This window comes from Podarcis tiliguerta (assembly GCF_965153285.1).
Source record: "Podarcis tiliguerta genome assembly, chromosome: 10".
In the NCBI taxonomy this organism is placed as follows: Eukaryota; Metazoa; Chordata; class Lepidosauria; order Squamata; family Lacertidae; genus Podarcis; species Podarcis tiliguerta.
This window is the reverse complement of record NC_139543.1, coordinates 49,916,458-50,367,487: the sequence shown is the minus strand read 5'-3', so window position 1 is coordinate 50,367,487 and position 451,030 is coordinate 49,916,458. Positions and strand designations below refer to the sequence as shown.

Below are 451,030 nucleotides of genomic sequence, written 5' to 3'. Positions count from 1 at the left end.
ATAAGCACATAAGCAGAGCTCTGCTGCATCAACCCAGTAAAGGTAAAGGTACCCCTGCCCGTACGGGCCAGTCTTGACAGATTCTAGGGTTGTGCGCCCATCTCACTCAAAGAGGCCGGGGGCCAGCGCTGTCCGAAGACACTTCCGGGTCACGTGGCCAGCGTGACATCGCTGCTCTGGCGAGCCAGAGCCGCACATGGAAACACCGTTTACCTTCCCGCTAGTAAGCGGTCCCTATTTATCTACTTGCACCCGAGAGTGCTTTCAAACTGCTAGGTTGGCAGGCGCTGGGACCGAACAACAGGAGTGCACCCCGCCGATGGGATTCAAACCGCCGACCTCTTGATCGGCAAGCCCTAGGCGCTGAGGCTTTAACCCAGAGGGCCACCTAATTCAGCATCCGGAATCTCGCAGAGAGCAGCCAGATGCTTGTGGGAAGCCTGCAAGCACAACCCGAGGGCAACAACACTCTTCGCACATGATATTTCCAGCAACGGGGATACAGAGGCATGCTGCTTCCAACAGTGGAGCTAGAACGTAGCCATCATGATTTGTGGCCACTGATCCCCTTATCCTCCAGACAGGCTGAGCAGCAAGAGAAGTTTATAAGACTACTGTATAGGTCCTGCCTTAATGCTATGCTCCTGGAGAGAAGAGTGGAGCAAAACCTATTACAATCTCCCATGGGCAGCTGTGGTTACATCTTCATACTGAAGTTTACTGATGTTAAATGAAAGGGGTTGGGAACTGTCCTGTATGTGAGGGCTATGGCTATTAGCCATGTACCCTAATCCATCTGTGGGCCAATTACTTGTGCACAAACTTTTCTTAGCTGGGTGAAGAACGATGCATGTAAAAAGTTGCTCACTGGACCAGTCCATTCCCACTGCCAGACCTGCACCCACAAAGACCTAGTCAGAAAACTGGCAATAGTACAAATTGGTGTTGTCAGTGATTATTTGACCAGGGATGGATACTCACTCACTCACTGCTGTATCCAAAACAGCACACTAATGCAAAAAGCAGCTAGGTATTGATCTAACAAGGTATAGCTTGCCTGCTCATTGATCTGGATCCCCCCCCCCCAAGCAAGCCAGACCTTGTTTCCTCTTGCAAAAGCCTCTAGCAACAGCCTCTGCCACAAAGGCAGGTCGTGTAAATTGTGGATTAGCTACAGATCCTAACCCATTTGCCAGCTGCAGCTTACAAGCAGTTCCATTCTGAGACTATCTCTTTAACAGCTTTTCCGGTAATCAATCGATTTGGCTGAGCTGCAGATTTTGTAGGCCTAGTAATAAATACAGAATACAACAAATATCTTGGAGATTGACATACCATATTTTTTGCTTTATAATACCCACCCAACCATAACATGCACGTAGTTTTTAGAGGAGGAAAACAAAAAAAAAATATTCTAAATGAAACAGTGTATGATTTTTGTGGTTCATGCTGTGGCCACAGACATGTGATCTGACAGTGAGTTTGGAGTAGCCCAATGCAAAAATCCTGAGGATCCATGTGGATCCATGCTTTGTAACCACGTTTTTGCACCACTACGGCCCCAGGCAACAGTGGGTGCGTGGTTTTTTTGGTGCAAGATGTAGCCATGGACATGCTATGTGATCTGATGGTGAATTTGGGGTGACCCAGTGCTAAAATCCTGAGGATCCATGTGGATCCGTGCTTTGTAACCACGTTTTAAGTGGGGAGGGAAGGAAAAGCACTCAAGGGACAAGGAACACGCGTGGGGTGTGTGGAGAAGGATGCTGCTAATAATGCAGAAGAGGGGTTTAAGGGGAGAAGAAGCACACGTGCGGTGTGTGGAGAAGGATGCTGCTAATAATGAAGAAGAGGAGTATAAGGGGAGAAGGCTCCTCTCCTCTCCGCTCCCACTTTGCTCCTTTAAAGCAAGCAGGCTCTGCTTTTCTCCCTCCTCCCTGCTCATCCCCAGTTTAGCAAGCTGAAAAACTTTGCTGCTATGTAGTGAGCTGAGTGGGGAGGAGAGAGGGACAGAGAGCCTGCTTGCTTTAAAGGAACCAACCGGACAGGAGCCGCTTACACTCGTGTAAGCGGCTCCTCTCCTCTCCCGCTTTGCTCCTTTAAAGAAGCAGGCTCTCTGTCCCTCTCTCCTCCCCACTCAGCGGCTCTTCTCCCGCTTTGCTGTTTCAAAGCGAGACACGGAGGAGGGAAGGAAGGGGAACCATGGATCTTCTGCTCATGACTGCAGCAGATCCCCCCGCCACCCGTAGGCATTCCCTCCATAACACGCACAGACATTTCCCCTTACTTTCTAGGAGGAAAAAAGTTGAGTGTTATGGTGCAAAAAATACGGTAGTTCTTTACACACACACACAAATCTTTTAAGCCTTCATTGTGGACATTGGGTCTGCTGAAGCTCAGGGACAATGCTTTTGTTCGCAATCCTGTGTATAATTGAGCTGGGTGTGAGTCCATTGAGTTCAGATTGTGTATGCACAGGGCTGAGCGCAAAACGGAAGCTTTGTAGGTGAGCCCTTAGATACAAGTTTTGGGAAATTTTTGCTGTTTAGACTTTTTTTAAAAAAAGAATTAAGTGGCATATAAATGTTGTTAAACGAAATAATAAAAGCCTTAACCGACCAAGCACTGGTTGCCCACAATTACTCTGTAATGAGGATTGTGCAATTATATGACCTAATAGGCCCAGGCCATGGTAAGTTTAGTTATCCACAGATAAAGGTAAAGGTACCCCTGCCCGTATGGGCCAGTCGTGACCGACTCTAGGGTTGCGCGCTCATCTCGCTCAAGAGGCCGGGAGCCGGCGCCGTCCGAAGACACTTCCGGGTCACGTGGCCAGCGTGACGAAGCTGCAACTGGCGAGCCAGCACCAGTGCCGCACACGGAAACGCCGTTTACCTTCCCACTATAAAGCGGTACCTACTTATCTACTTGCACTTAGGGGTGCTTTCGAACTGCTAGGTGGGCAGGAGCTGGGACCAAACGGCGGGAGCTCACCCCACCGCGGGGATTCGAACCGCCGACCTTACGATCAGCAAGTTCTAGGCACTGAGGTTTTACCCACAGCGCCACCCGCGTCCCTATCCACAGATACTTGCTATTTATTTACTGCATCAAATCCCACCTTTTTCTTCCAAGTTGCTCATGGTGGCATATGGTTAATCCTCACAACACACCTGTGAAGAAGTAGGTTAGGGTGAGAGGCTTAGAGAAATCCATGGAGGAGAAATTGGATCAGTGGCAGCTCCATGATGTCTATATTCTCCTGCTGGGATTTGAAGACTAGTTGTTGGGGAGCAGCCATGGGGAAACGCTTTTGCTCTCAGCCTGCTTTTGAGAAAGAAGATACTGTTCTAGACAGGCCTTTTGCTTGATCCAGAAGCTCTGCTCTTAGGTCTGCAGGTGTACAAGAGGGAATTTCAGGAATTACAAGCAAAGGAGGTTTTGGCTAAACATCAGAAGAACTTTCTGACGGCAAGAGCTGTTTGACAGTGGAATGGACTCCCTCAGGAGGTTGTGGACTCTCCTTCCTTGGAGGTTTTTAATCAGAGGTTGGATGGCCATCTGTCATGGATGCTTTAGTTGAGATTTCTGCATTGTGGGGGTTTGGACTTAGATGACCCTCAGGGTCCCTTTCGACTCTACAATTCTGTGATTCTCGACACTACATGTAAGGCTGCCCCAGCTGAAATTTCCCCTCTCCCCCACCTATTTAGCGTACATGAGCCGTTCTCTCCTTTACCTCTCTTTTCCATATGGTAGAGACAAGCAGTGGCGTAGTGTGGGGGGTGCAGGGGGGGCCGGCCGCACTGGGCGCAACATCTGGGGGGGGGCGCGCTCGCACTCGCAGCTCTCTGCCCCTACCTGGCTCACTCACTCACTCTCACTGCAGTGCTGGCTGTGCGAATCCAATCCGAGCCGCCAGGTTGCTGCCCACTGGAGGGGGGGTGTGCCAGGCGTGCGGTGCGGTGCGGTGCGGTGCGGTGCGGTGCGGAGAGAGAGCGAGGGACTTTCTGTGGGAGGGACAGTGCAGCGGGGGGGGGGGGGGGGCAAATTACTTGCCTTGCCCCGGGTGCTGACAACCCACGCTACGCCACTGGAGACAAGTGCTTGGGGATTTTGATGGTGCATATTCAACATACCTTTATTTATGTTCTATAAGTGTTAAATACATAGATGCCTCCTTAATTCACTGGAAAATTTAAACCACTTGTACTTTCAGACTGAATTAACCGAATTTAAATATAATAGAAGTAGCATATTTGGAGCATTCCAAATATTACTGTTTCTAAAAGGGATTTAGAAATTTGCTGTGCATTTTGTGAGTGAAGGCACAGCACTATCTTTCACTTCAAACACTTTTTCTTCTTGCCTGCCAAAAGAGAGACTTGATAGCAAATCAAATGCGAGGCGCCAGATGTAATAAATTAAATGGCATTTGTATTCTGCCCCTGCCCTGCTCTTGATTTTATTAGATATTAACATGTTTAAAAAATTTCCCCAATGAATGCAAGCCAGATTTCTCCGAAGATATTTCATGTCATATTTATGGCAATTCAGCAATTTTAGCAAGCTCCGCAAGTCAATTAGGAGTCTTTGTTGTTATCTGGCCAGATTCACGTTTTGCAAGATTAATTCTAAGCCACTCATCATTAGCAGTTGTGAGCGTGACCTCTTTGGTCAGTCTGCCACCTGTATGTGAAATGTGATCTGCTACTAGTAGCTATTACAAATACATGTCTTTCTCATTCTTCTGTCTGATTGAAATACTCAGTGGCTTTCCACTGTCCAGTCTAAAACTTGCCACGAGAACTAGCTGTGACCATACAAGCAAAATGTGATGTAGTGCGATATTTTGAAGAACAGGAGCTCATCATGACAGCCCCATAGCCATGCCCCAAAGATAATAAAAACTGCAGGCAGCTGTGCTGACATAATTGGCATAATACCCCATTTATTAGGTTTATCATGACTGCAATCCTATGCATGGTTTCCTGAGGTAATGTCCTTTGAACTAACTGCTGCTTGTTTATGACCGCCCAGGTTCAGCTTCTTCAGTGCTTTGTCGTCCACATCTAACCTTGCCCCTTTCTAACATTTATTGGCGTGTGTTTTTCTTTTTGTAAATCTACCAATGAATAAAATAAAAAAATCATGTTTAAAGGGTTTTCTCAGGGTGGTGGAAGGCATGTGTGCTGTGTCCTGTTGGTTTAGTGGTGGTAGGACTCTCCCTGCTTCTGACAGGAAATGCTCTATGAGTGAGGGTACAAAAATGGGGAGCCAAGGAGGGTTAGTTTTGAGGGAAATGTCCCCATTTGCATCTTGAGGAATGTTGGAGGGTATGTGCCCTTCCATTTTCCTATTCTGCCTTTTACAGTAGAGCAGATGTTTCACATGCAGAAATCCCTGTCATAGCTGTCAACGTTTCCCTTTTTTAAAGGGAAATTTCCTTATTCCGAATAGGATTCCTTGCAAGAAAAGGGGAAAGTTGACAGCTATGCCCCTGGTTCAATCCCTGGCATTTATAGTTAGGAGAATCTCAGGCAAGACTTCTCTATCTGAGACCTGGGGAAGTTTCTGCCACTCAGTATACGCCAGGGGTCCCTAAACTAAGGCCCGCGGGACTCGTTTATCCAGCCTGCAACAACCCCCGCCGCCCGCTCTTACCGGTACTGCGCTGTGCGGCTGCCCACTTCCGGGTCGGAGGAGCACCAGAAATAGTTTGTGCACATGTGCAAGCGTTATTTGCGCATGTGCAAGCATTATTTCCGGTGCACACCTGGGTCCGAGGAGGCCCGTGCGCATGCGTACAAGCTATTTCTGGTGTTCCTCCGACCCGGAAGTGTGCCAGAAATAGTGTGTGTGCACTCGTATGGGCACGCGCTCCCCTGCCCTCTGGCCCACCGCGCGATCGGTGCTGGAGACACCGGCCCGAGGCGCGGTAAGTTTGCTGACCCCTGGTATACGCCATTCTGGGCTAGATAGTGCAGTGGCGTGGCTTTGTATGCCACAGCCTCATAAGTGTAATTTGAGGAGGGCGGTAGTAAAAGGTGCAACTCAAGAAACCAGATTTGGCCCAGAGTGATCAGTGGTTTCCCTTGTACAGTATGATCAAGAGAGGAAGACTGGATGGCCTCATCTCAGCACTGGGGATTAGATGTCTCTTGGTTCCTTCTGCCTCTATCATTATTGGGTGGATCTGCTGGGTCAGCACAGCACGGAACGTCTGCATTTAGGACGTCAGCTACTTCCTCCAAAACTATCCCACCTGGAATGCAGAGTCTATTGCAAACTGAGCAAAGGAACAGCATGCAGCCTGTATTTGATTATTTTTAATAGCAAATCTTTCCATTGAGGCAATACCTTTTTATAGGTTTTTGCACAAAGTAACTGTACCTGCTTCTTATTTAACACACAAGAACATATGAAATTTATTTCGTATTAGTACGAAACAGTCATAGTAATATTTCTTACTGCCCTTCACCAGAGGTCCCAGGGTCAACTACAACAATAGAATATTAAAATCAGTTAAAATAGATTACAGTCAAGAGATAGATCCTAAATATATAGGGTTGGATTCAACTAACTCAATGTGCTAGCAGAGGCCAGAACAAGGGTTCCTTCTTGCACAATGGGGTTTCCCCTTTCCTCTCTGGGTGCCCCTTCAAGCCTCCCCCAACTCTACAGACGTTTGATTCAAATATTTCTCTCTCTTTAATGCCATTGGTAAGGTGAGGCTGTAGCAGCAATCCTGCAATGCTACTCACCTGGGAATAATCCCAATAGAACTCAGTGGAATTTAAATCTGAGGTACTATCCCAGTTCTTTTCAGGCAGACATAATTCAGTCTTGCCTAACCATCCCATTTCCTTTTTAATTTCATTTTGAAATCATCCCTTCCAAACCACCAAGTCCCCTGTTCTCCCACTTGGACACTGGTGAAAGAGAAACAAAACAAAACAGTTGCTGGACTCAGGTAAGCATATCTCAATTTAAAAAGATATGAATGAGCCCTTTGCCCTTCCTGCAACACCTCTTCACTCCTTGATGACACAAGCAAATAAACCAGGAAGCCTTCAATTAACCATAGTTTCCTGTTTCACCTGAACTGGGAAACTATGGTTACTAGCTTTGTAACAATGCATAATGTTAAACCATGACATGAAGTTGTTTGATTCTGGCATACTCCAAAACTGGTAATCGTAGCTTCCCAGTTCAAATGAATCAAGAAACTATGCCCCTGCAACCCCACAAAGGGCAGCTGAGCCTGAGTCACATTTTAATTTCCCACAATGTCCCCAACACAGTATCACCCCAAGACATTGCGGCTACAGTCCACCACAGCTACAGCTGGCCCACCACTGGCCTAACAGAAATTTTAATGGATATTACGAACAGTTTTAGATATAGAAATACTTAAACAACATACATTTAAAGTAGCATACTGTGCAACACTTTCAGGAAAGAAAACCCCCCTATTAGTATTCAAAATGTAAACAGAATGCATTATTATTCATAGTGAAAAATGCCATTCCTAGGCTGATCTGTTGACAGTTGCATATCAAGAATTGGTGTTCTGGTATGCTAATTATTCCAAAAGTATTAAAGCCAGGCTGCCCTTTGTGTTTTTCTTACATTTGCAAAAATCCAGGGTGTGTCAGGATGTGTCATCAGTCTGATTTATTGCTCTGTGGTTATGTTCTAGGCTATGATCATGCATTTTCCATGCAAGCAGGAAAAAAATTGCTTTGCAAATGCAGCCAGCAAGCTATGTTCTCTGTTCTAGTTTGTTTATTTTTTAACTTAAAAAAATTTAAAACCCTGTGAGAGAGACAAGAAATGATGAAAAGGACAGGAAATTCAGAATGCTGAATGCTTGCTTGCCCTGGAGAATGGGAAAGACAGGTTATAAAGCAATATTATGAGTCAAGGACACTGCTCAAGAACACTGTGATCCAAACCTCATTCCATAAATTATTTCATTCCTGGATTTAAAAAGACAGGGATTAATTAAACATTATAACGGGCACATGGGACATACCTGGAGGCAGGCACTGTTCTTGGTACGCTGCCTACACACACACACACACACACACACACGCACGCAATGACACACCTTTTCTTTTTCACTCTGTGCAAACACTGTTAGTATTTGTTCATTTTGGGATGGCAGAGTCAGTAAGTATGGGAACTAGTAAGCACTGCCAAACCTATTCTCCATTCATTTGTCTGAATTGGAGATGAGGAAATTGTGGTTCTCCAAATGTATCTCTCCTCATTGCTGACCGTTGGCCAAGCTGGCTGGGGCGATGGGGCTTGGACTCTATTGACATCTGGAGGAACCCCCCTATGCACACCAAATTAAAGTGGTCCTCACTACCTCTTGTGCCAATGAAGTCACAATTGTGACAAGATTAGCATACCCCAACAAAGGAAAGATAATGGTGAGAATCTAGATTTGATAGCTTTTGAGACTATTCATGATACAAATAGGGACGCGGGTGGCGCTGTGGGTTAAAGCCTCAGTGCCTAGGGCTTGCCGATCGAAAGGTCAGCGGTTCGAATCCCCGTGGCGGGGGGCGCTCCCGCTGTTCGGTCCCAGCGCCTGCCAACCTAGCAGTTCGAAAGCACCCCTGGGTGCAAGTAGATAAATAGGGACCGCTTACTAGCGGGAAGGTAAACGGCGTTTCCGTGTGCGGCTCTGGCTCGCCAGAGCAGCGATGTCACGCTGGCCACGTGACCCGGAAGTGTCTCCGGACAGCGCTGGCCCTTGGCCTCTTTGAGTGAGATGGGCGCACAACCCTAGAGTCTGTCAAGACTGGCCCGTACGGGCAGGGGTACCTTTACCTTTACCTTTACCATGATGCAACTACAGTGGTACCTCTGGTTATGTACTTAATTCGTTCCAGAGGTCCATTCTTAACCTGAAACTGTTCTTAACCTGAAGCACCACTTTAGCTAATGGGGCCTCCTGCTGCTGCTGCGCCGCTGGAGCACAATTTCTGTTCTCATCCTGAAGCAAAGTTCTTAACCCGAGGTAATATTTCTGGGTTAGCGGAGTCTGTAACCTGAAGCGTATGTAACCTGAAGCGTATGTAACCCGAGGTACCACTGTACTCGTTTTATGAGAACCAATGCCAGTTTTCCCACTATTGGGTGATGTACTGCATTTCTATCTAAACGATAGTGATTTATTTCTAAATCTGTGTTCACACCTATAAATTAGAATATGAAAATTCTTTGAAAATCAGTGTCCCCCTTTGATCACTTTTTTGTGGGTACTGCACTTCCTTTCCTTTTCTTATGATGCATAAGCAGCCACCTTAGATGGCAAGGACTGAGCCTGTATGCAGAACAGACTGAGCTGTAGCTCCCACCCACACTGGGATGTCTTTTTCCACCCCCGCCGGAAAAAATTAGTAATGGGGAAAGAGGGGATACGAATTAGCTCAAACTTTGTTTCCAGTTTTTTTTTATTAAAAATGGTTTGGAAACAATTTTTTCAGACAAAAGTCATTTGGATATTTTTTTTCTTAAACAGCATTGCTAATTTAGAAGAAGGTGCATAAAGCAATTCCCAAGCAAGACTCATTTGTACCTTCTAATTTGTGAAGGCTACGACACCAATGCGTTCGACTTTATTGTCTCCTCAAGCGGCTTCATCAGTCTGCAGTCAGCTGGAATATGAATAGAGGCAGGTCCCAGGAAGATGAATCCATTCATTTTATTCCACTGTTTATTGTTTATTGCATACATTACGGATGCCAACATGATATTCCCTGCATCCCTGTGCAATGCAATATAGCTTCGAAGATACTTATTTAGAAGACTCCCTGGTGGAGGAATTAGGAGGGGAAAATACGTATTTAGGCAATTGCTTTGCCTCTCATGTGGCAGAGACGATCTAATGCCTATGGCTTGTTTACAACTGGTTCACATTGCCCATTCACTGTTCCACATATGAATATGCTGTCTTAAGGCACATGAGAAAGCTAAAACAAATATCATTAATGCAGGCTGTGCAGCTCCATGTATTGTTGGTTCTCATGATTAATGGTATCAAGGCTGACACTACTTCACTGCAGTATCACACAAAAGCAGTGGGGAACCAGTGTGTCTTCAGTTCCCCTTCCTAAGATCCAAGCAGCCCATGCTTCTACAATGTGGCTTGTAATTGTCACCTGTGAGCAGGAGTGCCAGCTTGGCCCTGCAACCGTGAGTGCACAGGGCTGTGGGTGCCATGTGGTGTGCATGGCCCTGGCACCAAAATTTGTGGGTGCCTAGCCCCTTCATGGGCCTCAGGGTGTTTACACCTATGCCCGTGAGTCAAGAAGGGCAAATCTGTGCATTTCTGTTTGTCACTCACCCACTCCGTCTTCTGTTCCAATTTGCAATTATTATTGCAATTATTATTATTTGTAAAGTCTTCATGAGAATTCACTAGCATTTGAGAGTGAATTTATGCACCCTGTACATATACACATTTTGCATGCAATTTTGTCTACTATACACATTTTTAAAAAGCAATTTTCCCAAGACAGCGCATTTTTGCATGTTATTTCCACTAACGAGTGCACTTTTATGCACACTTTACACTAGCATGTCCATTTTTGAACACGTTACTTGGCTGGAGGACTGCATTGCAAAATTCGGAGAAGTGCAAATTTTTGAAGGATGGCTGCATTTCGGTTCCTGCCTTTTGTTTGTATTGTGTGGGTGTGCTCAATTGCTCCTCAAACATGAAAAGAGGACCACAGGTCTGGTGGGCATAAGAAGTGGGTCAAATATGCTTTTTACTAATGATGTTCTGAGCTGAACTCACAAGATCAGTTAGGATCCTATAGTGTTCTAGATAAGATTTAAAGGTAAAGGTAAAGGGACCCCTGACCATTAGGTCCAGTCATGGCCGACTCTGGGGTTGCGGCGCTCATCTCGCTTTATTGGCCGAGGGAGCCGGCATACAGCTTCTGGGTCATGTGGCCAGCATGACTAAGCCGCTTTTGGCGAACCAGAGCAGCGCACGGAAACGCCGTTTACCTTCCCGCCGGAGTGGTACCTATTTATCTACTTGCACTTTGACGTGCTTTCGAACTGCTAGGTGGGCAGGAGCAGGGACCGAGCAACGGGAGCTCACCCCGTCACAGGGATTCGAACCGCCGACCTTCTGATCAGTAAGTCCTAGGCTCTGTGGTTTAACCCACAGTGCCACCCTATAAGATTTTAGTTATATTAATTGCCTGCAGGAGCTCAGTGCAGCTCAGCATGGTCTTTGCCCTCCTATTTTAGCCTTACAACAACCTTGTGGTGTAGGTTAGGCTAAGAGATGGCAGCTGACCCAAAGCTGCCCCCCCCCCCATTGCTGAGCGAGGATTTGAACCTGATATTCCCTTCCTGGCGCAATACTCTGACCACCAAACCACTGAGCATCAACAAATACAGGCTACAGTACCAAAAAAATCAGAAGTAGTGTCTTAAACTTTGTTCTATTTGTAGATTTTTAATTACATAGGAGTGGGAAAGGGTTTGGATAACTTTTCCAAACTGTTGCACAGTTTAAAGAGGATCACAGGTCTGGTGGGCAATTTATGTTGGCTTGATGCTCTCCAAATTTCCACACTCCTTACTCTTGAACGACTGCAGTGCGGAAGAAATGATTAAGTTTAGTTTTTGCAAATAGAAGCACGTCAAGCTTGGAACAGTTAACCGCTGTACTGCTGCATTACTGTAAACAGCCTGAAGTTAACAGAGGGCTTTTAAAACATTCCCTCCCCAACCACACCCGTTGTTGACTTACTGCCTTTTCCCGCTTCCAAAGCTTTTCTTTTGTTCCAACCCCAAGGAAACAAAACTGGATAGGATGTTTTCTCCACCCAGTGAGGATGCTGGTCACACCCTTTCAGGGGTCCAATAGTACCTTGGTAGGCAATGAAGAAGGTCCTCTCTGCTGCTGGCAAAGTACCCTAGGCATGACCCACAGAACATCTGCTTGAGGTTCCTCCTGAACTGTGGCTTTGGATAAATATCTGGGACAGACAGTTCATTAATTTTCTATGGCACCTAGTGCCTAACAGAGAGGATATTTACTGAGCTCCTTGTATGAATAAACAGACTTTGCCCTGAAATACTCCCTGCCACTCTTGGATTCCCATGTGCTACCTTCTTGAAAATAGAAAAGATTATTACAAAGAGAAAACAGTATTTTAATAATCATCACAATGTTAAGTTGTAGACAAATATGAATATATATCCTCTAATAATGAGCACAGATTAATTAAATCTTGCAGTATATCATTCTAGAAGTGGATAAACAGACTCCATTTATTGTTCTTTTGAATGCCTTCTCTTATCAAATTTGCTATTTTTTCTATATTAACTATCTCCTAAACTTTAGATAACCAAGAAACAAACAACAATGATGTGGTGTCCCGTCCCGTCCCCCCCCCCCCCCAGTTTTGAGAAATTGCCATTTTAGCTGCTGTTGATAAGTGAGATGCCATTTCAGTACCCTCCTGTGGTGTGGTGCTCTTGAGATCCTCAAACAGTATTACAACTGGGTCCATTGGAAGATGGTAACTTAGGGCACTTTTCTATTTCTATCAGAGCAGATTCCCAGAAAGTCCAGATTGCAGAACATTCTTGCAACACATGAAGTAAATTTGTGTTAGGTGCCTTACATCTCCTACATTGATTGCTTCACTATTCCTTGGCTAAATTTTGCTCAGGCTAGTTGGAGTTAAACACTATAGTAAAGGTAAAGGGACCCCTGACCATTAGGTCGAGTCGTGACCAACTCTGGGGTTGTGGCGCTCATCTCGCTTTATTGGCCAAGGGAGCCGGCGTACAGCTTCCGGGTCATGTGGCCAGCATGACTAAGCCGCTTCTGGAGAACCAGAGCAGCGCACGGAAACGCCGTTTACCTTCCCGCCAGAGTGGTATCTATTTATCTACTTGCACTTTGACATGCTTTCGAACTGCTAGGTTGGCAGGAGCAGGGACGGAGCAACGGGAGCTCACCCCGTCATGGGGATTCAAACCGCCAACCTTCTGATTGGCAAGTCCTAGGCTCTGTGGTTTAACCCACAGCGCCACCCGCACCCCTGTGTTAAACACTATAGGTCATAATTATTATGATCCCCCTCCTCTTAAAAATTATGGGTGTTTAACTCCTGCTAGAGTCACACAAAGGATAAGCCCAATTTACAGAAGCTTCAGCTTACCAGAAACATAGCCAATTTCTTAGTACTTGTATTGCATCAGTCTCTGCCCCTTTTTCTTGCCTTTTGGGAGAATTTGGGAGTGCATTTTGGAACGTTGAGGCCATGTGCTCAAGCTTCCTTCTCTCCCCTCCCCTACAACCCATCCAGATAGTAAAATGTAAAATACATTTTCGTTGCAACTATTCTGTAAGAAGCATAATGAGATGCACTGCAAGGTGGAATGTTACATTTTTTATTTTATTTTAATGAAACTCTTATGATCACACCTAACATCCCTTGCTTCAGAAGCCATTGTCAGATAGGCTGTTGCAGGTCACGAATACTGGGAGAAGCAGCCAAAGTGCCTTCAGCAATTTGTAACGAAAGAAAATGAACACTGGTAAAGGAAAAATTGTTATCTAGGAAAGGAATATCACGAATGCCTGAGCTAATGAAGAATTTCTATGCATACTCACTGGAGAACTTGACATAAATAATTTGATATACTAATTGACCAGGGGAAGTTTACATTGTTAGTTACACATGGAAAAATAATTAAATGGTAGATTGAAGAGTGAGTCAGATTTTTGACCTGGGGCCAGAAAAAGGATGTGAGCGGAAGAGTTTAATTGGTTATTATTGAATATTAGTTTGTTCAGGATCCAGATAAAGATTTGGAGCGTTTTATTACCCTCCTCGAAGTGGTTATATACAAGAAGTCAAAGACGGGGGGTTCCTTTGAGTTTATGGTCTTTGAAATATTGCAAACATTGTAATAAAGCATATTAGAATTGGCCTGTTAATGATTTAATAGTGACAGGTTATATATATCCAGTGCTGCATGTGCAGAGTTCTACTTGCACAACAGGACTTCTCCTTCCTCCCCTCTCTCAAAATGTGCCTTCCAAACTTCTGGAGCAGATTTTGAGGGTGCCCAGGGGAAGGAGCTTCCAAAGGGGAGAAGGGGAAAGTTGTGTTTTTCAAGCCAAAGTCTGCAGCATTAGTGGAACAGCAGCGCTGGATGCAACCTAAGGTGTTTGCGCATTTAATATTTATGTAACTGTAATATAAAGAACAGTCTATGTCTGATGTTCATTTTTTCCACCAGCTCCAGCCAACATGGTCAATGGCCAGGGATGATTGCAGTTGTAGTGTAGCAACGTATTTTCATTTGTGAAATATTAGAGGTTAGGAGCTTAACATCACATTCCGTGGGAATGGTTGTTACTATTATATGAATGTGATGTGTGTGTGAGAGAGAGAGAGAGAAAGAAAGAGAGAGAGAGAGGCAATAAGAATAACTATTTCATTTTCTCTAATTGTTCATATCTAAGATATCTTATTGTTCATTCCACATGCCTCCATTAGGTGGTGCTCCAAATATATGTTAAGCGGTACATAACAGAACTGAGTAGCTTTTAAGGTACCTAAGGACAGAAAATATAGCAGTGGACAAGTGAATCTCTGTTGGCTGTACCCACGAAGTCACAGTGGGACTATAAATGATCAATTATGTCTTGCAAGGACATACACATCTGCACAGTATGATACCTTATCATCATCATGAATTGGGGGAAATGTTTCTCAGGAGTGGTGGAGCTCATCGTTAGCAGGGGGGAAAAGAAAGCTTCTTTCCTTTTCCGTAAGTCCCACCCTCCTCCTCCAGCAGCAACAACTACTGCATTGGAAGTCTGGCTGCCATTTTGAATGCTGCACAGTCATAGCATCGCCCAGGGGTGGGTTTTTTGTGGGTGGGGGGAGCAAAGCTCAGTCACTACAAATAAATGCTGAGAATTTTGGGTGAGAAAACTCTGCAAAAGTGGGTTGTTTTCTAGGGGTGTGAGGAAAGAAAAAGAAAAGAAAAGAAACCACTGGAAAAATAAATTCAGAGAAATCTTGGCTCAACCCTAGTGTCGGTAGGCATTCTTGGTAGCTTCTGAATGATCCAGTGTCTAGTCTTTACCTCAGGCTGTAAAGCATCCTAGCCCTTGTTATAGGCTCCACAGGGCCTTCCCCACAACAGTTACTTTGAGCTGCTTGCCCTGTGTGGCGCTTGAGGCTTTTCACATCAGATTGTGCCTGTTATTAACTAGGGATGAGGGATGAATTCACTTTTGTTTGCCTGTTAACTACCCATTACGCACGTCTGGAACAAACAGCAAACTGAAGCACAGCTATCCTTTGAAATTCGTGTTTTCAGATTTTGAGATGGTGCTTCCCCAACCATGAACATGTACAAAAATGCATATATTGTGGGAAAGTGTGCATGAAAATGCATATACAGTGGTACCTTTGTTTTCAAACGTAATTCATTCCGGAAGACCATTCGACTTCCGAAACGTTCAAAAACCGAAAACTCAATACGCAAGCCTCGAAATGTATGGAAAACTCAAACAGGAAGCCGCCTCGGAAATTTTTTATACGTTGTAAGCTGCCTTGAGCATGGCATTAACTTTGGAAATGCAGCACACCAAAAAATGATTGATTATTAGGAGAAATTCCAACTAAAATGTTGACAAATTTTCCTGTGAATTTTATTTTTTGTAAAAAATTGCAAATGGCTATGGCAATGTGGAGAACTAAATTGAAGATTAGTAGGGTTGCCATGCGTCCAGAATTTCCCTGACAGACCCAGAAAACTGTAGTCAGAAGCTGTGTCCAGGCAGAAATTGTCTGGGGAAATCCAGCCATATTGGCCAGTTCCCTCAAAAACAGCTTTAAAATGTTATTTGTTATTTTGCTAAAAAAGCTCAACAAGTTTTGTGTCCAGACTTCCACTTTTTGAAATATGACAAGCCTAAGATTTGAAATTGAAAAACCCAAACTGACAGATTTGTCAATCCCTGTTGTCACCTCAGCTCTCATTCTCCATTCCAAAAAAAGATTTCCAATCCTCAGCATTTCACTTCGTGTTTTCCTTCCTTCCTTCCTCTGGAATAAATCAGGTTTGCCACAAGTGGGCCTGCTTATTCTCCACAAATGCTCGGTTTAACACAGCAAAGTCAGAGCTGAAGGAGCTAGTTACCTCAATGGGGACCTTTTGTCTTTATGTTGTTTGGGGAGGTGTTTCTCTATTTGTGTGTCTCTGCTCACAATTTCACTCAACCTTGAATCACGCTGAGTGTAGTATTAACACATTGAATCTGCACAGAAGCAACAGAAGGTCAACCATTATCTGATGGGTAAGGCTAATTACACCTTATTTGTACAAATGCATTCTGTGAAGAATATGCCTTGGAGTATAAAAGTAAAGAAATTGAGAAAAGTGGGGTATTGTGTATGGATAGAGGAGAAATTCGATCTACTTATAAAGGTGCTTTTACCTAATTTGCACTTTCTAAAACAGTACAGTTGTACCTCGGGTTACATACGCCTCAGGTTACGGACGCTTCAGGTTACAGACTCCGCTAACCCAGAAATAGTGCTTCAGGTTAAGAACTTTGCTTCAGGATAAGAACAGAAATCGTGCTCCGGCGGCGTGGCGGCAGCAGGAGGCCCCATTAGTTAAAGTGGTGCTTCAGGTTAAGAACAGTTTCAGGTTAAGTACGGACCTCCGGAACGAATTAAGTACTTAACCCGAGGTACCACTGTACACGAACTGAAACATAGTAATCTTTCAGTCAAGGTCTCTCCCAGCTCTGCTTTGAAATGTCAGGGATTGAACTTGCAACCTAGATGCTCTACCCCTAAGCTATGCCCCTACCCTTTGTTATGGCCTATGAAAGCCTACCTATAAGCAAGCTGTGCTGTATCCAATAGGCTTACTCAAAGATGGAGATGGGGGAGACATTCAATTCACTTCACATTTAAAGCTGACCTGACCCTACCCAACTTGCATGTTCTGAAACAATACACAAACTGAAACACAGATATCCTCCCAAATTCACACATCCATGAATTTTACAAAGAGAGACAGTGTTGGTGTGTTGGACTATGACCTGGGAGACCAGGGTTTGAATCACCAGGGCTCAGCTATGAAGCTCGCTGGGTGACCTTGGGCCTGTCATTGTCTCTCAGCCTAACCTACTTCACTGGGTTGTTGTGAGGATAAAATGGGAAGCAGAACCATATATGCCACCTTGAGCTCCTTGGGAGAAAAATGAGGAATCTGCAAAAATAAAGAACCAAGAGAAACCAAATGGACAGATTCACCCACACCGAGTGGTATATCAAATGACCTGTTAAATGGAAGGGGGAATGGTTCAAAATACCCAAGGAACTCCATTGTCTGAATAGGTATGTAGCCTTTGCACTAAACAAAAGCTATCTTGAGGTGACCTTTTCGCTGTAAGGGTGTAGGATGCAGAGAATGCCACAAAAAAACCGATCTACATTTCTCTCACTACTACAGCAAATGTCACTTACAGCCACCTGAGGAGTCTATTTTCTTATTTCCCCAGGAAGTGTAGCGTGTATGTGGTGTATTGTCACCTGCTAGTCTCTGCCAGAAGGATAACCACAAGCTGAGCAAAATATAAATTAAGCATAGCACCGCATTTTCAGACACCAGAACTTAATTATTTGCTGTGTGAGTTTGAAGAGAGCATCACAGCCAAGAAGGGCGATGACACCCTAGCCTGAAAACTGCACTTTTCCCCCCTCTCCATCCTTATTTCTCTCCCCTCACTGTCCACAGCTTCTCCTGTTTGATTTTCATCCCGGCTTCTTCTGCGAAACCTCCGCTCCACAGCAGGTGAAGAAAGACAAAGGCTTCCTTTGTATGAGAGGAAAGCATCAATACAATTTCAGCAGATGGACGAGGGTTGTTCCCTGCTATTCCTTACATTGACTTCTTATTTACCAGTAATAAAAATAATATTCCGTTTTGTTTTGTTTTGTTTTGATGTTGTAAAGATCACCCTGAGATCTTTGAACGAAGGGCAGGACATAAATCTAATAAATAATAATAACCAATTATTATTTGTCAATAATAATATTTGTCAACAGTTATGATATTATTTAGTTGGGGTGAAGGGGAAACAAGTCTTATTTCTCTAATTTAGCTGTAATTCCTATTGGGGTTTTCAATTAATTAAAGAAAACCAATTAAAAAAATAAGATTGTTTTTAGATGGTGCTTGCATATTCCATATCTTAGAAGAGGCTTTCCTTCTTCTGTGAGGGAATGCAAGGAGATTGCCTTTTCTAAAACGGTATTACTGTCTGCATTTCTTCTTAGGGTTTTTTTTTTAAAAAAAAACCTGGTTAACTATATCTATCATCTATCTATCTATCTATCTATCTATCTATCTATCTATCTATCTATCATCTATCTATCATCTATCTATCTATCTATCTATCTATCTATCTATCTATCTATCATCATCTGCTCATAAGGTGTCCCTGGTTAAAGGATGCAACTGACATAGCTTGAAGCAAAGGTGGGCAACCTGAGGGCTTCCTGCCGCCCTCAGCCTAATTCTACAGAGGCTTTGGCCTGATTTCAAAAGCCCTCTGCAAGCTCAGACTTCCAGTGAGAATGTTCTGTTCCTTTCCCAGCAGCCTGCTAGGCAAGGGGGGGGGGGTGTGCGGAAGAGAGGCAGGGAAAAATGGTGGCCCTGTTAGCACCGACACTTGAATAAAGCAGAGAGAAAATCCTGGTCAATGTTTACAGAACAAAGTGAACCAAACAGTACACAACTTGAGCAGAAAGAGAGTGATTTTGCCTTTTTGGAAGGTCTTGTCCTGAGCAGGAAGACATAAACGAAACATCCACAAGAGAACTGTAAGGCTAAATGAGCACAGTGGGAATTACTTCCAAAGAGCCATGGTGCTGCAAGTCTCCGCCTCTCCCTCCCCAGCTATGTTCTATCATTTAATGAAAAAACCACTTCTATAAAATGCTATAACTGATAGAAGACTGCTCTCTTCCTCTTAAATAATGAAAGCCTACTAAGGTTGCCAGACCTCCAGGTCTGGCCTGAATTCATTAAGTTTGTGTGGCAAATGGAGAGCTTGAATTTCCAGGTGGCCCAGAGTGCTAATAATAATAAATACTACTAATAATAAGAAGACTGTGCATGCAGCTTGCAAAGTTTCAACCTGGCAGGAGTTGGCAGCAAATTGCAGCATAGGCACTCAGGGCGGGGGTAGCTCTGCTCTACCTTCTTCCAATTAACCTCCATCTCCAGGTTCTGCCCTATGACATTGCAAAAGAATGCATCTGTGACATCACCAGGGGCAGTCCCTAAAGCCTCAGGTTTGGACCCTGTGATGCTCCTGACCTGGCAACTCTGATTCAAAGGGACCAGGAGGATCATCTAGCCCAAGCCCCTGAAATGTAGGAATTCTGTCCACAGCTGCCCTGGGTGGGCTCCACCCACCAACCTTCTGGTTAACAGCCAGATGCACTGACCCATTATAATTTTAATAATAAACATAACCCCCCCAATTAACAATGCACAAGATGGCCTGGGAGGGGGGTCGTACTTGCACTACTTGTTCATTATTTCTGCTGCAGCTTAGGTTGTAAGAATTATATTGCTTATTAATTCCTGTTTCTATTATGTTGCTAGCTGTCTTGAGGGTCTAGTTTTAGAACAAAGTGTAACATGTAAATATTTTAATTTACATTCCAGCAGGAGCAAGTATCTCCCTCGTTTCATTTCCTGGCAGCTGGTGGTTGAAACTATTATGGCACATCTGCATCCTGTTCTTCTACCAAGAAATTCAGAGTAGTACACATTCTTCTCTATGCTTTCATCATCACAACAACCCTGTGAGGTAGGTTAGGCTCGGAAATAATGACTTGCCTAAGTGTCTCCGGACAGCGCTGGCCCCCGGCCTCTTAAGTGAGATGGGCGCACAACCCTAGAGTCGGACACGACTGGCCCGTATGGGCAGGGGTACCTTTACCTTAATTTCACTCAGTGAGCTTCAAATCAGAGATGAATTTTGAGCTTGAATCTCCCCCGTCCTGTTCCAGCCTCCTATCTAGTTGAGCTGTGTATTTATTTATTTTATCCACCTTTCATTCCAAGGTCTTAGAGTGGGTCACAACATGTCAGGAGCCATACAAAATTAAAAACAGTTTAAAACAAGTTACATAAAGATTAAAAAAGGAAATTTGCATGGTCATTATGTAATTCCATCCCATTCATTTCAATGTAAAGGAAAGAGGGGGATGCAATCAAATACATATCATCTGCAGAATGAAAGCTGCAATAGCAGCAAATCCTTATTGTATTCGCTGGATTGATTTCCATTCCAAACATGGGACAAATAAGTGAACATAAGCAATTTCTTCTCTAGAGTCTCTTTCTGTTGGATTTCTTTGACATCCCCAAGTGTGTATCAAAACAGGCAGAGCTGTGTGCAATCTCCAATGATTTTCCTCTGAGATGAGGGCTGGTCTCCTGTCTACCTTTCATTCTCTCTCTCTCTCTTCCTTCCAAGTGGGAGCTACTTGATATTTATTGATATAGAAATGCATGTAGCACCTGCTGTTACAATTTTCACAGCTCAGTGTTTACACTTTGCTTGTAAATTGTGGCATCTCAAAGTCTCTGCCCTGTCAGAAGCATGATCGACAGCCTGTTAACATGGTTTATCAAGATAACAGGCCTGGCATTTCCATTTTGTAACAATGACTTGTCACGTTTTGCAGATACAGTGTACTTCTGATCTGGGAAGCTGCATTATGTCAATTTAAACCACTAGTCCATCTAGTCCATTGCTGTCTACTCCAGGGATGAGGAATCTTTGCCCCTCTTGATATTGTTAATTCCAACTTGCCCCAGCCCCAGCCAGCATGGCCAATGGTAAAGGATGATGGGAGTTGTAGTCCAGCAAATATCTAGAAGGCCACACGTTCCCCTTTCCTGGTTTGTTCTGAATGGCAATGGCTTCCTGAGGTTTTAGATGAAGAGGCAAAGTAGGCCCAGGACCATTTTCTGACTGACAATCCTGAGCTAGATGGACTCTGTATAAGATGGCTTCCTAGAAACCTACATTTTATGTCATTTATCCAAAGATGAGCATGCTACCTTCTCTACAAGACATGAGGATTCATTCCTTTATTTTACAGGCCACAAGCATGTTGTTGTGAAGCACCTTGAAAGGGCAATATAAATATGTTTTTCATTTAGAGAAATAAATTAAAAATTACACAGAAGAAGAACAACTCTATGTTGCCTCTTGGAATTTTACAGCTGTCTTCCCTTCACGATCCATGCATTTGACATATAACCAGCCAGTATGGAATAGTGAATATTTATGATTAATTCTGGTTTCCCAGAGGAGATTGGATGTTTTCTTCTATTCCTCAACCCTGTGCTTCCTTTCATACCTGGATGGTGCTGACTCCCCCTCTCCAAAGTGCATAATGCATGTTCTATCTTGGGTATCAAACCTCTACCCCAAAAGGTGTAACCCAGCTCTTCCATTGGGCATACCTAGGATGGGGACGATCTCACTGCTAAGACAGCTAAGACCTTCACTACTCATAAAAGAAGGATGTGATAATCCCAGTCCTAAGGACACTTCAAAACAAGGATTCCAGAGCCACCTTGGTGGTTATATAACTTACCCACTTTAATGCATCATGCTTTGCAATGCTACTGGCTGGACGTAATGTGTGAAGTGATGCCGGAACTCATTACAGAAATGTGGGTTTATATTATTCTGTGAGATCTTACTGTGATTCATCATTACTCTTCCTTGGCTTGAAAGTTCACCTAGTATTACCTACCTGTACATTTTATTCAGCAGATAGGAGGGGAAGAAGTTTCATGTTAGTAGAAGCAGGAAATGACTCGATTATTTGCATTTTTAGAGTTCTGTTTCATGGAAATATGACCTTTTGGAGTGTGGGGTGGGCACTGTGTTTCCAACACATCCTTGGAAGGAAGAACATAAGAAAGATTGTAAAGCAGTTTGCTAATGGAGTTGCTTGATGAATAATAAATAGCAGGGTTTTCTTAAACGTAGCAATTAACTCACTGCAGAACTTGCATTCTAGGGCCAGAACAAGACATGGCTGCCTCCTAAAACATGTCGGATCTTCTTCTTTCACCTTCTCCTGCAGCATCTAGTGATACAGGCTGCATCATGTGATGGAACTGGACTGCAAGGCTTTCTTCATCCTAATTCACAGACATCAATGTATTTACTGACTGATTTATTAAATTTACCGTATTTTTTGCTCTATAAGACTCACTTTTTCCCTCCTAAAAAGTAAGGGAAAATGTGTGTGCGTCTTATGGAGCAAATGCAGGCTGCTCAGCTATCCCAGAAGCCAGAACAGCAAGAGGGATTGCTGCTTTCACTGCGCAGCGATTCCTCTTGCTGTTCTGGCTTCTGAGATTCAGAATATGTTTCTTCTTGTTTTCCTCCTCCAAAAACTAGGTGCGTCTTGTGGTCTGGTGTATCTTATAGAGCAAAAAATACGGTATATCTTCATGTTTCCTCCCAAAGTGTGTGTGTGTGTGTGTGTGTGTGTGTGTGTGAAAGGTAAAGGTAAAGGTACCCCTGACCATTAGGTCCAGTCATGGCCGCCTCTGGGGTTGCGGCGCTCATCTTGCTTTACTGGCCGAGGGAGCCGCATACAGCTTCCAGGTCATGTGGCCAGGAGGACTAAGCCTCTTCTGGCGAATCAGAGCAGCACACGGAAATGCTGTTTACCTTCCTGCCGGAGCAGTACCTATTTATCTACTTGCCCTTTGACATGCTTTCGAACTGCTAGGTTGGCAGGAGCAGGAACCAAGCAACGGGAGCTTACCCCGTCGCAGGGATTCGAACCGCCAACCTTCTGATCGGCAAGTCCTAGCCCACAGTGGGTTAGCCCTAGGCCTAACCCACAGCACAACCCATGTCCCTTGCATGTGTGTGTCTTACTTCCAGGTAAACATGTGCAGGATTTCTGCCTTCATCAAGTTAGCTGCTGCAGTCTTCATTTTTCTAGAGTCATTTATAAAAAAGCAGTGGAAAAGAGCCTGGGAAGTAAGGGGCCATTTTGTGAGACCACCTCTCACTTTCATTGCTGAAAGGCCTCCTATGGAGACATGTACTAGCTGGTGTCTATTATAGACACACAAAATGCCATGCCAACAAATTTGCAGGTCCAGCAAGGCCAGGGATGATGAGAGTTGTAGTTTCACAATTTCTGGAATACTCCGTCTTAGAGTATGTCCATACAATAAGGCACTTCATTGACAGCTGTTTTCAGGAAAATGCAATGACAGCATTCCTGTCAAGTAGGCAAAGATGGGAGAGAGTTTGAGTCACAGTGCTGCAGTTTTTTATTGCGGTTTTGCAACTCCAAAGATCAGTTTTGCATCATGTCTAGTTCTGCCCATGTTACACTGTGACATGAGAATAGCAACCCCTGGCTGCTGAAATAAAAGAAACGTTTTGTGTGAAAGTTAGGTCCCCAATATTAGAACAGTTTCCTAGCCTCAAGAAGGAATTTGCCCATTTATTGGGTAAGAGTGAACTCAAATTAATTGCAAGCAGGTTAGAGCTGGCATAGTTGGAGTGGCATTCGGAGCAGCTGTCTTGGCTCCTCTGTGAAACCATATTTCAATTAGCCTTATTCCAACAACTTCAAACTGCAAAAGTTGTCCTGGACTGGCAAATTGCAATGGAAAAAATGGCAAAAGAGCACTTTGTGAATCAAGAAAGAGCAGCAAACTATGTCAGAGTTTGGCAAACATTTTAGTCTGTACCCTGGTGCCTCTCTCTCTCTCTCTCTCTCTCTGTGTGTGTGTGTGCGTGTGTGTATTTTGACTAGTCTGGGCTCAAATTAGATTTGATATCCTGGTGTGCTTTCCAAATGTAACAACTAATAAATGAGCCTCTGTTGAAATGGGTGCAATGGAGAAACTTCCCCACTTGTCTTTTCATCTCATAGTCTTCTGCACCAATATTGTTTGTTCATTCGATCTGCTGCAATGTTTTTTGTGTGAATAGGATGCATATATCGCTGGTTTTGTTCATGGGGAAAAAAATCCCCATGAAGGATTTCAGTGTATCTAAAGATCAAGCTCTCTGGATCCCCCCACTCCCAAGAATCTGTCATGATAATGTAGCTTGAGGAAGTTATGATTTTTCTACATTCCTTCATGTCAAACCATAAACATGTTAGGTCCTGTATCAGCAAAGCCAGCTCAAAGTATTCTGTTGACAGAGAAAACAAATTTCTAAGAGTCTTCACAGATAGGATTTATTTCTAAGAATACTTGATATCAGTGAGTGAGTAGAGAATTTCTCAATAATCTGAACCTAAGCAGACAGGAACCCTAATGAGGAAGTTCAATTCACAGTGAAACCCTATGCATGTCCACACAGAAGAAAGTCCCAGGGAGTTGCTATATTTTAAATGGCGTTTCTGTGTGCTCTGGCATTCGTCATGGTGTCCCGTTGTTCCAGAAGTGGTTTAGTCATGCTGGCCATGACTCAGAAAGCTGTCTGTGGACAAACGCCGGCTCCCTCAGCCTGAAAAGCGAAATTAGCAACTCCAAAAGTCGCATTTGAGTGGACTTAACTGTCTAGGGGTCCTTTACCTTTTTACCTTTTACCTTACTATGTTCGTTTTAAACATTATTAGTAGTGGTATGCTTATCTGCAAGTCCATCTGCATGGACTGCAAGATGGACTGCAAGAAGCACAAACCTATCCATTCTTAAGGAAATCAGCCCTGAGTGCTCACTGGAACGACAGATTGTGAAGCTGAGGCTCCAATACTTTGGCCACCTCATGAGAAGAGAAGACTCCCTGGAAAAGACCCTGATGTTGGGAAAGATGGTGGGCACAAGGAGAAGGGGACGACAGAGGATGAGATGGTTGGACAGTGTTCTCGAAGCTACCAGCATGAGTTTGACCAAACTGCAGGAGGCAGTGGAAGACAGGAGTGCCAGGCGTGCTCTGGTCCATGGGGTCATGAAGAGTCGGACACGACTAAATGACTGAACAACAACAACAACATGCTTATCTGCCAGTCACTTTCCTATAGATATGCTCAGAGCAGCACACAGAAACAGTAAACAATACAGAGCTATATATTGATAGATAAATACAGTAGAAATAATACATGTACAAAATCCATTTGACAAATTTAATCAGTTAACATTTATATCCACACCAGCTAGCTAACAAAAACATCAAAATTATTTTCCCCCTAAACTGTATGATTAATAAGAACAATCACCAAAAATATTCACATTTAGCTAAATAACTGCTAAACTTTCCACTAACTAATCCAAGTTTCTAAAGTATCAACAGTTCAATGGGGCTTAAACTGGATTTCAGCCCCAGAATGCTTTTGATCTCATTCTCTCCCCCCCCCCCACATACACACACTAAGAAAACATGTTTAAGAAGCATATTTGCCTGTGATCAATTTGTGTACTGAGGTTTAGCTTCCAAGATTATCCAGCTGACTGTGAGAACCTGGCTAGCAATGGCTCAAGAAACCACATGCATCAATCTCAGTAACGGTTTCTCTTTAAAGCAAAACAAAGCATGGGGGATATAACTCTTTTTGTTTTACTTGATCTCTCCATACATTAAATGCCTTTGCCTGCTGATGTAAAAAATCCAAGTCTCTGCCTGGTGATGTAATGTATATAGTCTGCTCTGATAACCAAACATTAGCCTAGGTGCATTTTAGCAAGCACTTTTTGTTTACTTTCTCTAAGTGTACTTATACCCCACTTTTCTTCCAGGCAGGTCAAGCTGGCATATATTGTTCTCTGCTTCTCCTGCCCCCTCTCCATTTTGTCCTCAGAACAATCCTGTGAGGTAGATTTGGCTAAGAGATCATCACTGGCCCAAGCTCTCAGCCGTATAGCTGAATGGCAGTGGCGTAGCGTGGGTTGTCAGCACCCGGGGCAAGGCAAGTAATTTGCGCCCCCTAACCAGGTAGGGGCAGAGAGCTGCGAGTGCGAGCGTGCCCCCCCAGATGTTGCGCCCGGTGCGGCCGGCCCCCCCTGCACCCCCACGCTACGCCACTGCTGAATGGAGATTTAAAACAGGGTCTCCTCATTTTTTGCATTTGGAAAATATATTGCAGTGGGTGTGCAGGACTAGGAGGTGCAGGAAGGAAGTAAAACCTCAAAGGAAGAGATATACTTTACCAACCAGTAGTCATTAGTGAGGTATCAGTGATGAAGAAGAGGTAGCTCCTCTGTGTATCACCCCACACTGATTCAGGTAATACAGTGGTACTTCGGGTTACATACGCTTCAGGTTACATACTCCGCTAACCCAGAAATAGTATCTCGGGTTAAGAACTTTGCTTCAGGATGAGAACAGAAATCATGCTCTAGCGGCGCAGCGGCAGCAGGAGGCCCCATTAGGTTAAGAACTGTTTCAGGTTAAGCACGGACCTCTGGAATGAATTAAGTTCTTAACCCGAGGTACCACTGTATATTGTAAGCATTGTGGGTTTACTTCCATCACCAAAGGCAGGGGGAGTGTGACAGGTTCAGTTGCACCGGGTGCGAAGCTTCTGGGGCCACAACTATGAAGGCATGCTGAATTTTGGTGTTGCACAGGGTGCCACTGAAATTTGAGATGCCAAGGTCTGCCACTGCCAACATCCCAACCTAGTCCAAGACTCTAAGCACTACTCCACACTCTCAGTGTGTGTGTGTGTGTGTGTAGTGTACAGTCTTCAGTATACATGAGGGATGGAGGACTTGTTGTTTTTGTTCTACAGCTTCCACCATCCTTGACCATTGGCCATCCTGGCTGCGGGTGACGGGAGTTAAGAGTCCAACAACATCTGGAGGGTCTTCATCCCTGCTTTACATACACCATCAATTTGGTCTGCCTTTGGAAGTGGAAATGTGCCCCCTTGCTGCTGAAATTTTGCTTCAACAGCTGCTTCACCCCAAGGCCATGTGAAAATTGTGCTCCAAATCATTGTCTAATAAAATATAAAAGTAGTTGTGTTGTTCCATAAGAAAGAAGAATTCAAAATCCCTACTATTTTGGTGGTCTGAATAGAGGCATTTCTGAAATGTTATATATTAAATTAACTCAAAACCCAAGACTAACATGGATCAAAACTGCAAATGTCACGCCTAGTGTGCAGAACTAGTTGTGCTTAATCCCATTTATTTAAATGGCCTTGACTTTACCTGACTGTCCTCCTCCTTCATGACTGCAATCTGAGGCTGATTCATTTGGAAACAAATCCCATTAAATGCACTACTTGCAAATTGTGTAAACTGATTTTAATACTGCATTTCTTATATTGGTGCATCCTGCCCTGGGACCTCTGGGGAAGGGTGAGTAAGAAATCCAATCATTATCGTTAATAAAAGAATAATAGTTCAGAATAAATGTGCTTTGAGGCCAGGGTCTCTCTCAGCCCTGCCTGGAGCTGTCAGGGGCTGAACATGGGACGTTTTGCACGCAGAGCAGGGATGCTCTATCTCTGAGCTACTGTCCTGACCGTGAGAGATGAGACCCGGTAGTAGGATCATCAACTCCTCGCTTTCTTTCCGTTCTCCTACTTTATTTCCTTGAACTCTTTTTTTCAGCCCGTTAGGCGATAGGAAGGAAGGGGATTTCTCTCCCGACCCCCATCTCATTCTGCGCGCTGCGTAGCCCCCGGCGCGAGGCCGAGCCGCTTTAGGACCGCGAGGAAAGCCGCAAGACGCGCAGGGGAAACAGCTGGGCGCGACCACCTTCTCGGAGAGGGTGAGGCGCGCCGCTCCCTCCGCGCGAGATCCTCTTTCGGCGCGCGCCTCCGCCCTCCCGCCGCCCCCAAACCGAGGGCGCGAGTGGTATCTTCCAGCCGAAGACTATCTCGCGGCCAAATGAAGGAGCGCTGGCAAGCTGCTGCCGCCGCTGCCCAAGGTAGCCTCCAGAGCAGCAGCAGCAGCCGCCGAGGAGGAGGGAGGAGGAGGAGAGACCAGCAGCTGCTGCTGTTTCCTTCGCCGGCGCCAACGCCGCCAGCTGAGCGAGCCGGCCGGTCTCGGCGTCGCTGCCGCTCCTCGCAGGCTCCTCAGCCTCCCAACTCTAGGCGAGGGAGCCCGGCCGGTTCCTTTCCCGTTGGCTCTCCTCCTCTCGCCGCCTCGCCCTCGCCTCACTCGCCGGGACAAAGCCATGAAGGCGGCGCTGCTGGAAGTGATGAGGATGAACCGCGTTTGCCGGATGGTGCTGGTCACTTGCTTGGGCTCCTTCGCGCTCGTCATCTTCTATTTCCAAAGTATGTTGCACCCAGGTAGGGCGGCTGCTGCTCCTTGGCTTCTCCTCCTCCTCCTCGCGCGCGCCCTTCGCGGGGACTTGGCGCGGCGGCGGCGGCGCCTGGGGCTCCAGGGCCGGAGGTAACGCGGGTGGCGGGAGGCGAGAGGAAAGCCCGGCGAGGGAGCACCTCCTCCGAGGCCACGGGTGGGGAGGGGGTTAGAGCCGGGTCGCCCGGGGGTCGCTGGCGAGGGGACGGCCAACTTCCGAGGGCGGGAGAGGGAGGCTCGAAGAGGTGGGGATCGGGGTGAAGGCAGGGGTGGGGGGTCCGGAGGCGAGGGACCGAGAGCTCCCTTTTTTGGGGAGGGGGGAGGAATCCCGCCGGCAAGATCGCGCTGCTGTGCCGGGGAACCGGGAAGAAGGGCGGCCCGAGCGGGGCGCCTGCTGCTGGTGACGGGCTCGCCTCGTTCCTCTCGCCGGCTTCGAGCTGCTGGCCATGTGCGCGCAGACGTTGGAGGAGATCCCGGCTGCGCCGCCGCCGCTGCAGCAACATCAGCACCAGCATCGGAAAGGGCCCGGAGGAGACTCCAAACCCCGCAGCCCTGGACTTTTCATGTTCCGTCTCTTCTTCTTCTTCTTCTTCTTCTTCTTCTGTAAAGGAGGGTTGCCGTGGTGGTTGTGGGGGGCGACGGCTCCGCCCATTATTTTGCCCCTCTGTCTGTCTCTCCTTACTTGAAGGGAAGGCACTTTCCTGCAGTGATCAAACTGGGAACGATGGCAAGGTTGCAACGCTAAGCCCCCTTGCTGTCAAGTTAACTCCACGGGACTTGCTTCACTGTGGGAGCATTAAAATACAGAAATGCGGAGTTTCAGAAGTGGGACTGATTGATTGATTGGCAGTTTTGCCCTGCCTTTCCTCCAAAGAGGTCAAGGCACTCTACATGGTCCTTCCCTGTTTTGATGATCACAACAACCCTGCAAGGTAGATCATGATGAGAGAGAGAGAGTAGCCCAAGGCAGTGGTGTAGCATGGGTTGTCAGCACCCGGGGCAAGGCAAGTAATTTGCGCCCCCTAACCCGCGGATTTGCGCCCCTAACCCTGACCCCCAGATGTTGCGCCCGGTGCGGCCGGCCCCCCTGCACCCCCCACGCTACGCCACTGGCCCAAGGTCACCCAGTGAGCTTCACAGCCCAGTGGAAATCTCAACCTGAGTGTCCCCAGTCAAAGCCCATTGCTCTAAGCAGAAAGCTGCGGGAACTTTCCCAACCCCAGATATCCTTGGCTCCCTGTGCCTCCCCACTACCACTTGCTTCTAGTGCTTTTCCTGCTTTTTACTCTAGCCCACAGGGACTGCTACCCATAGCCCAACTTGAAGGAGACAAACGGAAAAGCTCTGTAAATAAAATCCATTAACACATCCATTTAAGTGAAGGACCTTAGCCCAGCAGGGGAGCATCTGCTTGGCAGGTAGAATGTCCCAAGTTCAATGATTGAGTCTCATTTGGGAAGGATCCCCCCCCCCGAAATCCCTGAGAGCCGCTGCCAGTCAGTGTAGACAGTATTGAGCTAGATGGACCAAATATATGCAGCCGCCTTAAAGCATCCTCTCTTTTCTTGGCAAGGTGGTAAACAGAGTCAGGCTGTACCACCGACTCTGTATAGTTGAAGTAAAAAATTCTAGCCCACAGTTATTTATCTGGCTGAATTGGATGGGGAGGGGGAGATGGGGGGGGGGAGAGAACTGTTGTGGATTAATGTGGTGGTAGGAAAGAGCAAAGAAGCACAAGCTTGTGTTGTTTCCTGCAAAGTGCATCTCCAGCAGGGTGGGCAAACCTTCAGTCGCCCAGAAGGAAGCGTGTTGTGAGGAGCTTTAAAATCTTTGTTTAGTTGCATGTAAAATATTTATATCCTGCCTTTCCACCCGCTGTCTCCAGCAAGTCGGGTTTGCATAGCACCATTGCCTAGAGAAGCTGGATCACTGCAGCAGCAGAGAAGGAGGAGAAAGACCAACTTGCCTGCTGTTACATATATGGGGTTAGGGATCGGAATTCTCATGGCTGGATCAGGGAGAGCCTTGCTGGCAACGCTTGGATTCAATGGGTGGAAATTAGCAGATCTGGCTGGCTTTCTTCTTGCACTTTTTTGGGTGTGTGTGGAGAGGGGAAGGGTTTGCCTAGGACGGTGTCACTGCTGTGGCCAGATTGTAGAGTGAGGGTTTTCAGAAGCCACCTTTATGGCAGTGGCTTTTTTCACTTGTGGTATAGCAGGTTAGAAAGAAGCCTTTCTTAAGCTTGGTGCCCTCCATACGTTTTGGACGACAACTCCCATTGGTCCTTGGCAGCATGCCCAATGGTCAGAGATGATGGGATTTGTAGCACAAAACATTTAGAAGGTGCTAGCTTGGGGCTAAACTCTGTGCGGCAGGTAGCTTGCTGTATTACTGCCAGGAGGTAGAATTGTGCTGGGGACTAGTGGAGAAGCTAGCTTGCAAAATTTGCCAAGTTTCGGTAGTCAGACATGACAGCTGGAGTGGCGAGAGTCATGCATCAGACTAAATATTTTTAGGCTGTTGCTTAAGCTTCATAAACTCCATAGGGTGCTTTCCAACCAGGGTTCAGCATGTTTATGGCTCAAATTCTGTACACACTTACCTAGGAGAATTGAGCTCAATGGGGCTGGTTTCTGAGTAGACCTAAAGAGGGAGGATTGCATATTTAAGCACTGTTGCTTTCAAGGAGGGGGTTAAGTAGATGCTCAGTTGTTTCCCAAGGAAAGCGGAGACCTTTAAAGATGCTTAACTTTTGCCTCTGCAGAATCTTATTCCCGTTTACTCTCAAGTAAGCCTCACCGCTCACTGAAAGGAATGCTATGTTGAGTTTATGTGCACACTTTCTGTTCTTCCTACATTTCTGAAATGTTTGCCATGGTTCAGTAGTATGTATTTGTAATTGCTATCAGAAATTGCAAGATTCCAGAAAAAACAGTATCCACACACAGAGGCAATCTTCTCTTCTATCCATAACGCATTATAAGTGCTTTTCTGCATGTGTCCTTCCTTGGCTGTGAACCTACAATTGGCTTTCCTACAGCAACAAGGGCAGGGGAGGATTGCTTGAAAAAGAACTCGCTTTTCACTTACTGCCTGCTGTCTTCTGCCTTACTGTTTCTCCCACGATGCACTACAGAGGATGTAATAGAGAGATTTTTTGCCACTTGCCAACTGTCAGTTTAACACAGCTGATAAGAAAGTCTTGCCAATTGTTCCTACAGCAACAGTTGTTTTTTTTTGATAAAGTATTTTTACAAGACTCGCCTGCCTGTTGCTGTGTGCATGGATATCGTAACTGGTTGGGAATTTTTGCAGAATTGCACTGGTCAGCTCTGTGGACATGTTCTGCTTCTAGAGGGAGTCAAGTCCCTGCCCCCCCCCCCGTAATTTAGAAATGCAGGTCCTGAACACACTGTAGTGGAATGTTTCACCAGCTAGCTTAGTGGCCTGTGCTAGAATGCATGTGAAATAATTTTACTGGCAATTGCAGACACTTTTGGATGTTTAAGTCCTGTCTTGCCATCAGTAGAGCTTATATTGCAGCTTGGTAAATAAAACACCCCAGAATACTCTTGCTTGAGCTGTTTGCATGTATGTACCTTCAGGCACTTCTCAAACAGAGCAGGCACAGTGAATCCAGGTCTCTTTTCATATAAAGTGTAGTGAATACTAGAGATTGTGAACCAAACCAGAGCAGAGACTCCCTTTTATAATTGCGAGGGAACAATATCCCTGAGGACATCTTTTTGGTTTTTTTGGGAGGAAGGTGCTTCCTAGGCACATTATTTTTAAATAACTGAATCCAGTTATACTGATAACCGATGATGACAATTCACTTGCTACACTTATCTTATTTATTTATTTGATTTCTAGCCCATCTTCCTACTGAAACGGTGCCCCAGAATGGCTTACCTATTAAGTCTGGAAATGGCTGGAACTTAGTAAGAAAAAGCACTACCCTCCTCAAATCAACAGGAGTCAAGAGTGCTTGATTTGATAGATTATGTAGGAAGGGCCCTTTTTAACATTCTTGATTTCAAAGCTTATTTAAATTTCTATAATGCAGCAAAACCTGGAAATCTTAAGTCACATAGTTTTTATATATAGACCCTTGGGCATGGTCTGAAGGCATATGACATAGAAACCTTTCTGAAGCTGTGGTGGTCTAGGTCAGACATCCCCTTCTACTCCATGTACATATTAATGTGAAATAAGCCAATGGATGCGTTCTGCAGTTATTTATTCAGAGTGCACACTGCATGCAAGGGAATATTATTCAAATTAATGGCAGGTGCAGCGGTTCTGTAACTTTTTGCACTTGTGCTAGATGGGAAAATGCTATTGGGGTGTCATATCTCAGGCCCACAAATCCTGGCAGCACAGTTAGCACAGCATTTAATTCTTCTTGTTTTTAATGAGTGGCATTTCAATTTTCTTGGTACCTCCCACTGAAACTCTGAAGGTCATAACTTACTGTTTTGTGGGGTGGGGTTTTAACATTTATTCATATATGATGGCAGGTGAGTGTGGCTTGGCTGAAACATCCCAGAAGGCCAAGTGGGAGGGTTCTCTACCGTTGATTTATTGAAATGTTTTAATTTAATGGGATCCTAGAATATTGGCCAGGAAAAGCACCACCTGGAAAGTGTAGAATCTAGGCAGAGTCCAATTGTTCAAGTTATAGGGAAACGGCTCTATTTTTATATTTATTTAAAATCACTTTTTTTTTTTTTTAACCATTCCACATTGCAGACCAGCTTCGGAGCTAATCACAATTGAAATGCAATTGAAAGGGCCACCAAACACCTGCTTTTAACATGCTGTTGTTTTTATGCACAACTTGTACAAACACATCTAAGCGTGTAACCCATTAAACTCCTAGTAAAAGCCTAAGTGAACAGCTGGCTTTGGAAATTTAACAACATTAGTGCCATTTGTATCTTTGTGGGAAGGAACTTCCAGAACTGGGGATCCACCAACACTAATAAGGCTCTCCCATGTTTTTGCCACCGATTGAACCACAGAGAAAGGTAGTGCGACCGTGAAAGCTTCCTTGACTGATCTTATCCCACAGGCTGCCCTATAAGGGAGCAGTCAGGTCCCAGGTTGTTTAAGGCTTTGTATTGGAGTAGGAGAACCCTCTAAGACTACTGTTCAACACACTCAAACTGTGCACATGGTAGTAGACCATGCAGCAGCTCTGCTGATTGCTAGGAAGACCAAGCAGGAAATTAATTGTAGGAGCATCCATTTGTCCTGGCTAGCATAGTCTGACCTTGGGGAAGGCAATCAGACTGAAGATATGAAGCAGCTTCCCCAGTGTTTCAGCAGAGGAAGCAAAGAATTTCTGGGCTAAACAGCTTTTGTGAGAATCAGCTGCATTCAGACAACCCAAGTATAACAGGCTGGGTGTGGGCACTTCTGCAAAAACTGTTTTGGTGCCCATCTTTAAAAGGTGTGTGCAAATTTATCTCCATAGCTGGATTATGGTTCTGAATGAAAACTTATTTCATTCATCAGGAAGCATCTTGCACTCTTAGCCAGTATGAGATGTGTTGTTTCTTGGGTCACTCTGAACAAGTCTCTTTCTAAAACCCATACCTCTTTCTTTCACATTGCTCCTATCCAAAATAGAGTTTTATTATAAACTGAGATGTCAGGATAGTCCAGTGGGGCCTGACAGAATATAACAGGAAAAAGAAACTAGACCGTAGCCTTTGCATTGATTCTCATTGGATTATATCTTGTCTTTATTTGGGAGCTTCATTAGGAGAAAGAGAGTTGTTTTTGAGGTTGGTGCTGATGCAATCAGTGGTGTGCTCTCGTTCCTCCAAATTAAGGCAGAGGCTTGCTTTGGGGGGAAAGTGCAGGATACAGATTGGTTCGGTTCTGTGAAGTCGTAATGGTTATCTGGCTCCAATCTGCATGACTGCGTAACAAGGGACATGGCTAGCATTAAAAAGCCAAATTGTATGAAGTGATAGTTATCAGGTGATTAAGCTTAAGCTTTCCCAGCTTGGGTCCAGTTGAAAAGTAGTGTTTTTTGTGTGATAAGAAGGCTCTGCCTGTGATAGCTATGCTGGCAATTTTGCACAATTGAGCCACTGAAATGATTAATTGCATCTGTTGCATTGAGAAACATGGCTGTGTTGTTCTGCATAAAGCCCAGTTGTAACTCTAATCAAGCGAACCCTCACTAGTGGAGTATGCCATATATGGTTGGATTGGAAATATATTTTGTGTTCCTTATGTCCTCTAGTGATGGTGTCATGCTCTCTTAACCCTCCTGGACCAAGCATATATATGCTTGTATATTTTCCTTCTCTATATGCTTGCATTTGTCATATTTTTATATTAAGTTTGAATGCTAAGAAGCTTGGGTCGGGAGCCTCAGGCTCTAGACCAGGGATGGGGAATTTTCAGTCTTCCAGGTATTGTTGGATGACAGTTTCCATAATCTCTGACCATTGTCTATGCTGGCTGGGACTGATGGGAACTGAGGTCCAACAATATCTGGAGTGCCACAGCTTCCCCACATCTGCCCTAGAGAGGAAGGCCACCCACAATCATCCCTAGATTGTAAGGCTATATCAGATTATTCACTCTACAGCAAACCTGATAATTTCAGCAAAAGGCATTGGATGCTTAAACAGATTACAGGAGAGAAGCTACTCTGGTTCATAGCCATCAAGACAAGACTTTCCAATCTGGTGTCCTCCTGTACTACAACTCCCATCAGTCCTAGGGCCCCAGCCAGCATAGCCAAGGCTGATGGAAACTGTAGTCCAAAATATCAGGAGGTCGCCAGGTTGGTAAAGGCTAGACTGCTGTGATACAAGCATTCATAGGCAACTCTACTTTATCAAATGCATCAAAGAAAGTAGGCTGCTGAATTAATACTGTTCCAGCTTTGCTCATGCCGCAGTATACTAATTAAAGCTGAGCTGATTCACAAAGTCGTTCTGCTTGTTTGGGCGGCATTTAAATAACTTCTTGCTTGTTTGTAATTTATTGGTTGTATAGATTGAATGTGCATGTGCATAACTGTGGCTTTGTTCACCATGGATAACCTAGACTAGACTTCTTCTTAAACATGGGGCCCTCCAGAAGTTGCTGGGCTACAGCTATTGTAACTATAGCCATACTGACTAGGACTGATGGGACTTGTAGTCAGGAACAGCCTCCCAAATTTTGTTATCTGAGGCAGTGCAGGAAATTATGCCATTCCTTTATCCCCAGTCATGGTACCCAAGGTTGATCAAGTCATTTTGACACCTGAGGAAAAAGTCATGCAACATTGTTGTATTTTTGCAACAATAATAAATTAAATAACTAACAATTTGCTACCCTTTCATGACACCCCTAATCTGCTGCCTGAGGCAGCTGTGTCACACTGCCTAATGGTTGGGCCAGCTGTGGCCATAGTTCAAAAGCACCTGAGGGACAGCAGGTCAGGAAGGTCTGATCTAGACCAATTATGGGCAATATGTGCCCCTTCTGATTGAGTTGGTCAGTCCTGCTTTGTCAAAGAATATGTGTAAAGATGGTGGTGATATGGGTCAGGGGATTCTTGGTGGTTGTCCCCAAATTATAGAACTCTCTTCTGAATGAGGTTTGGTTGTTCCCCCCGCACTGGTCACATTTAGATGCAGCATGAAATTTTTTCTATTTGTCCAAGCCTTCAGCACATAGTTGATAACTTTGTTGACTTTGCTATAATGTTGTTTGTTTGTGTATTTGGATATAATGGGCTCTTATTGGAACAATGAATGAGTGAACGAATAAATATAGAAATATTGTATTTGTATTTAAATTGCAATAATTTTTACTGGAAAAGTGGATGTACAAATTATCATGGGCAAATCTGTGTTCCTTTGCACTCTTTTTTGCTTTTGTTTTCGTCCCAGTGCTGGATTTGTAAATAAACTAATGCAGCCTGAGTTTTTTTAACACACACAAACACTAACATAGGACTGAATTCATTTTCTGTGCTGCTTTAAAAAAGCCTTTGAGGGTGGCTGCAGTCAGAGGTTAAAGGGTGTACTTGGGTGGAGAAGGGCTGGCTGAAAAAGACAGAAAATTATGCCAACCTGCAAAGCAGTCTTTTGGCTTAGCCTCATGAGAGGTTGTGGAATTTGGGCCCTTGAGGAGTGGATTTCTAGCCCAACTTCTCATTTAGAAACTCATGGCTTCCTGATTGGAAACTGAGGAGAACCCTGTGGAATTTCCTACAGATTATGTGAATTGTTCCACGTAGCAGAGCAGGTCTCTCCTCCCCTCTGTTCTGTGAGGCAGTTAAGTATCCACCATGCTCTTAAAGTGAACGATGCCTATCTATCTAGCTTCCAGATACCAAACTGCCAGCTGTCTTTTTGCTCTCCAGACCCATTACATTTCATTGCAGTTCAGTCTTGTACATTAGCATAAGCCTGGAAAAAACGAATCCTGCATTTATACCTAATGCCATATACACAATATATGTCAACCAATTCTAGGAGGATTTACGCATGTGAGCCAGTCAGGATAACTGTTTGACAGCCCTGTTGCCAGACTTATGAAATGCTGTGATATCCTTCTAGATTGTAGGAAGGCCTCTATATAAATGCAAAAGAGTATATTGTAATTCTTAGTTTAGCACACTTGGAATTTGCTTCAAAACCAATTACCCCTAAATCCCCCCCTTTTAAAAAAAGTCATTTTGAGAGCTCTGCAGAATGCCTTTCAATATAAATTTGGTGCATCAAAAGTCTAATGCAACAGTCAGGCTAGATTATGGGACTTTTTTCTGGTACTGTTATCCCCCAGTGGTGAAGCTTGGTGAAATGTGTTGCTGAGATACTGCAAACTGCTTCACGTGTATGTATGCTGATACTTGCTTTCACCATTGAGCTTAGCAATCTTTGGCTATCCCAAAGTGACAACCTTAAGCACATGAAGGGAGGACAGTGAGGATGAATGTTCCATTTCTTCCCTGCACTCCCCCCCCTTTTTTTGCCTTCTAGCTCATGCAAGGTGACTGAAGCAGGAATCCCTTTGTGTCCATGGAGGCTCATTGTGTGTTCTAAAGGTAAAGGGACCCCTGACCATTAGGTCCAGTTGTGGCCTACTCTGGGGTTGCGGTGCTCATCTCGCTTTCTTGGCCGAGGGAGCCAGCGTACAGCTTCCGGGTCATGTGGCCAGCATGACTAAGCCGCTTCTGGCAAACCAGAGCAGCGCATGGAAATTCCGTTTACCTTCCCGCCGGAGCGGTACCTATTTATCTACTTGCACTTTGACGTGCTTTTAAACTGCTAGGTTGGCAGGAGCAGGGACCAAACAACGAGAGCTCACCCCATTGTGGGGATTCGAACCGCTGACCTTCTGATCGGCAAGCCCTAGGCTCTGTGGTTTAACCCGCATCCCTTGTGTGTTCTAGAACCCTGCAAAACCAGGCTTCATAAAGGTGCAGGGAGGTTTCTATGAATATGAAAGGATCCCTGCTGCTCTCACCTTCCACAACATTTAACGTGAGGAAAATGACAGCAGTAGGATGCAGCCATCCCCACACTATGCCTGGTATTTACAGGTGCCACTGTGGAACATTTGAAGGGGGCCTGTGTGTGTGTGCATGCTAGGAACATAGGGAGCTGCCTTACCTAGAGCCAATTAGACTTGCATTTTCTTTGTAATGACCCAGCTGGCTCTGTATTTACACTGACTGGCAGCAGCTCTCCAGGGATCCAGACAGGATGCATTTCTGGAGATGCCAGAGATTTGACCTTTTTTTTTTGCAGGCAAAGCACATCTTCTCACGCTGGGTTACAGCCCTTCCAGTGAGCTCTATGCCTTTCCATGCTGTCTTCATCTTAGTCTGGTTGAACTTGGGATTGCCAATTGATAAAAGAGAGCATTGTCCAGTGGAAGTTAATAACTTAAAAAATTGCACTTACTGAATGGAAGACAAAAATGTTATTGACGAAGCAACTGAAGCTTTTGTTTTAACTGTGGCAGTTTTTAATTCATCTGGCCCTGTTACTTTCCCCCTGGGGAAAACTGCTCTTTAGCGCAAACAGCAGCTTGGGTTTTCTGCAGATTGCCATTTGATTTGGTTTATCACTAAAGAGCAGGTTTTCCCTTGGAAAGGAGTGGGGAAAGGGGGAAACCGCTTGGACCTGTGCTTTCTGGGCACGGCACAATCGGAAGTGTGGACGAGCCCTCATGCCCTTGGCTTATTGGTCCAGCTTAATTTTCAGCTTCTAATTGCTTTCAAATTGGCGTGACTGAAAGTGTGATGCCTATCCGTGCAGATCTGCTGATAGATTGAGGTGGTGCATCAAGTCCTCTGCTATGAGAAAGAAGGCCTGTTCAATATGCCAGCTCCAGTGGATGGGTCTGGGATGAAGGCCAGAGGGAGGAGAGGTGTGGAGGTGTGTTTGATCTCCCAAGCCCGAGTTTCCCCATGCCTGTTTTAAAGGGATTATGGCTGCTAGTCATGCTGGCTATATACTACCTTCAATATTCAGAACCCCATGCCTCTGAACACAAGTCACTGGAGAGGTCTATTGCGCTTGTGTCCTGCTTGTCGGCTTCTGATTGGCTACTGTAGAAAACAGAATGGTGAACCAGATGGCTCTTTGGTCTGTTCTTAATACACACACAAGCTTTTGGACAGGAATGTACTTGGCAGCCATATATAATCCCCCCCCCTCCATTTTCAGTAATGGCCACTTGCTGTTTAATTCAGTGGAGGGTGGGGGGAGTCCCAAGAAACCCCAATGTACTCCTCTGGTATTTTTGGAAATGTCAGTACCACCCAGGGTAACTTTCCACTAATTTTCAAGTTGTAGGAACACCCATTACTCTGTAATGGCAATTTCCATTGGGCAAAATGTATAGGTTCTTTTTCATTCTTTAATTGGTCAAAAATGTTAGTACAGATATTTGCTAAACACCTTATAAATAGCAAGGGAGTTTTGTGCTGGCTTTCGTAATATTAGCGCCGTACATTAAAACTTGTCACGATTTGGCTTAAGCCTCATTTTTTCCAAGACACACCATTTCCTATAGCTTGGAACATTTCCCCCTTTTTTTTATTCATAGGAATAAGTTAGGCTGTGGATTCCCTTTGAATAATAATCATAAAAAAGCCCTGGCCTTGGTCAAGTGTAACTGGCTTGCTGATCATTTCATGTTTCTTTGGGGTGAGCAGAGTTTCTGAATGCTTAAATTGTTTCCTTGATTTGCTTACCAGGGAGACAGAATGGTTTACCTACTTGCATGATGCATTGAAATGCATGATGCAGTTCAGAGCAGTGGTAGAAACTGCATCCTTGTTATGTGCTCCCCCCCCCCGCTAAAGGTTGCTCTGCAGTGTTTAGAGTTTATACGCCAATATGCTCTATCAGAGCTCTCTCTGCCCGTGAGGCTGGTTTATTCTCCCCCCCCCCAAAAAAAAAAATTCTCGTGCACATGTCATTATAATACAACCACCATTTCTCCTCCAAACCATCGGGATCTAAATCGGATGTATTATTTATCAACTTGAAGGTAACTTGTATCTGTGTTGAGGGATAGTGTTTGATAATAATGCAAAACAGTTGAAAGAGGGGACTAGTTCTCTTCTTTTTCTTCTTTTTAGGAGGTGCTTGCTTAAGGCCTTTTGTGAAATAGCAAATGTTGTTTTTTAATTTAGGCCACTTACTGATTGGATTTCCTGTATCATAGGAAATTCCAAACCTGGGGCGATGTGTTTTCCTATCATGGCTATGGGTGAAAAGCCAGCATTTAGAGTTTGCAATCAAAAAGGGAAACTAAAAAGATTGGCTGTAATCCAGGTAAGGTTAGCTGTTGTGTTGTGGCCAAATCCTATTGAAAGTGATGTGGCTTAAGTGAATCAAGACAATTTATTTATTTTAAGGGGTCTTAGTCATGAGTAACTTTATCTGGATTGAGGTTCTTGCCGCTTTGGTAACGTGGTATGTGTTGTTTGCTGTTATTTCAAAGATTAAAAATACAAAATACACAGAAGATAAAAAGATTGTTTTTATTTCTTAAAACACACCCACCCACCCAAAATTGGTTTGCAACACATGAAATGGCAATCTTGCAACATTATAACCCCCAAATTGGTTTGCAACACACAAAATGGCAATCTTGCAACATTATAACATTGCAAAGGTGCCTTTTGATTGAGGAAGGAAAGAATTGCCCCTGCAATTAATGATTTTTGATGTGCTAAAAATATTTTGCATTTGCCTCTTTTTTCTTCTGCTCTCAGATAGTATGTCAGTATGCCATTCTTTTCTATCATAGAATCATAGAATTGTAGCACTGGAAGGGACCCTAGCGTTAATCTAGTCTAACCTCTGCAATCACAGAAACAAGTTAAATAATGCCTGGCAAATGACCATCCAACAAATGCTAAAAAATTCCAGTGTCCATGAGGCTGGTGTTAGTAATTTTTGTAGTCTCCAACTTTGCATCCACAGTGCATAGTGGTGGCTGGTTTTTCCCCTTTGATGAAGGGCATGCCTGCACCTTTTATGGCCCTGTCTCTTTTTCTGGTCTTTTAGATGTGGAAGCCATTTTGTGTTATGCCACACCCACGGCAACTATTTTGTGCCTTGCCACCCCATCCCTGGGGCAGCCATTTTGTGATTGGCATCTGCAACATTTTCTCTATATCCGCAACATGCCCTCTAGCTCAGAAAGGTTGACAACTCCTGCTGTAAAGTGTTAATGCCAGATATTGAGGTGCTTACATGATCCTGTTACATCATGTAACATACTTCTGAGCTTAAAACAAATTTCTGAATCCTTCGCAGTCACCGGCCAGAGTTGGAATATCACCAGTGTCTTCTCTGTTTTCAGAGTCGAGCTACAGCAATTTATCCTCTTTAAAAGACATTAAAAGGTGAATGCTTCAACAGTACTTTTTCTGCCTTGTTAGAGGCAAAGATCAGTGTACTTGGCACTAAATGAATCTGAAAAAGGCATTGAAGACCCTCAGCAGGATAAGAAATTTCATGTGGGCAACATGGAAAGGGAATAGTCACCCCCTCCCCCGAAGTACTTCACAGTCCATGAGATTGTTCCTCTGAAGCTCCTAACTCTTTGGTTATTATGATGTCTAGAAAGTAACCACAAAAATGCTCTCAAAATTTTAACAAACCAGCCATTGTGTTAAGTAAGCCTAAGTATGAATAGTTGAAATAATCACATATTAGCCTTTCCCAGCCCACCCATATCTCAGTTTCTCCCCTTCCTTTTTATTTTCAGATTGTAAGACTCTTGAGCTAGGGGCCTGTCATGCCTGTTCTTTGTAAAGGACTACGTTGCCTCCTGTGGGGTTTTTCACCTATTAGAGAGTGGGCAGGATTTACTTCTTATTAGTACAGTGGTACCTCAGGTTACATATGCTTCAGGTTACATACGCTTCAGGTTACACACTCTGCTAACCCAGAAATACTGCTTCAGGTAAAGAACTTTGCTTCAGGATAAGAACAGAAATCGGGCTCTGGCGGTGCAGCAGCAGCAGGAGGCCCCATTAGCTAAAGTGGTGCTTCAGGTTAAGAACAGTTTCAGGTTAAGAACGGACTTCCAGAACGAATTAAGTACTTAACCTGAGGTACCACTGTATGCTGCTAGATGAGTATCTTATGTAGTTGGTTTTGTCTGTGATTTATTTTTCCCTTACCTAGGTTTAAATTGTTTTAATGTGTTCCACTTTATTTTCACCAAGTCGCTTTGAGACTTTTTATTGTAAAAAAAGTGACAGACGAATGAAATGAAATGCACGTAGATGGTGCTAAATAAATACATATGCCAAAGAACATAATGTTGAAGCTTGTGGGGAGTTTTCTCTCCATTATTCCCCTTCAAGAATCCAACCAACAGTGGCACCCTTGAGCAGTTCTTTATGGTGTTTGCCAAAGACAAATAGACACCAGTTGTGGCACAGAGGGTTGTGGAGGAAGGCTAAATTCAGAGCTGTTGTTGCAATGGCCTGTCAGTGCCCTTTCTGGCCCAGGAATGTCTCTCACTCTGAAATTTTATCTTTATATCTGATGGAGATGTAAGAAAAAGGTGCAGGTGACTTCCTACCCTGTTACAAGCTGAGTGTTTAATTACATCACTTCAGATGTTTAAGACTAACTTTATGTATGGAATTCTGCACTGATTTTCTGTCCACTCATCACAAAATATCTGGTTGCGGACCTGGTTGGTTTTGTCTTTGTTGTGTGGCTCTCTCCCATGGCAGGTTTTCAAAATGATGGAAGCCTGACAATGTAATGCTTTAATTTGTTGCTCTTGCTGTTGTTCAGGGTGTAGCCAGTGGCGTGTGGTCTGAAAATGTTCCAAGGGCCCTTTGGAAAACTTTTCTAAGCATTAGCTTAGAGATCGCTAGTCCCTTTGCTTGCTCCCTCTCTTTTAATTTGGTCAGTTTATTTATGCGATTATAATATTTGCCTCCCTGTTTGTCTTGGCACTTGAGTGTTTTAGGCTTAATGAACAAATGCATCCAAGATTCAATTCTTTAGTCAGATTAACATTTGTACTCCCCCTGATTTTCTCTGCAAACAGTGTCTCCTTTGCTAGCAGCCAAAACAAAGCTTCCTACATCACTACAGTGGTTTGTAAACAGTTCTGGTTCTTACTAAAATGAGTAATTTCTTCACAGGATACAAAGGCACCAGTTCTACAGATTTTAGGCAGAGCTGCTGCACTGGATTACCGGAGGCTATTATTAAAAAAAACAGACTGCAAGTCAGAATGTGTGCAGAGATCATTTTGTGTTCATGGAAATATGGGGTCCCAAGCAGTGCTTAAAAAAGAAAAGATAAAAAGGAGAGAATGGGACACAGAGAGAAGAAATCAATTTTTTCATTTGGCTCAATTTTCAAAACACAGCTCCTTGGACTAGGCAGGCAGTGTGTCCATCAAGTAGTTTATAGATCTGAACAAGTGCCCATTCAGTGACTGTGGGACTAATACTGTTCTCATGCAAATATAGGTTGGGTTTTCAGGACCTTTCTTGCATCATTCTGGATATTGGATTGTGGCATCTATGCAGATGTGGGCTTTTTTGTTTGGCTAGCATTTTGAGGCATTGAGCACCAAATTCCAGGGGGTTCAAGGCAAGGATTAAGGGATTCCCTGATTTGTGTTGCACCAAAGCACTGTTTGCTGCAAATTCCTTGTAGGCAATGCAGTGTATGCATCCTATGCATGTTTCTTTTGAAGTAAGTCCCTCTGCTTATAAATGGGTGTAAGTAGCTTAGTTAAAACCTTTATGATAGGCATGATCATAAATGACAATCTGAAAGAGCTCTTATCCTCTGTGGTGATCATAGAATCTTAGAGTTGGAAGGGACAAGACAACCTGTTTGCACTTGCTACAAGTGTGCTGTTGCTTGTTCTCTGGCAGAATGACAAACATGACACTGGTGTTACAGGTCATTGCAGCAGCTCCCTCACCCTCCATGTCTCTGGTCCTGTCCACACCAAGACACAGAACTCTGTGCCTCCCCCTTAAACTCCCCAGCTAAATGCCCTCAGAAATATCCATGTTTGCGAGCTCCCAGGATCTGCACTGAGCTAAGTTTGACTTCTGCTGGTTGCTAACTCCTCCCTCAGCCTGGCTTCCTCTCAGCTGTAACTCCTCCCTCTCAGATACTGTGTTCCTACAGAGCAATCAGCCACACACACCCTCAGGCTCCAAAAGACACAAGCTCACTCTCGTCAGTCTCCTCCAGCAACCGTTCTCCCTGTTTGTGATGTCTGGTTGCGAGCTCTGAAATGCTCTTTTAAAAATTGTGTACCAATCACATATCTTAAAACGATCATCAGTGGGAAGGGAAGTAAAAAGGAAAATAACTCTTAAGGAAGGATGGAAAGGAAGGATTCCAAAGTCCATTAGAGTCAGCAGTGTTTTCCCAATGTTTCATTCACTTGTAGCCAAGCTAGAAATGATGAAGGATGAATTTACATCCTTTGGTTTTCTGCCATGATTCTGTAATGATGTAGTTTCACAGCTGAATGGCAAAATTTAGCTATAAGTACTGGGCTAATTGGAAAATGCAAACTGTACCTTGAGATGGAATGTCTAATGACTCTGTGAGCATATTTTGTGGGGTGGCAGCATTTCTCAGAGTTGTGTACCATGTTAGTGCAAGGAATAATGGCTGATATAGTGCGTATATGTTTTTTTTAAAAATGTTGAGAGTGAACATTTGGTATAAAATGGCATTCTTAAGAGCGCTTAGCACTAAAATATTTGCTTCATTTACTTTAGCTATTGGCTTACTTGCTAGCACTATTTCACTATAATAGAAAAATGGTAGTGCTTGGAAATTAACTCCCCCCTCCCTAAACTGACTTTTAAAGGGTCGGTGTATCACAGCCACCACTGAACAGGAAGTAATAACCTGGCTGAACCTGTTAAGAGGAAGGATTAAAGATGTAAAGGTGGCGGTTGGTGGGGCTTTGCTGAATGAGCCTCACCTCAACTGACTCATTATAGAAGGATCTTTGCCACAGGGAAAGATACTGCTAGATAGAACAGCAGTATATGAAGTTCAGTAGCTCGGATGAAAGTTCTAAAGATGACTGCCCATCTATATATTTGGAACTTTCTTGCATCATTCTGGATCATCATTCAGCCAGTGTGGTGTAGTGGTTAAGAGCAGTAGTCTCGTAATCTGGGGAAGCGGGTTCGCGTCTCCGCTCCTCCACATGCAGCTGCTGGGTGACCTTGGGCCAGTCACACTTCTCTGAAGTCTCTCAGCCTCACTCACCTCACAGAGTGTTTGTTGTGGGGGAGGAAGGGAAAGGAGAATGTTAGCCGCTTTGAGACTCCTTAAAGCGAGTGAAAGGCGGGATATCAAATCCAAACTGCAGAATATACTGAACAGGCTTATATGGTCTTCCGTAGTGTTGGTGGGGAAATCTCAGTTCTACTTTTTAAAATAAAGATCACAGCTGATGACTGAAGGTACTATGTACACAAGCGTAGCAACTATATTTGATTTTAAGGAGGCCTGGAAAAATGGAAATTCATTTGCAGTTGTGACCTGAAAGCATGAAAAGAAAAATGGCATGACGATAAATCAAAGCTGCCAAATCAAGAAACATCTTTTAATCAAGTCATGTCCAAGTTCCTATTAATGTGCCCCCCCCCATCTATTTGATAGTACAAAACTGTAGCTGGCATATTCACTTTCTCCGCTTTTGGCCTTACCCTCATGTAATGCTAAGCCACAAAGCTTCGTTTATTAAGCCATACTGTGCATGAGCTGCATGCTGATAGGCAGCCTGAGCGCCGTCTGCTTTGTTGTTCCTTTTGCCGCAAGCAGGTAAACAAACCACAGAGGGAGCTAGCCTAATATTATGACCAGACCCAGTATGATGGTGTGTTGCACCCTGACAAACCACGGTCAGTAGCCAGCCTGACTACTGGTCTTTGCTAGGGTGAAAACGGACCCGTGATCCTGGTTTCAGACATAACCCTAAGCTTTATCACTTCATGTTTTATTGCCCACCTGCATGAAGGAAGGAATGAAGAGGGAAGGCTCTAGTGGTGTGCACCAGCGTGCTGGAGGTGCACACTACAGTCATACCTCATGTTACGTCTGCTTCATGTTACGTTCTTTCAGGTTACACCCCGCGGCGACCTGGAAGTACAGTGGTATCTCGGGTTACAGACGCTTCAGGTTACAGACTCCGCTAACCCAGAAGTAGTACCTCGGGTTAAGAACTTTACCTCAGGATGAGAACAGAAATCACGTGCTGGCGGTGCAGCGGCAGCAAGAGGCCCCATTAGCTCAAGTGGTACCTCAGGTTAAGAACAGTTTCAGGTTAAGAACGGACCTCTGGAACGAATTAAGTTCTTAACCAGAGGTACCACTCTACCGGAAAGGGTTACTTTCGGGTTTCGCCACTCAGGCATGCGCAGAAACGCAAAATGACACCATGTGCATGCGCAGAAGCACCGAATTACAACCCACGCGTGTGCAGAGGCGCCACTGAGGGTTACGTTCTTTTCATGTTGCGAGCGGGCCTCCAGAATGGATCCCATTTGCAACCAGAGGTACCACTGTATGTCCATAAACCAAGCTTTGTGACTTGCAGGCAGATGCAGGCTCCCACCCTTTCCCTTGCAATGAAGCTTGCTCTCATGTCAGAAATGTTAATTGGGTTTTCAGCCTTGGAGAGCCACGTTTTAAAGCATCTGACAATATTTATGGCTTAAGTTTTGACAGATTCACAGTCTTCTCTGCCAGTGTGGAATATATGAATGTTTAGAATTGCCTTCTTCCGAGCCAGGCCATTGATCCATCTAGCCTGGCGTTGCCCACTCTGAATGGCAGCCTCTCTTGGGCAGAAGGCTCTTCCAGCCTTGCTAGCCAATATCTTTAAAACTGTAGATGTGATGGATTAAACCTGAGGCCTCTTGTGTGTGCAGTGTCATTGAGCCATGACCCACCTTGAAGTTATTTCCAGGGATGGTGGCCGACAGACCCTGCTTCCAATATTTGAAGCTCTTGTCAGGGATTGGCAGGAGGGAGAGGAAGGAATGGCCACTTGAAAGTAAACACAACCACCACCACCACCACCACAACAACCCCAAAATAACCTGAGTTTCATCATAAATGTGCTGCTGTTATCTTAGTGCCATCTGGGCAAGGCTTGGTGGGGGATAAACCCACTACCTCAATCAGCAGAATGAGCAGGGGAAGTATAATCATCACAATAATTTTATTATTAATTGCAAACTAAGCAGGACTGGGTCACCCCATTTTGCTGTAAGACACATTATCTTCTAAAGTAGGTGCACTCGTAAAACCATTGTCTAACTAAAGCACTAAAGTGCTAATACCCAAATGAGCTACAATAATTACAGGGGGGGGGGGGAGTAAGACTTTCTAGGGTCACAGCCACACTATACATTTAAAGCACATTTAAAAAGCATGGCTTTCTAAAGAATCCCAGGAGCTGTCATTCACCCCTGTTCCACACAAGCTGATGCCATAATATATTTGCTGGTTTTTAAAGTGTCTGAATAGCAAACTAGCATGGCTACTCTTCTGCATATATGAAACTTGTTTGAACTGAGTGATTATTTACTTAAAAACGGGAGTGTTTGGTCTTGCTGATTTTAAAACATAGTTTTAAACCAGTCCACCACATTGAATACATTTGCACCTTCTCTGTTTCATCATTTTGAAGGACATCTATTGGCCACTAACACCAAGATCAGCAAGGATGGGTATCAACAGAAGTATTTCATTGACTAGGAACTGGATCACTTGCAAAGCAATGTACCGGCAAACACTGCCTCTTCAGTGTCCTCCTTTCACAAAGAGTAATGAAAATACTGGGTCCATCCAGTGTCTGGCTAACTTTGTGCATCAAGTCTTGCCAAAAAGCTTAAATAGGAGAAAGCCAATGGAGCAGGGCTTCGCTATGCCACAAGCATACAGAAGAAAGCTTCCCTTTCTTGATAGATTACTACCAGTTCACAGCCAAGTACATAAAAAAGGGGCTGCCATATACAGTCCAAGGATTTTGGAACGGTACGCATGCATCATAAACATTTTGCAAATGTGGTTTACGTATTGTATAGCTTGAGTCTGTTTTCTGACAAGTTTAACAGCCCTGTTCTCCTGACTATGTTCTCTGGGAAGACCCATTGATTGTACTGCAACTTCGGCTACAATTCTACCCACAAATTTACCTGGAAGTAATTTTCAGTGAACTCATTAAGACACACTTCTGAGTAGCGAAGTATAGTGGTTAGAGTTTCTGGCTAGGACCTTGGAGACAAGCTGGACTATAAATGCAACAAACAAATAAGCAAAATAAATACAGTGATACCTCAAGTTACATACGCTTCAGGTTACAGACTCCGCTAACCCAGAAATAGTGCTTCAGGTTAAGAACTTTGCTTCAGGATGAGAACAGAAATCGTGCTCCGGCGGTGCGGTGGCAGCAGAAGGAGGCCCCATTAGCTAAAGTGGTGCTTCAGGTTAAGAACAGTTTCAGGCTAAGAACGGACCTCCGGAACAAATTAAGTACTTAACCCGAGGTACCACTGTAAAACAGGCATGCATAGGGTTGTACTGTCAGGGTGGAGCCGCAAGTGCAACATGTAATTGCATATATACAGCAGAAGCTCAGTGAAGGTTACTTGTTGTGGTCTTATGACTATCACTTGCTGCAATTGAAATCAGTTTTGGAGAGGAAGCCTTGGAGAACATTACACAAATTGTTGTTTCTACCTCATGACAGCAACTGTGTGTATTTTTAAATTTCCCTGTAGCAGCACTATTGCTAAGAAGTCTTTTCTCCCAAATCCTTCCTTTTTAGAAGAGAGTGTGTGAGGGGGCTTTGGTGTCAAAAATACTATTTTGAGAGTTCATAAGGGTGTAGTTGCGGCTTATGTGGTGGTTGCGCTCCTGATATGGGTGTTGCTGCAGCTTACCTGCATGAGCACCTGTGGAGGCAATCTGGAGGCAACCTGTGGAGGCAATTTGGTGTGCCTGCCCTATCCCATCCCACTGCTGTTCAGGTGAGCTACAGTGGATGATGATCCCCAGAGGGTGGCTCTGTGGTCCACTGCCACCACAACTACTACTACAAGAGTCACTACTGCAGGAATGCCCTGCAGTTTTCAAAACTGGTATTTAGACTGGGATCCACACACGTTGCAGAAAACCAAGTCATTTGAGTAATTCAATGAAATGGTAGAAGGTGGTAGAATGGACTGCATCATATCAGACTACAGGAGTGTGAGTGGTTATGTGTAAATATGAATCTGTCTGTTGACTTTTGCAGGGGCTCTCACAATCCAGGGCATTATATGAAAGCATGCAAAAGCTGCTGAAGCTAAACGGGTCAGGATCTTGTCAACGTTTAGATGCAAGACCACCCTGGATTTCAACATGTGTTGCTATGGTGGAAAGGTGGGATAATATGTAGGTGTGACCATTTAGTCTAGGAAGCACGGTCCCCCTGCACACGTGCACACACAATCTGTTCATCCATTTGTTACTACAGTGGTACCTCGGGTTAAGTACTTAATTTGTTCCGGAGGTCCGTTCTTAACCTGAAACTGTTCTTAACCTGAAGCACCATTTCAGCTAATGGGGCCTCCTGCTGCCGCCGCGCCGCCGGACCACGATTTCTGTTCACATCCTGAAGCAAAGTACCCAAGGTACTAGTTCTGGGTTAGCGGAGTCTGTAACCTGAAGTGTATGTAACCTGAAGTACCACTGTATTGCGATAGGATTTTGTTAGGTGGTAACTTAAATGCGCTTGGTACTGAACTAGTCCCAGACCATACAAATTCAGGGTCAGTGCAGGGGCTGTGTTGTGAATGTGAAAGTCCCCACAACTGCCAAACGCTTTGTATTCCCCTGGCAACTTATTTTTATTTTTATGCAGAACATCAGTCACACATGGTACATGTTGACTATTTAGTGAGCGACTAAATTTTGTTTACAAATTTCCAAGGAAAAGCAGCAGCTGTGTATGAATCATGTTTCCCTGGCACACTCAAGTGCTGAGGAAATGGGTTCAGAATCACTCAGACTTTTCACTTTTGGTACACTCAGATATAATTCTAGTGAATTTTGAAATTGTAGACCAAGGATGCAAGTAGCATCCTGCTATGGGCAGGATTCATCTAAGGACTTTAGCTTGCGCAGTGAGGTTTTCTTCCTCTCACTCCCTGCATCCCCCCAAAATGACTTGGGGTATGTATGTCAGGATAACTCTCAGAGCATGGCATGGCAGAAGGAGAGTGGGGATTTTTCCATCCGGGAAGCTGGAATGCTTGTGCAGATGGAGTGTTCATAATAGTGCAACATTGAATTCCATCCATAATATTTTTATCTGGCACTGGCTACAGTTTTGCGACCTCCCCGAGCAGAAAACCCTATATCTGTATTGCTTCTGGTTGCATTTTATGTCTCTGGCAGCTGAGATGTTACCGTAATGGTACAGAAGAGATCTCATTATAAAGAGATGCAATATGGTCATTGAGGCGCATGGGCTTACTTTGTGTGTCCTCTTTTTCAAAGCAACTGCTTTATGAAATGTAGGATCATTCTGGATTTTTCAGTGTCAGCACTGCAGTACTATTATTGGTAGTGTTGTTTTTCTTTCTAAAAACTTGCTGGTTTTCTTTTTTGGATGGGGGGGGGCGTAGAATCATAGAATAGAATCATAGAGTTGGAAGAGACCACAAGGGCCATCGAGTCCAACCCCCTGCCAAGCAGGAAACACCATCAGAGCACTCCTGACATATGGTTGTCAAGCCTCTGCTTAAAGACCTCCAAAGAAGGAGACTCCACCACACTCCTTGGCAGCAAAATAGAATCATAGAAACATCAGCGTGTATGAGCTGAAGTAGGGATGCCTGAGAAGTTTGCTTTCTGCAAGTTACAGTATGGATGGACCTGAACTACACCACCCAGAGTAACATGAGGATGGAAACATCCTTTGCTGACCCCTCCTGATTCCTGTGAATTCAGATTCAGCTCCCTCTGTTGGCTATGCCGTCTTGGAGCTACAGCTGTGTTCAATTCTCCTTGTGAAGAGTGCTTTTATGTTCCTGTCATCAAATACCAAAGAAAAGCAGGCTCTGAACCATGGCTATTTCTTGTTTCAGTAAAGATCACATTTTAGCTATGGCAGATTCAGTTCTTCCTGCCACCCCGCCGTGCTCTGAACCTCTGAATTGAGTGCCTCAACCCATTTTCTAGATCGTTAACTTCTTCTCTTCTAATAGAGAAGCCTCCCTTCCTAAAGGATAGCTTTCTGCGAAATAAAGACAGATAGTCCTTACTTGCAGTAATTTTCTTGTTCACTTCATCCAGGCAGAATTCTGTTTATAATCAATACCTGATTTATTTAAGGCTTGCCATGCAGTATTGACTTTTTGGTAGTTGTATAACTCCTTGCCTATTACGTGTCTGGTGAGGTCTTTCAAATTTCTCTTTGCCTCCTTCATTTTTAACGGTTTAAATTCTAGTTCATTTGCTAACCACGGCCTGATCCTTACTTCTTAAAAGACCAGGCTGCATTTCCCCCCCCCTCACCCACCTTTGACAATAGAAAGACACTGAAATATTTTATTTGAGGGAATTATTTTTGGTGTCTGAATGTTTATAAGATGTATTGCCTCCACAGTAAGCCATTCTTCCTATTTTTTAAAAAATGTGCTGGTTCTGATGTATTGCAATGCAATGAATGACTAGCCTTGCAGTTGTTGTTGTTATTATTTTAGAATACGACCTGTGCTAGTTTGGAGACCCACACCAGCTTCTGGTTCAAGTGGGTTGACAGGCAGCAACTTCCCCAGCTTCTAATCCTTGACTACCTGGAGCCTGGCTGTTTTTGAGCCAATTAGGTATAGTGGTTAGGGTACAGAATAGCCAGTGCAGTGCTTTCAAGATGCAGTTGCACTCCAGTTCTCATCATCCTCACCAGCATGGCCAGCAGTCATGCTGAATTGGAATTGTAGCCCAACAATCTCCATAGGGTACCATTTTTGCTGCCCCTTAATTGGAGTGTCAGACATGGTCCAAATCTCCACTTAGCCATGAAGTTGAATTACAGGGCAATCCTAGTCATATCTGGCTAGGCTGAATTTTTCTCCCTAATAGTGCACTTCCTTGATGTTTCTTATTTCTCTTCAGTGTTGCCATGTCACCCTCTCAACCAACAAAACATTCAAACACCATAAGCTGAAGAAATTGAAAACAAAAATAAGTACAGGTCACAAATAGCTCAGGTTCTTTTTTTTTGGTAATGTTTTGTGCTTAGCTTAAAAATAAAATAAAATATGTGAGGCCAGATCAGTGAAATAATCAAACCAAAATAGCAACAGCAGACTCATTTCCATGTCAAATAATTTTTACTATTTCCAATATCCAGTTAATTTAATTAGGAGGTGCTTGTTATCCTTGCAACAAGCAATACTTAATGTAGTCAAATGACACCCTTAAAAAATTTCAACTAATTGTCCACCACAGTGTTCTGTATGGATTACTAGCAGCGATGGTTGAATCCCTTCGCCCGCCTCCAGTTTGACTCATAATTAGCTGGGTTCTTCTGAACTTCGTTAAAGAAAGGACTATTGGGAAAAGCTTGTGTTCCTCAGCCCTGAGCTCAGAATGTTCAGTAAGAAAGACCAGAATCTTGGGCACATCTGAGAAGCTCTTTGCCACCAGCCAAACAAACTTCTTTGACTGAAGAGCAGGAGGGCCAGTGGCAGGGAGAAGGGACTAGTGAGCACAGAATATTCATTCATTCCTTCATTCCTTCACTCATTCACTGCCTTTCTCCCTGAAATGCACGCAAAATGGCTTACAGTTAGAAATACAGGTAAAAGCACAGAAAAAAATCATTAAGCATCAATAGAATCAAAACGATATATGTATGTGTGTCCTCTCTCTCTCTCTCTCTCTCTCACACACACCCCTATTAAAATCATACAATTACAATCAAAACAGCATGGCACCAGCCCTTTCATTAAAAGCAGTCAGTTTCCAAGAGCCTGTTGGAACAAGAAAGCCTTCACCTGCTGGTGGAAGGACAACAAGGAGAAAGCCAGACTAGCTTCTCTAGGGAGGGAGTTTCAAAGTCCAGGAGCAGCCACCGAGAAGGCCCTCTCCTGTATACCACTTTGAATTGTGCCCAGAAACAGACTGGTAGCCATTGGAGCTGTTGCAACAAGGGAGTCATGTGGTCCCCATATCAACAATATTTAGGCCTCCACCTTAAGGCCTGGACACTTCTGATCATGCTCAGAAACATCCATTGCCACTGTGGTGTATGAGAATTGTAGCTTCTGTCCATCCTAGCAGCAATGGATGCTCCTGAACATGCACAGAGAGAAAGAGTGAGTCCAGGCCTTGAGGAGACCTAAATCCCTCTGTTATTGCCAGTGAACAGTTGGGAGGACTAGCTGGCAGTGATCCTGTTATGAGTTGAACCTGAACTCTGATGAAGTTGTGGGCTCCAGTGTCACTTGTGTTCACTTTTCCAAGTGTCTCCACGCCAAATTTATTTAACTAATTAGGGTAAGTAATTAAAGACAAGAACCAAATTTGCTCTCTTTCCTATCCACTGATTCCATTTGTTCCAGTTCATCCATGAACCAATGTCCTTAATCCATGAATGTTGGCCAATCCATGAACCAATTTGGGCTGTAAGAATGTTTAACAAACACACTTTAAGGCCAAGAATGGATTAATTCATGTACTTCTTTGTACTGAAAGAAGAGTAAAGAGGGAAGGCAGGGCCGGTGGAGGCGGGGCGCTGAAGAGGAAAAGGAATATAGACTCCCTTTTAAAAGAGTAGCATTGTTCCTATACTGTTTGTGTGAATGTTTACAGGGTGCCTTTTGTCCTTCAAAGAGAATATAGCTATTAGCAGTTGTCAAGTGATGAACAGGGTGAGCAGGACCTTGGGCATATTGATCTGAGCTGCTTGACCACCCACAAAATCTACTTATATTCGTTGGACAAAATTGATTTGAATCCATGCATTCCAGCTTGTGGATTGGACTGAACGTTTTTAAATGTCACGCTCAGTGTGACAAGCAGTCTTATCACTCGTCTAAGTCATTGATTTCTATTTTATGTTGAAAAGAACATTTTGTTTTCCTGTTAATTATGTGGCTTTAGATGTCTGCTTTGCTTTTGAGCTTCACCTGCTATGTTTAATTTTGATACTTTGTTGCGCTTTAGTTGATTCTTTAAGATTTCTTTTCTCCTTAGATTTGATATCCTCCCCACCCCCCAAAAAAACTCTGAAAATATATGTAAAGCCGTGGACAAACAAATAATAAAAATAAACATGGCGGTGCTTTTGAGATGTGCTACACATTCTGAATGTGTGTTTGTGAGAAGCAATACCTTGCAGCAGTTATTTCTGAGCTGTGTTTCAAAAATTAAAGCCGGGGATGGAAATTGTATGGAGCGGTAAATCTGCCCTTTGCACATTTATCCCCTTTTAAATTGCTTCTTTGCCCAGTGGGACGCTGAAGTGCACGGCTGCCATGTAGAATCTTGGCTTTCAGTGCTGGAGGCATGGAAGATCATTTTGTAATGGAAGACAGCAAAGAGGCACGATACATACTGGCTCACTGTATCTTTTCCATTAGGCATGGTCTACTCTGGGGACAGAAGGGATTTAAAACCAAAACAATGCTTTTTAGCTTGCACTGTCTGTGCTGGAATTACTTTTTGATTCTTTCCCAACAAAGTAATAGCATGCATATGGGGGTGTACACATGTGCTTCCAAGTCGAGAGATGACAGATGTTGGTGTTGGAAACAGATAAACTTGTCCTAATCAAAAGGTTTGAACTAGTCTCCCCAAAAATGCTTCTGATTTCATCTAGGAAGGGGTGTGTGCCTTGTCTTGAGACCTTTGTAGCATGGGTACGGAAGCTCCATCCCTCCTGATATTATTGAGCAACATCATCCCTGACCGCTGGTCATGGTCGCTGAAGCAGGCCCCACCCTCCACTTTGCCGGGCTGTAGCTGTTCCAAGGGAAGGGAATTCAGTAATGTTTGCACTAGTAAATGCATCCTCAGTGTCTTGTTTGCCGGCTTTCCATAGGAATGACTTTGGCCACTGTGAGAACAGGATGTGAATTAGATGTCCATTTGTTCTGATGCAGCAGCGGTCTTCTTTTATGTACGAATGCACAGTCCTGGCAAAGGAAACCATGCAAAGCCATGAGGTTGTGGATCAAGTGAACAGTCTGGGCTGGAGGGAGCGGACAGGAAGGACTCAGCAAGGAACAGTTCTAAAGAGAGGCAGGCCTTTCAGGACCTCGGACAGAGCCCCAGGTACAGACAACTGCTTGGGCACAAGTTCAGTGTTAGCTGAACCCTTTTATGCTCCTTGGCCCTGACTATCTCTTAGGCCCCACCTCCTTGCAGAAGGGTGCAGAGCCTTAAAGGGACAGCCCTGTGGCCTGGAGACTGGCCATCTGTCACTCCTCCAAGATCTCATGCTTTCAGCAGCACCTGTGGCAAGCCAGCTTGGTGGAGTGCAAGCTGACTTGCCAAAACTGAACTCCTTGCAGTGTGTGATGAGAATGCCAAACCTGTCATAGAGCCAGGCTCTGTGGAGGTCCCTGGCTATTGGGATCAGGCTCAGTATTTCCCTGGCCATTGTTGTGCTGTCATGACAGGCTCCTGTTAAGAGCACAGGGGACACCATCATATATATATATATATATATATATATATATATATATATATATGTGTGTGTGTGTGTGTGTGTGTGTGTGTGTATATATATATATATATATATATGTACACACACACACGGAACGGATGGCACAGGGCTTCAACAGTACGATAAGTCTCGCCTTCCCACCCATTCCAAGCCCGGTTTTGTCATCTAATGAAGATGGAAGGCACTGTGCTACTTTGATGTTCTATTTAATGCTTGATCGACCCAGTAAATAAGAATTAGGCAAATTTTCCAGAAGCTAATATTCATAAGGCCAATGAGTGATGATCCTATTGGGAAAGGGTTAAGTAGGTTCTGTTGATTCGCTGTCACACTAGTGTAATGAGTGTAGAATCTGCTCTCTGGGGGAGTGGCGAAGGTGGGGAATCTCTATCCAAGAAGAGCACTCATATACAAATAGCTGTAGCTCTAATAAACTTGAATAAATTCTATTAATTTATATGTTAATTAAGCTGCTCTTTAGGTTCTACACTCTGAGTAATGGAGGGGAGGGGAGTTGAATACAGAGCAGACTGGGGTGGGCACCTGTTTTCATATACCCCCAAATCACTGTGAAGTTAAGGTAATTTGCATATGTTGTTCTGATCCTTTACCAGCCGGGAAAAGCTGCTGAAGAACAGGCCAAATGTTCACTGCCTGCAAAACTACTCAGTTAGCAGGTGCCATTTTGCTTTAAGAAGTGCCACTGAATTGTGACTCAGAACCCTCCCTGATAACAAAGAAATGCTTGTAATTCCAAATCTTTCTTGCAGTGAGTTGCAGTTATCACTCAGTCTAGCACCCAGGTGGCCAAATATTACAAGATCCCCACCTGGCAAGGGGAAAGTGATAATAAAAGTTTATATCTTTTTATGGTGAAGGCCTTCAACACAGGGGGAAAAAAAGGCATTTGCAGATTTCTCGCCTGCAAAAACTGTCACACTAATATCTAAGTACACATTATATCACATTATCCAATAACGTAACACTGAGGGCCCTGCTTTTCCTTTGTAAAGCAGTAGAGTCCGGGCAGATCCAAAGTGGAGAACAGGCATGGGAATGAGGTGTTCAGCCTCACTCAACATGCCATTGCCTGGTTTCCAGGGGGCATTAGCAGACGACTTATATCCTGTAAATTTGTTCTTCTAGGACAGCTTCTGCCAACCTGGTGTCTTGCTTGGGGGAAGCCATGACTGTTAAATGTATGGTGCAGATATGGTGTTGCTGCTGCCGCTACTCTTCATCCTTCTACAGCTAAGCTTCAGTGTTCCACCCTCTTTTACAAGGAGGGAAGCGATCTGGCAGCAAGGTTTCTGTATATGAAAGAAAGAGAGTGAGTGCTATGAGTTTGCTTTTTGTATCCCCAGCAGGTAGCAGTAGTGATGAGAACATGGCTAGTTTCTTTCTTTTCTTTCTTTTTGTAAGAGAGAGCTGCTTTTCCATTCATGGCTTCATTCATTCATTTGAAGAACACTCTCAAGGTTGCCTGAATAAGTGCTTGGGTTGTAGTCTGAGGAACAAGGATTTAAGAACATTATGCATCTTTGATTGTGCCTTTATGAGACTTGCAATGAAGGAGCTGTCAATTTCAGTTCTCTTCAGTCTCTAAAATTTTCCAGTCCTCAATTCTGCAGCAATTTGATTTCTTTTTATAAAAACCCTTGTGAAAATTCACCAGCAAATTATTGCAATTTCTCCCTAATAAACACATTTTTGTATGCAGTTTTGACCAATGTACACATTTTTGCAAAAAGCTTCCCCTAACAAAATGCACCTTTGTATGTAATTTTCAGGCTTTTTTAAATGTGCACTTTCCCCTAATACATGCATTTTTGTGAACATCGCTTGGTTGAAGAACTGCACCTCAAAATTTGGTGTTGTGGTTCTCATATTGTTTTGGAAATTGGAAATTGTTATAGCCTGAATCAGATTTCTCCCTTCATCCCTAGCTGCAGTTTACCTGGGAAGAGGAGGGCAGTGATACAATCCTCCTGTTTTTTGGGGCAAGTTGAGCAGCGTTCCTTGTCTTTGGCCCTCAATGAATTAATATTTTAGGGGTGTCCACAGAAAGAAAGAAAGAAACATTTGATCAGCTGAAAATGAAATGCAAAAGAATGTAGAATTGGAAATGAAGACTATTGTATATGAAGCTGCTGAATACTTCTAAAGGTAGCTTCTGCGTTTGATTAACATGTATACGCTATATGGGTGTGTCACACCTTTGGTTCTTACTGCTTTTTGAAGTCAAGCAGTATTACTTGCTGTGGATCAATTTTCCAGATTTTATCTCTGCTTTGAATTCAACAGGATCAGAAGGTTTGCATCTCTTCTCAAGCCTGTGAAAATAAGAAGTCCTGAAATGTTTAGGAAATATTATGTGGCTGCAGTCCAACTCCCTTGTCCCATCAGTGCAAGGATTTCTGCACAGGAAGTACAAAAACTGTTTCATGAATGCCTCCCACTGGCTGTGTTATGTGACACCATTAGTGTGAACAATTAAACCACAAGGCTGCATGCAGACACCCTTAAAGAATGGGGCTTGCTTTTATTTCCCCCTGTTAGAAGCTTGACCCTACTTTTCAGCTTATTTTACAAACATACTAGGTAACAAATAGAATTCTGATTCTATTCTCCACCCTCCTGACTATTAACCTTTTAATTGCCATATGAATGTGCCGTTTCTATTTGTTTTTAAAAACTAAATTTGAAGAAGGAAAACATTTTTTTCTGGGAAGTGACATCACATTGGGAAATGACATACGCTGTGGCATCATGGGGGTCAGCCTATCGGGGTTCTCCAGTGCTGGCTTCTGGTGTGAACATTTGTTCCAGTCCTTGTATATGGCCATCTGATCAGCTCTGTATGCTTGCTGCTGCTGTTCCTCATTCTATGAGATCAAAGGGCATGGAATATACATCACACAACACTCATATGCCTGTGTGGTTATTTTTAATGTGCTACGAGCTACCTTGAGCATTGGTTTTCCCATGGAAGGGTGGGATACAGTCTTGAATAAATAAAAATTAAGAAGTTGTGTTTGTGTGTTTCCTACACGCATAGAGTTCATCAGAGGATGGATCACTCTTAATGGACTGGCTGCACTTTTATGCTTCCCCTGAAGCTACTGGCATTTCCCAAAGACAGGAGAGTGGGCAATGGGTTGTCATAATGCCCCAGTGGCCCCAGTTACCTCCCCTCTCTTCTTCCCAGTAGCTTTGTACAAACTCAAAGAGAAAGTGTTTGAAGTTCTTTTGCCAGCAAGCAATGAGCAACAACTTGATTCCAAAGACTCATTTACAAAGGGGAGAGGGAACCTGTAGTGCTCCAGCTATTGTGAGACTAGCAACTCCCATCATTCCTAGCCAGCATGACCAATGGTCAGGGATGATGTTAATATGGAGGCCACCAGGTTTCCCCCTTCTGATTATCTGACTGATGATAATCTATCTTTATATTAGTTGTGCAAAAATACTTTTAGGAATGCTATCTATCATACGATCAGAGCAGATGGGAATTGGTGGCCCAACATCTGGAAGTGCCTCTTTTTGACTGGACAACTAAAAGGTTCCATGATAACTTCTAGAAACTGTCTCAGGCTGACGCTGAATGTTTTAAATCTCACACGAAGGGTTCCTGTATCTTTGCCTCTCTCTCTTTGCCTTTTTGGATACTCTCTAAAACGTATTGCAAATTCCTCTCATTGATGGGGAAAAGGTGATAGTCATGGAAATTTCAGGGGCATAGAAAGCCACACTTTGAAAATGTGGCGATTATGATTCCCCATGGCAGTTTAAGTAGTTTTTATAGTTTGGAACATTAATTAATATTTATGGAGCCTTGTGTTGGCAGGATGGGCCCTGATCACTGGCTCCTGCAGCTTCAAATCCATTTCAATTATAACTTTGTTACTGTGTAAATGTCACATATACATTGCCAATGTATACATTAGCAAAGCCATGCAAAGGATGAAACATACCAGGAGAGAGTTTCTGCTTGCATGGCTTTAGTCAGTGCTGGCATCGGCTTCAGCAGTAAACACTCCTAATTAGGGCTCTGCAGAAGTTTATATGCCTGTGTACAATTATGGGCTCTATGTGGCCAAATGAAGGACATAAACTGCTTAGGAACCTAGGCTTATCCTGGGCCAGAGACTATTGGTTCCTTAGTATTGTCTATGTTGCCAGGGTTTCAGACTGGGTTCTTTCACCCTGGATATGCTGGGGATTTGAGCTTGGGGCCTTCTGCCTGTAAAGCAGATGTCCTACCGCTGAGCTATGACCCTTCCCCAAAGGCAAAGGGCTTCTCCATCTCCATGATGCTAACTGGGAAGAAAGCTAATCAGTAGGTCATCTTCTCACAGCCAAGATCTTGGCTTCCCAAGTTGCATTGTGGGTGGGGTGGTGTTGGTGGTGAAGGGAGTGAAGTGGCTTAAGTATTAGGCACCACTCATAATGAATCCCCAGCATGCCCAGGGGTGGGAACATGTCTCCCTGTTTCGAAGGGAGAGGAAAACCACCTGCCTGCCAACTACCTAAAAGCCAGTGCTGAAATCTGGTGGTGATGGTGAGCCATGCAAGATAAGGGATGGCAAAAGAGAGAACTGGCAGGATGGTGGGAAGAAAGTCAGCAAAGCAATGGCTTGGTGCACAGTGCACAGGGTGGTAGTTTAATGCAAGGGTAGGTGACAAAGCTTTCCCTTGGAGGAGCATAAGAAGAGTTCTTCTGGATCAGACCAAAGGGCTATCTAGTCCAGCATCCTGTTGTCACAGCAGCCAACTAGATGCCTGTGGGAAACTGGCAAGCGGTACTTGAACACAAGAGCGCTTTCCCCAGTGAGAGCCAGTATGGTATAGTGGTTAAGAGTGGCAGTCTCGTAATCTGGTGAACCAGGTTCGTGTCTCCGCTCCTCCACATGCAGCTGCTGGGTGACCTTGGGCCAGTCACACTTCTCTGAAGTCTCTCAGCCCCGCTCACCTCACAGAGTGTTTGTTGTGGGAGAGGAAGGGAAAGGAGAATGTTAGCCGCTTTGAGACTCCTTAGGGTAGTGATAAAGTGGTATATCAAATCCAAACTCCTCTTCTTCCCTTCTCACCAGCATAGCTCATTGACCAGGAAAGATGTCTGCGCAGCATTTTTGTCTTTTGGTATGGTGGCTTCTGGGAAAGGAGTAACGGTATTTGTAGGGTTTGTCATTTTGAACTTTGTGCCAAACCATGCCATAAACGATTGTTTCTACAGCACTGTAAACTATGGTTTCAGACTCATATCAAGTAGTAGTGAAGTCTCCTTTATCATGGTTCATATGATGTCTGAACTAAGGGATGTCTTTGTGTGGCCTCTGCAACTAGTCCTAGGTGGTGCCTTTCAATGAGGTACCCTCCAGATGTTGTCAAACTTTTATCAGCCCTAACTAACATGGCCAATAGTTAAGGATGAAGGGAGTAGGGACCCAGCAACCTTTGGAGAGCCCCACATCTGGGCTAGCCTGTCACCACGGCTTCCATGGCTCTATGACCACCTTCTGTGCAATCTACAAATCTAGAGGCTAAAAACAGAAGTTATTGCATTTCCGAGTCTACATTTAGATGCTTAAATACATGCTCTGAGTTTCAAAATTGCTGCTGTTCATCCTTCAACTCCTACTCAAACATACCAAAATATCATGTACTTAGTTTGAAACCTGGGACAGGCCCCTCTTTTAAGAAGGTAGGTGCACCTGACTTTTGTTTTGAAATAAAATTCCTAGTCATGAACAACAAACAATCTTAGCTGTTCCATCATATATATATTTTTTAAAAAATTAGTGAACTTGTCAATGTACATAAGAGAATATGTTTCTCAAAACTCACCTCACCACATGATCTTTATTTCATAGGATTTTTCTTTCCTCACAGATGCCTAGAAAACAATGACTCTTGTGGTTATTTGATCTCACAATCTTATTTGTGAAAGGATGTCTTCCATAGAATGGATTTCTACTTTGTGATTTTTAAGGGCAGTGCTATGAAATTGTCAGTTTCTGGTACCTTACAACCTAGTTGCATCAGAAATAATTTTATCCTCTTTGGTGCAAGTTCCCCCCACTGTGACTTTAAAGCAGGGGTGGCAGCTGGGGGGCCTCCAGTTGTTGTAGGCCTCCATTCTGCTTATGGCATACTGTACTCTCAATGTTGATTATCACTCATGGAGATAAGCCATTACCTGTGGCATGGAGATTGTGATTATTCTCTAAGGCAAGGGACAACCTTGCAGTAGGCAATATTTTGGATCACATATGGACTCATTGTTCTTTCCTTAAATTGAAGATCAATCCAAACAGAATGGCTGCATTCAGTTTAAAAAATTGTACCGTGGAAAGCCTTGAGCTTGCACACTTCTCCCCACCCTACATCCTCATGGATAAAGGGAGGAAAATTGAATTTATTGTGTAGTTTGAGGAAACCACTGTTTCCCATATTGAGACAAACTGGGAAAATGTGGTTTGCTAGAAACTGTGGTTGATTAACAGACTGACTCTTTGGGATGGCTGTAGGGTTTTTTGAGGATATGGTGGTTTAGCTCCAGAAAGAGGCACCGAGGGGTTTCTGCTTGACGTCTTGATAATCATTCTATGAGATCCTGTAGGACCTCATTTTATTTCTCCATGATTTTCAGCACTTATATGAGAGCACTGGGAGTTGGGCTCATACCAGGGTTTGTCACTGACGTGTCATCTGCTCTATTTCTCTTTGATATCTGAATCGTGTTAGCTGTGCAGGTGCTAAACCAGTGTCTGAATGTGGTAATGAGCTGGATGAGGGCTAATAAATTGAAGCTGAATTCTGACAAGATGAGGCACTGTAGGTAGATGCTTCCTGGGACCAGACAACTGATATACAACCTGTTCTCTATGGCATTGCGCTCCCCCTGAAGGAGCAGGTTTGTAACTAAGATGTGCTTTGTCCCGCTTTATCACCAGAGGCTCAGACGTCCTTAGTTGCACAGTTCACCATTTTTCCAGCTTTGCCTGGCTTGCCAATTGTGGCCATTCCTGGACGGCGTAGTCTGGCCATGGTGATCCATGTTTCGGTAACCTCCAAATTGGATTAACTGCAATCTGTTATGCATGAGGCTCTTGGACTACCTTTGAAACTTCAACTGATGCAGAATTTTAACTGTTACAGCCAGGTTTTGTTCATGTTATGCCAGTCTTATTACAATGTCACTAGCTTAGTTTGCAAACCCCATTTAAGATGGTGTATTTATTTTGAAGGCCCCAAATACTGTACCAGCCTACCCATGTTTTGAAATTTTCTACTGAAGCTCTCCTCCAAGAGCCTCCCTTATTGGAAGTGCACTTTTAAGGATATGAATAATTCACCTCCTGGAATCTACTGGATGAAGCACATATATAAGTGTTTTAAATAAATATATAAAAATGGCTTGTAAAAGTCAGTTTCCCATACCTAATGGAACGGGAAACTGTGGTTTGCTTTTCCAAGTCCTCAGTTGAAGTTTAAATTTCCTCCCCTTGTATGTGAAAGGAGAGGGAGAGAACCCCATTGTTTGTTACATCTAAATATAGTCAGTTGTTCTTGATGATGGATCTTTGGTCTGATTCAGCAAAGCACATTTTACTAAAATGGTAACAAAAATGCAGAATTGCACTTAGTTTCTTTTCTTTGTTTTGCTGAAGAGAGCAGCTAATGATGGCATTCAGGTGGCCTTGACTCAAATATTAGTTGAAGACTTGAGCTGTCTGCTTTTCATCTTCAAAGGGCTGCTAGAGAAGAAGCCTAATCTTCTGGAATTTAAAATCCATATAATGGGGGCATTGGGGCAAGGAAGAAATTAATAGATTAACAGAGTCATCCTGTAGAATATAAGGCAGGAGAAGGGAAAGGAAAAATCTTCACAGTATTACATTTTCTGCTCTCTTCCCACTAGTTCCTCATGCAGTCTGATTTATCGAGGGTTTGGGAGAACAGATAAGGAATGGCAAAGGGTTTTCTTCTTTTTTTTTCAGAAGTTCACTTTGAACTACGTCTCTCTCATGCATTGTCTGTTTGCAGAACAGAGGGTGTCAATCAAGTGCTCCCAGAACACCCCAGGAAAAAGTTATTTCCTACATGCAAAATGGAAATTGCAGTTTGATGCCCTTCCTGTTCTTCCTATATCTAATTTTTCCCAGCCTTGAGACTTGATAAATGAACATTTTTACATGACTTTAGCCCTGTGTTCTCTCTCTCTCTCTCTCTTCCTCCAGTTTCTCTGACTTTCTTCTGGGACATTCAGAATTGGTTCCCTTGAGACACTTTCCCTTTGTAGAAGCTCCTGAGATTTAAGTATACAGTGCTGGGAACAAAATTCTGCATCTGTGAACTCATCATACTTTTTTTTTTTAATGTATTTTTATTAAATATTTTCTTAGTTTACATCCTACATTTTGAGATTGGAATACTTCTTCATTTGAGCTTTCGAAAGGACATACTGGGCAAGGGCTAAGCAACAGCCTATTTTAATATATATATATATCTTAGCATAAACATATCTGTGTTGATATAGAATGTATTTCAGTCTCCAGATGAGGGAAGAAGAGGTAAAATGTTGAAGGAAACTAGCTCTCTTTGGAAGGTCTACTAGTACTTATTTTTTTAGTAGGATTTGTCCTTTTATAAATATTCTTGGATGATCATGTTCAGGTATTGTGTTTTTATGACAGTTTTATATTGAGTTTTAATGTCTTTAATATATTTTATGCTGTAAGTCATTTTGGGGCATTCTTCTGTGATGAATAAATATAATTCTTATTCTTATTCTTATTATTGGAAAGTCACCACAAAGTGACACATTCTCTGACGTTCCTCAGCTTTTTCTTGCATTCGGTTAACACCTGATGGTAATTCTTTTTCCTTCAGGGTAGATAATTATGTGAGGAAATGCTATTTAAGTATTTAATATGAGGGAACGCTGTAAAATTAGGCCTGTTTTCAAAACATAGGCACTGTCTTTATGTCTGTAAAGTAATATGCTGTTTTATGGTGCTGTATAAATAAGGACAGCAAGACTTCCATCCTGAGATAATGAGTTTGTGTCCTGAGGTAATGAATTGGGTAACTGTCACTGTGGGAAAAGAGAAATGTTTCGTGTCTTCTCATAATGCATCATAAATTCTCTCCTGAGTGAAAAATTAATTGTCCCTGTCTGATTGAATATAGGTACTATAGCTGAAATATGCCATTATCTCCCTATAGGAGCACATATTTGGAAACAAACAAAGCTCAATGTTTTTCCTTTCTTCTGCCCATGAATTGAATTGTGGAGATTAAACAACACATTTGGGGGAATGGAAGGTTATGGAAATCAGCTAGAAACCTGTTTTGTTTGTTCTTTAGAATCACTACCTTTTCTTAAAAATTAAATGGGTAAGAGATAGGGGAAGATTATTCTTTGTAATAACCATGATAGAGGCTTAGTTCTGACAAACTGCAGATGAGGAGTTAAACCTGTGTCTGGGTGGCACATGTGGTGATCCTATAGTTGCTGTTTGCTTGGAACTGCAAAATCTCTAATTAAGAATAAATGTCTTTTTACTGCGAAAATTTCACTGCTCAGTAGGGGCCTCCATGGATCAGGAAAGCTGCAGCCTGGCCATGGTTTTGGTCAATGGTCACACTTCCATTTTAGTTGGTAAAGTGTTTTTGTGAGACATGGCTTAGATTAGAGAACCAGGAGCTCTATCCAAGTTTTGATCACGGATTATGTTTTTGCTAAGTGTCAGTCATTCTACAGAAGAATAATGATAATTTGGCTAACAGACTGTTGTTACACAACGTGTACTAAGTTGTGTACTACGGAACTGACTACTCTTGACAGGAGGACTTCCTAAAATCTCAGCAGTCTTTCCCAGCACCTCTTTGAGACCTCAAAGTAAGTTTAATAAGAAAAAAACATACCACATTTCCCATCTATAAGATGCCCCCGTGTATGAGTTTTGGGGGAACTCAGATTTAAGAAAATGGGGGGAGATAGCCCAGAGTATAAGATGCCCCCTAATCTTTGACATTATTTTTTAGGGACAAAACCTAGTCTTATACACTGAAAAATATGGTGGATGGCTTGAGCAAGCAATGAGTGATCTGGTGGTTCTGGTTTGGTGAGGAAGCAAAAGTGTTCTTTGACTTGGCAGAAGCAACCATCAAGCTAGAAGAAAATCTCTATGAGAAATTCAATCTCATTTCACCATTCCTAAGCTTCCCAACCCATGGCTGGATTTCTGAACTCAGTCAGTATATTTAACTCTTGGGGTGGTGGTGAATGGAGCTGCCCATTGTCCCTGCTCTCAATCTCAGCTTAATGTAGCTGGTTGACGGAACAAACCCGAAGAGTGCTTGCTAATGGTTCCTCACCATCCTCGGTGCTGTGTTGCTGTTCAGCATCTTTATACATGATTTGGATGAAGGAATTTGAGGGGATACCCATCCAATTTGCAGATGACATCAAACTCGGAGTGGTAGTTTATGTCTCAGAAGACAAAATCTGAATTCAGATTGGAGAACTGGGCCAAAACTAACAAAATGAATTTCAGTAACAGCAAATGTCCGATTCTACACTTAGGCACCAGTATAAGATGGGAGGACACTTAGCTTACTAGTAGTACATGTGAAAAGGATCTAGGGGTCTTATGGACCACAAGCTTAACATGAGTCAACAGTGTGATGCAACAGCAAAAAAAAAGCTAATGCTATTCTAGACTGAATCAATAGAAGTATACAGTGGTACCTCGAGTTACAAACCCCTCAGGTTGCAAACTCCGCTAACCTGGAAGAGTTGCTTCGAGTTGAGAACTTTGCACCAGGATGAGAACAAAAATTGTGTGCTGGCGGCGCAGCAGCAGCCAGTGGCCCCATTAGCGAAAGCACGCCTCTAGTTATGAACAGTTTCAGGTTAAGAATGGACCTCCGGAACGAATTAAGTTCGTAACTAGAGGTACCACTGTAGTGTTCAGATCAAGGGAAGTAATAGTTCCACTCGTCTGCCTTGGTCAGACCACACCTGGAATACTGTGTCCAGTTCTGGGCACCACGGTTTAAGAAGGATATTGACAAGCTGGAACATGTGCAGAGGTGGGCAGCCAAGGGTCTGGAAACCAAGCCTTTGGAATTGAGGGAGTTGGAATTGAGGAACTGATGGAGTTGGGTATGTTTAACCTGGATAAGAGGAGACTGAGAGGAGATATGATAGGGCTATCACATGGAAGATGGAGCAAGCTTGTTTTCTCCTGCTCCGGAGGGTAGGACTCGAACCAGTAGATTCAAGTTTCAATAAATGAGATTTCGACTAAGCATCAGGAAGAAATTTCTGACAATAAGAGTTGTTTGACAGTGGAATGGACTCCCTCAGAAGATGGTGGACTGTCCTTCACTGGAGGCTTTTAAACAGTGGCTGGGTGGCCATCTGTTATGGATACTTTGGTTGAGATTCCTGCATTGCAGGGGCTTGGGCTAGCTGACCCTTAGGGTCCCTTCCAACTCTACAATTCTATCATTCTGTAACTCTTACGTTTCTAAAACTCTTATGTGGTCACAACTTTGTCCCTACAATCAGGAACCCTCATTTTCCTGCTGGCATTAAAAGAGATGAGCGTTTTACAATGCATGTAACAGCACATGCAAACTCCTTCCTTCCCTCCACATGTCCAGTGTAATGCGTGAAAAGTGTTTATGTATTTGCACATTTGCAAAACATGGTCAATGACTTTATATATATGTGCCCTTGGGTAACTGGCTAAAGTTGCTTGCTGAAAACCAGCTGGGATTTGGTTATTTTGAGGCTTTTCTTCATTACAAAGCTTGCAGCATTTGAAACCAGTTGGAGGATGTTTTCAAGTAAAGTATTTTTGGGGGTGGCTGATATGGAATGCAAGAGAGGCATAAGCCCATGATGAGTAACCAAGTTCTGTTCCAAGCTTTCAGCGATTACCATCTGATTCCAAGCTAGTGTATCTTAAGGCCTGTATCTTAAGGCCTGACATACGTCAATTGCTGTTGCTGTGGAATTAATGAAATTACTAGACTTGAAAGCATTAATCAACAGATTAATTTATTAATTGACTGTGGCTTAAAATCCAGCTGAAAACATCCCTTAATTAGTTGCTTCTTCCATGTGCATCAGAGGAAACTGCTATCTATCAAATGTTATCAGCTATTTGAACCACTGTAAAAACTGTATATTGCAAAAACAGTGTGCTATAATACATTTAATACAATTCAAACACTTTGGACTGGATTCAATTACTTGGTTGCATTAGTAAAGCCAGCAGGACTCCCACTTGTGCTGATGGAACAATCTCCTTAGTTTTATGTTGAAGTCCACCCTCTGTGTGCCTGATCATCAGGGTGAGGTTCCTAGTCCTCCCCCCCCCCAAAGGATCTACAATCATATTTTGTGGAAATTTCCATTTGTCATGCATGGGTTGAAGGTTGCTCTGTTTTTGTTCACAAAGCAATTTCTAAAGGAGTTGTGTTGCAAATCTTCCAGTGCACAGCCAATTTCCACAGTGAAGCTTATCATTAATCCTTACACTGTTAATGATGAAACCATTTGATTCATTTGCTATCTGTTCTTTGGACTTCCTCTCCCTAAAGAAAAAGAAAATGCATTTTTAGTAGCCATACTGTCAGTAAATTTCCTCTACTCAAGTGCAGGCTGCCTTTTCTGAAGGACCATAGGATCAAAGGTGTACTTCGACTTGGTTTGGAGTTCTTGCCAAAAGTAGTTTCAGTGCTGAAGTTTAATTAGTAACTTTTTGGTGCTTGAGTTTGTGCATGACCCCCCAATGAAATTTTCACATTGCCATTCCTGAGCAGACAAATTCAGGATGGATATGGTCTTTTTGATGTGTTGTGCAGGGTCCAAAAATAGACATAAAACTTATTCTCCAAGAAGATTCCAACTTATTATCCAACACTGGACTGGTGGGCTCCTTCTTCTGCCAAGCATAATTATGGACCATAATTATGGTCCACATCTTTTCTACTGCTACAATCCAGGAACTGAAGTGAGGTATCTCCAAAACTAGTATCTGCAAATCAGCTCAGTGGCCTTCCCCTCTGATGTCTGTGAAACACTATGCAGTGGATCCACATGCTATAAGAGAAGATGGTGTGAGCATCACTTTGTCTGTTGATTCAAGTTTCTATCCCCCCACCAGGTTTATCCTATGGGATTGCAGTCATGCTATCTACTTGCCTTCCTGTAGAGCAGGGGCAGAGAACACCTGTGGTCCTCCACCGGTATTCCTGGACTTCAGCCCCCATCATCCCTGTCCATTGGCTATGCTGGCTGAGGCTGATGGCAGCTGGGCTCCCAACCATATCTGGAGTGCCACAGGTCCTCCATGCCTTCTGCAGAGGCTTCCTGCATTTGCTTCATTTATTTAAGGTGACGAGAGGGAACAGAGTGAGTGAAGTGCTGTCCCTGCATTTGGGCTCCTCCACACTTCCACTTGTCCCATGCCTAGAAAGCACGGGTCCGAGCGGATTTTCGCTTCTCCTGCTAGCACCTTCGCAAAGCTAAGCAGGGTCCAATATGGTTTCAAATTGGATGAGGGACCACATGTTGAGATGCCTGCATTGCAGCGGGTTGGCCTAGATGACCAGCTATTCAGTTCTGTGATTCCATGATTCTAGTGTTGCAAAGAGGCAAGAGGATCTTTTGAAACACTGGAGGGAAACAAGGAATCTGTGCTTCTGTAGGAAGCAGTTTGAGGCACTGCATACCAAAGTCATCACTCTGACAGGGGCCCAGCATGCTTAGCAGCCCTGCTGTTTATAGTGAAGGCAGATAGATGCAAGAGTGTGCACACATTCAATTTTCTAGGAGGAGGAGAGGACATTTGTCATTGTTACAGCTGCATGATGAATTTGAGGGAGAGGAGATGCGTTTTAGATTCAGTCAGGAATTAAGTTTCTGATTTGAGGAAAGCCACAATGTTAAATTCCAAGCATCCCTTCTTGCTTTTCCTCCTTTTAAGGGATCTCAGAGCTTTTTAGGAGGGGGTGTTAACTTTAAAGACACCACATAATATTTACAGGCCTCGTAGATATTAGTGGTTAGGGCTACTGTAACTCAGAAAGCCTTGCGTTCAGTAAAACAGAGAAGGAAGGCAAAGCTGAGGGGCATGCCTTGTGAAAGGCAAGTGTGAAGGCTTCCCCTTTGAGACCTTTGAGCTGGTCTCAAGCAAACCATCTGAAAGGTGAAATGATGGTTACATCTTGTGATGGTGGAATAAGTATCCCAGGTGCAGAAAGCTTCTGACGTCTGCAGTGAAAACATGACATTGCTTTGTATGGAGAAAGTAATGCATTTACTATTCCAAAATACTATTAAAAGATAAAATTATAGTTGTACTGTATTCTTTCTAATGAGAGAAGCAACATTTGCATGCTTTCCCACACAAGCTGTTTATAATTTTGTATGCCCATCTGAAGCTTCCCATTTTAAAAAGTTGTTTCGATCCTAGAATGAGTGTTGATCGCTTAAATAACTTCCAGAGGAATAGCCATGTTGGCAGTCAAAACAACAAAAGAGTCTTGTGATGCCTTAAGGACGGTGATTCTGAATTGTGGTTATATTCTCAGGACAACGCTTTGTGCGTCATGCAGCGCACAAAAGCTTATGCCAGCCTTCCCCACCCCATGCCCTCCAGATGTTTTGAACCACATCATTCCCAGCCAGCCAGGGAGTTGGAGCCCAAAACATCTGGATGGGAATAGGTTGGGAAAGGCTGATTTGTGCAATAAAGACATTTGCTAACATTTAAGGTGCTGCAAGACTCTTTCCTATGTACGTATCTGCATGTATTGATGACGTATTCCTGGCCCTAGCAGTCCAAGGATCTCTGGTTTTGTATTTTTTCCCCCAATCTCCCAACTGTAAATACAAAGGCAATGAAATCTGCTTGAGCCAGATGGTTGGGGCTGATTTGCAGAAGCATGCATAAAGCTGGAAGAAAATCTCTTTGAGAAATTAAATCCTACTCTGTTTCTTCTTTCCGCTTCCCAAGGGTGTAAGTAGTCTCTGAAAACATGTAATAAGAATAGCTCATGCTTTCTCCTTCTCAGAAGATAAATAGTGTGGTTTTATTTCACTTTGCAAGAACTTTGTAAGAACTTGTCAGGGAACTGCCATCGGCAGGACAGGAGGTGCCAAGGCTCTCTGAGGTAGAGAGAGACTTGACACCTGAAGAGGGAACCAGTAGGGGGCGAACAGGAACGTCAAGGGAAGGGGAGTCGGAGGAATGGCTCAGAGATGCTTCCAGTGAAAACAGTGGGGAAGTCTCAGGGCCCCCTATAGGAACACCCGTTCCTCGGCGGAAACTGTCACGCAGAGAGTCCAGAAGACGTGTTTCCGTTAAGGAGCTTTTATGTTGGAAACGTTTCCGAAAGCAGCCACTTTCGGATTCTGCTAGCGACTGACGCAGCCATGCTGGAGGGGCTCCGTCACAGGCAGAGGTTTGAGAAGCTGTTCAAACTCTGAGGGATTGCAATTTACACACAAGCAGCTCTTCATCCCATCACAGCAATCCGAAAGTCATCGACAGCTAGCTTGTGCCAGGGAGAGGCATCATGAGCGAACCAGCAGGAACCGGAGGGGCAGCTGGAGGAGGTCCAAGCCTGGAGGAAAGGTATAGGACGTTGGAAATCCAGCTTGCCTTGCAGACGGCGAGGCTGGAAGAAAGGAGGGCTCAGGATGCAGAGAGGGGGAGGGAGAAAGCCACCCCACTCAACAGAAAGATGCCAGGATTGGTGCAGAAATTTGGGGGAGACCCCAGGAACTACCATGCCTTTAGGACAGAGATGCAATATGCTCTCAATCTGCAATTCGATGACTTCCCTGATGAGGAATCGCGAGTGGCTTTTGTAATTAGCCACCTCGAATCAGGGGCGAAGGACTGGGTTAGACCCTTGATGGCAGCAAATAATGAGATCCTAAAGGACGCGATGAAGTTTTTTCGTGCCATGGACCTGATGTTTTCCAGTGACATTGAGCAGGGAGGGGTGCGAAGGCAGTTAATGGCTTGCAAACAGGGAAACCGGACTGTCCGTGAGTACTGGACTGAGTTCACTATGTTGATTCATCGATTGGGGTGGGACTTGGCTTCTGAGCCCATTCAAATGCTTTTCGAAGAGGGTCTGTCTTCGTCCTTGAAAGATGAACTTTCCCGGAACCCCAGAGCAGAGTCTATGGACCAGCTGACTAAAGCCGCGCTAGCCATTGGAGCGCGCCAGGAAGCGAGGGCTTTGGAGAAGCGGGAGGGGAAAGGAGAACGTTGGAGGGAGCTCCGCATTCCAGACATTCCAGAGCAGCCTTTCCCGCCGGCAGAGCCGATGGAAGTGGGAACAGCGCGTGCGCGCACAGTTTCAAACATCGGTGAAGGGCGGAAGAAAGAGGGAAAGGGCGGGAAAAAATGCTATCTCTGCCAACAGCCAGGACACTTTGCCAGAGTCTGTCCACGGAGAAAGGAATGGCAAGGCATGGCAGGAGCTGTTGGGGGAGAGGAGGAGGAAAGCACAGAGCAAGTAAAAGCCAACGCCTGGCTGCCGTCGGGGCACAGCAGCCAGGCTCAAAAGCAGTGAGAGTGCCCGCACCAGAACCTCCCAGGCCTGCTCTAGTGATAGAGGTGTTGCTAGAGCTGCCAAATGGACACCCCCTACAGATCAAAGCCCTGCTGGATTCAGGCAGCTCCTGTAATTTCATGAGTAAGGAGTTCGCAGCTGAGCACCAGATACAAACCCTCCCCTTAAGTAAACCCCTGCAGGTAACCACGATTGACGGCAGAGAGCTGTTGGGAGGAGAAGTGAACCAACAGACTGTTCCCATGATAATGAGGGTGGCAAGACACACCGAGAGGATAGCGTTTAATGTGGCCACATTGGGAGGAGCTCCCATTATTTTGGGGATGAGCTGGCTGGCACTTCACGATCCTCTAGTGGGATGGCACCAGAGGGTGGTCTCCTTTGGGTCGGCGCATTGCCTGGAACACTGCAAGCAGGGGAAGGATCCAGGGGGAGCCAAGATCACCTTAGCTGGGATGGAGGTAATGAAGCAAGGGGAGGTGCCTCCGCAATATGCAGATCTGAGCAACGTATTCAGCGAAAGAGAAGCGGACAAACTGCCGCCGCATAGACCCTTTGACTGTCAAATCAACCTACTCCCGGGGGCTCAACTCCCAGTGGGCAAGCTGTACGCCATGTCAGACAGGGAGATGCAGGAGCTGAGGGAGTTCATTGACAAAAACCTGAAGAGGGGTTTCATCAGAGAGTCCCGAGCGGTGGGGGGCAGCCCAGTGTTTTTTGTGGACAAAAAAAACACAGATAAGCCGAGACTTGTAGTGGATTTCAGGGCCCTGAACGCCGTGTCGGAACCCCTGGCCTTTCCTATGCCCCGAATTGATGACATTCTGACCAGGGTGAGGAAGGGGAAGATTTTTACAAAACTGGACCTGCGGGGGGCGTATAATCTGATACGAATAAGGAAGGGGGATGAATGGAAGACCACCATGTTCACCCCTTTGGGAGCATTTGAATACCTCGTAATGCCCTTCGGTCTCCAAGCCGGCTCCGCATGTTTTCAAGCTTTCATCAACCACGTCCTGGGGCCGTTGCTCTACAAGAATTGTGTGGCCTTTTTGGATGACGTGTTGGTGTATTCGGAAAATGAAGAGCAGCATGTGAGGGACGTGAGAGAAGTGTTGGGCCGGCTGCAAGCCAATCAGCTGTGGGTGAAACTGGAGAAGTGCCAGTTTCATGCCAAGGAGGTGGAATTCCTGGGGTACCGCCTGTCAGACCAAGGATTGGCCATGGATCCAGGCAAGGTCCAGGCGGTGCTGGAATGGAAGACACCGAAAACCAAGAAGGATGTGCAAAGATTCCTGGGGTTTGGGAACTTTTATCGGAAGTTCATCAAGAATTTTGCACACTTGACGGCGCCCATCACCGACTGCCTCAGTAGCAAGAAGAAATTTGTTTGGACGGCGGAGGCGGAGAGAGCTTTTGAAGAACTGAAAAGGGCTTTCGCTTCGGAAGAACAACTTCTGCATGTGGACCTACAGAAGCCCATGAGGGTGGAGACAGACGCGTCAGACAGAGCGGTGGGGGCTGTGCTTCTTCAGCCGGGAAGAAATACGTCAGGGTGGAGACCGTGTGCCTTTTTCTCGAGGAAGCTGAATAAGTCCGAGCGGAACTACACGGTGTATGACAGGGAACTACTTGCCATTCACGAAGCGTTCCGGAGGTGGAGACATTTATTGATTGGGGCACAACACAAGGTGCAAGTGTGCACCGACCACAAGAATTTGGAGTATTGGAGAACAGCTCGAGTACTCAACCAACGGCAAGTGAGATGGGCACAGGAATTTTCCAAATTCCACTTTGAGATTTGTTATGTACCAGGCCCAGAGAACGTCAGGGCGGACGCTCTCTCACGCAAACCAGAGTACTTGGAAGGGGAGGGGGCAAGCGAAGAAAGACATGTCATTCCTGAGGACCGCTGGGTGTGTGGGGCGGCGCTGGTGGGGAGACGAGAGCTGGTAGAAGAAACGGAAACTGACGAATATGCCCAAAATAAGCTCAGAGGCCTCAGGGGAGAGGGTGAGAGCCCGGAGGGTTTTGAAGAAAGAAATGGGGCATTGTATTACAAAGGGGCACTGTATATACCAGAAGGTGAATTGAGAGGGAGGGTACTCAAGCAGTTGCATGATAGTCCCACGGCGGGACATTTTGGACAACACAAGACCATGTGGATGGTCACCAGGGAGTTTTGGTGGCCCAAGGTGAGGGAAGATGTAAAGGAGTATGTAAGAGGGTGTGACCAATGCCAGAGGGCCAAGGGGGAAAGAAGGGCGCCGGCAGGGTTATTGGAACCACTACCCACGCCAGAACGGCCTTGGGAGGCGGTATCAATAGATTTTATGACGGATCTGCCCAAATCCAAAGGGAAGACGGCCATCATGGTAGTAGTGGACCTGTTAACTAAGATGTGCCACTTTGTAGCATGTTCACATGCAGTCACAGCGGAAGAAACAGCGAAGTTGTTTGTAGAACACGTCTTCCGGCTGCATGGCGCCCCCTTGAGGGTTGTCTCGGACCGCGGGAAACAATTTACTTCCAGGTTCTGGAGGAAGCTCATGAGCTTGCTGCACGTGGAAGTCAATTTTTCGACGGCCCGGCATCCTGAAACCAATGGGCAGGCGGAAAGAGCAAATGGCATCCTCCAACAATATCTGAGGTGCTATGTCAATGACAGAGGGAATGATTGGGTCGAAAAGCTGGCGCTGGCAGAATTTGCCTACAACAATGCGGAGCATGTGTCCACAGGGATGAGCCCCTTTTTGGCCAATTACGGGTGTCACCCCAGGGCATTCCCGGGGGAGGGGGGCGAGAGATGGAGCGTCCCAGCGGCCGAACAGTTTGTAGAAGAGATGGAAGCGATCCATCGTCAGCTTCAGCTCAACTTAGAAAGGGCCAAGGCTCAATATAAGAAGCAGGCAGACAAGAACAGGAGGGAAGGTGAAACCATAAGGGTGGGGGATCAGGTGTGGTTGTCCACCCAAGGGTTGCCGTTCAAAGGGGGTTGTAAGAAATTAAGACCCAAGAGATTGGGACCCTTTGAGGTCATTCAGCAGGTCAACCCAGTGGCTTTCAAACTCCGGTTACCCAACCACATGAAATTGCATCCAGTGTTCCACAGGTCATTACTGTCACCGTACAAGGGGGGAGGTGAAGAGGAGCACACCAGGGGACCGGTCTTGGAAGAGAGGGAAAGCAGTAACCATGTAGCGGAAATCCTCGATTCCAGGTGGAAGGGCAATCAGGTGGAGTATTTAGTGGCGTGGGAAGGGGAACCGGAGTCAGAAAACACCTGGGTGACTGCAGAGGAGGTCAATGACGAGGTTTTAACAGAAACGTTCCACCAAAGATTCCCGCGGAAACCACAGCCGGTAGCAAGGTTTAGAAGGGAGTATTTCGGCACCACAGACGAGGAAGAGGAACTGGAAGGATTCGCGGAGTCGGAGTTGGAAGAAGGAACGGACTCAGATGACGAGGAGTACCGAGAGACTAGGAACCACAACGAGTGGAGAAAGGTGTTCGAAACTTCAGACGATGAGGAAGGTTCTTTCCGGGGTTTTACCTCCTCACAACCCGTAGGGGAGGAGACGGGAGGGGGTGAAGGGGGCCCTGGAGGGGAGGTGGATGTCAGGGAACTGCCATCGGCAGGACAGGAGGTGCCAAGGCTCTCTGAGGTAGAGAGAGACTTGACACCTGAAGAGGGAACCAGTAGGGGGCGAACAGGAACGTCAAGGGAAGGGGAGTCGGAGGAATGGCTCAGAGATGCTTCCAGTGAAAACAGTGGGGAAGTCTCAGGGCCCCCTATAGGAACACCCGTTCCTCGGCGGAAACTGTCACGCAGAGAGTCCAGAAGACGTGTTTCCGTTAAGGAGCTTTTATGTTGGAAACGTTTCCGAAAGCAGCCACTTTCGGATTCTGCTAGCGACTGACGCAGCCATGCTGGAGGGGCTCCGTCACAGGCAGAGGTTTGAGAAGCTGTTCAAACTCTGAGGGATTGCAATTTACACACAAGCAGCTCTTCATCCCATCACAGAACTCTTAGCAAGACGACTGAACAAGAGTCACGATCAAGATTTTTGATTGCGCTACTCTATGGAATTACATTCTCAAAACCTTACCCAACATTTCAATCTGTGGTCACATCAGAGATCACCTAGGAACAAATTGGATGGTAGCCAGGTAAGTTTTACTCAGAACAGACCTATTGAAATTGATGAACATGACTTTAAACAGTCATGGTTTCCCCCAAAGAATCCTGGGAAATGTAGTGTGTTAAGAGTGTTGAGAGTTGATAGGAGACATGTGCTCCCCTCACAGGGCTGAAATTCTCAGAGTGGTTTAACAACCTATTCCTCTTCACAGAGAATTTTGAGAATGGTAGCTCTGTGAAGGGAATATGGACCTCCAAACAACACTCAGCACCCTTAACAAACTACAGCTCCCAGCATCCTTTGGGGGAAGCCATGGCTGTTTAGAGTGTTATGATACTAGTTTAGGTGCATACTGCAGATAGGGCCTTAGTCATGTCCATCAATTTCAGTGGGTCTGTTCTGAGTAAAAGTTAGTAAAACTGCTACCAATTTATTGAAACCATGTCATCCACAAAGATAAATGCTTCAAAACTAAATCCTTTCAGGCCCACTTTTAAATGTCAGTTTTTAGCTGTGTGGGAGTCACTTTTCCATTTTGTTGTGAGCTTCTCTTGCAAAGTTTGGACACCTTTTAAAATGACCCAGCCATATGCAATGTAGAATGTGAATCTCTACCCTCCGACCCCCATTTTTTTCAAGCAAGGTGACAGTTCTGTGGTCCTATTCAGATCCTGCACAATTGAGTCCCACTCATGTGGTTGTGTCATTTTGAACAGCTTCCCTCCACAGGAGCTACACACTGAAAAGTTGCCTGAGTAACATTTAAAGGGTCCCACCGATCTTATCAATTACAGAATAGGTTCAAACTGTGCAGTATTCGGAAAGTGCCCAAACTAGCACACTTTGTTCAAATTGAACAAAATCCATTTCAATAAAAAAGGAAATAAAGAAAAACCAGTGGTGGCTCCATTCATTAGATACCAGTGGCTTTAACATTATAAATGGTGGCTTTGAAATACATCTGCTTTGGATCTTGCATAGACTTGCACATATAAGAATCCTGGTTGGTTGATTCTTTCTTACTTTTTCCATATAAGATGTAAATGTTGACATCTTAATACCAATCTTGCTACATTTGTCTATTTTAATAATTCATAAGAGACAGTGTTTCTGTCTCTTGCATTCAACATTGCACAGCTGGCTTGGTAACTAATTGAGGAGTGGTTGTTCCCTTCAGTTATGTCTCTGAGCATTAGCCACTGTAGAACACAAGGCAGCTGAGAACTTCTAATAGGTGATTTATTGAGCTGTGTTTGGTCTCCCAGTTCTTTTTGAATCTGTGCCTGGTTTTCTCCCTCAGAAGCTGCCATTGGGAAGATCACAACCTGTTTAGATTCCTCCTTAGTCCTCTGGTGGGTTGCGTTTGTCTTCTGCAACATAAGGTTATCTATATTACCAAGAAGGCTGGTGGTTTGAGCCCACCCAGGGACAGCTGTGTGCATTGCAGCAAGTGGGACTTGTTGAACCTCTACAAGTCTGTGATTCTATATGTTGTGCACAATTTGTCATGATGCACGATATCAGCTTCTCTTAGACCTTTGGGGCTTTGAACTGTGTGACATAGTTCTTTTTTCTTTTCTTGCTTTTCCTTTTTGTTAAAAAAAAAAACCCTGGCTGCTGCCAGCCAACACACTTCATTGGCTGAGTATGCTGAGTTTCTGTGGCCTTCAGAATGCTACAGCATCATGATGTGAAATTCCAGAATAATGAAAGCAGCCCTATTCCCATGGTCTCTGTTCCTCTGTGGATTGTTATCTTTGTTCCTGTATGATTCAGACTGCCTTGAAAGCATTTGGACCCCTGTTTTAATCTCTGTTTGCTGGCCAGAGCTCGCACTTTTGAAAAAAATACAATGTCACCTGATATTTATTCTCTTTGCTACTTAACTTGCTTCACCCACCTGAATAAATTCTTGTTCGTGTTCTGTAGGCCAGCGTGTGTTTTATAAGATTAGCCTCTTCATCTTTTATCTCTTTATTTCCTGTGTCCTTGATCTCCTGTTGCCTCGTTGTTGTGGATTTCCCTTGCATGCTTTAGGACAGAACTGACACATTTTGTCCTAAGAGAGCGGTTGTAAGTTCTGCAGCTGACAAGTGTTTTGGGAAGGACTCTTGTGCTTTCAACAGTTCCTTTCCCTGCTGATTTTTCCATTGTGTCACAGCTAGAGATGCTTAAGGAATTCAGTTTCTGTGAATTCTGATGCAGACTGACCTGATCTGTACCCCCTGAACTAATGCTCAGGTTGGAAACTAATTATTCACACTTACCTGAATTTTGCAACATAGCTCTCAGCTACAAAAAGGTGCAAAAACATGTTTAAAATGCATATTTTAGAGTAAGATGTGTTTAGAAATGTGCATATTCACATAAAATACACATTTAAATTAGGTATTTTGTGTTGAGATATGTAATTAAATATCGCAAGTGCAATGTAGAAGATAACATTGTGCTTTCATATTGTCTCAAGACAGTTTTTAGTAATAAGCCTCTAAGGATTCAATCAGTGAATTAAATGTGTGTTTGATACAGTTTAACATGAATTTAATAAACAAAAAAAGCAAAGGTATGTCAAGTAGAACCTTCCCTTCCCCAATTCACAGTTGGAAAATACCTTTGTTAAGACCAACCTAATTGTCACAAAATAGTGACAGGCTTTTGAGTCCCCGGGGAGTTCAATCATACCTAAGGTGGGCTCCAGTATAATCCTTTTCTGTGTAAATTCTCACAGGATTGTTGCGACAAAGAATGAACATGTAATAGCACTTTTTACAGTGCTATAGACCCAGTTTTTCTACAGTTATGACACAGAAGTTGTTAAGGAATGTAGTTAATGTGTTAATTCCATTAGTGAGGAAAGAGCTGGCTCATTCCTAAAATGCAGCTGGCCCGAATCTGGTGCTACTGGACAGATTAAGCACATAACTCAAATTACAGCGTGGGTTGTGGGTCATTGGTTCTTATTAGGAAGGAGTGGATTGTTGTGCAACTGTGGAGTTACCTGAACACCTTGAGAAGAACTCATCTGAGAAGAAGATTTGGAGAATTGCCATATCTTTGCACTCCGAGAACTCTAAGCTGCTGGAGGACTCTCTGCATGTTGACTTGCCTGCATTGCAGGGGCTTGGAACTCCCTTGGTGTCCTTTCCAACCCTACAGTTCTATGTTTCTGTAACTTAGAACTTGCGCTTTGACATCTTTCGGCAAGGACGTTGAAGTACAGCGACCCCTCTGGGACCAGAGGGAGAAAACTCTTGGTGTAACCTGCATATACTGTATAAATACAGTGTGTGTGTTTTTTCATCCTACCCAACTTCCAAGCAGGTTAGGGCAACCACATGGCTTTGCTGGCCCTGCAAGTTTCATCTGTGAGACAGGTTGGGCTTTAGCAGGAGCAATTGGCTCAAAGCCACCCAGTGAGATTTACGGCTGAGTGGAGACCTGAACCCAGGCCTTCCTCCCTTTATCATAGTCTAGCACTCTTGCCCCTCCACATCCCATTGGCTCGGGATCATTTCCAGCATCCCATTCCTTTCAACTCATATCATAGTTCACTTCTCAGAAGTGAGACCTGCTTTTTATTCTACTATTGATCATTTGAAGTGGTGTTTTTATGTCTCCCTCTGTTATGCATGTGCAGCCCTGGTGATTTTAATAGAAAGCTTTGCATAAAGCCTTGAGAGTATGACATTTGTTTTTGGTATTTGAGATTCCTGCTTTGTATGAACTCTCTGGCTAGTTCTAATAAAAAGGCATGATTTATATAGCCTATGCACCATGCAAGTGTGCTCGAGGTACAGCAACAGTTGCAGCCCTCTGGATAGTAATCTGCTTTTTCCTCATGGCATTTTATAGGCCCAGTGTCAATCTGAGGGCATATTCTGCATTATTATTACTTTCTGTGGCAGCCCCAAATACAGAAATGTATCTGGAAGGGCTAGGTAGATGTTTAGGCTCTAAGAAAAGCAATGTATCTCTTTTCAGCTGGTTTGGAATGTGTTGCATGTTGCTTGCACTAGAGCTTAACCCACAGATTGAGAACTTCTTGTCTTCCAGCTTTTGTTGGACTACAACTCCCATCATCCCACACCCATTGACCATGCTGGCTCAGGTCGATGGGAGCCAGAGTTAGCCAACTTCTGTTGGCTGCCCCTGGCTTAATCTGTTATCTGAATTAGAATTCCCCCATTCATATTTTTTTCCTGTGCTGTAATTATACCCATATTAGCAAAGTGAATCATACAAAATACTTGCAGTTCTTTTACTTATTTATAAAACTTATATCCTGCTTTCTCCCCAGAAAGAAAATTGAAGCATCTTACAACAATCAAACAGACATGTAAGAAAATCAACTTCACAAAATGTATTAAGCAACCATAAAAATATGGAATCTGCTTAAAAAGGGGAATTCAGCAAAAATGGGGAACTCATAAAACTCTAAAAAAAAACCTAAAGTGAAGGCACAGAAGAAAACAACCTTCAGTTTTCTTCAGCTGAAGGCCTTCCAAAACAATCAGGTTTTGGCTAAATGCCTGAAGTAAGGAGGACCTCAGGATTGAGGGCCAAGTGTGGCCCTCCAGGTTTCAATATATGACCCTCAGTACCCCATCCAAGCTACATACCTCTCCTTAAGCCAGACCTCTCACCTAAGCCAGACCTCTTCTCTTTGCTAGACACCTCTTTGCAAAAGCACTTAAGGACTTGAACTGTGTGGAGGTCCTGTGCTTGCCTGGATGAAGAATTGTGGTGAGTAGGGGCAGAGACCCCTGGCATCCATGTGGCTGGCATGAACAAAACCTGTCTGCTTTATGCAGATGTTGAGTGTGGAATATTTAGGTAATTGCAGCACAGTGCAATAATATATTGTATTCCCAGAGGAGGTAAAGATAATTCAAAATCAAAGAAACCGGCCAAACAAGGCCCCAGCATATAGGCTGAAGGCATATAAGGCCCTTGTTGAAGCTAAGCAGGGGTCAGACCCAGGTCAGCAAGAAAGGAAGAAATATGATGCTGGTGAAGTTAAGTCTTTATTTAAGGAAACAAAATACAACTCAGCCTGGTGGTCTCAGCAACCCTTTCCAATAGGTCTTGCCCCTATGGAGCAGTTCCCAGGATTGAAGGCCTTCTACCACCCTTAAGACCTTCAGGATGTTCTCCAAGCAGTCTCAAACTGTGTCTGTCCACCTCTGACCTCTGCTCTGCTTTTCTCATTATTCTGCATGTTCTTGGAGACCAGCGGGAAGGGGAGCTTGTCACAGCAGGAGGGAGAGACTCCCTGGATTCTTCAGCATGATGCTCCATCTCTGCTTCAGCCTCAGAGTCTGAACTGTTCCCTGTCACAGGCTCTGCCTGCTCACTAAACCCTGTTGCTCTTTCAGCTTCCAACACCACCTCCCACCAATCTTCTCCCTCTGACAGCTCCTCTGTGTCCCACAATCAATCCCCTGGCTCTGAGCCTTACACCTCTGGGGTTTTGCTTGGGGATTCCCCAGCTGGTGTGTCTATTCCTCTTTGACCAGCCAGTCCCTGACAGCAGATCAGAGTCTGGTCAGTGCTTGGATGTATGGCCACTTGGAAACTATGTTTACACTGCCTTGGGAGTCTATGATAGCAGAAAAGTGGGATGTAAATGTAAGAAAAGTAGAATTGGCTGTGTTGTATTTACTTGCTATTCTCATTACAGTGATTACAGATTTCTCTCATTTCTCAAGTTTGCACAGCAGATTACTGTTATACTAACTTTTGACATCTTGGGCAACTTCAGGAAATGCATACAGCATATGCAGCATAGTCTTTTCTCAGAGTGTCCACTGGTGCCAACTCAGTTTGTTCCATATAAGAAAAACGTGGCACAAACAGTAGCCTTAGTCATGACTATCTATGGCAGTAGCCAGTTAGCAGTTGATCTTGGTATAATTTAGCAGCTGTCTTTAGGAATAACATCTGCTTTAAATGGAGCGAATGAACACGAGCACAAAAAAGGAAACCTCTGTGCTCTGAGTTCCTTTATGGATGAAAGTGGGAGGAGAGGCGGTTCAGTTCAGGATAAGAAACAGAGCCCGTGGCAAGGGAAGGATTTCCCTCGGCTTCCCTGCCAAATGAGTGAAGGGGAAGCAGAGAAGTTTGCTCCTCAGGAGGGAACTGCTGTCAGAGTCCACTTCTTCCTCTCCCAGCAACTCTTAATGCTCCATCCCACATTGCTTCAGAGAGGACCTTGATTTTTCATAGAGGCTTTTTTGTGGGGCAGGTAGTTGTAGGGAAAATGTTCTTATTTTAGGATCCAAGCTAATCTTCTTCCACAGAACCTGAGAGGCAGCTACCAGGTTTGTTGGGAAATTGTTTGCTAACAATTCTTCACTTACTTGCTCAGTAGCCTAAGCAGCAGAAATAACACCAATCAAAAGTCTTATTTAAAGGAACGTACACACAGGTGCAGGGACATGGGTGGCGCTGTGGGTTAAACCACAGAGCCTAGGACTTGCCGATCAGAAGGTCGGCAGTTTGAAGCCCCACGACGGGGTGAGCTCCCGTTGCTCGGTCCCTGCTCCTGCCAACCTAGCAGTTCGAAAGCACATAAAGGTGCAAGTAGATAAATAGGTACCGCTCTGGCGGGAAGGTAAATGGCGTTTCCGTGCGCTGCTCTGGTTCGCTAGAAGCGGCTTAGTCATGCTGGCCACATGACCCGGAAGCTGTATGCCGGCTCCCTCGGCCAATAAAGCGAGATGAGCGCCGCAACCCCAGAGTCAGTCACGACTGGACCGAATGGTCAGGGGTCCCTTTACCTTTACCTTACACACAGGTGTATCAGCTCTGGCCTTCGTAGGCCCATACTGAGTTGGCTATATTGTTCTGGGTTGAGGTCCATGTGTGACTGCTCACCTTGGATGGGCTGTGTTTTAGCACAACCAGAACCACTAAGAAAACATCAGCTGCAATGGATTAAAAACCTGCTGCAGGCAGTCTGGGCCATGCAGAATGTCTAACAGTCACCGTGGGTTGAAAACACAGCTGTGCATGCCCTAAGAAGGTCATATGAATGGACTTGACTACTTCATTTATCATTTTGCTCTGCCCTTCTGTAAATAAGTTTTATTACCCTCAGTCCTCTTCACTTCTTTGCTTGACACCTGTCATTTTTGGATAACAAAAACACTACCAGAACCACCAACATATTAATAGAATAGGGAAAGCAGTTTCTAGCAATATGATTACGTAATGCATTTTCAAGTCCCCCGTCTTTCAACTTTTCTGTTCAAGTTGCTCCAAGGGTCTCTAGGTGTGAGATAAGATAAGCAAGGTAAGTACCGGCACAGGGGAAGGCTTCAGTAATGAGTGTTTTGTTTACAAGGCCGTGTAGCATGTGTGTGGAGTGGAGAAATAGGCTCAGTTAGGGATTTAACTTTGGCAAATCAGATGTAAATCAGATGCAGGTCTCATACTGGGTAGTATGCAGCAACGTTTTGCTTGAGAGTAGACCCATTGAAGTTAATGAACATGGAGGGCACCATGTTTGCTAGCACTGTTGTACTAGATCACTTTGTGTAGAAGGTAGTCTTAAGAGGGGCGAGCCGGTGAACCTTTTACTACTTGTGATGCAGTGCCTAGTCTATATTGGACATTTTGATTTAAAAAAAAAATGTTGATGAAGTACGGTGGACCTGGTCTGAGCACATTTCCTTTGCCCTGAAAAGAAATGCTCACTTTGGCATGAAGTGAACATATGTTCAGCCAAACCACTTCTTCACTTTGAATAAATGTTTGTCTTTACCTTAAACTGCAGTGATTGATTACAGAAAAAGAAAAGGGACAAAACTCTACACTGCTTTTTTTGTTGTTGTCATTTTATTTTGATTAGTAGAATACATTGTTTTAAAAATGGATGGATAGATATTCTTAACATACTTACCCATTTAGCAGCAGATGAAAAATGGCCGGTCCTCACTAAATTTGCCTGACAGTTGGTGACTGACTTGAATCTAATACGTAAGCTTCATAAGCTTTGCCATAATGTTTTGAAACGGTCATAAACCTTAAGAGTATCCTAGTCACACATTTAACCTGCCACATTTAACCTTCCTCTGCGTAAGAAATTTATGACAGGTTCCAAATACAATCCTCAACCTTCTCCTTAAAGCAGATCACAAAAAAGAATGGTTATTGGGTCCCATGGGAACACAGAGTCCGCAATATATTTAAGCAGGCAGCAAGATGGCTGGAATTAGATATTCAGTGCCAGGTCTGGGAATCCTGATTGCCACTGAATAGCTACAAAATAGGGGCAAGGTGCAGGAATTTAGGGTGGGAGAGACTGTACTTTGCCTTGTGCACCCACTGCCTGTCCCTTGCCACTCCCTTCCTAGAGTCATTACTCGTCACAATGTTGGAAAACATACCCAGAACTCCTTGTAGCAGGGGGCAGAAAGAAGCCAGGGGAGGAATGGTGAGGAAAAGCTACAGGCAGAAGGGTTTATGTGCTTCTTCCCACTTAGTTTGAGATTAAATCCTCTTCATGCCCCTCTGTACCTGTTGGACTGCACTTGGATCTGCCGCTGAACGCCTAATTTTGCAAATCACGATTTCCAGAGTTCTTTGGCGAACAGCTAAATTCATCTCCACAGGTAGACAACATACCATATTGCATGTGCACACCCCCTAATTAATTTAGAGTATAAGCAGGGGATTTTTTCCAGCCAGAACTCGCCAGAGCTCAGTTCCAGCACCTCTCAGGTAGGTGTTATTGCCATTCTAAGAGAACAAGGGAGGTGTTCATGGCGAGTTCCGACACACCTTTTTTCTAGAAAAATAGCACTGAGTACAAGGAACTGGCAGTTCTGCATCTGCAAGGAATTGATCCTCTGTGGTGGTAGCACCTACTCACTGGAGTCTGCCTCTTTTGCCCATTCATATATCTCTGTTTTATTGTTTTTGGCACCTGCTAACCGATTTTTTTTTTTGGGGGGGGGGGAGCCTATCCACACAAGTAAATTTAACATGCAGTTTATTATGCATATTTGCTTTGGAACCGCTGGCCTTTTTGATATTTTGCTACATTTTATGTCAATTGTATTTTTAGCTTTCGATTTGGTTGCTATTTTTTAAATGAAGATCTTATGTCGCCTCATGTAAGCCACTCAGAGGTTTCTGTCAATTAAACAGCATATAAATCTTGTCAAGTAAATAAAAAGAAACCAACGTGTAAATGTGATGAATATGGTGAATCCAACATATGGTGTAGGTAGGAGGACAGCAGAAGATTCTTCGCACTTTCCTTTTATAGAGAGTGCCGATGACCTTTTGGGTCCGTGGTGCAAGGGATGTTTGAGATTCATGGCTAATGCCATATATAGAATCATAGAATCATAGAGTTGGAAGAGACCACAAGGGCCATCGAGTCCAACCCCCTGCCAAGCAGGAAACACCATCAGAGCACTCCTGACATATGGTTGTCAAGCCTCTGCTTAAAGACCTCCAAAGGAGGAGACTCCACCACACTCCTTGGCAGCAAATTCCACTGTCGAACAGCTCTTACTGTCAGGAAGTTCTTCCTAATGTTTAGGTGGAATCTTCTTTCTTGTAGTTTGGATCCATTGCTCCGTGTCCGCTTCTCTGGAGCAGCAGAAAACAACCTTTCTCCCTCCTCTATGTGACATCCTTTTATATATTTGAACATGGCTATCATATCACCCCTTAACCTCCTCTTCTCCAGGCTAAACATGCCCAGCTCCCTTAGCCGTTCCTCATAAGGCATCGTTTCCAGGCCTTATATATGCAGAATAGGAGAGAATGATTGGGGATGTAGGCAGCACGCCTCTTTGGGGAAATGCCTGGCATCCTTCCAACCAACTCGTAATTGCTTCACCGCGAAAAGCTGCAACGCAGACAGACGCAGCGACAGGAAAGGAAGAAAATCCCTAAAATGCAGAAGTTGGTGATGTAATGGGGATTTGATTCATAGCTGACCGCTGTTCTCAAGAGTCACCTTCGAGCGGAGGAGTGTGCTCCCCTCCCTCCGCAGGCAGATGATTTACTGCTTGACAGGTAGCTCACCAAAGCCCTTTGGCTGGAATCAGATGGCTTGTCTGATCCCAGCCAGTACACATCCATTTTCTCATACCTTCATTCAGGAGGGAGCGAAATAAGGCTGACTGAGCACAGTGCATCTAACAAATGCTTTGTCGGGTTACAGGAGCTCAGGTATTAAAAATTTATTTCTACCAAGGCTGAAGCAACATTAAAAAAAACTAAATGAAAAAATGAAAAAGGGTGATTTATGGACAGGGAATTTCTCTGTGCTTCATAAAACCATCATATCCTACAGCTGAGCATTTGTCAAATGCTACTTAAAAAACCTCACTAGCACCATTTTGGTTCTTTCATCCACAATGTTTATTCGGAAGCCAGGTTTGCATACAAAGCAATTAAATACAGTCAAACCTCGGTTGTCGAAAATAATATGTTCCGGAAGACCATTCGACTTCTGAAACATTCGACAACCGGTAAGGTAAAGGTAAAGGTACCCCTGCCTGTACGGGCCAGTCTTGACAGACTCTAGGGTTTTGCACTCATCTCACTCTAGAGGCCGGGAGCCAGCGCTGTCCGCAGACACTTCCGGGTCATGTGGCCAGCGTGACGAAGCTGCTCTGGTGAACTGGCACCAGAGCAGCACACGGAACGCTGTTTACCTTCCCGCTATAAAGCGGTACCTATTTATCTACTTGCACTTAAGGGTGCTTTCAAACTGCTAGGTGGGCAGGAGCTGGGACTGAATGACGGGAGCTCACCCCGCCGCGGGGATTCGAACCGCCGACCATGCGATCGGCAAGTCCTAGGCGCTGAGGTTTTACCCACAGCGCCACCCGCGTCCCTTTGGCCATGTACTTGCTGCCAAAAAGTGTATCTGACTATTTCCCCCTCTCTTTTGTTCAAGTAGTCAAAGGAAAGTACAGTTATTAATTTGACTGTGGCGAGCAAACACTTCAAGTGTATTAACAGTGCTTTTATTTTCATAATCCCAGGAACATTCAAAGTTTTGTAGATCTTATTCCACCTTTTTATTTTTCTGAAACACAAAAATGTGTTAAGTTATGCTGCAGGATTAGAAGGCGTAGTTATCAAAAGTAGGTCCTGCAAATCCTTATATGCTAATTTGAAAATTCACATGCTTGAATAGTTCCATGGACATAACACATTTAAGCTTTGTTTCTTTTCGTTATGCTATACTTATTTGTGTTTTGCCATTTGGAGCTCTGCTGCTGAACCAATTATACACCCAAATGTTTTACATAAGAGCTGCCTCTTGAGTCCTATTCATGCACCAGAAATAGTGGAACAAATACCACCAGGGCTTGCATTTGGCATAACATTTAAAAGGCACTGAATGCAACCCCAGCTTGCCAGGCAATCTATGCAACCCCAACTTTACCTGTTCCACTCGTGACATTGTACAGCAATTTTGGTCAGGGATAGCCTGGCTATTGTGACCTATGCATTGATAACCTCAAGACTTAATTACTTTAACACACTCTGTGTGGGGCTACCTCTGGAGCTGGCCTGGAGGCTCTAATTGGAGCAAAATGCTGCAGCTAGAATGTTGACGGAGACAGGCTCTCATCAGTACATAACTCGGTGCTCAAAAGTTTTCACTGCCTTCCCCCACACCAGGGCCAAGCTCAAGGTTACTGCACTATTTTGCAGCTTTGCTTAACAACTTTGCTCCACGATTCCTTAAGACAGTGTTTCTCAAACTTGCGTCTCCAGCTGTTGTTGGAGTACAACTCCCATCATCCCTGACCACTGGTCCTGTTAGCTAGGGATGATGGGAGCTGTAGTAAAGCTAGAGACCCAAATTTGAAAAAACACTGCCTTAAGGGCTGCCTCATTCCTTATATCTCTGCATGATCCTGAAGATCTTTGTGGAGTCACTGTTAGTGTTCCCTCATGGCTTGAATGCATGACTCCTGCTCCTCAGTATTGTGGGCCCAATTTTGTGGAACTCCTTTCCAGCTGAGGTCAAACAGGCCCTCTCCCTGTTGAACTTCCAGCACCTACTGAATATTTTTTTACAGCAGGATTTTTAACTGATGTTTGATTTTGTAGCTTAACTGATTGTTTACTTTTTGTGTTGTATCCTTATAAACCACTTAGAGGCTATTGTAGTTACTCAGTATAGAAATTGTTTAAATAAATATATTATGGCATTTGGTGTGAGGATATAGTATTGGTGGGCCTAATCTAGCTGCAGATTGAAGGCTCCCCAACCCTGTTTTAAAGGATGTGCTGCTTTTTCTAAGGAGGAAATATCCAAATGTGAGCAGGAAACACGATCATCATGGACTGGAGTTGGAAATGATAGAGCCTGACGATTTTCCTGTAGTATGGGCAGAATTCAGCAAATGCATCTGAGGTGTGTGGTATTGACCCCATGCATGGAAGAGGATATAAATAAAGCCATTGCTTTGTATCCATTGTTTGCTTGTCTTATAATTAAGAGCACTCTAGCTTCTTCTTTACCTTCACCTCCATGCTTCTGTGTAACTCCCTCTAATTTGGAAACCACTTAAAACATGAGTCAACCATGAAATTATGCAGTCACTGGCTTTCCCTCACAGATAAACTATATTTGTGATGGAGAGTTATACAGGGGAAAAGATATATATTTTAGGACTCTCCTTTCCTTACAAGATCCTATTACAGGCTTTCTTCAAAGGGCATGGAGACCAGGAAAAATTGCTGCTTGCCATACATCAAAACAAAGTGTAGTAGTGCTTCCTTTTTTTGATATCCCCCACCCAAGGGAACTCTGTCTCTCTACCCTACTAGGTCAGCACTAATGTTGCTTGTATCCTCATATGCAAGCAGGGCTGCTGCTTCCTTGCCTCCCCACCCCCACCTGCAGTTTTGCCACAGTTGGGCTCTGTGGTGGCAAGTGAGGCCTAGCAAGGTTCATGAGGGGCAAGGTTCAGGAAAGAGGCAAGGCTCATGCTGTACTCTGGGAAACACGGTGCTCTGCCATTGTCGTGGTCTGAGAAACAATTGGGAGGCAGTAATGCTTCTGAACACCAGTTTCTGGAAAACACAGGAGAGGAGAGTCCTGTTTGCAGGTTTCCAACAGGCATCCAGTTGGTCACTGAGAAAACAGGATGCTGGACAAGACAAGCCTCTTCCACCGGGCTCTTCTTATGCCATTACTCCAGGAAGAAATAAGCTGGAGCGGAGTCTTTTTACAGCAGCAGGGGCTTGTGCAGCCAAATAGTTAGCACCGCCTGAGCAGCAAAATACTGCTCTACTTAAAGGACCCAGCCTCCTTCAGTCATCTCCTACTGAGGAGGAGCCTCAGGTCTTGTGGTGCTGCATCTTCAGACTGTTGAGTGGACTGTTGAGTGAGGTTATTCTGAAAGCATTTGTGGGACTGGACCTGCATGTCCTTCCCCTCACTCCTCAAAAATGAGGGACATGGCTCCAGGGTCATGACAGCCACAGCTAATGCAGCAGAAGCACTGGCACTCTCCCTCCTTCCTCTGAGGAGGAAGGTCCTTCCACAAAATCCCATGTGTGTTAAGTCTGTAAAGTACCACCAGGTTTTTTGTTGTTGCAGTGTTCAGAGTATTAGACTGGGACTGGGACGACTTGGGTTCTAATCCCCACATGGCCATGAAGTCTGTGGTATGATCTTGGACCAGTTGCTGTGTCTAAGTCTAACCTACCAGGCAGTGTCATTGTGATGATAAAAGTGGGTGGGGAAGAACTTTGCAATACCATCTTGAGCTCCTTGGCAGAATGGTGGGGAAATAAACTCAAAAGGACTCATGGTACGTGTTACATCTTTGTTCCATCCTGACACCAGTTACTGAATAAGATGTCTTTACATAGTCCACAAATTTACAGGATTAAAGTTTAATTAAATCATCTCTCCTTTTTTTAAAAGGGAAAATGGAGAGAAGAAGGGGAGGTTATTTGGTCTCTGAATCTGGAGTAGATTTTTTTTAAATAAAAAGACTTCACAGGGGAAAATCCATTAATGTTAGGCAAGTTTGTGGACTGTCCTACAGTACAACCAAATTATAAATAAGCAAGTAATTGTGAATGGGATTGCATCTTTAAACTCAATGGCGGAACCCCCAAAGTAGATAATGCAATCTGGGTACAGAAACTTCTCAGGGTGGCATTCTAGGAGCACCCAATGTGGTGTAGTGGTTAAGAGTGGTAGTCTCGTAATCTGGGGAACCGGGTTCGCGTCTCCGCTCCTCCACATGCAGCTGCTGGGTGACCTTGGGCCAGTCATACTTCTTTGAAGCCTCTCAGCCCCACTCACCTCACAGAGTGTTTGTTGTGGGGGAGGAAGGGAAAGGAGAATGTTAGCCGCTTTGAGACTCCTGAAAGGGAGTGAAAGGCGGGATATCAAATCCAAACTCTTCTTTTTGTTCTTTACCTCTGCTGTACAAAAGGGGACTTGTGGGTTTCTCTTGCTGTTTCTTTTTTGCTGTGAGCAAAGGATATAATAAGTAAGTGCAACATGCTCATACAGTGCCTGCATGGGATTAATATGTATCCTAGTACTAATCAGGATGTGAGAGCTGCTGCTGCTGCAAGGCAGGTGAACGGAAAGTATGGTCCGGACATATGGTGCTCAGCGTTTTGTTTTGTTTTTCTTAATCAGAATGGTAATATAAATGGGTAAAAAATCAGAGTTCTCCCTTTCACTGGGGGTATGCCATAACTTAATTACTTGTCATCTGAGTGCCTTGAAATTCTTAAAGGAAGGTGTTAGATGAGCAGAAGGAATTGTTAATGCTGTTTGTAAACCTACTGATGTTTTGCTAATGAGATTCCCTTTCATGTACTATAAGGTAGATAGAAGGAGAGTGATCCTGCTGTTCAGAATGCTAATCAGTAGTGCTGGAAAGACATCTGTTTAAGCAAATATGATAAGAGAGCAAACTATGAAACAGTTTGCATCTTACTTGAGACTCCTAGGCTATGACCTTCAGTGGCCCAGCATTTAAGAACTTTGCAAGGCGGAAAAGTGTGTTTGTGTTAGAGATTGGGGACAAATTGGATTCAGTTCATATTTAATGGCAAACCTGCCTAATTCACACTTTCCAAAACAATATGTGAACTGAAAAACAGCCATCCTTTGAACATTTGCATTTCTCCGAATTTTGTGGTTCTTCAGTTGAGTACGTAATCTATATGAAAATGCATACATTAGGGTAATGTCCCATGTGTTGGTGAAAATAACATACAGGTTTTTTTGCAAAATTTGCATGCAAAAATGTGTACGATAGGCAGAATTGCATAGAAAAATAGGTAAGTTATGAGAAATCTACACTAATGTGCTGATGAATTTTCATGAGGGCTTCTTTAAAAATAAATAAATAAATCACAAACTGATATGGGAATGTGGAGTACTGAATGCAAGAATGGAACAGTGAGAAACTGAAATGGACAGATTTGCACATCCATTGTGTGTGTAGATGGATAGATTGCCCTACCCCTGAGCTACAGAGTCGTGGAGTCCATGCTTTGCAAGCAGAAGGTCTTAGGTTCAGCCTGACATCTCCAGCAAAAAGGACCAGTTGGCAGCTCAGGGGAAAGCTCTCTACCAGAGACCTTGGAGAGGTTTTCCTAGTCCCAGTAAGTAGGATTGTATTGAGCTGGATGGGTAAATAGTCTTACAAGGCCACTTCCTATGTTTCTGTGATGTGGAAACAGTGGTGCAAAGAGTTGTGTAGTTGCCTATTTGGGACTTCCAAAATTTTCAGACTGTAGCCCAAGTCAGGTTGACCCCGCTGAGGTATTTTCTCATGTGCTTCCTTTAAAAAGCACGTGCCACAAAATGGCTACTCCCTGATGGGGCAGCCTCTGCTTGTTTGCACCATCCACAAGTTGGAAGTTGAAATGCTACCCTTGCTTGTGTTCCCATCTTTGCTACTTACCTAGAGATGCTTCTCTGCCCTTTGCCCATTTCTGTCCCTGAGTCTCTCGGAGCCACAGAAGAACCATTAATCTTCTACAGCAGATCATTTTCTAGCAGCCAACGTTCTTTCAATCTTCCCAACTGCTTGTCTCAGCACAGTCCTGGCAAGGTGTCTGTGCTTAGTGATCTTCTCAATGCTCTCTAAAGAGAATACTGAGAGCAGTTGCGTGAAGGCTTTTGGCTCCATCCTGTCCTGACTCTGCAAAATTTTGCCTTGGATGGCTGCCCAAGCAAGGGGGTGGGGGCAGTGATTTTGATCCTCCCGTTTTTCAGGCATCTAACCTTGCCTAAAACCAAATTAAGCTTGCAGTTCTCTACCTTTTGTGAGGCTGAGCCAAGAAAGCCTGCTGCAAACTCTCTTTAAAAAGAAGAATGATAATAAAAATGAAGGCAAAGGATTCCCAGGAACTTGTGGTGACTGTGCTGCCATTGCAGAGCCAGCCAGATGACAGCAAGAGTTTGTTAGAAGGTTGTGGTTTACTCTTTAACCCCTGATCCTATTTATCTATCACATTCATATCTCATCGTTTCTCCAAGGAGCTCGGTGTGGTGGACATGGTAAGCCCCCTTCCTCATTTAATCCCCACTGCAACACTGTGAGGTAGGTTAGGCTGAGAGGCAGTGACTGGCCCAAGGTCACCCAGTGAACTTTATGGTTGACTGTGGAATTGTCTCCCAGGTCCTAGTCCGGCACTCTAACAGCTACATTACACTGGCAGCTTTTGCCCTAACAAATGCAGCTATTACTGGTAGGGTATGTTTGCTTTAGGGACGCGGGTGGCGCTGTGGGTAAATGCCTCAGCGCCTAGGGCTTGCTGATCGAAAGGTCGGAGGTTCGAATCCCCGTGGCGGGGTGCGCTCCTGTTGTTCGGTCCCAGCGCCTGCCAACCTAGCAGTTCGAAAGCACTCCCGGGTGCAAGTAGATAAATAGGGACCGCTTACTGGCGGGAAGGTAAACGGTTTCTGTGTGCGGCTCTGGCTCGCCAGAGCAGCGATGTCACGCTGGCCACGTGACCCAGAAGTGTCTCTGGACAGCGCTGGCCCCCGGCCTCTTGAGTGAGATAGGCGCACAACCCTAGAGTCTGTCAAGACTGGCCCGTACGGGCAGGGGTACCTTTACCTTTACTTTTATGTTTGCTTTTGCTTGTATCGGAAGTGAAGGTGCTGTTGAATCACAGGTGTTCTGGTACTCTGGAGACACAGAGCTATGCTTTCATTCTAGAATCGGGGTGGGAATGCAAATTTCCATCACCTCTTACCTTCGTCATGCTGGGTGGGGCTGATGGGAGGTGCAGTCCGATGACATCTGGTGGACCACAGGTCCCCCACCCCTCCTTCTAGAACTCAAAGAGAATAAAGTATGTCGCTGGGGGAGACTTGAGATTGTGGGTGTAAGCACCAGACGTGTGAGTAGTTCCTGTTTTCTATAGAGAACCAGGATGGCATAGCAATTTGTTTTAATCTGTTTTTAATATTGAATTTTAAGTCATCGTAAGAAGAGTTTGGATTTGATATCCCGCTTTACCACTACCTGAAGGAGTCTCAAAGCAGCTAACAATCTCCTTTCCCTTCCTCCCCCACAACAAACACTCTGTGAGGTGAGTGGGGCTGAGAGACTTCAAAGAAGTGTGACTAGCCCAAGGTCACCCAGCAGCTGCATGTGGAGGAGCGGAGACGCGAACCCGGTTCCACAGATTATGAGTCTACCGCTCTTAACCACTACACCACACTGGCATAACCCACCCTTGGGCCTTAGGGTGAAGGGCAGATAAGAAAACTCATTACTACTACTTGAAAATGCGATAAGTCACTCTTGCTGTGCTTGTGCCCCCTCCCTATTCCATGAATGGGGCTCCGGACACCTGCCACAAAGTCCTGCCCCGATGAGACCACTTCCTCAGAGCTATGGCCCACTTCCATATTTTTTGCTGTCTGTTGCATGCAGATGACTTTGTGAATGTAGCCCAGTCCCAATTTCATTTTCATGTATTTTGAGGTTAAATGTATAGCAAAGCCTAGGCATAGCTTTCGTAGGCCTTTGATATACAGGAAAAATTTCAAGCAATGTGCCACCTGTAATTACCATTAGGGTGATGGGAATGGTCTATGTGTTTTCTACATGTGCCTCTCTGATGCTTAAGTTTGAAGGTTAGGCTAGATAATATGGTAGCTACATACCTTTGCGCCTCTCCCTCTCTCTCCCTCTCTCTCCCTCTCTCTCTCTCTGTGTGTGTGTGTGTATGAAAGGGGGGCAATCTGGATCTGCTTCCTAGCCTGTGCAGTGGGGTTAAATATTGTTCAGCTGTTCTGGTCCTGATCCACATTAGAAGGGCCCTGTGCCTGAAATTTGCTTTGAATGGGGAGAACTCCTATTGATGTGAGCATGTGTGTGCCCACCACCACCCAATGAGGATTGCAGGCATTTGGTTCCAATCTTGATCAGAAGCGCAGTGGGGCTGGAAGGGTAAATCTCCCCCACGTCCTTGGCTTCTTTTGCTTCTATCTCACACTGGCAATTTTTGTTGTTTTTTAAAAAATTAGAACCGTGGTAAAACCTTGCATTTAAAGGCAAAGATACATTAGGTTTGTCTCATCTACTTTCGCCTGTGATTTTTCAGCTCCAGTCATTTAACGAAAATGGAGCAAGTAAGAATAATCGCTGGTCTTTGGTAGCTAAGTTTCATTTTTAAAATCCATTTAGATTTAGTTGAATTCTTCATCAGTCTTCCCATGCTTCTTTCTGCTAAGATTCATATTAAAACCATACTCCAATAAATTTGCTAATCTAGATAAGCTTCTTTTTTATATATTTTAGTATCCACTGCTTTAATGTAATTGTATAGGCTATTAAAAAATTTTTTGGAGGTGGTTGAATTGAATGCATTCTTTTCCTTTTTAAGCAACTAATTTCACACATAAAGCAGCCTATTTTCATTACAGGGTCATTTAAAAATTACCCTCTGTGAGCCTGTAGGCTCTGAGCTTTATTATATTTAATCAGACCAGTCAAGTCAGCTTGTGGTTGATTAATTGATGAGCACATAATATTAATTGGTGCTTGATTTGTTTTTAACAGGGTCTAAGTTTGAAGGCCCACTACTTGTTGTGGTGGGCAACACAGACTCATCTTAAAATCATGACTATATAGAACTGTATCTCTGTAATATGTTTTTTATACTGAATATGTTCCATGTTATTGTTTGTATGGTTATGTGTTAGCTTTGAAGGGAGAGGGTACGTGTATCTTAAGCTGGTTAAACAAGTTTGGCTGAAGAGCTCCAGCAATGCTATTATCTTCTGATAGTATCTTAGGCTAGTTAAACTTGTTAGGCAAGGATGGCCCCTAGTAAGAATGGCCACATATATATAGAGAGAGAATGGACACGTATATGGAGAGCGTATATGGAGAGAATGGACACGTAGTAATTCACTATCTGAGCATGCGTAGGAATGTAAGGGTGCCTTCCTCCCCCCAGGGTGCCTTCCTCCCCTCCATGCTCCAAGAAGGTGGAATGGGCAGGTGGCTATATGTGATTGGTGTAAAGGGGGAGCAGGAGGAGGGATTAAGGGTGATAAAAGCTGAATGCTCCTTCGTTTCAATGCGCCAGTCTTGGGAAACAATTCCACTGGTGCCCTTCTGCGCAGATGAAAATAAAACCTTTCTCTCTGAAGAAGCTGGTCCCTGGTGCCTTTGTCTCCTCCGAGGTAGGGAGTGCGTGCTAATGGGCTCAGGCCCTGGATCCCCTTGGTAAATAAGGCTTCAGATCGTCCACATGTTTATGATAAATCAATAAAAAATGTTGTTTATTTTATATGGTGTTATAACAAGGTTTCTCATAATGGGGTGGAAAACAGTAGGGCACCCCACATAAACAAAATAAATCTGAAACAGTTCTGTACGGGGCAGTATGAAATTTGATCCAAAAGCCTAGAATGTTTCAGTGTGAATCTTCTTCCATGGTAATTAGGAGTTAGGGATTTACTTTTATTCAGAAATATCCTACTAAAGGCAATTTTTTTGGAAAGGAGGTTCTTTATTTTCTTTAAAAAACAAACTCTCTTTCTCTCTCTATTTTTCCCTGCCTCCTCTCTTTAAATTTGACAACACACATACATCTATAGACCTGTTCATGATTGATATGGTAAAGGTGATCACTGAGTGCTTTTTTCACATGGAGAAATGGTCATTTGAAAGGAAAGATCCTGAAGCTGAGGCTCCAATACTTTGGCCACCTCAGACTCCCTGGAAAAGACCCTGATGTTGGGAAAGATTGAGGGCACTTGGAGAAGGGGACAACTGAGGACGAGATGGTTGGACAGTGTTCTCGAAGCTATGAAGCTGAGTTTGACCAAACTGTGGGAGGAAGTGGAAGACAGGAGTGCCTGGTGTGCTCTGGTCCATGGGGTCACAAAGAGTCGGACACGACTAAACAACAACAACAAGTCTAATCTGGAGTCTGATCTGAAAACAAAAGCCTCCTGGATGTCTGGCAACTCCCAGACCACAACAGGCAGCTTTTGTGTTTTCACAAATTTTCATTGTGAAGACAACCTTAAAACACACACACAAAGAAACAGCAAATACCTGTTGCCTGCAGTCTAGCAGTAAAATGGCAAATGACACTCCACGAAGGGAAGCGAGCTGCTTCCAATTCCAATGGTGTGCCCTGTCAAAGAACCTATGAAATACTAACTTTGGAATATTCATTTCCCCACAACCCCCCAAATCATTGATGCATGATTACGTGTCAAAGGGTTGTACAGTTTCATTGCTATTGAATTGCATCTCCCAAACCACTAGTGTTTTTTTTATATATATATATGTGTAAAGCTTTTCTAAACTCAGGTCACACAGTAGCAAAATCGAGATTAGTTCTCAAGTACAGCAGGCAGTGAAATAGCTACACTGAGCAGGTAATCTCTAGGGCATGATGCACTGGTCCCTGATTACAAGTGGTAGGGAGAGAAGAGCCTATACCTGTTTGTGCTGGAGGCAGGGAGCTCAGATGCATCCCCTTTGCATGCAAGTAACAATCAGAGTCCGTTCACATGCTGTTGACAAATGCAGAGCTGAATTTATTCATTCTGAAAAGAGGAGCCTGGATGCAGCTTTCCTTGCCTCGTGTGAGTGCTTGGCTGCCAATGTTTCCTCTGAAGGCTGAGAGTAGTTTGAAGTGACCATATAGTCCTTTTGCATGCAAAGGATGTGCTTTCTATCCAGTGGCGTAGCCTGGGTTGTCAGCACCCGGGGCAAGGCAAGTAATTTGCGCCCCCTAACCTGGGGCAAGGCAAGTAATTTGCGCCCCCCCCCGCTGCACTGTCCCTCCCCCAGATAGTCCCTCGCTCTCTCTCCGCACTGCACTGCACGCCTGGCACCCTCCCCTCCACATTGGGCGGCGACCCGGCAGCTCGGATCGGATTCGCACAGCCAGCACTGCAGTGAGAGAGAGTGAGTGAGCCAGGTAGGGGCAGAGAGCTGCGAGTGCAAGCGCGCCCCCCCCAGATGTTGCGCCCGGTGCAGCCGGCCCCCCCTGCACCCCCACGCTACACCACTGTTTCTATCCCTGAGCGATGCCCTCCCCCAGGCCAAACAGGAAGTGCCACTCTGCTCTGCCATGCTGCCCATCCCATCACCTCTGCCTCTGCCACCACTAGCGCCACACCACCTACTGGCAGAGAATCAGTGCTGGCATTGGTGCCGATTTCGGGCAGTATCTCACAATATTTTGGCAAGATCTCGCTGGAAATCTGTGATGATGCCTACACCGTTTCTCTGGCACTGTCTCTGAGGGCGGCGGCAGCTATGGGGCTTCTGCTGCCTGAGGTGGCTGCTTTGCCACACCTAATAGGTGGGCCGGGCCGGGCCGGGCCTGCCAATTCCAGTTTTTAATTCCTGAGAATGCCTGACATTATGCTGCTTTAATTTTGTTCTAGTAAAACTCTGTCAGGAGTGACTTGCAGTTTGATTCAGGCTGCGTATCTGTTTGGGATCCTGAAATGTTGTGATCCAGGATGCAGCTGCAGCAGCAGCAGCAGCAGCAGCAAGTGACCTTTTCACATTCTAACCACACTTCTGGATTGATGCCTTTAAAATTATAGGTCACCAAAGCAGCTATTCTCTTTAAAGCCCTCCTTCTCTTCTCTTTTTGAGGAAGCTCCATGCCAGAGCAGGCAGGCAGGCCACAAACTGATTTATTTATTTTTTAAGGATGATTACAGCAAAGACCTGGTTTTCCACCCAATTTCGGAGACTGAGATGGGATCCTTAAAAAGCAAATGGTCACCAAGGACTTATTCTGATATCAAAACACTATCTACACAGTTCTCCACTATAACTGGTGTGGTGTGGAGGTTTGAGTGTTGGGCTAGGACAGGGGTCAGCAACCTTTTTTCAGCCGTGGGCTGGTCCACCGTCCCTCAGACCATGTGGTGGTCCAGACTATATATTTTTTTTGGAAATGAACTAATTCCTATGCCCCACAAATAACCCAGAGATGCATTTTTAAAAATGTATTTTTATTAAAGATTTTCTTAGTTTACAAAAGTATGTGCAATCTCTCTCTCCCTCCCCCTCCAAGTAACATTTTTTACAGATCAGTTTCATTGTTGAGAAATTAGGAAGAAGAAGGGGAAAGGGGGTGGGAAGATGGGTGGGGTGAGGTGGGGATGTTTCTATTATACTTAGTATATGTGGGGTTTTGTGTCAGCATCGCTTGTGCAGGTTCCCAGAGATGCATTTTAAATAAAAGGACACATTCTACTCATGTAAAAACACACTGATTCCTGGATCGTCCATGGGCCGGATTGAGAAGGCGATTGGGCCGCATCCGGCCCACGGGCCTTAGGTTGCCTATCCCTGGGCTAGGACCTGGGAGACCAGGGTTCATAATCCTTACTTGGTCATTATGCCTTTCAGCCTAACCTACCTCACAGGCTTGTTGTGGGGATTAAATGAGGAAGAGAAGCTTAGGTCTCTCTCTCTCTCTTTCTCTCTCTCTGCCTGATCTTCCTTCCAGGGCTCTTGTTAGGATAAAATTGGGAGAGGTAGGGAGAACCAGCTCTTGGTGTGGTAAAATGCATTACAAAAATAACCTGGAGCTTTCTGATCAGCACACACAGCAAAGAGAAATTTCAGTTTTAGTGCACCATCCATAGAATCATAGAATATTAAGAGCTGGAAAGGACCTTAGGGTCCCGTCAAGGCTCTCGCTCCATACAGGAATCTTCAGTGACAGCATCCTGGACAGCTGCCCATTCAGCCTCCACTTAAATATCTCCTCAAGCACTTCCCGTGTTCTAGGCTTCCTCATATCACATATCCTAACAGCTCTCTGGAGGGAAAGCTTAGCTTTAGAGGTGGTGACTTGCCCACGGCTACTCCTGTAAAATAAAAATAAAATAAATCTTCATACAAACCTCCCCACTACTTCTGAGTACTGAAATACCCAGATAATAATTCAGAAAGAAACCCACCTTCAAAGTTATGACTTCTGTACTTTCTTATATTTTTGTGGTTCCCTCTGGCTAAGAAATAACTTGGTACTGGTAAGAAGCAATATGGAACGAGCCTGAAGTGAATGGTGGGGAGAGAGAATGCTCTCTGTGCATTGTACCAACCAATATACAGTACCAGCAATGGATTTGTAAAGGTAACTTTAGCATACATAGCAGATACAGTTTCAGTTTCTTGATTCCTAAGAACCAGAAGAGACCACTTATTCAATCCCACTTCCTTTCGTTTTTCATTTAAGGCAATGGAGTAAATAGTGTGCACATACGCATTTATTTTTTTTTTAGGTACAAGGACATGCTAGAAATTTGAACGGGCATCTCAAAGAAGATTGTATGCTCTTTATCACAGTAGATGTGAGCCCAACAAGAGATATCACCTGTAGAAAAACTGTAATGAAAACACACTTCAGATTTCGATCTTCCTATCTTGTTCTCGACTTGAAATGAAAACAAACTACAATCTGCTACACAGATATTTAGTAATAAATTCCTAGCATGCTTAGTTTCCAGACAGGGGATAAATAGGAAGACTGAAGTCTTAGACTGCATGTAACAAACCTCAAAGCCTGGCGAGTCCCAGAAAAATAGTGCTTAATGAATCATAGGGGGAAATGAAGTTGCTTTGTGGAAGAAAGCTGTGTGTCAGGGCTGGTGGTTTGTTTTGAGGCAAGCAGGCAGTCAAGCAGGGAGGAAAGGGAGGGGGAATTCAGTGCGTGTCTGAGAGATGAATCGTTCAAACTGATGATCTGGGCTGCAGTCAGCAAGTAGAACCCCATTGGCCCCTTGGGTCACATGATCCCTGCTGAAATGGCGGCTGCAGTACTGTCCTCTGGCCATCTGCAGTGGTGGCGCCGCAGCACACAGCTGGTGAGTGTCAAATGTGGCTTTAAAAAGGGATTGTTGCTTGTGGCTACAGTGATTTGCCTCAGATGAATAGGTTTTACAGGTTTTTTATTGTTTCGAAAGCCTATGAAAAGTGTTTTGGCAGAGGGAACATTGAGGCAAAAGAAATGGCATGTGGACACAATGGTAAGCAAAAGGAACTATATCCAGTTCTCTTAAATCTATTTATAACTACTGTCATTAGATTTCAGATCCAATACCTATTGCGTGTTACTTGCATTGAAATCACTGCTAAGAGCATCATTGACTTGAATGGCTTAATTTTTTTGTTACCATTTACAGTTCCGTCCCCCCAATTGATTATGTTGATTGTGTCCTATTCTTTCCATGTTCTTAATGCTGTACTGCAGGATATATGCCATCTCCCAAACAAGATGTAAATGGGCACAGATCTTCAGCACAGATACAATCAGCAACTGACATGTATATGAGTTTTAAGCAACCAGATATTAGGATCCTTTGTCACTTTGTTTTGCATCTGTGTAATGAAAAATTAAATATTAACATATCCTTAGAAAAGTAAGATGAGATGCAGTTAATTTAAGCAAATTACCAATATTTGTTTATGTTTATGATACAAACAAGGAGTAATTAGGACAGCATAAACAATGTAAATAAAGCATTACCAAGGAGATTAAAAAGCCAGTAGCTAGCGGATGCTGCTATTCACATAAAGATTTGGGAAATGTGAACATGTGCTCTGCTTCAATGGAAATACCGATGGGGAGTTTGAGACTCTGGCATTCTAAAGGTCAAGCTGTTGTTTTTGCACCCATGTTGATAAAAACCACAATTTACACTGGGATTTTTTCCATGGTATTCTCCTGTTGTCCAGTCTGCTGAAAGGCTGTTGACGAACTCATCACTTAAATGTACCTATCCCTTTGAAATTTAACATGATGAAAAGCAACTTTGTCCCTTTGCTGTTCTTCAGAGCTCTATATTTCACTAGGTCAGGGATGGGGAAGCTGTGGCCTTCCAGGCGCTGTTGGACTCCAACTCCCATCAGTCCCAGCCAGCATTCTCAGTGGACAGAGATTATGGGAACTGGAGTCCAACAACATTTGGAGGGCCACGGGTTCCCCATCCCGATTCTAGGCCCTTGGTTTTCAAATGTGACTTTGTTTGGCGAAGATGAAGATCAAGTTTCTTTCTCCTTTAGTTGCTTGTTGGCCCCAGATATCACACTTCCCATTCACATTGAATGGAAGGAAGTGGTTATGGGGAAGGCTTATGAGTGTGGCAGATGAAAAGCAGTTGTGACTGGCAAGAGGTGTGGGGAGGGGTAGGGTGAGCAAAGTAAAGCATAGGCTTTCAGCTCGCACAACACAGCTGGGCATTGTGACTGTGCAATTTTTGGCTCAGTTGAGGGTTGGACACAGATTTCAGGTTCAAGGAAGGAATATCAATGTACTGAAATCCTCATATGCATCACATTGAAAGTAAATCTGTCTAACAGAATGGGTCATGTATTGTAGGTTTAGGTTTAATTTCATATCATTTCTTAGGGGTACAATAAAAGAGCAAGACTTTATGACTCATTTAAAACTTCACAACAAACTACTGTATTTTTCGCTCTATAAGAAGCACTTTTTCCCTCCTAGAAAGTAAGGGGAAATGTGTGTGCATCTTATGGAGCGAATGCAGGCTGCGCAGCTATCCCAGAAGCCAGAACAGCAAGAGGGATCGCTGCTTTCGCTGCGCAGCCATCCCTCTTGCTGTTCTGGCTGCTTCTGGGATTCAGAATATTTTTTTTCTTGTTTTCTTCTTCCAAAAGCTAGGTGTGTCTTATGGTCTGGTGCGTCTTATAGAGCAAAAAATACGGTACAAGCCGTCCATTATTGTAACCCAAACATCTATTGGAGTTTCCAAATGTACAGTTGGCTAAACAGTGTTTAGATGTGCTTTTCTGCTTCTGTTCTCTTAGTATTCAGCTTAATAACTTTACTCCCATCTCTGAGGTGCAGAGTGATGGACAAAACAAACAGTTTTGTCAGCTTGGAAATCAAAACCATCCCACAAATCATGGCTTGCAAACCTGCTTTAAACCATAATTTTGAATTCTAGTTTGCTGGCCAATCACTGTAGCTAACCTTCCTTACCCATAATGTACCAATTGAGCCTATGTACTGAGCATGGGGACCTTGTGGCATTCAAGAGGATGTTGGACTTCAACTCCCATCTGCCCCAACCAGCATAGCCAATAGTCAGGAATGGTGGGAGCTGCAGTTCAGCAACATCTGATAGGCCACAGGTTCCCTCATCTCTTCTATATATTTTTAAAGCTAGAGAACAAATTCCAGTCTTGACTTAGCCAAGCTGCCAAAGACTTGATCTCTTGCATGCAAGATGTGCTTGGAACTTATACTATAGTTTTGGTTCAACTTTATTAAAAAGTTTTCATTGGAAACGTTTGAAGAAAACCACAGGTAGATCAGACTGCCAAGCACTACAAGGGGAAATCAGCCTTGCCCTTTAGTGAGCTGGTGTGTCAATATAACACCACAGGGTGTTATCTTATCTTATCTTGAGCTGATGAGAAGGACAAGAAGCTCTTTTAGAAACTGCTTTGCCATTGGCGCAGGTGCATTTGTCAGCCAAAGAAACAACTGTTCAACGGTATACTGTGCTATATAGCATTCACAAACTAGCCTTGCATAAAAAACTTGCTGTTGCTAAGAAGCACATTTCTTGGCATCTCTAAGCATCTGTCCTTGCCTAATGTGCAAACAGCTCTAGCCCTATTCAGGTCTGCTGATTTAACACATGAGCAGGGAATGAGGATGAGCTTGGCCCTCCCCCAGTTGCCATCCCCATCGTTCTCCACAAGTTGGGGGGAGCAAATCCCCTATAAGGAAAGGTTATTACATTTTGATATTTCTAGTTTACAGCAAAGGCAAGTAAGAGGCAATATGAGTGCATGGAATTATGCACGTTATGCAGAAAGTGGAGAAAATTCCCCTTCCCCCACATAATACAAAACTTGGGAACATCTATTCCTTTATTTGAAGCCCTGCCTCAAAACGTGTAAGCTCCCTGTTACTACATTCCTGTGATGTTGCCAAGAGTGACGCTCGAGCTCTGCTTATTTCTTGCCTTGGTTTATGTGAGACAGTTCAGGCATAATACCAAACGATGGTTTGGTGTTTTGTGAATAAGTGGAGAAGCCATAGACTCATGTGTTCCATTCATCTGGTCCTGAGTGGAGGCACATCATAGTTTGCTGCTTCATCGGAGCAGGCGAAGTATGGTTTGTGTCTGCTCTGCAAGCCAGGATAGGAAACCATTTTTATTGCTCCATCTGTACTGGCCAACTCTAGCGTGGAATGGTTGCGCACAAGGGAAGGGAATGAAAGTTTTTGTCAAACTGCTCCTGGCTCACCTTTCCTTTTGCTTTGGCTTGTTTATTGCTCACTGACCCCCATGCTGATGGGCTTAATGGCAATGATGACATGGGGTTATGTTGAAGCCTATCAGAGTGAGGGCAGAGCTCCATGCGCTCACCCTGGAGCCTGCTGGTAGGGGAAGCATAATTGCTGTCTTCTCTGTTTGTCCTGCTGCCACCAAAACATTCCCCATCCAGCTTTGCAGCAGGCAGAAAGTGTGGTGCTGTCAGGGAAGGCATTTAAACTCAGCCCTGTCTTAAGCTCCAAATTAACACTTGGGTAGGAGCTCAAGTTTGGCATAGCCTGAAGATGTTATGCAATGTTTTCTTGAGGAAAACTTTCCTCTTCTTCTTCTTCTTCTTCTTCTTCTTCTTCTTCTTCTTCTTCTTCTTCTTCTTCTTCCAAATACCTGTATCTGTGCATGCAGAAGATCAATTGGTATCCTACATGTGTTTAACATTCAATATTTTAAGCAATTGCTCTATTGAGCTGTTTGACTAAAAATCCTCAGAAGTTAATTAAAATTGCAGCCCACGGTAATCTCCAGTACTTTAAATGGTGAAGGAAAATCAAATCATTTAGTGTGTTTGTTTACTAGAACTATTCAAGATACCTCCAAGACTGTGGAGTTTCTCATTGCTTTGAGGGGAAAGCAGCAGGTCCCTTCAGTAGATAATTACCTTTTTAATGTTTCAATTTAGATTAGGAGAGAAAGAGAGACATTTATTTTTCTTTCAAGACAAAAAAAGATGTATGTTCTGTTTTGCTTCTGCAGAGATGTTTTGCAGTTTTCTTACAGATTTTAATATGATAAGCATTAGATAGGACACAATTTGTTTAAGTAATTGCTTCTGCAGCCGGCGCTAACCTTTAAAGCCCTTTAAAGGTCAGGATCTGAATGTCTCAAGGACCGTCTTCTCCTGCTACGTGAGCCTGCCCAGTTATTATGTTCACCATCAAGGCTTTAAAGCAGTAGCAGTTGGAAGTGTGGCGTTGCTCACCTCCTTCCAAACACTGAGTGTTGTTGCCTGTTTCTGAGAGGGGAGGCCTAGGGAGCTCAGCACAGGGTGGGCGTGACGGCAGAGTCTATCCAACTATCCTGCACCCACTGGATGGAGAGCCAGTGTGGTGTAGTGGTTGAGAGCGGTAGTCTTGTAATCTGGGGAACCGGGTTCGCGTCTCCGCTCCTCCACATGCAGCTGCTGGGTGACCTTGGGCCAGTCACACTTCTCTGAAGTCTCTCAGCCCCACTCACCTCACAGAGTGTTTGTTGTGGGGGAGGAAGGGAAAGGAGAATGTTAGCCGCTTTGAGACTCCTTAAAGGGAGTGAAAGGCGGGATATCAAATCCAAGCTCTTCTTCTTCTTACGATGACCACCTGAGGTGGAAACAGTTGAGGGTGTGGTGCTTGTTGCCCTGCTTCTCATCCTTCCCAGTGCTGCAGCCTGATGGAATATTTACTTTTAGGTGACGATTGGGAACGATTTGCAAGTGTTCTTTAGAAGATATAAGAAGCTAAAGATGGTAAAACTGCACTAAAAGCCCTATAAGAAACAAAGAAAGAAATGCACCAGCTCAGCTCTTGTTGTGTTGCGTAGGTCCTTTGGTTTTGATTCACGGTGCAGTGTCTCTGGGACTTTTTAAAGGCTAGGAGTGATGATGTCATCTTCCAGAGCACCAGAGTGATTGATGGATTCTCCTTGCTCTGGCAAGTGAATGAGGTGATAAGAAGGTGTTTGCAGTTTCCACTTGCTTGTGACAAGTTAGCCTAGATAAAAATGTCTGAGAATGAGAAAAATAATCGAATAGAAGCTGGTTACTGTTTTCCTACTTCACACTAGCAGTTTCGCTGGTAACACTTCCTTGTAAGATGGTCGGCATTTAAAAGCTGAAACTTGCGTTTCAACTGACTGAAAATTCTTGGGTAAAGTTCAGTGTGTTTTACAAATTGAATCTATTCTATAAGAATCACTTATGTGACAGTCAGCTGGTCCCAATACCTATGCAATTATGTTGTTCATTGTTTCTCTTTGGGAAAGATGTATATATCAACACGAAGCCTGCTTTAAAAAACAAAAAACTCTTGGCAGTGTATTAAATATATTATAATTATTTTACTTTGTTCTGATTTATTACCTCCTTTTCACCCCAAGGTCCCCAACATTAAAGCAGTATAGGGTTCTAAAAGTATGTATTTCACTTGTCAAAGGCCAGGGTAAGGAGGTGGACCTTCAGTGATGAAAGCTGGATAGTAAAGATGTCAGGCACATCTCTGTGGGGTGGGAGTTCCACAATTTAGGGTGCCACAGAGAAAGCCCTCTTCCTTGCCGCCTGTGCCAAATCTTCTGAGAGTGGTGATACTACCAAAAGCTGATCTTAGCACCCGCTGCGGTCTGTAGGAAAAGAGGTGATCTTTCAGATTTGGGGGAGCAAAGTTGTCTAGGACTTTAGCACTGTGAACGGAACTGCAACCAATGCTGTTGTTTTAAAATGGGGGGTTATAAACGGAACCCTATCCAGTAATCTGCCTGCTGCATTTTGGAACAAGAAGGTGCTTTAATCAACAACAACAATAACAACAAATTATAACAATGCTATGTTTAGTTAGCTGAAACCTACCCACCCCATCAGACCCACTCTTATGGTTAATTCTTTCATTACTATTTTTTAAGAAATCCAGCCTCATTTCTGAAATGTGTTAATTGTTTTAATTTATGCTTTAAGAATCATTTAATATTTGGGAAACCTGACTAATTTCCCTTTATTTCCTGCCAGTAATACGTAGGAATCCATTTGGAATGGACATCTGCTGCCGGAAGGGGTCGAGGAGCCCACTACAGGAACTGTACAATCCAACCCAGGTAAGCGTCCTAGCGCTGTAGCTTTAGTTCTTCACACATCCCACACACGCTGTTCCGTTATTTTCCTGATGAATAGTCTGGCTTCCTGGTGGAGTGCATTAAGGCAGCAGAGAAGCTGCGCACTTTCCTTGCAAAGTTATTTCGCTTATCTGAGAGCTCTAGTGAATTCTCATCTCCTGTGGATAGGGAAATAGAGAAGAGATAAGGCATAGGCGCACACACTGTGGAACACCTTAAGACTTTTAATGTTGCTTTTCTTTTCCCCTTTCCTGATATTGTTTGGAAGCAATTGCAGGTAGCCAAAACGTTGCAGATATGTGTGGCCCAAAGAAATATAATGATAATCATCATCATCATCATAATTCTGGAGACTTGCAGCCTCTTCACCCATTCATCCCATGCTGGCTAATTTTGGTTGGGTTACTTCTGAGTCAGAAGTCAGTTTAACAGCTCCCCACCCCCACCCCAGCAATGTTTGATCACTACCCTTGTAAGGTAGGTTAGACTGAGAGGCAGTGACTGGCCCAAGGTCACCCAGTGAGCTTTCGTGGCTGAATGGGCATTTGAACTCTGATCTTAATCCAGCCCTCTAGCCATTACATCACATTGGTTCTCATGAATAATGAACTCTGTTAAAATGGAGAGGGAACCCAGAGAACACCATGACTGGCTTTGTTTCACCACGAGGAGATTCCTGTTTCCAGTATGTTTTGAAATGTTACTGTAAGAATCCATTCTTAAAGTATATCTGAAGCCTTTGTTCACTGACAAGTAGCCCTCAGTTGTGATTTAGGGGACGAAACTTGGGTTTTCTGATATTGTTGATGATACCCTGCTGAGAAAGAGGTTCATTCTGTGATTTGATATTTATTGATGTATTTTGTTATTTTATCGAACTATTGTTACCTCCCTGATATCTTCAGATTAAGCAGGGGGTAAAAATATTTTAAATAAGTTAATGATACCTTGGAGAGTAGCATTTCCTGCTAGCAGTGGAGAGGCAGTATTGCCATTGCAGAGGGTGGGAAATGCCAGCCCAGCTATTAAACATAGTTATTAAGGTTTAACAGCTGCCTATTTCATATTTATACCTTAATGAATAACATTTTGTGAAACGCGGGCAGCTATTAAGGGAAGTGACTCTTAATAAATCTCACTCATTAGATTTAACAAGCCACTAAATATTTCAAATGCTACTTGGTGATGGAAAGAATCACTGTGGGGCTTGCAAAATGGATTCCCACTGATTAAGGAGGAATTTTTAGAGGGGGCTGGTGACATTTGAGAGATACGTGTTGGCTGTGACATGAGAATGTCAAAATTGTTCTCAATATGCCTTTGCCTTGCTTTCTGCTTCTAAAATGAACTCAGGTTAGTTTCCATTTTTACTCTGAGTCCGAGGAAGTTAGGGCAACAGCATTTATTGACACGAGCGAGTTGGGCTCTGTGTTGCTAACTGGAAAGTGTACATAAAACTTTCAACAGGAAGAAAGTAAGCCTGCCAAAAGGGGAAATAATAAAACCTTAGAACGCTTTCAGGGAATGACTGGTGAGGAAAGTAAGCTGTAACCGCTCTGACTTATCGCCTCTGGGGTTTGCTGGGAAACATTCAATATGTGCTTGTGACTTTTCTGTTCCCATTGCCAAAGGTCATGAAGGAAGATAAGAACATACAAACACATTAAAAAGGCCTTAATTCCAGTGTCTTTGCAAGCTGGGTAGATGCAAAAGCTTCCTGAGCTGCTACAAGTAGGGAACACAGTTCTCTGCTATATGGCTTCCTTCTTTTCCTCCTTTCCAGGTATAGCTTGACCAGGGACAGGTGACTACTATATGTCAATTTCAATTTCTCCCAGTTTCTAATTTTCCAATCTTAAGGATGGTTCTTAATGTTTCCTCATCAGTTTGCGATTTTAGACCTCATGAAAATTCATCAGCAGTTTTGTTTTAATTTCTCCCAATAGACACTTTTTTTGTATGCAATTATGCCTATTATATGCCTTGTTTGCAAAGCATATTTTTCATAATGCAATATACACCCTAAGTATATGCACTTATGCACACACTATTTGTCTGAGGAACTGCATTGCACAATTCGGAAAAGTGCAAATTTTGGTGGATGCCTGTGATTTGGTTCACCTCTTGTTCCGGAAAGTGCAAATTGGGTAGGTTCACACTTAGATGTGAATTGAATCAAATTCATTCCTCATCCCTCATCTTTACCAAGCCCTCTGCATTAGAATTCCTTCAGCGTCTTCTTCTTTGAGGGAGCCAAGCACAGAGTCAATGTTTGAATAAGGCCAGAATTTCTCACAGCCACTGTTGAACTAAGCAGATGACGCTTTTCACACATCAAGAATTTCCACCAGTACACTGGCATCTTCTGTTCGTAGTGCATTAAAGGAAGGGGTGAGAGTTGGAGAAGGAGCAAATGTGGGGAGAGAGGAAGAAGAAGAAGAAGAAGAAGAAGAGAGATTGACTCAGCCTAACATCCATCCGCCTTTTGGGATAGAGTTTGCACAGTATATGTCTATGCATGAAGGGCATGGCAGAGCAATATTCCAGCAGACACTGTCCTGTTGACATTCACAGATCACTTCAGACAAGTGAAAATAGCAAGAGAGCTACTGGGTGGAGGAGAGAGGTGAAGTGAGGTGATCATAGGCTGCCGCCTTGAATGGCCCTGTTGTTGCCTCAGTTGTGCGGTTTAATACAGTTCTTCCACAATTCGCAGAAAAACTTAGTTGATTTTTGTCAGCACTTTGTCATTAAATGACAGGGGGTGTTTGAGTTTGGCATCATCTGAGGAGTGCCATGCAGATCTTCCTGCTCAGCTAGACCCTCTCATGCAGGCTGCACTTTCCAGCTTGCTGTTGCCGCATGAGCACTTGTGCTCGGAAGAGGAAGAGGGTTGCAATGCATTGGGCAGCCACCTAACTGAATCCACTCCTTTGCCCTATCTCTGCCTCTCCTCTTTCACCATGATTTTTAGCCAAGGGTACAGCGAGGAGGAAGGAAAGAGGCTTCAGCAATGGGAAGTAGGATTTGGGGACAGATAAGCATAGCAATGAACTGCAGCTGCTTCCCTTCCAATTATCTAGAATGTCTCCTCATTCTAGCCTTGACATGGCCAAGGAGATGCATTTTTTAAAAGCTGGAGAAGGGCAAGCAGTAGCAACAACTCCTTGCCCCCTCTCATGCGTATGAAGATAAGTTTTGGGAAACAAGGAAAACTGTCTGTATAGATATCAGGTATTGTTAAGAAGAACTATGCATTAATTGCATGCGAAGTCATGTAGTTTATGGCATGAAATATCATTTGGGAAATCTCCCCCACCCCAAAGTCTTCTTTATATGATTAACAGGAGCAAGCGGTAAAGCTGTTTGAATAATGTCCCACAAAATTTAAAACAAAGCAAAATCCCTGCATGTAGAAAATTAGTGTGTCATCAGGGGTGAACTCTATGAACAGACAGGTGGAATAGACAGTTTCACATATATGGACCTCATGCATAAACTGATTAGAGAATGAACTGATCCACTGGGTCTTCTACATTTTTTGCTGAACTTTATGAGCCACTTCTGTTGAAATCTACAATTCAATACAATGAATAGTATATATTATTTTTTCAAACGTGCAGCCAGTGTCTTATGTGTTTATTGAACACTTCTCTATGGCATGACAATTTTATATTTACCGTATTTTTCGTTCTATAAGACGCACCAGACCACAAGACGCACCTAGTTTTTGGAGGAGGAAAACAAGAAAAAAATACTCTGAATCTCAGAAGCCAGAACAGCAAGAGGGATCGCTGTGCAATGAAAGCAGTAATCCCTCTTGCTGTTCTGGCTTCTGGGATAGCTGCGCAGCCTGCATTCGCTCCATAAGACGCACACACATTTCCCCTTACTTTTAAGGAGGGAAAAAGTGAGTCTTATAGAGCAAAAAATACGGTAAATATTTATTTTATATTTTTATATTATACTTTCCCTATGGAAGTTATTTCCATAGAGGGAAACTACCAAGGATTGAGCCCCTGAAGTCTGAAGTCTTATAGGTCAGGACTTTCTCCCTTGGTTCTGTTGGTCCTGCAAAGGGGCCCTAAAAACTCAAAGTGCTATACATCTTGTAAACCTTTACAGTATCCCTGGTGGTTATTGAAAGTATGACTTCTTCCATGTTAACAGATGGGTTCTTTGGGGCACCAAATCATTTGTTGTGTGGCATCCAGAAATCATTCCTCAAAGTTGTTTGTGCCAGGGCACTGTGTTTTCCAAGCAATATTTTGCCCCTGGGAAGAATGTGTAAAAATAGTTTATTGCTTTCCTTCATTTTAAAGCTCGGGGGGGAGGGGGGGAATCGCTTCATTTACATTGAAGCCCTATTTGGACAAGCCTGCTCACATGTAAATCCTACACGCGAGTCGTGACAAAGGTGTGAAGCTTTAGGCCCTGCATCACTATGATAGCTTTGTTCTTCCTCCACGGTCGGAGGCAGCGCTCCTCTGGATAGCAGTTGCTGGAAACTGCAAGTGGGGAGTGTGTTGTTGCACTCAAGTCTTCCTTGTGGGCTTTCCACAGGCATCTGGTTGGCCACTCTCAGAACAGGATGCTGGACTAGGTGGAGCATTGACTTGATCCTGCTGCAGAGCTGTTCTTAGGATCTTATCTCGATCACCTTCCAGGAGCAGATGGAGACAGCAACACAGGGGGCAGAGCTTAACATGTCCATTCCCTACTTGTGTGTAGGCTTTATATGTGAGCAGAATGCCCAAATAGTGTTTGAATGGCCTTATTATGATTTATTTTATTTCTATATCGCCCTATATCTGAAGATCTCAGGGTGGTTCACATTAAAAATCACTTACATAAAATCAAAACAAAAACCAGATTACGCCCCCCCCCCAAAAAAAGAGAGCCAGCATTTTAAAAAGGGTATAGGATGTTAGGTCAGGCAAAGGCCTGGTTGAAGAGGAATGTATTTGCCTGGCGCCTAAAGATGTATATCGAAGGCGCCAGACGAACTTCCCTGGGGAGAGCATTCCACAGACGGGGAGCCACTGCAGAGAAGGCCCGTTCTCATGTTGCCACCCTCCTGACCTCTCGAGGAGGAGGCACACGAAGAAGGGCCTCAGAAGATGATCTCAGGGTCCAGGTAGGTTCATATGGGAAGAGGCGGTCCTTAAGGTATTGCGGTCCTGAGACGTTTAAGGCTTTACAGGTCAAAACCAGCACTTTGAATTGGGCCCAGAAATTAATTGGTAGCCAGTGCAGTTGGACCAGGGTCAGTGTAATATGCTCAAACTGTCTAGTTCCAGTGAGCAACCTGGCCACCGAAGTCTGCAGCAGATGAAATTTCTGAACCGTCTTCAGAGGCAGCCCTACGTATAATGCATTGCAGTAATCTAACCGTGAGGTTACCAGAGCATTGACAACAGCAGTTAGATTTGTCATGCATGGAATTAAGTATTTAAAATCTATTTATAGGTTGAACACACTCACATGGTGTATGGGGAAAGTTACCCACAGCAGAATGCAAGACCGAGGCAGCTACTGTATTCCATCTCCCTCCCAGCTGTGGCTGGCAGGAGGAAGGGTCAATGAATATATGTCTGGTAGCGTTAGACAGAAGTCAGGATTAACTGGATGAAAGAACCAAACTTCTCCCTGTATTTGCAAAGTGTATTCTTAGAAAAGCAACACACTGCAGCATCTTGTAATTTGTGTGGCCTTGTAGGGATGCACTGGGCTAAAAATAAGTTAATTACCAACCAGCCCACAGAGCTTAAGTCAACCAAGGTTCAAAATTTGCCAACAACATATTTGAGGCTTGAGCACATCTGTGGGTGTCACTGATCCTTTCATTGCAGTTGAAAACAGAACCAAATCATAAGCAATTAGTGACAAGACTTGGCAGGGTAATAGGAAAGAAAATTACTACCCTTCTCCAGGAAGGGTCTTGATCCTGTTTTCCTATGCAGGAAGGATCCTAATTGGATAGTATGGATGCTACCTTTGCATACCAATTTAAACATTCTTTTTATGTACAGTGGTACCTCAGGTTAAGAACTTAATTTGTTCTGGAGGTCTGTTCTTAACCTGAAACTGTTCTTAACCTGAGGTACCACTTTAGCTAATGGGGCCTCCCGCTGCCGCTGCACCGCCAGCACACAATTTCTGTTCTCATCCTGAAGCAAAGTTCTTAACCCGAGGTACTACTTCTGGGTTAGCAGAGTCTGTAACCTGAAGCATCTGTAACCTGAGGTACCACTGTATTTGGCTTTTTAATTTTTTTTAAAATGATTCTCTTAGGTTTGTTGCTGAGTTATTGGCCCAGTTCATTCATAACATAAGTCCATGGTTTAGTGTTACTAGGATGAGTTTGGGGCTTTACAGAGTCCTCCCTCCTTGGTCATCTGGTAAGGCTAAGAAAAACTTCCATTTTACACTAAACTCTGGTTAACTTAAGTATACTTAGTGGAAACAGGCTTCATAAGAAACAATGGTTTGAAGTTGGTTGGTTTCTGCTAACCACAGCTAAGCCATAGCTAAGCTTGGTCTAGGGAGCGCATCTTCTCCTGCTTCCCTGCTTCATGTCACACAGTTAACTTGATACACGCATGGAGCTTCTACCCACACAATGGCTCCAACAGTGACTTCAGTGCAACTCTTCCCTTCGTGCCTGTTGAACTACCCTCAGCATTGAAGTCAAAGAGAAAGTCTTCACATAAATGGCATCAATGCATCAAGTGCTAGTGCAGAGAGTGGGCATAACAGTTCAGAGCGGAGCACTTTTCATATGTTCTTTTTGCATTCAGTGAACATCCATGGGAGGTGTAGCATTACAGGAACAGGTTGTGTCCTTGACTTGTACATGTTCACTGAAAGATAGGGATAATGGGAACTATAGAAACTGTCATCCTTGTCCATGGGCCATGTTTGTTGGGGCCAGTGGGAGTTCGAATCCAACAACATCTGGAGGGCCAAGATTATTCACCTCTCCTCTAAATGTTTTTGTGTTGCGACTTCGCTAATCTCAATGGCCTGCACTCTCTTTCTTTTCCTGGTTCATTGTGATTTCACTTTTTCAACCTTCTTTTTCAAAATGTGTCTTTCTGCTCATTAAGGAGCCAAATTGCTGGGAGGCTGCCTTGCTTAAAGGCATTGTCTGTCCATCCATCTGACGGAATTGATAAATAGATCCAAGAATTGTGGGTCGTAACTGAAGCCGTTTGATGCTTTGTTATTTCAGGGTTGATGTGCTGAGATGTATTGATTTCAACAAAGTTTAACCACATTCAGTTACAACTAGCAATCACACATGCTTGCTTTGCCTCAGCTGTCTTAAATCCCAGTTGTTCAACCTCCAACTGCTGGCTGCTAAACCTAGTGCTTAGTGAGACAGAGAGCTCTGCTTCATAGATCTGTGATAGAAAAAAATCAGGGCTCCAGGAATAATAGCTCTTTAATTCCATGATAAAATTGACTAAGGGATTTGGAGCTTTGGACGGTTTTACACAAAGCATGTTCATCGTTAATCAATGTAGAATTGCATTTGTAGTTTGCATGGGAGAGTCAGCCAGTGCAAATGGGACTTCCATGCTGAATGACATAAACTTATACATAATACTTCTAAATGGAAGTTGTGAGATGGAAACTGTACACCTGTTCAACTGAGAGTACTGAGTAATCAGAAGATGGAAGACCTACAGTACAATTCTGTGTAATTTTGTTGTTGTTGTTGTTGTTTAGTCGTTTAGTCGTGTCCGACTCTTCGTGACCCCATGGACCAGAGCACGCCAGGCATTTCTGTCTTCCACTGCCACCCGCAGTTTGGTTAAACTCATGCTGGTAGCTTCGAGGACACTATCCAACCATCTCGTCCTCTGTCGTCCCCTTCTCCTTGTGCCCTCCATCTTTCCCAACATCAGGATCTTTTTCAGGGAGTCTTCTCTTCTCATGAGGTGGCCAAAGTATTGGAGCCTCAGCTTCATGATCTGTCCTTCCAGTGAGCACTCAGGGCTGATTTCCTTCAGAATGGAGAGGTTGGATCTTCTTGCAGTCCATGCGACTCTCAAGAGTCTCCTCCAGCACCATAATTCAAAAGCATCAATTCTTCGGTGACCAGCCTTCTTTATGGTCCAGCTTTCACTTCCATACATCACTACTGGGAAGACCATAGCTTTTACTATAAGGACCTTTGTTGGCAAAGTGATGTCTCTACTTTTTAAGAATTTTTGTAATTCTACTTAGAAGCAAATCCTATAATGTTCAGTGGGACTTACCTAAGATTAAGTGTCACATACCAGTATCAATGGTCACCAATATCCAGGTTCACTTTTGCTTCTGTGTGGGCTTCAAAAAGTGACAGAGCCTAGGGATTTGGATATGGAGGACCAGAATCAGACTGGGAATTGAGCTAAGAGCTAAAAGCAAAGCAGCAATTCATGCCGTATAGTAGGGCTTCGTTCATTGGGACGAGACAGGATAAGTTGGTGGCAAGATCTGGATAGTTCTTGCCTACCCAGATTGCTCATATTGTAAAGATAGTTCGTGACACTGAAAAGGCTAGATGCACTTGAATTAGCAGAGTTATACTCTACCTGACCCCCTGTAGAAGAATACCACAGTAAAAGAATGAGTATCAGAAGCTTACTATGTTTGCTAAGAAAAATACAAAACCGGAAATGGAGTAATGAACCGGTAAGTAGCAACTGGTTTTATACTTGGTGTCCTTCTCTTATGACTCTTCCCTTTTCTTCTGGCCATGTAAATACCATGATATACAGCTGGTACTGCCAACCTTTTAGAGCCAATGGGCACATTTGGAATGTTGAAGAGGTGCCATGGGTGCTAGTAGCAAAATGGCTGCTGTTAGGGTGTGTGTTTGTGTGTTTGTGTGTGTGTGTGATAACTGTCAACTTTTCCCTTTTATTGCGAGGAATCCTATTTGGAATAAGGGAATTTCCCTTTTAAAAAGGGGAAAGTTGACAGCTATGGTGTGTGTGTGTGTGTGTGTGGTATAAAGCAAAATGGCTGCCATGGGGAAGTGTATGAGAATCTGAGACAGTAAAAACAAGAACTGAGCAGGAACAGCAGTCTCTCATACATAGTTGATTTTTGAGGGAATATTTACTGAGAGCTTGTTGTGGGTGCCATAGGAAGCGCTGGCAGGCATATTGGTGCCCACATGTACTGTGCTGAGGAACCCTGCACTGCAGTAATCAAAATGACTCCTGTTTAACAACAGCTGTAATACATGAATATTCTCTCTCTGTGTGTGTATATTAGAATGCAGTTACTTAACTCATATTGAACAGTGTTCATATTTATGATAATCCACCTTAAATGCTTTCTCTTTTCCATCCAGAATGTGATTATTAATGAGTGAAACTGCAGTGTGTGACTCTATAAAAACAGATAAAAAGAGGCCTACCTACTGTGCCCATCTCTGGAGCCTGATGAAACTACAAACAGTAAACACAGGCAGCTCATAATCTTAATCAGTATAGTTGAAGGCACTGATTGCTCATGTGTAAAAGCTCATCAAGCGTAAAGAAACAGAACAGAGAGTTAATAGAAACAGCCTGATGTACAATGCCAACCCCTAGTTATTTCATTCTGCTTCCAGAAGCAACCTGCAAAATTATAGCAGTATGTCTAATTACTGCCTGTCAGAGCAGCAGGCGTCCAACAGGAGAGGAATTAATTGATATTACTCTAAGGGATTTTCCAGACGATGTTTTTTTATTGTGCAATAAATGCACAGTTGTTCAGTTGTGGGGGGATCCAGATGTCTTTCCGCGTGTAGTACGACTTCTGTGGAGAAACGGCATTACCAAACAGTGTGCCTTTATTAGGGGGAGAATGGGATGTCAACCTAAATGCATGCGGAGGGTGGGGTGCTGAAAGAAAAGCTGTAGCTCAGTGGCAGAGCACATGATAAAGTCATAATAAAGTCCCAGGTTAAATCTCTGGCATTTCCAGGTAAGGCTGTTTTACACCATGGAGAACTACTGCCAGCCAATGTAGACAAGTGATTAGGAACTTGTGGCCCTTCAAATGTTGCTGAACTACATCTCCCATCAGCCCTGACTGTTGGCCAAGCTGACGGGGGTGGATAGGAGCTGAAATACCGCAACACACGGAGGACCACAGGTTCCCTGTTGTGTAGGCTATACTCAGCTTGATGAACCAATGGTATTTTTCTAGGTTCCTCGCTTCATGAGTGTCCCAAACATCTATTGGCTAGTGACATACTGATGACTCTTCCTTCTATGCCACTTTATGAACTAATTTTAAAAGGGGGTAGTTTGGTTTTTTTTTAATGGTTTTATGCAGTCTATAATCTGAACCATGGGTAGGCAAACTAAGGCCCGGGGACTGGATCTGGCCCAATCGCCTTCTAAATAAGGGCCCCTGATGGTCTGGGAATCAGTGTCTTTTTACATGAGTAGAATGTGTCCTTTTATTTAAAATGCATCTCTCGGTAATTTGTGGGGCATAGCAATTCATTCATTCCCTCCCCCCCCCCCCAAAAAATATAGTCTGGCCCCCCACAAGGTCTGAGGGACAGTGGACCAGCCCCCTGCTGAAAAAGTTTGCTGACCTCTTATCTGAGCACATACAGACATACATTTTGGCAAGGAAACATTCCTGCATCTTTTAGAGAAAATAAATGTGAACCTGTAAGAAATGGCTTCAGTTTGAACCTAAGGACCTCGCCTTCTGGCATAAAGAACTTCATATGCGACTGTATACAGCATCAAAGTTGTGAACAACATGTAGCTGGGATTCTCCCACACAACCTCCTAAATAACAGTGGATTTAGAATTTGGGATGCTCTGGTTTTGTACAAACTTATTCAGGAAGTGCAATAAAAGGGAATGCAAATATATATTTTTAAAGGAAGATACTATAGTGTCATGGCTTCCATTCATTTTCTGTGGAACCTCTTCAAGCTGAATACTGATTCTTTTTTCTTTCTTTTTGAAAGGTGGGTGTGGAAATGATGGGGCTCAAAACTAGAGCTACCTGGTGGTGGGAAATGGCCACTGACAACAGAATCAACAACGCAAATCCAAGGCCTATTTGTATGTTCAGCTGTAGAATTTACACACACACACACACACACACACACACAGAGTAGGGTAATTAAGTAAATTGTCAGGACTAGAATTATTCTGAAATAATTGCACCTCAGCTGTCAAAAGAATAAATTGCGTTCCATACTGCCACTGCACAGTTTGAATGGTACTGGCAGTATTTATGTTGACGATGTTGTTGCTGCTGCTATTGTTGTTAGCTTAAATTTATATCTTTCTCCCGGGTAACAACAATTAAAAAACTAAAGTTTTAAAAGCAGAACAATTTACAGTCAAACACAGTCTAAAACAAGAGGTGACAGCAATTATCAAGGTACAGGTATACTCTAACAAAATTACAGCAGAAGCTATCAAAACAGAAGCAGGTATGTCCAACAGAAATATCTCTTATCAGTCTCTACTAAAGTCCTGGCAGAATAAAAATGTTTTGGCATCAAAAAATGGGCAGATGATGCCAGTCATACTTCAGAAAGGAGGGAGTTGCGTTGCTGGGGCGCTGTCATGGGAAAAGCCCCTTTTCGGGTCATCACGCAGCTATTGTCCTTTGACTGCCTTCAAGGGTAGCCCCACATAAAGTGCAGGAAAATGATCTGTTCTGGAGGTTACCAAGGCATGGACAAATGTGGCCAGACATAGGTTTTCTGGGTTTAGTCTTGAACATATAGAACCAGCAGAAAGAAGGATATTCAACTGAACTTTGAACTAAGCCCTTAATTCTATTTCAAAAATTACATGAAGCTTGGTAAATGCCAACAAAGCTCTCCCCTGCCATCATTGAATAAACTCCTCCTCCTGCCTCAGTTGAGCTCATTTGGAAAAAGTGAATCATAGGCTTAAATGTTCCATTGAAATCAATGGGAGTTAAGAGTGCTGAACTTTGGCCAAGCCATATGATGCACCCTTGTGTTCCAGTTGTGCAGCATATATCTCCTGTGTAACAGAGCCAGTGTGATGTAAACTGTGCTGGACTTCAAATGGGACTCCTTAGGTTTTATCCCCACTCAGTCACAATGCCTAGTTTTGTTGGGGAAATGTGCCATGTGTACTACTCTCAGCTCCTAGGATTCGATTGATTTGATTTATTGTATTACTGTTCTGCTTTTCACTCACAAGATTTGCAAAGCGTCTTGCAAACAATAAATAACCACAACATAATAGAGCATCACAAATGCAACGTAAATTATATAGCATAATTAACAAATCATCAGTGAAACAATTGCAAATTGTCAGTAAAACAATTACAGTGGACACTCGGGTTGCGAACGTGATCCGTGCGGGAAGCCCGTCTGCAACCCACAGCATCCGCAACCCACAGTGCCGCATCTGCGCACTCGCAGGTTGCAATTCGGTGCTTCGGCACATGCGCTGAAAACCGTAAGTAACCCGTTCCGGTACTTCTGGGTTCGGCGCAGTGCGCCACCCGAAATCACACAACCCGAAGCGTCTGTAACCCGAGGTATGACTGTACAATCTGTCAAACACTATTAACAAAAAAACAAAAAAACCCAAACCCCTAAAAATAAGCTAAACAGCACAATTACAACAGAAGTCATATAGGATTCACGATACTATAATTTGTTCATAATCTATAAAACAGCGTTAGTGACATTAACAAAATAGCAGCCGGAGGGACGGGGACGGGGACTAAACGCTGCTGAATTCATACACATGCTTCCCTCACTCCTGTGACTTGGAGGAAGGGCAAAATAAAAATGGAATCGCATCATCATCATCACCACCATCCTGTTGTTGTTGTTGTTTAGTCGTTTAGTCGTGTCCGACTCTTCGTGACCCCATGGACCAGAGCACGCCAGGCACTTCTGTCTTCCACTGCCTCCCGCAGTTTAGTCAAACTCAAGCTGGTAGCTTCGAGAACACTATCCAACCATCTCGTCCTCTGTCGTCCCCTTCTCCTTGTGCCCTCCATCTTTCCCAACATCAGGGTCTTTTCCAGGGAGTCTTCTCTTCTCATGAAGTGGTCAAAGTATTGGAGCCTCAGCTTCACGATCTGTCCTTCCAGTGAGCACTCAGGGCTGATTTCCTTAAGAATGGATGCGTTTGATCTTCTTGCAGTCCATGGGACTCTCAAGAGTCTCCTCCAGCACCATAATTCAAAAGCATCAATTCTTCGGCGATCAGCCTTCTTTATGGTCCAGCTTTCACTTCCATACATCACTACTGGGAAAACCATAGCTTTTACTATACGGACCTTTGTTGGCAAAGTGATGTCTCTGCTTTTTAAGACGCTGTCTAGGTTTGCCATCGCCTTCCTCCCAAGAAGCAGGCGTCTTTTAATTTCGTGGCTGCTGTCACCATCTGCAGTGATCATGGAGCCCAAGAAAGTAAAATCTCTCACTGCCTCCATTTCTTCCCCTTCTATTTGCCAGGAGGTGATGGGACCAGTGGCCATGATCTTCTTTTTTTGATGTTGAGCTTCAGGCCATATTTTGCGCTCTCCTCTTTCACCCTCATTAAAAGGTTCTTTAATTCCTCCTCACTTTCTGCCATCAAGGTTGTGTCATCTGCATATCTGAGGTTGTTGATATTTCTTCTGGCAATCTTAATTCCAGCTTGGGATTCATCCAGCCCCACTCCTCCAGGGGAAGAGCCATACCTCAGTGGTAGAGCACCTGCTTCCTATGCAGAAGGCCGCAGATTCAATCCCTGGAACCTCCAGTGCACCACATCTGAAACCCTGTAGAGCTGCTGCCAATCAATGTAGACTGTACTGAGCTGGATGGACCAATGGTGTGACTGGATATAAGGCAACTTCCTATGTTCCCTATGCAATAAGCCTCCCACCTCATCTTCAGTGCAGCCGCTGTTAATGTAGTGCTTTAAAAATAAATAAATCACTCAGGACATGCCACAGTTCAGCATTATTGTCTGTAATGCATGCAGACTGGAGAAGAAAGCCGCAGTCCCTGTGATGATATATTATTACCTTAGTCACACTACAGTGTCATTAATTATTATTTGTAAATGAAACGGGATATTTTAGACGTTAGGGAAATTAACTGTTTTCCTGTAGCTGTAGACCATGTATCACATACTTGGACACATTGTGAGCTGAGGCAAATTAGTCAAATATGTTTATTTTGTAACTGTCGCAGTGCAAAAGATCAGTTATTCTAGGGGCCAGGTAGCCTTAATAGTGCGATGAGGGTTTTGTGAATGTGGGTGCACGAATCTGTACACTTTGAGTTTCTCTCCATTTCCTTTTTCACTCCCTTGCTGAGATTCAGTTCTCCACATTTCCACAACAGTTTGTGATTGATTTATTTTTTAAAGTCCGGTATATTTGAATATTCATTAATATCTGTTGAAATAATGGGTAATACCCAGCGAAATTCTACTCAGAGTAGACCCACTGAAATTAATGAGTCTCAATTAGTCATGTCTATTAACCTCAATTAGTCTGCTCTTGAGTGCTCTATCCCCCCTTCAGGAAGAGTGTAGAACTAAATGAAATAAATGGTATGCTGTTTGAGCAAGCTCTGGAATTATTTTTCACATTTTCTTCCACTGGGAAAATCTGTGCCACTTCAGATTATCATGTATCTGAGTGGGAAAACTGGCAGTCTGGAGCAAGGGCTAATGGGATATTATCTTTAGCGCTACTGTAGATAATCCACATGCAGCAGCTACAAATTTCTGAGATGAGTGTCTGAGACTGTGGCCTCTTTTTCTCTGGTGACACACAGCCTCTCTTGCTCTCTGCAGCAAGACATTCAAGCACCTGACAGATAGCTGTACCACGAGCTTGTCTCAGTTTAGATTAGGGGCAGATGTTCTGTTCTTTGTCACTTTTGCAACTGCTCAATCTACCCCCCCCCTTTTTTTTGGTAGATTGAATAAAATGCATGAAAGATTTGCATTTAGATTGTCCTTTAAATTGCATTTAATATGCATCATATGCATTCCTCCCCCTTTGTAAGCTTTTTCAGTGTATTTCACCTAAAAATGTGCATTTTCTTTGAACTGACCCTTCATTGCAAAATGATCTGATTGATAGTTGTGTTCCAATTCACATGTAAATCTGGGAGTGTTGAATTAGGTCAGAACCAAATAAATTTCTCCTCCATCCCTCGTTCAGATTGTCATGTGTGGAGTTCTGTGTGCAGTTGTGTATGTCTTTGTTTCTCACAACCTGACTATATATTATGTTCCACACACAGAGAGCCAAAGAGCTTCTTTTAAACAGAACACCAGAGGTACTTTGCCACAATTTTTTATTTTGATCAAGGAAGGGTTGTTAAGTGATGACTACACCCCTAGGTTCCGTTAGTCAAAATCCAAAATGTTGCATTTCCAGTCCTTTTTAACAGTCTGGGTATGTTTAATGTGCAACTTCTAATGTCAAGTCCTGACCTTTAAAGTCTGACAAAGCAACTAAGCATCTTCCGCACAACCCTAATCATTGAGTAATACAGGCATAGTTTCTTTTTGGACATCGACAGCAGTTCAATACACAACCTTTGGAAACTTTTAAAAATGCCCCTGCTGAGGAAATGTGACTGAGGACATTAATTGCTATCCCTGGTGTTGTTCGTCTCTCTATCTTTCTCCAAGGATCAAATTAGTGAAGAGGAAAGGATTGATTTGATACTAAGAAAACTGTGTTGTTGCTAGCCATGCCTGCTGAGTTTTCTGGGTCTTGCTGTGTGGCAATCACGACCCATTAGCTTTTACAAAAGGCCTGTTCCCAGTTGAACTGAAAGCTTAGTTTGCTGAGACTTTTGGGAGTCTTGGCTGAGAGTTTCCTTGAGGGCTATACTACAACGCAATCATGTATAATTTGGTGTGTGTGTTAGCAAAAAATAGCTACCGGGAGTTGCAGTTTTGGGGATGGATGGGAAGGGACTGCTTAGCCTTAGATTGTTTCTCTCCCTGCTGCAAGGGTAAAAGTAGTTGATGCAGATATCTTGAGATTAATCTTGCCCTGCCACCCCCCTCTCAAGACTGCAGTCCCTTGCAGCTCCTTACTATTTCTCTTTTTAAAATATGACACAACTGTAGAACAGGTGTGTCCAACTTTCAAGAGACTGAGATCTGCTCCGACTATAAAAAAACTGGCAGTGATCTACAAAAGTTGTTGAGCTTTTTTGTGGCGGGCCCAATGATCTACCGTGATCTACCACGGACACGCACAGTCTACCAGTAGATCACGATCTACCTGTTGGACATCCCTGCTGTAGGCTAAAGGTTAACATCCTAAAGGTAAAGGGACCCCTGACCATTAGGTCCAGTCGTGGCTGACTCTGGGGTTGCGGCGCTCATCTCGCTTTATTGGCTGAGGGAGCCGGCGTACAGCTTCCGGGTCATGTGGCCAGCATGACTAACCCGCTCCTGGTGAACCAGAGCAATGCACGGAAATGCCGTTTACCTTCCCACCGGAGTGGTACCTATTTATCTACTTGCACTTTGACGTGCTTTCGAACTGCTAGGTTGGCAGGAGCAGAGACCGAGCAACGGGAGCTCACCCCTTCGCAGGGATTCGAACCACCAACCTTCTGATTGGCAAGTCCTAGGCTCTGTGGTTTAACCCACAGCGCCACCCGCGTCCCTGTTAACATCCTAATGGCATGCAATTGCCTTTAAAGTGAGGTTTGGCCCTGAGATGCAAGGAAGTAATGGCTGCCAGCTTGGGTGGCTTTAAAAGAGGATCGGACAAATTCATTTTGTAAGTAAGGTTGTGGGGAAAGTGCCTGAGGTGCCCACCATTTCTCTAAGCGAGATTGATTTCTGGCCAGTTGCTAGTGCCAGGCCTGCTCTACCTCAAGGAAGCTCATGAGAACCAGTTGTGCCAGCAGAATCTCGGTGATATAATTCTGATGCCAGAATAAATTCCTCTTCTCCCCCCGTCATAGTCCCATGCCTTGAGGATTCCCACCAAACCAGAGCTGGCACTTCTATAATATACCGTATTTTTCGCTCTATTGGACGCACCGGACCACAGGACGCACCTAGTTTTTAGAGGGGGAAATCAAGGAAAAAAATATTATCCCCCCCCCAGCCCCAAACAGCAACGGTCAGGCTGCGTGCAGCCTGTCTGCTTCTCCCAGAGCTTCTTGGGGCTGCGGGGGAAGCCCGGGTTCCCCCACCAGCCCCAAAGAGCAAAGAAGCCAAGACAGCGCGCGGGATCCATAGCCACGCAACCTCTCCAGCCAGGAGCTAAACCTCTCCAGCGTGGCTAAAGAAGAAGACAAGGCAGTGAGCGTGATCCATCCCACTCGCTGCCCTGGCTTCCTCTTTAGCCTTGTGCAGCATCTTTAGTCTTGCGCAACGGGATGGATTGCGCCCGCTGTGTCCACCGGGGCTGGACTAGATGACTCCTAGGGTTCCCTTCCAACCCTGCAATTCTATGACCTCAGAAGGTGTTTGGGGTCTCCACCACTGGAGGCTTTTAAGCAGTGGTTGGGGGACCATCTGCCTGGCGTTCTTTAGCTGTGATTCCTACATTGTGAGGGGGCTGGGCTAGATGACCCTCGGGTGGCCCTCCCAACTCTATAGTACAGTTCTGCAGCAGGAGATCCACAGCCACTTCACACAGTGCCCACTCCCAATTTTCATCTGAGAGACATGTAGCTTCAGTGTCTAGGTAGGTACCCCCCTACCTGCCACACTTCCCCCGCCCCACTTAAGCTGAGGGAATTCCTGCCCAGAGAAGCTCCCAGGTGAGGCAAGGGTTAAGATCTACCTCTGGTAGATCTCTTGCGGCTGGCGCAAGTCTAAAGAGGAATGCCAGGGCAGCAAACGGGATCCTGCCCTGGCTTCCTCTTTAGCCTTGCGAAGCCTTCCCTCCCCCCCCCCCCAGAGGCGCGCAAGTCTAAAGAGGGAGCCAGGGCAGCGAACGGGATGGATTGCGCTCCCTGCCCTGGCTTCCTCTTTAGACTTGAGAAGCCTCTCCCCCCCCCCCCGCTGGAGAGGCGCGCAAGTCTAAAGAGGGAGCCAGGGCAGCGAATGGGATGGATTGCGCTCCCTGCCCTGGCTTCCTCTTTAGCCTTGCGAAGCCTCCCCCCCCCCCCCAGAGGCGCGCAAGTCTAAACAGGGAGCCAGGGCACTGAACGGGATGGATCGCGCTCCCTGCCCTGGCTTCCTTTTTAGCCTTGCGAAGCCTCCCCCACCCCCACCCCGCTGGAGAGGCGCGCAAGTTTAAAGAGGGAGCCAGGGCAGCGAATGGGATGGATCGCGCTCCCTGCCCTGGCTTCCTCTTTAGACTTGCGACGCCTCCCCCCCCCCCCTGGAGAGGCGCGCAAGTTTAAAGAGGGAGCCAGGGCAGCGAACGGGATGGATCGCGCTCCCTGCCCTGGCTTCCTCTTTAGACTTGCGACGCCTCCCGCGGCTGGAGAGGTTGTGCAGGGCTTTTCTAGAGGAGTCAGTCCCTTCTCCCTCTTGGGGAAAAGCCCGCAAGAGCCGCGCGAAGCTTGTGTGGGGCTCTTGGGGGCTTTTCCTGCCTGCCTCCCCCCTGCATTCGCTCCATAGGACGCACAGACTTTTCCCCTTAGTTTTTAAGACGGGAAAAGTGCGTCCTATGGTGCGAAAAGTACGGTACTAAAAGCCAGCTTTGCATTTCTGCAGCCTGGAAAAACTCAGAGAAGGGTGTTCCTAATTTTCCACTCCTAAATCACATCTGCTCAGTGTTCAGACCACAAAGTACTAAAAGTATATTGTGGAACATGAAGCAAAACATCACACACAAATTAAAGACCCGCTTTCTTACCCACTCACCCCTCTCGAGAAAATCACATTTCTCTTCCAAATGAAACTGTTATCAAAGGCATTGCTTAGCCAGCCTAGCAGCAGATTTGGAAAAGGTTGAAGCCTAGTGCTGAGCTGGTATCCAAAAGTAGACTCAGCTGGCGTAGGGCAGAGGCCTGCAACCTGACTGGTCCTCGGCATATTTCCTTGGAAACAATTCAAGGGACTTATTTCTGAATTAACTGAGTTTGTAAGGATGTGAATTGTCATCTTGGCCACTTGATAGTCTTTGGCAAGCACTGGCTCCTTAACCTCACCCCTGCTCCCTTCATTTGCAACATGGAGACAAGATTTGCCTACCTTCCAGGGTTGTTGTGAGGCTGATGAAGAGCGAATATGTTATAGGCTTTACATGTCATTCTTTCTATTTCTGGTGTTTGGATTCTCAGTGCTATTACTTATGTTATCCAGGATTGCGCTGTTTGCACACTAAAGGGAAGAATGTGGAGGCTTTGGGGAAATTGCAAGTGTACCAAAAGTCTATGGGACGGGGAGGAAACTATAATGAATGGTTGAATGGCCACGGAGAGCTGACTGACTGTTGGGTGCCACCCCCACCCCCACCACAAAACCCTGGGAAAATGGAACGGAGTAACTGGAATCCTGAACAGGGGGCACTCCGTGCTGCAACATTTTGTTGCAGCTCCCACTAGTATTTTCCAAGTGCTAAGCTGCTGTTGTGAATAATGCAAATGCTAACAAAGTAATACTATTTCCCCATCCTTCCTGTAAATGTGTTATTCTCCTGTGATCAGCCATAAGGGGACTAGTAAAAGGAAGTAATTATTAATTCAATTAGAGGATGAAGGGCAAACCGTACAGTCTGCCATTGGGAGATGACAGCGGCAGATGAAGAATGGGCCGAGGGACGTGCATAGTGGGGAGATGAAGAAGCTTCCCTGTCTCTCCTGTCCAAGCTGACCTTGGCCTTTGCCACAAATGTGCTTTTGCTTATGAAACATCCCTTCAGAGAGGCTTCTATTTAGATAGCAATATATTTTGGGATCAGAACCTTGATGTCAGTGTGGAGGTTAGGATGCCAGAAGAGACACACAGTGGGAGCTTTCAGGTCATTTGAATGCATTAAGTATTTACAATCGGCTGAGCAGCTGGAGAAAAGAGACGTTGCCTCAAGGGCCCATTGGAAGCTGAAATCCTTGGAGCAACATCTCCAGAGCATAACAGTCTTTCTAAATGTAAATGGGACGAAGGTCCCCCAGGGTGAAGGTCCTAGCAATAGGACAAATGTTGTTTGGCTTTCTGCTACCTGAGTGTCATGTTTTAAAAGCAATATTTAAAGTAGTGCCATTCTGAGCAGCTCCTAGGTGCCACATAACATTATTTCTGTAGTTGTCAACGTTAGAAATGCTGAAAACATGAACACTCAAGAGCTGGTGCTTTTTTTTCTAAAACATAGTCTACTACCATCTTGTTATCCAGATAAAAGGAACAGACCTTAAATAGCTAATATTAAGTGTGATCAGATCTGCTTTTGCTATCAAAATGCTCATCTTGTGATTGTCGAAGCACCAGTCTAAATGCTGCAGGACAAAATATAAGAAAGCTATAGCTGTGAGCTTTCCATGTTATAAGAAATATCCTTTGCCCTGGTCAGTTTCACCCATGCGAGCTACATATCCCCCCCCCCAATTGGCCATTTTAACTATGTTGGAAAATCTAAAATACATAAATGATCAAGATGCACAGGAAATAATGTGAAACCTCTTTTAATGTGGTTTCGCTAAAACAAGTCCTGTTCCAGTTATCTTGCTGAACCGAGAACAGAAAGCTGGCATTGGCCTCTTATCTAGTCTTGCCTGCTCTGACTGGCAAGAGCTCTCCAAAGTCTAAGAGGCAGATGTCAGGGACTCTGAGCTAGGGATGGGGGGGGGGGGGAGTATGAGTTAGCGTTGAAAGGAGAACATACCAAATTTGCACTTTCCAGAATGATATGTGAATGGAAACAGCCAGCCTCCAAAATTCGCACTTCTCCAACTATTGCAGTGCAGCTCTCCAGCCAAGTCACGTGCCCAACAGTGCAAAGACTAGAGGAAAAGGTGCATGTAAATGCATTTAACAGTGAAAATAACATACAGAACGCACTATAGTAACAAAACTTGCTTTGCAAAAAATGTGTATGTTGGGAGAAATTCATGCTGAAATTCTGGTTTTTAATTGCAGACTGGATGTGGGGAAATGAATGCCAGGTCAGAAACTGAGAAACAGAGATTGAAACTGACATCTGTTGTGAGCTTAACCCATATGCCCAACGAAGTCCACCAACCCTCGAAGCATGGCTCCTTGGTATCCATAAAGATGGTTTTCCTTGTTTCTCAAAACTTATGTTCATACGCATGAGAGGGGGCAAGGAGTTGTTGCTACTGCTTGCCCTTCTCCAGCTTTTTAAAAATGCATCTCCTTGGCCGTTTGAAGGCTAGAATGAGGAGACCTTCTCAGATAATTGGAAGGGAAGCAGCTGCAGTTCATTGGTATGCTGATCTGTCCCCAAATCCTACTTCCCATTGCGGAAGCCTCTTTACCAGGGGTCAGCAAACTTTTTCAGCAGGGGACTGGTCCACTGTCCCTCAGACCTGGGGGTGGACGGACGGACTATATTTTGAAAAAATATAATGAACAAATTCCTATGCCCCACAAATAAACCAGAGGTGCATTTAAAACAAAAAGGCACATTCTGCTCATGTAAAAACATGCTGATTCCCAGACCGTCGGCAGGCTGGATTTAGAAGGCGATTGGGCCAGATCTGGCCCCTGGGCCTTAGTTTGCCTACCCATGGGCTAGGCAGTGTTTTTCCAGCCCTATGGTGAATAATAATCTTTGGGTTTCCTTTACTTAATTCACAGAGTTTTTGGCTTACTTTGGTAGGCTGTAGTCTATTGTAGGCATTTGGAAAAAAAACTATGGCAGAGTGTAATGATCTTGAAACAAAGTGTAAATGATCTTGAAAGAAAATACATGGGGCAAAAGAATGAACCTTTAATCCGTTTCAATAAATAATTGATTCTTGCTCTTCCTGCCGTTATCAGTGTAATTAAATCTGTGAACCAAGGTATCTCTTCTTGGGATATTGACTCTTTCTAAATAGCGGCTGCTCAAATATTTCCATTTGCCAGCACTGTGCTTTTAAAATAAGATGCTGCTACGGCCCAGTTAGTAAGGCATTCTGAAATGTTACACGCTTCCAAGGGAAAGTTTAAAAGTAACCTGAGGGAAAGTTAACCAGCTCTTGTGGATTGGATTGGTGGGGACCATGTATCTTTTCTGAACAAGTTTCGATATACGCTCTGGTTGCTTTAATGTGTACATTTGGGTCCCTGCAGGGCATGGCGTATGGTTCCGTATTTACACCAGTCAGTTTGCAAGCAAAACAACTGAAGGCGTGTGGCATTTCTGAGGGATTAATGACTGCCTTAGAGGAATAAATTGCTCAAAGCCATTAACCCTGGGAAGTCATTTAATCCCCAGAACATGGCCTGTGCCTTAGTCGTCATGGCTGCTATTTTGAGAAAGAGATCCCCCCCCCTTTAAAATAAATAACTGAAGGGAAACAGCATGGTTGTGACCTCATTTGGGAGAGCTCAAGAGTGCCTTATAAGCCTTCTCGATGCTGGGCCGTAAGGATTTCTGAATGGCACATCCGACTTGGTAGTGATGCCAATTTTGTCATGTTTCACTCAAAACGGTGGTGTCTTTGATACAGTGGTACCTCTGGTTAAGAACTTAATTCATTCCGGAGGTCTGTTCTTAACCTGAAACTGTTCTTAACCTGAGGTACCACTTTAGCCAATGGGGCCTCCCGCTGCCATGCAATTTCTTTAAATGCAAACTGAATCAAGTGCCTCTGTGCCTTATTCTCCCTCTCATCAAGTGCCTCAAGAAATGAAGAGTATTTTTTTTAGTGATAAACAGCAGTGGGAATGTTTCTGACTCTGCTGGATAGATCTTTGCTGATAGCACCAAGGTTGCAGGTTCGATTCCCATAAAGGACAGCTACCTATTCCTGCATTGCAAGGGGTTGGGCTAGATGATCCTCAGGATCCCTCCAAACTTTATAATGCTATGAAACATTGAACTGTTGGTGTGCTTAGAAAGAGTATATATTTAGGTGGCGGGAGGGAAAAAATCCAATTAATCAGGCCTCTAGCTTTTAACTGTCTATGACCTTTCTGCATAAGTGGGATGTTTTAATGATTAAAAAAAAAAAGAAATGGCATGCATATATATATATATATATATATATATATATATATATATATTGCTGGTTTTAAGGTGTTATTGTCATCACATAAAATATTGTAGGTCTCCTTGAGCTGCCATGACAAAAAAGAGACTAGAAAACTTAATAGGAAATGATAATGATAATAATATACTTTCTGTCTGAGTTCTTCAGCTGTTCCAGCAGAAAGTTTCTGCAACTTCTATTACTAAATGTCATTTTTTATTGCATAATAACGCCCTCCCTGCTTCTGTTTCAAAAGCAGAGAATAATTTCAACTCTTCCCTGGGTTTCTTGTGGGTGTGAGCAATTTTTTCATTGGCTTGTCGGTCCTTTTTATATCCCCCACCACTTAAATATTTTCATTTCTTGATAATCTTAGGATACTTTTAGACACAGTGCTGTATTTTGTAGGGGCTGGCTATCCTGTTGCCCTCTATATGTTTCTGGACACTGGCAGCCCCAGGTAGCCTGGAGTCGGGGGTCAGGGATGAGAGGAATTGTAGTTCAACAATATCTGGATTGCTGCAGTTTCCCTAGCCCTGTGTTGGAGCAACTTCTGCTACCACCCATACTGAGCCTGTTAAGCTGTGGGATGTGTGGATTTGTGCCCTGAATGTAGTGCATGCTCTGATTTAGGTCACCTGCTAAACAATATTCATGGACTACCTGAGGGAGGAAAGCAAGGGAAATATGAATTGCACAGATTGTGAACGAGCAAGGAAAGAAAGTGATTGGAAGCACCTCCTTTGAATTCTTCCTGTTCCCTACCAGTGTTGTTGCCTGGAGTGATATTGAAAAGGCTCTTTGCCTCCTCACACTCTAAAATCCTATCTAGTCTCACATCTTTGATATTAGCAGTATGTATGTACTGAGGCCATGAATAGCTGTCTACTTTATTTCAGACTTCAGAAATTCTATTGCATATGTAACGATGATGTGTTGCTGCCCAGTGACATTCCAAGGATGACGAAGTACGTCAATGGACTGGCTTGTTTTTCTTACAGAAATGACCAAGGAAGCGGGTGGGGCAGGAAATGAGGGGAACCTCCACCCAGGGTTCTGACTATCTGTCTGTGTGTGAATAATCTGGACATTCCTCAGGGATGTTTGTCATCTCTGCTATGAATCAAATGACCAGGCAGTTAAAATAATTTAGAAAAGTCCTGTACAATTTCCAGAGAGGTAGCTGCGGTGGTATGTTCAGCAAAAGCAACATAAAGTGTTGTGGCACCTAAAAGACTAACCCTTTTTTTTATTGTGGCTGGGAGTGGGGGGAATTGGATTCAGTTTGCATTAAAAGGTCAAACTACCTAATTTGCTTTCCTAAGCAAATGTGAAGCGGAACATGGCCGTCCTTCAAAATTTGCACTTCTCCAGCCAGGTAATGTGTAAGCTAGGGTAGAGTGTGCATTTACATCTGCATGCATCAGTGAGAATAACATACAAAATGCAGTATAATAGGGAAAACTTAATTCTTAGGAAAAACTGTTTGGTTAAAAATGTATGTATTAGGTAAAATTCCATACGAACACGTGCATTAGATGAAATTCACACTAAAATCCTGTTAAACTTTCACATAAGGTTGAATTTGCAACTCTTTTTTAAAAAAATGGCAAACTGATGTGGAGAACTGAACTTAAGATGGGAAAAATGAGAAACCAAAATTGGCAGATTCTCCCTAATAATAGCACAAGTATTGTTGGGAAAAGGAGCTTCATCAGAAACATGAAGTGCTATCCTAATTTGCAGGCTATGCTAATTTGCACATGGTTGTAATGTGTAACATCTCAGTTAGAGCTAGTTACTTATATTTAATTCATAGCATTTATATACTGCTTTACACCATAGCTAGAATGTGTGCAAAATAAGTATGTGCCACTTAATGGCAATCTGGAATGCGTTTTCGTTTTCTCCTGAAGTGGAAGCAACTTGTGTCTGCCGCAGCTGTTGGAGAAGAATAGAATGATATATGAGTATCACACAAATAATATGCCTTTAAATATTTGACGTAGGAAATAGTTTTCTTCTGCTTCTTCATACGGGGTGAGCATTGCACTCTAGGACTGACACTTTCAAAGTGGCCTTATATTAGATGTTTTGAGTTGGAATGCTCTGATTCTAAAGAATCAGAATAATAAATTGGGATGCTCAAACGTCCAGTTAAACAATTTATGTAACACTTAACTGCAATAGTGAACTGAACAAGAAATACAATACTGAAAAAGTAAAAATGGATAAAAATGATAAAATCTAACTTTGGTTAAAATGCCTGCTGGGAATAATAATAATAATAATAATAATAATAATAATAATAATAATAATAATAATAGGCTTCAGTAGACCCTGGAAGTTCAACAGGAAGTCTGACCTCAACTGGAAGGAAGTTCCATAAAGCTGGGCCCACAGTACTGAGCTAACACTGACAGTGACTCCAGCAAAGAGCTCAGTAATCAGTAATATAAGGAATTAGGTGGTCCTTGAGGTGTCCTGGACCCAAGTTATTAAATGCCTTGTAAATTAATACAAGAACCTTTTGTCACAGGAAGCCCATTTCCTGTGGTGGACAAGAAGATAACCTCCCTATCAAAAAGGAAGTCACGGAAACAGCCCCACACCACTCTTGTAGTATTAAGGCTGGTGGGTTGGCTAGTTCCAGCAGTCCAGCTATGACCTGGAGAAGCATTTAGTTTTCAACAAAGGGCAACCATCTCCACTTAAGCTGAAGTGGGCCATCATTAATTTATTCATTGAGTACCAAGTGCCAGGCCATTAATCGAGATGAACTAAAATGACACTAATGTGAATGTAATGGGACTCTCAGAATTTCCTAATTAATTTATGCTGTACTATTTGAAAGGGGTTAAGGATGCTCTCATCATGTGTTCTGATGTGCTATTAAACAAAATGTAAAAACGTGGGGTTTTTTTTTTGGGGGGGGGGTCTTCACTGAAGAGCCTAAAGAGCAGAGACAAGTGGCAACAGTTATCTCGTTTTTCATGCACCTGTCAACATGAGAAGCAAGAAACAGCACACAACCCTGGTGGAATTTCCCATCTTTTAGTAGCTGCAGTGGATCTGTCTGTACTGTGGATCAGTCTATAGGGCTAGAAGATAAACACTTAGGCTGTAGGACACTTAGGTTGTAGGAAAATGTAACCAGAAGTGTATGAGGAGCAAACATCAAAACACACTGAGGAATGGCAATGACACCTTACACATTGCATTGGGAGATTATAGGTTCCTTTTCCTTATTATTACAGAAGGACATGCCAGTTTTGATTCTCTTCATTTTTCCAATCTTAAATTCAGTTCACCACATTTTGCAGCAATTTGCAATTTTTTATCCTTATGAAAATTCACCAGCATTTTATAGTGTGAATTTCTCATAATAAACACATTTTCATATGCAGTTTTGAGTCATGTATATATTTTTGCAAGCAATTTCCCTTAATATGCATTTTTGTGTAATATTTTCATGAATATCTTTTTACGGATATTTTTATTCACACCAACACATGCATTTTTTGTACACCTTTCTTGGTTGGAGAAGTGTATTGCAAAAATGTGCAAATTTTGATTCTTCTAGCTGTGTTTTGGTTTGCATATTGTTTTGGAAAGGGCTTTTAAAGATTCAGCTTTAAATGTGGACTGAATTGAATTTCTCCTCCGCTTTGTCAGATTTAAATCACTTGCCACTGCAAGCATTCCACAGCCTCACTGTTTAGTGCCAGGAATACCCTGCTCCAGGGCTACGACACCAGCTCATCATCTTCTGACAAAGTGGGAACTGGGGCTCTTTTACATGACCAGTATGGGGAGGGCCTTAGCTCAGTGGTACAGCGCACGTCTTGTATGTGGAAGATCCTGGGTTCAAGCCCTGGCAATTCCACCATCCCAACACCAACATCCTTGCTGTGGTTGGTTGCCCCAAGGTTGGGGCTGCTCAAATGCCCCAGTGGGACTGCCGCTGCTACAGACTTGGCACTCCTGATGATGCACCCAAGCTGCCCTGACCTTTCCACAGTCCAGCCCTCTCCAGTAAATCAGCAGCAATGCTGGTGTCAGGAGGGTGGCGCCATCCCACCCCACGTGTCACTGCTGGATAAATCCACATTTGCTGGTGATACAGAGGTCTCCTATCTCCATGCCACAATGCCACCACCTCAAGGATCTTCCATTTTATCCCTATATCACATGTCTTCCAGGAGGCCTAGAATGTGCACCTAGTTGCATGGACAGCCAGCCTTGGAGAAAAGGAGGTGGGATAATCAAAGGAAGAAATAAGCAAACAAACAAACAAACAAACAAACAAACAAACAGAAAGAGGCCTCTGGAAGCCATATTCTTGGCTGTTGCTAATGGTGTACAAATCTAGCTTTTTAGTACTGAAGCTCTTTTCCCTGAGTCTATGAGTAGAAAAGCCTATAGCTATCTCCACAACTCAGGAGCACAAAATACAGGACTGAATAAAAAAAAACAGTGATAATTCATCCTTTTAACTTGGCTCCAATAGTATTACTACTCCTGTGTTTGTTTGTTTGTTTTTGCTTTGCTCATTAACTTTGAGTGTGTTGACAGGCTCTGAGCATAGCAGGGGATTCACAAGAACCATTATTGGAAATGAACACATTTGTCTTCTGAGGTATAGATTACAAGGGGAAAAGCAAAACTGAGTTGCTTAGTTTTTTGTTTCTTAACCATTCATCATTTTTCATAACTGACTTAAAAATAAACATTTATTATATATGGACATCCTCCCGGGAGGCTCACAACCAAAGGACTGATCACATCTACTGCAACAGCTTCAGCAGTTTTATAGCATCAGGTGCTACCAGTACATTTGTTGATGGTGTCCTTGTCATTACCTAGTGTAATGGTTCTAGGGGTTGCTTGTGCGTAAGCCGGTGCAAACACCTGGCTGGGTTGCCTGAGTGAACCTTTTCTGTCCGGACAGCCACTCACCCGCGGCTGTCTCAATCGCTGGCAGAATCCGTCAGTGGGCGTTTCTTAAACTTCTTCCAGCAAATAAGCTATTTGACGCCTAGTCTTCTCCTACTCTCTCTGCGCGAAAGCCTTCTGCGCAAGGAGGGCGTAGGCAGTGGAGGACCTCTACTCTCCCCGCTGGTCCCCGGCAAGGAGTCATGGGACCACCTCGCCGTGTCCCCCATCTGCCCCCCTTCTCCACTGGTGCTACGCTGATTCTCTTCCCCAGAAGATGGGCTGCCTCTCCCAATCCCGGGACGCTCTCCAGAATCCCTCTGGATTTTGCTCTCTCCCTCCGGCACTGATGGCAGTTCCCTGACACCTAGACACAAAAGATTTTACATAAAAGATCAAAGTAGCTGGAGTAGCCAGTGAACTAAAGAAATCTGATGGGTAGCACGTTAGATATGGACCTGGGCTTGAATCCTAGCCCAACCTAAACCTCCACTTGTATGCTATATATTTATTTATGGAAAAATTGCCACTTGGTATAATAAAAAGCTCTGTGTGGTTTACACAGAAGCAATGGAAAAACTTGACAAGAGGTATAAGACCCCTTTTTCTCAAGCAGAGGAACTCTCAGGAGCTCACTTCAGGTTCCCAGTCATTCCTTTGAAGCCACATCAGAGCTCACCCCACAACTGACATCAACTATGTTGATGGGGAAAATGGTCCTGTGGGCCAAATTTAGACCCTTGGCAGGCCAAGTAGCAGAGGTTCCCCATTCTGGCATGATACACATGAAAATAGGAATGAGAGTCATGTATTTGGTGCAATTGCTTACCATATTGTTGTAACTCAAATTATCATTTGTAATGGTAGTACCATACAGGTCTTGTATTCTTCTCAACGTACTGCTGCCAAGCATCTCATGGTTCCCCCATTGGCAGCATTCTTCTAGGAAGGCTACCTTTATAATAATTCCATTTTGTTCTGTTTTGTTTTTGTATATCAGTTGGGTGGATTGAGAGTTTGCAACCCTAATGGTCTGTTCATAAGATATATCCATTCTTCCCGTGGCTTTCCTCCCTGCTTCAGAGCAATGCAGGGTAGTTATTCAAAGGATGGCATTTCTGAAAGTGGTTGAAATCCAGATGGCAAAGAAAACAACTTCACCACCTAATTATGGGGCTTAGCCAGCAAACTGTCAGTTATAGTAACGAGAACTCTGTAGAAGTAACTGTAGCGAAAATGTAAGACCCGTAAGCGTATTAACAGTTGGTGCTAAAAATAATGTTAAATCGTAGGGAAATGTCTTCCAATGCTTGAAGCGTTGCTCAAAGAAAGGGGGAGGGGATCTCTTTCATTCATCTTGATATTGATTTCTCTGGACGGCTTCATACATGTCTTTTTTGAAGTAGCATAGCCCTTCTGCAAGGACTGTACTATCTCAAGACTCCCTTTAAGGAGACCTTGCTTGGTATGATTGCCACCTCCTCTAAGGTTCCTCCCATACCAGTTGGGATCAATGTAAAAGCTTCTACCCACATGTTGTCATGGGCCAGGAGTTAGTTTCACCTGCTGAACAGCCTGAAGGCTGCAGCTGATCAGGCTTTGAGGACATGGGAAAGAAGGCACTGCTGAGAACCAGATGGCTTCAGCCTTCTTCAACAGAGCTCTCAGCAGCAGTCAGATGCTGGAAACAACACCTCTGGTTCCCGGTCCTACCTTGCTGCTTCCTGGTCTCCATCTGGACTTTTGGCTTCATGACCATTGGATTCCCTGACCTCTGGATTATCTGACTACGTGGGTTGCTATTTGCCTGACCCTCAGAATGGACTTGACTTTGTATGCTGATCCCACCAAGTGTATCTCAGAGACTCTAATCTTCTGTTAGTCTGTCCTCACATTCCACCAAGCTCTGCACGCTGTTGCTTGGCAACAGGACTACGACACATGGCTTCTTTGACAGATGTTTAGCCCTCTATGAAAATAAAATATACTTAAGCCACAGTTCTCCACAGTAAGAGAGCTATGAAGCTGGAAAGATCCTCTCTGAGTGGGACCTGTGACAAAATGTCATAGAGTGGAATGCTCCTGTTCAGTGTTCCAGCCAGAATGCCTTTTTTAAGGCATTGTGTTCCAGGGATAGGCAACTGGGTTCCTTCCAGATACAAGTGGACTACAGCTTCCTTCATCTCTGATAACTCTACATGCTTACTGGTGCTGATGGGGGTTGGAGTCCAACCGCATCTAGAATCACCACGTTGGCTGTTGTTGTTTAGTTGTTTAGTCGTGTCCGACTCTTCGTGACCCCATGGACCAGAGCACGCCAGGCACTTCTGTCTTCCACTGCCTCCCGCAGTTTAGTCAAACTCATGCTGGTAGCTTCGAGAACACTGTCCAACCATCTTGTCCTCTGTCGTCCCCTTGTGCCCTCAATCTTTCCCAGCATCAGGGTATTTTCCAGGGAGTCTTCTCTTCTCATGAGGTGGCCAAAGTATTGGAGCCTCAGCTTCAGGAACTGTCCTTCCAGTGAGCACTCAGGGCTGATTTCCTTAAGAATGGATAGGTTTAGAAGCTGTTTTGTCATATAAGCAGCATTTAAACTAATATCATGCTATAATTAATACCCATCTAGAGTTAGAAAAGGCTTTAACTCCAAGGCTGATGTGGCTCTGGGCAAAGTGTCCTCCGATGGGCTCCATCCAACATCGTTGAACCTTCTACAGCAGGCTTCCTCAACCTTGGTCCTCCAGATGTTTTTGGCCTACAACTCCCATGATCCCTAGCTACAGGACCAGCGGTCAGGGATGACGGGAATTGTAGTCTCAAAACATCTGGAGGGCCGAGTTTGAGGAAGCCTGTTCTACAGCTTACCTGTTGGAAGTGACGTGCAAGAGCTACCATTTCAATTACCCACAATGCCACTGATATATTTCTTCGCTCTGGGACATCGTGGGAAAATAAAATGGCATTATGGGTAATTAAAATGGCAGAGCCTGTACTTAGGCAGTCTTTTAATGAAGAACACCAAGCAAGCATCATCGGCGGACCTGCTTGGCCATGGCAGCAGCCAAAAGATAGTGCGTCCTGCTGACCTCAGGTTGGGTTTCTGTACTATTACGTTATTTTTATAGGGGTGAGTTCTGACTCATGCAGCATTCCCCATCAGTGCCTCAATGGCACAGGTGAGGATATAGTTGGTGAGTTTCCCCTCCTTCTGAAGCTATGAAAGGTACGAGAATCCTGTACCATACCAAATGAAAGAATCCTGAGTTCTATTCACATGGTGTACAGTATGTCAATGAGACTGCATAAATATTCATTTTTCTTACATGCTATGCTTTAATGATATGCTGATTATCTGGCAACATATTTCTTTTCTTTTTTTGGAATAAGATATATTCCCTATTCTCTGTCTAATTTTCCTGCCCCCATGTGAGTGTCTCACGCTGATTGAGAATCCTGCCCTGCAAAGTAAGAGAGTTTGGCAGTAATTTGGAAATAAAACTTGCACCCCTTTAAGACTGGATACTTATCAAGCAATCAATTATTGCTATTTCTGGATCTTGGAAGTACTATTTTTAATTCTATAATTCCATTAAATCTCTCTCCCCCCCCCCCCCTTACCGAAGTCTGTATTTTCAAACTCTACAACTTGCAGCATTTATCTGTTTTTGTCCCCAGGTCCTGCCTCATCACAGGGAAATTGTGATTCACTTGTACTAGCAATGAATGATTTTGGCAGGACTTTCCCTCAGAAGGGTCAGACTGGGTGGGGAAAGTTGTAATGAGATGTGTGTGTGTGTGTGTTCAGTTGAATTATATAACTGCATCAAACACTAATATTATTTTGTTTCAGCTTTTTAAAATCTTGTCTTTTCCTATGGGCTCTTCTCTATGCCATTTGTGGACATCTGCTTTTCTCTCACCACTTTTACACACACACACACACACACACACACACACACCCTTGTCAAAGTGAAGAGTGATTTAAAAATATAAATCAGGCTGCACCATTGGTCTTCTGGGAGTGTTTTGGGGTTTTTTTGCTTTGTGACTGAATTTTGAAATTGGAGGCAGGATTGAATCTAATGCAGTAATAGCTAATGTGGTGCTCACTAGATGTTGTTGAAGTGCGGCACCCACCATCCCTGACCAGTAGTCATGCTGGCTGGGGCTGAACATCTGACTACCCCTAAAGGCCTTTGAGACATATGTTAAGTTATCATAAAAATTAAATTCAGTGCCCTTTAACAAACAGTATTCCCTGGTTTGCTTGCTTAAAGACAACAACAACCCAAGACACTATTTCACACAGGCTATTACATCACAATTTATGGAGTGCTTTAAAATGTTGAAACTCTTAGTATGCCTTACAAGAGGCATGTTTATCCTGGAGAAGAGATGCTTTAGCGGAATGATAGCTGTATGCTAATATTTTAAGGGGTGCCACATAGATGATGTGCACATTTCTGTTGCTTCAGAACCAGTCTGTTCAAAATGCAAGAAAGACGATTTCAACTAAGCATTAGGAAGAATGATCTGATCAGGAATGGACTTTGGTAATCTTTAGTAACATGGTGCTGCATGCAAGGCAAAAATCTGGCGTCCCCAAATGGATCTTCTTAATTAAGAACCATTTCCATTTTGCACCTCCTCGACTCAGCACCCTGTGCAGGGGAACTTCCCGCACCACCCTAAATCTGATGGTCACCTGTCATGAATGCTTTAGCTGAGATTTCTGCCATTGCAGGGGATTGGATTAGATGACCCTCAGGGTCCCTTCCAACTCTACACTTTTATGCTTCTATGAAATGTGGCACTGACCTGATGGTACAAGCTGTTCAGTAGTGGTACTGACAGCCTGGGAAAGTGGTGGACTGTCCTTCATTAGAGGTTTTAAAGACGTGACTTGGATGGCCAACCTATTGGGGGTGCTGTAGTTGTGGATTTCCTGCATCAGCTGGGAGCTGGGCTAGGTGAACTTTGAGGTCCTTTCCAACTCCGTTATCTTGGGATTGTTGTTCTTCCTATATTGCTTGGGCTGAGGGCAGGGGGCACTTGGTGAGCTATGGGCTGATTTGAAGCAGGTGCTTCCTTTACAGCTCAGTGTCTCTTGACCATTAGCCAGTTGTGGCTGGTGCCCATTGGGACTCAGAGAGCAGAACGCATGGAGACCATCCAGAAGTGGAATCAGAGCCAGTGACAGGCAGAGCCAACTCATTCTGGTATTCCATCACCCGTACAACAATGAGAAAGCTGATAGGCAGGCTCAGGGCTGGATTTAGGTTTGATGAGGCCCTAAGCTACTGACGGTAATGGGGCCCTTTATCTGTCCAGCTGTCCTTTGTCAACAACAATGTCACTGTTTATTGTGTTGAATATATGCAATATGGTAAGTTATGGACCTACACAACACAAAACACTGTTGCTGTATGTAGGTTTTATTTTATTTGTTTTTTTATCTTATATTTTGGAAATGTACATCCAGGTTTTTTTTTCCTTTAAATTTTTTTTGGGGCCCCCAAAAGAGCAATAGCTTGCTTAGCTTATACGTAAATCCAGCACTGGGCAGGCTACTTATAACCTGGGCTGGTTAGAAGTGAAGAAGCAGGCAGGTTGAGCCTGGCTGAAGGCAGAACGAGGTTGGTGGGGCAGAGCTCCATTTGGACTAGTAGACCAGCCCCTACTGCCATTAGGTAACAGTAGCCCTCACCTTAAAAAAAAGGTGTAGAGTTGGAGGATACAGAAATTAGTCGAAGCAAACATCATCATTTGCAAAGAATGTCATAGAAGCTAATCTTGTTAAGTATTTTTCTATTCTTTTTTAAATGACTTGGCACCCATTGCAACGTCACTGAGTTGCTGCTGCTGCTGCTGTGCTCTTTTTTTTTTTTTTTAAAGCTGGGTTCTTTAAAAATTTTCTGAGGTTATTATGCTGTCAGCTTTCCACGTCCCAGGAGGATAATAGCCATTTTTGTTTCTCCTGCTCTCGGCAGCTGCTCCTGTTAAGCAATGATTGCCGTACTAAACCCCTAAAGTTGACGAGTTTGCAATAAAGTGCTTCTCCTAAATCACTTTGAACTAAACTATCCATGATGAGTTACTTCTTGCCCATTAGGAGCAAGGCTAGAAAGCAATTAATAATCATTTATTTTTATTTTTTTTTTAAAAATCCCCCCAGATAAAAGAAGCAGAAAAGTGTTCCTTGTGGCACCTGGTGTTGTAAATAAGCTTTATAGTTATGTCTTTCCACCAAATGTCAAGGCAGCTCTGATCATGCAATGTAGCAATTTTCTGTCTTGTTCCTTCATATTATAGAGATTGGACTAGATTTGCAGCAGGTGGTGTTCTGCAGTCAGCTTCCTGGGCCATTATATATAAAAAAATTTTTTGACCCTTCTCTTGATGAGATGATTGCTTGTAAGACAACTGGCAATTACTGTTCTTTCAAGAGACTGGGTGCATATTAACAGATTAGAAGGCCTGGAGATGTACTAGTATATTATTAGCTGCACCTATACTGCAGAGTTATTGTGAATTGCAGTTTTGTAATTTCTACATACAAAGTGTTATATTCTATAAATATGGGGCACATCATTTTGTGATCCCTTTACAAAATGATAGCTTTTCGTGTGATACTTCTCTATTCAACTAGCGATCATTCTTTTCAGCATCCAGACTTCAGCTTAGCTGAGCATCCTTGCTGCATTTATGTCAAAATTAGCAAATTCTAATATGATCTGACACATTCCAGACTAATGTCCGGATCAGAATTTGCTCTCCACAGGCTTTCACACTTCTGGGATGTTTCCTCACATGTAGAAGTGATATGGATTGAAAGCATTTGCCCATCTCTGTATGCAACCTCCAGTTTCAGAGAGGCTGCGTATTACTGGATATCAGATCCTGGGAGCAAGAGCAGAAGAGACTTGCTCCCTATATATAGGATGTCCATGCACACAGTGCTCCAAAAGGGGACAAGCATCACCCCAAAAAAAGCACACTCCTGTTTTAGATATTTGAGGTCTCTTCTCCACGTTTTCACATTTTGATGGCTCTCCCTCCTTACCTTCTTAGCTGCTTTTAGAGACCTTCAACATGGAACAAAACTGAAAGTTAACTTCTGCATGTTACACAAGAAGCTGTGCTGATATTATGGGGGGGGGGGATAAAAGAAAACTACAGCAGTAGAGCACAAGGACAAAGGGCAGAGGTCTGAAAGAGGCTGGGGGGGGGCACTCCAGTGTCCTTAAAACCTGGCACAGGCAGCACAGTTACCGTATTCTTCCGAGTATAAGACTATACACGGGTAGTGCTGAGGGGTGTATTCTTAATTTGGAGACCCCCAAAATAGGGGGCATCTTATACACAGAAAAATATGGTAATTTTCCACCGCAACCATTTCAGTAGCCATAAGTAATTGCCATCAGTAACATGGCTGCAGAATGAGAGATTTGTGGTTAAATTTATCCTAGACTCCTGGTTTAATCATTGTAGCTGCTACCCTCCCACCTGCCATATGAAGTCCTGTGACCAGCTTGACTGTCTTGCAGAGGAATCTATGACTAAAAGGAAACTGCTGAAACAATTCCAGCTATTTAATAATCCCTGTGTTTCTGTTGATAAATGTTTATATATAGTGCAATGCTAACATTCGGTTGATGGGATTTGAAATGAATGAGAACTTAAATCCAGCCCTGCAAATCGGAACTAGGGATGGGAAGAATCAATCCAGTTTGTAGCCGAAGGAAGGAGTCGATTTGCACTAATAGTTTTAGCATCCTGTAGCTGTAAAAGGGAACATTGCATACGGCATGGTTGGAATGCAAAATCTGGTATACAGATGAATGGAAACTTTGGCCCATGCTTCTTTTTAGCCTTCCAAGTGACAGATGCTGCCCAGAAGCTTTGTGCAGTGGCACCTCGGGTTAAGTACTTAATTCGTTCCGGAGGTCCGTTCTTAACCTGAAACTGTTCTTAACCTGAAGCACCACTTTAGCCAACGGGGCCTCCTGCTGCCGCCGCGCCGCCAGAGCCTGATTTCTGTTCTTATCCTGAAGCAAAGTTCTTAACCTGAAGCACTATTTCTGGGTTAGCGGAGTGTGTAACATGAAGCGTATGTAACCTGAAGCGTATGTAACCTGAAGTGTATGTAACCCGAGGTACCACTGTATATTGTAGCATCTACCTACTATTATGTGAAAAGTGCTTGGAAGCCATTGCATTCATCTTTGCAGTGACCCAGAGACGTGGGTCACACTCTTCTTATTCTGCAGATAAGAACAGAGGCAGAGAGTGTTGCTTGATTCTGTATCAAGGCCACACTCATTGAGAATGGTTCAGAATAATAGAATTATAGCATTGTAGAGTTGGAAGAGACACCCAGGGTCATCTAGTTCAACATCCTGCAATACAGGAATCACAGCTAAAGAATCCCCCACAGATGACCCTCCAACCTCTGTTCAAAAGCTTCCAATGAACGAGAGTCCATCACACTTCAAAGTAGGCCATTCCAGTGTCAAGCAGCTCTTGGGTTTGGAACTCAGAGTTCTTTAACTTGAGAAATATGCCTATATATTATTGAGCATAATATGTCAATGAGAGCACAGCTCCATGTTTTCTAAGAGGTTTGTTTGGAGGGGGGCAGGTTCTGAAAGAATAAAGAGTACTCCACCTTTACTTGGGGCAAACAATATGCAATACCCATGCTAGAACATTCACAGCGTGAATGGGATTATGCGCTGAATGAGACCTGCTTCCTTACATGCCATGTGGGTTGGACCAATCATATGGGAAAGCCCTGTGATTGGTTCTGCTCATGTGGATGCATTCTCCTGCTGAATATGCCACAGGAAAGGGACTTTCAGCTTGCTGTGCCTCCATGTGAAAGAGACTTAAGAGGCTACCTACATACTGAAATGGATCCTTAATACTTAATAAAAAGCATGGGGTGGTTCAGTGAGCAGTGGCAGAGCTTCGTGCTCTGGCACCGGGGGGGGGGGGCAGAGAGCAGGTGGGGGTGGGGCTGGCACGCATCCCGGGGCGGGGAACGCCGCCCGCAGGGGTGTAGCACATGCCCTGGGGGCATGGCACCCAGTTCAGGTGGGGAGGCAGCCATGATGGCACCCCACTGGGATCGCGCTGCCGGGGGTGGTGCGCTTCCCCCTCACTCCTCTTCCTCCGCCAGTGTCACCGAATAACTGGTATAGGGAGAGGGATATGTAACATTTTCCTCACTTACCATATCTCTGCTTCTTCACAAGTGACACCCACCTCTGGAGGGTCAGAACATATTTTAAACACACGTTTTGAACCCTTGTTCAAAATACAAAGGTCCAAGCGTGTGTGTGTGTGTGTGTGAAAGAGAGAGAGAGAGAGAGAGAGAGAGAGAAAGATTTAGAGTAGACAAATTGAAAACAAAGTACCTCTCTTCCTCACCGTTTCTCTGCATAAATCCTCCTGGACACTTTTCTTTATTTAAAAAACCAAAGCAACAAAACTGTAGGATTAAGGCTCCATTCCTTGCAGTTTCATGTTCTGTGTAGTTAGCCCCTTATACTAAAACATATGTTGAAATGTGATTGGCTGGCATCTCGTTAGAGTACATGTTGAATATGGTGACAGGGAATTGTTTACTGACGTGTAATTAAATATCCTCCATGATGCTTTATGACCTAGTAGGGTTTTCAGAATTTACTCCTTTGGGGACTATATTTCTACACTAATAGTGGATGTCCTCACAGGCCTGTTAGAATACCAGTGAGATATTGCTATTTGTTGACAGATTTGCACCCACAGACAACATCTTCATGCATCTCTATGGTGTTGTGGTCCTAGTGGATTAACTCCCCCCCACCCCCCACCCCTGCTGTGATAGAATTTGGACATAGGTCCAATATTTGCTAGTCAATCATTTTAACTCATTCTTCTGCACTAGGAGTCTGTGATGTGTTTGTTTTTTTGTGCTGTGCCCTAACACATTATGCCTATTTGATGTTCTTACTCAATATTTGCCCTGTTGCTTTTGTGATTTTGCTGCCTTTTCCTCCTTCCTCCCCCCCCCCCCCATGTTCTTTCTTTTTGTGTGTTGCCCTTCTGGTACACAACACATTTACACTTTGTGCTGCTGCAAAGCTAACACTCCCTTTAATCAAGTTATAGATTCTCCACGCCTCACTCCTTGAGACACGGTGCTGCACTCTTGAATATTGACCACAGTCAATTTGTGAGGCGATGCATTCTGTAAAGGATTGGCAGCTCAGTCCATTCCAGCTTCTTTAAAAGAGTGGCAGAAAAGGTGTGGTGAAAATGTCAGCTACCTTTATTTCGAGATATCAATCACTGTCCTTTCAGAGAGTTTTTATTGCCTGTTTGTATAAGTTTCTTTGTGCACAGGTTTCTTTAATAAAACGAAGCATTAGAATAAAGCATGTTCAGCCTAATGCACACCCCAGCAATGTGGATGGCTTTAAAAGAGCACTAGACAAATTCATGGATAAAGTTACTAATGGTTGCTATTCATGATAGCTATAAATTATCTTCAAGATCAGAGGCAGCACTCTAGACAGTAGTTATCCTGAGCAGGAGAGGGCTGCTGTGCTCATGTTCTGCTTGCAGGCACCCTATAAGCATAAGGTTGGTCTATGTGGGAACAGAATCCAGCAGAATCATTCATACTTATTTATTGAATTAAATTCTGCCCTTCCTTTTGAATAGAGTGGGAGCATAGACTGCATCTTGTGCAAAAACAAATACCCTTTTCCTTTCATGCCAATGGCATGACATCTCTTTTTGTATGCTAAAATGCCCACGTTGGTCTATATTCAGGGGGTGGCCAGGAAGCATCATGGGTCAAAGATCACTTCTGCTGTGTGTGCGTTTTCATGCATCTCTGCAACAGGTGCAGGGCAAATGTGCCACTGAGGAGTCCTAGAATTCTTCTGAGTGAACAGAAGTTGCAACTGTAGATGCAGTCACCAATTTAAATGCGCCTGTCAGTCATCTCAGTTCCTGAAAGCAAAGTGCTACTCTTTCTGTTGTTGGTTTTTTTTTTTTTTTGTCATTTAGCTTTTGTACTACTAGCAAAAGGAGCTCCAAATAAACACTGCTATTTATGACAAAAACCTCTGGGCGTTTTCAGGGAAAACCAATAATGTGCAAGGTTTTCTGTCATATGTGTCCACAGTTCCCTTTCTATCACATTATAGTAATTCTGGACTCTGGCCCGTTTTTTTTAAAGACGTGTACTTGAAGTGCCTTTTTGAAGTCAGTGATAAAAATACAAATACACATTAGGAATGTGCACCAGGGAGGTATTTCCTGCTTACAAATTTTTCTGTCCCACCAACATTAACAAAAAGTACCACAGTGGTAAACAGCATAAAAGAACTGAGTGCTTGCAAAAGCTGGACCCTTATAAGGTGAGCGATGGACTGCTCATTTATCTCCAAATGGAACTCATCCAACTGCAGGATTCTGTCACCAAGGTGTAGACCTAGGGCTAAGGAGTGATGTTGAAGGAGAAGGCATAGGCCATAGCTGCATATCTTGGTGGGCCTGTTACGCTGCTGTGCGGATAAATGTGGAAGGAAGGAAGGAAGGAAGGAAGGAAGGAAGGAAGGAGTAATTAGTTTGAGCAATGTAGGGAAATACTAGAACAAAGAACATGATGGCCATTGAGTGAAATGTACCTTCAGGTAGAACACTGAAATGCTGGTTGTTGGGGTGGGAAGAAATGTTGGTAGTGTAAGTCTCACCATTCTTTTGGTCTAAGGTTCTTATCTTAGTTATTTTGAGTACCCTGGATGTACAACATTTGGAAAAACATCCCTTAACATTGCAGCTATTAGACCCTGCAAGAGTGCCACCTGAACAGAGGACTAGCACAGTGAGCAGTTGGACTTGTTGCAAGCCATGGTTTCTTGCTCCATTGGTGCCGATTCGCAGCTGTATCAGAGATTGAGCAAGAGGTGTTATCTTGCAAGCTTGAACAGACTTCCAAGGCCTTTCAGTCCGTCAAGATGTTCACACCTAAGAAACAAGTAAGATGTGACCAAAATGTGATGCCCCCGAACAGGTGAGACTCTGGAGAGGCTGAATTATGCAGTGCTTCTAGGATACCAGCTGATGCATTGAAGGTATTGGGAGAGTGAAAATGAGAATTGAAATTCAGACTCGGCTAACACTACCATGTGATTTCGCTCCTAGTCTAACAAATAATAATAATAAAAACCAGGCAGCCAGGAATACACAAGTAGGTGCATTGGGGAAAGTGGAGGAGGCAACAGATGGTGTGCTTAAAATTCCAGTCATGTGGGCAAAAGGTGAAGCAGGTACGTATGTGGTCACCCACTTCAAGCAACTGTTTTTCTCAGTGTTCTGGAAGGAAATCACGTTGCATGGGAACCGTTCCAGGGACGTGCTCAGCCTTGCTCGGAAAAAAGCTATTGCTCCATAGCAGGCAGTTTGAAGTTTTTAACTCTGATTTCTAAACAAAATCAAAGAGAGGAAGGGAGTCACAATCAAAGGACATGGACAAAAAGATTGCAGTTAGGGCTGAGATTGCATGAGAGACTGCCACACAAAAGCTGCACTCTTTTTGGCCGCCCCCCCCCCCCCCGAGGTGAGGCTTGAAAATAGGTGAGGGTGATTTCTCTCTTTGTGGGCAGTGGTGGCCACACAAAAGGAACAGGAATAAAGGTCTGGCTCTTTAGCTTATAGTAGCAAAGGTTCATGAATTGGAACAAGGCAGGCAGGGAAGCACAGGCAAGGTGTCTATCCCTTCTCCATAACACCCATTCAGAGAGAAGGTAGTGTCATAGCATTGCCCTCTCTCTAAATGGACTTGGACATAATCACATAGTAATATTTGATTGGTTATGTGTTGTCGTGGCATCATATACACCATGTGATTCTGACTGGCTTTTTGTTTTTTGAAGTGGGTGGGTGGGGTAGAATCAGGTTTTACTTGTGTTAGTAAACAGACAGCCTCTTTTGAGTAAAGAGCTCCTGTGGCTTCATTTTTAAAAACTGTGTGTGAGAGATAGATTTTCAGGCTGAGCATTAGGTAGAGGGTCTGCCTATGTAAATAGTGCAGGGATTAAGTGTATAATCTGTTAAGCCAGGAAATTCCTGATTGAAATCTCAGCTTTGAACTCACTAGGTGGCCTTAGGTCTGCTGCGGTTCTGTCAGCTTCAGTCATTTGCCCCTAGGGCTGGTCCTACTGTTAGGCAGAGTGAAGCAACTGCCTCAGGCAGCAGATGCTAGAGGACGAGGAACTCTGGCAAATTTTGGGAGCATAAGCTGCAGGAAGATCTATATGTTCTCTGTAATGTGCTCTCAGCCACCTAATTCTGCACTCAGGTGCAGCATAGGATGCGTTCCGGTCACTAGCATTTAGCTGTCAGTCTGACTGACCTTTGTACATAGAATTGGAGAGGTGCCATCTTCCTTTGCCTCAGGCAGCTAAATATCTTGGGACAGCCCTGTTTGCTTGCAACATAGGAAAATGCTGGTGTGGCTTATAGGAATGGTGTAAATGTTACTGAGATAATGCACATAAAGCACTTTGAGTGCTTGGAAATGTGCTTTTTTAATGCTAGGATTAACCCCTTGCTGCAGTGATCCCCCCAACCTCATGGCTGCTGTCTGAAAGGAAGGTAGGAATGAAAGTAGAAAAGAGAGAGGGAAAGGAAGGGAAGAGTATCAACAAAAGAACAGGAAAGGAAAAGAAAGGATGGTCCATAGCCAGTGAATGAACCTCTGGGAAGCTGTTTCTGATTGATCTCTTTTTCATTCTGGGAAGAGTTATCATCATTGGTGGTTTTGCAAGGTAGACCTGTCCACTTCATTTGGGACAAGTATTCCAAAGCAGAATGCTTAAAAATGCAACCTACCTACCTGCTTGAATACAGCAGCATTAATATGAGATAGGCAGCTCCTTACACTGATTCATACCCCGCTGTTGTCATTACTGTCATTACCCTTTTAATCCCACTCCCTCTTTACTCAGGGGGAAAAAAAAGCTTTACCTTGAAGCAGAGGACAAGGAGGCAGTGAGAAGGAAAGGATCCCTTTCAACTCATGAAGGGGTTTACAGCTGTGACAATTCAGTGTCAATCTTAAACATGTCCAATATATGCATAGAAATCTTTCACAACTATAGTGATGATCTTCCAACATTATCCATGTAGGCGTGTTGATTAGCGGATGGGTTCAAAGAAAATGAGAGTTGCCCTAAGACTCTGCTGTGGCCTCATGTTATAGAGTTTTTTATCCCATCATCCCCAGCCAGCATGGCCAATGGCCAGGAATGGTAGGAGTTGGAGTCCAGCAACTCCTGGAGGACCACAGGTTCCCTAGTCCCAAGATAGGGCATTGCCTTTCAAGGAACTTTGTTCACCATTACAGCTCCTCTCCAGGAACCTCTTTAGCAGCTATAAGGATCTGCCATCCTTTGCTCTTGATGAAGAATATGAGTAATTACTTGCTTGTATATTCATGATCATGAAAAGCTTTCTGAAACTCCTATTCATGGAAAATAAATGAGGAACAAGGGAGAAGGGCTTCTGTCCGGACAATGCACAGTAGATAATTCTTCTAAAAATGCTGAAGAAATCTGAACGTGGCAAGTTAGATAGAATCTGTGGCATAATTCATGTATATGCATGAGCCACCAAGCACAAAAACAGACAATGGAGGACTAAATTAAAAACCATAAATAAAACTGGAAATTAAAATTTCCAATAATAGGGAGACAAAAAGCAATCAACATAGGTAACCAGGAGTGCCAAGTATTAATGATAAAGCATCAGACAATGAAAGGGGAAAATGCAAATAGAAACAAAAGGATTCTCAGCTGGGTTTGTGTCTTTTCTTATTTCTTTTTTTTTAAGAAGTGGGATAATCGAGAAGAATTATGTCCAATAAAATGTTGGGTTTTCTCTCACATGGGGAGCAGCAGTGAATGCATTGTGATTCCATTCTGATCATTGCTAGGTTTTGGTTATAGAGGAGATGGGGAGCCCAATGAAAGGGGCATCTAGATGGTCAACTTTTTTATTCCATGTGGCCCTCCTCATGCTGCTGGACTCCTAACATCCATCCACCCCAGCCAGCATGGCCATAGGTCAGTGATGATAGGATCTGTGGTTCAACAACATCTGGAGGGTTGTAGGTTACCCATGCTGATCTGGCAGCCAATGGCATGTTGCTAGGGATGGGGAGAAATTCACAAGATGACACAACAGCAGGTGGAAAGGAGTCTTACATCTGTCATGTCCTCCAGATATTTTTGGGGTACACCTCCCATCATCCCCAAACGCCATAGCCAATGGTCAGGGGTGATAGGAGTTGCAGTCCCCAACATATGGAGAGCATCGCATTGGCTACCTACACCTTAGACATTAGTGCAATGGAGGACAGAAATTGCCACACATCTGCCATTTTGGATGGCATGTCCAACAAGTGGAAGGCATTTGATAATCAGAGTTGCCTAAGCTGTTAGGTGGCTCTGCACTGCCATAGGCTAATCTTTTATGGCTTCTGTCTTTGTTAGAGATGGAGTCTGTTTCACGTCTGGCTCTGGTTCTGTGTTGATAGAAAATGAAGCTGTGTACACATTACCATTTGCTCTGGCTCCAGTGCACTCCCACCCCTGGTTTTCAAATCTGTGTACACACAGGTTTATCCACGGCATTCTGTCGTCTCTTGAGAAATACCTCTGTTGGATGTGTTTCCCCTCCAACCAGCTTCAGCCCGGAAGGAAAACTTAAGCTACATTCACTTTGCAGTTAAGCTAAGGTGTGTACATTTGAGACATTGTGCATGTGTAGATGACAGCACCTGCACAGATGGCAGCTGCAAGAATAGGAATTCTCAAGGAGGTGTGGCAGGGTTGGGGAAACCAAACAGGTACTGTGTATTGGGTGAAGGCAGCCCTGGACCCTCTGTGATACAGACCTGCTCTGGTGTGTGCAAAAGTGATCTGAAATCATTTGGGGGAGGGACAAGCTCTCTGTGAGTCGCTCACCCTTTTGAGTTCTAAGCCATGGGACTAAAGTGTTTCTTTCATTCTATCCTAATGTGGCCTTGGTTATGCTGCACATGGTCATCTTTTCCTGATATGCCATTTTATGGACTGGTACCTTCATGTAAGGCACGCGGATGGCGCTGTGGGTTAAACCACAGAGCCTAGGGCTTGCCGATCAGAAGGTCAGTGGTTCGAATCCCCGTGGCGGGGTGAGCTCCCGTTGCTCGGTCCCTGCTCCTGCCAACCTAGCAGTTCGAAAGCACATCCAAATGCAAGTAGATAAATAGGTACCGCTCCAGTGGGAAGGTAAACGGCATTCCTGTGCGCTGCTCTGGTCTTACCAGAAGCGGCTTAGTCATGCTGGCCACGTGACCCTCGGCCAATAAAGTGAGATGAGCGCCGCAACCCCAGAGTCAGTCACGACTGGACCTAAAGGTCAGGGGTCCCTTTACCCTTTACCTTCAGGTAAAGAGCATGTTCACAGCTGCCCTTTTGGGATCTGTTTAATGAGGATTTTGTTATTTTTAATTCACTGCAAGATGGAGAACAAGGCAAGTACTACTGTGCCATCAAAGCAAAAGGACAGGTTGGTTCAAAACCAGCACAGGAAGGCATTTGCATTGTCACCACATTTCCAGATATATGATGTAAAGTAGGACCTCCTAGGGGACATTGCTCATATGTGTATCTTTGCATCCGTCCCTTGTAAATTTCATTTTATTGCAGTGCCTCCTGCTCTCAGGTTCTCTAAGACAATTTTGACTTTAAATTAGTCTACTCTCTAATCCCCTCAGGTTTATGCTAGCAATAAACCACACATTCATCCAATTTATTACTGAAGATGTGGAAGAGCATGACCTCTACCTAAGACTGCTGGGTATTTCTTCCTAATTTGAAATCAAATTATTCTTCATTATTACACTTCGGATCTGTTTTTTCTTTCTTTCAACCTTTGGAAAGTAAAGAGAAAAGGAAACATTTGGAGATGGACTCCAAGTCCCACCATTCTTGATCATTGGCCATGCTGGTTGGGGATGATGGGAGCTGGAGTCCAAAGACACCTGGAGGACCACTGGTTCTCAGGAATTATCAGGGTTCTAAAATGTTTGGGGAGCCTCCATGCGTACAATACATTTCCCACTTCAGACAGTCAGCTTTCGTGGATTGGAAGGCAACTGAAAAAGCAGACGAGGGGAGTCACCCTCCTCGCTGTCCACCCCCTCCCATCATGTGTCTACTTTCCTAGATTTCTAATACCTAAAGAGGGCTTATCCCTGCTCTGGATGAGGATAATATTAAAAGCACTCCCATTACCAGACGATGCCTCAATTTGGCATTTAATAAAAACCACAGGTGACCCAGGTTTTTCTGACATGCATTAATAACTTTATTAGTAGGTTACTGGGTCTCCTTTAACAGTTTTATCTTCAGAGTATTCCTGCCATAGCACCACAGAGGAGCAAGATTTGCTGATATTCTACCAGAAGGCAAATAAAAAGGTAGTTAACGTCACTGTAATAAAATGTAATCATCTATAATGTCTGCTGCTAATAGAATAAAGCCCTTCTTTTTCACAGTGGCTGAAGATGGATGGATTCCAGCAGGTGGCTGCTTTGTGAGGTTTGCAGATATTTTTACGACAACATTTCTCTTTGTGCACTACCAAAAAAAGGGAGAGTAAAAAGTGGAATGAATTTAAATATGGCATTTGTGCCAGTGAAACAATTATGATTATTTATTTATTTATTTATTTATAGCCCGCCCTTTTTCCCTGACAGGGACTCAAGTGGCTTGAAGATAAAATAGGAACAATGGTCTTTCAGGTGGTGCTGATGAGGGTCAGTGCTCCGACTTCCTCACAAACTCCTTTATGTCTCTAGGACTATTTGGGCCTTATGTTCACTCTTGGGATTGTCACTGTGTGAGGGAATGTGAGGACGCACTGACATAAACAAAGTTCTAAATCATAGAAGCAACCCCCACAAGTAAATGAAACTTCCCAATGTTGGAATGGCAATGGCAGGGATCTTTCCGTTTATAACTCAAGGGTTAGAATTATATTAGTGGGGTTTTAAAATCTCTGTAATTTCAAAATTACAGAACCACAAAACCCCCACATGTAACGAATGAACCCCACCCCCAGTTAATGCTATAACATCAACGTTCCAAGAAGGGTACAGGTGGATATGTTGCTTAGCAATGAGGCAGAGTGGTACGATCTTCAGTGAGGTAACAAGTGCTCTGACTTAGGTGTGTAGCTTGGAGGGAGGTCTCTGGGTATTTTTCTGCTATGTACAAAGTCTGAACTAAGAAACACAAAGCCTCTTCGATTCTTTTCTCCTTAAATTATACACTGTTTTTGTTCTGTTTGCTCAGGAAATTGTTATCAGGACTTTTCTTTCTGGACTCCATTTGCATTGTTTAAGTGGCTTTGCTAACACCTGGCTCAGAACCGTGCTCTCCAGCTCATGGAAGGATGTGGTGCCTCGGAGGAGTGGGGCTTACACAATGACAGTTACAGAACACCTGAATAGAGCTTTTGATGTTTACTGTCAAAAGTAAATATGTCTTCCATTTTGAACCTTACACCAAATCATATCATTGGTCCTTCTAGCTTAGCATTGTCTACCCTGATTGGCCATGGCTCTCTAGGATTTCAGACAGCTATAGGTTCCCCGACCTATCAGGCAGGAGCTTCTTGCAGTAGCCTCAGTAATCCTTGTAACAGTAAACTTCGGAAAGTAATACCAGTATTCATTAGTACTGACATGAAATGGCTAGCCCCAAATTTCCACCTCATTCTGAGACTTCCAAAAGAGGCAGAGGCGTACCCTTCATCCCTGCCCTGGAAAAAATCAAAACACTTTACTGCAATAGCCAGTTTAAAAGCTACCACATTTTATGTGACCAAAGTACTTGAAGCATCTGGAGTGAGGGCGAGGTAAGGAGAAAGGTTTTTTAAAAAAATTGAATGCCTTGTGCAGCAGTGCAATAAGGACAGGAAGTTTCTTCTGTGTTTGATCTTGCCACAACAGCAGTATTACTTTGCCACACACATAAATGCCACACACACCATAGGCTGATAGGTGATTTTTGCGCTGCCCACCACCCTGCGTAGATGGGGCTGGCGTCACCAACTCCTAAGTAAAAGAGGCAATGTTTAATAGAAGAAGAGGCAAAGGAGGAGCAGTGGCTAGTGACTGCCACTATTTTTATTTCCCGCAATTACTATAATGGGAAGACAAGACAGGAGTTATCATGTAGCTTAATTCCTGGGATGCTTCAGGAGGAAAATGGCGGCCGTCACTAGTATTTCTCCCAAAAGTTTCCTGGGAACGATGGAACTTGCTGGCAGAGGAATATTCTGTCAGGACTTGTCAGAAATGAAAATAGCAACTGACAGCTGTCCAGAGAAATGCCTCTGTCTCTGTAAAACTTGCAGCAGTGGTGAAGTGGGGGATGTTTTAAGAGAAATTCTCCTACCCCAAATTCTAGTCAAAAGTTCCTGCTAAGAACTTATTGGCATTAATATTTTTAATAGGAAAAAATGCTCCACCCAGCAAGTAGAAGCTTACAAAAGTGAGGTGTCTTGTCTCTTTGTTCTGTATATAGCCCAAGAAAACAGTGTTCTGCTGTGCTCGTCTCTCTGGCCTGCAGTATTAGGCAAAACTCTAGGGATTTCCTTTCACTGCTAAACATCTGAGGAGCTGAATGGAAAACCCTGGGGTTTAGGGCAGAAGGGAGCCTACCTTTTTCTCTTCAGCTATTGTGGAGCCTTAAGAGCAAGGCTTTCTTGGGAGAAGTCTGGCTTTACATTCTAAAGTGCGCTCTGCGGGAAATCTGAATTCCCCACATGGCCTGTGAAATAACTTTCCATCTTCCCTCGCTGTCTCAGGCTGCCACAGCACTGACAATTGAGCAAAGGGTGAGTTCTGAAAGGTTCGGAATGGTTTTTACAGCTGGAGGGTGCTGGGGAAACTTGCACCTTGGATTCTGCCTCTCTCTTTTTGCTTCCTTTCGAAGACGTATAATTTACCTGCCCTGCTCCATCTTTCCTAAACCCTTCGTCCTCCTGCATTTCAAAGCAACAGCAGGAAGGCAGACAATGGCTTTGGCAGGATATCGGTTAGACACCCAGATGTATAGTATATTATGGCGGGCTGACTTACGTTGCCTCTCAAACATTATAGCATCATCTCCTGGTTTTAAAAGCTCGCGTCTCCGAAAAGGGGCAGCGGTGGTGGTGATGAATAAATATTGCTGTAGCAGCATGCACAAGTGATATTCTGGGAAGCAACCAAATGAGTCAGTTTAGCTGACACAAAGTCACTTTGATTGTTCTCCCTCCCATCTGTTCCTGAAATGGATGAAAGCGTTTGCTGTATTGGAAGTGCCTTTTTGACCTGATGCACTGTACATATTTGCCTTTGAAACGAACACACACACAGATCTCCCTAGTACTTTGATTAGACTGTGTTGGACTATGAGTAGGGATATGCAATCAATCGCAGTTTGCAGTTAAAAGTTGACCTACCTAATTCACACCTTCCAAAGCAATACACAAACTGAAACACAGCCATCCTTTGAAATTCTCACTTCTAATTTTACCGTGCAGTTTTCCAGCCAAGTAATGAGTACAAAATGCATAAGCTTGGATAAAAGCATATATTGGTGGATACAAGACACAACAATGGGTGGGGGGAGCTTGGCTGAAATCCCTACTCAGCCATGAAGTTGACCTTGGATTAATCATTTTCTCTCAGCCCATCCTACCTCACTGGGTTGTTGTTCTAATGAAATAGAAGGGGAAGGAATGGCGCTTGTCGCCTTTTGCTTCATGGAGGAAAGGTGGAGTATACGGTAAACGCAATATGAGTAAACCCATTGTTTCCTGTTCTCTAATGGGATGCGTCATTCAGTTCCTCCTGTGTACATCAACCTTAAAAAAATATATTACTGTTATCTCAACAAAAACACAACTTTGCTGCTTGTTAATGAATTTCAGCCTTATACCTTGTCATCCAAGTTAGACACAGTTAGTGAGAAACTGTCAGCCATGCTGTCAGAACGAGCCACACGGTTGAAAACCCACATATACCAAATGGCAATATTAACGTACATAGATTTCTTGTGTCTTATCTGCAAGAACAGTGCAAGAATCGGAGGTGTGTGGGAGTGGGAGGCAAGTGGTGGAGGAGAAGAAAGGAGGTAAGGGGAACCTAGAGAGGATTTTTTTTTGTAGTGGGAAACTCTGCATTCCTTCAAAGAATTAAAAACAGATTCCCAGACTGAGTCCTGGCACAATGAAGAGCACACACAGTAAGGGATAAAAACTGTGGGCAGGCATTTCAGTGAGGAAGGACCAGTAAAGGTATTATTGGGGTTAGGGGAAGCCGGGGTAAATATATATTTCAAAACAGATACCTTAAAACAGATACATTTGGTACCTTAAAGCCTTAAAAATGAAAATGTATGAACACATTCTTTTAAGATGAGCTGCAAATTGCTTAGTCTGCCCCCACTGTGGAATGTTTAATATTGTTATTTTTATTGATTTGGTTTACTTTTTGTATTTTTAAATATGGCATATGTGTTTTGTTTTGCTTTTTTGCAAGGCACTTAGAAAATCTTATTGGTGGCTGGGATTATCAAACAATTAATGAATTGATTAATGCTAAATACATTACTGTGGAGATGGACTCTGCTCTCTGAATACACATTATGTTAGCAAAGGAGAGTGGGCCACGCTTATCAGGGGTCAAGCTATTGTGAACCACTACATGTCCTATTCCCTGTGAGCCTGGGTCTTCAATTATAATTGTGTGGGAGGGGGAAAAGAGAGGAGATGCAGTCTCCACATGCCTAGGGGGACTTCTTTTGATAGGTTCCGGGTAGGGGACAAATCAGATTCAGTTCACATTTAAATTCAAATTCGTCAAATGTACACTTTCCAAAGCCACAGGAGAGCAGAGAACAGCCATCCTTCAGAAGCTGCCCTTATACTTGTTTTGCAATGTAGTTCTTCAACTAACCATGTTCTAAAAATGCACAGATTAGGCGAAAGTGTGTGTGAAATTGGATATATTAGCGAAACTAACATTCAAAATGCATTATATCGCTGAGATGCCTTCTATTAGGAAAAATTGCTTTCAGAAAATGTGAGTGTTAGTCAAAACTGCATACAAAAATGCGTTTGTGAGGAGAAATCTGCCCTCAGTTGCTGAAGAATTTTCATGATTTTTTAAGAAAAAGATAATTTGCAAATGGCCACAGAAATGTGAATAAGTGGATTGAAGATGGGGAAAAGTGAGGAACTGAGAGAGCTGAAATTGACAGATCCATCACTTAGTTCTGGGATTCAGCCCTGGTGAGGAAAACATTTGCATGATGAGCTGAGCCCTAAAACTATAGGTTGGGGTTTAAGGAGAGCATCAGCCTTGAAGGAAAGAGGAAGTCCATGTTGAAATGGGGATTAAAGAAAATGTCCCACAGCATTCAGAAGCAGGAAGAGTTATATAGTGTTGGTATCAGTGGAGTGGAATGAGCACACAAGGGAAAGTCTGGAGGCCGAGGGTTTAGGAAGCTACAGGTGGTGTGGGTGGGAGGACAAAGTTTTATTTATTGCTTGAATCGTATACCCAAACCAGGGCACTAGCCTTTACAGCACCTACACACCATATTGCGCTATAATAGCCTCGACAGCTAGTATTTTTATACTTGCAGCCTTTGTTGTCAATTTCCCCTCATATGCACAGTTTAAAAGGACATTTGATTACCTGCAGCTGAGTGCTCACATTAGCATGTAAGCGCATAACATACCAATTTGACAGAGTGGCTGGATATTGCAGATGGGGTGTGTGTGTGTGTGTTGCTGTCACTTTCATTTCAGAAGTTGCTTGTAGAAACTACCGTATTTTTTGCACCATAACACTCACTTTTTTCCTCCTAAAAAGTAAGGGGAAATGTCTGTGCGTGTTATGGAGGGAATGCCTACGGGTGGCACGCCTACGGATTTTCCTCCTCTAAAAACTACGTGCGTGTTATGGTCGGGTGCGTGTTATAGAGCGAAAAATACGGTAATATCTGAGAAACTGTTGGTGATTAATCTGATCAGCCACAACTAGTTAACGTGAACTGAAATCCCACGGAGGTGACAGGAGCACAAACCCACCTCAGTCATTCAGAAGTGTGGGGTGGGGTGTTTGAGTATCCAGACTATCTTCCTAGCGGCTGCATTGCTTCCACTTATTTGGAAGAAGAGGGGAAGCAGAAGGTGTCAGGAGTATCTACACCTTGTAGATACACAGGTGGAGCCCATCCATGCTCCCATCAGTGTACGAGAACTGTAGTGACCTTCCCACTGCCTTGCTGCTCTCAGTAAGGATACATTCAGACATGGGGAATAATACACTAAACTTCATTCACACCACTTCTCCGGTGATTTCTCCACAAAAGCATCAGGGAAGGCTTGTATGCTGTTATAAAGGTAAAGGGACCCCTGACTATTAGGTCCAGTCATGGCCGACTCTGGGGTTGCGGTGCTTATCTTGCTTTATTGGCCGAGGGAGCCGGCGTACAGCTTCAGGGTCATGTGGCCAGCATGACTAAGCCGCTTCTGAGGAACCAGAGCAGCGCACGGAAACGCTGTTTACCTCCCCCCCCCCCAATTTTATCACTTTACTTTTGTGTGTTTCCAGGTTAAGGGGCCTGCAATTTGATCCTCCCCCTCCAGAATTAAATAACACAAAAATGAGCACTTAGAATACACAGTATTGCTTTTCTGGAAGTGGCTTTTGCTTCACATGAAAACTCAAATACCATGCGGAAATAAGCAGTTAGGGAAACATCGGGGAAGTGGAATACACTGCTGTGTGAATGCAACCTAAGTGGCCAGAAAGCTAGTATTGCTTCTCTGCCTTCCTTGGCAAGCAGTTTCTGTGGTCATTCGTCTCCATGCAAATCAACATCTTGGAGGAATGCGTACGGAGGGGGTGTCTTGTCAAGCACACGTAGGCTCTCCTTGTGAGCTTGACACCTTGTGCGATGGCCATCTGCATAGCATTCGCTTCCAGTATTCCTTTCTCCTCTTTCTAGGCCACATCCTTCCATAGAAAGAATTGACAGAAACTTCCCGTGTGGCCCAAGGCCCTTAGCATTCAAAACTGTACCTGGCAGTATCATTTGTTCCTACTTGGTTCAGGAGGAAAGGATCCTGGCCAGTGGGCTAGTGCTAGATGAGCTTTGGCAAGCTTTTTTTGGTCACATCCTAGATATGTTCTCACTTTACGTTTTTAGGGAGTACACTTTTTTAAAAAAACAAACCCTTAGTTGTACACCTAGGAGGGTAAAAATAATGTGTGAAGCAGCACTTTATAATTGTGAAAGCCTTCACAGTCTCATAGTCCCACAGTACTTAACATCAAAAATGACTTGCCACATGATAGAGACTGGATGTCTTATTAATCAAAAATTAGATTAATAAAATAGGTATTAATAATAACAATCCAAAATTTATTTATTGTATTTTTATCCTGCACTTCCTCCAAGGAGTTCAGAGTGGTTCATATTTTTCTCTTCCTTGCCCCTGTTTTTTTATTTTTATTTTTATTTACAACAGTCCTGTGAGGTAGATCCATCTGGGGCGGAGAGACTGAATGGCCCAAAGTCACCCAGTGGGAGATAAATGATTGAGTGAGAATTTCAACCTGAGTCTCCCCAGATTCAGTCTAAGAAGTCCTCATAATGCCTCCACCATTTTGGCTTGTTTAATGCAGAAGAGTAGCCTCAAACCCAGCCAAGTAATAAAGCCAGCAAAGAATCCAGTTTCTTGACTGGAAATGAGCCCTTCTGAACTTGGTAGGACTTGTTTACGAGTAACTGGATTGTGCTGTTAGAAGCACACAGTGTGGGTGCCTGTTTCATTGAGTGAAATGCAGAATGTGAGCAGATTTGATATGACAAATAAACATTCCCAGCAACAGTACGCGCAGGAGGAATTTTTTTTATATTTAATCACCTGCAAAGTGATTTGTGTCTTAACTCTTAAGAGCAGCTCTGCTTCTGAAATCTGCTTTTCCGTTCAGTCTCTTCTTATCAGAACTGGCGGGGATCTTCCCAACCCCACTGGAAAGAAAATGAAATCAGCAAGCACACAACTCGTCTGTGCTGCTCTGTTGTTGTTCTTCCTTGGAGGTTTTTAAGCAGAGGTTGGGTGGCCATCTGTCATGGATGCTTTAGCTGAGATTCCTGCATGGGGGGGGGGGGTTTAGACGAGATGAACCCTTGTGGTCCTTTCCAACTCTAAGATTCTATGATTCTGTGATTCCTAATGCCAATAATTTATCGGTTTCTCTCCACCATACATTTTCTGCAATGAAAAAACTAAAAAACAAAATAAAGCAGCTGAAACTCCTGGTATTTTTAAACTCATCTGGGACTGCGGGGAATATTTGTTGCTGAATGCTGCAATCTTCCTGGAGCAAGAATTGCTAGGCAGATGTCAAAAACCAATATGATATAGGAAGTCTTGAGTTAATTACAGCTTGCCTTCCTCCCCCTGCTCCTGCTTTGTCCCAACTATTGGAATAGAATCATAGAATTTGTGTAATAATAATAATATTATAATAATTTATTATTTGTACCATGCCCATCTGGCTGGGTCTCCCCAGCCACTCTGGGCAGCTTCCAACAAAGATTAAAAATACATTAAAATGTCACACATTAAAAACTTCCCTGAACAGAGCTGCCTTCAGATGTCTTCTAAATGTCAGGTAGTTGTTTATCTCTTTGATATCTGGTGGGAGGGCATTCCACAGGGCGGGTGCCACTACCAAGAAGGCCCTCTGCCTGGTTCCCTGTAGCTTTGCTTTCTGCAGTGAGGGAACCGCCAGAAGGCCCTCGGTGCTGGACCTCAGCGTCTGGGCAGAACAATGGGGGTGGAGAAGGCTGCTCACAATTCACCTGGATCACTTTGATAGCCAAAAATATCCTGGAAATTAATGAGTTTATCCCCCAAAGTAGCATCCATTTACACTTGTACTCACTTGTAAAGAGTCACGTAAGGTGAGCATTAGATGTGTTTGATGTCTTGTTTTAGTTGAGTAACATTTCTTTCCCACTCTGTCTCCCAAGAAAAACAATAGAGAATCTCATGGCACTTTAAAGATGAACACATTTCATAGAATCCTAGAACTGTAGAGTTGGAAGGGACCACGAGGGTCATCTAGTCCAACCTCCTGCAGAGCAGGAATCTTTAAATTTTGGCACAAGCTTTTGTAGGCCGCGGGTGGCGCTGTGGGTAAAAGCCTCAGCGCCTAGGGCTTGCCGATCGAAAGGTCAGCGGTTCGAATCCCCACGGCGGGGTGAGCTCCCGTCTTTCGGTCCCAGCTCCTGCCCACCTAGCAGTTCGAAAGCACCCCTAAGTGCAAGTAGATAAATAGATACCGCTTTATAGCGGGAAGGTAAACGGTGTTTCTGTGTGCTGCACTGGTGCTGGCTCGCCAGAGCAGCTTCGTCATGCTGGCCACGTGACCCGGAAGTGTCTCCGGACAGCAATGGCCCCCAGCCTCTTAAGTGAGATGAGCGCACAACCCTAGAGTCGGACACGACTGGCCCGTATGGGCAGGGGTACCTTTTACCTTTGTAGGCCATGGCCCCCTTCATCAGTTGCACAAAGTTTAACATAACTTGACAAGCATATTTAAATGTTGTTCTGTGTGTGTTGTATGTGACTGAGGTCAAATGAAATGTAAAAGAGAGCAGACAGTGATGATCATTTAACAGCAAAATAATTACGTTCTTCAGCTTGGTATCCTGGCATTGCTAAGCCAATTAGCACATGTAGTGTCATAAAAACAAGTAAACATCAGTGAGTTCTATTCAAGCCACAGGTATCAGGATTGCAACTGAGCAATTTAATGCTGGAGTTTCCCTTTGAAACACCTTTAAGCTGGTTACAATATATCCAGTTGTATAATTGTATACAATTGTATATTGTATATACAATCTAAAAATCATCTCCTTCTGGTTACTGAATATTGCCATTTCTGATGTTAGAATTGTGTCCATATATTATTTTGCGTGGAGGCGGACCTGTTTTCCTATGTAGAAAGCATTGCTGATAGATGATGGCCTATGCCAGATTGGCATTATCTGCCCTATTCTCTAACCAACTGAGCTATCCAGATGTTGTGGCTGATATTATTGGCCTAGTCTTGCGCTGTTGATACAGGGACAAAATGGCCAAACTGTGGCTCAGTTAGCACAACTGGCATGTGCTGTGGGCATTTGCAGGACCCTTGCTTCCAGAGCGGGAGAGCTTCTGCATTTGGCTATGTATTGTATAGAGCAGACCTGAACTTCATCCATCCTCTCCCTGCTGCCTGCATCACCACTCAGTTGCCTGGAGTCAAAATCACCTCAAGGTACTCAAGGCTGCACATGTGCTCTAATGCACACACTGCACTGTTTTGCACACTGAGCTAGAGATGGAAAGAGATGCCATTTTGGGTTTCTCTCTATTTCTCACTTCCCCGGTCTTGAATTCAGTTATCTGTGTTTTGGCATCATTTTTGTGTGTGTGTGTGTGTGAGAGAGAGAGAGAGAGAGAGAGAGACCTCATGAAAATTCACCTGCATTTTAGTGCAAATTTCTCCACATTTTTGTATGCCATTTTGCCTGGTATGCACATTTATTTTCATGATTTTTATACACACTTTCCCCTAACATATGCATTTATATGCACATTGTTTGGTTGGGAGAGAGAGATAGAGATAGAGATAGAGAGAGAGAGAGAGAGAGAGAGAGAGAGAGAAGATGGGTGTCAATATAATAACACTTTCAGAGGGTGAGTTCAGCTGGAGAAACAACAGGGGGGAAGCTAACACACCAAAGCCAACACCTCCTACCCACCTCCCTGGAACAGATGGCAGGGCCTTTTCTGTGGTGGCACCTTTCCTACGGAATGCCTCGCTGAGAGAGGTCTGTTATACCTCATCACTATACTGCTTCAGGCAGCTGGTAAAGACCTAGCTTTTTCAAAGGGGCTTGGGTTCACTGAGTGAGTAATTTTCTGAGTCAGTTCTGTGCTACGCTTTGTGGCTCTGGAAGTTGTTAAACAGGCTGGATATTGTTAGTTTATTGCTTTAGGTGTATATTGGGTGTTTTCTTTCTTTTTTTTAATCAGGATCATGTTTGTTCAATTCTGTTTTTATCATTGTTCATTAGCTGCTTCGAGCCTCTTTGGAGAAACAAGAGAGTATAGAAAACTTTCAAACAGAGAAATGTTGTGAGCTGCCGTTCTGTGTCTCCTGCATCACTTGTCCTTTGGCTTTTGGCCTAATCTATCAAGGCTATGGCCTATGCCAGCCTCCCCAACCTGGTGCCACTAAGACAGCCTGGCTGTGCCATCTGGGGCTGATGGAAATTGCACTCCGAAGCATCTGCAGAGCATAAGGAATGGCCTGCATTAAGAGGGTAGTTGATGGGAAGAAAAGCACCAATGTAAGCTGCCCTGAGCTTCTTGGTGCGGGATGCAAATGTGATCGATAAATGTAGGGCTTTATATAGCTCACCACTTTTGGCACAGACTTGCCTCTCCCAACTCTTCCCCACCCCCTGGGGTGAAAACTGAGCCACTCTGACGCTATGTGGGGGAGCTTCTTCTCTTCTGTCTGGTTTACCTTTCTGGGTTTGCTTTTAATTATTTATTTGCACGGGCAAATCTTTTCAGGACCTTGAAAAAAGGGAAGAGGATGTGTTGTGATTTCAGAAGCCATGCATTGTTAAAGAGCCTTTTAGCTAATTCTTCCCGTGTGAATGATGAGATTGATTAGAGTGACGTAAACAGAACTGCTCAAGCAACACAAAGCAAAGAAGGAGGCTGTTCACCTGCACTCCCCAGCGGTTTGCTTTTTTCCAAAGGCTTAAGAACGAAAAGAGATCCAGGATCTGTTTTGAAACAGAGCAGATCAAATCCTTACTGGTGCATCTTTGGGCAGCCTCGAAGGATGACAACTTACGTAGCATTAAAAGGAGATTGGACGTCCTACTGGCATGTAACAGGCTCCCCGGCAGAATGTGATACTGTTGGCACAATGAGATACAATAGATATTAAATTGCACCGCTTGTTAAATTGGGGATAACTGTCTCCAAGCCACTGAGTTGCATGAAAGGAGAGGACTAAATAAAATTTCAAGTGCACAGTGTTAATCGGAATGCTGTGTAATTGAGTAAGCCTATTATATTTCAACAGCTGTTTTAGACTTCTTCTTCTTCTTTAAAAAAAAAGGTATTCATTCCCTGTGGGTGTTTTCAGAGGGTTCTGCTGGAGTGTGCAGGACGTGGGCAAGAAGCTTGTTCAATAAGCTATCTATGACTGCTTTGGCTTAAGGTGAAGGGGGGAGGGAATGTTCAGCATCCAAGAGCAGCCCCGAATAGAATAAAAACATTCATTCTTCCCTCCGTGGGTTTCTGAGCGTCTGAGTTGGAAGGTAGCAGGGTGAGCAGGAGCGGGAAACAAAGTCAACACTGTTGCTTGACACCAGACTGCCTCTTTTGGGTAGTTTTCCACAGTAGCAGAAAATAGCTGTGTAATCTGTAGCGGGCGGCTGAAGGCCTCATTTCAATAAATAAATAAATAAAACACAAGCCGAAAGAAAATAGGCAAAGGGAGTGGACAGGAGGGATGACTGAACATGTCAGTTTGGGTTTCTCTCGCTTTCTCGTTTCTCTCCAACATGCCCACCCCCGTCCTTAAGTTCAGTTCTCTGCATTTTTGCAGTTTGCCATTTTTGTAAGAAATAAAAAAGTCACTGTGAAAATCCATTGGAACTGTAGCTCCTAATATGCACCTTTTTATATGCATTTTTATAAACTTTTTAAAATTTGCCTAATGTACATGGCTTCTTCTTTTTTTGCCAACTGGTATTTTTTGTATGTTATATTCACCAGTATATTTCCAGGCACCCTTTAACCTCATGGGTGCATTTTCGTACACATTACCTCGCTTGAGAGCAGCACTGCAACGTTCAGAGACGTGTGGATCTTGGAGGATGGCTGTATTTTGATTTGCATATCATTTTGGAAAATGCAAATTAGGTAAATTCATCTTTAAATGTGAACTGAATCTAATTTTCCTCCATCCTTAATGGGCACAGATCGTGCTGTGGCAGCCAATACTGGAGCAGAGGAAGAACATAGCAAGATGGCTCTTTCCTTCGCTATTCCTTTACTACAAATGGCCTTCTGCTCAACAAGATTTCCCCCAATGTTTCTAGTCTCAGCATCCTCAATATAAAGAGGGTTCAGATGTAGCATTTGTCTCCATGTTGTTCTAAGTGGTTTACAAGAAGAAGAAGAAGAAGAGTTTGGATTTGATATCCCGCCTTTCACTCCCCTTCAGGAGTCTCAAAGCGGCTAACATTCTCCTTTCCCTTCCTCCCCCACAACAAACACTCTGTGAGGTGAGTGGGGCTGAGAGACTTCAGAGAAGTGTGACTGGCCCAAGGTCACCCAGCAGCTGCATGTGGAGGAGCGGAGACACGAACCCGGTTCCCCAGATTACGAGACTACCGCTCTTAACCACTACACTACATAATTAAAATATTCACCAAAACAATTAAAACGGGATAGATGGATAAGGAGGTCAAGGAACTGCCTGTGTAAACAGCTGCATTTGCCACCTTGGGGTAAAACACTCACCTCCACCAGGTGTTGGAGTGAAAACTACTGCTTTCAATGCCTTGTTTGAATCCTGAGGATATTAGTTCTCTTGATTTATTTTCAAGCTTACAGTCCTCATTATTCCAGATGGAATCTTCATGGCAAATAATTCCAGTATAGCCCTCTGTGTTGAATTAGTTACTCACCCCTGTTTAGTGTTATTTTTGCAAATATAAAATTGGGCCGAGCCTAACCCAGCCCAGGTGTAGTTTTCCTTTTGAGCCTTATATTTTGCAAAGAATTACACAGTGGAAGTTTAGTGGCAACTGTTGCGATTTTTTTCAAGGTGAGATTGGCCACTCAAGTATTTGAGTATCGCTCTGGTACATGTTTATGAATTACATATGGATGGAAACCCAAGGCCAGATCCTGGTTCCGAATATCAGCCATAAAACGTGTCCTAGCAGAATAGCCTCATAATGCTTTGTGGGGGTTCTTAATGCACAATTTCCGTGAGTGGCATTCTGACACCATTATGGTGGTTTGCAATGGTTCATTTGGTTTGGCAAAAGATCCGACCCTATGAATTCTGCTTAGAAATGTCTGTGCAACCTGTCGTTTTGTGTCAGATGTTCACAATTCCCGCGGGTTTGTGGTCTTGCTACGATTTCAGTGATTCTGCAGATCATAAACAGCAACAGAGTTGCAGAAAGAGACCTCTGCATATCTCTACTGTTTCCAAAGTGCACAACACATAAGGTTTATTGGCCCTGTTTCTTGGTAATACTGGCCCTACCTGCATTTGGCACAGGCGAATGATTTGCTGAATGGAGGGCTTTGATGAGCCTCCTGCCTCAGACAGCAGAGCTTTGCTGCTTTGCCATTAGAAAACAGCGCAGTGCATTTTTATTTTTTTAGATGCACCATTGGAATGCTTCATAGTGAGAATGCAACTACAGTGGTACCTCGGGTTAAGTACTTAATTCGTTCCGGAGGTCCGTTCTTAAGCTAAAACTGTTCTTAACCTGAAGCACCACTTCAGCTAATGGGGGCCTCCTGCTGCCGCTGCGCTGCCAGAGGACGATTTGTGTTCTCATCCTGAAGCAAAGTTCTTAACCTGAAGCACTATTTCTGGGTTAGTGGAGTCTGTAACCTGAAGCGTATGTAACCCGAGGTACCACTATACTAACATTTTGCATGACAAAAAATTAATAGGAAGGGAATTTCCAGAGGATTCACTGACCCATTTTAATAATTAAATAGTAATATTACAAATAATACCATTTTGTGTGTGGAGATTTTTCTTTAACAACAGTGCAGTAGCATCCCCAATAAGCCATATTTCCATTTTTCTTTAGGTGCAATTCTTCCCTGTGTGAGTGCTGTGCCCTTGCCTGTAGGAAATACCCATAGAGTATAACAGAGCCCTGTTTTTCCTCCTCTCTATGGAGCTTTCATGAAGCTATTGGAGGCCCTGTGCACATCTTCTATATTCACATCCAACCTCATTGCCACCGCCACTTCTCCGTCACAGACAGTCATCATCATCTGGACTAGGGATGGACAAATATGTGAATTTGGTTTAAAATGGTTTAAACCATGTGTAATGGCCATTGGTGACAGTGGGTGTGTTGCTTCTTCCAATTCTCTAAGTCAGTGGTTCCCAATTCATGGTCTGTGGACCCTAAGGGGTCTGCATAACCTACCCAGTGGGGGTCTATGGCACCATTCACAGAACAAAAACTGCAATAGAGATTTCCAAATTTCAAAAGTAGGAAGTCCATGGCCTGACTTTTGAAAAACTGGGGGTCTTCAGTACTTAGCTATTTGGGAACCACTGCTCTAAATGAATGGTTTTATTCCCTCACCCACCCAACTCATTTAATCTGTGCTGCTGTGGAAATAACAACAACAACAACAACAACAACAACAACAACAACAACAACAATAATAATAATTTTTTATTTATACCCCACCCTTCCTAGTTCAGAAAACCGGGCTCAGGGTGGCTAACAACAAATTTAAAACACTTAATTGATGCAACAAAAAACAGCATAAAATACAGTATAAAACGTGAATAACAATAAATTCAGAATTCAATTTAGGGGGAAAATCCATCCAATAAACATTAGATGATCACCAGGACTAGCTGGCTAAATTACTCCTATTTGGGCCAGCGAGGAGACCAGGGCAGAATTAGCTGTGGGATCCCAAAGTGGGTAATCTTCATAAAAAGAGAAGGGGGAGGGAAGGAAGGGGAATAAAAGATCAGGCTAAGTTCAAATTGAAAGCCAGGTGGAATAGCTCTGTCTTACAGGCCCTGCAGAAGGAATTTAAATCCTACATTAGGAACATAGGGAGCTGCCTTGTATCAGCTTGGACTGTTTGTCCCCTTGTCTCTTTTGATGGGCAGCAGCTTTCCAGGGTCTCAGGTAAGATGTATTTCCCATCACCTATTTTACATGGAGATGACAAGTTTGGGATGTAGAGCCTTCTGCTTGCCAAGTACATGCTCTGTACATGCCCTTCCGTTGACATTGATTGATGTTAGAGACTCCAGGGCTTCAAGGCTGAGCCTATGTCTTAGCCCAGGGAGCTGTCCTCGGTGAGCGCTCAGGCTTCTTTTTCAGGCACAGATGGGGACAGTGATGTGCAACATCAGTGCCTGTGATTGGCAGACTGTATGAAGCCTTGGGATTAGCCTAGAGCACTGCCACCTGCCCTCTGCCCATTAGACTCCAGTCCCAAGTTTCTGCAGGAAGCGCCAGTGACTCTCTTTTGGAAAATCCCAGTCCCAGCTCTGGTTATGGGTACAGCTAATGTTTGTCGCAGCCTGGTTATATGACTTTTATTTTGGAATTCTGCACCGCACCAAACTCTGCTCCTGTGGTTTTTGGTGTGTTTTTTTTAAATCGTTAATTACTGCTGCTCCAGAGACCATAAACACATCAGAGACAAGACTCATGAGAGGGGAATTTTATGCACTGAGTATTATGCTTGGATTGCACTCTGTTTAAATTAATCTTAAACACTAGAGATTTGCACTTCTTTAATGGCAAACATTTACCAATAATTTATTGTAACGCTATGGAAAGGGGCTAGGGTTGAATTTAATTTTAAGCCTCTCTTTCTTCCTCTTTGCTTTCATTTTCATATTGTCCATTTACTCAGAACTGTCTACACACAAAAAATGGTTACAATGATTTTATTATTATTATTATTTTGCACGGGATAGTAGCTGCTGGAAATTCTGAAAGCCCTTTTCATATTCTTGCTCCTCAATGTTTACTTCATTTTGGGAGAGCTTTCTAAATGTACACTGCGAGTTGGGTTTATTGCCCCTTTCCTCTTTAATTGCTGCACTAATTTTTTTTTTTAAACAGCTTCTTATTTTTATATTTAAGGGTCCCCAGGTGTGGAGATTTATTGGTGTTGGGGAATGATTGATAAATGATTTGAATTAAATAGAAAAACTGGAGGCATTGTGCAAAACACAAATGGTGCCAGAATGGCTGCATAGGACCCCCTAAGCATATTTAATGTGATGCTTACTATATAGCTGCAGCAGCAGCAGCAGCAGCAAGCCACAAATGTCTACTGTTCTATCAGGATTATTTTGTTTCTTTCTTTTTTAATGACACAAGAATTGCTAATGACGGACTGAGTTTCTATAGCAATCATAAAGATACGCATTTTGTTGTCTGATATCGTTAAATCTGATGAAGCATGGCGTTAAAAAAAAAAGATATAAGGGGAGCCGGTGTGGCATAGTGGTTAGAGCATTGGGAGGTGCAATAGACACAATAGAGAAGGTGCCTGTCTGATATGAAGTGACAGGCAGTTCCAGAGGACAGTTGCTGGTCCTCTTGATAGGATGGAATCTTCAGGATGCCCTGTCTTGCAGAACACTGTGATTGGTTGGGGATGCAGTGGATGAGACACCCTTTTAGATATGCTGGTCCCAAGCTGTGTAGCATTTTGTATGGCAGTTTTGTGCACCAATAGCAGCACCTGGGGTAGCAGCTCAATCAGTAGAACATGAGACTCTTAATCCCAGGGTTCAAGCCTCATGTGGAGCAAAAGATGGCAGGGGGCTGGAGACCAGATGCCTCTCATGGCCTCTTTCAACTTTGCAATTCCCTGATTCTACCTTAAACCAGTAGCAAGGGTGCCAACTTGAATAAAATATTGTGGGAGCCAAGGTAAGCCCTGCCCTACATAATCGCATGGGACATGCACAGACACCATTTGAATGGGAATGCCCATCAACTTTGTGGGGGCCCGACCCTCTCAAATATTTTATTGTGGGGGCCGAAGAAGAGAAGAAGAAGAGTTTGGATTTGATATCTGGCCTTTCACTCCCTTTAAGGAGTCTCAAAGCGGCTAACATTCCCCTTTCCCTTCCTCCCCCACAACAAACACTCTGTGAGGTGAGTGGGGCTGAGAGACTTCAAGGAAGTATGACTAGCCCAAGGTCACCCAGCAGCTGCATGTGGAGGAGTGGAGACGCGAACCCGGTTCCCCAGATTACAAGACTACCGCTCTCACCCACTCCACCACACTGGCCGAAACCCCTGTGGCCCCTAGGAGTTGGTTCCTATGCCCAGTAGCTAATTGGCAGCCAGTTCATTTTTGTTTTCAGCAGCATAGGATGATGGCAATATTCTGCCTCAGGGAGCTTGTTTGTTATAAAGTACTTTTATGGGCACCTTCCTTTTGGTTTTCTTCTGTCATGGTTCCATCTTGGGGGGGGGGGAGTAATATGATGTACCATGTTTCGACAGGTCTCATTGAATCATAAAACTGTAGAGTTGGGAGGAACCATCCCATCCAACCTCCTACAATGCAGGAATCCCAGTTAAATAATCCCTGATAGAGGCCCATCCAATCTGTCATTAAAAACCTCCAACAGAGGAGTGAGAGTCCACCACCTTCTGAGGTCGTCCACCCCACTGTTGAACAGCTCTTCCCATCAGAAACTTCAGAATCTCCTTTCTTGTGATTTTAATACATTGGTTCAGATCCTACCCTCTGGAGCAGCAGAAAATGAGCTTGCTCCATCTTCCATGTGACAGTCCTTCAGAGATTTGAAGATGGCTGCCAATCAAATCTCCTCTCAATTTTCTGTTCCCCAAGCTGAATATACCCAACTCCTTCAACTGTTCCTCATAAGGCTTGGTTTTCAGACCATTTATCATCCTGGTCACCCTCCTCTGCACTTCTTCCAGCTGCTCCATGCTTTTCTACCTGTTCCTGGAGGGAGCATGTAGCATTAAAGTGGAATAAAGGGAAGATAGCAATTAACAGGCAATAGGCAGTTAAAGAGTTACCCCACAGTATTTGGTTGTGGAAGGTGGCAGGACAACTCCACATTCAGACTCTTCTGGCTGGAGAAAAATCTTCAAGCCTCTGAGCATTTGCTGAGATGAAAGCCTTAAACAAATTAGCCAGTCATGAAGGCACAATTTTGTTAATCACACACAATCATATACTTTGTATATTAGGCCAGCTGCATTCGGTGCTCCTTTGCTGCTGACACATTTTTGCCTGTTTTTTTTTAGACAGATATTAAAACTCTACAATCAGGAACTTGTTTTTACAGTTAGAAAAAGATGAGTAGGCAGCCTTGAACATTAATGAGATAATTCTAAAACAGTCAGCGTTATTTGCAAGAGTTTTCTTATTCTTGAATTCAGTTCCCACTAACAATGGCAAATGGAAAAAGGCATTTGGAGGTTAATTTCTTCACATGAAATGATTTGAGTGCGAACATCCAGAGGGGGGGGGGGGGAATTGAGAGAAGTTCTAACGTAACAACTTTGTTCCATGAAACTAATTATTCCTGCAGACGGCAAGATGTGAAGATTGCACCTGTATACTAATTAAAGATACCACTTGTTATTAATTTTACACATTTTACACATTTACATCTTGCTAAACTATCAGGAGCCGGTGAGGCATAGACAAGCAGCAAGGACAGACTGTGGTCAGAGGTCAGGGCAAAGAAACAAGGACCTTCGGGTTCAAGGACCTGGTCCAAAATGGACCATGGTCTGAAAACAGCTAAGTAAGAAGCAAAGCTAGGTTCAGTTAGGCTGTTTAGCAGCCTTTCCCAAAGGCAAAAGGCTCAGACTGAGAAACCAAGCCCAGAGCAGCAGTTGCATAGTGACAAGCATGGGAAGGAGCATTTGCTTGCATGCTGAGGTTTTTCCTGGTAGGCTTGGGAATGACTCTTGTCTGAAACTCTGGAAAGCTGCTGCCAGTCCTTGTAGACAGTGTTGAGCTAGATGGACCAATGGTCTGATTCAGTCAAAGGCAGCTTCTGATGCTCCTAACCAGGCCCCTGTTGGTTCTGCAAGCCACTTCTTCCAACTGGAATGAGGAGACACAGTACCCACCATAGCCATTGCATGGGTGGCACTAGTAAAGGTAAAGGGACCCCTGACCATTAGGTCCACTTGTGACCGACTCTGGGGTTGCAACGCTCATCTCGCTCTATTGGCCGAGGGAGCCGGCATACAGCTTCCGGGTCATGTGGCCAGCATGACTAAGCCACTTCTGGAGAACCAGAGCAGCACACGGAAATACCGTTTACCTTCCCGCTGGAGCGGTACCTATTTATCTACTTGCACTTGATGTGCTTTTGAACTGCTAGGTTGGCAGGACAAAGCAATGGGAGCTCACCCCGTTGCGGGGATTCGAACCACCGACCTTCTGATCGGCAAGTCCTAGGCTCTGTGGTTTAACCCACAGTGCCACTCGTGTCCCATGGATGGCACTACTTCACAGCAAATACAACTCTGTTAACTTTTGCTGGCCTGAGAATGGCAGGAAATAATGCTTCTGCATTCTGCTGCCTTGGACCCAGCTTCCTCTGGTTCAAGTCCCCTGGTGCTTTACAAAATACCAGTGAAAATGTGTTTCATAGATACACTGTAAAATATAAAGTATGAATGCAGTAACACTTGCATTATTTACAGTGCAGTACAGGCATCATGGAACCAGATTTGGGCACAGCTCTCCCAGTGAACACACCTGGGCAAATCTGGGTTTTCTGATCTGTGAAGCGGACTTCATGACATTTGCCCATTAAGAGCTCTTTAAAGATCACAGTCAAAGCCTGTGACCTCAAGGCATCTAAAGCTGTCATCTTTCAATAAATGTACTCTGCCTGTTACGGCAATGTCCTCCACATGCTCCTGGCTTCATCTTCTATCCATGTCAGAAACAACCATCAGAAAAGGAAAACTCATCAAGATGTGAAGTCAGGGATCTTGACATCAGAAATGGATAGGAAAATAGGAAGTTGTGTGAGTTTTATACTTTCCAGTCTGAAGCTGGAGTGGTTAACAAGGATGCAGGGAAACTTAGTAATAATAATAATAATAATTTATTATTTATACCCCGCCCATCTGTCTGGGTTTCCCCAGCCACTCAGGGCGACTTCCAACCGAATATTAAAAACATGATGCAGCATTAAACATAAAAAACTTCCCTAAACAGGGCTGCCTTCAGATGTCTTCTAAAAGTATGATAATTGCTTATTTCCTTGACATCTGATGGGAGTGCGTTCCTCAGGGCATGTGCCACTACCGAGAAGGCCCTCTGCCTGGTTCCCTGTAACCTCACTTCTCACAGTGAGGGAACCGCCAGAAGGCCCTCTGTGCTGGACCTCAGTGTCCGGGTTGAACAGTGAGGATGGAGACACTCCTTCAGGTATACAGGGCCGCGGCCGTTTAGGGCTTTAAAAGTCAGCACCAACACTTCGAATTGTTCTCGGAAATGTACTGGGAGGCAATTTAGGTCTTCAGGACCAGTGTTATAGGGTATTGGTGCCGCTCCCAGTCGCTAGTCTAGCTGCTGCATTTTGGATTAATTGCAGTTTCCGAGTCACCTTCAAAAGGTAGCCCCATGTAGTGCGCATTACAGTAGTCCAAGCGGGAGATAACCAGAGCATGCACCACTCTGGTGAGACAGTCCATGGGCAGGTAGGGTCTCAGCTTGTGTACCAGATGGAGCTGGTAGACAGCTGCCCTGGACACAGAATTGACCTGCGCCTCCATGGACAGCTGTGAGTCCAAAATGACTCCCAGACTGCATACCTGCTCCTTCAGGGGCACAGTTTCCCCGTTCAGGACCAAGGAGTCCTCCACACCAGCCCAACCCCTGTCCCCCAAGAACAGTACTTCTGTCTTGTCAGGATTCAACCTCAATCTGTTAGCTGCCATCCATCCTCCAACCACCTCCAGACACTCACACAGGACCTTCACTGCCCTCACTGGTTCTGATTAAAGGAGAGGTAGAGCTGGATATCATCCGCATAGTGATGAACTTAGCTTTAGTTTAGGTTTCAGCTGACAAGTAGTGGTGATTTTTAGCAAATGGTTGCACGAAACAGAGACATGCAAAATTGCAGCTACTTGGATGGTTAGTTAACCTTTTGCCTCTGGCAGCTCAGCTGAAACATTCAGCATGCATTTCATGAGAAAATGAGGGAGATGTTCTGAGATTTGTCACTGCTTTTGCATGCATCACCACTGTAATGGGTAAATTTGGCTTGGTCTGCAGTTTTCTGCTCTAGGACTCCTCTGGAGGGGAGTGACCCAACATGTGCAGAAGAACTCAGGATTATGATGAGTTGCCAAAACCACATGCTGCCCTTCTGCTACCACTGTGCTTGGCGCTTGGCCACCTTGTTCCATTTCTCATTTTGTATGAGCACTTATTTCTACTTTTCCTCTGAAAATTTCAGAAGAGAGTTCTACAGGTCTTTCAGGGAGTTATTTTGGAGTGTCTCAAAATAAATTTCCTAGCATTGTAGAGAGGTCCATTTGGCTAACACCCTGCTCTTAATCACTTCACATAAGTGCTTAAAAGATGCTATAGTTGAAACCTGCTTGTAAATCTCACCATCTGTACTGAAAACCTTGACTTCTAATCCCAGAGGACAGGCTGTGCTTCCTTCAGGAGGCCTGATACTCTGCACATGTTCAAGAGCACTTTCTTCCTTATTACATTACATGTAATGAAGCTGTAAATTAATAGGGTCTTAATTGCATGAAAGTATCATTGATTCAGTGAGGCTCACTTTCATGTGGCATAATTTGGATTAGATCGCTGAATCATTTCTACCTATTGTTTACAAATCTTACACAGAAAGAGATATTCTATAATTTTTTCCCATGGCACTCTGCTCTTACTTTTTACACTCAGCTCTAAATTTTACAGCTGGAAGTTTTCAAAGTCATTTCTTCCTGCTTGCAGTATGAGTTCAGAATTCATGATGACTATAATTTTTTGATGGAGAGCAGTGTCATGGAGTTCTGGAAGCCTTCTGAGCATGCAGTGTGTGTGTGTGTGTGTGTGTGTGTGTGTGTGTGTGTGTGTGTAAAACACAATTGGCTCACAGTGCAGCTTCTGGAGTTCTGGAGCTGGCAAGCTGCCTGGTTTTCTTTGGACAGCTTTTTTATTATTAATTTTTGAAATTTATATCTCTGCCCATCAATAAATATTCCCTTATGAGGAAAACAATGCAACCACCCAGAAAAACAATACATCATAATTAAAAATCTTCAACAACAAAAACATACAATAGAAGACAGCAAAAAGCAGCACAAAACAAGAACAACCCACACTCATTATAGCAGAGACTTCATAAAACAACCTGGACTTTCGAAACACAATGAAAATGTAATCTCTGTGTAAAATAGCAGTCATCAGGATTGGGCAAGAAGGAACGAGGTGACTCCAGGTGACTACAAAAATGTGTCATGCTAGCATTGTACTATGTAGCACCAATGTATATGTATGTGTGCTATGTATACTAGCACCAAAATGGTGCTGGCTTTGTTCAGTGGCCACTAAGGAAACTCCGTTGGTCCATTGGGGTTTTTTGAACTCCAGTGTTGGTGGGAGGGGATTTACGGGTAGGGTCGTAGCTCATCTGCTTTGCATGCAATTTCCCGTTTCAATCTCTGGCATCCCCGGTGGAGGCCGGGAAAGATCCCCGTCTGACACCCTGGAGTGGTGCTTCCTGTCAGTGAAGACAATCCTGAGCTAGGTGAGCCAATGGTCTTGACTTGGAATAAGGCACCTTTCTATGTTCCTGTGGATGGCAGCCTTCTCAAACCCCATCACTGCTGAGGATCTGCCCGTGGCACTATCCTTAGGCCTGGTCCAGCAGAACAGGCTGGTGAAGAACATTGCGGCTAGACTGTTTCTGGGGGCAGACTATTGGCAGTACATAATTCTGGTGCTGAAAAGCTTGCACTGGCTGCCCGTACACTGCTGGGCCAGGTTCAAGGTTATTGCTGCAACTTACAAAGCCCTTAACAGCTTGGGTCCAGGTTACCTTGAGGACTCCCTAATCCCTTATATCCCTAATCAATCACTGAGGTCTTTGGGGAGTCACTGGTAGTGGTCCCCCATGTCTTGTATCCATGGCTCATATCTACCAGGTGTTCAGTACTATGACCCCAGTTTTATGGAACTGGCTTCAGTTTGAGTTCAGAAAGGTCCTCTCTTTGTTAAACATCTGGTACCTACTGAATACTTTTTTTAAAAAAATCAGCAGGCATTATTTCATTGTTGTCATCAATTTTTAACTTTTCTGTATTGTGTTTCTTGCACACTGCTTAGAGATTATTGCTGTTTATTTAATCGTTTAAATAAATAAAATGAATCTGATCTGTCGGCCACATCCTGTTCCCCACCTTGAAATAGAGGATGCCTTCAATCAGAGAACTGCCCTCTGGCCATCATCCAAATAGAAGACCATCTTCTGTAAAATATGGCAGAAAGCAAGGGGGGCAGTAATGAGGAATGCTAGGATTACACACCAACTCACCATCATGTGTGACCATCATGTTCTGCCAGTTTGCCCCTGAAAATATGTACAGTACTTGAGATTTTAAAAATAAGACTTTAAGAATGACTACAAGCCAACGGGGGGGGGGGGCAGAGGTGGATGAAATGTTGCCCTTTTATCTCCTGCTTTGTTCCTTAGCTTCCTATTTTATCTGATTGAAAAGTGGAGTCTAGATTTTCTGTTATCCCACAGAGGCACAAGACTGTCACAAGGACATGACTTAGTTATTAGAAGCCTCTTTTCTTCCCAATTAGCTTTGCTCAACCCGAAGTGATGATGTTCTCCCAACCTCTCTCTCCCCCCTTTAGCACTTCTTGTTCTAATTTTAGGTTTTTCTCCTTCATTTCTATGACTGTTTTGTATTACGGGTGATGGGGAAAAAAATCTTGAGAAACTGCTGATATGGGGGGTGGGGTGGAATGAGATTGCAGAATGTGGGAATGTGAGAATTGGGACTGTCCTCTGGATTCTGAGATTGAATGGACATAAGAACATAAAAGCAGCCTTCCAGATCAGGCCAAGGACCCATCTAGCTGAGCATCCTGTTCTCACAGTGGCCGACCAGATACCTGTGGAAACCCTGGAAGCTGGACATGAAGGCAGCAGCACTCTGCCCACCTGTGATGCCTACCAACAGGTATTCAGAGGCACAATGCCTGAGACGGTGAAGGCAGAACATAGTCATCATGGCTAGTAGCCAGTGACAGCCTTGCCCTCCATGAATTTGTCTAATACTTTTTTAAAGCCATCAATTAGGTGAGCAAATGGTGTCAATACTGTAGTAAGGTCTGCAATTTGACACCCTGGGATGTGGTGTGTGTTTGTAAATGGATAGGTTGGGTGTATGAATGACTTGTGTGTTTCTGAATGGGTGGGTGGGTGTGGGGTGATTAGGAGAACGATAGAGAAGTGTGGGGTGGTGGTTGACTTAACTGAGGTCATCACCACCCCACAATCCTACTTGGTAGGGAGAGCATGCAGCCAAAAAGGTCGATTCCATTGGCACCGCTCTCCAGACCTCTCTCTGAGGAAGCACTCAGAGAAAGGCCCAGGATAACCATTTTATTACTCACTAGGTTCCTGTCAGGATAGATGTTCCATTTTGATCCTGGGATCTACATGGCTTTATAGGTTAAGACCAGCACTTGGAACAGGGTACAGGCATGTAATGGTTGTCAATGCAGTTGTGCTTGAACACATATTTTATGTTCATACTGCCAACTCTCCATTAGCAATCTGTAGGCTGCATTCTGCACTGGATTCCATGTGTGATGTACTGCAGTAATTAAAAAAATAAATGTTTCAAGACTTTATCAAGAAGTTAAAATAACTCTCCAGTGAGAAATATGTGATAAAATAAATGAAAAACCAAGAGAGATCAAACCTGAAAACATCAGGGTTCACAGCCATTACCTCATAAAATAAAGTACATTTTCAAGAGACTACACATAAAATGAGATGTTACAACAAAAGAATGACTTGAGACAGAAATAATGCAATACAAATGTTATAAATACAATAAAGTCATATTTCATCATGACTTTCCAGCCCCATATACTTATATGACATAGTCTGTCATATAAGTAACAAATGGCCATCAAATGGAGACAAAGCCCATGTGTGTATTAGAGATATAGGAAGGAATCCTTTTCCATTCTGCCCTGTACTTACCTCTAGCACCGCTTGTTCCATTCTGCTGCAGTTCATCTGCAGCCAACAGCTACTTTATTCTTTTCACTGCTGTGGTGAAATTACGTAACTTACATAATCAATTTTGTAAATTACCTTGTCATCACATTGTTCTACCCCATTCATTTCAGTGCAAAGGAAACAGGATGCAAACCGGGGTGTGTGCAATCAATTATGTGTCATTTGTGGACTAAAAGCAACAGTGGGTATTGATTGTATTCACTGAATTGATTTTCATTCTTGAAATGGGATAAATAAGAAAACATCAGCAATTTCCACCCACATTTCTGGTTTTGTTGGAATTCTCCGACATCTCTTGTGTGTGTGTGTGTGTGGAACAGTTTGTTACAAACAACATGCAGACAGTTCTTTCCATTGCTGAACCTTGGGTTTTAAATGGGGGGAAAGGAGTTCCTGCTAAGCCCTGCCCAGGCAGGGGTTACAGAGTTTGGTGGAGAGTCTTTATAATTGCTGGCTGTCCAGTAATCTCAGTGCTGTACTGGAGGCCACAAGTGAATCATAGCAATTTAGAAGGACGGTAACAGGCGTTTTTTGGAATCAGAGCACAATTTCATGAAGGAAACGATTTCTCAAAGGCTAGGTTGTACACTGGAAGAAAGTAGCAGGTTGTATCCACAGTGATTCCCTTCAGTCCCCAGATTTTTCCATAATTGGCTACTGGTCAATTAGATGGATTAGCAGATCTGGCAGTGCATATTTGGGGGATTTGTCTTCCTTTCCTCTACCCTGCTGTGCTTCAGCAAACTTTCTTCTGAGAAATGCCTTTTTAATCATGATTTGTTTGGCCTTGGACCCTTGACAGGTTTAAGATTTCACAGCCCTTTGGGCCTGTAATGAAGAGCTATGGAAAGGGGAGGAGGTGTTTCTGCCATTCTTGCTGGTCTCCCTGCAGTTGTGTCCAACCATTAAAAGTGTGTAACTTAAAACTTTGTGAAACTTTCAGTTGGTCTATAACCTATTGATTATACTCCTAGATTTAGCATTGAGAACTGCATTCCAAAACTGTGTAGAATTATGTATCTTTGGTATATTCCGTATTCAGTTGAACACAACCAGTGCTATTTTTCTAGAGAGATAAAAAGGTGCCGGAACTCACTATCAGCACCTCCCTCATTCTCTTAGAATGGCAATGGTGCCCACCTGAGAGGTGCTGGGACTGAGTTCTGGCGAGTTCCAGCTGAAAAAGAAGCCCTGAGCTCAACGATGGTTAAAGCTACATGAGCTGTAATCTTTATTTATCACATTTATATCCCAGCTTTTCTCCAAGGAGGTGAAAGCATACATGGTTTCTCTACTCCTCATTTAATTCCCACAACAACCCTGTGAGGTAGGTTTGGCTGAGAGGCCCAAGTTCACCCAGCAAGCCTCATGGCTAAGTGGGGATTTGAACCCTGGTCTCCCGGGGCCTAATCTGATGCTCTGACCACTATACCAATCATCCTGGCTTCCACCTTGAAACTCCCTGTGGATATAAAAGGTGCATGTTGCACCACTGCAAATCTACAGTACTTTGTTCTGCCAACCATAGATAGTCATGGGAAGAGTGGCTACTGCTACATGTAGCTACTGCTACTTGGATGTTATGTTCTTCCATGATCTACTGGAAAGTGTTCCATTATAGAGGCAATGTGAAAGCCAGCATTGCATCAGTGATGGGGAACTTGCAGCCTCTAAATGTTGCTGGACTCCATCTCCCATCAACTCCACCCAACTTCAAAACACCTATCTAGCAAAATTAAGACCCACTCACATGTTCCAAAAGGAAGCACATGTAAAAACAGAACCTACGTGTTTTCACTCCCAGGTCACCAACTGCTGATATACAACAACCATACCTATTTTGTAACACTTGCTCTTATTCTCCTATCACAACCATGTGTTTGCAAGGGAAGGGGTGGCATGGCATGGCAGGATTGCATCATTTCATACAGCCAGTTTGGCATGATGCTAAGGCTCCAAAAAATGTGATTTCTTTGATGTTGTGGGTGGTCTTGTGAAGAATCCAAGAGTAGCTGGGATTGCAGCTTGCCACATTCTATCTCAGGGGTAGGCAACCTAAGGCCCATGGGCTGGATGCAGCCCAATCGCCTTCTCAATCCAGCCCACGGACGGTCCGGGAATCAGCGTGTTTTTACATGAGTAAAATGTGTCCCTTTATTTAAAACGCATCTCTGGGTTATTTGTGGGGCCTGCCTGGTGTTTTTACATGAGTAGAATGTGTGCTTTTATTTAAATGCATCTCTGGGTTATCTGTGGGGCATAGGAATTCGTTCATCCCCCCCCCCCAAAAAAAAATATAGTCTGGCCCACCACATGGTCTGAGGGACGGGGACTGTCCCACGGCTGAAAAAGGTTGCTGACCCCTGTTCTATCTCCTCCCAATGCTTTCCGCAATGTGGTAAATGGGGCTTTCTTGCGAGTGCCAGATTGAAATTGGCCATCAACAAACAGAGCATTCCGGAGAGACACAGAACTGGACTTGGATCTGCAAAACAAACTTCATTTCTGCCATGGACTTAATATGTGACTTTTAACCAAGTCAGTGCCTGCTGGGCTCGGTTCCAGTCTGTACAGTGGGGATAACTGTGACTACCTCATGGCACCTTCATTTTGAAGGCAAACTGCAATGAAGAGTGCAAAGCACTTATAGTTAAAAGTGTACTGAAAATAAATGGTAGCAAGCAGAATGTTCCCGGAGGCTAAAGTCCTGATAACTGAATTCTGCAGCAACTTCTTATGACTTTGTAGATCTGTAGCTATGCAAAGATGAAAGGATGGAACTGTTCCATATTTCATCTCTGTCTTACAAAGCTTGTGGTATTGGGAATGGGTTCTCCTTCTGGAATTCTGGAATAATAATTTGTTACTGCCTCTTAATTTGTTCTGCTTAATGTAATATTTCATAGCGCAGTTCCTGAAGCGTAAGTTTTGCACACATGGATCAAAGCATAGATATATGGCAGTCACCCCAGCAAGGGACGTGGCAGCAGTTTGCTTACAGGCTACAGACTCCTGCAACAGCTTCAACCGTTATTTGCCATTTTACAAGGATATTGAAAGGGAAAATATGTTTTAAAGCACACCTCCTAAAACAACGATACACCTTCTTGCACTTTTAATCATGCATTTTCATTTGAGTTTATTTCTTTAAAACATCTATAAACCACTTGATTTAGAAAACAAATCAATATCTCAGCAGTGTACAACTTGTTGTTGTTGTTGTTGTTTAGTCGTTTAGTCGTGTCCGACTCTTTGTGACCCCATGGACCAGAGCACGCCAGGCACTCCTGTCTTCCACTGCCTCCCGCAGTTTGGTCAAACTCATGCTGATAGCTTCGAAAACACTGTCCAACCATCTCGTACTCTGTTGTCCCCTTCTCCTTGTGCCCTCCATCTTTCCCAACATCAGGGTACAACTTAGAAAACAGTAAACAGTATCCTGAAAACAACAATACAACATAGACCAGTAGTATAAAAGTATATAAAACCCAATAAAAACAGGGAATTCATATAGAATAAAGCTGATCCCTCTTTTATGAGTCAGAGAAGGCTTGGGCAAAAATATATGTCTTTACAAGACATTCAAAGCACAAAGACATTCCCTAGCAGAAAGGCAGTAGCGACAAAGGCCTGCTTTCAAGTCATCATCCTATGGCATTCTATAGGGTTTGGTACCCTGAGTAGAAATTTCCCCAGATTATCTGATCTTACAGGTCTGTATGGGGCAGGCAGTCTTTGAAATAACCTGATCTTGAGTTGTCACCATCAGCCTATGCTGTCAGTTTTCCATCTGAATTTTTATGTGTGTGTTGCATCAGGCAATAAATGTATTTTATGGTCAAGTACCCCAACACCCCTCCTTTCCCCCCTTTTCTTAGGTAAAAGCAGATTTGGGAAGGGAGCATTTGGGAGAAGAAAAGCAGCAGCAGCGAAGTACATAACCTTTTCTCCTCCTGCAGCTTCTCCTCTCCATATCCCTCACGTAGTTAGTTCTACCTCCTGCAGGAATAAAAGCTAAGGCAGGTTTATTTGGAGTAGTGAAAATGTGGGTAGCATTCAGGGGGAAAGTCAAGCACAACTCCCCCAGCTGTTTTTCCACTCCCAAATTCCCCCCACAAATTTGCATTCCAGAGATACCAGGCAAGGCAGTGTCAAATTCTAAAAGGATCTGATGCACAATTTATCCCATTCAGTCAATGCTTTGGTGAACGCAGTATCTAAAGTGCTGCTGTTGGCAGCAAGCAGTGATACCTGCAGTTTGGCTGAACGCTAAGAGGGGCTTAACGTTTTGACAAACCTCTCTGCTTTCTTGGCTTTTGATCATCAGTAGCATCCTTAAAGTTTATTCTCCTGCTATTCCTGGGTTGTTGTTGTTTTTTAAGAAAAGAAAAGAACTCTAGAATCTGTCACAAGACGCCTGTTTTCATTAAAATCCTTAAAGCTGTAGTTGTCAGGAGCTTACTTACCATTATCTGTATAGTAATGAGCAAGGGAATTTGTGCCACTCCACAGTTGCAAAGGCAGTGTTGGCACTTTGTGACAGCCCAACTTTCCTGGAGTTAAAGCCAACAGTCAGTGATTGATTAACATAACAAAACAAACTCACATGCAGACTTCAGTGCCAAGGAAGAGTTAGGTGGAAGGAGACTGGGAATCTCAGGTAATTCTATGGGGCAAAGAACCAGTGTGGCTGGATTTCAAAGGATAACAAAATACTAAGGCCCAAATTACCGTATTTTTTGCTCTATAAGACTCACTTTTTCCCTCCTAAAAAGTAAGGGGAAATGTGTGTGCATCTTATGGAGCGAATGCAGGCTGCGCAGCTATCCCAGAAGTCAGAACAGCAAGAGGGATTGCTACTTTCACAGCATAGCGATCCCTCTTGCTGTTCTGGCTTCTGAGATTCAGAATATTTTTTTTCTTGTTTTCCTCCTCCCAAAACTAGGTGTGTCTCATGGTCTGGTGCGTCCTATAGAGTGAAAAATACGGTAAATACCACACACCAACACAAGGAACTGCCTCCCAATGGGCCTTCTCCTTGGTTTAAGCCAGGGGTCAGCAAACTTTTTCAGCAGGGGGCCAGTCCACTGTCCCTCAGACCTTGTGGGGGGCCAGACTATATTTTGAAAGAAAAAACACACACAATACCTGTGCCCCACAAATATCCCAGAGATGCATTTTAAATAAAAGCACACATTCTACTCATGTAAAAACATGCTGATTCCCAGACCGTCCGCAGGCCAGATTTAGAAGCTGATTGGGCCAGATCCGGGCCCCGGCCTTAGTTTGCCTACCCATGGTTTAAGCCCACTGCTTTGGGAAGATGAGGTTGAGTTGGGAGGTGGGGGAGTTATACTTTTTCGCTACTTGCTCTTTACCTGATCCAAAGTGGTGTTTCCCCTTGCAGACATACAATTCACACCTAAGTGAGAACAGACTCAGAGCTGATTTCATTTCCCTCTCAGAAACATGATTGGATAGCTGAGTGCTTTATGCTGAGCATTAGCTGGAAAAGGCTGGGAGAGAGGAATTATCTTATTTCGCAGAAAGGTTGAAAACACACATACCGTTCCCCATCAACTCAGATCATTAAGCAGCCCAAAACATTCATTATTTTTAATATGACAGGTCTTGCACAAAGCTGCTTGTAAGAGGAGCAAATGGAAGCAGGGATGTGACATTAGAGACCACACACCGAAATATCACCACACATGTAACAAACCCCACATTTCCAATGGAATGGGGAGTGGAAATTATCACAGTTCAGATGCTTGTATGAGGCCAGGAACAGAAATTACAGAAGTAAAAATGAATGGCAGTCGCTACTGTTGGTTTTTTAGTTTGCATATGTTGTATAAATAATTACATTATTTTTGGCATTTCTCTTCCATTGAAATGTATTGAAAATTATGTTGGTTTTGGCCATAGCAGATAGAGAGATAAATAGTGTTGGTTTCAGCAGAAGCTGAATTGTAGCAAAACAGAAACAGCACTGGTTGCAACAAACACAGGACAAAACAGAAATCACTGCCTTCCTACATACCTACCCAACACCAAATATGTGTTGAGGAGCTCCCACACCAGCAATAATGGTGTTTTTTTGGTTTGTTTTACTTACTGGATTTTCCGCAGGGCAGAGAAATCTATATTAAATGAAGAAAAAAGTACAGGGTAGCATTTGGGTGATGGCAGCATTGTGCGGGTGCCACAAAAACATGAGCAGCACCAAGTCCACAATAAACTGCCAGGTAGCAGCATCCTGTGTCTGTCTCAGAATCAAGCTTCCCTGTCCTTCTTCGTGCCCAAGTCTTTCTGATTTAATTTCCATTGGTGTGAGGAGGGGGATTTATCAGTGGGCTGTTTGCAGTTACTGGTAGAGTTGTCTGGAAATTCTGAGGACAGTCAGGAGGCTTCTGTGAAGTTTCCTTGGATATCTGACATCATGGGGGCTGACCAACTTTGTTGAAAACAAAGGGACAAGTTCTGCACATCTCTAATGAAAGCCTTTGCATATAGACAAATGCACCGTCCAAGCAGGAAGGATTTAGCCTGCCTTTGCTTTTGTTTACAGAGAAGATCTTAGCACTCATGAAAGGAGGTATTGGGTAGCAGTGTGTAGAGCAAGGGGCAGTATTGGCAAGCTCTGTGCAAATTTCCTTCTACCAAAGCCCCTCTGGCTTTCCCCTGCGGCATCTCTCCCCTTCCATAACTGAGCCTCTCCTGGGCAACAAATTGTAGCTCCAGTGATTTCTCCTTCCAGCCCCCAAACCTCCTTTTATGAATAAAGCATGTACACACCAGACTTGCCAGCAGTCAGTAATCAGGCTGATTTTTGTTAAAATATAGCAACGGAGCGATGGGGAAAGAACGATGTTTTGTTTTCAAGGGGAGTTGGTGTTTAATAACGATGTGTGTCTTGAACCAGGGGAGTAAATATAGTGGTAAGGAAAGCAAACCAGAGAATAGAATGAATTGCCTTTTTTAAAAAAAAAGAGAGGAGAAGTTGGGGAGGGCATTTAAAACAAAGAGCTATTCTGTTGACCAGGTGATTGCGACAAATGGCAAATGGTATGTGGTAGAAGCTGGCCTGTCAAACAGTATTTCATTTTAAACACCCTGGATTAAGCTTGTTTACTGGGAAAGAAGTATGTATCCAGGATATATTGCTGCACCTATCAGCAAAGGCAGGACATAAGGCACAACACTGTTTAATCAGCTTTTTGTAGGTAATGTGATGTTTCCACTAGGAATTGGCCATCAATCCCTTCAGTTTGATAAAAGCAGGCTTTGCATAGCCTGCAACAAACAATTCTTTAACTGGCATTCAAAACTGAAAAGAGTGCAATCCATATCTAGGTGGGGGATTGTTAACAAAGGGGCTGCATTCAGATGTGAGGTTTATTGCATTACCATTACTGGTTAAAATTCTTGGGCTTCTGCCCCAATTTCTCATGTTCCTTTTATACTACAGCACACTGTTGTATTAGGGAGCTATTACTTTTTGACCAATATATATCGCCATGTCATTCAGAATTGTAAATGGCAGGAAAGAAGTCCGCAGTTGTATGACACTATGTAGTGCACACAGCCCCTAATTTCATTGTTGAGCAGTGATCATGAAAACCATGCGACATTGCAATGCAAAACTCCCATGAGTTAACAGGGTTGCAAATTGATATTTTTTTCCTGGAAGCAATTAACTTGGGGGTGAATGCTAAACTGCCACAAGATTACGCTACATTTCCAGAAGAGGCTCTTAGCCCTTATTCCACACCACACTACACTGTTTCTTACCTTTTCTGGGTTGTGCTGTCATAATGAGCCCTAATCTGACCTTAGATGACTCATCCACCTATGAGGACCAAGAACTCCCAGAGCCAGGAGACTTGGGGAAGCTGAGAGAGTCCCCCCACCACAGCACTGGTGTGTAAAGCCCTGCTATCCAGGGACCCTTCACCAGGCCTCCCCCAGGGGATGTTCTGGAAGGACCTTTGAAGCCCCTGCCTGATACGAAACAATAATCTTTATTGTCATTGTCCCATACAACGAAATCAGAACAACGAAATTGAAAAAAATCTACATCAGACATTCAAAAACCAATCCTGCTATCCCAGCTATCCCATCCTGGTTGACCCCCTAAAAACTCTGATACCCCATAATTAAATACAATATACTCCCATACAGACTACCTTACACTGTGTTTAAAACCAAAATCTCATTTGGATAGAAACTGTTTCTCAGGCGGCTAGTCCTAGTCTTTGTAACCCTGTACCTTCTTCCAGAAGGCAAAAGCTGAAAGAGATCATTTCCAGGGTGTGCACTATCCTGCACTATCTCTGCAGCTTTCTTATGACACCTGGAAGCATAGATTTGATCCAAGGTGGGAAGAGTGTACCCAATTATTCTCTCCGCAGTCTTTACAACTCTGGGCAGCATTGTTTTCCCCCTGACCGTGCAGCTCCCAAACCACACACACAGAACATAAGTTAATGCACTCTCAACAGTACCTGGAGGGGGGAGGCTGAAGCACCTACCCACCCAGTCCTCAGGAGCATTGGCACTAGTTGGCTGGCAAAGGAGCACCCGCCTGAGAGGCCTAGATCACCGTGCTGCTCACGGGTAAAGGGCTCCTTCTGAATACTCTCAGTCTGTGAGTTCAGAGAAAAGCACCAATGCCTGGAGGGAAGGCGACTGTTCTGAGCAACACAAGACCCATGTTCTTTCCCCCAGAAGCTTGCATTTTACGTGGCTTTGGGAGTCATATGAGAATGACGGGAGGGCAGCTTAAGCAAAACAAGGGACGTGACTCCAGGCCCAAAGGCAGGCGACAGCTGTGGACAATAATATAATTCAGTAACCTGAATAGGAGATTGTTTCTGCATTTATTTAGATCAGTGCCCCCTGTAACACTCCTTGGAGCGTGGCAGAATGACTGATACTTGGTCAGGCAGTTAATGCTTAACCTTTTCACTACATGGTTAAGGTTTCGTAGCGAGCCTCTCCGTTGCAGGGATTTTATGATTTGCAGGCTGAGTTATGCCAGAATATTAACTGTGTGGTCCCTTCAGCACATACTTTTGAGCAAAGTCTGTGTGGGGTTAACAGAGCACAGAGCATGTCTTCCTCTGCTTGTTAATTCAACACCCCCTAAAAAAAATAGCAAAAAAGTACACTAGCTCTGAATACATGAGGAAGGTCTGTAGCTCAGTGGCAGAACCCATGTTTTGTACAAAGAAGGTCACAGGTTCAGTCTCAGGTATGGCTAGGAAAGAGTCTTGCCTGAAACCCTGGAGAACCTCTGCATGTCTGTGCGGACAATACAGGACTGTTATGTACTGAGTTGAATAGGATCCCAAATGCAGCAGTCTGACTGGTCCTAGAACAATAGGATCCAAAATGCAGCAGTCTGATTGGTCCTAGAACAATAGAATTCAGAATGCAGCAGTCTGATTGGTCCTAGAACAATGCAGCAGTATGATTGGTCCGCATGAGCCACCCAATCCAGCTCCAGGTGGAAGTGAATCCACAACCTGATTGGCCTACAGGAAAATCCCAGAATTAGCCAATCACGTGCAGCCCATTGTGTAAATAATGTATATAAAGCAGATATTTTGGGGAAACTTTCATTCCTCCTCACCACTATGAGCTGAATAAAGAGCATGAAATCCACTCTCGACTCCGAGTATATTTCAAGGATCAAAGATCTAATTCTTCCAAAAGCATCTTCCCATGCTACTAACCGTGCCCCCATTGTTTTTTTCAAGTCACCTGATTCAACAGGGATGAAGAGATACCATGTTTTCTTTCTGGCTCTTACCTGGAGAGGCAGGAGCCACAGCACAGCACACATGAATGAGCCCATTAGCTTCCTTGGCCTGAGAGGTGCCCTGCTGGTGCAGCAAATGAGATTCCTGCCCCCTGCCCCCCTGCCCCCACATGTCCCCCAGGGCAAAATATCAGTGAAATTACGTTTCATATGAACAGTTAAAAATGAAAAAGGGTGAGTGCTGAGTTAGATGGGCCAGTGGCCTGACAGTGTAAGGCAGCTCCCTAGGTCCCTGTGGTCTTTTGTACTAAATGCAAATGATAAATCCAGAAGCGAGACAGTGCTGAGAACAGGGCCACAAGGATGTACCGACAGGAGCACTGCCTTTGCAAATTCGGCACTCCCAGTCGTGCATCCCCATCTCACAACATGAAGCTTGCCCACAGACAGAGGAGCAAGCTCAGTAGTTTACAGTGCAGAAGGTAATTGCCGGAGGGGAGTGTAAAATGATGTAACAATAGTGCCAAAGAGAGAGAAAGTGCTAGTACAGTGTTGCTACAGTGATGTTAAAATCTGATGTGCATTGATATTCAATACTCTGTAGTGTCCAGATGTTTTCTTTGGGATCATAGAACGGTTGAGTTGGAAGGGACAGTGAGGGTCATCCAATCCCCTGCAATGCAGGAATCCTTTGCCCAACATGGGCCTTGAACCCACAACCCTGAGATTAAGAGCCTCATGCGGTACGAACTGAGCTATCCCAGGGATAAATCAATTACCTCGGGTTATAGACGCTTCAGGTTACAGATGCTTCAGGTTACAGACTCCACTAACCCAGAAATAGTACCTCGGGTTAAGAACTTTGCTTCAGGATGAGAACAGAAATTGCACGGCGGTGGCAGTGGGAGGCCCCATTAGCTAAAGTAGTACCTCAGGTTAAGAACAGTTTCAGGTTAAGAACAGACCTCCAGAATGAATTAAGTTATTAATCCGAGGTACCACTGTAGTAGCATTTTAGCATTGTGTAACTTCGTGACAGCCCCACCATTTCCCCTTTTACTCTTGTCCCCTGAATCATTACTCACTTTTTGTCACGGGGAGGACAAATGAAGTTGCAAGGCTGCCTTGTGAACTGATCACTTCTTCTCTGTTGGCTCACTTCTATGAGACATTCTGAAACTTGTTCTTTTTCAGTCCTCAGGCTGGTTTAAGCTTGAGATCTGTGAACTCCTGACTGGCCGGAAGCTGATTTACAATAGCAAGATAGAAACTCTTTTGACCTTACAGGATATCAGTGTTTCCCACAAACAAATTCATCTTCAGGCAGAAAACATCGGTTAAATCGAAACAGTTCCATTTTAGGTTTAGACATCAGAAGGTTCAGGGGTGTCATTGTTTTAAATGGATTGGAGGTGGTATGGAGAAGGCAGACGGGGAAACATTTTTCTCCTCTCATAATGCTGTAACTTTTGGGCATCCAATGAAGCTTAATGTTGGAAGATTCAGGGCAGACAAAAGAAAGTACCGTATTTTTTGCTCTATAAGACGCACCAGACCACAAAACGCACCTAGTTTTTGGAGGACGAAAACAAGAAAAAAAAATATTCTGAATCTCAGAAGCCAGAACAGAAAGAGGGATCGCTGCGCAGCGAAAGCAGCAATCCCTCTTGCTCTTCTGGCTTCTGGGATAGCTGCGCAGCCTGCATTCACTCCATAAGATGCACACATATTTCCTCTTACTTTTTAGGAGGGAAAAAGTAAGTCTTATAGAGCAAAAAATACGGTACTTCTTCACACAGTGCATATGTAACTATAGAATTCAAGAGAGAGAGAGGCAGTAATAGTCACCAATCCGAATGGCCTGAAAAGAGGATTAGGCAAATGTGTGGAAGACAAGACTACCAGTGACTTATAGCACTTGTGGTCATGTTGCTGGAAACTACAGGACAGGAGAGTACTTCTTCCCACATATCCTGCCATGTTTTATGCAAAGTGTTGGAACTCTTAAGATTGGAATTTGATCTTTCCTAGCTATGGTGGAAGAAGCGAAAGCCATAGACAGCTACACTATGAACCAAAGTGGTGCCTCCTCAGATGGTGAGGTGGTGGTACCATTAATAATGGCAGAATGAACGTTATCAGACCCATGAGGTCCAATCCACTAGGAAGTTGGGAAGGGCCCTTTTCTGAAATCCTGGAGAGTCAATACCAGTCAGTGTAGTCCAGGGGTGAAGAACCTTTGGCCCTCCAGATGTTGCCAGACTACACCATTGGCCTACCTGTCAATGGTGTAGGAGTTCGAGTCCTACAACATACCAATCCTGAATTAGGTGGACCAACAATCTGAAATGGGACAAAGCAGCTTCCTCTGTTCTCATGTGCTTAGAAATAAATCTTGCTTTATTTATCTTAACTAATATTATTTTTCTTCAATATGCCCCTCCCTCAACCTTAGCCCTTGTAAAACTAGGCTGGCATTATCCATTTTTCTATTCCACCAAGAAGATGTTCAAGACTTGACCACTATAAAAAAAAAAAACTGGGATAACTTGGGATTAAAAGAAGGATGTCTGAAAACTGGATAATGTCCCCTGACATTTGACACTGCCCCCATAGGCATACTCAAAGAGAGCAGCAAAAAAATGGCCTTTTGAACCAGCTCTTAGTCATCTGTTTCAGATGCTATTAAGAACACAACTTAGTTGGGGTTTTTTTTAATGTAACAGCAAAATTGTTAATGCTTTTGGAAATAGGCCAGTGGCTTGAGAGATGGATGATATTTATTTAACTTGAGAGAAAGGAAGTTACACTATGACAAATTCTGTTCCTAAGACTTCTGGCACCAGGCACGGAATACCTATAACCTGCTGCTGCAACAGCTTCTAGGTGCCAGTCAATGCCATGCAATGTGATCTTATGCCAGCATTGCAGAGGGATTATAAAGAATGTAGGCGCATAGGGAGAAATCTTGCAGTATGCAGTATTCAGTATTCCAGCCGCTCCACTTCCCATCACCCACCCCACCCCCACCTCCCAAAAAACCCCTTAGTGTTCCATCACTACCAAGCACATCCAGTCTATGTTGGTCTGTTTTTAGGGATGGTCCCCTCTTTAGAGTCTTACATTATATATTTATTTCTATTCCTGCAAATCTTGCTGCCGCTCCCCTCAAGCTTGCTAAAACCTCCCTAGGTGCTGTTTTGAACTCATAAGAAACAACACTCACAGCCAGATCAGCAGAAATAGAGGGATTAATAGGGATTGCCTAGTTGAAGCAGACCAGGATCCATCTAGTCAATATTGTGTTTGACAGTGATAATCTAAATGCCTCTCCACACTCAGAAACATTAATGCATTGACCATCTCTTCTTGTTTGCCCCCCAGTGCCTGGTATTTAAAAGTATACTGCCCCCTGTACATGGGATTTTTGTTAAACCATCATGGCTAATTGATAGATCAATTTAGACCCCTGCAGATCTTCACCGCACAAGACAGGGAAGGTTGGGGATTGGTTGGGGGAATCACGCATGCCACAATGCTGGGGGGTGGGCCTTGTATGCACACCCTGCCCCCGTCCACACTTTCAGCATTTGTGTGCTCAGGCAAATGCCTGAACACAACCTTTTATTTCTCCAATTTTGAGGAAGAGGTACAAAAACCATTTTCAGACTTTGCAAGTAATTGTGGTGGTCTTGGGTTGCAGATGCACAAATTTTCAGGCCTGTAACTCATGCAGCTGAAATGAAATAGTATTCTTTGTGTTGAGAGAGAGAGAGAGAGAGAGTATTTTGCAATCGCATGCAAGCATGCAACTTTCAGGGTGCAATTGCATTTTGACAGTTGAACTTTTAACCGGTGTCAGCCAAGACTTGCCATTCAGCTCTGCATTGGCATTCTTTCTGCCTTTTGCAGAGTCAGGACAGATAAAAAGTATTGGAGGGCTTGCTACAAGCCTGTGGAGAAAATGGGAGGTGAAGCATGAGTGATGCTATTAAGAATTAAATATGTGGCTTTCCATGAGAAACAGTATGTGTTAAGTATGAGGTGGTGTGAGGATCTGTCCCCTCCCAGTACTGGAATGCAAAAGGGTTGGGTGAGGTGACATTGCTCATCTGGCTTCCCAACCACACAGGTGGTTGCTGTGGTACAAGCATAGTGGCAGTTACCTCTTGGTTATCAGCAGCAACCACCACATTGGGTAGCCAGGTAAGCAATGCCACCCAACCCTAGCAACTACTACTGCTGGAATGCAGACCACATCACCTTTTCCCCAGGGTGATGCAATCCTTGCCCCACCCCCCAAAATGGTTCTAGAAATAAATGGTTATGCCAAAGCTTCCATGGAACAGTTAAGCTAAGTCAGGATTTGAAGGAAGACCGTAGCCCTTGTAGGAAGAGAAGCTGTGATGGACATTCTACTTTTTATACTATCAGACTGGAATGGAAACACAATCTTAAGCACACCCCTAAAGCACAGCGAGTCTGTGGGTGCCTTCTGTGAGCCAGTAAGTTCTGGCAATTACAGTAGGCATACTGTACAGTGTAATCCTGTTCCAAAAAGCAGAAAGGCTGTCAATCAGAGCTTAGGCAATATGGTTGGAAGGGGGGGAAAGGGGGAAAACACATATCCTCAAACTTAAGGTCAGTTTATAACTGGATATAGAGTCCTTGTCTTTCACTCGCTCCCTGTTGGTTTTGGGCAAGAGCCATTTAAAGTGCAACAAGTCTGCTTCTATGTGTATCTGCCTCTTCTAAGAAGATCCTGTGTTTTAAGCACAGGTCACCTGGCTTCGTTTCTTGAAGTACGAATGATGGACTCTGACATGCAGCCATCTCAAGACAGCAGTGGGTTTTATATGAGGAGTCATTTAAGGCAGTGATGGACAATCTGTTGGAGCCCACTTTTGGTCTGGCCTTCCAATTGGAGACCTCAAGTGTGAAGTTAGAGTTAGGGGCCAACCTGAAATGTTTGGATTCTTAGTCTCTCGTGGTCAAAGCAGGCATGGCATAGGAGTTCCAGAATCTGATCTTGTGACTTTTTCTTTTTAAACCTTAAAAGTAAATAGTGTGAATTCTGCTATGTTTGGAACAGCAGCTTCAGGGAGTGGGGAGGAGAAGGGGTGTTCATCTCTTTCTTCCCACACTGTTTCCCAGATCAAATTTGTCTCCCTTGTCAAAGCTCCTGTTAGCTCCATTTGGAGTGGAAAAATACAGTCAACATGCAGCTATTTGTATGTTTCTTCTCCAGCAGGGTTAACATGCCAAGGAGTGGCAATAAGCAACAGTAACTCACCTGCTGGGAGGTCCACAAAGCACCTCTGTTCCACCATGTTATGCATTACTGAATATGCAATTTCCCTGCAGTATCTGCCTTGGCATGTAAAGAATATTGGGATATCTGATATCAGATAGGTGAGGGACTATACTTAGTGGTGGAGTGTAAGCTTTGCACACCAAATTTTCCACATCTCCACTTCAAAGGATTGGGTATATGGCAGAAATTCTGGATGCCACCTGGTGGTCAGAGTAGACAGTACCATGCTAGTTGGACAAAACAGTTTGACCTGGTACAAGGGTGTTTCTTGTGACTGACACCCTTGGAAGTTTATTAGTATCAAGATGTACAACTGTCTCTATAGAAGCGACTTTTCTGTCCATTCCCAACAGCAAGGGCTGGCAGACTGGGCTCCCTTCTCCACTCACTTGCTTACTCCCTGACCAGCCCCAGAGGTAGCATTTGCCTGGAGAACTTGTAGCCGGGGGTGCTGCAACCAACAGCTGTGCAAGACTTTGGGAGGCAGAGATGCAGGAGGGCATCAGAGGAGGGAGGGAAGGAAGAAAAGAAGGGCAGAGACCATGTTGCCCATGGCACCCCTGACCATCATTCAAGGCACCCTAGGGTTCCATGGCGCACTGGTTGAAAACCACTGCCATAGGACAAGGTAGAGAGGCAGGCCAATAGCTACAGAACCATGGACAGCTCCAGATAATGGAGCTTAGGACTGACCTGGATATTTTTATGTCTTCAGGAACAGATCACGCCTCTCAAGTACCACCGCTTCCTTGAGGAGAGGAAGGCTTTAAAGGCACAGGCCTCTGGCTTGGGGCCTACTACTCCTTTTCCTTCTCTTGAACAATTCCTTCCAGGCTTATTGCTGGTGCTGATGGGTTATCATGGGGCTGTAAGTACTGGCATGGAGGGGGTTGGTTCCCCAGTTGGTGTAGACTCTAAGGATGTGGACTCTGGAGGTCCCACAGTCCAAGAGCCTCAGGCTGAAGAGCCCTAATCTGGTGGGCTCTGTCTAGTCCTGGTCATGTTGCTGGGATTCTCAAGAAACCCAAATATATGATGCTACTTCCAGTGCCATGGGTCTGATGGGTCTAGCCAGCTTTTGCCTCAGAGTCAGAGCCCAGACTTCTATTCAGTGTGGGGGTCTCTCTCCCCCCATACATTTTTATTAAATTTCTTTATCACAACTGGGGGGGGGGTGTCTCCTGGCTGTGATACTCACACACAGTTATTTGCCTAATTGTGAAGGCCTGAAAGAGGGCTTCTGTATGAGGCATGCTTAGTCAGGACAATGTGTGTGCTTGTCATGCTCTGTGGAATGTTATATTTTGGTTTCCTGAGAATTCCAGCTTCCAGAGAGAGAGAGAGAAAGAGAGAGAGCTGATCTAAGCAGAACTGAGCACATGTTAAGTTGCATTTATTTAAATGGGAAAGTGAAACACATGCATACCTGTCTCATATTAAAATCAACCAGGATTAAAAGTACTACTTTTTGGCTGGAGGAAATTTTCTAACCCTCATCACTGAAGAGAGCAAAAATTGAGAATAGGTCAGTGGTGTCTGCTCCGGGCACAGAATGAAGTAGCCACTGACTACAGCTTTTCATAGCTTTCGGTGCTGACACAGATCCCTGAATGCATTCTCTCTCTTCCTTTTTTTTATGGATTCTCATTTTCATTGCTTTTCACACATGCATCACTTATTCTTTCCTTCCATCTACAAGCTCATGCAACAACAACAACAACATCATCAACAACAACAACAACAACAACAACTGCCCCCATATTGTTACCAAGTTATCTAAGTATGCATAACTAGTGACCTCTAAATGTAGTCCATGCACCAGTAATGAAGAATATGGTTGTCTGGTACAGAACTCCAGTCCATTAACTGTAGGGTACCCACACTGATGAGTCAGAAAAAAAGCTTGAGCCATTTCTGAGCAGTGCTTTGTTTTTAAAGGGTTTTTAAAGAGTGGACCTTCTAGTAGATCAGGTGCTGCTTTAAGAAACTAAAATAGCATCTCGCAGAGGACAAAGAAGATATCCCCACCCCCATCATTGTCCTCTGTTTATCACTGTCCTTGTCTAATTATAATAGACAGATTCCATGTTGTAGAAATGCATCCACAACATCTGGAATGCTCATATGTTGAGGTTAATGGAGGTTAAGGAGTCTGAAGAGCAGAGACGTTCAATGTAGCCTCAAATTAAGCTTGACCTGGATAAGAGCCATCCTCATCCCCTTTGAGACAAATGCCGTTGTCACCATCACCATCCTCTCAGGCTTGGGGAGCAAATGCAGCCCTCCAGGCCTCTGTCTGGCTCTTGAAGTCCCCCAAGGCCACCCCTTCCACTGACTGCACTTTGATCCTTGATGGTTTTTGCCTGGCTGGAATGTGTCCTTGAACTCTGAAGGTGCCACTGGCTTGTTGGAATAGAGGGGTGGGTGGAACATGATGCAAAAGTAGCATTTGCATTCATTGCTCCACCCGTTTTCCATCTAACTATGCCCATCACCGCCATGTTACTCTCAGAAGGTTGCAGTTCTCTCCAGGTAGCAGTTCCTAAGGTAGTTCCAAGTGCCACTGCGTGTCGGAGCACACAACCCTGGTATATATGGACAAATAATATTGAGCTGCTTTTATTCTACCTGGGCCTCTCAGGTAGAGCTCCAAAGGAAGTGCCAGGGCTGGCTGTGAAAAGTGAGCCCTACTCTAACCAATTTAACTCTTCCTGCTCTGCTTTTTCTTCCTCTAAATTATTGCCTTCTCCAATCTGATGTCCTCCATATGTCATTGGAATACAGCTCCCATCATTCCTGACCATTGGCCATGCAGGCTGAGGCTGATGGGAGTTGGACTCCAAGATATGTGGTTGGTAAAGGCTGGTGTTAATTGTTCTTACTACCAAGTTCAGGAAACTAAATCCCACTGTCTTCTGCTGCAAGTTAAAATAATTTACAATCATCCAGTGGTTCAGCATTGAGGATATGCACCATTTTGGTCCCACTTAAGGGCTAAGTGAGCCATTAAACATATGCAATTTGCCCCCATCAATGATAAATTCCATTCAGCATCAGTCTGTGCATTCTTTTGTTGGGTCAGGAATACACCAGAGTGCTTGTTGGTGTTGACATTCTAGTAAAAAATTTTAAAGACCTGGCCTTTTGCATGAACTCCAAGCATAGCATCTTACACAGAGTAGCGCAGACCAAAAATAGTAACAGTGGTAAAATAAATAAATTAAGTAAAATTATATTTTCGGAGCCACCTTTGCCCGTCATACAGCTCCTGCAGCAAAAGAGCATCTTTGTATGCTGAGGCAGTTTCATATGTTTGCACAGAACGTTTTTTAAATGTGCTGCAGTGTTAGTGCTAAAAAGGTAATGGGAGAAGGATTCTTTATGATTGGCAAAGTAGCTTTTAAGACACAGACCAAGCCACAGGAAGACTGTGTAGGCAGCAACTGCTTTCTAAAGCCCTTCACTGTAATTTTCCTTAAAAGATGTAACATTTCATTCTGCAGCACTTCCTTGGTTACAGTTAAAAAACTGTACCAACAAACTAGATTTTAAAGCTGTGGCTATCTTGGGAGCTGACTTTTAGTCTTAAAATAAAAGTGATCCTTGTTGTTACCTGTGTAACTGGAACAATAAACTGGAAGTCTGCAATGTTCATCCTTCCAGTTATATAGGGTTGTGTGTTTTCTTATAGTGTTTTTATCTGTGTGGTTTCAAATATATAATGTGCTCTGTGGATATAGACGCTTCCATACAGACTGGCTGCCTGCAGTGGGTTTTGAGGTTGCAGAATTTAAAGGGGTTTATTTATAGAAGTGAACCAGAGTGGTGTATTGACTAGAGACTGTCAGATTTAGGGCCAGGAGGACCTGGGTTCAAATCAAATTTGTGTGTATATGTTGGCAATTTTTTTAAAAAAATCCTCCTGAAAATTTGTAATAATTTTGGTGAGCATTTAAAAAAAAATACATGCATGTTTTCTGCCATTTTTCTTAGTGTAAGCACTTTCACAAGCAATCTTCCCACAACAGAATGCATTTTTCTGCGTTATTTTCACTAGTACATGCATTTTTGTGTGTACTTTTCACTAATTTATGCACTTCTGTATGCATGAGTGCAAAATCCACAGGAGTGAAAACGTCCAAGGGGAGCTGCATTTCAGTTTATGTTTTGCTTTGAGAAGTCCACATTTGGTAGTTCTGCATTAAACTACAAACTGGACAAACAGCTCCCTTACAAGGAGCTCAAGCTGATGCACATGGTTCTCCCCGCTCCTCATTTAATCCCCACGACAACCTTGTGAGGGAGGTTAGGCTGAGAGGCAGCCACTGACCCAAGGTTTCCCAGTGAGCTTCATGTGACTGGTTGGGGATTTGAACCCTGGCCTTCCAGGTCCTAGTCCGACACTCCAACCACAATACCACACTGGCTCTTGTCAACTTGGGTCTTTTTTTGTCAGGGCCTTGGTGGAAGATGTAAGCCGCTGGACCAGCAAACTGTAAAGTCCCTCCTGGCAGAATAACTTGGCAGCTGATGCCTCCATCTAGCTGGAGGAGGATGCAGCGAGGCATTCGAGACAGTGTCAAAACAAACCTGAGAGGAACATTTCTGAGCAGCGAGGACTCTGTCGGCAAGTGTTATGTCACTGTCACAGACTGATAGAGTTCCACTAGAAAGGCTTCTGACAGCTTTTAAACTAAAACAAGGACTGAGGGCAACAGAAGAGGGAGGAAGAGAGGTGTGGATCATTATATCATGTAGAGCCTCAGGCTGTGCACTTAGACGTCCAACGCTGTTTTTTCCTCTTGCCTATCAAGGACAGGTTGTCCAGTTGAGTAACAAGATTGCGGCAGTATGTGTCACATCCCCGCAAGCGTGTGAGACAGCTAATACAAACTCCACGAGAAGGCTCTAGCATCCCTGATTCGCAAAGTCATGTCCTGATTTCCCTAGAAAAGAAGTGAAGGGATGAGGCTTTCCCTGGTGGCTCATACGGGCTGAATGAATAAACTCCTGGGAACCTCCTGCCAGAAGGACTCTGGAGGAGCTCATCTACCTGTGGACTAAGCAGTGCCAATAGCAGCCAATGGGGCAGCACAGGTGGGGCGGCATGGCTCACTTGGCTTCCCAACAGTGTGAGGGATGAGATGGTGCAGAACTTGGCACCGTTCAGGCGCAGGAGCTTTAGATTGGCTCCCCTGCCACACTGAGCTCTTCATCCCATCTCCCAACAGTGGTGCTTGAAGTTGGAATGCCAGGTGAGCAATGCCAGTCTGCTAGTGCCACCCTGCCAACTGCTACCAAACAGTGCTGGATCCAAGTTTTGTTGGGTTCTTGGGTGAGACACCCTCTCTGCGCTCCCCTCCTTCAGTGAGTCTACCTCCGCATCACCATTGCTGTTTATTTATAAAATTTATATTTCTGTGTCATGGGACCCCAGGGTAAAGGTAAAGGTACCCCTGCCCGTACGGGCCAGTCTTGACATACTCTAGGGTTGTGCGCCCATCTCACTTAAGAGGCCGGGGGCCAGCGCTGTCCGAAGACACTTCCGGGTCACGTGGCCAGCGTGACGAAGCTGCTCTGGCGAACTGGCACCAGAGCAGCTCACGGAAACGCCGTTTACCTTCCCACCGGAGCAGTACCTATTTATCTACTTGCACCCGGGGGTGCTTTCGAGCTGCTAGGTGGGCAGGAGCTGGGACCGAAAGACGGGAGCTCACCCCGCCGCAGGGATTCGAACCGCCGACCATACGATCGGCAAGTCCTAGGCACTGAGGTTTTACCCACAGCGCCACCAGGGTAGGTTACAGCAATAGCTCAGTCGATAGAGGATGAGGCTCTTAATCTCAGGGCCATGGGTTCAAGCAAAAGATTCCTGCATTGCAGGGAGTTGGACTAGATGAAGTTCATGGTCCTTCCAACTCTACAATTCTATAATTCTATGAAAGTAGAAATAAAGCAATCAGTAGACACTAAACCACAGTAGCATTTCTTTAAGTTAGATAAAATATGTGCAATCTGTCTATTCTTACTAGACAGGTCACGTTTAGTGCTATGTCTAGATTGATCTTTATAGTGGCCCAATTTTCAGGTTACATTAAACCATAGTTTAAAACAAACTATGGCTGAATGCAAATGAGCAGCGCGCCTGTGTACAAAAGTTGCAGGGGCACTGCTTGGTCATATGAAAACATAGTCTGTTTTAAACTATGGTTTAACGTGGTGTGTGAAGCAGGCCAGCAAATGGTTTGAACATTAAAACTCTCAATCTTTCTAATGACTGAACCTTGAAATCTACCAGGAACTGTAGTTTATTTTGTAACTGAAGCTAACTGCACAGGCCATTTTCTATCAAATGGTCTCGTTGAAATTGCCATAAAATTGCTGAAGCAAGTGATTTGCAGTGCAAGAGGCTGAAATAACTTTTTGAGAACAGTGTCAGCAAAGTCCAATTAGGTTCACGCAGCTTCTGATCAGACTTTTCTATGTTCCCTTTCACTTTATTCGGGAATATGATAATAATGACTGTAGCTACCGGTTCATTTGATAGCATTGCCTGGATTTCAGAAAGTGGACGCTAAAATGATTTGGTATGAAATAGTCAAAATTATCTTTCCTATATGCCTGTGAATGGAGTGCAAAGGCCAGGAGATTAAAATCGAAGCGAGAGTGCCTGGCATTATCTCTTATAGTTTACATCATCATTGAAGCTTTTTGGCTCCTGGGAGTTATAAAAGAAACACTGACATTTCCTGTTTTTAAAAAGGGGTAGAGTAGGAAGCTTTTCAGCCCAGATAAATTACCCCTTTGCGATGTAAGCACTGTGGATAATAACCACATTTCCTGTGTAATGTGACCTACCTTCTGGGTTTTCCTTTCCGGGGAGTGTTATTATTGCTACTATTTATTCAGTACATTTATTCACTAAATATGCATTCAGAGTGTTGGGGCCTTGACTGCTGTGATATTTGATTTAAATTCAAAGACTAAGTGGTAAGGGCTTCAAAATGCAAACGAAAACATAAATGCGCAAAAATCCTTTCCACGCCAAGGGCTAAGCATATTTACCGAGCCGCACACTTGCCGGTGCTCAGTGAAGTGAATGAAAACCGTGAATCGCTCGGTGTGGTTCTTATTGTTATGGCAACGTAGACATCACGGAGCTGGAGTTACATCCGCCTAGCTCTTATTTTCAAGACTGGTTCAGTTCAGTGGCAGCAGAACCACAACTCATCAGGAGTCATGTTAGGAGTTTAGGTAGGCAAAAGGTCTGGAGTCCAGGAGGGTTGCTTTATCTTCGGATGTCGTTGCAACAGGCCAACACTAGCAAGGTAACGCAGGTACTTGTATTTGCCATGGGACCACGATCTAGGTTATCTCCCATCAAAGTGCTACCTTGGGCTGATGTTTAGTGAGTGATCTTGCATTGGCTCCTTCCCTTGCATATATAGCCTTGTTTCTCAGTTGACTGCCTTGGCTAGGCTACCTTTCTTCCAGCCCAACCGTCAAGCCTCCTGTGGCCACCTAATGGGCAGCATGTAGCAACACATTCCTCAGGAAGCATGGTTCCTGATCATTAATAATAATAATAAATGCACCAAAAAATCAGAGTGCTAAAATGCTTGAGAAGCATTCACAGGTACAGGAGGCTCTCCACTTCAGACTTTCAGCTTCCATAAACTGGAAGGTGATAAGAACAGTGTCGGGTTAGAAACAGCACTCTGCTTCCTTACACATTCATATTAACTGGAATTGGAATGCCTGGAGGGGACTTCTGATGTTGGCGTATCATATTGTGTAGAGGACAGTTGTTCAGATTTTGTGTCTATATTGGAGTATCAGGGCTCAGAACAGCTTTGTGGCATGTGTAATTTGTTGGCCCTCAAAGGAGAAACCCTGGCATGCAACCAGTGTCTCTTGTGTGTGTTATGTTTGTATGTATTAGTGATGGCTTTTATCAGTCAGTTTGAAAGAACTTGCCAAAGGAGTTGGGTGTCTTTTTAGAAAATAAGGTCCCTTTCACAAAATGGCACTCAACCACCCTACATTTCCTGAGCCGCCAAAACTGCTAATTGCTTGTGGAATTATTCTAGTGTCGACTCATGGGGCTGCTACAAACCCTTTTGTTTCTTACCATCCTTGTACATAATGTTATTTCTGAGCCTCTACATCTTTGCATTCTCTATCCAGCCACCTTGTCTGCCCTTAGCTGCCAAGATTTTAAAAGCCTCCATAAAACTCCAACACGATTGACGCATCTGAATTCTAACAGGTTTATACATCCTTGTGTATTTGGGAGTGGGGAGGTGTTGAGGAAGTTTATGGTTTGGTTTTATGTGGAGACTTGAGGGGAGTGTCCTTCGCATCAGCTTCTACTACTCATCTGCAGTAATATTGTTTGTGTTGGAAGCTTCAGAGGACCCAATGGCTGCTGTGGGAGGCAGCCAGGGGATACATTTACCTACTTTCCACTGCATTTAGAGGCTATTTCCAATAGGAGCCCATGAGACTAAAGTCTATAGTGGCTGCTGATGCCCCTTGGGACTGGTAGGGTGGAAGGCAGGAGATGTCAGAGCCACCTAATTCTACTTTCCTGTCCTCCTTCCTGCTGAGTTCTACAAGGGCAGCTCCAAGATTAAGGTGGGGACTTGAGGGGACTGCCGCCCCTAGGACTGGTAAGAAGGCAGGCAGGCAGGTGGGAGCTAGCTGGAGAGAGACTGAGTTTGGGTGGGGGGCAGTGTCTCATCTGCCAAAATGGACCAGCCCCTCCACTGGTGCTTCCAAGTGGGCTTGCTGCTCACGGTGGCAGCGGTAATAGAAATGGGGTGGTATTTTGGTGAGGATGGTGTCAAGTAGACTTGGGGGGGATTGCATGCATGAGCAACATTGAGTTTGCCATAAGCTGCCATGAGGAAATGCTGGATACAGCCATCTTTCCCATATCATAAGCATGCAAGACATGTAGACATGTACTGGGCAAAGATTGTCTGGAAAGGCCTTCAGTAGCCCAAATTCGAAGGGTGGAACAAATATGGACCCCATTCATTCATTCATTCATTCATTTATAAGATTTCTTACCCACCCTTTGCCATAAGGACCCAGGGTGAGTGTGGGTAGAAACAAGCCTCCCCCAACAAAGGCTAAATCAGCATTCACTGCTCCACCCACTTGTGCTTCCTGCCACACCTGCCACTGGCATGTGGCCCCTGGAATGTTGCATAGAAATGAAAGTGGCCCTTGGACTGTACAAGGTTCATCGCTCTTGCTGTAAGCGAATAGATGTTTGGAGTGCTGCCTGCCTCCCTAAAGCTCTGAAGAGCGAACAGACTGTATCTATCAGGAAAGCTAAGAATTTGGAAATTAAGAATATGGTGGCATAAGTTTTCTTTTAATAACTTATGGATTTATGGACATATGTATGTTCTTCCTTTTTATTATTTCCCTTTTTAAAAATTTTGTCTGTGTGTCTCTTATTTGTTAGTAAGAAACAATTTGTAAAATATAGGAAAACTAATAAAAAGCATTTAAAAAAGGGGAAAAAAAGAAATCAACCTCCACCAGACTGTACTGTATGATGGTTTAAGCTATGCCTCCACCTGTACTCACCCTTCTCTAAGCAGCAAAGTGGAGCATTGGCAGGTTTAAACCATTCAGGTAAATCCAGGACAGTACTGTTGAAATTGCCTTCTGTCTGTGGAGCAAGTCACGGGCAACTGTGATCAATGAAACAGATTTCAATGTATAGTTGGATCCAATTAATGGAATAGGCAATGAACTGGAACCATTTTAAACCCAAGTGCTCCTTTGGGCTGGTTAAGATATGGAATAATGTATAATTTTTTTAAAAAAAATGTGGTTGTGGGGGGTGCCTCCGAGGGAGCTCAGCACAGGTTGTGGACTTGCTAGCAAACTAATTATTAACTTTATCAATAAGTGCCAGATTTATTTTTCTCTTCTCTCTTCTGGAAACGATTCATTCCACGTCTGAGATAAAGGAAAATCTGCTCTGGTTTTTAATGCAGTGTGTTTCCATGGCATACCTTCATGCGCTTAACACTTAATTTTGCTCTTTTAGCGGCATTGCATTACTTTCTTATTTCTAGCTGCATAGAACTCTCTTTTGTCCCAACATAGACCGCAAAGTGCTCTTAGGTGAGCTGAACCAATGCTTCCACCTCAGTGAGGCTTTCCCCTGAGCATTGTGCTGCTTCCACCATGGGCAGGACCATAGCTCTGTGGTGGAACACAAACTTTGCATCCAGAAGGTCTCTGGGTTAATGCCTGACAGCCAAAAGGGTCAGGCAGGAGGTGATGGGATAGGTGTGTCTGCAGCCTGAGACCACGAAGAGCTGCTGTCAATCACAGTAGACAGTACAAGAGGGGAGAGTGTCATTGCACTTGGGTTCTTCCTGTAGGCATCCCATAGGCAGTTGGTTGGCCACAGTGAGAAGAGGATGGGGACCCAAATTGACTTATCCAGTAGGGATCGTCTTATGATCTTAGATGGGGACATAGCCAGACCTGGTTGAAACCATATTCCTATGTTCCCCTTCCTCTTCACAACCCCATTGGCCCCACAGGTGGTCTCTCCAAGGCCAAATTAGGGAGAAGGACCATAACTCAGTGGAAGAGCATCTGACTTGTATGAGGACAGCCCCAGGTCTTAATGAGCTGCCTTCCTTGACTGCCATCCTTGCCAGCAGCTACCAATGGCAAGATTCCAAGGGCTGTATACTAGTGGTGGGTGTGGCCACACAAATGGGCAAGCTTTTGAGGGCCATATACCAGTGAGAGGTGTGGCCTAGAGGGTGTGGCTTGGGTACAGTCCAATTGAAGAGGCCTGGAGGGCCACATTGACACACATACCCCCGGCCTGAGATTCCCTATTCCTGCTCTAAAGGCGCTGGTCGCTGTTTTCCCTCACCTGACGTCAAAGGTCATATAGTCCAAGGAGAGGTTTACCACTTTGTCTGCTGTTTCTGAGAATGAGTCCATAGTCTGTGAGTGGCAGAGAGAGTGCATATGAGTTCAGGCTTCACAGGGACCAAAGATGGTTGACTTTTCGTGTCGAGGAAGAAAGCTCACCCAGGGCTTCTTAACCTACTGAGCTCCACGGGAATCTTGCTATTGATTTCAGCAGGTGTACGAACAAGGTTTTTAGATCTCTTCTCCATTCTGCATTTTGACACAGTTCTTCTGAAGAGACACTCCTCAGAGGAGAACTAGTTCCGTGCTAGAACAACACTGAGCGGCAGGTTTGCCTGTCTGCCTTCACCCAAGCGATTTTCACTCTGAGATATTTGTGTCATTTGTTCCTTTAAACAAGTCTTTTGAGGGTGGTTGTTGTTTTTTGCATGTCACAAATATTAATTCCCCCAAATATCCCGACCTGTCACTCCATGGTTCATGTTCCCCACAGAATTTTCAACTTCCCTCCCTCTCCCTACCGCCTAATACCAGATGTCGCTCAGTGCTGTCAAAAGCTTGTGTGCTTTTGAAAGCTGAATCCTGCTCAGCTCCAGAATGCACTTGCAATATTTAACTTGCTTTCTATGTATATCATCTATTGGCCTCTTAGTGATCCATCCCTTTCATGTTACCGTGCTCCAGCCTTCCCTTGAAGGTACTTTATGCACTTGCTGCTTCAGAGACTACTCTGGGGGCTTCATTATTAGCTAAGCCAAGCCTTTCAATCTGTTTCTGTGCATCAATGGATTCTTCATCTTCTTCTTTTTTAATGAACATATGTTATCAGAATGCTGTGGAAGTCACTTTATAAACTGCCATTAAACTCACTCTCTGGCAACTTATTGTTATCATTTCACCATTTATCTGCAGCTTGAAATATTATCGCCCTGCATTTGCCTATTTTTAATGTGCAACGTGCACGAGATGTTCCATGCTATAGTGTTCTGTCATTGGCTGAGACTTTTATATCCGTGGGTTAAGTGCATATTTAAACACTTCAGGGAGTAACTGGCTAAGCCTGGAGCACCACAGAGAGGAATCTGGTATTACAATCTGTGGCCAAAAAATAAAATTGGGAAAGAAATGCTACTTTGAGATGCATTAATACCAACGTTAGCAACTGTGATCTCTGAGTATTGTTTGTTTGTTTGTCTGTTTGTTTTAAAAATGCTTGGGAAACAATATAGGATTTTGCTGTTATGTTTCAGAGAAATGTTTTAGACACAGAGCAGTAGAAAATTCAAAGGGATCATCACAGATAATTTTCTTTAATAGTTCAACTCCATGATACTTTTTCAATTATCATCTATATATCAAGGGGAGCAGAGGTTACAAGAAAAAATAAAGATGGCTCAGCGTTTCCTCATATGACGTAACTTATGTTTTAATAAGTGCAATGTATAATAAGTCCAACTGTATTATGTTAATTGAAATGGTGTACAAGCAACATTTTTTTACATATATGTGCAATATTAATGTGCAAATTAATTGCAGCTTCCTAGTTCATGATAAATACGCTTTGTTAACTGTCTGGACCTTTTGCCAAATTTTGCATATGCAGAGGTGTAGTGCATAGAATAAATGGGTGGCGGTCATGTTGCTGTGCTCCTCTGGCTAACATGTCCATTTCATGTTGCTTCATTTTGAGAAGGCTGGAGATAAACTAGAGAGGAATACAAAGGATATTAGCCTAAAGAGGGTGAAGAGACTTAAGATGCAACCCTAAGCACACTTATTAGAACATAGTGGGGCTTTCTTCTGAGTTAACATGTATTGCAGGAATGGGAAAATGCTGGCCTGCGGATCAGTTGTAGCTTGTGGCACCTTCTGATTTAGCCCATAGCCTTCCCTTCTCACCTCCATCCCTCCCCCCATCAAAAATCTTTGGGTAGATTTTGGTTCAATATCAGAGGGAGCAATTCTGGCAGTTGCATAAAAGAGAGGTATACCTAGAGAACGTTGGTAAAAAGGATTTTATTTTCAATGTATTCCAGTCGTTTATATACTGCTTGACACCAAAGTTTCTAATTGCTACACATTAAGATAACAACAACAACAACAACAACAACAACAACAACAACAACACACATGCAGGTTAACATCAATTAAAATTAATAATAAAAACAGAAACTTACTTAAAATGCCTACTGAAGTAGAAAGGTCTTCATTAGGTGCCTGAAGTTCAGCAGGGAGGGGGCCTGTCTGATCTCAGCTGGGAGGGAGTTCTGCAATGCTGGATGCAGAGCTCACAATGAATATGAGCCATGCATCTGAACCATGGGGGACCACCAACAGAGGCTCCCCGAAAGATCCCAGTAATGGGACAAGAATATAAGGAATCAGGTGGTCCTTAATGTATAAGGGCCACGTAAATTGATACAAGAACCTTGAACTGTTGCATGTAATTAATTAGTTTGTTCCTGATTAAACCTGCCTGGGTAATGCTCAGATTAGGTAGCTCTGTAGTTTTCTAACTCTGATCAAATCTTAATAACAAGGAACTGGGCACTGATAACTAATGGAGCTCTAGGTGCCCCCCCCCCGGCCTTCTGTGGTCACATCCACACCATATACAGTGGTGCCCCGCAAGACGAATGCCTCGCAAGACGGAAAACCTGCTAGACGAAAGGGTTTTCCATTTTGGAGGTGCTTCGCAAAACTAATTTCCTATGGGCTTGCTTCGCAAGACGAAAATGTCTTGCGAATTCCTGTGATTTTTTTTCGCTCCCCACCCCCTTTTTCTAAGGCACTAAGCTGCTAATAGCCTTTCAGCAGCTAATCCGCTAATCCCTTAAACCTTTAATAGCCGCTAATAGCCGCTAAACCGCTAATAGTGCTAATCTGCTAATCCGCTAATGGGGTTGCTTCGCAAGACGAAAAAACCGCTAGACGAAGAGACTCGCGGAACAGATTCTTTTTGTCTTGCGAGGCACCACTGTATCTAAAGAACATGGATTTCCCTAAGAATTTGTTTATCCCTCATTGGATTACAATACTCAGCAGTCCTTAACAAACTACAGTTCGCAGAATTATTTGAGGGAAGCCATGTGGTTGATGTATGGCATGGATGTAAAACTGTAGCATTCAGCACTGGGGAGGGTTGGGGATATTTGATGCCAGAAACAGGCCAAGACAATGCGCTGCCCCTAAAGTCTGCTGGTAGGATTGTTGGTTTGATCCTGTATAGTAGGTGTTGTGTCCTCAGATGAAGGGGCAGGTATTTGCACTGGTCAACTGTACATGCCAATTTGGTTAGTAACTCATTCCTCAGTCAGCCACTGAAACACAGTTTTCTTTGCAATTAATACTGGCTCTTTTGGCTGCATTTTGGTCCTACTGACCAACGGCAACTGAACCCTCCTTGTCTCTCTTCTGCAGTATTTTTCCAGAGAAACAACCTGGGAGTCTTGCAGCAAATTGGCCTGGGATGTTCTCCCACCATCCCTCTAGAATTCTGTTTCATTGGGGAACTTGCAATCTTCGCTTTGGAGCAGCCTCCCCCAACTTGGCACCCACCAGCTGTTTTAGACTGCAGCTCCCATCTGCCCCTGCTGATATGATGTGGGAGATGCAATCCAGAACATTTAGATTGGGGGAGGCTGTTTCAGAGTAAGCAAACACGGCGCTTGCTTTTAAATTTGCCTGGAAAAGGGATTTGTGCTTGTAGGCATGCATCAAACATAAACCTGCTTGTTTATAACAAAAGCGGCTTGTGCAGATCCGGTGACCTGGCTGCAGATATAGACACTCAAATTCATACAGACAAGTCCGCGGAGGAGAGGGCTGTCCATGGCTGCTAGCACCAAAGACTCTGTCTCCACAGCTGGAGAAAGCAATGCTTCTACATATCCGTTGCTTAAAACCACAGGACAGAAGAGTGCTCTTCTGCCCAAGTCCTGCTTCCTGGTTTCCCACATGCATCTGGTTGGCCACTGGACTAGATCTGATCCAGCAGGACTGTTCTTGTTTTCTTATCTTCTTTTGCTTGGCCAGTGGAGCCTAATCCTGTAGGACAAATGGGGTGCTGCCCCATCAACCTCTGCCTTCCCCACCTGCCTTCCTTCTTATAGCCAGTCCCGGGGGTGGCACTGCCTGCAAGCTTCCTCCTCCTTAACCCCAGCACTCCCTTGCAGAGCTGAGCATAGAGGGAGGTGGGCACAAAACTAGAATTAGTCTGTTCTGCCTTCCATTGGATCTGACCCTACGTATAATTGACTAGCATCACCTACTGCTGAGCTCCTCGCCTTTCGCCCTGCCTATCCCAAAGGGCACCAGCTGCCACTGGATGCTCCTGATAAATAATATGAGATTTGAAACATGAGAGGTTTGGTCACTATACCCTTTCCCCCTTCACCTGCCTTAGCAGTGCCCTAGAGGATGTTTTCAGAGTTTGTAGAGTAGTGTCATCCCATAACCCTTTACAGAGGTAAATTCAGGCAGAATGAAGACCTGGCGGGGGTGGCACTGTAGTGGAAGGTTTGGCTTCCTGATCCATCTACATTCATTTGAACTTTAGAAGCTGGCCTACCAGGGTTTCCGATCATGTGGAGAGGCCCCTTTGCATTTGAAGGTGTGTGAGCAATATATTACACAGGGTCCCCAGACGTTTCACCTTCTATTGATCCCTGTGCCACCACTTTATTTCTCGCTGCCACCACCCAGGCCCTACCTGGTACAAGGCTGAGTCCAGTCAGGGTTAAATTGGAACATAAACTTAGGTTTATTTATTGCAGTTTAACAATCGTGTGGTTTCATAAACAGTGTCGGTCAATTACAATCATGGGGTATGTATCCAGACCTATAACTTCCACTACCTGCTCTCACTCACTAAACCACCTCTCAGATATTTACTTGTCTTCCTAGCTTCTAACTGTCCTCGACTCAGCTTATTTTGGTACACTAACTCAACCTACCCCCAGACTCTATCCCCATTCACTCCCACTCCAACCAACCTCCCAACGAACTCCTCCCTTTGCCCCTCCCAGAGCTGGTTTTATAGTCCCTCTGACTCCACCCCCTGGGTTCTGATTGGGTAACCTGTTTAACTATTTCACCTCCAGCACTCTCATATGTTAACGTTACCATATGAGCGAACAGAAATGGGTGAGCACAGAGGCTTCTGCCCTCCCCTTAGATTCAGTAAGAAGCCATTGATTTTCAGGGTCAGAATCTAGCTTTCGTTGCTGGTTCCTGGCAAGAGGGCACACTAAGGACTAGTAGCTTAAGCACATCTAGGGCGATTATCACCCATCACTGCTCTTACGAATAGTCACTGTGCTTATTTTGTGTGCATTTACACGTTAATTGAATTTAGACTGTTGGGACATAGGAAGCTGCCTTGTACTGAATCAAAGCATTGGTCCATGTCACTCATGATGGCCAACACAGACTGGCAGCGTCTCTCCAAGGTTTCTGAACATTCCCAGCCCTATCTGGAGATGCTGGGGCTTGAGCCTGGGACTTTCTCTCTCTGCACTCCCGTGTATATATACCTGCCAACTAGAAAATTGCTTTTGTTTGCTTAATTACATAGCATGCCGCTCCATTTCTTGTTTTTCTTTAGATAATTACAGATCTGCTGATCATGATGGGTGGAGTGAAGAGCTAAGCCTTCCTCACACAAGCACAAGCTTCTCAGCGGGAATCAGGCTCCCTAGCACCTGTAATCATTTAAAGAAAAAACAATATGTGTGGCTATATACTGCATATTAAGTGAATGTTTAGTCTAGCACTGCAATGGAAGAAGTGGACTCTACAAAAGCCAATGCATTGCTATGTTTGTTAGTATGAAGGGAAGGAAGCAGCAGTTTCCATCCCACCCTGACGCTGCCACAGTCAATGCTGTTTCTGTTGCACTACAGTTCAGCTTCTGCTAAAACCTATGTTATTGATCTTGCTATCTGCTGCGACCTAAACAAACTCAATCATGTAATTTATTGCATAATTAATTTAAATGTATTTTAGTGAAAGGGAAACATCAAAAGTAGCGCTGAAAATAATGTAATGATTTATGTAATGTTTGCTGACGAAAAGAACCCCATATTTGCTTCCTGACCTTGGACAAACATGTGAATTGTGGCAAGTTCCGCTCCCATTTCCGTTTCTGATGGAATTCTCCAACATCCCTGTTTGTTAGCCTTTAACGTACCACAAGACTTTTTTCTTGTTTTGTGCAGGAATTGCGACCACAAAACATTCATATTTAGCTGTCCTTGCTACAGCACCTGCACTTTTCCTTCTTTCCCCCTTTTCTCCCTGAGCGTTGTGGGGCATCTGGTCCAGATGGAGACTCTAAACAAACGACAGGGAACTAAACTGGTGACTTGCAGCTCATAAAATGCAGTGGTAGCCGAAGGAAGGGTTAATACCAAATGGGAAGCAAGCATCTCCTTTTTCCGTGCTTGAACTTGCCGTCTGCTGGCTGTCTTTCTGAATGTTCAGCTGAGCATGGCAGGGATTCTGTGCTCCCAGCAATGGGGCAATCTCGCCTGCCATTTCTGTCCACTCATGCCTCTCCGCCCATCTCCCCATGGCAGATTCAGGCAAGAAAAACACAAATGATTAAAAGCAAAGCAGGAGCAGATGTTCCGCATCAGGTTTAAAACAGGACTGCAGTAGCTACATTATCTTAATCCTCCAAGTAGGATATGTGCTCTGGGGCATGTTCCTATGATTTGTGTTTAACATTCTGGCCTTGCCGCTGTATACAAATGTTTGCTTCCTTTTTCTGCTTTTCGTCGGCTCAAAGCTCAGATGGAAGTCAAATGTTACTGAGTTCATGCTTCCCCTGGGGGATTGAAATAAGGAGTTTGAAATAAAACAAAAACAACGGATCACGTACTTTGAAATTAGTTTGCTGTGATGTAGATCTTTCTAAATTTTTTTGAGAAGCAGCACACGGGGATTTTGATGTGGCCAAAAGCCAATCGCTTTGGTGAAGACACAGCTATGATTAGGGGTAGCATGAATATTTCACAGGGGTGCGTGTCTCAAAATGCAACACAGCCTGCCCCACGCAATACTCGAATACAGTGGTTCCTATTTGATTTGGGTAACTGTTGTTCGTACCCCCCCCCCCAATATTACCACACCCTATACTTTCTGCTCTTCCCCCAATTTTTTTAAAGCCTTTATTTGGGTTTGTTCTGCAAGACCAATTATGATGGTGCAATTTGCTGGTATGTGACTGAATCCCACCAAAATATAGCAACAGTCTAGAAGCCCCCTTAATTTCCCCCTGTCTTTGCCTTAAAAAAAAAATAGGGTGAAACTCTGGGGTACTGTTACACACATTAATGTGTGAAATCTGAAAATTGCCCCAGAGTTAGCACTACAGCTTTAGCCAAACACCTGCTGTCTGAATAGACCACAATACCTGAATTTCAGCTCCGCTGGTTCTTAGATTTCTCTGTTTTTATTGTAAAGATTTAATTTTCCTGGAAAGCTGATTTTAGCAAGGCTGCTATAGATTACATGGTCATAACTAAAACCACATAAAGCAGGACATTTCAGTATAAAGTAATTTTAATCAGCTTTACAGAAAATGCTAAATACCGGCATTTAAATGATGCTTCACAATAATGGTTTTGAATCTGAAATTTTGTTTTGTGTATTGGAAAAGGGACATTTTAATTAAACGGACAAAGGACTGACAAGGGTGTTGCCTATAATTTTTTTTAAAAAAATAGGAAAACCTTGAGGATGAAAATGAGCAACTGACTCTAATGAGAAGACATCCGACTATCAATTTCTCCCTTTCATGTCATTTGAAATATGATTTCCTGGTAGCTGAAGGCTCATACATTACCTATTACATGCACATGGTTTTCATTTTACATTTCAGTTTCCTATTATCATCTTTGCTAGTTGAAGGGAGAAAATAAGCACCTTCCCCTGTGGAAAACAAAACCATGTCAAAAGAAGAAAGCGGGGGGGGGGGGCGGTGAGGAGAGAAATGCAGAATGGAACCCTCTTCCAGATGTGTGTAAATTACATGTGAGCCGAATCTCCTAAGTAGTACCTTTCGGAGGTCATAATAATTGAAAAGCAGCACGGGGGAGGTTTTGACCCCAAGATGATCATTTCAGTTGGATGGAAAGAGCAGATGCAGATGCCACTCTTTCCAAGCAGAACACATTCTACACCACGTGATCAAGGAACGCAAAGACTTGTTCTCTGCTGCCTCAGAGGACAGGAATAGATCTGTCAGGATTTAGCTGCAGGTGGGTACATTTCAAGGGAAAACTAGGGAGAAATGCCTTACGGGTAAGAGAGGTTTGACAATAGAGCCAATTGCCTAGAGAGGTCATAGGCTCCCTGGAGGACTTCAAGCAGAGCTTGACAGCCATCTACTTGAGATGCTCCAGCTCTAGATTCCCTGCATTGGGCCCACGAAGTAGGCTATCAGAGAAGTAGGGGTTCTGCAGGGTTCTTCCCACTGGATATGCATCCTTCTTGTCCTGTTCTGTCTACCTCCTACGGCAATTCAACTTGAAAACAGCCTCTCGGCCTACCTGCCGCATGGTTTGTGTGAGTGAGAAGTCTTCAAGCCTAATTGGTGGGGACGGGGGAGATGACTGAGTATGTGGGTGAGTGTTTAATGAGTTTTGGTTATCTGTGATCATGGTTCCCACGAGGTTGATAAAACACTGACAAACCTAGCTTTCATCCCTCATTTCAGAAGAGAAGGTATGGCAGCAAAAACCTGGAATCAGGATGGAGCTCAATGTTGTGAGACCAGTGCTTTTTAAAAAAACAGTTTGGGATAAAAAGAGGATTTTCAGTGCTTTCATCTCCTGCATCATGTGTCTGGCTTCACAACTGAACTAGCCGGTGAGCATCCCAGCATGGTGCACACTGGTTAAAGCTTTCAGCGGTGGACAACTCTGCACAAGTGCTCCCTCGCTCATTGCTCCACCTGGGGAAAGTTAACAAAGCACACTTTAGCTGGGTGCCTGAGACAGGATGAGTCTCAGTCTTACAGAAGCTGAGTATTTCATCAACCTTCCCCAGAGTCTGAATCAGGCAGAAGCAGCAGTACACAAGGATGGCAGCTTGAATCAGCATCCACTTTGCCAGTGTGGTCATCTGTCAGTGTGTTTGTGAAACTAGGAAGCACCCGTTATGAAACCTTTGCTTTGTTAACCTTTTTAAAATTTTACCTCTGCCTTCCCTCTAAGCCTTTGAGGGAAGACAGACATAAAATTAGAGATGGTTCTTGCACCTCTCTCAGATGATATACAAACACACATGTACAGTGAAGATGGAGGAGGATAATCAAGGCAGGAATCCTGCCACAGCCATCCCTGGGTGGGCTCGAACCACCAACCTTCTGATTAACAGTCAGACGCACTGAGCCATTGTGCCACAGAAGAAGAAGCACAGTGTCCTGCCTTTCAAGAGATTAGTACATGTGCATCTTGCCCCCAGAGTCCTTACTATCTTGCCTTTTCTTACTCCTTTCCCATTGTCCTTATACCTCCCCCACACACCCTACTGATCTCCTTGATTCTTATGCTGCTTTGGCTATGGACCTTATAACTCAGACCTTAGTGCTAGAAGCCATGGTGAGCAGCAAGTTGGTATAACATCAGGCCTGTGGGCTGTATGTCAAGGAGTTGACTGATTTGCCCTACAATTTAATCTCATAAGACTAGCAGACTGCTCCAAGGTTTGCATGTTGGGCAGGCAAAGAGGGGTGTTCTTGCTGGCAGATACCGGCCTGACAAAGGAGACATGAAGCTTCCTGGCTTTCCCTTTCTTGTTGGGAATCTTTTGTGTACCAGGTGGGACAGGAGATCTGACAAGTTTGCAGAAGCAACAAAAAGCGGAACTGGCATCTTCAAGCAGATCAACAGAGTGAAACAATTAGGGCCTGGCAAGTGTTCAGAACTGATGAAAGGGTTGTAATGCAAGGCAGACAGCGACTGTCTGCAACTGGAAATAGACTAATGAGCAAATACAAAGGGGGGAGCTAACAAGAAGCTTCTTGAATAAAATCAGCACTCGAAGGAGACTCTCATTGAAGGTAGAAAGAGGACTTTTCTGCAGTTTCAAGGAAGAGGTCCACCAATGCCTTACATCAAATTTTGATATAGAGCTCTCCCTTCAAATTAGATTAGGCAAACCAGGGAGGTTTCCCAATAAGTAGGAGGTCATTGTGTCATTTCATTCCTGTTTTGAGCATTCATTCTCAGGTCCAGAGATCTGGTAGGACTCTGGCCTCAGGCTGCACCCCTTACCAGGCCATGCCTCTCACCAGCTTAGCTTCATATTGTCCTTGAGTGTTTTGACTTATCTGTAATGTGTCCTTGGACTCTGCTAATGCCACTTGCTAGTCTGGATGGAGGAAGTCGAATCGAGTGTATCGTCAGGGGCGGGGGAAGAATAGATACCACAATGTATGGGTTCAGTGTACTCTAGTGTACATTAAGAGTCACGTCCATTGCTCCGCCCACTTTTGGCTCTGACTCAACTCACAATTGGCTTGCAACTCCTAGAAGTTTGCCTATTAGGCCTTCAGAGTAACAAAGATTTCTCAACTGTGACACAGAAAATCAGGGAAGCCAAATATGATTTGCATGACCATTGTTTTAACTTGGGTGGTGATGCAGTGAAGCCACTGCAAGTTGACATTTATAGCATAGAGACTGATCGTAGCTCATACTCCAGTTGTGTTGAGGGTACAAGTGGAAGAAGCACCAAAATGTAGGTTCAGCCTGGTGGTGATGATTACTGTGCCATCTTGACCTTTGTTGGAGATGGGTAACAAGCATTTCCAGGACTGGTCGCCTTCATTAAAAAGGAAAAGTAACCTAGTGATGACTTTACCCCATAACTATCCCATAAAAATAGCCTTGTGAACTGTCCCTGATGCCTCAGCCATGCATATGTTTACAGATTCATGCATCACCTTGATTTAGGGGCTTGCAAGTCACTTCAGAACTGTAGCCTTTGATGACTTTGAGGATAACATTGGTTGTTGTTTTAACAAACGAAAGCAATAAGCCTCTGTGCGTTCATCTCATCTGCCTGGACCTTGTTATTGGTGTCGCTTTGTGGGGGCTTGCTGGAAATGTGCTGAGCGGTGGCAGTGGGCCATAACTTCTGCAGATGCTCTGGTTTTCTGAAGATTGGTCTCTGATGCTCACAAAAATGTTTATTGAGCACACTGATGCAATCTGCTCATTCATAGCATAATACATTAGCCTTATTGCAATGCTGTTTTAGCCTAAAAGGATTTGCTGGCAAGCCATATTGTAATTAAATTTTAACGTGACTACTAGTGTTTAATGTGGGGGGGGGGTGTTAGTGAGGGTCTCGAGATATATCTGTAGGGAGGTGCAAAAAGCAAGATGTTGCTGTCTGGCTCCCAATTTTCTGCCATTAAGCCTATGAATAAAGGGTATCCTAGGTCAATTACCTCCCATGCACATTAGTGAGTGGCAGTTACAAATGGGAATGGAAGAGTCTTCCTCTTCCAAGATCAAGGTTAAATGAAACCTCAGCATGAGGAAAGAACAAGTTCTCAGAGGGCGGCTGTAAATAAATTAGATTCCAGCAGCTGCATGGAAATTGCACAGGATTCTATTTGAAATCGAATTAAAAATACAGGCAACAAAATGCAGCATAACAATACAACAAGATTACTAATTAAGCTGGAAAGGAAACTCACTGATTGCAGCCCATGGGTAAGTTTGCAAGGCAATTAGAGTAAAATAATCAAAGTCTGGGATGACTAACCTGTGGCCCTCCAGATGTTGTTTAGACTCTAGACGATCCCATCGTCCCTGACCTTTGCTCATGCTGGCTGGGGTGATGGGAGCTAGAGAAGCTGGTGCACATTCCCTTATCTGGCTTCTGATTTTTTAAAGAGATTTGACTGCTGCATCTGTACCGTCCTTTGGGGAATTCCTAGACCAGTGCTGGATGGCCTCATGGACAATTGGTGTAGGTGGTGAAACCCTTCAGACTATGAGAAGGAGCCTCATGAGCATGGAGAGTTTCCACAGAAAACCACCCCCCAAGCATGCAAACTAAATTTCTTTGCAAATGTGGGGGAAACTGGGTGAATAGTGAAAGGTTTCTTGGACATTTGCATCACAAAACATGTCCAACTGTTTAAAACACTCATTTTTAATGAAAAATATTGTTAGAGAACCAGACAGAGAGAAAGAAAAGTCCTACAAATAACTTTTGGTATGGTCTTTTGTGAGCTAACACAGTTAATAGGCTATATATTGCAATTGACACCCAAAGTCCATGATGCCCTCCAACACTGTGGGAAATATAACTAGATATTCTTTTTCAATTTTGAGAGGCATTTGTAAATGTCAAGAGACTTAAAAAAACAACAGCTTCCTATACATCTACTTAATAAATGGGGCTGAGTTGGGTGATTAATTAGGCATCCAGCCTTCTGTGAGTCACATGAAGAAATTGTTGCTAAGTTGATCTTCATAAAGAAGAGATTATAAAATAGTGTGGTGTTGTTGTTTTGCAGCCAGCCAACATGTACCAATGCAAGCATGCAAACTTTTGGACTTCCAGTGTACATTTACATAGGAAGAAATGAAAAGATTGAATTTAGAGTCACTATCAAAATTCCGCCCAGGCAAAAATTCAAAGTGAATGTGGGGGTGGGCGTCCCCCAGCCCCCAGACAAAACATCTGAGGAATTTTGATGGATAAAGGCTGTTCATCAGGCTAGCAGTGTTTTTAAAAGGGAGTGGGATAATACATTCATAGCTGAAGTGGAATACATTCTGCGCCACTTCTCCTCAGCCCCAACTTCACCATTTTTGTCTGAAGAAGTTGAGAAGTTTATTCTTTAAGTAGATTGGTTCACCTAGGCCAAAGTCCTTCACATACACAGAGCTCTTTCAGGACTCTTGTTGCTTAAGTTTAGCTTTTGTTTTTATTCTCAATTTTTAAAATTGCATTATTGTATACTTTGTAGGTGCTTCAAGCTTATTAAACCACCTTTGTGTGCCGGCAAACATCCATGTTGCTGCTTGCCATGCACTGAAAAATATACCAAAGCTGGGTTGAAGCAAGTCTTGGTGATGTGAGAGCAATGTCTTCTCCCCACTCCCCAGAATGCATTTCTGGGTGTTTTCAGGGCCCATCCTATTCCTGGAGTTGTAATCCGTTTTAACTTTTTAATTCTAAATTGTTGTAACGTGCCCTGGGACCTGCTGGTAAAGGGTGAGTAATAAATGTCATGATGGTGGCAGCGCTGATGATTTCAGCACTCCCAAATTGACATTGGCTTGTAGAAACCAGACACATGAACAGGCACGTCCTGATTTAGGTCACCCACAGCATGGCCCCTGGCAAGAATATGTGTTTACTTGCTTGCTGTTCACTATTGCTTCTTGAGTCAATGAGCCTGAATCCCACCGCTACCTATTTTAAGAAATGACATTGACAAACTGGAGCATATTCAGAGAAGGGCAACCAGGCTTGTGGGGCATCTGGTAAAAAAGTCCTATGAGAAGCAGTTAAAAAAGCTGGGTAGTTTTGCCAAGAAGTGAATATTAAGGTGAGACATGATAGCTGTCTTTAAATATTTGAAGAGCTGTCACACTGAAGATGGAGCAACTTGTTCCCTGTTGCTCCAGATGGCAGGAAAAAAACCAATGGGTGGAAATTGCAGGGAAGCGAGTTTCAGCTAAACGTTTCAGCTCAATGGTAAGAGCTGCTTGGCAGTAGACAAGGTAGGTTCAAGAGCTGGTGGGATTTTCTTCACTTAAGGTTATTTAAGAAGAGACTCAAAGCTGTCTGTATCAGGGATGTTGTAGCTGCATCCTATGCTGTAGATCCTGCAAGGTGGGGGGAGACTGTAGATGGCCTCCAACGCTTCTCTCAACTCTAAGGTAACACCCACATGATTGATTTAAAGCACATAGCTTCCCTCAAAGAATCCTGGGAGCTGTCATTTGTGAAGGATGCTGGGAAGTGTTGCTCTGTGAGGGGTAAACCACCATGCCTGGGATTATTTGAGGGAAGTCATGTGATTTAAATGTGCTGTAAACGTAACATAAATAGGACCTGTTTTAGATAACCCTCCACCAGGTCCTTTCCAACACTGATGCTGTGAATTTAGAATATCAAGAGATTTAAGGGGAGGGAACCACATTCTCCTTTTAATATTTGTAAACCACTCACTCAGTAGAAAACCTCTAAGCAGTTTACCTATTGACTGCTGAGCAATTTTTACATATTCTGATATCTGTATTCAGTTATCTCCTGGCAAATAACATTTTGCTTCTCTTAAAGCGGCATCTGAGTTGCATTCAACATATGCAGCCAATAATTTAAAAATAAGAGCTACATTAAATTTAATGTTTTGCTCTTTTCTTCTGAATGAAAGCATGTCATTAGGGCTGGGAGGAGAACTCTGTGATTATAAGTTTATTGACTTAGAGATTGGAAATGTTATTAGTTTAAAGTTCCACTACAGATGGTAGAGATAACAGGGCATATTTTCCACATGACTGGCAATTTTTAGTGGTCAGTATCAACATCTGGTATAGGAAAGCTTCCTCTATTATATGATCTTTAGTCATTCCAGATATTTCAGTTTGTCACAGACAAAGTGTCCTTTGTATCTTCCTCTCATGGTAATTCATACAGATTTTGGAATATTCACGTGTTTATGATAGCCTTCCAACTGTCTTGCAGATTAATCCTGTTCATGTCGTATCCCTGACTAAAACATACACATATTGCATTAAGTTGAACTGTGCATCTTTCCCTTAATCCAGAATCTTTCCCTTTCTTCACTTGGCCTAGAAGAAACTCTCATGCGAACCTGTGTAAGGAACCCTGCTAGAGACCTGAGTTAAACCCAGTTAACAGCCTGGGCTCAACTACAGAGTTGCAAGTTCAGATAGCTAAAAGGTTGCAGAGGTGTGTTCCTGACAATCCACCGTTATGGAAGTTTCTTCCTCTGAGGACTTTCAATAATTGCAAAGTGTCCTAAAATTGCTTTAGCCATCAGATTATTGGTGGATACCATTTAGCAGTGTTTGAAGATGCCAACAATTTACAGCTAAGGCTATAAAACTCATTGACTAGATTATCAATTAATATGTGACAGAATGTTATGTGTTTGCTCATTTTGTGCAGGGGAGGGGTGGAAGGCAGATGAAAGGAGGACCAGGACAGAGGGAAGGCAGGAGAAACTGTAGCTGCCTTGTTTTTTGAGGCCTAAGGGGATTGAGGCCTAAGGCGTTCAAGGTTGCAGCCTGTAAACCTGTTAGTTGGCTTGGCATCTGAACCAATCTTGGGGAGGAGAGCATTTTCATTCACAAGGTTCAGTGATACGAGTAAACTTAGTTTCTATTGCAGTTTGGGTTAATTCAGGAGACGGGCTTGGATCTAGACGCTGCATGAAGAAAAAGGTGTAGCATCCTTGGTGGCTGAGGTGCAGCCCTTGATGACTGTGTTTAAAGGCCTCATACAGAATGGGCTCGATTTCTGACCTAAAATTATTCAGATGGCTTGTTGAATGTTCAGAGGGAGAGAGATTACCTGCCCAGAGGGAATAGTGTGTAGCCAGTCCAGAGTGTTTATATCCAGCTAGTGGATCTTTGAATGAAGGATAGTATACAACTACTACTACTACTACTACTCATCATCATCATCATCATCATCATCATCTTCATATTTCTCTTAATCTGCACTATGCCTTATATTGATCTGTCTTGGAGATGAATATGGATAAATTATATGACAGGTAGGCAACATGGTCCCTTCCAGATCTTGTTGGACTACAGCTCCCATCATTCCTGGCAATGGACCATACTAGCTGGGGCTGATGGGTCTTGTAGTCCAACAACAGCTGGAAAGCACCACATTAGCTACCCTGCTTTAAGCTTTCTCTTTTGCCCCACCAGCACTTTCAATTATACTGTGATGTCTTGCTGCCTCCCTCCCACTGTCAGCCTGCTTGCCCCTGAGCTGAGGATAAGAAGAGTAAACAAATGACTCATCTGTCTTTGTCTTAGAGCAGCTTCACACTTTCAATTTCCCCTCCACAAGGGTGTATCTTAGTCTAGGAATAAAAATACTCAGAACACCACTAATCATAGCTTTCTAACAATGGGCAAATGGCTCTAGGATTAAGGGGGAGGGATCCTCACGAGAAGATCATGAGACTTGGTGGACTTACCCTGTGGTGGGTTGCAGGCTCTAGTGAGCAGCGGAAGGATGTTCCATTTAGTTGTTGTTGTTGTTGTTGTTTAGTCGTTCAGTCGTGTCCGACTCTTCGTGACCCCATGGACCAGAGCACGCCAGGCACTTCTGTCTTCCACTGCCACCCGCAGTTTGGTCAGGTTCATGTTTGTAGCTTCGAGAACACTGTCTAACCATCTCATCCTCTGTCGTCCTCTTCTCCTTGTGCCCTCCATCTTTCAAAACATCAGGGTCTTTTCCAGTGAGTCTTCTCTTCTCATGAGGTGGCCAAAGTATTGGAGCCTCAGCTTCACGATCTGTCCTTCCAGTGAGCACTCAGGGCTGATTTCCTTAAGAATGGATGCGTTTGATCTTCTTGCAGTCCATGGGACTCTCAAGAGTCTCCTCCAGCACCATAATTCAAAAGCGTCAATTCTTCGGCGATCAGCCTTCTTTATGGTCCAGCTCTCACTTCCATACATCACTACTGGGAAAACCATAGCTTTTACTATATGGACCTTTGTTGGCAAGGTGATGTCTCTACTTTTTAAAATGCTATCTAGGTTTGCCATTGCTTTCCTCCCAAGAAGCAGGCGTCTCTTAATTTCGTGGCTGCTGTCACCATCTGCAGTGATCATGGAGCCCAAGAAAGTAAAATCTCTCACTGCCTCCATTTCCTCCCCTTCTATTTGCCAGGAGGTGATGGGACCAGTGGCCATGATCTTCGTTTGTTCCATTTAGTAGTTTCCCACAATGCCCTGGAGCATTCCTGATTTAGTGTTGCTCCAGGGCATTGTGAAAATTTTAAATGGTGGCTCCAAGCCATGTGAAGCTCATTGGCCCATGAGAAAAGAGGTCTTCAGGGTAGGGTAGGGTAGGGTAGTAGCCCCCCCATCACAACTGCCCAGCCAGGTACTAGTGCCAAGGCAGGCCAGGTAGAGTGGAAAAGAGTAGAAACAGGCAGTAGGCTGTGATTCTCCTCTCTCACTAGCCCTTGGTAGAGCATAATTATTGGGTGCCTGATTCTCAAGGTTCCTTCAAGGCTATCAGTAGCTACAATGGCTATGTCGTAGGCATTAGGTCTCTGAATATCAGTCGCTGGGAATCACAGGTGGGCAGGGTGCTATTGTACTTGTGTCCTGTTTTCGGGCTTCCCATGGGCATCTGGTTGGCCACTGTGTGAACAGGACACTGGACCAGATGGACCATTGGCCTGATCCAGCAGGTTCATCTTACATTCCTATGTCCTGGTTTGAGCCCTGCAGCTCTTCATTCTCCTATAATTCTCCCCGTTCTTTGAAAGTGGATGACTCTTTGCATTACTGAATCCTTAATAAATGTATAGCCACAACAAAGGACATCACTGCAAGGAGGCATTCTTTTGAGTGCTGTACAACAAAAACTACCTGTTAAAGTCTGCCTGCCCTTGACCTCTTATTGATTTGGTTGGCAATAAGAGGCCAGCATCAATAGCAAAGAAAGAAAGAAAGCTTCAAGAAAGCACTTTTGACTGCCTGTCCTCCTCTGAGAATAGCCGAGGTGTCCACACATTTTATTTCACTTGCCAAGGTCACAGCCAATGAGGAAGCCAAGACAATTAATCCTAGAGTGAGACAGACATCAGCAGCAAGAGTACATACTGTGTTCATTTTCGAAGGCTTTTTGAAACTCTCGGCCTCCTGCTGCGTCTCAGCAGCAAAGGTCAGCCTGAGTTCTGCTCTTCCGTAGAAATGAGTTTGACTGCAGGAGCAGAAAGAACTTCATTTTCTATATATAACTACGAGAGTTAAGATGTTTCAGACAAAGTACACTGAAAATACATTTGGCATTAGGATATACGTGTATCGTTCTTCAATGCTTGAGCGGAATGGAAACCTTGTAAAGTATGTCTGCTTGCATGCATCCAAATTCTTCAACCTTGGTGATTCTGTGCGACTGACCACTGTCCCTGCAGATCATGCCTATGATAATAGCCAAGATTATGATAGCTAGGGATGGGACCTCCAGATTCTGAGGCATCAGGGGTTGATTGCCTTCTTCCTTACTGTTTTGTGAGCATCCAGCTGGTCACTGTTGGAATGCTGGACAGGATTGACTTTTAATCTTACCCAGGAAGGTAATTCTTATATGCAGGATGTTTTAGCCCAGGGTTGGTCCCTTGCCAGACCACATTACTAACAAAGACCAGCAAAGGTTCTGCAGCCTTGTGTGTTGCTGTGTTGTTAATACATCAGAGGAATTTGTGTATAGAAGTAGGTTTTGGATTTCTGCCCAAGATGGCAGCAAGTGTTTCCAAACTGTACTGAGTTATCCGCTTTTGTTCTTTTCTTTACACAGTTGGAATTATCCAGCACTGCAATCCTTCATCAGATCCGGAGGGATCAAGTCACGGATACATGCCGAGCCAACAGCATGTCTAGCAGGAAACGTCGTGTGCTGACACCCAACGACCTCAAGCATTTGGTGGTTGACGAGGATCATGAGTTGATCTACTGCTACGTCCCCAAAGTGGCCTGCACCAATTGGAAGAGAGTCATGATGGTTTTGAATGGGAGGGGCAAATACAGCGACCCGATGGAGATACCAGCTAACGAAGCCCATGTCTCGTCAAACTTGAAGACGCTCAACCAATACAGCATCCCAGAGATCAACCACCGCTTGAAAAACTACATGAAGTTCCTGTTTGTCCGCGAGCCTTTCGAGAGACTGGTGTCAGCCTACAGAAACAAATTCACCCAGAAGTATAACACCTCCTTTCATAAGAGATATGGAACCAAAATTGTCAAGCGCCAAAGGAAAAATGCGACCCAGGAAGCCCTACATAAAGGCGATGATGTGAAATTTGAGGAGTTTGTGGCTTATCTCATAGACCCTCACACCCAAAGAGAAGAGCCATTCAATGAACACTGGCAGACTGTATACTCTCTGTGCCATCCCTGCCACATCCATTATGATCTCATAGGGAAATACGAGACACTCGAAGAGGATTCCAACTACATTCTTCAACTTGCAGGAGTAGGAAACTATCTCAAGTTCCCCACCTATGCAAAGTCTACAAGAACTACTGACGAAATGACTACAGAGTTCTTCCAGAACATCAGTTCAGAGCACCAAACACAGCTGTATGAAGTCTACAAACTTGATTTTTTAATGTTCAATTACTCAATGCCAAGCTACCTGAAATTGGAATGAGGTGGAGAGCCAGAGAAAAGGGAGAAAAAGAGGGGGAAAGAATATGAAACCTGTTTTATTTAAGATTTTTATTTGTCACAATTACATATGAAGAATGGGTTATTTTGTAAGTTAATATTTTCTTCTTTTTTTGAATGATGCTGCGAGCAGCATAGTTGGAAATCTATTATTTAAATTGTCGGTAAGAAGGGACAGCTCTGTTTGCAGGGTAAGAAACCTGCGGCGGCTGTAGCTCTAGATGTGACTAGTAACTGCAACACTGTTTGGTGCGGGGCGCGTGGGGGGGTATTATTTGTGTCCTGATGAATTCTTTTCCTTTTGCATTCTTCATAAATCTCAGCCTTTTATGTTATTTATGCTTATTTAAGAACACAATAGATTCCTTGTTAGGAGCCAAGATGCAACACTGTGTGGACAAAGAAAACGTTTCCTGTGCATTCCTTGCAGGAGTTTGTCTCTCTGTCCCTAATGTCATTACTGAATGTTCCACTAGTGAAGAATGTGTGCAAATAATTGGAAACATTGGAACAGGAATGGGTTTAAGGGGCTCAGGGGGACCCTCCCTTGAAATATATATGTCAAAACCTTGTGGTTCTCTGATCTGTAAGACACACTTTTCTGCCGATGATCACACACAGATGAAGGCACAACGTTTGTCCACAGGGACGCAAGGTCGGTGAGGCTTTCGCCTTCGAGAATGTATTAAAACATCACACATGTGCACTTCCAAAATGACGGGCGAGGGGAAGGAGGAGAAGAGGACTGCCTTACTCAGTCTCTCCACCCTTAAAAGGGCCAGTCCAATATTAAGCCAGACACTTCAACCACCTCCCAACCTCCTTGAAATGAAATGAGCGATGCACACAATGAGTCTGATGGGAAAACCAAGTCCTTCGGAGATGGTATGATAGCTGATTGGCAACCACAACGTCTAATTTGACCCCCAGGGTGCTCAGATTTTGTTCTTTCTGCAGGGACCCCCTTGCATGTACAATACTCCTTGCGACACCATTGTCCTTTCTCATCTCCCTGTATCTTGGGCCCAGTGTCCATCCCTGGCTTCCTGCAAAGTTGGCTTAACCCAGCCTTCAGAGAAGGCACCAGCAAAATGATTGGGAAGGGGTGTGAATATGCTGCATACACCCTACCCCTAATGCCACATTCCACCCATGGCATGTGCTCCAAAACAAAGAACATCCTGCAACTGAAGACATGATCGTTGGTTTCCCATAAGGCAGAGACAAGGATAGATGTTGGGTGACTCCAGCTCCCATCAGCCCCTGCCAGAATGGCCAATGGTCAGGGGTAATGGGAGGTGCAGTAGAACAACACCTAGAGGACCGCAGGTTTCTTATTCCTACTGTATCCTAATGAGTGAACCAGCACCACGTTCTGAACTATTGCAACATTTTAAGGTTCCCATTGCAAATATGAAATGACAGCAGGGACTCTCCTTTAGGGTGGATCCCTGTGCTCTAGAATACCTGCACAAAACCGAATACCTTACAAAGGAGCAATTTTATCAGAATACCATATATGATGCCGTGTGTGATAGCATTGGCCTTGAAAGGGACAGCTAGAGTTGCTTAAATATATATGTGTATACATGCATAATATTTAAAGTCTGTGACTGAAAGAAATGTGAATGTATCTTGTACAGAGCAAAATTTTCAAATCTCTACTTTGCCAGACATGATGTTAATATCATTTTTTACTTCATACTTGGCATTCCCTTGTTTGACATCAAGATGGATGAGAGGTGATCCATCTGCACTGCCATGATAAATACTATCGGTAGTAATATTATTTAAGGCTGCAGTGGCTAGTCTGCTGAATGGTTAGATGGACCAAACGATTTTAAATTGGTTAATTAAAAATATGTCCCCAGTTAATTGGGCTGCAGCTTTTGAAAACAATGTAGATTTTTATAAAAGTACTTACACAGACCGTAGGTAGCAAGCACCATCTTAGAAGAAGCATTTCTACAATCTTGTATAGAAGCCTTCTAAGGTCGAGCCTCTGTGGTGGGTGCTTGTTATCACCTAAAGCAATTAAAGAATGTGTTTTTTCCTTGAGAACAATTTGAGATTTTTTCTTGAGAACAGATCGGAAAAACAATTAATTAATGTGTTTTTTTCAAATCCCATGATTTATGAAGATTAACTTAATTGGCTGACAGTCCTAATATTATTGTAACATGTAGCCCCAACATGTTGAAAATGATTAGTGGATTTTGAGTTTCCAGCTCGTTTTCCGGAAAAAAATAAAGAGTAGAATCATAAAATCATAGAATTGAAGAGTTGGACACCGAGAGTCATTTAGTCAAACCCCTAAATAGCCCTAGTTAAAGAACAGCATTTCAAGTGCTCAGTTCTCTTCACATCTGTTATCTCAGTCAGTGCTGTGCGGTGAAATTTTTCCTAGGGGCAGAGGCACCAGCTTGCAAGGGCCATTGGGGAGGGCGGTCGACACACACAAACATCGTGCTCCCCCTCCCCAAGCCAGTAAAAGGCTTCCTGGGCTTTGGGAAGGTCTAATGTGCCAGGAACATTGAGGGGATTAGCTTAGTCCCCTGACTGCACAGCACTGGTCTCAGTAATTGTACAGCACTGTAAGAGAGGTTGGTACTTCAGGAGCCAACTTGTGGCACATTTGGTAAACAGAGCCTGATCCAAAGACCTATTGTGGTGTGTAGCACATGCTGGCACTTTGACTTAGCACCACATCACCGAGGAGGATACCAGATATCACATGATTTGAGCGGGGCAGCCCATCATATGCAGAGTCTGGATGAAAGGGATGAAGGGCCTAAAGGCGAAGTAAATCATAATTGGGATGCCCTCAAACAAATGATCCAAAAATTCAAGAAATGTGCTCAATTCAAGTATCATCGGAGAAAGACATTGTTCTGGTGATACTACTGTCACAGGGAATGTTTCCAAAGGCGTGATATGAAACCAGCTACAGAAGTCACAGGAGGCGGCTCCATTTCATTCGGTGAAGCTGGTTCACAGGTGCTGACTGGCACCTCGACTGAGTCGCAGCAAAGAACCTTGAGAAGAGATGCAAGAGTCTCTTTCAGTGCTGCACTCTGTCTTTGTCAGCTGACTTTGGCCTACTTCAGATTTTGCCACCCTCTGTTCCTCAACGTATTGCTTGACAGTGTCTGTGAGAGGACTGATACCAGTAAACTCCTTGCAAACTCAGGTTGTGTATAAACTATTCCATTAAAGCACATTCAATACACATTCTTTCCCTCAGATAACTCTGGGCATTGCAGTTTACCCCTTGCAGAGTTACAATTCCCAGCATCCCTTAATGAACTACAGTGCCCAGAATGCTTTGCGGAAGAGAACGTGCTTTACATGCATAGTATGTGCAGAGGCACAATCAGCAGAATGGGGTAGCAGTGTCCTGGTGTTAAGGGTAGATTGTGCCATGCCTGTGCCAGGCTGCAGGGAGTTGGGGATTTGGGAGTGCTCCCTTATGTAAGCAGACAAACAAACCCACTCTTCCTTTCTGAATTATGCTGAAAAATATACACAGCCAGGGCAGAGATTCACCAGTCATTTTCCTGATGTTTTATAGTTGTAGGCAGTAAGAATGGACAAATCCATCAATTTCCATTTCCCATTTTTCCTATCTTAAATTTGGTTCATCCTATTTTGACATATGTTTGTGAATTGTTGAATGAAAAAGCCTACATGAAAATTCACAACGTATTCAAGTGCATTCTTCCTGATATATACATTTTTTTTTAATGCAGTTTAACTAGTATGTGCATTTTTTTGGTAAGTGGTTTCCACCAGATGGAACACATTTTTGTATGTTATTGTCACTCATATGCATATTTTTGCATTCCACAAGTTTTAGTGTCTTTTTCATATGCATTCTTTTTGATAGAGAACTGCCTCGAAAATTGGAGAAGCGTGAATTTCAAAGGAGAACTTTGGTTTGCTTTGTGCGTCATTTTGGATGGTGCAGATTTGGGAAGTTTGCATTAAAGTGTGAACCAAATGAATTTCTCCCCCGCTATAAACCTATATAAACGAAAATTCAAAAATGAACTGGAGTGGAACACTCTCTTATCCAGTAGAAATTGTTCTGTGTGAGATGGCAAATTGCAATTTTTTTAAAAAATTATTTAATTTTCAGATTTTGAAATTTACAAGCAGTTGTCAAACAACCAAAACAGAAAGAGAATTCCACAAATTCCCATGGATTTCCCTCCTTCCCTCTGTGGGTCCTTACCTTAACTTTTTTTCTTCCTGCATCCTCTCTATTAATCCAGTTCCATTACAACCATAGTCCAATGTTAAACTACAAGTGTCTTTCCAGTCGTACTAATAATTTTAATTGTTTACAATGATTTTTAAGGTAAATTATATATTTTACCCATTCCTTACTGAAACTCTCATCAATTATCAATCAGTGAGATGGCAGATTGTGATACGATGAGTAGTATATTGTCTGTAAATTGTTTTAAACAGGCAATTATAGTTTATTCATTACAAATTAGCAGGGAGTAAGGCATGTATTCTGCCAGTGAAGAGCACTGCAAAGTTTGCTTCTTGTTAGTTTCTTTTTACTTATGGGATGCCCAACTGAGTAGGCAACAAGTGAACTATTTATGATGCAGTGCACTGTTTTTTATCTGTGGCGCTGTTTTGACAGAGATCAGGAAAATACACTATGGGAAGAATAAATTGAATTCTTTTCTTTACAGTTCTCATCTGTCTTGTTTGCCGTGAGCGGAAAAGAGAATAGGATTCCATTTTTGAGGAAGGAGGTGATGATCAAACGCTTTTCGCTTGTCAGTATTGCACTCTAGACTGTCACTACAGGGGGAGGAAAAATTAGATGGTTCAAATAAAAGGTTGGCTTTTGTTGTTCTCTAAACAAAGCTCTGTTATTTTGGGATTGGCAAAGTGTCCCCCTCAAAACAGACTTGTTTATAACTGTAACTTGCCTGAAACAGATCTTCCCAGATCTTAAAGGTTAGAGGGAATTGACCCCCTAGGATGCTGAAATGTGTGTGTGTGTGTGTGTGAGAGAGAGAGAGAGAGAGAGAGAGAATTAAGAAATCTCATGGCTGGGGTCAATTGCAGAGGTCTTTCCCATTTCAACTTTAAAAGCATGGTTGAGTGGCTTTTTAGATCTTGAACCCTACAGTTTTCTCTGTTGTTGGTTTTAGTCTCATGGTTTTTTTAGCTTGCTTTGTACACCACCCAGAAAACCTATTGTTAATGGACAATACAATACAATAAAAGAAGAGAAAATGTGAGTAGATGCATAAATACAATGCTGAGAAGACAGGGTCTCTGCAAGATGGGAAAGAGCTTTAAAACAGGCCCTCTACATGTGACTGCTTCATGCAAACTGCAGCATGAGGTGGTTCTTCATCTGCCAAGGTGTGTAGGGTTGCCAGACCTCCAGGGCCTCTCCATGTGGCAAGTGGAGGATGACTTGAACCTCCTGGTTTGAGAGAGTGCCTTTCATAACAAAAAGAAGATTGTATTCTTCTTTATAAAATTTGTATGCTGCCCAAAGAGCACAGGTTGGTTCACAACATAAAAATACAAAACGAGAACACAAAATACATAATAAAACAAAAATGCAGCTTGGAACCTTCAGCTCAGCAGGAGCTGGCCACAAATTATAGCATAGACACTCAAGGGTGGGCCTGCTCTCCTCATTTCCCAATTAACCTTCATTACCAGCACCCGTCCAATGACATCGCCGGAGGTGTCAGGATTTGGCCCTGAAACTTCAGGGCCTGGGATGCTCCTAATCTGGCAAGTGTGTGTGTGTGTGTAGTCTGTTGTGAGTCACAGAAGGTTCATAGCAAAGGTCTCTCACAGATCCTGCTGTGTTCCCCTCCGCAACTTTTCCTCCCCCTACCAATAGTTCAACTGCTATTTGTTTTTGTTTCTTTTAAAAAAAATCCAGAATGATGAACTTGTTTCTCTTGTGTATTTCTTCAAAAAGATAGGTTGTGGATGTTTATACACAGCGTGCTCATGATGTTTTCCCATTTTCCGTTGCTTGTGTGCGTTTCCTTCCAAGGCAGTGAATTTTCATGTTGGCTTTGTGTCCCCAAACTGCAGGATAGACACTGGTGGAGGAAGAGGGGGCGGTGGAAGCACACTGCCCCCAGCATTACGAACCTGGTGGGGTGCTGTCCTGGCTGCCCCCCCACGCACTGGGTGCCACACCCCCGCAGGTGGCGCACCACGCCCCCAGGACACGCCCCACGCCCCAGCGGGCGGCGCACCATTCCCCCAGAACTTGCGCATACCCCTGGGACGCGTGCCAGCCACACCCCGCCTGCTCTCCCTCCCTCCCCGGTGTTGGAGCATGAAGCTCGGCCACTGAGGATAGAGCCCCTCTAGTTGGGAGCAAGGTCTTCATATGGATGCCTGAGGCCTGGGACAGGAGTAATCTATCATTGTTCTTTGATGAAATCCTGCCACGTTCTGAGTGAGTCCTAGTGACCCAAAAGGGAAGGGACTGCCTTCTCACATTCTTTAGCACCTGCTTTCCCTCATTCAGAGTCCCTTGCACAGCAAGTGCAACTCTGTGTAGGAAATCGCTCACCAAACAAATGGTTGCAATGGGTTAAAGCAGGAGTGGGGAACCTGAGACCTTCAGATGATGTTGAGCCACAACTTCCATCCTCCTCCTTGACCACTGGCTATGCTGGCTGGCAGCTATTAGAGTCTATCTTGTAGAGGACCACAAGATCTTCAACGCTGGAATAAGTAGAATGAGGCCTCAGGTTCTGAGATGTGCAGTGCATTCTTATGCATATTCAGAGAGAAATTGAGTTCAGTGTGTACAGGAGGGCAGCCTTGGGTACCAAACTGTAGATAGTTAAACCCAGTAGATATGTGTTCTCCCTGTTATGTCTCTTTCATTTGATTATTGCCGTCATTAACATGCTGAAATATGTCTCCCTTGGGTGATGGTTTCCCGTAGGACAGCTACATTGCAAGGAAAGTGATGGACATAATCCAGGCAAACAAAGCTTTACAGAGCAGAGGGCTTCTCTGCCATCAGCCGCAGCAGTTTCTGGAGGTGGCAAGTGGACTCTAGGCTTGGCACCAGCACATGGCATTGTTAGGTAACTGCTTGGGCCACGGCAGGTGGAAGAGCACACCATAGATGGCTGTGCTGGGCACCAGATGAATTGCATCTGGGAACCACCACTGTAATTTCCCACAATGACCCTGAGATATCATCAATTCAAGGCTTTGTGAGTTACTAAAGTAGTGAGGGCTGGGGTGCCACCATTTTAATTTCCCACAATGCCTCAAACTGGCACTGTGTTGGGAGCCTTGTGGGAAATTACACTGGCAACGCATCAGCTAGCACTAGTTAGAGCATTGTTAGCTGCCATCCCTTCCAAGCATGTTTACTAAGCAGCTCATTGGCATAGGCATTGTACATTTTGCCAAGGTTCTCATCAAAATGGCAGCCCTCCCTGCCTATCCCTTTCTGGACGCCATCTTGCTTAACTGACTGCATTCTGTTTCTTACATTTGCCTACAGCATCATGGAACATGCGGTAGAGCACAGAGATAACATTAGGAAGTGACATCATTACTTTTATAGTTCTATGGCCCTTTGCATCTCGGGAACTGTTGCCCATTCCTGTGCTGTCCCCCCCCCCCCTTTAACTGCCTCTATCAGACTGCCCCATTTTGCCACAAAACATATTTATATCTCTGCCCCCACCCCTTCAGCAAAACAAAATGAGAAGTTATTTCCATTAGTACACACTCTCATATTTAAATCCCTTTGCATTTCAGCATATTACTAAAAATGTGTTCAAATGTGTTAGCATTTCTCTAGAGCCAGCCCTACCATTAGGTAGAGGAGGCAACTGCTTCAGACAGCAAATGTTAAGAGGCAGAGAGTGCCAGCAAAACCTTGGAAGTCAGATCTGTGTGGCCTGGCTGCTCAGCCTGCCCTTCACCCCCTAAGCTACTTGCTGGCTGCCCTCAGATGTTGGTGGAGGCAGCCAGTGTGATCAGCTTCCATCTGTGGACATCTGGGAGGAAAATGCATCTTGTTTTTCACCTCATCTCAGACTGCAAACTGTCTGAGCCTTGCATTTCTGTGTAATATTTTCGAAGGATTTAACCAAATGTTATCTACTTCAACTGGCATGTAAGGTGATGCACAGACCAAGAGCTTTTGAAGCTAATTGACCCCTCCGAAGGTTAACTATAGAAAGCTGCACTATTTTCAGGTACAAAAGGGAATGTCCTTAATATTACTCTTGTTACAGAGAGTGTTATTTTCTTACATGCATGAACAATACAAAATGTGTACATATAATTTAACATCTATGTGGGGGTTTGACTTCTTTTTCTTTTTTTTACCTATTTGTATGCAGTAGAAGGCTTGTTGTAGGAAAAGCATATCTGAATATACTGATAATAAAAAAAAAGAAACTAAGTTATACATTGCCAACACAAATGTTAACTGCTTATGAATTGTTCCTTTACACAACACACACACACACAAAGCCATTCAAGCCTGATTATTTTTCTAAGTAACTTCAATTAAATTGAAGAAAATAATTGAAACGTGTGTGTGTTTTTATTGCATGTGATATTTCCCACGTACTCAGCTCAAAATTATTTATGGTGTGAAGAAAGTAGCTAGAGAAAAGTCCCCCCCCCCTTCATAATACTAGAACCAGTGGTGTAGCATGGGTTGCCAGTGTCCGGGACCGCACAGAGTGAGGGGGTGGGAGGGAGGGAGATGCCATATACATGTGCATTCAACTGCCTAACAGCATCCACATGACCCAAGAGACTCCAGCCACTAGATAAGAAGAGTCATTCCATTGTCTGGAGATGTCACTTCCTGGTTTGCATGGATAATACGCTTTTAAAGGAGCCCAGCAACAGAAGCACACAGCTGTATTGAGGCAGCACCGGGTGTTGAAATCTTGTGCCCCCTAACAATTTTGCGCCCGGGGCAGATGCCTCTGTGCCATCCCACACTCACCAACTAGAACCCAGGGACACTGAATGAAGCTGAATGTTGGAAGACTCAGTAGGACAGAGAAAAGGACTTCTTCACATAGCGCAGTTAAACTACGGAATTTGCTCCCAGAAGAGGCAGTGACAGCCACCAAATTAGATAGCTTTAAAAGAGGATTAGACAAATTCATGGAGAAGGTTATCGGTCCGTGATGACTAGGCTCTACCTCCACTGTCAGAAGGAATGTGCCTCTGAATCTCAGTTGCTAGGAATCTCAGATAGGGAACATGTTATTGGCCTACAGCACCTATTATTCCTGAGCATTGTTAATGCTGACTGGGGCTGATGGGAATTGTAGGCCAACACTGGACAGCTACAGGTTCCTTAACTGCTGCTTTAATGGTTTTTTTTCTTTTCTTAACTAGACATTTAGGTATTCTTGTGACTTCTCACCATTGTCTTCCAGCATGAATCTTCAAGAGCAAGATTGGTCCTAAACTGAAGTGATGTGGATGCCTTAAAAAAAAGATACAGGAAGATTTACTTGCAAGTGTTGACATGTCTCCTACCATGTTGTGACCTCAAATTTGATGCTATTTAAAACTCGAGAGTTTGAGATGTTTAATTGAGCACGGGGCGTGGGGTGTGGAGAAGTTCCTGTGCCAGCAATGGCAGACTTTTGAAAGGCGTTCTGACCTTAAAATTGCCACGATTATAGACCACACAGCTCAATTCTTTCCCCATCCATATTCCACATCTGATTTTATGCAGGGAAGAGAAAGACATTCCAGGAGTCTGAATGATAGCAGCGCTCTGTTCATATTTATCTTCATGAGTGAAAATGGTAATTTGTAAATGTTCCTGCCATGCCCGAGTTATTGCTACATTTGTCTTCAATCAAACGGTGCCGCATAATGGATTGGCCATCTTGTATTAAATGTACATTATTACTTTGGTATAAAAATGTTATTAGAGTGAATGCAATAAGCTTTTATGTGCAATTTGTATAGCAGAAAATGATTTTTAAAATGTAGCTTTGCAGTATGGAGAAATGAAATGACAAGAACTTTGCTGATCAGATATTTCCTCCCCACACTGCCCCAAAAAGTCTAATAGCTTCAGAGAAGGAAATGCAATTTAGATAGGGGGACATAAAATAGTTTAGAAATAGGGTGCAATCACAGAAATAGCAAACCTGGCATATCAGGAACAGTTACATTGCCTCACCTATGAACTTTTAGGATTATAGAATCCTAAAATTGGAAAGCTCAAATATCATCCTTAGATGTAGGCTTACATGCACATAACATTTGGGGCAAATAAATAAATCCACACTCCTATATAGATCTTTTACTTGCTATTTCTGCCCTGCTTTGTTAAGAACAAGATGCATAGATGCTTTCTGTAGAGAAGAATAAATTTGCATGTATAAAAATCAGACTATGACTGATCCAGCAGGTAGCAGTTTCCCTTCCCCTGCTCTTTGAAATCGCCCTGCACAACTTACTCCATGGCCCATTTTAGCAATTAGGACTTGATCTCACTGCCTCTCTCCACCTGCTCCCACAGGCACTGATCCACATGCAGCAGCAGCACTCCTTTTGCCATGACGCCTCCCCGTCCTCACCTCCATTGATAGCCCTTCTGCAAACAGAGAGCTGCATTTGAAGAAAAGCTGCAAACACAGCCAAGTGCTCTGCAGTAAGACTGAAATGGATTTCCCCTCAGAATTTTAAGTGCCATTCTTGCTACCCAGCTCCCCCTTGGATGGCCTTTGCTGCTATTCTGATCTGCTACTTCGATTAACCAGCTCTCTCTCTCCCCGCCCTCCATGGTAGCACTTGAAAACTGCTAAGAAGTGACCCTCTGCTCTTCTGTTCTCCAAGTGAGACAGGCTCCCAAAACATTTCCATCTGCCCTCCCTCAGCCCCTCAAATCCAGACCTAAGCTGCTCCTGCCTGCGTGGCACTTCCCTATTGTCTTCCCCTTTTTCTCCCTTGCTGTTGCTCTCGTTGCCAAGCAACAGGAATGGGCCCGGCATGTGAGAGAAGCACTGAGCAATTACCTTCCAAGTTGTTAGCATCAATGTGCTTAGGTAAGATAAGGGAACTTCCAAAGATCAAAAACAAACCACAACTCTACCGTCTTGGACAACCTATGGGGGAGTGCTCATGGGGCTGTAGAGAAGGAGACTCGTGAAAATGTTTGCGATTATGCTCTTTGCATAAATGCATATATTTCACTTGGAGAGTTAGTGTTTCAGGAAATTGGATCTGGGAGTTATTTTTCCATAGATGTGTCAGCTCCCACCACAAGTCACATAACGACCAAAAATACATCTGCAGATATTCTCGAATCAATGTAGATCCAGGAGATTTTCAGCTTATGTCCTTGAACAATGAAGTGTGTTGAAACAGAAACCAATTGAATTCTGCTATTTCTAGCTATCAGTTAGGGCGAGTCATTGGATTGGCAGACTGTTTCACTGATCTCTCCAGCAGTCCAATTTGCTAACTTTTCACGGTAGAGTTTGCTGGTGCACAGGGAGAAAACCCTGCCCACTTTGCTTCTTCCCTGCTCCTGCTGTACCACCAGAAATAAGCCACAATTTAGCTTAACACTATGTCAAAACCCAGGCTCACTGTCTGTTGCCTCCAAACTAACCACAAGCTGTAAACCAAGAGCAAACCTTGGTTCCAGCTCATGGTTTGTTTGGAGACAGACAAACCTCAAGCCTGGGTTCAGATATAATGCCTAACTATGGTTTAACTCCAGGTAACTCAGCAGCAGCAGGGAAGGATCAAAGCAGCCGCAATTTTCTCTATGTGAACCAACACACTGCACATTCACCTGTAAACCATGGTTGAGACTGCCTATGGTTTAAAGTGGGGATACAGACAAGGCCAATGATTGGATCACCGTTTACTTTAGTGTCCCCCAAGCTAAGCATAACTGTGGTTTAAAAGTGATGTGTTGCAAGCATGCTGTCAACCTTATCACATCATGCCTGAGAATTACTTCACGGTGAGCTCCATTTCAATTTCAGGAGGTGTAACATTTCCCAGAGGTGCATATTAATTGTGGCAAAGTGTGCTGCAATTGTAGAGTTGTAATCTATTAAACATTAATGTAATGTCATAAGCTCTTAGGTGAAAATGCTTCTAAATATTTATTAAGACATGTAAATGTTTAAAGTACAATTTCAATACCAAAGAAGAAAACCTGATCTATTCTCTGTGCTATTCTGTTGCATGTCTTAATGGTGTTTTGCCAACTTGAAGAGTGCCCCAGTTGTTGTTGCAATCAATTCTTATTTACTCAGACACCCCAATTCTTTGATAAACCAGACGCTCATGATATATCAAAGGGAGGCACTCCATTGGTTGCCATGACCATCTGTATCCATCCAAAGGCCACCATTTCCCAGGACATGAACCAACAAGTCTTTACAAACCACATGTTTATAGGCCAACATAAAGCAAAGTTATGGTGTGACCATGAAGATATGTTATGGATATATTATAATATTGGCATAATCTAGGCCGCCACATAGTTTGCAACTAGACCTAGAATCAAAATTAAATTCTTCAACGTCAAAAGGAGGAATAAAATAACCTTGAACGTCTTAGGAAGATTGCTGGGTATGGTTCATTTATCAGTGGTCTCTCTGATCTCATATGATTGTGTTGTATGCTATTCTGGGCACTTTTAGTATTAAGCGTCAGCCCCACCCAGCATTCAATACCAAATGAAAGACCTAATATTTCTGCCTAACAGCAATTGCAGATGAAACACGCTGCTTCTACTGATTTCCTCAAGACATTCAGGGACCTTCAGAGCGCCGCAGCACACATCCCCATTCCTGTCCTGCTCAGGTCCTCCTTTGGATATGTGGTCATAACTGGGAACAAGAATGAACCTATCAGTTGTCACACTAACTGAGCCAAGCTTGTACGTTTGTGGAAGAGGTTAGTGGCAGAAAAGAAGACCCAACCATTGCATCTTATCCTTCTTCTGCAGGGCACCAGCAAGCTGTAAAATAATTATTAGAGAACTGTAGGGCTCTAATATAAAGGGAACTTTACAGTAAGTACAATATGGCCAAATCAAGTCCTTGCATGAGTCTTTTAAAAGGTATTCTTTGCATTAATGTTCTACCTGAAAACCCACCTCACACATAATGCCTGTGTACATTTAATGGCAGATGGTTTGCAGTGGTGGCCAAACTTTTTCCAAAGAGGGCCAGATTTGATGAAGTGAAGGGCTGTGAGGGCCGACCAAAGTTGTTAACCTCTTTTTAGGATTGAAGTTTTTGAGCTTTTTTTATGATTTTGCCCCAAACTTGTTGAGCTTTTCTTTAGGATTGATGTTGTTGAGGTACTTTTAGGATTTTACCTCAGGAAATAAACTGCCACAGGGGCCGGATTGAACCGACCAGCAGACCGGATTAGGCCCCTGAAACAGACTTTGGACATGCCTGGTTTGCTATTGCTGCCACACACACGTCCCCTGGCAATTACTGCTTACCTTTCCTTATATTTCCATATTTTATATATCTCCTTATATTTAAGTAGTATGACAGAATGTTATTCTGGTCTGGTATGTTGAGTACATCTTAGGCACCGGCATACACAAATCTGGAGCCCCAAACAAATTAAAGTAGCACACATACACTAAATGGATAGTGATATATTAAAAACAGAAGAAATTTTATTTGTATTTTTCTCAGAAGCTATGTGGGTTTGGTTCCAAAAACTTTAAAATTCCATAGCCTCTTCAAACATTAAAATATTTTTCATCAGACCATAATTCCACATAAAGGTAGCTCAACCAGAATTAAGCTTAATTGCTTCTAGATCTATATCCCCAAATAAAAGGATTCTGAGTTATCACCAACTGCTTTTTAAAACAAAATGAATAGGAGTGCTATCTACAGTACTACAGACAATGTACCGTTCTGATTAATGCTAATACAGACTAAGGGGAACAAGGGAACCTAGAGGACAGTCCAATTTCCCTTCACAATTCTGAAATATTATTTTATGTGCTAGCCTTGCAATTCCAGCAGCAAAGCAGTCCGGTCATAATTATGCAAAAGCTTTTAATGCTTTTAATGTGTGGGGAAAGTTATTCATGTAAGGTTTCAATTAGAAAGCCAAACAGCTGCCAGCATCTTGAACTGCTTTGAAGATGAGGGTACTCAGCGAGCAACTAGGCCTATGAACTTTTTTTTGGCTATATCAATAAAAGTCAGCATGTGAAAACTGGGATCTCGTACATAACTTTCACTGCCTAATTTGCATATCCACATTTGAAATAAATCAACTAGATGTAACTTGGACATCTGAAAAGGGATCCACCTTGTGCAGATTCCATTGATACTAATGGGAAGTCCAAAATGCCCATTCATTACAATTAAACTTGTGTGGCCACATTTGTGGTTTGTGGAGGGGGGAGCGGTTGCACTGCCATGGTTTAAAAAGTTATTTGCTTCGTTTATAGAACACCCAAGGCAGCACACAAAGCCAACCATAAACCGGGTGCTCTTACCACCAAATCCTCACATTCCAATTACATAAATAGCGATAAGGCCTGTAAAGTTGGGGATATAACATATAATGCTGCAGAGCTGCATTACACAAATGAATTTCAGGACTGCAACCTGCCTGAAAGCTCCCGTACTAAAATGGGAAAATGTGGTGTTGTTTTTTTACAGATATTTTGAAACACAAAACCTGAAATGCTGCAGACACGATGGGAGCTATTCATTTCTTTATCAGTGTGCCACAGGCACTAGTCAACAGGTACCTGTGATACTTACATAATCACATTCTACAAAGCACTAATTGCATCACACAACTGACATACTGGGCGTGGGCAATGACATTTTCTCAGACCAAAGTATTCTGGTTTATTTCATTCTCAGTTATGAAATTCCCCCAGTTTGAGTGCTGGGGAAATCTATTTCTTTAGAATAGCACTGTTCTGAATTGAAAGATGCCTGAATCCTCTAGAATGTTAGAGTAGCAACCCCAATCATTTTCGCAGTAAGGCTACGATCCTATGATCCCTGTGAGGTTATTCCAGGAACTATAGGACATTGCACACCTGAGCAGAGGAGGACCATCCTGAGAGGCTTCCTCATTGCAGATGTAGAAACCTCCACAGCTGGTGCTCTGATAGGGGCAGGGAGGGATGGGACATGTTAGGGATGGATCTGGGATCTCTGGGATCCAAATTACTTCCATCTCCTGACATTACCCACCCCGCCAACAATGGAGCGAAAATACACCAGCTCTGGAACTGGCATGCTTATTTTCTCTCTGACCTCCTGTCCTTGCTGGTATAAACCCAGCAGAAATTTCAAAGACCATATCTGCCAGAGATTCTTAAAGACTAGCTCTTCTTAAAGGCTAGAAACTTCTTAAAGAATAGACCTGCCAGAGATTTTCCCTCCCCTGCCTCCATAGGATTGCTCTATCCAATGATCATTTGGGAAAAAGCCCTGAGCAATCTCACACATTTTTACTCAGAAGCAAGTCCCACTGAGTACCGTAGGGCTTGCCCCCCAAAAGTAAGAGCATACAGGACTGCAGACTAAAATTCCAGCTGCCACTTGCTGGATGGAATTGTGTGGCAGAACTACTTGAATTTGTCCACGGTTTCTTTCTCTTCGACTATTTCTTAAATTTTAAAAAAAAACACCCTTTCACCAATTCTCTCTCTTCAGGATCTATATTGCAGTTCCCCCATAATTACATATCAAAAGCCCCACTTTTTTCTTCTTAATTTCCAATACTTTACAATAAACTTCAAAAGACAAAATTGAACATTTTAAAACTGTGCCATTGAACCTTTTAAAATACAATCATTAATACAACATTAACGTCCATGCATGATAGTACTGAGTTATCTCTGTTAGAAACTTCTTTCCCACTTTCAGCTGATTAAACAAGTTTTTGGACTAGAAGCTGCTTTATTCTGTCTCACCTGTGACTAAAAAGGAGTGTTGAATACCCTGTAAAATGTCCTGCTCGAACTTTTCTTTATTACATGCACAAATCATCTGTTTTACTTATTTAGCAAATGGTGTCTGATTCCAGAAGATTTAACTATAACTGTGAACCCATTATAAGTTGAAATGCAGTCAGGCTGTTCACTGAAAAGTAAATTTGTGATGAAGAGACACATCAGTGGTTAAGTCACATCTTTCTGCTACTAATTGCCCATAAACTACGTTTCTGGACTTTGTTTCTTGTTACAATACTGGCTGGCCTTTCTCTTTCTGTGGCCAGCAAGAAACAGCCACACTCCCCTGCAGTGTAAAAAATATTTAAAGCCTATTTTCACACTTCCACATTCCCCCCCCCCTTTTTTAAATTAAGGCGATTTGATATCAGTGCCACCTTTAAGTTACCATAATATCCGAATTCAACCACTGTTTTGAAGTCCTTCTTCAGATGAAATGGTAAGCCAAGTGGTCGTCTCCTGTTTGTCATCTTCATCTAATGGGATCAGCTAGTGTGCTTGTTTGCATTATTAGTCTCCTACATCTCCATCTCTATCACCAATGAGCCACAGAAAGTGAAAACTCATGGCAAGTAAGGCAGTTCCAAGAAGATCACCAAGAGCAGTAAGGTAAGGGATAGAAAAACTGTCAGGATCTTTTCCCTTTTTCCAGAAGTGGTGAACCATCCAGTCAGCAATCCATAGCAATGTAAACACCTATGGCAAAATGAAAATATATATATAAATCACGTTGACATGATATCTATGGCAGCATCTGAAATCCACTATTTCTACTAATTTATTTGAATAGAAAGGTTGAGCTCATGGTTCTTTATGCATTTTGCAAAGATTGCCTGTAGGCTAAAAAATAGACAAGATTAAGATTTAAATCAATTTGGGCCTTCAGGAAATAAAGACTTACAAGCCAAACTGTTCCTGTATCAAAACACACAAAAGATTTCCTGAGTCCAAAACAATTTAAAAATCGGGCACGTCCACTGTGATTTTTGGTATACAGACTCAATGTTTCAAATACCATTTTGAAAGCGTGCGTTTTCTTAAATATTATTTAAACAGCTAAAATGGAAAATTAGATGTTACAGTATTAGGCACACTGAAATAATTTAATACTTCTAAGAGAATCCCTACCTTTGATTTGTACTACAAAAGAATTTTTAAGATGTAACCATATGGTTTTCAAATTAGCAATTTTCTGTCCCTTTTTCCATTATGAAATATGTATAAGTTATTCAGATACATCTCCCTGCTGAAAAGGCGGCTCTGTAGCCTCAGCTAATTATGCATGTGCTAGGTGTGCTCCTCTCTGCAAACCAAACAAATATATTTGAAAGCACATGTTTTCTTTGGAAGAGACTGTCAGATTCTTTGAGGCAGCTCCTCTTTTACCAAAGCAGGCAGAGAGCGAGACTAGGGACAGTGATGCCAGTCTTTCATATCCCCATCCCGCAGAAACTGTCCATCTCTGGGCTCCAAGACATAAACGTGACTAAATAATAATAATAATAATAATTTATTATTTATACCCCGCCCATCTGGCTGGGTGCCCCCAGCCACTCTGGGCGGCTTCCAACAAAACACTAAAATACAATAACCTATTAAACATTAAAAGCTTCCCTAAACAGGGCTGCCTTCAGATGTCTTCTAAAAGTCTGGTAGTTGTTTTTCTCTTTGACATCTGGTGGGAGGGCGTTCCACAGGGCAGGCGCCACTACCGAGAAGGCCCTCTGCCTGGTTCCCTGTAACTTGGCTTCTTGCAGCGAGGGAACTGCCAGAAGGCCCTCAGCACTGGACCTCAGTGTCCGGGCAGAATGATGGAGGTGGAGACACTCCTTCAGATATACTGGACCGAGGCCATTTAAGGCTTTAAAGGTCAGCACCAACTCTTTGAATTGTGCTCGGAAACATACTGGGAGCCAGTGTAGGTCTTTCAAGACTGGTGTTATGTGGTCTCGGCAGCCGCTCCCAGTCACCAGTCTAGCTGCTGCATTCTGGATTAATTGCAGTTTCTGAGTCACCTTCAAAAGGTAGCCCCATGTAGAGCGCATTACAGTAGTCCAAGCGGGAGATAACCAGAGTATGCACCACTCTGGCGAGGCAGTCTGCAGGCAGATAGGCCTGTGTACCAGATGGAGCTGATAAACAGCTGCCTTGGACACAGAATTGACCTGTGCCTCCATGGACAGCTGTGAGTCCAGAATGACTCTCAGGCTGCGCACCTGGTCCTTCAGGGGCACATTTACCCCATTCAGGATCCACACCTGCCCACCTCCTGTCCCCCACAAACAGTACTTCTGCCTTGTCAGGATTCAACCTCAATCTCCATCCATCCTCCAACCGCCTCCAGACACTCACACAGTATCCTGGAAGACAACGTTACATGGGGAATTGTTATAATTTGGGTCTCTTCTTTCAGTTGGCCAGCACCACAACATTAGCAAGGCGATCAAAGGCAAACCTGTCCCCCTCTGCCAAGACTGAAGTTGTGCAGGTTGTGGAGGACCAGAGTGGGTGGGAAAGAGTCTGGAAACAGATGTGACAAGTGGGAATATGCAGTGGCATTTGGGCAGAGATTGCATTACTTGGGGGGGGGGAATAATTATTAGAAATTCTAATAAAGAGGAATCTAAGCTAACTAAAGCACATACCATTGTGTCGTTTATCTAAAAATGCTTTCGAAACTGAAGTTTCACATTCAAATATATTCCTGATTGCTCAGGACATTTGAGAAACAGCTATGTGGGGTATGAAAAGAGAAATACTGGAGACAAGGTGATTGAAATGTTGCTTCTCCTTGGGTAGAAAAGGAAAGCAAACTTGAAGGGAAGCAAATATTTATATCACAACAAAATGTAGGTTTTTCTGCCTTCCTATTGTCGTAAAGAACCAAAAGCCTTATAGGCCACATTTGAACATTATGTTAAACCATGGTTTAGCATAATATAAACCACAATGAGCTGTGCCCCTTCCTCTCCCCTTCCCTTGCATGGCTTCCACTTCTGATTAACAGTGCTTTGTTGCACTGTCCAGACTAACAAATAATATTAATATTAATATTGGCTAGTTTAAAACAAGGCAACAGCAAAGCATGGTTTCTGAAGCTGTCTGGTTTAAGTTAACCATAGTTAATGTTAACCACAGTTCTGGGTCCAGGCAATGCAGCAAACAGTGATGAATTAGAAGTAGAAGCAAAGTTTTGAACTCCTTTCGGCAACATGAGGGATGGAGAGGTGGCGTGTGGGAGCCTGAGGTTTGCTGTGGCTTGTTCACACACACACTACACTATGGTTTAGCACAATGTGTAAGGAGACAGCACAAATACACCTCCTTATATTTTCCAACCCCAAAACCCAATGAAGTGAGTCTGTGTGTATACATCTCACACTTCTGCCTTGCCTTAAGCTTCCATTTATAAGATATGCACCAATTTGGTACCATTATTAATAAGTAGTTCTAAATTTTTTGTTTTGACTGCAGTCACACACAATTCTATTCCCTGGTGGGAAGAGAGAACTGGCACTATTACTAGCAGAAACCCGCTGGAACTCTGCCCAGTTCTGGTCTCCCTTATGTTCCGTGCTTTTCTATTCCTGTTATGAATATCAGCTTGTTATCTCACGTAACATCTCCACTGCCTCTAAAACTAGTGATGCTGTGGTCTAATGTGGTTCATTCGTCCTTCACACTGAGTAGCACTCTGGACCAATGATCAGTTTATCTAGGTTTTCCCATTATTTCACTTTTCATCAAAAATATATCAGATCTGTACATCTCTATTCTAAAAACATGAACAAGAACCAAAGCTGGGTTGTTGAGTAACTAATGTAGTCCAGAACTGGAATTAGATTTAAACTGCAGCTCAGTCTTAAGATTGAGTCAGACAGTAGTTCATTAACATACAGTTAGTCCTCAGAAAGTGAGTTTAAATAGTGGATTTCTACACATTAAATCGGCTTTGCAAATGGTAAAACTGGTTCTCACGACACAGTCAGTCAGACCATGCAGAGTTTGGGTTGCCATGTGGTCCAAACTGGGACTCATGGCTAAGTCCTCTTCTCCCTAACTAGGAATCCTAGGCAAGGTTTGCCAAATATCCTAGCTCAGCTGACTTGAAGAAAAATATTCAGGACATGAAGAGTTAAAGCTTATCCACACTTATCTTTTGCTCTGGTCTTTCCAGGCACAGGTCCACGCTTAAAAGCTCTGTGTCCAAGCACAAAAACCTGCTCTTTGGTGCTCGATCTGAGCAAATGTCAATTCAGGTTTACTGCAGACTGTCGTTTGCTCCAATCGAGCTTCAAAAAGTGGGTTTTCACAGAGAAAACTCTGGAGCAAAAAATAGGCTGCTTGGACACTGAGCTTTAATGTGCAGATGGTGCCTGGAAAGAGTGGAGGAAACGTAAGGGTGGCCCTTACTTGTCAGGATACTAGAACAGTCTCATTAGGGCAATAAACATAGAGATAATAGGCTGTCTTTATATATAGCTGAAGCAACAACGGTCAACACAAATGTGCTCTTATTATGCTTTTGTTAATTTTTCTTCTCAAAATGTATCACCATCTGCTTTTCGAATTTTGCTTTAAGCCAATTTAAGGGATAAATGTTCCCAAATGATATTTAATTGCCAGGGGTCTAAACGGAGTGTTGTTTTTAACAGAGAAGGGCTGGCAACTAATCTAATGAATTCTCTGACATACAAGAGAAGGAATATTCAAAACGTGCTGTTTTGCAGGGCAACAACAATTTTGATTCTTAGTGGATACAATCAATTTTATTTTACCCTGCCAAATTTATTGGGCAATAATGTCTAGAGTTTCCCATTACTTGTTTATTCCCAGAGCCCTTAACACAACTGTGTTCTGAGATTTGCCTCGGAGGTGTGAAAATTCCAGAGCGCTCTTTACTGGCTCAGCAGGAACCCGAAGTACAGAGGCTGCCTTTGAAAGTCACAAACCCTGAATCACAAAACTGACGGCTTCCTTACTCCAGTCTGGCCTTCAGTCTGATGATGGCTGACAAGTCTGAAAATGAAGCCTTTTTCTTTATACCCAGCTGAATATAGTTCAAGCAGGCTGTATTTTATTATTATTTTCTCTAAAAAAAAAAGTATCGTTCAATCTTATATACAGCTGTCTCAGAGAAGTTTGTCCTTTTTATAAAGAATACATCAATCACTTGAACGTATGTTTTTTGAGAATAGTTTGTATTCCACTCCAGCATTGCAGATGGATCCAAGTTAATTCAACAAATAGGGACTTCGGCAGAACATATTGTTTAACCATGCCAAGAATATATGCCATGTGAAGTAATAGATATTTTATGCCACCTAAATTATAGAAATCTTCAGGGTACCTCTGAACTCATCTTGTGATGCAAACACATTTTGTGAGGGAATCGTGCATTGTACCTGGGGCCGCAGTGTTCCGTTACTAAAATTGGTACAGTTGTTTTTTTGATATCATGCCAAGTATCTAATATTCTTCTAAAATAGTCAGGCTCTTAGCCAGAAAAAAAAATAGTTGCACATAAGTTCCACTGAAATCCACAGAAAATTTATTTTTCTGTTCAGGAATGCTTTATATGTAGGAAGCTGAGGACCTAGAATGTAAAGGTAAAAGGCAAAGGACCCCTGGACGGTTAGGTCCAGTCAAAGGCGACTATGGGTTTGCGGCGCTCATCTCGCTTTCAGGCTGAGGGAGCAGGCATTTGTCCATAGACAGCTTTCCAGGTCATGTGGCCAGCATGACTAAACCACTTCCGGTGCAATGGAACACCGTGATAGAAGCCAGAGCGCATGGAAATGCTGTTTACCTTCTTACCTATTTATCTACTTGCACTGGTGTGCTTTCCAACTGCTAGGTTGACAGAAGCTGGGACAGAGCAACAGGAGCTCACTCTGTTGTGGGGATTTGACCCGCCATCCTTCTGATCAGCAAGCCCAAGAGGCTCAGTGGTTTAGACCACAGCGCCACCCGCGTCCCAGACCTGGAATGTAGTACTCATTCCACAGTTTTACGAAATCCATGTTTTAGCAATGCAGCTTCTACACTTTGGAACTCCCTGCCTGTTTATATGATGCAGGAATGTAAACTGTACTCTTTGCTGTACTCTTTTGGGCAGGTACGAGACGAATGCCTGGAGGCTGCAATGGGCTAGATAAGGACCAGAAAATTGAGACTGAATCCTGATAACACATGAGTACTTTAAGAAGGCAGTTCTTTTGTCTGGGAACTGGGAAGATGATCTGTCCTTGACAGTCACACTTCCCTGAAGGAGCAGGTGTGTAGGCTGGGGGTACTCTGAGGTCCAGTTTCACCATTTGGGGCTCAGGTGGTTTCAGTGGTTAGGAAGCACCTATTTCTAAGCTTAGCTTGGTTTCCCAGTGACAACCTTCCTAGTCAGACATAGCCTGGACCATGAGTGACCACATTCTGCTAACCTCCTGCCTGGACTACTGCAATCTGCTCTACATGGAGCTACCCTTGGGAACAGTTCAGAAGCTGGAGCTGCACATGTTGCGAGAGGTGTGGCAAGAAGGGATCACGTAACACAAGTCCTGTGCAACCTGCATGGGCTGCTGATTCGCAAACAAACCTCATTCCAGGTGTGGACTTTAACACACAAAACCCTAAGCTGATCAAGACCCATCTTCTTGATGCAATGCCTCTCCCTTCAATTTCCAGTGGAGGCCCATCTTCAACAAACGTGGGTTGATCTGTGGCAGTGGGGGAACAGGGCCTTCTCTGTGGTTTCCCCACATTGTGGAACTTCCTCCCTACAATGATAGGGCTGTCCTCCTCACTAGGTGACAGCTGAAAACACATCTGTTCATGAAGGATTTAGGGGAAGACTGTGAGTGGTATGAATGTTTTTGACACTAATTTATTTTCACTGTTTTTTTTAATGATTGTAGAAGTGTTTAAATTAAGCATTTAAGGATTTTATTATGTGTGTTCACCACCCTGAGATCCTATAGAATGTGGGCTAGTTTATAAATGTAAACAAAGAAACAAAGCGTTGGCCTTAACTGAGCCCTAATAGTGAACAGTGGTCTGGAGGAATGTCTGGCTGGCTGGAACCCTGAACAGGAGCACTTCTGTTAGAGAGTGCGGCTGTAGGGAAACATTTGGTTGCAGGTTCCACTTGTTCCCTTTAATAGTAATGGGGGCAGTCCTGTGCCAACCAGTGGGATAGCAAACTAGGATCAAACACTAATCAAAACAGTATTTTACTATATATACAATAGAGAGTGATGGGTTTGGCAGCTCTAAAACAGCTGCTTGGGGAAAAGACTTCTCTCAACATTTCTGCCCTCCAGTGTGATATCATAGGCCTTCAACTTGTTTACTATTTCAGAGTTACTTACAAAGACCAGAATGAGACAAGAGAAATTTACTGACTGCATTAACTCTACTGTTATTTTGTAACTGTGTCTGATAGGTTAGGTCAATTCACTAGGAAACACTTTTTTAAAAGAAAAATGAACATATTAATGCCTACTTTCAAGTCTAGAAAGTCACACATTTTCCTTAATGAAGCAATTTTAACCTAACACAAAGAACAGGTTCAGAATGCTGCCATAATCATTACAACGGAAGGAAAATGCAAATACAGAACTGCAGAGGTTTGCCCTAAAATCAATTGAATGAATAATGAATTAGACAGGACAAAGCAATGCTATATCAAATCAACTCACATTGGGGGAAGTTCATAACTGATTGTTGCTTTGGGGCATATATTTATTCTGCCTTTCTGGAAAAATTAATTTCAATTTCAAACACAGAATGCTTTCAGCTTACTTGCTAAAATGCAGGTGGTGTAAGATACAGATTGTAGCCTTAATATGAAGATGAAAAAAACAAACAATAATGCTGTACTAATGGAGCTATGTTGGAAACCTTTATTGCTGAAGGTGTTGACATGCAACTCATTTGCTTGATAATTAAAATGAGAGTAATTTTCATAAGGTACTGAACAGGAGTAGGGTGGTGCTGCTGGTTAAACCACAGAGCCTAGGACTTGCCGATCAGAAGGTCGGCAGTTCGAATCCCCGTGACGGGGTGAGCTCCCGTTGCTCGGTCCCTGCTCCTGCCAACCTAGCAGTTCGAAAGCACGTCAAAGTGCAAGTAGATAAATAGGTACCTTTCTGGCGGGAAGGTAACTGGCGTTTCCGTGCGCCTTCTCTTGTTCGCCAGAAGCGGCTTAGTCATGCTGGCCACATGACCCAGAAGCTGTACGCCAGCTCCCTTGGCCAATAAAGTGAGATGAGCACCGCAATCCCAGAGTTGGCCACGACTGGACCTAATGGTCAGGGGTCCCTTTACTTTTTTACCGAACAGGAGTGATTGGTGAGGAAGGGTATTGTCACATACCTGACCTCCTAGCAGCAGCATTACTACTTAGCGAGAGGGGCAGGGGCAAGGAAGCAGAGTCAGCACTGTGCGAGAACCAGATTGGTTCTGCCCATGCGTCTGCAGCACTGACCTCCCTGCCAACCTTCCCATCCTGGGAAGGGGCAGTGACTCTGCTGCCGGAAGGCCAGGTGTGCCCACTGCCCCTCCTCACTGACCACTCCTGTTAGTCACATGTCTTACAAAAGTCATAGCACCTTCAAAATTGATAGTCTTACAAGTGATTGCCAAAGCACTTAGGAGTGGTAGCCCAATAATTCCCTGAGAACATACGTGGATAAACCAAGTAATATCTGTTGTTGAATTTCAAAATGATCCTCTCTGACTGGCCCTATAGGGGCTTAAGACTGGGAGGTGAGGTTTTTTCCCCAGAGGCCACAACTTTCAAAAGATGTTTAAGCAACCAAATTGTTTGTACAATGATTTCACTCCGGACTCTTGGACTATAACTGCTAGTGAGATTTCCCAGTCATGCTAGCTAAAAAAAGGGGGTGGATCGATGAGATTATATATGTGAAAAGAAGGTAGAAATAAAAAAACCCTAATAATGAGGCTATTGTATTAAGTGTGTGTTTGTGTTCTAAGCTACAAGGAAGGAATCTAACTGAACCAAACAGGACTTAGGTCTGAGTAAACATGTATGAGATTGCCCTGCCAGACCTTGGAGAAAATCTAATTCAGTTAAATGGAACTTACTTCTGAGTAGACATGCTTCTGATGACTGCAAGACTTGCAGCCTAGTATATAACCTCAGCATGTTTCAGCAGACATACCACTCGGCTGTGCAGGCAGTTATTTAGGCACACACACAAAATTAGGATTGGGGTGCAAATTAACCCTGAACTATACATATCATCTTAATAAATGAGTAATGAAACAAAGGACTCAAATGCCAAGCTATCCTCATCATTGCTACCAAGGTCTGCCACAAAACAACATATATGAATAGTGAAAGATGGAGAGTTAAAAGAGCCATTGTGTGCACAGCTTACAGTTTTTCAGTGCCTGACTGGCAATGCAATGAGGTTTGTGAATGCTAAGTAAAGGTAAAGGTACCCCTGCCCGTACAGGCCAGTCTTGACAGACTCTAGGGTTGTGCGCCCATCTCACTTAAAGAGGCCAAGGGCCAGCGCTGTCCGGAGACAGTTCCGGGTCACGTGGCCAGAGTGACATCGCTGCTCTGGCGAGCCAGAGCGGCACACGGAAACGCCGTTTACCTTCCCGCTTGTAAGCGGTCCCTATTTATCTACTTGCACCCGAGAGTGCTTTCGAACTGCTAGGTTGGCAGGCGCTGGGACTGAACAGCGGGAGCGCACCCCGCCGCGGGGATTCGAACCGCCGACCTTTCGATCGGCAAGCCCTAGGCACTGAGGCTTTAACCCACAGCGCCACCCACGTCCCTGTGAATGCTAGTACAGCTAATAAAACAATAATAACAGAGATGTCATTTTAAAAGACAGAAGACTGCTCTGTTAATAACAGAAAAAGAATGAAAAATAAAAAGAACTTGATGGAATATTTTCATACAATATGATTCCTGCCATAATGCTACACAGATTCCTAATATAACCTAAGTAAGAAAGAATTGCCGTTCAGGTGCTAAATAATTCTAACAAAAAACATGTTAGATGCAAGTATCATAAAACAGCAAAAGGAAGTAAGGCAGTTGGAGGTGTGGGGAGAAAACAATAGCTCAAGAATCCTTCAAATTAAAGGTGCAAAAGTTGATGTGCGCCATAGCAACTAATTACACCCCAGATGGATTAATAATGGAAAAAGGTATTGGCTTGTTCTGTCTAAAATGTTTTGAAAACAAACTTTAAATGTAACAGTCTTTGGACATAAATAATAATATTTTCAGATATTTTTATCCTTACCTGTAAAAGGGCTGTGAACAAATATACCACTATGAAGATTGGAGTCAAGGACGTGTGACCACTCTTCATCAAATGAATAGTATATAAGAAAATTAAATGCCCAGGAATCACCAAGAGTAGAAGAACCTGAGCTGATTTATTATTTACTCCTGAAAATAAGAATAAATAATAACATGGTCAGCTTAGTGCTTTAGAAAAATCATGTTTTTGACATATGCATACAATATGCTAACCTTTCTCTGGTAGTAATACCATTAGGATAAGTTTTAACTAGGGGCCCACAAACTTCTTCAGCAGGGGGCTGGTCCACTGTCCCTCGGACCTTGGGGGGGGGGGCAGACTATATTTTGAAAAATAATAATGAAAGAATTCCTATGCCCCACAAATAACCCAAAGATGCATTTTAAATAAAAGCACACATTCTACTCATGTAAAAACACCAGGCAAGCCCCACAAATAACCCAGAGATGCATTTTAAATAAAAGCACACATTCTACTCATGTAAAATCATGCTGATTCCTGGATTGTCCACAGGCCGGACTTAGAAGGCGATTGGGCCAGATCTGGCCCCTGGGCCTTAGTTTGCCTACCTATGGTTTTAACCAATCAGCTCCTATAAGTTCCAGAAAGCTATTAAAAATAATTAATTTGAAATATATATAAGAAGCAAAATTTTAAAATTCTTACTCCTCTATATTTAACTTCCTTCTAGCAAGCATCAGAATCTTAAAATGCTTCTAAAAATACTAAGGGTGGCATTCAACCAAGCTTTACTGAGAACAAACCTATTAAAACTAACTTGATCATGTTCATTAATTTCAGTGGGTCTAAGGCTACAATCTTAACCCCATTTACCTGGGAATAAGCCCCAATAAATTCAACAGGACTTTCTTCTGAGAAGACATGGTTAGGACCACTCTTTTAAGTCTCCATGTGGTCAGAAAATTTCAGAATTGCTGCTCAAACACCAAAAATGACTACATATGTATGTTATGGTTAACTTTTCAGTGATGGCATTATTAACCAGACCAGATTTGAAAAGGAGGAGGAGGAAATTCTGACTTCCTTAGGAATGCTGGGTCCACTAAGGGCAAGTGATTTCATCCCTATCAAATACTAAGGTCTGAAAAGGTTCCAGAAATTCCTAATAAATGCTTTCTAGACAAACATCTGAGACTAATTATCTCTTAAATCTCTAGCATTTCTTAATTTGGCAGCCATCTAATTATGGGATTATGCATTAAAGGGAGATGCATAACACATACCTGTACCGCAATATGTCCGGCATGGATAATAGCAACCCTTGGCTTCTTCTGGTAATTCTCCAGGAACGCTATGTAAATGTAAATATGTAGAAATTCTGCTTGCTTGAATTGCCACTAGATTACCACCAATACCTATATAATAAAGAGAGGAAAATAAATTTAACTGTTTATTAATAATTAGGTAACAATGCAGCATAACAAATCTAGCATTAAAGATCCTGATATCTCTTATCTGACTGCTTTATTCCTGTCACACAGCAGGCAAGGCATACATACAAACAGCAGCCTCTCATTTCATGATGGTCAGCTCAGCTGAGGACTTACTACTACAGTGGTACCTCGGGTTACATACACTTCAGGTTACATATGCTTCAGGTTACATATGCTTCAGGTTACAGACTCCGCTAACCCAGAAATAGTACCTCGGGTTAAGAACTTTGCTTCAGGATGAGAACAGAAATCAGGCTCCAGCGGCACAGCGGCAGCAGGAGGCTCCATTAGCTAAAGTGGTGCTTCAGGTTAAGAACAGTTTCAGGTTAAGAACGGACCTCCGGAACGAATTAAGTACTTAACCCGAGGTACCACTGTACTGCTAATGGAGCTACATGGAAAAAAGAGGGGTGCAATGCCAACTGAGGCTGTTTAAAATCTGATGAGCCTTACAGAACAAGCCTTACACTAGTAAGTGTCAAAAGCAAGAGATCAAGAGCCTATATAATGTGAACTTCAAATCATCTATGAAGCTTTGTAAGTAGTTTTAGGCATATTTCTCTCGTTCTCATCTAAGCACTTGGAAAAAGGACACCCTTACCAACCAGCTATACGTGCAATTAATGTCTGTGTTGGCACATATTAACCACTTCCTTCCTATCAAGTAACAAGGAGGCAATCATTACCTTTCTTTTTACTTTTTGTTCAATGGCTCTCAAACCATTCTATCCAAAGGAGTACTGAACTGCAAGTAGTACCATTCCATAACACAAATGCAATCTGTTTCAACATATCATGTGAAAGCGATAAGGGGAGGCTTTGAAAAATGGCTCAAGACTCCTAAGTTCCATTTATGTAACACATTCTAGAATCGTGTTGTGCTTGTAGGAGTGAGTCCTCTGCAACGGAGGGGCTGAGCAGGTGGTGGTTCAGACCACTCAGTTACTCTGGGGAATAAAGCCATTTGCACTCCGGATTCTGTCGGTGAAAGCCTCGCAGAGGGGATGGGGTGGCTAAGGGTTGAGGAGGAAGGGGAGCTGAGGAACAGAGAGCCCTGAGGCAAGGGGACTGGAGAAAGGACGCAGAGCAGGCAATAATAATAATAATAATAATAATAATAATAATAATAATAATAATTTATTATTTATACCCCGCCCAAGGGGAAAACATAACTAAGACAACACATAAGCCAAGAGAGAGGATGAACTGTGCTGTGTCAGCTCAAGGTTTGGGAGGGTCCTTGGGCAAGACATCTCCATGGGCCCCTCTACCTTAGGACTTATCCACTTTTCCCTTTTGCCCTGTTCCTTCCAGGGACAGCTACTCACTTAAAAGATCTGTGTCTCAGTGTGGGGTTTGGTTGGTTGCCCCCCCCCCCCAAGCTTACCTTGTGAAAACCTGTTCCTTAGCACTCAATCAGAGCAAATGCCAATTTGGGTTTTCCACGGACTGCTGTTTGCTCTGATTGAGCTTTAAAGAACAGGTTTTCACCGGGGGGGGGGGGGCTCAGATGCAGAGCTTTGCAGTTTGGACCGTTCCTAGAAAGAGCATAGGAAAGGTAAGTGTGGATAGGCCCTTAGTGACTCTATCTCCTTGCAGCAGCAGGCCCAGGATCTGGAGTGTGGACCCTCGGCAAATACCCGACCACGGTGACCCTTGACCAGGCTTATGCACAGTTTGCTTGATTTGGATTTGGATAAAGGACAATAGAAAATCCCCCCCCCCCCCAGGCAGCAGGGAAGCTGCGCGGACTGCCGTTTTGGTTTGCCAAAATTGAAAGTGAAGTCTTAAAAGACTGTGAAAGACTGTGAAAGTATTCAAAAGAACATTTAAGTGTTTGAAGGAGCCAGCCCATCAGGACAAGAGAATTCTACTTGAAACTTGGAATTGTGGACATTATTGTTTCGAATCGGTTGTGAAAAGAGAGAAGGTGATACATTGTATTTTTAATAGTAATATTTCCGAGGTCCCCCTGGTGGCTACTGAAATTACTGCAGGGACACAAAGTAACAGAGGAAAATTCCACTCTCTTCCCTTGAACTGGTAAATAAGTTGCAGCTGCAGAGTAACCTTGAAACTAGTGGCTTATGGCAGAGGGAAAAGGAAAGTTACAGCAATTTCAAGACAAAACAACAAGATCTGGTAAATCTTTTCACACGGGAAGGAGGGGATCCTTCCCTGAACCTACAGGAAGTGCCTCTGTTATACCCAAAGTAAAAGAAATGTCGGGGACAGAAGACCTTATTACTGCAGGATTTGCAAGGATACAGGGATCCCTAGACAAATTGACACAAGAAGTGTCAGAAACTAAAAAACAAGTTGTGGAAATAAAAAGCCAAGTTGAAGAAACAAATAAAGGGGTAACAGAGGCCTTCCAAAAGATAGAACAAAACTCTGCCAGTATAAAACAGAATACAGCCTCAATTAAGGAATTATTTGAGGCGTCGGCTCAGACAAGAAAAATTGCTGAGGAGGTAAGGGGGGTTGCAGCTGCTACAGAGGAGAAATTGCCACCGATGAGCAAGCAATTGGAGGAGTATAGAGCAAGATTTTCTATGTTGGAATTAAAAGATAAACAAACTAATCTGAGAATTAGAAACGTTCCAGAGATCGAGGAAGGAAGCCTGCGGGACCTTCTGACACAAGAATTTCAGAAATTTTGGACTTTGGAGCCTGAGAAGGAGGAATTTAAGATCCTGAGTGCCTTTCGTCTGGGAAGAACAAGTAAGAAGATTAAAATTAGAGACTGTTTGGTTACATTTAGAACCAAAGAAGAAAGAGACAAGATTTTGGGACTACACTTTCAAAAATCATTGATAATTAATCAATCCAAAGTCGAGATCTTCAAGGATATTCCAAAGCATCTTCTGGACCTTAGATCGAATTATAAAGATCTAGTTATTCAACTAAGAAAAAACAACATCATTTTCAGGTGGGAATTTCCGGAAGGACTCTCTTTCGGTATCAAGGGAAGAAAGATAAAAGTTAGATCAGTGGAAGACAAGAACGCTTTTTTAGAAGTTTACGGAGAGGACCTACAGAAAGGAACATTAAAAGTAGCAGATTCCTTGGAGTCATCAGAGGAGGGAGAGGAAGACACGACAGGAGCAAGGCCGAAACGAAACAGAAAGAAGAGGACAACGCCGGACTTGACAGATAAAGACAAGACAGAGGGAGCATCTGGAGGAATATAACAGAATAAATTCATCATGTCTCTGCAACTTCTAAGCTGGAATTGTAATGGCCTCAACTCAGTTCGAAAGAGGAAATCGATATTCCATATTTTAAAGAAAGAACAATTGGACTTGATCTGCTTACAAGAAACACATGTGACCAGGCTCCATAGGAAAATTTTAATCAACAAAAGATTGGGTCAAGAATTTATCTCATCTGACAAAGTCAAAAAAAGAGGAGTAGTAATATATGCCAAAGAGAGCCTTACACCAAAATTTATGTTTAAGGATGAACAGGGAAGATATTTGGCAATTGAAATACAGTACCATGGACAGAAGTATCTGATAGTAGGAGTGTATGCACCAAACAAGGGGAAGTCCGAGTTTTTTAAGAAGCTGCATGAGACACTGAATGAATATTTGGAATACAGTGTGATTTTGATGGGAGATATGAATGGAGTTGTTTCAACAAATATGGACAAGGCGCAACGACAGGTGGTCACCAAGGATGGTAGACTACCGAAAACCTTTTTTGATTTGACTGATAACCTGGACTTGATTGACATTTGGAGAACCAAAAACCCGTTAGGAAGAGAGGGAACCTTCTATTCTGAAGCTAAAATGACCTGGACACGAATCGACCAAATATGGATCACCCGAGGACTGGCACCAAATATAAAAAAGGTGGAAATCTGCCCAAAAACTTGCTCCGATCATAATGCAGTAAAGATGGGAATGAACTTACTACCAGCTGGTTCTTTCAGATGGAGAATGAACGACTCTCTCTTCAGGGATGAAGAAGTGAACAAAAAGGCCCAGAAAACTTTGAAGGACTATTTCGAGATAAATTTGAATACGACGGTGGAGAAAAGAATCGTATGGGATGCAAGTAAAGCTGTTATGAGAGGGTTCTTGATACAACAAAATACGCTTAAAAAGAGAATACAAAAGGAAAGAAGGGAAAAGATCTTGGAAAAGATCAATGAAGGAGAAAAGAGATTGAGATTAAAGCCAAATTCAAAGGAAATTCTAAGAGAGATTAAATTATATCAAGTGGAATATATGCAAATGGTAAATCAAGAGATTGAGTGGAAGATCAGACAAATGAGACAGAGAACCTTTGAATCGGCAAACAAGTGTGGGAAATTATTGGCTTGGCAAATTAAGAAGAGACAAAAGCTGAAGACAATAACAAATCTAGAAGTGGAAGGGAAAACTATTCAGAACCCTACAGAAATAAGGACCGCTTTTCAAAAATATTTTAAACAGCTTTACTCTCAACAACCCCAGAAGGAAATAGACATAGAGAAATTCTTGAAAGTGAATGGGCTACCGAAAATATCTCAAGAGAACAGATTGAAATTGAATTATAGCATAACAGACCAAGAGGTCGAGAGTGCCATTCAGAATATGCAACTGGGCAAGTCTCCAGGACCTGATGGACTGACTGCTAGATATTATAAAGCACTGAAAGACTGGCTAATTCAGCCATTGAAAGAAGTTTGTAACAAAATACTTCAGGGGGAGAAGGCACCAGATACGTGGAAAGAAGCTTTTGTTACACTTATACCAAAGGTAGAGACCCAGAAACACCAACTCAAAGACTACCGCCCAATATCATTACTTAATGTGGATTACAAAATTTTTGCAGATATTTTGGCTAGAAGATTCAAGAAGGTTTTAATAGAGGAGATTCATAAGGACCAAGCAGGCTTTCTCCCAGGAAGACATTTATCAGATAATGTAAGGAATATAATAGACATTTTGGAATTTCTACAAGAAAAAATAAATACTAAGGCGGTTCTAATATTTGTGGATGCGGAGAAGGCCTTCGATAATATCTCTTGGAGTTTTATGAAGAAAAATCTCCAAAGTATGGGGGTAGGCCAGGAATTTGAAAATGGTATAGGTGCAATCTATTCTGAACAAAAGGCTAAGTTAATTGTAAACAGTGTAATCACCGAGGAGTTCAGAATAGAGAAAGGTACGCGACAAGGTTGCCCAATTTCTCCTTTGCTGTTTATATCAGTCCTGGAGGTGTTGCTGAATATGATTAGAAAGGACCAATTGGTCAGAGGGATTCAGGTCGGAGCTAAACAATATAAATTAAGAGCATTTGCAGATGACCTAGTTTTGACATTACAGGAGCCAGAATCCAGTGTGAAAAGAGCCTTAGAACTGATCCAAGAGTTTGGTCGATTGGCAGGGTTTAAATTGAACAAAACAAAAACTAAGGTTTTGACAAAGAATCTAACAGAAATCGAGAAAGAAAGATTTCAGAATGAGACAGGACTGGCAGTAGTGAAAAAAGTGAAATATTTGGGTATTATTATGACCGCGAAAAATGGAAATCTATATAAAGACAATTATGAGAAAAGTTGGTCGGAGATAAAGAAAGATCTAGATATATGGTCTAATTTGAAACTCTCCTTAATGGGTCGTATTGCTGTGATAAAGATGAATGTATTGCCAAGAATGTTGTTTTTGTTTCAGACACTGCAAATCATAGATAAGATGGATTGTTTCAAGAGGTGGCAAAGAGATATATCTAGATTTGTCTGGCAGGGCAAAAAGCCAAGGATAAAATTTAAAATATTGACCGATGCAAAAGAAAGAGGGGGCTTTGCCCTGCCAGACCTGAAACTTTATTATGAGGCGGCAGCCTTTTGTTGGTTAAAAGAATGGCTACTTCTTGAAAACACTGACATGTTGGATCTAGAAGGATTTAATAATGTTTTTGGTTGGCATGCATATTTATGGTATGACAAGGTTAAAGTGCATAGAATGTTTAAAATCCACATTGTTAGGAATGCATTGTTCAAAGTTTGGATGAGGTATAAAGATTTGCTTGAAACTAAGACCCCAAGGTGGTTGTCCCCAATGGAAGCAAAAGCACTAAAAAAGCTCAATATGGAGGCAAACTGGCCAAAATATTGGGAGATTTTAGAACAAGATGGAGACAAATTGAAACTACAGAGTTTCGATAAATTAAAAAGCAAAGTTCGAGATTGGCTCCATTATCATCAAATAATGGAAGCGTTTAAAATGGATAGAAAAATTGGCTTCCAGGTGGAAAAATCAAAATTGGAGACAGAATTGTTAGAACCCAAAACTAAGATTTTGTCAAGAATGTATAACTTGCTACTAAAATGGAATACACAGGATGAGGAAGTGAAATCAGTGATGATTAAATGGGCACAAGACTTGGGTCATAACATAATGTTTGCTGACTGGGAACGGTTATGGACCACTGGTATAAAATTTGCGGCATCTAATGCCCTAAGAGAGAATGTAATGAAAATGATATATAGGTGGTACATGACACCAGTCAAGCTTGCGAAAATTTACCATTTGCCCGATAATAAGTGTTGGAAATGTAAAGAAGTTGAAGGCACATTCTTTCACCTTTGGTGGACGTGCCCTAAGATTAAGGCATTCTGGGAGATGATTTATAATGAGCTGAAAAAAGTGTTCAAATACACATTTTCGAAGAAGCCAGAAGCCTTTCTCTTGGGCATGGTTGGCCAACAGGTGCACAAGAAAGATAGGATTTTTTTTATGTATGCTACAGCAGCAGCAAGAATACTTATTGCACAGTATTGGAAGACAGAAGAGCTACCCACTCTGGAAGAATGGCAGATGAAAGTCATCGACTACATGGAATCAGCAGAGATGACCGGCAGGATTAGAGACCAGGGAGAAGAGACGGTGAAGGAAGATTGGAGGAAATTTAAAGACTATTTACAGAAATACTGCAAGATAACGAACATTTGAAGATATCGGACTGAAGGTGACTGGTTTTTAGCAAGAAAGGTGAACAGAAAAAGATCCAAAATTTAGATTGAAGGAAATATAATTATGGGACATGGATTTAAGATGATGAGAAAATTAAATTATGATAAGGGGAAAGAATTTGCAGACAGAACATTTGATTTGGAATACAGAGTAGGGAGGTTGGGGGAAGTCGCAGAAACAAGTAAACGCAAGGTTATTATGAAGATTTTTTTTTTAAATTTCTTTATTTTTATTGTTTATCATTGTTGTTTTTGTGTTTTATGTTTGTGTATTTTTTCTGTGTTATGTGTTGTTTATGCTGTTTTTTATTGTCTATGTAAAACTTAATAAATATTTATAAAAAAAAATAAAAAAAATCATTACCTTTGTTTTTACTTTTTGTTCAATGGCTCTCAAACCATTCCATCCAAAGGAGTACTGAACTGCAAGTACTACTATTCCATAACACAAATGCAATCTGTTTCAACATATCATGTGAAAGCGATAAGGGGAGGCTTTGAAAAATGGCTCAAGACTCCCAAGTTCCATTTATGTAACACATTCTAGAATTGTGTTGTGCTTGTAGGAGTGAGTCCTCTGCAACGGAGGGGCTGAGCAGGTGGTGGTTCAGACCACTCAGTTACTCTGGGGAATAAAGCCATTTGCACTCCGGATTCTGTCGGTGAAAGCCTCGCAGAGGGGATGGGGTGGCTAAGGGTTGAGGAGGAAGGGGAGCTGAGGAACAGAGAGCCCTGAGGCAAGGGGACTGGAGAAAGGATGCAGAGCAGGCAATAATAATAATAATAATAATAATAATAATAATAATAATAATAATTTATTATTTATACCCCGCCCAAGGGGAAAACATAACTAAGACAACACATAAGCCAAGAGAGAGGATGAACTGTGCTGTGTCAGCTCAAGGTTTGGGAGGGTCCTTGGGCAAGACATCTCCATGGGCCCCTCTACCTTAGGACTTATCCACTTTTCCCTTTTGCCCTGTTCCTTCCAGGGACAGCTACTCACTTAAAAGATCTGTGTCTCAGTGTGGGGTTTGGTTGGTTGCCCCCCCCCCCCAAGCTTACCTTGTGAAAACCTGTTCCTTAGCACTCAATCAGAGCAAATGCCAATTTGGGTTTTCCACGGACTGCTGTTTGCTCTGATTGAGCTTTAAAGAACAGGTTTTCACCGGGGGGGGGGGGGCTCAGATGCAGAGCTTTGCAGTTTGGACCGTTCCTAGAAAGAGCATAGGAAAGGTAAGTGTGGATAGGCCCTTAGTGACTCTATCTCCTTGCAGCAGCAGGCCCAGGATCTGGAGTGTGGACCCTCGGCAAATACCCGACCACGGTGACCCTTGACCAGGCTTATGCACAGTTTGCTTGAAGGGAGTGGACAGGCCAAAGAGTCCATGAGAGCCCTGTCTAGCTCTCAACAGTGGAATTCTGCCCTTTGTGTCACTCCAGCCTTATGATTTGGCAACGATCAAGAAGTGGTGAGAATCAGTTTATACAGGAGCTGAATTTCACTTTTTCTCTTGCTGCTGGCTTAGAGAAAAACCTTAAAGCCCTTAAAAGCAGTTGTAGGGATTTCTTACAAGTTCTTGAATGGTGTGCAGCTCAGTGTGATGTTAGAGACATGCCGTGTGCCTCCTATTTTCTTTATTGCAACCATCAGGGGCTCTGGAGTTGATTGGAATGGTGAGGCAGGAGGACAAGGTGCTTAACTCTTTTCTCTCAGGCCATTTCCCCCAACAAAATTGCCTCAGCCAACTGCTCTTCTTCCTGTGAGGAAAATGACACATGGATCTGGTGCCCCCCTTCCCCATACTACCAAGGGAGAAAAAGCAGTAAAAAAAAGGCAATTTTGATCGCAGAAGTAGCCTGAGAGGAAAGATTTAAGTCCCCGCAAACTACTGTTCTGATTAAATTTGAAGCCCCCATGAAGCTACAGTAAAGTTTAAATTATAAACAAAAACTGTGAGAATGCACATTAAAAAAAAAAATGTTCTTTGCCCAACAGATTCCTTGGTGGCATACCAGTTCTTAAAAAACAAAACAAAAAAAACAACATATAATATCCTTAATACAACAACATAAGCACAAGGCAATGAACTACAAAACTATTAAGCAAAATGGGGTCATGTCTAGTCTGACCCTTATTAGTAAGTCAAAAAATAGAAACCATTGCCTTTTGCCATTGGCTGACTATTTGTTAATTGATTCTCTCAAATCTTGTTATTAGTTCTTAAAGGACTTGTGTGTTACAAGTTTAAAACTATTCTATATTATTTTGAACTTTTAATTTGATCTTGTTTCCTTCAAGAAGTAGGGGTTTCTTGGGTTTTTTTGTTTTGTTTTTACATAATGGACAATTTGTTTTAGCTTCTAATAGCTTCTCTGCTAACATGCCTGTTGAATTACCTGACTTGTTCAACAGACTAATTACCTCAAGAAGAGTAGTAGAAAGCTATTAAATAGGTACATGTGGTAGAGATTAGCTTGTGAACACAACAGCTTGTCCATATACCAAATTATTAGCACAAATCTTTTGCAACTGAATGACCTCTTTTAAACAGGTTTGGCTATAGAAACTCAATAACTGACCATATGAAGGGGGGGGGAGCTTCTGAATACAGGCATAAAGACTTCCCACCGGGGTGGAGAACCTGTGGCCCTCCAGATGTTGTTGGCTGCCACCTCTCATCAGCCTCCACACAACCTGGGTAGAGTCCAGCAGCATTCAGAGGGCAGTTAGTTTCCCAGCCTTGCTTTGCACAGCCCTCAGTGCTCAAAGCACACATTATTCCTATTGAGGTGTACCCCGATATTATAAGGAATGATTTTGCAAGGACTGAGTAGACCTGTATACCATTGCCCTGCTGGTTTCTTAACATTCACATGTAAAAACCATGCACTGCAATTCCAGTTTAGTGTCATTTTTCTCTTTAACTGAGCTCATCACAGCCGTGCCTGCAATGCGTAACAAGGTCAGCTTAAGGGTGGTTGGCAAAAACAAGTGAAGGTGCCCAATGCTCAAAATCTCAAGTAGTTCCTCTTTGCCAAAGATGTTCATAAAGAACCAGTAGCCTAAAATCTGTCAAAATTCCCCACCTAATGTATTATTTCTTTAAAGACACACTTATTTATTCCTTTAATTGTTATTTCGATTTCTAACCCGCCCTTCAACAATTCATGATCCCAGGGCATTCTTATTACTGCTATTACAAGACAGGAAAATGGATATGAAGACATTAAAACATCAGACAGGAGTCACAGATTGCTGCACAAAAGCACGTTGCAACAATCCTGGACACAGCAACTGGCAGCAAATAGTACATAATAATAGAACAGTTTAAGTATTCTGGGAAGCTGGAGGGTACCAGCCCTTTGACATCTGAAAGGCAAAAATAATTTGTTGTGATACTTTTCTGCTTGAAACATGGTGTTCCTCTGCAAGCACACAGAACCACTTTCAGCCTAAGGTCCAGATTCAACCTGGCTAACCTTTCAGGGGCCACATTCTGATGGGAGGCAGGGCAAGAGGAAGGAGGAGGCAGAGGTAACAGCGGGCAGGGACAAAACAACTGTGCATTTCTTAAATGTGTTTTATATATGCATAAATGTTACATACATTTTGCATATTGTACATTCTAGTCCTTCTTAATATTAGTGAGACTTGTATGAAATATATGTATGTTAAAATTTTAATTCTAACCCTAGAAAGTCACAGAAGGTAGAAGGGCACACTGAAATTATTGAATGGCGGTGTTAAATGATGTTACATGATTGGCATTTTGAGGGGCCTGGCAGGCCAAATTGGGGCCATGAGCTGAAGGCTCCCCGCTGATGCCATATAGGCTGATCCTATGCATATTTTCTCAACAGTAATGTGGTTGGAATGCACCTGAGAAATGACATTCTGTGACATTGCTCTTATGTCCTAGATCAGACTATTAGAGGAGTCCTTAGTGAAAAGAAAAATAACTATGTTTGTTTAAATTACTTTTGTTCTCCACCTCAAAATATGACATATCCCAACAATACTGTAGCTAGTTGTCTCTAAGTGAGGGGGGTTGGGAGAGCTGTCACAGTAAGTCTTTTAAGATGTTTTAAAAGTCTATAGCAGGAAAACTCAGTGGTGCCAAACATGTGATTTTTGTGTGAGAGGCTTGAGATGGTTGGCATTTTTCTTAAAACCACAGTTCCTGCGCTATGCACATGGGCAAGAAACTCAAGTTTAAATGAAAGCTGCTACACTTGCCACTGAAAAGGACAGCTTAGAAACACAAACCTTGAACACGCAAATAGAATGGCAGCAAAATGTGAAGTGCCCCTAAGGCAGCAAGTTCTAAAAATCAAGATTTTTAAAGGCAAGCCTTAGGTGGGCTTACCTTGAGGAAAGAAAAAGAAAAACATAGAGTGTGCATGAAGTAATGAAAGGAAGGGAAACTTCCAAAAGGAGAGGGGCAAGAAATCACTCCTCAGACTTCCCAAGTGTGCTTTAATTAATCACATTAAGGAGAACCTGCCTGGCAAGACTGCACACTAAAACGCTAAAGAGGAACAACGCCAGGTAGAAAAATGGCAGCCTCTGACTAAGTTATTTCTTTCCCCTGCCCCAATAATGCAGTACAGTGGTACCTCGGGTTACATACACTTCAGGTTACATACGCTTCAGGTTACACACTCCGCTAACCCAGAAATAGTGCTTCAGGTTAAGAACTTTGCTTCAGGATAAGAACAGAAATCGTGCAGCAGCGGCGTGGCGGCAGCAGGAGGCCCCATTAGCTAAAGTGGAGCTTCAGGTTAAGAACAGTTTCAGGTTAAGAACGGACCTCCGGAACGAATTAAGTACTTAACCCGAGGTACCACTGTACACTGCATGTTATATAATGACTTGGTATCACTGTGCTAAGTGTTTCCTTGCCCTCACAGGCCAGTTTTGCACAGTGGAGTGGGAAAATATGCAGACCAAGGCTATCAGGGCACTAAGGTATATTGTGCTACACATTAGAGAGTGGGGTGGAGGAGGACTCAACACAGAGCAGCCCCAATAATCTAGAAGGAAGTTGAAATCTAGTTGGAAAATGATGTGCTCTGTCACGCTAATATATTGCACAGGCTAATTCTGTGGGAAGAGGTCAGTGCAAACACACAGCCTTCAGTCTGAGGAAGTGGGCTTCCAGTAAGAGGCATGGCTAGTCTAATATATTTTATTGATGGCAATTCCCTTTCAAGTTGGAAGCCAAGAATGAAGAAATGTCAGTTGGACAAAACGTTCTTTCGAACATTTTTACCTTCTGAAGCGTTGACGCAATGCTGCTTGGAGGCCTGTGGAATTCATTAACTGCCAAGATTCCGAAGAAGATCTACATTTAAATAACTGGAAGGTTTCCAATATACTTCTCCATATGCTTTTAAAATGTATGTGCACAAAAAAAAAAAAATCAATACTATTTCATTCACTCAACACCACCACTTTGCAAAGCCATTCTAATACCCTGCTGTGCTTTTTCATGCTATTACATATTATCTAATAAACTGTACTTGAAAGGTGTGTGGTATATAATCTCATCTGTATGAATGATTCGGAATAATGGAATATAATGGCTTAGGTGTATTGATGGGGCACATTGGACTGTAGCAATTTTACAATATTTTGAAGATACTAAAGGCACTTTCTACCTACACAAATGGATACAAGTGTACATTTCTAGGATAATATTTTAAAATCTGTTTTGGGGGTTCTAAATGTATAAACCATGATAGCTTTTTTTAAAAAAAAAAATAATTCATTCTCGCTCACAGTCTGAATGTATATTTATCTTTTCCTGTGTTGCAACACAAAACCAGGAACTGTTTTTACTCTGAAATTATAGTGTGACCGTACAGTAGTAGATACCCACCCACTTATGTCTCAATTTAGTCTAGAATATTCTTTTATCTCACCAGCATGCATTGAGCCACAGCAATTTTAAGAAACCCTGTGTCTGCCTTACCATTGATTACTGGAGTATAAACAACAATCCCAACCAAATTAGGATCAGATACAGTTGTGTCCAGAATAAGGCCACCAATACTGAAAAAGAAAGTTCAAGGTTTGAAACACAGTCAGACAGAATGCTAAAAATAATTCCAATTCTAGGAACAATGTTATTTTTTTTAAAAAAACTATTCTGGAAACTCTATATTACTCTACTGTCTGCCTGAGGTTTATTATATTTTTGCTCTATGAAATTATAGAAACAGATCTACCAAAAATATTACGGGTTCTTAGCATTCCTGGAAGAGAAACGATTCATTGATTTGTGGCAGAGCTGCATAAAGGATCACTTAAAACATTAACATAATTATAATTTATTGTAAATTCTTCCCCCCAGGACCTGAAAATACAACAAAGTTTGGCCCACAAACCAGTTCCAGCATGCAAGTCAGCAGTTATAGACTTGTTGGTATGAAAAACACAAATAATACATTTAAGTTCCACGGATTTAAAATGGGCATGGTGAAATGCCTTCCCTTGTGAGGTGTGCCTGTCTCCACCATTATTAACTTTCAGGAATCTGAACACATTTTTGTTTACCTAGGTGTTTGGTCTCTGAGGAAAATTGAGCCTAGCAACCGCAAAATCATCGGATGCAATAATGTTTTAAATTGGATTTTTTCCATGTATAACATGATGCTTTTTGTTAAAAGAAATTAGGCAAAAATTGGGTGTCGTCTTATACACAGGTAGCGAATGCAGAAGGGGGGACGTGCGATTACTGGCAGCAGCAAGCAGGAGATTGGCAGCGGTGATTGGGCGGGTGATTGGTGGCTGTGGCAAGGCCTGCTGGCGATTGGCTGGGGCAATTGGGCAGGCGATTGATGGCTGCGGCAAGTGGGAGGGTGGGCTGTTGGTGGCGGTGAGTGGGCAGACACTTGGCGGCTGTGGCAAGGTGTGTGATCAGCAGTGGCTGTGGCAAGTGATTGGCAGTGGCAGGTAGGTGGGTGAGGAACTGGCAAAAGTGACCTTCCCGACTCCCCCCCCCCCCCAAAAGCTAAACAACTAAATTTCTTAATTTGGGGTTTTAAAAAAATAGGGGGCATCTTATACACCAAAAAAATACGGTACTTTAAATGTTTTTCATTGCAAATGTTTTTAGAATGCTTTAGCTGTTTCAGAATGTTGTTTCCTTTGTTTTTGCTTTGAAATTCTGTATTTGTTTGTGCCCTGGGCTCCTTGGGGAGGAAGGGCAGGATATAAATTCATTTAATAATAATAATAATAATAATAATAATAATAATAATAATAATACAATAAAGTGCAGCTTAATTTCCCCAATGAAGTCAGTGGGACATAAATGTACTTAGCTTCAGTTAAGCTCTGCATAATATATCCTGTACTCAGCTATAATGCAATTTACTTACCTGCTTATGACCATAGCAGTTATAACGGGCTCCCACCCTGAATAGAGGACAGTTCTTGTAGCTGGGTGTTTAGCAGCAATTACAATCCACATAGGAGTCAGAGCCAAGAAAAAGGCACCAGCTAAAGGAGATATATAATAATATTTCTCTGCAATAAATAAAAAAACCCAGCATGTTTATTTGTATTTTTATTGCAGTTTTATATATTATTCTTATACCATATTAGAGAAAATAATACACTACAATACCTGTCAAATGCAAAATTCACACCTAAACAAATTTAAAATCACAAACAAATTTATTGGGAACAATTCCCATTCTTATCAGTTAGGCCTCAACTCCAAGAAAGCAAGCTTAGGGCAGGTTTCCTCAACCTCAGCCCTCCATATGTTTTTGGCCTACAACTCCCATGATCTCTAGCTAGCAGGACCAGTGGTCAGGGATGATGGGAACTGTAGTCTCAAAACATCTGGACGGCTGAGGTTGAGGAAGCCTGGCTTAGGATGTCAGTCTCAGGAATCTTATTTTCTGTTTGAATAATTACAATTTGTGCCACAAACAATTTGTTCTACAAATAGGCATTCTAGTCCTTTGTTGAGACCTAAAGACGGCAGCAGTTTGGGATCGTGCTTGATACATGCACCCGTGGCAAACCTAAAGCATTAATAAGTACTGCCAATCATATTTTAAATACAGGTTTTTTTGTAAAATTAATTTAGAATTAAAAATGCAAGTGAATATGAAATATTCTGGGCGCAATTGCTCATGCAATTGTAATTTAGCTCTAGCCAAGCTAGAACACAATTAGCTCTAGTAATAACAAGGATAAGTCTCAAAGCATTTCAGTATTAAAGAAGGCCAAGAGAATATCCAGTGTTAAGGACTGCCTGTTTACTTTGAACAAATCCATTCTCATCCGTTCACTGTGACAACTAAATTAATTGTTTCAGTAAGAGGTACTACAGAATTATTTTGGTATTTTTAGAAGTCTTAAAAGCGGTATGTGCTTGGTTCTTTATTTAATCTCCCAACCTTCCATCTGCGCCTCTTCTTTCTAACTATGCAAGAAGATGAGCTCACACATCACGACTGCCCAGTTTATTCCACTCCAACGCCATATGGCCTTTGAACCACAATCAAGCCCGTTTGCATAACTGTACATTATACTATAACAACAGCGCTGTCCTAGTGAATTATTTTACTCAGCTGGGCCTGTTCACAATTTAGCAAGAATAAATTAACAGCAATGAGATACAACACAGGAAAGAAATGATAGGGACTTGAATGAATGTTTTGACATCAGAGCCCGCAGTGATGCCCATGGCAATCTTCCTCTCCTTCCAGGCAACACAAGGCAGAGTCTGGGCACTGGAGCAAAGCAGTCCAGTAAACTTAAAACCATTGTGGGAAGAAAAGAAGGTGCAATTGGTTCAAAAGGGTTCTTGAGCTTGGGAACCAAGTGAATCCTATAGCGAATATTCCTTGTTCATGAACAAATGATCTAGCAGTATGAAGCAGTATCAGCAACAACATGTGTAAGTAATCTTATTAAAAGCTACAACAACCCAAGGACTAAGATACATCAAACGGCCATATTTGTGATTTAATCCCCTTCAATGAATACAATTACCTAATGTAAAGGTAGAAATGTTACTTTGCATTCATGGAAGAGTGTTGTTTCCCCCCAAAGTACATTCTGCACAAGAATCTCTGCTTCAACTAAAATCAATGACAAAGTGAAAAATATGTGCACTTGTCGGTTTTCCTGTTTTGCTCTCATAGAATCAGACTTTCAGCAGTGCTGGCTGATAGTCCCTGGACCTGGTGGGGCAGCCTGTGGCCAAGTAGGTCTTGTAGGCAGGAAGAGAAAGATCATGGATTATAGCAAGCAAAGATACACACTCCTCACCTCTCCTGCTGGAAAGGGATGAGATCTGATGGGAGTGATTATTTGCAAGACTAAGCAGAGGAGATGGGCAGAAACATCTAGGAAAGGTCTTAGTCAGGGCAAAATGTATTAATAATGACCATGGATTATGGGGGAAAGACTGCAGGATCATAATCTTGGAAGGTCTGCATCCCACTGCGCCCAGCAAAGGAACCTCAAGTGGACTTTAATCGAAGACACATTTAACTTGGTAGTTAATTCCATTGATTCTCAAACTAAAACTTCTGCAGCCATCGCTTCAAAAAGATGTCCAAATTATAGCTCAATAGAGCCCTCTAGTGTTCCAAGGGGATAATCACGCCGATTTATACTTTATTAACCAAAAAGAAAAAAAGGATTCTAACATTATCCCAGAATGGAATCAAACTAATTATACAGAACAGAACGTTTTCAGGAAAGTATCTTATCATCTTCAGAGCAGCAAACCCAACGAAACATGCACTCGCTTCCCAAATGCCAGCCATGATAGATGGATGGAAAATATTTGTTGGTTCAAGGCACTGGGACTCAAAACAGAGGACCTCAGCTCCAGGACCAAGGCACTTAATGAAGCACCGTGGCATTTTGTCAGAGGAATGAACTGCTAGCCTGTGGGCTTCAGTACTGCTACTGCAATGACAAGAAAACGGCTGTATAGCTAGTAGGTCAGAAGAGGCTGGGAAAGGCAAGTCTCAAACGCATGTGGCTAACCTGTGTCTTTGGACTACAGCTTCCATCATGCCTGACCACAGGCCATTCTGGCTAGGGCTGTTGGGAATGGAGTCCAGCAACATTTGGAGGGCTTTGGTTAGTCACTCCTGGTCTAAAGGGTCCCCCCTGTCCCAGGAATAAGCTTCCACCATAAACCTACCAAACCTTGACACCTTTGGAGGCTCATCTCTGAATTCCTCCTGTCAGTTGAGATCTGGGGCATGGAAAGTGTTTTCAGCAGTGGTGGCCCACCAGTGACTCACCTGGCGCAATTGAAAAGGTCTTATTCTCATTCCAGTGTCAAACAAAATCTACACACACACAGCCTTTTAAATCTGGTTCCTTTATTGCTCTATGTGACTTGTTTGTAAGCTGCATTTTATGCTATTGTTATCACACTTTCAGTTGTTTTATTTCTTGTTGTGAATTGCCCAGGGAACGCTGTTCTAGAGTAGCCTATAAATATGGTAAACAAAGCTTCTGACTGTACAGTGGTACCTCTGGTTACGAACTTAATTCGTTCCGGAGGTCCGTTCTTAAGCCGAAACCATTATTAACATGGGGCGTGCTTTCACTAATGGAGGCCTCCTGCTGCTGCCGCGCCACCAGCACACGACTTCTGCTCGCATCCTGGGGCAAAGTTCGCAACTAGGGGCATCTCCTTCCAGGTTAGCGGAGCATCTACTTCCGGGTTAGTGGAGCTTGTTACCTGAAGCATTCATAAGGAGAACGGTACGTAACCCAAGGTTCCGCTGTAGCCTAGTTCCTCAGTTTAAGCAACTCATACTTGGACACAGACTGTACTCCTCTCGTACTCTCTTGCTTACCTGCTTTGATGCTCTGCCTGCTTCCCCACTGAACTATTTGCCTGTGTGGTACCTCCTTGTCTCCAAACTGCTAACCCTGACAATTGCAAATAATATTTATTTTTCCAGTTTAGACAAACTCTTAATTGGCATAATAAAACAAGTGGAGCATTATGGGGAGGTACAAATTAGGATCCAACAGAAAAATAATGTAACGCACTAAATATATTTCGCTGCAGTGCTTACGCTGTCTGCATTTTGGTTTGTATTGCTTACAATCAATTTGCTTTGCTATGCAGCCGCTCTTCCTAATCTACCATATCTAATGTGTATTTTCTTTCCTCCCATATCTGCACACATTAGGCCACGCTTGGGTAATCGGGATTACCCAATGCTAAATACTTTTCCTCTGCATCTTCCAATCAACATTGCAATATCTGACTCCAAAGAGTTGAGAGAGCTCCCAGTTTAAAAGGGGCTGGGCTAAAAGGGAGTGAGAACTGGTGGGGTGGCAAGGGGAGGAAAGGGGAGACAAGGGGGCGGGAAGAGGCCTATCATCTAGTTACAAAGAATAGTCAAGTTCCTTCGTGTGATTATCTTCATACATATACTCTGCATGTGGGATGCTGCACAAATATCGATTATGGTAATAAAAACTGCACGTAAAGACTATCTTACAGTTGTTGTTGTTGTTGCTGCTGCTGTTTTTCTGCAGATAGTTGTGTGCCCTGTACAACACTATGGATTGAATAATAACCCTTTCTGTTCCCTTAGTAAGATGAAGCATTGTGTGATAAGGATTAAGCGTAAACTGCAATCTTTAAACTTTAGAACAAAAGCTCTGAGTCCCGATGACAAAGCATCAAGCCAAAGTAACAGGTGAGTTAAGCAGCTGAGTTCAGGAGTAGAGTGCAGAGGCCAAGGCGGTCTACTCTGCCCGCCTCCTTTGTGAGCTAACGAATTGCAAGCTCCCAACTAAACTAACTCAATAAACAACAAAAAATATGCAGGTAGAAAGCTAGCGGGGGTGTGGGGGATGGATATTTAGCATATTGTTCACATGTGCAAATATCTGCCTGTTGGGAGATATTTGCCTTTCAAAAGCACCACAATACTCACCAAGGCAATCATAAAGACCCTGACTTATCCAAGCAAGTATGGCAAGAGTGATAAGGTCTCCAAAGCTCGCTGCAATGGGAGTTGCAACATTGTCAGGATTTATGCCAGTCTTCTTCGACCCAACGATAACTCCAACCATTATTATTCCTAGAGCCAATAGAAGTAGAAAGTTTATCAGTCTCATGCTGCAATTGTAAGAATGGAAAACTTTAAGAAGTGATCAAATAAAAAAATTGGGTGTTTTTCCAGCTTAGTGCAGTGCTCCTATTTAATTTACATTCTTCTCACCATCATCTTAAAAGCAGCTCTACTTATTAGAGCATGAATATTTGCTTTTTTACAATCATTAAACATTAAATGGTGTAAATTCCAGAATGCATGTCTGCACAACTTGAGCTGAATTTGTAGTTATTATTACCTCATATGCTATTCATTCAAACGTTTCCATCAACAATCCACAACTTAACAAACACATGAGATAATTTTGTAAAGACCAGACAAAAAGCATTACTAACACTCACTAGATTTTTTTTTTTTAATGCACTTATTAAATGCAAGTTAAGCAGTCTCTGGAAAAGACCTATTCTATTTCTATTCTATTTCTGGCTGGCTAGAACACAGGTGGAATGAAACTGACTATTCATCTAAACAATATGCCTCGTTTACGGTGCAAAACTGTTGTTTATTAGAATTGTTTTTGTATTTAAGTACTTTTTATAACATCATGTTTCTTTTACCCTGTAAAAGCGATGCTATGAAGGCTGTTGCTACACTGCTAGAACACAAGAGGACTGAGTGATCAAAGCGGTATTTGCCTTCAGGAATCCAGCCCAATATAACGGCTGCCACGGCTGCCAAGAAGCCAACCACAGTTGCTTGCACCTAAAGAAGTGAAGATAAAAATGAAAATTGAATTTGCATCACAAGAATTGCCTTTGTATAAACATTCCGCTGTACAAAACATTTACAAATGATGAGGAAATCCAAGCAACTGCCAAGATCACGGTAGAACACCCATGAGAGATGGGCTCTTTGTTCTAAAACCAATTTCCTCAGCATCAACTTCCAAAATGGGCAAGGACAGAGCTGCCATGTGTACAGCCAACTGCTTCATTATAGCATTTATTGATTTTCTCTCTCTTTTTTTACTGAGTTTTATAGACAAGAATAATGTTATACAAATAAGTATACCAAATTTTCCCATGTCATTTGTATATCACAAAAATAGCATAATAAATGTGGAGTGATATCTGCAACATATGGTTCATTATTAGTGGTCAATCTATAAGTTTTTGGTTCATGAATTGGTTTAAACAATTGGGAAGGAAAGAGGGGGAAGGTATGTGGGGTGGGATCGAGTGGTTATGCTTCTGTTCTTCTACTTAGTGTATGTGTGGGGTTTTGTGTCAGCATTACTTGTACAGTGGTACCCCACAAGACGAATGCCTCGCAAGACTAAAGGGTTTTCTGTTTTCTGAGTTGCTTCGCAAGACGAATTTCCCTATGGGCTTGCTTTGCAAGACGAAAACGTCTTGCCCCTTTTTTTTTTAAACCGCCAATGCATTCCTATGGGAAACCGTCAATACACATTGGTGCTTCGCAAGACGAAAAAACTCGTAGAACGAAAAAACTCGCAGAACGAATTAATTTCGTCTTGCGGGGCACCACTGTATGAGTTTTCTTACTATTCGCTTGTTGTATTTCCTTGGTGGTGAGAGAGGTTGGGGTGGCTTAGGGTGTGGTTGGTTGTCTTTGGTTGGCTGTAGTGAGAATTGTTTTTCTGTGTGAGCGGGGGTTATTGTTTATAGCACACGGAAAACTGGAAGAATACTACAATGCTTCTACATTTCATTTAGCTATTTACTTGTTGATTTATAGTCTGCCTTATTCCCACCACTGGAACTAAGGCTTCAACATGTCCCAGTTGAAGAAGGCTTGAGTTAATTACAGCTTTCTCTTTAGCAGACACCAAGCTTAAATGAACTGTTCTATGACAAAATAAAATAAAAATCCATGCTTTGGATTCAAGAAGCCTGAAGAACTTCATCATGCTACTGAGTTGCTGAATGTAGGTTATGAAAGGGGAATGGGAGTTGCAAAGGTAAGTAAGATTCACAGGGCTAAATTAAAAATAACTGGGGTGCACAGGCATGGAGAAATCTAGGTTGGAATCTATCTGTCTCAAGAGACAGTGGAGTGCGCCTCTGGGGCTGAAGTTAAGGCAATAGAGAATCACAGTGCCTGCTGTGGCTGCAGAGACCTGTAACTCATAAATGCTGCCTCCCACATTGCTTTTGCAAACCTGGGCAGTGTATATGGAGGTCCTGGGCTGCCGAGACAACAATACTCTCCTCTCGGCCTCACTGATGTGGTCCAAAGGAAAGCAGAGCAATAAGTTTGGCACCAGCTTGGCTGCAGGAGTTGCGGGAAGGAGGTGTACAAGGCACCATCCATCCATCTTAGGGACTCCACTCCAGATTTTTCTTCCCCTCGTTTTATAGAGGGATCTGATTTTGATTTGAGTTATTATTGCTTTTCTCTTCATAGACACACAAATCAGCTTTAAAATTAAAAATGTGTGCAGTCCAATCATAACCATATTCCCTCAGAAGTAAAGCTTACTGAGTTTGATTGGGCCTATTTCCTAACAAGTGTGGTTAAATTGCAGTCTAAACCATTAAAATATATGGAACAAATAATTATCTTAGAAAGGCCAACATTTTAAGACCACAGAAAATAAACGTATTTTCGACTAGAGCCAGAGAATTCGTTTTTGAATGGCCTAAGACTATATTTTAAGAACAAGTAGGTAGTAAAAAAAACTCCCTTAAAGATAAATCATCAATCTCAATGTACTGAGACTGCACTGCAGCCCGTCCAAGGCACTGCAGGAGACTGAGGTGAGTCTTGCTGGGGATCTCTGTAACGATGCTCCACAGCTCTGAGAAGAATTACTCGAATCTGACTACAAGTGCTATTTGAATAGTATGCAAACTCTCAAAATCCTATGAACATTAATCTCATGGGAAACAATGCCCGTGTCATCTAACTGCAAGAGCTTTGTATGTGTCAGCAAGTTGGAGTTAACACTTTATTAGCAAGAACACCATGTGGCAGTGTGGCAGGCCTAATGAGCACAACAGCTCATCCCCAGTAGGTCTTGCCCCATGGATCAGTTGCTGACACTGAAAGTCCCTGCCTCCCCACAGCCATCTAAGCACCCTCCTCTCCAGGGTTTTTTTCCAAAGCAATTGGAGACTGTGCTTGCTTAAAGCTAACATCTCCTCCACCTTTTTCATGCCTCTTCTGGTTCTGCGAGACCAGAGGGGAGAGGAGTTTGTCGCAGAGAAGCGGAAGACACCTGTGACCCCTCAACTGCTGGACTCATCTATGCTTCTTGGCCTCCCTCCCCCCCCGCTTCAGCTTCTGCCTCTGATTCTCGATTCCTCTCCGTCACAGACTCCCCCAGCTCACCAAGCCCTGTTACTTCTTCAGCTTCCGACAGCTCCTCCTCCCAGTCTTCTCCCTTTGACCACTAATTGTCCTCCAACCAGCACTCCCTGGGCTCTGCGCCTTCTCCCCTTGAGTTTCCTCAGCTGGTTCCTCCCACCATTCCTCTGCATCCAACCAGTCCATGACATCTTGTATCCATGACAATGTGTTAATCTGCAATGACTTTTTAACGCTTTTATGAATCCTTACCTGTTTTAAGGCCAAATTACCAATTATTAAATTCCACTTCTCAATGGGTGAATCCATTTTTCCAACATTTACCTGTAAAAAAGCACAAAAGGTGTTTTTAACAAGTGAAAAATATTGCCTTGGTAGTAATTTGAAGAGTTCAATTATCGCTTTCTATTGTGTGCTATAACATCATTTAATCTCAAAAGTATATGAGTCGTATGCATGTTTCTTTAAAATGGAAGCAATGATCAGACTTTAACTGACTGTCAATCCAAAAGTGCTAAGGGTGTGGAGAGCTACATACTGTCTGTATACCATATCTTGTCAGAAACTGCTTTGTGTTTAAAGTAGCATTATTAGCATGGCCATTTATGAAACGGATATAAAAACTGGAATCTTTTTTGAACTGTAAAAATATTTATTTATAATTGTAGGTTATAAAATGTTAATAGTACAGTCGTACCTCGACTCCCAAACGCCTTGGGAGTTGAACGTTCAATGGGGCTTACCTTCAATGGGTAAGTGAGTGTAGAATTGCAGTTTTTTTATTTGTTTGGCAGCAGCTGGTTCATAGGAATTACATGAAAATCATGCTAATTATAAGATTGATGACAAAAGACATAAAGCATGGTTATTCTCCCCCTCGTGACACTGTTCTGAGTGTTGTTTGACTGTTCAGAACCTTCCCTTTAAGTCTCTCTCTCTATTCTTATTGCTTGAAATGTTTAAAGGCAGACTTATGCTTAAATGATGCAAGAGTACTTATTTTGCACAATTTTAAAACCATTAAATTCTTGCATAGAAGTAAGCAGATGACCCCAAAAATATTTTAATACCTCCCAAACTAAAGAACTGCAGAGTATTTTATTAATTCAATGCACATCAATGCACATTTTGAATAACTATGCACATAGAGATATGTGAGGATAAAAAAAAGATTGACGCCACCTGACTTCTTCCAACCAACCTGACAAAAGACTGGGTGCAATGCACTATGAAGGGCACAGGACACAGGGGTTGGTTTGGGGAAATAGGGTCAACATACCAGTCTATTCACTTTTCAACTGTCACTTGCCTATGATAATTGATGGTGGATGCTGATCTCAACAAATGTTGCAGATGTCCCTGTGTAACAAGAAACCACTAATATCAATACCCCAGCCTTATAATGCTTCATATACTTACAGCTGTTGACAGTCGGGATGCCAAAGTCATTTCCAAATTCCCTTTCAAACCAAGTAGTGCAGGAACCAAAATGAAAACTTCAGTAATGTTTTTGAACACTTCCCAATGCTATTTGACAAATGGAAAACATAAAATAGATATATTTAAAAAACAACAATAAAATAAATGTTTTAAAAATAATGACACAAAATTACATTTCTGGGAAAGGGTTTTCCATCTAGATATTACCAAGGGCAGAATATACTTGATATTCATGAACCTCAGTAACTAATAAAGCCAAAATCAGTTCAGTATCTAATATATTTTCCCCAGTATCAGTACCATCAACAGTAGAGAAACATTCCAATAATGAGTCATGACATATCATAGCTGAATACATAGAGCTGTTGTTTCCCTTGCCAGTTATTATGTAACTAGCATATCAAAAGCCCAAAGACTGTAACTGAGTAGCTAATCTGCTTTGATATCTCAGTGGGACTTGCAAGAAAAAGAAGTATCATGGCCTTTCTCGCTGCCATTAATTTAGCAGCTCGCACTGATATAGAAGAACAGCTCGTTCTAGCAGTAACATTGTCTAGCACGCATTTTACAGGCATCAAAAAGAATATAATGGAGGGCCTTGTGGAAGCCTTGCAGAAATCAATATATACTACATTCATATAACCTTTTTCCTACCAAACTAGTAGCTATCCAGATAAAAGTAAACCTGGCATGGTTTAGTATTGAGAAGATCATGCTAGTTCTTTGTAATGACCGTGTTCTTTTCCAAATGCTTCCAAACTAACTCCTTAATTATTTGTCCTCAAAGCTTCCCAGTTATGAACACAGCTGACCAACAATATGTAATCTGGACCTTCTCCCCACACCCCTTTTATAGATCCAATGTATATGTGCTGAGTGTCTCAGCACACCCAGTCCCCTGGCACATCTCAAAAATTATAGCCAAAGACTCAGATTGCATCTTCAAGTTCCTTAGGTGCAATTCATCTTGCCCTAAAGATTAATTCAATAGGACCAGGCGCTGTGGGTTAAACCACAGAACCTAGGACTTGCCGATCAGAAGGTCGGCGGTTCGAATCCCCGCGATGGGGTGAGCTCCCGTTGTCCGGTCCCAGCTTCTGCCAAACTAGCAGTTCGAAAGCACATCAAAGTGTAAGTAGATAAATAGGTACCACTCCGGCGGGAAGGTAAATGGCGTTTCCATGCGCTGCTCTGGTTCACCAGAAGCGGCTTAGTCATGCCAGCCACATGACCCGGAAGCTGTATGCCGGCTCCCTCGGCCAATAAAGCGAGATGAGCGTCGCAACCCCACAGTCATTTGCGACTGGACCTAAATGTCAGGGATCCCTTTACCTTTTTAGTTTAAATAACATACCTTAATTCGATTTCCAACGAGCAAACTGAGGAATTTGAAATATAAATGTGAATATTTTGTAAGATAGCATGATGAGTTTGTGGGTGCCAGACCCCTCTAATTAATCCCTGGATTCAGCAAGTGCTCAAATCTGGTCAAGCCAAGCTAGCTTCCTGTGAGGTGTTAACCTGGGTGATGAGCTTTTAAAGGGGACAGGGCCCTCAACAGATAAAAGCCAGAGTTTAGAGTAGAGAGTTTGGTGTGTGGATGTGAGAGAGATGTAAATAATAATAATAATAATAATAATAATTTATTATTTATACCCCGACCATCTGGCTGGGCTTCCCCAACCACTCTGGGCGGCTTCCAACCAAATATTAAAATACAGTAATACATCAAACATTAAAAGCTTCCCTAAACTTCTCTGTAAACGAGAAGTAAAGCGGCAAGCTGGAGAGAAAGAACATGATGTGTGATTTCTGTTTGAATCTAAGGCCATGTCCATGGGAGGAAGAAGACCCTTTTGAGGTGTTGATGCTGTCAGCCCCTCCATCGCAGGCTCAGGTTGTACATGTGTGCAAATAAACCATATATCCTAAAGGCACTACAGTCTCTGCTGTGTCTCGTTCCCAAAAGGAGACACAAGCCCTTGGAATCTTGCACTGCATGGAGACTGGAGTGGTGTCCAGTTGATATTAAAGATCCTGCAAATATAATGGCACTTGTGGTGTCCCTTTACACAATTTGCCTGGCTTTGAAAATTCTGCCTTTGTGCCAAATGACCTCATTTCCTCCCTACAAATTCTAAAGCAGCGAAAATGGATTTTAGAGGTGGGGGTGGGGGAATAAAGCTTCACTCAGTGAAGTGGGTAGACTAAGAAAAGGAAACTAGAAAAATGGCGTGACTAATATCTTGTTCAACGTGTGCTGAGCATAAGTTTATTACAAGGACAATTAACCTCCTGAAATGAACCTAATTAGCACCTCAGAACTCAAATCACAAACAAAATCTTCAGCTTCCTCTTGACTACAGAAGAACCCACTCAGAAGTTGTGTGTGTGTAAGTAGCCTTGCATAACGAACAAACGACATTACAATAAAACAAAAACACATACTTTAGCCTTCATATAGAGGACCATACTAAATGTCATGATTGAGTGCATCAGAAAAAATCAGAATGTGTACATTTAAAGCCATACTTAGGAAATACCAACCTGAACAATATCCAGAACCATCCCAGCAGATACTGTTCCAAAGCCTGCTAGCAAAAATGGTACAAGTATCTGTAATGCCATAATGCTACTAGATTCTTTTGGCTGTTTTTTGCTGCCTTCCACAATGGTATCTTCTTCACCATCACTAGATAGGTTGTTGTCCTGCAGCATAATATCTGTTTCCGACATGTCCATTCTGTCTGAATAATTATATCCTGCGAAGTTATCATACTTCGGGCTACAGCTCGATGAATTATGTCCATTGCTACCATTATGAAAAGTTGATTCTGAGAAATGATGATAATCCATGTGCTGGTCAGTCCTAACACTGAAACCATGCCCTGATGGCTGTAATCCATCTTGCCAGAGACCATTCACTTTCTTATGTCTTTCTTCCTGGTTTTTGTGATAAACAATTGGAACCATACTTAACAGCAGGTTCAAGAACTTGTCAGACTGAATTGTATTTAGATTTATAGTCCAATTTACAAAACTTTCTCCATGATAGGCTTTATCATTTGTTTTCTTGCTGACAGATCTTCCTTTACAGTTAGTCATGCTGTTTCAAAAATATTGTTCTGATGATTGCTTCAGATCCCAGAGAAGTTTAAATGATGCATCAAATGGTTATATAGAGATATTTGATTTGATACAGCCGATCACGTTGTGAAGTTGTCTGTTATGTAGAAAGATTTCTTTTCACTAACTTTTGGTCTTGAGCAATTCCGCAACAAAGCTGGGATCTAAAAAGAACACAGCAAACATGTTAACACATCTGCCTTTTTTGGCTTCTAAAACTTGATAGCATTTTTGTTTCATTTAAATTTTGTTTATAGATAAATAGTGTAAGTGTATCCTGCTTTCAAATTCCCTGCAGAGGCATCTACTCCAAGGAAGTTACTACATTATAGCAATGCTATTATACTGTTTTTTGTCTTTTTAAAATGTATTTTTATTACAGATTTTCTGTTGTAATCTTAAATCATTCTCAGTTATATGGTGGCACAACCCCAGCAGCAAAATGAGAAGGAAATGGGTGGATTCAGGGGGTGGAATGGGAAAAACCCCAGCTTGGTTCATATATTTTCCTTCTGCAAGATAAAATCCTGATTCTCCTGCAGTCATTCTTCTCCCCTTCCCTGAAGCACAACATCAATATTTGCCTCTGACAAAGGGCTTGTCCACAAATGCTTGAGTTTGACCAGGCATAGGCAAACTCAGCCCTCCAGATGTTTTCGGACTACAACTCCCATCATCTCTAGCTAACAGGACCAGTGGTCAGGGATGATGGGAGTTGTAGTCCCAAAACATATGGAGGGCTGAGTTTGCCTATGCCTGAGTTTGATTTTGAATCTCTGGCTGTAGAAGTCCTCACTCTAAGTCCTTACTCTAAGCATTTGCTTCCTCCCTAACCTGGTGAAACACTTTAAATGCTTTCTGGTAGTTATGCTTATACCTTCTGTGTAGAAGAAATTATAGAATTGTTGAAATGACTTCATCATAGTGCTCCTGCTACCACTGCCTGCTTTCTGAGGCCTTCTAAGCATTGGTAAACACGGGGGCATTGTTAGAAGTGATGTGGTGATAGTTACATGGTGATGATGTTGCCAGATACTCTGTGGAAGTGAACATTGTCACTACTTTGATAGAGATGTCTTTTCTATTTCTATTACCGTGCTTTTGATGTTCTTTTGAGAAGCACAGGATGCCAATTAGCTATGCCAGTATAAGCTCTGGTGTAATGGTGGTCATGTTAAACCGGAGCATAAGATCATTCTGCCTAAAACACAACAGCAAGAAAATGATGATGATGATATAACATAATTTGAGTGAGAGCTACAGCATTAGTACTAAGATACAGGAGTCGTTTCAATCTTTTAAAATGCCAGTTGACCAAGGAAGAATGGAGAATGAAGTTGATGGAATATGCAGAGATGGACAAATTGACTGGGAAAATAAGGAACCAACGCGATCAGAGATTTTCCGAGGACTGGAATAAATTTACAGAATATATCAAAAATGTATGTGAGGAGCAACTAACGCTTGTTGGCTTTCAAGAAGCTTTGTGAAAAAGACTGATTGAAATGTTGTTTGAACGACAGGATAAGATTAAGAGTGGTAAAGTGCAATATAAATTTAAGAAATGTGAGAGGTAGTGAGAATATGGAGAATTGTCAAATAGGCTGAAGGAAGTCCAAAAGATGTTTATGTACAAAGCGAACGTTAATTTGGATAAAATGTTTATTGGAAACTGAATAAAAATTAATTATATATATAAAAAAAATGCCAGTTGACACCACAATTGCATATTATTGTCTGAGTCTTTGAAATTATTCATCATTCTGGAATTTAGTCAGAGTTTCTGGGAGTAACCGTTTCTATTTTTCGTATTAGTTTGTTGTAATGTGTATTTTTTTGGAAATAAACTGAATTAATATCCTCAATTACTACTCCATAAATGTTAGAAGTAAAGTACTCTCCTCAACATCTACTTAGCTCTCCTTTCGTTTTGTTTTTTAAAGTATTTTTGGCTAATAATAGAAGTGATGGAAACTTGCAGAACCACTTTACAAACCTGTTCATTGGAATGTTCATTGGAATGCAACAATCTATCTTTCCTCTTTAAAACCTCCAACCTAGTAAATAAATGCATGGACCTGTAGTTAAAAGATATTTTAAACAGAAATCTTCAATTTTAGCAGCTGGAGTAAGCAGTACCAAAGAAATGTGACAATGGAGTCTGACGGCATTATAAAACTGCTCCATGCCAAAAAAAAATGCACATAGTATAGTTCAAATGATTTCACACCTACCATGTCTCTTGGCTTATACAGTATATGACTGATAGGTCTTGTTAAGTCTTTACTCTTCCTAACTGCCTAACTGGATTATCAATAATCACATTGTCTTCATTAAATATTACTCAAATCTTAGGACGCTTAAAGTATTTTGCTTACTCAGAACCTAACAGGCTGCTTTTATACTTGCAAAGATCAGCAAATAGGTACTTAGGATGATGAGGCATAATGGAGTCTGCATTGATACAGTGTTAGAAGGGTCCTACGGGAAAACCCAATATGCCAGTTTTTACGAAAGGTGTAATGTTTAAGAATGGTAGCTATGTCTACAATGCAGATGATCTTGTTTCACTTTGCTGTATTCCTTGTTCTTTCTTGCCTACAATATATTTTCCTTCTATTTGCAAAAGTAAAAATAAAATGCAAAAACACAATATATTTTCCTTCAGTTGTTTACACCTTCCCAGCTCCCAAACACGATTCATTGTCCTAACAGCTAATTGCACAACACATGTGTGTGTAGAATCAACACATGGTGGTGTGGGGGTTGTGCCTTCTGGCTCTACCCATGACCTCTGTACATTGATCTGAGCTTTGCACAACCTGCATTCTTGTATTACAACTTTTCAGAGTTGAATTTTGAAATGAAAGTTGGAAATGTTATTGTACTAGGAGCAGCAAAGGAGAGAGGAAAATAGAGGGAACATCAGGGGGTGAGAAGTCAGCTTTTAAATTTGTATTTATTTGTATTAATTGGGTGGCAAGTTTGTTAAAAATTATGGAAAATCAATAAAAAACAAATGACAACTTTTCAGAGAAACCTAGATAGATTTGCTTAATTGCTTTTGCTCAATGGGTGAAATTCTTCTTCCGCGAGAGACAAAGGCTCAATTCAAATTACACCAAATCATAGTTTAGAACATGGATAGGCAAACTAAGGCCTGTGGCCCGGATCCAGCCCAGTCACCTTCTAAATCCAGCCCGTGGACGGTGTGAGAATCAGTGTGTTCTTACCAGAGTAGAACGTGTCCTTTTATTTAAAATGCATCTCTGGGTTATTTGTGGGGCATAGGAATTTGTTCATTTCCCCTCAAAAAATATAGTCTGGCCCCCCACAAGGTCTGAGGGACAGTGGACCGGCCCCCTGCTGATAAAGTTCGCTGGCCCCTGGTTTAGAACTTCCAAGTGCACAATCTATTTTCATTTCCTCTCTGCTGAGCTATCTCCGCCCCCCCCCCCCCGCTGCCATCTTCTTATTTGCAAATAACATCAATCTCTTGAGTGTAGAGCAGCAGGTGGAACTATGGTTTGCAAATTCAGGCAGCACACCAAACCAAAGTTGGCATAACTAAAACCAGGCCTTTGGCTGATTAACACTCTATGACCTTTTAAATGTGCTTGTGCGATGGGGGTTACTGGTTTGTTTTTGGTTTTCCGTATTTTGTATTTTGTGTTGTCATTTTGTATTTTTATGTTGTGAACTGCCCTGTGATCTTTGCATGAAGGGCAGTATACACATTTAATAAATGATAATGATTAACAGATTTTGCCTAATGTCTGAATTCAGTCAGTTACTAAAAATCCTGTATCCATACTCCTAACTTGTATTGACTTCAAAGGGACTTGAGAAGCACAACTGTGTGGGAAGTTCAGTCAGATGGTGTCCGCAGTAAATCATCATCAATGGAATAGCATTAATTATAACAACATTAGCGAAGGAGATCAGACCAAAGGTCTATCTGGTAGCATTCTGTTCTCACAAAGCCCAGCCAGATACGTACAGGAAGTCCACAAGCAGGAAGTCCACAATAATGTGCTCCTGCTCTATACTAACTAGACATAGAGTATCTGTCTTGCTTGCATGCATGCATAAAGTCCCATGTTCAATCCTGGGCATCTCCAGTTGGGGCTGGGACTCTTGCCTGAAGCACTGTACAGTTGCGACCAGTCAATGTAGATGATATGGGGCTAGATGGACCAATGGTTTGACTCAGTGTAGGGCAGCTTCCTATAATAGAGGCGCTCATCACCTTGCCAACAAAGGTCCGTATAGTTAAAGCTATGGTTTTCCCTGCAGTGATGTATGGAAGTGAGAGCAGGACCATAAAGAAGGCTGCTTGCCGAAGAATTGATACTTTTGAATTACAGTGGTACCTCGGGTTACATAAGCTTCATGTTACGTACGCTTCCGGCGGTGTGGCAGCAGCAGGAGGCCCCATTAGCTAAAGTGGTGCTTCAGGTTAAAAACAGTTTCAGGTTAAGTACGGACCTCCGGAACGAATTAAGTACTTAACCTGAGGTACCACTGTATGGTGCTGGAGGAGACTCTTGTGAGTCCCATGGACTGCAAGAAGATCAAACCTATCCATTCTGAAGGAAATCAGCCCTGAGTGCTCACTGGAAGGACAGATCGTGAAACTGAGGCTCCAATACTTTGGCCACCTCATGAGAAGAGAAGACTCCCTGGAAAATACCCTGATGTTGGGAAAGATTGAGGGCACAAGGAGAAGGGGATGACAGAGGACAAGATGGTTGGACAGTGTTCTTGAAGCTACCAGCATGAGTTTGACCAAACTGCGGGAGGTAGTAGAAGACAGGAGTGCCTGGCGTGCTCTGGTCCATGGGGTCACGAAGAGTTGGACACAACTAAACAACAACAAGTCCATTGATAATTTGGAATGCCCCATTCTGCACATTTACAAGCTCTGCAATATCCTTTAGAGGTACTATAAGTTGTTGTTCTCCTCCCACACCCAATTGTTTTGAAACAAAAATGAACTATGTCAACCCTGACCGAGTACACGTTTCCAATGTCAGTCCAAATGATATGACCTCAGATTGAGCTCAAAAATCTTAACACTGGTTGAGATGCATATGTAGATAGGAATCAAGCACACCATCTTGTCTCTTTATGCTTGTGGAAATTATGTGGAAATGAAACCGTGACATCTTGTTAGTAGAGAACTCATTCTCCAGGTGCCTATCATTATACAAGTCAAAACAGTACTATCCTCTCATAAGAGGGAAGTTGTCAGCAGGCTTGGGGAACCACAATGCTTGCAGAAGAATAAATATCACTTTGCGGGGGGGGGGGCAAAGTGGTTAATGATAAGTGAGTATACTCAGCGGGCATGTAATGATGGCTGAGTGTTGAAAAGAAGAAAAATGGAAACTGGGGAGGAATGCAAGAGGGAATGCCTGTCTGCCTGGAATCCTGAATAAGAGCATGCCACACACACTGCAACCTTCTGTTGCAGGTACAAAGTTACTGATAAAAGGTAGATATGACAAATTGGCATAGAACAAGTAATTAATGCACGCTTGTAGTTTGCTCTTACTGTCTGATATCTCATAGTACATAAATCACCTGTCACAACCAGAAGCCACCAAAAGCAAGGAACTCATGTTCAAACTCAGTTTGAAATACTGTCTTAAACAGGTTATTATCCTTTACAGACTTTACAGCAAAGCAGGGACCAAATGTATCAGTATATCGTAAAAATTACCTGTCCAAAATAATGAAAAGTAAACATATTTTCGGATTTAGATAAACCAGAAAAAATATGTAAAGTTTTTATTTTAAGTTTTTATTCATATTAACCTTACTCAAGTGCAACAATGAATATGTTGTAGTGACAATGGATACTGTAGCATCCTGGTTTTCTAAGTCTGATTATCTGCCAAATAACAGTCATGCAGGGTAGTGCAAACATAATTACAGGGCTAGCTTAACCACTATCTACAGAACTGAAAACTCAGTTAAATCATACTTTGTTAAGATTTAAGCATTTGTGAGCCCCTTCTGCTCAAAATAAATTGTGAACTTAGCAAGATTCCTAAGCATGCTGCTTAGCTTTGACAAAAAAAAGCACTATTCCCAACTGCACAAAAATACAACATATTCTAAGGAACTTAACCATTCACAGTGTATGAGTTTCAAGGGTGCAGCAATTAAGGCGGAATAGCAGCAGCTACATCCCCAAGCTGTCATTCTGTGTACCTGCCTTTGACCCATCATAAAAGTAAGTATTTGTATAAATGAGAGATAATCAGGGGGCACTTAGTATAAGATTTGGCATAAACCTATGAGAGATTTAGGCTGCAATCCTAGGGGTAAACTGCAATGAATTCAATAGGCTTACCTCTGAGTAGACATGTATAGAAATGCACTGTTAGTCAATCCTCCATTAGCTGTCTCTGTTGTGGCTGACATCACTAAGATGACATGGAGGAGACCTATCCACTATCTTGCTTCCTTTCCACCTAATTCTGTTGCCGTCACTGACATGTATACAAAACATAGCTCAGGATCTTGGGGCATTACCATTGCACTTCTGAGACTATCATTACTCACACAGTGTGCAATGATTTGTCATTCCCGTAAATAAAAATGACTGTTTGACAACTTTTGTAAAAAATAAATTTTTTTTTTTTTTGCTTTTCTGTGTTTGTCTTTTATGGCTGCAAGCTCTCTTGGGAACAATTTATGTGGGTGCTTAATTTAAACAGAAGCCTTTCAAAATTAAGCTCAGCTTGAAAGTTCCCCTGTTTTTCTCTGCCACCCATTATCTAATGATTAACAAAAGACAGCATACCAAAGCTGCTGAATGAGGTGAATTGTTTTTTTCCAAATTCCTATGTATATGAAGGAATTGGTTACTTTGGTGTCAAATTCAGGTGAAATTTACCTGGCTAAAAAATTATAGGCATCTGCTTTCCAATCTATTTGAGGTGGATATCCTGGATTCACATTTACTGACACATCAAACAGGTTCCACACACACAAGGTGTACTACGAAGTTAGCCTGACACAAATCTGTGGCACCAAGTAATAACTGCAAACAAATATTGATGGATATTGTCATACTATTTATTTTGGCTGTTTTTAATGCTTATTCCATATGGCACTGTTTATTATATGGAACTCTTGGATATCTACTGTTTTATACTAGCAACAGCCAACTATTTCTTCTCTGATTCTCATTTATTTTTCAAAGTCATGTTGTTTTGTTGTTGTTGTTTGTTTAAATTCTATTTAAATATATAGACTGAACTTTCTAGACAGTCCGGGATTGCAACTAATACTTTCTGAATGAGCCTAATTTTCACTTTGCATCCTTGAACTCTGCCTTCTGCAGCAACTTCTGGGTGAAATTACAAAGGCAGATCCTACATTTATAGTTATGCACAGCCATTCACTCTTGCCTTAACGTCATTAGCATTCACAAACTGAAGCGGTACAACTGAACTGCAAATGACAGCAAAACCAAACACGAAACTAGAAAGGAGAAACGCCCAGCGCCTTGGTAACATCAGCAGATGCAATAATCTTAACATTTAGGTGGTGACCTATTTTTGTAGCACTCCGGGGGGCCACTTAAGAGACTTTGCCTTTTCTGCCCAGCTTATTCCACCCCAAACCCTGGGGCTGGAAAGAGAAATAAAACCAGCATATGAAGAGGACGCAAGAGTATTAAAAATTTCTCAGGAGAGTGAAAAGGGGCGGAGGGGAGGGAGCTAGAGGGATGCTCGCGATGAGGAAATGCTATTCCAGTTTAGCCATAATGATTTAACAAGGTGGGGGAGAGAAAGTCAGGCTGGTGAGGAAGGAGCAGCCAGCCTGCCAGCCGGGCCCGGGGCTGCCTCGGAGGCAGATGCCGTTCTTCCTTCACTTCCCCGCGGGGATTCCCTTCCCTCCATCTCCGGGGGTGGAGGAGGCGGCGACGGTGGCGGCGGCGCCTTTCCCGCCCTTCCTCCGCATCTCCTTCCCCACCCTCGGGCCACCCGCTCTCCTACCTGGGCAATGGCGAACCAGGGAGGGGAGCCAGCCACCCGCGGCAGCAGCAGCAGCAGCCGCCTCCTCCGCCGCCGCTCGCCTCCATCCTCGCCGCCGCCCGCTCCTCGCGCACAGGAAGGAACTTGCCCGCGGCCGCCGAGGAGGCAGAAGCAGCTCCTCCGGGTAGAAGAAGCGGCGCCGCCTCCGCCGCCCCACTGAGCACGCGCGGCAGAGGCCGGGGGAGAGCAGGGAGGGGGGCGGGCGCGCAGGCAGGCGGGCGGGCGCTGATGTGGCCGGGCGTCGCCGGCGCTCGGAAAACTCCTCAGCGCTTCCACGGCGGGGGCCGCGAGAGCTCCAGGGAACCCCGCTCCGCGCAGGCCGGAGCAGCCCGCCTCGGAACGCCAGGAAGCGCCGAGGGGCCCGGAATGGGCCCACCCTGGAAAGACACGGGTTCCTTCGTTCACACGTTCCTGGCACGCGACGCGCGCCTTGGAGGAGGAGGAGGAGCAGCCTCCTATTATATAACTAGAGTGCATGGGTGGGTGGGATTGCAAGCAGGCAGCATCTCTGAAAGCAGGGGTAGGGGCAACCGGACGCCTTCCTTCAGCATGGCCAGTGGTCAGGGAGGATTGGGGATGTAGTTAGGCAAGTTCCCCTCAGACACAAAATGGCACACGTGTCTATACAGCGGCAGACCTTGATGTCTCAAATTTCAGCGGCGCCCCTCTGCAAAGCTAAAATCCAGCACACACACACACCCTACCCCTCCACCTCTCGCCTTCCGTTGGATGTCACAGTTGTGGCGCCCCAGAAGCTCCATACCTTAATTCATTGAGGATTAATGCGCGATGGCTAATAGTCATGATGGCTTTATATTTGCTCTGGTATCAGAAGCGTTGACTCTCTGAATACCAGTTACTGAGGAACATGAGAGTGGAAGTGCTGCTGTGCTCATGGGTACACTTTCCCCATTTTCAATCAACCAGGGATACTCTGAAAAGGAGAGTATTGGTTATGAGAAAATCTGGATTGAGGGAGGGGAAACTGGGGGAAGGCAGTGATTTGGAGGAGAACCATCATATGGACAGTGGAGAATTAAAGGTGGTTACAGGAAGCTTACTATCCACATTAAAGGACAGTATGAATGGGCCCTTAGATGAAAAGAGAGCAGTAAGCCTTATATATCTCTTAATCACTGGGAAATCATTGGGAAATTTTCAGTGCACTCCTGCCAGACATATGTTTTCTAAACGACAGAGCCTCTTGGGCTTACCAATCAGAAGGTCAGCGCTTCGAATCCCCGTGATGGGGTGAGCTCCCATTGTTCTGTCCCAGCTCCTGCCAACCTAGCAGTTTGAAAGCATGCCAGTGCAAGTAGATAAATAGGTACTGCTGCGGCGAGAAGGTAAACAGAGTTTCTGTGCGCTCTGGCTTCCATCATGGTGTCCCATTGCACCAGAAGCGTTTCAGTCATGCTGGCCACATGACCTGGAAAGCTGTCTGTGTACAAACGCTGGCTCCCTCAGCCTGAAAGCGAGATTAGCACTTCTACGCCATAGTCACCTTTGACTGGACTTAACCGTAAAGGGGTCCTTTACCTTTTTCTTTTTCTTTTCTTTTAGCTTTTTCAGTTTTCAACTCAAAAAAGAAAGCAAACAACCCAAAATGATAAATACATTCTGAAAAGTAAGACTGCTAGAATAAAAATGCAGAAATGAGAATATTGGTTTCCCCCAAGCCCTGGGGAAAGGTTCTAAGAATCATAGCTAACTCCTCAGGTATAACTGATTTAAATTACCTGACCCCCAGAAAGAATGCATTAAAACGTGAGTAGTCATGTTTGTTGCATCATTTAATTCTTGGTTCAAGGAGGAAGTTCAGATTACTTTATTAATAATTTATACTGTGTGTTTGTCTTTGAGCAGAGACGTGCTAAACAGAATGAGGAAACAGTTTAAGAGTACCATCTTCATTTTCAAAGGTCACCACGGATGGTTGTGTGTGGCAGGGGATGGACTTTCTTCACTGGTAAACTTGCTAACCACTCTGGCTTCTTCCTACTTCTGTACCTTTTCCCAACTACTTATTTCTCTTTAATTAAAAAGTTCAAGAGAAGTCTAAAGCGAAAAGCTCCATTCCTCTGTTTTGCATCAGAACTGCAAAACAGAACAAAAAAGCTGGCACGCCGAGCCAGCAGCAAGTATATATGCTGTTGGCAAATTATAAAGATGCATTTGCTTGCACTCGTGAAAGCTTTATTGGCAACAAAAGACAACAGTCAACAATTCTTTACTTATTTTAGGTTTAGTGTAAAATACACTTCCCTTGGAAACATCAACTGGCATAGCTGAAAATAATAATCTTACAGTGTTTTTGGCTGTGTTAACTGGCCCTGATCCAGAGACTGAACAGCAGTACACCGCGCACCTGCTGCTACTTAGCAGCATTGGAAGACAGCCTTGCCAGCACCAACAGTGCTGATCGTGTGAGATACATCCCCTTCCTGGTGATCAGGTTCACTGCCAGACCACTGGTGTTCTGTGGGTATGAGTATAATCCCATACCAGTAGAAAAGGTGGTGGAATTACAGTGGTTTTATCTGTATCTTCCACACCTCCATGCAATTTTCTTGGTATTTTGTGATGTTTCTATAGTATTACATCCGCACTGGTGAATTATATCCTATTAATAGCTCTGACCATTTGTCTTATTCCTGCTATCTCTCAAGTTCCCCTTTTAATTAATTTATTTTTTGGGGAGCGTGTGGAAACTTACAGTGCCATCATGTCACCTTGTTGCAATTCCATGTCAGCTTTCTGGGTGATGCCTCAGGAGCATGAGAGCCCAGTGCAATTATTCAGATTGTGAGCTCCTATAACTTGCTAGTTATTGCCGTTTTCGTTTGCATAGGCATAAGGCTGTCGTATTTGCTTTAGTATCAGGTCCTTACAAAATAAGGCACAGCATTTGTGGGTGATGCTGCACTGTTGATCTGGGACAATGCTAAATGGATGGAACATTTTCGCACATCCTGAGCCACCCTTTTTGAAATTGCTGAAATTCTCTCAGACTGTAGTGGTTGGTGCCAATTGTCTAACCGATAGTGAAACATTGTTCACATCCAGTTAGAGATCCAGTAGAAAGATCTGTGCATTAAAAAAACCAATTTCTACGCCTTTACTACCCCTTACTCTTTTGGAATACTAGACTAATTAAACTTAAAATCATGTCAACATTTCTCTTGTAAAGTTTTCCCCATTAGAAGAACATCCTCACCATTCCTGATTTAAAAAACAAAGCAAAACTCATAGCATATGCATATCAAAAAGTTCTTAGTTCTATAAACACTAAGGACCTTTCCACACAATAAGTCAAAACACAGCTTTCTTCCACCTCCAGTATTTATCTCTTAAGGACCATTCTGTAGAAAGATGCATAGATGTACATTTGCGAAATGGGAAATCTAAGAAACTCTTGTGAGCAACACCAAATATTTATTTCAACGGGGTGGGGTGGGGATAAATAATCTGCTCCTTAAAACAATAGGCAAAACACACACACCCCCAAAATGACACAAAGACCCCACCAAAGCAGGAATCATATTCCCAAATAGTCAATCCTTCAACAGAACAACAACAAAAAAGGCATACAAAACACCCTCAGCAAAAAGGTTTTTTAAAAAGGAGGGGGAGCAAGAGGGTTGGCAGATATCAAGGGGGTTGTCCGTGGGTGTTGTGTGGCTCATGGGCACCACACTGGGGATTCCAGAGCTCAGCACAGAAATATAGTCAGGCATTTGCACATACTGAGGAAGGAAATCTTGAGTTCACACTGTTGCTTGTTCCTGCCAATTCTAATACAGTGGTACCTTGCTTTACGAACTTAATCCGTTCCAGAAGTCCGTTCTTAAACCAAAGCATTCTTAAACCAAGGCATGCTTTCCCATAGCAGCGGGGGACTCAGTTTACAAATGGAACACAGGAAGTGGAACATGTTCTGCTTCCAAGGCAAAGTTCACAAACCAAAACACCTACTTCTGGGTTTGCAGCGTTCTTAATCCAAGTTGTTCATAAACTAAGCTGTTCTTAAACCAAGGTACCAATCTGAACATGTCAGAGTTAGAACATCCATGCTAGACATGGATGGATCCATAACTCATGATCTGTCAAATGACAAGTGCCAGGAGTGATGCCTGCCGGGAGCAATGCCTCAACACCTTCCAAATGCACTGCATCCGGAAGATTTTGGGCATCACTTGGCAGGACAGGGTTTCAAACCAAAGTGTATTCTCCCAAGCCCATATTCCCAGCATGTTTGCACTCCTGTCTCAGTGACGTCTAGCTCATGTCTACAGAGTGGAAGGTGGCAGGTTCCCCAAGGATGTGTTGTATGGGGAGCTGGCTTCAGGCACTAGGCATGTTGGCAGACCAGCTCTGTGTTACAGTTATTTCTGCAAATGTGGCATGAAGGCTGGCAACATTAACCCTGCCATATGGGAATCTCTTGCAGATGGTCACAGCGCCTGGAGACAGTCAGGTTGTGTGTCCACAGCAGTGACCAGAGTAGGAATGATCACTGGGAGGAGTGCACTAAGAAGACCTGCATCAGCACAACTGGATGCCTTCATCTGCCCCAGCTGCAACAAAACATGTCTCTCCCATATCAGTGTCTACACTCACAGAAGGCATTGTAACTCTCCAGCTATTTGACTTCACCCCTAAAGGCACACTCTTCCATCATCTCCCAAGACAGACGGATGCCAACCAAAATGGCAGTAAAAAGGTAAAGGTAAAGGACCCCTGACAGTTAAGTCCAGTCATGAATGACTCTGGGTTTGCGGTGCTCATCTCGCTTTACTGGCCGAGGGAGCCAATGTTTGTCCACGGACAGTTTTTACGGGTCATGTGGCCAGCATGACTAAGCTGCTTCTGGCAAAACCAGAGCAGCTCACGGAAACGCTGTTTACCTTCCCACCAGAGCAGGTACCCACCTATTTATAGTGGTACTTCGGGTTACAGACGCTTCCGGTTACAGACACTTCAGAATACAGAAATAAGCCAGAAATAGTACCTCGAGTTAAGAACTTTGCTTCAGGATGAGAACAGAAATCGTGCGATGGCGGCGCGAGGCCCCATTAGCTAAAGTGGTACCTCAGGTTAAGAACAGTTTCAGGTTAAGAATGGACCTTCAGAACAAATTAAGTTCTTAACCCGAGGTACCACTGTATCTACTTGCACTTTGACATGCTTTCGAATGCTAGGTTGGCAGGAGCTGGGACCAAGCAACAGGAGCTCGCCCCGTTGCAGGGATTCGAACCGCTGACCTTCCAATCGGCAAGCCCTAGGCTCAGTGGTTTAGACCACAGCGCCACCCATGTCCCTTAAAATGGCAATAGAGAGTGGTAAACGTATGATATCTCAAGTGATATGGACTGGACTTTGTAACGTAGAAGATTCACTTATCATCTCTTCAAATTACCCAATTGTTTTTACCGATTTCAAGGTGCAGTTAATGATAAGCATCTACAGCAATACGAGTAAAGAGCAAATTCTGTTTTGTCAGCTTGAGTCAGCTACACGGGTGTGAGTAATTCTATCAAAAGATAATTTGCATGCCTTAAGGGAAATGTTTTAATCTCAGGGGCACCTGCCAAGCTCTGACAATTAGCGCATTTCAAAAATAGCAGCTAGTCATCTGCTTGCCAGCATTCAAACTTATTACACGTTTGTTTAAATTAATTTAGCACCGCCACTCTTTTAAACGCAATGTGTTTTCCATGCCAGAAATGCTGGGGGGGGGGGGAGAGATTTCCCCTGCTATGCGTGCCTTTGTCTTTATAGGAGGCTTTTGGAATCAGAAGCAAGGGAACTGTGTGCAATTGGTTATGCAGAACTCTGAGAAAAGAACTAACATAGTCCTGGTCTCAAAATATGACCAAAATAATACTGTTACAGATTTGGTGTACCAGAATTCGGGGGACGAAAAGCGCCTTTAATTCTAACAAGTTACAAATGTTAGAAATTACTGAATGCTAGAAATTAGTAAGTGCTTGTAGTCTTCTCCTGGGTGAGAGGCAGTTTAGCAGTGTAAAAATGCAGACTAAGCTTGTTTTTCAGAGTCTCACCTGGATGGAAGTCATCAAGCATGGCAAAGGTGCTGATGGCCCATCAAAGGAGGATGCTTGGGTCTGTGAAATGGAGGTTGCCAGGGTAACAAGGGTGTGATATCACACAGGAAAAATGTTGTCATTTTAAAAAAGAGGTCTGGAGAAGGGAGGTTGAGCAGACAGAAGGGGAGGTGCTGCATTTGGCAAAGTGTTCTAGGAGGAAGGAGAGGAACAAAGAGAGAATTCTATGCAGTGCTGGCTGGAGGAGGCTGCACTGAGAGGTCAGGGGCCATGACTGGCTGCTACTTTGAACCCAAACAAGACAAGCAACAAAAGACACTCTTGGGCTGTAATGTTCTGCACCTCCTCCACCGAAGGCTTCCAAGGGTAAATAGGTGTAAAGTAAGCCATATTTCTTAATGAAACTACCAAATTTTTCTGACGATAATTTTCCCTTAGAAATATGGTGGTATCTCGAGTTAAGAACTTAATTCGTTCTGGAGGTCTGTTCTTAAACTGAAACTGTTCTTAACCTAAGGTACCACTTTAGCTAATGGGGCCTCCTGCTGCCACTGCACCACCGCCGCACGATTTCTGTTCTCATCCTGAAGCAAAGTTCTTAACCCGAGATACTATTTCTGGGTTAGCAGAGTCTGTAACCTGAAGCGTCTGTAACCCGAGGTACCACCGTAATAGGCAAAAATTGCTTGTCGTCTTACACAGGGATAGCAGAGGAGGGGTGGGGGATTGGTGACAGCAGCCAGCAGGAGATTGGCAGCGGCGACTGGGCATGTGATTGGTTGCTGCACCAAGGCCTGCTGACGATTTGCTGCAGCTGTGGCAATTGGGCAGGCTATTTATGGCAGTGGCGAGGTGTGCATGCAATTGGTTGTTGTTGCGTTGAATGGCCACGGCGATGCATGTGATTTTCAGTGGAGGGCAGGCTGTAGAGTGATTGGCAGCAATGACCCCCCCCCCAAAAGCTCAACAATTATTGGCAAATCCCCCCCCCCAATGTTTTGTTGCAGTCCAAAAAAATATGGGTCGTCTTATACATGGGGGGGGGGGTGTTATATATGGAAAAATATGGTATTCTATGCTGTGCCTCAATTTCCCAACACAAACCTGGATGAGCATCTGGAACCACCTGGAATCTTGCTACCACTTGGCAGAGATTGGGGGTGGCACGTAACCTTTGTATCAATACTATTAAAGTGTCTTGTGTTTTGGTAACTAGATCTAGATGCCTTCAACTTGTCTCCCAGACAGCGCTTCCACTGCTTCACAGGCAGTAGAAGAATTAAAAGAAAGAAGGTTCCTAGTAAACATTAGGAAGAATTTTCTGATGGCAAGAGCTATTTGACAGTGGGATGGACCACATCTTAAGGTGATGGACTCTCCTTAATTGGAGGTTTTAAAACAGGTTGTGTTATCTACTGAGTTGAATCCTAGAACAATAGGATCCAGAATGCAGCAGTCTGATTTGTCCACAGGAGCCACCCAATCCAGCTCCAGGTGGAAGTGAATCAGTGACCTGATTGGCCTGCAGGAGCAGCCAATCAGGCTTCTGGAGGAGGTGAATCTGCAAGTTGATTGGCCTACAGGAGCAGCCCGGAATTAGCCAATCACGGGGCCCATTGTGTAAATAATGTATATATAGCTAGACATTTTGGAGAAGTTTCATTCATTGCTACTATGAGCTGAATAAAGAGCATGAAATTCACACTCGACTCTGAGTATATTTCAGGTTGGATGGCCATCTGCCAGGGATTTTTCGCTGTGCTTTCCTGCATTGTTGGGTGTTTGACTAGATGACCCTTGGGATCCATTCCATTTCTATGAGTCTCAGGTTGCAAGCCATCTACCCTTGTCACCCCCAGACTGTCAGTATTTTGCAAGAGGTATTCGAGCGCATTATAGAAATTTAGGTTTGTGCAATTAAAGCACTCTGGTGCCCTGGCAGAACAAATCCACTTTTTGCAATTAGAAAAATGACAGAGAAATTCACCAAAAGGCATGGCATGAGCGAATGACATAAAACTAGCATGAAATCAAGGGGCAAATGGAAGTGTGAGTGGACCCTTAGTTGTGCAAGAACTAGTGTGCTGCAGTTACAGATTACAATCCTATAGCCACTAAATTTAGGAAAAAATCAGGTCAGATTGCATTGCTAGAATATCTAGAGCAATAATGTTATTTGAACATCGGGGAGTGTTCACCATTTCCTGTTCAAATATTTTTATCTCTACAGTCAACCACAGGAAATACTGGTTCTGTGTGCTGGAAATAAAAGCCACCTGTCTGTCTCTATTGGTAAGGTGGCAACTGCAATATCATAAACTGTGGCACCACTCCAGATTCTGAAACAGCTTTGTATGTCATTCTTTTAAATCCCACTTTTCTATAAAAGCCAAACCTAAGGTGTCTTGCACAAATAAAAACATAAAGCACAATAAAATTAAAAGCAGGTGTAAGAAAATGGACAGCAATAGAGAAAGATAATGGCGGCAATGTCCATACACATATAACAAACAGTTCTAACAACTGCCCACTGGAAAGTCAATGTAAAAGTGAGGAGTTGGGGGCCTGCTTTTATACTGTAATTGACCTATCCTCTTGTTTTAAAGGTGATGAATGAATGTTTAAATAAATAACTGTATATGTAGGAGCCACAATACCTAGGCTAGGGTGAAGGTCATTTCATCCACTAGTCAGGGCTGGTCCTCAGTCCAGTCTAGATGTTACATGCCACCCCAAACTGAGAACTGAGAGACTCCAGGGGTTTGATTTCCTTAGAATGAAGGTCAGCAGAGACCATGGAGTCGTGTGCTTTAAATATGCCATGAATGTACTTTAAATTTATTGTGTGGATCTGTCCTAAGACCCCAGCTTCAATTCCTGGTGATTCTGATCCTGTCTCTGACACGGAATTGAGGATGCGGAAATTGGAATTGATTCCCCAAATGCCGAGAACATAAAAAGAGCCCGTTGGATCAGGACATTGGTCCATTCTAGTTCAGCATCCTTGTTCTCACAGTGGCTGAGCCCAGCAAGCAGGATCTGAGCACAAAAGGCACTCTTCTCTCCTGGGGTTTCCAGTACAGTGGTACATCGGGTTAAGAACTTAATTCGTTCTGGAGGTCTGTTCTTAACCTGAAACTATTCTTAACCTGAAGCACCACTTTAGCTAATGGGGCCTCCTGCTGCTGCTGTGCCGCCGCTGCACGATTTCTGTTCTCATCCTGAAGCAAAGTTCTTAACCTGAGGTAATATTTTCTGGGTTAGTGGAGTCTGTAACCTGAAGCGTATGTAACCTGAAGCATATGTAACCCGAGGTACCACTGTAACTGCGATTCAGAAGCATTACTGCTTCCAGCCATGGAGGCTGAGCAAAGTCATCATGGCTAGAAGCCACCGATAGCCTTATCCTCCATTAATTTGCCTAATCCTTAAAGCCATCCAAGGTGATGTGACCATCCTGTGAGTTTGACTCTGCGCTGAGTGAATAAGCGCTTGCTTTTCTCTTTCCCGGATCTTCCAACATTCCGCTTCGTTAAGCGAGGGAGAGAAAAGCTTTTCCCCCTCCGCGCTGTAGGTGGCGCCGTCGCGCTCGCGAGGCCGCTCTGGGCTTCGCCGCTTCCGGTCTCGCGCGCGTGTTCCGGTTTCCCCCACGGAGGCTGCCGCGCGTGGAAAAGCAGCGGTTTGCAAAGAGGTGCATGGCGCTGAGCGGAGATGGCGCGGCTCCGGCTGTATCCCGGGAGCTGCTTTCCGCGGGGAGCGGAGGAGGTAATTGGCAAGGAGTTGCCGGAGCAGGCGCTGCCGATATAGGGGGACAACTTTCTGCGCTTCAGGAACGGGGGGGGGGGGGGGACGGGAACACCCGACCCTTTCCCGCTTCCCTGCAGCGGTTAGTTGTTCTTTCATTGGACCCAGATTTTGCAAGTCTGCGGCCTGAACGCATTTTAGGGATAAGGTGAGGTGTCGTTGCAAACAAAGCGATCCACAAAAATAACCGTAGCATATAATACTTTTAGTAGGGGCGACTAAAAGAAGTGAGCAAGCTTTCAGGCTCAGTACATGTAGTAGGATATTGCTGAGACCTAAAATCTGCATTTTGTAATAGTAGAATGGGGCCTTTCCCTTCCCTTTTGCTTTTTGTTGTTGTTTGGTTTTAGCATCCAGTTTCATTGAGAATTTGCAGAAACCCGGAAGGCTTGCTCACTTTTCCTTGTATTTATTGGTCTCCAAATGCTAGTTGCTTTGAGGAGGCTTTCCTCCATTCCTGCTGCTACGGATCAACAGTATGTTGTTAAGCTACTTGTTTGGGGAGTTGCCTCCCGCTTTCATTCTTCCGGATCAACAAAGATAACTATCAGTGCTTGTAGCCTTTACAGATCTATACAGGAAGCTGTGGTCTGTCTCTCACACACAAATACACTGCACAAGCACTGCCCTTCATGCACATCATGAATTACAAGCTTGCATTATATAGATATGGGTTGCTTTTCACATTGCAGCTTCATGAGTAGAGTGTGCATGGCTAGTATTGTATTGGCTAATCTGTAATGAGTGAAATAGAAAAGGGTGTTATTAAAATCAAAATTCTAGCAATGCATTTCTTGATTTAGTTTAAATGGGGCTTGATTCGGGTAACCTGAGATTGGGGTTCTGGGAGAGTGGAAAGGCATATGAAGAGGGCTTGCATATTTTTAAAAATGAGATAAGGGTAGATAGGGTAGGTGAACGGAAAAATCACATTTATTCTGGACCAATTGTTTTGGAATGCAGTTTCCTCTACTGTACTGTTTTATTTTAATAGTGTGAATATTCTATGTAAATAGAAAAGGTTGGTGTGTGACTGCTGAACTCATGTTGGAATTCTGGCTTGTAGGTATTCATGAGACGCTATTGCTAAATTCAAAGCATGCTAAGAAGAAAACCATGAGCTTACAGACGGTCAGGCTTCCAAGGAGCAACCGTAAGTGCTCATCATCTTTAAATATATTGTGTGAACTTCAGTAAGATACAAACTTAAAGAATTGTGTAGAAACATTCCTGACGTAGAATTAGTGTTCTAGCATAAACAGCTTGAGAATTTTGTGTTCCTCCCCATAGACCTGAAAGTCCATGCAATGCAATATGACAGAAGCAGAAGAGGGAGGCATTGAAAAGGTGTAGTGAGGGAATACTGTAACATTCCAAAATAAAGTGTCTCTGTTGTGTTCATGGAATCTGTAAAGCATTTTTGTGTGGCCTGTCACATCTAGTTATAAATTCAAGTACTAAACTGATAATACAAGTCTTGTGTTACTCTGAATGAGAAACCATACAGCTGATGGCAGCAATGAGGTCCGTGGGCAGGAAGACAATCCATCCTCATATATCCTCAAATCATTTAATGTTTAAATGTATATGAACAGCTTTGAGAACTGCATGGTGAAGAAAGAATGTTAAATATGTTTTGCCCAAGTCTTCTAATAAGAACCAAACTGGCCCAGACCAATATTCTGTTAAATGTGAAGTCTTGTATCTACATAGTACACCATCTCTTCATACTAACTTCCCAGCATTTGGTATTTGGAACTTTCAAAATGTCCACACATTTTGCAATGTGACCATTTGTTTACAGCATTCCTTCTCTAGCTGACAAGGACTCGAGGGAGTGGGGAGACTTTTATCAGCTCCTGTTGGTTGGGCTGAGAAAATGGGAGCTTTAATCTGGATTGTAAGATGTGAAATCAGACATAATGTCATAAAATAATTATGCTCTGCCATACATAGGGTTAGTGCTTTAAAGAAAAAAAGCACTGCATAGGGTACTGTTCTTACGCTGTATTATTTCTGTGGCAGATGGGAAAGTGCAATACTGCTAGTGACAGTGGAGTAGCAGCACCCAATACATGCCTTGTTGCCTCTCTAGTGTTGTGCAACTTATAAAGCATTGTCTGTGACAAGCCTAACAGTTTTAAGACTGTTTGCAGACAGGAGGGTTGCAGTATGCAGTAAGGGTTAAAATACTGGACATTACTAGGAGTAAAGCCATCCAATGTATTTTATCAAAGTCTTTCGTAGAAGTTCATTAATATCTTGCCTGTTTTCATGTACTAGTTTTGGACAGGGTGCAGAACTTTCTACCACGGATGGCCAACGCAAATGACGAGCTAAGAAGAGAAATGGAAAACACCCCTGTTCAAGAGTTTGATATTGAACATGTGGGTGCTTCAGTTGAAAACGTCATTGAAATGGTGAATAATTTCTATCTAAAATTAATGCCTTGGCTTCTAGCATCTTACTCATGTTTACAGGGTGCAAAAAGGATGAATGTTCTCCTGGCTCTATTATTATATGGTTAAGGCCTGATAATTTATGGTCTAAACCAGGCATAGGCAACCTCGGCCCTCCAGATGTTTTGGGACTACAACTCCCATCATCCCTAGCTAACAGGACCAGTGGTCAGGGATGATGGGAGTTGTAGTCTCAAAACATCTGGAGGGCCGAGGTTGCCTATGCCTGGTCTAAACATTGTCTCATGCCTTTAGCTTCCCGGTTTATAGCTGAAACAGATTCCTAGGGCGTGGTTTAAAAAATCGTAGGAAATTAAGAATATTCTGGAGAACACCACACCAAAATGGTCAGCCAAATTATCACCATCAGTTTATTTGTATGATTTGTATAAATCATCAGATTATTTGTTATTTCCTGCCAAGATTGTATGCTAAATTACTCGCAGCATATCAGATAAACAGCAATAAATATAATCATTCAAAAAAGGAAAAATGCTAGTAGGAACAATGACAAATAACCATAGTACAGCCTAATGTATTATTTATTTATTATTACATTTCTAACCCACCTTTCCTCAAAGACATGCTTCTTCACGCTGCTCTTTATCTTCACACCACCCCTGTAATGTAGGTTAGGCTGAGAGACAGTGGCTGGCCAAGCTGACCCACTGAGCTGCATGGCTGAGTGGGGATTTGAGCTCTGGTCTCCCAGATCCTATTCCAAGTTTCTAACCACTGCATCACACTGGTTCTTGTACATAACTGGTTCTTGTGCACCACAAATACAATGAACTGGTATTCTCAAACAGAACCTAGTTGTCTGCATTTCTATCCTAGCTGCAGAGGAAGTGGGTGGGTGGGGTTTTTTCCTTTTCTCTGCAGACAGCATGGAAACAAAGACTACTGGCCTCTTAGCAAGGTAGTATTTTCCCCCAGCCTGTTGGCTTTTGTGTGCTTATTTATAAGGTGTAAATTATTGCTAGTGTCAATATGGAAACACATCATTCAAAAAATCAGTCCATAAACTTCGTATTAAGCAGTACAAATGAACTTGACCTAACTCAATGGCTTAAAACTAACCAGCAGAATGAATAAAGCATAACACAGAAATAAAAAAAGCAGTGTACAAGGCCGTTCCACAAAGACAGTATGAGGTTCTCCCCAATTAACCTACACACTGATAGACCCATTCTCAATTTAATTTGTCCAGTCTTCTTTTAAAAGCCATTCAGCCAGTCATCCCCTACATATTATGACAGTGAATTTTATAAAAATTGTTTTATGGATATGGCTATTGAGATGTTTGTTCTAAGGCTGTGGTGTTGAAGCCATGATTTGCCCAGTTCTGTACATCTTCATTTAGAGTTTGAATTGGCCTTCCTTTACAGCTTTTTAAAAATAATAATATGTATTTCTTTTTATTGCAGAATGTGGCTTTGGTTGAACTGAACAGCTCTGATACAGAGGAAGAGGATTCAGCCTCGGAAGATGACTCTGAAAGCGAGGACAGTTCTGTTTGTGACGAAGTGACCGTCGACAACATTAAGCTTCCTAAACCAAAAGGAGAAGGCAGAATAGAAATTCTGGACCCTACAAGTACTGAGTAGATGTCTGCCGTCTCAGATTTCGATTCATGTTACAAGCCATGTATCATAACTTGAAAAAAATTCTCTTGAAAAGCTAGTTTGCTTCCAGGTGTGCTACTTGCAGACTCTCTTTGCATCTCTCATGCCCAAGAGGCATGGAAGATCACTTCAGTCCAAGCCCCAAGATGAAAAAGATTAATGAGGATCGTCAGGAGCTTAGTATGGGGGCGCGCAGGGTGGGGGGAGAAAGCACTGAATCAGGCAGACAGAAAATACGCATCAGGCCAATTGGTGCTTTATATTGTATTCCTATTTATTGATGGAAGCAATTATTAGGTTATGGTGGCTACATGGAAACTGGCAATGCTTCTGTCATGTGCTGGAAGCATGTAGATTCTTCTAGTTATTGGAGAGAATTGTTTAGCTGCTACCCTGAATACCTTTCAAATTGGGGTGACCTCTGGTGAGTGACCCTTGCATGTTACTTTGCAACAGCTTCAGCATGGCAGCTGTAACCGAAGAGCTGATCTTAGGTCTGCTATAAGGTGGAGAGAGAATTGCATTGGCCTCTTAAGGGGAGGTTCCAGCTGTGGAGAGGTAGCAGCAGCTGGGCCGGTCAAAACATTTCTTGTACATAGAGGGGATCATGAGGGAAGCTGCTGAAAGTCCTGTAGCCTATTTTTCTGATCCCAAACATATATGTGTAAATGCTCAGATTAAGGACAAACTATCTAGCCTTATACCGGAAGTGGTTTCCTCAAAATTCTGCAGGATGGTTGAGTGTTTGGGCAGCAGTCCTGTTACGCATTTGAAATGGGGATATTTCCCATGTTTTCATAAAGAAAATACGGGTTTGTTAAATAAATAACTACTATTTTCAAGGTGTTCTGTATTTGTTTAGATATCAATACACCAACTCACAAGTTTCTACTGTTTTGATCTTGAAAATCAGACATTGCATTACAATTTTAATGGATGAACAGCTTGTTAGCCGATGGCTTCCTGGACACTGATCTTTCTCCTAGGATGCAATCTTTTGCACTTATTTGCACTTATTTGAGCGTGACCTTGGAATGATTTGCCTTTGAATATGCATTTGAGCTGCCACTTCTTTGGCAGCAGATTTGGATACAAATTGTGTATATCTAGCAAGTGAAGTCATTTAGGCTGAATATTCTGCAGGCAGCAAATGTTCACCAAAATAAAACAGCTGGAAGATCATGTTCCAAACCCCTGCTCTAAAAGGCTTCAGGGTGCAACCATTACAATTCTGCTGCTCCTTTGGATATGAAAAGTGGTAGCCAAAGATAAGTGTTCGTTTATATGCTTTTACAGACGTATTTCAGGATTGTAACACGCTACATAACACATTCAGCACAAACATGATTTAATAGCATAATTGGAATTCACAGCTATGTAGATTTCTCATTGGAGGAAATGTAAACACATTATAAAATAGTTGCTATAGCTTTCGTATGCATAGTAGAACACAGACATTAAGTTCTGCATATCATACAAAAAACACAGTAAGTGCACTTGAATTTATGTACAATGTTTATGGCAAATTGGTTCTCTGTGCTGCTTAAAAACTTGCATTGCAGGAAGAAAAGAGGCATAATGCTGGTGTGATGCATTCTGTAGAAACTAAGTACTATGGGACTAATTTGGAGAAACAAGGGACATACAGCGCTGAAGAAGGCCATAGCTCAGCGGTAGAGCATTTGATTTGTATGCATAATGTCCCAGGTTTGACCCTCAGCATCTTCAGGTCAAACTGGGAACACCTGTCCAAAACTCTCAGAGCTGCTGCCAGTCCAGACAGACAATACTGAGCTAGATGAACTCATGCTGTGGCTCAGCATAAGGTAGTTTCCTACGTCCGTTGCTTCTCACTTGGGCAAGATCTCCATTGTGAAGTCCAGGGATCTGAGGTTTCGATATGTCACCACTGGATGGTTCAGTTGCTTTTATAGGCGATGACATTCAGGGTAGCGGAGACCACGGTACAAAAAAGCTGCAGAAGCCGATAATGTCACAGTAAAGTCTATGACTCAGAAGTGATTCCCTACTGAATGCATGCGGATCTCTGCTGGAGGATCCACATCATAAAAGGGTTTGGTTCTGGCTCTGCGTTTTTAAGTGCCAGTGGAAGTTCGCAGTTTTGCTGTTGTAATTTTGGAGTCCTGTCTTGTGCTTGGTGAAGCGTTTTAAGAACACTATGCCACCCCAGTCGCGATGCTTAATATTCCACGGTTACAGCTTTCGTTCTGAGATACTCATGAAGCGCTTCCTCACCTGAGGAGAACAAGAGCATGGAAACAATTGTAGACTGCACATATTTTTCGCACCAATCCACTCCATAAATTTCCAGCACATTTAACACACATTTAAAACTCGTGGCTTTCCACAAAGAATCCAGTGAACTAGAGTTTACCCTTCACAGAGCTACGATTCCTAACACTATTAGTAATTTAAATGTGAGGTAAATGTGTGCTTTCTGTCTCAAGTGCTAGGTTTGCCAGAAATAATTCGGCAATCAAACCTATGCTTTTTCACAATACTTTTTTTATTATTAAGATACATAGATGTGCCTTTTTGGTCACATCCACACAGTATGTTCAAAGTGCATGGCTTCCTCCAAAGAATCCTAGGAACTGCAGTTTATCCCTCATGGAGCTATAATTGCCAGGATTCATAACAAACTACAATTCCCAGGATTCTTTGGGGAAAACCATGCACTTTTAAAGTGACAGATGGGTAAAATAGGTAATTGAAACAGTAAAAAGCCTCAAAGCTACTTGACCCTAAAAAAGTAGTTTTATGGTTTAAAACAATATAAAACCAGAAGAAGTTAAAATAATATAAAATGCATAAAATGAGCATCTAGCAACATTGATAAGGACCAGGTCCTACCCATCCCACTAAAAGTTGGGCACCACTATAGTATTACAGTGGTACCTCTGGTTACGTACTTAATTCGTTCCGGAGATCTGTTCTTAACCTGAAACTGTTCTTATCCTGAAGCACCACTTTAGCTAATGGGGCCTCCCGCTGTCGCCGTGCCGCCGGAGCACGATTTCTGTTCTCATCCTGCAGCAAAGTTCTTAACCCGAGGTACTATTTCTGGGTTAGCGGAGTCTGTAACCTGAAGCGTATGTAACCTGAGGTACCACAGTATTATTTAAAGGTGCTTTAAATGCATGAAGTGGGTGTGATCTGTTGCTGAAAAGCAGCTAGCAGTAAAATATGAGATCATAGTATTAAATAACTAAGAAACTTTAAAAGGTAAACATAGGTTTCAAACCTCTGACCCAAGGTAGGGACATGGTGACCTGCTGTTGTTGTTGGACTTCCAAGTCCCATCAACCCTAGCCAGCAGGGATTATGGGAGTTGTAGTCTAGCATTGTCCGCAGGTGCACAGCTTGCCCACCACTGCAATGAGCTTTAGATTTCTGTGTGGATCTTAAGTAAAATGCAACTTACCTAAATCTTTTCCAAAGCCAGACTGCTTGAATCCTCCAAATGGGGCGGCCACATCAGTTTTGTTATAGGTGTTGATGAAAACTGTTCCAGCTTCCAGCCTATCGCTGACGTAGAGAGCTTTGCTTATGTCTTTGGTGAAGACCCCTGAAGCCAAGCCATATTCGGTCCGGTTGGCTCGTTCCAACACCCCATCAACATCCCTGCAATATGAGAGAATAATCTGCCATCAATGCAGCAACATGGAATGTAGTAGAGACATTAATCCAAGTTAGTTTAAGCTGCCTTTCATCAACAGATTTCTCCACGCGCTATTTCGTTCTGCTGCTTCTTTATTATGTGTTTAAAAAGCTTGACTAGAAAGCATCCTCTGCTAAAATAAGTTATTGATATGGAGGCATCCCATGCAAGTAGGAATGAAGGTAAAAACGACAACACTTTACAATCACAGATGCCTGGCTTTATAAGCCACGTTTGGGCACTGGACTCACATGATTAACTGTTGCATGGAGAATAAAGAATAACACCATTAATCTATAGCAGGACCTACCCATCTTGGAACTTGGAAATGACCATTATAGGACCAAAAGACTCTTCTTGTGCAATGAACATATGGTCTTCAACATCCGTGAATATTGTAGGTTCCATGAAGAAGCCTGATCAAAGAGAAGATGGTGTGGCATGTGCAAAACTGAAATGATTCCAGACATTTTCTGTCTTGAGAATTATTTTTTTAATGCTTTTATTTCATTTTACAGGCATTTTCTGTCTTGATACACCATTGAGGCTATGCTGTACGTGTCTTCTGTAGCACACTCCGTATGGTGGCATTAAAAGTGTTAATTCTTTAATATCTTATCCAGGGCTGCAGCATTAGATTGGTTAATCAGATAAACTGATTTAGAAATCTTCTGAGGAATTTTTAAAGGGTGTACCCAGTTTAATCCACTAAAATTCATATGAGGGGAGAGTGCTGTTGCACTCATGGCTTCCCAGTGGTATATGGTTGGCCATGGGAAGAACAAGATGATGGACAAGAAGGGCCTTTGGTCTGATCCACAAGGCTCTACCTGAGACAAATTCCCCAAACGAAAGCCAAGAATCCAACAATAGGCATGAGCAGACCAGACTTACAAATTTGTAGCCCATGTCGCCTCATTAGGTAAGAACTGTGGTGAGGAATCCGTGGCCCGTAGGAGAATATATATATATCACACACACACAAACCCACCCCCACTGCTTTTGTTCATCAACTAATCTGATTTATGGATTCTACTTAGGTCATAGTTTACCTGGTCTACCTACTTGTCTTCCTCCATATACCAGAGTAGCCCCTTCTTTCACGCCAGTTTCACAATATTTCAGAAGCTTATCCAAATGTCCTTTATGGTTTTGTGGACCATGGTCTGTAGATCTGTCAAGTGGGTCACCAATTTTCATCTTTTTGGCTTCTTCCACCTACGGATTCCACCAAAGGAGAGGAAAAAGTATCTGGCAACTACTAAAACCCTTTTGGGCAATAATGTTGGCATCCCATCCGAAGAAGTAATTTGTAATGAGGTGTTAAAGTTATCTGGAGAAGAAAGGGAAATTGTCCTTTGTCCTGCTAGCTGGAGGACTCTCACAAAATGGAACAGAAGCTCATATTCTTGGCTCTCGTGCCAATCAATAAGTAGCCCTTTAGATGAGAGAACTGTGTGTTCCACCCCCTGCCTCGGCAAACTTAGATACTGCATGGGCCCCTCAGACATATGATTTGTGCCATGCTGGGGCCAGCAATTTATACTAATACACTCATGCCCATAGAAATTGACATACCAGTTTTCCCTTGCACTGGCACCAGGCAGACAGACGAGTCGCTTGGCAAAACTTCCTGGGGTTTCAAACAAAGCAAAAACACTGTGAAACTATTGGGTTTGTAACCAGTGGTCCTCCAGATGTTGCTGGACTACAGTTCCCAGCATCCCTGACTGTTGGCTGTGCTGCCTGGGAGTTGAAGTCCAACAACATTTAGAAGGCCATAGGATAGCCACACTGGGCTTAGCCCTGTTTCAGCCTTCCCTGACCAGGTGCCCTTTAGATGTTGTGGACTACAACTCCCATCATCCCTGATCATTGGGCCAGGTAGCCTGGGAGTCCAACAACCTCTGGAAGGCCCCATGTTGGCTACGTCTGGTGTGTAGTGGAAAGGCTCCTAAGGCAAAAATCTTGTTTAATCTCACGTTTTAAATTTCTTACCACTCTCCTAACAAATTCGTCGTGGACTGATTCTTCCACAAAAAGTCTGCCGGCTGCAATGCAGTTCTCTCCTTTGTTGAAGAAAACAGCTCCCATGCCCTGCATTGGAAGAAAAAGAACACGCCTTGAACATGCTTTTTTTGGTTATCTTAAGCTATTTTTTCCTTCCATTTTCATTTTCTATATGGAAGCCTGTGAAGAAGAAGAAGAAGAGTTTGGAGAAGAGTTTGGATTTGATATCATAGAATCATAGAATCATAGAGTTGGAAGAGACCGCAAGGGCCATCGAGTCCAACCCCCTGCCAAGCAGGAAACACCATCAGAGCACTCCTGACATATGGTTGTCATCCCGCCTTTCACTCCCTTTAAGGAGTCTCAAAGCGGCTAACATTCTCCTTTCCCTTCCTCCCCCACAGCAAACACTCTGAGGTGTGACTGGCCCAAGGTCACCCAGCAGCTGCATGTGGAGGAGTGGAGACGCGAACCCAGTTCCCCAGATTACGAGTCTACCGCTCTTAACCACTACACCACCACTGAACATATAAAACATACAGTGAATATGAGCATTCCCCCCCCTACTAACTATTAATTTAAAATGTTCTGTATTTTACTAGGTAAAGGGGAAGGGGTTGGGTTGTCTATGTTTTTATTTTATGATGGATTTTGTGATTTTTACGTTGTGAACCACCCCAAGATCTACGGGTATAGGGCGGTAAGCAAATTTAATAAATAATTATAATTTCAGAGCAGTTTCACAACCACAGTTCTCTAGAGCAGCAGCACAATGTACAATATACTATGGAGCAAGTTCACCAGAGCCTTTTCGAAGGCAACTTACCATTCTCACAGCTTTGTCAAGTTCACAGTCGTTGAATATGATCAGCGGGGATTTTCCTCCCAGTTCCAAAGAAACCTTCTTCAGATTGCTGACAGCGCAGCTGTAACAATTATAATGAAAGCATTCAGAATTCAGTCTCATTCCTCCTGATAGCCAGTGAAGGGAACTTAATAAACTTACAGTATATAAGTAAGCATATTCTGTGAAGGGAATAGGGGCCTCTTAACCCAACCCTAACCCTGCGGAAAGCCATCTAATTAGACTTTAATTTGATTTTGACCTGTTTTTAGGAGGTAATTTAATTATTGTTTGATTTTATACTAATGTTATATATCTGGTGTTAGCCGCCCTGAGCCCGACTTTGGCCGGGGAGGGCAGGATATAAATAAAAGTTTATTATTATTATTATATTAACAACAGTGGTGGACTTGGGTACTATAGATCCCTGTTCGAGGCCAGAATTTGGCATGCGCCCCCCCCCCTTTCCAAAGGCAAGTAAGGAGATGCCTGGCTTTGGGAAGGAGGCTTTGGGAAGGAGGCTTTGGGTGTCGCTGTAGTCTAAACCACTGAGCCTCTTGGGTTTCCAGTTGGAAGGTTGGCAGTTTGAATCCCTGCGACTGAGTGAGCTCCCATTGTTCTATCCCAGCTCCTGCCAACCTAGCAGTTCAAAAGCACGCCAGTGCAAGTAGACAAATAGGTACTGCTGTGGCAGGAAGGTAAACGGCATTTCCGTGCGATCTGGTTTCCCTCACAGTGTTCCGTTGCGCCAGAAGCGGTTTAGTCATGCTGGCCACATGACCAGGAAAGCTGTTTGTGGAAAACGCCGGCTCTCTCGGCCTGAAAGCAAGATGAGCACCGCAACCCCATAGTTGCCTTTGACTGGACTTAACTGTCCAGGGGTCTTTTACCTTTATCTTTACAAGTGCTCTGGCAGGGTCCTAGAGCCCTCTCACCTCCTCCCCAAATCTGGCTTTGAGGAGGGAGGACTCTAGGACAGTCTCAGGGCCTCATGCCTCCTTCCCAAAAACAGTGCTTTGAGACAGTGCCCAGTGCATGCGCATCACTTGCACAGCCCTAAATCCACCCCTGCTAACAACATCACCACCCTTAACAGACCACAGCTCCCAGAATTCTTGGCAGGAAGCCATGACTGGTACCAAAATAAATCAAGTTCTATTTACAGATTGAACATTTACTATGGCTCAGGTCCGAAGTTCCTCCTCCATTCACATAATGGAGAGAACCATATCCACCATCTGCCTGCAGCCCTTGCCCAGCACCATAGCCCATGCTATTTCCAAAGGTCACCCAACTTGCAGCAGCAGATTTTTGTGGGGGGGGGGGGGAAGGAAGGTGGAGGACCTCTTTTCTAGTCATGAAAGGAAAAGTAGCATCCAAATCAATTTCTACATACAGATTCCTCTTTACACCAGAGGCAGGGAAACTGTGGCATGCCAGGTGTTGTTGGACTCCAATTCCTATCAGCCTATTGCCAATGTGGTCAATGGTCAGAGGTGATGGAGGTTGTAGTCTAGCGGGATCTTGAGAACTACAGGTTCTTCCACCCCTACAGTGGTACCTTGGTTCTCAAACGTCTCAGTTGATGAGCATTTCAGAACCCAAACACCGAAAGCCCGGAAGTAAATGCTTCCATTTTCAAACATGCCTTGGAAGTTGAACGGCTTCTGCTGCATGTTTTTCAATTTTCTCATTTGAATTTGCAGACAGCCCTTTGCACCTCGGTTTTCTAATGTTTTGGAACTCGAACGGTCTTCCAGAATGGATTATGTTTGAGAACCAAGATACCCCTGTACTTTCTATTGTCAGTGTAGGGAGACACATTGCAAAAGCCACGCAGCTCATGGCTGTACGAAAACATCTCCATGTGAAGGCCATGCTCTAAAAATGTACAGCATGCAAAAATGGGGGTGGGGTGGGGGTGGGCAGTGAATACCTTACCTCTTCATGATTTGTTTCCCAGTTGGTGTTGAGCCAGTGAACCCAAGTTTACGAATGTCTGGGTGATCGGACAAGCGTTGCCCTGTTGAACCTGTAACATAAGTATAATTAAATGTTGAGCTTTAGTGTCATTGCGGACTTTGTTTATTTCAGTGATTTAGTTGTGCTGCACCCCATTCCCTCCATCCTCTTTGAACAGAAAAGAGAAACCATTGCATCACTGCTTTACCTGAACCAGGTACAATATTGATAACGCCTTTGGGAAATCCTGCTTTCACAGAGAGCTCTGCGAACTTTAAGGCAGTCAGTGGAGTTACCTACGTGAAAACACACACCATGATTTTACCAGACTGCCTGCCTTGGTATGCAGACATACAGGCAAAGAAGGTTCTAACAGAAGACAGTTTAAGCCAATTATAATATTGTGATAACATAAAACCAACACAGATGATCTATGTGTCGTATGGTATAAGGAAAATTGCAATGTTTACAAAATGGTTTAGCATGGTTTAGGTTTTTTTAAAAAAAAGAATTGTATTATTCCCCCGCCCCTTTCTCTCTTTATTGTTCTTGATTTTATTTAGTTGAGTTATAACACCTTCCTTTGTATTTTTGATGCTGGAGGACAGAATTGTGTGTGACTGCCCCATCATCACCAGCAGTCTTGAAGTAAGATTCAGTTTCCTGTCTGGTCAGCTTTTGTGCAGGGAAAAGGAGAGCGCACTGCCTTGACTCAGGCGGCAAAGTGTTTTGAGATGTCCCTGGTAGGATTTCCCCCCTCAGAGTGTGAAATGTGATTTCCATTGTTAACCCTCTTCAACAATGGCATATTCTTCCTTTATCTGTGCAATTTCTATCAAGGTCAATCAGTGGATGACTGTGACGTTAACATATGAGAGTGCTGGAGGTGAAATAGTTAAACAGGTTACCCAATCAGGACCCAGGGGGTGGAGTCAGAAGGACTATAAAACCAGCTCTGGGAGGGGCAAAGGGAGGAGTTTGTTGGGAGTTGGGTGGAATGGGAGTGAATTGGGATAGAGTTTGTGGGTAGGTTGAGTTAGTGTAGAGAAATAAACTGAGTCAGGAACAGTTAGGGGCTAGGAAGACAAGTAAATATCTGAGAGGTGGTTTAGTGAGTGAGAGCAGGTAGCGGAAGTTATAGGTCTGGATAGGCACCCCAAGATTGTAATTGACCAATACCGTTTATGAAACCACATGCTTGTTAAACTGCAATAAATAAACCAAAGTTTATGTTCCAATTTAACCCTGACTGGACTCAGGTAGGGCCTGGGTGGTGGCAGCGAGAAATAAACTGGTGGCACAGGGATCAATAGACAGTGAAACATCCGGGGACCCTGTGTGATCACCACAATGACATCGGTAAAAACGGTCTGGGGCAAGTGGGGGGGGGGACCTTCTTTAGCCTGAAGCCACATGTCGGTGGTGGTTGGGGTCAGAGGCAAAAGTGGGCGGGGCAATGAACATGAATTTGCTTTAGTACAGCAGGCTTGTTTCTGGATACACATCCCCGACTTGCACATCCCCTTTCTTGACTCCCTCCAAGCCTTGTTGGCGTAAACTCCCGCTAGGCAAAAGTGCAAGGTAGGTGGAAAAGAGGGCTAATACAGAGTGTGGTTTGGGGAGAGAGGTGTGGCTGGGAAGCAGGTGCGGCCTGCAGAATATCCCAGAATCTCAACAGAGAGACCTGGAAGCCTGCATTTCGCCCCTGGACATGAGGTTCCCTACCCCTACTGTAGACTGGAGGAATGCCATATATCAAGACATTGTCAGCCTGCTTGATGTTTACCTGTGCTGGTTTCAGAACTAAAGTGTTGCCAGCAGCCAAACACACCGCACTCTTCCACGCGAGCATCATCAGAGGGTAGTTCCAGGGAATGACAATTCCACAGACACTTTAAATTGGAAGCAGGGGGAAAAATACAGAAGTAAAACTGGTTTTTCAAAGAAATTTGCTATTAGTAAAACACTGAATCTTATCTAATTCCATTAGCAAAAGAAGAAGAAGAATTTGTCTTACCCTAAGGGTTCCTTCTTGGTGAAAGTTAAGTTATGGTTTGGCCGCGCATGGTTAATTGGAATGGTAGACCCCTATATGAGAAAGCAATCAGTATTATTTTTAAATTAAGGTGGTACAAGATGCATCCATCATATCATCACATTTGTTTGAACAACATGTTTGCTGTTAGCAGGCTCCTCCAGATGGCCTGTTTATTGATTTGCTTGCACAAGCTTACTTGGAGGTTACATTATATGCAGTCTTTATTGAGCTTTTCCTCTGGTTTGTTTCCTCTTAATCATTTATTTCTCCCACACCATTTAGTGCTTTTCCCTGTCACTTTCCTAGCTGCTAAAAGTCCAATTATTTTAAAGTGGGTTTGTTGCTCTGTAACTTGGCTTCTCGCAGTGAGGGAACCTCCAGAAGGCCCTTGGCACTGGACCTCAATGTCTGGGCAGAACGATGGGGGTGGAGACGCTCCTTCAGGTATACTGGACTGAGGCCATTTAGGGCTTTAAAGGTCAGCACCAACACCTTGAATTGTGCTTGGAAGTGTACTGGGAGCCAATTTAGGTCTTTCATGACCAGTGTTATGTGGTCTCAGTGGCCGCTCCCAGTCACTAGTCTAGCTGCCGCGTTCTGGATTAGCTGTAGTTTCCGGGTCACCTCCAAAGGTAGCCCCACATAGAGCGCCTTGCAGTAGTCCAAGCGAGAGATAACTAGAGCATGCACCACTCTGGCGAGACAGTCCGCAGGTAGATAGGGTCTCAGGCTGTGTACCAGATGGAGCTGGTAGACAGCTGCCCTGGACACAGAATTGACCTGTGCCTCCATGGACAGCTGTGAGTCCAAAATGACTCCCAGGCTGCGCACCTGGTCCTTCAGGGGCACCATTCAGGACCAGGGAGTCCTCCACACCTGCCCGCCTCCTGTCCCCCCAAAACAGTACTTCTGTTTTGTCATGATTCAACCTCAATCTGTTAGATGCCATCCATCCTCCAGCCTAAATCTACACACTTCAGTCCTTCCTGCAAAATACTGACAGTCTGGAGGAATATCAGGTGATGTCCCTCTGGCCTAAAGAGGGAATTCCAGCATGAACAGTCACATTAATGCTGTTTAGGTGGTACTCCATAGCCCTACGTAAGCTTAGCTGATAATCTGTGTTGCTAGGAGCCTCTCCCCCCCCCCCAGCTCATTCCTGGCCATGGATTGCCGCCACCTTCTATTTACTGCCAGAGAGCAGGCAGAGACTTACTGTATGTCTGATCTTAGTACAGTGGTGCCCCGCAAGACGAATGCCTCACAAGACGGAAAACCCGCTAGACGAAAGGGTTTTCTGTTTTTCAATGTGCTTCGCAGGACAAATTTCTCTATGGGCTTGCTTCGCAAGACGAAAATGTCTTGCGATTCCTGCAATTTTTTTTCGCTCCCCACCCCCTTTTTCTAAGGCACTAAGCTGCTAATAGCCTTTTAGCAGCTAATCCGCTAATCCCGTAAGCCTTTAATAGCTGCTAATAGCCGCTAATAGCGCTAATCCGCTAATCCGCTAATGGGCTTGCTTTGCAAGTCGAAAAAACCGCAAGACGAAGAGACTCGCAGAACGAATTCTTTTCGTCTTGCGAGGCACCACTGTACTGTACTAACAACCACAGTGCTAACACTGTAGATACGTTTATCTCCAGTCTTAGGGCTGAGAATGGCGATAACAGATCTCTGTCCTGGACATATGACATCAGGTAACAGAAAGCAGTGTACAGCTTGCTTAAAATGGCCTCGCAGTCTAGCAGGCTTAATAAGCGCCTGTACCACCACCCTGATTCTATAGGAATCACGTGTGACAACATGATACTCCTGCAACAAGCAGGATCTTGGAAGGATATATTTTTTCTCATACATCAAATGAATAGGAAAAATATATCGATGGAAACCCATGCTAATTCTCTGAAAAGGACCAATGTGTGCAAGAGCATGAATCCCCTAGTTGTTTTCCCAAGGATCAAGGCCAACTCAAATGTTAGCTTGCCTGTATTTTGTCACACCATCCAGCAAAGTATCGGAATGTTTGCACTGACATTCCGATGTGGGTCTTCAAAGCCAGTGTGTAAACAGCTCCTGAATCAATAGCTTCAATGGTTGCCAGTTCCTCTTGGTGTTCTTCCATCAAATCTGCAAGTCTTTAAAATGAAATAATGACATACAATGTAAAACAAAAAATGGTGTGTCTGTGATGCCCTGTATCCAAATAGCAGAATTTATGATGCAGATTCGTTAATATTTTGAGTAGAACCAATGGTTTTAGTGAAATGACCAAAGTGTGTGATTTGAGAATCGTGACTGAAGATGGGATGGGAAAGCATTCTACATCTCCATGCACACATAGAGGAAATCAGAGGGGCAGGAAAGAGCCAGGTAAAACTGTGTCAGATTAGGACCGTGAAGCTCGCTGGCTGACTTTGAGCCAGGCACTACAGTGGTACCTCTGGATGCGAACGGGATTCGTTCCGGAGCTCCGTTCGCATCCTGAAGTGAATGCAACCCACGTCTGTGCGTCTGCATGTGCATGGGTTGCGATTCGCCTCTTCCACGCATGCGTGTGATGTTATTTTGAGCGTCTGCGCATGCGCACGTGGCGAAATCCGGAAGTAACACACTCCGTTACTTCCGGGTGGCTGTGGAGTGTAACCTGAAAACGCTCAACCTGAAGCACATTTAACCCAAGGTATGACTGTATTTCTCAGCTTAACCTACATTGCAGGGTTGTTGTGAGGATAAAATGGGGGAAATATATGTATGTCAGCTTCAGCACCTTGGAGGAAAGACAGAAATCCGCCCCCCCAAATCCAGATTCTTCTCTGGGTCGTGAAGTTCTGAATTACCAGGTCTTTCTATGAAGCAGACAGATGTGTCAGAAATCTACATTTCTTCCCTTTTTGTTTTCCGGGTGCCATTCAAATTAGTGCACATAAACAAACTTGGTGCAGTATTTAGTTCACATATATTTTCCTTACAATGTGCTGTTCTGCAAATACACACTGATTAAAACATCCACAAAAATGGAATCTTGATGTAAATGAAACAATCAAGATTCCCTTTTGAGGGTGGTTTGATCAATGCACATAGGAGCATGTGTGCTTATTTGCATTGGTAACTTGCTGGGGGTGTGTGTGTGCAAATGGTGGCAAACTGCATGCAAATAAAAGAAAAGAGGGATCTGCAGGAAAAATGCAGCACAGGAAGCCAATTGTCAAGGGATTGCCAATTGACGAAGGAATGCACACGGCAGATAGTCATCTATTGTCAAAGCTGACACAATCATTTCTATGGCTCTGAATACCAACACACCCCAGTCTAGCATCTAGGCAGCTATTCTCAGGTCTGTGCTCTATGGAGCAGCTGCAGCAACAGGGAGCCACTCTACCAGTTTATGTACTTCCTCCCAAAGGGATGCACACACGTATCCAGAGACTGCATCTGTGTGGAAGCTGCTTTCGCTCTTCCCTCTTCAATCCCCTCCTGGTTCTGGGAAACAGTGGTGCAGGAGAGGGTGGGGAAGCACTTGGTACTTCGCTTGCCTGACCTGCCTCTTCCTCCTCTTCTTCTGACCCATCCTGTGCTCCACCCTCCACCTCTGAAGATTCCCCTGCCTCTGACTCTTGCCACCTGGCTGGTACAGTTCCCCACAAATCACTGCCCCCCTCTCCCAAGTCAGACTGCAGCCCCCCCTTCCCCCAGTGGACACTCATCAATGTCCCGCCAGTCCCCGACACCGATTTCAATGCAATAACAATTCAATGAATAATTATGTGCTCCTAGGGCAGGTGCTGTCAGGACACGGGTGGCGCTGTGGGTTAAACCACAGAGCCTAGGACTTGCCGATCAGAAAGTTGGTGGTTCAAATCCCCGCGACGGGGTGAGCTCCCGTTGCTCAGTCCCTGCTCCTGCCAACCTAGCAGTTCGAAAGCACATCAAAGTGCAAGTAGATAAATAGGTACTACTCTGGAGGGAAGGTAAACAGTGTTTCCTTGCACTTCTCTCGTTTGCCAGAAGCGGCTTAGTCATGCTGGCCACATGACCCAGAAGCTGTACGCTGGCTCCCTCGGCCAATAAAGCAAGATGAGCACTGCAACCCCAGAGTCGGCCATGACTGGACCTAACGGTCAGGGGTCCCTTTACCTTTAGGGCAGGTGCTCATAATCAGAACTCTGCTCCTTTACTAATTCCAGAATCATATATGTACAGAATTCTTGGAACATACAGAGCTGCAACTGGTTTCTTAGAGATGCCATACCTGTACAATATTCTCCCTCTGTCTCTTGCATTCATCTTTCCCCATTCACCATGCTCAAAGGCATTCTTCGCTGCCGCAACTGCTTTGTCAACATCGGCCGCTGTAGCCAGCGACACTTTGGCAATCACCTGCCATAAATATAGAGAGAGGCTTCGTCAGAATTAACCTTGCTGCTGAGCTTCCTTCCTCCAAAGCAGAGATGTCAGCAGGCAGAGCAATCCCAGGCAACAACAACAACAATATACAAGCATCATTCTGTTGGTATAAAGCTCCTCCTTCCACCTGGCAGTATTGCTGCTGGGGGAGCCTAGTGGAAAACCCTGTAAAAGGGATGTTCCAAGGGTGGGGTGCAGGCAAGGCTGAGTCATCCCAGGATCCGCTGGACCCCAAGTCAGCCTCAACAGTCATCTCAAGCTGGTGTTGGACCCAATCACTGTGCCAGCCTAGAACTGTCACAGGTAATCATCTATAATATGGCACCATGTACGAGGACAAAATTTGGCCCAACAAATGGATCTTCTCTACCTTGTGCCCCCTGGGCTCAGCGCCCTGTGCAGGGAAACTGCCCGCACCACCCTAAATCCAGCGCTGCAGGGATCAGGCCCTGTGATCCTTCTGCTCTTGAGAGCGGGACTCAGACCAATGGCTTTAAGATGTAAGAAAGGAGATTCCGACTAAACATCAGGAAGAACTTTCTGACGGTAAGAACTGTTCAACAGTGAAACGGACTCCCTCAGAAGGTGGGGGAATCTCCTTCCTTGGGGGTTTGTAAGCAGAGATTGGATGGCCATCTGTCCTGGATGCATTAGTTGAGATTCCTGCATTGCAGGGGGTTGGACTAGATGACACTTGAGGGTCCTTCCAACTCGACAATTCTATGATTACATCATTCTGTAAAGCCCCACTGGCAAGGAGATGGGAGTTTGCCTTGCACTCTAACATACTACACTACAACAGGGAAGAGAAGGGATGGAGAATCACTCCATCAGTGCGGCTGAGAGATGAACAAATTTTGGCACCTCCTAATTTAGAACTTTTCTATCCCAGCTGGCCATACAACTTGTAGACATTGTGACCAGTGGCAGTGTGTTATTGCCTTTTCAACTCAGATCCTCAAACAGGTTGCTCTGGCACAATGGGGGCGATTCCTTGTATAGTATTTACTACATTTTAAAGAGTTCTGCATAATCCAGATACAAAGAACTCAGAGAAAGACAATGTGGACACTAAGGGTTAACTCACAGATCCATCGGTTGGATTTATAGAGTCGTATGTTCCCCCGTCTTCAGCATTCACAAACTGCCCATTAATAAAACACTGATATGGCATCTTCACAGTCATACGGTTGACATCTTTTGAAACCTAACGGCAAAACAAAAAGCTTCAGTTTGTCCTCTGAACTAGCATGTGTGGACTATGACCAATGAACTTCCTGCAGAAAACATTAAGCAGAACAAATATATATTTTGAACGGTTACAATTCATTTGTAGCCCTTATTAGGATCCAAATGTAATTTTGAGATCCCATCGATTAGTGTGTGGGATTTAATCTTCAGTTTACCTTCAGACAAGTTATCTATATGTCAGGTGATTTGATTCTAACAGCTACAGTTGTACCTTGGATCCTGAACGCCTTGCGAGTCAAACGTTTTGCCTCCCGAATGCCGCAAACCCGGAAGCGATTGTTCTAGTTTGCAAACGTTCTTTGGAATCCGAATATCCAGTGTGGCTTCTGCAGCTTCCAATTGGCTGCAGGAAACTCCTGCAGCCAATTGGAAGCCATGCTTTGGTTTCTGAATGTTTTGGAAGTTGAACGGACTCCGTTCGACTTCCAAGGTATGACTGTACTAGAATCAATATTACTATCCTGGTGCCTTTCAATTGGGACTGATGGGAATTATAGTCCAAAAGCATAGCACACTATGTCAAACTATGGCTCAGCTCACAGCAGCAGCAGCCGCCGGACTCAACAAAGAGCAGAGTGGGTGCAATTTCCTCTCTGAGAGCCTACATATTTCTACGTTTGCTTGGCTTAGTGTTACATGCAAACTGGGCCAATGTATGCCCAGGGATGCACTATGTTCTACAGAGGGTCCTTGCAATGTAAAATTTCTCCCTTACTACACACCTTGTCAATTTACTAGTGTAATGAAAGAAAATGGAAAAAAAAATAAGCTACTAACATAATCAATTACTAATTCTTCCTCCTTGCCTTCTCCCCTGTGCTTTCTGACAACCATTTGGATGAACTCTCCAAACTTGGGCGCCATATAGACATCTTCATTCTGTAGCTCAAGTTCACCACATTTTTGCTTAATCTCTTCAATCATCCTTGGGAGACAAAGAAATCAAATAAGTGAAAGTTGACCAAAACAGTGAAATCAATAAAAAAACTGAATGGGACGATCGCATGTGGCTGCTTTCATTTCTCTCTCTCCTCCTCTTTTGCACTGACTACATCATGAGTCATTTGAGTCTTCATCTTTCAAATGGCATTTTGGAGCCACACTGTTTTAAATGGGAGACATCAGAGCTGGCAACCTGGAGGTGTATCTCAGCAGAGGTGCAAGAGTGGATTCAGGCTATGTTCAAGCAACTTAGCTTACACTGAGTGACAAATTGCTCAAAGTGAGGAGTTAGGCTAGAGGTAGTAGTAACATAAGGCTAGATGGGACCCTATTGGCTCCCAAGATCACTTGATCCCTTCCTGGCCTTCAAGCTGGGACTGGTGTTATGGTGGTTCTACAATGCAGCAAAGATCAAGCCAAAATGTCTGCCTGCTTGCAATTGACCAGAGCCAGCCCAGGACATTTTGTTGCCTGAGGTGAAAAATGAAACAGTGCCCTTTCCGCCACAATTCCATGCACAGAAGCTGACCAGACTGGCAGCTGCATCTTACCTTCAACACTGCTGACACCTGAGGGAAGCGACAGGCTAGCTTCAGAAGGTTAGGCTCTTCTTCCAGCATCTCTGAGTTGAGACCTTACAGGAGGTTGGCTTACCTAACAACATCCATAGAAGAAGCTCCAGATTTAAAGAAGTCCGTGGTATCCTCAATTACAGCCACGTTGCTCAAAATTCCCTTCCAAATGGACTGCAAGATATGGGAAATGTGTGAAACAATGATACAAACAAATCCATCTACCAATGAAGCAAGTTGGTCTACATATCATGCATTGTAGAAACATCTTTGAACTGGGTCCTACTATGGACTTCCCAACTAGCCTGCAATGTTAAGCCAAAGCCCTGAGGTCCAGCTCTGAGGACCTTCTGGTGGTTCCCTCCCTCGAGGTTACAGGGAACCAGGCAGAGGGCCTTCTCGGTAGTGGCGCACACCCTGTGGAATGCCTTCCCATCAGATGTCAAGGAAATAAACAACTATCTGACTTTTAGAAAACCTCTGGGCAGCCCTGTTTAGGGAAGTTTTTAATGTTTGATGTTTTATGGTGTTTCTAATATTCTGTTGGAAGCCGCCCTGAGTGGTTGGGGAGACCCGGCCAGATGGGCAGGGTATAAGTAAGAAATTATTATTATTATTACCCACTTATTATTATTGGCTATTGCACATAGTTTCATTGGATCTCATGTTGACAGCTGCCCTACGATCCTTCCGAGAGGAAGGCCTAGATATACATTTGATGAATGAATGATATGCATCCTCATGGCCACCTCTCTCTAGTTATTGAAGTTCCCACACCACTTGTGGTTCTGCTTGGAATAGCCTGAACATGGAACCTGTCAGGGGCTGGCAGGACTTTGAGGAATTTGTGGCAGAGGCAGGGGCCCCCCCTCAAGGCTGATCCAGAGGAAGGGACCAGTGATTTATGGAGTTTTGTGCCACCTCCGACTCTACAATTCTGTGATTCTATGATTATTGTTCACTGAGTTCAAAGAGAATTACTCCCAGGTAAGTGTGTGGAACCTTATTTATTATTTATAGCATACTAAAATGTTCTAGGCTTTGTAGAAAGGCTAAAAAACACAGTGTGTGCCTCCAGGTTTAAAAGCCCACTGCACACGTTCATCGATTTTCTTTCTCAAAACACAGAAATTGTTTACCTTGATATTTTCTGCCATCTCTTTCTCTTCTTCAGTAAGTTCTATGGCAGACAGCTTATCAGCGGAGAAGTATTTAGATGCTGGTATCATTCTTCCATCTTCAAACTGTAGATTTCTTACCAGCAACTAAAGAAAAAGAAGCAAATACAAAAAGAAGCTAGCGGTATAAAAAACCCCAAAAAACTGTAATAAACAAAGCCCTCATTCTAAGCTTTTATAATTATTAACAACAGCAATACCCTTTTTTTTAACCCACCCTCAATCAGCAGGTTCCATTTAAAAATCCAATACTAAGAATAGTTAAAACAAATCAAAGTCACAGAAATTTGGGTATCACATATCTCAGGTGTCACAGGGCAGGGTAAAGATGTGAATCTTCAGAATCCTAGAATCACAGTGCCATCACAAAGTCAGTCCTTGTTTTGAATGGCATAATATTCACATTGAAATCATTGGAGTTTTTTCCTTGATGTTATCTTATTCTGGTCCAAACTCTATGATTCTATGGTCACTTAGAATTGCAGTTCATTCTTATGTCCAAACCCCAAGACTGCTTCTGAAATGCTTACCATCTTTCCATCATTGCCAAACAGAACCAGCCCATTCTCTGTTACAAGACCAGGTTTTGCAGCACCTTTTATTGCCAGTTCTTCACCCAGAGGTGGTGAACCATGAAGTAATGATGACCCATAGAAAGTAACCATCTGTTTTTTAATATATAAAAAAAGATTATTATTTTTTACAAAAAGGAAAAAAATCAGCAAACAGTGGGCAGCAATGCTTGGATTTTACACAACTGGCCAAGTTGGATAGAACCAATCTATTTGGTCTTGTCTTTCAGTGGTAGTTTATGGGGAAATTCCTGTTGTAAACTATATTGTGCAAGAGGAATATTTGGGCGCCAATTATAAGTGCATCTAAATCATGGATGAGGAACTTGTGGTCCTCCAGATGTTGTTGGATTGCAACTCCAGCAGCTTCAGCAATAATGGACAATGGCCCTCAGTGTTGAGAGGTGTGTTCCAACAACATCTGGAGGGCCACAGGTTCCCCTCCCTGATCTAAATGAAAGTCCTTGGCAAAAGTATGATTCAAGAGAGCAAAAGAGTATCATTTCTTTGTCATTAATATATTTTACATTAGTAGCACCTACTGGCTATGTTACCAAGGCTGGATATAGACACATCAAAGAAGTGTTTCAGTTGAAAGCATTGTAAATTTAAACAAGGAAAACAGAAAACAGGACTCCACATTGCGCAATGTTCTGTTGCACATACAACACATATAAATCACTTCTATATACCAGTCTAGCTGAGTCCTAAATCATTATTCTTTCAGCAGTCATGTACTGATCCTCATTCTTGATAAGACTTTGATCTATACTCATTTGGTTATCAAAAGGCAACAGAATATGCCTGTTGTAATGTACATTGTTTACCTTGTCATCAATCATTGCCCAAGCTCCAGGTACTTTATCATGCCCTCGGATCCAGTTGTGTAAAGCTGCAGCTGATTGATCCCAAGAAATCTAGGAAACCAAAATGCGCAAGTTACTAGTTCCTACTTACATACCATATCATACTGTTAAGCCATTCCAAATAAAAAATTTCCTTCCAGTAGCACCTTAGTGAGCAGCTAAGTTTGTTATTGGTATGAGCTTTTGTGTGCATGCACACTTCTTCAGATACACACGAAATGTATCTTCAGATACACATGAAAGCTCATACCAATAACAAACTTAGTTGGTCTTTAAGGTGCTACTGGAAGGAATTTTTTATTTTGTTTCGACTACTGCAGACCAACATGGCTACCTACCTATATCTAAGCCATTCCAAATATTCATTAATTGGTCAAGGGCTGTGTTTGGACTTCATGATAAATTATGGCTTACTGTGACAGGAGTCCCTACCTTTCTTCCTCCAGTATGTCCACAAGCAGATTGAAAGCTTTCACTTCTATTTTTTATATATATAAAAGTGGTTTTTGTTTTTGTTTTTCAAAAAGAACATAAGAACAAAACCCCCTTTATCACAGAACCCTATGGAGAAATGTTTTTCCAAAGTTTCAAATGTGAGTCTAGTGATGTCCTGTTGGGTATGTGGTGAAAGGATATGACGTTTCTATAAAATTGACCTTCTCTCCTTTTCCAACTAAAGCTTTAACTTCCTTGGTCAGTTGTCCCCCCCCCCCCCCGAAAATGCTATGGTCCAAACTTTTTGTTTCCATTGTGACATTTGCCAAATGTTCAAAGGATTTCCAGTTTGGGGCAACAAGTTGTTGAGCTGCTACTAACAGAAGAGGAATCATTTCTTTGTATCTCAGACTGACATTTTCATTTTTAAATATTGCTAACAATACTAAAGTTGGGGTACAAGTAACACTTTGTTTGGGGATCAAACTTATTTCCTCAACAGCATTCTTCCAAAATGGTTGTAAATTGTAATGCCCACCACATATGTATAGTGATTCCAACCTCTTTACACCCTCTCCAGCAAAGAGGAGAGATAGCTTTGTTAATATGACTACACCTCAAAGGTGTTAAATGCCACTTGTGTGAGAGCTTTTTCACTTCTGTTTTTGACTGACTACAGTTCAGTCTTATGCGTAGACCCTAAAATGAGGAACATCTGTTGAAACACACCAACTTCATAGGTAAAGGTACCCCTGCCCATACGGGCCAGTCTTGACAGACTCTAGGGTTGTGCGCCCATCTCACTCAAAGAGGCCGAGGGCCAGCGCTGTCCGAAGACACTTCCGGGTCACGTGGCCAGCGTGACATCGCTTCTCTGGCGAGCCAGAGCCGCACACGGAAACGCCGTTTACCTTCCCACTAGTAAGCAGTCCCTATTTATCTACTTGCACCCGAGGGTGCTTTCGAACTGCTAGGTTGGCAGGCGCTGGGACCGAACAACGGGAGCGCACCCCGCCGCGGGGATTCGAACCGCCGACCTCTTGATCGGCAAGCCCTAGGCGCTGAGGCTTTAACCCACAGCGCCACCCGCGTCCCTACCAACTTCATAGCTCCTGGTTTTAAGTTGACTTGTGTCAAACAAATCATAGTTAAGGTTAACCACAGTTTATTGGGTTTGGACCATACGAGAAGCTGCAGTTAATAAAAAAATAGAAATAAGAGCTTCTGATTTATTCCTTGCGGTTGCACTGCCGGAAGAAAGAGAAAAGGGAAGCAAATAAGCTCAAGGTTCATCTAGGCTCTTTCCCCTCATGCTAAACCATGTTTGATCATGACATCTGATTGTGACAATGGCTACAGAGCTGGGAATAATGACAAGCAACATGATATGATGCAGAGAAAGTGAATGCAGCAGAATGTTCATTTAATCCTCGTGCAATGAGGCAAAATACTTTTCAGATGTTACTAAAAGTGCTATTTTGTGAGATAGATTACAACAGTTGTAAAAAAACAGGTAAAGAGAGAATCTTCTGTCTCAGTGTACTGGCAATGTCCTTATGTAGAAAGCATTGCAATATGGTAAGGAACAAACCTTAGCCTAAAATCCTGTAGGATTGCACTGTTAGCCAAGAGGTCTACTTCTGTACAAGTTAAGATTTGCTTGTCTTTTTCTTCTGTTACCTAGTCCATCCAAAAAAAAAAAGGCTTTCTTGGTATAAATAAGTCAAGGAAACCAGAGGTGGCTGATCTGTGGCACTCCAGATGTTGCTGAACTATAACTTCTGCCATCCTTGTTGTAGCTCAACAACATCTGGAGGGCCACATGTTAACCTGTTCTAAGGAACTGACATGAATTTAGTTTTTTGTGTGTGGTGGTCTTTAATAGTTCATCTGTAACCGCTTATATTCTTGAAAGCAGTGTGTTATGATCCTTAATGACACAGAAACCTTTTTTTCTAGAACAGATATTCCATAGAAAAGAAAAACTGGTGATTTTTTATTTTTTTTAATAGGCTGAGTTAAAGGGAAGAACAGCTGCTCCATATAAATTGATCTCTCACTGGAGATGCCAGGCAGGTCAGGATGTTTCTAATTATAAATGTCTTCTGTGGAGGCATGTTGCACTTTCTTGGAATTCATTCACGAAAGAGGGTGAGGAGATTAGCTGTCTTATGACAGTCATAACATAGGCCTACTACAATTAAAAATCAAATCTGGATCGAAAAAGATAAATCATGGATTAATGGACATTTCCTGTTAAAAGCAATTGGGACTGAATTCGAACAGCAGTAAAGTTCCTTGTTGACATTAATCTGGGGGATTTGGGATGAAGTCACAGGCAGCAATAAATGTGTGGGTAGAATAAAGTTATAGTCCAGTTATAATGTTGTTGGACTCTAACTCCCATCAGCCCTAGCCTGCATGGCCAATGGTCAGGGATGATGGGAGTTGTAGTCTACCTACAGATGTTGGCTACTACCAACATAACCATTTAATAGTTATTTCAATGAATAAATTAGTTATGGAAAGAGGAAAATTCTGAGTGTTTATGAAATGTATGTAGAAAATGTCAAATTTGGCCCTTGTTGGAGGAAACCAGCACAGAGGAAGATCCAGAAAATTCTTCTAGTTTTTCAAGTAATAGCTTAAAGATTTCTTACATACCATGGTGTTTTAGTTTAAATTGCACATTGATTTGCGCTCACTAGTACGTGAGGTGTTCTAATTCATTTTGCAAATAAATACATTCAGTAAATAAATACATTCTACAGGGATGAACATTAGTGGCAAACTTACAACTGACACTTTTGTCTTTTGTCATTGGCTGCATTTGAATGTAATGCCAAACCACGGTTTAGTGTGAAGTGAATAGGCCTGACCTCCACCAGGGCTTGTGCAATCCCTGCTATCCCCTTTTCCTGTGTGTCTGAGGAGGATGAGTTTGGAAGCTTTACCGTTTGCTTTTAGTTAATCACAGTTTATCATATTGTCTGAATGGGGAACTTTATTTTACACTAACTATGTTCAGTTTAAATGAACCAACTTTACAAACCACAGTTTCAAGTTATCTTGTTTTGAAACTAATCATAGTTAATGATTCCCAGTTTGGACAAAGCTGACAAACTAAAGCAAAAGCTCCCAACTCCTTGCTTTAAGAGGAGAGGGCGATTGCAGAATCCCATTCATGTTATGCAAAGCTAAACCATGGTTTAGCATCATGCCCCAATACAGCCATTATATCAGAAACCACAGCCACGCCTTGGGCCACAGCACACTGTTGCCAACAATACCTCTGCATTTTCTTTCTTCTGAATGCCTTCATAAGTTGCCCCTTCTTCAGGCTGCGTTATATGAGGAGCTTTACCATCAGCAATTAATTGTACAGCTTCTACCTAAACAAACAACAACACAGTTTTGATTGCTCTAGGAATCAAAATGTTGTTTAATCATTTTTACAGCTATTTAAAGGACCAATTCAAGCATGTGTGATAGCTGCTTGAAAATCCTATCGCGGGATCAGCATATCAGTAGCATTTTATTGGTAGTATTTGTTGCCATGTATTACCTCTGTACATCTGAACTATAGGCACTTTCACACTGTTCTCAGACAGGATTTAATTACATACCAGCAAATTCAGATTGTGTAGTTATAGTTGATTAGGAAGTCTTCCACAAAAACCTGCTTCCGGAGGATTTTTTTTTTTTTTTTTTTTTTGTGATAAAGAAAGTGAATGGAAAGTGTGCGATAGCACTTTCTTTGACACAGCATCTAACGTCCGCACAAATAAATTGGAATGAAAGCTCATTAAGCAGCCAACACTGCCTAATTTCCATGCAAAAACAAAACCAAACCAGGATGAATTCCCTGTAAATAGGTCTGGAAGTGCCCTATGAAGTTCTAAATTCAACCCTAAATTAACCTTCATTTTATTATATTTAGTTAAATATTCAGTAACTTCCTGGATTATATTCAGTTAAATATTCAGTTACTTCCTGGATAGGCCTCAGCCCCATGACCATAACAGAAATACAGTAATATTGGCCTATTTCACTAGATTAGTGAGGTAATGTGTAGTGGTTAGAGTGTCAGAAAAGGACCTGCGAGACGAGGGTTCAAATCCCCACACTGATTGTTTTTATTGTTTATGTAAAGAATTATGCAGAAATTCTGGTTTTAGTATGCTGGCTGTTTGCCGTAATAATAAACATTGACATTGACACTTACCGGGTGACCTCAGGCCAGTCACTGCCTCTCAGCCTAATCTACCTCACAGGGTTGTTATGGGGATTGAATGAGGAGGGGAAGAACCATGTACACCACCTTGAGCTCCTTGGAGAAAAAGGTGGGATATAAATGCAACAAATAATAATATATGTGAAGATTTCTGAGCTGTTAGAAAACTGATAACTAAACAGCAAGTAGTATTATTACCAAATATCTGTCTGACAGTTTGTGCCCTATTCTTCTCCAGACCAAAACTCTGATTTTTGAAGTGCCCAACGACATGGCTTTTTAGCTCAGATTGTCTTACCATAGCTTTTATTCCTTCTGGGAAAAGAAACCGATTGTACAGGTCATCAACAGTATCATTTGGGGCAACAGCACATTCCCTTTGTAGGAGAATTGGTCCTGTGTCCAGACCATCATCAGCCCAGAAAATGGTGAAGCCAGCCTTCTTATCCCCTTGGATTAAAGTCCTGAATGTAAGCAAAAAGTCAGGTATGAATGAGATCAAAATGTCTTGATAAAGCAATATCATTTCATTATTTGCAGCTATGAGACAGGTGCACAGATTGCCTTGCAAACTTTGGAAGAGTCTTTAAAAAAACCCTGCCATCTTACCTGACCGTAAGCCAGTCTGGCTGAAACTGATGGGCAAGTACACCTGGAAGGCCACCAGTTGTCCTTCCCTGTTCTATAGTGGGTAGATGGCTACTCCTTGCCTGCTCCCTCTTCATCCTTCAGCCTCCCACCCTTGCCTCCTCCCATGCAAATGGATGCTCAGCTAGGCTTTTATCAAGCCTACTCACCAGTTGATTGCAGAAGCACCTCTATGACGGGGAAGGATCGATGGATGGTAAATAATGGAGCCATGCTTCGGACTGTCAATAACGTCCATGGGAATGAACTGTGTGCAGTACGGAAGGACGTTCAGCTCTGCTCCAACTGATTTGTAGGCTTCGATAACTTCCTCGATTGGCTTGCCCTTAACTCTCCACCTTGGGAACTTAAACACAGGGGTTCCATCCTTTTCTGCAGCTGATGCTGGCAAATAAGGGGAAAAGACCACTTGCAAATATTCTTGGCGACTGAAAAACTGACATAGATAGGTAAAATTTGTAAGGACAAAGCAAGCCCCCTTCTCACCCTGCTTTAGCAGTTGGAGCCAGCCAGGTGTAGACCAGGTATGGAGAACCTCCTGGAAGGGCTTCTAATTTGGCCCACAAATCAGTTTCCCCCAAGTCACCTGAACCATCCCTGACCAGCAGTGAATTCAAGTCCTGCTGGGATTGGCTACACCCTAAAGTTTCCAATTGGGAATTTTATCCACTGACTACCAGTGACTTCAGCCCCACAGGGATGGGCTAGGAACTTTCTTTGCAGCGCAGCTTGAAGTCAAGGCATGATGGAAAAGAAAAATGGGTTACCTGACATCATGGTGCAGCCAGGTGCTCAATAGGTGGGAAGCCCCACCCACTTATCAAAGTGGGGAAAATTAAGGATCCAGGCCACTGGGCTGAAAAGGTTCCTCACCCCCTATCTAGACCATGTATAGGGTGCCTGTGTGTGCTATTTGATGGACAACAGTTCTCCGTTTAACAGACTTTCTTATCCAGAAGTTGCCTATCCAGAGTTAGCGCTTGGACAGCAAGCTGGGTAGGCACAATCTCAAGATGGTGAGATGGACTGTATTTTTTATTTAATCATAGGCATTACTTCTAAATGTGCATCTATAAGTATACATTAGCAGCAGGTGTACATATTGTGCAAATTTACATTCACTTTCAGTGATGTACTTGAGCAATCCTTGTGAGAGAAGACAACACATTGTGGGCTGTTGGAGGATGGATGGTGGCTAGCAGATTGAGGCTGAATCCTGACAAGACAGAAGTACTGTTTTGGGTGACAGGAGGCAGGCAGGTGTGGAGGACTCCCTGGTCCTGAACAGGGCCCCTGAAGGAGCAGGTGCGCAGCCTGGGAGTCATTTTGGACTCACAGCTGTCCATGGAGGCACAGGTCAAATCTGCGTCCAGAGCAGCTGTCTACCAGCTCCATCTGGTACGCAGGCTGAGAGCCTACCTGCCTGTGGATGTGGCACATGCTCTAGTTATCTCCTGCTTGGGATACTGCAATGCGCTCTACATGGGGCTATCTTTGAAGGTGACCCAGAAACTGCAACTAATCCAGAATGCGGCAGTTAGACTGGTGACTGGGAGTGGCCGCCGAGACCATATAACACCGGTCGTGAAATAATAATAATAATAATAATAATAATTTATTATTTGTACCCCGCCCATCTGGCTGGGTTTCCCCAGCCACTCTGGGCGGCTTCCATAGAAACAAAAAATACAGTAAAATATCACAGATTAAAAACTTCCCTGAACAGGGCTGCCTTAAGATGTCTTCTGAATGTCAGTGAAAGACCTATATTGGCTCCCAGTACGCTTCCGAGCACAATTCAAAGTGTTGGTGCTGACCTTTAAAGCCCTAAATGGCCTAGGCCTAGTATACTTGAAGGAGCATCTCCACCCCCATTGTTCAGTCCGGACACTGAGGTCGAGCTCTGAGGGCCTTCTAGTGGTTCCCTCCCTGACAGAAGTGAGGTTACAGGGAACCAGGCAGAGGGCCCAGGGGGAAAGCAAGCCGATTGGGTGCCTGGGGTGGGGCCGGCCAGGGCAGGATGCTCTGCGGGGCCTCTGAGTAGTCTGCCTCCTACTCAGCCGCCCTACAGCGGGGGGATGCAGTGGGCGGACTGTTTGGGCAGCGCGGAGCCTGCGTGTACCAAATCCACAACGTCTCTCCCAGGAGAGATGTGTGGCTCGGTCACGCTGCAGGCCCCGTGGTGAGTGCCGCCCGGCATTTTGTCACCCCCTCAGTGGTGACACCTGGGTCGGCCCGCCCCACTGCACCCCCTCTTCCTCCGCCCCTGAGAGGGCCTTCTTGGTAGTGGCACCTACACTGTGGAATGCCCTCCAATCAACCAGATGTCAAGGAAATAAACAACTATCTGACTTTTAGAAGACCTCTGAAGGCAGCCCTGTTAAGGGAAGTTTTTAATGTTTGATGTTTTATTGTGCTTTTAATATTCTGTTGGGAGCCGCTCAGAGTGGCTGGGAAAACCGAGCCAGATGGGCAGTGTGTGTGTGTGTGTGTGTATATATATAATGTCTTCCTACGGATTCTTCAGATCTTATGATAATACTGGAGTGGTGCAGGAAGGGCTTGATTAGTGCTATAATTTGGCGTCTAAGGATGAAGCCTGTGATTGAATTTGTTCAGTTCAGCACAGGGCAAAACAGCTGTGCGTTTGGTGAAGAAATTGGATGGCTGCTTCACAACAAACCCAGCAGCAACACATCTCAGCACACAGAAAGCAAAATGAGCATGGGTCACTGCATTGTTCCTGTTATAAAAAATGATAGTCACACAAAAAAGGTGGAGTACGGTACTTACCCAAAGGGTCGGCCTTTCCATTTTTGTCTGGGACTGTGAACACTCCCACAACTTTGTGGCCTTCCTTTTGCAAGTGCTTGTAGACCTCTTGCCCAAAAAGGCTCTGGCCTATCAAAGCTAGCTTTAGTTTATTTTGGTAATAAGCCTGTCAACAAAAGACCTGAAGAGTTAGCTTGTTCTTCTGTAAATCTTGTATTGCTTCTTACTCAGTTAAATTGTCCGGCGGACAAGGATAGCAATTCATCATAAGTGGAAATGTGCACATCATGTGTGCTTGGTCACCTTGTGCAGGGGTAGGCCATCAGCTCACAGAATTCTTTTTCATAATTTTAACCCTCTGAACTTGATGGATACATTTGCACATGACCGTCCCACATCCTATCTAGCAGCTCTGGGGGAACATAGGAACATAGGAAGCTGCCTTCTACAGAGTCAGACCATAGAGGCAGTTTTAGGGCACCACGACCGGTGCTGCTGCCCTGGGCGCCAAGCAGGGGTGTGGGGTGGGTGGGCGCACTGCAACTCTGACGTAGTGAATTGAGCAGAACAGAAGGTGAGAGGTGGCAGTGGGGGTGATTTCTGACCTTGCACAGGGTGCTGCTGAAATTTGGAAGACCAAAGCCCACCCCTGCAGACCACTACATTCATCTAGCTCAGTATTATCTAAAGTGAGTGGCCGCTGCTCTCCAGGTTTGAGGCAGGAGTCTCTCCCAGACCTCTTGGTAGGGATGGAAGCAGGGGCCCTGGGAAATCAGATGCTCTACCTCTGAGCTATGGCATTTTCCTTGGATGATTTTCAGTTCCTAGCAATGCATAGCTGGGCACTAAAATAGCTGCTCCAGGAGATACCGTATCTCTGTAGCTAATTCATCATATAAAAAGAGCAACAGGATTCCTTTCTGTTTCTATGGTGGGCTCCTTTTCCAGCAAAGAAACTTCTTGAGGCAACCTAAAGCAAAGCCCCTCCCCATCCATATGCAATGTGCTGTCGTCAGCCATTCGTTCTCATATTTAGCATTGCTGATGCAATCCAAGCTGCTCGGCTTAAGCCTTCTTCCTATAGCAATCCCTTGACACAGTTCCCCCTCTCCATTCAAACTACTGCTGACGCTGCACCAGACAGTGTTGTCAAACACAGTGTACTATCCAGGTTTCTGAAAAGCAGCAGTTAGCTGGCACAGCCTGCGAATTTCACTGTCGAGACTGGAATGCCTCCCTTACTTGCACACACATTTTTAAGGAGGAACTAAAGGGCCCCTTTGAGGGACGCGGGTGGCACTGTGGGTTAAGCCACAGAGCCTGGGACTTGCCAATCAGAAGGTCAGTGGTTTGAATCCGCACGACGGGGTGAGCTCCTATTGCTCGGTCCCTGCTCCTGCCAACCTAGCAGTTTGAAAGCACGTCAAAGTGCAAGTAGATAAATAGGTACCGCTCCAGCGGGAAGGCAAATGGCGTTTCCGTGCACTGCTCTGGTTCGCCAGAAGTGGCTTAGTCATGCTGGCCACATGACCCGGAAGCTGTACGCCGGCTCCCTTGGCCAATAAAGCGAGATGAGAGCCACGACCCCAGAGTCAGATACGACTGGACCTAATGGTCAGGGGTCCCTTTACCTTTAAAGGGCCCCTTTGCCCCCCCCTACCTGAAATCCAACCACAAGTGCATTTCAACCATACTTCTAAAATGGACCTTTCAGTGACAACAGCAGATCTCCTGCCTCCAGAAAACAGATGTTGCTATAATGGTGCAGGTGCAGGTATAATTTGGGGTGCTCCATCTGGCCCCCAACTTCCAGCACATGCAGAAACCGCCTACTTGACCGTTGGACCTACTATGGGTCTTGTACACTCAATCCGCCAGAGAATATCGCAATGGTCCACAAATATCCATGGCACTCTTGTAATCACGTTCAAACCCAGAAATCACCAAAGCAGCCGCCTTGTCTCTAGGTTTGCAGAAATAGCATACGTGGCTAAGAAATGCATGCCTGGAGTGCCTGGGGTTCCATGCAGGTGAGCAAGCATAGGAGGGATGGAGTGCCTAGAAACCATGCAGATTGCTAGAGGAGGGAAATCCCCTCATCCATGCCCAGAAGAATTGCAGCTCTTCTGCCAGCCCCCAAGAAGCTAATTCGCTATTAGGGAAGGGCCATAGCTCAGCTGCTTTGCATGCATAAGGTCACAGGTTCAATCCCCAACATTTCCAGGTAAGGCTAGGAATGTCCTCTGTCTGGAATCCCAGAGAGCACCTGCCAGTCAGTGTAGCTAGATGGACCAACAATCTGAACTGGTATAAGGCAGCTTCTTGTGTCTCTAGTTATAGGCTGGCAACTTGGAGGAGCTCATCTACAATTCTGGTATAATGTTGGAGACCTGGTTCCTGGAAGACTTGGGTTCCAATCCCTGCTTGGCTGTGAAGCCTGGTGGGTGACCTTGATCTTTCGCTCAGTCCAGTTTACTATGCAGGGTTGTTTTAAAAATTATCCTGTTATAGCTCTGTGAAAGCTGCCTTTAGGGGTTTTTTTGGAAGAAGACAGCAGGCATGACACAATTATAGTCTTTGATGAAATAAACGTCCCACCCTTGAGTGAGAACGTTGTATTTCCCTGGGGTTTGGGGGCATAAGATGCAACAACTGCAGTCAAATGCAATCTTGCGAATGAAGATGGGCCCATAAGAAAGGGAAGGGAGCAAGTGAACACACACACACACACACACACACACACACACACATGAAAGACTCAAAGCACAACCTTTCCACAAGCAGGGTAACACAACACCGAACTTGTACTGACCATCCCATTGTACGGGAGAGGTCCCCCCCCCCAGGTGAACATCTTTACCATCCATGGTGCTGATATATATTTTTTAGGGGATAAAAACCTTACCTTTAAGAGCATCCCACACAAGAAGTCACTTTTCACTACTATCACCAGTGCCCAAATTCCTCTGACAAGTTTGTGTTTTTTTGGTGTGTGTTTTCAAATTGTCCGTTCACATTATGAAAGGCCCACTGGCCTCCCTTCTCCTCCACTCCAACCCTTTCCCATCTAATTTGCTGCCTTGTGAACCAAAACGCGCCCAAATCCTTGCAAGAACCATCAAAGCACAAGGGACACCTCTTGACAAAAAAGCCTCTTTCCCTTCCCGGGGGGTGGAAGAAGGCAGCGACGACAGCATCCTTCCTATCTAGCTCCTGCAGTTCAGTTTATCTATACTCACCGTGGCGGTGGAGGAAAATTTCCTGAGCAAGTGGTTGGCTTTGGAGAGCATCGCTGCGCTTGAGAGAGCCGGTCCAGAATAATTATAAGGGAAACAGCCTCAAGAGCGAACCATTTCTTGGCCAGCGGAGAGAGAGAAATGAAATTCTAGGAGATCGCTTGTCCAGCTTTTGGTACCCAGCGAGCAGCGGCAGCAGCGTCTAGTCTGATGCAACCCAAGCAAGCTGCCTTTGGCCGCCGGCCAGCCAGAAGCGAGCTCCGCGGGGGCGCGCAAATGGGAGGCGCGCCAGCAGCTCCGCCGCGCCAGCAGTGGAGAGGCGGGGGCCCGTCTGGCTGCTTGGCTTCCCCTCGCCCTCAAATTTGAAACAAAACGCCCCCCCATCCCACAAAACAAAGAGAGGCCTGCCTGGTGGGAGATGTACCTTCAAAGCAAACGGACCCTGCGCTTAGCTTTGGGGGAGAAGTCCCCCTTTTTTCCCTCCCGCACCCTGTATTTTTCGCCTGGGAACAGGCAGAAATTCAACAGGTAGATGGTTTTCCAGCAGCCACGAGAAGGGAGGGGCCGTAGCTGAGCGGCAGAGCATCTGCTTTGCATGCAGAAGGTCGCAGGTTCAAACCCAAGCATCTCCAGGTAGGGCTGGGAATGTTCCCTGTCTGGCACCCTGGAAAGCTGCTGCCGGTAGACAGTACTGAGCTAAAGGGACCAATGGGCAGACTAGATCTAAAGCAGCTTCCTATATGTCGTAAGAATAGTGAAGATACACTGGTGGGTCCAGCGGTTGGCCTTGGGGTCTCAAATTTCAGTAGCACCCTATGCAATGCCAACATTTGGTGCCCCCAGCCTCTCATCTTCCATTCTACATCACAGTTGCTGTGGCCCTGAGTGCAACCAGACTGGTCGCGCTCCCCTAAATCCCTGAATCTGGTGGGTGAGAGGCTGAACCTGAATCCAGATCTACCTGGTTCAAATCCTTGCATTTGGTGTGCATTCACTAGGTGATCTTGTTAGTTTATTTTGAAGATCTTAAACCGCCTTTCAGGGTGCACTGCCTTCACAGGTGTTGAATCAGTTACCAATGGAAATTATTATATTTCCCCATCCTTCACTCTCAGGTACCAGAGTGGGCTATAACATTCAAAAAGAGGCAGTGTGGTGTAATGGTTAGAGTTGGGACTTGGGCCTGCCACCATCTTTTAGCGTAACCCACCTCACATGTTTGTTGTGAGGATGAAATGGGAAGGAGGAGAACCAGGCACACCACCTTGAGCTCCTTGGAATAAAAAAGTGGTATATAAGTTTGATTAAATAAATAAATAAATAAATAAATATACTATTAAAAACAGTTCAGAACAATTTAACAATCCCAGAAATGAGACAAGTGCCCTGCATTTTTATATTTAGGTGGCTATCAAAATTTTTCTTTAATAAGGCTTTCCCTGATGTGTGTGACCCGGTCATTTATGGAAGAATCATTGTACCATTGTAAAAATGGCTGTGCTTCGTTTTGCCCACCGAGTTCCTCATCTTTTGCATTTTATTTCATTGAATTTATTCCATAAAATGTATATACCGCTTGATTGTTATTTATTTTCCCACTGAAAAATCTCTTTAAAGAGCTTCCAAGGAATTGCAGTCTCAAGAAACCTGTTGTGTTGGGCTGTGATATCCTAAAATCTGACAGGAAGTCATCTAAGGGCCATCTAACAGCTCCAGTACAAAATATATACTAAGGAAAAATTCTCTCACAGCAGGACATCTCAGCACCACAAGATGTCAAATAGGGGTATTTTATTTCAAAGAACTCTCTCAGCAGCGTTAACACATAAACGGCACACCTCTGATTTATAAATTGTTTCTGCCTTGCAGGATCAGGTAGGAGGCAAGTGGTTTCATGAAAGACTGAGCTTACGCTCATCCCTGCAGGGATTCTTTATGTGGGAAAGTCACAGTGTTCTTTTTACTGGGCACGTATTTCATGTTTTCTGCTCAGCAGGTGTAAATGTATTTCAAAAGTGGCCATTAATTGCTAGATTTCCCCCCCCCCCCTTGCCCCAAAAGGAAGGAGAAACTGGGTGGTAGTTAACCACATTTTCCCTCAGAATAGACCCATTGATATTAATGAACATGGTTAAGTTAGGTCCATTAATTACCTGTTTTTATTTTAAATCCCACTATCTATTTTCCAACGACAATCAGGTGGCCTAACCAGCATGGCTAATCAATTTCATAATGCTGTGTGAAATTTGAAACTGCTGCTACTAATCCTCCTTATCCGTTGATTATTTTCTAGTATTGGTTTTGACCCTTTCCTGCTCACATGAAGCCATTTCTGAGACTCTGCCTGTAAACATTTATAATTCAGGTAGAGTTCTGTTTAAGACATTCTGATTTATTGTTCTTATCTCTTTTTATCTTTTTACAAACCAGTGAAGTAGGATTTGTTCCTCTGTAGCCGTTTTTCAAGTTTTACTGTGCTGTGAAGCAAGTTTTCACAAGAAAGAAGCCTTTCATGTTTTAGTTTTGATTTTTTTTTTTGGGGGGGGGGGGGCTTCTGCTTGACTGCTTAGGATACCTTAAAAAGATAATAACTATGGTTGGATTGAATTACTGCCAAAGGGTGTGTCTCCACACCCCCCATGCTCTCTGCAAAAAGCAATGGTGAGTCTTTTATTACTGATTTTGCTGCCATCCGTATTGCTGCATGAATTAGAAAGGGTATATTAAGCTCTCTCAAGCTTCAGGCAAGCTTCTACGACCTGAGATTTAGTATAGTATTGAAGTTACAGCACCCTTTTCTATGCTGAATTGTATTAGCCCGTTATAGGTTTTATTCAAATATATAAAAGGATGTCGCATAGAGGAGGAAGAAAGGTTGTTTTCTGCTGCTCCAGAGAAGCGGACATGGAGCAATGGATCCAAACTACAAGAAAGAAGATTCCACCTAAACATTAGGAAGAACTTCCTGACAGTAAGAGCTGTTCGACAGTGGAATTTGCTGCCAAGGAGTGTGGTGGAGTCTCCTTCTTTGAAGGTCTTTAAGCAGAGGCTTGACAACCATATGTCAGGAGTGCTCAAGGACCCTATTCTCCCTTCAAATAGTAAAGGTAAAGGTAAAGGGACCCCTGACCATTAGGTCCAGTCGTGGACGACTCTGGGGTTGCGGCGCTCATCTTGCTTTATTGGCCGGCGTACAGCTTTCAGGTCATGTGGCCAGCATGACTAAGCCGCTTCTGGCGAACCAGAGCAGCACACGGAAACGCCGTTTACCTTCCCGCCGGAGCAGTACCTATTTATCTACTTGCACTTTGATGTGCTTTCGAACTGCTAGGTTGGCAGGAGCAGGGACCGAGCAATGGGAGCTCACCCAGTCGCAGAGATTTGAACCGCCGACCTTCTGATTGGCAAGTCCTAGGCTCTGTGGTTTAACTCACAGCGCCACCTGCATCCCCCCTTCAAATAGAGGACTCCTTTAAACAGAGAACTCTCCTCTGCAGATTAAGCCACATGGCCAGCATTAGTGAGATGCAGGCAGAGGCGAAGAAGCTGTGACTCTTCAACTCCAACTCCCAACGGCCCCAGTCAGCATGACCAATGGTCAGGGATGATGGGAGTTACAGCCCAGCCACCTCTAGAGTAGGCAGGCCCAAACTCGGCCCTCCAGCTGTTTTGGGACTACAATTCCCATCATCCCTGACCATTGGTCCTGTTACCTAGGGATGGTGGGAGTTGTTGTCCCAAAACAGCTGGAGGGCCAAGTTTGGGGGTGCCTGTTCTAGAGGGCCACAGGTTCCCAGATCCTAAAGCATTTTAAGAGGAAATCAAAAGTAGTAGAAATGAAGGGCAGAATCCTGGTAGCTGAGGATATAGTGCCACCTTGTGAGAGTACTGGAAAAAGGATTGATTTTAAAATTATAACTAACACCAGCAGAATTCAAGAGTTATTTAGTATGAACCATCTGCCCAATGAGTGCAAAACAGGGCAATGAGATGGTCCCAGCAGAGGCCTTATGATCTAAGGGGTGAACTTTAGCCCTGTTGAAATCAATCAGATCTGCTGCTTCATCCTATGCATGTTTGCTCAGAAATAAATGCAGCTGTGTTCAATGAGGATTAAGTCCAGGGTGGAATCTAGACACACATAAAAAAAATTGTGAAAATAGTTTTTTTTAAAAAAGTTTTGAAAAATATATATTGAATTTGCCATAGCTTAGCATCGCCATCTAGTGTCACATTTGTATAATGCACTTTACAACATGCTTAAAATGTTTCATTTGCAGCTGAGCCCCAGGTATGTTTAAATAGCACTGGAACTTTACAATGGAATCCTATAATGTACTTTTAAAAACTGGGTATAGGATTAAAGCCTTTTTTTAAAAAAAATTAATTGATTTTTACAAATACAATTTTACAGCAAATTATCTATATAACCTTTTGTGAGATTATCTGAATCTCTTGACTTCCCCCCATCCCTTACATGGATCCCAATAACTACTTTTTCCAAATCTACATATCAATGCAGTTTCCATAATTTTCATTTTTCTTAATTATACATAATGTTCATTACTTTACAAGTGGTTTTTAAAGTCCAGCTAACATTTTAATTTGCTTACAATGGTCTCCTAAATAAGTTATAATTTTTTGCCATTCTTTTTGAAAAATCTTTATCTTCTTGATTCCTGAGTCTTCCAAATAGTTTAGCCATTTTGGAATAATCCAACAGTTTGGCTTGCCATTGTTCCCTAGTCGGGATCCTTGCTTCTTTCCATCTTTGGGCTAATAACATCCGCACAGCTGTTGCCGCATGCATAAAATGATATAAATGCAATAAAATAAGAATCTACTCTTCTCCCATTGATTTAAATAAAACCAATACATATGGGTTATGCCAGACTGAAACACCTGCTCTGGTGCTTCATATACGTAGGAGATCACCACAGATCAGAGTTTCCAACTGACATAGCATTTTGCTTCAGATCCAAAGCAGAGCCTCCTTTTGGTTTGTCTTCTGATACTTGATTGTGGACTCACAAGGTCTGGAGTTGTTATGATTGCCTATGGCCAGCCCCCTGAACTACAGTGAATATCTCCAGTGTGGCAAGAGGGTGGCAGGTACCCCAGGCAAGTCATGTCTGTTAAAGTAGGGCTTTCAATGTATGATGTGGATGTGACCTTGTGGGTCCACAATCAAGTTCAGGAAACATTTTCCTCAAACCTCCATGTGTTCAGGCAACAAGTGAGTCTTTTTTCTTTTCCTATTAGTGGCAGCAACTATATTAAGTTCTGTCTTAGTTACTGGCAGCCACATAACTGGATGCCAATCTGTCCATGAAGCCGTAAGTGTCAATCCACAGTTTCACTTGATGCTTCTCATGTGAACTCGGACAACTTGAAAATAAACACCAACTGCCTCTTGGCTTTGACTCACCAGAAGCAACATCATGTGGGTATTGATGTCTAATACATACAGGATTCCTCCTACTTCATACTAGAACTGCTCTCATATTACTGTTTGCCAGTGCTGGTAAGGGACAAATCAGGACAAAGAAGAAATGAGAAAGTTCCTTACATTTCTACTCTCTCATGCATGCTCATTCCTTTAGTAATTCATACTAAGGAAAAAACGTAACTGAATCCTAAAGGGTTTTTGCTCCCGTAAGGAGATGTGCTCTCTCCAGCCTTAGTTCTGGCCTCTTCCACTTCAAGATCTGTGACTCCACCGGGGAGAAGGAGGGAGCAGTGGCAACTTATTCTCGTTCAGCGGAGGTGGGGTGGTGTTTGCATTGGACAACCCTCTGTTGGGGCAGAGCGAGCTTCTTTTAGTCCAAGTCTACACCAATTTGTCTGAAAGTTTCATCCCCAAGGAAAGGGATGCTTGCCAATTTCATCCATTTTTGCCAACGAATGAGGTTAAACATTACAACCGGCAGGAAAGGCATCTGAAGTATCAGAAGACAAACCAAAAGGAGACTGCTTTGGATCTGAAGCAAAATGCTATGTCAGTTGGAAACTCTGATCTGTGGTGATCTCCTACGTATATGAAGCACCAGAGCAGGTGTTTCAGTCTGGCATAATCCATGGAAAATTGTATTGGCTTTATTTAAATCAATGGGAGAAGAGTAGATTCTTATTTTATTGCATTTATATCCCCTGCTTTTCCTCCAATGAGCTCAAGATGGCGTACATGGCTCTCCCTCTCCTTATTTAGTCCCCACAACAACCCTGTGAGGTAGGTCAAGTTGAGAGGCATTGACTGACCCAAGGTGACCCATGGAGCTTCATGGCCGAATGGGGATTTGGTGTGTTGGGTTCTTGCCCAACACTGTAACCACTACACCAAACTGGCTTTCTAGGAACCAATTGCAGGCGTGCAGGTCTCTGCAGGCAGTGCATTCCCTGGAGGAAGAATCTGCTGCCTCTTTGAATCCTGCCACCTGAGGCAGTCGCCTCAACTCGCCTAGCAGAACCTATTCAGAAGTAAACACCATTAGGTTTAACTCTCATCTGAATGGGTCCAGGATTGCAAGGACTTGATTCTAAGTAGACATTCCTAAGATCGCCCTGCAACTCGGAATATATTTGCTTTCAGTTTTCAGTGCGGGCGTGTCCTTAAACGCTGCCTGTCACGAGCTTCCCTCCCCGGTTGCCAGGCCCGCTTCACCCGGCAGGGGCCGCTGTTTGGGCGCCCCTCTAAACCGCCCCAAGCGCCGCGGCCGTCGGCCCGCCCGCCCCGAGCTCCGGAGACTCCATTTCCCAGCATGCCGCGCGGGCGTGACAGGAAGTCCCGTGTCTTTGGAGTCGGGTGGGAAGGGGCAGGTCTGCTGCTGCCGCTGCTCTTGCTCTTGCTGGCGCCGCCGCTGGGCGCGGGTCCGTCATGGCGCTGGAGACCCTCTCGCCGGACTGGGAGTTCGACCGCCTCGACGACGGTTCCCAGAGTAAGCGCGAGGGAGGCGGGAAGCGTGTCTCATTCTCTGAGGGGACCCAGCAGCGGGGTTGCCCGCCCCCCCCCATTTTGGAGGGCGGGGGGGGGGGGTTGAGTCCTTCTGCTCATGAGGACATCCCGCTCCCCCCTCACCCTCCCGCAGTCAAAACTGCCTCCCCCATGAAAAGGGCCCCCCCTCCCCGCAGCTCCTTTCCCTCTCCGCCCCGCCCCGACTGACCCCTGAGGGAGGCCTTTTGCCTGCCATGCTCTGTCCAGAGCCAGCCTGCCTGCCTGTCAGCAGCCTAGTGCATCTTTTTTTGGGGGGGTGGGGGTGGTTTTGGGGGGTGGGGAGATGACCAGAGGCAGCCTCAAGCTCCCTCTTTGGGAAGCTGGCTCCTTTGGCAGCCACGCTCTTCAGCCACCCATTTTCTCGTGGTCAAGGTGGCAGAAGGGTACAAGGGTGTCATCATCACTACCTGTACAAAAACCACGTCCTTTCTTCCCAGAGGCCAAAAATCAATAGCACACGAATTCCTGCCAGGTTGAGAGGAAGGAGTCTCTATCCCGAAATGGGGTGGAAAAGGTCTTCTGGATCGTAACTTCTGAGCAGGCATGAGTGGGATTGTACTGTTAAAAACTTGTTTCTTGTTAAAAGTCTGGTTCCAGTAATTAACAAAGATGAAACTCCCCCTTTCTTTCTTTTTTCTTTTTTTGCATGCTGTCAGTTTTACCATTTCGGCCATGTTCCATTACCACCTCCCACTTGACTTAATGGTCTAAATTAGAAACTCAGTCCAGAGGATAGTTTGATACAGTATGAGTAACAGTTAACATGTTTGTAATTATTTTATAGTTGCCTTTTTTCTACTATAAACAATTATGCTTTCCTCCCCCTGAATTAATTTGTTGGGAATTACCATGCTACCCTCTGGTTCTATAATGCAGATTAAAGTCCTCCTCCTGCCTATAAACATGCATTGCGAAAGGGACTAGAATTCAGCTCCTTTTTATAACTCTTTAACCACCCTTCTTGCAAGTTGCGCTGTGCTTCAAAAGTTTCCATGTTTGAATTAAGAGGGAATTCTTTCTGTGCATCATGGTTGTCAATATAAATCTGGAGTGTGGTGGCAGTTCTGGTTTACTCTGGAGCAGTAATGTACAATAAACTCTTCCACATTAGCAGGCACTTGTATTCGAGATTTGTTGTGTGGCGGAGATACATACAATCACCAACATTTATCTGCTTTGTTTTTCAACTGACAAGAGTTTGATAGATTTCCCCTGAGTTTTATTGCATCTTTGTGGGTAAAATAGGGAATCTATCTTTTTTTAAGTGATTGTCAATATGGAAGCTGGGGTAAGGAGATTATTTCAAATGAATACTGAACAAATGATTGTGTACATACCACAGGTTCAACAACATTGGGTCTAATATAGAACATAACAAGAGTCCTGCTGGATTAGACCAAAAGCCCACCTAGACCAGCATAGTATTCTCACACTTTATGCCTATGGGAAGCCCACAAACGGGACTGAAGTGAAATAGCACTTTCCCACTTGTGATTTCCAGTGTAGGCAGAACATAGCCATTCTGGTAAGCGGCCATTGATAGGTCCCATATGGAAAGCTATTGGTTATTGTAATGTAACATGCTGTAGGTCAGCTGGCAGTAAGAAACCTCTGTGTTCTGAGTGTTGGGCTGCAGCTTGATTTCTGGGAAGTTCCCTTCCCGGTTTTCAGTTGAGGCTTTGCACTCTTTCTGACAAGCAGCTTCCTTGTTAATATGGTAATAACACTTTCCCTTCTCTTTGCCTGTGTCTTTGGGGTTCTGTTTCGCCTTTTTCTTCTAAAATAGCCACTTCATTCCAAATCTTCCCCAAATTTGTGGTTTGCTTTCTCATTAAGTACGTACTTCCTTCTTAGATACAGTTAGGCTTTATTCTTGCAGCTACACTGTTCTTTAGCCAGAAAAATTAAGTCATGCTGAAATAATTTAGTTGGGTGGTGTGTGGCTTTCACTCTCTTCACTTTAGTTTGAAGAAACTGGACACTCTTTTCCACTTAGTTTTCACAACCTTCATTTTAAAAAACACCATAATAATTGCATGTGGCAATGATTTCATGGTGTTGAAATTTAAACCTTATGTAAATTGTTCTTCCACACGCTTGCATGTACACGTCATATTAGTATGCTATGCATAATTTGAAATGAATTATCATGCTTTATACACAACCATTACTCGGAGAATGTCATGAACAGATTCATTTTTGTCACAGTGATCTATAGCATACCAATGCCTATTTTTTTGAAGGAAAAACTAAATTTCCCATCTTGACATTCTGTCTACCTGCTCATTATGGCATATGCAACAGAAGTTTATAAAGTAATGTTTTTCACACAGCATTCCAGTTTTGAATACTGAAGTAATTAGATGAAACAAAAAAACGGGAAAACTTTGACATTTAACATGTGCCTTTCAAATCACCTTGCAGGTGGGTCAGGAAAGCTAGCTGATAAGTAAAGCAAGATGAAAGCAATCTTATAAAGCTGGTTAAAAATATTTATTCTCTAAATCATTTGATTTAAAACTTCCTGCGTTGCATTTGTGGGATGATGCCTTTGATTGTCTTAAATTATAGCTTCTGAACAGTATATTTAACTCATGTGTGAACTCTTGTGTAATTGACTATGTAATGCTGGAATCCGTTATTTTATAGAAAGCCAAAGGTGAATATAGTTTAAAATGTAACTTGGATTTTAGGAAAGCTGATTTGAGTAAGCTCAGAGAAATGCTAGGTAGGATTCCATGACTAGATATTACTAAAGAACAATCATAAATGAGAGAAAGAAATAGAAGACCTATTAAAAAAGTCAGTGTAGCTACACAAAAAAAGCTTAGTAATCAGCTGAAAATAAAAAGGACGTGCCTAAGACATGGAAGGGGAGTATGTCACAAAGAATGTGTAGCTCAGCGTCATGAGATCAATCCCATGTCTTGGGATTGTAGTCTGTTGCAAGCTGAACATGAGTCAGCACTGTGATGTGTAAGAAAGACTAATGCAATTTTTGGCTGTATTAGTAGAACTGTGGTTTCCAAGTTGCAATAGGCAATGGCTCTGCTTTATTCTGCACTAGTCTAATGTCGCCTGGAGTATCGTGTCTTGCTCTGGGTGTCTTACTTTTTGAACAAGTTCAAATGAGGGTGGTCAGGGGTTTGGAAAACAAGCGTTATGAGAAAAAAGTTGAAGAAACTGCGAAAGAGGACTTCTGGCTCTCTTCTGTGTTGTCCAGGTATTTGCAGAGACCTTAGGTTTGTTCTTTGCTTCCTCAGAGAGGAAGACTAGATCTAATGGGCTTAAGTTAGAGGAGGGTGGATTTCAGCTGAGCATTAGGAGAAATTTCTTATCAGAAACCCAGCAGTGGGTTAGTGGTCTTTGCATTATCTTTGTCTTGTGGGTGTTGGAAGATTTTGTGAGACTGACAATTCGGGAATATTTTGTGAGCCTTACAGATTGTGATTGTGTGTATTTTATTAATGGTTTTATTATTGTTAAGGGTATTTTTTAGAAGCTTTTGGAATTTTTGCTTGTATTTTAATTGCCTTACATTTTTACTTACATATGTGCCCTATAAATTTTCAAAGTTTTTGCTTCTTTTACAATATTGTAGCTGCCAGTTTTAAACAAATCTGCTGCTTTTCACTCATAGTATTTAAAAGCAGTTGATGGTTTAGTGCCAGAAACTGTATTAGCAAAAATGGAGTAAAAATCCAGGTGTACTGGTATATGCTATCATCAACTCTGGATTATGACTGTTAAGTGTAAAATCTTTTAACATTGATAAGACTGCTATGTTGTGAACACAGGCTGAGAGTTAAAATTACCTTTGGATTGAGCACAGTCTTAAGTTTCAACAATATTTTGGCTATAAATTGTCCTTTTAAAGTTGACTGCTACCGCTTATTTATTCATTCATTTATTGCAATATAGGAAATTGGTGTGCATTTGCATCAATATGTCACTGTATACTACTTTCAGTTTTTATGTTGTTGTTGCTAAATGTAAAGATGCTAACAATGCATTATTTAACTTTGCAAATATTGCTCTGTTCTAGTTTCGTGGCTTCTGCTAAGAGAAACTGAATAAAGCTTTATTATAAGCAACCATGTTTAGTTGACTGTGTGGGAAAGGAAAACAGTTTCCTGCTTTGCTTTAAATGAAGAAAATAGATCTGCTCCAAAGCACGGAGCTCCTATAAGCAAAAAGCCCATTTCAAAGTTGTTGTTTCGAGAATCCTTAGCTAACATACAGCTTGTAGATCTGGAAAATGGCAATGTTAGATCAGACCTACTGGATCAGCTCAATGATCCACCTAGTCTTTGAAATCTACAACCAGAGAGCATGAAGGCAACAGCACCACTGTCCCAGAGACACACTGCCTCTGAACATGAAATATGTTAAGCTGGTTCATCACTTTTGAAACCATTAAAACCAGTAGCCATCACCATGTCTTTGTGGCAGCAAATTCAGTAATCTTACCATTCACTGTGTGGAGAAGTCTTTTCTTTTCTTTCTTTCGAGTCTGATGCTAATCAGATTTATTGGTGAGCCTGGGTTCTAATGTTATGAGAAAGATTTCTCTATCCACCTAGCATAGAATTTACTTTCCTCACTGCTACTGCACATTGAGTTTATTTTTTCCTGGAGCTGTCCTTCACAACCATTTCCTGGACAGAACATTCAATGACTGTGCCTATCAGTTATGAAGTTGAGATTTTGCTTCCCCCACCCCCACCCCCAGTTCCTTTGTACTTACAGTAAATCTCATTTACGTATTTGTTGCTCATTCATCCAGTTTGAGGGGAGCTTCTTGGAGTTCTTCACTTACCATATTCTTAATCAGTTTGTATCATCTACAAACCTGGCTAACACTGCTACAGTTGACACTCACTACAGTTAATTATAAATTAATTAATAGTAGTTTTAAAACAGTGGACCCTAATGGTTACTTCCCTCAATTGTGAAAACTGACTGTTTCTCCATATCCTCTGCTTCCTGTTCTTCAGTTGGTGTCTAAGAGAATCTGTTTGCCTTAGCTCATGACCTCTAAGATTACTTAGAAACCTTTGGGGGCTTGGTCAAATATTTTTTAATGTGTGCCAGATTGCTCCTCTAGGTGTTTGCTGACACTCATAATTTTTAGAAGGTTGATGAAACATGAATTCTGTTTGTAGTAACTACAGTGCTTCTTCCTCAACAAGTCTTGTTTTTAATAGTTTTAAAAATTCTAGCTTGAGTAATAACTTTCCACTCATTTAGCTGTACTCCTAGCTTAACAGACCTTTAATATCCTGGTCACACTATTGATTCCTTTTAAAAAGTTGGAGTTAACATTGATTCAATTCCATGGCTGCTAATATTAGTGATGTTGCATATTGTTGTTAGTATAGTACTGAAAATATTCATGGAAAAATAGGTGTGACTAGTTACAGTGGTCTACACTGAGCCTCTTGGGCTTGCTGATCAGAAGGTGGGGTTTGAATCCCCGTGACAGGGTGAGCTCCCGTTGCTCGGTCCCAGCTCCTGCCAACCTAGCAGTTTGAAAGCACGCCAAAAAGTGCAAGTAGATAAATAGGTACCACTCAGGCGGGAAGGTAAACGGTGTTTCCGTGCACTGCTCTGGTTTCGGTGTTCCGTTAGCCAAAAGCGGCTTAGGCATGCTGGCCACATGACCTGGAAAAACTGTCAGCAGCCTGTAAAGCGAGATGAGTGCCACAACCCCAGAGTCATCTGCGACTGGACTTTACCTTTACCCTTTTACATAAATACATGATTCAAACATTTGTGTAACATTATGTAGACTTTGTCTCGTTTAAAATATTTCTGTTTTGGACAAATAGGTCCCTTGTATGAGGTTAAACTTGCATAAACAGATTGTAAGTAAAACGCCAATAAAATCGCGTATTGTGGAAATAGATATTTTTTATAAAAAACAACAACAAAAAAGGCACACACACGACATTCACTTGAACAACAGGTTATTTATCTAGGTCGGGGGGGGGGCAACTTTTGGTCTACCAGGTGCTGTTGGACTTAACACCTGTCTGCCCCAGCCAGCATGGCTAATGATGAGGAATTGTGGGAGCTGTAGTTCCGCAACTTTTGGAGGGCTGCAAGTTGGCCACCTGTGATATAGATTGTTTCTGTTGAAGGTTTAGGAAATTTTAGTTTAATGACCATGATAACAAATAACCTGTCCTAATGGAATACAATTTATTTTTAGAAATTCATGTTGGAGTACAGTTGAAGAATTATGGGAAATTTCTAGAGGCATACACTTCCCAGCTGAAGCGAATTGAAGATGCATTGGATGACTCCGTAGGAGATGTTTGGGATTTTAATCTTGATCCCATTGCATTAAATGTAAGCTTTTGTTTACTATGCACTTGTCTCTGTTCACTTAATTCTGTTGTGTAATTGATATCTGTGATCTAAAGCTCTTTGGAATAGGGTGTACTGCTTTGCATAGCTATGCACATGTAAATCCTGTGTTAGTAATGACCTCTGTGTGTGACTGGGTACAGGACTGTAGCCTAAATGTCTTGCATTCAGCTGCTTTCAGAAGAGAAGTATTCCATTTTAAACATTGACCTGCTTTGCATTTCACAATAAACCAAACCATAGCTTAGCACGAATGCGCAAGCATGTGGGCTCTAGGAGAAGAAATCAAGGGTACTTTGCTCCTCCTTAGTCATTCTGTTGCAATATAGAGCCATTGCTTGGCTTAATGTGTTCTGAAAACCTGGTCTTATGGTTTTGCTCTCTCCAGACTAACCACACACTGTAACCAAGGCTTGCCCTGTGGGTTATGCCTCTTGTGTTGTTCTGGTCTTGCCCACCACTGGCATGTGGTTCTTGGAATGTTGCCTCAAAGGGAATGTGGCTGCAAAGGATTCCCCACCCCTGCACCAGACCATCTCTCTCATCCCAGTCAGTGCTGCCCTGCGATGACTTTGGCACAGAGGAAAGGCAGGCTAGTATGGGGTACCTGAGGAATGGTCCCCTCCTAGAAGCCTAGGAAATTGCATTATACCGAATCAGGCCTTTGGTCCATCTAGCTCACTGGTGTCTATGCTGTTGGCTTTTGAAGACTTCAGACAGAGGTTTATGTCCCAGCTCTACCTAGAGATGCCAGAATTGAACCTGGTACCTTCTTTGTGTTTTTGTTCAATAGAGCCTTGCACTTGTTTGTCCCGTCCCCCCGAACATATATTGTGTTTCCTAAGCTAAAAGTGGTTTAAAGAAAAATGCAACAAAATTTAAAATTGAAGAAAATATAAAAGCACAGGGAATTATTGTTGTTGCTATTATTTATACCTTGCCTTTTCCCTTGATAAGGGACTCTAGGCAGCTTACAACTAACACACAAACAGCAAAAAACGGGGGCGGGGAGAAGCAAACATAAAAAACCCCAATTAGATGTGTGTGTGTATGTGTGTGCGCGCGCGCCATTGAGTTCCACTTCAGGCTCAAGGCTTTTTAAATTTGCTGAGGGGAATAATAATAATAATAATAATAATAATTTTTATTTATACGCCGCCCTCCCCAGCCAAAGGCCGGGCTCAGAGCGGCTTACAAGCAATAATAAAAACAAGTTGAATGATTACAACTAAAAACAAAATTAAAATACAACATTAAAATATTGAAACATTAAAATATTAAAATGTAGCCTCATTGCAGGAGGAGAAGGAAAAGAAAAAAGAAAGAGAGGGAGGGAGGAAATCAAATTGGCTCCAAGCCAAATGCCAGGCGGAACAACTCTGTCTTACAGGCCCTGCGGAAAGAAATCAGATCCTGCAGGGCCCTGGTCTCATGAGGCAGAGCGTTCCACCAGGCCCATAAGTACAAATGGGACTTAAGCCTTCCAGGAAACCATACGTTCCTGTTACACTAAAAAACAAAATTATTGTTATTAAAGAAAGTTGCTCTTGAAAATCTCTTGACTTCATTTCTGCCAGAGTACATGAGTCTCTGAAGGCGAGTAAAAGTGCCTAGTGGTATCTAGCTTTGCGCCTGTTTAGAAATCATACAAGTCATTGTATGCTAGATCTTTTCCATGCGATAGCTGTCGTTTAGTTAATATGTTTCTAAAAATAACATTTGAAAAAGATCTTGTAGTTCTGCTCTGTGTGGTTCTTCCCCCTCCCCCAGAGGAGTTGAACAGGGTTTGTTTGTTTGTTTGTCCTTTTCTTTTTAAGCAAACAATCTCTGTTACTGCCTTTATCATAATTTAATATATATATATATATATATATATAATCCGCCTGTATATTTGCACTTAAGATTTTGTTTGAAACAGCTGTGTCAACTGTAATTGGACATTTTAGCCTATTCAGTAATGTGGCAGGTCTCTGGCTTCCTAAAATCACCAATTATTTTGTTTTATTTTAGCTTTTGCCTTATGAACAGTCTTCCTTACTCGAACTCATAAATACAGAAAACAAGGTAAAGTTCTTAATTTTAAATATGTATTACAGAAACCTTTTTACTCTATTCTTCAGCTGAAAAGGCTTCTAGAGCAGTTTACATAATATCAGCAACAAACAGCAAAGTTCCTGTCTCCAGACTTACAACCTAAAACACACCAAAAAGGGAAATAATCGGAAAGGGAGGAGGAAAAAAGGGAACTCAGGCACGTGTTCTTCTAATAATCAGCTTGAATGGAAATATTTTAGGGAGAGAATGTGCTAAATGTAGCTAGCCCTGGCCTGATCCCCATCTTTCCCTTTGCTGCAGATATAGATAGATAGATGATAGATGATAGATTAGATAGATAGATAGATAGATAGATAGATAGATAGATAGATATTGCTGTAAATGCACTAATATTTAGCTTTTCTATTTCATTTATCCAGGTTCTAAACAAAGTAATCACTGTGTATGCTGCCCTTTGCTGTGAAATAAAAAAGTTAAGATATGAGGTAAATATCTCTTCATTTTGCCAACTACAAACTGCTTTCTAGAAACTAGTTTATTCACCTTCTATATTATGACTTCTTATTCAAGAGAAAAAAAATCTTTTCTTTGTTCCTAGGCAGGAACAAAATTTTATAATGGCCTCCTGTTTTATGGAGAAGGAGGTAAGTACTTTACAGTTCAGTCTGCTGTTGGTTGGATTTCTTGCACATCATTTGCTATGAGGTCCCAGGATAGGTTAGAATAGGGTGGGTTCTCTCAGGGTTCACTGGTGCATCTTCAGCCTATGGTGAAAGCTATACAATGGCAATACTAGATTTATCTCTGTGAGTAGGGTGTTCCACAAGCTAGGAACTGTTACTAGGTAGGGTGATGGTGGGGTGTGATGGTGGGGCCACATCACCCACCACTTCCAAACCCCTGTTCATTTGCAATGGCCAAGCCAGGAGGTGTATGAGAGAGGAGGAATTTCCTCTTCTGCTCCCCATAGCATGGATCATCTTTCTTTCTTCGCCACCACTGGTTCCACCACTGGTGGAATTACTATCCCAAAATCCAGGCTAGCATGATTTTTTTTTGAGTGGTGGGGAGGCAAACATAGAACCTCATGAACTGACAAAAGGGCCTTGGATCCAGTGTCCTTTGCTCCCCCAGTAATGCCTTATTCGGTGCCTAAAATGTGCTACTGACGGTGGTAGCTCTATTCAGGAGCATAGCCCTTGCAGTGGATGTGCCCATCTGCTATCAAAACACTTCTCTGCTGGGGCTCTGCACATCAAGGTTGCTGTGCCCATCTTGCTAATATGTGAAAATTCTTCTTTGGTTAGTTTTGAAACCAAATTTGAAGCCACAGATAACAACTCACCTTACCTTTAAACTCTTTGAGCATTTGGCAGAGTTGCTTAAACAGTTGCAAAAGATAAATGTTTGGCTTCTGTTGATACAGCTCAATGGCAGCGTGATGTGCAAGGTCAATAGAATTGGTATGTCCTTGGCCAGGATTCAGACAGGTGTGAGCGGCTTTGCCACTCATACACAGAGACTTTTAAGGTCCACTCTTGAAGTGGCTGCCCTCACAAAAAAACCCATCTCAAGTTAAGGAACCCCCTTTGGATTGGGACTCAGTGAAGTATGAGGGGTTTCTGTCACATGGAGGTTTTTTTTTCTTTTCTCCTGGGTGAACAGTCTGCTTCTGCATGGGGATGGTCTGGCAGTAATGAACTGATATATCTAATTGATGAAAGTGCTCAATTCTGAGTAGTTCTATTTGAAGTAAAGCTTAATGAGTTAGTGGTGTTCAATATGTGGTCTGTTAGCTATATGAACAATCACAGGCCATAGGTAAGATAGATTTTGAATACTGTCTGCCAGAATCAAATTGTAATTCTTTAGTGGAAGCTTTAATGCCAATAGAAAGCTACTAACCCATAAGAATGGTTTTTGCTAAAATACTGAGGGTGCTTTGAAGAGGAAGTCATGAGGGACCTTGATCCATGCTGCCTTTGTGTTCAAAGAATGTTACTGCCAAAATGGAGAGGATGTTGAGCACAGAAATGGCAGTCACCCGATCACATCCTTTTGGGCAGTTTTGCATAGTTTCTTCTGCTTAGGGAAAAGCTGCTGTCTCCTTTCTTGCACCAGTATGATGAATGAGATCACATTGCTATAAGAATCCTTTGAAGATGGGCTCATTCATGCTTTGAAGGAGGAAGTGGCCTTCCGAGGTTGTAGGATACAAGTTCCTATAGAACTAGAGTCTAGTAACTGTTTCTAATTTAGATAGTAAAAGGAAAACTTCTAGTATGCATTAGCAGTAATATTCACAAAGGATGAAAACTGTTAATGACCTTTCAGGAAATAAACTTTACCTTAAAACTGAATTCCTGGAAGATGCTGCTTCTCATATGCTGTGCTTGTATTTAAATCCTTTTTGAAAGATACAGTGATGTGCTGCCAAAACTAAAACAAGGCACTTCTGATTTTCTTCCTCACTGGCAGGAAGCAAAGATTGCTGTAGCAGCTGCGAGACTCACATTTTTATCAGTAATTCCCCCCCACCGGCTCTTTGCATACTAAGCCATTTAGATAGAGCTGGGAAATTTAGTATCAGGCAGAGTACTTGTGCTCAGGGAGAATCTTCGTTAGGTGTGTTTCCTTCCACCATGGGGATGCAGTGGTGGGAAAAGTCAACGTGGGAGAAGCTCCCACATGTACTTTGCCATATGAGCATATAACAGCAAGCCCTGATTGCCAGTGGCTCCCCATAACACATAAACAAGATGTACAGGGCATCTTGTTTATGTGTTATGGGGAGCCACTGGCAATCAGGGCTTGCTGTTATATGCTCATATGACATACACAAAATCCAGTGAACGTACTCTAATGTTGTATACATTAGATGCTTGGGCTTTTCTACACAGAAATAATCTCCACTAAGAAATTTGTCATTTGCTAAATGATTCTTAGGGATTTGGGCCACAAAAAGTATATGATCGTTTGGCAAACATCCAGTCAAATAGAACCAGCTTATGCCTGTCTACGTGAACTACCTTCTGAAGATATATTTTTTTTTAATTCTCTGCTGTTTCTTCTTTTTTGATAGATAATATTGGTAATCTTTATGTGGGGTGGTGATAAAGTAGCATTTAAACATGAAATGAGCATTTTCTAATAAATCATTCATTTGGAATCCATTGATGATGCATAGTTTTGTTGTAGTATATTTTTAATTATGACTAAAAAAAACACCCTTTGCCATCTTAAGTGTTATTAATAGGTAAACGATATGTTTTCTAATATTCCTGTAACTCTCATTTTACCTTTCAAGCTATGGATTCCAGTAAGGTGGAAGGTGATGGCCAAATACAAATGGGAAGATTTATTTCATTTTTACAGGTAACACCTGGGACATAGTTCTGCAACTTCTATGGTATTTTTTTGTGCTGATCAATAGACTTCATAATCATTTGCTTCTAAAATGTTTGCTATACCACAGGCTTTTAGTGGATTAGAGTCAGTGCTATACAGTTGTCACCAGTTGTGTTGCTTATACTGTCACATTCACTCAAGTCTTTTTGCCCCTGTGTAGTCTCTGGTCACCTCGTTTTTTAAAGTTTCAGTAGCAATTCAAGCTGCTGTTAGGAAAAGTCTAGCAATGTGAGTATAAGTACTTGAGTCCAGCAGTGGCGCCACCACTTTTTTTAACATTTCGATGTGACTGTTAAAGAGTACCCAATGTGACTAAAATGCTCTACTAGCACAAGTTTTGAAGTTGCTATTTTAAAACCATTGAGATGGATCTGGACTACCCATGCCCAGAACTCTGCCCAAAGTACATTCTGCTGAAGGAAGCAGGATGTATTTTCACCATGCCTTTCCCAAAAGCTGTTCCATAGGGTTGTGGGACCCACCCAAGTAGTGTGGATGAAAGCAAAGGGAGAATTAGTGAAGATTGGCCCCTTTCACCTGTCAGGAGCACTTCTGTTCAGAAAATAGCAAGTCTGAATGCCACCCTAAGATGTGAATGCTTGCCTATCTGTGGCCCTTTAATAACCCGGGGGGGGGGGTGAAAAGAAAGGGAGTGGATTTTGAGTGGACATACGTATGCCAGCGAAAGCGTTCAGCCACTGCTCATCTTCAACCCCCTTTCTGCTGGTCCCCTGCTCAAGAATTTAATTTCTTGTGTTTTTGTCCCTAGTGATGGTAGAAGGAAATTGCAGAGCTACACACAGTATGCTTGACCTTCAGATACAGAATAAGACTAGTTGTGTTTCCTGCTAGAAGTATATTGTTTGATTTACTGAATTTCAAGAGAAACATTCTTTAAAATAGCTATTAGTTCAAGAAACTTTGAAAATATTGTTTCTGGTGGAAAGAAACCAACCACTACAGAATATTTTTTTTAAAAAACTGAAAGCAGGATCTGAATTGCTCAACTTCCTATGTTTTTTACAAGTCATGTTGTTGTGCCTGGCATAATTTCAACAACTGGTGATTGCGATGGCTCAAACCTTGTCATTTTTCTGTACACAATGTACTTCTCTTAAAATAAGAGGGGAAGAATGGTTTTTGATAAGTTTTGATTCGTGCTAAAACAGGCTAGTAGCAGTTTTTTTCTGAAAACCCTTTTATACATCTGGTGTCTGTGTTTAGTATAGGTACCATATTTTTCTGTGTATAAGATTGGGGGGGGGTTTACTTTAAAATAAGGTTAAAAATCTGGGGCATCTTATACATGAATAGTGCATATGCCCATTTTCTAAATTTGGGGTCCCCAAAAGTAGGGAGCGTCTTATACATGGGAAAATACGGTATATTGTGACCTTTTTGTATTGGATCAGATTGTTATTACATGTGTGAACTTTGCTGTCTATTTTGTTGTTTCTTCAGCTTGTAAGCTTTGTGTATAGTAAGGCGGTATATAAATTAAAAGTGAAATGAAATGAGATATCTTTTGTGTTTCGCCACCTTTTATTTTAGACACACATAGGTTTAGGTGATCACTTTTGGCATAGCTCCCTACTGTTTCACCTGATATTGTCAGGGGAATTTGCAGAGAACTTAGATTAAAAAATAAATAAATCCTGCTTTCGTTTTGCATTCTTCTAATACATGAGACTATTAGTGGTTTCCAGTGGATAGAAAATGCTGACATAGTAATTGTTAATGTTTCTCTAGTGTGAGTTCTCATTTACTGTTGATCACTTTCCTGCTACAGAGCCAGTAAAAGTAAACATTCTTTTGGTACAGCTGTTGCATAACTGATGAGGTCTTATTCACCATTCCAGACATTAATCTGTTTTGAAATTACACTGCCTATTAGTTCTTAATATTGTCTAGACTACTAATAAGCACTACAATGGCGGTATTTAGGAACCTTGAATATTTTTTCTCTTGTTTGTGATTGTGACAGGTTGGGTTTTAATAGGGCGTTCAAGTGTTTCATTACAAGACTGTTTTGCTACATTAACTTCCCTAACTATTCCATGGATAAATAATCTCATTTAGTGTGAAAGGGGTTTCTAATCTGTACAAAATTTGTCATTTCAGGAGTTGTCTTGTTTCGTGACACGCTGCTACGAGGTCGTGATGAATGTAGTTCATCAGCTGGCTGCCCTTTATACCAGTAACAAGTAATTACTGCAAAAAATACTATCCTTTAAATTTACTTGTTGAAAACGCAAATGAAAAAAATACAGCATGTTGATGTGCTTCTTAAATTTTGCAGAGTTGGGGAGGAAATATGGGATGTGTGCCTGAAATATGGCATGTGTGTATTGTTAAAAGGACACCTGTCTCTTTTGGGATGTAAACCATGGTTGTTTTGGATTAATGAGTATTTCCATTTGATGTTCCATTTGAAGTCACTAGCTACTGCAGGTGTTCACTTCTGAATAATTAGCTCTTTTACTATCACAGACCTGTACAACTTGTGACCTACCAAACTGAATGCCAGTTTCTAGTGATTGCAGCCTGTAGGGCACAAAATAAATTCATGTGGCTGATGATAGCCTGGCAGAGTGAAAACCCGTGTGTGTAGGACTTGGCATATATGACCTCTGGACTGTGTTCAGGTTTCTAGGCCAAAATTTGGACAGGCCTATTTAGCAATACTTAATGTGATTTATCACTTTGATTCCAGTATTTCGGGTTCTCAAGTGATCATTTTTTAAACCTCTTGCGTGTTCAAAACTAAGTACTGTGTTGGGCTTATTTAAAAGGTCTGGGGACCTTAGGGTAATGGGAGGGTAATAAATACGTTAATAATAAATAAATAATAAAAGCATGAGGCTCTAAAATGTTTTTGTTAAATGGTGTGAAATACAATATTTTGTGTTTCAGGAATGCACCTAAAGTTATAGAAACATCAGGAGTTCATTTTCAGGTGAGAATTCTGTAGGGATTTTGACTTGTTTTGTTGCATAACTTGGTAGGTTCTTTACCTGGGAGTTTGATATCTGGATATCTGCCTTACTTGGAAGCATTTTTTAAAAAATGAAATAAATCTACAAATATTATAATAAAAATAAATTGTGCTAGGTTCTTTAATAGGCTAAGGACACCTGATTCCTTCAGGGATCTTTTCTTGCCAGCTAGGCTTACAGTACAGCATAGTGCAGTGGTTTTCAACCAGTGTTCCGTGGCACCCTGGGGTGCCCCGAATGATGTTCACAGGTGCCACGGGCAACACTGTTCCTTCCCTCCCTTCTTGGATGCCCTCTTATGTCTCTGTCTCCCCAAGGCTTGCACAGCTGTTTGTTGTAGCAGCCCTGGCTACAAGCTCCCTAGGCATGTAGTGCCTCTGGGGCTGGTCAGGGGGTGCTGGTTGCCAGGAGCTGAGGCAGCCCAGGAGTAAGTAAGCAAACAAGCAGGCGAGGGAGCCTAGCCAGGCAGTCTGTCAGCCCTTGCTGTTGGGAATGGGCAAACAAGTCCCAGGCATGTGAGGAAGTGTGAGAAGGCACCTGTCTTTGGGATGGGGTGGGCAGCTCAGAGACCAGCGGCGGCGGCAGCGGCTGCCCAGAGGAGGCTGAGGGAACACTCTACAAGGGAGGGTGCTGGAAAAGGGTGAGGGACTGCCAGCTCTTTAGGCATGGGGTGACATAACTGGGCTCCTGAGCCCCACAGGGGTGCCGCAGAAAGAATGTAGATGGTTAAGGGAGCTGTGGATTCAAAAAAGTTGAAAACCTCTGGCATAGTGAATAAAATATGTAATAAAACCTATTGTTATGGTCCTGTACATCTCAAGAACACCAACCCTGTATAATAATTTTCTTGGGGACACTATCCTAATCATATATACTCAGTGTTACCTCCCATTGAGTTCAGTGGGACTTACTTCCAGAAAAGTGGGTATAGGATTTCACTCTAAATCCAGGATATATACCTTTTCAAACAGGCTATGTATGAGCATCTGGGAGAACTGCTGGCAGTTTTACTTACCCTGGATGAGATAATAGACAACCATGCTACCCTGAAAGAGCACTGGACTATGTACAAAAGGTATGTGGATAAATTCTTACATTTATTTCCACTGGTACTGTAGAAAAATAAAAGTAGCATCAATACAGTGGTCACTTAAAGAGATGTTGATGCTTCACCGCACCTTTTCACGAGTGTGTGTTTTGCAACTCTGGTATTCAGGCCTTAATTTCCTGTATTTTGCCACCAACCGGAGCAACATTAAGCTTTTATTGCATGTTTCTAATTATTCCTACAGTGACCAGCTGATGTGAACTGTTGTTAAAATGCTCAAGCGTGTGATGGTTTAATCAATCAATCAATCAAGGTTAACACCCTTCACCGTAATTAGGAAAGCATTTTTCTTCTTCATTAATCCCCTGGGAATAAGGCTAATCATAGCATAGTGCAGTCCCAAATGCCTTGTGTCCGAGAAGTGTAGCTGCGCAGTCAAGGCCACTGATTGAAGTTGTGCCAGGGCTTTTTTGTAAACGAAACAAGCAAAAATCTTAGGTCAGCTCATATTATTCAAATATGATATTATCCCCCCACATCATTCATAAGTGTGTGAATACAAAGTTTGCTCCTCCAGATTATTCCTCCTAAATAATTCCTTCCATCCCGTACACATTTAGGAATGTTGACTTTCTTTTAAGTAGATTTTTTATTTTTTATTGCTTTATTAGGTTACTAAAATCTGTCCGTCATAATCCTTCTAAATTTGGAGTGCAGGAAGATAAGCTGAAGCCATTTGAAAAGTTGCTATTAAAACTAGAAAACCAATTACTGGATGGGACGATATTCCAGGTAACATAATAAATAATAGAGCTTATTTCTTAATAGAGTTCAGATGTGGTTTGTAAGATTTATGGAGTAAAATGTTTCTTTTCTGAAAATGTCATCGCTTAATTGGTGTGTTTAAATTTTAAATGGTATGCTGTTGGTATCCTCTCCTCAGTTATTTATCTAATATATTCTGACAGGGAGCCAAAGAGCTACTTTAGCTGCACCCAAGAGCTTGCATATACCAAGTGCAATTTTTGATCAGTTTTCTTTTAAAAGCATTCCATATTGCAAATCACTTTTGAAACTTCCCTCAGATTAGAAGCAGCTTGCTAAGTGGGGCAGAGAGCTGCAGTTTGGAAAAAGGAAAAAGGAAAGAAAAAAATCAAGGCACACAGAATTATTTGGGAGACATCTCCTGTGCTCTCTTCTCCGTTCTTCTGCAGCCCTCACAGATCTCCTCTAGTGGGTTGGAGGACCCTCTAGACCATATATGAGGGGCATGTAGGGAGCTATGAAGGAGGAGAAGCAGGAGATGTCCATTGCATAAGCAAATGCCCTGTACAGTGGAACCTCGGGTTGTGAACGTGATCCATGCGAGAGGCACGTTCGCCATCTGCAGCGTTCGCAACCCACAATGCTGCTTCTGCGCACGCATGGGTTGCAATTTGGCGCTTATGCGCAAAGCACCGAAACCCGGAAGTAACCTGTTCCGGTACTTCTGGGTTTGGTGCGGTGCTCAAGCCGAAAACTGTAACCTGAAGGGTCTGTAACCCGAGGTACCACTGTACTATATTTCTAGAATCAGTCAAGTTGCAGCTGAGTCTTTTTTGTGATCTGTAGTAAAAGTATCAAAAGTTTTAGATGCCTCCTTTGTTGTTACCTTATATATAATTAACAGTAACGTTTCTTATTGCAGAAATAAGCTTTTAATAATTTTCTTATAACAGTATTTACTATGTTAGAAAAGTGCTTGGGTTTTATTTTATTGTACTTTGAAATTAACTGCTACTTGTACTGAAATTAATGGTTACTCATATTGGTACTTGTGCTGGGCTCAGCTGACAATTAACAGTCAATGAATCAATCTTAATCGCCTTTTGATTAGATTTTCAGTATGGTTTCATTTGAACTGAACACTACCCAAATAAAGCACAACTTGCCAGTTGAATTGTCTCCATCATGGAATTCTGATTGATTTGCAATCATCTATTAATATGTTGTGCTCGTGTTCTCCATGGCACTAATGTTGTAAATCACTCTTGTTTCTCTTGTCCTCATTCAGGCCTGTATAGAGCAACAATTTGATTGCCTCAATGGTGGAGTGTCAGTGTCGAAGAACAGCACTTTTGCTGAGGAGTTCGCACATAGTATTCGCACAATTTTTGCAAATGTTGAAGCTAAGCTTGGTAATGCAAGATGGATTTTTTTTCTTTGCATTGACATTATTGTTTGTAAAAGTTGTTATATTGTTTGTCTAGTGGCAGACTTCAAAACTATTCTTTTCTGTGTGTATTTGTACAAGGTGAACCCTCAGAAATTGACCAGAGAGATAAGTACGTAGGAATTTGTGGGCTGTTTGTACTGCATTTTCAGATTTTTCGGACAGTAGACAAGAAATTTTACAAATCGTTACTGGACATTTGCAAAAAGGTGAAGATTTTGTAATTTTCCTCTAATAATTAAATTTCACAAACAACATAAAAATAAAAACCTCTTATAAAAATATAGTAACAGTATCTAGTTACAAGCTCTCACTAGTAACTCCAGCTTTAAAATAATTTAGCTAGGTTTTTTTTTTCTGTTTTCATAGTTTCCATTTGTTGTCCTTTCTGAATAACAATTATGTTTTGTGTATAGCAAAGGAACCGACAATATGTTATCTTTATAGTACTCGAGTTGCCTTGTCAATGAATGTTGCAATAATTTTATTGTGGTCAAAAACTGCTATTTTTGCCATTAATTTCAAGTGTGTGATTTGGGCAGATATTGCCTTTGATAATGGTCCTATTCATGTGTTATTCACATGTAGGATATTGCTATGATTACTTGGAGCAGGGCTGCTTTTAGTTCCACCTCTTAATGCTGAGTCTCCTTCCTCAAACAGCCACTCATTTTGTGCAGTTGTTTGAAGAAAACCCCTAGCATGTGAACGCCTGCTCACATTTAGGGCCTAGTCACAATTAGGACCCCTGGTTGCACATGTTGGGGTTTATCTTTGGTCAGCTGCAGGCAGTGCATGATGGTCTGAGGAAGAAGATGAGGAACTGGAAGTATGGCCTTGGTCTCATTAGTTACTGCAATGTCCTACATCTGAGTAATGCACGGGCTAATAACCACCACAAACAGTCCAATCTTAACCATGTTTACTCAGAAATAAGTGGTGCTTCCTTCAATGCTTCAAAATAAATTTGCCCAGAATTTCATCTTAAATGAAACATTGAGAGGTACACCTGTTTCTTTTCATCCTTGCTCTGACATGGGCATAGATGCTGTAAGCCACCTTTTTTAAAAAAGCAAAACTGTTCTATCCAGGGATTTAGCAGTGATTGCACTAATCTCTTTTTATGCCCATTCGCTGTTGAAGTAGCATGCACTGAATTGGTATAGTTGTCATACCTGTTCTAGTTGCTCTGGTACTCAAGGAATGAATCCTAAGATGCTTTGGACTGTGTGTAGCTTAGTTCAGTCCCGCTACGCCTCCTCCTCCTTAATCTCCGAAACATGTTCTGATAATCCTGTTCCCTGTTGGTGCTGCAGGGTGTAGACTCGGCAGCAGAGCCTAAAATCCTATGCAAACATTCATGCGAAATGAAGTGAGATTACTTAAAACCGGGCTTAGAACTGGCCTGCTATGTATGTATATCTTGAAATACCTATAGGACAATCCTACATATGTGAATGTGGTGTAGCAGTTTTCAGTATCAAGTCTAATATGATATCTTTCTCTCCCCACCCCCTCCATCCTTCATCCAAATGTTACTGTTGCTGCTCCAGGTGCCAGCTATTACACTTACAGCTAATATCATTTGGTTTGCTGACAACTTTCTCATTCAGAAGGTGCCAGCTGCTGCCAAGCTTCTGGACAGGAAGAATTTTCATTCCATTAAAATACACAGAGAAACTTTTCTACAGCAGAAGGCTCAGTCACTTACCAAGTAAGGTTTGAAGAGTAGGGAGCTCTTCCTCCCCCCCCCCCCGACCTGTATGGCTCTTACTCTGTAAATCAAAAATATTTGTAAACTGAAAAAATAGGAGCTAATTGACATTCCTGTTCTTTTCCAGTTTTGAAAACATCCAAGCCCCCCTCTTTTGGTGGGGGTTTTATGTTCCATGGCCATTGTGTCCAGATAAAAGTATTCAGGAATAGGGTATTAAATTCCAATGCTGAAGACATGTGCTTTAGTCTCTTGAATATTCTAACCTATTTTAATATTATATATTTAAATGGTTTTAAGCTGCCCTGTGAAGGGTAGGTAAGAAATCTAAATAATACAAAAAATAAATTGTTACACTGGCTCAGTTTTGTGTTTTATTTAAAGCCTGATATATTCAGCTTCGATTAGTCAAGCTCACCAAGCAGTTAATTTTCAGGATAATTTACACTGGCAGAAATTTGGCATGTCAAATTGTGATTTGCATTAACCATAATTCAAAACCCAAATCATTGTTTGGCTGCTATTTTTCATACAAGCACTCAGCTTCGTAACTTGTCTCCATGGCCCAACAATCCCCTAAAGAAGAGTGATGGCTGAAGTTATGTTGAGCATTGTGCCAAATCATAGCATAAACCTGTAACAAACTATGGCTCTTGACCCATTGCAAACAATGGCATGTCAATTCAGATGTTTCAAACCACAGCTCAGCTTCTTTAACATTGGTTAAAGCTGTATCTGACTGAACCATTACATAACCATTACTTGTTTTCTCTCCAGAGAGATGCAGTCATATTACGTTTTTGTGAGCTCATGGATGATGAAAATGGAATCTATTTTGTCAAAGGAACAACAAATGGATAAGTTTGCAGAAGATCTCACTAACAGGTGCAACGTTTTTATACAGGTGTGTTCTAGGTTCCAAAGCAACATGGCTGGAAAATGCTGTGATATATATATATATATATATATATATATATATGTATCGAGAGAGAGAGAGAGAGTGTTAACTTTATATTTCTTGAGTACCATTTACTGAAGAAGAAACGGCTGAAATGGTCTATTACTACAGTTGCTTACTAATGAATGTAAGGTTAATACATATAGTAATTTCTTTATATAGCCTAAGTGAATATATTTATTTATGACTGGCATTATCAAATTAAATTTTGCTAGCTCACTGCAATTTTCAAACTTTTGTTTCACAGATTAATAGGCTTGGTTCAGATATGATTCCTATCACTGGCTTGATGCTGTGTGGAAAAAGTACTCTTTGTCACCCCACACTGATCACTGCACACACTTACTCATGTGACAAATCATAGTTTGCTGTCATATCTGAACTGGTAAACTATGATATACTTTTCTTGGTTGTAGAATAAGCACAAACCAGAGTTTCCCTTGTTTGGATGTAACAGGCAACCATGGTTTCCTACAAGAGGAGGGAAGCCCTAGGCTCATTCCAGACTCGTTCATTTAATGCTAAACAATTCTACATTGCAATATCTCAACCAAGCCATCTTCTCAAACAGGGAAATAGGGGTTGTGTTTTGTTTCCCTATATCAGTAATTATTATTTAACGTATTTATACTCCACTTTTCCCCCAAGTTGAGATTCACTAGCGAAAGCTCAAAGCTTTCCACATTAACTTGTGTGAGAAGCTTTATCAGGCTTCCCTGCTTGCTGTGTAACAATGGGGAGTGAAGGTTGAATCAGCCTTGTGGTATTCTAGAAAAGGGACTACCAAGGAAGGAATAAAATCTCTTGCATTGTAGAAATCGGGAAATCGATTAATAGTTCATGTTTCAGTAGGCTGGTGCTTGTTTACTTCTAATTCCATAATGTTTAATTCAATTGTATATTGAACAGCTGTATTTGTGTGTGATAGAACCGATTTTGGACACAAAAAAATATTTATGATGCGGTAGAGATGTAATGGTGATTCCCGTTCCCCTCCCAATTTATCTCTAGGGGTTTCTGTACGCTTACAGCCTTAGTAACATCATTAAAACTACAATGAATCTGCACATGTCAATGCAGAAGCCAATGACTAAAACCTCAGTGAAAGCATTGTGCAGGCTTGTGGAACTTCTCAAAGTAAGTTGCAATATTAATCTCCTTGGTGACCCTAACATTTGCAGTAGTCCTTTTGCAGGTGTGTTAAGACCTGCGTGCTTTAATTTATGAGCTGGAAAGATGGTAGACAAAATATATAAACAATAATTCAGGCAAAGTATACTTATCTAAATGGTTTACATCTCTCCAGAGCCATACGTTTTGTGTCTCTAAGTTGTCTTTATTTGCATCTTTTCTGGGTAAAATATATTTACTGTAATTCTGAAACCACTATAGGGTGCCTAAGCTGAAGTTCTGTGCTAATACAATTGATACTCCATTTGTGGAACTCCTGGAGATATGACCACCCCCCTCAGTATTGTCATTTTGGCACCTTTTGAAGACACTTCAGAGATAGTTTAGGTATTAGGACTGAATATGTTGCTCTTACTCCTGTTCTTACTCTTCCTACATAATGCAGTTATCTTTCTGCCTTTGCCGATCCAGTCACAATGGTTGTTTGTTTTGCTATCTGCTGTAAATGGTCCCATGTTCTTTTAGAGGAAGCATGTTTTAGAAATTGATAGATACAATCAGCAGCAATTATGCCTAATTTTAGTTGCACCAGTGGTCTGTTGCCACTAATGGTCTCTTTTAAAATGTGCATTTGACTGTGGTCTAAACCTTCATTATAGCTATCAGTGATGCCAGCATGATTTGTACTTGCTGACATAGCAGCAAATATAGCATACTGCTTTTGACGGGAATATTAACATATAGCTGCAAGTTGATTTTGATGGAACATCCAAGTATAGCTACCTTGTTAAAAATTCAAATTGTATTTCATATTGAATTTAGCTGTTGAAGATTTGGATAAAGTAGTTCTTTGTATGGAAGAATAGGCATAATGTGATTCAAATAACAGAATTGTGATGTTAACTCGTGTTCTGAAATCTGGTCAACTGCAGGCAATACAACATACATTTTACAGAAGAAGTATGATTGTCGCTGATTCAGTAACGCACATAATTCAGCATCTACAGCATCAGGCTCTTAATGCTATTGCTATAGCCAAGGTACGCAAAAAGTTTCAGTAAGTAGTTTACTGTTCGGTATAGTTAAAATGAGTAGCTTTATAACAGTTGGGCTGCTTCGTTTATGCATTTTTAGTGATAGAAACCAGCTAAAGAGGTCAAATAGTTGGGAGGTAAGCAGTGATGATGATAGCAGTCATATGTCATTATGTGAACAAGCTCCAGGTTCCTAGTGTGCAACTGTGAGGAGGAGATTTGAAGCTTTCTGTTTTTCAATGGAATTCTGTTTGTCAATGCTATATATCTGAAGCTGGACAAACTGGTTAGTCTTAATGGTGCTTTACGGAAACAAGCCAGTTGACTAATATAGTTATCATTAACCGCTGTTTAGGAGTCAAACACAACACTACACTGCGGTTAATTGAAAGTGAAAGTAAATGTTTTTGATTGCCCTTCTTATAATTAGTGCCAGAAGAGCCATGGTGATGGGGGAGACTGGGGATTATTTATATAATATTAAGCCATAGATTATTGCATCTGAATGCAGTCAATGTATGTTTTACATTGCTGAGAAAATATGTATGGAATTTCATCCTTACTCACATACTGAACACTTTGGTGAGTTTCCTCAACTGCAAAGTTGATGTTAATATGTGAAGCAGAACATGGGTGAATGATCACCAAAGGAGAGAATGATCACACAGACGATAATAATATGTAGCACTAGGGATGTTTCCAGCTTAAACTCCATTGAGGTTAAAATGAAACTGTGCTCTGGCGGAAGTCCTGCATGTTTCAAAAGGGCTAGTACTGAAGAGTCTCAGATAAACTGTTGACTAGCATTTTGAAAGTAGCAAGGATATTCCCTAGAGTCTAAGCTAAAGCTGAGTAACTTCAGGGTTGCATTAATGTGCCGACTATACTTAATTTGGGATAAAGGGGGAGGGGCTACTTTGGGGATAGCTTTTCTTGCTAAGATTTGTGTAAGATTATGATATGTATATTAAATGTGGCTTAGCTCGACCTTGAGACCAAAAATGCAAATAATGTGGTAGGCTCATAAATGCAATACAACATTTGCTGTTGAATTTTCCATAAATACTAAACCCCACATGCTCTCTTCTATGCTTTTTTAAATGAAGAAAAGAGTTATTTCAGACAAGAAGTACAGCGAACAGCGCCTTGATGTACTCTCTGCTCTTGTATTGGCTGAGAACACCCTCAACGGTCCTAGCACAAAACAGAGACGACTAATTATTTCCCTCGCACTCAGTGTGGGCACACAAATGGTAAGCACATCAGCTCCTTCCATAATTGCAATATTTATCATTTCTGTTAGCAGCAATCGCATAGGGAATTGCATAGTCAGTGATTAAGGCACAGCCATAAAATTAACTTCTGTTATTATTATTGGATTGATGGTCTTGCATGTCTATCCCCTTCTTTCCTTTCTCCCTTTCAGAAAACATTTAAAGATGAAGAGCTCCTTCCTCTCCAAGTAGTTATGAAGAAGCTGGCCTTAATCAGTGAACTTAAAGAGCGGTAGGTAATACCACGGAACGAAATTCTGTAGACACAATACACCACCTTCTTGTCTCCTCTAGAGTGCTATTCATCATCATATGTGATAGTCATTATTTTGTATACTTAGTATGAAACTTGGCTTTAAGCACAGAGTTCAGCATCCTGAAGAATGAATTCCATTCTTGTTTCTTAAAAACTGTTTTTTTTCACCCCTGTGACTTGTGAACATCAGCTTGAAAGTGTGCTATATTATAAGGTTATTTCTGTTTGAGATCATTGCTGTTGGAATGGTAATTCTTTGCTTTCTTTCTCAGTAGTAACGTTGCTCCTTTTCCCTTCTAGAGTCCAAGCACAATGTGACTGTTGCTTCTTGTATTGGCACAGAACTGTATTTCCAATTTATCTTGATGATGTCTATGAAAATGCAGTGGATGCTGCTAGGTTACATGTAAGTAAAAGAAATATACGAAATAGGAAGGTGGGTTAAACAAAATCATGGTTTGAGATAATGGCTTGCTAATTTACTTTGGTTAGAACAAAGCACAGTTCCCAAAGGTCTTGCATAATGTGGAGTTGTGGAAGCCTGCAAAGAGGAGAAGGGTGAGCACACAAACTTCTGGTTAATTTGTGATCACCCTGAGATTCTGTGAAGCAGTCCAGCGAGTTCTGTGACAACAAAAGTTGTAATGGCAGTCAAGTGCACCCAATGTATTATTTCTGTTGAGCAGCAGCCATGGGGATTAAATTTCAAGCAGTTGTCTTGAGGATGCCTTCCCCTTCATTCCTTCTCTTGCTGCACTTTTCACGGTTTAAATCAGTAGCAGGGTGGTGCAGGCAGAGCAGTGTTGTTTACTTGGCTTCATATTTGCTTCTCTTTTAATGTTGACTGAGAGATAAGAGACAAAGCCTTAAGGATGACAAGCAAAGCAAAGCCTTCTCCCATCAGAGGAGATCAGGGGATGGACAGCAAAGTTTTTCAAAATCTCATACAGTAGTTCCTCTTAATAAGTTCAATTCAGGCTGTCTCTCACTTGCTCTCCCAATAATCAGCTCCCCTTTAAAAAAAGTTTTAAAAGAATTTACGGTGAGGGTTCTGCCAAAGTTTTTTTTTTAAAAAGTGAAGGGTTCTACTACTGCAAAAATGTGAGAACCACTGACCTAAAGTTTAACTTTATTTTTAATTTTGTTTATTTAACAAAATGCATACACCCCTGTGGTGAAACCTCTAAGCAGTTTACAAGAGTTTGAACGGTTTGTTATTAAGCTTGCTTGTTTCAACTAACCTTAGTTAAGCTTAACCTCAATTTAGGATTCTGATGGCTTTCTAAACTCTGATTAATCTAGAAATGAAGTGGAAGCTTCCAATTTCTTAGTGCTGTGCTGGAGTTGGGTGGGGGAAGAATGCTCAGTGTCCAGGCTCACTGAGTCTTGTTCTGATAAACCATGATTTAGCATTCTATCTGAATGTAGTTTTAGAGATTAATTGAGGTTCAGGATCCTGAGTTCTAACTGCTCAGATTCCCTTTTAGTGCATGCTGTTGCTCGGGTTCTTTATCAATTTGCAACTTTTTTTTACAGTACATGTTTAGTGCATTGCGGGATTGTGTACCAGCTATGATGCATTCAAGGCACTTGGAGTCCCATGAAATACTTTTGGAAAGCTATGACAAAGAAATCATGGATGTTTTAAACAAGGTGATGGTGCAAGCTTTATTTACTTTGAAGGAAAGCAGTACAGAGCAATCTGAGAATATTTAAATCTGCCAGTGTTGAGGATTTCTGTTGGAATTCTAAAAATTCTTAAAGTTAATAGAAACTCACATTCTTTATTGCTCTAGTCTCATTTTTCCTCAATTATTCATCTGCTTTAGGTTTATGCTAACGTTTGTTGAGTTGTGGTTATATACTTGTATCACAATGTAGTGTTTATATAACACTGCATATTCTAATTTCCTATTCAGTTGTCTCTCCTCTTTCCCTTTGCATCTTGTGTAGATTTAGCTTCCAAGGCAGGGCTTTAAAAACACACACAAATTAACATACATAATGTACTGTTTATATTTTAAGTGACCAACAGTCACCAAACCTTTGGGGAGAATGGCCACTATTTAGAGAGTGTGGGCTGTATCCAGTACTGTCATTCTGTTTGTGCAACAGAACTTCCTCCTTCTCTCATCTCCAACCCCTTGTGCACCCTCAAAATCTGCTCTAGAGGATTAGGGGATACTACTTTGTCTGTGTATCTATACATGCACAGAGTATATGCAATAACTCACTTTTTCATCCTAACGTTGAATTAAAAAGAATCCAATTTAGTCCCCCATTGGGGAAGGAAAACCATCTTTTTGGATCTCCTGTTTCTTTGTAGAACTATTTTATTGGGGAATAAATGTCTTGTGAAGATTAGTTTTTCACCCCATGAAAATAGTATTTGTTGTGACTTTTGTTTGAGCAGCACCTCCTGGACAAACTATGCAAAGAAATAGAAAAGGACCTTCGCCTTTCTGTGCACACACACTTGAAACTAGATGACAGAAACCCCTTCAGAGTCGGAATGAAAGACCTTGCCCACTTCTTCACCTTGAACCCAATTCGTTTTTTCAATCGGTTCATAGATATCAAAGGTAGGCTTTACTTAATGTTCACTTTCAAAACTTAATACTTTTTCTGTGACGTAAAATTCATCCCTCCTGTCTCTCTCTCTCTCTGTGCTTTTTTGAGGAAATCTGTCCTCAATATGCTGATATGATCAGTGTAGCTCTAGCAGGTACTTTTACCCGAAGCATTTCTAATGTTACTTTATTTCTAGAGTTCTAAATAACCTTAGAGTTGGGATGAATATGTTTTCCTTCTCTTTTCCTCTGCCCATTTCTCCAAGTATTCATTGTGAAAATGACTGTTCCTTCCCCCCCCCCTCTTTTTGCAGCCTATGTGACACATTACCTAGACAAGACTTTCTACAACCTTACTACAGTAGCTCTGCATGACTGGGCCACCTATAGCGAGATGAGGAATTTAGCAACACAGCGCTATGGTTTAACTATGACAGAAGCACATCTTCCTAGTCAGACTTTAGAACAGGTACATCATATTTATGCTAGTGTCTCTGTATTTTTTTAAAAAAACAGGATTTTGTAACTTGCTGAAGTACGGTACTTAATGCTTCTGGTGTTTTTGCTTTTTAAAAGTTTCAAATAACAGCACTTATTTGGATTATTTCCAGATGTGATGTAGTTAAATTGCCTACTGTTTTTTCAGGGCCTTGATGTTCTGGAAATTATGAGGAATATTCATGTATTTGTATCCCGTTACCTGTACAATCTCAATAATCAGGTGAGGCCAGAGGGTATGTCTACACTTTAAAAAGCAAATCTTATTGCTGCTGATTTCCATTTAGTAGCTATTATAATTATATAGCAATTTTTTAATTGCAGATCTTCATTGAGAGAATCAGCAATAACAAGCATCTGAACACCATAAATATCAGGCACATTGCTAATTCAATTCGAACACATGGCACAGGAATCATGAACACAACTGTGAGTATTTTGTGTTATTCCCAGAACAGCTGCTGAGCTGGCATTTACTGACCTTTTATTTAAGACTGCATTGTGAACAGCACAAGCAATTGGAGGAAAGTGGTTTCACATGCTGTGATAATTTGAGCACAAAGAGGACATCTGTGTATGAAAGAGGGGCAAATTTAAAAATACTCTGAGAAAAAAAGATGAGATTAAACAATATGAAACAAGCATTTTCATTTTTCCAGATTATGATAGTTCATAAATTTGTGTGTGCAAGATGCCACTTAGCAGTATTTTGCAATGATGATATAAGTATGCCAGCCCAGTTCCTTTCCTCCCTCCTTTCCACCTCGCCCTAGTGTGGCAATTTCCAGACAGTAAGCTGAGATGCAGTGGTGTGCAGTGAGGGGATGGGAGTATATTTACGTTATCCTTGTTGTCATCTTCTGCACGATTTTAAGGGGATAGTTATGATGTGTAAGCCCCGATTCCTGATGATACTTATCTCTCCCATGTCCTATTTAGGATTCTTTGTCCAGCTAAGAATGCCTTCTGCTGTTCACACAATAATTTCAGATTAACAAATGCTCAGTGTACCAAAACATATTGACTTGGGTAGGACTGTGACATTATAAGTGAGCTATTGATGGTTTTGAGTCTTGGGACCAGTATCACAAGTCACTAGGGCAATGTCTTCTAATGGGGGGCATCAGTCGTCTTCATACTGTACTTTTCCCTACTTTTCTTCAGGTAAATTTCACATACCAGTTTCTGAGAAAGAAATTTTATATCTTCAGCCAGTTCATGTATGACGAGCACATCAAATCCAGATTGATCAAAGATATCAGATTCTTTAGGGAAGTCAAAGATCAAAATGACCACAAGGTATGTTGTTTGTGAAACCATTGCTAAGAACTACAAGATACCCATTTAAATATAATTATAAAAGCCTGGTTTCTATTTTCCTTCAACGCCACTCCTTCTGATAGCGAGTTTGGCGGTGAATTCTGTCAGGATTGTATCCAAAATTGGGCCACTGGGAAACGAGGAGGCATCTTGGGGCTTGGAAAACCCTCAAATAGCCTAATGAATTCATTGAGTAACCACAGAATTACTCAATGATTGGAAAAGAAAAATGGAACATGGGGATAGAATCTGTGCTTGGAGGGAGGATCCACCTATTCACACACACCTGCTCATGTTAGGAGGGAGGATAAATTGTAGCATTTTGTTGCAGGTTCCATTTAGTGGCCTAAATGCACAGAAGCAATATATGTCTAAAATATAGTTGTGCATCTCTCTTTAGCTGCAAAACTCACATTTTGAATGTTCTAAAATGTTTTGCAAGGTAACGAATCTTACTAAAATGTGGTTCCAAGTGAGATGGATATTTGCTTTCGAACTGTACATATTTTGGTTTATATAGCATGCCAGGGGTTACTGTTTTAGAAGAACAAAAGTGTTTGGGTGTTTGAAAAAATACAATGGGGCTGACAAAGGGATTTCAAGTTACTTAATGTATTTCTTCAATCTTAAAATAATTTTTCTAGTACCCCTTTGAGAGAGCAGAGAAATTCAACCGAGGGATCAGGAAACTTGGAATTACACCTGATGGACAAAGTTACCTTGACCAATTCAGGCAACTAATAAGTCAGATAGGTATGGGCTTGTTCACATTTTTTCCTTGGAACAGCAGTTCCCATATTCTATCACTTGGGAAGTTCCCTCAGTTTCAAAAGTAGCTTGTCAATGTTGGGGCAGGGTAGGTATCCAAAAAACACAAGCTTCCTTTGGCCCAAGGAAGTAATTGTGTAATTCAGGGATGGCCAATTCCCAAGAGACAGCAATCTATCCCCGTTTTTTTTTGGGGGGGGGGGTTGAGGTCAAAGTTTTTAGAGAGGAGGAAAGCCCCAATTTTAGGGGCTTTTGGGGGGAAAGAGGAACAGCTGCTCACCAACAAAGCTGAGGAAACAAACAGCCTCACTCAGTAAGCTCCGTCGTCCCTTCTGCATATTGTGCGACAATGGAGGGCGGGGCGAGGGGGCTAAGGAAAGGGACCCAGTGATCAACCACGATCCACCAAAACCTCCTGGGGATCTACCAGTAGATTGCGATCAACCTGTTGGACATCCTTTGTGTGGTTCTTTCAGCCCTGAAACCTAAAATTCTGTTCACTTTATTAAATTATAAAAGACAGTGAGCACAACCTGGCCAAAACCAAGTACGTAGTTTGAAGTTTAACAAATTGCAGTGGACTAGATTAACTAAACACATTGGCTATACAGTGTGCTTATATCTTTCCAAATTAACATGGAAAAATATGCACATTGGTCTTCACTATAACACATTCTGACAACTTATGGTTGTCAGTGTATTCTCCCAATATGACTTGTTTATTTACAGATGAAATAGTATTGTGGGGGGGTGGAGAGGAGATGCAGCTTTATGAGATGTCTCCAACAAGTTTTAACTTTCTAAATGGACTTAGTGTCATTAAAGTTTGAATGCTCAGTTACTTAATTTCAGTTGCTTACGTTTCTTGTTGCCTATATATTTTATTTTTAAAGGGAATGCCATGGGCTACGTCCGAATGATAAGATCTGGTGGACTTCATTGCTGTAGTAGTGCAATTAGGTATGCAACCAAAGATTTCAGCTTGCTTGTCTATGCTTTTGTAAAGCAAAGTGGGGAACCTGTATCCCACAGACCACTTGCACCTCTAACCTATTTTCATGCCAATCAGAAGCTGCAATTTGGTTTTTGAACGTTTTGGAAGTCGAACGGACTTCCGGAACGGATTCCGTTCGACTTCCAAGGTACGACTGTATGTCTTCTCAGATTTGGATAGGGATAGTTTTATTTCGATCAAATCTGTGTGAGGTTATATATAGATTCAGTGTAAAGTATTATGCAAGGCTCTCCTCTCTGTAATGGAGCAATCTTGATAGTTTGCATATGCTATGTAATACTCCCCCTCCCCCCAAATCATGCTCCTCCTTGCTATATTCTTTTTTCTTCTTGGTTAGACTAGAAAGCCATTCCATGGGATTTGTGAGCCAGAGAATCGAGCAATGTGGAGGTCAGGGTTCTTTTTTAGAAAGCAAACCTTTGGTCATAGTGTAAAAATAAAAGCAAGCTTGTGATAAAGATCTGAACAGAAGTAATGTAAGAAATACGAAGCTTAAGTTAGTGTTTTTATACATACCATGATATATAATTGTGAATGAATGAATGAATCGCATATGAAACTTGTAGGTTTGTTCCTGATATTGAAGATATCATTAATTTTGAAGAACTTGTGAAAGAGGAAGGTCTTGCTGAAGAAACACAAAAAGCAGCCAGGTAACCTTACTTGATGCATCAACAAAATTATTGCGCAAACTTTCCTTTAAAAACCGCCTCAAAGCATTTTCAAGTGTCTCTCTCTTTTATAGGCAACTGGATTCCGTACTTAGTGATCTCACACGCAATTCTGCAGAAGGCACAGAGTATTTCAAAATGCTTGTGGATGTGTTTGCTCCTGAGTTTCGCAGTTCAAAGAACATGCACCTACGCAACTTTTACATAATTGTTCCACCATTGGTTAGTTTTGATCTTTCTCAGTTGGTTTAAACGATAAGCCATTTAGTTACATGTGCTTGTGTTGAAACTGGTAATTTTTTGTAAGGTTGCACTAAGTTTATTAAATCACCATATGAACTGCCCCCCTCCACTAGGGTATGGGGGGGCGTGTTATATGCCATTGTGTACTGATACCCATAAAAAGCATGTCCTTTTCATGTAGAAAGTTACAGGCTGAACCGTTACCTGAAACCCTTTAACAAGGAATGCTAACACGGCTGGGAAATACTTGTGTCTGAATGAGCAGATGGACACCAAATGACTGGCTAGATGAATTGTTAATCAGACTCTGATATTGATATAAATAATCTTGAATAACAAATATTTTTAAAAAATACTTCTGCTCCCCCCCCCCCAAAAAAAAATGCTTGAGGGGATTTGTAATATATATATATTTGGAGAATGTTTAAATACTGCTCTAGAAGGGACTGTAAATCTCCAGACAGGTAGCAATTATTGTATGAGAACACCACATTGTGGTGTTCTCATACAATGAACACATTGTGTCATGGGCAACCTTTGCTCCCCCAAACTCCCCATCTGAAAAATCTGGTGAGAAAAGTGGGCTATCAATCTGGCCTGCAGGAAAAAAATCATATTTGACTGACTGGTAGGATATGCTCTGAATCTGAATGAATTCATGAAGACCTCTCCTCAAGTAATGGGATGACAGAAGAGCTCTGTCACCCAATATGCATGGGAGCTAGGCAGTTACCTGATAACTTACTGCCTTTTGGAGCAACTTCTTGTGTCTTGTTTTTAGGCCCTCAACTTCATAGAGCATTCAATCAGCTGCAAGGAGAAGTTGAATAAGAAGAACAAAGCTGGTGCAGCTTTCACCGATGATGGTTTTGCCATGGGTGAGTTCAGGAACCATATTGAGTCTTCTTGCACGGGTAACTATCATAAATTGCAGGTTTTGAGGTTTTATATGGAAGGGGCCATAGTTCAGTGGTACAGCACAAGCTGTGCATGCAGAAAGTCCATGTTTAATCCCTGGTTTCTCCAGTCAAAAGGATCTGAACCAGTGGAATTGTGAAAAGGATATATCTGCTTGAGATCTTGGAGAGTTACTGACAGTCAGAGAACTGTTCTAGGTGGTTCAAAAATCTGACATGTATGAAGTATCTTCATACGTTATCATATATAGCTCTCAGCTAAGTGTATTCAAAGTGTGCCCGACAAGATACAGAAAAGATGCATCCTTAGCTAGGTGGTCAGTGTGCAGTGTTGAGGTGAGGGGTGGGGGGGTGGGGTGGGGTAGAGAATTGAGTTTTCCCCCATGGAGTTACCTCAGTGGATGATGATTGAGTAGGCTTTGTTTTCTTCGATCTGTAATGGATTTCGCAAACATTCAAGTGCTTCTGGCAAATGTTTCACAGGTGAAGTTTCTTCTCTCACAAACAACAGCACTCACTTGCTTAAGTGATCCCCAAAGCAGATTGGAGAGAGGATTTTTAAAAATTGGCACCTTGCTACCCTTTTCAGATTTTTACCGTACTCTCTTCCCCATGAGCAGAGATGCAAACCTGATTGTGAGCTTTCTGTGGGCAGAAAACCTTTTTAAAAAATGTAAATGAATAAATATTGATACGTACCACTATATAAGCCTTGTATAACAAGTATACAACTCTGAAGACTTGTAGAGAGGGGGAAAATTGAGCTGGTGAGATGATTCTGATTTTAATGATCAAAGACCTGTTTGAGGTACATGTGCAGAATACGTTTGTAAATTTTTACTGCTTTGAAGAATGGGGTGCTTAACTTGAACGACTTGTTTTTTTCGTTTTTGTTTTTTAATCTGTAGGTGTAGCTTACATTCTGAAGCTTTTGGACCAGTACCAAGAATTTGACTCTCTCCATTGGTTCCAATCAGTTCGAGAGAAATACGTGAGAGAGATCAGAGCATTAGCAAAACAACAGAACGTTCAATCAGCTGTCCAAGATGAAAAGCTGCTACAGACTATGAACCTTACTCACAAGCGACTGGAAGTTTGTTTGCAGGTATCAGTCTCTGTCAGAGACCAGGGAAAGGTGGTGGGAGGCGCATATATATATATAAATATTTAAGAACATAGAAATGCCAGACAGCAAACATGGCTCCTTTTTGGATAACTTTTCCCCCTAACATTTAATTAGTGGGTATCACACCTGAATCTACCCTTCGATGTAACCCTGTAAGCATGAAGAATAGGCTGCAGTTAGGCAGAGAGAGCGGCACCTTTACAACATCCAGCCAAATGCAAGCTTTATTACTAGCTGATGATAAACTTAAAAAAATAGATTTGGAATTGGGGGTCCTCAACAAGTAAAGTGTGGGGATTCCAAATGAGAGAACCACTCATTTGGAAGTCTTGAGAACCACTGATTTTTGAGTAGAATTGAGGGGCACAGGAAATGGATATTTACTGACATGCTGCTTTTTAGGACAGTGACATTTGTAGCAGACGTTACGTTTATGGGGTTATAAAGTTATTGTGGAAGGAAAGGTCTGCAGGATTTATTTATTTTTTTGTAAAAAAAACAACTTGCAGAAACAAAGTGGAAATGACCAAATTACTAGTAGTGTGTCAGGTATGAAGCAAACTTTGATTTGAAAGTGTAGTTCTGCCTTTCCCCGTATTTGATCAATAAAAAACCAGTGCAATTGATAGTGCAGATAAAAATCAGGAAGCATTGTAATTGTTTTTTAGGGGGCTTCTGGTATCAGTGCACTTTAATCAGGTACTGTGAAGATTCTCTTTCTGTGGCATGATAAGACTTGCTGAGAATTTCTTTAATCTTTCATAGGAGTTTGAACTGCTTTATTTCTCACTAAGCAGCGCAAGGATCTTTTTTAGAGCCGATAAAACTGCAGCAGAAGAAAATCAAGAGAAAAAAGACAGAGGTTAGTAAAAAAATAAATCTTCTTGTCTCTGGGAAAGTCATGTCTGTGGTTAAAAACAAAAGCATTGTAAAAGCAGTGCTGAGAATATAAAATTCTTGTGACGTTCTACTTCTTTTGTATTTCAGAAGAACCTGGAAAAACAAGCAATGGGGACCTGTCCAACTCTAGTTCTGCAGATCCTGTTGTGAAATGAGAGCCTTGGTATGCCTTTTGATTCTGTACGATGTAATTATGCAGCCCCAAATTTGTAAAAGTATACTGGTGATCGCTGAGAATAACAATCACGCTTAAGCTGAAATAACTCCCTGCGTTCTGCAGATCTTTTGGCGGTCTTGGGAAAATGTTCATTTCTTTAAACTGCTCCCACGTCGCCAGGGATAATATCACGCTGGTATTTAGCACTGTGGTATTGGTCCCTCCACAATGTGATTCCCGATTACTAATCTGAGGAAGTGGTGTTAGCCCGGGCCGAGCAGATGCGGGGTTTCGAATGGTGCAGAACAGGAAGAAAACGGGTGGATATTGGCATGATATTTTAAACAGACTTTATACATGCATATAGTTTAAATTCTATTCATATTTCATTGCCTTTTAATCAATTCTGTCTGTAAACCACCTTGAGTCCCCTCAGGGAATAAGGTGATATATTCAGAAATATATCATCATTATCATCAGAGTGGCTTTTAAGATAAATATCTGCTGTACCAAAATTGCTAGTTTGAGCAAAAAGGAAAGAAGCAAAACTAGCAGGTAATTGGTGCAGCCCTAGTTGGACAGAATGAAGTGTTTACCTGCTATAGTTTCCTTCCTGGTTTGTAAGGAATCACCATTGTATTTGCCATCTCTTATTGCAAAGGAAGTTAATATGAATTGTTGGAGCTGCTTAACATGTTAAAATACGAACAGAATATGCAATACATCTTCAACTCTTTTTTTGCTTTGTTTTATAGACATATAGAGCAATGGTGATTTGTTGAAACAGAAGGGACCAAACTGGCATGGAACTTTTCACCTTCTGAATCTGATAGTGACCCAGAAGTGCCATGAACTGTAGAGTAACCCATACTCTCACAACTAAAAAAAAAAAAAAAAATTGCAATTCATCCTTTCTGTTGACATTTCACTGAAGTCTGTTCTTTAGCCTAATGTATGATTTTTGTCAGGGAGATTTGGTGTCTTATTTTGATTCAGTTCAATAACTTAAAAAAAAAAATCTTTTGCATTTGATTTAATCACAACCTTGACATTGCAGTTGCTGCTTAATTCTGTCTGTGTTCACTTCAGCACTAATGTCCCCATTTAAAAATCTGTCATAGTTCATAGACCTTTGGAATCCAAAGAACATGCCAACTTAGAGGGCCAGTCTCTGTCTTTCAGAGACTGACACTGTACAAACATGTAAATTTAAGGCACTTCTGTTATAATAAACATTCATTGCCATTTCTGCTTTTTTGGCCTCTAATTTGGGAATCCTTAGTTTAGGGCATCCCATGTGCCTGAATTGTGCAGTGCTAACCAAACTAACATGGTCTTGGTGACTCATAAAAACAAACATCTGTAGCCTTCATTGGGGTCTAAACTCATGTACATGCTCTGCTTCTGTGAATATATACATATGTACAGTCCTATGGCTTTCTTTGTGAATATAGAATGGTAGTTAACTGCACTCTGAACATTTTTCATCATGTAAACCAATTTAATAGATGAACAGTTTTAAGTCTTTACTGTGACTTCCAGTTTACATTTTATTTTTTTTGAGCAAGTAGTAATACATTCCTTCTGGTGCCATGGCATAGGATCTTATACTTCATCACACAGTTATGTACATGTGATGGGTTAAAATTGTGAATACCTGCAGCTATGTTAAAAGCAAAAACAGCGGCACTAAAAAGATACCGAGGTACTATTTTTCCTTTACCCTTCCCACCTTTAAATGCTGTTTTCAAACATGAAAGCAACACCTATGGCCACTTTTTCATAGGCTCAGTTTGCAAAAGCCAGAAATAAAGGGAAGCCTTCTTTTCAAATTCTTACGCATGGTTGAATTGTCAGGATCTTCCACTTCATGAATTAACAGGATGTGGACCTATAAGCCTCTTCCTCTAACAAAAGTCTAAGTGAAGAACAAACCCCCGGGAGCAAACATTTTGTAGGCTTAAAATGACTGTTAATAATAAGCTTATTTAGCCTAGCAGGCGTGGTAAAATGGGTCAATACAGCAATGCTATCATAATACTTTTTGACTGTGCACTTGAATGTTTGAGTCCTGCTACATGTTGTCATTGAAGTAAATTTGACAAGTCCCATCTGATTCAGTTAGTTCAAATTCTCAGGAAGGAAGGGGACCAAATATTAACATGTCTTGCTCTAATTCATTTTGCAAAACCATTTTGTTTCATTATCTCAGGTTTCTTTTGTTCTGTTTGATATTCTGTACATACTGTTAATAAATGTAACTTTGGAAAGTGGATTTATTTTACTTCGTGTGTACTCAGTCTGAGACTGGTTTTAGTTTTCATAAAGCAGCTAAAAAGTTGCATCTTTCATATGGCATATTGACACCAGAAGAAGAGCCTGAGATTTTATAGTGCAAATGCTATAGTTTCATGCTTAGGAATAGTTGTTAGAATATTTATGTCCTCTTTTCTGAAGCCAGGACAAGTTAAGCAACCACAGTTCCAAACATTCACACCATTCAGTTTAGTTCAAATAAGACTTTACTCTAGCATTATTGCTAAATAGTTGCATTGCAAAATGTGGACCCTGTTTGTTAACATTAAAACATATTTTAACATCAAAAATATCCACCAGGGTTGGGGAATCAGGTGAACTTCATTAGATCTGGCTCTGTTCTTGAATGTTACTTGAATTTAAGATAGTAAACCCAGAACTTCTCCCACTACAGTACTGCTCACCCCAGAAGCATCAATGCCACACTGGTAAGATCATACAGACAATATTAGGCTTAGATTGGTCCTTGTATGGAGAGCCATGCAGCCTTGATACCTGCTTTCATTTCTAAGTCGCACAAGTGCATCTCAGGCTGCCTCCATCTAGGTTATAAACAACCACCCCCACACTGAACTGAGCTTACTCTTGAGCAAGCCTCCTTTGTGTTAAACCTAGAAGGGCACTAACTCAACCTTGTAGATCAGTATGAAAAAGAAAATGTTTAGTTGGCTCAAGTGAGAGGCTGAGACTTATGAGGAGGTTAATGCAAGTAGCTGCTAGTCTACCTGCCACCTCATTCTAGGGCAGAGTGCCTGCTTTACTGAATCTACAAGTATGGTCCCTGCAAAAATGGTAGGCACTTAAGAGAGATATTATCTAGAGTAAGCTTTCAGTATTAAAGTATAAAAATAGATAATAGGAAAGTGATTTATCAAATAGATCTGTAAACAGCCTAGCTCAAAATAGTGTTCCTGTTATCCCTCTCAGAAGTACAACAGAGCCTAAAAACTTCACACAGAAGCAAACACATTTAACTATCACTGGTAGCAATCAGTAAGTGACCATGTTGGGAAAGAATTTCAAAGATTGTCAGTTTACCACACCAGAAATCCAGACCAAGCTCTCCACATGCTATCTCTTAAGTACTCACATTGGATAGTTGAGAGAGTGTGGGCTATTATGTGCAACACCACTGCCACTTAAAAAAAAAATACAGCTTATGCTTCTGACTCCTCCTGCCCATCTCCCTGTACTGTGTTGTCCTCTTCTGACTGCTCATTCAAGAGCACGAACTTCCCATCATTGGTTAGTGGCACAGATGACATTAACTGAGCTAGTGCTTCCGGATCCTATAATGAAAACACAATGAGAGTCATTGGAATAGTTATCCAACGGTTTGCAATTATCTGTCATCAGGGGGCCTCAGTTGTTCTCAGCAACCTAATTCGTTGCCTGCTTTTAAAACAACACTAGATCACACTGCTTAAATGAGTTCTAAGTCAAGATGATAAAAACAGTGAATTGACAAGACTAGATTAAAGCAAGCTTCATTCCACAATGAGGATCCTTGCGTGCTTTGGATTGGCTATATAGTATGCTGCAAAAACAAAGCTGAAATTGCAGCTCATTTTCAATGTGCCGACACCCAGGCACACAATCTATGTGGGACTGTGCCCCCCCTCCAAATCTCTGGCAGCTGCGCAACACAGGTGCACATGGCATGGTGATATCGCGCGGCTCTGGGCCCCTTCAATTGCAGGGGCAAGGTGATGTACCTGCCAACACCTATATATAGCTAAAATGGTATTTGTAAACTCTTTACCCTACTGGGTTGATATTGTGAGCTTTATGGGTACAACATGCTCTGCTAGTTAACGTGTACTTGAAAAATGCAGAGAAACTAATAGTTAAGTCCTTTGTCATTCAATTTATGTTTAAATGCATTTTATTTAATGTTGGTGCAGAAACTTGCATTTCTCAATATGTACAGGAAGACCTGAAATGGATCCAAACAAGTAACAGTAGAAGAAAAACCCCAGACAGTTAAAGTTCCTGTTTGGGTGGCAGGCTAACACACAATTTGAGGCCCTGACTTAATTTACCTGCGTTGCCTCTGTCATGATTTTTTCATCGTCCATGATCGCTTCCTGCATTTGTCCCATTCACTGTATTCTGGGATCCCCAACATAGAACCACCTATGGGCCTCCTGCCCCTTACAATTTTTTAATTCCCCCCTTTCCTTTCTTTTTAAGCACAGGTGGGACTGAACTGGCTGGTAAGCAAAGTGCTGGCATCCAGGCACCCATCAGAGGCCAGAGTTTAGGCTTAAAAGCAAGATTCAGTACTGTATAGATAGGGAGAGTGAAACATTACCTTGCGAGCTTCAATGATTTCTTTCCCGAGGTTTATCGCATAACAAATCTGCAGAAGAAGCAGAGATCAGCCTTAGGAAATTTTTCTGTTATCCTAGGACCCAGGTTAGAGCACCAGGAAAGCAGAAGTATGTGGTAGCAGTTCTAGACAGTAAGCTGAGACCAGGAGATAGGCTTTGTGGAAGTTTAGCCAGTTGCTGGCCAAACATGTATGGCAAAGCAGTGCAGCATAAGGTAATAACAAATAAACTCTGATGTTTCTCTTTCAGAATCTTATTTGTCTATAAATGTGGTCACAACAGGGTTAAGCAAGTGGGCAATGGATCAAGGGAATTGCTAAGGAATATTTGGGGAGTGTGTGTGTGTGTGCGCGTGTGCAAACTAAGCAAAGCAAATGGACTCAACTTGCTAAATGCCCACTAAAAACTTATTACGGATGACTACAATTAGAACAATATGTATTCTAAAAACCATGCAACGAAACGCATCTCCAGACCTTTTCGCCTTCGGTGTTACTCTCAAATACGTAAGCACTCATGGACTCTTCGCCTGGGGACTCGGAGATGGGAACCACAAACCCAATCAGTCTCTTGTTTTCTTGATGAGCAGCAAATTGTGTCACACTGGCAAGTTCAAACTGGAAAAACGGGTTTTACAATTTTAAAGACTTAAAGCAGGTAAACATTTAACAGCTTCCCCAGCTGGCAACTTGGCATTTAAAGCCCTGACTGCCATTTCTGCACTGTGAGAAATGGAAGAATATACTTACACTTATCCTCGTAACTTGGGTTTGCGGATCTATTAATCTGTTGTTAGTGTAAAGGGGAGGAAAAAAAGTAGATTAGGTCCTCTTCACAAGATTTAACAGCAGAGAAAGTACAGGAGCCCTAATCTGGCTCAAGAAAGTTGGGCCTTAAGCTGACACATCTTCATATGCTACTTGTGAGAAAAGGAAAAATGAGTAGAGATTGCTAGATGCCCTTAACCAGCCATGCCCTTTTCCGGATTACTCCATTCCCACAACCGGGGAGGGGAGGGTAGCAAGTGGTCTTCTTCCATTTTTCCTCTCCAATAAGCATTCATCATTCTGTGGCTGCTAAACATTCTCAGTCTTCATTGATCTATTTAGTTTTTAAGGTTGCCCCCTTAAGGTCCCCCCTCCAATCCTTAATTATTGTAACCCTTCAGCAAGTTAACTTAGGCTGATGATAGCCATTATCCTCTTCTCTGTACAGTGGTGCCTCGCAAGACGAAATTAATTCGTTCTGTGAGTCTCTTCGTCTAGCGGTTTTTTCGTCTTGCGAAGCAACCCTATTAGCGGCTTAGCGGATTAGCACTATTAGCGGTTTAGCGGCTATTAAAGGCTTAAGGGATTAGCAGATTAGCTGCTAAAAGGCTATTAGCGGTTTAGCGGCTTAGAAAAAGGGGGTGGGGAGCGGAAAAAAATCTCAAGACTCGCAAGACATTTTCGTCCTGCGAAGCAAGCCCATAGGGAAATTCGTCCTGCGAAGTGCATCGAAAAATGGAAAACCCTTTCGTCTAGCGGGTTTTCCGTCTTGCGAGGCATTCGTCTTGCGGGGTACCACTGTATTTATTCCCACCCACTCCCTGGACTGTATACGCAAAACCACACACACACCAGACCTTAAAAGTGCAATATGAAAAAGCAACGTGATGTTTTTCTATTATGTCATGTACTATTATGTCATTCCACTACGTCTCATCCTACAACAAAAAGCTTCCCTTCTCTGTGGTTCTTAGCCCTCCACATGTTGGATGGAAGGTAATTATTCCTGACCACTAGCCACGGCCGATAGCACTCCAACAGCACTTGAAAGGTTACCAGTTCACTATCACTGTTGAGAGATTCTTTGATTGACCCTTCCATCCTAGATATGCTTCCTTGGAAGCAAGTATTTCAGAAACTAGTGTTATCGGTAACACTTGTAGCTGGATTCAGTGATAAAGGTAAAGGTACCCCTGCCCGTACGGGCCAGTCGTGTCCGACTCTAGGGTTGTGCGCCCATCTCACTTAAGAGGCCGGGAGCCAGCGCTGTCCGAAGACACTTCCGGGTCACGTGGCAAGCGTGACGAAGCTGCTCTGGCAAGCCAGCACCAGCGCAGCACACGGAAACACTGTTTACCTTCCCGCTATAAAGCGGTACCTATTTATCTACTTGTATTTAGGGGTGCTTTCGAACTGCTAGGTGGGCAGGAGCTGGGACCGAAAGATGGGAGCTCACCCCGCCGCGGGGATTCGAACCGCCGACCATACGATCGGCAAGTCCTAGACACTGAGGTTTTACCCACAGCGCCACCCGCGTCCCCCCAGTGATAGGATTCCGTGATAGTTACTTCCAAAAGAGGTAGGGATTAAAGGTACTGTAGCATATGAGAACTAGGAGTTGAATCCTAATGAACCGAAGGTCTTTGGATCCAGCAAAGGTTCCTAATAACCAGGGAAGAGGAGCTATCCCCTCTCACATCAGTCAGGGACACCTAGGCCTCTGGAGGGACACAGGGGAACAGGACATCAGCAAAGGTAATCTCCTCCCGCTGGCCTTAGCAAGTACCAAGAGTACCCTCTTCATGAGTTCCAGCCCGCTCACAGGATCAGCTCACAGATTCATCAGACCTCACATCAATGCAGACCATGCAGAAGAAGAAAGCAAGCGAGGAAGTTTTGCTTACTTCAGGTCGTTGCTGGTGACCAAGAGGTGGGATTCCGTTGTGCGGAAAATGTTGTGGATGGCCCGAGCCGCCAGCACCTGCCTCATTGCTTCGTAGATCACCTCAACCGTGTGGTCGGATTTGACCGCCATCGATCCTAGAAAACGGACTACAAACATCTGCTGCAAGAGCGAATCTGGGGGAAAGGAAATAAAAAAAGAGGACAGAGCAACTTTCTCCTTGTTTATCCTGCCTCTCAAGTTAATAGGATATCTGATCCCCCCCCCCCCTTGTATGCTGATTTCTCTTCTTCAACATGAATGTTCTCATGGCAGTTTCCCATTTATGGATGCTCACTTCTTGATTTCAAGCAGTGATGGGAAAGTGTGAATGGGTCGCAGATCTAATCTTGTAGGGCAGAGATGCAGAACTTCTGGTCTTCTGTGTATTCTTGGACTCCAGCTCCCATCATCCCTAACTACTGACCAAGCTGGAGGGCACTGATGGAAGTTGCAGTCCAACAACAACAAAGAGGGCTACAGGTTTCCATTATCCCCTTGCCCCCTGCTTGTGAGCACTCAGAAGCATTTGGCCATCTGCAGGAATGTGGGATGGTGGGTGTTCTTCACAAGACAAACCAGGGATGGGGAAACCTGTGGCCTTCCAGATGTTGTTGCCCCAGCCAGCATAGTCAAGGATGGTGGAAGCTGTAGGCTATCAGTATCTGGCCACAGGGTCTCCCCTCTTTGACAAAGACCATGGTCCCACCTAAAAAGTGGAGCTTGGGGCACCATTTGTGACTGAAGAGAGTTTACCCCATGGATCAAATTTACAACAGACCTTGTAATTTTAGACAGCTTTGGGGCTCAACAAGACTGAAGTTTATGAACAGCAATCCCCAGTCAGTTCTCACCTGCCTCATCCTCTTTCTTGCCATCTTCTGACTCTCCAAATGGGTTTGTGCGCCTGTTAAAATACACACAGGGCAGGAGTTAAGGCTACTTCGCCAACCTGAGAGAAGGAGTCAAATGCGAAAGGGAGCACTTTGTCAAACTCTCGCTGGCTGTACCTGCCACCCCTGTTCTGATCCAGGAACTCCGTTGCGGGAAGCACAATGTCAAACTGAATTGGCGTTCCGGGTGCAATTAACTCGGTGGGTTCTGGAATGCTGGCCGGCTCGTTTGGGGCTGCCCAGTCATTCTGCATCTCCACATTCTTCACATCCTGGCTAAAGCAAAAGGAGAGAGACAGAGAAGATGGCCCCATATGAGAAAGACAGCGCTGTGAGAGCTGGAAGGGAGGGAGGATTCCTAGAGAACGGACGAGTGAGCATTCAGTCAGGGTCTGAGCTGACATTTAAACATCCTCACCAACAACATCCAATTCTGGATAGTTAAAATGTGTTTTAAACAAGGAACTAAGACATCATAACTAGGAACTAAATCATAATGCAAGGGGGGGGGGGTCAGCTTTTACAGGACAATCCACCTGTCAATCACATGACATCTCCTGATGGACAGGTGGGTTGTACTGCCCACCTGTCAAAATCCCTTCTGCGGGGTTCCCAAGCACCGAGAGCCACCTAGCCACCTAATGCATTTATGTTGGCTACCACTATCCGTCTCGATGCAATGCACAACAAAATAAACAACATCAATCTTATAATCACCATACAATAAAGGAAAAGATGAGAATCCGAAAGATAACTCTGCCTGGGCTAAGATAAAATGAAGGAACACAACCCACTGAAATAAGGCACCGGCAATGCATCTTTAATAGGTGCTGGATGTTGTTACTGTTGGCACTTGTCTAAGATCTGCAATAAGGGTGTTTACCCAGAGTTGGGACTGCTTAAGATCCAATTTGCACATGAAACTGAATGATGCAGGTAGCAGTTATCTACCACGTGTAGATTAGAATGTAACAGCTGAGCTATCCATTCAGGAAACTTGTGGAAGAGCCTTTCACGTAAGGGACTGCTTCAGAACACAGTGGGGGAACACTTGCTCCCTCTGTCAAAACTGCGATGCTTGCAGAATGCCAACACGTCAAAAGTTAGACTGGCCTTCTTCCTGAGGTGCTAATTTTCTTTGCGGAAGGAGCATCCAAACCTCTCCAGACTAAGATGGCTAAAATGTTACCTGGGGGATTGGTTTTCCTGCTTCTTCCCAAAGCTCGTGATTGGCGTCACGGCTTGCAGCGCTGTCTGATTCAGCCTGATGGCAACGGCCTGAAGCAAAGCAGAAGCACAGCCTTAAAGGAAGTTGTGCGATATTACCCAAGCAAACATTGAATCACAGATCTTACTGTATGTGAGGGGCTTGTTTGAGTTATCAAAGCATTTCATTTCAAAACCTACTTACTTCAGGATTGTCAGTAAGATAGATCTGCCGAGAGATGTTGTTGATTGCACATATCCACTGGAAGAGGAAAACAAGAAAGAGAAATGCCAGAGATTTCAATTTAGTTCTGGAATTTTAATTTCGTGAGTAGAAACAAAGTGAAATGTGCTCACCTCCTCATATTCTTTCTTGCTTTCTGCCTGAAGGGTTATCCCTCTGTAAAAGAAAACAAAAACCACACCATCATTTTCTTTCCTTGCCCCATTAAAGGATTTGAAGCAGAGACTACATACCCAACTAACAGGCAACCTACATTTCTATTCAGCCATCTTTGACGGAGCTAGCAGAAGGCAGTGGAAGGACTCCCAGAAACTCAGTGGAGCTTCCTCCACCCCCACAAAAAAAATTCTATAGGTGACTAGAGACCTCCCTGAAGGTGAGGCTTATGCTCAAGGCAACTCAGTTAATGCAGCCAGACTGAAAGATGCAAGGCCTTGTTTTGGGTAGGGTAGTTGCTCCCTTCTTTATGGTCCAGTGAAAGCTGGACAATAAAGAAGGCTGATCGCCGAAGAACTGATGCTTTTGAATTCTGGTGCTGGAGGAGACTCTTGAGAGTCCCTTGGACTGCAAGAAGATCAAACCTCTCCATTCTTAAGGAAATCAGCCCTGAGTGCTCACTGGAAGGACAGATCGTGAAGCTGAGGCTTCAATACTTTGGCCACCTCATGAGAAGAGAAGACTCCCTGGAAAAGACCCTGATGTTGGGAAAGATGGAGGGCACAAGGAGAAGGGGACGACAGAGGACGAGATGGTTGGACAGTGTTCTCGAAGCTACCAGCATGAGTTTGACCAAACTGCGGGAGGCAGTGGAAGACAGGAGTGCCTGGCGTGCTCTGGTCCATGGGGTCACAAAGAGTCGGACATGACTAAATGACTAAACAACAACAACAACAGTTGCTCCCTAGCAGAAGACCCGGAACACATACGGTTTCCCTGTAGGAGTGGTGATCTGAAAGCAGTAACGTCGGTCTTCGCAGTCGACTGCCATCACAGAGCAGTTGTCCAGATCCTGGATCAGTCCCCCGGCGACGGCTCCCCTGGGCTGGCACATCAGGTTCCCACCTTGAGTGAAGAAGTACAGCCTGTCCCAGGTTGTAGTCACTAGGCCTGTTTTGCTGTAGGAAAAGACCAGAGCTTTGGTGTCACCCTCACACCAGCAGCAAAGCAGCAGGATTCACTCCCTCCTCACAGCCAAAAAACAATCCTTTCAGGAAAGGGAACTGAGCAGCATGTGTTTTCTAAGGTCAAATCCCACCCACCCGCTTCACCGCACACATTTTAAGACTCCCGCTATCTTTTTGTAATGTCAACAAGGCATCTTGTGGGACTTGAATTTTGTATTGTGGCAAAAGCACATGCAGGCACTTTTCATTATCCCACAGCACAAGGGACATCATGACAGCTACTAGTCGCTGCTTTTACTCTCTTTTGGCTCTTTGGTTTTCTGGCACATTTTGGGGGGAAGGGACATGTGATTCGCATATGCAGAAGCCTGGTTCAATCCTTGACAACATCTGCAGGGGAACAGGAAAGATCTCAGGCATCAGCACTTGAGAAAGACATGGAGTTCTGAGGTCCAGAAAAGGAGACGTGGAGGGCCACATAACCTCCGCCCCCCCCCCCCCCCGAGCTGAGGTACTAGATGTAGCATTTTACTTTTAGGAACCTTAGGTCGCAATTTTGAAAAAGCCACTCCCGAGCTCGAGAGGGGGTGGGGTTGTGGGCTCTCGCCCGCGACCACAGTCTCCCGGGGCTGGGAAGCCCCGCGGGAAAGTCAGGGATTCCCCGGCCTTAATTATTATGCATCTCCCCCGGGCCAGCCAATTGGCTGGCGAGGGGGCGGGGCCGGCCAGGGCAATTTAAGGTCAGGGCTGCCCTGGCTCGCCCCTTTCTCTCCTCGCACGGGCTCCAGATCGCTTTTGGATCGCTTGGTCGTCCGTTCTCGTCAGCTGGAAGCAGGGAAGTATCTTTTGCGGTTGGGGCGGGGGTTTTTCCGGTTGCTTCGGCTTTGTCCACTTTGCGGTTGGCTTGTGTGCTGCATCAGGCTGCTGTTTGTCCCTATTTGGGAGCTAGCGTCATTTCCCACGAGTGCCTGTGCTGTGTTCCTCCTTATCAGCCTTGTGTCCTTTCCCAGCCACCCCCCCCCCCCCGTATCGATTTTTCCTACTGTTAAACCGACCGATCTGCTGCTGCCTCCCCTGCTTCTGGCCAGCCTCGGGTGCCTGGTGCCGCTGAACGTTGTTTTCCCCCCACGTGCGTTCAGGACGGGGGGGTGCTCTTGCTGCTAGCATTAATTGGAGAAGCAGCTCTGACGGTCGCAATTTTGAAAACCCACCGAACTAGCTAGAGTACTAGCCCGTCTACCATGCCAAGACATGACTCCCTCCCAGGAATCTTCCTTACTTTCTAAGGTTAAGGTAGCCAGCCTTCTGAATCAGGTTTCTGTTGATGAGAGGCGACGCTGCGTCAAAGTCAGGCGTGTACGCTGATTCGCCAACCGAAAGCAGATCTTGCTGAGATACCCGCATAGCTTCTGCCTCAGTGTCCAATTCTCCCTGTACGCTACAGGAGAGAATAAACATCAAAGCACTTCATGGCCATAGCTTGCTTGCTTAGGCTGTCCAACGGATGCAGAGCATACATTTCCTTTCTCTTCCTTAGAACATTTGATTGGTTTTATAATAAAATGGCATGGACGAACTGCAACAAAATCTGCAGAGCATTACACGCACACATCAGTCATCTATAAGGAACTGAGCAGGAACACGGTCAAATAACGGGTTCATTGAATGAACCACCCCCAAGGCTTCAACTATCTGTGACACATCTTCTCCATACGTAAGCATGAGTGGCGGGAGGCCTGAGATGAACAACCCTTCTATTTACCTAGCTGATATATGGGAACCATACCTTGTCGAAATGTTTTTGGTTTCTCAACACTTCTTCTGCGTTCAGAAAGAGTCAGATCCCAAGATTTCCCTTGCCACCTCATCAGAGATGCACAATATATTAGTAATACTTTGTTAAAAAGTAGTAACAATTTATTTAAAAATTATTAAAATGTACATGTTTATTAAACAATGTAAACAAACAATTTATTAAAATTTACATGTTTCTCCAGGCACTTAAAATGAGACAAGTGGAAATGTAAGAGCGCACTTTCATGCGTGTTTTTTAATCCTAGAAGCAGCAACATGGTTTTCTAGACACACTTGCATCCTCTGGCTGCCAGGCTGGTGCCAGACTTGGAAGGGGGGGAGCTCCTAGGCATGGTGACAATGATAAGACCCTCTACTCCCTAACCAGGACTGAGAGCAGCCCTGCCTAGGCCAGTCATGGGCACCACAGGCTCTCTCTGCCATTGCTCTGACAGTCACAGCATCACTCACTGTCCTCCACTGGCACCAGGCAACACTTCAGCCATGTACGGGTAGCAGTACTTTTGAACCGGAGCGAAGCTGGACTCCCATTCAAAAGCAGCCCTGCTGCCAAATTCACTGAAGGCTGTGGAGGGCGTCATATCTGAATCAGGCAGGTGAGGGGTCCTTCCAAGCCATGGGGACCCCTGGCCAGGGCCCCACCTGGCTATGACTGCTGGTGTCAGACCTCATGGTTGCTGCCAGTCATAGCACACTCATTCTCAGAAACAGCAAAAAAGAGCAAACAGGCAAAAGCAAGCTGGGACGATCCATTACCTTTCAACCATGCCTGAGACTGAAGATAGAAAGCTGTCCATTTTTTTGGTGAACATCTCAGCTCCCTTCTTAAAAAACTTAATCTGAAGAATATAAAAAGAGGGAGAGCACACACGACTCCTGAATATTTTTGTCGGAAAACTCCTTGCAGTAGCATGCGAGGGGAGGAGGAGGGACACTGGGGTTTATATGATCCAACAAACTGGTCTTTCATACTGGGAGTCAAGGAGTTGTTGGCTAGGGAGCAGGGTATATCAGGGGCAGGGAGAACTTTGGCTCTCCAGATGTTGCTGAACTCCCAACTCTCATCATCACAGGCAAATGGCTGTATTTGCTGGGACTGGTGGGAGTTCAACAGCATTTGGAAGAGCAAAGGTTCCCCATTGTGGTCTACATCTTAGAAAGAGAACAAGACATGTGACCCTGCAACAAAACATTGCTTGGTATGGGACACTCTGTCTAGGGTCCTTTCCGGTCAACCATGCCCTCTTCCAGGATTATTATTGGCACCTGTCTGTCTCAGGAGACAATGGAGGAGTTCGCCTTCGGGGGTAAAGTCAAACTGTTGGAGAGTTACAGAGCCTGCTGTGGCTGTAGAGACCAACAAGGGAGAGACATGTAATGTCGCAACTGTGGCAGACGAAGGCGTCTGGTTTTGCTGCTATAGGTGCACCAGAGTGTTTCTTCTCTCTGCGCTCCTCTCAGGGTTTATTTCTCCTCTGGTCACTGCTGTGGACACACAACCTGACTGTCTGTCTTCAGACACTGCAGTTGTCTGCAAGGGATTGATTCCCAGGCGGCACAGTTGATGTGGCCAGCCTTCAGGTTATGTATGCAGACAGCTTTGTGCCAGGACTGGACTGAGGGGGATGAGACGGAGGAGGAATGGTGGAGACTGTCCCCCACTCTCCACCTGAACTTCCCAGAGAAGAGGAAGGCAGTATTGAATTACAGCAGTGGTTTGAGGAAGGTCACAGCTCAGAGACAGGTGAACAGAAGAGTTGGGAGAAGAGAAGAGGGAGCCAGAGACAGAGCAGACAGCTGACACGTTATCATTGGAGAGCATATCTGACATCCCTTCTCCCAGAACTCAGTGTGTGCTGAAAATTGAAGAGCAAAGGATTCAGAGACAATTAGCCCCTGGCAGCCACCATAAGGGGAAGTGCTGTTGCTAGAAAGGGAAGGGGAGCTCAGTTGGAGCAACACCATTTTTGGGAAGGCTGCATTCCCTCGTCGTTCTCTGTGAATTATTGAGTAAATGGCTTGGTAAGAACTTTTGGGCTGCCCCGTGGGAGGGAGCTGATTTTCCCTGAAAGCTGACACTTTGTGACACAGAACTGGTCTGCGAACGGGCCTGGTGCCTGAAGCTAGCTCCCCGTAATAGCATACCCTTGGGGATCCTGCCATCGTCCGTTCTGCAGACATGGCATCAGAGTGCATTAAATGTATGGTGTGGATGCAACCTTGGTCTGACGTGTCAGGGAGTGCTGGGTTTGTCCTGCCAGCAGTTTTTAACTGAACCATACAATGCTCAGTGGTTTCCAACAAGCTCAGCTGCAGCGAAGAAGGGTTTGCTGCCCAAGATGCTGCAGCTAGGATATGTACCTGGGAGCGCGTATATCCCAGCATGGGCTCCAGCATGGCGATTCTCTTGCGGTACTGTAAAGCATTAAGGGCACAGTAATACTGTAGTGACGAGAGATGCTGCTTCCTCCGGGCGCTGGCTACCTCTTTGGCAACTTCCGCCTTAAGCTGAATGATAAAGGAAAGGAACAGCCAAGTGTCAGCAGATGAGCCACTGCAAGACGGGGTCAGCAGTGCATTGAGCAGGCAGTTAAATGACACCCAAGTGCCACTGAAATCACTGTGACTATAGTACTACTACTACTACTAATTTATTATTTATACTCCTCCCATCTGGCTGGGTTTCCCCAGCCACTCTGGGCGGCTCCCAACAGAATATTAAAAACACGATAAAACATCAAACATTAAAAACTTCCCTAAACAGGGCTGCCTTCAGATGTTTTCTATAAATCAGATAGTTGTTTATTTCCTTGACATCTGAAGGGAGGGCATTCCACAGGGCGGGCGCCACCACCAAGAAGACCCTTTGCCTGGTTCCCTGTAACCTCACTTTCCGCCATGAGGGAACCGCCAGAAGGCCCTCAACACTGGACCTCAGTGTCTGGGCTGAACGATGGGGGTGGAGACACTCCTTAAACGATGGTCGTTTAAGGCTTTAAAGGTCAGCAACAACACTCTGAATTGTGCTCGGAAATGTACTGGGAGCCAATGTAGGTCTTTCCCGACCGGTGTTATAGTGATTCATTATGAAGAGACTTGGGTGCATCACACCCTTCTCAGAATTGTACTTATCATGTGGAAGATGTATATACACCATTCACCACATTGGGGTTATTTGCATATGCATTAACAAAACCTTTCGCTTTCTCCCCCCCCCCCCCCCGCTCCAAAAACCATCTCAAACATCCTATATTAGCATTTAGGAAAGGGCAATGGTGAAGTATCTGCTTTACACACAAAAAATTCAGTTTGTCTGAAATCTTGGAGAGCTCCTGTCAGTCTGAGTAAACAATACAGAGCCAGATATGGCAGCTTCTTGTGTTCACAGAACTGTACCCTGCTGAGGACTTTTCATTACATAAAATTCATCTTATCAAATGTGCCAAGATGTTGGAGTATCTTACCTTTTCATTCTCTCTCTTTTTGGGTAGCCTGCTGTACTTTGCCATGGAGACGTCGTGTTCTGCAAGCATCGAAGGCACAGTTTAGCATCATCACTCAAGCACACCGTCAGCAAAATTTCAGTCAAATGAAAGACCAATGTGAAAACATACCATTGCTGGCAAGGCTGAAGAGATCCTTCAAAGTGCTTACTTCTAGGAAAAAGCAGAAGGCAACAACAAAGGGTTTGCACATTAGTGCAAAGTTTCCATGAGATGACCAGAGATGTGCCAATTAAAACTTTGAACATTCGCAGTGACCTTCTTCTCAAATTCCACTGCAACTACTTGACTTCATGCAAAGAAATGTGCCATGTATTTATTTCCTTAATTGGCCCAGAACTGCTTCAGTCCCAGGTTGATATTATGCAGCAGAACAGTGGCAGAAATGTTCTTTTTGCAAACATTTAACTGAACTAGCAATCCTCCTTGAACAGTAGAAACACCACAATGAATAGGGATGGAGAAGCCTATACTCCAGCTGTTGTTGGACTACAACTCCCATCATCTCTGATCACCAGCTGTGCTGACTGGGGCTACTGGGGGCTGCAGCCCAATAACACTAGCAGGAAGGCCACCGGTTCCCCACTCCTGGGTCTAGAAGCTGTTGCCGTCGCTCAGGTTTTAGCCCTAAGAACAGGGCACCGTCCCATCTAGGTGAGCATCCTGTTCTCAAGGTGGACATTCAGATGCCTACAGGAAGCCCCGAAGCAGGAGCTGAGCACAGCAGTCCTTTGCAATTTGCCATGTCCGCCAAGCTTACCCAACCTATTTCCAAATAAACATGCATGTGCTAGCACTTGCAAGCCCCACTGTGTTCAGCGTGTGGGGTGGCTATTTTTAAACTCCCACGGAAGTCTACATAGGGGTGTAACCTTAACTAATTTTCTTTAAGATACAAAAAGTTGTCTTTTTGTTGTCTGGAGTGCAAGAAGAAAAAATGTCCCTCTCTTCCTTTGTTTCCTACTAAGAGCTCCCAGTCACACCTAGAAGATTTACCTGTAAGGTCTTTTTCACGGAACTGGATGATGGGGAGAACCATGGTGTCTGCGAGCTGCTTGGCCAGTTCGGTGTGCAGAATGTTAAGCTGAAAGACAGGAGGGCAGCCCATTCGTTTAGAAGGCAGCAATAACATCCCCGGTACCCTAAATTCACTGTCAAGTGCTTGAATGGAAAACCAAATATGGCTCAGTAGGGCGGACAGGAAAGTTCAGATTTGTGCTTGACTGTGGGAACTTTAACGCCAGAATGGGGAACTTGTTGCCCTCCAAATGTTGCTGGACTCCAATTCCCATGGTGCCTGACCACCCTCCACGGTGGCTAAGGGCTGATGGGAGTTGGGTTGGGGTCCAACAACAGCTGGAGAGCCATAGGTTACCCACCCCTACTCTGAAGTACATTTTAGATGCTTGGATGTTACTCTCCGCTTCAGTTCCCCATCTCTGTGTAGTTAGTAATCATGGTAGCAAAGTGAGTTGCCCAAATAGCTTTCTCTGAAGTGAGGAGCATTACATTACTATATTACAACAGTAGGCCAAATCAATACCATCTGCTTATTAAGCTGGAGCCAATATATTTAATTATTTTTCTTTAAATCCACACACATTCATATATATTTAAACAGGGTTTTCTTAAATTGTTTGAAGCCATTTCCTTTCAAAGCCAACCTTTTCTTGAGAATCTATTGATTCGTCAGAAGGGTTTTCCATAATAAATAATCCCATGTCACTCTCAAAAAACCCAACTCAAATAAGAAGATATCAAAAACATTTTATTTCTATGAAACATTCTTGCGGGGAACTGAAATATCCACCGCTGAATAGCTTTACCTCTTTACATGTTAAAAATCCAGAGCAGTCCAGAAAAAAAATCAATAGGTGAAAACAAGTTTGTTTACATGGATATTAGTAATAATATTAGTATCTGTCCATGCACCAGTGAGCTTTGAGTCTTGCTAAAATTAGTTGTGGGCTGCCAAATACACACAGCTTCAGCTGAGAAGAAATGTCTCCATTTCTCAAGATTAAAGAGTTTACTTAAGGGGAGGCTTTGAAACAAGACTTTATATTTACTCTGCAGCCCTTTCCTGCAGGCTGGACTGCTTCGCTTATGCCCTGGCAAAAGACATGACTCAACCAAAACAGCTGTCGTCACAGTTTTCAATTTTCACAGTGGAGTGTATCAATTCTATTATTATTATTATTATTATTATTATTACTACTACTACTACTACTATTACTATTATTATTATTGGTATTGGCTTTCTTAACTGCATGGCTGGAACTGCAGACCAACAAGGAGATCAAAAGGCAAGATTCCTAGAAAGTAGTCGCTTATGAAGACGAATCTCCAAATGGGAAGAAGACCAGAGGCATGTCAGCAAATACCAGGCATGAAGAACCTTCTTCAGCCTGAGGGCCACAGTCCCTCTTGGTGGGTGGGGCCAAAGGCCAAAGTGGGCAGAGCCACTGAGGTGACTCTTACCTTTGGGCAGTCAGCCACAATATAGCCACACAGGAGCCAGAGATTTCCACACCGTCTCCCCACCACACCTCTCTCCTTCCAGGCAAGCAAAAGGCATTCTAATCATCATTGTACAAGGGCACATTCCAACCAGGCAAAGCCCTCAAGGAAGGTGTGGGCCAGGGCCAGGGTGTCACCTGGGAAGGGCCCCAAGGGTCACTGAAACTCTGGCCAATGTAATTAGAGAAGATGGAAATATAAAAGGAATAAACAATAATAAAAAAAAGAAAATAAGCTTATTTGCAGATGACACCTTGCTAACAATCGAAAATAGGCACATTTGGGGGGGAAACTGGAGAAATAACAGGGTTGCAAATTAATTGGTCTTGTTTCAACACTACAAGATGGTGCTATTTTATTTTAAAAAGCTAAGACTAAATAAGTACAGTGGTACCTCGGGTTACATACGCTTCAGGTTACAGACTCTGCTAACCCAGTATTATTACCTCAGGTTAAGAACTTTGCTTCAGGATGAGAACAGAAATCGGGCTCCGGCGGCGTGGCAGCAGAAGGAGGCCCCATTAGCTAAAGTGGTGCTTCAGGTTAAGAACAGTTTCAGGTTAAGAACGGACCTCCGGAACGAATTAAGTACATAACCCGAGGTACCACTGTACTTCAGTGGGATTGTATGCTTGAAATCACAGAATGGTAGAGCTGGCAGCTAGGCAGCTGTCACATATGGGGATCGAACCTGCAACCTTGGCGTTATCAGCACCATGCTCTAACCAACTGAACTATAAGTATGTCACAGACTTACTAATTTAAAATAATTTAGTTTAGTAATGACACAGACTTACTAATTTAAACTAATTTAATGGTCACTCCCTCTCCTCAGAAACTTCCATTTCTGTGAGGGACTGTGGGAGTACGGCTATCTCAGCACTCTCACCAAACTACAAATTCAAGGATTCTTTGGGCGAAACCAAGACAGTTAGCACTGGTATAAGCAATGATATATGCTTATAGTGTAGATATGCTCCAACATCCCTTGAATTGTGCATCTTGGCTGAGTGTGGTGAAGCAATGGAAACCAGCTGGAAAAGGGTGTGGAACCCCAGGAAGAAATAAGACACTGTACCCTGGCCTAATGAGGACTATAATTCCCAGGGTTCAAGCCAAGAGAAGAGATGTGCTGTGTCTCTAGACAATGGGTGGAGAAATGGAAAGGAAGACAACCCCCCCGACTGTCTCTGCAGAGCTGGAAATATTGCATTATAAATTTTAAGAGAGGTGCCAGAAAAGCCTCCTGAAGGCAAACGTAGGCCAAGAACTTTGAACTATCTTTTTACTGCATTTGTGCACAGACCAAAATGTCATTTTGAAGTACAAAGTGCATTTGAGCCAAAAAGGAAAAAAAAACCTTCTCCCTTAAAGCCAATTCTAAACACTGGGAAATGTTGAACAACATTTGTTGTGCACTCGGGAGTTGTTATTTTAAGTCTGACTAGAAAGAACAGAACTTCAGTAAGCTAACATGGGTTGGCATATTAAGTCTGCTGCAGCAAACACACAGAAGAGAAGTTGAATTTATTAGGGTAACAGTCAGTTGGTTAGCACATACAGATTTACAGTGGTACCTCAGGTTAAGAACTTAATTTGGTCTGGAGGTTTGTTCTTAACCTGAAACTGTTCTTAACCTGAGGTACCACTTTAGCTAATGGGGCCTCCTGCTGCCGCCACACGATTTCTGTTCTCATCCTGAAGCAAAATTCTTAACCCAAGGTACTATTTCTGGGTTAGCTGAGTCTGTAACCTGAAGCGTCTGTAACCTGAGGTACCACTGTACACACACACACACACGTGCGTAGAACAGAGGTGGGAAACCTGTGGCCCTACAAACGTTGCTGGGACTACAACTCCCATCATTCCTGATTGCTAGCCATGAAGACTGGGCTCCGTGAAGACTCCAACACTAACTGGAGGGCATCTCCTGCTCCCCACCCCCGGTGTGTAAGAGAGAAAAAGCTGCAAAGGGTGGGTCAAAAGGCAGAAAGTTGCATCGAATAACAATGACTCTAGCCAGAGTAAGTTGGTCCATCTTTAGGGCGGCACAACACTTTGCATAAATATAGCAAGAACTGCTAATAAGATAAAGGGAACTTCAGGATTCTTCTCTCTCTCCCTATCTCTCTGCTTCTCCTTCGCCCCATCATTTTACGAGCAGAATAAGATGAGGCCTTTTCTACAGACTATACAAAGCACAAACAGGCCACCTTTCGCCACGCTCCCCCTTTGTAAATCTCAAGGCCATCACAGCTTCAACAAGATAAACAGACACCATAAAAAAACCTAAGAAAAAACTTGCTGGCCATTTGGATTACCTCGTCCACAACTTTTGAAAAGTACTGAAGGGTGGATATCACTTCTTCATCTCCTTTACCGAGGGCAAAGTTCTGCAAAGGAAATGAAAATAAGACATTAAGTTTCCAGTGCCTCCCGTGGAGTTCTATGGGATAAACCAAAAGCAACCTGCGGTATTGGACACAGATGTGCAAATGTGGTGTTTGCCCTCCCAGGTGTGTGACATCATACTGGGTTCATGGGAAAAGAGTTAACAAATTGTAAAATGACTAACCAATGGGAACCCAGGGGGCAGAGTTAACTGTGTAAAAGGTTTATGCACAGAGGAGGGGGGTTTTTGAGGAGAGAGTTAGAGTTAGGGTGGTTGAGAAGACAGTCTGGAGTTAGGAGAGATAGAGAAGATAAGTCTGTGATTTGGGCTAGTCTGATGTGAGAGAGTGAGAGAATTTGTTAAGAGGAGTCAGTCAAACAGTTGAGATAATCAGTCAGAAGGTATTAGGAAGGTATAGGCCGGTAAAGAAACTAAAGTTAAGGTACTGACAGGAATATTATCGGAGAAACCATGAACTTGTTAATGTTTGTAAAATAAACTTGGGGGTTTTTTTGGTTCACTTTTAACAACTGTCTGGACTCAGTGTTTTACCAGAGAGTAACTGGTTGGTGGCAGTGGGGAAGCGAGCACAGTGGTGGCACAGGGATCAATAGACTGTTAAACGTCTGGGGACCCTGTGTGATCGCCACAGCATCCTTCTTCCCTCTGTCACTGGCAAGATGCTTCTGCGCTTCACCTGCTGGAAACCGCAGGAGAGGAGAGTGCTGCTGTGCTCAGGTCCTGCTTACAGGCTTCCCACAGGCTTCTGGTCGGCCACTGTGAGAACAGGATGCTGGACTAGAAGGACCACTGACCTGGTCCAACAGGTTCTTCTTATGCTCTCCCCTTGCCCCACCCCCATTCTTGCTCCAAGATGTTGAGGCAAGTTTGACATCTCCAGCAATATAACTAAGCAAACCCCTTAGAATCTTTTCATCTCTACCATCTGAACTGCTGAACATGGAGGTCGCGCAGGGTAAATCAGGCGTACCTGTTTCTCGTACGCAAGAAGCTGCTTGGAGAGCTGCTGGGTTGCCAGGCACATTTCATTCTGCAAGGAGAAAAGGTATTTCATTACTAATGATCACACACCAAAGCTATCAGGCCATCTGATCGTACCCAAATAGCAGGTTGTCTGCCTTCTCCGCTTTTCTTTGTTACCCATAAAAGCAAACTGTGCTGAATTGAAATAAGTCACCAAACCACACCTATAATTTCTGGCATGTAAATAGGCAGCACTTCCGATGGCTAGGCCACACCCAGAATTTTTGGAAAAGCATGCAAACAAACAAGAATGTCAGGGAGGTGCACCCCAGGAACTTCTGAGTTTCAGACACTTCATCCAGGACTTACAGGAGGTGATGCAACATTGAGTTACAAGTTAAGCAGCCCAAATACAAACATTTGAATGGGCTGGGACTTAGTGCACTGACAGTTCTGTGTACATAATGTCAAAGACCTGAGGGGTTGTGTTCATTTAAAACAGGGAATGAGGATCTCTAGGGACCTACAGATAATGCTGGACTATCCCTCACATCACCCCTGATGTCCAAAAACATCTGGAGGGCCGCAGGGCAACCTTGATTTAAAAGGCTCTCCTGAAGACGTGGCTGCAAATTCCTACTGTAGCAACTCCTTCAAGACTGCCTGTGTTTATGGGCGCATAAATATCCATCCATAACATGCATGCATATGTTTCCAAGCACAATTCAAAGTGTTGATGCTGACCTTTAAAGCCCTAAATGGCCTCGGTCCTGTATACCTGAAGGAGCGTCTCCACCCCCATCATCCAGCCCGGACTCTGAGGTCCAGCTCCGAGGGCCTTCTGGCAGTTCCCTCACTGCAAGAAGCGAGGTTACAGGGAACCAGGCAGAGGGCCTTCTCGGTAGTGGCGCCTGCTCTGTGGAACGCCCTTCCAGCAGATATCAAGGCAAGAAGCAACTATTTTACTTTTAAAAGACAACTGAAGGTGGCCCTGTTTAGGGAAGTTTTTAATGGTTGATGCTGTATTGTTTTTAATATTCGTTTGGAAGCCGCCCAGATGGGCAGGGTATAAATAATAAATAACTATTATATTATTATTATTTTGCATATGACCCCACTGGTCTTCTCAATAATCTCCTGAACGAACAGAGATGCTCTCACAAGATAATCTACAACAGTGAAGAAAGGGGTGGGACAAGAAAAGGTATAGAATTGATGCGAATTGATATACAGCACTTTTTCACATCTTAATATTTGTTGTGCTGGGGGTGGTGTGTATGTATGTACAGAACAGACTGGGATCACAACCCTGGAAGAGCAGGGGTTAAACCTGCCAAACCTCCTCCCCCAAATTATTTTTCCATGCTACAAACCAACCAACTTGTGCCCAATGATTAAAAGCTTTGCCTGCCAATTTGTGGTTTATTAATAAAGGACAAATTACCATAGCAAATTAAGACGGAATGTGGAAGACAGAACCCCAATTGTTTTGTGGAAGACCAGTGGCCAGTAATCAAAAATGACCTGTGATCTGGGATGCAAAACTGTAGCCTTGTTCCAATGATCACAGCTTGGCTTCTTAAGCGGAGAGATACACAAGCCTTTTGCCACGTACACAATTTCTCTGAGGTGAGCTGCAATTTAACGAGGAAATCTCTAATTAGCTATAGTTTCACAGTTTATCAGAACCAGAAAACTATGGGTATCAAGTTCAGAGCAGATCAGGATCTTAAACCATGGTGTGGAATTAGTTTAAGTTCCTGATTTGTTCCAGTAACCATAGTTTCCCAGTTTGGACAAAACAAGAAACTATGATTAATTAGAGGTTCCCTGTTGCAACAACAGTTTGCTCGCAAAAGGAGGAGTGAGCAGGCTGCATATCTGGTCAAAAGATTTGTACATATCTAAACTAAGAAGCCAATATATGACTATCTGAATAAGGTCAGGATGTCTGCAGTAATTGCCTCAGTATATATTGCTTTCTATGTTTATCCCATTTTTAAGTGAACAGAAATAAAATATAATCAATGGGCGGGGGGGTGATAATCATGATTGTTTGTGTTTTCTTCAGGGAAGTGGCTGGTTTCTTTTTATGGCTTTCTATATTACCTGTTATGAAAGCTCAATATGTATTGAAATAAAACAATACGTTATTTTTAAGAGAGTTGAGAGGCAGAAAGGGAAAAGAAAACATTTGAAATGATTTACCTGAGCCCCATAAACTCGCTGCATTGCTTGAAGCAACTGGTTGGTGTATTCTGTGAGTGTCCCCGCATCTTCTTCAAACACACTCAGCAAAGAACGTGTCTGGTAAAAGAGAAAGGGTAGCAGTTTATTCACCAATGGAAATTTACAATTATCAAACAAACAGGTAGCATAAATGGAGACAGACATTAGTAATCTTTCTGTTATTAAGACACTAAACACACACACGTAATAGATCCTCTGCTACAGAGGAGGGGAACCTGTGGCGCTTCAGATAGTCAAAAGTCATGGATAATGGCAATTGGAGTCCAACAACATATGGAGGGTCACAGGTTCCCCAGCCTTGCCCTGTTATGAACAGAAGCATTCAGCAGTGAAGACATCTGTATTTATACTCTGGCTTTCATCTAACCAGACCACAGGGAGGTTACAATGACCAATTCATAAAATACAACACTTCATAAATCACGACAACTCTAAAATCATTATTAAATTATATCCAGAAAGACAAAACATTAGCTCCACGTGATTTTGATGTCAAGCACGGCTCCCGTTATTACTCCCCACCCCCAAGAATGAATGAATAAGCTGGGATCAAAAGGTCACCAATGAGACGGGCGGTAACACTGCCAAAAGGAAAGCGTTCTACAGTTGGGGTGCCACTGCAGAGAAAGCCCCGTCCTGAGTTGATGCAAACTGTACCTCCCTCATAGGGAGGATCTCCAACTGGGCCTCCCCCACTGAGCACAAGCTGGCATATATTTGTAGAGGTTTACATGGTGATAAGTGAAAATCCCACAAACGGGGTAATTCCACTCAAATTGAAGAAGGAATAGCAGCAATCTTTCCTCAGTTGTTCAGTTTCAACAAAACATTGAAGCATCAGACCCATATAACTGACTAGGGGCTATGGTGCATTTTTGGTTTGATATTTTCTTTGCTTATTATAATTATTGTTTAGTCAATTTGTATATTGTCCTTCATACAAAGGTCCCAAAACAGTTCACAACAGAACCCTCAGACATATTTAAAAAATGAAGGGATGCTCTCATTGAATAATAAGAATAATATAATCCACCACCCCATTCCAGAAGCATACCAGGAGAACAGGAAGGCTTTAGATCCAGTGGATTCAAAGTATCTGCTGATGTGCCCCCCCCAACACCTTCTTTTTGCCCTCTCTACTGGAGAAGGGGCAGCCAAGAGGTTTCCACAGCTACAAGACATCCATTTGTGGTCATATCTTCTGTATCACCCATGGAATTAAAGAGCCACAAAATATTACGGCTCTTGCCCCACCAACCCAGCTACCACAGGACTGCGCCCGATGTATTTTTTTAAGACAGCAGCCTAAACTGCTTAGATCTGAATGGATCACACCACAAAGGTTTCAACCCTAACCATACTTGCTAGGGCAGAGCTTTCCAAAATGTGTGCTGCGAAACATTACTGTGTTGGCTGCAGTGTGTAGGTGTGTCGTGCAAACGCTCCCCATGCTCCTGCTGGGGCTGGAAAGGGGTTAATTTAACCTCCGGTTTGCTAGTAAAACTGAATTACAGCTGTACCTCGGCTCCCAAATGCCTTGGGAGTCAAATGGTCCGGCTCCTGAACAATCAAAAACCAGAAGTGAGGGTTCTGGTTTTCAAACGTTCTTTTGGAAGCCGAACATCTGGCGGAGCTTCCGATTCAGAATCAGAAGCCACACTCTGGAAGTCGAACATTTCAGAAGTTGAACGGATTTCCAGAACGGATTCTGATCGACTTCCGATGTATGACTGTACTGTGTCGCGATATTATGCATGCATAGAGTGTGTCACCAACATGAAAAGTTTGGAGAGCTCAGTGTTAGGGAGTACAGTGAGCCTTATATCCAAATAAACATGCATTCAATTGCATACTTTTAAACTGTGGGTGGGATATTGTTTTGTAATACGTTACAATTTTTCGTATTTTTATATTGTAAACTGCCCTGTGATCCTCACACACACACACACTCATTTTCTACCCCTCTTTTTCAGCTACTGCTAAAATACTGTTGACATTTTAATACTCTAAGTGAGATGGCAGAAGCAGAAAAACCAGTGTTATGTTTCAGGTATACAAAGTTAACAATTTACATTGGGATTTTTTATATATATCTAGTGTGGTAAGATCTGCCTTGTGTAAACTGTGGTTTAGCTCCTGGGCAGAAAAAGGAGGATGTGGTTTTATTCACTAACCAGGCCTGATTTCCTTCTAGCAGCAATGGAAGGCGAAAGGAACATAGGAAACAAGCATATACAGAGTCAGGCCATTGATCCATCTGGCTCAGTGTTGTCACTCTGACTGGGAGCAGTTATGCGGGGTTTCAAGCAAGGGATATTTTGAGCTAAACCCAGAGAAGCTGGGGATTGACCCTGGTAGATACTCCATTCACAGAATCAGAGTTGTAAGGGACCCCCTCCAACGGTCATCTAGCCTAACCCCCTGCAATGCAGGAATTTCAACACACAGTCCCCCCTCCAATTTGAAACCATACGAGACCCTGCTTAGCTTTGCAAAGGTGCCAGTGTTTTTTACTGCTGCACCACTAGGAGGGTACACCACTGAACCACAGCCCTTTCCTAAATGAGTATAGAGAATCTGATCCGAGCCCTTTTGGTGGAATAAGTCATATTAAAGTTTTATAATCGAACATTCACGCCCCAAATTACAGCTCTGACCATGCCATTCAGCAACATCCACATGTTCTTTCTGGTTCTACATATATATTTGACTCACCCAGCTAACAAGCATCACACCTGCCAGGATAATGGAAGAAAAGCAGATATTTGGGGTCCTTCAAAGACTCTGAAGAACAGAAATTTGACGCGGGTCTGATGGAATGAAATTTCATTGCTGTGGGGCCAGCACAGAGAAGGACCTGTTCCTTGGGACCCAGGTAGGGCTGCGATAGAACTCTGTCTGAAAGCCTAGAGAGCTACTGCCTGACACATACAAATTCAATTTGTGCAATTAAAGTCACTTTGCAGCTCTTGCACAGCAAACACATTTCCCTCAAAGATTATATTTTTTGCAATAAGGAAAGTGACAGAGAAATGTGCTTGTGGCATAAAACTTGCTTTGATGCAACATCACCTAAGCTCCCCTCAAAAAAAAAAAAAAAAAGTGGGAGGGAAACAGAGCCCTGGATGGAGGGGTGCATAGCATTGGTGTCAATCAGGACTGACAGTAAATTTGTACATGCAGCTCCCTGGTGTGTTTAACTGCCAGAGAACTCGGTGGAAAAAAGTGTACACACAATTTAGCACAAGTAAGAATGCTTTGAATGTGAGCAGTTGCACCTATTATGCTGTGGCTCCTGTAAAGAAACAGAAAAACTACAGCCCTTTTTTTAAAAAAAAAAAGGATTTGCACTGCCTCAGCACTCTTCTGTGTACTACGCAAATCAGCATCCGGCCTGTTCACTTTCAGGCCTTTAAAGCACCAGCATCCATTTAGATGAGTCACATGATGCCTGCATGTTCTCCACAAACTTGAAAGGGCTCTCGCTCACTCACTCTTTGATCCAAAAAGATCAGGAAGGAAGAAACAAACTGTCTCTAACTCATAATTTATTCTACCTTAATTCACGTATTATAACTGCTTTAGAACAGTGTTTTTGATTGTATTGCTACCCACATGGAACTTAGGGAGACCAGGAACATACATCAAATAAACCAATTATTAACTTTCCCTTCCTCCGGATTTCAAAACATCCCTCCTAATGCACCTATTAAAAGTGACCTAGATTTGGTCACAATGAAGCTCCATACATTTACAATGATAAAGCTACTTCCGGTCTCCTCCTCCCTCCAAAGCTCATTAATATTTCCAAAGTGCTTTATTGTTAGAACCATTGTTAGAACATTTCCATGCTCCCTTCACTTCTTAATCTGGAAAAATAAGATAGCATCCTGCTGATGTACGGAATGTGTATTTACACAAGATAGTAGATGATGGGCAGAGAAGAATTTTTTTATTTCTCCATGGGGGTTCTTCCTCTCTGTCATAGAGCCAGATTCCTATACCCTGGAGTTTCTACCTCTCTCACACACCTGGGCAAAACGCCGCCTGTTTTAACATCTAGCCCAGTCTTGCTTAGCCATAGCACCTCCAGGTGTTTTGGACTACAATTCCCATCAGACCCAGCCAGGATGGATGTGCTCTCGGAGGCTGATGGGAGTTGTAGTCCAAAACATCTGGGCACGGGCACCAGGTTGGCAAAGGCTGATCTAACCGGACTAGGAGTTCTGACCTCCCTCATTTCTTCTGGGTCCTAATAATGTCACCTTTTTCTTTAAAAGAAAGATCCGCCTCCTACTTAACAAACCTCCGACCACAATGGCTACTTTTCCATTCCGACTCCTCCATTCTCCGGCAGCAGGGGCTTCTTTCTCCAGCTTTTAAATTAAAAATTACATGTCACCCTCCAACTTGCTGAAAACTCCTGTGTCTGTTTGAGCACCATTATGAAAACAGAGGAACCTCCACCACCAAAACCCTGCCTGGCTCACAGGTTTGCTTTGATGCAGACCCACAACAGAAAGATCAGCAGACACCCGGGAAGAGCTCTCGGCTCGCCTAAATGCCATATTACTGACAATTACTGCTCAATCCTGATTACTGACAATCCTGCTCGCCCCCTCCCCTCCCCTCCCGGTTCGCAGGTAGCTTTCGCGTTTGCGCGCAGCTTGCAACGACTGCGACATCCTCTCCCTCCCTCGCCGGCCTGACGCGGAGATCCACTCAGACGTGCCGCGGTGGTACCTGCGGGCTATCCTGCAAAGCCTCTTCCAGGCGAAGCCTGTCGACGGCGGGCATTGTCTGGCGCTGGAGAGGCGAGCGTGAATTATTCAGGCTGAGCGGACGATCCTGCTTGCAAGAGGATCTCTTGTGACGCGTCAGCTTCGGATACTGCGCCCAGCCGAGGGATCTGGCGAGCTTCCCTTTCCCCACCGCAGCCGGGAAGGAGATAAAAGAAGCGAGTTCCGCAGCGGCGCAGCGCCCAGGTGCGTGAAGCAGGTAGTTGCCGCCTGTTGCGCACCAAGCCAGCCAGCACAATCCGCAGGCAGCCAGCCCAGGACCACTCCTCCCAGTTCCTGTTTCTGGGAGGAAGTGGGACGACTAGTGGAGAGCATCAGGAAGTGGGGCGGCGCTGCGGCCTGGCCTCCTGCAACAAAAATCCGCACGGGCGGCTTCTTGTTTAACGTGCGGGTTAAAGGCAGAAGAAGAGAGCGCTGCAGGATCAGGCCAAGTGTCCATCTCACCCAGCACTGGCCAACCAGATGCCCGGGGGGGTGGGGAGTCCAGCAGAGCCTTCACATCCCAATTTAGAGCTACAGATTGTCACACTGCAAGACTGAAATGTTTAAGGCTCCCAGAGAAATAAAATGAAACATAGCTGGCATGAAGGCCTGAGAGGGGTTATTTCAGGAAGAGCAGCGTTTTATTCTGCTGTTAATATTGTTTAAGGCTTATCTGGCCTTGTAAAATTGTATTTGATCATGCTGATAACAGCCAAAGAGCTCGTAAAAAACTTAGGGCTGGCAGAAATAGGTACATAGACCGATGAGAGAAATAGCACAATATGAACTAGATCTGGTAGATAAAGCATGTCATGAATTAAAGCAATTTGCACTATGTATATGAAAGCAGAGGTTGGTTTTTTAAATGGTATTAATCATTTTGCTGATCAGTTCTAAAAGAAACTAGAATTCTAATGGCTGCTACGAAAACGGTTTGCTAAACACCCAACAGGAGGTGGTTCAAAAGCTTGCAACCCTAAATCCATTCAGAAGGTACAAATAAAATATTCAGATTAAAATATTGGGACGTTTAGGTGGAACGGAATGATCTAGGATGCAAGGATTGTAAGTTAGTGTTAGAGCACCTGTCTTGCATGAAGAAGGGCCCAGTCTCCAGCATCCTGTCTGAAATCCTGGAGAGCTGCTGCCGTTCAGTGTGGCCAGCTCTGGGCTACATGGACTGGCTCAGCTTCCTTTGTTCCTATGATACCTGAGGGACCACCTCCTCCTGGCTCTATCTACCCCCTTTTTTAAAAATTCCAGGACATGTTGTTGTTTAGTCGTTTAGTCATGTCCGACTCTTCGTGACCCCATGGACCAGAGCATGCCAGGCACTCCTGTCTTCCACTGCCTCCCGCAGTTTGGTCAAACTCATGCTGGTAGCTTCGAGAACACTGTCCAACCATCTTGTCCTCTGGCGTCCCCTTCTCCTTGTGCCCTCAATAATGAAGTAGCAATAAAGTCAAATGGACAGGTTTAGAAAGCCTTGCCCACATTACAGTGGTACCTTGGGTTACGAACTTAATTCGTTCTGGAGGTCTGTTCTTAACCTGAAACTTCTTAACCTGAAGCACCACTTTAGCTAATGGGGCCTCCCGCTGCCACTGTGCAATTTCTGTTCTCATCCTGAAGCAAAGTTCTTAAACTGAGGTACTATTTCTGGGTTAGAAGAGTCTGTAACCTGAAGCGTCTGTAACCTGAAGCATCTGTAACCCGAGGTACCACTGTACTGAGTAAATACAGCAACTCTCACATGGAAGTAGATATCTGGGCATCCAGATCAGAGGCAGGCTAGTGTCCCAGAGCCTCTCCATAGGAACTGAGTGCTGTCTTAACCTCTTTGAACAGCCATGTTGTGACTCGCACACTCAAAGCTGGCAGCTTCCTCATACAGCAACAGAAACTCAAAGCCTTCAACAGCTGCTTGATGGACAGCTTTCTTGGCAGACAGCTGCTTGATGGCAGCTTCTTCACTACAGAAACACAACAATGATTAAAACACTGGATGAATTTCGGCTTCCTGCGCAGCTCTTAAAGGTGCAGTGTCAAGGGGGGGCAGTGGATGATGACAGGTGACAATCTTCTTTATCCAGGTGTTTTTAAATTGATTTTTGTCACTCTTTATGGAAGGCTATGGTAGTATTCTAATCATTAATGGTCACTGGGTGTGAAGAGTAATTGTAAATTTAAACTAATTAAAGTGGTATGATACTGATCCAGGCAAGGATTCTGTATATTTTTATTGAGTATAATACGTCTTCCAAATTTACCTGCTTTCTCGCTGTCTTCATGACGGCTACTGCTTTGTTGCTGTTGCTAAAATCATGTATAGAATTTGTTTATAATAACAATAATCAGCAGCAGATTACCAGAGAAGAGAAAGACGGGAAAATGCAATGAGAAAGGATCAACATAAATGAGTTTGCCATTGAAAGGTAAAGAGTAAATAAAAGTGGAAGAAGAGGGAAGTATTGCAGCTGCTCTTAAGCAAAAAAAAAAAAAATTCTGCAAGTATTCTGGAGAATTAGATTTCTTCCACCAGTGTAGGCGAATTTTGCTGCATCTAGTACAGTACTTTGTTAATCCCTAATCAAATGTGTGCCATTACCGTACTCTATAAATTTGTTGTTTTCCCTCTCTGACTCTTACCATATTTGTCAGCTTCATAATGTATGCTTTTGTACTGAAAGCGTACTGAGTGTGTGCCAATAATAATAATAATAATAATAATAATAATAATAGTAATAGTAATAATTTATTTATACCCCGCCCATCTGGCTGGGTTTCCCCAGCCACTCTGGCTGACTCCCAACAGCATAATAAATATCACAGGGTGTGTCTGCCAGTTGCACTTACCTGCTGCGACAAATCTAGCTTTCCTATTCTAGTGCAAAGTATAACAGCTCAGGTAGCCAGATGCAAAGGAAGAGAAGCATACCTTCTGAAATCCCCCTTTCTGCATAACTAAGGTGCCTCTCCCCCTTTTTAATCTGGCCACTCTAACAGCAATGTTGCTGTTAAACTCCAAATTGTGAAATAATGAAAATTCTGTTTCCTTTTAAGTAGGCTCTAAAGCATTTAAGAAATCAAATTGCTTTTAGCTAAAAAGGGTAAGTGTAAAATGTTTCGACTTTTTTGAATTTTGCGTTCAGCTGCTTTTAGAACTTGTGTTGGGATGCTGCTCTGAAATGCTTTAGTCTGTGGTTTTTATACTTTAAATGTTTTTATTACTGAATTGTTTTTATAAAGATTTTATGTTGCCTTGGGAAATTGATAATTTTTAACAATTTATATTTATAGTCGGAAGGCAGCACATGAATCTTTGAAATGTGTTTTGAGCTGTTTCCCCCCTGAAATAAACAGGGAACACTACTTAGTTTAGTAGTGGAAGCTCTTTTTTTCATAAGCAGAGGAGAGAGATGTGTGTGAGCTCAAGACTTACACACGTTATGCAAAACCATAGTTTAGTGTTATGTCAAAAAAGACCTGTCATTCGCCAGAACAACCCTGTGACTAATATGACGATCCTCTGCATACGTACTTTAAAGTATGGTATTATTGAACTCCATGAGCCATTTCTGAGGAAATATGCAAAGGATGGGTGGATGAGTGAGGTGTGTTGCTATTACTATAACGGTTTAGCAGCTGAGGCTGGCAGGAGGTAAGATAATTACTTAAAGACTTCTCAAATTCAAATCTGTTTCCCAGCAGACTGGCATAAACTGAAGCATGTAATATTAAAATAAATAGAAACAAAGCTATTACAAAGAATATTCAGTAAAATTCATAGGAAATAAAGTATAAAATATAGTGATATACAATACATCTAAAAATTAAAACTCAGTTAAAAATAAAAACATATCACCACTAGACATGTATTACTGTACTATTAGCATTATCAGACATTAGAGTGGATATATTTGGAACAATTTTGCAACTGCTCCAGCCTAAGTAGCAACTCCTAATGTAATTCTGCTGGATTTTGCCTTCCCAGAAGTAGAAAATATTTTGTCCAAAGCTGCCCACACAGAAGCTTTTATCTGCCCCTAAGGTACAACCCATGCAAATGTATCATGCTTAAAAAGGCTGAGGGATCACAAACTCCATTCCATGAACCCAAGGTTGTCTCTCAACTGGGATTTGAAGCTGGCCAGCAAACCTCAGTTGAAAGGAACTCTTGGTTCAAATCAACCATGGTTAACATCTGTGTTGATACACTGTAATGTGATGGAGGAGACTCTTGAGAGTCCCATGGACTGCAAGAAGATCAAACTTCTCCATTCTTAAGGAAATCAGCCCTGAGTGCTCACTGGAAGGACAGATCGTGAAGCTGAGGCTCCAATACTTTGGCCACCTCATGGGAAGAGAAGACTCCCTGGAAAAGACCCTGATGCTGGGAAAGATTGAGGGCACAAGGAGAAGGGGATGACAGAGGACGAGATGGTTGGACAGTGTCCTCAAAGCTACCAGCATGAGTTTGACCAAGCTGCGGGAGGAAGTGGAAGACAGGAGTGCCTGGCGTGCTCTGGTCCATGGGGTCACGAAGAGTCGGACACGACTAAACAACAACAACAACGTTTAACTGTGGCTGAGGCCAACAGGGGAGGAATGAGAGTGGGGAGTTCATGGTAGGGGAGAGGCCATGGAGAGAAATAATGCATGTACAGATGCATTTAAGGAGCTAGGGGCCCATAAATGATGAGACAGATCTTCAACACTTGAGCCATAGAGCTGGGAAAGCTAGTCAGGGATTGCTTGTTTGAAGTGAAGGTCACTAATTATAGCCAGTCCTTGGGGTTTACATAGCTTTGACATTGATTAATATTGCATATACAGTCTGGGATGTGACCCTTTAACCCAGTGTCCTAAGCCTGGCTTGGCATGAGTCCTCTCTGCCAGTGTGGTTCCTGTCCCTTGATTAAGACCCATAAACAAGATTATTGCCCTCTCTTTGCTTTGCCTGTCTGAACAAAAGAAGGTCAGCTAGTCTTCCACCAGACATCAGATCTGACACTCAGTTTCAGTCGGTTGAAAACATCAACACTGAAATGGATTTTTAATGTTAGCAACTGCATTTTCTGAGCAGGGTTAGGAAAAAGCAAGGTTTCTGAGAAAGGAACGACTGAATCAACACTACATTTCTTTCTGAATATTGCCACTGTTGTGGTTGGTGGCAGTGGTGCAATGTGGTAATCGCACCCTAATTCAATAACAGTCGTGGCTTCCCCCAAAGAATTCTGGGAACTGTAGTTTATCCCTCACAGAGGTACAAGTCCCACCACCCTGTAGTTAAAGAACTACAGTTCCCAGGATTCTTTGGAGGGAAGCCATGACTGTGACATAAAAGTCCTTTAGACTTATGATGTGGATGTGAGGTTACATACTATGTTGAATGGTCTTACAGCTTGCTTGCATTCACACACTAACCATAGATTGTAATGTCACTTACATCAAAATGTGAAGTGGCTCAGCTGCCTTTGGCCACTTCTGCTGAGTGGGGCCCTGGGCTTCTGCCTCAAAGTCCTGCCCTGATGGTACCACTTGCTGGTGGTGTCTGTGCTACAAAGTGAGCTTTTTGGATCAAAGCCACGACTGCAGGAGGAGCCCACCTGAACTGACACATTAGAGGCATCTGCACTCAGTGACCCTGTATGCACAACATGCACAATTGTACATGTGCACATGTCACAATAATTCTGCCTTATTAATTTGTGCACTGCTTATATGCAGAAATGGCTTCTAGACATTTTACAATTATAAAATCAATGCACAATTAAAATACACAATAGCAGTTACATCGGGGCATTGAAACCACCTTAATTAAAATAGACAGCAAAGCGACCAGTTGAAAAGCATAAGAATTAAAACACGTGAAACAATGAAATCAGAAATTCAGTTCAGGGGAAAGCTTGCTATTATTATTGTTGTGTGGTGGGTAGAGTCTGTGTCCCTGCATACACAATAGTTGTACTAACTAGCAAGTGTGCACTCCTTCACACAGACACTTTGGCTTCATGCGTACCATACATTTAAAGCACATGACTTCCTTCAAAGAACTCTGGGAACTGTAATTAGTTAAGGGTGCTAGAAATTGTAGTTCAGTTGGTGAGCAGTCAGCTACAGTCTCCAGGATCCTTTGGGGAAAATCATGTGCTTTAAATCTGTGGTGTGTACGCAGCCTAGCACACATGTAGTGACAGCCTGTGTTCAGTGCCAACGTGTAAACAAGCCTTTTAACTCCTATGAGAGGGAGACTTCTAAGTTAACTCCGTTTTCTGGCCCAGCATGAGTCTCTTAAGCTGAAAGATGCCCACTGCAAAGTAGGAAGGGGCAGTAGTTGGTGGGGTACATCAGAGGCAGTATTGCAGGGCATAATGCCTGCACTCATCCTTTTCAGTGGCAGTTTCTGAATTTGCATGCGCTGAAAGCGACAGGTACAATGAGCATTTACCACAGGCCCCACCCTCACACACACCGCTGTCCCTGAAGCCAATCATCTCTTAAGTAGTTGACTAGCTCAGCATACCAGTTGCCTGCTGCTGTTCCTCACAACAAAGAGGATTTCGATTCCACAGCACTTTGCAAACTAAGCCAACACCCATGAATTTCCTTTCTGAGCTTAAGAACTCCACACGTGAGCTGCCTGAAAGGTCCTTGGAGCGAGAGGAAGGGAGGGAAAAAGAGAGAGGCATTGTTTAGTCTATGATTCAAGCCTGGGAGCCTATTATGCCAACTATAATCTATCCCGTGATTTTATTTGATCTGACTGGTTCTACTAGTTTTGGAGGAACTGCATTCAACACACTTTATCATTCCAATGGGAACTTAAAGTCAAATCAGGGTTGTTTCCTAGTCAGGCACAAAATCTATATTTTTAGCATGAAGGCCAGTGAAGGAGGGAACGAGCTGTTTAAAAATTAAAAGAGGCAAATGTTTCATAGCTGGTATAGTATAGTAGCTGCGGACTGTCTCAGATGATGATCTAAACTAAATACACCTCAAAGCGGTTCACAAAAGTAATAAAACAATAAAAGTATTGGTAAAAGCAATCTAAAAGCTGCTTGAAACATTAAAAAAAAAAAATCAGCAATGAACTAAAAGCAGATTAAACCACGCACCAACATTCTACATAACTGAGTAAAGGTAAAGGTAAAGGGACCCCTGACCATTAGGTCCAGTCGTGACCGACTCTGGGGTTGCAGCGCTCATCTCGCTTTATTGGCCGAGGGAGCCAGCGTACAGCTTCCGGATCATGTGGCCAGCATGACTAAGCCGCTTCTGGTGAACCAGAGCAGCGCACGGAAACGCCGTTTACCTTCCCACCGGAGCGGTACTTATTTATCTACTTGCACTTTGACGTGCTTTCGAACTGCTAGGTTGGCAGGAGCAGGGACCGAGCAACGGCAGCTCACCCTGTTGCAGGGATTCGAACCGCCAACCTTCTGATCGGCAAGTCTTAGGCTCTGTGGTTTAACCCACAGCGCCACCCGCGTCCCATACATAACTGGGTAGGTTGGTCTAAACAAAACTGTTTTTAACCAGCACTGGAAACCGCTTAGTGCAGGCACCTGCCTGATATTAATAGGCATGGAGTTCCAAAATTGATTTCTTACAAATGTGGCACCAGTAACAGTGTTTAGGGTTCAGTTCCTTGACCACAGTGCTTAGAATGTAACATTTCTGAGGAGGAGATGGAAGCACCTTAACTCTAGCACATATGCCAAGAAATAAATGTGCATGAACACTAAGGCATCACGTAGTGCACAGCTTATTAATCTACTTTTCCCCCTTATTGTTTACTTTGCTCCGGCAAGAAAATGCTCACACTTAACAATGATCAGTCAAACATTTACTCCTTTGCAGATGCTGAGATATACTTTGAGAGGCACAGATTCACATATTCTAATTTATATGTATAGATGCAAATTTTGAAGCAGCTGCAATAATTTAAATAGAAATACAGTGCACATCACCATAATGTAAAAAGAATGCCCTTGTGACTTATGTGCTTGTTTGGTCTGCTGTTCAGGTGCTGATGTGCAACTTCAAGGCCTCAGCTTCTGTCCCTCCTTACTGATTTTCTTTTACCCTTTAAACCAGATTTGGGCCTGTTAGCCCTTCAAACAGAAGACTGTCCTCTGCAAAGTAGGACATCCAGGCAAAAGACAGGGCTGCCCATTGTTGGTTTAGGCCAGTGATGTGATAGCAGAGACTGCATACTGTGAAAAGGTACACATTACATTCATTGCTCCACCATTCATTTTGCCTCTGACCTTGCCCATCTCTGGCATGTGGCCCCCTAAGAAGGGACTGTGGCCCTCAGGCTGAAGGAGTTTCCTCACCTCCACCAACACCCTTCCTGCACTTAGTGATGCCCTGAAATAATCACAGACACTCCCTGCTCCCTCACTCAGGTGGCAGTGCATCCTCATTCAAATGTCAGCTCTGCTCTTAAGTCACCTGGGTACCTTAAGCTGCTGCTGAGGTACAGTCTCAGGTGGTTATTGTCTCCATCAGTCAACTCAGCTGAACAATCTGAGGGGCTCACCAGAAGCACAGATTACTGGGCAGCCACTTTTGAGGAGAATATTTGAAGGAGTGTCTTGGCTACTTAGACGTGTTTTGATTTTTGGGCAAGTTTCCCAAATTGTCTTTTATTTGCATCGGACCAAAACTTGACACCGTCTCCCAGCTTAGAAGTGCAAATTTAAGCAAACAAATGGTGTGATTTGGTAAAATACATTTTAAAAAACCCATATTCATAAATATTATTTTTAAAAAATAAGTCCTTATGCCACAAGATTAGACTGTGATGAACATAGATTAGCTGAATATGTAAACAAACCACTCACTCTTTTGAGGGTGCTTCATTATGTTTTTGAATATCGTGTTTTTAATGTTTTTATCATGGCCAGGGGCCTCAAAAGCTGGAAGCGGCCCAGGTCTCCCTGGGCCATTGGGAGTGCCTGATGGGAGTGGTCCATACCTAGAGGGATGACCACCTGGGAATGACACATCTGCTGTTTTGGGTTCCATCATGATGAAAGAAATGTGGGATACAAATACACACACACACACACACACACATTCTCCCAATGCTGTTTTAAAAACAAATAATAACAACAGACTTGACTCTGGAAGCAGCGTGGCAAAGTGATTGGAAGGTCAGACTAGGACCAGGGAGACCAGGTTTCAAAGCCTCACTCAGCTGTGAAATTTCCTGGGCAGCCTTGGGCTAGTCACTGTCCCTCAGCTTTGAACTACCTCACAGGGTTGTGGTGAGGATAACATGGGGGAGGGGGAGAACCACCTTCATCTCCTTGGAGGGAAGGTGGGATATAAATGTAATCAATATAAGTAAATAAACTTGCTAATTGTCAAATTGCATCACCTTGGGGGCTGGCAGTTGAAGCTGAGAGACTGTTCAGTTCAGACTCAAACAGCTGACACCCACCGGAAAAGGGTCTCCTTTAAAAATAATAAAAGCCTTAGAAATAGGAGTAAGTGGATTAAACAGAGGTAGGAATAAATTTATGGATCTTCTGGAGTACCAAGCAACTTTGATGTCTTCAAATGTAAACATCATCTAAGGCACTTAGGAACGCACTTGCTTTGCGCGGGGGGGGGGGGGGGCAGGGAAACATAACATTAGATAAATAGCAATTTTCTTCAAGTGGTTTTTCTAAGAAACTACTATTATGCAACAATGTGAACAGCACAACATTCTGTAAAAGAGCAAAATGACAGTCTTTTTGCTGTTCTGCCATTCCACGGTACAGCTCTCTCGCGCGCTCTCTCTCTCTCTATATATATACGGTATATATATATGAGATGTCATCTAAAAATTTTAAAATTCCAGGAAATGATTCTGAGTCAATAGATATGAGATATGGGAAGAACTTTGGCTTAGCATGCCTATGCATAGTTTCAATAAATCAAAGTAAATAGCTTTCTCCCCCCACCCCTTTTTTAAAAAAAGTCAGGAAATACACACATAGATTCATAGAATTACAGAGTTGGAAGTGATCTCAAGGATCATCTAGTCCAACCTCACTGCAATGCAGGAAGTTAGATGCCATTCCACCAAGCAAATGTTTCCCCATGTTTCCCAGTGCGTTTTACCATCTTTCCTTATTGCAAAATGGCTGGGGTGGTGTGTGTGTTTCTTTTGTAAGGTTGGAGCTCCAAATCTTTCATTGTGCAACCTGAATTTGCTGGTATGTGATTGAATCCCTCTGAAAAATAGCAACAGATTGGAGGCAACCTTAGTTTAATGGGACTTATTCCCAGGTAAGTGGGTATAGAATTGCAGCCTAATCCATTCACTTTGAGTATAATTTAGTTGCATGCTGAATGCTAGTCCCCTTTATCATATCATTCTATGTCTCTTCGTATGCAAAGAGAGATTTTCCTGTAATGGCTTAAACATGCTAATATGATGGTAAATAAATTGATCTTTGGGCACCAGCTCAATAAAGCAGTTAAAGCTGTGTAAATCAAAATCAATAGGGCTGAAGTACCTGCCCGTTATTAAGAAAGTGATTAAGTAAAAGGTAAAGGTAAAGGGATCCCTAACCGTTAAGTCTAGTCGCGGACAACTCTGGGGTTGCAGTGCTCATCTCGCTTTACTGGCCAAGGGAGCCAGTGTTTGTCTGCTGACAGCTTCTAGGTCATGTGGCCAGCATGACTAAGCCGCTTCTGGCAAACCAGAGCAGCACACGGAAACACCATTTACCTTCCCACTGGAGCGGTACCTATTTATCTACTTGCACTTTGACATGCTTTCAAACTGCTAGGTGGGCAGGAGCAGGGACTGAGCAATGGGAGCTCACCTTATCACGGGGATTCGAACTGCCGACCTTCTGATCGGCAAGTCCTAGGCTCAGTGGTTTAGACCACAGCGCTACCCACGTCCCGCAATTAAGTACCTTCCCCAATAGAAAAAGACTGCTGATTAAGGGTCTTGATAACATGCCAGTCTATTAACCTTGCTGCTGTTTGTTAAGAGAAAGTGGCAGAGGGTAGGGTTGTGGGTTTTTTTGTCTTTTCATTTGCAGTATATAATTAAGTCAAAGAGAATCTTATCCTAACCAGAGGTTGTTAAATTCCAAGAGATTCCCAAGAAACCATAACAGCTGGCTGATGCCACTTTGAGCATCTTTGGATGCCTGTGACCAGAGCAGGGACAGGGAACCTATGTTTTCCCCCCAGGTGTTATTGGACTACAGTTCCCATCATTCCTCACCATTTGCCATACTGGCTAGTGCTGATAGGAGTTGGAAGTACAACAACATCTGGAGAGCCTCAGGTTCCCTAAAATAGAGGGACAGAGAAAGCAAGTAGACTGTGTTTCCTGTTATTGCTGCATGCAATAACAGGAGGCTTAGGTTTAATAGGGGCAGTTTCAATAGAGATAAAGAAATCAGCACAATAGCCCCTTTCCCACTCAGGATCACCAGCGACTGGTGTTCAAAACATATTGGCGGTAGCCATCACATTGCTAGTGGCCATGAAAGTCCTTCTTCGCACCTCAACATGCAATAGCTATGGAATCTGCAGCTATAGTGGTGAATGATGATGCAGCTACACCTGGCTGAAAGGGGTATTAGGTAAATTCATGGAGGAAAGGACCATTCATGGCCATTACACTCACCATACATTCAAAGCACATTTCTTCCCTCCAAAGAACCCGTGGGCACTGTAGTTTTATCCCCACCCCAGCCCCACAAATGCACAGTTTGCTGAACCATTAGCAAACGACCATTCCCAGGATTCTTTGGGAGAAGTCGGTCATGTGCTTTAAAAGTGTGTTTTGCCAAGCAGTGGCGTAGCGTGGGGGGTGCAGGGGGGGGCCCGGCCGCACCGGCCGCAACATCTGGGGTGGGCCCTCGCACTCGCAGCTCTCTGCCCCTACCTGGCTCACTCACTCACTCTCACTGCAGTGCTGGCTGTGCGAATCCGATCCGAGCCGCCGGGTCGCCGTCCACTGTGGAGGGGAGGGTGCCAGGCGTGCGGTGTGGTGCGGAGAGAGAGAGAGGGACTATCTGGGGGAGGGACAGTGCAGCGGGGGGGGGGGCAGAAATTACTTGCCTTGCCCCGGGTGCTGACAACCCACGCTACACCACTGTTGCCAAGGAATACTAGATGGGGTGGGGCTTGGGTAAGAATAACAGGAGAAGCGGGAAGTTCATGGCCTGTTTCCCCCCAGGCATCTAGTTGCAAACAAGACCCTGGGTGGACTCTGGTGGGCCATTGGTCTGAGCCAACAGCAGGACCCTCCTGTGGTGGAATAGGTCAGTGTGCCTGGCTGTTAACCAGAAGGTTGGTGGTCCAAGGCCACTCAGGGATGGCTGTGGGCTATACAGTATATATTGTCTACCAACTTAAAAAAAAACACCTCTCACTTTAGAGCAGTTCCTTGAGAATTTGCTGGAGTACCTACAGGTAAATGACTGTAGGTCAAAGGCTTTACTGCATTTTCATTTGCTGCATGCAAAGATACAATAGAATTACTGTTTTATAAACTGTTCTTTCCATTACAATGTTGTATTTCATATTAGACTAAAGCAGTAATCAGGAGATTCCATCATCTAAAGCAGGGTAAACATTAATAAAGAGAAGGTCAGTTCCCATGTCCTAAAGAAGCAGAAATAAGGGAAACATTATGGATTTGTGTTTCCATTTCCATGCTTGATTGAACCTGGACTGTGGGGTTTAAGTTTCACACAGGCATCCATAATTTATTTATTTACAATGTTATATAGAGCTCCCAGGCCTGGGTAGAGATTCTCTTAAGATGCCATACAGAGAAAGGCTAGATTCTAGGGAGCAGGCAGGTCAGCATGGAAGATGACAGCCTTTTAGATGGTAGGAGAAGTGTTTGTTACTCATGCGTCTTCTGTCACTCCTTCAGACTATCTGAAGTGGCCAAGAAAAGCAAGAAAGCAAATGACAGAGACAATGGGTTGTACCCAAAGTTGTCATTCCACTCTTGCAAGAGACTTCTGCTTCTCCAATGACACTTCGCCCTCCTCTCCTGGCCGTGGACAGGATTCCTACACGGCAGGGGGTTGGATTAGATGACCCTTGGGGTTCCTTCCAACTCTACAATTCTATGATTCTGTGCAATTCTTCGGATGCTCACGCACAGCCTTGAGGTGATGCTCAGCATCCTCATCCCTTCTCCGTTCGAAACACCGCTCGCCTCCGCTCAGGCCAATAGGAGGCGGCCGCTGGAGATGCAGGCAGCCGCGATTGGCTCCCGCTGTTGCCCGGGCGACGAAGGAGGAGGAGGAGGAGGAGGAGGCGGGTCCCCTCGGCGTTGCTTTCGGTCCTCCTCCTGCTTCTCGTCCGCTGGCAGCAACGAGGGCGCCCTGGGAGGCGGCATCCTTTCCGGAGGCGGAGCGGCGAGACGGAGGGAGGCAGGGGCTTGCCTCTCGGCTGCGCGACCCCCGCTCACTCCAGAGAGCCCCCAGCGCTGCAGGGAGATGGGCTGCGGCAACTCCACCGCCACCAGCGCCGGCAGCAGAGGTGAGGGGCAAAGCTAGAGGCTGGTGGGGCTGGAGGTGGGGGGCTTGGCAGCAGCGCCAGGGAGGATGCCCCGAAGGGTCTTGCGGGGAAGGAGCCCGGAGGCAGGTAATGGGAGGGCTGGAGGGCAGCAAGGGAAAGAGGGCTGGGGGGTTGCAAGAGGAGGGTGCCTGGGAAAGGACAGAGCAGCGAGGAGGCAGAGGAGAAGGCACGGTCTGTTCTAGAAGAAAAGGAAGATTCCCTTTGTGTGACTGTGTGTCCGGCAGGCGTCGAGGAGAGGCAGCCGCACACTTCTAGAAGTGGCTAGAAACTTCATGCCACGCTCAAGCAGCGCTGCTCTCAGGCAAGGAATGCAATGCTTGATAGGGGCGTGCAGGCACAATTTACTCCTGCCTGCCTCTACCCCATACTACTACTACTACTACTACTACTACTACTTATTATTATTATTATTATTATTATTATTAATTGACGGAAATGAACAAAAATGTGTGAGGTTCCCCCCACCCACTCCCTCACTGGAAACAGCTGAAGCTGGGAAGGAAAAGGGGGACACACACCAAGTACGCTGCTGGAATGCCATTCCTGAAGCTGCTTTGCAAAAGCAGGCAAAGAAAAGATGTCCTGCAAAGCGATGCAGCCTGATTTTTTGGCGTGTGGGATCATACATCTCTTGGCTGACAAGTGCAGGGCTGGACTGCTGCGTGTCTATTTACTAGGCGTGTGAATAATGTTAGGAGTACAAAGAGGCTGACTGGAAAGAGTTATGGTCGCTCTCTGCAGCTGACCTTTCAGCATGACTTATCCTTTATTTCAAGCTCCTTTTTGTACTTGGCGGCTGATATTCCCTTCCTGAAAGGATTTGTCCTCTCTCCCCCCCCCCCCGCCCCCCAGTAATACAAAAGGCCTTTTCTTTTCATCCACTTAAAATGCACATAACTCAGGGCGGGAACAATTGACTTTGCATTCATGCATTTGTTTGGGCACCACATCCTTGCCTCTCTGATGATGATGCTTCGGGTTTTCTGTCTGTGAATGGTTCTGCTTTAAATCCGTGGATGTTAAATCATGGGAAAGTTTTTTCCTGCGTCAACATTTGACAAAAATGTGACCAACATTCACCCCTTAGACGTTTTTGCAGCCCAGTGTCGCTCGGAGTGGTTTCCAAGAGTTGTCATCTCATTGCAGCTTGCTGGATTACCAGTGACAAACTTAGAATCATAGAATCATAGAGTTGGAAGAGACCACAAGGGTCATCGAGTCCAACCCCCTGCCAAGCAGGAAACACCATCAGAGCACTCCTGACATATGGTTGTCAAGCCTCTGCTTAAAGACCTCCAAAGAAGGAGACTCCACCACACTCCTTGGCAGCAAATTCCACTGTCGAACAGCTCTTACTGTCAGGAAGTTCTTCCTAATGTTTAGGTGGAATCTTCTTTCTTGTAGTTTGTATCCATTGCTCCGTGTCCGCTTCTCTGGAGCAGCAGAAAACAACCTTTCTCCCTCCTCTATGTGACATCCTTTTATATATTTGAACATGGCTATCATATCACCCCTTAACCTCCTCTTCTCCAGGCTAAACATGCCCAGCTCCCTTAGCCGTTCCTCATAAGGCATCGTTTCCAGGCCTTTGACCATTTTGGTTGCCCTCCTCTGTACACGTTCTAGTTTGTCAGTGTCCTTCTTGAACTGTGGTGCCCAGAACTGGACACAGTACTCCAGGTGAGGTCTGACCAGAGCAGAATACAGTGGCACTATAACTTCCCTTGATCTAGATGCTATACTCCTATTGATGCAGCCCAGAATTGCATTGGCTTTTTTAGCTGCCGCGTCACACTGTTGGCTCATGTTAAGTTTGTGGTCAACCAAGACTCCTAGATCCTTTTCACATGTACTGCTCTCAAGCCAGGTGTCACCCATCTTGTATTTGTGCCTCTCATTTTTTTTGCCCAAGTGCAATACTTTACATTTCTCCCTGTTAAAATTCATCTTGTTTGTTTTGGCCCAGTTCTCTAATCTGTCAAGGTCGTTTTGAAGTGTGATCCTGTCTTCTGGGGTGTTAGCCACCCCTCCCAGTTTGGTGTCATCTGCAAATTTGATCAGGATGCCCTTGAGTCCATCATCCAAGTCGTTGATAAAGATGTTGAATAAGACCGGGCCCAAGACAGAACCCTGTGGCACCCCACTAGTCACTCTTCTCCAGGATGAAGAGGAACCATTGATGAGCACCCTTTGGGTCCGGTCAGTCAGCCAGTTACAAATCCACTGAGTGGTAGCATAGTCAAGACCGCATTTTACCAGCTTCTTTACAAGAATATCATGGGGCACCTTGTCAAATGCCTTGCTGAAATCAAGGTAGACTACATCCACTGCATTCCCTTCATCTACCAGGCTTGTAATTCTGTCAAAAAATGAGATCAGGTTAGTCTGACATGACTTATTTTTCAGAAATCCATGCTGACTATTGGTGATCACAGCATTCCTTTCTAGGTGCTCACAGATTGTTTGCTTAATGATCTGCTCCAGAATCTTCCCTGGTATTGATGTTAGACTGACTGGGCGGTAATTATTTGGGTCCTCTCTTTTCCCCTTTTTGAAAATAGGGACAACATTTGCCCTCCTCCAGTCTGCCGGGACTTCGCCTGTTCTCCAGGAATTCTCAAAGATGACTGCCAGTGGTTCTGAGATCACACATAACATAAACTTCTTTTATGTTTCATGGCTGTAGAGCATTTTGCATCTATGCAGCCCTATAATCAGTCCAGGAAGCACCACAAGAATGCAGAAAGTTATGCTGCCCTACGGACCCTAAGATTAGGGTACTGTTTTCTTAGCCATTGGAGACAGATGCTCATACCGCTGCTTCTCTGCATATAATTTTCATTAAGTTTTCTGTTTTACATTTAAGATACTCATTTTACATCCCTAATATATCAATGACTTCCCTTCTTCTCTTTCTGTGGTTCATTTTACATACCATAAATCCCTGCATATTTTACAAAACCTATACCATTCAGTATTCCATTATTGCATCCATCAAAACTTGTTTACACTGTTGAATTTATCTTAACCCTGCCAGCATTTTCAGCTGTACACAATTATTTCCCATATATTCAATGTTTTCCAATCATCTTTAAATGTATGTTCTTCTTGTTCTCTTAGCTCATACCGCTTCTTAGTGGTCCCGAAAAACAATGCATTCAGGTGTAATTACATCATTATTACTTTCATTACATTATTATGTTTATTTCCATTGCTTTGCAAATGCTTGCAGCTGTCCAATGTTATGGAATGTTTGCTAGTATCTAAGTTCCACTGAGGTCAGTGGAACTAGCTCCTAAATGCACTTCCAGTGTTGTAACACTAAGGCTACAACCGTGCACATGTTTCCTAGGTGTCTGCCACATTGAACTCAATGGAGCTTAACTTTTGTGTAGACACATTTAGGACTGTGCTCCTGGGGAAGTTGGAATGTGCCTTTGATAGTCTCTAGCCCTTAGCTTCTTGAATCTACGAAGTTTTCCAGTGGATAGCAATGCACACCCTAAGCACGAGTTCCCAGTAACTTCTGCCACTGTAAGATGGCCCTGGAGCATAAGCATTAATAGCAAGCTGTACTTATAAGAAGGGTTTTGCTTTGCATTCCTCAACAGTTTGAGGTGCATCCAAGAAATGTAATGTTGCAAGGTTATGAGTGAACTTATTTGAAGTTACTGCTCCCAGCACACAGAGTGGTAGAAGGCCACTGGTCTAGGTCAGCTTTTCCCAACCTGACATCCTCCAGATGTTTTGGGCTCCAACTTCCATTGCCCCAGCCAGCATTGCCCATGGAGCTGACAAGTGTATGTACTCAGAAGTAGGCCCCAATGGTGCTGACTCCCATGCATAGAATTGTAGCCTTGGAAACAGGAAGGCTCTAGTCCTATTCATACAATAGAGTTTACTTTCAAGTCATCATGCATAGGCTTGCACTCTCATGAGCAAGGTGAAGATTCTTGGGTACTCCTTCAGGAAAGCATATTTAGAATTACACTTCTTTAGTGTTCATGCCTGCCATATATACTCAACTTCCTTTATCCAAAAGAAAATGATTTTTGTCTACTGAAAATATGTGAGAAGAAATTTTGAGAGTTCTCTCTTGCTTAGACTGCATATCGCTTGTTGCTGTCTAAGCAAATATTTTTCCATATCCTCAGTGGAAAAAGTATTAAAAATCAGTTTATTTTTCAAAAGGTATTTCCACCAGATGCTTAAGATTCACACTACAGTTAGCTACTTTCACCTGAACACTGAACTATTCTGGGCTCATTTTGTGATATCAGGTAGCATGGGCTTTGTGGTAAATAAAAACTAAAACTGAAATTAAAACTAACTGGTGCTGGGGGCGGGCGCATTGTAATTCCATATTTCTCTACTTGTCATCCCATTCAAGATTGCTTGTTCAGAGTACATCCACAACAATTTTATGGCAGCACTTTTCATTTCAAATCCTTTCTTGAGAAGAGGCATGGAGTTGTGCCTCTTGAAGGATCAAATGGTGCAAGTCTTATCTCCAGCAAAGAGTCTTGTGGCATCTTTATAACTTAACAAATTTTCTAGGGCTGTATGATTCTGGGCCTGATCTGATACTTTGTAGCAGCCCCAATCTGACCCCAGGTAATCCAGAGCTGATTCAACCTGGATCCAGGTAGACCGAGAGCAATCCAGGGCAGCTTCAACCTGCTGTGGCCGCACGCACACCGGGCTGACCTGAATCATCCTGAGTTGGTTTGGGATTTGGCCAGAGCTAGAGCACAGCCCTAGGACTTGCTATGGCATAGTGACTCAAAGTCTACATCCTGAGATGCATGAAGTGCAATGGGCATGGTGGGACTGGGGGGTGTCGAGGAAGTGTCCCATTTGAGAGGCATTTTTGCAAAAGTCATATGACCTTCCCCTTCCAACAGGACAACTATGGGAAGGAGTAAAGTGGTGGTGAGCCCCATTGGCATGATCTTTTGCATATTTTCATCTTGAAGTGATGTACTTCAGCTTTGTAAAGAGGGTTGTCCAGAGCTGGAGGGCAGTAAAGGGGGAGGGAAATAAGGAAGCCCAATTTCACTTTCAGACAAAATCCTGTCCTAATGCAAGCCCAAATACTTCTCAGGTTGGCTGAGCCAAACACCTCCATATCCCAATCCAGATTTTAGATGATTCAAACTCTGGTTCTGGGTCAATTGATCCTATGAAGGACAGGCTGGAGTGTAAGCACCTTAGTTTTTATAAGTGTCTCCCCTACAATGACCTGGATGGTACATTGTTGGTGGAACAATGTGACTCAGATCATCATCTACTTGGCTGAGTTGGCATTATGATCCTCATTTGGAGAGAGGGCAAGGAGGACCATTATAACATGGACTCTGACCCCATTAGAAGAGTGACTGAAGCAGACGGAAGTACTTTTTGCAAATATAAACTTGCAGTTCATTGATGTTAAACAGTGATGTGGTTTTTTTTATAAAAAAAATTACTTAGGTAAATTAAACACTGGCTGTTAAATGAGCCACAGTTCCAGGGAACCTAAAGCATTATTAACCTTAGGAAAATGCTCATGAAGCTTGTTGCAGGTTTGCAACAAACATGTTATACAATTTGCACTAATTAGCTAACAGTTAGCAGCAAGATTGAAAATTCTCATCTGGCCCAAACACAAGAGGGTGGTGATTTCTGCTACAGTGATTTGTTTATTAAATCTCAGCTGGTTTATGTATCTATCAGGCAAAGTAAACCACTATTAAATTAGTGGTGCAATGGAGTACATATTGAAATTCTCATGTAATTTGCTAAGCCCCCCCCCCCCCGGCCTTTCTCTCCCACAATCATATTTAACCAGCTAGTGGCCTGAAGAACAGGGACGCTGGTGGCACTGTGGTCTAAACCCCTGAGCCTAGGGCTTGCCTATCAGAAGGTCGTTCGTTCGAATCCCCGTGACGGGTGGGCTCCCGTTGCTCGGTCCCTGCTTCTGCCCACCTAGCAGTTCGAAAGCATGTCAAAGTGTAAGTAGATAAATAGGTACTGCTCCGGTGGGAAGGTAAACAGCATTTACGTGCGCTCCTCTGGTTCTCCAGAAGCGGCTTAGTCATGCTGGCCTCATGACCCAGAAGCTGTCTGTGGACAAATGCCTGCTCCCTCAGCCAATAAAGCGAGATGAGCGCCGCAACCCCAGAGTTGTCCGTGACTGGACCTAACGGTCAGGGGTAGCTTTACCTTTACTAGTGGCCTGAAAGCCAGATCTGACCCCTGAAGCAAATTAGCCTTATCCCCTGGCAGGCTTACAAAATTTTAATTAAGGTGTGTTAAAAGTTGGCCCAAGTTTCCTAAAAAAAAATTCTTTTCAAGCTGTAAAAGAATAGAGATTTCCCACACTTCCCTGTTACACTTCTGCTTAGATTCTTCACTTGTAATGTTCCACCTCTGCCTGAATGCTTGTGGTCCATATCACTGAAAGTCGTATTTCTAGAGATGGAGTCATTCTTTGATGAAAGCCCAACCATTTGTGAAGTAAGGGGCAAAGTCAGTTCATTTAACTTATAGAATAAGTTGACTCCCTAGGAAAAAGAAGTTGGCTACCCCTGCTTAAAAATCAGCTTATGCATTTTATTCTGATTGCTTAAACTGGAATATTATAGGAAGCTTATATGATAAGTTCGACCTGACTCATCAGTGGCCGTCACTTGCAATTTTTCAGCTGCTTTAGACATGCTGCCCACATACAGAGCACCATGTGCCCATATACGAGGTGAATGGTTGAGATCATGCTGGAGAGTTTGAAATTCCTTGTCATTCCCCTCCTTTCTTTTTGATAGAAGGAGAAAGACAAAGAGGAGGGCTGAAATCCCCGTTCCTGGGGACCTGACGAGATGAAGCTGTTCCTCTTCCAGCTCCTGCTTTCTTCTGCAGGGTTTGGTAGGAAAGCAGAGATGTTTGCATCTGACTCTGCTTTGGAACTTTCTGCTTTTGGTACTGTAAACAAACAGTGGTGCAACTGAGTGCAATTCTCTGGCAATGGATGGAACATGTTGGAGCCTACACAGTGTGTGGTATTCAACTGAGTTTTAAGCAGAGTGGACCTCTTGACAGTAATGGTTGTAACTGAATCATGCTCATTAATTTCAATGTCTCTATTCTGAGCAAAACTTAGTTAAACCCACCCACTGATTCCTTCTTTAGGGTGGCCATCTCTGCTTTGCGCACACGAAAAAAGAGGACAAAGGTTTGCATAAAATTGCATATGGTAATTTAAATGTGTTGTTTGGGAATTGTTAGTAAGGTTGCAGGTTCAATCCTAGACAGCTGCATATTCCTGCACTGTAGTGGGTTGGACTAGATGATCCTCAGGATCCCTTCCAATTCTATGATTTGTTGTTGTTTAGTCGTTTAGTCGTGTCCGACTCTTCGTGACCCCATGGACCAGAGCATGCCAGGCACTCCTGTCTTCCACTGCCTCCCACAGTTTGGTCAAACTCATGCTGGTAGCTTCAAGAACACTATCCAACCATCTTGTCCTCTGTCGTCCCCTTCTCCTTGTGCCCTACATCTTTCCCAACATCAGGGTCTTTTCCAGGGAGTCTTCTCTTCTCATGAGGTGGCCAAAGTATTGGAGCCTCAGCATCAGGATCTGTCCTTCCAGTTAGCACCCAGGGCTGATTTCCTTCAGAATGGACAGGTTTGATCTTCTTGCAGTCCATGGGACTCTCAAGAGTCTCCTCCAGCACCATAATTCAAAAGCATCAATTCTTCGGCGGTCAGCTTTCTTTATGGTCCAGCTCTCACTTCCATACATCACTATTGGGAAAACCATAGCTTTTACTATACGGACCTTTGTTGGCAAGGTGATGTCTCTACTTTTTAAGATGCTATCTAAATTCTATGATAGGGGCCTCCTAACAACTATCAGCACCCTTAACGAAATACAGCTTCCATAATTATTTGGGGAAAGCAATGGCTGCTTAAAGTGGCATCATAGTGCTTTAAATATATGGTGTGAATGTGACCTTAGAAGAAGGATTAAAATAAAGGGCTTTCCTACTCATGACCACATCAATCCTTTTCAAAACAAGCTTCTTAAGGATTGCCACTTTTCTTTTTCTTTTTCTTTGCTGGCTCATGTATCTTCCTAGAATGCAGCTTGAGCTCTAAACATTAGCACGTGATAATGGTTATCTCCATAGAGGTATAAAGCTCCACCTGCTGATTTTTGCAGATAAAGTGCTGTTAAAGGCAGATGATTAGCTCTTTCTGTGAGTGCTTGCCTGCCTGATGTCATCATGAATTTTGCTTAGGAAAGAACTATCTGCAATTTAAAGCATCTGCTTAGTAAGTGTAATAATAGCTCCTGCAGGTACTCTAGGTAAAATTGTGCTGCAAAGTGTTATCGATCTTCATGGATCAAGGGATAAACTATTATGCTTCCATCCCCACTAAAGCTCTGAGCAATATCCCAACTTTCAGCCTTGGTCTTCTGCTAGAAAAAGCAAACTGAACCTTGAAGATTAGGAGGACACACAGACAGGGGAGGGAATTGGGTGTTTACACTCTGAGCTGAAGGTTACTTGCTGGCACAATAAGAAACCCTTTTAGTTCCAAGAAAAATTGCATTATGTATTTATTTATTCCTGAAAACCTAAGCAGAGGAAGTTATCTATCGAATAAAGTATGCCAATACAATTGCATTACCCTGTTATGCTTACCTCGCCTTGTAAATAAACAAGAACCACTATAACGAATAAACTAATTGAAACAAAATTAAATTCCACCAACAGGCCCTTTGGTTTCAAGTGTCATAATAAGTGCTTTTTTTCATTAAAAAAATGTTTAGGGGTGTTCTCATTTTGACTCAAGAAAATCACCATTTTATAGTTCAAATCGGGGAAAATAAATACAGTAAATGGACAAAAGTACAAAGATTCACAAAATGTTTAGGGGTATGCGTACCCCTGCGTTCCCCCAGAAAAAAAGCACAGGTCATAAGAATGTCCCATTATTTATTTATTTTATTTATATTGATTACATTTGTATATCACATTTACCTTCCAAGGATCTCAAGAGGGGTGTACATGGTTTCCGCCATCCCCGTTTCATCAACACAACAACCTTGTGACACTGGGTCAGGCTAAGAGATGGTCTGCAGGTATGTGGAGCAAAGAAATAACAATTCACATGGAAAATCATAACACCCCCCAAAAAAAACATATTAAATAGAAATTTAAAATTTGAAATTATGCAAGTTGACTACATCTGCATATACTTACTGGAGACTTCATTCGGCTTGCAGCATTTAAAGAGAAGGGATTGAAGGCAAGAAATGAGAAGAGTGAAACTCATGGGTGGTGCAAGGACCAGGAGGAGGTTGGCAGTTACAAAATATGAGGTGCATCGGGCTTATTTTGAGCTGAGTTGTGCTTCAGAACCTGTTTTTAATGACAGGCTTTAGTTCTGGAACATAGGGGCATATGCAGAGCTCATCGCTACTGAATAACTCTTCCCAGATCCCACATACAGTAGTGTAGTGGCAAATTCGGAAGTGCTGGGTCCCAAGAGTCACACACAACGAGGGGCAAACGGCTGGCTGGCGAGCCTTGGGTGTAGATAGCTTGGGAGTAAGTCTCCAGCTTGACGCTTCAAGCAGAGCATGTAAGAGCAAGAATTGCAACCTTTCCCCAGAACAGCCTGTCTCCCGCCTTTCTGCATGAGTCATTGAGAGATGCCTCCTAAGAAGGCAGATGATTCTGCTGTACCAGGAGCGATGGGATGGAGTGGACCACAGGAGGCAGAGTCGAAGAAGACAGGGGCAGAACGGTGAATCATGATGCAGAGAAGCAGCTAGCAGCTACTCCAGTTGGTACAAACGTCCCCAGGCTGGTGCCCTCCAGATGTTCTGGACTACAACTCCCATCAGCCTCAGCCAGCATGGCATGGGTAACAGTGAAGCAGCTATTTAGGTTGCAGTCAAGCAAGGCAGTGGAAGTTGCAGAGCTCACATTTTTCATGGGAACCATTTTTGAGAAGGTGTTGGGCTTGGGCGGGGTAGCCAATGCTATGTCTTTTAGATGTTTCAGGACTTCAGCTGCCATCAGCCCCAGGAAGCATGGGCAATGATCAGGGATAATGGGAACTGCACTCCAGTAATAACTAGAGGGCGCCATGTTGTCTACCCTGGTCTTGTAGGACTCCCTATCCCAGCTGATCAGCAGGTCTCTATTCTCACTCCTCCTTTATCTCTATGAGTGTTTTTTCACCTGGCTAGAATATCATTTGTTGGCTGGAGGATAGACAGGGCTTTGTGTGCAGTAAGTTGCCTACTGCACTATGGTAGAATTCACATTTGTTGCTCTGTCCACATTGGCCTCTGTTTTCACCCATTACTGACATGCGGCCCCTAGAAGGTTGCCCAAAGGGGGATGTGGCCCTCAGGCTAAAAATGTACTAGAATGTTGGTGTTGGTACACAAGGTCCCATAGCTAAGCAAACAAAGTTCAATTTAAATTGCAGATACCGTTTGCTTTCTCCTGGCTGGAGGTGAGGCAGTTATTTGTTGAAAAACTTGGCCTATCTCCTGACAAACCACCGGACACAGAAATCCCTACTGATAAGGATTCATTAGGAGTGAGGGGGGAAGGCGCTTCTCAACTTTTGAACTCAGTTTTAATTTGGAAATGATTCGGACAACATGGGATGTGCCTGTTTCTTGCTCAGGAGTGTGCCAATCAATCAAGAAATTGCTAGAAATTGTTCTTAGAGCTGATAGTTTCCTGCGAGCTGATGAAACCTACAGCTGACTCATATGCTCCAAACCAAGATATAATCTGGTGTCGGAGGCATGGAAAATCATTCACTATTTTCCTGTGCAATTAGTCACTTCGATTTAAGCTGACCAAGCTTTATCTGAACCGCCCAGAGTCTCTGTCTGCATGTTTGTTAGAATGGCTGTGTGTGTCCTATTTCTCCATAGGACAGGCCTCTCTTTAAAGGGCTGTCTTGTTAAGAACTGGTTTAAGAGATAAACAGCTATATTGAGGGAGAGCAGAGACCCTGGGATTGCCCATCAATGCAGTTAGCACCTGGAGAGTAGACTGAACAGGCAGGGACACAGGTCACTTGGTTTTCCTTGCTGTTTTGACATGTATTGCGTTTCTCTGTAAGTTATAGTAATTATTTCTAATTCTGCATCAATACATATAAATTAGCATGTGGAAATCTTAGGCAAATCTGTGAACTTTTTGTCCTGTTTTGGTAATGTGTTTCCTGTGTGATGGAGGGGGTGGTGATGGTAATATAAGATGCGCAGTCCAAAGGCCCTAGACTACAAGAAAATGGTGACAGACCCCTTATATTGCCTCCTCCTCTTCTTATTTCCCCTCTATCTGCTTCTTCAGTACAATGAAGTGGTTGTTTCTAGCATCTGATGCCAGTCAGGATGAGGAAACTGACCGAGAGCCCATCAAGGGGGGCAGATTTGTCTTGCTTTGCTTTCCAGGACCAGCCCTATCATTTGGAACGGTGATAGAGCTGCTTCAGGTGGGGGGTTCAGTGTGGGTGGAAAGTGGCAGCTAGATGTTGGCACACAAAGCTGTGCTTGCCATGCAGCACGCCCTCCTATCCCTCATCTAACCTATTGCCCTCTGGTGTAGCAGGATATGCTGCCCCATTGACAATGCTGGAGTAAATTTGACCTGCTAGTTCAGTCAGCTTCTGTGCATGGAATGCAAGGGGCTCCCATTGTATCTTTTGTCATCTAAGTAACCGAAGCCCAGGTCACAAATTCAAACCTAAGTTCTTACAAGATGAACTCGGTGCTGGTTATCTGAGGTTTTCCACTGTTTGGATTTGACCTGCTCTTGCTATCTTCTCCTTATTTATTTAATATTTTTTTTCTGTTTCCCTCTGATATATTTTAAATCTGATGCTGCTTAGCTGCTGAATTCATTTCAGCTCAAAGTGGGAACACTTTAATGAGCAGTGTAGGACAAATCTCTGATTAAGTCCACTTTAGAGTGGAATGCTTTTTTGTCTCTTTAGAATAGCTACCAACAATCCATGGGCAGCTTACCCTGCACAAAGCTGATTCATTTCAATGGAGCTAATGCAGGAGTTGTCATAGTCCAGGTCAGACTCTTTGTCTATCTAATCTGTTTTTTAAAAAACAACAAAACGCAACTCAAACAATTTAGTATCATCAGCAAACTTGGTTGTTCACTCCTAGCTCTACATAGTTTACAAACAAGTTAAAAAGCACAGGTCCCGATACAGATCCCCGAATGACCCTGTACTCCACTTTCTACATCTCCCCATTTGGAGAACTGTCCATTTGTCCTTACTGCCTGCTTCCTGCTACTTAACCAAGTCCTAATCTGTCAGAGGACCTCTCCTCTTACTCCATGACTGCTAAGCTTACTCAGGAGTCTTTGCCTTGTCAATAGTTTTTTGGAACTCCCAAGTATACTATGTCAATCGGATCACTTCTCTCTATTGTTGTTTATACTCTCAAAGAACTCAGACATGCTGTCTCTGCCTTCAGCAAGGCTTGCACTTCTTAGGATGCTTCTTTTTAAGAATATTTTCCACCAGTTTTCCCAGGAGAGATGTGAAGCTAGCTGGCCTGTAATTTCCATTATCCACCCTGGATTCCTTTTATAAATTGGTGACTACTTTCCAGTCTTCAGGGAATCCCCATGCATAGAATATGCCCACTTCCCTCAACTTTGTGAGCGCCAGATAATTTTGAACTAAAACTCCCATCATCCCTCACCACTGGCCATTTTGACTGGGGCTGATGGGAGTTGTAGTCTAAGATATTTGGAGGGCACCAGGCTGGGAACACATTATACGTAGGGCTGCCTCTGAAGAAAGTTCAGAAACTTCAGCTGGTGCAAAATTCGGTGACCGGGTTACTCACTGGGGAAGAAGGTTTGAGCATATTACATCAATCCGGGTCCGACTCCACTGGCTGCCAGTTAGTTTCTGGGCCCAGTTCAAAGTGCTGGTTTTGACCTATAAAGCCTTAAATGGCTCAGGACCACAATACCTCAAGGACTGCCTCTTCCCATATAAACTGACCCAGACTTCATTCATCATCTGAGGCCCTTCTTCGTGTGCCTCCCCTGTGAGAGGTCTGGACGGTGGGAACACGAGAAGGGGCCTTTTCTGCAGTGGCTCCCCATTTGTGTGGAATGTTCTCCACAGGGAGGCTTGCCTGGCACCTTCATTATACACCTTTAGGAGCCAGACGAAGACATTTCTCTTCAAACAGGCCCTTGGCTGATTGACATCCAATGCCCTTTTAAATGTGTTGTGGGAGGGGGAAGATTATTGGCTTTGGTTTTTTTCTTATTTTTCTTATGTATTTTGCATTTTTATACTGTAATTTTATGTTGTGAACCACCTACAGATGAAGGGTGATATACAATTAAATGATAGATAGATAGATAGATAGATAGATGATAGATAGATAGATGATAGAGATGATAGATAGATAGATGACAGAGATGATAGATAGATAGATAGATGATAGATAGATAGATGATAGATAGATAGATAGATGATAGATAGAAAGATAGATGATAGAGATGATAGATAGATAGATGATAGAGATGATAGATAGATAGATAGATAGATAGATGATAGATAGATAGATAGATGATAGATAGATAGATGATAGAGATGATAGATAGATAGATAGATAGATAGATGATAGATAGATGATAGATAGATGATACATAGCTACCAAAACATTCAAGTTCACATTAAGCCTTAAATTTAAGGTTTAACATTTTTTTTAAAAAAAGTGTCCAATGTCTGGCAGCACCATTCTACCCACGTCTACTCAGAAGTAAGCCCTACTGAAGTCAGTGGAGCTTACTGTCAAGTGAACAGGGTTAGGACTGCAGCAGAAGCTGTCTGTGGGCTGCTTCCCTGCAGGCTTCATTGAATGACATTTCAGCAGCAATAAAACAGCCTTTCATAACAGGGGAGGAAGAAGGAGGTCATCCTTAATTGATTCCTGCCTTCTGTGCATTTAGTGGCTGAGTGAGTCATGAACAGGGAGCTGCTGATATGATGGGGAATAAAGTGTGGTGTTTGTTGTTGCCTTCCATTCTGCTTTTTTTTGGATTTTTCGTATATTTTTATATGCCTGCCTTTCAAAGGGTGTATTAATAACAGATGTTTTCTAACTAATTGGCAATAAAAACGTTACAATATTTAAAATGGTTCCAAGTTCAATCCTGGGAGGGGATCGATGTCACTATGATAATCAACCTGATCTTTAAATGCAGTGGCTAAGAAAGATACGTCTTAGTGGAATAAGCTTGGAGATTCACGTTTGGGTTAGGGCCTGCTGTTGCTGGCCTGGCACCAGTTTAACAGCCCTGCTGTCACCCAGCTCTTTAGCATGCCTGACACCAATATCTTAGAAATGATGAAAGTGGAAATTTAAGGGGTGCATTTCTGCACATTAGTGGTCTCTTCATAATTTATGTGGATTCCCCCCCCCCCATTTGGTTGTGTACTTTTTGATGTTTTGTTTATGGTTTATGACTAGTTTTGTTACGTTTGTAGTTATGTAATTTTTTATGTGTTGTAAGCCGCTTTTGCACGTGGTTTGACATTTGGAAAAGTGGCATACAAATAAATGATGGATTGAACAAGTGACACCAAATTTCTACACCCAACCTTCATTTTGCTCTTTCCATTCTAGATACTGCAGGAACAGCAATAGATGTGTAAGTATATATCTTTTGCATTGTCTATAAAATATTTTGAATTATCAAATGATTACCAGAGCCAGTAACCATCTCATGATAGCTTCTAACCAGGGTTGGCAGGTTTTAAGTAAAGCTTCCGTTGTAACCTTCTTACTTGGGAGCAGGCTCCATTGAATTCAAGAAATCTTGAAGTCTCTGGGCAGATGGGGATATGATAGGGCACAGCATTTGAACCAGGCTGTCATCAACCGTGGATTGTTGTGCAGCTGGTGAAAAAGTTGTCCATGCTTGGAGGTCCACGGGACCCCTCCCCACAGAGGCTCACCACGATGCACTCCATAAGGCGGACATGACTGGCCCCCTTCCTGCACTGACCAAACAAGGATGCAGCTGTGGCATGCATCAGTTGTGGGGGTGGGGCTAGCCTCGGTGTGTGCCCCCCACCACAATTATTTCAGCATGTGGAAGGTGTGTGTTGAATGAACCTGCCTTCTGTTTTTTCTGCACCTGGAAAAAAACCCAGCTTGCCTTATTTTATTAATGCTAGCATTAAATCACCGAAGCAAATTTGTTAGTATCTGTTTGAAAGGCTTTTCTGTCCTGCTGGGCATGAGTAGCGTGCTTGCAAAAGAAATCACATTGCATTGGGCTGTGGTTTCTGCTTTCGCCTGCCTGCTGCCTGGACCTCAGTATTCCTAGCTGGTGATTCAGGATTATTTGTTTGTTTGCTGCATTTATGTCCCATTTTTTTCTGCAAAGAGCTTAAGGTGGCATGTATTTTTCACGCCTCCCTTGTTTCATCCCAACGACGACTTTGCGAGGTAGGCTAGGCTGAGAGTGAGTGGCTGGCCCAAGGTCACTCAGCGAGTTTCATAGCTGAGGGGGGAGGGAATTTGAACCCTCCCAGTATGACACCCTACACCGCACTGGCTGCATCATTTTCATCACCTCGTATCACCGCAGACGCAACCACTTCGGAACCTGGAAATTATTCTCCGTGTGGGTGGCCAAGTGAGAAAGCAGAAGGGATCCTTGCGCCTTTCACAGTTGTCCACATAAGGGAATTTCAGTGGCTTGCATGTCCAGAAACACCTGTTGAAATCTCATTTTCTACACCACCGTGAAATGTTCAGGTGCCAAGTGCATAAACAACTCCTGCTGAAATTCCCTCTCTGCCTGCTGTGCTTTCTCTTGGGGCTCCTTAATTAATAGAGCAGATGTTAAGTGGATGATGAAAGCAGTGGGGTGGTTAAGGAGGAGCAGCAGCTGGACTGCAATAAAACCACAAGTCCCGGGTAGCTAATTATAGCAGTAATGAGTGTCCTAGATCCATCATTCTAGGAGCTTTTTCTAAGAGTCAGTCACCAGGCAGGAAGGAACGATGAAGTATGTAGATGTATAAAATACTAGTTTGCCACCTTTTTGTAGACGGGAGCTTTCCATAGCTGCACAACAGTAGGTGAAGCCTTTGCTGATGTGGAAATGCAGTGAAGGGAAGATGGCCTGCACCTGTTGAATTCTACCTGTTGTGTTAAAGGTACAGAGCCTCTTTTCTTTTTTCTTTTGAAGAAACAAAGCATCAACACCATTTTTAAAAATGCATTAAAGAAATTGTGTCAATAATAGCTTTCCAGGCCCATCAACTTACTTACAAATACGCTTACCTTTAAGCATTATGGTAGCTGACAACCTTATAGATTTGGATGAGATCATTCAGATTTGCAACTTTGGGGGGTTTGAATGTATTGAGTTGTATCCTATATTGGCCTTACTTAGAATAGACCTGTTGAAAGCAATGGACATGATTAACTTTCATCTATTGCATATGTAAGTACTTTAATATAAGACTTAATTTTAAAGTGTTTTAATAGATGATTGATTGATTGATTTAGTACCCCACTCATCTCATTCTGTTGCCTCAACCACTTGGGATGGCTTCCAGCATGAAAACACAATAAAACATTAAACATTATAAACCTCCCTACACAGGAGTGCATTTAGATGTCTTCTGAAGGTTGCATAGTTATTTATCTCCTTGACATCTGATGGGAGGGCGTTCCACAGGGCACGTGCCACTACTGAGAAGGCCCTTTGCCTGGTTCTCTCTAACCTCACCTCTTGCAGTGAGGGAACCGCCAGGAGGTCCTTGGAGTTGAACTTGCAGTGTCTGGGCTGAACCATTTGGGTAGAGATACTCCTTCGTGTTTACAGGGCCATGGCTGTTTAGGGCTTTAAAGGTCAGCATCAACACTTTGAATTGTGCTTGGAAACGTACTGGGAGCCAGTGTAGGTCTTTCAGGACCGGTGTTATATGGTCCCAACAGAAGCATAGCTCTCTTTCTGTGCTGTGCTGTGAATACTAGATTATTAATGCTTGATGTTTAGCTGTGTTTTTATATTATGTTGGAATACACCCAGAGTGGAGCAAACCTGTCAGATTGATGGGGTATAAATAAATTATTATTATTATTATTATTATTATTATTATTATTATTATTATCCAACTTCCAAAAATGTTTGACAACCAAGGTGCGGCTTCTGATTGGCTGCAGGAACGTCCTGCACTCAATTGGAATCCGCGTTGGATGTTCGGCTTCCAAAGAACATTTGCAAACTGGAACACTCACTTCCGGGTTTGCGGTGTTTGGAAGCCAAAACGTTCGAGTTGCAAGGCGTTCAGGATCCAAGGTACGACTGTATTTGAAACTAAAAACAAGAAGCTTTAACACTGCCATTGAATAGTTTCTATTTCTGAAGGGCTCTGGACTGAGAATTTTTGGACTGAATCAAAGAAAGGCACATTTGTGGAATGCACCAAGGGATATTTAATGACCTCATAAAGTAGATGGGACCTCAAAGCTTGCCAGAGACAATAGAGCTTGAAATATTAGAGGGAAAACAGAAAAGCCAAAAAGCCCTGATTGTTAACTTCTTCCTTCTCAGTGGAGACTGGCAGGGTGGAAGGCAGAGATGACAACAGGTAGTGGAGCCAGAGCAGATGGCTGGTTGAACTAAATTCAGCATGTCCAGTGGTTAGGGGTGATGGGTATTTTAGTTTAGCAACATTTTGAGAGCCAGAAGTCCCCTCCTCCTGCCCTAAAACTTTCAAATTCCAGAAATAGCCTGTGACCAGAAATGGCAGTTGTTAAGTTGTGGGTGAACATATCAGACAACACAGCGATTCTTCAAATTGCTCTTGTTTATTCAGAGGCCAGAACAGAACTGAACTGAAGGGTTCAGTCAGCCTGCTTATATAGAGTTCCGGCACAACGTGAATGTAACAATTTTCTAAAACTATCCAATCACTGAACGTCACTTTTGATCCCTTATTTCCATAACTTTCTACAGTATCCCCCTGCTGGCCCAGGGTGAGAACTTCAGTACACAACAGCAGTAATAAACTTTTGAGGAGGGGTGTTTTTCCCGAGATAGAGATAGCAATGTGGGTGGCAGTTCTGCTTCCAGAAAGGTTGCACACGGATATTGCATGTAAGCTAATGGAACTTTGAAGTTAATAGCAGCCAACTTGTTTTTCGTAATTTTAATTTGCTTTAAGCTTCTTAAAATATTGTGTTTCATATTACTGTGTTTTAATTGTTGTAACACACCCTGGGACCTTAGGGTGAAAGGCAGGTAATAAATTGTAGTAGTAGTAATTATTAATGTGTGTGGTGATGACAATAACAATAACAATAACTTTATTATTTGTACCCCACCCATCTGACTGGGTTGCCCCAGCCACTCCGGGCGGCTTCCAACAAATATAAAAGCATAATAAAATGTCAAACATTAAAAACTTCCCCATACAATGCTGCCTTCAGATGTCTTCTAAAAGTTGTATAGTTATTTATCTCTTTGACATCTGATGTGAGGGTGCTCTAATAGCCGCACATCATAGCAACCAGAGTTGTGATTTTGTTAAAGTAGTCTTTACAGTCGAGAGCTTTCAACTTTGCATTTAGGAATTCATGAGAATGCTTTGCCTCCTGCTGGGAACAAATAGATCAGCCCTGCCAGATGTTTTGGACGGCAACTCCCATTACCCCCAGCCCACACAAGCTATCAGTATTCGCTAAGGTATTTCTTGAGTGTTTAGACATTCACAAAATCTGACTGGGATTGTTGACGGAAGCATGCGAACCTTCCCCAAAGTTTGGAGATTGGCTGTAATATATAAACTGCCACAGTAATAATTCCTACATTATTTATCTCTGGAGAGGAGAATGCTATGCAGAAATGTTCCCCAAGGACTCATGTTCACAAACCTTCCCTTTTTGTCCTTCATTCAGTGCTTCTCTGCAGGCCTTGAGGCCCCTGGCAAAGTTATGGTGGTGTTCATGTGTCCTGTTTCATCATGGACAGTCCTCTATTTGAAGGGCTGCCTGAGAAAGGAAGGCAGGGGCACTGAAGTTACCCATCAAAAGTATGACCTCCACTGTAGTGAAAAGTACTACATTTCTGTTTAAATAACAGTGGTACCTCTGGTTATGTACTTAAGTCGTTCCAGAGGTCCGTTCTTAACCTGAAACTGTTCTTAACCTGAAGCACCACTTTAGCTAATGGGGCCTTCCGCTGCTGCCGTGCCGCTAGAGCACGATTTCTGTTCTCATCCTGAGGTAAAGTTATTAACCTGAGGTACTATTTCTGGGTTAGCGGAGTCTGTAACCTGAAGCGTATGTAACCTGAGGTACCACTGTATAGTCATCATTTCTGGGGTACAAGCCGAGGCAGTGTGTGGAGGTTCTGGGCTGCCCAAACGACAAGACCCCCTTCTCGGTCTCACTGATGTGGTCCAAAGGAAAACAGAGCAGTTTGTTTGATGTTCTCTTGGCAGCAGGAGTTGCTGGAAGGAGGTTACAGTTCCTCTTTTTTGGTGATACATATGCGACATCCCCCTCATAAAATGCCCTCTAGTGAGCTCCTTCCTCTACCGGTAAGCCTACTTGGCTTGCTTGGCTTCAGCTGCACTCTGAGCAACACTCTCAAGGACTAACAGATGTTTGAGAGCCTCACTATGTTTCAATGTCCACAATAGCCCAGAGTCATACTGCACCAGGGGCCTTGTGGGAAATGTCTGGAGCCTGGAGCTGCTTGGGGCAACTGTGACTTTCTCCTATTTCTGTCAGCAGAAGGCTTGATGAAGTAGGAGAATGAGTCATTGGCAAATACAGTCAAACCCTGGTTGCCGAACGTAATCCGTTCCGGAAGACCGTTCGACTTCCGAAACATTCGACAACAGAGGCGCAGCTTCCGATTGGTTGGAATAACTTCTTGCACACAAGCAAAAAAACCTGCGTCGGATGTTCAGGTTTCAAAAATGTTCAAAAACCGGAGCATTTACTTCCAGGTTTTCGGCATTTGGGAGCTGAAACGTACAACAATGGAGGTGCTCAGGAACAGAGGTTTGACTGTAGAAGCTTAGCTATCGACAGAAAGGGTTGGGTGGGGAATCTAGAACTGAGTTTCGACAATCTATTTTGTCATTTATGTCATTGCAGAACAGAAGAGTCAGTGTCAGAAGATGACAAGAGGAGGTATGTTGCCGTGGATTGGGGTGAAGTTGTACGATCCAAAATGGATTTCCATTTCATGAGGAAAGAACACAGGGAAAGGGATGGTTTTTAGGTTATTATCCCAAACCAACCACTGTATTTTGGTTTAGTTGCATGAGCAGAGATTCCTAGGGAGTTTAGCTGCACGCACCCCCCCCCCCAATATATTGTTGTCATCTCAACCTCTACTTTACCCCCTGATGCTGGGAAACAGTCATAGCACAGAAGCAAATTAAGGACCTTTCTTACAGTAAACAATGATGCATAGAAGGCCTGTGAGAGGCCACATTCTTTAAACAGAATGTTTGATGGAAAACTGCTGTAGGTTATTCAAAGAGACTTTTAAGAGGGGAGGCTACAGGGTTAGAGCCCTTCCCCCAATTAGCTGAGCCTCCCTCCGCATGTTGATCAGGCAAACAAGATGGCTGCAGTAGTGAACCGTCAATTGGTAATAGTCAATTGAGAGAGGGAGAGTTGAGGCTGAGAATAAAGAGGCTGAGCCTTAAATAGTAAGCTGCTTCTGCCATTCTGTATAACATTCAAGAACTGTGTCTTATCTGTATTGTTGGGATCCATTTTGAATTTATACAACAACAACAACAACAACAACAATAATAATATTTTTTTATTTATACCCCGCCCATCTGGCTGGGTTTCCCCAGCCACTCTGGGCAGTTTCCAACTGAATATTAAAAACAATACAGTGTCACACATTAAAAACTTCCCTAAACAGGGCTACCTTCAGTTGTCTTTTAAAAGTAAAATAGTTATTTAATTTTTAATTTAATTTAATTTTTAATGCAATACTGGATCACCTTGAGCAAGGGGTTGATCCCAAACAGGCAAAACGGAGACTGGAGCAAGCAGATTGCTTAGAATCATAGAATCGTAGAAACTGGAAGGGACCCCAGATATCAGCTAGTCCAACCCTCAGCTAAAGAATCCTTGACAGATGGCCACCCAACCTCTGCTTAAAAACCTCCAATGAAGGAGAGTCCACCACCTTCTGAGGGAGTCTCTTCCACTTTCAAACAGCTCTTACCACCAGAAAGTTCCTCCTAATGTTTAGTTGGAATCTTCTTGTAATTTGAATCCATTGGTTTGGGTCCTACCCTCCAGAGCAGGAGAAAACAAGCTTGTTCCATCTTCCATGTGGCAGCCCTTCAGATACTTGAAGACTGCTATCATATCTCCTCCCAAAAAGCTGCATGATCTAGCATATTGAATTTTACCTCTGCAATGAACACGCAAGGTCACCTAAAGCAAGCTGCTCCCTTCCACTCTCTGTCTCCCCCCTCTTACATGATGGATGGTAATAATGCTAACTTAGGCTACTGGGTTGTTGTACCGATTGCAACCAGCTGACACATGTGAAATGCTTTCGACACTTGAAAAGACCTATACAAACGTTAAAGTATTTAATTTTGCTACTATTAGTATTAGGTATACTCTCAGTTTAAGTTATGGTTTTCATGTCGGTGTTTTTCCATTCCATTAAGGAACTATGGAGGTGTTTATGTCGGCCTCCCAGCTGATGCGGCTACCAAGATTCCCACCCAGTCAAAGACGGCGTCTCAAGGTACTTCTTAAAAAGGTGTGTGCTTTTAGTGTTTCCAGTGTGCTAGCATCTCTAATTTATCATAGCACTAAGATCGTTGTTTTGGTGTTTGAAACTGTTAACCACTTAGAAGCCATTTGGTATATAAGCAGCAAACAAACAAACAAGGCAGCTATGTTCACTGCTTAGATTGTATTAGATCAGTTTAGTGAAGGCTGTATTAGATGATCACTTCTGTTCAATGACCACCAAGCACTGTAGCATCTGAGAGGGTCCTTCCCAAAGCCTAGTTAGCACTCTCCCAGCTTTAGGAAGGAGGGCTCTAGGACCCTGCCAGAGCCTCACACCTCCTTCCCTAATCCCAGTGCCCACTTAGCCAGCTTTGAGAAAGCAGTGTGAGGGCTGGGGGAGGGCATCAAATTTTGGCCTCACTCCCCCCACCCCACATGACAAGGGTTCCACGTCAAAGTACTCTCTGAAAAGTTGGGCCGCGCTAATATAGTTTAATACAATTTGAGATGCTGGGGTGAGGAACCTCTTTCAGCCTGAAGGCTGCATTCCAACATGGGCAACCTTGGGGGGGGCACAGTGGGTGGGGCCAGAGGCAAGAGTGAGCAGAGCAACAGATGTGTCTTTTATCTTTGTGCAGTAGTCCACATTTGTCTATGCAAAATTCAGAGATTTCTAAACACACACACACACACACACACACACACACACATCCATTCTCCATCAAAGTCAGCAGGAGCCATTAACGACATATTCCAGCCAGGCAAAAAGCAAGGACATATTCCAGCCAGGCAAAAACACTTGTGGACTAGCACAGAGTAGGGCTGGTGAGGTGTGTAGCCAGAGGAAAGTCCTGAGGGCTGGACAGAGATGCTTGAAGGGCCTGGGCCTGAGGTTTCCCATCTCTGCTCTTGAATGCCTCTGACCTCACTGTAATTGCCCCATGTACAGTATATGCATGCTTCCTGCATCACCACTGAGTATTCAATCTACTTCCTTTAATTTATATCTGGTTTAAGTTTTACATATGGGTGACTGTGACAAATGGGGGTTGCCAAATTTCCCCCTAGCAGAGTTTGCCGGCTGGAAAAGCATGATGTAAATAAAACAAATAAACTACTAAATGGGTTAGGGCTGTACAGTGGTACCTCGGTTTTTGAATGTCCTGGAAGCGGAACATTTCGGTTTTTGAACGCCGAACACCCAGAAGTAAATGCTTCCGTTTTCGAATGCGCCTCAAAAGTCGAATGGCTTCCGCTGCGTGGACATGTCATTTCCCCCCGTTTTCTGTAGACCGCCTTTGCGCCTCAGTTTTCAAACATTTCGGAAGTGGAGCGGTCTTCTGGATTGGATTATGTTCGAAAACCAGGGTACCATTCTAACTGTATCAAATGTGAACCTTCAGGGCATCGCTACTTCAATCACAACTGGCCTGCTTGCAATAGAAAGTTCTTTCACCCGCTGGATTATGGTCCTTATTACTCATGCAACATTTCTCTCCCAATCAGTTATCTGCGTAGACCATTCTTCGCAATGGAATCCAGAGCTGCCTTTCGGCTGAAGATTTGCATAGCCAGAAGCATGAAGCCACCAAGAGCTTCTTGGCAGTGAAAGTTACAACGGCAGATCAAGAAGCTGGATGCTCAAAATGGAACTGAAGCATAGGACTGTGATTTATGGATCTTTTTGATGTCCTCCGGTCAGCGTTAACGAACAGATATATGATGGGTATTTCTGCACAAAAAGCTGACGCTGTTGATCGCCAGCACTTTGGCCGTACTACAGAGTCTACGGATGACAATAGGTCTGGTTTTTTCATTTGGCTACTTTTGATAGCTTTTATATAACAAGACCATTACTGCTGTTCACGCAAGTGTTCCTAGGCTAAGGTTAGTGCAAATGAACTATTGATTTACTGCAGAGTAATATATTTGAGTATTAATTGAGGCTACTGCTGTGGGAAATAGGAGTTAGGTACCACTAGGCATTGTCAGCTATTTCTAATTACAACCTACTTTTATACTGTTAACTTGCCACTGATGTTGACATGTCACTTTTTAGAAGTGTAGGAATTGTTCAGGAAAAATGATTTTGCCAGAAATATATTCAATGAGTTGCCAGCCTTCTTACTACCTACTAACGAACTGTCATTTATTTCAGTGAGATGCTAACTTGCCTGCCTACCTTTTTTCATTTTGTTTTAGTGGCTGAAAATAACCTCTACTTTTACCAAACAATCATGTGCTGTGTCTTTCATTTTGCATACAGATAATGATGATATATGTAAATTAATTTTTTTTAAAAAAAATGAACAGAAGACAATGGCAGGAAGGAGCTTGCAAGTGCTGCAGCAAGGCAAATGCTACTCATTTCTTGCATTGAATTTCCATGTAAGTCCAATTGAACTAAATGGCACTTGTTCAGCCACAGTCCTTGATGGACCGTATTCAGTGCAAAGCTTTATAGAGACGATCAAACCTCGAGTTCTGCCCACCTCTTAAATCTGGAGGTGTTCTGATCAGCATCAGAGTTGGTATCTTAATCTTGTTAATGGCAACATTTCATTACGTGAAACTTCATCCCAACATTTCATTCCAACCTCTGCCTTTTATATACCATCCCGTTAAATGTTTTCAAACGCAGTTAACTTCATACTGGTGATCTTTCACTGTAGCACCACTCAGTGTTTCTGCATGGCTGAATATGATGTATTAAATTATTGAAGCGTTTTTGCATAACCCTTGTGCTGTCCTTTCTGTTTTGAAGATGGCACCTGCCCACCAGCTCACTCCCATCGCGCTCATGGTGATTCTGAAATGATCTGATGGACTGCAGTGCTGTGGACCACTTAGTGAATCATGAGCACATACACAGGGCAGGAATCTAAAGAGATTTAGCTGTAGGGCCACTGTATGAAGGTAATAGGTGTTGCACATTATAGGCAACTGCCTTAAACCAAGCCATCTATTCCAGTGTTGTCTATTCTGACTGGCAACAGCTTTCCAGGCTCTCAGGGAATTAAGTCTTCCATGTGGCAGTTTATTGTGGACTCAGTTCTTCTCATGCATACAATTTCTCCCCCTAGCATCCACACAACATCCTCATAAAAATGCCACCCCGTATCCCTCCCCAGTCAGGAGCAATCGTGTCAACAGCCTGAGCCATTTGGACGTTCCAGAGGTCGACCAGGGCTTTGACAGGAGCGCCAGTCATATCATCACCCTTAGCAAACCACAATTCCCAGGGTTATTTTGAGGAAGCCATGACTGTTTAAAGTGGCATGACACTGTTTTAAATGTATTATACAGATGGGGCCTTATTAACTGTAAGTGCAGTCTGGTCATAAATTGCTAGGGTGAAATAACTTTTGCTGTTTTGTGAAAAGGGCTGCTGTGGAATGTCAGGCAAAAGGAAGCCTTTAACCAGGGGCTTCTCTTTTAAAGGGGAGATTCTCTCACACCAGGGAGCATAACATGCCAGTCATAAATCCTGCATTTCCAGTGTTGTGGAGAATTTGTCTTCTGCACTTTCCCATACATTTTTACTATCTAGATAACACTTGCTTTTAGGGAGACACCAAAGAGGATCTCAATGTACAAAGAATATATGATTTACAGAAATACAGAAGCAATGCCATATTTTAAGTAGTATTCCTCAAAGTGCTTTACAAGGGAGGCCAAACTCCCTAAGGCAGACAGTCCTTTGTCTCCCAGTCATACTGTCTGTGGTGCAAAGAGGAAGCTTAATCCTAGTTATAGGTTCTGGAACAAGGATTATGTTAGAAATGCCAGAATATGCAATGTTCTTTGAAGGCTTATGGTCTAAAATGCCACCCCTAATGCAACTCTCTGTCTCTTGTTAACCACTGTTCACTTTCAATGTTGCCTTTGAATTTCTGTCAAATAAGGAATCTTTTTTTTCCTGCTCTTGAAGTCTCCATTACTGGTTTTCCTAATCTTGAAGATATGGATATTTCGAAGTTCCAATTCTGGGGAAGAAGGGGGGGCAGAGATGAGGGGAAATCATATTGCATGTAGAAATGGGTACTATCTAAATAATAATAATAATAATAATAATAATAATAATAATAATAATAATAATAATAATTTATTATTTATACCCCGCCCATCTGGCTGGGTTTCCCCAGCCACTCTGGGCGGCTTCCAAAAGAATATTAAAATACTGTGATACATCAAACATTAAAAGCTTCCCTAAACAGGGCTGATTCAGATGTCTTCTAAAAGTCTGGTAGTTGTTGTTCTCTTTGACATCTGGTGGGAGGGCGTTCCACAGGGAGGGTGCCACTACTGAGAAGGCCCTCTGCCTGGTTCCTTGTAACTTGGCTTCTCGCAGTGAGGGAACCGCCAGAAGGCCCTCAGTGCTGGACTTCAGTGTCCAGGTAGAACGATGGGGGTGGAGATGCTCCTTCAGGTATACTGGACCGAGGCCGTTTAGGGCTTTAAAGGTCAGCACCAACACTTTGAATTGTGCTCGGAAACGTACTGGGAGCCAATGTAGGTCTTTCAAGACTGGTGTTATATGGTCTCGGCGGCCGCTCCCAGTCACCAGTCTGGCTCAGTCTCAAACCCTTCTCTGGATCAGTCTCAAACCCATCATGTCTCTACTTGCAGCTTCTTTCTGCTCCAGCCTCTGCTTCCTAGTCCTTGTGACAAACAGACCCTAGTAATGATAATGGTGAACATCAACAATTCTGGAAATGGAGAGTAGTGCTATACATGCAGTCTCTTCCTGTCACACCCAGTTGCCCAGGAAGGATGCTCACATCATGCACTCATGCACAAAACCAATGGACATTTAAAAAAAAAATTTTTTTGGAACCACGCTCAACAGGGCAACTGGAGATTCACACACACAAAGCCAGTGATACCTGTTAAAAACTATTAAGGTAGCAAGCCTAAATATGAAGCTACTAAAGAAGAAACAATCATAAGAAGGGACCATTGGGTGAGAGATATTAGCAGCCTGAATATATTAATTCAAATTTGGGGTGAACAACACACCTTGCTTTGGAAGAGGGGTTCACCAGCTATGGTCTGCACACCTGATTCAGGTAGTCCATAGCATATCCACATTGCATATTCCTATTGATTGTATTTTTATTGCTTCTTTTCTTTCTTATCCTGCATTTTATTGCATTGCAATTTAAATATGAAATGCAGTAGAATAAAATATAATTTAAGAAATAAAAGAAGCAGTAAAATTACAATTACATATCATACAATGTCCAGCAACAGCGGATTATGATTGCTGCAGCAACAAACAGAAAAAAAGCAAACCATCACCAATTTTCAAGTGGTCCATGGGAGCTGGGGGTGTGTGTGAGTTTGGGAACCACTGCTGTAGATAATTTGTTCACATCTAGCAGGATTTGTAAAAATCTAGTACTGCAACTTCTGAAATGCATTATTTGCACTTTCCCAGCAGAGGGCGGAAGAGCTCCAGCAACAGCAGTAAAACTGGCTTCAATTGGTCACCAGGAACACACACTGAGGTGTATGTGTGTCTGCTTTGGAAAACTTGACGGAATATGACTTGATTTATTCTAGGTGTGTTATTCCACCCCACCCTTCTCAAAATTATTTTAACCAGGGGCTCTGCAGTATCATCAAGTGTGGGAAGCCTGTAGCCCTCCAGATGTTTTCTCCTGTTCCAGAGGGTAGGACTCGATCCAATGGATTCCAATTAAAAGAAAGGAGATTCTGACTAAACACAAGGAAGAACTTTCTGACAGCAAGAGCTGCTTGATGGTGCAACAGACTCCACCGGGAGGCTGTGGACTCTCATTCAATGGAGGATTTTAAGCATCTGTCATGAGAGTCCTGCTTTGCAGGACATTCGACTCGATGACTCCTGGCATCCCATCTAACTCTAAGATTCTATGTTGTTGGCCTTTAACTTGCATCAGCCTCAGCAAGCACAATGAATGGTCGGAGTGGAGGGGAGCCGTGGTCCAGCAACATCTGGAGGGCACCAGGTTCCACACCCTCTTCTGCCTTGGTCTATAACTCAAAGTGGGGATGCGGGTGGCGCTCTGGTTTAAACCACAGAGCCTAGGACTTGCCAATCAGAAGGTTGGCAGTTTGAATCCCCGCAACGGGGTGAGCTCCTGTTGCTCGGTCCCTGCTCCTGCCAACCTAGCAGTTCAAAAGCACGTCAAAGTGCAAGTAGATAAATAAGTACCACTCCAGTGGGAAGGTAAACGGCATTTCCGTGCGCTACTTTGGTTCGCCAGAAGCGGCTTAGTCCTGCTGGCCACACAACCCGGAAGGTGTACGCCGGCTTCCTCAGCTGATAAAGCGAGATGAGTGCCGCAACCCCAGAGTTGGGCATGACTGGACTTACCTTTATAACTCAAAGCATGGGAAAAAGACAGACAAGCTCATGAGCAATCTTTTTTTATTCATCTGTTCACAGGTCATGCTTATGAGCTATTCGTAAAACCTACACTTCAGTGACCCTAAACTCCAATTTTATTCCACAGAGCAATAAATGTTGCAAAGCACACATATTTTCCTGTATTAAGTGAGTATGTATGGCTGGATTTGGTTGCATAATTTATCTCACACCCCTCCCTGCTTTTCCAGAACTTTGGGTGTTTTTCAGGGGCAGCCTGACTCATTTCGTCACCTAAGGAGAAGTGATTCAGGCCTTTGGCATTCCAGATGTTGATGGACTTCAACCCCCATTACCCCTGACCATTGGGCCATGCTGGCAAGGGCTGCTGGGAGTTAAGAGTCCAACAACATCTAGAGGCTCACAGTTTAGTTGCCACATGGACCTTATCATGTTGAAAACCATATCCATGTCGTGTCTGTTTAGCAGTGCAGGCGCAATGCAGCAGCTATTGAGCATTAGCAGTTAAAGTCTTCTATTCGAATTTAACACTAAGCACAAATTCATCTCATGTAAGCCACATTCCCTCATCCTCAGTTCTTCATCAGTGATGAGGATGAGGATACTACACAACCCAAATGAGCTGTCATAGCATTACTGAGATAATGTATGAGTAGCAATAAATGAACAATAATAAGTTTCCCCCCCAGGCTTTACTTTCCAGTCATGACTCCTGATTCTCCCTACCACTGATGGGAGAGAGAGAGACAGAGGAGAGTGACAGAAGAGTGACACAGCTGGCCTCCAACTTCACACTGTGGGTTAGGTCTAATGGCTATCTGCTACATCATCCTGGGATGCCCTGCCTCTGGACAAGAAACAAGTGTGAAGATAATGCTACTAGGGTGCTGGACTACTGCCAAAGTGGAAGGGGCCCACCATAGTTTAGGTGGAAGGGACAGCACAGTTTCAAATTACCTGATAAATGTCTCATGTACTGCAGATATTAATACTGCTCAGCTTGAAGTGACTGGATGCATAAAAACTGACTCCTTTTGGAATAAAATGTTGACCAGATTCAAAGCTTTACATGCAGAACTTAAATCAAAACAGAACAAAAAACAGTGAATGATCCATCCAAACAGCTCCATAAGATCATGTGCATGTCCAGCACAAGCTCAGCATCTTATATATTAGCTTTTATCCTGCCTAAGGCTATGTAGCTCCTGGAGAGCCATTATCACATCTGGGAACAAAAGACCAGGGTAACTCCCTTCAAAATCGTGATTTGCAATTCAGTAGCCTCGCATGTTAGCTAGCAGAGAACAATAGTGCTTAGAGAGTTCTTCTTGAGCTTCAATGGAATCTTCCAGTTAAACCCTTTCTGCAATATAGGCATTCTCCATTTCAGTGTGAATTAAGCAATTATACATAACAACATTCCAGCTAATGCATTTTTATCCCACTCTTCATCTACTCTTCCCTTAATAGTGTGCATACATGATTCTCTTTCCCCTTCCACTTTAACTTCATGACAGCCCTGTGAGGTGAGCTAGGTGACTGATGTAGAGGGAGTTTCATGGCTCAATTTGAATTGGCTCTTCCCAGCCCAGAACAATAACCATCTACTACACCAGGTTGGCTGTATTTTTAGTCAAAGCAATCTGCAGTTTCAGTACTAGAGGCCATCATAGTCCAAAATTTGTGATAAGACCATGCACATTCTGGCATTTAAATTCAAAGTTGCATTTAGTAGAGTTTGAAGCTTACGAAGTCCACAATTTGGTGGAGAAGCAAGACCACCCTGAATTTCAATAACAGCTTGCAATAAAATCTTGGCTTTTAAACAATGCCTTGGCTGCTCTTCAGCTTTACGGGTGTTTTTTAAAAAAAGTTAAAAAGAATACTTCCACTGTCTTTAAATCATAAAGCGTGCCCTGTATTTTATTTCTCTGCAAAGAAGTCTTTAAAATCTGAAATATGCTGAATAGGAGAGAGGCAGGGTCACAAAAGCATTTAGAATGAAAGAAAGCTGAGGAAATTAATATATTATTGTTCCCGTTGCGATTTGCGCTCTTAAACTATGCCTGGATTGCTGGTCTATGTACATGACTGTGTTTCCCCTAGGTATAATTCAAGCAGAGAGGGCAAGCATTGGGATCTCGAGAGTACAATAATGTAAGAGCTCCCTCTTTTTTCTATCCAGCCCCCATTTTGTTCAATGTACACCTTTGCAGCCATTTTAGGGCCAAACTAGATGCGAGGAACCTTCGCCTTATGTGTGGGTTTGACTCAAACATAAAGTAGGGGGTGGGTGCATGGGGTGGTCTGCTGGATTCCCTCCACCTCCCACTCCCAGTTTATCCCACTACAGGTCACTCTACCCTCAGCCAGAAAAGAACCTGGCCAGGAGGAAAATGTCTCATAATGAGAAAGTCTGTAGGAGGTCCAAATGGGCATGGAGAGGCCTCAGCATCCCATCACATGCCCTTTTTGCTCTTTAAATCAAGCTGCACCCCCCATCCCCCATATTATATGCATGTATACATTTCTTAGGGACCCAGGTGGCGCTGTGGGTAAAAGCCTCAGCGCCTAGGACTTGCCGATCGAAAGGTCGGCGGTTCGAATCCCCGCGGCGGGGTGCGCTCCCACTGCTCGGTCCCAGCGCCTGCCAACCTAGCAGTTTGAAAGCACCCCCGGGGGCAAGTAGATAAATAGGGACCGCTTACCAGCGGGAAGGTAAACGGCGTTCCGTGTGCTGTGCTGGCTCGCCAGATGCAGCTTGTCATGCTGGCCACGTGACCTGGAAGTGTCTGCGGACAGCACTGGCTCCCGGCCTCTAGAGTGAGATGAGCGCACAACCCTAGAGTCTGGCAAGACTGGCCCGTATGGGCAGGGGTACCTTTACCTTTATACATTTCTTAAATGTGTTCCCCACCCTTCAGCTGGAGGACAGGTTGAGCTGCATTTACGAATGGGTGAATCTGTCCATTTCAGTTTCACATTTCCCCCCACCTTAAGTTCAGTGCACTACATCAGCAAGTGATTTTTCTTAGGTCCTTATAAAAACCGACCAGCATTTTAGGGTGGAATTCAGCATCACACAGTGACGATCCCTCCCCCCACTGTTTTGGGGTTTCTCCTGACCCTCCAGAGTGGATCTGGGGGAGGTGTGGGGAGCAGGGAGTTTGGGGGCAGGAGAGACAGGGAGAAAGAACGCTCACTGTTGTGCTCATGGGAGTCCTGCATTGGCTTTTACTAGCACACCAGGATAGTGGATTCTGGCCTCTTGGTCAAATTCTCCAAATGCATCCATATTTGCTTGCAAAGTTGCTCAATACACATATTTTTGCAAGGCAATTTTCCCTAATAAAAGGCATTTTTGTATGTTATTTTCATGAATATATGCATTCTCATTCACACTTTAGCAAACATATTTTTTTGCATATTACAGGGCAACTGCATTGCAAAATTCAGAGAAGTGAAGGTTTTGAGGAATGGCTGGCACCATTTCAGTTTGCATGTTGTTTTGGAAAGAGTTAAGCAGGAAGTTTCATTCTGTATATGCAGACTGGATCACAATTCTCACCCATACCTAGTGACATGCAATTAAAACGAGATCATACAACACTTAAAACTACAGGAAAAGTTATTCATTTATGATTCCATATTTATAGCTGTTAAAGCCTGCAGTGGTTACACCCAGGCAATCCCAGATCAAGACATTTTGCTACCTGAGGCAGATGAGTTCTGAGTCAAGGTGTGTGATAGTAGGGCAGAGTTATTTTGGTACCCGAAGCAGAAAATCCCACAAGCTCTTCTCCCCCTCCCCAGCAGTAATGAGCAAAACAACAACTTGGTGCCTTTTTATAATACCCAAAATTCAACTTCCTGAGGTGCCTGCATCTCACTCTGTCTAATGCAGGGGTCAGCAAACTTTTTCAGCAGGGGGCTGGTCCACTGTCCCTCAGACCTTGTGAGGGGCCGGACGATATTTTGAAAAAATAATAATGAATGAATTCCTATGCCCCACAAATAACACAGAGATGCATTTAAAATAAAAGTGCACATTCTACTCATGTAAAAACACGCTGATTCCCGGACCGTCAGTGGGCCGGATTTAGAAGGCAATTGCGCCTTATCCGGCCCTTGGGCCTTAGTTTGCCTACCCATGGTCTAATGGTAGGGCTGGCCACCTTGTGGGGAGCTGGGCCTATTGTAAAGGTAAAGGGACCCCTGACCATCAGGTCCAGTCGTGGCCGACTCTGGGGTTGCGGCGCTCATCTCGCTTTTTGGCCGAGGGAGCCAGTGTACAGCTTCCGGGTCATGTGGCCAGCATGACTAAGCTGCTTCTGGAGAACCAGAGCAGCTCACGGAAACGCCGTTTACCTTCCCACCGGAGTGGTACCTGTTTATCTACTTGCAGATTGATGTGCTTTCGAACTGCTAGCTTGGCAGGAGCAGGGTCCGAGCAATGGGAGCTCACGCCAACCTTCTGATCGGCAAGCCCAAGGCTCTGCGCCACCCGCATCCCGGGCCTATTGTACAGCAGAGGAAATGCTACCTTTGAATGGAAGCAGCTCTAGAGATTCCTAACGCTGGGTGATTCTCATGTCAAAAAGATAGCTCTCTACATCTCTCTGTGTTGCTTATTGAACCCTGATGGTAGAATTCTGGCTCTGCAGAGGTTAAGAGGGACCTATGCAGCCCCCTGGGACGCGGGTGGCGCTGTGGGTTAAAGCCTCAGTGCCTAGGGCTTGCCGATCGAAAGGTCGGCGGTTCGAATCCCCGTGGCGGGGTGCGCTCCCGTCGTTCAGTCCCAGCGCCTGCCAACCTAGCAGTTCAAAAGCACGTCAAGTGCAAGTAGATAAATAGGGACTGCTTACTAGCGGGAAGGTAAACGGCGTTTCCGTGTGTGGCTCTGGCTCGCCAGAGCAGCGATGTCACGCTGGCCACGTGACCCGGAAGTGTCTTCGGACAGCGCTGGCCCTTGGCCTCTTAAGTGAGATGGGCGCACAACCCTAGAGTCTGTCAAGACTGGCCTGTATGGGCAGGGGTACCTTTACCTTTTTTATGCAGCCCCCTGCAAGGGTTCGAAACACAGGCCTGCAGCAAGGCTTCTCCCAGGCTGAGGAAAGAGCTAAAGAGTGCTGGGTGCTATGTTCTCCTTAACAGTTAGCCCACTCCACCTGGGTATAATACAGAGACCAGACTCTGAGAACCGCTGGTTTAAAGAGTTGATTCAAACCCCTGTGGAAATAGCTGGTGCCCAATTGGCTGCACCTCTTTCATTTCATTTCTTTTCGCATTTCCCCCCTTGTATTGTTCCCTTCCATCTGAGAACAACTGCTATGTGTTTTGAACAACAGTCTGAGTAATTAGAGCCAGTCAACTTTGCTGTGCATAAATTGCCAGCCCAAATGTGCTGATGTCACCTGGGGTGTTTGTTTTCCCCGGGACTAATTAAGGGGCCTAATTTGATGGCGCACTGAAAACAGATCGGCCTTTTGTGCTCCGACATGAGTTATACGTGAGTCCCTCCCAAAGGTGTGTGCAATTGTAATCCTAATTAACTTTGCCACTCGGAGTACTTTTGGTATATGCAAATACAAGGCATCTGGCTCCAGGCGCAATTACATGTAAATTTGCCCTGCCTGCTGTTTCAATAAAAAAAAGGAAAACTTAATCAGCCCATATGTTTTCTGCTAGATGTTTTGCATGAGAGCCAGTGTGGTGTAGTGGTTAAGAGCGGTAGTCACGTAATCTGGGTAACCGGGTTCGCGTCTCCGCTCCTCCACATGCAGCTGCTGGGTGACCTTGGGCCAGTCACAGTCTCTCAGCCCCACTCACCTCACAGAGTGTTTGTTGTGGGGGAGGAAGGGAAAGGAGAATGTTAGCCGCTTTGAGACTCCTTAAAGGGAGTGAAAGGCGGGATATCAAATCCAAACTCTTCTTCATGTAGCCTGTTGGTAAAAGAAAGGGGGGGGGGGATTCCTCCTGGCTCACCCAGGGGTGAAGCTCAGTAATTTTAGACATTGGACTTAATGTCCTTACGGAGAAACCCTTTCTAGATGGCTAAGTTTTAAAGCACGCAATTTACATCTCTCCCACCCCCTCCCTGTCTCCATCCTCTACAACCCTGATACATTAAAACAAAAAACATTTCCCCCTCTTTTGTCTTTGGCATCTATAACAATTATGTAGGCCTATTGAGATGCGGGTGGTGCTGTGGGTAAAACCTCAGTGCCTAGGATTTGCCGATCGTCAGGTCGGCGGTTCGAATCCCCACGGTGGGGTGCGCTCCGGTTGCTCGGTCCCAGCGCCTGCCAACCTAGCAGTTCGAAAGCACCCCCGGGTGCAAGTAGATAAATAGGGACCGCTTACTAGCGGGAAGGTAAACGGCGTTTCTGTGTGCTGCGCTGGCTCGCCAGAGCAGCGATGTTACGCTGGCCACGTGACCTGGAAGTGTCTGCGGACA

General features: G+C 43.3%; 7 protein-coding genes and 2 long non-coding RNA genes across 22 annotated transcripts; 4 read left to right on the top strand and 5 right to left on the bottom strand.

Moving 5' to 3' along the window:
- The first annotated feature begins 17,596 nt into the window (after positions 1-17,596).
- Positions 17,597-232,314, top strand: CHST11 (carbohydrate sulfotransferase 11). Of its 10 annotated transcripts, none has more exons than XM_083401294.1 (4): positions 17,597-17,996; positions 19,771-19,915; positions 106,922-107,007; positions 222,875-232,314. In XM_083401294.1, the coding sequence occupies exons 3-4, from the start codon at positions 106,945-106,947 to the stop codon at positions 223,727-223,729; spliced, it is 918 nt and encodes a 305-aa protein (XP_083257420.1). In that variant the 5' UTR covers positions 17,597-17,996; positions 19,771-19,915; positions 106,922-106,944; the 3' UTR covers positions 223,730-232,314. The 10 variants fall into 10 exon arrangements, 8 of the variants coding, with proteins under 8 accessions (XP_083257420.1, XP_083257416.1, XP_083257415.1 ...); XM_083401289.1 differs by lacking the exons at positions 17,597-17,996; positions 19,771-19,915 and adding exons at positions 27,940-28,349; positions 80,671-80,709; XM_083401287.1 differs by lacking the exons at positions 17,597-17,996; positions 19,771-19,915 and adding exons at positions 27,940-28,364; positions 80,671-80,709.
- LOC310658896 lies at positions 107,029-136,984 on the bottom strand. The gene is made up of 3 exons (XR_014502522.1): positions 136,763-136,984; positions 127,801-127,918; positions 107,029-107,183 (listed from the first exon to the last, which is right to left on the bottom strand). It is a non-coding gene; the product is annotated as an uncharacterized lncRNA (long non-coding RNA).
- LOC310658899 lies at positions 131,903-135,675 on the bottom strand. The gene is made up of 3 exons (XR_014502526.1): positions 135,417-135,675; positions 133,114-134,976; positions 131,903-132,055 (listed from the first exon to the last, which is right to left on the bottom strand). It is a non-coding gene; the product is annotated as an uncharacterized lncRNA (long non-coding RNA).
- Positions 232,315-237,408: 5,094 nt separating the features above from the next.
- Positions 237,409-286,892, bottom strand: SLC41A2 (solute carrier family 41 member 2). Its single transcript, XM_083401277.1, has 11 exons — positions 286,467-286,892; positions 277,873-278,615; positions 275,305-275,412; positions 274,138-274,209; positions 271,173-271,317; positions 270,436-270,582; positions 265,873-266,020; positions 264,462-264,541; positions 251,307-251,438; positions 250,042-250,190; positions 237,409-240,451 (listed from the first exon to the last, which is right to left on the bottom strand). The coding sequence occupies exons 2-11, from the start codon at positions 278,428-278,430 to the stop codon at positions 240,266-240,268; spliced, it is 1,725 nt and encodes a 574-aa protein (XP_083257403.1). The 5' UTR covers positions 278,431-278,615; positions 286,467-286,892; the 3' UTR covers positions 237,409-240,265.
- Positions 286,893-296,192: 9,300 nt separating this feature from the next.
- NOPCHAP1 (NOP protein chaperone 1) lies at positions 296,193-301,306 on the top strand. Its single transcript, XM_083401264.1, has 4 exons — positions 296,193-296,338; positions 297,444-297,530; positions 298,661-298,797; positions 300,264-301,306. Exons 1-4 carry the CDS (start codon positions 296,269-296,271, stop codon positions 300,441-300,443), a joined length of 474 nt encoding a protein of 157 aa, XP_083257390.1. The 5' UTR covers positions 296,193-296,268; the 3' UTR covers positions 300,444-301,306.
- A 486-nt stretch (positions 301,307-301,792) lies between these two features.
- On the bottom strand, positions 301,793-332,819 carry ALDH1L2 (aldehyde dehydrogenase 1 family member L2). Of its 2 annotated transcripts, XM_083401262.1 has the most exons (23): positions 332,111-332,819; positions 328,893-329,037; positions 326,249-326,483; positions 325,750-325,915; positions 324,508-324,609; positions 320,744-320,833; positions 319,875-320,009; positions 319,306-319,431; positions 318,249-318,340; positions 317,430-317,577; positions 316,489-316,608; positions 315,247-315,374; positions 312,982-313,132; positions 310,977-311,047; positions 310,746-310,851; positions 309,168-309,255; positions 308,939-309,029; positions 306,980-307,079; positions 306,142-306,240; positions 305,196-305,361; positions 304,454-304,559; positions 303,907-304,106; positions 301,793-302,717 (listed from the first exon to the last, which is right to left on the bottom strand). In XM_083401262.1, the coding sequence occupies exons 1-23, from the start codon at positions 332,159-332,161 to the stop codon at positions 302,662-302,664; spliced, it is 2,772 nt and encodes a 923-aa protein (XP_083257388.1). In that variant the 5' UTR covers positions 332,162-332,819; the 3' UTR covers positions 301,793-302,661. The 2 variants fall into 2 exon arrangements, with proteins under 2 accessions (XP_083257388.1, XP_083257389.1); XM_083401263.1 differs by lacking the exon at positions 328,893-329,037 and having other exon boundaries at positions 332,111-332,437.
- Positions 332,820-338,799: 5,980 nt separating this feature from the next.
- On the top strand, positions 338,800-376,016 carry WASHC4 (WASH complex subunit 4). 2 transcript variants are annotated; one of them, XM_083400197.1, is made up of 34 exons: positions 338,800-339,042; positions 345,313-345,452; positions 347,481-347,534; positions 347,945-348,010; positions 348,124-348,169; positions 350,833-350,900; positions 353,055-353,137; positions 353,847-353,889; positions 354,901-355,004; positions 355,649-355,769; positions 357,031-357,154; positions 357,271-357,398; positions 358,743-358,903; positions 359,681-359,807; positions 360,873-360,998; positions 361,925-362,032; positions 363,133-363,279; positions 363,453-363,532; positions 363,857-363,962; positions 365,093-365,209; positions 365,970-366,138; positions 366,441-366,595; positions 366,773-366,847; positions 366,949-367,053; positions 367,789-367,923; positions 368,589-368,697; positions 369,606-369,672; positions 370,294-370,380; positions 370,473-370,620; positions 371,423-371,519; positions 372,467-372,663; positions 373,450-373,546; positions 373,672-373,747; positions 374,497-376,016. In XM_083400197.1, the coding sequence occupies exons 1-33, from the start codon at positions 338,982-338,984 to the stop codon at positions 373,737-373,739; spliced, it is 3,519 nt and encodes a 1,172-aa protein (XP_083256323.1). In that variant the 5' UTR covers positions 338,800-338,981; the 3' UTR covers positions 373,740-373,747; positions 374,497-376,016. The 2 variants fall into 2 exon arrangements, with proteins under 2 accessions (XP_083256323.1, XP_083256324.1); XM_083400198.1 differs by lacking the exon at positions 338,800-339,042 and adding an exon at positions 342,172-342,321.
- Positions 375,222-403,289, bottom strand: APPL2 (adaptor protein, phosphotyrosine interacting with PH domain and leucine zipper 2). Of its 2 annotated transcripts, none has more exons than XM_083400207.1 (21): positions 402,774-403,289; positions 397,989-398,087; positions 395,788-395,847; positions 394,726-394,797; positions 390,881-390,968; positions 389,996-390,034; positions 389,846-389,904; positions 388,743-388,889; positions 387,138-387,220; positions 385,846-386,004; positions 384,369-384,557; positions 383,556-383,598; positions 383,404-383,460; positions 383,182-383,270; positions 382,110-382,268; positions 381,954-382,006; positions 381,062-381,236; positions 379,140-379,176; positions 378,867-379,007; positions 378,372-378,419; positions 375,222-377,346 (listed from the first exon to the last, which is right to left on the bottom strand). In XM_083400207.1, exons 1-21 carry the CDS (start codon positions 402,825-402,827, stop codon positions 377,215-377,217), a joined length of 1,983 nt encoding a protein of 660 aa, XP_083256333.1. In that variant the 5' UTR covers positions 402,828-403,289; the 3' UTR covers positions 375,222-377,214. The 2 variants fall into 2 exon arrangements, with proteins under 2 accessions (XP_083256333.1, XP_083256332.1); XM_083400206.1 differs by having other exon boundaries at positions 389,996-390,037; positions 402,774-403,286.
- Positions 403,290-416,130: 12,841 nt separating this feature from the next.
- On the top strand, positions 416,131-440,936 carry LOC310658392 (overexpressed in colon carcinoma 1 protein). Of its 2 annotated transcripts, none has more exons than XR_014502300.1 (5): positions 416,131-416,341; positions 431,073-431,097; positions 432,508-432,616; positions 436,578-436,613; positions 438,131-438,225. XR_014502300.1 is itself a non-coding variant. In XM_083400240.1 (5 exons), exons 1-5 carry the CDS (start codon positions 416,299-416,301, stop codon positions 439,757-439,759), a joined length of 237 nt encoding a protein of 78 aa, XP_083256366.1. In that variant the 5' UTR covers positions 416,131-416,298; the 3' UTR covers positions 439,760-440,936. The 2 variants fall into 2 exon arrangements, 1 of the variants encoding a protein (XP_083256366.1); XM_083400240.1 differs by lacking the exon at positions 432,508-432,616 and adding an exon at positions 439,707-440,936 and having other exon boundaries at positions 438,131-438,210.
- Positions 440,937-451,030: the final 10,094 nt, after the last annotated feature.

Bases quoted from the DNA above. Each gene is read 5' to 3' on its own strand.
- WASHC4 (XM_083400197.1), top strand. From the start codon at position 338,982: ATGGCGCTGGAGACCCTCTCGCCGGACTGGGAGTTCGACCGCCTCGAC. The intron at 355,005-355,648 runs GTATGTGGATAA...TTGCTTTATTAG, and splicing joins CACTGGACTATGTACAAAAG to GTTACTAAAATCTGTCCGTC. The intron at 363,533-363,856 runs GTAGGTAATACC...TTTCCCTTCTAG, and splicing joins ATCAGTGAACTTAAAGAGCG to AGTCCAAGCACAATGTGACT.
- ALDH1L2 (XM_083401262.1), bottom strand. From the start codon at position 332,161: ATGCTCTCCAAAGCCAACCACTTGCTCAGGAAATTTTCCTCCACCGCC. The intron at 319,432-319,874 runs GTAAGCATTTCA...CTTTTTCTTTAG, and splicing joins TTGGCAATGATGGAAAGATG to TTGCTGGTAAGAAATCTACA. The intron at 309,256-310,745 runs GTAAACATCAAG...GTTTTCACGTAG, and splicing joins TAGTTCTGAAACCAGCACAG to GTAACTCCACTGACTGCCTT.
- CHST11 (XM_083401287.1), top strand. From the start codon at position 28,247: ATGAAGGCGGCGCTGCTGGAAGTGATGAGGATGAACCGCGTTTGCCGG. The intron at 28,365-80,670 runs GTAGGGCGGCTG...CTTTCTCCCCAG, and splicing joins CCAAAGTATGTTGCACCCAG to AAAGAAAATTGAAGCATCTT. The intron at 107,008-222,874 runs GTAAGCGTCCTA...TTCTTTACACAG, and splicing joins AACTGTACAATCCAACCCAG to TTGGAATTATCCAGCACTGC.
- SLC41A2 (XM_083401277.1), bottom strand. From the start codon at position 278,430: ATGACTAACTGTAAAGGAAGATCTGTCAGCAAGAAAACAAATGATAAA. The intron at 274,210-275,304 runs GTAAGTATATGA...GCTTTTTTACAG, and splicing joins CATCCCGACTGTCAACAGCT to GTAAATGTTGGAAAAATGGA. The intron at 240,452-250,041 runs GTAAGGATAAAA...ATTTTGCCATAG, and splicing joins TGTTCACAGCCCTTTTACAG to GTGTTTACATTGCTATGGAT.
- APPL2 (XM_083400206.1), bottom strand. From the start codon at position 402,827: ATGCCCGCCGTCGACAGGCTTCGCCTGGAAGAGGCTTTGCAGGATAGC. The intron at 383,599-384,368 runs GTATGTGTTCCG...TTTCTTTTACAG, and splicing joins ACCACTCCTACAGGGAAACC to AGGGATAACCCTTCAGGCAG. The intron at 379,008-379,139 runs GTAAGTATATTC...CCGTTTTTCCAG, and splicing joins CCCAAGTTACGAGGATAAGT to TTTGAACTTGCCAGTGTGAC.
- LOC310658392 (XM_083400240.1), top strand. From the start codon at position 416,299: ATGGGCTGCGGCAACTCCACCGCCACCAGCGCCGGCAGCAGAG. The intron at 436,614-438,130 runs GTATGTTGCCGT...CATTCCATTAAG, and splicing joins TCAGAAGATGACAAGAGGAG to GAACTATGGAGGTGTTTATG. The intron at 438,211-439,706 runs GTACTTCTTAAA...TCTCCCAATCAG, and splicing joins GTCAAAGACGGCGTCTCAAG to TTATCTGCGTAGACCATTCT.
- NOPCHAP1 (XM_083401264.1), top strand. From the start codon at position 296,269: ATGGCGCTGAGCGGAGATGGCGCGGCTCCGGCTGTATCCCGGGAGCTG. The intron at 296,339-297,443 runs GTAATTGGCAAG...TCTGGCTTGTAG, and splicing joins TTCCGCGGGGAGCGGAGGAG to GTATTCATGAGACGCTATTG. The intron at 298,798-300,263 runs GTGAATAATTTC...TTTTTATTGCAG, and splicing joins TTGAAAACGTCATTGAAATG to AATGTGGCTTTGGTTGAACT.